A 576,716-nucleotide genomic window follows, 5' to 3' on the forward strand; every position below is an offset into this window, starting at 1 on the left:
AAGTCAACATAATGTTACAAGCTCCAGAATTTTTTTTAGCAAAAACCTGTCTTACAAAACTATTATGTATCAGTTCTCCTAACAAATCCATTTTTTACATTGAGAAATGTTGATATGGGCCAGTTGGGAACCTATGGTATTGATCCAGCTCTTTTTGCCTGCAACCAGCATCTTTTTGCCAGCATCTACATCAAACAGTATAAGCAACTAACCCAGCGAGATCAGGTGTGCACTGTGATGTGGATGACAATGGACTTTTACATTGGTTGGGTGCAGAAACCTGATTTTACACATGTGACTCCTTTGCTGGATCAGATAAACATACTAATGATTTTTCCTATGGATAGTCTTGGGGAGAGTCATTCTCTGGAAAGACATCTCATGCATTATGACAGAATTAAGGGTTTCATATGTTGGTATCGGCGGAAGAAGCACATTGTAAATGGGAGCACTGGACCCTATTTAGCAGATCCTTATTTCAATCTTGCTGGGGAAAATGAGATGCTTTGCCAATTATCAGAGCAACTGGGATGTTAAGTACTGCCCTAAAACCATGTCCGTGATGGATAAATTACAGTGTCTTTCTCATAAGAAAAATGAATACAAGAGATTCATCATTTTGATGATGAATATGGAGGTAGTGTTTGTGCTAGAGTCAGTGGCTTCTTTTCATTCTAGTGTGTAGGTTCCAGAGAGTGAAAACAGTTACCATGGAGACATAAAAACACATGTAAATACTGCTGCCCTGCAAATTAATCCTATGTGCAGATGTAGCTTCACACTAACATTCAGGGAGTGGGAAGAGGAGACTATCATACTTTAAAATGTGTACATTTATCCAGTAAACAAGTCATATCCTGTCAACTTAGATATTAAAAAAGATTTAACTTTGATGTTATACTAGATGAGTAAATGAGTGAAGAACAGCAGTGGAGAACAAGAGGTTTGCCCTATTCGTAAGTGTTTTAAGTATCTATTTTAAATATTTTAATATATTCATTTTTCATTTTATTGGATTTGCTATCCCACTCTCCACAGCCAAGTAAAAGGATTCTCTAAACTTGTCTGGTTTGGCCCACAGATTATTACATTGGAGAGGCTGGAGTAGGAAAGTTCAAGGAAGAAATAAGTGTGGAATGCACAGTTATCAAACATGGAACCTTTTAATGTTCTTCATACTGATGCTACTTGATAAAGAGTTTAATGATAAATGAGTTTAATGTGTTTGCACAGCTAATGTGAAGAACAACCAGCAGTGTTGTTCTCTTATGCTTGAATTTGCACATGTATCTTTGCTTAAAGATTAAAATTACATGTTAGTCTTCAGGGACTGGACTGCATATTTACAATTTAACATCACATCACAACTGTTTTTTCAGTCAAGCAGTTAAAGAAAATTGTGTGGGTAGATGGATATCATTTTGTATAATTAATGGAATGATTATGATTTCACAGTCAGGAGCAAACCTTCAGCCCACATAGGATGCAATGAGATCTTAATGACCTTCCTAAACAAAAGTAGAATAAAAATAAACAGTTTAGTACATTAGCTTCCATTCTGTTGAATGAACTTTGCTTATTAAATGTCTTTATATTTTTGGGAATTATTTTATTTTTCCACTTTGCACTGTTTATTCTCTATATTTGTTCATGTTATGTACACATTACATGGTCCTTATGCACAATTAATATGGTATTTCTGCAAACAATGCATGGCATGTATAATAATTTTCTTATAATTCTCTATATAATAATAAACTGTCTGGTCTCAATCTGGATGATGAAAGCAATGAGACAGGCTATCTATAGACAAGTTATAGGTCTCTACATACTTTGAGAATTTCCCAGATATGTAGAATATGACTTTGTAATAATTGGAAAAAGGGTGGCATGATCGACACAAACATTCTGATGAGGACGATGGTCTGTTGAGGGTATCTGAGTGACAGTTAATGGTGGAAGGTGAGGAAAAATCCTGCTCAAACTCTGAAAATGTGACAGTCCTGTGAAAGAACTTATGAGCCTTTTTTTGCCATCAAGTCACAGGATTTTCAAGGCAAGAGACATTCAGAAGTGGTTTGCCATTGCCTACCTTCATTTCATGATCTTGGTATTCCTTGGAGGCCTCACATTCACAAACTAGTCAGGGTCAGGGCCGAGAGCATGTGTAGGTACTTGTCCTACATCTTAACTATCATGCTGGATCTGATGGGATTCAGGGGAAGGGGAGAGAAGGTCCCAGGTTCAATTCATGACATCTCCAGTTAAAGGAATTAGGTAGCAGAAGATGATGCGAAAGACCTATACCTGACACCTGCTGCAAGTCAGAGTAGACAATGACCTTTGTAGATCAAAGATCCAACTCAAGATACAGCGTCATGTGTTCATGTGATTCCCAAATTCCTTCCCCTACCTGCAGTTCCTTATGCAGAAGACTATATGTAATACTGATCTAGTCAGATACAAATAACATTGAAATACACATCCATTTTAAGAGGAAAAAAAAATCAGTGCCAGGAAACAGAAAATGGAGTCAAACTCATCCCAGGTTTGATTTACCCAAAGAAGAAGAAAAATCAAAATAGATTTGGGGAGTAAAACAGCCAAGTTAAGAAATTTGAAATCATTCCAAAGTGAAACCCAATACTGTTTCCTAAGAAACAAGTCCAACTGAGATGAATGGGATTCATTCCTGAATTACTGTCCATAGGATTGCAGCTTTAACCAGGTCTTCTAAAAACCCTTCCAGAGCCTCCAAAGAGATAGCAAAACTCAATATGTAGGGGGATCCATAATTGTGGACTGCTACTAAGATTAAAATGGAGGATAGTGGGACATACATTTTGTTCTTTTAATCCTGCTGCTATGCAAGACAGTACAAATATGACAAAAACAATACACCAGAGCAGTTGAAAATAATGTACATAATGTACATTTAAAGCAGAACTAGCAGTGAAAGAAGTTATAAAACCAGGATCAAGTCTTGCCAAGCTGAGGTCTTTAACCATTGGGAGAACAGAAAAGACATAATAAAATGAATTATTTCAATGTTTTAAGGAAATAAAATGAATGAACACTGAAGCAGGTGGACAAATTTTAGTGAAAGAGAATTCTTCAACTATCATCATAGAAGCATCTTTCTGGTGACCATTGCTCTAGTCTCTGAAACCAGCAGTATATGGAAAAAGGCATCGAGAGGTGAAGTCAAATGGAGGCAAGTTTACCTTGAAATATCTTGGTACTGAGCCATAATCGTTGACAATGACTCAGCAAAAGTCCAGATGAACATACTGATTTTATTCAGTTGGCTTATTTCTATCTAAAATAAACACTCCAAGTGGGAGCTGTCTTATACCAATATTAGTTTCAGTACTGTCCACACTGATGGGCAGTAGCCCTCCAACATCCTCTCCCCCTGAGCCGTGGTTTTTCATCAAAGAAAAAATGGTCTGTTTCTGGCATTGCTGCAACTGCAGCTGCTGGACTCCTATTTGCAAGGGATGCTCTACAACAGTCAAGACTCCTATGAGTATAACCTGGCAAATGAAAAACCATTCAGGCAAAAACAACTTTCACTGCTGCTTTCCTTTTGGCTAGCAGTATATGAAGGAAATGAAAGGAAGGATATCGAGTAAATTATGCAGATTAATTTTGTACAGATAATTTGCATGATTAAGACACTTGGTGTGTATATTATGCAAATTTTTCCAACTGATTTTGAGGGGCTGTGGTTTGGTGAACCCTGTTTGAAGACGGAGCAATTATTTGAACAACCCCCTCCAGGAAGTTTGCAAGGATGCCAGGTTGACGTCAGTGACACCTCCAACAGAATATCGCAGCTACTAAATTAACTATACTATCACATGTCAGTGTGGGGTGATTATCTTTTCCCAGTGCTCGCTCTGGTTGCCAATTTTTATCAGTGGCTCGCTATTTCCGCCGCAGATGCAAATCCATAGACATATCTGTGTTTGATTTGTAAAACTTTTCTCAGTTGGTGCCTGCTCCCCTCTTTTCTGCTCCAGATTAAATTCTCTTCCCCTCTCCTAGCCAACTTTTGTTCTTTTTCGGTATTTTAAAACATATGGTTAGCTAAAATGGGTTTTATATTCTTTGCTACAACTTGTTATAATAGACACCAAATATATATATTGTTGTATAGTGAATGTCACAGGTAATTTTCCAAAGAGGTACGAAAAGAAGAAACCTGTAGCTAGATGGCTAGAAGTGCAAAATTCTGCAAGTTAGTGACTGGGATGTGCAATTGGAATTAACTGAAAGCAACATACTTTACTGTGCAATCTCTCTCTCTCTCTCTCTCTCTCTCTCTCTCTGTGTGTGTGTGTGTGTGTGTGCGCGCGCGCGCGTGTGTGTGTGTGTGTGTGGAGGGCACTGAAGCTGCATTGGAAGTGACATAAGGATTGAACCGGCACCAGTGCTACCAGCACCGCAAAAAGGTGCAACGTACCCTGCAACATACCCACTGCAATGTACCACCAATGCCCTGAGGAGATTTTCCCCTCCAAAATTATAACTTGTCTGTCTCTGCAGGCTCTGAGTCTTAGCTTCTATAGAATAACAGCATGTGAGCATTCTATTTTTGTAATTTTACTGTTTCCCCACTCTGGACTGGAAATGAATATATTTGGGCTTTTCCAGGCACTTCTCAGTAAGCCAGAGAGTGTAACTTGTTTTTAAAAACACCACCTTTCCAAGTGAGAAACAGTTAGGCCCCAAAGGCTTTTTAAAAGTTAAAAACAGATGAACTAGATTGAAATTTATTTTAAAAACAACAAAGATGCTTGGTAAAGAAATAATATAAAATAAACAGGAAAGTGATAAGGCACTATATACAAGCAAGCTGATGTTGGTAGTTTATTTCACTGTTCCAGTTTGTTCAATGGTAGAGAAGATGTTTGCTATCTTAGCACTTTAAACTATATCAGTCAGATTTAAATACTTCCCAGCTGTTATTACAGTTCACTGATCTCTTTCTCTCTGCTGAGAGTTTTCTATGTACCCTCAGGTAAAATATATTTTTAGCAGGATTTCTCCACACTGCCTAGGACAAACTGAACATCAGATATGTCTTGTCACACTAAGGTTTTCAAGTAGGTTTTCTTTTCCCTGTGTCCCCACAGAATAAATCCACTCCTGTTTCTATGAAATACCACTGTCCCCAATAAGCCTCCTTTGTGTAAGGAATTCCATAGAGCAGAAATAAAAGGCTTTGTTGGTTGAAAGACCGTTTATTCAGACATCTTAGAAAGCTCACGTACACGGCGTGGCAGGAATGAAGTTTTCCCGCCAGACCCACAGGTTATAACTTTCTCCGTCCCATCCCCCTCCCGGTTTCCCCAGTCCCATTCTCATGGGAACGGCATTCTCATCTCTCTCTGTGAGATAAGGCCTCTACCAGAGTAATCGGTGCCGATTCTGGCCCATCGCCCGAGCCCTGGAATCTACTCAAGGCCAAGCGGCTGTGCTGAGAATCAACACTATTGAAACCTTTACACTCTGCTTCCCCTAAGAAACACTTCTCCCCCCCTGGTTTGTGTGGGAAGGTACGATGGAAAGCAGAAATAAGGGAGGGGGCGTCAATATTTTCTGACTACACCCATTGATTATAACCAGAGGAATACCCCACCCAGGAAACCAAGTATTGCAAGCGTTTGCGATTAAAACAAGAGTCCAGGATGGCGTCAATTTCATAATGCTTGTGGCCATCAATTATAGTCGGCGGGGGTATCTCCGGAGGGTCGTGCCAGGCATCGGAAGCGGGAGCCTCCTTGAGCAAACTGGAATGAAAGACAGGATGGATATTACTTAAAGAATTAGGCAGATCTAACCAGGCAGTAACATCATTAATCACTTTCGTAATTCTAAAAGGTCCCACGAACTTTTTGCCCAGTTTTGAAAATTTATGCACGTCTCTGAGATTTTTAGTAGACAAGTAGACCCAAGCCCCAACACGCAAAGGAAAGTCAGACCGATGTTTATCCGCCTGGAACTTTTGGGAATCTTTAGCTTGCTGCAAGGCAGTCTGAACCGTTTTCCACCCCTCAGCCAGAGATGAAATCCACTGCTGGAATTCTGGAGGATGCAGCGCCTCCGCGGGTAGTTGGGGCAATGGCGGAAGGAGCTGACCAGACACAATTTCGAAGGGTCTTTTCGTACTGCTATGGAACGGCATTGTTATAGGCATATTCCACAAACGGAATTAAATCGCACCAGTTGTCTTGGTGATAGTTGGTGTAACAACGTAAATACTGTTCAAGAGTTCTGTTCGTTCTCTCCGACTCACCGTCACTTTGAACGTGGTAGGGGGCGGCAACTGCCGGGGTAGCCCCCAACAAGCCCAGGAAAGCTTTCCAAAATTTTGAAATGAATTGGGGCCCGCGGTCGGACACCACCTTGAGGGGGGAGGAGTGTAGACGATAAATATGTTGAATGAACAGCCGCGCCAATTTAGGAGCGGAAGGAATGGAGGTGCAGGGGATGAAATGGGCTTGTTTGGAGAACAGGTCCACCACCACCCACAAGACTGTGTTTCCCTGGCTCTCTGGTAAATCCGTAATAAAATCCATTGAGATAACTTCCCAGGGGCGGGAGGCAACCGGGAGAGGTTTTAACAGTCCATGGGGCTTTCCCGGGATGGATTTGGCCTCCGCACAAACAGAGCACCCCTTGATATAAACCTCAATGTCTTTGCGCATGGCGCGCCACCAGAATTAACGGCGGGCTAAGTGCAGTGTCTTGAGAAAGCCAAAATGTCCAGCTGAGCGGGCATCATGACAGGCTTCGAGAACCTGCTTGCGAAGGGGGGGAGGCACGTACCAACAATTTCCCCGCTTCCAAACACCATTCACTAAGCGTAGCTGGGAGTCGCCTTCCTCCGCCGGCAGCTCGCGAAGACCCGCCTCCTCGAGTTCCCGCAGGAAGGGGGAGACAAGGCTGGGAACGGGCGTTGGAGGAAGAGCGGATGTCTGGGATCGAGTGACAGCCAACCCCAGTTGGGAGGGGGAGAGGACAGTGCGCGGGATGTCTCGTAAAGCAGCTCCACCCCCCTCCCCGGGAAGGCGCGACAGCGCATCAGCCAGTTTGTTGGTTTTTCCGGGGAAAAAATGGACAGTGAAGGAAAAACGGGAAAAGAAATCGGCCCAACGTAGTTGTTTTGCAGACATTTTGAGGGGGGTGGAGAGAGCAGCTAAGTTCTTGTGATCCGACCAAACCTGGAAGGGGTGTTTAGCCCCCTCAAGCCAGTGACGCCAAGTGGAAAGCGCTGCCTTGATGGCAGCAGTCTCTTTATCCCCTACGGTCCAGTTGAGTTCTGCGCCGGAGAATTTTTTGGATAAATAAGCACACGGAACAAGCCTACCATCTTTATTTCTCTGCAATAGGGCTGCGCCAAGCACCTTGTCCGAAGCATCCACGTGAACCACGAAAGGAAGGTCTGGGTCGGGATGTTTTAAGACAGGCTCGGTAGTGAAAGTCGATTTCAAAAGCTGGAAGGCTGTTTGACATTCCTGAGACCAAGGGAGGGGAGCCCCGGGCTTGGCAGCTTGTGAGTCTTTACCCTTAGTGCATAATAGGTCTGTGAGTGGAAGGGTCAATTCAGCAAAACGGGGTATAAAGTCACGATAAAAATTAGCAAACCCTAGGAAAGATTGTAGCTCTTTCCGGTTGGTGGGGGCCGGCCATTGCTGGACTGCTTCAACCTTTGCAGTATCCATTTTTAAACCTTCGGATGAGATCCTGTAGCCCAAATAGTCTATGGAGGATTGATGAAAGCAGCACTTAGACAGTTTTGCGAAGAGGGAGTTGTCGAGCAAGCGTTGTAATACTTCCCGAACCAAAGCCTCATGCTCCTCCACGGTTTGTGAATAAATTAAAACATCATCTAAGTACACAACTACTCCTTTATATAATAAATCATGCAAAACTTCATTGATGAGGGCCATGAATGCGCCGGGTGCCCCAGCTAATCCGAATGGCATAATTAAGTATTCATACTGTCCGAATTTAGTGTTAAATGCTGTCAAATGCTCGTAGCCTTCTGCAATTCTGACTCTGTAGTATGCTTCTCTCAAATCCAACTTAGTAAAAATCCGTCCCTTGCCCAATGCATCTAAAAAGGTCCTTGATTAAGGGCAAGGGGTATTTATTGGACATGGAAACAGCATTTAATCCTCGGTAATCAGTACAAAGTCTTAAAGACCCGTCCTTCTTCTTTACAAATAGGACAGGAGCGGCATTATAGTTTAGTAGCCCGTCAGATGAATCCGCGAGCAAGGTTTTTATCTAAGAAGGCACGGAGTTCTTTCTCCTCGTTGGGGCTCATGCGATAAATTCTACCCTTGGGTAGTTGAGCCCCGGGCTTGATCACATTCCTGTTCTTGAAACACTCTGGCTAAGTCCTGGTAAGCTGGAGGGATGCCTGTGGAATTGAGAGCCATTGGGATGTGCACCGCTGAAGAAACCAAGGGATTTATGTCATTGGATGGTGGGTTCTCCCTCCAATTCATATGCTCTCCACAGGGGTCAGTGAATTCTAGAATCCGTTCCTTCCAAAATAATATTTGGTTCATGTAGCAATAACCATGGCATGCCCAGGGACAATAGAATGTTTGGGCACTGGAGCAAGTATGACACTAATCTGATCCCAATGGGCAGCGCAACGAAGCGAGGACAGGTTGCGTTTTGAATCGAGCCGGGCCCTCGGCTCCGAGTGGGCTGCCGTCCATTTGTGTGAACGGTATGGGCTTTGCTAGAGGAACTCGGTCTAAACCGAGCTCTTCAGCCACTTGGGGCCACATTAAGCAATGGGAGCAGCCAGAATCTACGAGGGCTGAGGCTAAAATACGTGTATGCTTAGCAGGGTTGGCCAGAATCGCTTGAACAGTAATGGGGGCGCTGCCTTCACTCACCGCATCTGGAGTAGGATCCACATCCATGGGCGCCGATGAGAGGCAAACTGCCACTTCCCCCTCCTCGGGGTCACCCTCGTTAACAGCTTTAGACGAGCCCGTTGGAGGAGGACCGGATCTCTGTGGTGGCTTGGCAGAGGGGGTGCGTGGGGTCGGTGCGGTGGGCTTCTGTTTTTTCGGGCAGTTGGCAGCCAGATGGCCTGGTCCCCCGCAATAAAGGCATAATCCTAAACGTCGACGGCGTTCAGAGGTGGTTTCGGTAGAGACGGCTGGGCTTGGCTTGCGAGTCGCAGAGGTGGTCGTAGTAGCGGGTTTCGGGCGTGGACGCCCCCCCAAGCGAGCGTAGTCCAAACGAGCCGCTACTTGCGATCCCAAATCGATCCACTCAGCGATAGTGCGCGGGATACGGATGAGAAACACCATTTCTCGAAGTTTTACATCGATGGCATCAGAGAAGTATTCACATTTCATGCGTTCAGGCCACTCAGGAGGAAGTCGAGCAGCCGCTGCCCGGAACTCACGAGCAAATTCGGCAAAAGAACGGTTGCCCTGCTGAATAGATTTTATGGTACGGATGGCTTCATTTTCAGCGTCTGGATCTTGGAAGCGGGCTCTTAGGGCTTGAAGAAATGCAGCCACTGTGCGAGTATCATCCGCCTGCAGCTCAAAAAGGGTCACAAACCAGTCAGCAGCCACCCCATCCAGGACAGACCCGATGTCCCGTATTTTTTCACGTTCAGATCGATATAAGTCATCATACTCCTCCATATGTGCATCGAGTTGCAAGATGAAGTAGGGGAGTTTAGAAGCGGTCCCATCGAAACGGGCAGGGATCGGGGGCCTGTAGTATCCTCTCTCCACGGCCCTTGGAACCCGCTGGGGCTGCGGTTGCACAGGTTGGGGCGGTGGGGCAGGAGGAGCAGGAATCGGTGGAGGCACGGGGCCTGGCGCCGCTGGTCCCCGTTGAATAGCCGCAGTCAATTCACCTTGCGTCCGGATGGCCTTAATGCCTTCGCGTTGACGTTCTAGGTCCATTCTAGAGTGTTCCAGGACCTTATTATGGATCGATAAATCCTGCATATATTGCCGTTGCGCTGTTGTTCACGGTCTCTTTGCAGGTTTTCACGCTCTTTTTGCAGCTGTTCTCGTTCCTCCTCCCATAGCTGGCGTTCACGGGCCCACGCTTCTTGGGCATCTCGCAGTCGGGCCACTTCCTCATTCCAGTTTTCTTTGGACGGGAGGGGAAACAAATCCGGATGGGGAGGCAGACTTTCCTCGGATTCCTCCTCATCGGAGAGCAGCACCTCAAGTCCACCGACGGCCCCACGGGGCGCCTCTTGTGCATCAGCTACCCTACGTCCGGGATCTGAAGGGCCAGATTGGGTGTCGGCACGGAGCCCCCTCCCAATCATCGATCCCGATCTCGACAAAGTCCCAGTGTTAACTGCAGTTTTAGGACGGGCTCCGGTGCTATGCCACAGTGGATTCTTGGGAGCATCATCGAAATACGAGTCCAGGAATCGTTCTATTGATTCCTGGGTTGCCGCATGAAAAGTGGCCAGACCCATCTCCTACGAGACAGGGTGCATCTGAGGTTTGTAATCCACACGAAAACGGGGAGAGATCCGATCCACAGGCGCACGATCCATAGACAGCGCCCCAAACGACTCATGCCACTCCGCATGATCGCTTCCGCGTCCCTCATCCCAACGAAGTAAGGGAAGACTCGTGTCGAGGCGAGGACGGGAGAGAGTTACCAGCGAGACCCGTTCCCCCGCTGGTTTCTCCAAGTCAGGAAGGGAAGGCTCGGAACCCTCTATGGGGGCTACCGTGCCTTCCTCAGTTTCAGGAATATTCAACCTCTGCATGCCGGAACACCAGAGGTCCACTGATATGTAGAAGTAAATGAGGATTAAGATTCCTGCCACAATGTAAGGAATTCCATAGAGCAGAAATAAAAGGCTTTGTTGGTTGAAAGACCGTTTATTCAGACATCTTAGAAAGCTCACATACACGGCGTGGCAGGAATGAAGTCTTCCCGCCAGACCCACAGGTTATAACTTTCTCCGTCCCATCCCCCTCCCGGTTTCCCCAGTCCCATTCTCATGGGAACGGCATTCTCATCTCTCTCTGTGAGATAAGGCCTCTACCAGAGTAATCGGTGCCGATTCTGGCCCATCGCCCGAGCCCTGGAATCTACTCAAGGCCAAGCGGCTGTGCTGAGAATCAACACTATTGAAACCTTTACACTTTGCTTATTCTCCTTTAGTAGATTTTCCTTCAGAGATGACTCAGTAATTAATGTGAGTTTAGCGAATCACTGGGAGAACAGATCTCTCCTGTCTGCCTTTTCCCGCTCACAAAGAGTAGGGCTCATTCTGCACACGCAAAATAATGCACTTTCAAGCTGCTTTCAGGGCTCTTTGAAGCTGTGCGGAATGGCAAAAACAGTTGTGAAAGCAGCTTGAAAGTGCATTATTTTGCGTGTGCGGAATGAGCCTAAGTTTCACACTAAGAGAATTGAGCTGTTTTACTCTACAACCATTCCTTAGTTCACTTTGCCTCAGAAATCCCTCTCCAACCTCACAGTGCTGACAGAAAACTGGCCCTTTAACTGTTTGCTGTTCAGCAAAGTCCTGAAATTTGTCACAGATGCCAATGCAGAGGGACTTATGTTGGCAGTGGGGCACCATGGTGCCAGAACCCAGAATTTTTGCCCCACAGCATTGTTTTGCATCTGCATGGATAGGGCATGTTCTGGGGGCATTCCCAGGGCAGAGTTTCAGATGGGAAATACAGACCACCAAATCCAACCAAAAGTGTGGCATAAGTCATATCCCTCTATGAGAAAAAGGAGTTTATCTTCCTTCCCTGGCTCCTGCACTGCTGATTGCTTCTTTGGAGGTACTGCTGTGATGCTATCCCTGGCACCTGCTGTACCTTTAGATTTGGCTGTTAATAGCGTTATTATAATTATAATTAACTGGGATTATAAGATGAACAACAGTAATACTTGGACACATGTAGCTATGGCTGTTATTCTAGCATGTAGCATTCTGTCATTCAGGAAAGGCAGGAGAAATGGAAAGAAATAGAAGGTGAATCAGCAGATATGAATCCGACAGAGGTGCTTACCAATCAAATGTTACACACTGATCTTGCCGTCCAAGATGTCTCCTTTCCAGAGAGTTTATAACAGTCAATTGCACTGCTGACTCAATGGCTGTAGGAGCGGGGATACTAGGATTTGAGTCTTTATAAACACAACAGCCACTATTTGCTTGCTATCCTGCTTTTCCTTGGGTGGGGGGAACATAAGCTTTTTGCTTGGAGTCACAGACAAAAAGGTAGTTGGATCTGGGAAGAGAGCAAAAAGTGCCACACTTCTTTGTCCTGGTGATAGGCAATATTTACTTTGATATTTTATTGTGTGTGCACAGCAATCAGTAACACAAAGGGAAGGGGCAGACAAGCAGACCAAGGCTAAACCAGGCAAAAAGCAAGAGATCAGTGATGTGGATGGATCTGAGATCTCTTGACATCTTCAGTATTTAGGAGTGGAATCCAGCACCAGTTTCATTAATCTGAGCAGAGCTTTCTACAGGTGCATATAGGCAAAATCAACAACTACTCCTAACACATTCCTTGCCTTCTCAGTTGAGCCATCTTATAGAAGACCTCTCTATTGAGGTCAGGAATGCTCCCACTGTCCTGCCTTTCCACGAACTATGTGAAACAGAATCAATCAAGAGGGCTTTTCTACACATAAGGCTACACAGTAACAAAATGGTTCTGAAAGACACTTGTGTAAAGAGATAGGCACTGTAGACTGCACTGCTGTATATAGGTCATACTGCTATAATTTGGATCCTACTATCTAATTTTTGCATCACTGAACATTTCATTTCTGTTTTTAGATGTCTGCTTAGTTACAGATTTTTCCAGTCCAAATCCAAATGCATTGTTTATTGGATGTCCCATCTTCTGGCTTGTATTGACTCACTCTTTGTGATCTGCCTTGAGTGCCAGTGAGAAAGACAAACAATAAATAACAAAAAAAATGGTTTGTGGGGAAGGGAGTTAACCTTCTTCTCTTTAACTTTTCTCTAATAACAATCCCTCCAGCTGCTATGAGCACCACTAGGCAAAAACATACAAAAAGCAGGTAAAGTACATGTGATTTTGAGTCAATTCTGAAAAAAAAATGAAGCATATAGGTCGGGGAAGCAAAACCCCAGCACTGTAGCCTTCCCTCACTGGGCTTTGTTTCTTTCAGCAGTTTTGCCAGAGCTTGAAAAAGTGGATTTATTTATTAATACCCCACTCTTCTCTCCAACATTGACCCAAAGTGGCTTTTACAACATTGTTCCCTCCTCATAGATGGGATTCCATTGTATTATTTGTGCCTACAACCTCATTCCTGGTTTATTAAATGTCTCCTAGCTGCTTGCTCTGCAATTATGAACATACTTAAAATGGGGTTGCTCTCTCTTAAATCCCTGGCATTTGTTAGAAGGGATCCCTCAGAGGAGGAGTATAATCCTTGAGAATTTCATCCCATTTGGACTGAGGATGAAAAATCACTGATGAAAACGTGTATTCCTGTATAAAAAAAAAGAAATGAAAGTGGAATGTAATAAAGAAATTTTTTTTACATAATCACAAAAATAAAGAAAATTTTAAGATTAATTTTAAGATTAATTTTAATTTTAAGATTAAAATGAACCCGAATGAAAAGTTAGTTGTGCACTTCCCTGGAAAATAAAATCATGGTCTTAAAAAACCATCTAAGGTAAAGATGCCTTATAGGCTCTGAACAAGTGCAGCAGAAACTAATGGTGAAGGCTGTTCCTGCAAGGAGGGGATATTGCACACTTTGAAGGCTTCCCTGTGGAAAGAAAGCTTACCCCACGCAGAAAAAATATCTTGCTATGGTACAGCTTCCCATTACATTTCTATGTACACAAAATGTTGTTCCTCTTTAAGGTGCAACTGGACTTTTGTTTTGTTACCACTAAAAACATAGCTACTCATTGGGAATAGATATGGCATAAGGAAACCATTCAAAGTCATTAAATGCTTTTAATGAATCAAAAAATGTTAGAGCCAATTACAGCAAAAATTAACAGTAGCAACAGTTAAACAGCAACAACACTATAAGAACATTGATCCAGTCTAGCCCTGTAATCCTCATTGGATTTACTCAGAAGTAAGTTCTGTTGCTTCCATGAGAGCATACAGAGAATAGCAGGGAAAAGCACTCCAAGGCCGTTTCTGCATAGCCAATTACACTGTTGTGCTGTTGGTGTTATTGACAGCGTTGCAGCCATGGAATGTTCGCATGAGCGGGCGCTGCGTAGACAGGTAGCTCATTGGCTGAACCGCACCACTTTGCATGGCTGTGCTTCACAAACAGTGTTCTTTCTTCCCAGAATAGATGTCATGGGCGTTCAGTGCCAGGATTGGCCGTCATTGTGGGGACGGGCTCTGCAGCACCGATTCCTGGCAGGCGTTTCACATGACACCGGCTGTGGAACACTGTTGTTGAAAAGACATGCTTGTTGAGCAATTTTCTAATAAACTGTTGTGGGGCATCGATACAGTGTCGTTTCTGCAGCAGCGGCCATGCGAACTCTCTATCCGTAATGCTGTTTTTACCATCCTTTTACCGGCTTTTTAGGTCCATGCGGAAATGGCCTAAAGCCAATGCTGAACAGAACATTAAAAAGGAAAACTTAAAAAGGAAAACTTGACATATCTGGGAGCTAAAAAACTCAGTATTTGCTGCAAATGTGGATTATAACAGCTTTCTTACATTTCCAGAGACAATCAGCTTGTCAGTTAAAGTCTACTTGTTTCCTTGAAGTTGAAGTACAGCTTGCCTAGCTAATAGATCACAATGTTGGAATAACTGTGAAATTACATATTAGCTTGTAATAATGTGCATGCCAAGCAGACAAGGTTAGTTATTATATTACCTCATTCTGTAAAAGACAGGGGCTGGTTCATCGAGAGCCATTTAAACTCAGCCCAGTCCCTAAAGGATTGCACACGGTTGATAAAAGGTATAGTTGTTAATGATTTCAGAGGCCCTCCTCCAACATGGCATTTCAGTTTCAGCATAATACTTTTCTTGCCCCAGTTATGCACTGGAGAAGCTTCTAACCAGGAAAACATGCAGTCAATTGTACACTTGTCCATGAAGTTTACTGAAGTGGTGTATATTTGCCCTTTATGGCATATGAAATAGAATATAAAAATATACTACCTGAATTCTCTCATTAGCTTCATATAACTGAGCTGAAAACAAGGAAATGAATGAGTAAGGGTGTAACCACTGCTCCTTGCTGGTATTGTAAAACTTTTATTTGGATTAGCCCCCAACCTGACAAGACAGTAGGCCCATCAGGAAACTCCTGTTATTGAGGTTCAAAAGGTGGGAAGGCAAGCTTGAAAGCAGTGTGTCTGATGCTCCTTGTCTTCATACATGAAGAACATTGGGGAAAAGCTAGCATCACTTAACAAGGCGCTGACTGTTGCAGCACAAAACCTGCAACGAGAGCCCAAATCATGAACTGCCCTCTAGGAGTATGTGCTACCTATTTGCATATGTTCTGAGACACACTTATAGGAAAATCAAAACCCAATAATGTTGGCATACTTTCATTCTCCAAACAACTCCTTTTACAGATGGGACAATAACATGTATATTCTTTTAGTTTCAAGCTCAATATTCCCTTTACAAGTCCACACTAATTTTTATATTAGATTCTACTCCTCGTGGGGTTAAACAAGGTTGCATACTGGCTCCTACTTTATTCAATTTATTCCTCAATGATTTACCTCATGCTTTGGTGTCTGTGAATGGGCATAGTCCTAAATTACATCTTACCCATGTTCCTTTAATGTTGTATGCAGATGATGCAGTGTTATTGTCCTTGTCCAGTATTGGCCTTAAACGCCTAATGTACAGTTTTGCTAATTATTGCGAAGAGAACAGACTGGAAATTAACTATGCCAAAACTAAAGTTCTCATTTTTGCTAAGAGTTGGAAGCCCATGTCCTGGCGAATTAAGGGCCACAAAATTGAGCAGGTCAAATATTTCCGATACCTTGGCATTTACTATAGGTATAATTTGTCATGGTCCTCACAGCGACTAGCAGCAACTACCTCGGCACATACCAACATGACAGCAATATATCGCTTTTTTTATAGTAAAGGCAATCAATACATTCCTGCAGCTTTGAAGGTTTTTGAGGCTAGGATTGGCTCCTTGCTACTGTACGGTTCCTCCATTTGGATTTCGGCAATAAATAAATCATTTATTACATTCCAAATTCCTTCGGAAACTAATGGGGCTCCCTAGATGTGTGCCTTATGCTGCGTTGTGCATTGAGATGGGCCAAACAACTCTAAAAACCTTGGCATGGATAAGGGCCATAAAATATTGGCTGCACATACATTTTCTAGTGGGATCCAATAGCTATATTCCCTCTCTGTTATCAGATCACTTTATTTCAGAATGGTATACTTTGATCTTTAGAAAGGTTGAAGCTATTGGTTTCCCCTTGGAATCACTCCTTATGCTCACAAAGGTGGAAGCCTTCAGACTAGTTAAGAATAGGCTCTTGGATCTTGATTTTCATAATTTGACTCGTGCTGCCAAGACAACCTGTTCTCCGATTACATTATTAATCCCATGCGAGCGTGGAATTATGGCAGCATATCTTCGTCTGCTGATAAATCCCACCCAGAGGAGAGCCTTGGCTACTGCAAGATGTAATGTAATTTACTACTGCAAGATGTAATGTAATTTACATTTATAATGTAATGTAATGTAATTTAAAAGGAAAACTTAAAAATAAAACTACAAAAATAACTATAAAAATAACTATAACTATAAAAATAAAACTACTAAAACTTAAAAATAAAACTACATATACATTGCTGCTATCAGCTCTGCTGGAGGGAAGATTTAAGAATATGGAACGTTCTAAAAGAGTTTGTTCATGTGATACGACTACGGTTGAAACACTTGACCATTCTTTGTTTCTATGCCCTAAATACAATAAGATACGCATGAAATACATGAATTCCATTTTCTTGAAATGTTCTCAGTGGCATGAGTGTTATAAGATACCCAATCTCCTGAACAGCTCTGATGTGCTCTTTTGTGAAACTGTTGCAAATTTTATACTGGAAATTAGTAATTTTAGCAATTTTAACTGTATTTCTTAACCTTGTTTTGTTTTAAAACTTTGTCCTGTTTTATATGCCAATAAAGGCTTGTGTTGTGTATATTAGATTCAGGAGGTTAAACTGATCATTAGCTTCCAAACAACATATAAAGATCAACATCCTGATTTGCTCGGAAAAGCTGCTTTAGCGAGAAAATTCTTTACCAGTCACGTTTGCCCAGCTTTGAGAATACAGTTCTCTTTTTTCACGTCTTGTCCCACCACTAACACTTTAAATTTGAGCTGCCCTCACAAAGTGGCTGCTCATTACACTCAATGAAATGGGAGAATGAAGCAGCAAACCTCAAAACACCTGGTTCAAACTTTTACACTGAAACCATTGGATACTTTATGGGCAGAGGTATCCAGTATAGAAGCTCTCAGCAGTAGGCTTCTATTTCACTATCCATAAAAAGACTGCAGAGGTGGAACCCCTCTCCCCCCCAGCCAAGATTAAACTGATGTATTCAGCTTTTTAATTCTTCCAAACCTCATGGAATCAGTATATGCAACACACCTGTAAAATAAAACTACATATACATTCAATGTTTCACAGTAAGAAACCCCTTTTCATTCCTGCTCAGGAAATGATTGTCTGTATATGAAGATCTGGTACCATTTGCAGAAGAATTTTGGATATGTTAACTGGTAGAGAAAATAGCTATGAATTGCGATTATGAGAAAAGGTCAAGGACCCAATCCAGATGGGGGTGGTGGTTGTGGAACGTTTTGTGGGAGTGGCTGGCAGGGGTCTGCGCTGGTGTATTTGTGTTGGGTATAAAAATATAAGATAGCTTAAATGACTTTACTAAGAAAATAGAGAAGGGTAACGTGGTAGAAAACAATAAAGAACAGTCCACTCTAATCTGAGCTACATGTTGCTACTATATTGTAGACTTCAGCTGAACTCAGAACAAAGGAGTTTATGACTTTTTCCAAAGGTGTCTAGTGTTCAGGAACACTTTGCCTATGAATCACTTCATTAATGCAGTTATTTAGTTACTTGACTCCCTACTGGTTATGCTAACCTAGCTAATGTTTACTAACAAATAGCATAATTAACTCATTTGTGACTGAAAAATTGACTCTTGGTATATACCAACAGTTTGCCCATCCCACCAGTGTAAGGGGCACCTATGCCAGCATTTGAGAGCACATGATTGCAGGGTGGGTGGGACAGGGGTGTTCCCAGGGATGGAGCTGACAACAGTTATCTTCCACCAGTCTTTTGGGCCAGGACACCCCCAGCACAGGCTTTTTCAATGGTGTTGTCCAGGCAATAGCAGCCCACCCACCCTCGCTGCACTGTCTTGAGCTCCTTTGGAGGTGGTGTGGCATTGCCTCCCCCGTGCTGTCCTCAGTCGCTGCAGAGTTCTCTCCCTCCCCATCTGGATTGGGCTGTAAGTATTCTTATTTATTGCAGTTTAAACATTTATGCCAAAAGTAAGGGGAGGAGGAAGCACACTATACTCACTATTCTGTTAAATATGAATATCCATATAAACATAATATAATAGAAATGGAAAAACTTCACACTACTGGCACAGGTAAACCCAGAATACCTCCTTGCATGTGCCACAATGACAAAACAAGCTCTCTGAACAATGTAAAATTCAGTTTATAACATCTTTCATAGTTCTGGATCTAATATTTTCATAGTACAATCCTATGCAGAGTTACTCTAGTCTAAGGCCATTGAAATGCATGAGTTTAAACTGGAGTGACTACACTGCAAGTTGCCAGAGAATGTTTTCCCCCATGGCTTGCTTTCCTACCACTGATTAATTCTTTGCAGCCCTGCCATTTCTAGTAAAAAAAGAAGCACACCAGCACACAAAATAAAACTTCTTTGGTTAATGTGCTGCTTTCACATACAGAATCAATTACAAATTTGATTCACAGGGCATCAGTACAGGAAACATTTACAAAGTCACATTATATGCACAGGTTGCCCCCTCTTCTGGTGAAAACGGGTATAAGCAACAGTCGGGTAGAGAATTGCTTTACTAAGAAGGAACTCTGTTGACCGTCAATGAAAACTGCAACTATCCCATGCTCAGCTCACTCTTCCACTAGACAATATAATAGAGAATGTAAGTAAAAGAGTACTGCTAAAATACCGCCAGTCATTTATTTGTTTAACTTGCTCCATATGGTTGTTTTGAAAATAAAATGGAAAATATAAAATGGACACTGTCACTATGGCCGTTTCCGCACGGGCGGAATATGGCGGCCTGGGACGGCAAAAATGCCGTCCCCACGCCGCCATTCGCACAGGGGCGCAGCTGCGCCAGCTTTGCAGCTGCGCCACCCTCGCGCCGCCCGCCTGGCGCCGAGCTGGCGTTTCCAGAGTGCGCTGGGAAGTGCACTTTTCTGGAAACGCCGGCTGGAAGCGGCTGCCGTGCGAACGGCAGCGGCTTCCCGGCGCTTCCCCCCCTCCACTCCCTCCCTGCACTTACCTTGTCCCCGGGCCTCCGGCGCGTCGCTGAGGTCTGGGGACACGCCCCCCTGCCCTGCGACGCTGGAGCAGGTGCGCAGGGGGGGCCCGTGTCCTCAGGCCTCGGCGACGTGCCGGAGGCCCGGGGACATGCTGGGTCAGTCGGGCGACGGCGCTCTGTGGCGCTGTCATCCCGGCTCTTTCTGGGACCGTTCATGCGAACGGTCCCAGCGTCGTTGGGTCAGTGTCGAGTACGCCGACCTGGCCGCTTCCGCCTTCGTGCGGAAACGGCCTTCGTGCGGAAACGGCCTATGTTTCTGGGGGGAAGAGTGGTTAAAAATACAATCAAACAACCAATAATTGTTGCAGACAAATAAGACAAGATAATCTTCGTTCTGGTCAGATTATTTAAACATGAAGAATTTGTTTTCTGACAAATGATTGTCAGAGCAGATCGTGACATAATAAAATAGCAATTCCAATTTCAACAAAATTTCAACAGGTAACATCTCTTAACCACCTTAAAGCTATGAGAAGACCCTCTGATTTCAATAAGGGAAAGTTCAACATGTTATTGTGATAGTCTTATAAAATACCATCTCCTGGAGTGCTAGAGCTAGCAATTTTCAAATTGTGTTTGAGATGATAATTCTATGCATACAGTAATGGGAGTAAACCCCATTGAATGGGTCTTGCTTATGAATAAGCACACTACTTGGACTGGTATAGCACACTGGCTTGGACTGGTATAGAACATAATGTAGTTACCCTGTTTCTCCGAAAATAAGCCCTACCCCAAAAATAAGCCCCAGCATGATTTTTCGTAATTTTTGGAGGATGCTTGAAATATAAGTCCTACTCCCAAAAGTAGGACCCTGTCTTATTTTTGGGGAAACACGGGTAGTTTAGTTTAATATATTCAGTTTCTATGCTGCACTTCCCCTTATGGGCTCTGACTGGCTTCCACCTCTTGTTTGTTGTGTTCAGATCTGTGGCTAAGGACATCATATGTGATCTGATGGTGAGTGTGGGATGATTCAGTAGAAAAATCAGGCATATCCCTGAGAATGCATGCTTTGCGACCACGTTTTTGCCGCACTGTGCCTCAAGTTCATGATTTTTAAGTTCAGATCTGGGCGAGGGACCTAGGGTGATCTAATTGTGATTTTGGAATGAGTTATTGCACAAATCACCAGGATCCATGCTTGGCAATCAGGTTTTTGCGCCACTATGATGCCACAAAGTATTGAATGCATGATTTTGTGGTTCTTCCAGTATAGAGTATAACATGGTCTACACAGCATCATAGTGATTTTATTTTGTTTTAATATAAAAAATAAGAAGAATTCACGAGAATCCGAACATTGCGCACAAACCCCGGCACTCCCAAAGAAGCCCATTGCCGCCCTTCATCTGCTTTCTCTATCCCCGCAAAAGCTACTTTCAACTTCTTGCTGAACGTCCCTTTCCTAGCCGGTTGTCCGACTTTCCTATGGTGACGCCCTCCTCGACCTCAATGGTTCCGCCCTCCTCCAATCAACCAATCGACGCTCATGTCTGGCACGTTCTGTATTCGCGCATGCGTTCCGTGGTCGCGGCCGGGATCTGCCGGCTCGCTCGTTTGTTCGGCGCGCGTTTTCGTCGCCTGTCTCGTTAGCATTTCTCGCGACGTTCAGTCCAGGCTTTTTCCAAGATGGCCGCCCCCGTGCCGGTTACGACGGAGAGCTGGTTCCGTACCCGGGATGTACTTATGCCGGAGGGTCCGGAAGACTTCGGGTCACTTCTTCTATCGGCTCCGGTGTTGGAAGGGCTGCGAGCCGCCGGGTTTCTAAAGCCTTCCCCAGTGCAACTCAAAGCAATCCCGTTGGGTCGCTGTGGTCTTGGTGAGGGGCAGGGGTTTGGATCAGGAATAGGGAGCATCCCGGGGTGGGGTGGGGATAAGGGTTGGTCAAGGTGCGAGTCTCGGTCGGGGGTGAAAGTGCTCCTTTTGGCCATGGGTTGGAGTAATAACCCGCTGGATTTAATTGGCACATCTTTGCAGGATTTATCGACAAAAACCTATGCCGGTTTTAGGCACCGTGCTTGGGATAGATATTTGTATATATACAATATATCTGTTAAAGTAAACTTTAGGTTGATGTACTAGGAGATAAGATGCACAAGGGAAGGGGAGTGGAGAGAAGGAGGGATAGCATTGTGGCATTACCAAAATGAAGGGAACCACGATTAGACTGACTCATCTGCCAAGCAACCTCTCCATGTTGGAGGAAGCATTAGGATCAATGTTCGTGTGGGGCTCTTGCACAGTCTCCCTGTCATGCTGTAATAACTTTGTATGGCAGCACATTGCAGAAGAAAGTCAGTAGTGTCTTCTGAATGAAGCCTTTTTTCAGTTACTGATTATCTTGTTGCTCCCCTGCAAACAAATTCCTAATGGCACTCTATTGCCCTGGCTGCCTTGAAATGGTCTCTTGGCTCGCTGCTCCCTGAACTGGATCCTTCTGTCTCTTTTAGATCTTATTGTGCAAGCAAAATCAGGCACTGGTAAGACCTGTGTTTTTTCCACAATCGCACTTGACTCCCTTATCCTGGAAAGTCCAGTTACACAGGTAGGAATGCAAACTTGTATAGAAAATATTCAATCCATTTGTTAGCTTATTAAAATATTTATTCACCTGCTTGCCTGTGTAGATTTATGTTGCTTATTTGTGAAATATTGGTGGCTTTAAAACAATCCCTCTCATCTTTTCCAGTTTGTAACTGGTTCTACGCCTTGAGACACTTATTTAGAACTCAAGTGTTACCCTTTGTTTGTTTAATTGATTTCAACATTTATGCAACAACTCTTCCAAAAACTGCTTGAAGTGGCTCACAACATAACAAAATAATAACACTTAAAATAATTAAAATTAATCATTAAAACCCATTGAGTAACGCCTAATAAAACAAACGCATAAACCTCAGAATAAAATATTTGGCAGTTATTCTAAAGTGATGAACTTTTGAAATTGAAGTCAAAACAGAACTTTGAGGTTTTAAATTATAGGACAGATCCATTTAATATCAGTGGCGAAGTAGGTTATGCTTTTTTAAGCACAACTAGTGCCCATTTTCTGCCCCCACCCCAACAGGCCAGTGGCTTGCAATAATTTTGAAGTGATAGCCACTTCTAAACTTACTGTACTTTTGTAAACTTGCTGTGAAGTAAGTACTGTTGTTTATTATTTTAAGTCATTTCTATTCTGTTTTTTCACCCAGTTCAGAGTCTCAGGGATGGTTAACATGAAAACACTTCAGACATTACATACTCACAATATATTTTAAACAAATATATGTGTGCGTGCACACATACATATATACACTTCTCCTTTACTACATAGCATGGTGCTCATTAATGCTGCATTTCATGGCCTTTTCACACATTATGTAGAGGCAAGTCTATATACGCCACTGAATCTCTTGGAACCTCCCATCTTGTCTTATTCCACCTCCTGGCATCACTGCCCAGCTTTGAGAAAGTGAGGCACCACTTTAAAATCCTGATCTACACTTTGAGAGTCATAGCCTTCAGGCTGCTCTTTAAAGAAACTTTTGTAAAAGTGAAATGTGTTGATTTGCAGTTTTCAGAATATTGCTTGATCAAAATTAACTAAGAATTTACTATCTGATGGCATTAATGTTGTTAAAGAGATCAGTTACTGAGATTTGGAACGAAAAGTCATGTACTTGTTTTTATTGTACCTATAATCTATTAACAGCCTAATTTTGTTTCAGATTCTGGTTTTGGCTCCTACCCGAGAAATTGCTGTACAGATTCATGCAGTTATTACAGCTATTGGGATTAAAATGGAAGGTTTGGAATGTCATGTCTTTATTGGAGGGACCCCTTTAAACCAAGACAAAATCAGGCTGAAAAAGTGTCACATAGCAGTTGGCTCCCCTGGTAAGAGCACACATCATCTAAGACCTCTTACCTTTGTTTTAGGAATGCAGTATCCTGTTCTAGAAAAGTTGGCATGTGTTTGGTAACCTGAAGCTACAGGAAGTAAATTATGCCACATTTTTAGCTGGGTTCTATTTTTAAATATGTTTTCTCAAAATTGATTAATGGGTGGCTAGGATGTTCAGTTTTAAATGTACATAGATGTAGTTGTTTCCATCAATGCTTGAGATACTACAGTAAGTGTTTTCATTGGCAGGTCGCATAAAGCAGCTTATAGAGTTGGAGTATCTGAATACATCCAGCATTCGCCTTTTCATTCTTGATGAAGCAGACAAGCTTCTGGAAGAAGGCAGTTTCCAGGAGCAAATAAAGTAAGTGTGTTCTATACTTTTTTCCACCAAAAGATGACAGTTGAATTGTATATTAATCTGCCATTTCCTGGACCTTCCTAGAATGCTTCACTTGGGTCATAGTTCCTTGGGAACAGAAGTGGGCAGACACTAGGACCCAAGCAGAGCATTGTACAACAAAGAAGGTCCAGGAAATGGCAGATTAATATACAATTTTACTGTAGTAGTCATATGTTTATTTCCAATATGATTTGAAATTCTTACTTTGAATGATTCTCCTTTCTCTTTTTTCCCCTCTCTCCCATCTAGTTGGATTTATTCTTCTCTGCCAGCCAACAAGCAAATGTTGGCTGTTTCAGCCACTTATCCTGAATCCTTAGCTAATAGTTTAACTAGATATATGAGAGATCCCACATTTGTGAGGTTGAATCCCACTGACCCAAGTCTCATTGGTATGTATGTTTGTGTTCTGTGAGCACTGATTTATCGTTATCAACTAAAGGATCAATTCCAGTTTCTTGTTTAAAAGCTTGTACATATGCATAACCCCAGTGATGCAATATTTCTGATTAATGTGTTTAAAAATACATCTGTGTATTTTTTTTAAAAAAAAGTAGTTGGGACTACAAATCTTAGATAATGTTCTTATTGAAATGTAACTGCATTCTGACTTATCACCATTTGTTTAAAATAAATATCTAAAACAATACTAGTGGTTCCCAACTCAGGAGGAGTATTGATTAAGAATGAGTGCCTGTTTTCTCAATTTTGTTTAGGTGATTTTCTACTATGCACATGATGTGCTGTGTCTTTGCATATGTTTCTAACTGAACTGGGGCCAAAGTTGGCTTTCAGCCTGATCTGAAATATACTGACTTTGCCCCATTGGTTTCAGCCTTGTAGATGAGTGATAAGCATATTCCTTCAGAAGCAAATAATTTGTTATCAGGAATTATTTCCAAGAAACTATGCATAGGATTGAAGCCTTTGAGCTCCATCCGGGGGGTGGGTGGGTGGGAATTGGTTGTGGGTACACCGCTGCTCTGGTGGATTCTCCCTGCTCAGGAAACTTATCCCAATGGAGGGGCGATTCTGCTGGTATGTGGCTGCCACAACCTCCCCTGCCTGGCACTAGAAAACTCTGCTGGATGCTGCTCTAGCGTCCCACGACCCCTACTGCCACCAGTGATATATTGAGGGTAGATCAGGGGCATGGTCAACAGAGGAAGCGAGTTTGGTTCCCTCTCAGCCTTTGCTAGCATTACACCAGTGGCCTGGGTTCGGACCTAATCCTCCCTTTTGGACAGCGTATGTTCATTGAGGCCCATAGAGGGTTTTTTCTGGCAGGGAGGCTTTTTGACTTTTTGAACCTCCCCACACTGCTGGGAAGACTCTTTGGTGGCAGCGGCTGGGCACTAATACATGTCTTTAGTGAGGTTTAAAAGACCACAATAGGTGATGTATTTTCACAGCCAAGAATTTCCTCAGAAAGAGGACAGAATACCGATAAAAAACATGAAATCTTTTTATAACATGGTTTCTTAAGTTTTGCCAGTACTTGATTTTAATAATTAAGTGCTCCACAAAACCTGCAGTTCTGAATTTTAGGGGGTTGGATCCTGTGATTCCATCCCATCAGTAGTAGTAGTACCTGGTTTGCTTGTGAAGTCATTGGATCTGGCAGAAATGGCTAAACTTCATTCTTTGATTAGAGAAGAGAACTTATATAAATTCACTGATAATTGGAAACCCTTGATAGACTTTTTGCAGAAGACAGAAAAAATGAATTGATAATTTGTGGATTTGAGGAATAGAAGAACAAGAAAATAGAGAAAAGTGTGAACCATGTTAGAATGAATAATTAAGAATTAAGTTGTAATTATACCCTGCCTCACAGAAAGAAAGAATCTTAATACTGAATTAAGCTGCCGGTACTTCCTGGACCTTCTTTGCAGTGGAAGGCTCCGCTATGGTCCTAGTTCCTGTCCAGTTCTGCCCCTCCCACCCATCCCAATTCTCCAGTTGCATTTTAGGAGCTATTTCAAGGGTCACTTATGTCAAAACCTTTATTTCGTGCACTATTCAGTATGACACTTGGCTAAAATAGCTAGCTGACACAAAATAGCAGGTGCAAAAGGCAAGTTCTGCTAATAGACTTTAGGTGCACTAAAATGCTATTTTAACAAAGTGCCTTGCTAAATAGTGCACGGAATAAATGTTTTGACATAAGCGGCGCTTAGTATAGCTTCTAAAATGCAACTAGAGAATTGGGGTTTTTTTAAATGGCGGAAAGACGTGACTCATTTCTGCCGCACTGTACACATGCATTTTAGTCTTTTGCTGAGACAGAGTATAGAGAATTGTGATTATATTTGGTGCAAACAAAATGCAGAGCATTCCCTCTCTCCTTGTATTGTGATTTTTATGTACTTTTTGTGCATTTTTTGTTTGGTTGTTTTTTTTATTTTTCTTCTTTAAATTTTCAAAATTTTCATTTAAAAGTATTCTTAACAAAATAGCAGCACTTTCATGATATAGAAGTAATTTCAAGAGGTGTTTTTTGCTGTAGGAAGAATCTTGATGCTGGGGAGGTCTTTGATTGTAACATAATAGAATAGTAGGATCCAGCTCTGTTTTTTTGAAAAGCTGTGTTGTAAAATCTTGGTTTACCAAATCAGCAAATAGATGCTCAGAATGGAGCGTGCTGTGTCTGTACATAGTTCTTATGATACAGGCAGTTGTTGGTGAGAACATTTCTTAATTGGTAAGTTTCGAGTCTGCTTTTCCACTTGCATGCAAGATACTTAATCCCATGTCATTTTTTTTGGGTAGGATTGAAGCAATACTTTAAAGTTGTGAATTCACATCCATTACCACATAAGACTTTTGAAGAGAAGGCGGAGCATTTACAGGAGCTCTTCAGCAAGATTCCCTTCAATCAGGCTTTGGTCTTCTCAAATCTACACAGTCGGTAATCTCTCTCCCCCTCCCCCCTAATTATTAATATGTTGAAAAGTTCCATCAAGTTGCACCTGACTTATGGCAACTCCATAGAGTGTTCAAGGCAAAATATGTTCAGAGGTGGTTTGCCATTGCTTGCGTCTGCGTAGTGATTACTTGTTTCCTTGGTGGTCTCCTATTTAGATACTAACCAAGGTCAACCTTGCTTGGCTTCCAAGATCTTAAAAGATCAGGCTGCCAGGGCAGGGCATTTTTAATATAGACCAACTAAAAGATTGAATTCTAAATATTTATTCAGTGGTGCTTCTATTCCATAATTGAATGTTTTTGATACTGAGGAGAAAAAAATTGTAGGTAAGAAACTTGCAGTACTGTCACAAGATTGACTAAGATATGTCATGTTTGGGACATCGTACAAAGCTGAACTTGAAAGATAAAATGTTAGAACAAGTTTTGCTTTGAAAAAAGGTCCCTCTTTATTGTTATGTACTAAAGAACTCAAGAGTTAAATCATACATACAATGAATGAAGTAGGATGAAAAAAAAGATACCTTATTAAGGTATTATTAGTTACAACTTAGTGTGCAGATAATGTTAATCTTACTAAGCTAAAACAGCCAGGCGACTTGGGGAGATTGGACTGAGGAAAAACTTTTGTGTTCTCTTTTGTCTCTCTTCAGAGCTCAGCGCTTGGCAGATTTACTGACATCCAAAGGTTTTCCTGCGGAATGCATTTCAGGCAAGTATGAAGGCCAGAGATTCCCCAGTCTTGCAGAGCGTACAGGCACTTTTGGAATTTTGAGAACAATTAATGGGCGCAACCACAAATGGCTGCAGTGGCGAGATATAGCCAACAGCAAAATGGCAGCTATGGGAGTTTGAATGGATCATAAAATGTTGGGAAGTTCCATGCCATGCATCTTCCTGTGATGAAGGCATTTGTTTATGAATGAGCATTTCCTGCAGACACAAAGAACATATGGCCTGGGCTCTTCTGAAGCACATTCTTTTGTAGTGAGATGGACAACTAGAATTGACTCTTCACTTTAGAGAGAGAAGAAAGTATGCACTAGGAAACACGCTGGTGCACACCATAGTGGGAGTGCTGCTACAGACCTTGTTTTTCTTTGAAATTTGATGCAGGTATATTGTTAGTATGTACAGTTGGTGGTACTCAGAACACAAGTATGCAGGTGTGAAAGTGAGCAGGTTGCTTGGCATTCTGATAGCGCTTATTTTCCCTCAGAAATATTCTCAGTGAAGTTAGTGAGATTTACATTAAAATAAGTATGCATCAGCCTTCAGCCTTAGGCTAGGATATTATGAATAGCAAAATAATTTCTTGTGTTTAAAGAATTAATATATTTATTACTGAGGTATGGCATTAAAAGTGTTCCAAATTATGTTCTGCCCTCAGCATGTACACTTGATAAATTAGAAATGTCCCTGAGGGAGTGGACAAATGTTGACTAGGTTTTGGCTCTGATCAAGCACTAATTCTGTTCCAGTGGATGAAAACAAAACAACACAGAGTAAATTACTCTAATGACTTGACTAGTGAATTTTTTTCCCTTCAGTGCTTGATCATTTTGACATTGTTTCTTTAGGCAGTATGAATCAGAACCAGAGACTTGATGCCATGGCTAAGCTCAAGCAATTCCATTGCAGAGTGCTGATTTCAACTGATTTGGTGAGGTTTTCTTTTGAGCAAGTGAAATATGTGGGCATGCATTCGGTGGAACATGGATATAAGGATGCATGTGGACATGGTTCTTCCCTGCATTCTGCAGTAGGTCTGACCTTCAAAACATTGGAGGTTATACAGCTTGCATGGCAAAAAGCTATGCAACTTGTAGGGGAGGGGGAAGCAGTATGGAGGGGAGCAAGGGCAACCTTGATCTTGAGTTAATGAAATATCATGTGGCTGTAGAAACACAACTGATGGAAGAAGCAGGGGAAAGCAGTTTTTATCTGGTTCTTCTCACGGCAGTTTCATGGCTTTTGGTCACTGTGATCCCTGCAACCTCCACCATCTATATTTTAGAGGTCTTGGGGGCTGGCTGGTGGAAGGCAGGAAATAACTGTGTCATAAGCATCCTCTTGAACATGCTCAATGGAATCTATGGCTTGTATTTAACTTGGGTCTAAATCTAAAGGCATGACAATGACTGGAATTTTTGTGGACTCTAGGAAATGCTGTATATTTTTCTCTGAAAGTTGATCTCACATAGCTAAGCATGTGCTTTTCTTGTCAGCAAATATTGTTTAATCAAAAAGAAAAGATACTGAGTATTCTTATTTGAAGGGTTATTTGGATTGAACATACCATTCATTTTCTGCTTTTTTGATTCTGATGTTTTATACATATGGAGCATTTATACTTTTCTACAGATAGCAGGTCCCAAGGTAGCTTACAGAACTAATGTTCTACTATCTTTTATCCGCCATGTAATTAAATCATTTTCCCACTGGGACTTATAAAATTTTCTAACAAGCAAAAACTCAGGATAGAGCATTCTATGCCCTGCCATCCATACTGCTTGTTTTTTATTAAGTCTTGTTGAAGGATATCTTAAAGTGTGTCATTTTGGTTGCATTACAATTATTACAATTTAAACCACAAATTATGGTCCTGGACCCCACTATTGATTTTTTGAAGCCACTGAGTTTAATGCAACAACACTGAAGTAAGCAGCTTGAGGAATGCCACCTCTTCCTTTTTAGAAATGCTTCCTGAGCTATAGAACAAATGATTTCTCTGTATTCTGTTTCTCTATTTTTTTCCAGAACCAGGGAATCTGCAGTTTGTTTTGCTTGTATTTGGAATAATTGATCTAAGCTGATGCATTTTTAGTGTGCTTTACTTGACTGTTGTTCACTTTTCACAATTCCTTTGACTTTTTGGCTCCATCTCTCCTTACTTTCTCTTGACTATTAGACATCACGTGGAATTGATGCTGAGAAGGTGAATCTAGTCATTAACTTGGATGTACCTTTGGACTGGGAAACATACATGCATCGGATTGGCAGAGCTGGACGCTTTGGTAAATGCTGGTTTGAGTGCTATGCAGTGGCAGGTGGTGGGTCTGCCTGTAACTTACTATTCTCTGCTTTGCTGCAGGAACTTTAGGGCTAGCAGTGACTTATTGCTGCCGTGGGGAAGAAGAGAATGTGATGATGAACATTGCGCAGAAATGTAACCTTCGGCTTCTTCCTTTACCAGGTATAAGTGTCTCTTTTGTTTTAAAGCTTGTTGCTTGAATTGAACTGTGCCATTTATGAACAGCAGCAGTATAAGTGCCTTAATGTTAATCAGGCCATGAATTAATCACTCAGGCTTATTCTTGTTATTCTAATGATAGTGGGCTGGAAATGTTCTCCTGAGTGGAAGTGTGGGACTGATTTCTGGGAAATTGTACGTTGATGGTTAAAAAGGCCTGCAACAGTTAGCAACATGATGAAAAATATAATAAGACACTAAATAAACTGATTTAGAGTTATGTGCAATTCCATTAAAACTCCCCCAAGCTGTTTTTAAGGGACAGAATGGCATGGGAGGTGTCTAATTAGTTCCCTTCCTGATCTTTTTCTGCACAAGGTGTTTTTGCAACGGCATAAAAACTGTCTCTCTCCTCTTTCCTCTCCCAGTCCTTCCTTTAAATTGCAGCCCCTGAAAATGGGGGTGGGAGTTGGGAAGAAGGAACTCATGTTAAATACTCATGGCCCTGTGCACAACATGCAATTTTGCCATTATTGCCTTCAGGCTGGAAAGAATTGTTTATTGCAAGAATCCTGTGAGTATTAAAATGAAGGCTAGGTATAATAGGAGAGAGTTCAGAAGCCCTTTTTCAGAGATTAAAGAGAAAAATCAACAATTCACCCCATTTTCCCAAAACAGGTTGAGAAACTTTGGTATTTAAATAATAGGACAGCAATGTTAGGAACCTCTTTGTACCCAACAGTAAGAGCAGTACTGGAATGGAATATTCCATCTAAATAGACAGTAAATTTTCTTTTGGAGGCTTTCAAAAGAAGGCATATGTCAAAGATATCTGTCTGTTAGGTACTGGACTTTTATCTTGCCTTTTGTCCAAACAGCTGAAAGCAGTGACCTACCGCATACTATTTTTCTTTGTAAAATGTGCGGGATTGAACGGGCTAGAATGAAAAAGTATAACTGATTCAAGATGGGCTTCATAGCTGCATGGAGATTTGAACCTACGTATTTTGGCTGTATGGTATATTGTTTTGAAATAAAGGCTTTGGGCTATATCATTTTTGGTTACCTTTAGTCTCTGGTTATTCTAACTTTGCTGACATTTTAGTCACATTTTTACTTGGATACTAAGTAATGCAAGGGAAGGCTTGCTAGAGGAAAGCAGTCTCACTGCAGTCTTGTTTTTCCTGCCCCACCCATCTGTAAAAAGGGAGGAGGACAGATTGGGAGGCTACAGCTGTGAAGGGGAGGGAGCAAATCTGCCATTCCATCAGAGTTGCTGCTGTGTTTATCAAGGAGCATCATAGGATTCAAACCTTTCTGTTAATCTTCTTTCTTGCCCCCCCCCCCCAAAAAAAAACACCTGTAAGAGAAACTTGGATTGGGTGATGTAAGCAGATGTATTAGAGTTGAACAACTGAATTTGATCCATGTGGTGATGCACCCTTAAAATGAAACACACCCTTGTGAGTGTCATCGAGTCTTCATTGGTGATGTTTTTCTTTCTTGAAGATCCCGTACCTCCTGAGTTGATGGAACATTTTGAAGGCGGAGATGTAGAAGTCACTGCTGTCTCATATCCCAATGCTTCATTGCATCCTCCTCTGCCTGCTAAGCAACCAGAGGGGACAGTGCAGCCCTCAGCAGTAGTTAGCTGTGCACGGGAGTCCTCTGTTGCTGCTTGTGAAAATCTTTCTGCAGCTAAGCCAAAACAGGCCCCCAAACAAAAAAGGCTGCTCAAAAGTAGAACAGGACATGGCAGCACAAAGAGAACCATCCAGGACCAGCTGTCTTCCCATTGCACCATAGAGCCAAAGCACCAACCAAAACTGGTTGTCCAAACTGGTACACAGCAGAACAAGCAAGAGGAGGACAAGGAAGCATTAAGCAACTTGCTTCCCAAGATACCTTGCCTGTCCTCTTACAAGACCCATCAGACTGCCAATACATGGAGCATGGCTGAGTTTGTTGAGGATTATGAATACTTCATTAAGGAAGGACTGGAGAAAGATGTGGAAATTGTAAGAAGCTATACAGGGCCTGGAGAGCATCATTCAGGAAATGATGCCTTGGATTGGAAAGGAATGGAATCCAGCATGTGTACAGCAGCAACAGCTGATGCATGGACTGAGGAATCTGATAGTGACAGTAGCACTTACAGCTCTGACTCATTAACCTGTAGCTCTGAGGACCAGTCACATAGCAAAGCTTCTTCAGATATACAGAAAGGAGAGGAGGTTGGGTTTTCAGCAGATCGGACTTCTCAGAAGCACCCTCAGCAGTCCTGTAATGTCCCTGAATTACAAGAGATTCCAGAGCCGCCTCCACTCCAGAAGAGTAAACAGAATGTGAAACAGAGCAGGCAGAGTTGCCGCCCTCCTGCTACCAAACCTTCTAAGAGGGGAATTGTCAAAGGTGCCTCTCAGCGCAAACCTGATCCCGCTTTCCTCTGTGAGAATCAGAGTTATGAGGAATACTGGAAAGCATATTACCGGGCATACCGTGACTATTATCCTACAGCTTCTTATTCATATGATCGCGCATATAACTGGCTGACAGCTTATCGTGCCAATGCAGTCTACATGGAAGAGTTGCTGAGAGGTCATCCGTGATGGGCAAACCTGTACCTGTAGTGCAAGATTACCTTTTTCATTCCATTCATCTAGTGTTTTGTATGTATTCCAGAAGATAAAAGGCCACAGATGTTTTGCCAATTAAAAATTGTGACAAGTGATGAAATTTCATTTCCATTTTGCAGATAATTGTAGATATTCTGAATATAATACCCTAAAAATATTTTTATATATTTTAAGTTGATCCCTTTTTCATCAGAACATGGCCAGTTTTTTGGCCCATTGTACTTGTCTTTGGAAAATACTTTCTTTGTACACGTGGTGCTTTTCAAAACCTAAGCTCAGCTTGGGTCTTCAGAAGTAGGATAGTTTTTTGAATTATAGTGGGTCAAATCCTGTGGCTCTGACCCTCTAGTAGTGGGACTTCTCTTTTAGTACAAGGATCTTCCTGCTGCTCCAGGAGGCTCTTCTAAGAGATATCTACCCATGTTGGAGGAAAGTTCTGCCATTAGTACAAGTGATCTTTTAATATCCAACACACAATTATTTCTTTTCATCTTCTCTGAACCCAGATGAGGTCAGTGTGAGATTATTCCCTCAGGATATCTATATTCGTGTCCTTTAAAAATCAGTCTGTTGGACTCTAATTCTCAAAAATGCTGGTTTCTTCTCTCTTTGTAGTTGAGAGCATGAGTGGAAAATTAACCTCTATAGCACAATTTTTGTGTATGTATTGGAAGAAAATCCCAATATGAACAGTAGGGATTATTTCGAGGTATATGTGTTTTGGGGTTGTATATCAATTAAGAAATTGATCAGATTTCAGGAAAAAACTTCAGAAAGTTGGTTCTTTATAATAAGGCACCAGCTCTTAAAAAGAAATTCCTAAGTAGTAGTTTCATTAAGATCTGTCTTTTTTCTTTATGAATGGATAATTTCTCCCATCCCTCTTTATTAAAATATAGCCCTGCTGGAGCTTCTTATGTTATGCATTCATGTACAGATCTGTAGCAAAAAGTTGGCTCTTTGAAATGGAAGGTTTCCTTAATAAGCAGATTTCTATCTGTCATGATGAATAATATTTTTGTAACTGCATGGCAGGCATCTGTTAAAACTTAGAAGTCAAAAGGATTTTATAGAAGGGCTTTTGCACTGCTAGAAATTCAGCTCTTTTATGGTTCCCAAATTCCTATTTCCTGGCATTACGCCCTCTCCCCATTAATTACCTTTTAGGCACCGAAACACTTTTTGTAAGAAAACTCTTCTGTATTAAGATGTATTTTTATTGGCCGGTACAAATTATGCAGCTCCTGCTGATCAGCAGCCTTAGTGCTTCCTTCTGTTTAGCAGGGGTCTAAATAAAAGGCGTAACTCAATTAATGCATGTTGCTGATTTAAATAAAATTTAATTAAAACTGTATAAATAACACTTCCAGAACTAGATTGGGTTGGCCGTATGATAGGAAAGATTTTAATTATATATGTTTTTAAAAAAACGAACCTATCATAATTGGACCATCCTCCTGAGAGTTACAGTATCAGGCCTGCCATGCATAAGGGAAAACTTTAATTAGAAATGAAATTACCTATTAGCTCTGAAACTAATTGGCCTGTTTTGTTTCAGCTGCTGTATAGCCCATCTAAAATCAAGACCAAGCAGGGGGAGGGGGGGGGGGTTACTGAATGGGTAAATGGATGAGTAATGGCCTACAGAAAGGCTTATCTTACGGTCTTGTTCAAATCCTGCATAGGTTGATAGCAGGTTCTATTGCAGTTTGGCTTCTGTTCTTAACCCATGGCTTCCCTGTCCTTGCAGTTAACTTAATTCTTGGCCATGAGGAGGGTAGTTGCACTCCAGTCTATAGCTCCAGTATGGGGTACATACAGACAGCTCAGTGTTAAGCAAGGGCTGCTTGGTTCATTTTGCCCAGTCACTTTACATTCACAACAGTCCCATCTATTCTGTTTATGCATAAGGTTTTCATACCCTTCTTTTCTCTACCCTAAGGAGACTCAAAGCAGCTTTCAATCACCTTCCCTTCCTCTTCCCACAACAGGCACCTTGTGGGTGGGCCTAAGAGAGTTCTGAAAGAACTGTGACTAGCCGAAGGTCACTCAGCAGGCTTCACGTGGAAGAATGGGAAAACAAATCTGGTTCACCAAATTAGAATCCACCACTCATGTGGAGAAATGGGGAAATAAACCTAGTTCTCCCAATCAGAGTCCACTGCTCACAACTACTACACCCTGCTAGCTACAGCTGTAGCTAATAGTCTGTAATTGGGAGGCACAGCAGGCTATAACAGCCATTAGCCTCCTTTTGGATGTCTTAAGATGCTCTTTAGCCCAACCCTGTACTCTATTCCTCTGTAGGGTAGCAGTAGAAATGTCCTTCTATCCTTGAATGGGAAACAGACTTGGCATGAAAGTATTTTAGTTTGCTCTGGTCCCTTCTGAAAATATGGATCACAGGATTAGTGTCCCATCATTGGACAGATTATTTGAGCACTCCAGATGCATCAATGGTCCTATCTATTGCAGAACTGTAGAAGAGTAATGGACCTTGATCACAGTTCATCACTTGCAGAGTCTAATTTTTAACCAGTATACCATGCTTGCATAGAATAGTGGTAAGGGCACAGAGTGCTCTTAATATTTGTGTGGGAGAGAATCTGAATTTGGGGTATGCGTATTTAGTACACCAACCCTGTGCAAAATCACGTCCCGGGCTTCAGCCCGGCAGTGCCGTTGCGTCGGGGGAGGAAGGAGTGGAATGCCTCCTCCCCTAAGCCGGCTGGATCTGTCATGGCGGGGGAATCGCCATGTGACGGGACTAGGCAGCCTACATAAGGCTGCACTGGCCATGTTCGGCCTCTTTCGAGGCCAGGAGCAGCGAAGGCCCTCCCTTTATGAAATGGTTATTGGTTCCGCTATTGTTATTCTTTTGTCGCAGTTCACTGGGCGGTTTTGGGCATAACAGCACATCCTGTTGGGGAAGGCAGTAGCTTGCATGCCGGACCTTCCCACATCGGGGGCCTCCGTATGAGGTCTGAGGTGGTGATAGAGCTCGATAAGGCAAGCCTTGGGGCTGTGCTGAGAGCTCGCCGCCCGGCAGAAAGGGGTGTCACAAATTGGGTTTCTGCCCATGTGGCACCTAGTAACTTCCTGTTCCAGTTCCCTTGGGGGAATGTGCCGGACAGGGGTTCTGTCCGAAGGGCCTGAGGGGTCAGTTGGGGGCTGCCCTATAACTAGGTTAAGCTGTTGGCTGCCTGGGGGCCAGGATGTGCTCGATTATGCTCGCCCAGCTTCAAAATGGTTGTTAGTTAAATAAATTGGGCTGCGGCCGATTTCTTTCCAACAATTGTGTTGTTTTATTAATGGAACTAGTCTCCACACGTCTGCACGCAACTGAATGGCACATCCTAGTCACATCCTAGAGCCTTTCCTTAGTTACTCAGAAGGCAGTACATTGTATGTTTTGTATGGATTGCACACTCAGTTTCCAGAAGGTCATGCCTCTGGTGCTTGGAATCCCTACATGTATTACTGTGGTGAAGTATGAGAGGGAGTTTTGTCTGGTTGTGCTGCTCAGAATTGTATCTATCTTGAACACCCTTTTAAAACAGTAATGAAATTAAGTTGAGCTGAGGGTGATCAGGTGGGAAGCAGAAGACCTCACTGGGAATCATTGTGCCTTCATTGGGGAACAGGGAAGAATGAGAAAGCTGATGTCTGCTCTGAAATACCCACTTGTGAAATTTCAGGGACACAGGGACGCAGCCTGCTGGATTAGATGGACCCCTGATGTGATCTAGCAAGGCCACAAATAACTGCAGTGCTAGTCAGTGACTGAAGTAGCATTCCAGCACAATTTGTATCTTCGTTTCACTTGTAGAGAAAAATGTTGCCATCTAGTGCAATACATGACAAATAACAGGAATAGTGAAGAGATGTTTCTTTGAAATCATAACCTTGTGGATTTTATGACATTGTTCATTTAGCAACAATACTAGAAATGTCCAGTTCTCGGTTTTTATTGTATTGAGCTACCTTGCTGCTTCCCAAAGGAATCCTGCTTTTCCTGCAGTTTCTTTGAATGCAGAGTCAAGATTTCCCTATTTGTCCTTAGTTCATTGTTGGATCTAGCTGGTTAGTTGCTGGCGTTTGTAGAGCATGTATTAAACACAGGAGCTAAGAGAGCATAACATGCACAAAAAATGCACACACAGAGCAAACAATATATAGAGCTGAGAAGGCTCCAAAGAAACTCCACAATCCGGAGAACCAGGTAAGTGCAAGTGCAATACATTTCAAACAGGTGTAAAGGTTCTTCAGTATGAGGAAAATTCTTCAAGTGTAATAATCTTCCATTGAAATTGACAAAGATGGAACGGTCCTGGACTTCTTTCCATTTTGCAGTTCCAAGACTGCTTCATCAGCAACACAAATTTTAGAGCCTGTCCATTACAGGGTATATGTAGCCACTAAAGACAATAAATACCTTATATTAATTTACCATGTAATAAGAAAATACATTGAACAATATCAAAAGTTTATAAATATGATATACATCAAAATATATATTGTCAACAGGCTCTAAAGGAAAGCCAGAGAACCAGGCTTTTTTCTTCCTTCCCGCAGGATATTGAGAGACAATGCATTAAGGTGCTGTGTGGCTTCCGGGCTGTATGGCCGTGTTCTAGCAGCATTCTCTCCTGATGTTTCACCTACATCTGTAACTGGCATCTTCAGAGGATCTGAAGATGCCAGCCACAGATGTAGGCGAAACGTAAGGAGAGAATGCTGCTAGAACACGGCCATGCATCCTGGAAACCACACAGCACCCCAGTGATTCCGGCCGTGAAAGCCTTCGACAATACAATGCATTAAGTGTTGTAAATGTTGGAATGGGTTATATTCCAGTACCTAGTTATGATTCTTTTCAAACTTGTATTGATCTGATTCTAGCATTGTATTCTGTCCCTTTAAACCCAGATTGACCTTCATGCCTTCAGTTAATGGGCACAGTATTGTTACTTTTGAAAGATTAGTGCTCAGGGACATTTGAAAAAATTGAGAATAATTCTAGAAGCAACTCCTTGCCTAGAAACGTCTCTCATAAGGATAGGGTAATTATTCTGGATCTAGCAAAGGACTCCCAAATTTACCATCAAGGAAGCAGATAAGGGGGTGGGGTTGTCATATTTAATTAATACACAGGATTACTTACAGGAAGTGGAATGGCAATTTTAATAACAATTTTTCATTGCCTTTGGTTTTCATCGGTTTCGGTTTTCATTGATTTTTTCAGTGAAAAATTTGTCTTGGTTTTCATTGATTTGCCTTGGTCTTCATTGATTTGCAGTAAGGTGCAGGGGTTTGTGGAGAAAAATCACCCGGACAAAGCTGTTGCAGGCCGTGTATGCAACTTGTTTACTGACAATGTCTTGCCCCATTTCAGACAAATCTTAAAGAGGCGTCAGAAACAGACCTCTTTGGACAGCTTTCTGGTGCGACATTGGTCCACTGGTTCTGAAGCTGGTCGTAGTGTTATTCTTTGTTACTGTTTTCAGCGTTAAACACTAACATTAAAAATTAACACTAACATAAATTTGTTGATGTGTTAGTATCCTAGGACCTCTGTCTTCTATATTTTGCCGAAAGTGCATTATCTCTGGTTTGCTCTAGAACCATCATCTAAATATATTGATTTCTTTTTTCAACCATTTGTACCCATGATCCAGACTTTTATAAAAGACACCACAGACTTTATTCCTTTATTTACCTTTCCCCTGCAACAGGTTTTTGTTTATGATGGATGTAAACCTGCTTTACACAAACATCCCTTTGGAGGAGGTGAGAAATATATTGTCCAATATTCTGGATTCCAGGGATGTTGAACATCCTCCAACTTTTTTCCTTTTGGAATTAATTGACAAAGTTTTTGACCAGAATTATTTTTGCTTTGATTCCCAATACTATTTACTAAAAAGAAGTGTGGCTATGGGGAGCTCTTTAGCTCCAGCTGTTGCTAATTTGTTTAGGAACCATCTAGAAAGAAACTATGTGAAAACCTGATACTAATCCCTTTTGGCACTGTGTAGTTCTTTTTAAGAGGTGTATGGATGATTTTTTCATCATTTTGTCTGATGCCTCTGGTTCCATCTTTGTCGACTGGCTTAGTAGTGTACATCAAGATAAAGAGTTTTCTTATTTCGCCAACCAAATGTCAGTTAATTTTCTAGAAACGACTGTCTATGTCACCCAATGTAATACTTTGGCTATTAAACCATATAAAACCTGTAGACAAGAAGATGACTTTACATTATCAGTCTTTTCATCCAAGCCATATTAAAAATAGCCTCCTCTATAGCCAACTTAAATTTAAAGGGAATGCTACCTCAAACAGGGATATTGATAGAGTCATCTGCTTATGCAATGTCTTGTTGATAGAAAATTTCCTTCTTACATTCTTAAAGATAAGAACATAAGAACAAGCCAGCTGGATCAGACCAGAGTCCATCTAGTCCAGCTCTCTGCTACTCGCAGTGGCCCACCAGGTGCCTTTGGGAGTTCACATGTAGGATGTGAAAGCAATGGCCTTCTGCGGCTGTTGCTCCCGAGCACCTGGACTGTTAAGGCATTTGCAATCTCAGATCAAAAAGGATCAAGATTGGTAGCCATAAATTGACTTCTCCATAAATCTGTCCAAGCCCCTTTTAAAGCTATCCAGGTTAGTGGCCATCACCACCTCCTGTGGCAGCATATTCCAAACACCAATCACACGTTGCGTGAAGAAGTGTTTCCTTTTATTAGTTCTAATTCTTTCCCCCAGCATTTTCAATGAATGCCCCCTGGTTCTAGTATTGTGAGAAAGAGAGAAAAATTTCTCTCTGTCAACATTTTCTACCCCATGCATAATTTTATAGACTTCAATCATATCCCCCCTCAGACGTCTCCTCTCCAAACTAAAGAGTCCCAAACGCTGCAGCCTCTCCTCTTAGGGAAGGTGCTCCAGTCCCTCAATCATCCTCGTTGCCCTTTTCTGCACTTTTTCTATCTCTTCAATATCCTTTTTGAGATGTGGTGACCAGAACTGAACACAGTACTCCAAGTGTGGTCGCACCACGGCTTTATATAAGGGCATGACAATCTTTGCAGTTTTATGATCAATTCCTTTCCTGATTATCCCCAGCATAGAGTTTGCCTTTTTCACAGCTGCCATACATTGAGTTGACATTCCCATGGAACTATCAATTAAGACGCCCAAATCCCTTTCCTGGTCTGTGACTGATAGCACTGACCCCTGTAGCGTGTATGTGAAGTTTGGATTTTTTGCCCCTATGTGCATCACTTTGCATTTTGCTACATTGAACTGCATTTTGCCATTTCTGGAGCCCACTCACCTAATTCTATCAAGGTCCTGCTTTGGAGCTCCTCATAGTCCTTTGTGGTTCTCACCACCCTACATAATTTGGTATCATCTGCAAACTTGGCCACCACGCTACCCACCCCTACTTCCAGGTCATTTATGAATAGGTTAAAGAGCACTGGTCCCAATACGGATCCTTGGGGGACACCACTCCCCACATCTCTCCATTGTGAGAATTTCCCATTTACACCCACTCTTTGCTTCCTGTTTCTCAACCAGTTTTTAATCCATATGGAGGACTTCCCCTCTTATTCCTTCATTGCTGAGTTTTCTCAATAGTCTCTGGTGAGGAACTTTGTCAAAAGCCTTTTGGAAATCCAAGTAGACAATGTCCACTGGTTCCCCCTTATCCACATGCCTATTTACATCCTCAAAGAACTCTAGTAAGTTTGTAAGACAGGATTTGCCTCTGCCAAAGCCATGCTGACTCTTTCTCAGCAGGTCTTGCTTTTCTACATGTTTTATAATTTTATCTTTAATGACAGATTCTACTAATTTACCAGGAACAGATGTCAAACTGACTGGCCTGTAATTTCCCGGGTCCCCCCTAGATCCTTTCTTAAAGATTGGTGTGACATTGGCCATCTTCCAGTCGTCAGGGATGGAGCCTGATTTCAAGGATAAGTTGCATATTAAAGTGAGAACATCAGCAATTTCTTGCTTGAGCTCTTTAAGAACTCTTGGGTGAATGCAATCTGGGCCAGGGGATTTGGTAGCATTTAGTTTATCAATGGCTGCCAGAACTTCTTCCTTGTCTACCACTATCTTTGTTAGTTCCTCGGATTCGCCTCCTAAGAAGCTTGGTTCAGGTGCAGGAATGTTCCTCACCTCCTCTTGGGTGAAGACAGATGCAAAGAATTCATTCAGCTTTTCTGCAATCTCCCTGTCATCTTTTAGCACACCCTTTGTTCCTTTGTCATCTAACGGGCCTACCGCTTCCCTTGCTGGCTTCCTGCTTTTGATGTACTTGAAGAACTGTTTGTTGCTGGTTTTGATGTTCACAGCCATGCGTTCCTCATAATCCTTTTTTGCCTCCCTTACAGCTAACTTGCTTCTCTTTTGCCACCATTTGTGTTCTCTCTGGTATTCTTTATCAATTAAGTTGGACTTCCATTTTCTAAAAGACATCTTTTTTTCCCTAATAATTTCCTCAACCTCCCTTGTTAACCATGGTGGCTTTCTTTTGGACTGGGCGCTGCCTTTCCTAACCTGTGGAACACATTCCAGTTGAGCTTTTAAGACTGTGTTTTTAAATAACCTCCAAGCATCTTGGACATTTTTGACTCTCTTGATTTTCCCTTTCAGCTTCCTGCGCACTCCCCCCCTCATCTTTGAGAAATTTCCCTTTCTGAAGGCGAATGTAACTACATTAGTAGTTGTCACTTGTTCGCATGCAGAGATACTGAATCTGACAGCATTGTGGTCGCTGTTCCCTATCGGCTCAACAACACTGACTTCCCGCACCAGGTCCTGGGTCCCACATAGAATTAGATCTAGGATCACATCTCCCCTGGTTGGTTCTACAACCATCTGCTCTAAGCCACAGTCATTTAGCATATCCAGGAATGTTCTCTCTCCTTACTATGACCTGAACATGCATTTTTCCAGTTTATATGGGGATAGTTAAAATCGCCCATTACCACGACATTTTTGCTTTTGTTGGTCTCTCTAATTTCTTTTTCCATCTCAGAATCCTCTCGTTCGCTTTGGTCATGGGGACGATAATATATTCCTAATGTTAAACTATGCTTCACCCCTGGTATTGATATCCACAGTGCTTCTGTAGAGGAATCAGCTCCCCTGCATTGTCTATTTTATGTGACACTATGCTCTCTTTGATGTAGAGGGCCACCCCACCCCAATACGCCTCTGTCCTATCCTTCCTGTAGAGCCTGTAACCTGGGATAACAGCATCCCACTGGTTCTCCCCATCGCACCATGTCCCTGTGATGCACCCTATATCGATGTCGTACTTCAAAAGTCTGTACTCCAGCTCGCCCATTTTAGGTCGACTGCTTCGAGTATTAGCGGAGAGACACTAGTATACTCTGTCTCTGTCCTAACTACCTGGGATTTATGTGTTTTGCCCTCTAGCCTTTTGTAGACACTATCACTTATCACATTGCTATGTTCCTCACTTGTATGTGGCTGATTTAAAAAAACCTCCTTCTCTGTCTGCATCCCCATGGACTCTGTATTCCGAACCGAAGTCACCTCAGCTCCTGTCGGCTTTCCCCCAGGGATCAGTTTAAAAGCTGTTCTGCCACCTTTTTTAATGTTGAGCGCCAGCAGCCTGGTTCCTCTTTGGTTAAGATGAAGCCCGTCCCTTTTGTACAGGCCTGCCTTATCCCAAAAGGTTCCCCAGTTCCTGACAAATCTGAAACCCTCTGCCTTGCACCACCTTCTCATCCACGCATTGAGACCCTGTATCTCCGGCTTGCCTAGCTCGCCTCTGCTTGGCGTGGAACAGGTAGCATTTCAGAGAATGCCACCTTGGGGGTCCTGGATTTTAACCTTTTTCCTAGCAGCCTAAATTTAGCTTCCAGAACCTCCCGGCTACATTTCCCAATGTCATTGGTACCAATGTGGACCACAACTGCTGACTCCACCCCAGCACTGTCTAACAGCCTATCTAGACATAGCGTGACATCCGCAACCTTCGCACCAGGCAGGCAAGTCACCATGCGGTCATCACGCCTGTCACAAACCCAACTCTCTATATTCCTGATGATCGAATCACCCACTACAAGGAGCCCCCCCCACCTCCCCGAGGGGTATCCTCAGTGCGAGAGGATAGCTGATCACCAGTTAAGGAAGGGATCCCATCTAAGGGAGCATCTTCCCCCACCTCAGACTGGCACCCTCTGTCACCCAGACTCTCATTCTCCATGACATCTGAAGAGATGTCACCTTGGGAGTGGGACCCGGCTGCTAGGTCCCTGAAAGCCTTGTTTGTTGCCCTCTCTGCCTCTCTCAGCTTCTCCAGGTCTGCCACCTTGGCTTCAAGAGAACGGACACGTTCCTTGAGTGCCAGGAGCTCATTGCAGCGAGGGCACACCCACGACTTCTGGCCTAGTGGCAGATAGTCATACATGTGACACTCAGTGCAAAACACTGGCAAGCCCCCATCCCCCTGCTGGCTTCCTGCCTTCATATCTGATTTGTTTAGATATTTAGATATTAAACTTTTAGTCAGTGCCCCTTGGAGCTATCTGTACCTACTATCCCTCAAGAAATGTCCTTATTAATTAATTAATTAATTTATTTTAAAAAAGAAAAAAGAAAGAAATTGCTAGTTCCAGAGACTGAACTAAAGACTGAATGACTCACCTCAGGAGCCCCACCTTTAGCAGCCCAGGACAAAGAGTAACCTCTGTTAACCCCTGTTAAGCCCCACCTCCAGCAGTCTCAGCTCCTAGTAGCCTTAAGGAGAAAAAGAGATAACCCCTGCAAACCCCTGTTAAAAATACACTGTTTTAAAAGATGTGGCTTTGAGAAAAGCCCTCCAAAATGAACACCAGAGTCACTCTGTTCTTCCTGGCCCAGATGCCTTGTCCACTGCTGCTCCTTTCTGCTGGTTCCAGAGACTGAACTAAAGACTGAATGACTCACCTCAGGAGCCCCACCTTTAGCAGCCCAGGACAAAGAGTAACCTCTGTTAACCCCTGTTAAGCCCCACCTCCAGCAGTCTCAGCTCCTAGTAGCCTTAAGGAGAAAAAGAGATAAAGATGCATAGCAGAAAGTCAATTTCTAAGACCCCTTCTGACAGACTAACTTTTGCTATGGATTGCGCCCCATTAGCAAGAAAAATAAAGCAGTTATTCAGCACCATTGACATGTGATTTCTGGTATTCCTGGATGTAGGGAATACCCCAGGATTTGATACTGACATACAGCCAATCTCAGAGACTATTTAGTGAGATCTGACTTCTTACTCAATTTTTGGAGTTTCTGGACATAAAAAATGCTGCCATTTCTCTCTGTGTGTACAATCCATGGAGGAATATGCACATCTCGAGGAATCCTCGCTGCAATGAGCTCCTCGCTGCCCTCGCTGCAATGAGCTCCTGGCACTCAAGGAACGTGTCTCGAGGAATATGCACATCTGACCTAACCTAAAAAATAAATGGATATTAAGGACCTTGACTACTTTGTGCTGCAAGTAGTCAAGGTCTTTAATATTTAATTGAATGTCCTTGTTCTTTAATTTATATTGGGATGTCTTGCAGAGTGGTAAAATTAACACTAACATAAATCAAAGATTCGGAAGACGCATTTTGACGCACCAGTTGGACAGCATTTTGTAGATAAAGGACATGCAGAGACTGATTTTGCTTTCTCTGTTTTGTATATGTAAAGGTATAAGATAAGAGCAGAATGTTAATTTTATATCCACGTTGAATGTGATGTTTCTTTAATTATTTTAATTGGGTATTTTGCTGCTTTTATTTAATGAGGCTCTTGCTCATTTTATTACTAGGAGCAAACTTCTAGATATATTGTGTGCCTAGCCTTGAAATATCTGGGATTTTTACTTAGCCGTTCTTGAAAGTGTGAGAATACTTTTACATAGTTTTGAGCCTGTTTACAATATGTATATTTATATTGATGTACATTTATGAATTTTTGATATTATTCAGTGTATTTTCTGTTATGTGGTAAATTGTTAATAGATGCTATTTATTGTCTTTAGTGACTAAATATACCCTGTAATGGGCAGGTTCAAAATTTGTGCTGCTGATGAAGCAGTCTTGGAACTGCAAAATGGGATGAAGCCCAGGACCGTCCTGTCCTTGTCATTTTCAATGGAAGAAAACTTGCAGCTATCCTAGCATTCATCTGCACTCATTACAACCATTAATCAGTAATTAATTAAAAGACCTGCACAGACATTCTGTTGCATCCTGATAACTTATCAAGCATCTCCCATCTTAATGTGGGAACCCTGGAAAAGCAATCGATCATTTGTCTCTGGCCTTCTTACCAACTTCCCTCATACTGTCACTGGACACATTTTTGACTATAAACATTACTCTTGTGGCTATTCATAGCGTGTATGTGTGTTGGATTCCTGTGCACACCTCCACAAGTGATTCAAGAATGACCTGGGGCAGTCACAGTGGCATAGCGCCAAGGGTTCAGGGGTATGCATGATGCACTGGGCGAGCACTGGTAGGGGGCATGGTGGGGGCTTTCCGGGGCAGGGGCATGGCAGGCGCATGGCGCAGGCATGCCCTGGGCGCAGTTCCACCTTGCTCTCGTCCTGGTAGAGAGACCTGGGGAAGTCATCTAGTGGGTAGAGAGAGATGATGTGGGATCTCATGAATGATCTGATGTAATTAAAGAAATCTACAGCAAGACTTCAGTGCTTTGTGGCACATATTCCATTTAATCCAGATTGGATACATCGGGTACAGCAGTGGCACAAGACGCAGTACTGTAAATGATATACAAGTTTCAACATATGCACTACAGATTCAAAAGAAGACAACAGGAAACTCAGGATTTTATAAAGTTTTTCTCAAATGAATCTACCTGCAGTTTTGTACAGTACGTTTTGTCTCGGTCAGTTGTGATGTTTCATAAGCAAAGCCCACTGAGAGTATGAAAATAGAAAATAATGCAATTGAGAGAGGGTTTTGGTAACAACATAAAACTTCTAATGCAAACACCATTGCATTGGAATGTCTCACTGATTTATCAAAAATATACCATCATCATACATGTTCTGTAATATATTTCATTGCTCCATGGAGCCAGTTGTAACTCTGGTCATGATCGCAACAGAGAACTGAGAAATGGATGCATATGAGATGGATCATAATATCTTCGCACGGCTATGTACTTTGCCATGCCTAGCAAAGGGATAAAAACTGATGCACATGTACACACGCACAAAATTTTTAAAAAAGCATTATTGAAACTAAGATTTGAAAGAATGTTTATTATTTGGCCCTGTTGCCTGATTAATCTATCACTGCTATGAGAGAAAACAAAATAGCGGTCAATGATAAAAGTTAGCCCTGGGATTCCCAGACAATTAATTATTGATCTTCAAACTGAAGTTGGAAATAACATCACCACAGACAGGGTATTCCTTCCTGTATCACACCAACTTCATGGTGTCTTGAGGACCCACTTGCAAGATTCATACCTCCATACACCATCAAGGAATCGCCAATTTACTCTGGTACTTCAGCAGTTGTCACACCTGTATGTTTCAGAGCTTAATATCACAGTGTAGCAATGGCATTTTGTGTTCTAAATATCAGCTACTGTTTAGGTTTAAGGTCACTGGCCATTCTGACTGACAGTGATTTCCACAGAATGTCTGTAGTTCCTTAAAAAACATTTCTACCAGTCATATCATTCTGTTTCATGGGATAACTTGCTTGGTATCCCAAATGAAAATGTATTTATAGCTTCCATTGACTAACTTAATGATCATGAACTTAGCATTGTTGAACCAGGAGATTAGTTTTAAAGCACTTTCATTTTACAGGTGAATAAACTGAGATGCTAGAAAGTGGCTTTTTCTGTGAGACACAGTGGTCCATTCCGCCCAGCAACAACAACAAAAAAGACACCTGTGGGACTGTCTCTTTGCACTCCGCACACCCAAAATAAGACATCTGGGAGATGTCTTAAAAAGAGGCGGCTTCTGGTGTGCTTTCCAGGCAGCAAAGCCACAGAGGGGAAAAGAAGCTGTTTCCTGCCCAACAATTTTGCTCTCTGGTCAGTTTCACCTTCAGCTTGCACCTGACATTTTGAGTGCAGCTGAGGGAATTCTCCCCACTGCCATTTCCTGCCGGTTGCCCCAGGACATTTGCTCTGTAGGCTCCAATGCTGGGTGCCTTTTCAGCCCAAAAAGAACATAGTTATACTCAACTGGTCCAGCTGATTCTGGCAATATATAGCAGGACCAACTGAGAACAACTATGTATTTTTTGAGCTGAAAAAGTGCCCAGGATCAGAGCAAACGTCCTGGGGCAACCTTCAGCAAATGGTGGTGGGGAGAATCCCTTCAGCTGCACAGAAAATGTTGGGTGCAAGTTGAGGGTGAAACTGACCAAAGAGCAAAATGGTAAGATGGGACAAATAAGATACTTCCTGAGCTATGCATTACACACAGCCAGGCAGGAAATGTATTGCAGGTGGATTAGGAGGAAAAGGTGCACTTTGAAGTATTCTAAAAAAAAGATGCCTTGTGCTAAAATAAGGCATCCTGAAGACATCTTGGGAAGAAAGCTGTGTGGAGATCCCAGGACACCTTTTTTAGCATCCCCAGGATTGTCTTATTTAGGCTATTTGGAACTGACCAGTGTGTCTTTAATAGAACTCCAAAAGTTTTGATGCAGAGATTAGCAGAACAATCTTAAGCAGTTTTATTTAGAAGTCTCACTGAATTCTATGGAAAGTGTTAAGATTGTCACCCAAGTAATTGAATCACTTTGCATTTGTCTTAAAGAATCTTGAAATAATTTCTCTTGGAGATGGCATTTGTCTATGGCCATTGCTGTTGAAAACCTGAGTTACAAATATACAGCTCAATTTATTGTGACTAATCAGTCTTTGGGAGGGATGAGAATAATATGCTAATTATCTCCTAGTTTAAAAATCATTAGTTATTTCATAACACATTCTAATTCCTGGAGTGGCAGTAGTGGAATGCAAAACAACCCCAGAGTGCAAAAAAACCCTACCTTTCTTAGAAAAGTTTGCACATCAAGCCATATTAAAACAAGTTCTTTTATTGCTTTCTCCTTTTTGGTCTTTTTGATTTGTTGCTTTTAATGGTTTTGAAAAAAAGCAGAAAAGGGAGAGAATTTGTCAATATTAAAACATAATTCACTCCTTTTAATAGTGACCAGGCATGGTTATAATAATAAAATAAACCAAAGGGTCTCCACATACTGAGGCCCATGTATGCAGAAAAATATCACTTTGTGAATTAACAAAATTCCCCCTGTGGCCCTATGTGAGCTGAATATACTTCAGGAAGCTTGGAATGTTAAATGCAGCTGTAAGTCAGTTGAAAAGAAGGGGGAGAGGGAATTAGCCAAGTCAGGTCTCTGAAAACTCAAAGATTCTAGAGAGGGAGATTTTGGGAATAGTGATTTCTAGATTGTTTTCCCTTTCCATGATTTCTCGTAGGGAAGGAAAAACAATATGGACTTGCATGTGTGTATAGGTGTGTGTATTTGATCCAATGAATGCATGCATGTATTTAATGTTGTTTCTCTGTTTCTAGCAAAACTGTTGTAAATGCTGTTGAAACCACTTTAAACTACGCTTAAGAAAATAGTTCTGAGATATTATGTGGTGGATAGTATTCCATTTAGAGATCTGTCAGCGATTATATTAGCAACAATCAAGCCATTTTAGAACTTTTATTTCAAGGGAAAGCAAGTTGAGTGCATGCTTTTATCTATCTTATTGAAATCAACAGGATCTAAACTGCTGAAATTAGGCTCATTTAGGATTGCCAGATCTGGGCTGCGAAATATATGGATGTTTTGGGAAGTGGAGCCTGAGGAGGGCATGGAGTTGGGTAGACAAAAAAATTTCACTTACCAAAGCAGCCATTTTCTCCAGGTGAATTGATTTCTGTTGTTTGAAAATCAGAAATAATTCCAGGAGATCTCCAGTCATCACCTGGAAGTTGGCAACCCTATTTTATAAATTTCAATATGTCCTTAGCCATGTAACCAGCAACATCTAGAAACAGGGAAATACTGTCTCAAAAGATCTGCCTGCTCCCTTGAACCTACCTGACCATTACAGCCTTGCTGAGGTCCTGCTTCTGAGATTAGGTGGGTGGCAATCTGGGAGAGGTCCTTCTCAGCCATGGTGCCAAAACTCTGAAATTCTGTCTTGACAGAGGTGGATTCTACATGGGCTGAATACAATGGTGTACAGCTGATAAAAACACCATTGTGGGGGAGGACTTCACACAGCTACCGCCACTGGAGCAAAACCACAACAATGTTATACCCCCACAAAGGTGTTTTCCCAACTCACTAAATGAGTGAGTCTTTTGAAAAACAGCGGCGTCCACCTGGTGCCAAGTGAATGGCACCGGGTGGAGGATGCTGTTTCTCAGCACACTGCTGTTTTTTTAAAAAAAACTTTACCCTCTCTTCCTGTGTAGCTCCATGGGGATGAGGGGACACGCTTCCTGCCCCCGACCCCTGGGGCATTGCCAGGCCCATAGGGGTGTGTCCCCTCATCCTGACGGAGCTACGCAGGGAAGGGGACATAAGTCTTTTAAAAAAAACAGTGGCACACCTCCATGTGGCTGCGCAGTCACAGCAGCTCTTGGGCTGCCTGCACACAAGTGTGTGAACGGCCTGAGTCCTGCACTAGTGTCATATTCACCAGTGCACCGCCACTCCCTGGGCTTGTTCGAAATCCACCAGAGAGGATTTCTGTTGCCTGTCTCCAGTCCCCTTCTGTTGCCCTCTTCTGCCAGGGGGTAAAGACTTTCTTGCTTCATTTGGTGGTCCCTCAATGATCCCACCTTTCAGTCCAATTTATAAATTGATGTTTTTATATTTTTGATTTATTTTCTCTCTGGTTTTAATTGTTTAATGGTGTGTCTTGATTATGTTAATGCTTTTTTTAGTACATGATTTTATTATGTATGTTTTAATTTGTTAGCCACCTTGGTGGCCCTTCTGGAGGCAGAAAGGCAGGATATACATTTTGTAAATTAGAATAAATAACATAAATCTACAACATGACATTCCCATGTGTATCTTCTCCTTGTGGAAGAGAATGGGAAGGCCCTAGATATGCAATATGTTGCTTTACGTCCCTAGACCTCAGAGAAGTCATTTTGGAATAAACAAACAATTAGCATTTGGCTCCAAGTGATATGGAAATAAGGTAGGATGCCACACATGCAAATAATGGTGCATAATATCTTGACCACTGTCATTCAATGAAGTTTTGTTCATGCTTATTTATTTATGAATGGTAATAAAGCTATATGGAATGTAACATCAATTGTTTAGTAAAGTCAGGAACTCTATGTTTCGGGACTGGCTTAGGATGAAGAATGCACAGGGCCATTGGTTATGTGAGACAGCTTGACAGCAAACAAGGAAGTACATTTGCCATAGCTACGGTAGATTGATCTGCCTTTTTTGTATACAAAGGGGGGAGGCATGGCTGGGAAACTGCATTTTCTTCCACAACCACTGGCTCTAATATCATAGGTGCTTTTTCTTATCTAATTGTGGGTCTCTAGAAGTGGGAGCAGATATTCAAAGTATGAAGACTGCAAATCCTGCACCTTAAATCTCATTGAAATCAATGCAGTATAAACAAGGTTAACTGTACACAGGCTTCCAACCTACAAGTCTGGGAGATGGGTAATGAGAACTGTCAATACTCCTGTATGGTGTAAGCAAAACAGGGAAGGGAAAAGCATGGGCGACTATATTTTGGATAGTTAGCAAATATTTTATCTGTAATAAGAGCCCCTTGGTCCAGAGTGGTAAGCTGCAGTATTACAGTGAAAGCGCAAAGATCATGACAGAAGTTGGTTTCAGGTAGTTGGCTCTAGGTTGACTTAGTGTTCTATCCTTCTGAGATTGAGAAAATGAGTACTGGGCATTAATACTGATAAAAAGTATTGGTAAATTTCAGGTGTTTGTTTTTTTGACTCGGAAAGCCACCGACTTTATTTGGCTAATACTGAAAAAAATTCAGGTTCAAAAACTCAAATCTGAAATTTTCCAGTTCTTTCCTTGGAGGGCTTGGAAAGCATTGGTGGGAGGCAGATATCCGTGCCATGCTGAGCTTGCAGCATGATCTATGTTCCTCTCAAGCAGTGGGGGGATGCAGCCGGTTCGCACCACTTCGGCAGAACTGGTTGTTAAAATGGTGCTTGTAAACAACCAGTTGTTAAACTATTTGAATCCCGCCACTGCTCTCAACCACTGCTGATGCTTTCTAAGGCATGGAGATCTCCCCCTCTACCCTCTGCTGGTTCCCAAGTCCATGTGGCTTGGGAAATGGTAAAGGGGGTGGGGGGAGATTTAAAAAGCTGGAAAAGCCAAATGTTATTCAGCTTTATCAGACTCAGATGAATTAGGGTTTTTGAATGTACCTTTTTTAAAAAAAATGGTTAAAGTTAAAACTCATAAGGCTTTTTTTGAGGGGGAGGTTCCTTTGATTAGGTTTTACCGAATCACCAAGCCTAATTAGTACCAATCTTGCTGGGGGTAAAGTGTAGATGATGGGGGAAGACAATGGCAAACCACCTCATAAACACAGTCTGTTTAGCAAACATCATAACATAACATTACCCCAAGGGTTAGTAATGACTTGGTGTTTGCACAGGGGACTATCTTGACCTTCAAAAATAAAAATGGGGAATGTGCATGGAAGGAGACTTTGTGCATTGCACAGCATCTTCCGGATGTGTAATACGGCCACAGTGTGTCACCCTATGACAGTGGTCTTCAATCTTGCCAGTTCTGGGATCCATCTTTAATTTCAGGAAGCAGTAGTGCCCTGCTGGGGAAAATAGAGGAATACTGCTTGGGGAAACACTAAACTTGAGTCTCATCTAATCACAGTGACTCCAGCCATTGACAATCATTTGCTTCTGGCAAATTGCCTCCTTGGGTCTTGTTTCTTGGTCACATTAGCATGTGACAGAGTCTTTAGAACAGGCTTTTATTCTATATATGGGTACTGTTGATTCCATTGTTCACAGTCTCAGTTTATCTTTTAGAGGCATTCTGTTAAACTTTAAACCAGCTTTTTAAAAAAAGAGTTAATTAAATATAATTGCATTTTGAATGGTTCTAAATCAAGGCTATGATCCAGCCAGTAATAAGCCCGAAAATCCCAATGATACAATTAATTCTACCTTTGGACTATTCTCAAGATTCCATTATCAGATGCTAGGATTTTCTGGGCATGTACAGAAGCCTGTATAATCAAGCTGCTAATCCCTGCCAAACTCTGTCAACCCCTCAGATACACAATATCCTGCCCTCCCAAGTACATATCCATGGGTTATGACACATGAACAAACTGAGGCCACTGATGCTAGTGAATATTCTAAACCAACATCAGTGTTTTAAGACTTAAAATGTGTGGTTTTGATTCACTGAAATTGCTTTGGAAGCTTGAAAAGAATACCAATTGTTGATACTCTTAAGGGACAGAAATAGATGGCCTATTCGTGTGGGGATGCAACAATCAAGCATATGAACTAAAGTAGACTCTTGCACCTTCTGGTGTTTTTTTAATTATTTATATCCCCCCTTTCTCTCCTGCAGGAGACTCAAAGGGGCTTACAATCTCCTTGCCCTTCCCCCCTCACAACAAACACCCTGTGAGGTAGGTGGGGCTGAGAGAGCTCTGAGAAGCTGTGACTAGCCCAAGGTCACCCAGCTGGCGTGTGTGGGAGTGTACCGGCTAATCTGAATTCCCCAGATAAGCCTCCACAGCTCAGAGCTGGGAATCAAACCCGGTTCCTCCAGATTAGATACACGAGCTCTTAACCTCCTACGCCACGCTGCTCCCTGGTGTTTTGACTCATTCTAGCCATACAAAAAAGAATGTAGTTCTCCATATGAAGGCACACTCAGAGTTAGGTTGGCAGACGCAGAGCAAAATCAGGGTCCCTTTTAAGAGTTGTGCAGAAGGAGTTTCCAGTGAGACAATTTTTCACATCTTCTGCATGACTAGGCTTACCTTCCAAAACTCTTTTTACAGAAGGCCGTTATGTCTGTTCACCCTTTTCACAATGCATCCTGTAGATTCTGTACTGGGCTCCTTGGGACAATGTTTCACTGGGGAATCATATCAGTGATGAACAGAATGGCCAGTTCTGTCAGGATACGTTGGGTTGCTTTTGCTGGTTTGGTGCTTAAAATTTCTTCATATGCCACAACATGTCTCCTTGCTTAATTTACCTAACTGTACTTGTTCCATTTTCAACCAGTGGTGCTGTGTAACAGTGCTTCTGCTGAAGAACAGAAACCAGACGGCCCTTTTCTATAGTAACCTATGGACCACTGACACATTAGAGCCATGTACCAGAATTCACTACAGGGGCCAGTAAGAGAATGGAGGAGTTATCCCCTGGAAGGTCAGCAGAGTTGGATGCAGTAGGATTGGACTGTGGCTCAGGAGGGTCAGGCTCTCCTACCACTGTTTATAAATACTGATACTGGACTGGTTGTGGTTACTCAGTAAAGGGTAGAAACTACCCTGCAAAGACTTAAAGGCACTTCCTTCTTTAGCAGTACTTCATTTGTTCCTTGGCAACATCCTGACAATAAAAAAATTAATGGAAATAATGCTGTGGATCACTTAAGGCCTGCCTCATGTCACTAGAATAGTGGCTTCTCCAGAAACACACTAAGGGGTTGTTCTCAAATTCACAGCATGTCCACCATTACCACAAATCTTTTCTTACAACACAGCCCCAAGTGGACGGTGAGTTTATTCAACAGCTATCTATGTCCAGATAGTGCGACTGGCACCCTACACGAATTCACCCTAGTATACAATGTGCAAAGAATTCATGGCAACAAACAAAAACAGAACTTTAAAAAATGTAACCACTTACATTCTGGACATGATTTGGGGTTTGCAAAAACTCCTGTTACTCAATTTCCAGTTCAGAAATTTCAGTGTTCAGTCTTGTAGCAATTTTCCAAAGTGAAAAGAAGGCTGCCAAAGATATTGTGGTGTAGACTACTTAAAATGTATTTGGAAGAAAGACACGAGATACATTCAAGGTTAAATAAATTTCAAAAGGTTGATCAGTTGGGTAAAAGTCATTTTAAAAAATCAGGGTAAGTCAACAAGCTTAGTATTAGTGTAAACCCTGTTGACGTTGATGGAGATCCCGGAGGGCTGCACTCACGGGACACACATTATGACAACATCACTATAAAATATCATAGATGGTTATAACCCACAGTCCTAACCTTTCTAAACAGTATAACAATATTTAACAACTGGTGAGCTATTCTGAAACATATATTCAGCCATCTATTAACTGTTTTCTAAATTGTTTCGAAATGGTACTCTAACATAAAGTAGACCCCAACAACCTAGGAGCGATCCTCCTCTTTGACAGGAGCTGATACTTTGACAAGGGGAAGTCAAATAGTGTTTTTTAAAAAATATATCCATCAAGCCGATGCAACCCAGAAGCTGTCACTAAGAGCCACAGGACTGTATTACAAAATGAGACACAGTGTCAGTCCATGCAAAACGGTTGGCTCCTGAAGTAATCCTACCAAGGACAGATCCACTGACTAGCTGGCTACTATATACAATGGGAGACACTGCCATTACTACCAAAAAAACACATACAAAAAACAGAGAGAGAAAAAAAAGAAAGCATGGGCATCGATTATAGAGTCCTTATGAAAATCTGGCGCAGTTGCATTGAATGACTCTGCCCTCCATGAAACTGGTGTGTACAAGATTTAAAAATAAAAATTTCCCTATGCTCACTTTTAAAAAATACAGGACTGGTAATCTAGTCACACTCTTTACAAGCCAGTGTTAACAGGAAAAGAAAAAGTACAAAAAGCAGAAATCTGTGGTGGACTACTAAAGCCTGTCTCACTCTCTTCCCAACGAATATGATTCCCCACCCCCCACAGACAATAGTTAGCAGACAAATACACTGTTTGCAACTGCAATTTGTGTTGAATTAAAAGGCAATTACAAAACTTGTCTTAAGAAAGGATGCCATCCACAATGAGAAGTTTTATCAGCGCTTGTGTGTGTGATCGCATGCAGGTGTCTGTTTGCTACTGTGCACTCGAGGCTAAAGCCTGCAAAGACACACTCATGCAGAACAGGATGCACAGTGAGTAGAATCGTCAGTTCTACTGTAGCTACTTCAAGCATGTTGTGGCCCATGCAAACAGTAAGTCTTTGCAGGATTGAGCCAGGAAAGAAGAACGTGTGCTCAGATCTCTGGTTATTACAGTGTGCCAGTTTAGTGATTCTCTTGCTCGCTTTCACACACGCACACATACACACACACACAAGGATGAAAATCAAAACTCCTGTAATTGATGGCTTCTTTGTCTAAACCTTCAGCTATAAAAGAAAGAAAATGTGTCATTTTGGTTGATTAAAGATTCTGCTGCATGAAGAAAAAAAAGTCACAAAATCCATTTTTATCACCTTTTTCAGTCATTTCCTTATGAATAAATATTATCCATTAAAAACCTTTACAAAGGTGCTGAGATACACAGTGTTATAATTCTGCTTCTTTATTGACTTCCTTGTAGCTATGACAGGACTTCTTTTTCCACTTTCTGGAAACTATTCTATGCTCCATATCCTGGAACAAGTTTTCTTCTTGTTTATCAACAAAGAGATCCACTCCCCTCCACGCACCCAGCTTCCTGCTTCTTCTGAGCTCACTATGCAGCATGAACGTGAGTTTGAAGGAAGCTGCCTCACCAGCCCCCTCCCCCCGCTATGAATTCTTAGATGTTGGTCAGGTTGGTCTAACTGTCCGTCCATCCATCCATCTAGGCACAATTTGCAGCAAAGAAGGAACATGGAGGTGGGAAAAGGGAGAGAAACGCTGGCCTTCTGACTGCCGCCATGAACTGACAGAGCCTTACAAAGCTGAAACCTTGACAATGTTGCTGCTCGCGGCGATAATGTTCGTGGCGTGGCTGGGACTGAATGAGGCAGGCCTGCTTTCACCTTCTGATGTGAGCACCGGAGGAGCTGGGATGCTGATGATTGCTGTTGTTATTTGGGAGGCTTTGCAGTTCGGTCTCAGCCCATCATCCGATTTCATATTTAGACTGGAACGGCTATAAGACAAAACATTTTTTTTTAAAAAAAAGCTTTAAAGGGAGTTGAAGACAAGAGCTGCACTTCATTCCATGTCATATCCATTCTTGTAATATTTGATATTAATCTTTGGTTGAGGATACAACATCTAGACTGAAGCTAGGCATCACAAGGACAAACAACTACTTTGGTGAACTAGTTTGGGTTAGTAGAAAAGCAGACTGGGGACAAATCTTTTTTGGCTCGGGTGACGTTCTAGCCCCTTTGAAAAGGTTCACAGCTTGGGAGTGCAGCTTGACACACCTTGACACAGCAGTCACCCTAGAAAACCAGGTGGCTGCAGTGACGCAGAGTTCTTTCACCCAGCCATAAGGTTGCAGCCATCAGTTAAAAGATATTTTAAAATGGTGCAAGGGCTCACAGTACGATGTTCTTGTTTTTCCCCTGCACCTTGTTGTACGCTGAAGATCAAAATAGACAAGATGTTGGAGAATCAGTGATCAGATTCTCCCAGGGATTTTTAAAAGTAAATTGCAGCTGCCAGCAATTCAGATTGGGGCTGCACAGGGAAAAGACAGGGGTGCCTAATCCTGCCAACTTTACATTATTATGCCTATTATTGAGCCTTGGAAGGGAGGAAAGATCATTTTCTACCTTTGTGTATTTTTTCCAGCCTCGCAAAATGCCGAATCATTAGCCTTTTACTATTTTTAATACAACGCTGTGCTTCTCTATATAATTTACCAGGTTACCCTGTCTCTGCAGAAGTCTTAGAGACTTGAGGCGAGAAACATTTCTATTAAATCTGCATCAACTGCATCCTATGATTAATTACAGAATGGAAATAAAATTCAAATGACAGGACTGCTCAATGGGCAATTGCCTAGCCACTGGAGTCCAGCAGTACAAGTCTGCCTTAAACCCAGGGGGTGGCCTTTATGAAGACAAAGAGTTCTCTGGCCTTTAAATTCCTTTTTTGAGTGCCTCACAAAGAGGATCCCCTCCAGAAACTTCAAACAACCCTAGGTATGTCAGTGGTAACCTCTGCTTCTCAAGTAAAGAATGACTGAGGACCACCAATTCTTCCCCTGCCCATCATACAATCCCACAGCTGTGCCAGACTAAAATATGTGACCTTTGCTAGCTAGCTAGCAAGAAGATAAGCGAAAAGCAGAAACAGCAGATTCACACAGGAACAGACCAGTATAGTTAGACCAAAGTTCCCATCCCCTATCATCCAACACTTCTTGACACCTGCTTGTCATGTTAGCATATTTTCAGTTTCACAGCTAAAGGAGAATGTGTTCCCAATATGAAACAGTAGCTTTGCTGAATACAATACCCGTTTCAGCCACAAGATACCTGCTAATGTCATGGCCTTCCCTGATGATCTTAACCCAAAAACTCCCTCCTGTAACTAACTTACTTTTGACCACCTTACAGTACTCCATTGTTTCTTCACAACACCCACCCAGATACCTCCCAGAGGCTGTCCAACCATCCCCTAAAAGGTGGTCCTGCCACTCCAAGATGTGGATCTTTACTATAAAGATCTCCCCACAAGCCTTTGTCCAGTGCCACTGATATCTTTCTGTCTTTGTTGCTGTACCCATGCATGAAACACCTCCCCCGGAACCTGACCCTGGCTCTGAATCCTGGATCTTCTCCATTTCACTATCAGGTTGTATCACCCATATATCCCACACTTTACTTCTATTCTAAAATCTATTTTTCCAACCTATCTATATCTTAGGAACTCTGTGTGCATGTTTGCTGAACTGAATCAGATGCTTGTGAACCTCCTTCCCCTACAATAAACATTGTCGAATTTGTATCATATTCCTCTTTGTGGATTTTCCCCCTGAGAGCTAATCTCCATATCAACTGGTACAAAAGATTCCTTACCCAAGCCTCTTGAAACATTTTAAAGCAGTCTTCTCCAAAGCTAATTCCCCACGTTATCGAGAGACTGTGTCTCCATGTTGGGTAGCACTAGGCAAGGGAGGGATGGAGGACCCAGAGGGTAGTAATGAAACTAAACTCATAACTGGAGAAAAAGAGGCCCCAGCTTTTCTGGAAAACAATGCCAGGAGGATTAGTGCAGCATGGGGTATGGATCCAGGATGGGTGACCCACCTGTCAACCAATGGCACCATCCATCCATCCATCCATCCATCCATCCATCCATCCATCCATCCATCCATCCATCCATCCATCCATCCATCCATCCATCCATCCATCCATCCATCCATCCATCCATCCATCCATCCATCCATCCATCCATCCATCCATCCATCCATCCATCCAGTCTGCCTGCTGGAAGAGCCTCCATGGGATCGTAAGTCCTGAGGTCCCACATGGATGAAAGTCACTGTGTTGGTTCCATTGCCTTCTGAGGGCAATAGCCAGGCAACAACCTGCCCCTAAACTTGGCATATTGCTGAATAGCTACACACCAAGGCCCTTCATGGGGAGTAGCCACATAGGCTCAGCCTTCCTCCACAATTGGATATAGTCTGATGCCCAAACAGCCTACAAAGAGCTATGGCAAGAATATACATGTAATTAAAACTTATACACCACATACAACCAAGTGCCAGGATGGAGGCAGGAAAGCTGGGTGTGGAAAGCTGGAGCCAACTAACAAGAGGCCCTGGCAGCTGCCCTGTAAGTGCAATGGATGCAGAACAGAGTGAAGAAGCTGCCTCAAAGTCCCCCCTCTCCCCCGAACCAACCCAGGCATCTTGATAGGCTGACCTATGTTGCTGCCAGGGCCAATCATCACAACTCCTTTCCACCACTGCAGAGCCAAGGGGGGGGGGGAGGGGAATTCTTCCCCTTTCACCTGCTCCCAGTCCTGTGGCCACAAAAGCAGCCTAGAGGCCACTGCATTTGTAGCTTAATTCCAGTTTCAATGGGATCAGGAGCACTGCTTCCTCATGCAATGTCCCTTCATTTCCTACAGAAACAGAACTCTGAAGTCTAAATTTAAAAATGTCAGGATCCAACATTTCAAGTTCAGAGATGGCAGCATCTCCAACTGTAAGCAACATTTTCATTGGGTTCTCACTGCTATAAAGCTGGACTCCCCTGCACCTTTTCCTGGAGCCCAGTGTCAGCACTGCTTAGGTTGGTAGTGTGTGCGCCCTTTTACTATACCTTGCTGTGAGTGAGGGCTGCTCACTGCACTGGATGTGTATGGTGCTGAGCTCCTGCATGCTTCGCAGCCGGGTAGCTGGCACGCTGGAATTAGGGAGGTGCGTAGACTTCTTGCTGCGGCGAGAACAGCAGGAGGTGGTCAGGCCATGGTGGCTCGAAAGTGAGGGGCTACGAGAGGATGGGTAGTTTTGCATTGAGCGCTCCATGCAGTTCTGCTCAAACATCTGCTCATCAATGAACTCGTGGTTCTGTCAGGGAAAACACCAATACGTTAGTAATTTCTCAGTATGGTCTGACATAACTAATCCAGCAGCTAAACTTTCAGACAAGCACTTTAGAGTTTTCTTTCTTTCTTTCTTTCTTTCTTTCTTTCTTTCTTTCTTTCTTTCTTTCTTTCTTTCTTTCTTTCTTTCTTTCTTTCTTTCTTTCTTTCTTTCTTTCTTTCTTTCTTTCTTTCTTTCTTACCAAGTTTTTAGAAACCATGGCAGAATTCTCTTTCAGGCTTGCATAGACCTTGTGAAACTCTAAGGTTGAAAAGGGCATAGGGGAACTGGCTCAGGCTATGGTTAGAACCATAGTCACTGTATTTTCTCTGCATGGCATTTTAACTGGAAGTGACCAAGAAGTGCTACAAGCTGTGCATTAGACTATTGGTGATTTGGAAAACATCTGAAGGAGGACAGACAGGCAAAAATGAACTAAACAAATAAATACTTCTCACATTCTCTCCTTGGTCTCCATAATGAGCATCTTGCCAAGTAAAGTTTGTATTTCAACACACATGCAACCTTCTCAAATAACACATAGCTTATGCATTTTGTGCTCAATAATTTATTACAACAAATGTATGACAACAGGCTGTTCTTATGGTTTTAATGCTTCCTTGATTTTTTTAAAAAAACATGTATGTTTTTATCAAATTTTGATTTTAATAGTGTGTCCAGTCCTGTGGCCTTCATAGCTTAGAAATTCAAATTCCATAAATGGGGGCATAAGCCAAAAGGGAAGTTCTCCCGTGGAAGACCTTTTGAAATAATTTCTTGTTCTAAATTTGATTGGGACAGTTCAATTTCTTTTGAACAGATCTTTCTAATGTATTATGTGCCAAACACTCAAAATTTACTGTATAAATATGATACACTTGCATAACATGTAGCTGCCAAGCTAGGAAGGCTAAAATGGGTGAAGCGTGTGCTATCAAACACTCTTTTCAAGCAGGAGTGTATCTACAGAAAATGGTGTCCAAGGCAAGCAGTGAAATTGAACACTGCCAACACCCAGAGATAAAATGGGAAGAAAGGGGGGTGGGAGGGAGAGAAAGGGAAGGGGAAGAGACAGAATAGGGGGAAGGGGGGGAGAAAGTGGGGAGTTAGAGATAAAGAAAAGGGGAAGAGACAGAACAGGGGAAGAGACAAAATGGGAAGGAGAAAGGGAAAAACAGGGGGAAGAGACAGAATGGGGGAATAGAGAGAAAGGGAAGGGGAAGAGACAGAATAGGGGGAAGAGACAACAGGGGAAGAGACAAAATGGAAAGGAGGAAGGGAGAGAACTGAGGAAGATACAGAATGGGGGAAAAACAGAGTTTTGGAGGGAGGCAGGGGGCAAAGTCACCCACAGGACACCATCAAAGCCTCCGGTGGCTTTAAAGTTAAACTTTACTTGTTTCTAGGGGAGGAGTGGCACTGTGGCAGGAAGGAGACTGGGAGCAGGGACAGGCCCAGAAGGGCACTCTTTCTTTGGCCTTGTCCACCCCACCAAGTCTCCTTCTGACTGCAGTGCTGCTTCTCTACTAGATACAAATAAAGTTTAATTTAAAAGCCATCAGAGGCTTTGGCAAAGGCAAGGGGAGAAAAGAGGACCCCGTCTTAGGCTCTCTTCCTTCCCTACCTCTTTCTCTCTTGTTGCATGAGGGTCATGCTCCAGCCACCTATGGCGGGGAAGGGGGGAGTTGAATGCACCACCATGTATCCCACGGGAGTGGCACCCCCTTCTGTCCCTCCAAGTTATGCATCTGTCTTCAAGTTTATTTCAGTCCTTTATTTTGCTTGCGCTAGGTAGACTTTGAGGTAAGGGTCTAGCTTTTCTGGAAACAACCTGAGCCTGCACCTAGTTGATCCACACACCAAATACAGCTTGACAACAGATATTGTTGCCTGCTAAGTACTTGAAGTTCCCACTTTTTACAGTGGTAGGAAAGCTTGCTGGTTAGTTTGGTGGGCCCAGTGAATCAAAGGGAGTGCCTAGCCACTATCCTCTCTAAATCTAGTTCCTAAACTCTTCTCATGTTATCCTGATGGAATTAATATAAAACTCCTCCCTTGCTACTGCGGAGGCTACATCCTTTCTCTTGAATATAGAGCAGATGATCCTTGTCCTACAACAGATGGCTGTCTGAATCAGAAGCTGTTTTTACCACGCCTTTCAGAATGGTTGTTTGCCTACCTATTTATTTCATAATCACATTTCTATCCCACGTTTGTGTCATCATGGAACCCAAGGTGGCGTCCTCACAGGATTCCAAGGCAATGACCAGACCCATAGTGGTTAGCTTCAGTACTTTTGCTATGTCATACACCTTCTGGTTATATTTGGGGACCTTCTTTCACCTCCCCGCCTCTTGTTCTGCCTCTTTATCTGGTGCTATTTGCTTCAGCCATGTCATAAATTTAACAACAGTGCAAAGTATGGAAGACTGGATCATGATATGCATAGAATTATTTACAAAACATAGAGTTATTTACAAAACTGAAAAGAAACTGAGATTCCTCCTGATATATCAATGCCTGTCAATGTGAAGGAGCTATCTTGGATCACTCACAAATTATTGTGTTTCTGTGAATTAATAGAGATAATATGTTGCTGATAATATGTTCACCTGATCATTTGTTTTTACCTGCTTAGGAGAAGTGTTGGTGGCATCTTTCCTTGCTTCACTGAATTCAGGGGTTGTTATCCCTGATTACTGATATATACATACATACACACACTGTCAAAGTTTTATTCAGTATCCTCAAATTAATTTTGCAACAGGAGAGATTGTGCTGGGATCAGGATGTAAAGCACAAGCATTATTGACTTCCTCAAGGCTATATCTGTGCCAGCTGATTTTCTCTTGATTTGTCTCTGCAAGGAGAATAACTGCAAGGAACTGGTGCAATCTGCACTTCAGTCTATCTCCAGTCCCAGACTGTCCCTCATTAACACTTCAGATGTCAAAAGTTAGTGCCTCATTAAAAAAAAACCCAGCCTTTCTGAGAGAAGTTTGAACAAATGTCAAACTTAGGTTCTGAATGATGAATCAAAACAGCTGATTTTGTGCACAGACATCAATTCACCATAGAAACATTGCTATTTTTTTCTTCTGCTAACTTCCTTTTCTGGGCCACAAAACAGAGGTGTTTTGAACTTTTCAATCCTGAGAGAAAAAGCACATAAAAGTGGGAAATGTGTATAGATTAGAAGTGGAACAACAATCATTCTTCCAGATCAACACTCTTGTCACATTTCATTTCATTTCGTTTCATTTCATTTCATTTCTGTTATTTGCTGGTCCAGGAAGTAATCATTGTATATTTCCCATACATAAGAACTTTCTCCTTCAGGATTTGTGGACTTGCATTTTAAATTTTTTTTTTCTCAATAACAGGGGAAAGGACTTTATTTATTTAGGAACATTTACCTGATTTTCTCCCCAATGAGGACCCAAAACAGCTTGCAATATCATTCTCCCTTCTTCTATTTTATCTTCACAAGAACAACCTTGTGGGGAACATTTCACTGAGCCACAGAAAGAGTGACTGGCCCAAGGCCACTTAGCCTGCTTCCCTGGAAGAGTGGGGTGGGTGGGTTCAAATTTGGATTCTCCAGATTTTAATCCAACACTTTAATCCAGCAGTGTTCAACTCTGGTGCTTCAAATGTTCATGGACTACAATTCCCATCAGCCCCTGCTGCCATCCCCTTGCCCCTTAAGAGGTTAGCCATTATGGAAAACTGAATGTTGGACCTTCTCCTTTTTTGGAAGGGCTTAAATCTTAATCTTGTGCAAGACAGACTATAGCACAGTTCAGTGACCCAGCTGAAAAATTCAGTTACTGAACTGTAAGTATCTTGATTATATAATGGGACCTGTCTCATCTATCATTTGCAGATGAGATGGAACCTCACCTCAGCAAGGCAAAACTGAGTTTAAAATGGTAAATGTTACTGAAAAGAGCATAGTCAGGTGACATAGATCCTTATTCTATCAGGGGTCTGCAACCTGTGGCTCTAGAGCCGCATATTTATTTATTTATTTATTTATTAAACTTTTATACCGCCCCATCCTCTAGGGGCTCTGCATATGGCTCTTTCAGCCTTATACTGCGGCTCCATGTTGCCTGGAGGTCAGAGGGTAGCGTGGGAGTGTCCCTCCAGCCCTCCAGAGCAGAGCTGGAAGGAAAGGTGAGTGGAGGGGCCAAACCGGAGGCAGCTCCGTGTGTGAGGGTGCCACTTTTTGCATCCTCTCCACTCACCTCTCCTTCAGGTGCTGCTCTGGAGAGCTGGAGGGACACGCCCACGCTGCCCTCTGACCCCTGGCGGTTGGAGGGTAGCATGGGCGTGTCTCTCCAGAGCAGCCGCCATCCCCCCTTTGCCATCCCTGCAGCTGCTATCCCCCCTCTGCCCCACAGAGCAGGCGGATGCCTGCTTTGTCGGGCAGAGGGGGTTTACCTTCCCTTCCCTGGTGCCGCTGCCTCCTGCAGCGCGAGAGGCGGCAGCACCGGGCAGGCCTTAGCCGCCACCCCCCTCTGCCCCATGGAGCAGGCGGCTGCCTGCTCCATCGGGCAGAGGGGATTTCCCTGCCCAGCGCCTCCGCCTTCCTGCGCTGGAAGGAAAGGTGAGTGCAGGGACCAAACCGGCTCAATAGATCTTCGGGGCCGTGGAAAACGGGTCCAAATGGCTCTTTGTGTGGTAAAGGTTGCTGACTAGCTAAATAGCCTAGATTTGTAAAGGAGGAAAAAAGTCATGTGCCTTCCGGTTGGGAAACAGCCTGTGTAAAGGTTTCAGTCTAGGAGGCCAATAATGAGAAACCTAGATGCCCTTCTTATGGCCATAACTCTAGAGTGAAGGTTGCTTATCTATAGCTTCATTTATGCTGCTACATTTAAAAGCCCAGCAGCACATAGGTAGAGTCAATCATATTGGTCCTTCCCACACAAGAATCTCTTGGCCATTATCAAAGACAATGATTCAATGAGAAGACCCCACATAACAGTCTGCCCACATTGTCAGGGAGATGCTGTGGCTGTGGAGAATCTGCTTTGCATGCAGAAAGCCCCAGGTTCAATTTCTAGCATCTCTAGCTAAAAGATCAGGTAGAGGTGACATGAAAGACCTCTATCTGAGACTCTAGAGAGTCACTGCCGGTCATAGTAAACAGTGCTGACCTTGATAAATAAATGATCTGACACAGTATAAGGCAGATTGACATGTTCATATGGGGTCATATTTTAAATGTTATAATAGGAACATGCGGTGAAGTCATGGATATGGCTATCAAAACGTTTTCCAACAGCTGCTTTCTGTTCTAAAAATTAAATCAAAAGTGCAGCTATGCTTAAATTTTATAAGATTTTTGGGAACAATGTGTGGTATGGCAAAGGTGTTGAAATAGAAAGAGGCCTAGGGCATGGTTAGAAGACAAGAAGAAAAAAAGTTGGTTTTTATATCCTGCTTTTCTCTATCTTTAAAGAACCTCAAAGCAGTTTACAATCACCTCCCCTCCCCCCACCTCCACAACAGGCAACTTGTGAAGTGGGGCTGAGAGAGTTCTGAGAGAACTGTGACTGGACCAAGGTTACTCAGCACGCTTCATGTGGAGGAGTGGGGAAACAAACCTGGTTCATCAGATTAGAGTTTGCCACTTTTAACCACTACATCATGCTGGCACAACTGAAACAGCTTGCTGAAGCTAAGGAAGTTTGTGTCTGGTCAGTGCTTGGGTTAGGGACTTCCTGAGAGCCCCATACATACTGCCTTGAGCTCCACGATAGAAGAAAGCAGGTTGTAAATGTAATATGTAAATGTAAATGAAAAGCATCTCGGAATAAAACCATATCTAGGGAAGCAATTTATGGGATGGGTAGGGTAGGGAACAACACAGAGCAGAGTGACAATTAATAGTATCTTGTACTAATTTACAAAGGGGATAAAACTCCAGAATATATACAGATGTCACAAACCACACCAACAATGCAAATACTCAGCACTCACGCTTTTTCTGAATAGAGCTATAGTATGAAAAAAAACGACCACTGACAATGCAGTTATGGTTTGGTTTGGTTTGAGGTCCAGCAGTCTTCACAGCACTCAAAGCCACCAGACAGCAAAATGATTTCTTGCATGCACAGTCTGCCCAAACCAGGATCACTAACAAGGAAGGAAGCATCACTGAAGGCATGGCACAGAGACTGCAATAAACGGATTAAATTAAGAAAGAAATACCTTGAAGGTGGAAGTTCGTACAGATAACAGGGGATCATCCACAAGATAGGACAATCCCTACAGGACAACATGTCAACAAAAGATAAAAACACCATTGATTGTCCATTCCAGCATTCCAAAGTTCAGTCCCAGAATTCCACTTGTCATCATGCAGGTTTGAATGGGCAAAAAGTCCTTTCCTTAAAGTGTCAGCTGAGCCTAAAGTTCAGCAGCTTTTAAAACCTCCTCAAATGAAATCCAGATTTTCTGATTCCAGTGTCCCAGAACAAAACTACAAGAGACTATTAGATGTTTAACTGAGTTTCCAGCAGCTGGGCTTTCACTCGACAACTACCCAAGGACACAACCCAAACAGCTGGGTTAAAATGTCCATATGTTGATCGGTATATAAAGAGGGTAGCTCAAGAAATATGGGATGCATACTGATGGGGGAATAAACCGTACTCTTGCTTGATAAAACCCTTCTATTTTTTGTAATTAGTAACAACACTTCCAAGCTTTGTTTCACTTAATTCATTGGATCTGCAGGTGACTGAAAGCCAATAAATTTAACACTGAGTTTTAACACCAACAGAAGATATCATGAAAATTATCTTCTAGTTCGAGGAAAGGTGAATTGCCCTTTGAAACCTGCTAGTAACTCTGATGCATGACTCATTGCTCATTCCATAGGCAACTTTATACCATTGCAAAATGACTCTGGTGTTCCAAGAATTCACAGTCTATGATGAGATCTCTTTCAATAGAGTGATGCTTTGTTAATCAGTTATGTATGATGGAAGGACATGCATTTCAGCATGAAAGCTGACTGAACTACTTAGATGGGTGCACTGAAAAGCATACATTAAACATGCTGCATGTCAGTCCTTGAATGGCAACCTCTATGTTGAAAACAATGGATGGTTTAGGTCAATAGCATACCTTTTCTAACAGCAAAAAAGCAATTTAACACCTGTTCAGGTTGCAATGAATTACGGCTGATTCCGTCAACCCCCATTTCCCAATGTACCATTATGCCTTTCTCGATTATGACCTCAGCTAAATGAAGGATAAACAGCACATAATTTCTTACATTTTCTACCACCAGAGCACACTGTCATTATGAATCCTGCCCCTTAACCATGCAGCTTGAATTGTATTAGAAACTTTAGAAACATCATCCTCACTCCTGTTTATCATCAAATTCAGTTCAGCCTCCATTACTTACCATTATAGTCATCCAACTCATTCAGTTGTCTAAACCAGTAGTTCCCAACTTGGGGTACATATACCCCCAGGGATACACATGAGAGCATTTGGGGGTATGCGAAAAGAAATGTAATGCATTCGATAAAATAGGGGTACAGTTTTAGGGTAATTGGTTGCCAAGGGGTACGCAAGTTTAAAAAGGTTGGGAACCACTGGTCTAAAACCACAGTCAGTCCTTTTGTAACTCCACAACACTTGGAACATATGCCAGTAGCACTTCTATTTCTTTATTTGTGTATTAATCTCTCATTTCCTCCATGATGCTTATAGACACACACCTTTTACTCCACTTATTCCATTTTACACCCACAACAACCTGTGGAGAGTGATTGGTGCAAGACTCCCCATACACTTCATGGCAAAGAGGGCATTTGTATTACAGTCTATCCAACACTGTTCAATATGACACAACATTTCTTATGCTTTTATCTGAAAGACTTATACAAATTTCACATCTCAGATGTCCCCCGTTGGATAAAAAAGGTTATTTATGAGTCCGTGATAAGCCAATAGGCACAGGCACAAACCTGTACACATCTTACAGTGTGCATATCTATTTCTTGTGTGCATGCGTGTATCTCTCTTTGCAAGAATCCAACAAGCACTCACTTTAAAGACACAACAGCGAATACATGTGGGGTTAAATGACATCTTCAGTCATACCTGTATTGAATGTACTATATCAATTACTGAATAAGCATGCAAATGAAAATCATGTGTATACTGTTCACAGGTTGCACAGAGTCTCACTGTAATGTGAGTACAGTGCTACAGTGCTTTGTATCCTAGCATCCCATTTGATTAAAGGTGATATCTTTAGTGCAAGAGATTTCTCTGCTGGCAATTTGTGCTGACGGAATGTGCTGCATTTAGCTGAGAAGGGAAGTAGGATACAACGGTATTTTAATTATCTGAAAGGGTGTCATGACTGGCACTACTTAGAAATGGAATGAGTGTTATATGTCACTGATTTGTTCTTTCCCCCATCTTTGATGCTCGTGCTAAAAATGTAGTATAAATAGCACCTAGCATTTACACAGTTCTTTAGAGTATCCAAAGTTCTCCATATATATTATCTAAGAAATCCTTAAAACTACCCTGCAAGTACAGCCAATATTATTATCTTTATACTGCAGATGTGAGAGTTGAGCCTGAACAATAATAGTATGCCTCACACTGTAAGCCCTTTTCAGAATTCAGTTTTGGTCCTCCTATGATTCATAAAGTGAGTGCATATCACATATGGTCCTCCACATGGGGTCAGCATTTTTATGTGAATCAGACCACATAAATATTTTTTCCAGCTTCAGAAAAAGTAGATTTTTGAGGTTACATGTTTGTGTGTCCTAAAGTTGAATGTGAAGGGAAAAGAATTCACCTGTTTCCTTAAATAACAGAAAAATTGCATCCACCTGCATTGGGAGGACTGCAGCTGGCATGCCTTTGAGCTATGCACAGTTAGAGTGCCAAAATCATGCTCCCAGGATGGACTATAGTAAGCTGTTAGCAAAGGAGAGATTATAACTGGGGACAATATGGTTCACAGCTGTGCCACTATCACGACAATCTTAAACATTTACACTACAAGCCACTGAAGTCAATGGACATCAAAAGTATAGGATTGAGCTGGGTCTTGAGTTGTCAGTTTGGAAGATTGTTACCAAGAGTCCAAAGAAGCTGTTGGCACAATTGCCCTTCATTGTTTTGAGGCTGTTTTGTTCAATATTCCTCGACAGCTTTGCTTTGAACATTACTGTTGCATGAGGGCAGAACAAAAGCAGGCCAACTTTTACCAAAGCAGAGGAGAATTGTCAGGGTACATGTTATATCTGCTGTGATTCCTGTTGTGTGCTGCTCTCATCCATTCAGAGGCAGAATGTGATGAAGATCCTTTTACCAAAAAAATCTTTTATAAACCAACAAAGCTGTTTGGGAGGAAAGATATTTGCATATGAGTCAAGGATTGCAGCCTAAGAAGACCTCAGACTTGAAATGTTCTTTCCTATATCAATTATTTGCTTCCTGAGCTTCAATTTGAGCAGAGCAGCACATAGCCAGAAATACCGTTTTCCATGGGAAAAATGGATATCCCTCCCCCTCCCCCCCCCCACACTGAGGACACATACATATGTTTTCAGGAATGACATCCAATCTTAAATTTAGGAATACAAATTTTGTTTTTTTTAAAAGTCCTTCGGAATTCTACTAACACAGTTGCAAGTAGATCCTTGTGCGTGAATAAATATCTTTTGAATTTTCTATTCTATCTCATCATGTAGATGGCATTGACAGCAGGTCTACGGTGGCTATTTTGTAAACCAAATATGCTCATAAGCACTTGGTATTTACAGAGCACATGGGCATGCATCTGGATGTGAGTGCATTCTGTCAGCTTTCCTGCTCAATGCCACTTAACTCTCCTCATTATAGCCTTTCTGCTTTTGTCCTTACAGGCCCTTACAGGCCCCACAATTCTCAGAACACCCTTGTTGGTGGTTAGAAGAGTTTATTTCATCTTTCTTGCCAGCTGGAAGGCTGGTTGGATCCAACTCATGGTTTTTTACCTCTTTCAACCGTTGGTAGGAATGACTGCCAGATCAGCATTAGCTGTCCTTAGGGCAGAAAAAAAAAGTTTTCCCATGGAAAACCTGTACTTCTGGTTCTCTGCTGCGCTGCTCAAATGGAAACGGTGGGATAGTTTTGTCTTCTGAAGCACAGTGGAAAAGGGAGAGAGACAGAAAGGACATGGATCCAAATGGAAACAAGAACTTATGGAATACAACTGATGGCAGTGGTTGAGAATCTATACCACTATGTTATAAACAAAACAACACATCCAATCAATTCATTGGAGCCAAGATGAGTATGTCACACAAAGGAGTATTGCATCCAGAAGTTTGTTTACATTGCAGAGTGACAGGCACCTGTCATTTCATGCTATTCATGAGATTTCTATTCTTTCTCGCTGGCCCCTTCTGCACAGCACAAATAAAATGTCTTGAGGAAGTTAAAAAAAGGATTTTGGGGAAGAAATCTGCTGTCGTGAGCCAGTCTCTAGACACCAAGGACCCTGCTTCAGAGTCTGAAGACACTGTGGAGCCAGAGGTGGCTCCTTGCGAGGAGATGCAGGTGTCAGAGCCAGCTCTAAACCCTTCCCAGCAAGCCAAGGCAGAGCCTGATGCTGTGCAGTTGGGAGATCCATCAGGAATCTCAGAAGACCAAAGTAATGAGCCAGCTGCACAAAGGAGACAGAGGCAGAGGCTACAATTACAGAGTAAAAGGAAAAGTGCTTACATTGCTGCTTGGTATGGCAGAAGGCTGTGTGAAATGGAGACATCTGCATGCATCTGAGGAGGACTGAGTCCTTGCAGGGTCCTAGCCTCATTAGCCAAGACCTCCTGTATAAACCCTGTCATGGACTTGGCTCTGCCTAGGTGTAATGAGTGTACTTCCTGGTAAGCACCACATGTCTGGTCTTATTCTGACCTCTGGCTATCCGCCTGCCTGATCTTCTGCCTGAGCCTTGAGCCTTGACTGCCTTGACCACACCTTTGCCTGCCCTGATTCTGGACTGTTTTGGGCTATAAGTTGCTTTTTGCCTGCCTGGACTCTGGTCTATCTGGCCATGCCCTGGCTAGCACCTGCCTGTAGCACATCTACACAGCTTTCCCCCCAAGACTTCTTCAGGACCTTTTATTTCCACTCAGCCCAGCTTTTTGTAAAAATGCTATATGAAATCTTTTTTCTTCAAGTTGGTTTGAAGACATTTCCTGCTTGCTGTGCAGAATGTAGGAAATGTCTTATTTTTTCCCACCCAACCTCTAACTGCTCTTACATTCATTTTTACTGCATCTTGTGCCTGCCATTTTCTCCCGCTTGTGATTATTTCTGCCGCCCACCATTTGGTTAAGATTTCCCTTGGAGATTTCCTCTGCTTGCAGCTCAACCACCCACTGTTTCAGTGTATAAAGGTCATGAATAAAGTTTGTTTGATCTCATGCATGTGTTTTTCCTTTTTTGTTTTGTTTTGAGGGAGGTGTCTTCAAAGCTATGATGACTCGACATATGCACTTATTCTCAGTTTTCATATTGTGTCATGTAGCCTCGAAGATACTTCCCTCAAAACAGAGCAAAATGAAAAGGAAAAATGACATGTGTACCGAATTGGCAGTCAAATCTAGCTTTATTCAAGTACTTTTTACACAGAAATGGTGAGCAGATTAGCTGTAAGCAGAGGAAACATCTGAGGGAAACCTTCACCAAATAGCCAGCAGCAGGGCTGAAGCAAGGAGAAACTGTGCCCAGGGCATGCATGCACCCCACCCTGGTGCGTGCCTGGTGCATCATGCACCCCCCTGTCCCCTTGGTGCTACACCACTGGGAGAATCTCAAGTGAAAGAAAATGGCAGGCACAAACTGTGGGAAAAAATGAAATAAGCTCTTATGAAAGGTGCGGAGGAAAAAGAACTGCTTCCTTGGCAATGATTATTTTGGGTGAATTCCCACTGAGAAAATAAACCTTGTTCCCCCCAGTTCCATAAGATTCAGCACCTTTTCATTGCGGTCTCTGCCTCCCCACCGCAGCATGCATCTGTTGAGGGGGTCAAAGTTAATCCCAGAATAACTATTTCCATGAGCCCATGATCTGCTCTGCAGCTCTTTCTGATTGGCTGTTGTGTTGGGGCGGGAACGTGACCCCATGGTCCCACCCCTCTGCTTGAGGAAGTTTTTTTTAATTTCTGGCTGTGCAGTTTTGTAGGAACATAGGAAGTCTTTTTTAAAAAACCTTTTGGGTGGAACTTGCTATGCAAAGGTGTGATTGAGTGCATTGTATTGCAGGAAGGGTTATCAGTCCATTTTTAAAGTACTGATAGCCAAGATTTGTTAATTTTCAGAGTCTCTTCTTTCTTGTTGAAGTTGTCTTGGTGTTTGTGAATTTCAGTGGCCTCCCTGTGCAGTCTGACATGGTTACCTTCAACCAGTTGAATCTGGCCATGAAAGCCTTCGACAATACAATGAACTGTATTGTTTTTCTGCTGCCTCCCCAACGATGCGGCCTCGGACCACATTTTTCAAAAAGGTGTACCACCTTGCCATTTTTTTAAAAAATGAAGGGTGAGGGGGAGAGCACGCGCCAAGGCCAGGATGGAGCCGAGTTGAGCACTGAAGCCATGGGGACTCCTGGCCCAAACCGGGACTTTTACCGTGAGTATCACACGCCTTTTTGACCATGGGGAATCGCCCTTTTACTGTGCTATGCAGACAAAAAAAGCCAAAGCAGTTTTTTTAAACGTCTGCAATATGTTTTATTTGTGCTCTGCATAAAGAGCTTCTCTCTCTCTCTCTCTCTCTCTCTCTCATTTTCTTTCTCCTATGGTAAGCTGAAGTGGAAAGATCTAACTTCTTAACGGTGGAGCTTTTAGCTTGAGCATGCCACTATGTTTTCATTTCCAAATATCATCTACCAATCTACTGCCAATGCAAATCAGATTTACATTTCAGACACCGACTCACAGCAAACTACTATTAAGAACAGCCCATGTCCTTTAAATCTTTATGGCACTATTAGATAACAAGCTTGGAAAGTGGTAATGTGGCCTTCTGAAGGGAAGAATCTGTCCAAAGCAAAAAGTCATGCTGAGAAGTCGATGCAGCTCTGCAGCTAAGGTTAATCTTATTTTGGGTTTCACTTATTGTTGGCTCAGTGAACTGCGTCATGAGAAAAACAACCTTTTGTGTTCTTTTAGATTTTAAATATGGAGATGGTCTAAAGAGGTGCTTGGAACACATTAAGTGGCTTAGTCTAAGTGCTACACCAAGCAGAATGACATACTTTGAAGCACATTGACTCCAGTGGACTTAGAAAGGTGTTAACGATGTTTTGTATTGGACTGTACACCATCTAAAACTGGCTGCATTACAGAATAATTTACAGAACTCTGCTACTCTCTCCTGCTGTGTATGCCAGATGCAGCTTTACTGCATAAACAACAAAAGGTAGTACCTATTGCTGGTGTATCATTTTGAGCTTGCAATAGGTAGAAGACATTTTCCTGTATTTTCTTGCATCAGACTTAAAAGAGGTGGCAGGATGCCACAGAGTCCTCTCTGTATCAAGCCTACCATGAGCTGTTCCCCAGAGACGAGGATAATGAGTAACAAAAGAGCTCAGGTTCAGTCCTTGCTGCTTTAAATTGTAAAACAGGAAGAAAGACCTTTGTGTTTAATGTTTTGGAGAATTGCTACCTGGACGTTTAGAAAATACTGACTTGGATGAACCTTTTGCTTGTCTCATTTAAATATAAAGTTCACTGTGATATGGATGCTTTTACTTTATGGATGGCTTTCATTTATTCATCAATATTTTGGAGGAGTCTCTCTTTAACTGGAGGTGTGTTTTTTTTTAGTAGTTGCAAAATGTGTCCCAGATGGTTAGTTCTATTTGGAAGACTCAGCCATTGCATTGAAATGGTTGGCAAGTTTTCTACCAACCTGTTTCTGGATGTACCTGGGGATTTCTGTTCATTAGTTGCCAAGGGTGGAACTTTCCTGGATAGTGGAGTGATACATTGGCACTACTAGAGATCAAGAACTGATGCATTTCCAAGATAAAGCTCATTACCGCCAAAAATCCACTTCCAAAGAGAATGAGTTGCTATTGTTAATTTCAAGTGACAGTTCCCTCACAGCTTGATTAGCCCAGTCTTCACCTCCTGCAGCTGATGCCAAGTGGTTATGTTCAACACACTTATATAAATAACAAGTGGTAACATAAGAAAAGACTGTGCTTTGTGATATAAGTATAAACTGTTGATTCCAACTTGTCCACAATGTTAATACTTCTAAGCCAGGAATAACAAAAGAAAGATCATGGGCTGCTTAATGGGCCCCTGGACAAAAGCCTGCTATTTTCTGAGATCCTCAGAAACATCAAATACTGGGCAAGGTAGACTCTAGCTTGATTCAGAATCTCTCAGTGTGGATGTATGAATATCTTCCTTCAGTCAACCCTTGCTTGAAAGCAATAAGTACTGCGGTAAAGTTGAAATCAAAAGTATGAAATTGTATTACAAAATATGACAAAATTAGACCACCTCTGTTTTAAGCAATGGCTACAATGAAAGAGTTTACCAATCATGGTATATCATTGCAAGTTACTGAGATTAAACATTCCACCAGGGGTAAGTACACATTTTTATCTCAACCAAGGGGCATATAATGTTATGTGTTTGCATGATGTATCCTGCAAAAGATATAGCATTCCCACATGTGAGTGTTTAGCAAGGTTATAAGCCTTAGCAGACCAGGTGCTCAAGAGCAGCAGCAGCAGAAGGCCATTGCTTTCACCTCCTGCATGTGAGCTCCCAAAGGTACCTGGTGGGCCACTGCGAGTAGCAGAGTGCTGGACTAGATGGACTCTGGTCTGATCCAGCAGGCCAGTTCTTATGTTCTTATGTTCTTATAAGGTTTCCTTTTGCTACTTACAGTTGTTTTTTCCAGGCAGTGCAGCAGGTGGTGATGCTGACTTTCTATTAGAGAAGTGGATTTGCTGATGTTGTGCTCATCGTCAATAGACCCCTGAAACAGACAGAATAAAAGCAGCTTGAGACTCTCGGCACAGAGGGAAAAGCAACAACATTAATGACTGAAAAGGGATGGGAGGAAAGGGAGATAATTTTATCATAAACATGAGTTTTCTTACTTACTTGTCTGCTTGGGGAATCAGGACAACGTGTGATGGCCAGCTCGGTTATTGAAACAGATTGCTTTATTTATTTTATTAAGATATTTATATCCAACTTTTCTCCCCAAAGGGGACCCATTTGAAGCGTTATTCCTTTTCCCCCCAGAGCTATCACAAGACAATCAAAGGGGCATTTCTAGATCTCCTACAATGTCACTAAACAGGCTGGGGAGCACTTTTCAGATCACACTCTTAAAAAAAACCCTTTTAACCTTTTAAAAACTATCTTGTGAATGCCTGACCCTCATACTGAGTCAGACCATTCATCTATCAAGGCCAGTATTGTCTACTCAGACTGCCAGCAGCTCTCCATGGTCTCAGGAAGAGATCATTCAGATCGTCTACTAACTGATCCTTTTGACTGGAGATGTCAGGAAATGAACCTAAATTTTCTGCAAGGAAAGCAGGCGCTGAGCCACAGGGCCATAACTCCTCCCTATCTGCTTGGCTTGCTTATGCTCCACCCTAAGTACTTGGCTTGCTTATGCAGATCAGCTCTGACTTCACTTCCTATGACAAACACATTCCAATATGTTTTTGTTTTTGATACTTGTTGATGTCTTTCAAGTCTTGGTAACATAAATAGCTGTCAGGATCACAGTGGAGGTGAGTAGGCGGAGCTTGGTCTTTAGGGCAATGGTTGGCAGCACCAGATCTTTTCAGCAAAAGGCAGGATTATTTGTTTGTGTACCTCTTGACCATAGTCTTTATTCTGAATTAAGTTATGCAATTCTTTTCAAAACCAGTCTTATCTCCAAAGTTATCCCCCCCTTAAGCTACTGCAGTACAGCATTGGGCCTATGCCATAATAGGGTGGCCAGACTGTTTTTTGTGAGGGAGTAATCTGGGGACACCAACAGCACATGCATTGTGACATTATTTCTCTTAAGAAATTGCCAGAAATGCTATGATAAAACTAAAGTTTCCAGTGATTCCTAGAGTGATGTGATATCATTTCTGAGTTTGCCCTGGAAATGATGCAGCAAAGTGATGCAGCAGCGTATGCAATACTGGCATTAAAAACAACAACCCTTTTATCGCACATCATTTGGAGCATTGGTAGGCACTGAATGTTGCTGGTGGGAGGTGTTCCACCATAGTGGGAGGTGTGGCAACACTGTATCATTACAACTGAAGTGGCATCCTGTGCCAGGCAAGTATATGTAGCCAACTTGTTCTGTTTCTCTCTCATACTGTTATAGAGCCCTACACATTCTTTCACTCTTTTTTTAAAATTTAGGTTTACTGCTATGATGGGGAATAGGTCAGTTTTACTGCTAGGCGAGGCTCTCCCCTCTTGTTTCCAGCCCACTCTGAGAAAGCCCCAATAATGACACAACCATGCTGTGCAAAAACTTCTTAATAGCATGGAGCACAGCACTGGATTCGTTTGTTCAACTTGTAACCAGAGATGTATGTAGGAAAAATGTAGCCCGGTTCAAAATCTGAGTTTTCCCCCCCCCCCCCCCCCCCCCCGTATTGGCTGCCCTCCCCCACCATGACCAAACAGTTTTTTTGCACCAGGTAATCTCTTGTCTTGAAGTCAGTGTATGGATCAGGGGGTAAGGAAGAGAGGGGTGTGGGGGGTGATTTTATGCCTCCCATGTGACTAAATGGTCACAACCCAGGGACATTTGACCCCATATGTCCCCCTGGGTGGTACGCCCCTGCCTGTAACCATGTTAAAAATAACAACCAATCATCTGAATAGAAATCACAGCTTGCATGAAATAGTCTATAGCTTTAACAAAAATAATAACATTGTTTATCTTTCCTGGTTCTTTAATAGTTCGATGTCTTTATACATTAATGAAACATGGGGAAAAATGGGCATTCTCTCCAAACTTGGTTTGGCCTAAGAAAGTAGCTCATGTACCTTGGGAGGCCCATTTTCTTGGACTTTAAAGCAATCATACTGTTCTAATAAGGATACCATCTGGTAGTGAAGCACCTGTTGTGTCATTCTCCACTTGAAATACTTCTGTGGGTGCTACAGATTTCATGAATGGGCTGTGCACACCATTGAACTTTTAATTCATCCAGGATTTGCCCAGAAACTGTAAGGAGCTAACAAAATGCAGGCTGCTTGGCCTTTTTGATACACTTGAAACAGGATTCTTTTCCTCTTTGTTTTGAGCAGTTGCAGCTTTGAAAACTACATGGCTAAGGCTTTTTTTTTTGGTATTAATTTAAATTCCCTGACCCTGAACTCCACCTCAATTTCACAGCATGTCTTCTTTGATCACTGCCATCAATTTTATTTGTGTTCAGTAGTGGGGATTTTCAAACACCATTAGATTCATTAAAATGGCAATTATGTGTTTGAGGAAGCTCCTCAAACCTGGTGTTCAGTAATATGATGGCTTAAATTTAGAGGGGCTACTTTCCTAATGCTGTCTACAGCTTCATCAAGTAAAATGATCTTGTGACTTTATCATTCCTGTTGCCACGGTATCATCACTATCATAGCATGCTTGTATTGCAAATAAACTTGGTAAGTAGTTTTTATAGTGTACTCACAGCATTCCAGCCTATGTGAAAGTTCCCTTTCAGAGCGTTTGCTCAGAAGGGGCATCTAGGAATCCCTCAAAACTCTGGTTTTACCATAGAGTTTCTTCAATTTCTAGAGACATGTGACATAACTTCTGGGTTTCCCTGGAAGTGGCCTCAAGTCATCTTCCTGGCCACCATTTTAAAAATTCCTCTCCCACTGCCACTCCAAGTGGGGAATATAAACAATAGACAGGAGATGTTAGCTGGTGAACTTGCAATCCTGCACAACTGGGCCATGCCTAGTGACCAGCACTGTGTAACTGGTATTCCTGGGTAGATGGTGCTGTGATGAGGAATGGGAGAAAGCTGAAGACAAAATGGGGCAGAACAGACTGGCCAGAGGGTGGGAAGGAGAGAAGGAAGCAGGAAAATGGGAGAAGTTTTTTTTTTCAGGGAAGAAACAGATGAAATAGCGAGAGAGGGAAAATTAGACGTCCCTGCAGTTTGTATGGGTCTCCTACTTGTTCTTATACTAATCACACAGCAGTTTCCTACTACTATTTCCTACTCTTTCACCCCCTAATTTCATGAATAACTACACCACAGAAAAAGGGTGGCACACAACATTGTTCTCTCCTCGACCATTTTATTTTCACAACAACCTTTTGAGATAGGTTCAGATGAGTGTATTTGTCTGGCACAAGGTCACCCAAAAAGCTTCCAAGGTACAGTGGGGACTCAAACTTCGGTCTTGCAGAACCTAGTCAAACACTGTCTGATTTTCCTTTCCCCTGACAGCGTTAAGCCTTTAAAAAGCTATGGGAGGTTCTAATCACAGAGGTCCTGGTTCATGATGAGTTTGGCCCAAGATTTTTCATTTCATTTTGTTACTGCTGAGGTTAATTCCTTCTCCAATTTTGTGGGGAGACTTCAAGTTCTTAGGAAAGAGTACATAAAGCCAGACACTAACACAAAATAGTAACAGAACTTGATTATTATCTTAAAGTTTTAAAAGGAAGAAATGGAAGAATATCTGGGACATTTCATTATGGGAGGTGGTCAATGAATACAAACATTTCTCTTGACTAAACAGATAGTTTGCTCTTTGGCGAATCATCTTCAGTACATCGGTTGACTTAGAGATGTGCACGGATTCTGTACAGTGATGCCATCAGAACTGAGCAGGGAACTTTACAGGGTGGAGAGTTCTCATTAAAACCCAGAAAATAATTCACTTTGTAACTTGCAATTAAGGAAATAACTAATTTGCTGTGAAGATTAATCATGTAATGTTTCCAGGCTCAATATTTCTGAACTTAACCCCCCCCCCCACACACACACAACTAATGTCAGCCAATTCCTTCTGTGATAAATGCAAGAAGACAGCTTAAGCACTAGTATCACACAAGTGCTCATAGAAGCGTGGCTGTGAATTTCAAGAGCACATTTGAACAGAGGACATGTCTCAGGTTGCTGTAGGCGTGCGAAGCTGGCCCTTTCAATAGCAGAAGACCTTTTCTTTGCAGAAAAAAAGCCCTCAGGAATATTTTGAGGTTGAGCCAGGATAACAAAAAAATTCAAGATCTTCCAAAATCTTTCTATTTGCTGGCCTGTTCATTCCAAAGGAATATTCTGAAGCACTCGTGAAGGACCAAAATTACTCCAAGGTACACTGTGTACTAGATTCAGTTCAACTCTCTTTGATTTATAATGGAGAGAAAGGCTTGAAGGAAAAAGTGTACTAATTATGCTACACCTTGTGGGTATGGGCAAGTGGTAGCCGGTGAATCATTTTCTGGTGGATTCCTTCTTCAGTTGCTGCAAGGCAGTTGAGAGGGAAAGGGGACTCTCATCCTTTTCAGCAACCATGGGGAGGCAGTAGGCAAACTCAGAGTTTCTAGCTAGCTTACTGCTCTTGCTGACATCAGACATGCCAGACAGCTAATAAGTCAGTGACCACACATTTGCACAATGGTGATGGAAGTGCCTTCTCTCTCCATCCCTTCTGCCCCACAGTTATGAGAAATTTCACCTCTTTCTTGATTGATCCATAGTGGTAGTTGGCAGTTCTCACTTGCAGACCAAGTTCACTAGCCTCAGCTGCTTTGGTTCACAAAAGCAAACAGAGAGTCTTGTGGTACCTGCAAAACTGCCATATTTATTGCGACATTAAGGACAGATGCAGGCACTTTCCAATTCTTCTGGAACCTGTCTTGAAGGAATGTGTGTTGCATCACAGCTGTTGATGACAGGACAAGGCAGAAAGCAAAGTCTCAGGCTCCCAGATCATGGATGCTTTACCATATTTTATGATTAAATCTTGAAACATTGCACTGAATTAAGTAACTTTTCCCCCCATGGTTTGAGTCATATGGGACTTTTGGTTCTCAAATTTTTTTCCATGGTGGGCTAGTGAAAATTCTAGTCTAGCTTGTACAGATTAGTTGTAAGGGGCAGTGAGTGCTACCTTGCATTCAGAGACTTCAATTTTGCAGCCTATGAGCATATCTGCTAAGATTAAAAGTGGAATCAATCTGCCTACGCACTTGTGGTGGGCTTGTGAATATTTTTGTTGCTCTCTATAAAAAGTAGATCTGTGAACACTGGCGGCTGACAGCTAGACCTCTTCAGTATTTGTGTGTTCACTGAACGCTCATAGGGGATTGTTTTTGCTGGTCCTGCCAAATGTCTGCAGCAGTCCCACATGCATGTTGGTTCCTCTATGTAATCAGAAACATGCAAAAAGTAGGATTCGGGTCACACATATGAGTGTATGTGCATGGGGCTCACTGTAGACATTGGACTGAATTGAAAATGTTGCCCTTCATTGGATGGCCGGGCAAGCAGATGCAAACCCACTCCCTTCAATGCACCTTTAATGAACACGCAAACCGACATGAGAAGAGTGCTTATAACCAGGCCATGAAAAGTGTCACCTGTTGATTCCTGTGGATCAAATCCTTGTTCAAGGCACAAGAAGCAGGCTAAGTCGGTTTTAGTCTGGTCAATTGGCAGCTCTAATTTTTTGTCCATTTTATACCAATCATAGACTTGAATTCACCAGAGCATTTTCTTAGATGGAGGGGTTTCTGCCTGCAGAGAATGACTTCCTGAACATCCCCCATCCCAGAGGTGGGCTGCAGCCGGTTCGCACCGGTTCGATAGAACCGGTTGTTACATTGTCTTCAGTTCCGCGAACCGTTTGTTAAAGATTAACTTCAACTCCTTTGATACATCTTCCTCAGTTCTGCAAACTGCCGGTTAATGATTAACTTCAACTTCAACTGACCCAGCAAGTCTGTTAATGATTAATCCCCCTCCCCTCCATGGCAGATGCTCCTTACCTCTGCTTTGTTAAACGCTCTACCCTTTGTGGGCATATGGGGATGGGGAGTGCAGAATTTGGTGAGTGGTTGATTTCTGTGGGCAGGTCGTGCTTCCTGCAAGTGGCAGGCTTGAAGATGGGCCCGCCGGCTCTTGCTTCGGTCTGGCCGGCGGGTCGCCGGGAGATGCGCCCGCCCCGAAGCAGCGGGGCAGGCAGGAGGTAAGTAGATCGCGGCAACGGCCTATAGCCGGCTGCGGGCGAGAGATGCGCCCGCCCTGCTGCCCTTCCGCATGAAGCTGGCAAAGAATGTGGCCTGGGCTCAGCCTGGCCGGCCGGATTGAGCCCCGCCCCGAAGAAGCGGGGCGGGCAAGAGGTAAAAAAGCTGCGACGGCACGGCCTCGGCCGGCAGCGAAGGCAAGAGATGCGCCAGCCTGCGCTTCCTGCAGGCATGCGGGTGAAGATGGGCTCAGCGACATTCGGCCTGGCCGGCCGGCCGGAGAGCACCGCGCCGCTAAGCAGCGGGGCGGGCAGGACGTAAAGACCGCTGGCGCAGCCTGGCCGGCCGCTGAAGCGAGGGATGTGCCTCACTCCTGCTGACCTTCGCGAGGGCGGGCAAAGATTGGACCCGGTAGTTTACCTGGCTGGCCGCCAGGGACAGCATCCCGCCCATAAGCAGCGGGGCGGGCAAGAGGTAGTTTAAGCTGCACGGCCTGGCCGGCGACGTAGCTGGCAAGAGATGCGCCACTTACATGCTTCCTGCAGGGCGGGTGAAGATGAAGGGATCGGCTGGCTTTCGGATTCTGGTCGGTCATTGAGCACCCGCCCATAGCAGCGGGCGGGCAGGAGGTAAAGCCCACGGCACGGCCTGGCCGGCCTTTGGCAGAGGATGCGCCCGCCCTGCTTCCTGCAGGGTGAAGGCGAAGATGGGCCCGCCGACTCGGCCTAGCTGGCCACCCGGAGAGCACCGCGCTGCGCTAGCAGCGGGGCGGGCAGGATCAGTAAAGACCGCTTGAAAGCGCCAGTGCCTGGCCGCCGCCGGCGAAGGATGCGCCCGCCCTGCTGACTCCGCAGGGCTGGCAAAGAATTGAACCGGCAGCTTGGCTCCTGGCAGGTCGCCAGATAGCACCCGCCCAAGCTAGCGGGGCTGAATGGCAGGAGGTAACCGCAGCCCACGCAATACGATTCGTGGCCGGCCGCATGGCGATACGCTCTGCTTCACCTGCAGGGCTGGTATCGATGGGGACGGCTGCTCGGCTTGGCCGGCCGCCCGGGGAGAGCGCACCGCACCGCAAGCACCACAGGGCTGGCAGGGAGGGGTAAAGCCGCACGGCACTGCCTGGCCGCCGCTGGCAAAGAGATGCGCCCGCCTCTGCTCCTGCAGGGCGGGCAAAAGATGGGTGCGCGGCCCGTGTGGATCGTAGATTCGGTCGGCCGCCGGGAGAGCCCCCGCCCCGCCAAGCTACAGCGGGGCGTGGCAGGAAGGGTAAAGCTTCCACGGCACGGCCTGGCTGGCCGCTGGCGAGCATGATGCATCCGCCTCTGCTTCCCTGCAGGCGCTGGCGAAGATGGAGGACGGGCGTGGCTCAGTCTTTGGCCGGCCGCCCGGGAGCTCGCCCTTAAAGCACCAGGGCGGGCAGGAGGTAAAGCCCACGAGCACGGCCTGGCCGGGCCGCTGGCAAGAGATGCGCCCACCTGCTCCCCTGCAGGGTGGGCAAAGATGGCGCGGGGCGGTGATTGATCGATGTCTGGCCACAGCGGCCGCCTGATTAGACAGCACCCACCCCGCAAGCAGCGGGGCGGGCAGGAGGTAAAGCGCCCACTTTACGGCCTGGCCGGCCGCTGGCGAGAGATGCGCCCGCCCTGCTTTCTGCAGAGGCGGGTGAAGATGGGGACGGGCGTTCCGGCCTGCAGAGGCGGTTTAACGGAAGCGGTGCGGCGGTGGATCGGTCTGAAAGTCGTCAGCCTGGACAGCACCCACCCCGCAAGCAGTGGGGCGGCAGGAGGTAAAGCCCACGGCACGCGGCCTAGCCTGCCCAGCGGGCAAGAGATGCGCTTCCCGCCCTGCTTCCTGCAGGGCTGGTGAAGATAGGGGACGGCGGTCCGACCTGGCCGACGCGCCGAAGAGCGCCCGCCCACTTAAGCAGCGAAGAGGCGGGCAGGGAGTAAAGCCCACGGCACGTACCTGGCCGGCTCGCGGGCAAGAGATGCGCCCACTTCTGCTTCCCTGCAGGGTGGGCAAAGATGGGTCGCGGCGGTGGATCGTACAATACCGACTGCCGTCGAAGGGCAGGAGGTAAAGCCCGCGGCACGCCCTGGCCGGCCGCGGGCAAGGGATGCGCCCGCCCTGCTTCCCTGCAGGGCGGGCGAAGATGGGCATCGCTGACTCGGCCTGGCTGGTCACCGGAAGAGCACCCAGCACCGGCAGGAGAATTAAAGCCCACGGCAACGGCCTGGCCGGCCTTGGGCAAGAGGTGCGCCCGCCCTGCTTCCTGCAGGACGAACCAAAGATGGGAGACGGCGGCTCAGCCTGGCCGGCCGCCGTTTGGAGAGCTCCCGCCCCGCAAGCAGCAGGGCGGGCAGGAGGTAAAGCCCACGACACGGTGACCTGGCTGGCCTGCGGGCAAGAGATGCGCCATGCACAAGCTTCCTGCAGGATGGAGCAAAAGATGGGTCGCGGCGGATTAGATCGATACTGGCCGGCCAGCCGGGACAGCGCTCCGCCATAAGCAACGAAGTGCCGTGGCAGGAGGTAAACCGTTTCAACGGCATCGGCCTGGCCGGCCGACGGACAAAGAGATGCGCCAGCCCTGCTTCCTGCAGGGCGGGCTTAAGATGGGGACGGGCGGCTGCGGCCTGGTCAGCCGCCGAAGAGCTTTCCGCGCCGGCAGGCAGGAGTGTAGTTTCCACGGTTATACGGCCTGGCTAGCGGCCATGTAGCGGGTGAGAGGTGCGCATCGCCCTGCTTCCAGCAGGGCGGTGAAGATGGGGACGGCGTGGCTCATTCGGCCTGGCTGAGCAGCCGGGAGAGCTCGCCCTGCAAGCAAGCGGGCGGGCAGGAGTGCGAGCCACGCGGCTTGCGGCCTGCGCCTGCCGCTGGCTTAGAGATACGCCCACCCTGCTTCCTGCAGGGGCGGGCAAAAGATAGATCCGGCTGGCTGCGGCCTGGCCGGCTTATCGGGGAAAAGCGCCGTAGGCCCCTGCAAGCAGCCAGAGGCCGGGCAGGAGGTAAAGGACCCACGGCACAGCCTGGCACGGCAGCTTGAGGCGAGAGATACGCCCTTCCCTGCTTCCTGCAGGGCGCGGGCGAAGCTGGGCCCGGCGGCTCAAAGCTCATGGAGCCGCAGAATAGCGGCAGGAAGAGCACCAAGCGGCTCATGCTGAAGCCACGGGTTCCCGACCCCTGCCTTAGTAGGAGAGCAGGAACACCACTAAATAATTCAGCCTGTTCCTCCTGGCTATTAAAGAGTAAAGTAACTCCTTTTTTTGTTAAAGCGTTCTACCCTTGTGGCATGGGGATGGGGAGGGCAGAATTTGGCCAGTGTTTGGTTTCTGGTGGCGCAAATCTTTCTATCCTGGTGGCAATGGGGATGGAGAGGCAAGGCAGAATTTGGCCTGTGGCTTTGCTTTCTGTGGGGCAAATCTTTCTACCCTGGTGGCATAGGGATGGGAGGATGGGGGCAGGAGTCGGCAGGCCAGTGTTTGGTTTCTGTGGGCAAATCTTTCTACCCCTGGTGGCATGGGAATGGAGAGTGCATGCAATTTGGTCAGTGTTTGGTTTCTGTGGGCAAATCTTTCTACCCTGGTGGCATGGGACTGGAAAGTGCACACTCTGGCCAGTGTTTGGTTTCTGTGGGCAAATCTTTCTACTTTGAGTGGCATGGGGATGGAGAGTGCATGAATTTGGCCTGTGTTTGGTTTCTGTGGGCAAATCTTTTCTACCTACAATGGTGGCATTGGAATGGGGGAGTGCAGAATTTGGCCAGTGTTTGGTTTTCTGTGGGCAAATCTTTCCTACTTTGGTGGCATATAGGGATGGAGAGTGCAGAATTTGGCCAGTGTTTACGGTTTCTCTTGTGGGCAAATCTTTCTACCCTGAGTGGCATGGGAGATGGAGAGTGCAGAATTTGGCCAGTGTTTGGTTTCTGTGGGCAAATCTTTCTACCCTGGTGGCATGGGAATGGAAAGTGCAGAATTTGGCCAGTGCTTGGTTTCTGTGGGCAAATCTTTCTACCCTGGTGGCATGGGAATGGAAAGAGATTACAGGAGGAATTTGGCCCAGTAAAGCTTGGTTTCTGTGGGCAAATCTTTCTACCCTGGTGGCATGGGGATGGGGAGAGGAGTTTTTGCTCCAGTGCCGCAGCTCCGTTTTGCAAAAACTGTCTACCGTCTAGTGGGTGGCATTGGGGTGGAGTAGGGAGATTTTGCCCAGTGCCCCTGCTGCAGTACCGCCCACCCTGCTCTGGAAATCCCTTCACCCAGAACTCCCAGACCATGCCCTCGCCATGTTGTGCCCCACCCTGCTCCGTTTGGCACTACGCGACTGTTTGAATCCCACCACCATCGGAACCTGTTGTTAAAATTTTTGAATCCCACCACTGCCCCATCCCAGTGCGGCCCAAAATGCCCCCTAACATTCTATGACATTTGGGCCTGTGGGGGTGGAAAGGTGGGAAAGTCCTAGTCCATGAGAATACATTCCTCTGTCTGCAGAAATGCTCCGGTGGATCCAAGCCAGAGTTTCTCCCAAATAATACTAGGTACTTCTTTAAAAATGCCAAGTATCTTTTGACTTAAAATCTAAAGGAAGACAAAATTAAATAATTTCAGTTGCCAGTGTTGTCTGAGAGGAAGATAGAAGGAATGACTGTTAAATTAGTTTAAATCTGCTCTGTGTAGAAATCCCTGACAATTTTGATGCTTTTGGATTAATTGTCAAACAACAGTTTCCACTGGAGGGGGCTGCAGGCTGCAGCTCAGGTCAGAAAACAAAATGAACATTTTCAAGAGAAGGACAAGAACAGAACTGAGGGCATAAATAATGCCTTGTTCATTTCAACAGGAATTACAAACAACCAACAGTGAGAAGCTAAATAATCTAGCTTTTGTTATAAAATCTGGCAAATCCTTTAAATACTTTAAAAATAGTATTTTTCAAAAATAGGGTGGAAAGCTGTAAGGACAGGGAATGACTATTAAAAAAACTAATTTCAGGGTCGTTTTTTTTCCCATCAGAGGTATTCTTTATGTTGTATTTTACACACTGCATTTATATAATAAAGTTAACGGAAATTGATGCATTATTCTTTTTTTGGTAAGTCACTTTCAGATTTTTCTTTCTTTTTTGAAGATAACATCTTTTAAGAGTGTTAAGCGAAGATGTTATCCAATTGACATATAATTTAGGAAGGGTAGCAAGATCAGGTACTCATCATGTTATGGCCCAACAATGATCATTATTCGAGCTTACCTACAGTTGGGACCAGTTGGTTGGCTCGCTGCAGTGAGTAATTATTATTATAGTCAGACCATGTTTATTGTCAGACCATTGTCAGCTTTGAAATAAGCCATCGTTTAATCACCCCAAAGGTGTTCCTGTTGGGCATATATGTGGAAATTTTGTGTGGAAGCTGGTGACATATGTAACCTAAATGGCCTATAAGGTTCCTTCAATTTCTAAGAGTTTAATCAAAGAACTGCCTGTCTTACAGGGGTCAACAACTTGAATGTATACCAAATATTTAGTATATCAGTTGTCAACATAATCTGTCCTTGTAGTTACCCTTACAATAGTCCTTATTCCAACTCAGTGAAAAGAAGTGAAAACCGAAAACTGTGAGAGTCTGCAGATGTCTGGTACTAGAATACAGGAATGCTGGTCTCCATTCTCAGAACCATTGTCCAACACTGGGTAAATCACAATCTCCTAAGCTTTCATTCAGCCTCTGAAAATGATAATGTACAATGGCAGTCATTGGAGACAGAAAGTGGATAATGACAAGACTACGGTTTGCCCTTAAAGTAAGCACCAATCATCATCAGCATTTGTAACATCTCAGTCAGTATTTCATCTCCCAGTTTATTTGGAGACAAAGGCCCCTTCCACACATGCAAAATAATGCATTTTCAAACCACTTTCACAACTGTATTCTGCACAGCTTCGAAGAGCACAGAAAGCAGTTTGAAAGTGCATTATTCTGCATGTGTGGAATGAGCCAAACAGTGAAGTAGCGCCCACCAGGTGGGGAGGGCACAACACCCCGGGTGGAGCAGCGGGAGAGGCATGGCCAGTCTGTCGAGGGGGCATGGTGGGGGAGTGGCTTTTTAGGGGCGTGCAGGGATGGGCGATGCTGCTGCAGGGGCGCAGGGTGCGCATGCACTCCAGGCGCGGTTTCCCCTTGTTCCGCCTCTGGAGACACATATAGAAAGCTGTCCACCATAGAATTCTGATCTGGTAAGTTATGTCAGAAGAGGAAATTGGGGAACAAACAATCAGAGTCCAAAGGAAAAGACTAGAAATAAAATCCAGTAAGTTAAACATATGATAGCATGTTGAACATATGAAACTGCCTTTATACTGATTCAGTCCATTGGTTCATCTAACTCAGCTTGGTTTACTCTAACAGGAGCTATTCCAGAGTTTCAGAGGGGTCTTCCCTAAAACCTGCCAACTGAGATCCTTTTCTCCAGAGTTGTCAGGGATTGAACCTGCTGCCTTCTGCATACACTGCATGTACTCTGACATGGAGCCACTGTCTCTTTCATCGAATAAGTAGTCCCAATGCTAAGATGTTCCTGGGTGACTGCATCCATGGTTTGAATCTGGGACCTTGGGCATGCTAAACTTGGGCTGGCCTACAGCCTTCAGTGTTCACACCTATAACCAAAATTTTACATATCTATTCCAAGGTACCATGAACATTTAAAAATACAATTAAAAAGCAGACTGCTAACCAGGCAGTCCTGAGTATGATTTAGAATTCTGCAGCATCTTCTTTGTGGCTTAATAGTTAAATCACAGAATCTTATTAACTTGTCTGAGCTGGCACTTGGAACCTGAGCCAAGTCACGACAAAACCATGTTCAAGGGGTTCATTGTGTTTTGCTAGCAAACTTTATTTCTAGGATGTGATTTTTAAAAAGCAAACACATACAGAGGCTGTTTAACACTCCATCCAGTGGGTGCCACTAGCACCTGCATCTAGCAGGGAATATGGCAATTGCCTGCAGTAGAACTAAAAACTGGCAAGCACACAGCAAGGGTCAGATATGGTCATTCACTGTGCTGAGCAGACCTCATTCTCTGCTCTCTATCAACACCCTCACTGATTGAGTTTCTGCATATAAGGGAAAGCTAATCTTAGATCTGCTTATCACAATGGCTGCTATTTTGGCTGCCAGAATCTGGGACGTATTTAGATAGTCTGAGCTGAAAGCCAAGACCTGTTGAATGATTTCACCCCCTTTGTCCCACAAAGTGCCTGGCATAGCTACACCTGGCAGCCATATCAAATGTGATGCCCTGGGATTAAAAAAAAATTAGAAGGGTTTACTCTGGAAAATAAAAAGAGTTGAGCCAGTTTACTGACATTCTTTGTTTGAGAGATATGGTATAATTAACACTTCACATTCCCTCCATTTTTCAAACTGAGATGCTTCTGTATCTTAAACAGTTCAAAATGTAAAAATACAGAGATGATAGGTGAGGGAAAAAACTCCTGTATTTTTGCTTCTCACCTTCCAACTCCCTGCACTCTTTTTCTGAAGCGAAGCTCGCCTCCGAAAGCTTGTGCAACAATATGCTTGCTACTTTACTTAGACGTGTGCAGATTTTAAATAACTCATTTCCTAAAATGAGTTTGAGCAAGCAAAAATAAACAGAAGTACAGCAGCCAAAAAAAGAAAAGAAAGAAAGGTAAGGCAGGCAGACTTCATGAAAAGACAGCCTCACTAAAAGTAAGAACATTGTGCCTCAATTGGACACTGCCATGACTAGTGCAGAGGGATGAAAGCACTGTCTTGTAGCAATGGAGGATTGTATTCCCAGAGCTGAAGATGCTTTAAGGTGCAGGAAGTGTGGAGAAGAATTCTGGCTGGCCTGGTACTGACTTCCTTAGGCTTTTCAAACATACAAAGATAGACAAATCTTGTCAAGGGCTAGTACAAGCCAAAGTAGCCAGAGGAGATGTTTGATATAATGTGGAGATTCAAGAAGATGCCTGCTACCAAAGGAGATGATTACTTAGACTAGCAGTGGTTCTCTAGGGTCACACGTAGAGGTCTTTCACAGAGGTCTGGTAATTTTTAAAAACTGGAGGTGCTGGTGATTGAACTGAAGGCCTTCTCCATGCAAAACAAATGTTCTAACACTGAGCTATAACCCCTCCCTTAGTGACATACAGCTGTGTATCATAACTAGGATCACTCACCACAAGAAGACCTTTATAAACAGTATATCTGAAGTACTTGCAATGTGTGTTCTGGTTCTCACTTCTCTTTGTTCCAATACAACTAAGCTTCCAGTGAAGTGTCCTCAGGTTCACCGCTTGAGGCTGTAATGCTTACCAACATATGTGGTGCTTCCCACTGCAAGCACTTCTGTTAATGAGGCCCCCGTGCCAGAGGGAGGACAGGCTGGATTTAGGAAGTAAAGACTTGTGATCTGTGCATTAGATGGCTCCTCCAGCTCCATTAGGCAGCCATTTGTTGACAGGGTCAGATTTGTTTGAAATGAAATCCCTGTTATGTGTTAATACCTAGTCTGGTCTTGATCAGACTTAATATCATAATCACCTCTCATGGATGCTAAATCTGACAAGAAACCTGAATGAACCTCAGACTTTCTTTTTTTTAATGAGTTGCTAAGATGTGCTATTGAAAGTGATACTGAACGTGAAAGGTATAGGATGTGCACATGTGCATTGGTGCAGCAGGGAAAAGGCTAGGACACTTCTCTTGCTTCATCCTGTCAAATTTCCAGTTTTCTAGAATTTCTTATGTTTCCACTGTGAATCAAACCCAAATAATCTGTTATTTTCATATATCTTTGACATCAGGTGAAGGCTGGCCTGATTGGGCTTACTGATCAGCCACTCTTCAGAGTGGAGTTGGCACAAAGGAGTAAGTGGAACCCTAGTTGTCCTGGTAATCAGCAGGAGCTACTTGGTTTGGCTATAGCTAGTGGTAAATGCAATGGGTATAGGCTTATTGATCTGTTGCTTGTGGCCAGGTTTGACCCAAGTGACCCTTGCAAGAACCTCTTGGTTCAGGCTGGCCAGCAGTGCAGGTGGAGGTATAAGGCACATCTGCTCTCTTCTTGTTGTTGCTGGGCGTGATCACTCATCTCAGTTTGCTCTTAGATGTTTTTAATGGCCCCATGCACACTGCTGGCTCTGATTGTTCACCATCTTGACTACTGCTGAGCACAAGGGCATCCTGATGGCTTCAAAAGCATATAGAATTTTAACAATTTTTAACACATTTTTGTCCCGTGTATTCATATGTGAATATTTTTTGGCCAGGAATCACTTCTTGGTATACTAAATGAAATCACAGACTTGGTAGGACACAATTGATCATCCCTCTAGGCTTATCAACAGTGGGCTGGATCCAACCAGTTTTTCTACTTGTGGTAAAGGAAGAAGACATCTTTTGATCCCCCAAAACCACAGTGCTGAGCATCATTGTGCCTGAATGTAATGGAAGTTGTAATAGAAGAACTGGGTGATACTGGGATTGCTGACTGGATCCAACCCAATATCTTTAGCATCCTTGACAGACACCTGCCTAGCCAGCTCCTTGGTCTAGACTGGTGACCCACTGAATCTTTTCAATTCTCTTATTACCAGGAGATTAACTCAATTTTGCAGCCATTTGTTCAAGTGTTGAATTGTTCTCATATGTAAGAAGCTCATCCAAATGTTTAACCTGAAGGTAACACATTCATGGAATCTGGTGAATTGATAAGGTCAAAATTTCTTAACGAATTAAGGCTTTAATGTCACTCTGCTGACATTTCGTACCACTGACAGTGACATCTCAAGGATGACAGTCAAGGGTTTGGCTTATTGATACTGGTTCTGTCGGTTCTGTCATTCTCAGAGGACTACAATTTTCTTTTTCTTTCAAGAAGGACCTGGAGATGTTTCTGTAGCAATTCATCCCTTTTGCATTTGAATTCCAGCTATACATATCCTCCATATACAATTGTGCTATTATAGCACATCACAAGTTGACTACAAAACTGACACTGTGGAGAGACAAGGATGGAACAGGGGGTGGAAACAGTTTTGAAAGGGTTTGCAATTCCCAAATCATACCGTCAGTTCCAGTGCTTCATTCAGAAGACCATTGCGCTTACTGTGCAGGTAGGCATTGGAACTGCCTGTCTTGGCCACACGGATTCTGGCTAGCCGGGCTTTCTGTGGAAGGAAGCAAAGGAGTGTGTTATTTAGACTTGAATTCATCATCATCATCTTTCATTTCTTTTTGGTGTGAAAACTAAGATAATGTTAATTTCGGAGGCATTAGAACAGATGTATTGTTCACAAATGTTGACAGTAGTATTACTTCCTAACATTAAGAAAAAATCATTTCAGTTTTGACAAATGCGTGGTTCTAAAAAAAGAAAAAGGGTGAGAATGTAAAAGAAATATTAACAAAAGTCTTCTAGCTTTAATCACAAGAGACGTATAGGCAGAACACAACCCCAGTATTTCCTAGGGAACAAGACTGTGCATTTTTTCTTATAAGGTCTGGAGTACACTCTGATCAATGAGGGGAGGAATAGAATCAGGATACCAATGGTTAGCCTGTCACTATATTTATTTATCTGATTTATATCTTGCCTTTCTCCCCAATGGGACCTAGAACAGCTTATGTCATTCTCCTCTCCTTCAAGTTAGCAGCTGGGGCGAGGTGGGGAGGGTAGCGGGGTAGGACGGAGAGTCCATAACATATCACCTTTTTTCCATGGAACTCAGGTCAGCGTGCACAGGTTTCCCCATTTCCATTTCATGCTCACAACTAATACAGGTTAGGCTAGTAACCCTAGAAATCTTTATTATAGAAAGGGGAGAGGAGAATTTAACATGGGTCTTCCTACACCACATTTAACACTCTGATTGGCCATGGTGGCAGGGGCTGATGGGAATTGCAGTCCATGAACATCTGGGGCATCAGAGTTGGACACCCTGCTCTAATTACTATACTACTGTGGTTCAGCATGCAAAGAATTATCTTTTTAAAAATGTAATCCCAAAAGCATTTTCCTGAAACTAACAGCCCAATCCATACCTCTCTGGTAGGTGGGGACGGGGCTGCTACATTGCTGCTCCACCACCTCCAAAGGGCTTCTCTGTGGTGTGGGAAGTCCCCCTAAAAGGAAAGCACCTGTTGGCTGAAATTCTCCATAGGGGATAATGGTGTATGTCTGGGGGTGGCCCTGTTGGCATGATGGAGCTGGGAGGACAGTGAAAGCTGACTATGGTTGGCTCCTCCCCCTAGAATACCCCCGGAATGTCCCTAATCATGCTGTGGCATCTTTCTGTACTGGCAGGATTGGGAAATAGTGGCAGCTTCTGGGCTTGAGTCAATGGAGCCACATGACACCTGCCCATGTGACTCGCCCCTCCGCCAACACATTTGCTAGTGGGGTGGAGATCCACATTGGTTCAGGGCTACAGCAATGCCTAAGGTAAGTCTGCCACCCTTCTGGATTAGGGTGTCTGCCCCATTGATTAAAACAAGACTTGCTTCTGAGTACACCTGCTCAGGATAACTCCCCGACAGTGAGTTTGGTCTCAAAATCATCTTCTCTGCACTGTAGTTCAAATAAAGCTGATCACTTCATTTGCAATTAGCATAATGAAGCTGTGGGTTGCATTCTGACTCCCGCAGCAGGCAGAGATGGCACCATTGGAGTACGGCTCCACTGCCTCCAAAGGGCTTCTCTGCAGTGCAGGAAGCCCAAAAACAAAATGAAACCCCTAGTCTGCTAAAATCCCTCATAGGGGATAATGGGCATACACCACGAAAAATGTGACATATGTCTGAGTCTATCTGCAGGGGTTGGGAGGGCAGCGGAAGTTGACTAAAATCAACTCTACCCCCTGGATTGTCCCTAGTCAGCCAGGGCATCTTTCTGTGATGGCAAGGCTGGAAAATGGTGGCACCTGTGTATCTGCCCTTTGCCAGAGCATTTGCCCCTTGTGCCAGTGGGATAAGCACCTGCATTGGCACAGGGCTGCACTGACTCCTATGGCCAGTCTATTCCCCCCTTCAGGATTGGGCTGCCAGGCTATCATATATTTTAGGTGGAATTCCATTGTGTCTTGTAGAAGATTTTTTTTCTCTTCTGCTCCCTCCCTGCTGGCTTGTTTTGTTTAACCATATCTGAAGAGAGCTCCTTGAAATGTGAAAGTTAGCTTACTCTTAGGCAATGTTCAGTTGGTCCTAAAAAGGATCATATTATTGCTGTAGTGGATTTTTTTCTGCCCAATTAATACAGCTCATTGCAGTCTTTTGTTAAAAATATTTTTCTGATTATGACAGTGTCAAAACACTCTGCACTCCCCATTCCCTTGTATGGGTAAAGTTCTGTCCCCCCCCCCCCCCAATCCTTCCAGTGATTTAGTGTGAGAAAAGTTAAACTGCATTCTGTACATTTGTAGGAACCAGCTCTGCTGGTTGCACTCCTCCTGAAATATAACATTTCAGATTTAGCAGCACCTTTTTGGCACGCAAACTGTACCAGTGTTGCCAAGGTTACAATACATCTATCTCTGCTGATTGTGGGCAAACTGCTCTCTCTGCGGCTTGAAGAGGTCTTTCCCCCCTCAAAAATCAAAATATGAATGCAAAAATTAATAAAAATTGGCATTGATAGCAATCAGATTGGTTTTTTATGAATAATTTTAGATGCAGATGCTTTATTTTTGTCGGCCTTTTGTAGAAAAAAATGAGCAGTGCTACTAATTCACATAGTAATTGACGTAATGAGAAACAGCAAGGGAATCTTCATTATTTAATTTGAAGGAAATGTCTTCTATTGTCTTGGACCAGTGATCAGTCTAGCACAATATTTTCCATACTGGCTAATAGCTCTCCAGAGGCAGAGGCTTTGCACATCTCTAGCTACCTAAGTCTTTTGACTGGGACATAAATCTGGCAATTTCTCCACACAGCACATGGGGAGAGGGCAGGAGAGCCATTTGATCAGGGCCTCAAATTCAAGGCCTCCACCCTCAAATGTGTATAATTGTCAATTTTTAAACATTGGATACGTTTCATAACTTATTTTTTTTCTGCATTATGTGCTATCTTTTTAAAAAAACTTTAGGAACCTCCAAGCTGGAAATGTCCCAGGCCTCTTCAGACCTCCTTTTCCAAGTAACTGAGTTGTCTGTCATTTATGGATTAAACAGCCACTAGCACATGTTCTTGAGATACTAGATTAAGGTGACCAGATTTTTCCTATTAAAGCGGGGCACGCACACACGCACCTGCAGGAGCACACTGCCTCTTGTGGCGGCGCTCCCTGGTCAGGAAACTGTTTCCTGACTGGGGAGCGCTGCACAAAAGGCTGCCTTTTGCGCGGCGCTCCCCAGTCAGGAGGGAAGCGCCCCAGAAGGCACTGCAGCAGCCGCAGTGCCTTCTGGGGCGCTTCCCTGTTACCTGACCGGGGAGCGCTGCACAAAAGGCTGCCTTTTGCATGGCGCTCCCCAGTCAGGAGGGAAGTGCCCCAGAAGGCACTGCAGCAGCCGCAGTGCCTTCTGGGGCGCTTCCCTGTTTCCTGACCGGGGAGCGCCACCGCAAAAGGCTGCCTTTTGCGCGGCGCTCCCCGGTCAGGAGGGAAGCGCCCCAGAAGGCACTGCGGCAGCCGCAGTGCCTTCTGGGGCGCTTCCCTGTTTCCTGACAGGGGAGCGCCGTGCAAAAGGCTGCCTTTTGCGCGGCGCTCCCCGGTCAGGAGGGAAGCACCCTAGAAGGCACTGCGGCAGCCACAGTGCCTTCTGGGGCGATTCCCTGTTTCCTGACTGGGGAGTGCCGCCGCAAAAGGCAGTGTGCTCCTGCGGCCGCGAGCATATTGCCTAATCTGGACAATGGCATAAGCCCGGCAGGACACAGGACACACTACACAAAAGCGTGAGTGTCCCGTGAAAATCGGGATGGCTGGTCACCTTATACTAGATCCACCCTTTAGAGATGCAGTGTTCAGCTAGGCTGACTTGCTTAAGTAATTAGAATTATTTGCCCTAAGGATTGGGCAGTGAGAAGACAAAAATGAAGGCTACATCCACACATCACTATCATTTGACTTATTCCAGAAATTATTCTGGACTGGATTTTCTTCTGTGGACAAGATAATACATGAAGCAAATGATTTCTGTAGGGTATCCAATGGTATGCAGATGTAACCTGAATCACATTGCCTTCTGATAATGCTGGTCAGGGACCATTTCCCTAGGGAAATTTTTCTGGCTTCCCGCATAGCTCTTCCTGATTCATCCCGCCCAGCTCTTTTTCTCTGTCTTTGCTCAGTTTGTTTTGTGTTTATGTATATTATGTAATGGTTCTGTGACTTGGCCCTTGGCAGAACTAAAAGCCCCTGGTCTCAAAATCATCTTCTCTGCACTGTGGCTCAAATAAAGCTGATCATTTCATTTGCAATTAGCATAATGAAGCTGTGGGTTGCATTCTGACTCATTTCCACAGACCACCTACTATAGTTCAGCGCAGTGTCACGATGGCTGTACAGGCATCCACCTACAACAGTTCAGTTTCTTTATATCAGTTTTTGCTTCTGATGTCTAAATGTTCTTTATGGTGGGAGACTCAAAGGTTAATTTGGAATATTTGTTTCTGTATATTTATTTCATACCCATCATCAGAGTCACTGGGTGAGGTACAATAATAAAATAACAATAAAAATATAATGATATAAAAACCATCCTAAAAACTCCATTAAAACACCATCTGTATCTCCCACCCTAGCACCCCTCCAAAGAAATATATAGAGTCCACCCCAACACATTATAGTGTTTGGACTGGGGCTCGGGCTAAAACCAGGAGAAAGCTGAACAGGTCCCCTAAACAAAAAAGAGAATATATGCATAATTGCACACAAGTGTGGGAAAGGGGCAGAGATGGGTCTATATGCTGCTCTGAGTGACCAGGAATGTTTATTGTCACACTTGATGGGTTTCCACAGGAAGCTGTTTTTCTACACATAGCAGTTGGTTGGTGCTCCTTACTAGTGATGCAACCACATGGGTGAAGCAAATCACATAGCTTGTTGTTAAAGTGCTGATGATGCTGACTGAATGAGAAAGCCCCACAGTTGGCTCTGCCTGTATGGTTTTGTGCATACACAGCATGAAACTGTATTATTGGAAGGTCTATCAAACCTACCTCAGAGTTGTTGTGAAGATAAAATGTTAAGAAATCAGGAACACACATTCCTTGGAAAAATCCCTACTAGAGTACTGCAATGCCCCCTGTATGGGGCTGCCCTGAAGATAGTTTCCAAACTGCAACTGGTGCAAAATACAATGGTGAGAGTGTTTGCTAGAATCTTTTAAAAATGAACATCCTGCCCTTTTCGCTGGCTGACAATGAGTTTCTAGCCCAATTAAATGCACTGGATCTAAAGTACCCAAGAACTGCCTTCACTAATATCACATTGTCTGAGCAGTTAATGGAAGGTCTTTTCCCTGTGGGAATCTGCAGAGATTCTCAGCAGGTCTTTTTGGCAACCCCTTCCAAGTTATTTTTTCAGAAAATATCTCAATGCTAGTTGCTATATCCCATCAGGGTAGCTCTAGAAATCATAGAGTTTCTGGATTTTCTTACAGAAACTTCCATATTTTTTTTACCAGAAGTGATGTGACACTGCAGCTGGCATCATGTCCCCTCTCCCAAATGCCTGCTCACAGCCCTGCTCCCAGTTGCCAGTCACTACTTGGCAACTGTAACTGATCAGTTTCCCTGGGGACAGTGACTGCTTTGGAGGGTGGCCTTCATGGCTTTATAATCTGCTGAGGTCTCTTCCCTCCCATCTCCACTCCCAAATCCCCAAGATTTTCCCATCCCAGGACTCGCAACCTAACTGGGCAGTTCTACAACTAAACAACACTGTCCAGAGCTACTTGGAAAGAGGTGGAACAACCTTTTCTTTTCTCTAGGCTTCTAGGATTATTTGTAGATACTATGGGAGACAAACAAGTAGGTATGTTGAAGAGTAAAAAAGCGGCTAAAAGTTGTCACTGCAAAGTGGAAGGGTTCATTATAGGTGATTAGTGACTCTTTCTCATTGTTAGTAAAAATTCACCATGATTAGTTTTCTGAAACAATAAGGTCTAGAAGCATGCTGCATTTAGAAAATTCCAAGGGTTGTGAGGAGAGAGCTACCAACCCCTGCTGTTTACACAGTAAGACCATGATGATTCCTAAACTCTCTGATTTAGATATTCACAGTAGGAGCTGGCCATGAATATGCTTTTCTTTAGAAATATAGACTTCTTAGAAACATCTCTGCTGCAGACTGCAGTGAATAAGTAATTCATGAGCATAAGCTGTGATGTCCACAATTTTATTTCGTAAAATGAGTAGGCCTTGTTGTGCTTGTGTTTTTTTTCTACTGGAATTCCTTTCCAGTTAGAGGACTGAACTAAATCACTGTGACTAATGCAAGCATCAGACTCAAAACAAGCTTCTACTGTTTTTAATCAAACATGATTTAAAGTCTTCCTAATTTGTCTCAATGCTGGATTACTTCTCCTTACCTATTAAGAATTTTGTACCCCAGTCCCTGCCATATGCTCTAGTCTAGCAGTACTTACAGGATGAATTGATTTCTTTTACAGCCTGATCCTATGCATGTTTGCTCAGAAGCACATCTCACTCAGGTGATAGGCACATCCTCCCAAGTATTTGTACAATGGTTTGCAGCTTTTATCACCCAAGAGTCTTTAAAGGTAATAATTATATAGTTAACTGCTAAAAATGACTACATTGACCTGTGCTTACAATGGCTTTGGATGCATGGTTGTCTTTCTTTAATTTGCTTTGCTTAATGGACACATGGTGTGGAAAGAAGTAAATATCCATTGACCATGGCTTTTCCAATATATAATGAGGCAAGCAGTTTTATTAAAATGTATGCGTCATTGAATCTGGTACTCTATTAGTAAGAATTGTTTAACCCTTTGACCTGTAACATGCACACACAATTTCCCAAGCAATGATGTAATGTGATCTGTTTTAAGAAGGAAGAAGCCAGCTACATGCAGACTCCTGAGCAGGACTACAAGGTAACACAATACAGCCCTGACATCTGTCTTAGAAACTGGACCTTCCTTCTGGAACCAAATCTTTAAGAGATGTTAGGACATCAGGACACAACTATCTATAATAAAACTTGAGGTATAAAAGAGGCAACTGAGACTCTTGAAAATGAAAGTAGCTCAACTTTTTCATCACAGCAGAGTTGAATTTCCAAATCCCATTCCAGGCCATGGGTTACATAGGCAAAGGACAGGTGGGAGAATCTTTCTTCAGGATTTGTCAGATGGTCACATCATCCAGTGTTGAAATCCACGCTTCTTACACAACTAAACATTGTGTTTTAAATATTCATCAATGGCAATCTGCCTCCAAGATCCATACAATTCATTGATTGGTCCCATCTGACTATTTGAAAATTAGTTTATAAGATGGAAGTGGTCACTGATTGCTGGAGGCATGTACCACCATACAAAGGACAGCCAACATGATATTCACTTAGGTTCTCTTCTGAACCATTTTTTAAAAGTATCCTTTGCAACTATGATTATACTGCAGGGCAGCTGCATGAAATGCACTTTACTTTCTATGTATATATGTGCCATCAAGTCTCAACCAACTTTTGATGACCCCAGCAGGGGTTTTCAGGACAGGTGAGAAGTAAGGGTGGTTTGCCTTTGCCTTCCTCTGAAGAGTCTGCAAAACAGCACCAGTACGCAATGGACAAGAAGACAGATTTTGTCCCCCTGAGCACTGGGTCCTTATTACAAGTTTACTCTACTCCATATTAATCAATTTAGTTGAGTCACAGTTATACTGCAGGGTTCAAGCAGGGAATCCCAACTTATTTAGGAAAAGAGAGGTGATAGTGGAAATAAATGAGATTATGTATTAGTTAAAGAATAACAAAGTACATTTTCTTGATACAGCTATGCTCAATATAGTTGGCCAAGAATGCTATCCTAAGGAGAGTCACACCTTTCATCTTGGAAAGGTATAATTGCTTAAGATGGTACTACAAGATGAAGAGTACAGAGAGACAATTGTCCTCTTCCCTTAAGGACAAATGCATGTGCTTAGAAAGATGACAAATAGCTGCATGAGTACCAACTGCATTCACATTAAAGAAGCTGATCTTGTTTGTAAGTTGCCAGTCCAAGAAAAATAAATTCCTCAGTCATTGGCTTCTTCTGAATCAGTCTTTTTTAAAAAAATGTACAGTATATTTTGCTAAAAGGATGGTGACATACTGCTGACCATTTTCAAATGGAAAATGTGCAAAGGAAAGAAAGAGAGAGAGCATGAGAGAGAGAGAGAGTCCATTTGAAGACATTTCTGATTCAGATCAATGTTTGGGTATGTCTTAGTTCCCATGATGCCAAACATCATGTCTGTGCATTAGAGAAGATTTTGTACTAGCTGCTCTAGTATGTGGAGTGACAGCTGTTACCTGATAGAGTATATATCTCCATAATGTAACCTTGTGACTGACTTTGTATGATCAAGGACACTACAAGGTATGCATTCATACTGTTTTCTACTCAGCTTCCTTTTCCACAGCTATGTGAGAAATAAGACCCCAGTCACACCCTTTATTAAAAGAAGGGGTACATAGTTTCCTCTCTCCAATGCTTATCTGAAGGATAGGGTTTTTATTCCCATCAGAACCACAAATATAGTACTGAAATTATTTATTGTAGATAATGGTGGCTGGTTTGCACTGAATTTATATCTGATTTTTTTACTTTACCTGCTAAATGAACTTTGGCAGATCCACATCCAGTAATGTCTAAGTAGCACTGAACCTGCTATATACTACAATTTGAAATCCCAAACATTTTAATAGCTGGGAACTGACATGAAATGAGGCAAAACTGTGACATCTACGTATAAAGGTACACTGTCTGGATTATAGGGAAACATGTCTTCTATTCATATTATACAATTTTTTTTTGCAGGCATGCCTCCAGAATCTACAGAAATAGCTTGTTCATGGTATCAAATCTATCCCATAATGTTTGATTATTTATTTATGATTGCTACTTGTTCTGCCACATGGGTGGCTTAACCAACTTAAAATCTCATGGCAATATAATAATGAGATTGCATAACAATGCAACACAATTTAAAAGTGCAGCAGCTCAGCAGCCTTAAAATGTGTCTGCTTCATTTCTCAGTGGCTGGATTGTTTCCCATTTTTGCTGCAAAGACACCGTTTTTAATGCAATACAAAGTTTGATCTGTTAGATGTTTTAAAGTTTTAAGTAATAATACCCACCCTGTACCATGCCTCCACAGCTACAACTGAGAGTTCAAGGTCAAAACATCCATGAAATAAAGCAAGGAAGGGAAGGCTCACTAGGGAAATGGTTTGTGCCTCAGTTTAGGCCATCTGAATATTCTCTATCCACGTCCAACTAAGCATAGCAAGGTGCACAGAGTCCTACAGAATGTGCCCACCTAGAGTATAGGGGAATTGTACTTGCTAGGCAACCCTTACTTTCTCAGCTTGGATGTACAATGCCTCTACCTACATGGCCTGGGGCAAGAGAGTACTTTGCATAAAGATAGTGCTTAAAAAGCAGGTTCCAAATGCAGATGAGTTCACTACTACTATGCACTGAGGAAGGCAATGGGGAGTCCCTCTGTGGATGGAACCCAAACCTTTCCATCTGTTCGTACTATTGGTCAAACATTTCTGAGTCATTTTTTCATGCAGATCACAATTGTGTAATTTGACAGCAGAGCAACCCCCCCCCCCCCAAAGCGGTTTACATATGCAGCAGAATGGGAAGCAAGAATGGACTGTACACTTCAGAATGCAGATGGGAGAGGCTTTTTAATTGTCCCATGTAGAAATCCTTGGATGTGAAAACCAGCGGAACAGGGGAGTATGAAAGTGTGAGAGTCCCCAGAACCTTGCTCCCTCATATTTGTTTTTTCCTTAAATCTTCTTACATATGAGGAAGCACAGAAAAAAAAATCTGACATACATTCCTGTGGGGTCTTAAATGGTGCAGTCCATTAATCTGCCCCATGATTCTACCACCTCATTCTGTTGCATGTGTAGATGAGGTGAGCCTTGAGTTTCTGAGTAACATTCTCCAATGGATGACATTAATCGCCTGACAAAGACAAAAAGACACTGCAAGGTAAGTGCAAAACTAAAGGGTGGCCTTGGGCATGGCAATAATGCTTGTTCTTAATTATTCATTCAGTGAGAGCTCCATTAGCCACCATCTGTTGCCATCACCACTCATTGTTTACTATCCTCTTTTCTCTTCACAAACAACTGAGCTACTAATTACAGATGTCCACCCATTGCCATACAAGCTGCAAGGAAGGCCTAGAGTGACAGTAAACGACTAGTGAAGATCAGTTGTTTCCAGGTAGGGCTGGCACAATTTTCCTTCCAGGGATCCTATATCTCTCAAAAAAAGTTATACCCTGCATTTAGATGCAGTAATGGGTAAAGCTGCAGCTGTATCAGCTCTGTCATGCAGATTTCCAAAGCACAAGAACCCGGCAGAAACACGACGTACTGCTCAAGATAGCCACTGAGCAAAATGCCTTAGTAGAACCAGATTATGCCCAATGGAGAACTTAAATAGTTGGTTCCAAATTTTCAGAGGTCAGGCATCAAAAGAGGTTTTGCATATCTGGGAATTTTGCTCTTTTAGACCTCTGTATGAATTACCTTCTGAGTTTGGTAATGTTCATGTCAAGAAGCTAGAATCTCCTAGCAACTCCCCCAACTATTTCCACACTAGCTATGTGATTTCATGCATACACCCAGTGAAGTGCTCCTTCTAGGGATGGGGAGAGGAAAACATTTGTGCCAACACAAAATCCAGAAATAGGCATCATAAACTCTATCACTACCCTCTTATGAGTCACTGTCATGAGATTATTTTTTTTGGGGGGGGGGGGCGGGGGGAAGGCATGTACATTTAGTCAAATAATACACCTTTCAGTTTCTACAGGTCTCTTCACCAAGACAACCGCTACTCATCATAGATTAAAATAAGCACTGATGAGAATTCTCCTTAAAATAAAGCACTGATATAATGTGGAACCCCCAAGGTTCTTATGCATTCTCCTTTTATGGTAAAATTTGAACCTAGAGTTCAGTTTTTTGGCAGACACCAGTAGCTGAGGACATAATAGAAGATACTGAAGAGCAGGAGCAGAGAGAAACTGCGAAGTAGTTAGAACTCATTTACACACAACTTTTTGATCTGCTCCTGCGGCTTCACATCCATATGCTTCTCTCTATTTCTGGCACTTGCAGTAGAGCCTCACCCATGACCCAACTCCATCTCCATGAAAGAGTTAAAGTAGAAAAAAGTGTAGCTCTTTGATGTTTCACTCATTTGAAAAGCCATACTTCCAGTGACTCTTGACCAATGGACCCACTAAGAAAAGTAGGTTGAGTGACCATTGTGTTAGGCTGTCCAAAGAACCAGTCCTGCAGTTGCTTCTAGCCTTTCATATTGCAGCATGGAAGATTTTTGAGAAATTATCAGTGAGGCCATAATAACATAGCTCACGCTGACAGAAATCAAATGATATGCCTCTATCACTTGGCCATTCTACCATGAGTCACAACATACACTCTCTTTTGCTCCACTCTCATTTTAGCCCACTTAATGGGTCAACTGACCCAGCCACCAGACTCTTCTTGGAAGCCATGTTTTCTTCAGTTTCAAGTCAGCAGTGATTCAGCTGATTGATTCATTTGCCCAGAAGCAGAAGCTTCAAGTTTTTCTCTGCCTGACCAACAATCAAGTTCTGTAGATATGCAAAACTGGCAACTTCTGCTTGGTATGAATAACACACATGACTCGTCCCCTGTCGGTGGGGAGCTGCCACAAACTGAAGACGAAGCAGACCTCCATGGAGCTGGTGGATCTGTGAATCAGTGTACAATTGCTAGCTATTGAATATAACTACATCAGCTAGACTGTCAATCACTCATTGTCATTCGTAGCCCAGTGCTAGGCATGTGAATTTAGATGCAGTTTCCCCTGAAATAAGTATGAATTGCTTTGAAATAATTGTGATTGAGACAGAAGACTGTCAAAAGAACAACATGTTCAGAATATATTCACAAATAGCTTATGAGAGATTGTGATAGGCCATAGAAAATGGGCAACCCACCAAGATTGGAGATCACCTTAGATCTATTGCCATGTCTCCACCCCTCTTTCCTTCCCAGATGACACTGTCCTAGATGACTGTCCTAGCTCTTGAAAGTCAAGAGAGAGATAGCTTGAATAGCTCTGGGCACACAGCTGTTTGCGTCTAGCAAAACTATACTAGATAGTTCCACGTTGGCTGTTCTGCAGACTCTCTGGAGGCTCTGCATGTGCTTTCTTTGCAAAATGTAAAAGTCTACTGACATTTTTAGCTTAGTACAGAGAAAGCACACACACATTCCATTATGCAGCTGCTTTTCTGTCTGGGAAGAACAACACAGGCATGGTTATCTGCCCTGGGGGGAAAGATTAGGGATAGCACAATAGATTAGGATGTCGGAGTGAAAGAGACATGACCTGGGCAGGTAGCAGCAGTGGGAAAGGAAGGGAAGCAGAAAGAAAGTGAAAAAGCATGTGAATTGAGTTGGTGCCTAGAGGTATAAGTACCTCCGGGCCCAATATTTCTGTCAATTAGACGTGTCTTCTTTGAGTGACTGTCTGTTTCCAAGAACAAAATTGTATATGCCAGATTTACAAACGCTTAGTGCTCACACAACTGCTAACTCCAGAAGAGAATCCAGTGATGGTGTTTCCCATTGGCACTGTGCCCATATGTTTCACACTGAAGTTGTGTCCATTTGCTTTTCATAGCCTTTAGAAACTGGGCAATCTGATCAATCATATGGGTTTGAGACACCAAACTGCTTCTATTAGCATCATCCAAAGTTTGTTATTTGATATGTTAGACCTCCCCTAAGACTGCTCTTGGCAAAACCTGCAACTAAACTGGATAATTAACAGACATTTCTCATTTTCTTTTCAATCAGTAATTAAAGGTCTGACTATTTGTAGTTGTCTCTTCTACTCGGCTCAGCATGGCATTTCTCAGTATGCCACTGCATACCAGTGGTCTGGAATTAATTCATGAAATGCAATCCATTGACAATTAAATGGTTGTGTAGGTTGTCAAAGCTATTAGACAAATAGAAGGGTTCTTGCATCCAGCATTCACCTCCTGCTGGATAGCTTTATCTATAAATCACAAGGCGGAAATGTACAGGACCTTTGGAGTTCCCAAAATGTTCTGCCTTTGCAATTTATGGCTTGGATCCAGCACAGCATTTCTGAAGATGGAATGATTTCAATCCATGGAGAGTTACTTTTCTTGTCTCCCCACTCTTGCTGAAGCACAAAATACCCACTGAAGAAAGCAAGAAAATCACAAACAAGGGATATATCAATGAACCCCATGTGGCTCCTGAATCACTAAGTATCACTTCTCTGGTGGAATCAAACTCTTACTGGTTTCTTTGGATCCTAGCATTTTGAGTGAGTATTCCTAAGGAAGTTTGAGCAATTATTGGCAGCTCAATGACCTCTTTTCTTAATCTCTGTACTATAAGTCCAAGGAACTAGATGCCTGATAGAGTCAGGAGGATGGTATGCTCTGTCCACTTAATTTATAGTACAGAATGAGAGATTCATTTCCTGTGAATGTAACCTCAGCTTGTGGGTTCTGTGGGGCAGTACTTGGAAGGAGTTGCAAAGAACCAAATTTAAACAAAACAGTTTACTTCTCTTTACAAATAACATTTAAACATCAACATTTAACATTACAATTCAAGGTCCTGTTCAGGTTGCATTTCAAGTCCTTCTAGTTACAGTCTACTGATACTGCCAAGTCCAATTCTTCTTTGCAAGTGGGTTGGCTCCTGAAGACTCCAAGGGCTTGATGAACAGGATGCAACATGATGAAGGTTTCTAGAACTCTCACCCATTACAACCACAAAAGAAACCCTTAACAAGGTGTCAAGGGCTTATACAACCAAGGTCCGAGTCTGGTAGCCTTGTCTTCTCCAAAGAGCTCTGCAGCCTTTCTGCTGCTCTGAGTCTCCACGCCCTTACTGGTTCAACCCATTCTGGGCATGGGGGTTACATGAACAGTCTATTTACCTTTTAAAAAGCATGTTATGGGCCTATATGACCCTGTTCTTCCCTTCTCTTTTCCCCATTATGACTCTGTAATTAGTGACAGGAAGATACATGGTCTGCTGAAGAAGGGTTCAGCAGTTTGTTGCTTCTCAACCACAGGAATTTGGAGGCCATATATGAAACCTTTCTTTTTTGCATTGACTCTGCAAGTATATGTGTACATTTGCATGTGATTGCCACTCTATTTCCAGATCCAGAGCTGGTTGTAAGGTGTGTTCTGTTTCTAAACAACCCAGGCCCAGCTATTCCCTTCTCCAAAACTGGTCAATCATATTCATGATCAGAACTGCCACTTCAGGTAACAGAAGAAGTAGCAGTTGACAAGATAGCTGGGTATCTTGATAGTGTTCATGACCAAAACCGTTCTTCATGTAGTGACCTGTCCAATTATTCCAGTCTGTTCCCATGATGGAATGAATGCATTTATTCCTGCCAAATGTGTTTTATTTTAACTTTAAATCCCAGCAGAACCCATTTATTTTGTGTGACATTAGATTGTGGTGCAAGTTTCTTTGCCAGGAATCATGGTTCAATAATCCTGGTTAAGAACATCAGAGACAAATGCACTTGGTCAAAACGCCCATATCCACAGGTCAGAACAGACCATAAAGACATTAGAGACTCATTCAACATGTCGTGCAAAAGGTGAGGGGAAGGATAAGAAATATTTTCCACAAGCTTGAAAATTAACACAACAAACATCCCCATGCCCATGGGCTTTGGTGGTGTTATTATTATAACACAACAAACATCTGAATACAACCTGATGCTTTTGTGAGGTCTTTTTGCCCATTTTTTGCCCACTGAAAGTCACAGCAGTAGATGAAATATTTTATACTTTAAAAGGTAATATCATTTCAAGAATGACTCAGCAAGAAGACTAGGAATGAAGGAGATTTTGCATATGCTTTGACTTGTTCCTTTGATATGATTTCCCAGTAGATCATTTGTCACATGAGGGATATCAACAGAACGCCTGGGCCCCCGGTTACTGCCATTGGTGGTATCAAGAGGATGTTAATAGCAGTCAGTATATTAAATCACTGATTTGGCATGGCACCCAGTGAGATTTAGAAATAGATCTAGTTGGCGCTCTTCAGAAAACAGTTTCCCTGTGGAAATATGTGATTTAGCTTCAACTGACAGGAAACAATCTGTTGGAATATATAATATTTCACCATGAAAAAGTTACTAGAAATGTTGGATTTCTACATCAGAATTTTCTAGAGAAAATGTTGCATTTACATTTGAACTGCTTTATACTGAGTCAGACCATTCGATACTGCAGTCTGAAGGGCAGAAGCTCTCTAAGACTGTAGATTCCTGATATCTGAGGGCCTTTAACAAGAAATTCCAGAGGCTGACACTGGGACATTTTGACTGTAAAGATCTATCATGAACCAGTTTGTTCCCCAAACTCTAATATGAGAAGATTCATGAATTTTGCTCTCATTGGTTTTCCGCCTATCCCCCCCCCCCCCCCCCAATCTTCCATGGCTTTTAATTTCTAGCAAATCACCTGTCATTTCCACCAAGGGCAGCAAGGTTGCCCAGTTAAACCTTGTGCTAAGTCCAAGACCATCTACCGGGGGGGGGGGGGGGTCATGTTTCATCCTGGGGAGTTTCAGGTCATGGTAAATGTTGACTTAATTCTTTCATGGGAGAAATAAATGCATTAGTACATGATAAATACAGAAGGCATAATCTTCAGAATAACAACTAAGCTAAGTGGAGCCTGAGCTAGCCACATAGTTGTAGAGCTCCTGAGATTTTCTGGTTTTAATAATGTTTTAGTTAAGAGTAATTGTCCACAGTTGTATTAGGAATAGCTAGAGCAGGAAAGAAACTGATTTGTAACCCTATATGTGACTGAAACAACAATAGCAATGACAGCAAGGAGTAATGAGAGAAATGCCACCTGACACATGGGAAAAGATGCGGAGAACCCCGAGCACTCTGGAACACTGACTAGTCACCTGGGATGTGCTCACTGACTATCAGAGGAAGCATCTACATGGAGCAGAGAAGACCAATGGCCCTAGTTACAGTGGCCCTAGCCTCAACTGGGACTGCAGAGTTGATGAAATCAAGGCTGATGAAGGTTGGGAGGCTGAGAAGATAGTTTTGTGTGTGTGTGTGTGTGTGTGTGTGTGTGGGAGATTTGGGATTTATGTGGTACCATTTATGTTAGGGTGAGAACTTATTAATACTGATTTTATTATTGTATGTTCTATTGTATTGTGTTGGTGGTGCACTGCTTCAAGCCTGGCTCTGGTTGGGGGAGCAGAATACAAATGGAATAAAATAAAAAAGGATTGCCTAATAGAAACATTGTTGACAGTTCTTCATGTTTAGACATTCAGTATTTATACAGTGTCCCCTACACAATAGCCAGATATTTTCATGCAGCCCCAAGACCAATAGATTTATGGATAAAGTTGCTACAGAAACATATGCTGATGACAAAGCCAAATATTTTAATCCATTTTTTAAAATGGTGCTTATAATTTTCCATTTAAGTGCCCTCATGTTTTATGTTTTAAGGTGGGGCTGGAGGAATCTGAAACCTGTCAGCTATTGAAAATTATTAAATATTAAGGATGCACATAGAAATTCAACTGGGTAGAACTCATTATATTCCTCTATAATTTGATAGAAGTCTGTCTCTTTGTGGCTATACCTTATTCTGGATCTATCTTCATTATTTTCAAAAGATGAAAGATTCCCTTCTTCTCTTATGTAGCACTCCTTTTTAATCTTATTTGCCCTTGGCCCTATTAAAGCACCTGATCGTCATTGCAAATGCAGTGTATCGTTTCATCTTCTCCAGCACAGGAGAACATAATTTCCAATCTATTTATAGAACAATGCACAGACTATGGAGCTCACGAAGCACAGGCAGATACCATGATTAGAGCGGCCGGTAGCTTGACTGGACTGTGTTCAGTCATATTGAAAACAGGCATAATCCCCTTTTAAATGTATGGTAATATTCTCTATAGGGCTAGATTTACATCTGAATCATTTGAGGATGGTTTCTTCCAACCATATTCATGAGGAGAAGGTATTCACATCACCACAGTTTAGCTTCTTTTGCTTCTGTGTGGGGCTTACCTTCACCCAGAATGATACAGATTTTAGGCTTGTCAGCTAGGTTGTTGCTGTTTGGTAACCAGATCTGAAAAGCCAATAAAAACAGATTATGCCAAGATCCATAATCCATCAAGCTGTGCCAGTCTCTACCAATCACATTCTGCTCTACTAGTTCAACCTCAAACCTACTAGATTAAAAGATGCCTGTGATGTTGATACTCAACTTTCTCACTCTATTTAGAGAGCTGCTGTGTTTGAAATCAAATTTGTTTGCCCCCCCCCAACATATTTTGTTTAGATAACAACATGATAGATGAGTCCCTGTCCCTGTCATAGAGGTTGGACAATTAGCCAGAAAGCAGAATCAGAGGTGAGGTGTTCAGTGCCTTGTACATCTCACTCCCAGGAACTTTCTCAGGATTTTAAGAGGTCCAGAAGATAAATGCTCATCTAACTACTCCCCTCCTTCTCATAGCACTCTGTAGCTATGTCACTTTTTCTGTTTGAAGAAAAAGGTATATAATTTTTTAAAAAAGGTATATCTTTTTTAAAACAATGCTTGACATCAGAATTTAATTCAGCAGCATGTTAAGATTTTAAGTCCCAAAAGCTCACAATCAACCCTGCTCCCTGAATTCATTGGCAAAATACAGCACTCCATCAATTTGGGATCAGACTAGGGCCAGATGTCGTTGAACAGCTGATCTGACAGCTTATAGTCAGTTCCTTTCCCTTTAAATTTAAAATGAAAAGGAAAGATTCAACTGGCTCAGCCCCAGACTCACCTGGTGTTGCTGTGTTAGTGGTGCCAGAGCTAAAGAGGTCTACGGGTAGGAAACAATAGCTCCATTATTCAGACCTGTAGCAAGGGGGAACTGCACCCTGGGCATGCATGCACCCTGCGTCCTGCCATGCCCCCACACCCCGGAACCCCCTGCCGCCCCTGCAATGGTGTGCGTTTGGTGCTTCACACACCCCGTCCCCTTGGCATTATGCCACTGCCATTTTTTTCCTATGAGTGTAAGGCAAGGGATATTCCTCTGGGGCAGCCAAGGACCATACAACTCCAAAAGCTCACCCATGAGGCTGCCATCCTTTTTCTTGCAATTAGGAAATACACTGCCACCTTATAAGCTTTGTGGGGCTCCAGGAACTGGCTGGTCCACCAGGCCGCCTATTGTTTTCTGGCTCCAATGGCAGGCAGTGAGGTGGATGGGAAGGACTGAAATGCACTTCTGGAGTCACTGAGCAATACCAGTGAGCCTGGGGACTGTTCAGTTCAATCCTTTCTTTTGTTTTAAAATTTAAAGGGGCATGGTAGGGAGCCAACTACCAACTATTACCTCAGCTGTTTGGTGATGCCTGGTCTCTTTATATTTTAAAGGACTATTATTTTCAATGACAATAGACTGGTCCGCAGGTTACTCTCATAGAAAAAAATCCTTTAAAATTTAAATGGACCAGGGACAGCCCAACAGCTGCATTTACCAGACCAGCTCCCTCTTTTCTATGTCCCTTCCCTGAAATCCAAAACACCCTGAAGATTCTGGGAAATTAATTACGATTAATTGTAATTAATTGTGAAATTGTGAAATCAGATATAATGGAGCTGAACTGAAACAGTGATTTTTGTGTATATTTTCAGTAAACTCAAATGCTTATCCCTAAGTGGGATTCTGAGGGAGTGAAGGGAACTTGGCCATGTTGCCTTTCAGGAGCTTGAGCTCACTAGTAAGTATTCCTTGCATCTATAGACTCCACAAACCTTCCATCCTAGCTATTGGTTGCCCTGGAGAGGTAAAAAAAGGAAAGCAATGAATACATTATATGCTGATTATGTTTGCTAATCAAAGAAGGGCAAAATGAATATCTCTCTCCACTGAGGTGCAAGTATTGAAATGCCTCATTTTCCTGGACCACTGACCACTGCTACTATCTTGGAAGGAAAAAGAGATGATCATTTCAAACACTGAAATATTGTTTGTCAATGCTGATATACTGTCCCTCCATGCTGAGGTTTAAGGTAATTTCCCCCACTTTTCTCTTTTATAAAAGGCCCATTTAGTAGTTCCCATGTTAGCATTTATGTTTCTGTTACTCAGCGGACAAAGTTGCCTGTACAGAGACTTGATAGCTTAGATAAATGGGGAGAAATTGAGAAAATGCATATGAAGTTAGTCTTTATCAGTGATGGTGAACATGGCAGCTGTGAGAAGGAGTCCATACGTTTTTAGTCTGGTGGGACGTGGGAAGGATTTTTTTTCAGTATGAGGTTGAATCAATCATGTAAATATGTTAATAGTTAAGGTTATGTTAAACTGATATATATCAGTGGGTGTTAATGAAATCACCTGAATAGAATGCTACATGGGATAACAGAAAATAGAAGGCTCTCTTTCAAAGTGGTATTATGACATATGTTAATTTGTTAGATTATTAAGTTCCATTCTGTTGTATTTAGTTTTATGGTTAGGTATTTTTCTGTTTACTGTTCTTGTGCTGTTTTTCCTATTTTTCTGTCTCCTGCACAATTATTTTAAGAAAATCAATAAAAATTATTTTTAAAAAGAATCCTATGTTCTAGAATTGAGGAGACAAGCAGCCTAAGTTGATACTATGGGACAGGTTCAGAATTTGATAGGAAACTTATAAAACACTGCATAGGAAATCCTAGGTTGACTTCTTTGCCTCTGCATTTATAAAATCTCGGTGAAAAGGCTTTCCCCTAGATTGAGAGAGCTGAGTAAACAGTACTGGGCTATATGGGCTGACTGGACCAATATAAGACAATGCCTTTTAAAGTCCCAAATTTGTGTTTTCCAGAAACAGGAAACTCCTCTATAAAGGAGTGATTGAAAAAAGGATTTGATTATGAAATACTGTCATATAAAATCAATACTTATGTTGATTTGGTTGAAGATAAGATGTTCTTTCTTCATCTTAAAGGAATGGCTTTTGGTACTAACCAGCTCTATGATTTACACAGCCTACAGATGAGCTCATTATTGGCATATTAAGTTAAATGACGTATTTCACTCCTGTATCCACTTCAGCTGTCTTAGTTACCTTTAAGAAGGTTACATAGTTCTTAAAAAGTGTTGATGAAGTGCTCAAAAAAGCACACTTACTAGTCATGCCCCGTGTGAATGTCATTAATACTGGAGAGGATGAATTAATTCCCCTCTGTGCCTTAGCAGTGAACTGGCTTATTTATAATTTCAGTTCTATGTCCAAGATCAAATTTTAGTTTGTTCACTCTCTACCTGCATGGGAACAGAGTCTACTCATACGCCATTTGCACATGCATGGGCACTGTGTCTACAGAGGGGTATATGCACACAGACAAAGATGAGTATCAATATGTCTGGTCATAGGATTTGTTCTGCTCCTTGTCTAGGCCCTAAGTGCCATGTACGATGCAGTCTTCTGGAACTTTGTCCCCCTCTTCCCCCTATTTTTAATGTATTTGCTTTAGCTATATCTTCTCTACAAATTTCATGATCTGAGTTTTATCTTTACATTTATATCATGTTCAGTTTTTCCATTTTGATCCGTATGCACACTTTTTTTCAAAATGAAATAAAGTACAATATAAAACATTATGAATCTCCCAGTAAAAAATTGAACACACTTTTTCTTTTTTTCTTTTTCTGTGCAGGGTCCCATATTCAAAGTCCCTTGATGGCAATCTCTTTTTAAAACTCAGCATCTTATTATACAGAATAATCACAATAAGCTGAAGCAGGTATATAACATAGTAAGAACAGTAAGACAGTAATGCCCTGTCCATCGTTTGAGGGGTAAATAACCACAAAACATTGTCACTTCCTGAGCAAAGATCCAAGAGCTCTTTCCTATTTAATGCCCCCCAAAATACTACTCTGGTTGTCATGACGACTTGTTTTTCTGGCCCATGTTTCCACATCATGATGTTGTTGCACATCTTAACTAGAACAGTCTTTAATTGTCCTGACTGGTGGCTAATGAAGCTTGAGCTTTTTTATGTATGCCAAAATGGACAGGCTGCCATATTACAGAGCTGGCAGACAAAGTCTGAAATCACCTCACAGTTTTACATTTTCGTTAAACATAATGCTGATCTAGAGTTGAACAAGCACACTTACATGAAGCACAGGAACTGGTTCCAAAGCTATCTGCATAAGTAAATGGGAGTGATCTACTTTAGAGGCTGAAACTGGCTGTGGGAGACATTCATGAACTCTCAATGTCAATTTAGTTCCTCTGCTGTGTGTGTTTGCCACTTGGTTGATACTTCCCTGTTCTGTGTTTTATTGGTGGATACTCAATTACTTCAATCACTTTTGTGAACACGAACCCATGAAATGGCTTCATACTGACAACATTATTCTGTTGAAGTCAGTTTTGTGTATCCAGGAAGATATCTTTCAAATTACCAACTTCTCCTCCTCACAGTGATAAAGGGAGGGGGAACTGCACCCAGGGCATGAGGTGCCTGTGCGCCCCCTCCCACCCCACCCCACCTCGCCCCACCCACCCCCATCACGTGACAGCAATGGCGACACCTGGGACAAGCTATCCCGGATGTCCCGGTTGCCGTTACGTGTCTGCCTCCTCCTCATTGTTCTTCTTTACCTCCACTTGCCCCCATCACATCTTCGCTGCCTGTGGATAAAATGGATGCAGAGATAAGAACAGTCAATGGTCTTGGGTAGCTTTTTGAAAAACAGTCAAAAGGAAATAATATTTATTTTATTTTATTTTTATTTTATTATTTGATTTCGTATACCGCCCTATCCCAAAAGGGCTCAGGGCGGTGAACAATATAAAAGCATATATAAACATAAATATATAAAGGTTTAAAATTTTCATTCTAAAACAGTATCCCACGAACCCATATGCAACCCTCCCAAGAAGAGTGATGGGTCCCGATGATGTTAGGGACCCTATACAGCAGGGGGAGGATGAAAGCAGGGCACCCTCAGCGGCTGGTCTCTCCGAAGGCCCGGTGGAACAATTCGGTCTTGCAGGCCCTACGGAACTCTCCAAGGTCCCGCAGGGCCCGGACAGCTGGTGGTAGAGTGTTCCACCAGGCAGGGGCCAGAGCCATGAAGGCCCTGGCCCGAGTGGAGGCCAGCCGCATCATTGAGGGGCCAGGGATCTCCAGTAAATTGGCCTCTGCTGAGCGCAGAGGTCGACTCGGGACATATGGGGTAATGCGGTCCCGAAGGTACGAGGGTCCCAGGCCGCGTAAGGCCTTAAAGGTCAACACCAACACCTTGAAGATGATCGGAACTCCACTGGGAGCCAATGCAGCTGGTGCAACACAGGCTGGATATGATCCCAGATGGCACTGCCTGTGAGCAGACGTGCAGCTGCATTTTGGACCAGTTTTAGCTTCCGAATCAGACGCAAGGGAAGGCCCGCGTAGAGCGAGTTACAATAGTCTAGCCTGGAGGTGACCGTTGCATGGATCACAGTGGCTAGGTCAGCGTTGGAGAGGAAGGGAGCCAGCCGTCGGGCCTGTCGAAGATGGAAAAACGCAACCCGGGTTGTATGGGCCACCTGGGTCTCCATTGAAAGAGACGAATCCAGGTGGACCCCCAGGCTGCGAATGGAGGAGGTCGGCGCCAATGTGACCCCCTCCCACACCGGCGGCTGGAATTCCCCAATCTCTCCCCCCCGGCCAAGCCAGAGGATCTCCGTCTTCGATGGATTAAGGATTAATAGGTGCTGAGTGACCTTGTACTGGAACACCAAAATAACAAACTAACGAAAATGTAAATTAAAACACAATATGTTACTAACACTAAATAACAGTGAAAGCACTGCAAAGATTCAATGGCTTAACAGCTCAAGCTCATCCAGCCCTTCAAAGGTTATAATAGCTCTTTAAAAGGGCATCAGCGTCTATAAAGAATGAGAAGATTCCTTTGCCTCTGTAGTAAAATGAGGTCTGGCTCCATCCTCTTCTACATATTGCTTCTTTCCATGTTGGTTCCCTAAACAGGTCTTTTTATGATGTGTTTGTGTGTGGTGGTTGCGATGGGGTCAGAGAGATGGTCATCTAGCAGGGGTCAGCAACAGACAGCCGGTAAACTGTGAAACTGTTTTATTTGGCTCATTCCACTCCTACCTGATTGGAATCATAGGATTGGATCCCACCAAAAATTATCATTTATGGAAGGATTCATGACAGTCTGGTATGTCGTTATCACCTCACACTCACAATGCAGCCTTAAATGCCGCACACACACCCCAATGAGAAAAGGCAGTCGCAGGCCTGCAGCAGAAAAGAGGACTCAGCAAAATCCCTCCTCCCAACATCAATGGTAATGTTAGGCAAGATCCAGCCAGTGTGTGGTAGAAATTTACCCCAAAGATTCACTCAATGGGAACAAAAACAATTTCCTGAAGTTGCATGTGTTTGAAATAAATGATACGTTTTAAAGGTAGAAAATAGAGCCAACATACAAGATAATCTTAACAGGCTGGAAAACTGGGCTATATGAATATAATTGGAATTAAACGTGTAGACCATACACTGAACACAAGCCAGCAATGTCATGCTAAAAAGGCAAATGCAATTTTAGGCTGTCTCAACAGAAGCATAGTGTCCAGGTCTTGCTAAGTGATGGTATTGCTTTACTCTGCTCTGGATACACATTACAAGGGCATCACAGCCTGAACCAAGAAGGTAAGGCCTTGACTTCAACCACTGTGTTCTGAATTGATTACACAGTGTGAGAGAGATAAGGGGGGAAAGTGAAGAAAAAAACATTTGAGCAGAGATAGAAAATTTTTTAAGTGTTTTGAAGGCACTGGAGAATAATATTTCTGTTTTTGTCCCTTGAATACAAGTAAAAACTGGAAGGGGTTTTTTTTAGGGAGGAGGGGGCAATGCTATAGCAAAAGGTCTATGGAATGAAGAAATAATATGTGGAAAAGACCTGCTCTCTCTGTGTTAGGCAGTTACAAAAGATACATACACACTGATGTAGAAATAGTGTGAAAATTCCTACATGTGTGAAACCGAGGGTTTTGGTGTGTATGTGTCTGTCAAAGGTCAATTCCACACAACATATTAATAATGGGTTACATATGTTATTTTTTGAATCCAGGTATATTTTATTCAATTTTTGCCTTCACATGGGTGCCCATTTTTTGTGAAGGAAACAATTTATTTTTTCTTGCTCCTTTGCATGAATCCGCTATTTTTTAATATTTTATTTTATAATGCAAACGCACAGGTGCAAACATCCCATTTTTCCTGCATTCTGATTGGTTGTTCCATCACCACAGTCCCCCTTCTGCCTGCTCCTGCCCTCTGCTAAGGGAATTCTTCTGATCAGTGGAGAATCTACAGCAACCCCAGGAGCCCAGGCAGGACCTCCCCCTCCCATTTCTACAGCATGGAGGAAAAAAGTTTAGGGCTTTAAAACCACAACATGTGTAAACATGAACCATGCAACCCATCCGTTAATGTTGTGATATACAAAATAATACACTGTCCAAAAAGGGAGCAAAACAATATGTTCCATTCGCATCCAAAGATGTGCATTAGCCTAGCTGCGTGCTCCGAGCATCCAAAAAATAAATCAAAAGGAAATGGAACCATTGCTCATGTTTCTGAAATGGCAGGCTATCACATAAGTGGGCAACTCAGCAGAAACAAAACTGACATGATGTAAACTGGGAGAACATGATGTAAAGTGCGAAAATAAAGTGGTTGGGCACCCGTGCTGTTCCCTCAGAAGCAGGTTCAACCTTGGATTTTCCAAAAAGAATGCGATTTTGGTGGGTTTTTCAAAAAAAAAAACTTGAGTTGAGGGAAATATAATGGGTCAATCTCACTTTGGAGAAGGGACCCATATGAAGTTCTTCCACAAGCTGAGATATTTCCCTTTGTCAGTCTGTTATATTTCTACCATGTGGAATCAACCAAATTTTTACACACATTCCCATTTCTCCTCATCAGATGGAAGATTTTTTCCTCCAGGGGCAGGGTAGCTAGAAGGAGAATCTTGATATCACTACAACAAAAAGTGGCATGGTAAAGGAAGGGTTAATTAGAGAAAAAGATGCGGTCCAGGAAAGACTTTGCATATGACAGAGACAGTGGTAGGGGAATGGATGAAACTAAATAAACATTGCCAGCTTTTTTTTTGCTTGCAATCTACGTAAATAATGCCAGTGGCCCACACTGTAACATTTCCCTGTTTTTATCTGTTTTGACATCTGAAGATCTTTGCAAAATGTACAAATAAGGAAGAGATATTCAGAGTGTTCAACATCTAATTTACTCAAAGTTTACTTCAACATCTAATTTACTCACACAAAAGTCAATCACTCATAAGCAGATGCACATGATCTGTGAACTAGAAAGCTCAATGGCTTGAAACCATATTCATTCCATGTATGATGATGACCCTTTATTGTAGCACCTGAAATGCCATGCTCATGAATGTGACATTTTCAGTTTATTTCCTATGAACTGCATTTCTATACCCAACCTAATCCCAAAGGGATAATCAGCTGGTTTAATATCTTTATTGGCATAACAAGTCTATCCATTAATCATATATCTGCATTAGCAGTGCTGGAACCTGAGGGCTTCTGGGAGTTCATTTACGCATTGTATGTGAATTTTGAGAGACAATATTTTTTTTGTTGCGAAAGAATTGCTTTTCAGTCAGTTCCTTTATTTCACTTACAAGTGTGAACCCATTCCAAGTACACTTTTCCCGAAGTACTTCTCAGAGTATTTGGGGGCACAAGGGGAAGATCCAGTACTAGACTGAAAACAGCAGATAAAAAGATGGGGCTGCTGGGGTACCTCTACAAAGACAGTATCTTGTCAGTTCCATGCACTACTTATTCTTAAAACCGAGACATAAAGGAGCTCATTAAGATAAAATACCGCCAGTGAGTTCTTACAAAATAGTTGAAGCTCCTCTGGTTCAAAGGGGAAAATTGTTCTCTTCAACCAATTTACCAAGAGATGAGGCTCTACAGCCAGGCTGAATGTTCCCCAGTGGTTTATTTTATTTTGTAATGAAAAGGGCCTCAGTTAAGGATGAAAAATTTGTGATGTAGTCCCAAAGTTCACCTATCCTCAACTTTTTGCTAGTGTTGCTAGCCCTAACTTTTTGCCAATTGGACACCACTTTTGTACTAAAAGTTGTCCTTCCTAGTAATGATGATGCTATCATAGCTGATCAGATATGGCAGTATGATCATACTACTGAGATCAAAGCTAATTCAAAGAGAAGGCAATTCTTATTCATTTTTTTCTGAATTAACTTTGATGTCAGTGGAGTTATCACACAATAAAATCCATAGTTTATTATGTGATAAAATCCATAGTTCACTATTTGATAACTGTTACTAAACTCTGTCCCACCAACAGATCTAAGTGCAGTCAGTTGTCTTCTGACAGAAGTAAAAGTAGTGTGCTTCCACAGGTGAAAATAGTCCCAAATGGCTGTGAGCATCAAATAGCCATGAAGACACCTCCAAGAATTGTAGCAACTTGGAGGGCTGGTCTGCCTCGTATTAAGAAGCATTGGGTAGACCTGACTTCTGCAGAGGGCAGGAAAGTAAATGGGTAGGCTGAACAGAGGCTCCTGAAGCTGACACAAAATGGCAGGCACAACAGAACAAGGGAGGCACTAGGACCCCTAAAGACCATTCTACTACAACAGGGGTGTCCAATTCTGGTGCCCCAGATGTTCATGGACTGCCAGCATGACCAATTGGTCATGCTGGCAGGGACTGATGGGAATCGTAGTCCATGAACATCTGGGGCACCAGAGTTGGACACCCCTGTACTACAAAGAAGGTCCAGGAAGAAGTGGTAGATAAGTTTACAATTCTACTTAGATCGTTGGGTAGGACAGAGCATAGGTAGAAGAAGGGCAATTTAAAGAAAAATTCTGTTGAGGTAGCAACAAACTGCAATCACAAAGATATTCACAATGGAGGTGTAACCTGAACATTACCTAATGCCAGCTCTGGAGTGGGAATATAGGCTTCCTTACTGAATGTTTCTGGGTTGCTTTTCTCCCTCCCTGCCCCTGATGTGTGTTAAGTGCAAACTTATGGTCACCCCCTTGAGGGGGGCAACTTTCTCCAGGGGAAAGAATAAACTTTTCACAAGAACACTAATTCCATTCCAGTCCAAGCTATCAGGGTGTAACTGGATAAGATGTGAAGAATCTATGAACAGATTTCCTCATTTTTTTAAAAGGCTCCTGACTGACCACATGTATTTGCTATATGTCAATGGCTCTTAGCGGCCAATTTCAAAACAAGGGATTTGTCCGCAGTAACAAAAGACTGTTCTGTGTCTTAAAGTAGTCAACCTCTTAAAGCGTATACAATGTTTGAAAACTATGCAGCAGTTACACAATAACCGTGTGTATTGAGCTCTTAAGCACACAGAATGTACAAAAAAGTGATAAAATAGCAAAATTATATTCTCCACTCTTATAATTTCATGATGACACAATGGTACCAAATATAATTTAGTGGTTGGCTCCACCTCCTGCGGCAGCTATTTTGTGCCAGTAATTTTGTTGCTGTGCTTACCACAGCGTGTCAGAATTCAATATGTGCTCAATCAAAGGCTAGTGTATGACTATTACTGGGAATTAAGATCGTAGGCAAAACTTGAAAGCTCCTAAGCTTCAATTCATGGACATCTTCCATTGAAAAGTAAAATTAGACAAAATTCCTCCATACAGGCTGTTAGCAAAAAGAGTGATTTTGGGGAGAGATGAAAGCAGGTGTCATTTAAGTGTTAGTGTAACCCCCATGCCCAGAATGGGTTGGCCCAGAATGGGTTGACCCAGTAAGGGGGGGAGACTCGGAGCAGCAGAGAGGCTGCAAGAGCTCTTTTGCAGAAGAAGCAAGGCTACCAGACTTGGACCTTGATTTCTATAAGCCCTTAACACCTTGTTAAGGGTTTTCTTGTGTGGTTGTAATGGGTGAGAGTTCTCCTGGAAACCTTCATCATGTTGCAACCTGTTCATCAAGCCCTTGGAGTCTTCAAAACCAACCACCAGCAAAGAAGAATTTGGACTTGGCAATATCAGTAGACTGTAAATAGAAGGACTTGAAATGCAACCTGAACAGGACCTTGAATTGTAACGTTAAATGTTGATGTTTTACAAGTGTTAATTGTAAAGAAAAGTAAACCATTTTGTTGTTTAAAAATTGGTTCTTTGCAACTCCTTCCAAGTACTGCCCCACAGAACCCACAAGCTGAGGTTACATTAGCAAGACACTCACAACTCTCTTTCAGTTCAATGACTGGTTTGATGCACCACTGGGAAATGAATGAGATAATGTATTGTCGAAGACTTTCACGGCTGGAATCACTCGGGTGTTGTGTGGTTTCCGGGCTGTATGGCCATGTTCTAGTAGCACTTTCTCCTGACGTTTCGCCTGCATCTGTGGCTGGCATCTTCAGAGAATCTAATGGGATAATCACTGTCTACACAGTAATGCATTTAATGTCATCTTCAACCACAGCTACCATCCTCAGCACCGATAAACCATAAGCCTTTTTGTAGCTAAATATAATGCAGTCACTCATTTGCTGTCAAGAGCACTGTAGTTTTTTAGCCACACTTTCCAACTCCACTAGCACCATTAGTTGTTGTCAAGGTTTACACTATTTTGGTGCAGCAAAGTAACCAAGTTTAGCTGAGTTTGCCTCCAGCAACACCCTGGGTAGCACACACCATAAAACAAATGAAGGCTTTATTGAAGGAATTTAAAAAATGATATTAAAACAAGGCATATAGTTCAGTGGCAGTAAAATGCACAAAAAATAACAAAGCTGACTAGCTAGCTTTCTTCCTGGAGTCCTGACAGCATAGTTGTTCTTAGGGAAAAGAGTGTAATAAAGATATTTTCTTGGCAACAAGGAGGGGTAAGAAGGAAAGGGTAAAGAGGAAAGGATTATTTTCTCTAGCTACACTTACAGAAAATTGCTCACAATAACTTCCTGACCTCCTCAACAATCATTGGGCAGGATACATGGGACTATTACAGTGAAAGTGTGTTCCCTCTCCCAGACCAGATTTACAGCCAAACTGTGTGAGTGTCTTGTCCATGAAAGTTATGGGTGGATCCAAGTCAATGGCTTTAAGCAGGAAAATATGTGGATCCTGTTCAGTGTGAGCAGAGTAGCACTTGCATAAAAGAATCCTTTCTCCACCTGCTGTGCTTCTTAAAATCATGGAATAGCATGGGGGTCTTGCAGAAGGAATTTTAAAAATTCAGTAGACAACACTTCCTCCCCTTTTCTGCTGGCAGAAATGGCTTCCACCAGTAGAAACTACTGCTGGAATTCAGGCCAAATGCTACAGACTCTGCCCTAAATAGCACCAATAGGATAAATCAATTTTTTTCCAATTTATTACAGTGATGGAAAGGGGGAGTAATAGAAGTGACTGAAACCTGGGTTGAAGAAAAAAACTGATTTCGTGACTTTCATTTAACTCAGGTTCAGTCAAATATAACAAGTTAGAATTGTTGAGGGGGATGAGTTCTGTAGGAACTTCTCCCCCCTAATGCTTTTTAAAAGGGCCTGAACTCACTATATTTTGCTTGTGTGGAATCACCCAATGATAGTGGACAGCTCAGACAACAAGCTTAAGCTGAAGTCTACACCAGAAGGTCACTGCTGACTAGCAGCATGAAACATCTCTTTTCAGTCAATTTATAGACAACAGGGAGCCTTACTCTGAACATCAATATGCCTTAGTTCATCCAGGAGAGTAGAGCAAATGAGCAGATTGCAAAATCCATCAGTTGCTACTGGGAAATTTTTGGTACAATTCTTCTATTGACCAGCTCCTGCTTTGTTAGTCCTGCTCCAGCCTGGGGAGCACCCTTGTTGCCTAGTACTCAAGCCTAGGCTATGGACCCTTGCCAACCTTAGCAGACAGCTCCCTCTGTTTTAGTCCTCAAGCCTTTAGAACCTTTGACAGCTGATCATGCTTTGTGACCCTCAACCTGACCTGAATAACTGAGAACAGGGCAGTGGATACTCCTCATACTAAATTTATAGTAGCCCCGAAAACCGTTTAATACAGATACAGCTGTTTAGGTGTTTAAATATCTTTCTCAGCTGTTTAGATGTTTAAATATGTTACTCAAGCTACAAGGGCTTTGACATTCACTCAAGAGCAGCAACCCATCAGTGTTCTATTCTTAGAACATCATTTAAAAATTGCTGTGAATGGCTTCTTTCCCGCAGCTCTACCAAAACAAACCTTCTACGAATGACCAATTTCCTGCCCCCCCCGATCAAGTTAACATTTGCTTTGCTGTAAACAAAAGCATAACATTTAACAATGTTGCACAATATTTTACAATTATCAGATCAACTAGCAATTAATGCCATTGCACAGAGGGGGAAGCATAGCAGAAATATGTATGAAATGTCTAAGCTGATGGTGAGAATTTAGACTTTTATGTTTTTGGAGGATGTGGGTGTATATTTGATGACATATATCTGCAGTTTTACCCATACAATTATTCTGGTTCCCTCCCCCTCAAGCTTCCCCCTGCAAGTGAAATCCATAGCCAAGCTAGAAGACAACAACTAATGAGCACAGTAGGCAGGTATCAGCATATTTCAACACTTCCCCAATGACAGGCTTCTAGAGAAAAAATAGTTTGAGAATGAGGTGGAGAATGAGGTTTTAAGCTCTGCTTTATCTTTCCCTCCTCGAATTTCATGTTCTATTAAAAATGGCAGGCTGATGAAACCTCTGCTTTTATTATTTCCCTTACTTCAACAAAGTTTTGCAAGTAATTGATCATGAAACTGAAACCTCATAGCCATTCAGTTGTGGCCTAGTGCTATGGCTGGGCACTCATAAAAATTGATACAGAATGTAGTGGTGATAAGAATATTACACAGGTGCTTAAAGGACTGTTTTATGGTACATTTTATTAAAACTATTAGGTCCTAAATATCAGAAAAACCACCTCTTCTTGTATACGGTATTCTGAAGATCAGATGGAGATTCTGTCCTGGATATACAGTTTAGAACATCCACCAAGTAGAATATTAAAGGCACAAGAGGAGGGAATGTCAGATATAGCTGCAAAGTTATGGGATTCTTTCCCTTTGGAAGCTTGTTTCAGCCTGATTTTCAATATACTTAAGATCAATGAAAGCTGTTTCATCAGTTAGTTGCTTATGGCTTTATTATATTATCGAACAACTGTATTTTATAGTAGTGATAGTCTTGATTTTTTTTGTTTATACCATCTTGAATCACTAGAATGAAATTATATTTTAAAAAGTTCAATCACTGAAAGGTACATGTAGCTAGAGTTGTAAGAAATCTTTCAGCCAATTTGGTAAAGCACCTTTTTATTTGCTCACACACATAATTGTGGAGCTCTATATTCCCAATCTGCAATTCATTTCACGAGTGAGTGTGCAACTAGAGGAGACATTGCAGATCTATGATTGGAGCCATGGAGCAGAGGTGGGATGCATCCTAGTCGCACCTATTCGGTAGAACCGGTTACTAAAATTTTCTCAGTTCGGAGAACTGGTTATTAATGATTAACTCCACTAGGGACAAGCCGGTAATCTCTGTCCCTGGGTACAACAAATCTCGTCAAGTGGGGGATGCAAAATCACCCCCCAGGGACCCCTGCGGCCCCCTGCCCCATGGCACCCCCACGTGTGTATGAACTGTATGAAATAATACAATATATAGTAATTCTTGTGTCCTTGCCACAGCCCCGCCCAGGAATGCCCTGCCCCTAGAATGCCTGGCCATGCCCCCGTCGTGCCCAGCCCAGCCCCACTGGCGCTACACCACTGTTTGAATCCCACCACCATTGGAACTTGTTACTAACATTTTTGAATCCCACCACTGCCATGGAGCCCATTGGATTCAGATTGGGTGTACAGTGTAGATGGAAAAGGGGCATAATCCCTATTCCCCAGTCTATTTTCCTGATAAAATAGGCTCCTCCAAGCTGCTACTTGCCCTGGCATGAGAAAAAATACAAATACTTTTCTAAAACTTGATTCATACAAACTGCAAATTCATTGCCTGCAGAGAGGGATCTTCCCCACCTTTACATTCTCCCTTGTTGTCCATGGGGGTATCTTGACCCCCCAGCATTGTCTTTTGATAAGTGGAACAGATGGCTTCTTGTATAAGTTCATTGGATCTCACCCTATCAGCAAAAATTTATTTGTTACTATAACTAAGTCTTAGTTATTATTATTCAAGTTATTGTTAGTAAAGTCCTAGTTATTATTATTATCCAGGCAGCAAAACAATGAACAAGTTTGTTCAACAACAAACACTGATTCAATTAGACTCCTTACTTCTAAACTTTAAATAATTAGGCAAATGTATTTTGTTTCATTATCACCAACTCTGATAAAAAGTATATTAATGAACATAGATGCAAACTAGTGAAACAAATCTAGTTGTGTAAAGCTACTAAATTAAGGGAATTAAATGAAGCCAACTATTGTGTGCTTGCTATTTGAACTGATAACCATTACCCCCTGGTTTAGTGAATGAATGTTATAGCTTTATTCATTTTTTTTCTGATTGTTACTTTTGCTGTAGCATTTTACTGTTGATTCACTGCTTGCCTTGCCACTGGAACAGCTGACTCTGTTGCTGTAGGGCATGTTTCTTGAGCTATTTATTGCAGCACAGCATTGCAGATGGTCCTAGAATTGAAATTAAAGCCTGAAGCACATATTGAAGTTACCAGAGGGATGCTGCTGAAAATGCCCTCCCTAGGCAAGCAGGAGTTCTCTGTCTCAGCTTGATAGTTAGCAGGTGATTCACTTTGCTCATATTTCTCTATGTCCTTCCAATGGCAGCCACAAAGGACATAAAAAGTTTCAAACCATGATGAATTCTCACCTCAGGGAGGCCATTTTGGGCAGCCTTCCCATGGTTACTATAAAATGCTTCAATTAGGCCTTAATTTCTTCTGCTCTCTTGGATAGAAATAGATGTGTAGAGTGGCCTTTCAAAGGAAGCATTCTTAATTTTCATTAATAAATGCATGGATACTATGTATGTATGTATGTATGTATGTATGTATGTATGTATGTATGTATTTATTTATTTATTCATTCATGTCTTTTTCACTATCTTTCCATCCTAAAACTCAAGGAAGCTGACAGAGGTTCCCAAACAGTGTCCCATACAGGGACTGACCAGATCCAGATCTGCTTAACATCAGCAACATGGTTGATATATTGCTGAACCTTGTCCCCAGTTCTATTTGTGGTAGTTAGATGGGCAAGACTGTTGTTCCAATGTTTTGCAGATTACACATGGTTATTCTTAGAAAGCACTTTATCTGTTGCTATTATGAGATTAAAAAAGTAATCCTGACATGGTTGTTGTGGGTTTTCCGGGCTGTGTGGCCATGGTCTGGTAAATCTTGTTGCTAACGTTTTGCCTGCAACTGTGGCTGGCATCTTCTGCATTTTTAAAAGGTATGTACAAAGCACAGCACAAGTATAAACAGCAATATCACTAATCAAACCGTCACACATCATGTGTGCAGGTCTAGACCATCATATTCAAGAAAATGATGCAGGACTTCCCAGGACTTTGGAAATCACAAAAGAACTGCATACCTTCTCATGAATGTGTTTGTGTCTGCATGTTCCTTTTAGCATCCCTACAGTGTTGGGCACATGAAAATTATCCATTTAAACAATACAACTTTACTAAGCAATTTTCCCAGTGCTGAGAGAATTAGAAATTCAAATGTGATGAGAAAATGCATCATATTTGTGTTTGTGTATATTAACAACACTAACCTGATAAGAGCAGCAATCAATCATGTCAACACCAAGATATCTACTTTGCAAAATAGATAAACTGTTAGAAAAGACAGAAAAAGAAAAAGAAAAGAAACAGAATAACCAAGGATCATTTGGGGCAGTGGAAGAAACTGGCTATGTGGGGAAAACTGTTTTGCTTATGCATAAACATTAGACTTTGGTAATAACTGGAAAGCTCTAGATGAGCTCTGATTATGGCTATTTAAAAAAATCACAAAATCCTTCTTTTCTCCTACTTATTGAACATCTTCACATGCCAGAAAAATATTTTAGAAGACCAGCATGAAGGACCTTTTTTGCTACTGTGTGACATAAAAGTAGTTGTAATACAGAGGGACATAGTCATGTTTGTTAAGATGATGTAGGATGCAGAGATAGCTGGCAGTAGGAATGTTTCTATCCCCCAAAATTGCTGGCATACTATCCAACTGCCCCTATTTACTAAGGCCAGTTCTTTTTTTTGGACATCTGTCCCTGACCATATCTCAGTTTTTTTGTCTGAATATTTGCCTTTGGAATTGTTCTCAGTATGAAATTCTTCAGAGATTCTGCTCCCTCTGCAGGGTCTCCAGAACTTACATCTCAGAGTGAGCTGAGTGCGCACACATTATCTCTAGTGCATCTGTAAAATAAACATTCAAATAGTAACACTAAGTTACTCGAGTGGAGCACAGTCTCTAATTTCACATGTTTGTGACAATGCTTACTTTAAATGTCACATTGTAATGTAGGACAATTATAGTGCTGGACCAAGCTGTTGGATACTAAAGGAATGCTTATGAAAAACTGAGCAGTTCATAAGAACATAAGTGTAGCCATGCTGAATCAGGCCAATGGTCTGTCTAGTCCAGCAGTTCAATTGGACACAGGCAGGAAGGACCCAAATTGCTTGCAAACAATAGAACTCACTTGCTAACTGTTCCTCAGCAATTAGAAGCATCCTGTATCTGAACATCAAGGCCCAATTTATCAACTGTTGTGATTAGTCAACAGCAGACTAATCTTCCATAAATATGTCCAAAACCCTTTCAGCAAAACAGGAAGGGATGAGGCAGCAAGTATTATCAGGGGTCTTAACAGTATGCTTTTATTCATATATTTGAAATACAGAGATGCTGTTTATCATTGAAGACAGTTGCTTCTCTAGAGACCCTTGACTGCCGCATGGTAGGGGTTGCCAACTATTGACTGGAAAATCTCTGGAGATTTGAGGTGGAGTCTGGAAAGGGTGAGGTTTGGGGAGGGGAGGGACCTCAGCAGGGTGTAAAACTATAAAATCCATCCTCTAAAGCACCCATTTTCTTTAGGGGAACTGATCTCATTACTCTGAAAATCAATGGCAATTCCAGATTTCCAGGCCCTATCTGGATGCTGGCAATCCCATGGACTACTTTATAAACTGGTGTTCCTAATCATAATATAAGACAGACTGACTGAACCACTGATCCTAGAAAATAACAACACAGAGTGTAAGTGATGCTTTGCAGTACTTAAGTAGGAAAATGCCACCTCTTTAAAAAGCATTCTGCGTGATCACAAGTGCTTTTTTAAGCAGGTGAAGTGGTATTGTTCTTAAACGAGTGGTGGGAAGGTGTGAATATTACTGCAGATTATTACAGAATTAGCTGAAGTTTGCTTAAAATAGTATTGGGAAAATTGGGAAGGTTGCGGGGCTAGAAATCTGCTTGAGCATTGCTTTGCTGTATTTTATTATAATGATGCCAAATGTTAAGATTTGAAAATGTTATGCTCAAATAAATCATGGCAGAATGAACAGAGATTTGTTCTCTAGCATTAAGCTTCCAATAACACATGACATTGTTGCTGCACAAGATTCAATTACGCTGCTGTAAAATGAGGCAGGTATGTTAATTACCTGTTGTGTTGCATTCCCCCCGCCACCCTTTAATGGGAAGTGCTGGTTCAGACTGAATTGTTCAATCAAGATGCATTTTATATGTAATTGTAAAATTGGATTGGAGTACTTGGGAAAAGTCTGGAATGAAAGTACTGAATGCTGAATCCTTTCTGTGCTAGTTAAGGTCCAAAAATTGGCTCCAGGCAAATGTGTTTAGGATTAATTTTAAAAAAACCCACCCTGCATGCCTTTGGCTAAGCCAGTGCCACAATAACTTGAACTTCAGAAGAATGCTCCGTATACATTTATATACATTTTCTGGACTGGTGATTTATGCATTAAACAATAATGCAAACATTCTAGTTACCACAGACTAAAATCATTGGAGGTAGGGTGGGGTGTCACAAGATTGTTGAGACAGATTCCTGAGGTAATGAAGGCATATAGCAAATCTTGTAAGCAGACTAATATGTCACATGAAAACAGAAGTCTGCCCATGATGCCTCTATTGCCTGGACTAAGCTGTACGGAGGCTTAGTTCTACCTCTTGCCTGGAGTGCTGATGGCATCCAAGCTTCTCAGGTCAACCATGCCAATGCAATCAGCTGGCAAAGTGTAATCTGAGATCACCCTGTTAAAGCTCACACAACTCTCAGCCTAGTCACACCATAGTTGAAGAATACCCAGAAGGCATCTCTGAGCCTTCTAAAAGGACAGCAGGATCAGTGCGAGAAATAAAAACCAACAAGGATAGTAGAAAGTAGAAGGCTCCACTTAGAGCCCAAACCTTCTCTTTCAAATTGCATCAGATTGTTGGTGAGATCCAAGGATGTGGGTTCATGTTTTATTCACGTGCTCTTCGCTTACAGCTCCGTCATTTCCATTTGCTGTTTCCTTTTCGTGTTTATAAACCACATATTTAATAATAGATTGTTCCTCATTCTTTGTTGCAGGAAAAAGAAAAAAAAAGGGTGGGGGGAGAAACCAGACTCATTATGGCTCGCGTCGCTCCGCCTGTCACTTGGACTTACTTGCAGACACAGTGATGTGCAAGAGTTTTGCTTCAGTCTTCTCTGCAAAAGACAAGGAAGTGCCCAGGTACTATTAGAGCTAATTAGAAGAAAGTCAATTACCAGAGATTTTCCCCTAGAGGATTAAAAATGCCAGACAGTCTCATCAGTTGGCTTTTGTTTTCTTTTCACTTTTACTGAGAACATTATTTAATGTTCACTTCTGCCAGGAAAGAAAAATTTGCTGGAACCTTTGAAGTATCAGTATTTACAGGGTGGTTTGTTTGTTTTTTAAAAAATAAAAGTGTTGATTAATGGCGTAACACTATCTTCTTGTTACACCCAGTGGGTTGCTAGTAGGACTGTTAGCAAGCCCCTTATGCCAACAGAACAAATACAATGTTGGTGTAGTGCTGTGGTGGCGAACCTTTGGCACTCCAGATGTTATGGACTACAATTCCCATCAGCCCCTTCCAGCATGGCCAATTGGCCATGCTGGAAGGGGCTGATGGGAATTGTAGTCCATAACATCTGGAGTGCCAAAGGTTCGCCACCACTGGTGTAGTGGATCTCATCTTTTGTCATATTGCTATTGAACTTGAATTATAAAATGTCCATGTTTTGCTGCTAGAGCAAGGAGATATAATCGCTCTACTTTGTATAAAGGAAGTCCCAAGTTCAAGCCTGTTGGTATCTTCAGCTAAAGGAGCATAGGTAGCAGGTGTTGGGAAAATAATCTGACTAGGATCAAGGGATACGTTAACTGGAACACAATGATTGATCATCGAGTGAAAGAAGCACTTCACGATCAGAAAAGGGAGGACAACTTTGCATAAACAGCTAACAGTCAAACAGAAGAACAAGGAGAAGGGACATATTGCTAACAGATATCTACTCAGAACCCTAATCAATACTACCCCTCAAGACTCAAGATACAAACTCCCACTGTGAAATGCAGCTTTTTCTCTGTAGCTGGTGCTGAAAGGATAAGATGTCCACATGACTAATCAAAAAAAAAGGAAGGAAAGAAAGAAAGAAAGAAAGAAAGAAAGAAAGAAAGAAAGAAAGAAAGAAAGAAAGAAAGAAAGACCATGTTACCATATGACACTTGCACCTCCTCAGTCTGCCATGTTCAAGCACCCCTAGAAAAGAGATTGTGTACTAAGGGCTCACTTATGCATGGGCACAAAATCTCTCTTCATCCCAGTGCTGACTAAATAGCTCTGCCTTCTTCAGCAAGTTGCAACACCATCCCCCACACAGGAGTCATGGGGCAAACATGTAGTTTGATGAAAGAAGAGTCCTGTGGCTGCAAAAACTTGAGGTGTGAATGAGTTGTCTGAATGTGGCCTCTGGAGAAATGTGCAAGTGTACAAGTGTACAACAACAAAATATCACCCCTAAGGCTGCTGCAATTTGGAAAAGGGCATGAGCAGAAGGCTGAAACTCCTTTTTCCACACACACCACAATTACAATTGAAACTGATCACCACATGTCAGAATTTTTGAGAACTCATAACTGATGTGTATCTGTTACACAGGACACATGGTGGGGATGCAACCTGTGTGCTTCATAATGTACACATTGATCTCTGTTGGTACACTATAGACCAGGGGTAGGGAACCAATTGGCCATGCTGACAGAGGCTGATGGGAATTGTAGTTCCTGAACATCTGGAGAGCCGCAGGTTCCCTACCCCTGCTATAGACAGTCCCATTTGGATATTTATTTTATTTTACTGGGTTTATATGCCACTTCCCCCCTATGGGCTAAGGGCGGCTTACATGCTCTCTTGGTATGAAGCTGGGAGAATACAGGCACATCATGGAAGGTTCCTGACTCCCATTAGCTTGCTGTTGTAGTTTGTTTTCTTCACCATGTATGTGACAATTTCCCTTGCAAAACAGATTGTTCCTGTGAGCAAGCACTGTTGTGAACAGTATCTTTAAAGGACTATAAGCATGGCATAAGGTCTTGAACTCTTCTCCTTGGAAGCCTATCACCCACTGGTTCTTTGAACAGGCTTCCTCCTGACTTTCTGATTATAGAGATGACTGATTCTTGTGGCTAAAATATCAGTCATTGCACACTACTATATACAGGCAACATCCAAGGCTTGGGCTGACACTGAATCTAGCCCATTCAGCCAGGAATAAGGGGACAGTACTATGCTGGTGTAACCCCCATGCCCAGAATGGGTTGAACCAGTAAGGGGGTGGAGACTCAGAGCAGCAGAAAGGCTGCAGAGCTCTTTGGAGGAGACAAGGCTACCAGACTCGGACCTTGATTGTATAAGCCCTTGACACCTTGTTAAGGTAAACTGCAATATTGTTGGGAACTACTGGGAAGGTAGTTTATTTTTGCTATGTTGTAAATGTTGGAGTTTATTGTTTCAGGGTTTCTTTTTGTGGTTGTAATGGGTGAGAGTTCTCCTGGAAACCTTCATCATGTTGCATCCTGTTCATCAAGCCCTTGGAGTCTTCAGGAGCCAACCCACTTGCAAAGAAGAATTGGACTTAGCAGTATCAGTAGACTGTAACTAGAAGGACTTGAAATGCAACCTGAACAGGACCTTGAATTGTAATGTTAAATGTTGATGTTTAATGTTATTTGTAAAGAGAAGTAAACTGTTTTGTTTAAATTTGGTTCTTTGCAACTCCTTCTAAGTACTGCCCCACAGAACCCACAAGCTGAGGTTACACTGGCAGGGCTAGCTCCATGTTTTGAGTAGGCATAAGCAGCATCCATGGCCCAAATCCTCTTTTTGCCAGCTGCTTGCCACCATTCCATGAAAGAAAAAGCAAGCGAGCTGGAATGTGAGGGAGTAGGAGGCAAACAAGACAGACCAGAGGAGAGAGTACTGCTCTTCCTATGTTGTGCCCTGTGCCATCCAGCAGCAGTCCTCAATGAGTGCAGGGCCAGAGTGTGTATCCTAACAGATGCCTGACTGCAGAGGTGGGATTCAGCCAGCTAGGGCCGTGTGCAGAGGTGGGATCCAACCAGTTCTCACCACTTCTCTAGAAGTGGTTACTAATTTTTTCTGAGTGCCGAGAAGGGGTTATTAAAGCAACCTCCCTGCCCAATAGGGACTGGAGGTGCATGTGTGTGGTGGCGCCACTGTTTGAATCCCACCACCATTGGAACCTGTTATTAAAATTTTTGGATCCCACCACTGGCCGTGTGCCTCTGGGCCGGTGGTGCGGCTTCGGGGGAGGCCTGCTAGAGCACCTGCAGGTCACCCTGGTAGGCCGCGCTGAGTGGCCCGATCTGCAGCAGGCCTTGGGTGGTGGGATTCTAGACAGCTAGCTACTGGTTCTGCTGAACCAGTGTGAACAGGCTGAATTCCATCTCTGTGGTCTGGCATCTGTTAGGATACACACTCCAGCCCTGGGCACATTGAGGACTGCTGCTGGATGGCACAGGACACAACTTAGGAAAAGCAATACTCCCTCCTCTAGTCTTATTTGCCTCCCACTCCCTCACATACCAGCTTGCTTCATTTTTCTTTCATGGAAGCTGGCTGGGAATAGTGAAAGGAAACTTATAAGAGTATGGCTCTTCGCTTCCTGCCTCCCAGCCTTATTAAATCTAGGTTTCCATAAACTCAAAGATATAATTAAATAACAGATCTGGGAGCTGACCCTTCAATCTGATAGGGCCTGTTTGCAGGGGTACCCTACTGTAATGCAGCATGCTATGCATTTTTGCAAGCAGACTACCTCATTGCCTGAGTGATTCCTAATTACCAGAGAACTTTTTACTTTGGCATGTTTTGATACCTTGCCCTCAGCTTTTCTGGAAGTCAGATATTATAACATTTCTTATTCCTAATGGGTTTGCCCTTGTCAAATGGAAAAGGTTGGGACAATTGATCATGTATTAGTACACTGTCCCCACTATAATGATATATGTTCTCAATAAGTTATGCCAATTTTAATGAATTTCCCAGGAAGATCAGAGCAATTCTGTACTTCCCTCCTCCTTTCAGACTCCTCAAAAGACATCACTCGTAATGTAACAAAATTTTGTATAATGGCATGCATAATGCAAAAGCAGATGGTCAAGTCTTCAAATAACTGACCTATATTCTGAAATGTATGTGAGAATTTAGAAATTCTGGATTATAATAGCGCATATAAGTATTTTTTGTTGGTCTTAGTATTGTGCTGAGTAGTTTTTATTACTATTTTTAACTGAATATGTATCAGGATAAACTGAACTGAACTGAGCATTGCCATCCTAAACAGTTATATCCTTTTAAGCCCATTGACTTCAGTGGAATTAGAAGAGTATAGTGCTTTTTAGGAAGGTACTATGTATGACATAATGAGGATTCAGGGCTATCTTTCTCCTTTCCACATATGTTACAAATTCCTTGAATGGCCACCCATACATCAGCTAATAAGATTGAATACCTAACAACGTCAACAGCATCCTCTGCCACTTTGCAGATCTGAAAGAAAGCACCCCAATAAAACACCATAACCCATAACTTGTTCTTTTTATTCAAAGCACAACTCTCAGTTTCCAGACATTCCATTGCCATGAAATGTAAATGTATCACACCTCTTCCCTGCTCCATATTGCAATTACATTAAGGAAACTAAACAGGGATGAGAGACAGTGTGATCAAATAGGCTTGAAGGACATAAGTTTGTAAAGTCAGAAGATTCAGACAGGCATTTCCTTGTCCCAATCAGTGCTGACTTTTGCAGTCATAAATGGCAGCACTTGATTGCCTGCAGGAATCCAGTGAACAAAAGCCATCAATTAGCTACATTTTTGCAGCTTGGCTTCACATGGCCCCTGTAGTGTGCAGTACACATCGGACCCATTCAAAAAACCTAGTGTGATGACTTGGTAAATTCAAATGTCAAATGGGAGGGGCGAATGGGTTGCCTGAATTTACCCTGAGTAACTTTGAGCAGGATGTTGTCACTCAATTTTCCATTTATAAAAAATGAACAAGTGATAAAAAATAACTACTGTGGCCCAACTCAGAGTTCTAGTGAGGCCAAACATCACAGAGCTTAGAGTACACTTTCAACGGATAGGAGTAATAATCATTGAAGGCACAGCAAAAGGAAAAGACAAATCTGCCACTTGTTAACTGTTACAACAGGGATGAGAGAATTCCCATAGTTCCTCCTGTTTTCATTTTATGTTTTCACTTTGCTGTCAAGTTCTGCTCTAGCTGGCTTTCAGAAAAAATAAGAATTTAAAATAGCTGATAATGGATTTTCTCCTTGTATATTTATGATTGCATTTTTAAAAAAACTATTGGGTTTTCTCAGAGGAAACATAAAAACAAACCAAAAATTAAATGAAAACATTAAATGTATTAAAATACAAATAATTATTTTTGCCACATAAAGGGCATATGTTTAACTGTGCTTAAAAGCAACATAACAATTGCCCCCCTGAAAACCAATCCCGTATGAGCTGAAATTCACCAATAGCACCTTTTCAATAATAATTGCTTTAGCAAGGTTTATTTTATTTTAATTTAATTGAGTCCATTCAAGAAACATGATTCCATAAGAACCCAGTATACCAACATTATGAAATAGGTTCCACTAAACATTCCCAACAACGTGGAGCTCTTCTATTTAAGGAGAAATTCGGCATACAGGGGTTGCAGAAACATTATTGTTTTGCATACATTAATGCTGCCAAATTGTTTCAAGTGGGAATGTGTCATGTCAGGATCATGTCAAGTCAGTCCTAGTGACCTATGCAATTACAAATGACTCCCTCTTACCTTCTTAATTATACATCACTGTATTACACTCTTCTTTTAGATACAACTGAACCCACAATGATATTCATCATGAAAGTACAGCTTTTATCTGTTCTCTTGTTATCCACCAATCCGTATAGGAAGTTTTATAGCCTTTTCTATCAAAATATAGTAGTGATTATTGTTAATTATGCATGAACAATACGCATTCCAAGAGGAATAAATTCAGGGTTTTATTTTCCAGGCAGAAATAAGTTTAACACTAGTAATGATAATCGCTAGCCAGCAGTAAACATCAGCAGTGGTATATTGATCTATATTGCTAAAACAGGTACATCCTTCATTGGAGGTGCCTGAGTAAACAATAATGGGATATAAAGACTGATCCTTTCATGAGTTAGCAATAGGTTACATGTCGGGAAGCAAAGATAGGAGTAAATGGAGATTTCTTATAATGTGGGGAAATAAGCAAATAGATCCCCCACAAATCAGTTCTTAGCAATCCCATGCTTTCATAATCAACACAAATAGCTAAAATGATTGCTAAAAAACCTGTGCTTCTTTGTTACACTGTTGAGAACCTCTGCAGGGGCATTAAAAACACCATCAAAAGGTCATGTAGATGAAACACTTATCCTTGTGACTATATAACCACTTGCTAACAGCAAGACATAATGATGGTCTCTATTCTGAAATTTCTGGATGAATCATGTCTGTGTTCAATGGTTGATTTCCTATCACTTGGCTACTCAAGACTAAGCAACTCACAGATGAATGTACAAACTGCATCCTTACGTGTGAGGTATAGTGAGATCAGGGGCATAGCTGCTTCCAGGCCGAATTCTCCCACAATTGCTCCCCTGCCACCCTATGGTGCCTTTAAAATGAATCTTACTTTCCTTCTATTTAAAGCACACCAAGGCCAGCAATTCACTGGGGGTGGGGACAAGGCCAGGAAGTGTGCACTCTCTCCCTGGCCTTGTCCCCACCCCCAGAGCCTTGCCAGACTTAGTACACTTCAGATGGAGAAGAGTTAGTATTTTAAAGGAACACATTTAAAATGCACCTTACTTTTCTCACGCCTCAGATAGAAGAAAAGTAAGGTGCATTTGAAAGGCCCTATAGGGTGTTTTTTTTGTGGCAGTGGTTAGGATGCCCCCAGGCACCTGGCACCTAGAGAAAGAGTTCCCTCGCTCCCCTCACTGAGTGAGATGTTTTGAAGTACTCTATGATGGCTGTTTCACACCTTACTTGATTTACAGTCACTGAGCAGCAAAAGCGTTTGTGCAAATCAGCCTGTAAAAGGAATCTCTTCAGAAAGCAAAAGGTAACTTTTCCAAGTCACTGTTTTGCTCAATTTCATCAGCATAGGTAAAGCAGCATTAGTGGCAAACTTAATCCAGTCAATACAGCTTTGTATGCATTCACATCTTACCTTTTGAGCTTTTCTCTTGTCGGCTCTTTGATTCTGATGGTAAATCCGGCTGAAGTTGGAGACGATAACTGGCACAGGCAGAGCAATGACCAGCACGCCGCTCAGTGAACAAATAGAGCCAAATATCTTGCCAGCAATTGTCTTCGGCACCATGTCTCCATAACTAATGCAAAAGAGATAAAACGACATTTTGAGGGGGGAAAACTCCACTAACCAGGGTCGAAACATTTTGCAAATCTGTTGGAAATGACATAGGAACAAGAACTGTCATATACTTGTGCAATGTCAGAAGTGACTTCAATGTTTCTTTGAACTTAAGAAGAGACTGGTTGGGCAATATAGTGGCTACTTTCAGAGAAGGGAAACTGAGAAGGCCTCCTGTGTGTACCATGCACTCCTCTTGGCATCGCTACTTAACTTGTTATTGAGAAAAGAGCTTTTATAGACAACAGCCTGCTTCATCAAATTCATCATTTAGTGCTTTTTAGAATATACCCCTCTGGCCAGTGCATAAAAGCAGTCTAGAGCTCTGTAAAAATGACAGATTATCCTCCAGCTCAAGTTGGCTTACTTTATATTCAAAACAGATCTGGTGTTGATGGATGAGTTGTTTAAGCTTTACCTATTTATTTCAAGCTGCCCTGGACCTAGTTTTTAGGGAAAATGAGCTGGCTTAAGGTTTTGCATCATTTGACTCAATCTTATGTATTCTAAAACTGGAAACCTAAGGATACTTAGCAAATTTGAGTTGGCTTTCTTTTAATAGTCAACTCATTTGACCTAAGGCCATGTGGAATTATTTTTATACTTTATAATAATAATAATTCTTATCATCATCACTATTATTATTAGTAGTAATAGTAGTAGGAAGAGAAGGAGGAGAAGAAAAGTTTGGATTTATACCCAGCCTTTATGTTGCTAGCATGTTGTAGTGGTTATGAGAGGTGGACTCTAATCTGGAGAACTGAGTGTGATTCTCCATTCCTCCACATGAGTGGTGGACTCTTATCTGGTAAGATGGATTTGTTTCCCTGCTCCTTCAAATGAAGTCTGCTGGGTGACCTTGGGCTAGTCACAGCTCTCTCAGAACTCTCTCAGCCCCATCTACCTCATAAGGTGTCTGTTGTGGGGTGAGGAAGGGAAAGGAAAAAGAGTTTGGATGTATACCCCCCTTTCTCTCCTGTAAGGAGACTCAAGGGGGCTTACAATCTTCTTTCCCTCCCCCCCCCCCACAAACACCTTGTGAGGTCGGTGGGGCTGAGAGAGATCTGAAGATCTGTGACTCTCCCAAGGTCACCCAGCTGGTGTGTGTTGGAGTGCACAGGCTAATCTAGTTCCCCAGATAAGCCTCCACAGCTCAAGTGGAAGAGCAGGGAATCAAACCCAGTTCTCCAGATTAGAGTGCACCTGCTCTTAACCACTATGCCACTGCTGCTCCTAGGAGTGTGTAAGCAGCTTTGAGACAGGGTGGAGAGGAGAGGGTGGAGGGGATTATTTATTGCCATCTGCTTTTAACATCTATTTAACAGTTTTGGCATCGAAGTATTATTGTTTTAATATTTGTATCAATATTTTTAATTTTTTAACGGTTTTAATGATTGTTAATATAATTTTGTGCTGTGACCCACCCGGAGCAGGAATAGAGCAGAACAGAAATCAAATAAATACATTTTTAAAAAGCAAACAGTAACCCTCCCTTTGTCTTGTATGCAGTGCTCACTGGGTCCTGCAGAAAACTGTGGAAGCATAAAAGTACATCTGCCACAGGACTGCAATTCTGCCTCCAGATAACTGTTCCCATCTATGGCAATGTTCATTCTGACTGCTGGCCCAGTAGTGAAATCTACAAATAATTTCCCACTTTTGTTAGTACAGTCACCACTCAGGGGCTCAGGGCTGGCCATTAAACAAGTAGAAACAAGGGAAAAAATTTTAAGGAAGAAACTAGAAGTAACTGGAAGGTCACGCATGACAAATCTGTGCAAGCATCTCTGGAAAATAACTGTCCCAATACTTCTTGACAGTTCCTTGTGATATTGAAGTCTACAGGTCATTTTCTCATCTTCACCAGCACATTATGCAATTGGGGCTGCCCATTAAAGAAGTAAAAATCAGGAAACTGGGAAAAAAGTTCTTTTTCTGCCAGCTCCAAGGACAGTCAAGGCAAATCTCTCGCCCCGTCGAATCTCCACGAACAGTCCTGGAACATAAAAATGATAATACTGCCAATGAGTATTATGTCTCTCTTTTCCTTCTTTCATCATTTGAAACAAAACAGATCAGTTTTATAAGATGGCATTTTCACATTGAACATATTTTTAATGTACACAGAAGCCAGGTTAACTGCCCTCAGTGTTTAAAAATGTCCATATTTACAACTCAATCCAGAGCTGTAATGCAGGCAGGGCTGGCACTGCTCTAACACCATTCTGCCTATTCCAAAGTTTTAAAAACGTTCCTTTAACTCCCCCATAGAGGGAAGCAGAGATACACCGCAAAAATCATAGCGTGTGGCTGACCCCTGCTCTGCTGTCACAAGGGGGCTAAACCAGCAGTGAAAGTTGACTAAGGTCGGCTCCACAGCCAGGAACACCCCTGCCATGCCCCTGCCACACCAATGCAGCTCGAGGGTGGCGTGGGGAAGCATTAGTGGAGATCTGGGCAGCACAGCTGGGCGTCCTAAGGCTCCATAGCAGTCAGGTGGCTCTCCGCTGGAGTAAGTGCCCCGCGGAGGGCACTTCTGCTGGTGTATGCCCATGCCACATCCAGAGAGGGATTTGTCTTCCACCTCCGGATTGGACTTCCAAAGTAGGATGTATAAAGAAGGAATTCTATTGTATAATAATGATTATGAATAATGAATTGGGAGCAGCAGTGTTTGTAGATTATACATGGATCAGATCAAACATGTCCCGTCTTATGCTTGGGGCTGTTAATGTCACTAAGCCACACAATCAAGAAGACTATTTGGAGGGGGGGGGGGGGACTTGAAGGGAACATTTGATTCTTTTACAATGAAAATAATCTCAGAAAGCTAATTAACTATATCAGATTAGATTTTTCGGCAAACCGGTACCACAAAAGCAGAAAATGACTCTTAATTAAATGAAATAGGCATTGTATAAATGGCAGCATAAGGTTTGTCAGAGCTTCATTTATGACAGCTCAAGTGAACATTGAATCCTCCAGCACGAGATTCTGAGATATATGAAGAAAATAGGGCTGTCAACCTCCAGGTGGTGCCTGGAGATCTCTTGGAATTGTAACTGATCTCCAGAGATCAGCTCCCCTGGAAAATATGGGCTGCTTTGGAGGGTGGACTTGAGGCCCCTCTCCTCCCTAAATCTTGCCTTCCCCAGACTTGACCCCAAAATCTTTAGGAATTTTCCAACCCAGAGCTGACAACTCTAAAGGTGGGGTGCTGTGTGGTTTCCGGGTTGTATGGCCATGTTCTGGCAGCATTCTCTCCTGACGTTTCGCCTGCATCTGGCTGGCATCTTCAGGGGTTCAGTTGCCAGCCACAGATGCAGGCGATGCCAGCCACAGATGCCAGCCACAGATGCAGGCGAAACATCAGGAGAGAATGCTGCTAGAACATGGCCATACAGTCCGGAAACCACACAGCACCCCAGGGATTCTGGCCGTGAAAGCTTTCAACAATACATTGAACAACTCTAAAGGTTCCTTTTGAACCACTGCTATATGTGCCAAATACATTATAGCCAGTCTCTCCCCCCTCTCTTTCTAGCTGTGTCTTTCTTTGATGCCCCATCAAGTGGCACCCACCATCTTTCTTGCTCTGTCAGAGTGGTCTCACTGCAGCCCTGTGGTTTATGCAAGGGGTGATCTCTTCTCCCGTTTCCCATTCTGATGCTGACACTTTGTTAGCTGAGCACAATAGAAGGAAAGAAAAGAGAGGGCAGGAATGCTGCTAAATGAGGCTGCTTCTACACAGCAGTAATTCTAGATCACTGTAGCTCAATAGCTTTGCAAGTATCTATTGCCACAGTTTACTAGTTCCTCTGAATTCCCAATTTAATGTTTAAAAAAATGTGTAGCCTTTTCACTGTAGTGAAAATCCTTTTCACTGCAGTGATATGGAAACTGCTGATTTAAAAAAATCTTGAAAGATCTCTGGGAGTAGAGGGGTGGCAGCTGGGTGGGGAGAGGAAGAAAAATGTGGGCGGGACCTTCAAACACCTGCGCTTTCTTATCCACAGGTTGTGCAAAGGTGCTTTCCCTGCAACCTTTCCCAAAAGATCACATTGAAGCAGGAGAAAGCTTGCAAAGTCGACGATTTGGGGATAACTAAAAACAATCTTCTCCAGTTTGAATAATAGGCTGCAGCAAAACCTTTGTGTGGAAGCAACCCAAAAGACAACCCCCATGCTTGCTGACACAAATATACACAAACTAGGCAAGGCCAAGCCCCCTTTCACTGCTACAAACTCACCACAGTCTCTAGTTACACCTTATCTGACAGGTATTCCAAAGCCTTAATGGGTGGTCCGGACATTTGCCCATTGGTCCCAGACACACCAGACTGGCAATCTTTGGGGGTTTTTTTGTTTGATAGTTCTCTCAGCCTTGTGAGGTAGAAAAAGAAAAACAGTATCTGTTTTTTCCTCCTTCCCTATTCCTTGCTGACTGATTCAGGCACCTATCTTACGTCTAGGTCCTAATGTTCCATGGGAAGCAAGGATGAGCATGTTGGTCTAAAACTGAAATATAAGATTCCTGAAAGAAGACTGCATTTAAAGGCTTCAGCTGACCAGAACAGGAGAATGGACTAGGAAACAAGAAAGATGCCATACACATGTGCTCACATTTCTGTAAATAAATAATTTAAATGAGGCTGTCATGAATTCAGACGTTTAATGTAGTAGATGGTCATCAAGGAACAATTTTTCTTTTCATGAGGTTTAAACGTAAACAGCAGAGATACCATAGCCTCTTTTCATAGTGAGCTCTTGCTTCTGGCATCTGTACTTTCTGAGAGAGGTCATATCTTTTATCAAGCCTAACTGCATTAGTACGAAGAGAATACTTAACCCCTAGCACACCTAAACACAGGACATATTCTGCCACCTGAAGCAGCTCACTTCATCCTGATTCATAATTTGGGGTCTCATTCCTCCCCCACCCCCATCCCACAAATCACCAGAAAGCCAGCCCGACAAACTACTAAGGAGCCAAAGAGCTGACTGACTCTTTACTTTCAGTAACAAACACAACAGGATAACCCCTCATTTTTATAACAGATGAAAATGTTGCCAGTTTGCGTCCCTGGATTAAAAGAACAGCTGTAGGCTGTTTTTCTCCTATCATAGACTACTTAAATGTATTTGACCTTCTCAAGCAGCAGTAGAACACATGTCGATTCGAACACTGGAACGGAATTCATTTTAACCTTCATTGACAAACAATGGCTGGTTGTTCTTTAAGTTTACACAGTGGCTTCCACTCAGCTATCCAGTGGCCAGATCAACTAGAGTGAAGGCCAATTTATGCAGCCCACAAGCATCCAGCCAATTGCTTATACTTTTAAAATACAAGCTTATCCTTTTTGCCAGCAAGAAGTGGCAAAGCTTTCATCTGCTCGTTCCATTAGGAGAATGAACCATCTGCAGCATGTCGCAGCTGGATCTTCTTCACTGCTCTTTGATGTTGGGCAGAATAGCCTTGCAAGCCAATATAATTGAAGCCAATATAGTGCACTACCCAATGCATGTTATGATCTGATATGGCAGACCATAGTTAAGGTCTTATGCTAACTGTATACAACTAATAAGGACAGAATCTTTCCCAACTGAAACCCTGTGTTAAGTATATACAAATGCTTTTTCTCACATTCATTACTTCTTATCTTTGCTGCACCTTCCCCTCCTTCTGTTATCTCAACCACTTTTGATTTTAGATTTTAAGCTCCTTGGAGGCATAGACCTGACATACTCCCTACCATTCTGTAACATGGAAAATCACGTTGTAGACTATAAATAAATGTATGGCTGCAATATAAATAATCACAACATTCACTTCAGTGCTGAAAAAGTTCAGTACGTAGTCAATGTGCACAAAATACCAGGCGTTACTGAAGGGAGGATGGGTTGGATGAATGTTATGGAGTGGTTAATTTCTAAAATATTGAAAATAAAACTTAACTTACTAAATGGTTTCTGGACGTGGAAGAAGGAGAGACCTGTGCTACTCCATTACCATTCATTTAACAGGCAGTATCCAAGTAGTGCCTGTGAAGTTTAGGCAATCATATTCCACACAGCAATAGCAATGAATACATGATCTGGAAAGTGGTGGGAGAGAAACACATTTTCTCAAATACAAAATGAAATGCCTCTAGTGCAGGAGAAAAATGATATTATCACAAAAGAAATGCAACCTTGAGGGAGGATTTCTGGACAAATGTATAACAATTGTAAATTAACTGCATTGAATAACCATTCTTGAACTGTTCCATCCAGGCTTGTTCAACAGGGAAAAACTGATAGAATTGAAGTTATTGTCTAACTAACCTTCAGGTATCTATGTTGCCTAACTGTTAGTTGCAAAAGGAAAGCAATGAGAGAGCTGCTCAAGTCGCCACATTGAACTACCAAACTACTCTCAGGTCATAAATACATATTATTCAATCTAGGATGATTACTTTCCCAGTGGCAACAGATGGTGCCCAGTTGGGATTTAAAATCTCGAGAAGTTGTGCTGTGATGCAGCAGGATCATGACTGATGGGCCAGTCAGCTGGAATTAAGAGGTCCAATCATCTGTGCTGCATTCTAGGGGAATGTGTCATGCTCAACTGTAAATCAGAATTCAGAATCCCAATTACCTTAGCTGTAATATGGTATGTGGTGAGGCAGGGCAGTCAATCATACTTGTTAGTTTCAAGCAGTTTTAGCCTGGTAGGTTTCATTAGGGAATAAGGGACAGAGCTCTCTTTCTTGTGCTTGCCAAGAGACATCGACTAAAGCATAGAACGCCTATTTGTAGCATGAGAGAACCGAGGATATCAATGGTGGTATGTAAAAAAGAAGATAATGTGTAAAACAACCAACAAGATCTTACATTTTATAGCTACCAGGTATCAAGTGGTTATTGAGGTGCCATGGTTGGCAGGAAAGACAGCACACAAATATTTTAATTAATAAATAGAGTCCCTCTGTCTCCAAGAAACCAATCTGAAGAGATTTGGAAGGGAAAGCTTGCATTACCTTCTAATTCACGATGTTAAATGTAGTTTACCAAATCTAGGGGGCTGTCAATCAGGCATCAGAAAATGTCCTGTTTTTCAATTTACCTTGGACTGCAAAAACAGCCAAAGCGTCAAGCACATGGTAGATTACATTCCAGTGGTTGTGATGGGCTGTAAACTGTGCAGGTTTTTATTAAGTTTTTTTAATGTTTGCCAACTACCCCAAAAGCAAACTCTATGCACTACAATGTATTGTGAGTCTAAAACACTGATCACCATACCTAAGTTATTTCAAATTTTTGTAAGGGACCGATAAACTTTCATTCCCCAGCCAAATTTTGTAATGGAGATAATTTAATGCGCTGGCATTTCACAAAACATCTGCAGCTACAAAACACAACACAGCACAAAACAATTTGCAAGAAAACAAGGATCTTTACCCATTTTCTCATGTGTCATAGTCAATTCCTCATCAACATTGCAGCTGTTTAATTATTTGGCATAGCCCCAGGGTCCATAAATGGAAGAAGATAAGCTGTTCTTTTTTGGGGGGAATGGGAACCAATGATTAAATATTTTTCAGCCATAGTCTGCGGAATATTAGCAAATGTTTATCATGTTAAGATGTGAAGATGACACCAGGCTTAATTATGGGCCACACGAGGTAGAATGAATGGAAATTCTGGGTTGTGATGTCCTTTTCTTCTGGATCATCAAAGGGGAGGCAGTCTGTTACAGAGTGGTGCCATTAGCACAGATCTTTTTAGAAATGTTCATTTCAGTCTCAGTAGAGCTGATTCTGACATGTAGGCCCATAACTTGATGATGTAATGTCAAGTGATGAATTTTATGTGTGATGGACCATTATAAATCAAACAACTCACATAGAATAGTGCCACCTCAAAGAGATGGCTTTCAGGTGTAGTTGGTTCATGCATCATCAACCCATAGCCTAATGCTAAGAGGTCAGCTAGTGCGTATGAATGTGTATATAAATGTCCATCAAAGTTACTCACACGTCAGTCTTTTAAGGGTCTTGCTTTAGTACAGTCTTGGCACATTTCCTATTTAATACAAGATCAATTATTTGTCCATCATTGCTGCTGCCTCCCTTCTAGAAACTTGCAATACTTTATAGGTGGGTTTGGCAGTCCCTGGATCAGGGATAAATCCAAGGTTTCAGGTACTTTCTAAAACAATTCTCACTCCCATTTTGTCCCCCCTCACCTTATGGACATCCTTCTGAGCTCCTTGTCCTCCTCCATCTTGCTTGCCTCCTAAAAGCCTTAACCAGCCTTTTAAAGGTTGAAAAACGCATGAGGCTGGCTACCCTGATGTCTCTTTTTGCCTTGAAGAGCCCAAAGGCTACATGACTTTATTGTCTTCTGCATCTGGGTGCATAGTATTCCTTTTATACCTTCTCCTCTAATCATTGATTCCTCACCTCTCTGTCACAGCAAATCCTGAGTGAAGGCAGCTTGTTTCTCTTCTTCTCTTCCTTCCTTTCCTGGACTCTTCCCTGTATTTCTGGGTCTGGCCCAGCCTACTAGCCTCCCTTCCTTGCTTGCTTTTCCTGCTACCTTGATCCCACTACCTGAGAGAAGCTCACTTCCTTCAGTAGAGCTCACAACTATTCTTGGCCTCCCAGTTGCTCACTGCTGTCTACCAGCTGGTGAAGATCTGCCACTGTAGGTGTTAGCTACTACTGTGGCTGACCCTCACACAAACATCTTGGCTTGGAACTTGGTACCTTGCCTCAATCTCTTCCCACCTCTGGGTCCAGCATTGCCTCTGAACTTGAGAAAGGCTGCTGAACCAAGCCCTGCAGCACTGGTTCCTCTGTTCTGGGTGTTGTCAGCTCCAAGTCCAGGGCAGCATGCCCTAGTAGCACTGAGGAGTGCGGTATTAGCAGCTGTCTACTCCTCCAGCTTTCCTATGATGGCAGGACAGGCTCCTTCAGTGCCTCCTGAAGGGGTAAGTTCAACACACTGCTGAGTCCATGGATGAGGGCATCCATGAATAGACACCCCTATTTTGAGTTACTGTAAAATAATAATATAATATTCTAGAGCATTGGTTGAAATCAGGAACATAGATAGAGAAAATGGCTTCTTGGACAAGCACTGAAATTGCCCCCCCCCCCCCCAGACTCTGCTGCAGTGGGGCAGGAGACTCTGAGGGAGGAGACCAAGCAACCCTAGTTGTGTTAACAGAAACAAACAAACAAACAAACTGTGGAAGGAAGGGAGGGAGGGAAAGACAGATAGACACACACTGTGGGAAGAATGGAAGGAAGGAAGACAGAAAGAAGGACAGACAGAAAGACAAAAAAGACAGAAAGGTAGACAAAAATGAGTGTACTGAAAATTCAGGAATTTTCAGTACACCCCTCGAAGCTCTGATAGATGACAGAGGCCAATGAAAATACATGGAACAGGGACTGTATGGCAATGGGAGTCATAAGACAGCAGGATTCCCTATCCCATCCTGTGCCCCCCCCATCATCTCAGCAACTGCCCAAGAGGTCCATGAGGGCAGCCAGGGTCAGCAAGTGGAAGTCCTTGCCTGTGCTAGTGGGCCAGTGTGTCCTGGGTATCCAGCACAGGCTCTGCACCACAGGCCACATGGCAATTGACCATGCCTTGAACCAACTGCCCAGCCTCTGCCCAGGTGGAAGAGAACAGGGGGAGGGGCAGAGAAAAAGGGCACCCTCAACACACTCCTTCTCGAGGACTGAGGTGCAGGAAAGAAGCTTCATGAGGGTTGGCCACCAGCATCACACATCCTTTCCACACTTGTCTCCTTCGCCTTCACTGCACAGCCTGGCTGTCTTGTACCCAGCCAGGTGCAGCGAGCTATGGTAGCCAGGAAGGCAGAGAGACTGGGGTGGAACTAGATAGTTGCCTTGTGCCCTCAAGTGGCACTACCTATGTCCTCCCCCACCCCAAATATGCATCTGCCTGACATTTTTGAAAGGCTGAAGCTGGTCAAAGGCCTTATTCATTTACTTACGTCATCCCACCCTCAGCAGCAAGCAGACACCATTGTTGCCCCAGCCAAGTTACATAAGACCCAGTTCCAAGTTTGGATCCAGTGCAAAGACCATACAAGGGCTTCACAAGGACCACTGATCTTTCATTTACAGAAGAACCAGGACAGAGTAATTTGCCTTCTTCCCTACTCACATGGTACCCTCCTGAAACACATATTTATTGCACACATATAGGTTTAACTTGGCTGGGGCAACAATGGTGTCTGCTTGCTGCTGAGGTTTATATTTATGGATTGTGAGACCCAGCTACTTCTATCTACTTCTGCCTGGCAAGAGGCTATGGCATTCAATTTTATCTTTCAAGTAGTCTTCTCATGTAGTTTTAAAATGGTGCTGAATTTCTTGGCCATATTGTTTTGGACAAAGGATGAAGCAGACCAAGGAGATTTATAGTGCTATCCAAAGCAGAGTTCCATTGTTCAGTGGACTTTTAAAAGGTTCCAGGGTCACTTGATCAGAAGAAAGTTGTGGTTTCCATACAAAATAGTTTTATGCAGAAAGTAATAAAATTAGCATGATTTACTTCCATTCTGTAGAATATGTATTTAATTTGTTAACAAAACCATTGCTTCCTGAATAATCAAAGGTGATCTCTAAAGGCAATTTTTCTAGCTCCACCCTCCACTTGATGTTGAGATCTATTTATCTGTCTGTCACTGTCTGTCTGTCTACATACATATATATGTAACCTGTAGGTAAATGAAAAGATTTAATAAAGCCCAGTTAATTTTCCCTCAGCAGTTAATGTTGGAAGCCTATCTCAGATCTTTTTGTGCATGTGTGAGTGGAAGTTGCTAAATTGCCCTTCTCATATGTAATAATGTAACATATTATAATCTACACAGAAGAATGTAATACAGAAGACAACTGGAATGGGAACGAAACATACCAGCCATGTACTTTGCATGAATTCTAAAATTGTTGTATGTGCTTGGTTTTTATAAAGAGAAGTTTGAAGATACAAACTTCATTTCTCATCACTTGATGAGATCCATCTTAATGTATGTACCGATTACACTGAGAAGCATTGCATTTGAGGTGATAATAGGTAATAGAAAAACATAATCAGTGATGGCTTATTCATATGGACGTAAGCACTTGATGCTGCACTAACCAAGAAATCAATTCACGTAAGAAGCAATCCTGAGCTGAAAGTATACTAAGTCAAAATCCAATTCTGTTGTGCATTGCTTACAACCTGTTGTTTTCCCTTATTTTATGGAGCCTCCTAGATTTGTATTTTAATGGCTCTTCCCCTCTCCTTTATCAAGTAGTATTTCTTATCACAGAATAGTCTTGCCCCTTCTGGTTCAATTAAAACTTCTGAAACCATGACCACATGAACATGTTCTCTATAATTAAAATGTGCTTAGTACAACTCTGTCACCCACTCCTACCTTTTGCCTCCAGCTCTTGAGCAGTCTGTGGGCACAGAGTAGGTTGGTTCATTCAAAATGACAATGCAAAGCCTTTGCAAGTTGACTCTGAGTAGCTTTAATTCCTAACAAAGCAGACATCAGCCCATGACGAGCTGTAACCCCAGCCTCCAGTGTAGATGGTCATTAAAAGATTCTTCTGAAATGATGGATTAAACACCAACATAAAACCAAAGTAACTGTCATTGTATGATCCACCTGGGGGAATTTTAAATTGCCAATGTGCTCTTATGAATGCCACTGTGCTAATTATCCTCAGAGAAGAAAAGCCCAGTAATTGGTCAGAGCCATTTTCTATTCTTTTATACATTCCTAGGAGCAAATGAAGATCACTTTTGCATATGCAAGTATCCAGTTGCTGCCAAACTGAGTTTCACGATAGTGCCAGGGAGATGGAAAATAAAAAAGAATAGCAAGTCTCCTTAAATGCAGTATATAAAAAGGAGGTCACAAAGCTTAAACTTGTTTAGCCTCATGGATCAATGGGTTCAAATTGTGTTATGGAGAACTTTAGAGAACTTTTTGGAGCTTCTTGGATCATTGTCAAATTTCCTGAAAGCAACATTAGACAATTGTGTGTAGACAATTGTAAAACATAACTGTACAACCTGTAATTCCATGAAACATTTGATATAGCTGGTACTTTAGTGGCAAGAGGTGTTGAAAACCTGGTGAATTTGATACTAACACCTCTTTACACCTCCTGACCCCTCCCTTGAGCATTCCCTTCACTTTGTTAATCAGCACAGCTATTCTGGTTCCGGTGGAAGAGCCTTGGGTATGTATATATGAAGACTGATTCACACATGTTCCCCACCCCTTTAAAATTTATTGTTGCACTATATGTAGTAGAAGAAGAAGAGTTGGTTTTTATACCTTGCTTTTCTCTACCATAAGGAGTCTCACAATAGCTTAAAATCACATTCTTTTCCCATCCCCACACAACAGGCACCTTCTGAGGTTGGTGGGGCTGAGGGAGTTCAGAGAACTGTGACTAGAGCAGGCATACTTGTATGATTATATGAAGATGTAGAAAAGCAAGACCTGCTGAGAAAGAGTCAGCATGGCTTTTGCAGAGGCAAATCCTGCCTTACAAACTTATTAGAGTTCTTTGAGGGTGTAAACAGGCATGTGGATAAGGGGGAACCAGTGGACATTGTCTACTTGGATTTCCAAAAGGCTTTTGACAAAGTTCCTCACTAGAGACTATTGAGAAAACTCAGCAATCAAGGAATAAGAGGAGAAGTCCTCCTATGGATTAAAAACTGGTTGAGAAACAGGAAGCAAAGAGTGGGTGTGAATGGGAAATTCTCACAATGGAGAGATGTAGGGAGTGGTGTCCCCCAAGGATCCATTTTGGGACCAGTGCTCTTTACCTATTCATAAATCACCTGGAAGTAGGGGTGGGTAGCGTGGTGGCCAAGTTTGCAGATGATACCAAATTATGTAGGGTGGTGAGAACCACAAAGGATTGCGAAGAGCTTCAAGTGGACCTTGATAAATTAGGTGAGTGGGCTAAGAAATGGCAAATGCAGTTCAATGTAGCAAAATGTAAAGTTATGCACATAGGGGCACAAAATCCAAACTTCACATACACGCTACAGGGGTCAGTGCTATCAGTCACAGACCAGGAAAGGGATTTGGGCGCCTTAGTTGATAGTTCCATGGGAATGTCAACTCAATGCATGGCAGCTGTGAAAAAGGCAAACTCTATGCTGGGGATACTTAGGAAAGGAATTGATAATAAAACTGCAAAGATTGTCTTGCCCTTATATAAAGCAGTGGTGCGACCGCACTTGGAGTACTGTGTTCAGTTCTGGTCGCCACATCTCCAAAAGGATATTGAAGAGATAGAAAAAGTGCAGAGAAGGGCAATGAGGATGATTGAGGGACTGGAGCACCTTCCATATGAGGAGAGGCTGCAGCGTTTGGAGAGGAGGCAGCTGAGGGGGGATATGATTGAAGTCTATACAATTATGCATGGGATAGAAAATGTTGACATAGAGAGATATTTCTCTCTTTTTCACAATACTAGAACCAGGGGGCATACATTGAAAATGCTGGGGGGAAGAATTAGGAGTAATAAAAAGAAACACTTCTTCACACAACGTGTGATTGGTGTTTGGAATATGCTGCCACAGGAGGTGGTGATGGCCACTAACCTGGATAGCTTTAAAAGGGGCTTGGACAGATTTATGGAGGAGAAGTCGATTTATGGCTTCCAATCTTGATCCTTCTTGATCTGATGTTGCAAATGCCTTAGCAGACCAGGTGCTCAGGAGCAGCAGAAGGCCATTGCTTTCACATCCTGCATGTGAGCTCCCAAAGGCACCTGGTGGGCCACTGCGAGTAGCAGAGTGCTGGACTAGATGGACTCTGGTCTGATCCAGCAGGCTCTTTCTTATGTTCTTATGTTCTTAAGATGTCTTATACTGAATCAGACTCTTGAGCCATCAAAGTCAGTATTGTCTACTCTACTCAGACCGCCAGCAGCTCTCCAGGATCTCAGGCAGAGGTCTTTCAAGTCACCTACTGCCAAGATCTTTTAACTGGAGATGCTGTGGATTGAATTTATAACCTTCTGCATGCCAAACAGATGTTCTGCCATTGAGCCACAGTCCCTCCCTCATTCCGCAAGTTTCATTTAAAGGGGTAGAGAATCAACCTTGGTTCTCCAGATTAGAGTCTGCTGCTGTAAATCACTGCACCACATGATATAAAGCATCTCTATTAAAACATTTTTTGTCAGATGCAGGGGTGGAGCAAGGGGGAACTGTGCCTTGGGCATGCGTGCATCCTGTGCCCCTGCCACACTTCCGTCCACCCCCGCCCTGCCCTGGAATGCCCCCACCAAACCCCCGCAGGGGTGCGCACCCAGTGCGTTTCATCTCCCTGTCCCCTTGGTGATACGCCACTGGTAAGATGAGATATGAATGTTCTGTCTGCATGGCCCATGTAGGTTTTATTTTGTGATGTTGTACTAAGCAAGTGATCTACTTTCATGTATGAACTGGCCCAGTTCAATAATGCAAGAAACTTCACTGCCACATTATGTCTGAGTTGGCAGGTACAGATTCATCACTTTTTATATTAGCAGCCCTGTTTAGAAGTCCTTGATGATATAGGTTAGAATATGGATGTGGGAAACCAGGATTACATCTCTGCTCAACCATAAATCAAGTTTGTGGCCTTGAACTAGTCACTCTTTTTCTGCCTAACACAGAATGGGATAATCCCAACTATGCTACCACAAGCTTCTTAGAGGAATTAATGGGATATGGACTGGATAAGCAATACAAATCTGAATGGTATTTTAATTGATAGTTTAATGGATAGATATCATATTGGTTCTCAGGACTTTAAGTACAGGGATAATGTTTTTTCCCCAGCTAATGAGTCCGAGTCTCTTCTGCTAGCCCACATGATTTAGCTCTTCACTAGGATTGGCTCCCTTGTAGATTGCATTAACAGACAGAGAAACTGAACAGAGAAAAGTAAAGTGCCCAGTTGAATAAAATGAAGTTATTGGATGGACTTGGTAAACACCCTTACAGTGTTTATTAATACTGGAACTATTTATTTGCCTAATCTCCAAGGTTTGTACAATTATCCTGATGAAACCATAGTGTCTTTGTATTCACTAGTGGTGGCAATGCTGTTGGCTGGAAAAATATTATGTTGCCACAGGAACTCATTGTTTCTGTCCCTGGTCAATAGTATGAATTGTGCCTCACAGTACATTTATAATGGAAAAATTGCCTAGCAATAAAAGAAACCCTGGATTTCAGTTAACATTAGTTGGGCATTCTGTACCCACATATGCTTTATTTCTTTCCATAGACAGGAGTCTGGGAGCCTCAAAAGTTCCTATTTGTTTCAAAATTCACCTTGAAAAATTATTTCTACAGAAACCCTAACTCATAGTTCTAGTGACAGTGTGTGTGTGTAAAGTGACATCAAGTTGCTGCTGACTTAATAGTGACTTTGTTGGGTTTTCAAGGCAAGCAAGCAAACAAACAAATGGTTTGTCATTGCCACATTCTGCATAGCGACCCTGTAATTTCCTGGTGGTTTTCCATTTGAATACTAGGGCCAATCCTGCTTAGCTTCTGAGATCTGTTGAGATTGGGCCATGCTGACAGGGACTGACGGGATTGGTAGTCCATGAACATCTGGAGAGCTGCAGGTTGCAGACCCCTGCTTTAAAGTAATTAATCAATAGTTTCACTAGGACAACTAGAAGACAAAAAAGCCTCTTATGCATGGGGAAGAGGGAAGCCTAACATGCACCATAAGCAATGTTGCAGAAAGTGAGGGCACAAAATGTTCAATCATTGCAGGCAAATGGAGAGAGATCTCATAGGTCAAAATATTTTTAACTTGAATTATTCTAGCCCCAAGGAAAGTTACTTCACTTCTTTCTGTCCCAATTATGTAAAACACTTCTTGGATTTTATTGTTTCCTTATGATGTTATCCAGAGGTTCAAAATATTTGCATGTTGTACCCGTATTCCATGGCCAAGTCCTGTTTGTGCTCTCACAGACTTTCAGAGCTATTGAAAGAAAATCAGCACAGTTGCAAGACATTCAAGAAAAATACTCCTAATACCCTGGACCTGGAACATTCCTATGGTATTGGCAACCAAAGGACTGAAGCAAACAGTGCGCAGTTCTGTCTCAAGGCTAAGAAGAGGAGCAGTAAACACGATGGCAGAAGTTCTCAGCTGGCTTGTAGGCTTCCTCTCACATATCCTATGTTTCTGCATTTCAAGACTACTATGGTGTACATTAAAGATTGCACACTTACAAACTAGGGATGGAGAACCAACAACCTTGTCACAAGGTAGTTGGTTCTCTATCCCTCGTCTGTAGTGCTCAATCTCTTAAATTGCAGGGAACCCAAAAAGCATTTCAACATCTCTGTTCACTTCTGACCATTTCCCCCCAAGCCATTTTCAGTTGATTCAGAAGATCCAAATGCATCTTCTCAAAGTATTAAAGCTGCTACTCAGTTATGAAGGCATCCCTTTTGTCTTACAAGGGGCTTGTTTTGCAAAGAAACTACATGTTCCAGCATTCAAATGAATATGCTGATAATAGTCAATTTCTCTCTCAACTAGAGTTTCCACTATGATTGAAAGCTTACTACTAGAGGCATTTACAGCATAGCACTGGTGACATCAGTAATGACTGACAACTAAACAATGTCCTCTACTTCCTTTTTTTGTACCTTTGGGAAATAATTTTTAAAGAGGTAAATCAGCATTTGAATGCTTCACTGCTAAATTGCTCAAGTAAAGATATAATAATGTAGTTCTACTGTCCCCTTTAAAAATGAACCAGTGACACCACCTCTGAACTGTTTTATTTTTTTCTCAGTTCTGCAATTTTCTTCTCCAATAGTGGAATGCACATCTGCCTTGAATTCTTTAGCACACCCAAACACACGGCTGCCTTTTATTGTTGTTGCTTCTTCTAAAGCAGTGCTCTGAAGCTATGTTCTGTTCTGTGAGAACAATACACAACACCATGGTGAGGAAATGAAAGTATGCCTTGGGTTCACTTTCCTGGATCATGTTCAAAAGCCTCTGTTAGTTCCCAGGTATAATTCAAGATGCTGCTGTAATGCTACTGCTGCGAAGGATACATGGATAAACATCAGCACAACCTGATAGGTGGGCTGAGGTAGGTGTTGAAAACTAACTGGTTGCTCCCTGCAAATGCACTGCTGTGGATGTTCAACTGACAACAGACAGGTGCTGCTGTGAAACAAGAACACAAATTATTCATCTTGCTTAATTGGCCCACCTACTCTGTTTGTTACATCAGCTACGTCTTTGCAAGGCAAATATGATATACTTTTTTCATCTGGGCAGTCCTATAAAGTACTCTGTTTCATTGACAAAACATGGGCAGTGCAATCCAGAGAAAGGTGCAGCTGTGCCTCAGCCAGGGATGGTGCAACAATGGCATGGCTGAGCCGCCTCCTAAGCAGTTTGCTGAGTGGTGGCAAGCTCCAGGATGACACAGCTAAAAGTCTGGTGCCCATATGAGGCCCCATCCCTCTCCAAACCTCTGTAGGTGTACCCATGCCAGGCAATGCCAAGCATTATAGAATTCACATGTGAAGGGGAAAGGGCAGCAGGGCTTTGGCTGGGGTAGGGTGGGGTAGACTACATAAAAGCAAGCAAGTTTCAAGCTCCTGCCTCCAAGAGAGTATTCTGGATCATCATTGTATCTGGATTGGTTGCTGGGTGAGAAGCCTACACACCAATTACAAAGATACCAGCTACCTAGGATGGTCCCGAGAATTGCTCATATGGCAGCACAAGCACCAGGGTCATCCCTCCACAGCACTTTTGCCCCACCCACTTTGAATTGTGCTGAAAATCTTTTGTGATTGAAGGGCTCTTCAGACAATGTTCTGGCGGTAATATTTTTCCTGCTCTTGCAGGGATCTGCAGGGGGCATGGAGCTTGTTTTGATGGATTAATATCATGCTGTGGCATCAAGCAAGGACCTCAATATCTCTAAAATGAATGCACAGTAAATCATCCTGGGCTAAAAATAACATGCAAAAATATCCATCTTATCAGGAAAGGAGTTTTCAGATCCACAACTTTGATCATAAGCTGGGTTTCTCTGAAGTCCTGGAGTTCAGCTCAGAATGACAGACACAAATGCCGGTATTTTTGCAGAAGGGGATGCTGGGTGAATTTCCCCATCCATTTCCTTCATTATGCAGAAGGTAGAGGCACCTCAAAAATACTTTCATGAGGGTTTATCATTTTTTTTCTTCTATTGTGTGCACAAAATGATGCCATCATAATATATAGGAAAGGGTCAGAATATTTTACCAGAAAAAATCTGTACGCATTGTCAATTTCTCTGTTGCGTACCACCTTGAAAGAACTGCAGAAAAAACAATTTAGAAATTATGAATAAAATGTATTCATATATGTCAGTTAAGCAACCTTGCATCACTCTCTGTCTGACCAAGACACAGAACCCAAGGCAGGGCCATGCCATTAGGGGTTCTCAGTAGCTCCTACTGCACCTCAGGGATGTCGGAGAGAAGGGAATGGTATGAGGAAAGAAGGATAAAGGGTAAGAGCAAGCTGCTATGGACTGGTACAGGGTACTGATAAGACAGTGGCTGAAGGGACACCTCCCATCTTTGAGTTCTCAAAAGAGAAACTACAGGTAAGAAATTTAAGTTACTTCCATTCTTGGGGGGAAATGAATGAATTTTCCACTCCCCTACTCTCTCCCCTATTAGATTTAATATGTTTTGAAACAGTTTATGACACTCACATTATGTAAGATCAAGTATCCCTCTCTAGGCCAAAACTTCCTTCTAACTGACAACTTATGCATTCTTCAGATACTAATGTGGTTCAGTTTCCTGGATGTCTTCAAAATCTCCCACAATTACACTTTGTATATCAAGTCCTTCCTTTGTTTAAATCCTGGTCTTCTGTGACATTATTTCCCACCCATTTCATTAAAAAAAATAACAGCTGTAATCTTTATTGCTCAGTAAAAGTAATCAGTTCAGTCTGTGCAAATCTGACCTCAGGAAAAAATACCTGTGACAGTTTGCTTAATTCTTTGGCTGCAGAAGGGACTGAATGACATGACATTACTGACCAGCAGAAGTATAGTTTGATGTTATTTATATTCCTATTTTTTTGACAAAAACAGAGAGGGAGGTCACTGCCTTCAGGCTTAGGGATAAGCAGAGAAGTTGTCTGGACAGTACTTGAACTCCTCCAGCTGGCAATAAATAAATGCCCAGCAGCTCACTGGGTCTAAAAATAGCTTTCCCAGCAGCCCTCAGTGATGATCGTATCTCTGTCTCTCCCTTTCTGTGTGCAATAACACACAGCCCCTAAAAATAGAGGATTATAATCAAAAGGCTGAAAGACCCTTAACTACGGTTTAGAGACATTAACAGCTGCAGAAATAATGAAGCCATTTGTATGTTGTAGGGTCTCTCTCTCTCTCTCTCTGTGTGTGTGTGTGTGTGTGTGTGTGTTTATTAGATTGCTCTTTTCTACTTCACTTGGCTGCTACAATTTTAGTTAACAGGCCAAATGTATGGTGGGGAAGCTCTAATCCTAGGTGTGTGGGCAGAATGAATGTACTTAATGGTAAGAAAACACCACTCTGCACATGTTCAAAGAAACTAATCCCCTATCACTTTTGGAATTTGAGCCCGGGAGTGAAAAAGAGTTTCAAGTTCTCACTGCAATACTGTTTGATTGTTTCTTAACCAGGGGCACATTTATTCTTATGACATATTTGTGAGAGAATCTAAAATGTTGTAATTTTACCATTAAGAAAAGTTAGTGAGATACAAAGGGATTAACAGGCAGATTTCCAAAGAGTTCCATTTCCATTTATGTATCAGTTTAAGACCCACAGTATGGAAAACACAGGTTCCATTCCTGTCAACTCTCATTAAGATGACAGAAACTGTATTTTCAGAATAAATTATTGATATGATAAACAAATGGGGAAGACTCCTTTTGAAAGCCAGGGCTATAGTAGACCTAACTGAGAAAGGTGACACAGTTTGCTAACTGAGAAAGGTGACACAGTTTGCACAAATACCAAATGAATGGAAATGAATATAATTTCCATTCTGCAAAGGATGAACTGAAGCTGCATTGAAAGCAACTTCCCCAAGGCTACCAATCAAGAGCCTATGGATGTGACCCTCTCACCCTGTTGTGGCTGTGATTTTCACATAAACCTTGCTGATTTCTAGCTGCACTGACCCATGTTCAGGCTGCTGTGCAGGATTCAATCTGGACAGGTTGGCAGGTGGGGAGATGGAGAGGCTGGTTTTTTGGCAGTTTTAAACATCATGGTTTAAACACCACTGCTTAAGGGGATTAGAAGGATCACCATACATCCATATATGTTTTGAACTTAGCATTGCTGATATAGTTCCCAGTGTACTCAATTGAAGGATCTCAAAGAATCTGAGAAAGACATTTGCAATTACAATCTGAGTATGGAGAATGGCAGTTTCTAAGTTTCTGGCTGGGGTTGCCAACTTAAAATTGGGAAATTTTAAGCTTGTCAAGGGCATGGGTCTTTGACATGAGCTGAACTGCAAGTTCCAGAGGGCTTTTGGCTCTTAGCCTATGTCTTGTATCTTGGCGTACATTTGACTATTATAGCAGAAACACCCCTTGATGGCAAGGACAGAAAGTAGTTTGATGGGTATTGAAGCCCAGCCATCCCTGTTCTCCCCTTCTTGAATAGCCAGTGTATCAGCATAAGAAGAATGGTGGCTACAGAACTGGGAGCTAGAATTGCCAGCACCCCAGTGAGGTTAGGGGATCCTTCACTCCAAAGTAGCATTTCCAGCCACCACTCTGAGTGGTGTCAAGAAAAAATGAAATGGCCAGTGGCCAACAGCATAGTGTTGCTTTCAGGAAAACCCAAAAGTGATGTCACACCTCTCTATGATATGGCCGAATTTCCATGGGAAAACCAGAAGTGATTTCAATGCTTTCTAGGAAACACTGAAAACTATACATTTTTACCATGGAGGTACATCCAATTCCTACAGAGGTGTGACATCACTTTTGGGTTTTTCCAGAAGGGATATCATGTGTTTCACTGATGGCTACTCCTCATATTCCTACCCCTTTGGACCTGGCAATCCAGTTGACCGCAGACTACAAACTGCTCAGAATGTGCTCATCTTGTAAGCAGTTGGATCCATCCCTCCTCCCACTAATGGGTGCTACAAAGGCACAGGGCCAAAGACCGGCAGGAGAACAAGACATGCTCATAAACTGCATGCCTTTCAGGGACCCATCTTGGGACTCATCTTGTGTGTCAATCCTGGGCAGGAAGGAAGGTGGCTACTGAACTTTTCCCCTTGTCTTAAGGTGTGGCTGGCTGGACAATGGGGCTAGCTAGTCTGTCACCCTAAGGCCATGGTGGCGAACCTTTGGCACTCCAGATGTTATGGACTACAATTCCCATCAGCCGCTGCCAGCATGGCCAATTGGCCATGCTGGCAGGGGCTGATGGGAATTGTAGTCCATAACATCTGGAGTGCCAAAGGTTCACCACCACTGCCCTATGGTGATTTAATCAGCGCTCAGAGCAGACCATACTTATCCTATCTACACCCATACCAGCAATCAATCATTATTCAAGAAAATAGTCCAGGCTCTGAGACCCCTGTTGATTCTCCTGGACTTCTCAGTAGTCTTTGATTCATAGTATCCTTCTGGAGAGTGTGGCTGTGCTTAGAGTAGGAGGCACTGTGTTTCAGTGGTTCCATTCCAGGTTGTTCTAGTGGGCAACTGCTCTGCTATTGGGTCCCGTTGGATTCTCCATACTATTTAACATACATGAAACTGCTGAGGTAGGTCTTCCAGGGATTCAAAATGAGGTGTTACCAATACACCTCACCCATATTGAAATGAGGATACCAACACACAAGACTGAGGGACTGTTGGTCAATGGAGAAGCTGCCTGGGAACTGTGGAGCCATCCTGTTCTGGAGGAAGTTGTACTCCCCCTGAAGGAGCAAGTGCTGGATTCTGCCCTACAGTTGGATCGGTCTCCTCTGGGGTGCATATTGCCTTCTAACAGCTCTGGCTGGATTGCCATTCCTTGATGCACATCATCTGGCCACAGTCCATGCTGCGATCACATCCAAAATTAGATTACTGTAATCAGCATTTTTTTTTTGGAGCTGCTTTGAAATGGTGTGCAAACTTCAATTTGCACACACTACTGTTAGGAGATGGTTTTAGTGAATGTTTCCCTCCTGCTGCACTGGCTACCCTTCTGTTTCCAGGTACAATTAAAAATGCTGATTTTTATCTTTAAGGTTGTAAATGGTTCTGAACCAGGGTACTTGAAAGTCTACCTCCTCTTATACCATTCAACCCACCAGTCAAGGGGATATAGGTGCTGACTAGACACAGGGTAATTTCTTTGGTTTGAAACACCCCTCTCCTATTTTCTTTTAAGTGCCAGTCTACAACACTTATTTTAACCCAGACTTTTATCCCAGGGGTTTATCTTCACAGTGTTCTGTTTTACAGATAGGTTTTATGCTTCTTACTTTTAATGACTTGGGTTTTTTGGTGGCTTTTAAAAATTGTATTTTTAAATTGTAAATCACCTTACAATTAAGTTGAAGAGGTGGGATAGAATTATTTTAAACAAATAGGTTCCTGGAGATTTGGGGGAGGAGGAGAGCAGAGTTTGGGAAGGGGAGGGAGCATAGCAAGGAAGTGATGCCGTAGATTCCATGGCACAGAGTCTACCTTCCAAAACTGCTTTTTCTTCCAGGAGAACCAGTCTCTGTAGTTTGGAGACCAGTAGTAATTCTGGGAGAACTTCAAGCCACACCTGAAAGTTGGCAGCCCCCTCTGGAGCCCTGGAGTAGCATACAATTAGCTTGAGCCCCTGGATATCCAAATGCAGATTTCTTGCTGTTACCCTTTTTCAGAATCCTACTGGGACAGCTATCCTTCCTCTCTGTTTAGCAAATATGATTTCCTCTTCCAGTGAAAGGAGACTTCATCTAAAAATGGCCTTTCTGTCAGTGAAAAAGCCACTTTCATTAGAGGAAGGCAGAGGAAGGAGTCAAGCGTTGCTGAGCTGAATGGTAAGACATACATGCTGTTGGCCTTTGAAGCTCTGAAGAATAAAGGTCTCTAAGCAGATCTCTTGATTGCTCAGTTTAGGCAACTGATGAAAGGGAAAAAAACCCTTTCTTTTTGTCTGTCTCCTAGCAGCAATGGCAATGAGATGAAAGTACCTTCTCCTCCCACTATGGCTATGACTGTACCTCTCTGCCTAAGACCCAGAAAAATGCTACTAGTCAAGGCTGACTGTCTTGGACTAGATGGGCCATTAGTCTGATAGTGACTTTTATCCGGAAGCTGACTTTAATTACCAGCCATAAATCTTTGGAGCAAAAATATCCAGGTGACACAACCTTGCACCATTTTAATATTCAAGTCTTGCAACCCCCTAGCAGTGCTGTAGTTGAGGATTCAATCTAATAGGTTAAGTCATTTTACAAGCCCTTTCTCACCTTCAGCAGCAGTGAGTTAAATGACAAATGCATTATATTAATCTAGGAATATAGCAGTCCTACTTTTTAAGAGAGGCAGACCTAAGCAAACTAACATAAAAAGCTAAATTGAATTCAGTGTTATCTGAAAAATTACCTTCTTTCTGTAAAGTGGTAAGCAGCGTTCCTCTGTCTCTTTTCAAGACCACAGCTCTGGATTTCAAAACTGATTTCTCAGCTGTTTAGTTGGAATAGAAGTGTATAATGTTATCTTTAATCTTTAATTTGCTAAAAGTTTTTCAGGTATCAGGCAGATAGTTGCTTAGGAAATATTATACTCCCATGAGACATCCATCAAGAACTAATTCACACTATAATAGTAATACGATGTGTTACATTAAATCTTACCCCTCCTGTTCAGCTTGTAAATTCAGAAAGATTTACAGGAATACGTAGCTGGAATGCACATATTATTTATTCCCAAGTGACCTCATAAAGAGGCTTAATATCAAGCTGAATGTAGAGTAGAAACATCTCTAAATATGTTGTTACTTAAGGAATTGGACTATAAACTAAATAATTGGCAATTTAATGATTCTTAAAGGTATCCCCAAATCAACACCTAATATAGGGCTAACCTTGGATCCTAGGAGTGTCATCAATAATGCAGGACACTACCCTTGCACAACTACGTTTAGAGAGTGTACCATCACTATTGACCCACACACTATATGATGTAACTTTTTTTGTGAGTGAAGAATGACCAGCCCTGTCCAGCAGGCAGGCCAGGTAGAGACTGATGGATTTCCCCAAATCAAACTGTAGACCTAGAAGTGTATGTTACTCTACTATTTCTGCCTCAATTTCTATTCTCACACTTGGCACTGTGAAGAATTAAATTTTTAAAAAATATATGTGTGTATAAGTAGAAGAGGAGACAGAGAAGAGCTATGAAGAGCTTTAGAAAACAGAGGCAGAGCTGAAATTTAGATGTTTGGTGTACTGCCATGAAGTGACATCAGCTGAACTTGTGTCACCCCCATGCGAACTCCCCCCCACTGAACTCCCACTGCTGCCCCCACACTGCAGCCCTGCCACCCCCCCAACACACCTTTTTCTCTGCTCTGTCCAAGCTGCGCCTCCCCATCTCCAGTGTAACACTCAGTCAGGGGCTGGGTGGGAGGGGAGAAGGGAGTGAGGCCAAAATGTGTCCTCACATGACCCAGGTGCATGATGCCTGGGTAAAATAACCCACCCTGCTCCCCCATAGATATGCAGTATACCTGAAGCAGTGAATTCCCTCAGGAGATGGAAGGTGCCTGGTAGCTGAGGAAGCTGTAGACCAAGGAGGACTGAATAACAGTGGAGAAAGCTAAGCCCTGGCAGCTTGACTACATCCAGTTTCAAGGCTAGGGTTGCCAGCTCCGGGTTTGGAAATACCTGGAGATTTGGAGGATGGAGCCTGAAGACGGTTTGGGGAGGAAAGGACTTCAGTGACATATAGTGCCACAGAGTCCATCTTCCAAAACTGCCATTTTCTCCAGGTGAACTGATCAGTTGTAACAGTGGGAGATCTCCAGCAACCACCTGGAGTGTGGCAAGTCTATAAAAGGCAATCCATGAAGGGAGCTGCTACACTGGAGCGCCAGGATGCGGAGATTCCCTTCCCAATGAAAATGCTGGCAGAAAAGGCCTCAAAAATTGTAAACTAGAATGAATGTAGAATAAGGACAAAAGCCCATTCTCTGATATCCAGTTCTTCATTTTTCTATTGTTCTTATTGTTGGTGTTATATATTTAAAAAATACTGCTGTTTGGATCCGAAAAGAAATAAGTTCTTGTTTTACTTGGGAAGCAAGCACCTAAGGCTTAACTATGTTAATCAACTGTGAGTATCCTGACAGGCACCTTTCAAAAACTGCCCTGAAATCCAAAATTATCTCTCATGGGTGCAAGCATTGTCAACTTAAACAGAATATTTTGGGCATGCATTGAATCTAATCCCATTTCAGCCTTCTTGAGCCTAATTGGTGATGCAGGGCAAATGATGAGGGCTCTCCCTTAAGCAATAGAGTAATAGTAATCTATCTACAAGTAATCATAATCTTTCTGACAGGGCACTCAGGCAGGACTACATATAATTAATGTCCATATAGTAAATGTATCAGTGGCTCTGTTCATATACAATACAGAACTGTAGTTTATTTTAACTATGGTTAGTTTGTAAACCTTTGACTGGACTCACAGAAAACATTCAAATTCTGGTTTCCCTTCATAAATGCTTTTTAAATTGCTGTTCCACTTTTTCTTGCCTCCCCTGCAGATACCTGAGTGGTATCCTGATCTGCATTATTGTGAACGTAATGCTGGGGAACAACTCCAAATTAAGTCAGGACACCTGTATTGTATGTTATATAAAGCCATGGTTAGGGTATAATATTATTAATAAATACTGAGATGATAGTTAGGTGTATCCTAACTAATGAGATTTAGGCTTGTGCTCAGGCACTTGCACTAACAATAGTGCAGTAATTAGTAGAAGGGAACTCTGGCTTCTGGTGACATCCGAACCCAGCCAGTGAGATTTCTTTGATATCTAGAGCAGTGAATGAATTGCACAGGAGGGTGCTTGGCAGATTCAGCTGTCATGACAGCCTAGATCAGCGGTGGCCAACCTATGGTGCTACAGATGTTCATGGATTACAATTCCCATCAACCCCTGCTAGCATGGCCAATTGGTCCATGAACATCTGGAGCAGGTTGGCCACCCCTAAACAAGCAAAGAAGAATTCTCCTGACCTGCAGTTCTTCCATTCTATACAGGTGATGTGGTTTGAGGTTATGTTGTCAAGGCCAAAATGGGGCTCTGATAAGACAACACATCACCTCTGAAAACAATGCAAAACCATTGTTATTGATGCATTTCATTTCATTCATTTCACCTTCTCCTTGTTCTGTGTTCTTCTTGCAAGGTCAGGCTGTGGAATCAAAGCAACAACCGAAGCAATTCTCTGAAGGCAGCTGAAAAGAGGGAGCCTGGAAAGGGTCAGACGGGGAAACACAGAAGGATTGAAGTTTTGATGGATATAGGCAAGGGAAGTCAGGATGGGAAATAAAGGGGATTAGTTGCAGTGGATAATGTGGAAGCAACTCAAAGAGCTCACAGCATTCATTTGGAGCAAGAGAGCCCTTGGTTGTTCAACGAAGTGCAGTGGCTCGAGAAGCAGGCTCTAGCTGTGCATTTCAGGTCACCTGTGGCTGATGATCCTGATAACTATCCATCATGTGGTTTATGAACATATGAAGCTGCCTGCTACTGAATCAAATCACTGGTTCATATCATTCAGAGTTTTCTGCTCTGATTGGCAGTGACTCTCCAGAGTCTCAAACAAGACCGTTTAACTAGACCTTTTAACTAGAGATGTCAGAGGTTGAAGGTGAGTCTGTTTGCATGCAAAGCAACCCCGACAGCCCATAGCCCAGGGATGGGAAACCTTTTCGAGACTGAGTGCCCAAATTGCAACCCCAAACCCACTTATTTATCACAAAGTGCCAACATGGCAATTCAACCTGAATACTGAGGTTTTAGTTTAGAAAAAACGGTTGGCTCCGAGGTGTGCGTTACTCAGGAATAAGCTTGGTGGTAGTCGGTGGCTTTGCTTTGCTTTGAAACAACCATGCAACTCTTCCAAGGGGTGAATCACGACCCTAGGAGGGTTTACTCAGAAGCAAGCCCCATTGCCAGCAACTGAGCTTACTCCCAGGTAAAGGGTTGTGCTTTAGTTCTTCGCATGAAAATCAGTGGGGTTTAACAGAGCTTAACAGGGTTACCTACACTGCTTCCCCAAAACTAGGTCTTAGGTTTAATGCTAATAATTGAGCCCAGCAGTCCAGGCCAGTCTAGATGTGTGGGAGGGGGAGCACTCTGTTTGCACGTGCCCACAGAGAGGGCTCTGAGTGCCACCGAGAGGGCTCTGAGTGCCACCTCTGGCACCCGTGCCATATGTTCGCCACCACTGCCATAGCCCTTGTCGCTGTGCAGCTGACACTTGGTGGGATCAGTCTGTTCCTCCCTCCAAACAGCTAATTAGCACTGCTGACAGCACCAGACATCTGATTTGTACTGTGCAGGAACTCTCCATCAGTTCCTAGATGTAAGCACCCTTGGTTCTATTTCAGCCCATGCTGCTCATAGGATGAGCTGATTCATGCACAGAAGTTTCCTTCCCTGAATGGATCACCCATGCTGAAGTGGAACAAACGTGAAGAATGTCAGATAAGAATTAATGCCACACAGGGGGAAAAAACAATAACTGACATCATTGCTGTTGCGCTAGAAGTTGTCTTTTGCCCACAGAACCCCAGTGGCTGCTGTTCTGTAATTAGCCCCTGAGGCAATCTAAAAGTCTCATCTTAACAGCTTGCAGAGTGGGGGCATTAGCAGCCTACTACTTAAGACTGGAAACTAATTAATTTGTCCTGGGATTTAAAACAAAACCTTTTTAAAAGCTAAATTTGAGCTTCATCCACAATTTTGTTTGTAAAATTAAATGACTCATTCATTTTCACCAGGTGTAGAAGAGATAAGCTGGAAATTTGATCCTGTTGTGGCCTCTGTGCAGTCCCACATGGGACTGTGTTCTCACAGGACAGCCACAGAGATTTTTGGGTAGCAATTTAAGAACTCTAAGTCACTTACTGGGTGCTCCCTTCCCCCAGTCACAGCCTGGACTAGTCAGTCCCTGCCCAGTACATCCCTGCAGGGATAGACATTCTACTACCACTGCCATTACCTTGATGGAGAACCTGGGTGCAGGAGGAAGGCCGGAAGGCACGACATAGAATTCAGAGGATCACTAGATGAACAACAGTTATGGTAAGCAATACTGTATTTCCCTTTGCAAGGAACACGTAAAAAGATTGAGAAGATTGCTTGCCCCTTAACCCAGCCTTTTAAACAGGGTTTAAGTAACATATGCTCCTTGGGCTATTTGAAGTCATTACCATGGCAAAATAATTGCAGATGCCATATGCTAGAAAGGAGGCTTTCCTGCTTGCCAGTATGAACAACAAAACAAAACCTTTCTCAGATTCAAGTGAGCAGCCCGTGCCATTAAACTTCGATTAATTAGGAGGTTGTTCTGTAACTCAGCTGCATGCAGCACTGTAGGCCATCAAAATCCCCCCCCCCCGCAACATTTTCAATCCTACTAATCTACAGACAACCCTTCAAAGAGTAACATGCATGGCCTAGCTGCCAGGCAAACCAGTGTTGCTGCTGTGACAGGGACTGAGCAGTCCCCACACTTTTTAGAAATGAGTTGTGTCCCTCATTAACAGAATCGCATAGTGGAGCAGCAACACACAACACCCAGTTTTCATAACTTAATAGTTTATTTTTTAACACTGGATCAAGGCAGATAACTTGACTTGGAAGAGATATGCAATAAAACCAAAATACTTTCAGTGTCTTATTAATCCAGGTCAGGATTGTCCTAGCCTGGTTTTTAAAATAGTTTTGAATCGGCAAGAGGGTGATTAGGGAGTGGGGGAAGGATGTTGGTGATGTGTCAAAATTATTTCCAGCTTGAACCTGTAAGTGATGTCAGCAGCTCTCTAGAAATCTTCCTGATGTCAATGGTTTTTACCCTAGAAATCACGTGAAATCCTAGAGCATTTGTGATGTCACTTCTGGCTTTCAGCAATTGACACATTGCTAATGTCCTTTCCCCTCCTCCATTGCCTCCACTTGTTCAAAATGGGAACATAGCAAGCTTACCCTAATCCATTCCCAGGTTAGAAACTGTTGTAGGTGCTTGAAATAGTTACAACAATATTTTCAGCCTGTAGCATAGTAGTGGAACTGTGTGGTTTCTTAAACACAAGTGGGTCTGGTGCTTGCCAGGTTTAAGGTCCCTGTAATTTAATGGAAAAGGGAATGACAGTATTTTATGTTTGCCAAATATGAATTTCTTTAATGATTCAGAATCAAATTGGTTAGCTGCGTATAACTGTCATGCACAATTTGTGACTAAGAAACCACTGGTGCAGAAGTTGATTTATGGAACTCATTTAGCTGATTCTTGATATCTCAGCTTCTTATGAAGGTTTGGGACAGTATTAACTCACTAGAAATGTTACAGAACAAGTCTTAGACAAAGGTGTGCGTGCATATATGGGGATGTTCCTGCTTTCATCTTGCAGTAATAGCTAAAATGTCAGCCTGTGGTTGTTGAACTTGTGACCCATTTAAGAAGGTAGCCAAGGATTAATCTGTCCCATGATTATAGCTGGCATTTCAGTTTGAATGTTGTCCTTTGTGGAAGAATTTTGCTATGAAATTTCAGTTTTAATAGAGATGTGATACTCTCAGACTTTCAATGCACCGTGTTTAGACCTCAGGCCACCTCAAATAACTGAGGAATGTTTAGGGTTGCCAGCTGTTTTCTGGTGATCCCTGTGTGCTTTCTCTGGGCGGAATCTGGAGAGGGGCTGTGTCAAGAATGCCATGATTTCACTTCCAGACTGAGTGTCTGCATCCTCTACTCTCTAGGAATTCTCCCAATATTTATGGTAAATTCCACTAAGATTGCAGATGCTGTGATGTCATTTCTGGCCATTAAACCAGAAATAAAATTATGGCAGTCAAGTTGATGTTTCTCTCCATTTTCTCCTCCTGCTACTCCATAGGGTGGGAGCCAGAACATGGGGGACAGATATTCCAGCTTTCATGTAATGGCCAACAAGCCTCTTGACATATAGTGCATGCTGGAGAGAGCTATTGCTACTCAGAAACTTCATTTGTCATGTATCCAAAATATAAATATGACACATATTAAACTGACGTATGGTAATTTAAACACAGAAGGAAGGAGGCACAGTATAAACAGTTTGATCAGCTCTTGTAAGCTAACCTGGGACAGTACTTGAAAGGGGGACTACCTTGAAAATCTCTGCAGAGGAAGGCAATGGCAACCCCCCCTTGCTTCTCACTTGCCTTGAAAAACCCCTTCCTGGGGTTAGGGGTGTGCATTTAACAAACTCAAACTGAACCCTCCCAATACCTTATCTGTATTTTTTTTGGGGTGGTGGTGGTTATCTCCCCAAATGATGATGGTTTAAGGGAGTTGAAAAATGGATCCCAAATGATGCCAATTTTTCATCATTATTCAGGCTGTTTCAGCCCTCCTGTCATTTTAAAAAAAATATGAGAAGGGGACTGCCTGCAATCATGGCCATGCTTCTTTCATTTGCCTTTGTCATCTCTCAGGGTTAGATGGGAGGCAGTGGAAATCATGTGTTTTGTGAAGTTTAATTCCAGGTATGTGCAATTTTGTTGTAGATTATGTTTAACTGCTTACCCCACCCTCCACACTTTTATTTAGTGGGATTTAAGGTAGATATCATCGTTTGTCTTTAAGGGCTAACAGTGTGTGTGGGTGATGGTGGTTGATAAACAAAATGTTCTAAGGCCGTAGTTCCCAACTTTCTTCACTCATAGAGCCCCTAGCAACTCATTTTCCTGAAATTGTACCCCCCCATTAGCAAAATGTTTGTAATTAATACAGCTGCTATTATTTCAAATTTATATGTTGTAACTGCTAATAAATGGCCCAGTAATGGGATTAAAAGCAATGGAATAATAAAATGAACCAACAGTGCATATTTATTTAAAATCAAAACTCAAAAGATTTAAATGAACTCAAATTCATACTTAGTTAACATAAGCACTACATTGCACATGCATTATTTTTTTTACATTTAATTTATTAATAATTGAAATCTCTGAAAGGATAGAAGAGAGGATGTGAAGGGGGTGCTGTGTGATAAATGACCGAGCTTGATGCTCAGATTGAAGGTGCCTCCGCTGCAGGCCCAGGGGCATATCTACAGAAAATGGTGCCTGTGGCAAGCTCTCAAACTGTGCCCCCCCCCCCCCCCCGGCCTCTTGCAATCAGGATGCTATGTTCCTATTTGTAGATCCCAAGAGCTCATTAGCCTTTTTTTGTCACTGCATCATACTGGATGCTCATATTTAACTTACTGTCCACCTGTACCCCAAGATCCTGTTCACACACTACCATTCAGTAGTGCATCCCCCATCCAGACAGAAAGGTGAGGAAGAGAAAGAAAGGGGTGGAAGTGAGAGGAAGGGAGAAGAAGGAGAGAAAGGAGAGGAAGTCGGGAAAGAGAGAGAAAGGGAGAGAGAAACAGGAGAAAGGGAGAAAAAATAGGGAAAGAGAAAAGGGGGAGAGAGAAATGAGGGAAAGGGAGAGAAACAGGGAAAAGGAAGCGAAAGGGGAAGAGAGAGAGAATGAGAGAGAGAACGAGAGAAGCGGGAGATGGAAACAGGGAAACGGAGAGAGAGAAAGAGTCAAAGGGAGAGAAAGAAATGGGGAAAAGGAGATAAATGGGGGAAGAGGGAGCTTTGGTGATGGGGCGCAGGGAACATTGCCTATGTGCCACTGCCCTCCCAGCAACCCCCCCCTCCGGCAGTTTAAAGTTAAACTTAACTTACTTTCAGGCAGGCCTTGTCCCCGCTCTCAGTCTCCTCCCTGCTGCCACCTAGAAATCTTTTTAATCAATCACAGGCTTCCCCCCCCCGCCACTGGTGGCAGCAGGGGTGAGTGGTGCCTGCACATGCCTTTTCCCCAATGAAGAATTTTTCCCATCTACCTTCCAATGCTCTGCCATGCATCCCTGGTGGTACACCTACCCTAGATTGGGAACCAATATTCTAAGCTATTCAAACCCTTTCCCCCTCTTTTTATGATACCAACTGAAGCTCCATACAACTGAAATTGTTGGGAAGAGCTAATCTCCCAGCATCTCACGGTGCAATCTATAATTAGGGAATTTAAATGCCACTTTTCAAACTGGTATTTCCCACATTTTCATACTGCCTTAAGGCAATTCAGCTTTCCATCCATGACAGTGTCTTCTAATAGAACTGGATTCTGTCAGAACACTCATAGAACATGGTTTATTGGAATGTCATTGTACATTCTAAATCCCCTGCAGATGGAAAGCCTATTCTGAGGCAGGAGGAGTTTTTGATATTGAGATGATGAAAGATTCCTCCATTGAAGGAAATAATGGATCCTCTCTTGCAAGTTGTGAAGGTTAACTCCAGGTACGTGAAGCTCTGTTGAAGTCCCAAGTGATCCTGCAATGCACTCTGAAGTAATATAGTCACATGCAAACATTGCACCATGGGAATATTTGCATATTTGAAGCCATTCTTCATGGAAGACTAGTAATTCTAATCTAAGAGCAATTAAAACGTTCCTCTTGAGAAATATGCACCAAAACATGCAGTGAAAAGATAGGGAAGAGACAAAATATACACAATTTAATCATGCTGAAAATAGCTTGATTATCACCAGTAAAAACATCATTAATGGTTAATTAGTCTCTACTAAGTGACCTAAGCTTCCTAAGTGACTATTTTTTTTTAAAAAAAATTCTTTGCTGCGGACTGGTTTCAGCAAAGCACGTACAAATTCTACTTTTGTTTTCATTTTGAGCCTCTCCCAAACCCTTTTTGGCTGTAATCTATTGATTCTTCTTAAATTACTCTTCAGTTTATGTGTGAATTCTAATTTGGTGACACTTGACTTTTGACCTGCATTTTGATTTTTCTGCTGTGTTTTGATGAATTTGAGTCTTTGGGTTTTAATTAGAAAGAAGCTCTACTGGTGTCTCTGGACATGTCTGACTTTTCCTCATTTGGAACGCCTCCTGTATTGTCTATTAATCACTCATCCTTAAAGGCAATTAAGCACTTGGCTTTTACAGGCCAAGTACCTTTACCAAATCCATTTCTATATTGCTAGAAAATGAACACTAGCTTAATGGTAAGGTTTCTGAGCATTGTCTTAACAGTTAAACAGATGAAGTTTGTACAGTTGCAAATGCAACTGCCCAGAAATTTGCCATGCAAATTAAACTGTGGCATATTTTCAGAACTGGCGATTTCACAATCCATAATACGGCAGATGCAGAAGCTGCAATAAGAAAACTGTCAGATGACAAACTTAAACAGCAAATCAGCCATGCCTAGGGAAATGCAGAAACTATTTCATGCAAGAAATCATTTACATTAAGAATACTTATTTTCTGTGTTCCAGGCTTCGTAATTACTCAACTGTGCTGAGTTTCCACTATGTTTGGTTTGCTTTTGTAGCTACATTTTTTTTAAAGGCAGAGTATGTTATCTATATTATTCGCATGGGGGAAGTAAATTTCACTGGCTTTGCTCTTGAAATTACATACATCAACCAAAGTGCTAGTAAAGGGATATGAAGTTGTAAATTCAAGCAGAGCACTAGATACTTTCTTGAAAATTGGTCAGTACTTTTTAAGCATCCTTCTTCTGTGCCTGTTGATTAACAACACATTTTCTTGAAAATCTTTTGTGTTTTTTTTTTCTTTGTTAAGCTTGTGCAGATGGTTTTTGAGCACAGAAATAAATGTGTGGAGGAGGCAGAAATTAGCATCACACGCATGACAAATTCACTCCCAGCTATCTCTCACAATTGTAGAGGGACCTATGTTCATACAACTGAATGTACAAAGCTTGTTCTTTTTTTCAATGTGTGGGTCATGCACAGAGAGCCAATGTATATAGATCCCAGTATGGACAGGATCTTTGGTGTGTGGACACTGGGGCAAGGACAGCATTTGCTTTGGGAATCTCCAATGTGTTCATGACCATCTGCACAGAAGTTTAATAAACTTTAAAAGAATTGGGTTTTTTAGAAGTGGAATGTGAAGGAGTGGAGAATCAAACCCAGTTCCATTAGAGTCCTCTACTCTTAACCATTACATCATGCTGGCTCACCTGGATTCAGCCAGGTTTTCACTTAATTTCACCTAACTCCCTTCTTAATTCCCATATTTTTGTCAACAGAAGTTGCAGGATTCCCAGTACAGTTTTATGGGTAGTCAAAGGGGAATCCTCTTTTTTCACCAGAAGAAAAGCTGGTTGAATGAAAATTATTCCATTTTCATGCTTAACTCTATTAAACTAAAGCACTTACATTTATAAAGAGAGCCAGGATTTAAAGGAGTCTATATATTTCATACATTTGGGTCTTGTTTTGGTATCATTTCTCTCTGATTTATGGCTTTGACAGTGCTGCAATTCAGCAGCAATTTTAATTTTGTCTATAGTTATAAGCAGCAATAGGTCTGATTCTATTTGGTGATACTTTTGTAGCAATGAAGAAAGTAATTGGTAACTTTTATGATCATTGGCTGATAATGAGCTGCAAAGGAAATAATCATGTGTATGTCAGGTAGCACAGACATTAACTATCAGGAAAATGCATCTATTCATACCACCCCCACCCCCTACCCCGCACATACATAGGCTTCTTAGCCTCATCTGTCTTCTAAATCTGAAGGCTCTCAAGACAGATGGCCTAACTTGGGTAAAGGGAGGCCTTCAGTTGCAGCTATAAATGGAATTTAATTGTTAAGGAAGTAGGTCAGAAAGTTAAATCTACTGGTCATTAAGGAAGAGCTCCTAATCAAGTACCTTGAAGGTCCCATTCATTAAGCACAAGAGACTGATATCCATATTCATAAAACAGGACTGAAAAATGAGTATATTATCCACTCAAGCTAATGCAAATTTATTAAAAGACAGACTAAATAATCTATTGTATAGAAATAGTCAGATAGCCTTGGTGCACATACATGGCTATGCTATCGTACTATACAATTGAGCGATGATTCCTGACGATGAGCCAGAAAAGACGATGGCTGCTGGGAAGTATAGTCCATTTGGGAGGGCCCAAATTCCAGCTCCTCCCAGACCAGCATGGACAACAGTTTGCAGCAGCCCTTGATGTAGGAAGCAATATTCCTCTCCTCCCCTCCCCCCTTCCATGGTGTACTTCTCTCTACTCCGATTAGGTCCCTGTGGTGAACTTTGAAGAACTTCCTGCCTAGGAACATGGGACAAACTCTGTCAAGCTGCAGCTGAGACAGAAAATCCTGTTTGCAAAGTTAGGGGAGTCTATGTGTGTGTAAAGGAGGGGGGGCGGATCTGAGAAAGAAGAGCTCTTTTACAATGGGAAGCCTGTCTGTGTGTGTGTGGGGGGGGACCTGAGAAATGAGATCCCATTTCTAAAGTTAGGGGAGTCTGTCTGTCTGTCTGTCTGTCTGTCTGTCTGTGTGGGGAATCTGAGAATGGAGAGTCAATTTGCAAAGTTAGAGGAGCCTGTCTGAATGTGTGTGTGGGGTGGGGTGGGGTGAGAAAATTTGTAAGCTAGCTTTTTTTTTCATTGAATAATTTGGCTAGGTTTTCATTATCTTCGGGCCAGGTTAGGATGAAAGGCAGAAGGGGTTGGCACCCTTCAGATGCCCATAATCTGCTAACAATTTTATAGATCCCACTTTATTTGTTTGTACAATGGGTTTTACTGCTACTGTACATATAATCATAAGCCACCTTCAAATTTACAGCAAAAGTGCTATCCCCATGATAGCCCTTTCATCTGTAGAATACAAAGCTGTAAAGTTTTGTAACTTCTATAATTGCATCTCATTCCTTATTACAAATTTTCAAAGTGGCTGTTCCCCTTACTGTTGACCTTGCTGATAAGATATCACCATCTGGAAAGTCAACTTCCATTACAACCAGAAAGGTTGGCTGAAATAAGCAACAGGGAAAAGAGTCCGTTTAGCATATGTCTAAATTACATGTTAGTTGTTATTCATTAACTTCACAGCAAGTCATATTTTTGCTTAAGTGCTTTACTGTGGGGAGCATTATCAGTCTGGTGCAGAAGCTTATCTTTGTGGCTTATGAAACTGTAAGATACCATGGACAGTGCTGCATCAATAATGCTCCACATGTTGAAAGAGGCCAGATAGGCACTGAATGTGCCTCCAGCCTCTGCATCACATAGGCTTGGAGGTGCTCCAACTACTAATTCCTAACAACAAATACAGTCTACATCACCCACAGAGTTCAGCAATAGCCAAACTGAGATCAGCAGGTGTAATGTAACAGATTTCAGCAGGGATGCAGTAGAGAAGGAGTTACAGGGTAGTAGGTAACATTCAGGAGTGTATCCATATTTATCACAAAGGAACACAGCTCTGAATGTAAGAGTCCCCCTCAAGAAAGTTATATGCAGAAGGTTCTTTATTACTACACGTAACTGTAATGTGTAGGCAAATTTATCACAGTCCTGTTTTTCTTAATGGCCCTTGTGGAAAAATAGGATATTTAAAGAAGATTATATTCATTTTATTTTTTTATACATTGTAACAGTTTCATAAATACAAAGCGAATCACCAGACAAACTAGGTGCCAACTCTAGTCTGAGACATTTTTGGAGATTTGAGGGTGAAGCCGGGAATGGGCAGAGTTTGCAGAGGGGGAGGGAATTCGACTGGAATAAGAGTCCATAATCTGTTCTCAAAACTGCTGTTTCTTCCAGTGGAACTGATCTCTGTCGTATGGACATCATTTGTAATTCCAAAAGAACTTCAGGCTCTACCTGGAACTATTGAGACGGACCCCTGGTCAACATGATCCAGCACTGATTATCAGCAGTTCTCCGGGTTTTTTAGAACCTTAAACTGGAAATGCTAAGAATGAACCTAATCTCTTTGCAAAGCATGTGCTTTTCCCTAAGACGCAAAGGGATTTCATCTTCTGAAACATATGTCTAGTCTCTAGTACATAGACATGTTGACTGTTTTATAGCAACAATATCCAACTCACAGAACCTACAGGCTGGGATCCTGAAGAACAATAATCATGTGCAATCTACAACACTATGAGATAAATAGATTTAGAGATATGGGATCTATGGATTCTTACCTCCAGACTTAGGAGGGGAGGAGCAGGCTCTCTTCAAGGAGATTTCTAGAAAAGCAATCTGTTCAGCAGTTCTAGTAAGAAGAATGTGCAGCTCTTTTCTCAACTCCAGAAGTGAAAAAGAAGAACCAACTAACCTCTGGATATTGACTTTATTAAAATAATATTTTTATTAATAAAAACCCTGCAGCTCGTTTGCCATTCATTATATTCTGCCTAGTACAGGGGTCTGCAACCCGCAGCTCTGGAGCTGCATGCGGCTCTTTCAGCCTTATACTGTGGCTCCACGTGGCCTGGAGGTCAGAGGGTAGCGTGGGCGTGTTCCTCCAGAGCAGCCACCATCCCCCCTCTGCCATCCCTGCAGCCGCCATCCCCCCTCTGCCCCATTGAGCAGGGGGCTGCCTGCTCCATAGGGCAGAGGGGGTTTCCCTGCCCAGCGCCGCTGCCTCCTGCAGTGTGAGAGGCAGTGGCACCGGGCAGGCTGCAGCCGCCATCCCCCCTCTGCCCCACGGAGCAGGCAGCTGCCTGCTCCATAGGGCAGAGGGGGTTTCCCTGCCCGGCACCACTGCAAATTTGGGCTGCAAATTCATTTTCTCTCGGACTGTAATTCCCTGGTCCACAGCCTGCTCTCTGACACCCATTCCAACCCCTGGTTTTCCATAATCTAAGAAAAAATAGCTTCTATTGGACTGTCAGTGGATTCACTCTGCCTCTTGTCCTATTCACAAGCTTATACAAAATTAAAAGGTCAGCTAAGAAAACTTGCTCCCACCTGTATTTTTCTATCCCATTTGAACAGGGCCACATGGCACACTACCTGTACTGCTCAATAAACCTCATTCAAAAGAGAGCCATAATGCTCACCAGGTTTAATGTTATGCCTTCCACCTTGTTACATGGCAGATTTAACAAGCAAGAAAAATTTAAAAGATTGTGCCCGTGTAATGCTGGCTTAGTTGAATCTCTGGCCCACCAATTATTACACTGTCCCAGATTTAAGGAAATCAGATCCAAGTATTACTCCTTTACACTTACCCAATCTCCCCGATTTATTTAGATTACACTACTAGCTGGACAATCCTGAGCCTTCTCTCTGTATGATAGTTGCAGACTTTCTCCTGGAAATTATTACATGCCAGTAGATTTCCTTTCACTTAACATTTATTTCCAGTATTGCATATTTATGTTTTTTCTTTAAATCAGTCCTTTACTATTGCTGTATTGTCTCTGCCAATAAAGACTTGCTGCTGAATATACACATTCTTAAAGTTTGTTTTATTTTTTGGTTGCTCACTATCTTGGAAATCCTAAGCTATGTGGAAAGGTGTTTTTAAATTTTTTAAAATTATATATATATATGTCCCCCAATGCTTTCTAATACACCCCTCCTCTCTCTGTTTTTTCTTAGCAACCATGGGGGCAGATGGCATTTTTCAAGGGCTGGACTTGGCCAAGGGCCAAGCAGCTGTTAAGTCCCAAAATATTCTGCATCTAGCAGTGCATATTTATTTTGTTATTTGTTTACAATGTTTTAAACCTTTCAGCTGTAGAACTGCATCACACATGATTAAAACTCTACACAGAATAGTATTCTGTGTAAGAATCCTTCCTTACTCATCCATACTTGTTTATTTAAAGATAGAAGGGGGGGAAGCTGAAGGAGGCCTGGATTGAGCTTCCGTTCCTCCACTTTTGCAGCTATTTAGACTGGGAATAGCCTAAGGTTGCCAGCTCAGGGTTGGGGAATACCTAGAGATTCGGGGATGAATTGTTGGTGCAGCAAGTGTCAGCTGTCGGTCATGAAAGTGTTAATAATGCTGTTTGTTAGTGAACATTACCTAGATTAGCATAACCAATAAAGTGTTAAATTGAAGTGATCCATAGGCAATGTGTTTTGACGTAAATAGGCACTTTGGGAGGAATTTGTAAACTTTATTTCAGTCAATGTGTGAGTTATACCTTCTCACAATGTAGATGTAGAATGTAGCTCAGCTTAGAGAGGACTGTTCTATTGTTTTTCTACCATGTTACTCTTTGCTTACATTTTCTTAGTAAACTTTATTTAAGCTAACCAGCAGCATCTGTGATTATTTACTCTGCAAACTATTTTATATTTTTGCACAAAGGTGGAGTCTAAGGAGGTGGAATGTTGGATGGGAGACATTTCAGTGGCGTATGGTGCCATAGAGTCCATCTGTGGGAAAGCTACAGCACTATTGATTTAAGTATTATTCTGAAAAAAGGGGATAAAGACTTTAACTGAACTCTCACATATAACCAAGTTCTGAGTTGAGCCTTCAGCAGGCTAATTCCAGTTATAACCTCACCAGAATCTTCTTATTCATGATGTTTATTCATGACTCTTCTTCCCTTTGAGACCTTTTTGCTCTGTTTGCTCTTTGCAGGAGTTGTTCTTACTGCAAATAAATCCAGTGACCAAAGAACAATGTTCTTTTCTGCCACTTACCTTACCAAGAAGCCTAGCTGCCACTTACATTTCTCAGTCATCTAGTTTGGTGTTAGGAGGAGCACAATTGGCTTTACCCAGTTTCCTTTTGCAGAAGCTTGGTAGGACATCCAGTGTTCATGGGAAATGAGAAATTATTGTACCTTTGGGAATCAATCTGAATTTGAAATTCAAGTGCAGAAAATAAACATTGCCTACCTGCAATGTAGAGTTGCCAGGCGGGAGATTGGGCAGAGCTGGGAGAACATGAGGTGAAGGCAATCAGTGATGACATTACATCACTTGCAGAAAACCCTGGAAGTGTTGTTACTCCTCTCAAAGAATTGCCAGAAAGACTATGGTAAAATCACAAAATTTCTGGCAATTCCTAGAGAGGTATAATTTCTCTTCCCAGTTTTCCCAGGAAGTGATGTCACCCCATAGGCCTGGCAGCCTGTTTATTTTATTTTTCTCTCAACACCATTCAGAGTGGCAGCAGGAAAGAGGAGCTAGTGGTGAAGGATCCTCCATCCCCACCAAGGGACTGACATCCCTAAATGTCAGACTGGCTTTCATTTGTCTAAGCTCACAAAATATAAAACAAATTGGGGGACAGGCATTGCTTGTAGAATGCAATGGTAATTTGATATGATGCCATTTCAAGCCACTGTAGCTCTTCTGTATGGTTTTATTTCCAGTAAATGATACATTTCATTGGGAAATGTCTTGTGTATTTTAGCAGAAGGTCTATTATTCCTTGATTTGGGGAGATTTAGGTTGCAGGATACAAACTGAGTTTTTCAGGCCAAAAGTGATTACTGCAGTCATGATGGAAAATCAGATCTTCAAGAGTCAAATAATTTGAAATTGTTAAGATGTGTGGAACATTGTAGAGTAAATACATATTATGCTGTCTTGACTTTTGAACAGATTTTTCAAAGTGAGATCCATTCACATATCACAGAAAACTTATTTGGTCAAACCCAGTTTCCTTTGAAGGTCTAACAGCAGATGGCTCAACATTCCTTAGTTCATTGTCGAAGGCTTTCACAGCTGGAATCAACTGGCTGTTGTGGATTTTCCAGGCTGTGTGGCCATGGCCTGGTAGTTTTTGCTCCTAATGTAGCATGGAGACGAATACATCTCAACATGACATGCCTTTAAAGATGCCAGCCATAGATGCAAGGGAAACATTAAGAGCATAACCTACCAGATCATGGCTACAGCTGAGGAAACTCATAACAACCAATTCTTTCATTTCTTTGCACTTCAAATTAGGGTTTGTAATTGCTTTATTAACCACAGTTTGCTCTAAGTTTGGTTTATTACAATGTCTGAGTTCACAAAGGCCCCTTCCGCATGGGCCAATAAACCTGGGTGTGGAAAAAGCTACCATTCTATCTACACTTGTGTGTGGTGACATAGCTGCGCAAAAAAAAGTTTTAAAAAATTCCCGCCCAAACACAGCGCAACAGCCAATCAGGATGAGGAAGAAAGAGCCACTGAGTAGATTGCGCATTTGATGGCGCGATCGTGGGGAGTGCTGCACTGTTTGAAACCGTGATAGACATCGATGTCCTCATCACACACATGCTGCAGTGGGGAGGGTGAAACAGCAATGAAAAGGTGTCGTTTCTTTTGAAACCTGGTTGTATCTGGCTTTAATCTCCCAGCGGGCTATCAAGTTGTAATACATTACCAAGGTGTAATACATTGTGGCTTTAAAGGATGAGTTCTAGCCCAGGACAAGAGCATGAAGATGAAGAGACCGACAAGCTCTTTAATTTAGTTCTCAAGAACTTCCTAAACCAGGGAGTTTTCAGATAATGGGGAGACAGTTCACCATTAGTTCCGTTTAGCTTCCAGAATCTGCTGCTTTTCCATTCTAAGCAAGTGCATCACTAAGCAACTTACCAACTCTGTAATAAATCTGTTAGTAATTCAGCTTCCTCCTTACTCTCTGTGTGTTCACCTGTTCTACCATGTTTGCCAGTCTATTCTATCTGATGACTCTTTAGCATGTCCTCTCCTACTTTGCTGTTGCCTCCAACTTATTATCCACCAATAGCAATTTTGGCATTGCCTTTCTGCCTGCTGTTAGACTTTACACCAGCTTTCCACATATATTGTGGTTGTTTATACTCTCTACCATTGCTTGACCCAAAACTGACCAAGAGGCAGGGACAGAATATCCAACATAGGTGAATGATAAAAACAGGACAGCTAAAACTTATTTTAAAACAATAAATAATGGTCCCCATGTAATTCTAAAAAGAAATGATTTGGTATGCAAAACTGAGGACAAGTCCACTGGACTTCAGTGATCTTATCTTCCTGAAAAATCATATTTGTAGCATGAAACAGAATCAGCATAATGTATTCAGGCACAAAACCCACCAGCAGACTATGTAGAGAGTGGATTTTTCTCAAGATGAAAATGTGCTGTTATGTGTTTCAAGGACTGCTGTTTCCTTGGTAATTGAAGCTTTTCACCCTGGAACTGGCAGCAAGCACTGCCTAGGTCAATATTTAATTTGATTTAAATTCCACAATAAGCTCGAGAAGTTAAATCCATTTATAAGCATTAGGCCTTGCATTGGTGCAAAGCAATAGCCATCTGCTGGCTCTTTTTTGGCTTCCAAACCATGCAGCTGTTGCATGCTTATTAGGTGGTAACAAGACACCTTTGCTTTGATCACTTACACAGTTTTTTGCATTTCAATTAACGATAGACATTCTGCAGTTTCCAGGCAGGCAGGTGAAAGGAAAGTCTGCAATGCCAATTAGAAAGCTCAAAGGTACTTTCTTTAACAGCTTGTGATTACAGCATTCCTTAATTTGTTTACAATATAGTTTGTTAATGTTCCTGAAAGAAGGCACTCTTAGCTTGGTCATAAGATCCCAGGGCTCTGCAGTGTTTGTTTACAACAAAACAAAGCTATGAACCAAAATGAAAATTAAAAATGGGATCCTCTTCCCCTACGTAAGTCTCTCAACAATTACATCTCCTAGAGATTCACGTGCCTTGAAAACTGCAGTCCTAATCCCATATAAAATGAATCCTGTTGAAATTCTGGATCTTGCTTCTGAGTAGAAATGCTTATAATCAGACAGCAAATGAGCTATCACCCAGGGATTAATTTAAGCTAAGGCTCATCAGCACCCTAGCACCCTTTCCAGTGTTGTAGGCTGAAAATTGCACTTGTGGTAGCTAGGGGCAAGACATTTTCCAGAATTACTACCAATCTCCATATGACAGCCCCCCCCCCCCCCCCGAGAAAATGGCTGCTCTAGAGGGTGAACTGTAGGGCATTATACCCCACAGAAATCCCTCCCCTCTCCACTGGAACTGGCAAATTTAACTTGTGTCTTAATGAGAATGTTCGGATCATCTGAAATTCCTTTCATTCTGTTCTAAGAGCCCCATATCTGGAACTGGGTGGCAGGGTTTTCAGGTCAGAGGTCCCAGTGGTTGTCTTTTGAGGAACTAAAATTGGGAGGATTATAGACCTAGAGATGATTGAGAACCCTCAAGAATGTCAAGAATCTGCTTGACAGATGTCTATTCACAGTACAAATAAGATGCCCTAAGGACAAAAAAGGCATATCAGGGAGGAACTCTGCACAGATTTTTCCACAAGACGTCCTCAGGATGCAGAGACAAACCTAAGGGGAACTCCACCTGGGGCGCACATGCGTGCCCTGCGCCCCTGCCTCCCCGCACTGGAATGCCCACGCCTCGCCCCCTCCATTGTCTGGCCACGCCTCCACCACGCCTCCACCCGGGGCACTGAACCCCACCTCGCCCCACTGGCACTACACCACTGTCAGGACATCTTATTTCTGCTTGAGCCATCCTGTTTTGAGGATGCAAAGCTACTGACTTTTGTTCCCCAAGTCATCTGCAAGTCATCTCCACTTGCTGTGTGGAGCTCAGGAGCTGAAGAAATGTCTTATTTTTCTTGCCTGACCATTGAAGCTGTCTGGTCAGTTTCCTCCACCAGTCAACCTGACATTTTGTGGTGCTGCAAGGATTCTCCATGCCTGTAGTTGTTTGTTGAAGGTTTCCCGGGGTGTTTGCACTGCAGGCTTTGCTGCTGGGCACCTTTTCAACCAAAAAACCCCCACATGGTTGTACTCAACTCATCCTGCCTATTCCAGCAATATATAGTTTCCCCTTTTTTATTTCCAATGAACTGCCTTTGAAGCTACTCAGACACAATATGAAAACTGGCCTAGATACTGAAATCGTGTCTGTGTCATTTCAAAGACAACTCATCAAAAAAATCTTTACATTTGGGTGGGAGTAAATGGATGGTGACGGTTGGGGAACCTCTTTCTCCTCTGATGCCTTTTTTACCTATGGTGTCTGAACAAAAAATGAGGCGGCTTTTTTAAAAAGATGTCCCCAGGATGTCTTAATCGTGCTTTGCATAATCAGCCAGAGGGGGTCAAAAATCTGTCAAAGGAGAACAAATTATGCTGCAGTCCTGTACATCCTACAGGAAGAAATCACACTTGGTGAACCTCTTCCTGCTACATAGTACAATAATTTTCTTAGTGATATGTAAGAGGGCCAGTTTATTGGCAAAGAGCGTTGACAGAAAGGGGCCTTCGCTGAGCAGAACACCTAATTTGCCTGCAGAGTTCAGCCGTGGGCTGCTCCAGTTCAGTAGCAGATGCTGGGGAAAATTTATCTTTGCCTGAGACTCTAAAGAAATTGTGCCAGTCAGAGTACAGAATATCAGTCTAGATGGATTAATAGAATAACTAGGTACTAGGCACTTTTTCTTTGGAATGTCCATCTCCTTGGCTATGCAGTGCCATTCGTGTCACTTCCAAATTACCCCTGCTTTGATGCTCCCACCCACTTTATCATTAGCCTTAGAGCAGAGCAACCCTCTATACAGGACCTGTTCTCCATGCTCAGAACCTGGAGAGTACAAGAGGAATCCTCTTCATTCTAGCCCTGCTGAGGTTTAACCCTGGATCAATGGCAACATCAGGGAAGTGAGGGTTACGCAACATATGGTAGGTCCTTAGGCTGAAGGGAAATGCATGTTCCTATGGCTAAAGTAGAGGCTGCCAAGAAGATTGCAATTGCTACATCAATTCACATGGCAGATGCATCAACATATGTTCAACAGGCTGTTATGTTACAGATTCATGCCTCCTGAAAATATTGCAGCAAAATACAACCCATGTAAAAGGCACCAGTCACCATATTATGTTCCTGGTTCTGCTCTGTTCTCCCAGCTGGTTCCTAGGAGGTATAACAACAGCTTGATAGATTCAGTAGGGATGCTCCCACGACCATATGGAGTAACCAAAAGGCAAATTTTGTAGCTGGAATGCGAGGTTTGTTATCAAATTCATTGGACATGTAAGCTAGACAACTGGTGCAAGGATGTGATTTTAAATTGAGTGGGTCACCTTCAAACATATTCTCAGAAATCAAATAAGTAGCTATGTTATTTTTTCAAGTCAATAAAAATTAGAATTTGTTGGAATTATTCCACCTTTTTGCTCTTTCCTTTGTGTAAGTCATGAATGAGTGGTCCACAGTCCTGGACTAAGGACTCAGAACAAAGGTAGAGCAGCAGCTGGCTGGCAATAAAGCACTTGCTCCTAGAAGCCTGGAAACATGAGGTTGGTTCCTGCACACAAGCTCTGTTGAACAAATGAATCCCTGTCAGTGCAGGAGCATTTATCCCATCCCATTGCAGCCTCCAATGGCCCCTGAAATGTCACTTCTGGGGAACAAGGGACACTCAGGAATAACATAATGAGTAAGTTGGAAGTCTATAGCAGAAGGGGGAAATCAGTGAAAATTACCTTCTCTTCCATTAGAGAAACTTGTCCCCCAGATCCAACCCCTAATTTTTCAAAAAATGATGACAGAAAAGCAAAGAAACCTGTGTTGTGCAGAAAGACTGAATGTGGGATAATGTTTTTTAGCGTGTTGAACTAGGATCTTGGAGACCCAAGTTTGAATCCCCATGGAAGCTTCCTGGGTGACTACTGGTCTTCTGTTTTGTTTTGGTACAGTAGACTAATACAGATACCCCACTGGGTGATTTGGGGCCAGTCACACACTTTCAGACTAACCTACCTCACAAGGTTGTTGTGAGGATAAAGTGTAGGAGAGGAGGATGATATAAGCTGCTTCATGTCCCCATTAGAGAATCAAGCAGGGTATAGGTAAATAAGTAAATGAAATAAATTTGGAACAAAATCACGTAGACTCTTTCATGCTGAAAATATTTAGCTAGAGAGATCCTTCACTCACAATAACCCCTCTTCCACTCAGACAAGAATGACAGTTGAAAGGGTGTGAGTCTGCAGTTCTGATGTGCCTACGTAAAGTGCTGGCTATTGGCAAGGAAGAGCATGTTAAAAATTTCTGCTCAGGGCATATTTGGACAATACAAAGAAGCTGGGGCCAGCAGCTACACGTGACTTTGCATTTTCCACTTCTGCAAAATGGCTGAAGTGGAATTCACAGATGTTCTATGGCCCTCTTGGATCAGTTACAGTGCAGAGATCTCACTATGACGGACAGTTACAAGTCCCACCCTACCCCAGCAATTTCAACTCAGATTAAATGGCCCTAAACAAATTGTAGTTTTCCTTTTCAATTTATACTGTGTATCCCAAGTGGGTGCTTTTAGGGAACAGCATTTCTGTCAGCCTAGTGTTCTGGGTAGGGTGTTTTGGATAAGCAATTCGTTGGATAAGCAATGCTTCACAAGTGGATTTATTTATTTATTTATTTATTTATTTTTTTCAATTTATATACCGCCCGATCCCCGGGGGGCTCCGGGCGGTGAACAACAGGAGCAATCATACAAATATAAATACATAGGCTCCATCCCATAAAATAGCTTAAAACTCATAAAAACAGCAAGTAACCATAATACATAATAAATAAATAGAAGGCGTCTGGCCCCAATTTAAAAACCTACCTCCCTGAGGGGGGCCCAGTGGGGCTCCCCATATGAGGGGGCTCCTCATATGAGGGGACCCTGATGTAACTGCCCCAGGCAGAGAGCAGTGAGGGAGCACCATATTAGCAGCTGGACACTCCAAAGGCCCGGTGGAACAACACGGTCTTACAGGCCCTGCGGAACTCACCCAGGTCCCGCAGGGCCCGGACAGCTGGAGGAAGGGTGTTTAAACAGCCTGGAGGTGATTATTTAAACAACAAACAAGTGAGGGGGAGAGAATTGTGTCTTTTTCAATAAGCAGGGGTTATTTATCTTCTGGCTGAGCATGCCGGAGAACTTGGTGTGTGTGCCTTTGTGGTTTTAAAAATGAGTCAATCTGCTGTTCACTCTGACAGAGTCATCATATTGGATGGAGTTGAAAAGTCTCTTAAAATAGCTACCAATGGATTCCATTTCTTTGAAAACCATGAAGTGATATGTAGAAGAATTCACAGCTGGAAATTGAAAGGGGGATGTTGATCAGTTAATCTTTTGAGCTAAAATAAAGGTTAAAGTTCCATAGCCTTTGTCTTAAATACTTAATTATGGCATCAACTCCAAACAAAAACTGTTCTATTTTACCTCTGCTTATTTCTTCCCCATTTTTTAAAAGCAGCTTCTGGTCCCCTTGCTGAGCCATGTCAGAGTTAAGTGACACACACGCTGTGTATTTTAATGAGCTGCTAACACTGATTATATGAAAAGCAAGCCCTAAGTCCAAAATGCCCTTCTGAGAAATAAATTAGCTTCTTAAAAGTCTTTAGCCCTTGTGAAAGCCCTGGTTAGAAACTGCAGACAGTTCGAAGGGCTAACTGGAAGTTCATCTTTACCTTTAATGGAAACAATATGAAAAGACGTTGTGCATGTTCTATACCTGTCCCCTCTTCTCAGTTTTTCTGATACCCTCTCCTCTACACACTGTATAGAGTGGAACTTTCGAGTGCAAGCCTTTATTGGCATAGACAATAGTACAACAATAATAAAAACGGATTAAAAAGCATATACAATACAGGAAATAAATGTTAGGTCGAAGGAAATCTACTGGCGTTCAGTAATTTCCAGGAGAAAGTCTGCCACTATCATACAGAGAGAAGGATCAGGATTGTCCAACAAGTAGTGTAATCTAATTAAATCGGGGAGATTGGGTAACGGAGTAAGATTCACATACTTGGATCTGATTTCCTTGAATCTGAGACAGTGTAGTAATTGGTGGGCCAGAGATTCAACTGAGCCATCATTACATGGGCACAATCTTTTAGCCTTTTCTTGCTTATTACATCTGCCATGTAACAAGGCAGAAGGCATAACATTAAACCTGGCGAGCATTATGGCTCTCCTTTGAGCAGGGTTTATTAAGCAATACAGGTAGTATGCCAAGTGGCCCTGTTCAAATGGGAGAGAAAAATACAGGGGGGAGCACATTTTCTTGGCTGCGGTGATTATGGTAGAGAACTCTCTATCCAATAGTTGACTTTTTAATTTTCTATAAGCTTCTGAATAGGACAAAGGGCAAAGTGAATCCACTGACAGTCCAATAGAGGCCATTTTTCTTCAATTATGGAAAACCAGGGGTTGGAATGGGTGTCAGAGAGCAGACAGTGGACCAGGGAATTACAATCCATGAGAAAATGAATTCGCAGCCAGAATCTAAAAGCCCTCAGCCAAGCGGCTGATTCCAAGGAATTTTGACCTAACTCCAGACAAAGGGCTGCATAGGGCACACAATTTGGGAGTCCAGTTATCTTATGAAAAAATTGGATTGAAGAGAATTCAAGGAGTGGTTAATAGTTTGAATCCAAATTGAGACTCCGTAAAGCAATCTCGAGGCAACTTTGGCATTGAAAAATTTGAGGGATAAAGGAGTGGCCACTGCTGTAAAAGAAATGTAGTAATGCTGTTAGATGTAGCTAGGAGAGCGGCCTTCCTCTGGGTTGCCCATGAAAGGTTAAAGGAGAATGAGAGGACAAGGTATTTATAGTACTTAACCTGTTCAATTTGGGTGCTTTTCATTGCACATGTGAGCTTCTTAAAGCGCCTAGAGAAGACCAATACCTTGGTTTTTTCATAATTAATTGTCAGTCTGTTGGAGTCACAGTAATCCACACAGCTCTTCATTAAGCGTCTGAGGCCAACTCTGGATCGAGAGAGAAGGACGGTGTCATCTGCATAGAGCAGATGTACCCAGTTTTGGGCATGGCTGTTCACTGCTGAGAGAGCAGAGGGGAGGTCACTTAAGAAAAGATTGAAAAGAGTGGGGGCCAGGACACAGCCCTGTTTGACCCCTTTGGAAATTGGAATACTGTCTGTCAAAAGGCCTTCGTGGGAACACTTGATCCGGCAACTGGTATTTGTGTGCAGTTGCCTAATTAAGAACAAGATTCTGGCATCAATGTTGAGGGCAGCCAGTTTTGCCCAGAGAAGTTCTCTTGGCACAGAGTCAAAGGCAGCCTTTAAATCAATAAAGGCAGCATAGAGTTTGTTATCTGCATTGATTGAGTATTTACTGGCTAGGTGTAATAGCACCAAGGCGTGGTCCAGAGGAGATTTCCCCTTACGAAAGCCTATTTGTTCAGCCCCCACTAGAGTGGAACTTCAATATTTCCCTCATGGCATTCAAGAGCCAGAGTTTTATAGTGGTTAAGGTAGCCCCGTCTACCTCACAGGGTGTTTGTTGTGAGGGGGGAAGGAGATTGTAAGCCCCTTTGAGTCTCCTTGCAGGAGAGAAAGGGGGGATATAAATCCACACTTCTCCCCTTCCTCCTCTTCTTCTTTTCTGGAGAATCAGGTTCAATTCCTCACTCCTCCACATGAAGCCTGCTCAGTGATCTTGGGCCAATCACAGTTCTCTCAGAATTCTCTCAGCTCAAGCAAGCAATGGCTCGGAACTCTCTTACCTTGAAAACCCCACGGGGTCAACGTAAGTCAGCTATGACTCGATCACACACACACACAAACCATGACATTTGCTGGGGGCGACTATGAGAAAGGACTGGGAAAGGAGAGATGGTGCTTCCAAATGCAGTTTCTACTATATCATATGCTATTTGGATGAAATAACAAAAGTGTGGAGTGGGATTCTGTGCTTCCTGCTGAATATGTGTAAGCACACCACTGCTTTTGTTCATTAGGCATATATATTAATAACAGGATTGTGTATTGATTCCTAGTACTAGAGCTTTGAAATGTCTTATCTTTCCCATGATCATTTGTCTCATTTATAAACCATGCGATGGTGCTTACAGGTTCCATTGTTGTTAACGTAAATCAACATTATTCATTTATTTATTTAGTATATTTGCATTTTTGCCTTTCTCAAAGGATTCAATTATTATTACAATAACCCTTTGAGGGAGGTTAGGCTAAGAAAGGCTGTTCCAAGGCAAGGCCACACATTGAGTTTCACTGCTGCGGGCTGATTTGAAAATAAAGTCTCACTGCTTTGGACCCTACACGGTATCTACTATATCATCTCAGCTTACTCTTCTCACACTAAAGATGATATGATCAATCTGTGCTCAGACTTCACCACTTCAGATTCCCTGGGGGCTCATGTGTTAAAAATGTACTCCCATTAAAAATATTCTTAGACATAGAAACTTATGTCAAGGAGGCTACAATGGAGTCCAGGGCCCTGAGGCCTGTGGGTTTTTTGTTTTGTTTTTTGCAGAATTCCTTGTTTTTTGTACAGAGAATCATTTCATCATATGAGTCCTGCCTGCAGTATGAGGTGGTACATCCCAGACATAGGCTTTTGTTTGCTTATATATTTTGAATTTTCCCCATATCCAGAAGCTCAACTCAGATTGTTCATTTAACAATGTATGTTCCACTTTTTAGTATAACCCCAGTTTACAATTAAGTCAAAAGATAATTAATGCCACACAATGAGAAATCTCATCCAAACAGTCACCACATGAAAGCAACAACTAGACCAAGAAAACAAAACAACCATAACCCACTGATTCGTGTGGTGTAGTGGATGCAGTGCCAGTCTAGAATTTGGGAGATGCAGATCTGAAACTCCATTCTGCCATGGAAGCTTGTTAGGTAACCATGAACAAGTAATACTCTCTCAGCCTAACATACCTCACAACATTGTTGTGAGAATAAAATGGAGGGAAGGAGAAAAATGTAAGCATCTCTGGGTCCTCAAGGAGAGAAAAGATGATTTATAATTGAAGTAAATTAAAATCCAAATGTCAACAGACTACTTCCTATAATAATATTACTACCAAGTGCTAAAAAAAAGAGAATAATCTTCATTGGCCCTTTGGGCATCCAAGGTGAAAGGCCAAAATATTCCATAAGGGATGGAATACTAAAATCTGTGTCAGGGCTGGAGCGAGGGGGAACTGTGCCTGGGGCACGCATGTACCCTGCGCCCCTGCCACGACTCCTCCCGCCCTGCCCCCAGAATGCCCCCAGAATGCCCCCATACTGGGGCGTGCCTGATGCATCGCACCCCATCTCCCCACCCTTTTGGCACCACGCCACTGGCCTGTGTACATAAGAATAAAATATAGACTACATATATATGAGTAAACTATAGAGTCTTGGTGTCTAAAACAGGGCTTCCCAAGTATTCTCAAAGATATTCAGGCATTGTATTAAAAAGAGGTGGCTTCTGGTTTGTGTTCCAGGCAACAAAGGTATCAGACAGGAAAAGAGGCCACTATAGGTTCTTGGCAGGTGTAGCATCATAGCACCTATACTTTGTGAGCTGGGATCTTTCTTTAATTTTGGCAACTGTTCAATGGTAGTAGCCACTAAGTTCAGGAACTACAATGACTTCCTCCCTTTGCCACACATTCTGATTGTAATTACAAAGGTCATTCTCAGTGCTGGTCTTTGAGCCTCCTTAAGAGAAGATGCCGCAGGTGAAAACTGGGACCTTCAGCATGCAAGGCAGGTGCTCAGCCATGGGGTGATGGCCTTTCCTATTCCTTCACAAGATGGCAGCCATTCAGTGGTAGTGATCACTCACTTGATTATAGCAACAATCTCAATTCCTGAAGGTATCTGTGCCGATGGCGTTTGAAGCGACAACAGACTCAAAAGCAATCAGGAAATTTAAAAGAGAAAATAATACAGGGCTTGAAAAATTACTTTGGCATGTACAGGATATTGCTGAGATGTAAAAGATGTTTGTAGCTGTTGAATTCCCCTCAGTTTAATCATAAATAATATTGAAAGAATCATAAAAATGAACACAATAAGGTACTTTTGCGGGAGGGGGAGCCTGAAATTTTGATATCTGAATAGAAGTTGCTGTGATAGGGAAGGTGGAGAGGTGAGAAATTCAATTTCATTGCTTGCTGTCTGTTCAGTGACCTTGTCCTGCTAACTGTGCAGGTTCAATATGAAGAGAAAAATCATTTGGCCTCTGTTATCTAATGAAGAATGCAAATTGCCTCTATCAAGTATGTATTACCCTGGGGATCTGACCTTAAATTTGATGGATTCAAGTGAAGCCACATGATATATGATGTCAAGTGCTGCTGTCCTCCATATTGGATCATTACCATAAAAGTGAAGGACAAGAAACTCTACAATTCCTATTTAAAACAACAACGATAAACAACTAAACATTATTTACTTTCTTGTCCTTTGGGGTACATAAAAAAAGAAAAAAAACAAGAAATAGGCTGGACAATATTTTTACTTCTTCAAATGCTGTCTAAGTATTAGTGTCTTTCTGATTAAAACTATTAGCAGATTCCAAAGGATAAGTTAGTTTCCCAGTGGAGATATTTGCCAATTTTACAAAATTAGTGAGAAGACTCTTGTGAATATCCTAATTGTGTAAGCCAAGAAACATCAACACTCATTCTGAAGTGAATGTATCACAAATAGCACTTAATCAGATACTAATTCTTAACCCAAAAGGAATTAAAACTTGAAGAGCTGACACTTGTTTTAGTTTAATCCTCTTGCTAAACAATATTCAGCTTCAGCCCCATAGGACCATGTGGAAGATCAAATAACAAATATGAATATTTCAACCCCCTCCATAAATTTTTGGCTACTAAATTGTTTATACAAGGGGTAATCAGAGTCCAAAATGAAGTGAAAATAAGAAATGCTGGCTAATTAAGAACTCTTAATTAATTAGGCAGAATTTATTATTTTTAGTTTGCTGACCATTAATTTATTCCACTATAAATAACTGCTACGTAAGTAATATGGCTGTAATAATTCAGAAAATGAACAGCATTCAGAAATCAAGTGCACAGTACTTTGCAAGTGATCCTGAGCAATGTCGTTATAAGTTGAAGTTCTCCTGGTATAGTGGTTAGGGGATTTCAATTCAAGATACCAACCTGTAATCACTAATAACCATAGACATGTTTTTTAAATATAGAAGGCACAAAACAAACCCTTCCCAAAATGTCCCTGAACCTAACTGCGATTTGCAAATGGACAGAAAAGACTGCAGAAGGATACATGTAACAGCACTATCTGGTGAGCTGGTATACCTATTTGATGGGTCTAAAGTAACAGAAGCACTGAAATATCTGAATCTTGAAAACACTAGTAATTCAGCAGTACTAACCTGCTTCAATTGTCCCTCAATTTATAAACCTTGCACTAGAAGGAAGGAAGGAAGAAAGGAAGGAAGGAAGGGCACTTACCCTGGTGGAGGGGCGATGCCACAATCATGCGGCCACTGTCACACCCCTGGTGCTAGGACATCGTGCTGGACACCACATCAGTGGCCCTGGGCCTCTGTGATTATAGGTTGAGGTTATCCTCGTACACTTATCCTGGTAAACAGGGGATTTGGCAGGGGAGGAGGAACTGATTTACAGCTCAGGCATGACTTGCCAGCAGCAAAAAGGGCCTTTTCCATGGGTGAGTTGTTTCCCCTTATTTCTGCCTTTCAGCCCTCAGGAAACTGACTGAAATCAGCTCTGACATCGGTGTGGGCTCCTGTGGCAGAAGCGCAGCAGGACAGAAGCAACATTCATGTCTGGCTCATGGAGTCATGCAATGCCCTGCCAGTAGTGTTAGTGCCCATCTTCATGGCACAGATATCTTTTATGCCATCTGGACTGGCACTGATGCTGGTAGGGGTCATGCTGGCTCCACAGCACTTTTGCCCCCCTTCCCCCATGGATTGCAACCTTAAACTTTAATGCCCTGCAGAACCTGGTTTGAATGTGCTGAAACATTTTTGTGACAGGGGTTTCTTCCCTTTCTATTGCTGTAGCCAGTGATTCCAAAATTATTCCTGAAAAACTGATTTCCCCCAGCTTTTTAGGGATGAGAATTGCAGGTTACCATTCAAAATGCCATTTTTTTACAGCCAAAAAAGACTGGTAAGGTATTTTTTGCTATTTTTTTAGCTTGGCATTTTCAAATGCACACATGGGTTAAACAAGGAAGTCAGGAGTTATCCAGTAATGCACGGGACATGTTTAGCAACTTGAGACCTAATATCACATTTTAAAAACTGTGTATGTGTGAGTGTTAGGAGGGCTTTTTTAAAAATAACTTTTAATAGCAACTCAGATAACAGGTGCACAGGTTCTATCCTGGGAAAACTGTATTATGATTGCAGAGCTATTATCCTGCTTTATCAATTATATTCTCACCTGCTCAGAGGAGGCAGACTACACACCTGTATCTGGTTAGCAAAGACTAACTTCAGTATTTTGAGTTCAACATTTTGTTGTCTGTTCTCTCATACTTTCTTCCTGTTCAGAAAATGTAATGTCAGGAACCTACAATTGATATTTTGGGATAATGTATACTTTGGGTTATATCATGCAAGGGGAACAGCTCCATGTTTATTCAAGAATCTGGAATTGTAAAATATTGGAAGAAGAAGGGAGAGAGTGACCCCATATGTACACCTAGTAGTTCCACTTTGGGAAAACTAGTAAAAATACAAACTTTCCCCAGAATCAGTGGATTCAGATGGATTTTCCTCACCCAATTTTAAAATTATGGTTATTAAGGACAGGATATGACCCCACATCAATGATCAAATGTATCTCATGATTGATTCTGGGAAGTTAGCCTACAAAATCTGATGCTAGGGCACCAGTTCACATGGGAATGATCATTTGGCATGAGCAGCTTTAATGTAAGATCTCCAATATTCTTGAATTTTAGGTATCAAAATCTATGCTGAATGCCAGCAAAAAATGGCATGAAAACATTTGAATATTTCAATCAAAAATTTAAAACTGAATGGAGATTTTTAAAAAGAGCAAAGAAGGTGTGTCATTCTCTCCAAAAGAAGAGTCAGATAATTAGCTGCAGAATTAGTTGCAATGTGGTTTATTTCTGATATTTGGAATGTAGTTCCCAGTGTGTAGGGCTCTTAGCTAAGCATTTGCTGCCTTGGTGGACCCACTAATCAATGTGTGATTTCAGATAGAACATTCACCCAGGAACTGCCTAAACCAATATATGATTTCATAGCCATGGCCAGCAGAACAACCAGTTCTCACTCTCTTGCTGAGTGGGGAGGAAGAAGCTTATTGAACAGGAAGGTAATGAACAGCCTGAGGCAAGCCTTCTTTACCATTCATTGTACTATTACCCCCAAATAAGGACTACAGCCAAGGCGTATCTTGGTAAATGGAGCCCATGGGCAAAATCTAAGGCTCATTCCGCACATGCAGAATAATGCACTTTCAAACTGCTTTCAGTGCTCTTTAAAGCTGTGCGGAATAGCAAAATCCACTTGCAAACAGTTGTGAAAGTGGTTTGAAAACGCATTATTTTGCTTGTGCGGAAGGGGCCTAAGTTTTGCGCCCCCCCTGCCCCATATGGGCGGCCGCCCTTCCCCATCACCACCAAACAATGATTTTTTGCACCAGGTCATTTCAAAGTCACCATCACATTATAGAACATGCCCCAACTTACAAATATGAACATAGTCCATGCCACACAGTGGAAATAATTGTTTTTGGCAAAGTTTTCAAAATACTTTCAAAATGTTTTATAACTGCTGTGAAAACGTCAAGCAGCAGGCCCACAGAATCCCGCCTGCTCAAACTCCATCAGCGGTGGTCGGCCACCTCCCTGCCTGCCTTGTCTTTGGTGTCTTTCTGTTGCTGGGCTGAGGGGCGCCTGGCAGGCCTGCGGAAGCCCGTGGAAGCCTTCAATTTTGCGCCCCCACGTGACTAGATCGGTGGTGCTTGGAGACATGGATGACCCCACTGGCACGCCATTGGACAACAGACAACAGTATGCCAGTTAACCAGTTAACCAGCCATTGATAAACTGGTTAACCAGAATACTGTTGACTGTTGTCCTTAATTGGGGGTACTATGAATGGTGAAGAAGGCACGCCATTGGACAACAGACAACAGTATGCCAGTTAACCAGTTAACCAGCCATTGATAAACTGGTTAACCAGAATACTGTTGACTGTTGTCCTTAATTGGGGGTACTATGAATGGTGAAGAAGGCTTGCCCCAGGGTGTTCATAAGCTATCTTCCTATTTAATGAGCTTCTTCCTCCCTGTTCAGCAAGAGAGTGACTGACTGATCTTACAGTTATGGCTATGAGATAATATCTTGGTTTAGAGAGTTCCTGCATGTATGTTCTAAAATCTGAATTTATCTGAAATCACATAGTGCCATCATTTTATTTGTGGTTTTTGTAACTGTGGACTCTGGCTTCCTGAGCTCAGAAAATCTGGTGGCTATTATATGTATCCTGTCTCCCACAGACATTATTGTAATAATTCAAACTCTGTTGCATGTTACTATTTTCCCTCAAAAGAACTCTTTCTTAACCCTACATTGTTAAGAGTATACTGCAAAACTAACTTGAATGCCCCAATCAGTGTAGCTACTGAACTCTTCAAGAATACAGGATTTTTTTTAAAAAAAAATTACAATTATGATAATAATGTTATTGGCAACACTGCATTTTTGAAACTCTCATTTTCACAAAGGCCCCTTTCTCTTGCTCTGACACAAGCCTCCAGATATAGACTCATTCCTGTGTTTGTTTTAGAAAACTGACACCAATGAAAATGCATAGCTTTGTTCTCTGGTAGCTAGCTTTTGATTTTCTGTCATTCAAACACCTTGTCAGAAAGCCTGCAAGTTTCAAGCACAGCTTTACAGTGTGAGAAGAGGTGAATTCCATTAAGTTCCAACAAAATATAATCTGAAAAAGAGTCTTTATTTTTCATTCTGCACTCTGTCTTCCAATAATATGCCAGCATAACCAGGCTCTAAAATATCCCAGGCTTTTAAGTATATTCTTTATGACAACATGTGGATTTTTGTGTGATAAAGAAAAACATTAAACCTAATAAACTCTGTACAAAACTTCAACTCCAAGCCTGGGAATGTTGTGGCTGAGATAGACATCTCATCCTATTCGCAAGCAAACACGTATGAGTTGCCTCCGTTAAAAACTATTGGCCATGAGTTCACACTGAAAGATATCATAGCTCAGCCACTAGTGTTGAAGTGGGGATGGCTCATTCATATAGTCAAGTTGTCATAGGATTTGAAGCATTCCCTAATTGATGAATGTTCACATAATGATATAGATTATTTTTATATACATGACAATTTAGGGGTCTATGAGGAACTGCAGGAGAGGAAACAATGTGTAATCCCTCACCCTCCCAGCTTTCCAGCTGCAGGATCTGATGAACTCTCAGGGACTGAACAGACTAATCCCTCCCCTCCCCCGCTTTTCCATTTAATGGACTCAGTTGCTCTAAACATTACTTGGCCTCTTGGAGCATATGAAGTCCTCATTAGGCCCTTTTCTTTGAATTTTATGTGAGGGGAGTACTTATTGGTTTTATTAACCTACAAAATCATATTTTCTGCATACCTTGGGACGGCCTAGTTTAGCAGCTTTCATCATCTGCTTAAGGGGCAGAAATACAGATGCAAAGGAAACTGACACAATATTGCCAATTTGACACACGACAGTGCAAGAATTTAGGCTGCTACATTAGTTCCCATCTACTTTAATTGAAAACTTAGTGATAACTAATGTTAAAAGAAAATAGTGAGTGTGGAGTCATGGTCATATGTGGAGGGTAGATAAGAGGGCAGGAGAAAGAAGAGTCTTCTTTCATCCCTTTGCCAACATGTCCCTACTATTCAGTAAACTACATCTAATGTGTAAAGTTTGTCTGCTAGCTGGAACCCAACAGCACTGTTTTGGGGCTTCTCTGGCCTAAGCAACTGGGAGACCTTTCATTCACTAACACTATAGAGTTGTTGATTAGAAAACAACAGCATTCTTTGCCCCAATGACAAAGGCTTATGCAGAAAACATTTAACCTTGCAGTGGGTAATCAGGAAACAGAAAAATCAGTTGTGCTCCCATACTGCCAAGGGACAGGCTGTCCTAGAAATTCTTGGGGGTATAACCACCCTTGGCAGAGATGGGATTTTCTTTCTGCAACACACATGAAAGTGAAAGGGTTTTTAAAAACTTTTTTTTTCATATCTAAAAGGATGCCTACTTTTAGCAGTAGGGATAATAGTCCTTAAAGCAGAGGTTGCTTCTCTGCTGGATAAATAAATAATGAATTGTTCTGTCCATAATCTCCATAGAGTTGATGGGTACAACCAAGCAGCCACTTGAATAGATCCCAGATCAGCATGGCAGTACATCCCTGGTACCAACAAAGGTTGCACAAAAATATGATCTTTCACCAAACCAAAATATTGATCCGCTTTATTTTTAAGACATGCCAGTGGCACCATAGGAACATTGCCCAGACAGCATTGCTAAATCATCAGGAGAGCATATAAGTTAATATCTATTCTGGGAAGGTTATTTGGTGGCAGTATCAGTTTCTTCCCCCCCCCCCCCCCTTGAAAATATATGATTAGTAACAGAGGCGTACCTCCCATTGGGCAAAGTGGGCAGCTGCCCTGGGCGCCACCTTGTGGTGGGCAACAAAATTGCAGGTTTGTGAGGGATTTTGTATTTTCAGTGTTTTTCCGTTTTTGGCCTGCAGGGGGTGCAGATTTTAGGCTAGCAGCACCAAAATTTCAGGGATTTTCTGAGAGTCTCTCCTGATGATGTCACCCAGGTTTGGTGAGGTTTGGTTTAGGGAGTCCAAAGTTATGGACCCAAAGGGAGTGCCCCCATCCCCCATTGTTTCCAATGGGAGCTAATAGGAGATGGGGGCTACACCTTTGAGGGTCCATAACTTTGGACCCCCTGAACCAAACTACACCAAATCTGGGTGGTATCATCAGTAGGGTCTCACGAAGACACTCTGAAATTTTGGTGCTGCTATCTTAATAATTGCACCCCTGACAACAGGCACCCCCTAAATTTCCCCAGATTCTCTTTTTAAATTCACTCCCTTCCCACCAATGCTTGTTTTCTTTCTTTCTTTTATTCTCCCAGTGCCTAATAAAGGTTGTTGTTGTTGTTGTTGTTGTTGTTGTTGTTGTTAAATCTACCCCCTTCGGCATGGATTTCAAGGGAGAATCTGAGGTCCCCAGTTTAAACACCATTTAAAATGATGCTGTTTGGGGGTGGATTCCAGCATCACTTGTTTAAACCAGGGAGCCCAGATTCTCCTTTTAAATCCACCTTAAAGGGAGAGTCTGGGGCCCCCCCAGTTTAAATAACATTGAAAGTGATGCTGTTTCCCCCAATTGGGGGGACTGGATACAACACCATAAAATGTTTTCATAGCAGTAATAAAACATTTTGAAAGCATTTTGAAAATGTTTTCCAAATATTATTTCGGCTGTGTGGCATGGCCCATTGCTATGTTCAGACTTGTGAGTTGGGGGATGTTCTATAATGTGATGGTGACTTTGAAACGACCTGGTGGAAAAAATTATTGTTTGGTCATGGTGGGGGCCACCCGTGGGGGGGGGCATCAAACTCAGGTTTTGCCCAGGGCTCAAGTTTGCCTAGGTACGCCCCTGATTAGTAACAACCTTGTACTTTTATAGAAAAGTCTCCCGTCAAGGGTACAAGGCTGTCCTGGATGTGGCAATCAGGAAAGAAATAGAGCCCCTCAGTTCTGTTAGTTTGCAGTTCTATTGTGCGCACCATTCAAAGCAGATATGAGTGGGAATCTATACAATGAGAAACAGCCCCAGGATTCCATAAGCAAACTGTACAAGAAGGTTGAAGTACTGGAATTCCAAGCTGGTGGTTCTGCCAATAAAAATGGCATCCAGAGAACACTAAAGTATGCACCCCATCCTGGGGGAATCTATTTTTCTTTGCAAAGTGACAGATCTACCAAGAATTCATAGTGATTACTTTCTCTGGTGCTGAAATGTAGCATAATGGAACGTGGCAGCTGTAAAAGTGATGTGTGATATGAATAAGGCTCTACATAACTAATCAGCTGAAAAATATAAATCTTTTTCTCCAGTGTCATTTCCATTCTTGTTAGTGTCTCCTCTTTTTATCATCTTAAATTATATGTCATGAGCAAAAAAGTCATATGCACTCTGTTGTGAAGGGATATATGCAAATGCCACTCAAAAAGCATTTAGGAGAGAACTTTTCTGGGTAAGGATGACTATTAACTTGTGAACTGGTATATCGAACTGCAGAAGTGACATGGTTTAGGTTCTGATGATTCCTTATAAGATACATTCTTCTCCTGGTTCTACCTGTCATGGAAGTGAACTTTGTTTTTGCTCTAAATGCTATTCATTAAAAAAATGCAAAAATGTAACACGGTAGCTAGTTTTCACACACCCTGTTCTATTTATGTCTTTATGGTGATGTGTTTGTAAATAAATATATGTAAGTTCAGTCTTTTGCTGACAAGATAAGACAACTCATTTTTACTCTGGTACTTCTCTCTGACCTCAGCTCTAGAAAGCAACTTGTCAAGTCAAATTGAGTCTGTGCAGCAACTGAAACACCAAATTCAGCTGTCACCTGTAAGTGAAAGTTAAAGCCTGTTTCCTCATAAATCAGCAGGGATTCCTAATTTAAGTGAGCGAGTTAAGACTGTACTTGCAAGATATGTAAAATATGCTAGTCAGAATTTGCTGGAAGGGAGTGATCAGAATTATTTCACAGCTCCTTAATGTTCTGTTCAGGAACTGAGAGGTACTTTTAAAAGTGAAACAAGGAAATCCAAACTCATTCCCAAGAAATAGGCTTTTACTTCTGTATGCTTCATTCCAAACTGATATCTGACTATGCGTTAAGACTTGTGGGGAGAAAACCTCTGGAGCCATACCAGACTTCCTATAAACAGGAGTCTCATCATTCTTTAAAGGTTAACTTCCATATAGAGTTCTTTGATTACTGAATCACAGAATGCTAACAATCCTGGTTCTACATCAACCATGAGGCAGGGAAAGGAGAGAAACAGAGAACCCTTCTTGCTATTCTACCAAGAAAGCAACTTCATCAATTGTAGAATTTTTAGATGACTGTTCCTGCATCATGGATAGCACGATTTTAGTCATAGCTAGAGATACTATTCATTTTTTTTCCAACTCACGGTTTGCCAACTTTTTTTTAAAAAAAATCTGGATTGCAATGACAATGACCACCTGGCAGAGCTGCATTATGACACCAAACATAGCATTTTATCTCATCAAAAAGCAGAAATGAGTTTTACAAACTGAAGACAGCAAGAGACAAGATTTGTCTACAGGTGTATAATTAATTAGATACCATCTTGCTGGTGCCTGTGATGAAATGCATTGATTAGGGAAGATGTTTGCTTGCAAAATGCTATCATCATACCCTTTGGTGGGTGGAGATACTGCCTTTGCGACTTTGATCAGATGTGAGACCCAGCTGAGGAAATATATTTTTCTGCTCAAATATTAGAAGTTACTTCCTCTGTGCAGTCTGGAAAGAGCAGAAAAATTTATTGAAATGGGAAACATTCCAGGCTTCTCTTTGCCTATGATAGTCCTATATGAAGGCTTCACTGACAGGATGTATGGCTCTTATGCCTTGAATGCATGTCCTCTGTTCTTTCTTCTGCTATCTATGAGCACAGATAATTGAACCTGCATCTAAACCTGCAGAACTTCCTGTGAAGTGCAGAAACCTCCTTCACAGAGGGGATAGGAACATTGACAGAAAACCAGCTGCTTTTATGGTGTTAAAACCAGAAAAAGGGATCAGCAATAGTACAACTGCTAAATGCAGCTATGCTTTTCATGAATTTGGAGAAAAGCTACACCTTGAGATCCCTTTGCTAAGGTATCTTAGTTTCCTTGATAAATTTTCAAATAAAGTGAAATGGGGTAATTCACAATAGAAAGTAACTAATATATTTCCTCAGGCAGGTAAATACTGTAGCAGTTGATAACTACACCCTACACCGTGAGCAAAAAACTTTCCAAAGTTGAGTTGTCTTGTTGTTAGGATGAAATGGGGGGGGGGGGGTGTCTGTGTGCTTTCTGGAGCTCTCCAACTTTCCAGGGATGGCCTGCCGAGGGTAGATCCACAGATTAATTTAGCTATCTAAGGGAAATCTAAGGATCAGATTACACAGCAGCTTCTGATTGAGAAAGATCTGGTCTCACTCAGAAAGGTGAGGTAGGGTATGGCAATTTGTCATTTGGTAGTGCCTATACACTGTACCCATTTTCTTTGTGTTAGTCTCACTTAGAGAGGACAGGATTGAGAATTTACCACTGAATGTATATGCTTTTGGAAAAAAATCTCTGCAATACTAACAGATTTTCCAAATGAAGCCTCTTGGGTGAAACACAGGGAATTTTATTTGAGTAATAAAATACATTTTTACCTAGTTTGCACCCTTGGCCTTATTTTTTAAATCTTCTTATGACTAGTGTGACCCTTTTATCTCTTGTTGTGGCGACAGAATAGGACAGACATTTCTGGAGTTTATCTGGACTCTTCATACTGCATGTTCCTTGAGGGCAGATGCAACAGACGCCTCTTTTACCTCACATAATTCTTCATGCTGGGAAACCATTCACTAACCAGGCTGTCAGATTTTTCCACCATTTCCCTTCAGAGTCTGAGGTGTCTATAATAATGGTAGCACTTTCCTTCAGCCATATTCTTGTCCAGAAGATGAAGGATGTCCATTGACTTTTATTTCTCTTGTCCACAGGCATTGCTCTCACAAAGGCATAAATAAAATAAATACTTGAGGTAGATAAAAACTTTAACAGAATAAAGATTTATTAAACAGACAGGAGATGGCAAAGGGAGAATAACAACTTAGAGATGGATGTGGTTGAGTTAAACTGGGCAGCAGGCAAGATAAATATATATATGCACTATTCACAAGAGAGCTTGGCACAGTGCTTATAGTTTTTGGTTTCTTCAGCACAGCACTTAAATTTATCTTAGTTCAGTTTAGCTTAGATATTAATTTCATAGGTGTTTCACAGTTTGTACAGTTCCTTTTCCTAGATGCTCTGGCTTATGGCTATTCATATATCAGCCCTAACAATGGCTTACCCTCACCTTCACACAGCCTTCACAGTTAGGCAGAACCCTCAAAAACAAAACATAGACTATCTACTGAAGTAAACTTAAAACAAATCCCCATACTCCAGAACCACTGGTATACTAGAACTCTCTACTATTTGGAAGCAGTTCTTATCTTGGTTTATATGGCCTTTGTCTCTCCAGTAAGCCTAAATCCACCAGTATACGATGTCTGTGTAGGATTGCTTTCACACAGAACTCAGGTTGATAACCAAAAGACTCAATCATTCTCCTTGACTGACCTACTCCCCTCAGAGTTTAGTCTATCACACAGTTAAGGCAGGCAGCACTCAACATCAACAATGTTTCAGACGGAAAGCCTCACAGAATGTACTGACAAGGAGTTTAACTTGCTCCCTCTCTGCATCATGCAGTTACTTGCCCAATCAGAGTGCAGGAGGTGGCTCCCCTGTTCCTAGGCCTCCTGTGCCTCACTCTGGAGGTAAACCATATTATACTTTGACAAAACTGCACTTTTCTCTGCAGTCTGTCACAGCAGGCTTCTGGAGGGCCCTATTCCTCTGTAACAATTAAGTGACTTTTGAAGGTAAGTTGGTCTTTTGGTTATCTCTTGCTGCACTACTTGAAGGTAACAGGGAAGGAAGAAGGATCAACTGGACAGACGAGTTTCCAAATAACATGAGTCAAGCCATGGGCTCATGAACTGCATAAGATAGGAAGGTTGCCTGCTACTGGTAGGAGATCTCCTGCTCCCTACTGAGAGTGAAATGGGGGCATATGATTAATGTCTCCATGACCCAGGGCATGATCCAGAAGGGATGTCATCACAGGTGGTGTGCTAACATTTGTACCATGAGTTTTGGGCAAGTAGTAGGGTGTGACCCTGGCTCTATGATGTCATTTCTGAGTCATGTCATAAGTGACATCACTATGCTGTGAACACCAGCCCCCCCCTCTCTTTGGTTCCTGCATCCCCTAATTCCTATGGGTTGCTAAGATGTACCTGGCAACCTAGGGTATAATGGAATAACACAGAAATTGTAGCCTAATTCCAGAGGGGACTTTTTTTTTAAAAGCTAATGGATCCCAAGAAAAATTAGGAATATAACAGGGAAAGTATGGGAGAATTTTGAGTTTTGGATTTTACTGCTGTTGCATGAACCCTACAACTGTGTGTAGAGATGGTGGAAATTGTGCCACAATGAGCTGGTATGGAACAGTCCTCAAACATGCTTTCCTGGTAGTAAGTAGATCCAACTAATCTGTTTAGAACTGATCCCTATATCTGCCACATCAAACTCACTGTCCAAGAAATTAATGGATGTATTTTCCCTGTTCCTGTGCCCTCTGGATATCTGCCCGAATGAAATAACAGCAGTGTTGCCAAGTCTAGGTGAAGAAATTTTTGGATATTTGGGGGTGGAGCCTAGAGAGTGTGGAGTGGACTTCATCAGGGTATAATTCTATGGAGTCACCCTCAAAAGCAGCCATTTTCTCAAGAGCAACTTATCTCTGTAGTCTGGAGATCAGTTGTAATTCAGGAGTATCTCCAGGCCTGACCTGGAGATTGGCAATTTTAAATAAAAACCCACCCCTTGGCCTATCATAATCCAGAGAGTCATGTCCCTGGGGGTCACCTTCAGGTCTCAGTGAAGAGGCTTTTTCTTTCCTTTCTCGGCTCACTTCTCCTTCAGTTCTATGAACTTGAAAAAGATTCTGATTAACAGGGCTACTAACAGAGCAAACAAGAGAAAGATAGCAAAAGTCTTTGAACAGTATAAAAGGATGATGATAATAATAGCTACTGTCAAGATGCTAAGCTTTCATACAGGTGTGCATGCCCTTTCTTAATGTTACTGTAATGTCACTACAATGCCACATTGCAGTGACATTGCAGTAGCACAATAGTTGAAATCATAGTTGGTGCGCCCTAGGCACTCTCAGAATCAGACTGCTAATACAAAGTCTTGAAATCCTTGGGGAGAAAAGCCCTCTTTCTCTTTGACTCAGTTGTTCACTGGAAAATTACAGAATTCAGAAAGATATTTGCCATATGGTGATTTACAGAGGACCCAATGCTCCCCCCAAACCCACCTTCCAACACAGTAATAAATAAAGCAGTTTGGGTAAGGGGAAGTTTCAAACACATATACTGGACTTAAAGGCTTTCAAGTCAGCTGTATTTGAAAAGTAGGTGTTGTGTACTAGTTAGAATGATGGACTAGAACTTGAAAGATTTAAGTCAAATCCATATACTTCCATGAAGTTAATGAGGTGATCTGGGGCCAGTTACTATTTCTCAACTTGTTCTCACTCAGAGAGTCATTACAAGGGTAAACATGGGTGTGAGGATCCGTGTACTCAGTCTTCAAACTGGTTAATAATATTAAAATCCAAAAAATATAAATTACAACTGTCCTTAGATAGCAAAGGGCATGGGGACTCCACAACTGAATGTAATTTCATTGGGGCGGGGAATATTTTCATATAGAAAAATAGCAGAAGAAGGCCAGGTAAGGCTAGATAATACTGACTTTGATTGACTGACTTTTCCTGACATTACAAGATTAGCTCTGACCAGATGTGCTGTAGCAGCTAGAGAATAAACTATGATCTAGGAGCTCCTTGGTTCATATGTCATAATTCACTAGCTAGTGATCCATGCGATGGTCACCTCTAGACTTGATTACTGCAACTTGTTCTATGGAGGCCTGCCCTTGGACCTGCTTCAGAAATTCCAGGGCTTCTTCCGCACATGCAGAATAATGCACTTTCAGTCCAGTTTCACAATTGTTTGAAAGTGGATTTTGCTATTTTACACAGTAAAATCCAGCAGCAAAGTGCATTGAAAGTGGATTGAAAGTGGATTATTCTGCATGTGTGGAAGGGGACCAGCTGGTACAAAATGTAGCAATGTAGGTCCCAACAGGAAACCCAGTGGCAGATGTATTGGCTCTAGATGGAGTACCAAATCAGGTTCAAGGTTTTGGTACTTATCTTCAAAACCCTAAATGGTCCAGGGCCATTGGTTTTCCCAATATGTTTCTCCAAAAATGCTGCAATCAGTGAGTGACAATCTGCTGGTGGTCCCTGGTCCAAAACATATCCAACTAGCCACAACCAGAACCAGGACATTCTCAGCCCTGGCCCCAACCTGGTGGTACACTCCATCCAATGAGATCAGGGCCCTGCGGGATCTGACACAATTCCTCAGGGCCTGTAAAACAGAGATGGTCCACCAGGCATATGGTTGAGGCAGCTACAGTTTTACCATCTAATGGCCTCCCTCCACCCTACCATTGTTCTGTTTTTATTGATTGAGATGGTAATATATGGTTTTTTAGAATTTTAAGATTACTTAGTTACTGTCTAGATTTTTAAATTTTTATTTGTTTGTTTATTAATAATAATTATAACAATAATGATGACGATGATGATGATGACAGTTTTAGGTCAGCTTTTCTTATTCCCCAGTTTGCAATATGGGGGTAATGATATGGGTCTACATTACCAGGCAGTTGGAAGGATTACTACACTTAATACCGCAATTCTATACAGACTTATGCCAGTCAATCCATTGGGACCAGTAGGCTTAAGCTGTAGTAGCTCTGAACAGGATTGTACTATAACAGTGCTGTATAAATGCTAATAGAAATAATAGTGATGATGATAAAGAAGAAGAGTTTGGATTTATAATAGTGGTGGGATTCAGCAGGTTTGCACCACTTCGGCAGAACTGGTTGTTAAGCAACCAGTTGTTAAATTATTTGAATCCCACCATTGGAACCGGTTGTTAAATTATTTGAATCCCACCACTGATTTATACCCCTCCTTGCTCTCCTGTAAGGAGACTCAAAGGAGGTTACAAATTTCTTCCCTCCCTCTTCCCACAACAGACACCTTATGAGGTAAGTGGGGCTGAGAGAGTTCAGAGAGAATTGTGACTAGCCCAAGGTCACCCAGCAGGCTTCATGTGTAGCAGTGGGGAAACAGATCCAGGTCACCAGATAAGAGCCTACTGCTCATGTGGAGGAGTGGGGAATCAAACCCAGTTCTTCAGATTAAACTCCACCGCTCTTATTAACCATTACATGTTATGTTGGCTCTCATAATAATTTATGAACACATGAGGACGCCTTATACTGAATCAGATCACTGGCGAATCAAAGTCAGTAATGTCTGCTCAGCTTGACAACTGATGTCCAGAGTCACAGGTCACCTAAGGGACACTGAACCTGGGATCTTATGCATGCCAAGGAACCTCTGAACCATAGCCTTCTCCTTGAACCAAGTCCCCTCCTGCCACTACCTCTGAACCACAGCCCACTGCCAAGTTATTTGCTTTAAATGTCATCTAAGAAATCACAAATGAGACTTTTCTCTATTTTACACTGAATTGCATTCAGGCCACTGAACTGAATCTACATTTCTCACTGGTAACCCATTTGCTCTTGGATTCAGGTAGTATTTAAGATGTTCTAGATCTTAAAGGAGGAAAACTCCACATTCTATTTACAGACCCCTCCTGTGAATAGTTTCATCCTTTTACAAAAATCCCACCTTACATAAGATGTTCCATTAACTTCACAGAGCAGTTGCTCAGTGAGTCTTTCATGTTTGAAGGTAAGTCAGTGATTCCCTCCTGGCAAGCATCTGTTCAGGTACAGATGGAGCACAATCTATCCACTCTTTTATAGCCAGCCGCTGGAAGGCAGGACCCTTGGGCTCCATCTTTTCGTAATGCTGTAGATGATTTGTACCTTCGTGGAAGCCATTTAGCACCTCTGCACTTCTGTTACCCATCATGGAACTATTCTGTGGGATGAAGCAATTCTGTCAAGGAAACTGACACTGTTAGCTGCAAGAGGCCATGTGAGTAAATAATGATGATTATGCATGTCTCCACTCTGCAATAGAGCAGCATATATTGCTCCACTTATACAATATGCACATTTACAAATTACACAGGGACAAGGATTCATTTTTAATGAGTAAAAACTTCCAATGTTTCTAATTTTGTTTTAATAGTGTAGCCCATTTTTCCTATGGTGCTGTAAAAGAAAGAAAAACATAATGGATCACCTATAAGTATTCAATGGGGGAAGAATGTAGCACGGTTTTATTACTGGAAATACATAGCACTGTTTTATTAGTGATCACTTCATAAATATTCACCAGATTAAAAAACGACATAGGTGAGAATGAATACGGTGCAATGAAACAGGCTTTCTTTCCCTTAAAAGGCTTATTAAGCTCCATGTGTCTAATTCCTATAATTCTCCTAAGCCATCTGTTTGGCTGAGGTGCAGAATAAGCACATATAGTCATCGCTTAAAAAAATTCCATCCATGTTCATCAGAAGACAATTAAGCCATAGGAGTTATAGCAGGTGACACAATATTTGAGGCATCCAAGAAATCTTTTGCAGGGGAGATTTAGCGGCAAGTGACAAATTCCCTTCTGTCTACTTGTTGGAAATGAAATAGCACAAGCCTTTAATACAGTGCTTTCATTTTGCTCTCATACAAGAAGGGAATACAAAACAAGCCTGTTATCACCATACTAGTACAGTGGCTGATCCCTGTGCCAATCAATAAATCAGACAAGCACAAGGCCTCCTCATTGCTGGAGGATTCCCCATGCATACAAAAACATTGCTTTGTAAATTGATCAAAAGACCAGAACCCCTTCACACAAATGATTTAATAAGAACTGAGCATTCCTCAGGAAACGTGAAATGTTGAGAGCTAGTTAAAAGGCTGGGTCCAAGGAATTGAGACTTCATAGAGTCCTGAAGAGACTGATTTGGAGAAGGGAGTGATTTCCACATTGTTGCCTTCCCATAGTTCCTAGTGGCCTTCTGATTTGTCCCTTCCATACTTTGCAACTGGTGATGAAAGCCAAACTGTATGGCCAGCTCAACTATAATCACATGAATGTTATTATCCAAATTGATACAAGTGCCAGACCTGTAACATGCAAAGCATTTCCTACATCTATCGAGTCAAACTATATCTCCAGGGTAATTTTTTCAGAGTCAGTCTGATGTATATCCACCTCCCAATTCAGCACAGAACTCCAATTAAAAAGGGAAGATGACACATAAAATCCCCAAAACAATATTTATTCTTCCACCAATATGCAAGGCTAGAAAGGGGAAATGCAAGGAAGAACAAAATTATGAAACAACTTTGCAACACCCTATCACGATTCTAGTAATGCTGTCCTGGATAGTCACCTGGTGGGGTGAACAGGGAATGTAAGGGGAAATAAAGGGAGAAAAGAAAAAAAATGCTGCTTTATTCAGAAGAGGAGAGTTTACTGGACTGTGAAATTATAGCCAAATTAAGCTGGTTCATATCAGCTTTATTTAGCTTTACCAAAAAAATTCCAGGTACAAATACCCAAATCCAAAACTTACTGATATTTTTAATCAGTGTTCAAGCATAGTAGGGACCATGTCACTTCAGTCTCCACCCATCGACACTAGCTCCCTCCCATTTTGTTTACAAGCTTGGGACCAACATACCCAAAGGACCCCCTACTCTCTTAAGAACCAGTGTGACCACTACCATCACCTTTGGAAGCTCTGCTTCAGGTTCCCACATTTTCTAAGATTATATGGGGGACAATGCAGGAGAGGGTATACTCAGTCATGACACCAAAACTCTGGAACTTTCTCTCCAGGGAGATTTGTCTGTTTCCTTCTGTTGCTGTCTTTTGACTGAATGTGAAAACTTTAATTTCTCTTTTGGCATTCCTTCAGAGATCCTTCCTTCCCAGATAATGTTTTAATTGCTGTTTTTATGTTCGGTTTGTATTTTAACTCTGTTTTTAATTGTTTTAATCATTTTGTGTTGGAGGTTGACTTCAGGGGCATAATAGGCAGCTTTGGGCAAACTGTAGCCCTGGGCAAAACCTGAGTTGGATGCCCCCCGCCATGGGCGGCCACTCCACCATGACCAAAACTTTTTTTGCACCAGCACATTGGTGCCTTCAGGAGGTGCATTTTTAGACATATCAGCACCACAATTTCAACATATCATCAGGAGACTGTCCTTATGCTACTCCCCAAGTTTGGTGAGATTTGGTCCAAAGTTATGGACTCCCAACGGGGGTGCCCCATCCCCCATTGTTTCCAATGGGAGCTAATAGGAGATGGGGGCTACAGTTTTGAGGGTCCATAACTTTGGCCCCCCCTGAACCAAACTGCACCAAGCTTGGGGGGTGCCATCATCTCCAGATGATACCCTGAAATTTTGGTGCCGATACATCCAAAAATGCACCCCCTGCAGGAACATCCTAGAAATTTGCCCAAGAATCTTTGTTCTGCATTGAGTTTTCTGCATTGCTGTCAGTGGGGGTTGCAGGCTGTGGGGGGGCACATTTCTGAAGGCACAGTCTCAAAACTTTCAGGGTCTCATCAGGAGACTGCCCTAATGATACTCCCCAAGTTTGGTGCAGTTTGGTTCAGGGGGGCCAAAGTTATGGACCCTCAAAACTGTAGCCCCCATCTCTTATTAGCTCCCATTGGAAACAATGGGGGATAGGGGCACCCCATTTGGGAGTCCATAACTTTGGACTCCCTGAACCAAACCTCACCAAACTTGGGGGGTAGCATAAGGACAGTCTCCTGATGAGACCCTGAAATTGTGGTGCCGCTAGCCTAAAAACTGCGCCCCCTGCAGGCCTCAAATGGAAAACCACTAAAATACCCAAAAACGAACCCAGCATTTTGATGCCCCCCACAAGGTGATGCCCTGGGCAGCTGCCCACCTTGCCCAATGGGCATTACGCCAGTGGTTGACTTTAATGGTTTTTAAATCTGCTTTTATTGTGTATGTTATAAATTGTTAGCCACCTTGGTCTTTGTAAGGGCAGAAGGTAGCATAAAAATTCTGTAGAAAAATAATCAAATAAATAATGGCATCTGAATTCAGAGGTTCTCCTTAGCTGATATTTGGAGGTATTCCAAACAGGTTCCTGGTATCGCTGAGTGAAGTCCATTCTCTGCTGCAAATCCAGGTGGGGGCCTTGACTCTTCTGTGATTATCATTTCTGGCATAATTCCAGGTGATCTTTATTTCTCTGCTACATGCAGGCTTAGTTTCATAGCCCTAATATGGCTTATAACAGTTACGAAAAGTTATTTTTTGAAGACTCAACTACTCATGGCATTTGGAGTTTTGTGGCTGGAGGCCCATTGCTCATGGAACATTTACCTTAGGCCTTTCAGCTGTGTGGTGGAGTTGAAGTGTAGTTTCCTCACATTTCTCTGTTTACACACAAGGAAGCAGCCCAGCCCTCTAGTCTCAACAAGCCTCTGTTTCCTGGTTCTCTTAACTCCACCTCTCTTAAATGTACAGATCTCATAACAACAGTTTCAATACCATAGAGCTGATATTCTCCCTCTCCTCACCCCCAATTTCCCCTCCACTCTCTTTCACTTTCTCTCACAGCCTCTCTGTCATTGCTGCTGCGGGAGAGAGACAGGCTACTGGGTGGTGGCAATGGGTTTGGAGGAGTGGAGCAAGCCCTATAAAGGAAGCAGGGAGGAACAGAGGAAGGGAGACTCCATATCACTGTGCGGAATCTCCTTCAGGGCCAAAGAGAACAAGGCACCTGCCTCCTTTGTGACCCATTCTGAGGCCAACCCTTCCCAGCCTGACCTGGAAACCCACAAGGACAAAGGCAGGCAGCAGCACTAGACACACACAATAACAATTCAGAATATCAGGACTTTGACTCACTGCCGAAAGCCATTGTGACTTTAGAGCATTAGAACACAGCTCCTTGTTCTTTTTCAGCAATAAATTTTACCTGAACACAAGCTTTATGAACCTTGAAGGCTTGCACATGTGTTAGCAGATGTTTCAACACATATCAAATTTTCTGGCCCATCACAGGAATGATAATCTGTACCAAAAATGTCTATACCACTTGTAAAACATTAACAGTAAACATTAACATTAACAGTAAAACATTAACTGCTTTTGTATTTGCAGATTACTTTTCACTCTTACACTTAGCTGTGTTTTAAAGAACATACCAGGCACATTACTGGGACAGTTCAGAGGCAGTTGACTGAACTATCAGTGGGCATGAAATGTTGGGCAGCAGCAGTATATGAGTTGCATCACATGGCATTATGGGTGCGATTCAAGGAGTATTGTTCTCTTGTAAGAGGCTCACAGGGCACTTGTTCTCTTTGTGATTGACTTATGTAAAGTTTCATAAAGGAAATGAGAAAACTACCATGTTAAGTTTTTTGGGGGAAAAGTCTCCAAGTAAAGCCGAAGATACTGTGAACACTAGCCCCAGTACCAGTTCTACACCATCGTGTCTTTCTCTATCCCTCTTGCTGGTCATAGTTGTGAAAGGGACAAAGCATAGTGACAGCCTCCAAATAGACTATTTAGCCTGACTCTGTTCCATGTACTCATTTCCAAGTGTCTTCTGAAACAGAAAAGTCTGTTGGGAATGTAGCAGAGCAATAGAACACTGGGATATGATTGCTATGGTGATCTTTCAAGGTATAAAGAGTTTTCCATAATTCCCTAAGGTTTTCTGGCTGAACTGCATGGATTTCTTTTTGAAAGAAGCCCATGAATTTGTGTTTAATGTGGTAACATTGGCAGGGTTAGTGCTTGTCAAAATCTGAAAAAAAATAGTTTCAGAGAAGGAGGAGTGACTGGGGAGATTGACAGAGTGCATTTGGGCAAACTAAGCTGTCTGTTACATGGCCAAAAGTGCAAAAAGTTTGAAGAATTTAGTGTGTTTTTAAAAAAAATCTAGAATGTGCTGTTAGTTTAAGCAGGAATGTTTCAATGTTGACATATGTAATAATTTGCATTTTAGACATTTGTTTTTAATTTGGTTTGTTTTACTAAAGTATTAAAAAAATGAAAGGTCTTTAAAAGATGACCAAAGGTAAGGTATAAGGGGATAGACAGGCTGATCAGGAAAGGCAGCCTGGGAACAATCACTGAGTACACCTTGTCCTACATACTCATCTGCCTCATTGTTAGTGGTTTGCGTACACAGAGCTGGTCCCTAGTAAAAAACATGAGTCAAAGGTAGGCTCATATGCGAGAAGGTGATCTTTATGATCCCTGAGTTTTCTTCCATTTAAGGTTAGTAGCTCTTTGAATCAACCTTTGAGCAAGTCAGTTAAATAGCTTAGGCTAAAATCCTTGTGATGCTTCCATAAGAATAAGTCACATGGAATAAGATGGAACTTGCTACTGAGAAGGTCTGCTTAGATCACTCCTTCAGTAAGGAAAGCATCTTCATCTTTATTTTTACATTGTTGTTTTCTCACACATTTTTACATTGTTACACGTACACAGGCATATATGCATACGGACGCACGTTTAAAGACTTATATTCTGTGCTTAGCTCAGCAGTCATCCTATTTCAGTAACCTGCCCCCCCCCCCCGCAACACACAAAAATATAGTCCAGAAATAGAAATCTAATAATACTAATAAAATTCCACCTTTAAAAGCCTGCCAGGACTAATCTTAGCCTGCTCTCAAACATCTAACCACCCCAAAATGATCCAGCAGTGATTTTTGGAGGTGCTTCACAAGCAAGGAGAGCTTCTATAATTGTGTAGCAGAATGCTCTCCCATATGCTCCTTCAGTATGGCTTTGGTGTGTAAGCTTTCTTTCTTTTTTTCATGACACTATTACAAATGTTATGAGGAGAAATGCCCAAATGGTACTATATGCAATGTGACAAAGTTTAACTAACATAAGGTGCAAAGAGAACCAGCACAAAGCCTTCATATCAAACATCAGTGCCTCTTTCACACAGACATATTGCAGGCTTTTAAGGTTATGCAATTTGCCTAGCTTAGATTTAGGAAATAAATATCTGTTTATATCCCATATCTCCTGTCTCATGCTGACTCATTAGACTGTTTCCTTCTTTCCCTTAAAATTAGTTTTTATTGAACCTGAGGCTGTTTCTGTGGAAACACACGGCTCGGGAATCATTCGCACGCTATCGTGTGAGCGGCCCTGACTTGCTCCCCTGCTTGAGAGGCGGCTCCGCCTCTGGGTCGGCCCCGTCCACAGACCTTCCTGTCCAGCGCCGCTCTAGAGGGCTGCAGGGACCCACCCACGCTGCCCTCCGACCTCCAGGGGTTGGAGGGCAGTGTGGGCGGGTCCCTGCAGCCCTCCAGAGCAACGCTGGACAGGAAGGTTAGTGGAGGCAATGGGAAAAAGCATCGTCATCGTGCTGGTGTGGTTTGCACCGTGCCAGCAGGAAGACGGTGCTTTGCAAAAACCTCAATCGTTGAGAGAGGTTTAAAGTGGCGCCCTCGCGCTGCTCCAGGGTGGCCAGGACAGGACGCCTCCTGTGCAAACAGCACCCTAGGGACTGCGTTTTTTCCGTCCCTTGGGTGCTGTTATGTGGCCGTGCAGAAACGGCTTTTGTGTTGAGTTATTTATTTAGATTTTTATATTCAGCGTTTGTCCTTAATGAGGATCCAAAGTGACTTATTCCCCCATCCACCCATTCCCCATTTAATCCTCCAACCACAATCTTTTGAAATAACTTTCCCATCTCACAAGGTCACCTAGAGATTTTACATGGCACAGTGGAGAGTTGAATGGAGGTATCTCAGAACTTTGTATACCACTATGTATTGTATTATACTGTCTCAAGGTCAATCTGGCTGGTTGAGTAATTTGAGATCTAAAAGGTTAAATGGCTAAACATTTTGATGGCTTCTTTTTTAGTCTCCTTTTGAAATTATGTAGTTATGTATTTGTATGCTATGGATTTCATAGGTTGCAATTAATACTAAATCTGTGATATGATGGCTGGGAAGAGGGAGGCTTGATGGCTTTTGTCCTCTCCAATTTTAGGGTTATTTTTTCACAAATCAGTAATTTTACACCTATTTTCCTTGTTGGAAAATTCCCATATCTCTCCTCTCAAGCTGAGAGAAACATGCATGCTTCAAGCAATTCCTTGGCTTCCTGAACAGTTCACTTGGAACAGTAGGGTCCCTGCCAGCTTGGGCCATGATTTTTGGCAGCTGCTTTCAGCTCTCTTTACTTTCTTAATGGGTAAATAATAGCAAGTTTGTCATGTTCTTTGGCAGATACTTCGGACTCCAGCATGTAGCTGCTTTTAGCATGTGGCTTCTGAATGCTGCGCAGAAAATGTACTTGGAGGATATAAGTATTATTAGGAGATTTGGCTGTTTTGATGGCAATGAATTGGTTGATCAGGATGGTCTTTGCATAAGTTGTCACCTGATGGAGGTGGGTGGGTGAAGGGTTTGACAAAAGAACCACAGTGTTCTTTGATGCCTCTTTGCTTCACAATGTGATGCCCATTGAAGGAGGAGGGCTGGAAAGAAACAGTCTGGAACCAGTTTGTTGATACAAATAGCAGAAAACTCTGTGAGTTGGTTGGACGGGCAGAATTCATAGGACATAACTGCCAACTCTGATGCAGGATTCATTCTCTTTCCATTCTGTATTTTTTAGTTTATGAATCCATAGGTGCTCAATACAGTTTTTGTCTAAATAAAATAAAGTAAGATCACAATATTTTAAAACAGAAGAGATAAAATAGCCAAGGAACACCATATTATAGCATTTGTGCTATCTGCTAATCAGAGTGTATTTTCCTCTATGATGGTCAGGTCTTCTTGTACATGGGGAAAAAACAAATTAACAAAAATACTATATCTGTCGAGCACATTTTTATCCTACCTTTTCTTCAAGGACATCAGGGCAATATACATGGTTCTCTTGTCCCTGTTTTATCCTCACTGTGAAATGGAACAGGCTAAGAGACAGAGTCACAGTTCTCTCAGAGCTTTCTCAGTCCATGCAGAGAAGAGTAATGGTAAACCAACTCTGAGCATCTTTTGACTTAAAAACCCTATAGGATTGCTATAAGTCAGTTGTGATGACAACACACACATATACACAAGCCTTGCAGACTCAATAGAGATTTACTTCTGAGTGAATGTACATAGGATTATCCTATAGTATTTCTCCTGGAACATTTAAATGCTCATAAATGAACAACATGTGATGGTATTACAGGGGGTTAAAAAAAGTGCGTCCATTACAGAATACAGTAAAGGAAGAATATGAACAGATGGAAATGCCAGCACACTGACATTAGCCTTCTGAAGCAATTGCTGCATTTCAGACTCAGTCACTGCCTTTTGCACAGTTGGATTGCTGTATTATCAAAGGCTTTCATGGCCAGAATCACTTGAGTGTTGTGTGGTTTCCAGGTTGTATGGCCATGTTCTAGTAGCATTTTTTCCTGATATTTCACCTGCATCTGTGGCTGGCATCTTCAGAGGAATAGTTGAATTGGTGTTCATTAATGGTGGCACAACAGTCTTCTAGATTTGCAAGGCCGCACAGTGTTCACACCAGAAAAGGATCTCCCCATTTGTATATTGTTGTGTTATGTTACCACATCCCAGAGATTGCAGCCATTTATATATTCTGAATGTCTTCTTACCAGAAAACCAGAATTTCAAGCTTCAGCAGCTCTTAATAGCAGCCTTTTTAGCATAATGAAAATAAACTGAATGGTTCTTCTGAAATGGAAGCTGCTGGGCTGTGGTGCTTCCACTGCCAATTGGTTATGAATAACCCAGTGGTTTTAGCTCTCACATTGCTTGCCCTGTTTGCACCTTCATGTCTACTTTCAGGATCAAGTTTACCTCAGGACAGCCAGTTTCACAACTGAATTAGATTCTTGGCATTGCATAAAGTGGTTCTATGAGAGGAAATATTTTTAAAAGCATCTCCCTTTATAGTACAGAAGTGACAGAGAAAGCTGCACCTGTCATAATTCCTGCCTCTTATGCAGCAATTAAAGGCACAAAATCCTTGTCCTATATGGAAGTTGAAAAACATAAGAGAGGCAGACCTCCAACCGGTACTAAATTTTGACAGTTTACTCATGGAAAATAAAAATGATAAGGCATCCAATGGTTCATGATTTAAACATTTTTTCAGAGGTGTATAGACTATGAAAAAAAGTCTAGGAAAAAGACTTACAGGTGACATTTCAAATGATGGGTGGTGGTTTTTCATTTTTTCTAAATTTTGAATTTTCCTATATTGAAACTGGTGATCCTAATCCTGGTTATCAACCTTTTAGAGCCCGTGTTAACCTTTAAAATTTGGACACAGCATGATGGGTACAGCTATGAAATGTCTGCCACAAAGTGGTGGCTGTGGGAACTGAAGCCAGGCAAAAATGGTTCAGCCGTTTTCGTTCAGTCACACAGTAAAGGTCCTTGTGTTGTGGAGATAGCTGTTGCAAAAAACATTTTTAAAAACCTACACAGCCAATCTGAAGCCTTGCTGGGTAAAAGTCCTATATCACCTTGCCCCCTTTCTAAAAAACACTCAGTGGGCACCAGAAAAGATATCAGCAGGCACCATGGCACCCACAGGTACCATATTGGAAACCCCTGTCCTTATCTATAATCCTGAGCAGATCTTGCCCAGCAATACAAATTCAGGGGTAGACTTAGTGATTGTGATGACTTGGGCAGAAGTCTACTATGGCATCCAAGAATCACTGCCACCCCCATGTGGACCCATCCTCCTGGGCCACCCCAGCCTCAAGCTAGGGCACAGACCTTCCTGTCCAGGCATTCACAGTGGCCAGCTGCTAGAAGAAATGGACTTCCTTGGAGTTTCCTTGAAACAAGGTAGGGGGTAGATTATTTGCACTTCCTGTTTAGCATGTTTATCTTTCCTGCATTTGGAAGGATGGAGGGGGGAAAGAAAGAGGAGAGGACTGTAGTGGGGATCACTTTTCATGATGTTTCACTGTTGCAAACAAAATGAAACAGAAAGCAAAATCCTGGCTTTTCTTCCCAACAAACTACGTAAGAAAAAAGTGTAAGATTCAAATGGGAAAAAAGGTTTAGAGTAAAATCTGAGAAGTTCCTAGAGGAGCAGGCAGCCACTGAGCTGTGCAGCCACTACCTGGGGCCATGGGGAAGGGCAGGCACATGTGCAGAGGCCAGCCATTACCACAGCCTTGAAGAGGCCAAGTGACCACTGAGAAGGCTGCTCATTGGGCTGCTGCCATGTAAAGCAGTCACCACAATGGCTGGCCGCTGCCTGACTCCTCTCCCGGCCATGCCTAGGCAATTGCAATCTTGGCTGTTAGAGGGGCATGTTCATAGCTTGCCAACAGATAGGGCAGTGGCAGTTGGATGATGTAAGGGGTGTCAGCCAGTGCCCCTCCCCCCAGCCTAGGGCTTGAGGCAGCTTCCCTCCCACCCAAACTACTAAAATGATCATTCAGTCAACAGTTTTTTAAAAAACCACATGGGACATGTATCCCAGAGTCCCTTGCAATGTCAACATGAATTCATGAATACAGCCATTGGATTGCCCTCAAAACTCGACTCACAAACATGCCTGATTGCAATCTATCTGAGTGTGATTTAAATGTATGAAGTACCTTGTATTAAGTCAAACCATTGGTCCATCTAGGTCAGTACTGTCTACTCTGGTTGACAGCCTATCCACAGGATCATAAGCAAAGAAAGTCTTTTCAATTTTCATCTACCCCAAATCTTTCAACTTGAGATTCTGTGAACTGAGCAGATCTTTTGCATGCAACTCACAGCTACTCCCCCAATGCGTTATGTTTAACCCTCCAGTTCCTAGGGCTCAAAAATCCTATTGAAGATAATCCTGCATTGCACCTGAAAACATTTATCACTCCCAGCAGTTACAGAAAGATGGAATAAATCAAGTCATAGTATTAGCAGTCCAGGAGGCTGATGTGGGTTGAATTAAAATAGCCAGCAATGTAGGTTTCACATTATCCTTTCTTCTTCTGAAGCCTCAACTCTGTTGTTCCAAGTTGTGTCACTTGAGTTGGCCTTGAACCACTCACTAATGGAACAGTGCTGGTGGTGCCAACTAACCTAGTTCTGAATAAATCAATGGTTTACTCTAGTGTCTGAATTTCAGCACATAAGTCATATCTGCAGAATCATAATCCTTAATCTCAGGTCTGTGTTCTCCAAGGGCCGCTGAATCATAAGAGGAGTTTGCAAACTGTGTAATCAGTATTTATAGTCCTAGGACAAGAAGTAGTAGTGACTCTAACCATTATCCATCCCATCATCTTCTCTAGTTGTCAGATAGTGGTCCATTCTGCACAACATAAATAAGACATCTTAAAGATAGAAATAAAATCTTTTGGGGGAGGAGTTCTGCACAGCTTTCCCCCAAAAAACATCTTGATTATACTGTGTTTCTTCCTGAAAATGTGTTATTTGGAAACAATAAACTAGCAATCTTTTTTGCCCAAATATTTTGACAATGTTTCCTGCTTGATATGTGGAGAGCAGGAAACGTTTTATTTCTCTCACCTGATTTTAAAGCTCTCACTTTCATTTCTCTGTCATTTGCCACTCACCATTTTCTGCTGCTTCATTTTGACTCCCTGTGCTGACCACCATTTGGTGACGTGTCCTACAGATGTTTTTTTCAGCTAACATCATGGCTGTCCACCTTTTCCATCACTGCTGTGCACTAATACATTCAGTATATCTTGCCAATTACGCAACCATGTTTTCCTTTTTTGTTTTCAGTGAGGTATTGTTGGTATTTTGCAAGAGTCTGTTCACACTTCAGACATAAAAGGGTTAACCGTGTGCATGCTAATTAGTTACTGAGGTCATTGCCTTATGGCCAGTCTATTGATTAAGCTATTGGTCAGTTAACCCCGGCATTGCTTATGTGAAACTAGTCACGTAGACAGAAAGTTATAAAGTCTGTTTCTCTGTTTGAGCACATTGCAAGATAGGCCCCATGTGAGACTACAAGGTGCAAGCATGTAACCAAGTTAGTACTAGAATAGAAAGTTGTTCTTATTTTCTTTCCATGTAACCCTTCCTAAATAGTTAATAAGCTTATCTTTATAAACAGCAACTGTGAGTTTGTCTCTTCTGTCCCACTCTGCTAATTAAGAATTGATAACAGGTATCTTCAAAGCTATGGAGACACAATATGAGAATCAGCAATATGTGCAGATTTTGAGTCTCCATAGCTTTGAAGATACCTCCCTCCCACAAAATTTGAAAAAATGAAAAGAACTGTTGTCATAAGAAATGCTTTATTTTTTCACTCTATGCGGACAAAAAGCCAAAACAATTCTTTTTAAAATGTTTGCAAAAGGTTTAAAATGTTCTATGTAGAAAAAGCCAGTGTTTAGTTTTGTGCATTTCTTCCAGGTTTTGGAAGGGATAGCTTCTCTTGTTATTCCTCCGCACCTTGCCTTGGAAACATTCTGAGAATAATCCTTTCTCCCCCACCATCAAAGGAAGAATCTTCCACTGGCCAAATGGGAGGAATATAGAATGGCAAGCAAAACTGTGGGATTGAGGCATCTGGTTTACTTAACACAGAATGCAGTTCTAAGAAGCGGTGCTCAGAATCATAGGCTCATTCCACACATGCAGAATAATGCACTTTTAAACTGCTTTCAGTGCTCTTTGAAGCTGTGCGGAACAGCAAAATCCACTTGCAAACAGTTGTGAAAGTGGTTTGAAAATGCATTATTTTGCGAGTGCAGAAGGGGCCATAGTCAGGTCAAGTCAATGAAGCTTAGTCCCAGGAAAGTAATCTCATTCTGGGCTCAGGCCTGTCAGACATTCCTGTGAGTGTGGGAGTTCAGGTTTGCTTGTAGCTGCTTGTATGCACTGACAATCTAGCTGAATGACTTCATTCCTAAATTACATACATGCGAACTCCATACGTTATTTCATTACACATTAATCCACATATTAATCATTTCTGGCATTAAAGAGAAAGCCATCTTCTCATCCACTACTGGGTCTATACATCTTACATATTTCTAGCCCTACAGAATACTATGCAGAAACACTGTTTAGGTGTGCAGGAATCCAGCCCACATGAGATCACATTCTCTTTTTGTTTAATCAATTACTTTAAAGCCAAGCCCATTGCACGGGCAGGTTGAAATCCCTATTTACCCAACCTACAAAGCTAATGTGCATCTGAATTCATGGTTTTGAATGGGTTGACATGTGCATAAAGATTAGATTTACTGCACATTCATTTGAGGGCTAGATTCTGCATCTCTGTGGTAAGGAAAATATACTTGTTGGATCCTGAGAAAAGGGCCAGTGTTTAGTTTTAAACAGCTGATTTACATGCATGAGCTCTTGCACAGTGATCATTTCACAAGCTTAGACTTTGTTTTATGTTATCAAATAAAAATGCACATGAATCCAGCAGTCAGATTTTCAGCATCAGTGGTTTCATAAGAACAGTAATGGTTCTATGCTACAGTTATTTTATACAGAGATCATCTCAGTGATTTTCAGATTTCAGAAACCTGATGCTTCCTAGGACATGATATAGCTGACCTATTGTCATTATGCTTTTTACAGTTTGCTTTTCTAAGCATCACAATAACCATTCTCAAATATTACATTTTGGGGCGTATTCAACAGCATGTATTGGGGGCATGTGTTAACCACAACCCTTCTACTGCCCACATTAGCCATTTCAGCCAAGATAAGCACATGCTGCACCAAAACCAGGGTGTACTGAAGCAGAAAATAGGTACTGTGCCCATTTCAGACAAAAGGATGATCACATGTATCAGGAGACTGCAGATCACCCATACATCTGGAATGTTCCATAGTGACAATAACTATAGGTCTGTTAGAATGGGTAGTCTAACAAACCCAATCCATACCCATATCTTTCATTCAGCCACTCAGTTAGCAGAGGCATCTCTCTCTCTCTCTCTCTCTCTCTCTCTCTCTCTCTCTCTCTCTCTCATGCCAACCACCTTTTTGCTCATTTTGTTCTCTCACACCTGTATGTCTTTCTCACCAACTGTCTTTTCCACCATTTCTTCCATCTCTGTCTCCCTTGACTGTCTCTTCCTTTCTCATAGCACATTCTGTGCTGTGTATGCATATGTTTCTTTCTCTTTTTCTCCACCTCCTGTCTGCCTCGAGCATAATTTGTGGTAAGATTTCATTGTTACAAGTAGAATACAATGTACAACGTTGCAGCAAATTTGTATGAACAACACAAAACTGAGATTTTTGTGATTACATTCCACACTGTTTAGGGATAATGAACTATCTACATTTGTGGTACTCCCTCCACAGCCCATGGAGAACTGCAGTAAACCTTTACTTCCATCCCTGGCATGATGCCTATACCTCAGGGAGACTTGTAACTTACCATTCTTCCAGAGGTAACTGTCAAGGAGGGACCAACAGCCAACCAAAAGCAACGCCTGGCTTGCCTATTTTTCTTAAGCACAGGGTGCGTGCCACACTGGGGAATGGTGTTCAGAAGCTGGCATGTGTTAGAGTGCACAAGCTAATCTGATTCCCTAGATAAGCCTCTACTGCTCAAGTGGCAGAATGAGGAATCAAACCCGGTTCTCCAGATTAGAGCACACTACGCTGCGTGTGCTTCCTTAACCGCTACACTATGCTGGTTCTTTAGCAGTCTGATTCTTGTGTGAGCTCTTCACAATTTAGAGCAATTGTATACATATTTTAGATACTATAATGGATAGTGTAGTTATGAAAAAATGTGTTAGAAAATATAGAATTCTAGTTATATTTTGGCTGAAATGTTTCTGGCACTCTAATAGTGTTGCCAGACCCCTGCTGGGGCTGAAGGATTTCCTACTGTGAGGCCCCTTCCCCGGTGCCAATCAGCTGGTTGGCAGGAGGCTTATCAGCAGAAAAACTAGGTCTCAGCCTGCATCACTGGCAACGATGCACTGGCGTAATGCCCATTGGGCAAGGTGGGCAGCTGGCCAGGGCATCACCTTGTGGGGGGCATCAAAATGCTGGGTTCGTTTTTGGGTATTTTTAGTGGTTTTCCATTTTTGGACTGCAGGGGGCGCAGTTTTTAGGCTAGCGCAGGGGTAGGGAACCTGCGGCTCTCCAGATGTTCAGGAACTACAATTCCCATCAGCCTCTGTCAACATGGCCAATTGGCCATGCTGGTAGGGGCTGATGGGAATTGTAGTTCCTGAACATCTGGAGAGCCGCAGGTCCCCTACCCCTGGGCTAGCGGCACCACAATTTCAGTGTATCATCAGGAGACTGTCCTTATGCTACCCCCCAAGTTTGGTGAGGTTTGGTTCAGGGAGTCCAAAGTTATGGACTCCCAAATGGGGTGCCCCTATCCCCCATTGTTTCCAATGGGAGCTAATAAGAGATGGGGGCTACAGTTTTGAGGGTCCATAACTTTGGCCCCCCTGAACCAAACTGCACCAAACTTGGGGGGAATCATTAGGGGAGTCTCCTGATGAGACCCTGAAAGTTTTGAGACTGTGCCTTCAGAAATGTGCCCCCCAGCCTGCAACCCCCATTGACAGCAATGCAGAAAACTCAATGCAGAACAAAGATTCTTGGGCAAATTTCGGGATGTTCTTGCAGGGAGGGCATTCTTGGATGTATCAGCACCAAAATTTCAGGGTATCATCTGGAGACTGTCATAATGGCGCCCCCAAGGTTTGGTGCAGTTTGGTTCAGTGGGGCCAAAGTTATGGAGCCTCAAAACTGTAGCCCCCATCTCCTATTAGATCCCATTGGAAACAATGGGGGATGGGGCACCCCCTTTGGGAGTCCATAACTTTGGACTCCTTGAACCCAACCTCACCAAACGTGGGGAGTAGCATAAGGACAGTCTCCTGATGATATGCTGAAATTTTGGTGCTGATATGTCTAAAAATTCACACCCTGCAAGCACCAATGTCCTGGTGCAAAAAAAAATTTGGTCGTGGTGGAGTGGCCGCCCATGGCGGGGGGGGGGGGCATCCAACTCAGGTTTTGCCCAGGGCTACCATTTGCCCAGGGCTGCCTCGTTACGCCCTTGCAACGATGGCACTTCTGCACACCAGAAGTGACATCATCTCATTGTTGGTGATGAGGAGATGTTCTTGCATTTGGGCAAGAACTTTGTGGTAGAAACATCTTCTACCATAGAGTTTTTGCTCAAATACCAGAGCATCCATATGCTTCTAGCAACACATGACATCATTTCCAGTGTACCAGAATGGCATCATTTCCAGTGTTCCACCACATTGCTGGCAACACAGACCTAGGTCTAGTTTTCTTGCTGGTAAGTCTTCCACCCCCACCAGTTGCCAGGGGGTACCTGGTAACCTTACACTCTGATAATATTAATAATGGCAATGTTGTGAATTTGTAGTGAATGGTTCTGTTCTAAGTGCTCAGTCTAAAGAGTTAGGCTTTCTGGCAGGAAAAGCCTATGACAAAAAGAATGGTAATATTTTTGAATGATTATAGCCAATCACAACCACTGTGAAATTTCCACAAGCTGCTAGTTCTACCTTGATCTCTGTAGAGATGATACACTGCAGCAACGATACTAAATGCATGCAAAGAAAGTTACATGTTTATTATAGTGTTACAACATTGGTCTGTGACCATACTATTCTTGTATGATAGCCCATCTATAATGAAGGTTGCATAGCTACCTTGGTCTTGGATATGTCATCACAGAAGCAGAAAGTCTGTTTCTCAGGTACAAAAGACTTCTATCAGATAGTAGCTTTTGCCACTGCATAAGATCATATTTGCAAGAGCATATAATATGTATCACTTCTAGCAAGAGTCACCAGCTGGTCTTGAACCGTTTCTCTGGCAGTAATGGGAACAGCAGGCAGCGGCTTGGAAGCCCAAATTATAATCAAACAATATTTGACATCCTAGAGAGTCTATTTTTGGTGAGAGTTGTTTCTTTATATGCTTGATGCATAGTGCATATGAAAAGCAGGAATGGATATGAGTGTATTGCATTAAACATTACTTGCTTACTTCAATCATTTTAACTTCCACATTTTATTTCCAAGCCGCTGATTTCATTTAAATCCAGGAATATATGTGATACATTTTACTTATTTTTAAAGCTCTTTAACGAAACTTGCATAGATAACAGAGATGGGGTGAGTGGTAGCAAGATTAATCATGTTATCCATTTAGTATCAAGGCAATTGTGACAGATGTGGTCCTTGCTTTTCTTTTCCAATCACTGGCTTGGTTTTTTTTTTTTTGCATGAACATCGGTTGAACAAAGTTTGCTTATTGCTTAGAGGCAGACAAGTGAATATTGATGCAAATTCAATTAGATTTAAATGCCCGTTTTCCAAAATCACAGCCGAATCAACAGAAAGCAAGCCAGTAAGTCCTCAGAGGAGTTTTACTGCATCAAGGTGCCAGTAAAGCATGTGTGCTGGTTAAAGAAGGTGGCACTTTTAAAGAAAAATAATTACTACAGCCAAAAACATGGTGAATGCATTGGGTAGGAGAAATGCTATTTTTATAAAATTACTGCATTAAAATACGTGTGACCACTAACATAACCTGACACCTGCCCTGTGAGCTGCAGCTGAAAAAAATGAGTACGTATCACAGTGGTTTTTTTAAAAAATATGCCTTTTATGATGATAATCTCGATGAAACTTGCATTCGCAAGTACAAGGGTATTAAGTTGCCGCATTACAGAGCGCAACGAACAAGGAAATCACAGAGATAAATGATTACATATCTGCTGCTCACAAAACTGCCATCCCAGTTTTGAGAGTGGGGTGCCCAAATGTCATATATTGTAACATTACTCATAATACCAAGTGGATCTGACATCAAATTACATGCAATGGGTCTGCTACGTGCACAACTGATCGTTTTTGTACTTACAAAGCAAATGATCTTGCCTGTCTCTGTTCTCCTAATGGGGAGATCGAGAGATCTATCTTAGAGGATCAGGATTAGTGGGTCCCTACCACACTCTACCCAAATGTCCATTCAGCCCCTGAAACAAGTATTAAAAAACAAAAACAAACCCTGTTCATATTCTCTTGTAAAGCTGGTGACATTGACCTGCGCAGTCAGTGATGATGAGTGCAATGTTTTTAGATTATATGAAGAAAAATGACCACCAGAGGCCATTTGACAAATGGAAAGTGTGCCATTGACTGTGATACGGTCAACAATATAAAAATGTTCATGACAGCTTGAACCAATTTGTTGTTATTTGTTTATGTAGGGCATGAATAAGATCATGGACTGCAGTTGTTCAACAGTTCAAAATCCAAGGGATTCAAAGCTGGTCAGTGGGTCATCTGTGGTTCCTTTTCCTCAGTTGGTTTTCTACGGAGAAGGGCTACTAAGAGGACTGGACATTTGGACGATGAGGATAATGTTGATGTGCAAATTTCTGATTTATGTGGACATCTGTGAGGTTCCTCTGCTGGGAAAACAGGATGAGAGGAAACCTGCCCCCTCTGTACTCTAAATCTGTCTGATGCTTTGGCAGAACAGGAACTTGTCTAATGTGTAGCACTACAATCTACAACTCCTGGCATGAAAGCTCAAGACAGTCTGTTTCCTGCTGATGAAAATCTAATTGACACTCACCAATGGCAAAACTATAGCAATGTACTAATGGACAGCTTGCTACCCTGCAATGGAATACTAAAATATGCCACCTGAGTTGGGCTTCCACATTCTGCTTAATAGTAGAGTTGGCCCCAGTCTTAAGAAACTAGTACTAGAGTGCTCTGTTCCTTGAGTTGCTAAATACATGCCTTTACATATTCAAAAACCATCACTTGGGGGTGGGGGGACAGAATGCTTTACTGGGGGGCAAGTGACTTTGCACTTCCTTATTTGGAAACTCATACCAGCAAAAACAAAGTCTGCAATCCAGTATAGCTTTAAACTGATACATTCAGCAGCCAAAGGAAAAAGGGAGCAGCTATGAATACAGCACAATGACTTACCTCGGTGACTGCCTCTCAGGAAATCAAAAAGTGACCAGAATTCTGGATGGAAAGAACATCAAGTACAATCTGGTGGATATTTCCCAGATTAATATATTGCGGGAAGAACTGTGTCTCTTTTAGGGAAAGCATGGGAAAGGAGTTTGTAAGATGCCTTGAGTCTCCTTACAGGAGAGAAAGGCAGGGTCTAAATCCAAACTCCTCCTCTTCTTCTTAAAAAAAGCAGCCTTAAGCCAATAGTGAGAATAGATCTCAGATTCCATTTAGGGCCATCACAGAATGTCCCTAATAGAATCCATATGACTTCTGAGGTCTGTCCTGCCAGTAGCTGTTGCATCCAAACTGATGCTTTCCTTTTGGGAGCAGGCATTTTGCACACATGGACCAAGAGCATTTTTAGTTGGGGGGGGGGGGTATGGTGTTTTTTTCCTGCTAAAAGCAAAGTTTGTAAAAGAGCACTCTCGAGATGTTATTGAATGTTGCTAAAAATGTCTTAACAATACAGCTTTAAATTGAAAACTGCGTAACGGGTTCCTCTGTCCTAAAACAATGCAGAAATGGTCCAAAGAGACAGGTGCAGAGATGATCTATGGAATGGCTTGTAGTAAAATCTGCTAAGATGGAGCCATGGAAACCTTATAGGCAAAAAAGAATGAAAACTGGTATAAATAAATCTATTAAAGGGAAAATGCATGCAAACCCCAATGGTTAACATGCAGGGTAAATAAGCAAAATACACGATTTCCATATTTCCCACCACCCTCAATATCAAACAGGTAAATGCTTTCATGATCTGCTAAAGGTGTGGACTGCAGATTTCAGTTCTTTCTGAGTCCCTCCTTAAAGTGTTGTTGCCATTTGTTTAGTGTCATTTGAAAAGTCTGTCTCTCTTGGCTTGGCTGCTCAAGATCTAGGCCACTAAACAGTTCACTAGAAGAATGTTTGTTCTTGAATACTCCAGAGTCCTGTGTGACCTACTTGCAGTTTTCAACTTATGTCAAGACGGCAGGAGAGAGATCACAAAAAACCAAAGAAAGAAAAAGAAAAGTGAGAGCATATGCATGCTCTACTCGTGCAGGGCATTTTGGAAAATATTGAATATCCCAAACATGATCAATTAATGTGTAGTGGATACATTTGTCCATGAACAGTACAATCCTGTCTTTGAAATCACTGACCTTAGAAGGATATAATTGTGTTTAGGACTGCACTGAAAATCTATTGAGTAAAAATAATATAAATTACTGAATTAAGATGCAAGCAGTCCCTTTATATGGAGTTGCATCAGTGGCTGAAGCCCATTATTTTAGAATTTCTAGTTTCTGAGAACACTCTGTATAGGACACCATGGAGAATTTCCATGTGTGTAACAATCCTTATGCAATCAGAAGTGCTAAAAACAATTGATTGTCATCTGCTTGTGCTAAGTGAAAGCAGTTGTATTCCTACTAAGCTTGAGCAATATCAAAAACATTTAGGAAAATTCAGATTCAGCTTGATTTAGCTATAAAATTATCAGTATGGCTAAATTACCCAAATTCCCAATTTGGTATACCTGAATTTATTTAAATTTATCCAAAGGGGTGCCTTTCCTTTCCCATTGTTTCCAATGGGAGTTTACAGGAAATTGGGGCTACCCCTCTGAGGGTCCATAACCTTGGACACTCTGGACCAAACTTCACGAAACCTGGGTGGTATCATCAGGAGAGTCTCCTGAAGATACCCTGAAACGTTGGTACTGCAAGGTTACAAATGTGCCCCTGACAGGCACCCAAAATTTTTCCCAGATTCTCTGCTCTGAACTGGCTCCATTGCAGCCAATGGGGAATTTCTGGGTGTGTTAGCAGGGTGCACATTTTTCCAGGAAGAGGCATTAAACTTTCAGGGTGACTCCAGGAGGCACTCCTGGCAAGAGCACCCAGGTTTGGTGAAGCTTGGTTCAATTTTATGGACCTCCAAAAGGGTGGGGCCCATCTCCCACCATCCACTGAAGCAAAGTTCACAAAACACGGGTAGTATCATCAAGAGAGTCTCCTGAAGATACCCTGAATGTTTGGTGCTTCTACCTTGAAACATGACCACCCTACAGACACCCCCAGAAATTCCCCATTGGCTGCTATGGGGTTGGTTCATTTCACAGAATCTCCCAGTCTCTTCTTCAGCAAGTATGGTGGGAAAAATTAATTGTTTTTTCCCCACCATAGACTTCAATGGGCTTGGTTCCTTTAAATCCTTGCCTTGCTCCTTTTAAATCCAGTGCCTCAATCCACGCCAAAAGTAGAACACTTCCTTCCCTTTAAACAATGTGGGAAGTGTTCTTTTTTTCAGTATGGATTGAGGTGCCGGATTTAAATCTGGCCCCTAATCCATGCCAAAAGAAGAACACTTCCCACGTTGTTTAAAGTGATCCCAGAGGGTCTCTTTAAATCCACCCCCTTTAAACAGCCCCAAATCTATTTGAATGCCCAAATCGTGGTTCAGATTCGGGCATTTAAATGGATTTGGTTCGGCTTGCATTCGGAGAGCTTGAATTCAAACCGAATACAAGCCGAATGTGCCGAATACAAGCCTATTTCCTACTGTCTGTTTCATATGTACCAGACACAGCATGATGTATTTCTTCCGATAAAAGTTAAATAAAATATAAAAAAGAATAATGTGAACCAGCTGTTATAGATTGTGTGATGTAGCATGAACCCAATACTCTCTTGTATTTGCACATTTGGAGAATGATTGGTAGATAAAAGTCATCCTTGAGGAAGGTATGTTCTCCATTATTCATTTTATTAAGAAATTCTAATAATAAATCTCAAGGTTCTCTTTAACACAGGGTTGAAAACCACTGGTAGGGCATTCACAAATCATGAACTATTTCTACTGTTTTTCTTGCAGGTATGAACCAGGAACTTGGATTAGAATTCCAGTCTATAGGCAAAAACCACATTACAATTTGTTAAGAGTCCAATTTCAACAACACAGCAAAGCAGGAAGTCTTCAGTTCTGAGTCTGGTCACAAGTGGAAGAAGGAAAGAGGAAGGAATATGTGAGACATAGGACTTTCTAGCTGAGAAGTTTCCAAACTTTTTAAGCTTGTGGGTACCTTTGGAATTCTGACACAGTGTGGTGGGCATAGACACAAAATGGCTGCCACAGGTTACTTTTCATCACACAGTAAAGATCCTTGTTCTGTGATGGCTCCTGTTGCCAAAGCAGCATTTTTATAAAAACTGCACAGGCAATCAGCTCTCCAATGGCTGAGCAGAGGCCTTGCTGGGCAAAAGCCACTCCTGGACCCATCCACTTTCTAAAAACATTTGGTGAGAACCAAGAAAAGTGTAAGGAGGCATGATGGGGCTCACAGGCATGTTGGGGATACCTTTGCTAGCTCATTCTCCTCATCAACAATCCAGAGTTTCTTTGTGATGTCTGAATGTAGCATTAGCTCATAAGAATATAATCAAGGCTCAACCCCAGCTGTCTAAGAGTCCAGGGAGAATTATTTGCCAGACTTGCCATCACTGAGCAGTACTGGGGGCTGGTGTGTGTGTACAAATCATACTCTGCTACCATTGAGCAGCATGTCTTCCCTTCTGTTCCTTTCAATATATAAACTTCCCCAGAGGCTTATAATCTCTGAGAACTATTATAATGATGACAAGGTTAGATCCAGCTCATTTCCTACCATGGAAGCAATTTACAAAAGCAAGAATGAAAGTTGGTCTGACCCCCTAATCTGCCTGGCAAACATGTGCCATGTTAGCTGTTCTGAAAAATCTGGAGGAAGAGTAGAATATAAAGGAAATAAAATGAATAAATGGATATGTTTTCCTGGTCTTAAGTCTTACATTAACAACAGCTGTTCAGTAACCCCAGCTGAGACTTTGCCTTCTTGAAAAGAAATTCCCCTTGAGGCTGTCAATGCTAATATTCCCACGAAGTTACTTAAAAAAAGTATTTATAAAGTGCATTGATTTTTATAGCAACCCCTCTGGATAGATTTCAAGATTAGGCCATTGACATGGTTGGTGTCTTAGAAGATGTCACCAACATGTCTGCAAGAAAGATTCTTGGACTGGCAATATAGAATGAGAGTGAAAGCATAAGAACTACTTAAAATAGCAGATACAATACTGAATTGGTTTTGCAAATGAAACAATGTGCCCTGGCCCTTCAATGACCTCCTCCATAGAAGCATTAATGAAGACCTGTGTACATCGTGGGATTTATTTATTATAGGTATAGTTCTCACCCAAAATGATGTAACTATTTGCATCAGCTAGGACTTTTCCAGACAAGTTTTTTACAACATTCCTGCCTTCAAATGCTACATTGTTTTAGTGGCATTCCACACACTTGTGCTGGTACAAGTAAACAAGTGAGCGCCATGCTAACCTTCCCATTGCTGTGGAAAAAACTGGCTAAGGGTTTCATTTGGAGCTGCTGGTCTTTCCCATGGTTGCTGCTCTTTCACACATGGTCTTTAAGCTGCCCCTGAGTTCTGTTTCTTACAGCTTTTATTTCCTGTGCTTGTGGGAATCTCAGGCTCATTCCGCACATGCAGAATAATGCACTTTCAAACTGCTTTCAGTGCTCTTTGAAGCTGTGCGGAATGGCAAAATCCACTTTCAAACAGTTGTGAAAGTGGTTTGAAAACGCATTATTTTGCATGTGCGGAAGGGGCCTCAGTCTCCTCACTCCAGCTGTTTTGAGGATTGCACCCCCTCCCTGTGTTAAAGTTCTGCAGCAGTGTTTTCAGAGTGTTTGTTGCAAATGCTTCATTTGGTCAATCTGCAGAGTTAGACTTGAGGGGAGGTTTAAGAGAGGGGAGCATTGCTCCAGTGTGAATTATTTAATTCTACCCCATTCCTCCCAAGCAAGGTGCAACACTTCTGGAGTTGGTCAAGCCTTCATTAATGAGCTCAATTAAGTTGTCCATGCTTCATTACAACCCTGCTCCACTCTGCTGGAGGAGATGCAGTTTGGTGTCAGCAAAGCAGATTCTGAGGAGACTGCAATCCCTGTTCCCCTGCACACTGAACTGGAAGGATGGTCTTCTTTTTGTTTCTAAAAACCTTGCCAGCCCCAACCATGGAGGTGATTGCATTGACACCTTCTACCCTGAAGAACTTGCAATCTCTGGTTTAGACAAGGAAGAGGAAATGGGAGCCAAGCCCAGCAAAGTGTGCTCAAGAAATAGGTGGCGCCTTAGGGAGAAATCCATTTGTGCCTTAGGGATTTAGGAATCTATCACTAGAGTGCATGTGCAAAGAAAAGGGTGGTGGTGGTAGTGAAGGGGCACATCCAGCTTGGTCATCTGTGACATCCCAAATGACGTGATTCCAACCTCTTCCAGTGCAGACAAGATGAAACTGATTAAAAGAAACAGGAAACTACTTTTTGAGGGGAGGCATGCAGACAAAAATTGTGAAAAATGATTGGATCAAGGACACCTATTATAAGGGGTAAGTGCAGCATGAAGAAAAGGTCTAGTCCCTAGTCCAAGAAACCTTCAGTCCCTAGCATCATCAATTAAAGGATTTCAGGAAACCACAGTTATTGGGAAAGACCCATCTCAGTCTGATACTTTGGCAACCCAATAGATGATTCTGAGCTAAATGACCAGTGATATTTTCAAAACTTTCTGGACACATGAAAATTGCCACAGCACCAGTAATGCTCATAGGGCAGTTCACTGGCAAACGACTAGTTTCCACTGTAAAGCACTATTAAAAAGGAGACCTCTCAAGTGGAGCACCATGAACTGTCATTGCAGAGTATGCACTTGAGGGAATATGTTTTACTAAAAACTCTAGGGTAAAGATTCTTGCATCATGTTAAGTGAACAATATGCTTCAGTTTTAGAAGTTTGGATATAGTTTTTAATTTCTCCTTAGTTAGCAGTTGAACTACACCGGAATATTTAATTAAATGTTAATCTCATAAAATAAGTCTGGAATTGACTATCTGCACCATCTAATCTATCTAGCTGACCTCAATGTTTGAACCCATTTGTATTTAACCTTTGGTGCCCTCCAACCTCAGCTGAGATGCAGCTTCTGTGACCTCCTGTAGCAAACATTCCATTGTTAATTAAAAAGTTGCAAAACTCACCCTTCACATTAATGTTTATTAATACCCTGCTTGAAGCTGGTTTTGGTACTATGGAGAGTCTGCAGTTACAGGGCTTAGATGCTATTTATCTTCCCTAGAAATGACAGTCGTTTCTGCTGACTACATCCAGGATTCCAAATTATATTAACCTGCCAAAGTGCATAGGAAAGGACAGTTCTGCTTCTCTGGATAGAAAATCTTTGTGGGAAGCAGTCTCTTGCTCCAAAGGTATTTTGAAATCCCAACATTCCATTAGACTGCAGCTTCGGCTTGAAGATTGGACCTGCTCCAAAAGAAGCAACAATGCCTTTCTTCAGAGTTGAAAGAAACTCATGCCAAACACCCTCTTAGTACAACATAAATATTATTTTTAAAGGAAAATAATATTTTCCTCTTTCCACCAGTTTCATTCAATTCACTCCTTTTGATGCTGATAAGCAGCTTTTGTGTGAAAAGAAACCTTCTGTTACAATTGAGGGTTGTTTGAGCATTTACAAATATGAAAACATTAACCAGTAGAACCAGCGAGTAAATAATGCCCTGAATCTTTTAAAAGGATTAAAGCTTATTCAGAAACTCTCACTTGACTCAAAGAGATTGATCTCCTTCCTTTCCCCTTCCTTTACAATGTGTGTCATAATTGCTATTTTGATGCACCATTGAAATAGTAATTAAAATCAAAAGAGTTTAACCAGTTGAACCAATTGCACAATGATATTAATTTTCTAGCTGCTTAATTGAGGAGCTTTTAGTTTTGTCTGACCTCAGCCAAGGAGAAGATGTTGTCTACAGTTCACTCTAAAGGATCACAGTTTGTTTTCTAATCTGGGGTGTGTATCTCTGAGGTGGAAAATGCTGACCCCATGATTCTAAAAAGGAGGTTGATGCTTGTCTAAGTGACAAGCCAATATTCACAGTGTGGACCTTAATGCACAAGCCAAGTGCTAAAGTTTTCCTGTTTGCATGTAATCACTGGCTTTTCACCATTCCTGCTGTCCTTCATTTTTCTAGAAGACCACATACACTTCTGTTGACTGTAATGCCAAGGCAGAAGGAAGGTTACTATGCAGGCATCTAACAAATAATTGCTGAACAGAGACAAAAGTGTGTCCGGTGTTCAGCCGCACAGACTTAAAAGGATTAATTTTAAGTTCCATTTACATGCAAAGTGTTTCATCACCTGGTTGGAAAGTGGCATGTGATCATTTACTTGCCAGGGAAGCAGAAAGAATTTTTAGATTGGTGTGCTAATGTGGTTTTAATGTACCAAACATCTCTGTGATTTTGCATAGTTTATCATACATTTTATTGTTTTTACTCACCTGTGGTCCTGAATTGCTCAGAATAAATGTGGGCATATACAAGTTTGAAGTGAACAAATAAAAATGAATGTAACTTTGACTGAAATTAGAGCTGGGGCCAAAGTACACAGTTACCTTCTTCCAAATTGCCTTGTTCATAAGAGTGAAATATATTAAAAATTAAATATCATTTGTGATAACACAACCCTTCCAAATAACAAGCTTGACAATGAAATTCACCTTGCTTGTCATGCCTGTTTTCTCTTGCACTGATCACAAATTTCCTTGTTTGTAAGTTATTTAAAATGAGCTTCATTTTGAAGGCTTATTTTGCATGTGTGTAGTAGGTGTAGATAACCAGGTATCGTCTACAACAGTTGTTACTGTTGGACATTGCTCAGGACTCAGGCAAAGTCTCACATAACATTATTTTAAGGACAAGGGAATATATAATTTTAAAAGAGATAAAATTTCAATTTATATGCTGCGTTTGTATCTGTGCAATTAATGGCTTTCACCATATCAGCAGCCAACCAGTAGCCAACCAGTAGCTGTTGTTGGTGTACATTCTAAATTGAGGAGGGGAGCATCCTGAGGCACCCTGAACACAGAACACTGCATGGTTGCCTAGGCAACATAATGTTTTCTCCACACACAAACTCCATTTTTCAGGCCACAGTTGAAAATGTGCATCAACAAAGCATTTGTCATCCAGTTTAGAACAATCAATAAATAAACACGGCATCCCCACCCCCCAGCATGTTCAGGGTTCAGCAAGGCAAAATAGGAAAACCAAGCAAAAATAAAGCCATGTAGCTTCCTTCTGTAGTGCGAGGATGAAATACCTCTTACAATGACACAAGCTTAGAGAGACTAAAATCCTAAAGTCCATCCAGAAGGGGAAGGAGACAAGTATATGGTGAATGATGGCTTGAGAATAAAATAGACCAGTGCTCATATTCTGCTTTTTGGCTCAACTGTCAACAGACCCAAGATGAATGAGTTTTAATGTCATATAGTGACACTCTAAAATCTGTAACCACAAACTTTTGAGGTGGTTGGCCAAGAGCAGAATTGAAAGGAATCCTTGATCTTCACATCAAATATTTGCCTGGGGTAACAAAGAAGAAGAAGAGTTTGGATTTGTATCCCCCTTTCTCTCCTGCAGGAGACTCAAAGGGCTTACAATCTCCTTGCCCTTCCCCCTCACAACAAACACCCTGTGAGGTAGGTGGGGCTGAGAGAGCTCCGAGAATCTGTGACTAGCTCAAGGTCACCCAATTGGCATGTGTGGGAGTGTACAGGCTAATCTGAATTCCCCAGATAAGCCTCCATAGCTCAGGCGGCAGAGCTGGGAATCAAACCCGGTTCCTCCAGATTAGATACAAGAGCTCTTAACCTCCTACGCCACTGCTGCTCAAAGACCCTTCCAGGATGTAGGAGATTCAACACAAACTGTCAGACTGGACTGGTGTTCTGCATCAAGTTGTTGATATTTATTCATTTATTTAAATTTTTTCTGTGCTTGTTTTCCACCTAATTCAGACCCTTTAGGCAGCAACCATTAAAATAATAAAATTTAAACATTTGAATGTTAAAACATTTCAAATATCAAAACAGCTTTTAGAATACAAATATGTATACATAATTAAAACAATTACATAAAACTTATGATCACAGAATATACAAATTGGGATGAGGGCTAATAAGAGTTAGTGAGGGAATGCCAAACAAAATAGAAGTCTTCACCTGCTGGTGGAAGAGAATGGTAGAGGGAGACTAACTAATTTCCCCCTAGGTAGAGAGCTCCAAGGTTTCACCACCATGACCAAGAAAGTCCTTTTTTGAGTTACCATTTGTCTAGTCTCAGATGGTGGAAGCACTTGAAGAAGGACTTCTGAAGATGTCCATTATGGTTGGATAGGTTTGTCTGGGAGTAAGTGGGTCCTTAAAGTGTGCTGACTTGAAACCATGTAGGTTTGTAAAGGGCAACCTCAGCTCCTTGAACTGGGCCCTGAAGCAAACTGGAAGCCAATATTGATGGAACAAGACTAAAGTTATATGATCCTTACAACCCCACTGTAGTCAATGCTATAGCTGCAACATTCTGTACCAACTGTAACTTCTGGAGTGCATTGCAATAATATGATCTATATGTTGCCAGGACATGTGCCACAGTGGCCCCTCAGGGATAGGGTGGGATATAAATACAATAAAAATAAATTAATACATAAAACATTTCCTGCTCAGCAAAGGTAGCTGATTCACCAGCTGAAGCTTTTGAAAGCCATCCTGGTCTCTACTGCCAGCTGTGGAGGGGGGATAATCAGATTGTCAGCCTCCAGGTGGTGCCTCAGGATCTCCTGGAATTACAACTGATATCCAGGTAACAAAGATCAGTTCCCCTGGAGAAAATGGTTGCTTTGGAAGGTGGATTCTATGGCATTATATCCTGCTGGTACCTCCACTCCCCAAACCTGCCACTCCCCAAATCTCCAGTGATTGTTCCAGTCACCAAATCAATCTAGTCATGGCAGCCATTGTTAATTTTCTTGGTGGTGGCAGGTTTTTAGTGTGGATTAAGATCCCAGACCTGAATGGTTGGGAAAAGGGGGTTTAAAAATGCTTTGAGTTTTCTTAAAAAGCAACAAGAACAACCATAAACAAGACCCTCTTGGTCTTTGAGTCAGCCCTGGTGCAGGAAGGTAAGGAAGCCAAGAGGGAAGTTTATGCCACTCCCCTCCCTGGACAGTCAGAGTCAGATGGGCCCTGGGGAAAAAAAACCCTCCTTCTGTATTTTTCCTTTATTTTTTGTGCATAATTTTTCTGTATTGTGTGAGTTGGGAAGGATATAAGGAATCCACGTGTTTTTTTTCTGTGCTGACATCTTTTCACAAACTACCATTCTCAAGTGCAAAACTTCAGAAAATATTTGCTATCCACTTTGCAACAACTGACAGAAAGTTAGCATTTTTTTGGAACACTTGAGAATGCTGCTTACAATTTGCACTCAAATTACCATTTGAGTAGAGGAGTGTTTGCCCACCACTTGCTTTGAAAGTTGTAAAATGGCTTACAATATAGAATAAAATTCTGCACAAAAAATGTTCTTTTTAAAATGAAGCTAAGCAAATCTTCACAAATGGATGATCATTGAATGTGATCCCTGAATTTGGTTGGTAAGGAAGCTGCCACCCACCCAACCACCCTGCCCATGTTTCTAGCTTTGGCAATTACTTTTTTATATGGTTACAAAGAGATAACATGTGCGCTTTAAATGTTGGGTGCAAGCTGAGGGTAAAACTGACCAGAGAACAAAATGGACAGATAGGAAAAATAAGATGCCTCCTGAGCTCTGCATTTTACACAGCCAGGCAGGAGATGTCTTGCAGGCAACTTAAGGGGAAAAGGTGCACTTTGAAGAGTTCTCCAAAAAGATACCTTGAGCTAAAATAGGGCATCCTGAGGACATCTTGGGACGAAAGCTGTGTGGACTGCCTCCCCAGGACACCTTTTTAAGTGTCCCAGGATGTCTTATTAATGCTGTGTGGAATGGACCATTGACTCCAGTATAAGATGAATTATAGTCCCCTTAAGCTGTCAGGTTGGTTGCTGCCAACATTATATAATGCACTCATGCTGCAAAGTCTGTATTCAAACAGGTACATCTTGGCCAAAGTGGTTGATACCAGAGAACCTGTGGCATGTGACATCATGAGCTGGGAATGCTCTAGGTCTGGAAACACATTCATATCATCTCACAGGACTATATTATTCAGTATTACTATCTTTCAGGGTAGCTGACATTAGTGGGGATATTCTTACTTTAGCTGTGCCTGTGTAGCTTTAAGCAACAGATTCCCTCAGTGGCTGTTGATACACTATTCCAGGGTTGGTTTCCAGGTCTTGAGGGAAGACTCAGGGGCCAGGCCTAGCTAGGATTGCCAGCTTCAGGTTGGGAAATTCCTGGAGATTCTGGTATGGAGTCTGGGGCAGCAGGGTTTGAGGGGAGGATAGGCCTCAGCCAGAAGCCTTCTCCAAGGCAGCCATCTTCTCCAGGGTGACAGATCTCTGATGTCTGGAGTTCTGTTGTAATTCCAGAAGATCTCCAGGCCTCATCTAGAGATTGGCACTGCTAGACCTGGCAGCAACCTCTGGATGATTTGATATCATCCAACTTGCATGACACAATTAGGTTTAGTTGCTTACTACTGTTAAACAACAGCCACCCTATAAAAAAAACAGAGCAGTGAGGCTGTTAAAACTTCAGAATAGCGTCTGGGAGACCCAAGCTTAAATCCCCATCTGGCTGTGGAAGCTCACCAAATTATTTTGGAACACTTACACAAATGTGTTTCCTTCCCTGCACCATTTGTATGGACAATTGAGTCAGCAATGGCATGTAGCCTTGCTGCAGTGCATGTGTGGGAAAAGTGAAAAAAATTACGGTGGCCAAAAAACAACATTTTGAGGAAGGAAGTGTGGACAAATATCAAGGCAAATGATGTGATTAAAAGCACTTTTGAAATGGGGCATGTGAAATATGTGGAAGGGGCCTAAGAAGGACTAAACAAAGTACACGAGGTCCTACTACCAATTTCATCGGGGTCTATGCTGAATACTGTCAACTACCAATTTCTTAATATTTATTTATTTATTTATTTATTTATTTATTTATTTATTTATATTTATTTATTTATTATTGCATTTTTATACCGCCCTCCCCCGGAGGGCTCAGGGGGGTGTACAACACTAACAAACAGACAATAAAACAAGATAAAAATAAATTAAGACTTAAAATGCAGCATTCAAATAGGCACCTATACTGAATACTACCCACTGTCATACTGTCTAATTAAATCCTGATAAGGATGAAGGTCAAACTGCTTGTTTTCCATTCTACATCATATAAAATAGAAACAACCTGCTATCAATACTGCTGCCACCAGGGCCACAACAAGCACACTATGCTAGGTTGGTATTTTTATATGAGGCTATAAAGAAATGAATGTTGAATCAGTTACTTCTTCAGAACCTACAGAAAAGCACGAAGCCCAAAAGGAATGTAGAACTGAATAAGAAGTTATTTGTTAGTTCAGGGACTTTTACTTTCTTATATCAACATTTTCTTTGGATAATCACTTTCTTGTTACCCTTTTAACCACCACATCATGTTTACAGTCAGAGCAACTGGGGAAGAGTTATTTTAGGATCACTTGAGAATAAAGGTGAATGTGATAATTAAAAATCCACCTCGAGCATCCACTGGATTCTTTTTAAACATCATCATCATCTAAATTCAGGTCACACACACACACACACACACACACACACACACACACACACACACAATTTGAAAACTTACTCTTTATACCCACTCTCCTACAAAACAGAGTAATTTGCCAAAAAATGTTAAAAATATAAAATCAATTAAGAACCTACAAACAAATTAGGGCAGAATTAAAATAGCAACAAAATTGGAGCATGATACTGCAATATTCAGTGTAAACAGATGTCTCTTTGGAAAGCGATCTCACACACATTTAGCAGGCAGTGTCCCCAGATGCATATTTCAGATGCATGGCTGATCCATTGCTAATGCCTCTGCATTCAACCATGTTCCAGGCACTTCCATTCATGAATTTTAAGCATGCAAATAGCAGGAAATTATATGAGAGGTGTTCTCTCTGTGGCACATCCAGAACCAGAGTACAAAATTTTTTAATTTTACATTATTTAAGTGCCTCTATTCTGTTTTCTCCAATAAACTGATTCACCTGGCTGTATAAAATACTTTCTGCTCAGCATTTAAGAGATTACTTCTTAACTCAGCAGTTATTCTATCTAAATGAGAGTGGAGGTCTTGTGAAAAAAATCTGGTTCTGAAATTGGTTGATTAACAATGGAAAACCTATAGACCTATAGATAAAGGTTATTACTGTTGGTGCCCAGTAGAAGCAACTCCATTGTACATCTATTTTATAAAATTGCCCACCTGACTTTCTATCTAATAGCACCCTTCTGTCTTATAGCACACTTCTGTGTTCAAAGGTCTAAGTATCCAACAAAGTAAAATGTGGTTGTAATTTACCAGTTTGTGGAATTAGAGCTGGGTCTATTTCTTTGCGCCTACTTTTTGTTATACATTTTTGATGGCTTATGTATTTACCTCTAATATCCAAACACCAGGCAACAAAATTCTATTTTTTCTGCATGAGTCTAATAAGTAACCTGCCTCCAAATGCTGTGTGGTTGTTGGTGGTATTCAGCATGTTTTTTCCCTCTTTGGTTCTGGAAACATTCTCACTTAACTTTTTCATGAACACTTTTATGGCAGTGTTCTTTCTAAACCCTTTCTGAGCTAGCTTCCATTGAGCATGCGATCATATTAATTTGCTGTTTATTTCACCACCTCACCAAACACATGGTTCTTATCCATGCCCCAATGTAGTTGTTGAACTTTGCGCTCAGCCATTTTCTCTTTTCCTTGATCAAACATTTGCCCTCATTCCAGCCATTTTCCCCCTTACATTAAAAAAAAAAAAATTTCAGCGTGAGATTATCAATAAAGGCTGGTGCGAATGAGTGAGTGAGTGCCATGCTAACCTTCCCATTGCTGCAGAAAAAGGCTAGGGATTCATGAAGAGCTACTGGTCTTTCTCATGTGGACTGGAATTCATCTCATTGCAGACTTTAACCTCACAGACAAAAAAAATATATGCCGAAGACATGATAGGAATGGGAATGGGAACCCAGCCAAATATGTTGCAAATTCATGTAAACTTCCACACACTGCACATTACCATGCTGTGCACTCTCAAGTACAAACATAAGACTATCTAGAGACTAGACAAGTTTGTGTATGCAACACAATAGTACACTTCTTGATATTGTATTTTCTGTGTCATAATAAAGACTGTCTGATTATGCACAGCACAAATAAGATGTCCTGGGGAGGTCTTTAAAAAAAGTGCCTCCTAATTTTTTGTTCAGACAGCACAGACAAAAAAAGCATCGGAGGAGAAAGTGGCTTTCTCCCCTCACCCAACAATAGCCTCTTGTCAGTTTCATCTGCTGCTAGTGCCTGGCTTTTTGTGGTACTGCAGGGATTCTCTGTCATGACTGCAGTTTTTTGCTTAAGGTTTTCTTGGGATGTTTGCTCTGCAGGCTCCAATCCTGGCTGTCTTTTCAGCCTGACAATTGCATGGTTGTACTCTGCTCATCCTGCTGATTTGGGCAATATCTAGTTTCTCCCTTTTTGAAATTTTTGACGAGCTGTCACGAAGACACACGTATGAGACGATGAGGCTGATTCTCATATGCTTGTATTCGTATTTTTGAAGACAGCTCATCAAAAACACAAAAACAGGGAATATAGTGTATTGACTCAAATCAGCTGCCGTAGCTGAGCTGTAATTGACAGTCAGCTTTCTGTATTTAATTAGTGCAGTTGGAGGCATTTGTTGTTCTGTTATTATGGAATAATGCAATGAATAAACTGCTGGTATTTTAATCCTCATTCATCTTGGACTTCTTGAACTTAACAATGGCGATGAGGATGAAGATTTATTCTGAAAAACAATAAAAACTGGAGAATGGACATTTTTGATGAAATTTGTGGTGAAATTTGTGATGAATTATGGCTTTCCAAGGACATATGAAAGAATTTAACTTAGTGTTTCCTTTGAAGTGGCAGAATTATGAAGCCAGGTTGGAATTTTATCTACTGGCAAATGGCATAATTGAACCAGAGAGGAAACATGCAGTTTTTTTTAGCATTTGTGGAGAGGGAGTTTTTGACCTAGCCACAGCGTTGATAGCTCCTAGGAAATTTTCAGCAAAATCATATGAAGAGATAACAGCTGAGGGGTCATTTTATTCCCCAGTCTTCAAAGCTAAGAGGAATGTTTTTTACAAATGAGATCAAGCAATGACAGAAAGTATTGGGGAGTATGTAGCAGATCTCAGACGCATCGCCCAACATTGTAATTTTTGTAATTTAGAAGAAATGTTATGAGACCATTTGGTTTATGGTCTGAGGGAGGTGCTGTTGCAAAAGCTGCTGTTTGCAAAAAAGGATTTGACCTTCCAAATGGCTCATGAGGAGGTCTTGACTTTTGAGATAGCTGCAGCCTCTACTCGGAGGAGGTGAGACAAGCCAGGAGCCCACAGAGAGTGCAAACAGCTGGCAGTGGAAGTGTATACCCAGGCAATATAGAAGTTCAGAGACTGCAGCATGGCACAATGAGAACTATGGGAGTGCTAAAGCAGAGAGGAATGTCAGCAGCAGTAAAATCTGAGAGTTGTGGTGGGCCACACGAGAGACAGGCTTGTAAATTTAAAGAGGCACAGTGTTTTTCCTGCAAACAGGGGCATATTGAAAGAATGTGAAGAGGGTGAAGAGAAATTAAGGAGCAGGGAGGGCCATAAGTCATTCTCCCAGCCACCTGACTACATACTCTGTACATGGACCTTGTCGTTGCTCCACAGCTAATCAAGTTTTGGAAAGGCCTTATCGGGCTATACCCTTTGTACAAATGTCAAGTGAGTGGGGTCAAGCCAGCCAACCCCTACCAGAACAGTGCAAGTATGCCCTGACAAGTCAAACGTGACAGACATCATGTGACTACTCAGCAGATGTGATCAACCATGTGCAACCAGTGATCCAGAGAAAGCTGACAGTGACTGTGAAGATACAGGATGTCCTTTGTGTGATGGAAGTGGATTCTGGTTCAGCGTTTTTCATTGTCTCATGGGACACCTATAAAACATTCTGCCCTCAGGAAGATTTGAACATTTGATCTGGTGATGTACCACTAACTGACTATCAAGGAAATAGAGTACCAGTGGTGGGCATGTGAAATGTCAGGGTGAAATATATGTTTGAAGGATGGTTACAATTGCTGGTCGTTGAAGGGAGGCTTACTAGTTTGCTGGGGCTGGACTGGTTTGGGAGGTTGGGAATTGTAATCACAGGAATACATGGGGTGAGAAAAGTAACATGGGATTCTCTATTTGAAGATTTAAAAATGTGTTCGCTGAGAAATTGGGGCAGTATAAGGGTCCACCGGTATCATTACATCTTGACCCCTCAGTACCTCCAGTGCGCTTGAAATCACAGCGCATCCCATTTGCCTTGTGACCTAAGATTCATGCTGAATTAGATCGATTGTTAGAACAAGGAATATTGGAGCCAGTTATGTATGCAAAATGGGAGACTCCAATTGTGACCCCCCTAAAAGCCAATGGAGAAGTGCATATTTGTGCCGATTATAAGTGTACAATTAATAAGGCACTGCAGAAGCACTCCTATCCAGTGCCAGTGGTGAGTCATTTGTTGGCAACATTGGCAGGAGGGAAGGTTTTTGCAAAATTAGATTTAGCACAGGCATACCAGCAGCTGGGAGTGGATGATGCCACTGTGGAAGCCCAGACAATAGTGACTCATGGGGGGGGGGGCATTTAAGGTAAAGCGTTTGCAATTTAGGGTGAGTTTAGCTCCTGGAATATTCCAGAGTTTGATGGAGGAAATATTAAGAAATCTGCTGGGAGTCATACCATATTTTTATGATGTCTTGATTATGAGTACATCTGAGGAGGAACTGATGGCATGGGTATGAAGAGTACTGCAGTGTTTCTCAGATGTGCGATTGCGTGTTAAGTGGGAAAAGTGTGTGTTTGGAATGTCACAAGTAGAGTTTTTGGGGTACATGATAGACGCAGAGGGGATTCACCCAACATCAGCAAAAGTAAGGGCGATCCAGGATGCCCCAGTTCCACAGTCAAGACAGGAATTGCAGGCATTTTTGGGACTGCTAATTTCTATCATTCATTCTTGGAACATAAGGCCACTGTAGCAGAGCCGCTGCATCGCTTGTTAGATAAGCAAACATTGTGGCAGTGGACAAGTCAGCATGAGGAAGCTTTTTCAAAATGTGAAGAATTGTTGTCATCAGGAAGTGTGTTGGTTCATTTTGATGAAGGGAAGCTACTAATTCTAACTTGTGATGCTTCCCCTTATGGTGTGGGAGCAGTGCTGAGTTGGAGGATTTGCATGAAGCTCCAATTGCAAATTATTCTAGAACTTTGTCTGCAGCTGAGCAAAATTATGCACAAACAGATAAGGAGGTATTGGCAATTGTGGCTGAGGTCAAGAAATTTCATGACTATGTGCATGTGCAGCCTTTTGTTATTGTAACAGATCATAAACCATTGCTAGATTATCATCAGAGCACCAGACCCCACAGATATCATCAGAGCACCAGACCCCTAGAATGCTTTGGTGGGCAATGTTTTTGAACGCGTATGACTATGTCTTGCAGCATCAGCCGAGCAAGAGGATTAGCCATGTAGATGTACTGAGTTGCTGACCAGTGCAAAGGAAGACCACTCCACATTGTTAGAAGTCTTATTGTTGGAATCATTACCTGAGCCTCCACTGCAAGTGGTAGAAATAGCAGAGAAGTGAGCGAAGGACCCTGTTATTGCTCGGGTATTGAACTGAGCATGGAGGGGATAGCCACTGGGAAAACTGGATGAGCAACTTAGACCATTTGCAATAAGATAGCATGAATTATCTGTTCATAAGAACTGCTTACTGTGGGGAAATAGGGTGGTGATCCCATCGGTCTCGAGGATCAGGGTGTTGGAGGCCTTACATGTGGGGCACCCTGGAATTGAGAGGTTGAAGACATTGGCCCATAGTTATGTATAATGGCCTAAGATAGACAGTGCAGTAGAAGAATGGGTGGCTAGATGCATGGAGTTCCAGATAATGCAGCCTGCACCACCATAGGCTCCCATTCATCAGTGGGAATCAATAAAAAAAACATGGTCACAGTTACACATTGACTTTGCAGGCCCCTTTCAGGGTCACAGTTTCCTTATTGTAGTGGACTCATATTCTAAATGGTTAGAGATAGTGCCAGTAATGTCAATGACATCTTGTACAGTGAACAAAGCACTGCGCAAGCTGTTTGCAACACATGGCCTCCCTGAGACTGTAGTATCAGACAATGGAATATCATTTGCGTCTGAGGAGTTTACACTATTTTTGGCAAATGGCCTTATCTGCCAGGTTACTTTGGCCCCTTTCCACCCAGCTACAAATGGGCAGGTGGAAAGGATGGTGCAGACAACAAAGGATGCTTTGAAGCGGATAGTGGAGGGGAATTGGCATTGCTGGATGGCAAACTTTTTGTTGACCCAGCATATAACACCTTGTACAGCTACAGGGAGAAGTCCTGCAGAACTCCTAATGAATTGTAGGCTTACTACTTTGTTAGATCGAATGCATCTCGATTTAGTGGATGAGCAACCAGAAAAAGAGGATCAAGTGTTGAAAGTATGCTGGACATTTGAAAAAGATGACAACATATATGCTAGAAACTATGGAGCTACCCCTTGTTGGATTCCAGCAGTACTGAGGCAGCCTGCAGGTCTACTGTCATATCGGGTGGAAATGGAAGATGGGTGAGTGATCCGCAGACATGTAAACCAAATGAGGAAAATGGTGTCAGGCCCAATAATAGTGGTAGACTAGGGAAGTGAGCAGAAAAGGGTTGAGGCCCAAGTTGTACGATAAGACGGAAACCAGGGTCCCTGTGTACTAGAGGAACCAAGGATGGTACCAATGCAGAATGCAACTCAGAATGATGAAGCATCACAAAACCCAATGTCGGTGCAGGTTCAAAAATTAATACAGGATCAGAAACCTGAGCAGGAGTTGTGACGGTCTCAGTGGAAGAGAGTCCTGCCAGACTATTACGGAAGTTAGGGGGAAGGGGTGTAGTGTATTGACTCAAAGCAGCTGCCGTAGCTGAGCGGTAATGGACAGTCAGTATTCTGTATTTAATTAGTGCCGCTGTGGGCATGTGCTGTTCTGTTGTTATGGAGTAATGCAATGAATAAACTGCTGGTGTTTTAATCCTCATTTGTCTTGGACTTCTTGGACTTCACAGGGAAATTATGTATTGCCTGAATCAGCAGGATAAACAGAGTACAACCATATATTTTCTGGACTGAAAAGGTGCCCAGGATCAGAGCCTGCAGAGCAAACATTCCAGGAAAACCTTAAACAAAAAGTTGCAGGCACAGAGAATCCTTGCAGCACCACAAAATAGTTGACCACTAGTGGTGGATAAAAATAACAAGAGAGCTTTAACAGTCAGGTGGGAAAAATAAGCCATCTCTTCAGATCCTGAACTCTGCACAGCAAGAGGAGACAACTGGGGTGGGGGGGGGGGGAGTTGTTGTTTTTGTATTTTCAAAATAGGACAGCTTGATCAGAAATAAGGCATTCTGAGAATGTTTTGGGGAAAAAGTGGTGTGGAATTCCTCCCCAAGACATCTTTTTTACCATCCCCAGGTGTCTTATTTGTGCTGTGCAGAATGGACCACTATAAAATAAAATACTGTGTCATATTTCTTATAGAACCTCAACACAACCACTATATAACTTTACTGGCATAAATATATTACAACCAATGTAGAAACTGTTGAGTAGACCACAACTAATCTACCAATGTCAGTTATATCAAATTAACATGTCCCTGTTTTGAGACAAAGTTACTGTTGAATCATTACAATTCAGCATAAAATCTATGTAGAGTCTGAAATCATATCACAATTCTATGTGAGGTCTGAAAACAAAACTCAAAGGAGGCAGGTTTTCAAAGACAGCACATGCAGAACCCCCTCCGCCCCATAAGGTGGAGGGGTGTGTGCATCCAGCTTGTCCATATTACAAATGATGTGATGCTCTCACCTCTCCCAGTGTAGGCAAGATGAAACTGATTAAGCAGGAAATGGTGTTTTGAAGGGAGGCATGCAGGCAAAAATTGTGTCAAATTATTGGACTGATAATGCCTAACATATGGGGTAATTGCTGCGTCTAGAAAAGCCTATGACTGCAGCTTGCATAAACATCAGAGCTTTTAAAGAACTGAATAAAAATCCATTTCTGAAATGACAGGTGCTATTTTAATAGAGAGAATTGGAGCCCTTTTGTAAATTTGCCCCAAAGGTATTTTTCTAAACAAGCTATAGGCATTGCCCAGGTGACATATTTGAAGAAATCTTGTTGAAGTGATTGATGATCTCAGTCTCATTACTAGTGTAAACACTTGGCGCTGAACTGGCACTCTGGCTGGTTATATTCCCCAGACCAGAGAAAGTGGCTTAATAGATGGGACATGCACAGCATAAGAGAGAAGCTTCCACTGCAGTTGTCCATGCCAGTGATCTTTGTTGCCTGGAAATGCAAATATGCTCATTAGGTATTTTTTCAATGAAAACTTATTGTCAAAGAATATTAAATGCTGGAACAAGCACAGACATGCATTGGCTCTTCATCAAGTTGGCGCCTAATGTCCACGATGCTTTCTCTATTTGAAGAGTGTGTTAAATAAGTAGACGGAAAGAGGCAGAATTGACTCTGTGAATGAACAATGCAAAGAGAGAGGGTGGATGAGTTACCAATTGGCATAGATTTGAATTTATAAAAGCATTACCACCCCTCCCAATATTTGACAGAAAACACACACACACACACACACACTTCATGAAAGGAGTTACAGTGCAAACCTATGCAGAGTTACTCCAGTCTAAGTCTTCAGGAGGCTTAGGCTAGAATAACTCTTCATAGAATTGCACTGCAAATGTACTAAAAAACCCCAATTTTTGTGTCTCACCTAACTTTAACTTACAAATGTAAAGTTTATTGTTCCTTAAAATACATGTTTACATTCCCATCATGGGATATCATAAATTAGGTCCTCCTAGGGTTGCCAAATAGGTAGCAAAAATCTTGGAGATTTGGGGGGGGGGGGTGGAGCCTGGGGAGGGTGAGGTTTAAGGAGTTGGGTGTTATACCATATAGCCCACCCTTCAAAACTGCCTTTTCCTCCAGAGGAACTCATTTCTGTAGTCTCAAGATCAGTTGTACTTGTACGAGATCCACAGGCTCCAACTGGAGACTGGTGAATCAGGTGGGTGGACTTTCATGAGTAAGCAGATGACAGCCAACTCTGGCCATTTACACACAAGGCATTTGCTGAATGATGAGGGCAAATGTCAGTCGCAGCAAGATTTTTTGTATGGACATGTTTCCTCATGTCCCACTTTCACTTTCTAGTCTCACTGCAGCAAGTGAGATCATTTGTAGCATGAATTTAATTTTGCTTCACCATCAGAGCAGGCAGAGTTTTCAGTAAGCAGAGCTTTGCCCTGGATCTCTTCCCTCTGCCCACAGTCAGCCTGCCTCACTCCACCCTTCCCATTCCTCACACTGTGTTCCCTGACTTTCCCCTTGCCCCCATTCCATGCTGCTTATCTAATGCTCATTTCAATATATATATGTATGTATGTATGTATGTGTGTGTGTGTATACACACACACACACACACATACATACATATATACACACACACACACACACACACATATATATATAACTGTGTGTGTGTGTATATATATATATATATGTGTGTGTGTGTGTGTGTATATGTATGTATGTATGTGTATATATATATATATGTGTGTGTGTGTACACACACACACACACACACACACACACACAGAGTTGACTTTTGCAAGGAACAGCACAAGCAAGGGCTATTTCTGGCTCCCGCCCACTTCTCCTGCTCTGCTTCTGCCCTCCCTGATGATCGGGAGGGCTTTTAAGAACTTTTTTTTCTTGACAAGCTTCTTTTTTAAAACAAGAAAAAGAAGAAGAGTTTGGATTTATACCCCACTTTTCTCTCCTGTAAGGAGACTCAAGGTTGCTTATAAGCTCCTTTCCCTTTCTCTCCCTACAACAGACACCTTGTGAGGTAAGTGGGGCTGAGAGAGTTCCAAAGAACTGTGACTAGGCCAAGGTCACCCAGCAGGAATGTAGGAGTGTGGAAACGCATATGTTTGACCCAATAAGCCTCCGCCACTCAGGTGGAGGAGTGGGGAATCAAACCCGGTTCTCCATATTAGAATCCACCTGGTCTTAACCACAGTACTCTCTCCTGCAGCAGCAGTAGCAGAGAGAGAGAGAGAGAGAGAGAGAGAGAGAGAGAGAGAGGAGAGGGGAAGGGAAGGGAAAGGGAAAGGGGGAGAATATCAGCTCTATAGTATTGGGAGAGGACTGCTGAGTGTTATGAGATTTGTGCCTTTAAGAGGGGTGGAGTTGAGAGAACCAGGAAACAGAGGCTGGTTGAGAACTGCAGGGGAACACTGGGCTGCCTCCTCGTGTGTAAACAGAGAAATGCAAGACCACACTTCAGCCCCATCATGCAGCTAAAAAACTTAAGGTGTTTCCATGAGTAATGGGCCTGCAACTCACACTTCCAGCAGACCAACAGGGTAGTTACAGAAACGTGCTGTAGTAACACTTAAATTTGATTTCTGTGATGTGCTGTTTGCCCTGACCTGGATGGCCAAGGCTGATCTCATAAACTAAGCAGGGTCAGCCCTTGTGAGTATTTGGATAGGCAACCTCCAAGGAACATCTGGGTCATGACGTGGAGGCAGACAATGGCAAAGCACCTCCTAACGCAGTGATGGCGAACCTATGGCACGGGTGCCAGAAGTGGCACTTGGAGCCCTCTCTGTGGGCACGTGCACACAGAGTTCATCATGTGGGGGGTGGAAAATCACCCTCCCCCACACACATCTAGGCTGGTCTGGGCCACTGAGCACAACATGCGTGCACCGGGGGGAGAAGGGAGGACTCGGCTGGCCGGCCTGGTGCTTGTGCTATGGGTGGCTGCTGCCCGAGGGGGCACAAGAGGATGAAGCAGAGATGCTAGAGAGGCACAGAGCGGTGCGTGCAGGACTTGCTGGAGGCTGGAGCAGGCTGGCCCCTGCCTGAGTGGGTAAGGCGGAGGAAGAGGGAGCCAACCAGTTTTTTCTATAAAACCTCAGCATTCAGGTTAAATTGCCGGGTTGGCACTTTGCGATAAATAAGTGGGGTTTGGGTTGCAATTTGGGCACTCACGTCTCAAAAAGGTTCGCCATCACTGTCCTAACGTCTCTTGCCTTGAAAACCCTAAAGTGTTGCTATAAGTCAGCTGTGATTTGACAGCACACAGACAAAAAGTGTTTGATGTGGCTATGCCATTGAAAAGTGCTTGGAGACCTCAATTAGTACAGAATGCTGCAGTCCAGATGTTGACCAGAGTGGGTAATGGGAATCATATCACTCTAGTCTTGCCCCATCTTCACTAGCTCCCAAATCAAGTTGCTGATGTTGACCTTTAAAGTCCCACGTGGCTTAGGACCAGTATACCCAAAGGACCACCTGTTCCACTGGGCAGAAGGGCAGCGTACAAATTTTGTAAATAAATAAAATAATATATTTTTATTACTTAGATTTCCAAATTATAAAATAAATTTTGTGAACATCTACTTATAATCCTACTTAGGGCTATTCAGTGTGGGTAACTCCTAGGAAATGTTTTTAAGAATGCAGTCATAATTTGTTTCAATACTCCCTGAGCTTTATATTTTAAGCATCTTGTTATAGTATTTACAATTTTCTCAATCATTATTTTCATATTGCACAAGTTATTTGGTTATGTCTTATTTAAGATTACATGTTAAACTCCTGGCACAGTCAAGAAGAGAGAGTGGCATCTGTGAGCAGAATAAGAAAAGTAGAAAGAAAGCAATCGGTGCAGTAGGAATTTTTTTTAAATTAGAGTATTGTTGCAGGCTTTGACGGCCGGATTCAAATGGTTGTGGTGAGTTTTCCGGGCTATGTGAGCATGGTCTGGTGGATCTTGTTCCTAACATTTCGCCTGCATCTGTGGCTGGCATCTTCAGAGGTGTATCATAGAGGGAAGTCTGTGATACACCTCTGAAGATGCCAACCACAGATGCAGGTGAAACGTTAGGAAGAAGATCCACCAGACCACGACCACACAGCCTGGAAAACCCACCACAACCAGTATTTTATTAGCCTTGACTACCCTTATGCATTTTTCCTGTGCTTTGTTAGGGGGATCCACATGCGCGCACACACATCTATATCTCTCAGTTTAAGAATATTATTCATTTGAAATATGTTCTTATAATGTATCTGTGAAGAAATAGATAATTGTTTATGCAATGTTTGCTGATTTCCAGGTTGTCTGTCTGTCTGTCTAGCTATGTCCTACTGATGAAGCACATATAGATGTAGATATAGATATATATCAGTGGTTCTCAACCTGTGGGTCACAACCCCTTTGGGGGTCGAATGACCCTTTCGCAGGGGTTGCCTAAGACCATCAGAAAACACATATTTCCAATGGTCTTAGGAACTGAGACACAAATAATTTTATGGCTGAGGGTCACCACAACATGATGAACTGTATTAAAGGGTCGTGGCATTAGGAAGGTTGAGAACCACTGATATAGATAGATTTCCCCCAATGAAGCATAAACTAATTATCAAGTTATCAAGTCTAATATTTTTCTTAACTGCATCATTCTTTTTGCCATTTTGAATTCTGGACATAATTGGAACCAGTGACTTTCTGATTCGTAGCTTATTCTTCCAACTGTATTCGAAATTGATTGACACATTAACATTAGTTGACATTTTGACACAAAAATATGATATGTAAATCAAAGCTCATGAGTTTGGGTGTGACTGCCATTTGCACGATTGTTTGCATTTCAAAACATGCCCATTTCTGCCTGGGCACAGCTCACTCTGAGGTGACAAACAGAAGACCTTTCATATAAGTTAGATAATGAACTGCATTTCTGTATATTAGAGGAGAAAATGGGCGGCTGGTGCAGGTGGGATGATAACGATCCTGGTGTTCAAAGTAGATGTCTTTAATTAGCTGGTGCCTGACATAATTATGTATTTTAAATCCTATCTGCTTAAATGTTATGGTGTCCATCAGCCAAGTTTTCAAGTTGTTCAGAGATGCCTCATCACGAAGCAATATTTTTAGGCCAGAGAAGCATTGACTTGCTTGAATGAGTACCATTGAACCGTCATGTTCTCGGAGCAATAATTTCATAAATATGAATTGTGGGACTCCTGCCTAGAAGTGTTCTAGCACTCTAATCTATAACACAGATGGATAGAAATGCAGCTGTGCCATGTTAATTAACCATATTCATAGCATATGGCAATACACCCTTAGACTAACTGACTTGAAATTCTCTGGGATACCATTAGCTCCTGGGCATAAAAATTAGTGAAATGGTCAAAAAAATGCACATCATGACCTCTGATTAATATTACCGCAAGTCCTTAAATGACAGCATTCAAAGTATGCCATATTTCTTATGAGCCTTAGGTCTTGTTAAACTTCATTTTCTCTTCTCTAATCTCATCTTTATCTTTGCTAACAAAGAAAATATAAAAGGGGTTCAGGATAGGAAAATGGCTCATGAGTCAAAGAAATGTGAGGATAATTTTTATTTCCTGTAGATTTTTCACTGCCATCTGCTCAGCACAAAGAACTTCCTTTGGAATGCTAGGCTGGCATTGAACATCATGGTCAATAAGTTCTTATCCATTGATTGATAACCAATATTATTGCTTGATAAGTCAGTTAAACATAATACCTTTGACCTAGACGCATTGTTTTTTATGGTCCCAAAGTTTGTTCAACAAATGCCCTAGTCCAAAAACACTGATTTCTGAATAGCAATAGGAAGTCAGAATTAGGATTTCTCCTGAGTATGCAAAACCTGTTCTTTGCCATGAAAATCCCCAGTAGATGATTCAAAACTTGGAATTTCTTTGCCATTTTTTTTGTAAAATAAGAGATTCTATGTGTGGAGCAATTCACTCACCTTTAGATAATTCTGCCAGCCACCAAGCATATTATGAATTTAGGTGACATTTTTATACCTAGCTGGTTTGTGTTCCTGTAGGCATTTAACAAAAATAGCTGCTCTGTTGGCTCATGTTCAGTGGTTGCTAAATTCACTTGAACTTGTTTTAAAAAAATCATTATATAATTCATGACACAGTACATTGGTCCCTATGAGTAATGTCTTGAGCAATCAGTGTGGCCAAGAATTTCTCATCTACCACAAGAGGAGCGATATGTATCAAGTAACAGTATTTTTTTAAATTCAAAAAGCAACAGATTATGACCCTGACCAGGGACAAGACTAAACCTTGCCTCATACCATAACTCCCCCAATCAACTAAGAATTCATCAGATAAATAATTTAAAGAATTTAAAATATAGCATGCTGACCAGTGCAACTATCGGTCCTTTGCCCTGCTCCTATGGTAAAGCAAAAATGTATGTATTCAAAATAAACAACAAATAAACAAAACATACAGTTTAGAAATTTTGTAAAAAGCAGATGCTTCTTGTAGTTGGGAAACCATCTGCAATCAGAACTGAAAGGAGTTCATCTATTGCTCCCCAGAATTAATAGAAATGGGATTCTTGTGGTACATTAAAGACTAACTTATTTTTGTTCCAGCAAAAACTTGCATGGACAAGACTAGAAACCAGGGGATATTCAGAAACTAGTGGGAGCATATTCCAGTCTCCCAAAACACACTGATGCTGATCAAACTGAATTAGAAGTCATCAAGAAGTCTGACTCCATCTTCTAAGAACTGAGACTGGAATCTGTCAATAGGTGCGAGTGATCATATTCTTGTGAAGAGGACTTTGGTCCTCTAAAGCTTTGATGAGGGAAAACTGGTTTGTTTTTACAGTACTACAGCAATTCTGTTCATTTGTGCTGTGACACTAATCCATCTCTCCTTCTGAAATTATTACTCTGAATTAAAAATTGGTTGGGAAACTATGGTACTACCACTTTCACAAATGCCAGTTGGGCTTTCATAGGTTCTGCCCACAAGAACATTTTTATACCACAAGAACACTTCCCAGCCATTCTTCCTGCAGTGTTGACATTGACCATCCCAGTTAGTCAGACCTATATTGGGTTCCAGTGAAGCACCCTCCAGCAAGACCAGACTTTTCTATGCTTGAACAAATAATAAGTTATGCAGCTACTATATGCCACCTGCCCCTGAATTAGACATCTGTTCACTTAGCACAGTGGTTCTCAACTTCCTTATGCCGCGATCCTTTAATATAGTTCCCCATGTCGTGGTGACCCCCAACCCTAACATTTATCCATTTTACAGATGGAATACACTGATGCAGAGTCTCAGGCGACCCCTGTGAAAGGGTCATTCGACCACCAAAGGGGTCCTGACCCGCAGGTTGAGAACCACTGACTTAGCACCTGCCCATCCAGCTAGAAACTCTTTGGCTCCTCCAACTACATTGTAAGTGTCCACAAAAATCTGATCTGTAATTATCACATAGTCTAGTACAGAGTCACTGAAGGGCTGTTTCTAGTTTTTACAAAAGAAAAATATATTAACTGGAAGTTGGGTTACCATAGCAGGTTACCTGGCACAGCTAAACCCTTCAAAACTCACAGTCTCAAAAGCAGTTTAGAGGTAAAAGTAGCCAGACTTTATAGCCTTGAGGGATTTGAATAGGAAAATGTTAGAATTTGAGGGTTTTAGCTTTGAGAAGATTCATCATTTTTCTTGTTGTATGGTTAATCCCTCCCCCGCCCCACTGCCCCCCCACCGAAATGAAGGAATTAAGGAAATCCCAGCTCCTCAAACTGGACATATTTTGCAAAAGAAAATTCTCCTTAAGGGGTCCAATAACTTTATAATGTTGAACAATCTTATTTTTAATTAATAGTGGTTTAATCTGGTTTTCTCTGAATTAGGAAACATGATGGCCCTGTTCCCAGTAAATCACTTTCTCTCAAATAAGAACAGTAACTCAGTAGTTTAATGCAAAGAAACTAATCTGGATTAAGAAAAATTGTCCACTTGGGATAGTAAATCCTACTTTACTATAATTTTTAAAATGCGACCAACGTAAATAAATCTAAATTAAAATTGCCTGCTTGTGAGGTTATCTAGTCTATTTTAATCTGGTTTAACTAATCCAGAGGGAATGCAGAGTTTCCAAAACTATTTCAATTAATGAATTGGAGAAAAATCTCAGAAAGCTACATGAAAAATAGAAATATATTTTCAGACTTCAGAAGTTACTTAAATACACATTCTTATACTTGGGCAGAACTTGAGTCTTTTCTTAAAATAAAAATAGGTTTAGCAACACATGTTCTAATAAATGCTAATATAAACATTACTCGACACACAAAACAAGGGGTGTCCTCATTCTTACTTATAGTGCATAATTAATTTTCACTCCTTTGCTATATTTTAACCTTGTACTCTCTTCACAGGTGATAATCAGCTAAGCAACCTTCAGCACCGGTAACAGCAGGAAGACTTCATGGTTCAGTAGAAGTAAAATGCCTGCTCCAAGTGCTCTTTCAAGCACATTTCTATTACTACTAGTATTAAACATTATTTAAAGCTTTCTGCACAGGAGGGCAGGTCAACCCAATGCTTCTCAATGGGAGGTAGATGGGTCTTCTGAGCAGCTAAGATGCTCATCTTTGTGTCTGTATAGCTATGGAAATAGCTCATCAAAATTTTTCTTTAAAAATAGGAAAACTATATATTGCCAGAATTGGCAGGACAACTATGTACATTAGGCTGAAAAGGCACCCAGGACCTGCAGAGCAAATGTCCTGGAATAACCTTCAGCAAATGGCAGCAGGGAGAATCCCTTCAACTGCACACAAAATGATGGGTGCAAGCTAAGGGTGAAACTGACCAGAGAGCAAAACAGTTGGGAGAGAAAAATAAGACACCTCCTGAGCTCTACATTCTGCACAGCCAGGGAGAAGACATCTTGCAGGTGTAAGGGTCCATTACTCCAGTCATCAACCAGACTCAGGAAGGTTTCAAGAGCTTTATTGGTACTGTGTCATCCCAGGCTCAGTTAATTGAAACTGGGGGTTTCGCTCTCTGATCCCTGGTATAAACCTTACAGTTTGGCTCAACCCCTGAGTTCCCCCCACACTCACATTCCCACAACATCAGCATGTGAAAGACAGTGGGAACAGTTGTATTGTTTGGGTATTCAAGTCACTCCTTCAGGAAGGCAGATAACAGAGTGAGAGGCTATGCACTCTTAACTAGTCACTTTGCAAGCAGTGGCCTTGGGCAATGATAACAACTGAGCCATCTGCAGCTGGATGGATTGTACTTGAGAACTGCCAGGCCTGTCATGGCGCAAGCCTGACAGCAGGAAGCTTAGGTGGGAAAGATGCACTTTGAAGTGTTCTCCACAAAAGACACCTTGAGCTGAAATAAGGCATCCTGATGACATCTTCAGAAGTGTGGAGTGCCTTCTCAGGACGCTGGACGTCATATATGGTCTGTACAGAACAGACCAATGATGTACCCAGCCTCTTGAAGGGCCCAGTCTCTTGAGACAAGGAAATTGCATGTGTTGAGACAATGTGAAATTGCATCTTATACACAATCCAGAAATTTTTGAAGGAAAAATGAGATGAAATAAATAAAGCACTTATCAGTAAAACTTGTATCTCTGCCAGTGTCTTCTGGCACCTCCACCAGGGCATGGGGGCCAGTTGGGCTCTGGAAGCTGACTGAAGCTAGCCACACACCTCAGAATGTCCCTGGACATGCTGGAGCAGTGTTTTGCTCTGGTGGGCTTGGGCAATGGATGAAGCTTCTGGGTTGGGCGCTGCAGAGCCTCCTGGTGCCCAGCTGCCCAGGTAAGTTGCCCCTCCACCAATGCATTTGGCTCTTGTGACAGTGAAAAGAGCATTTCCTCTGGTGCAGTGGTGTGCTGGCTCCGGGCGGGGGGAAGGATTCTCCCACATTCTTCAGATTGGGCTGCCCACTAACTATAGTAAGTGTGATTGCCTGGGTGCCAGCCACTTCATTAAATATGGTTAGCTAGGTCCATCCAAATAGGATCTGAGGCCGGGATCTAATGTCACTTTATTAATCACAGTTCTTCTTATCTATGATTTTGTGTGATCCCTGACTGCAGACATCCTGGGTTAATCTGATTAATCTTCTCTGGAAACACCCTTCCAAGTTACAGAGAGAAAGAAATGAGACCATGATGTAAGGAAATCCAGGTTTGGGCTGATCGTCTATGAGTTGAATTTTGATTTAACAAACTGACCATACTTGAAATAAACTGTATTTTCACATTACATCTGAATGGCTTTCTAAACACAAAGGGCTGGATTAACTGAGGTCCTAAACTGGGTCATTTTAAGAGGTCCCACAGTTTTAAAAAAATAGTAATTTATAGAGCAATCCAAAGTTGGTCTATTCAGAATCCTGCTGAAATGTGTTTGGCAGGATTTATTCCCAGGAAAGTATTCTTGTATTTGGGTACTGTGTGGTTTCTGGGCTGTATGGCCGTGTTCTAACAGCATTCTCTCCTGACATTTCGCCTGCATCTGTGGCTGGCATCTTCAGAGGATCAGATCCTCTGAAGATGCCAGCCACAGATGCAGGCGAAACGTCAGGAGAGAATGCTGCTAGAACACGGCCATACAGCCCGGAAACCACACAGCACCCAAGTGATTCCGGCCGTGAAAGCCTTCGACAATACATATTCTTGTATTGTTAATCATTTTCAGTTATTGTATTTGAAGGCTGTGACTTAGATAACCCAGGCTAGACTGATCTTGTCAGATCTTGGAAGTTAAAGCAGGGTGGGCCCTGATTCGTATTTTGATGGGAAACCACCAAGGATGTCTAGAGTTGCTATGTAAAGGCAAGCAGTGACAAACCACCTCTGTCTGTTGCTATTATCCCCAAAATACTTTCTGAAAGCCAGCATGGTGTAGTGGTTAAGAGTGGCCAACTCTACTCTGTAAAAGTGGTTCAATTCCCTACTGCTCCATCAGCCTACTGGCTGATCTTGGGCTAATCACATATCCCTAAGAATTCTTTGCCTCACATACCTCAAAAGATACCTGTTGTGGGAAGAGAAAGGAAATGTGGTTATAAGTCGCTTTGAGACTCCTTATGGTAGAGGAAAAGTGTGGAATAAAAACCAGCTCTTCTTGATATAAACAAATGGATTCTAAGACTGTCCCTTTTACTAAAAGGCAAACTGATCCTACAAAAAAAAGTCTTACCTTTGGATAATGGGGGAAATGAAGTAATTTAATTTCTACACATTTCTAAAACCATTCTGATAATATTAATCTCTCCCTATGACAATATGGCATGGTGGATAGTGCTTTGGACATTTACATAAATATATATATTATATTAAGGGTTTTATTGATGAGATTTTACAAAATCTAGGCAGCAAGCTAAAGTAGATAGCACAAAGGATTGGACTGCAGTAATTTAGTCTTCGAGCATCTAAACGCGAGAGTTAGTCATTTATCAATCATACTGTCATTTTCCAAAATGACTTGAATGGCAAGAGAGATTAAAATGCTTTCTAAGGCAATGAGAACCCAAATGGGATTCTCTCTAATCTGCCCTGCTATGGGGTGATTATACTGGGAAGGGCATTTCCGTTGAAAGCTCTGTTCTCGTTAGTGGCCTGTAATTGATTTTCCCATGTAATATCCAGTCCCAGCCTAGCTTGTGAATTAATGAAAAATGTCCTTTCTATTGTTCATTTTCTCTCTCTTTTATTCTTTCCCTCCCATCTCTCTTATGCACTAAACCATTTGCACTGCCTGAAGTTTCCTCTGCAGAAGGCTGATTATCTACTTTTTTATTTGCCATTGTTAATCTACACTTTTTACTTCAGGGCTGTATTTGTTTTCTAATCCCATTTGTTACTTGGAGAGAAGTTGAGAGATTCCAATCTAATTCCAAGACAGCTTTCATTTTTTTTTGTCTAATGTATTCCTCTAGAATTATGTGGCATCAGTTTCTGCTTTGGGTTCTTAGTGAAGTTGGATGCCTAAACGATGTCAGCCTGGGAAAAGATATGTCAACCACATCAGGCCTTTTCTTGGTGTGTTTTCGGTTTTTTGGGCTGTGAGACTGTGGTCTGGCAGTTTTTGCTCCTGACGTTTCATCTGCGTCTATAGCTGGCATCTTCAGAGTTATGAAATGGTGAAATGTGCCACAGAGAGAAACACATCTCACTGTGACATCGCTCTCAAGATGCCAGCCATAGATGCAGGCAAAATGTTAGGAGCAAGAACTACCAGACCACGGCCACACTGCCCAGGAAACCCCCCAAAAACCCCTGTTAATTTCCAGCTGTGAAAGCCTTAAACAATACTACTTTTCTTGGACTTCTTTTAATTTAGAGAAATTGTTAACCAGATTAAAAGGTACTTCTGGTATCTTTGCATTCTAACTCTACAATAATATAATGTATAAGTGTTCATTCAGGTAATGTTTCTTTTTTAGTGAAAGTACAATTGAGACATACTGGTTTGCATACGGTGCCCAAGTCATTTCTTTCCTGTGGTCTCTGCTTTTTTTACCCTATTTTTTACCCTGACTCTCTTTCACACCTGCCCATTCACTGTTCTGCTTCAAGGTGTTATTTCTTAGTATAGGAACTGAGAAAAGCAGAAGGGTTGCATTATACAGTCTCCTCTCTTCTTCGGTAGCCCTGAAAAGAGTCATAGATACATATTCTTCATTTGATTCACATGGGTGATCCAGTAGGTCTTTCCTGCACCATAAATGTCTGTTTTTGTACCCTGGTCAGTTCCCATCTTCAGCATCCAAGTAACTGCTAAGAAATTGCCCCCAGATCACTGACATAATACCTGAATGTTTTAGTCTACCATCTGTAGAGGTTTGTCAGTTAATTGGGCAATGATTGCAATGAGAAGTAGGGAATTCCTCCCTTAATCCTGGGTAGAGTCTCTATATGCCACAAACCAATTACTCCTTTCATGATGACACTCTTCCAATTTAGCTTCCTTCCTCCAGTTCTTGGCAACAGCTGCCAATGGGCCACTTATCACATCTATTAACACTGCTCTGCTTTTATTTTCATCCAAGTGCAGTTTTAGCTCTTCTATCTCTAATTTCAGCCTTTTCTTTTCTGAACAGTCAGCTATCTACCCACACTCCCCCTACTTTTATGTTCTGGAGTCACTGAGCTCCAGACCTCTGGCCCTGAGAGCCATCCAGTTAGATAGGCTGCCAGGTTCACTTACAAGCTCAGCATCTGCACATGTTCATTCACGAAGACTCAGGCTTACACGAATGACTGGCCAGCTAGATTCCTCTGTGTTGCTAGACATCTGGTATATAGCGCAACACCAGAACTTCTCAGCTTAATACCAAGCCAGTGAAGTGCTTTTGGAAACCAGCAAGAAAAGCAACAGAAAGGTTTGCAAGCTGTCAGCTGGTTGCTAACATATTTGGGTTCCCCCCCCCCGCCCCAAACTTTCAACCTTTTCTATCTTAACAGGGGTGCCAGCTGCAAACTGCCTGTATCGTTAACTCAAGAACAATTAACAAATCTCAGAGCATCTCATGTTTATTCATATGCTTTTGACTCATCCTGAGTTATGTGTTTCGGTGATGCCACTGACTCATTTATTAAAAACTTTGTTTTTTCTTTCCAGCTGTATTTGCTATTTCTCATACCAACAGGAGTGCAAGGCAGTGAAATGAACATGTGTTCTACAGTGGTACAGTTTAAACATTACATTTTTGCAGGTATGAGTATTTCTGCACAAACTGCAAAAGGTCCAATCCAGTGAAATCATGAGCAAGTCCCATGGAAAGCAATAGGATGTATATGACTGGGGACCAGGGTGGCTTCCCCAAGGCTTCTCCTAGGACCTTCCTAGCACTTCCATCAGATGTACATCATCAGGAACTAGAAGTGACATAAGATAATAGAATACATGTTGATGTCATATAACCAGGTTGCAAGGAATGTAAAAAGCCCCTGCCTAAGGCCATAGGGGAGAGTAACCAAGGTGATTCTCTTTGGCCCTGGAGCAAAGAGCCAGGAAAAGCCTGGAAAGGAGAGCCTTGTAACCCAAAACTTCAGAGGAATATAAAAATCAGGTGGAAAGTTGATACACTGTATCTCAAAAAAGGGTATCACAGAGCCAGGGAAAGTACAGAAGAAGGCAACCAAAATGATAAGGGGGCTGAAGCACCTTTCTTATTTGGGAAAGCTGAAGAATCTGGGACTTTCCAGTTTTAAAAAAGAAATAACTAAATTTGGGGTGGGCATGGTAGAAGCTTATAAAATTATGCCCAGAGGTGAGAAAGCTGACAAATAGAGTGTGTTCTTCCTCTCCCCAAATACCAGAACTTGAGGGCATCCGCAGTAGATTGGTCAGCAGATTCAGGACAGACAAAAGGAAATACTTCTTTGCCCAGTGAGTGATTAAAATATGGAATTCTATGCTAGAGGATGTAGTGATGGCCCCAGACATAGTGAGCTTTAAAAGAGGATTAGAAAGATCAATGAATGACTGTTAGATCCATCAGACCATGGCCACACAGCCCGGAAAACCCACCACAACTATTCTGATCAGTTCTTCTAGGGATCCATGCTACTTCTGAATCTGCCTTATGATATGATTCATTCCAGTTGGGTGAATTGTCATAGTGCTGTACTTAAGTGCAGGAGTCATCCTACTTGGTATTTTAATGCCAAATCTTCTGCCAATGGTGTTACCAGCCTCTTTAGACATAAAGGAGTTGTCCACTCATTTCCCTCTGTCTCTTGGTGCTTCTCATATGTGCTTTGACTATGTGACATGAAGGGGCCAGGGCCACAGCAGCATATGGCAGTTGGCTGTGTCCATGTGAACTATAGCAGCATACTACACAGTGACTGGTGGAAGTTGGCAAGGTTGTTGTGCTCTTCTATGTGATCATTATGTAGCCAAAGCCTGACTGGGGCTGTTTATGTCACTTATTTCCCCTCTGCAGAATGACCCCAGGATACTGACTAGTGACACTGCCACACTGCCAGTGTACAGATCTTAGGATGGGGCTGCCCCTTTACTGCTATGGAGCAGCACTACACAGATCATGACTTTTGTACTAATATTCTGAATTTATGTACCCTATGTTAACCAAGAATCTCAATGAACTTTATAAACTTTAATTAATTAACACCCCTGTGAGCTGTAGGTATTATCATCTCAGCACTGGCAGTGACTAAAGAATGAAAGGCAAAGTCTTTTGCCTGAGGGTGCCTAGCAAATCAGTAGAAATGGGGAAGCTGTCTTGGCAGCTCTGCTTGTTGGTTACACTCTGTTAAAAGTCCCCCATGGGGAATTTTATAACTGGGCCCTAAGTAATCAAAATCCAAGAAGTTCAAAAACTGAAAAATTCTTCCTAGATGTAAACTAATATAATGTTATGAAAAATTGCAGATGCTTTCCACATCTTGTCTGCCTCTTCCCAGCCAGGCTGCTTTATGATATCAAAATAGCCATGAGCAGCTAGGATGAGCATAATTACAAAAGTTTTTATCAGGGAACTTTTAACAGACTCCCACCATTTTCCCTTGTCAGCAAAAGTACGCCAGGAGGTGGCAGTGTACTCATTGACTTTTGAAAATGGGTGCCTTCTGGTCATCGGCAGCAACAATCCACCACCTGTCTCATTTGACCCTTAGTAACAGCAATATTCTCAGTGGTTGATGAGCATTCTGTTTCAGGTTTTTCTGAGTGATACACCTGTTCCTGACACATTTCTGCCTGGCTCCAGGTCTGGCTTTAGGATGGAGACAGCATTGTCCTCTCTGGTGTACAATCTCTACCTTCAGATGGATGGGGCAATGGCTCTGTGTTAGTCTTATTAGAGTAGATGGCCATATCTGATTCTGTGCACTTTTTCTTTTGGTTACATTGTCTGAAGAGTGGAGAAGTTGTAAAGGTGTATTTTTCCAACAAACACCAAGAGTAGTCATGGAAAAGGCCAAGTCAGTTTCTTGGGAGTTGATGTGTATGGGTCCTTGGGATTCTGTGCTTGCACCTATGTTTTTGCATACATACATGTTTATTTATTATCATCCTCATCATCCTCATCCGCATCATTCTCATCATTTAAATTTAGTATACCGCCCCATCTTCGAAGGGCTCTGGGTGGTTTACAACAAAAACAAAAATAATATAATAAAATCAATATATAGCTAAATAAATACATTAAAATCTAATCCAGATAAAGCCCCAGTTATAGATGGCGCCCAAGAGCCCCTATGCTTCCCACTGGTAGGGGCTGACATAGATATAACCGTCAGCTGAATGGTATAAGACAGTGATGGCGAACCTTTTTGAGACTGAGTGCCCAAACTGCAACCCAAAACTCACTTATTTATTGCAAAGTGCCAACATGGCAATTTAACCTAAATACTGAGGTTTAGAAAAAACAGCTGGCTCCAAGGTGCATGTTACTCAGGAGTAAGCTTGGTGGTAGTTGGTGGCTTTGCTTTGAAGCAACCATGCAATGCTTTGAATGGGTGAATCACGACCCTAGGAGGGTTTACTCAGAAGCAAGCCCCATTGCCAGCAACCGAGCTTACTCCCAGGTAAATGATCGTGCTTTAGTTCTTCCCATGAAAATCAGTGGGGTTTAACACCGCTTAACAGAGTTACCTATACTGCTTCCCCAAAACAAGGTCTGAAGTTTAATGCTAATAATTGCCTTGAAATAATTACACTATTATCACACTGGGGACCTGGCAGGGGAAGTGGGAGGGGTGCGGGAGGAGAGGGACGTAAAACTTTCGCTTTCTGAAACCCAATAAACCCACCACCACAAAATAGAAGTAAAAAGGCAATCAAGGAAGGCAATCCTAAGCAAGAATGCTGTGCAAAGGGTGGGATAACTTCAGGAAAGCTAAATTGGTGGAGCAGCCATCTGATCTGCAGTTTTTCCTTCACATTTCATCACAACACTTGACTTCCCACAATATGCAACAGGAACAGAAAAATAAAAGCATGGAGAATATTTTGAAATGGACCTCTCTGTCCCACATTTGCCTCAGTCTGAATGGCCCTAATTCTGACAAGGGGCTAGGGAAGGGATGCTCAGGGTGGTAAGGGATGCTCCTCTCCCTTTCCTGCCAGTCAATTCTTTATCGGTGTGAAAGGCCTTTTGTCTTTTGTACTTTTGCTTTGATCCTGTGGGAACAGGATTGGTGTTGTGAGCCTAGGGACCTTGCAAGATCTCTCCCCCCCTTCCTGGACTCCCAGGCACTAAAAACCCCATCACTCTCTCTCTCTGGGGAGGGGGGTCCTTAACAAACAGTTCACTCCAATTGGGGTGAGCGGCTGAATCCCACCACTATGCCTGCCTCTTGGCAGATGCACTCCTCTTAATGGAAGCCCCTCACCTGGACTGCTGCTTTTTAATCCTACCCTCAAAGTTTTAATTTGGTCCCAAAAGTTACACACCAAGAAAAGCGTGTTAGCCTCCAGTCTCCCAAGCTTTGTGGGGGAGGGGGCTCTTGTGGGGCAGTAGATGGTACTTACAGCAAATCAGGTCAACTCAAGAGGACCTCCCTGAAGCTCAGCCCCAGCCAGCAGAGATCCTTGTGCACAGCCAGCCTGTGCAGCGTGACTCCCAATGCATTTGCTGGCAGCTGCATCTGGCTGGAGAAGGGGGAGGGGGAGATGACGGCATGTGTGCCCAAAGAGACAGTTCTGAGTGCCGCCTTGGGCACCCATGCCATAGGTTTGCCATCACGGGTATAAGAGGATATTGCAGTGCGGAAAGCGAGGGAGCAGACAATCAGTGACCAGCTGCCCCAAAGGCCCGATGGAACAGCTCTGTCTTATAGGCCTTGCAGAACTCATAGGTCCCGCAGGGCCTGAACAGCTGGAGGAAGAGTGGTCCACCGGGCTGGAGCCAGGGTAGTAAAGGCCCTGGCCCACATGGAGGCCAGTTACATCACTGAGGGGCTGGGGACCACCAGTAAATTCACCTCTGCAGAACGCAGAGGCTGAGTAGGGGCATATTGGGTAAGACGGTTTCGCAGATATGAGGGTCCCAGGCCATGAAGGACCTTAAAGGTTAGTACCAGCACCTTGAAAGTGATCCAGAACTTTACTGGTAGCCAATGCTCAGCATGGGGAAGATGTGATCCCTGACAGAACCACCCACGAGCAGTCACGCCGCCACATGTTGGACCCGTTTCAACTTCCGGATTATCCGCAAGAGTAGGCCCACATAAAGCGAGTTACAATAGTCTAATCTGGAGGTGACCGTAGCGCAGATCACAATGGTGAGGTCAGCCTGGGAGAGGTAAGGGGCCAATCGCTGAGTCTGCCAGAAGTGGAAGAAAGCAACCCGGGTCACATGAGCCACCTGGGCCTCCATAGAAAGAGAGGAATCCATGTGAACCCACAGGTTGGGGGCCAAGAAGGTTAACTTTAAGGAGACTCCTTCTAGCACCGGCGACTGGAAACTTTCAATCCCCTCCCCACAACCCAGTCACAGGACCTCCATCTTCCATGGATTGAGTTTTAACCTGCTCTGCTTCAACCAACCAGTGACCACCTCCAAATAGTTCTGTAGAGCTGCAGTGGCAGAGGCCTCCCCACTCCATCAACCGAATTAGCTGAGTGTCAGCAGCATATTGATGACAGATCAGCCCAAAACTCCACACAAGCTGAGCAAGGGGCTGTATATAGATGTTAAATAACAAAGGGGATAGTAAAGCCCCCTGAAGTACACTGCAATAAAGCAGGCATCTCTTGGAGGCTTTTTCCCCTTGCTACAATTGCTGACTTTACCCCTGGAGGAATGAGGAGATCCACTGAAGGACAGCACCCTGCACCCTAGAGGCAGCCAGGCAGTGGACCAAAAATTCACGATCGACCACATCCAGTGCTGCAGTAAGGTCTAAAAATACCAGCAGCGCCAATCCGCCTCAGTCAAGCTACATGCGGAGTGTGTCTGTGATGGCAACAAGGACAGTCTCCGTCCCATGCCTAGCATGGAAACTGGACTGGAAGGGATCAAGCGCTGATGTGTCATCCAGGAAGCCCTGAAGCTGCTCCAACACCACTCTCTCAAGATTCTAGTTGGGGTGGTAATTGGCCAGATCACAAGGATCTAATGATGGTCTTTTCACAAGTGGACCATGAGTGGACCACTGCCTCCTTCAAGCCACCTGGGAACACTCCTTGCTCAAGGGAGTGATTGATGATGCTCAACAGGTGGGATCATAGCTCCTCCTGGCATGCTCTAATTAGCCAGGAGGGGCTTGGATCCAAAGGACAGGTAGTAGGTCTAACAGCAGCCAAGGTCCTGTCAACATCAGCCTCAGCGAGCAGGGAAAACCAGTCCCTCGTTAGTAGTTTTAATTTGGCTCACAGCTGTGAGGCCTTAATGAACTTTTTTGCGGATAAAGTCACGTTGCTCCACCATGACCTTCCTGCCACTTTTGCTACAATTAGCGAATTGGAGGTTCCATTGCCATCGTCTGGTCCTTTTGGGGACTGGTTCAAGGAAGCAATCAACCAAATAATGCAAAATAATTGTGCTGGGCGGGAGCTAGTGGATGCGAGAGAGGATGAGAAATAATCCTTCGCCCTCTTCGTCGCCATCTCATAGGCCTTCATAAATGTCCTATAAGATGTACGTGCAGCCTCATCAAGGGACTTCCTCTGTACTTGCTCTAGACATCTGAGTTCCCATTTTATTCGGTGAAGCTCTTCAGTACACCAAGGAGCCAGCTGAGAATGGGGGCGCAGAGGATGCTGGGGAGCAATCACCTCAATGGCATCAGAGAGCCTGGAGTTCCAGTCCTTCATCTGCTCATCGAGGATGCCAGTGGGTTCAGGATCCTGCAGAGCATTCAGGAATCCAAGATGATTCATAAGTCTCCGCGGGCAAGCATAAATCAGCCCGTCGCCTAGACAGGGTTGGCGTGGGAAGTCCACCTGGACTTTCAGGGCATAATGGTCAGACCATGGCACTCTGTCCACAGAAGATACGACCATATCCGCTCCTGACCCAAAGCCCAAATCCAAAGTGTTAGGCCACTTAATGAAGTCTAAAAGTGATTTTGTTCCAAATAGATCTGACATGGAAATTAATTCCTGGCAGCTGATCTGGTGATGCCGATTTATGCTACCTTGATCTCAGACTATTTCCCCCCCTTTTATAATATTTTATTTGGAGTTTTATAACCTAATTTTAAACCATGGGACCTTATTTTTGAGATCTCTGTGTTATTAATAATTATGTGCCAATAAGCTATGGAATGGAATGAATGGATCATGGATTATTGCATTGTACTTTAAGTGAGACTACCTTTAAAGAAAACTGAGAAATTAATTCAGAATATAGCAGCTAGTCTTTTGACCACAACACATAATTTTTGTCATCTTACATCTATCTTTGAATGATTACACTGGTTTCTAATGTGCTTCAGGGCTCAATTTTAACTACCTTTTTTTTTTGCTTTTAAAGACCTTTGTGCCTTGAAGAACCATCTTTATTTGTATTAGCCTTTGAACCAACTTTGTTATTTTTCCCAGGTTTTTTTTAACATTGTCTCTCACAAAGAAGTTTGGTTTTTAGCAGGGCTTTTTCATTGGTATTTAGGACCAAATTACATCTATATTTTTATTAGTTGGATCTGAGTTCTAGGGCAGAAAAATCCATGTACAGCACCAGACAGGGAAATTACTTCACTCCAGTGGTGGGATTCAAATAATTTAACAACTGGTTGTTTACAAGCACCATTTTAACAACTGGTTCTGACGAAGTGGTGCAAACCTGCTGAATCCCACCACTGTGTGCCATTTCAGCTGGGAAAATGGCATAGGAGAGAAGGCAGCAGCCCTTCTTTCTCCACACTGTCATCTCAAGCAGTTAGACTCCTGGGAATTGGTTGCTCATATTACCCACATATTAAGCAGTATTCACTGCATTGATTTGGGTGCCCATTTGGATCTTCCTATATTTAACACATTGGTTTTGATGCTGGTGGTGTGTATAGCTGTTCATGCTATTTAAAAATCAACCTGTCCCACATAAACTACCATGGCATGGTATTTCGACTGTTAGAATAAATCCCTGCTCTGCCATGGAAACCCCCTGGTTGATCTTAGACCTGTCACAGTCCGTCAGCCTAAAAACCAAGGTTGTTGTGACAATTAAGTGGAAGATGGTGGGAACCACATGAAAAGCTGTTTTGGGGGCCTGGCCAGGCAGCAAAGCAGCTATAAATAATAAAGCAATAAGCATATGCTGTATTGCTATAGAAACCATGGTTTATGCAGCTTCAATTTTAAAAAAAAGCCATGAAGAAGAAAACAAGGATGTGACAGACAGGGTATGTTCCACCTCTCTCTAAGAGCAACCAATGAGACCTGACAGAATGTTGAGAGAAAGAACTGGAAAACAGCAGTTAAGAGAGCAATTGGAAGTTGGCAGCTAGGGAGTGAGAAGGAAAACAGTATGTCTGATTGAGTGAAACTGAGGTGAAGATCAGCTTAAAGCTAGCTGACTAAAAACAGTCAATTTGTAACACAAGATCCAAGATGTTGAATAGGGGAACAGTTCAAAAGTTCAGTGGAAGTGAAACATTGTAAGCTCTTCCTTACTTTCTTCAGTGTTGTTTTCAAACCATAAATAAAAGTTAACTTCTTGTTTTGTCTTTGTGGGCTGTGTGTTTCAGAGAAGGAACACACATACACCATCTTGGTCTGTATATGTATATGTTTGGGATATGAATAAAATGGTGACAACATATGAATGGAATAGTGTTTGAGCCCCCAACCCCAATAATTGGTGTTCGAATGACGGCCTTGAGAGGCTTGGCTACTCTGTCTGCTGATGTCTTTGTGAGAGAGAAGCCATAAGAGGGGAGAAGGTCATGGCTCACCAAAGATTTAAAAAAAGAGCAGCAAATGCAATGGCCTGACGTACTTGTAGCCTGAACCTGAAAGAGAGAGGTTGAAGGAGGTGGTAGGCAAGCTGTGTGAGTGGAAAAGGACATCATAATGGCTACACATGTAGCTGTGGCAATATTACAGATTATGAGATGACATTAATGACAGGCGATGTCAACAATTTAGCTACACGCCTTTATCTTTTTCTGTATAACCATGGCAATTTGATTGTGATGCAAAGGACAAGGCACAGGTGGACTTCTGTGGACTACTGAGGAAGTGTCAGACAAATTGGTTGTTGCCCAGTAGCTAATCTAAAGAAGAAGTAAAAATCGTCTAGAAAATAATGAAGATGTTGAATTGGAGAGGGAAAAAAATGAAAGAGAGGGTGTTCTAAGTGACTCCTAACTTGACTAATGTACTATTGTAACATGCATTAGAGAAGAGGAAAGTGCTTTTCTCTGTTACCACTTCCTGGCAAATTATCGAAAGGAACCCACTTCACTGGGACTACAGTTTGTTAAGCACTTGCGGTTCATAATCTTGTTTGAGCATCTAAAGTACAATAATACCCAGCTAGGAAGGTGCATGAAATGTCTGAAATGTCTTTGTTGAGCAATGAAGCATATGCTATCTTTGCCTACTTTGAAACAGACCCAGGCTCAGAGCACATCTGTTTCAGCACCTGTCTACAGGTGCCCAATTCCCCAGCTCTGCATGCAAAGTGCTAAACAGAGCAAAGATTCCACTTTGGATGTGGAGGTCAGTCTGACAGCTGTCAAAATTCCTTTTAGGCACACCATTCTTTTGATGTTGCTGATTTCTTGGATTCATGAATGTGTAAATCCTTGTTCTTAAGTACAAGATATGCAAGTTAGCCTTCAGATCTCTGTCCAGTCACCCAGGCAGACCAGATGAGCTTTTCCTTTTTCATCATTATTTTGGGGTTTGGATCCTGCAGAGATGTTATGCTGGCATAGTAGAAACTCTTGCAATAAAATTACTCTTTTGTGTGTGGAGGAGGAGGAGGAGAGAAGGGTGTTTTTGTCTATTCACTACTGCTGCTTCAGAGTCCCAGCTTGCCACCACTCCATTTTTTCAGACTCACAGACCCTAAACAGCATGAGTTTGGGGGCACAGAAAATTGATGTGAGGAGGAAGAGAGAAGATAGAAGTTTTGCAGATCACATTTTTGCAGATCATTCTGATATTATGTATGAGCTGTGTCATAAGGAAATCTATTAGCTGTGCCTGGGTAATGGTAGCTCCCAGAGTAGATGTAGCCATAGGGCTGGATCCCATAGAAGCAGGTTGAGACATGCAGCAGTGCAGCATAAAATGAACAGCGATGTAGATCAAGCAAAAATGTAAAGAAGTAGAGTTTACCGTGTTTTTATAAAACCCTTTTTTACAAAACCCTTCATTTAATTCAATTAACAGTTATCATGGCTCTTCTGTATAAGGTCCAGTCTATGTGATTAACTAGAACAGTTTTTCAGCTGTTACCGTTTGGAATGCAATGCCCCAAGGTACAAAAGCCAGGGGGGGAAAAACTGTACACTGTGATTATCAGTGAACATGTTGACATATCCTATAAGTCTCATGGTGACACAGAAGGAGATACAGAAGCTGTGGTTTTTATGCCAAGACACATTTCAATTTAGCAGAACAAATGAAGAAGGGAGGGCTGTGGGTGAAATCAGAAAAGCAAGATTTACGTTACTTGTATAATCTTGGTGGCCCTTGGGGAACAATCTGTAGTTCCTGGAGGCAAAATTATACTATGTTCTGCTTGTCAATCAGAACAATCTAATCTGCATGGAAAGCTGAAAAGAGCCCAGATCTCAAATTGCTCATTAACATACTCTGCCTACCTCTAGGATTGCCAGAAGAGGCTGGTGGAGGCTCACATTCTCTTAAAAGGTAAACAAAAGGGAGACAGTCAGGTGACACAGCTGTTTTTGATAAGGAGCTGCAAATTGGAAACAACTAGACCTGATGAATCTCACATAGAAAGTGAAAAGGCATAGAAGCATCTTTGAGAAAGGTGCTGAAGCATCTCTCAGTATGAGAAAAATGAAGCAAATGTCTTGATTCTGGAACCAAGGTGATGGAGATCATCAAACGATCTCTTGGAAGATACTCTGACTTGTATACTACTACTTTATCAGCTAAATGCAAAGCATTCCCTTAGTAGAAGCAGCAATACTTCTGGAGGAAGGCTCCTTCTGCTGTCTTTATGCTGTAGAATGCTAGGCTACACACCATTACTCCTATTTAGTTTGACAGAGAGTTGGATTGTAAATGCCTTGAGTACAGTTGTTATCCCTGTGGTAGATTCAGGTGTGAGGCTCAAATATCCTTCGTGATAGCTTACAAAGAGAGACAAGTGTGACCCAAACTTGATCTATAAGTGTTGACAGTGGTGTTTCATTACATACTGAGTCCTGCGGGGAAGGCTGGGTTATAAATCGAAATATAAAATAAATAACTGATAACGGGCTCATCAGCCAATGGCTTACGAATGACCACCGTGACTTCAAGCATACAAAGTAACCTCAAAACTATTGGACAGTATATTGATAAAAAATGTTTCAGGGGAAAGTTGTTTAGGGTTGATCAAGCTTGCCTTGATATAGAAGGATGAACTAGAAATGTCTCACAGAATATCCAGTCTCTCCCATCCTTAACACTCTAAATATAGGCATCGTTTCAAAGTAGACCTTGAACAGGTGGTGTTTTCAGTTTGGAATACATTAATATGACATAAGATGCTGATACCCCATGACATTCTTATCAGGTAACAACTGTGAACTAACTTTGTTAATGAAATGTCTCTGTTAGCTCTGACCATATTTGTCTTTCTCTGCTATAATATACTTATGTCTGGAAGTACTTGAATAATTGTAGTTTGGTCTTCCCATCAGTGTCCTAGAAAAGTCATAAACCTCTCCTTACTGAACTAGAGAGTTTTGAAAGGCCCCTTCATGGTTGTTGTACAATAAATAATGAATGCAAAAAAGATAAACTACACCAAAAACAAGAGCTGAGGATGACACTTCCATGATTAGATGCTGTCTCATTTGTAAACGGAATGCAAGCATATAGGTATAGGGAATTGTGTGTCGTGCCAATATGCATCCTTTGAGGCAGAAATGATGAACAGTAATGACTCATCTCTGATGCTAGTAAATTCAAGCTTAACTGGGTTCTCTAATGGATGGCAGGTTGAAATCTGAAGCCAAAAAAATCCATAAATGCCCTAAGAAAAGAAAGAAAGCCATCTACTGAAGATCTGGATCAGAAAATGGCACAAGTAGAACTGGTTTTTTTAAAAAAACCTCCTTCCCTTGTCCTTTGATTCCTCTCTTGAAATTGCAGCCTTCAACAGCATGTGCAATTAAAACCCATATGATGTATAATTTTGTCAATAGGGAAATAGAAACTCGCATGCCCAAATGGGCAGAGACGTTGGATAGTAGCTCATCTGATCCCTCAGTATCCAGAACAGAGATTTCCCCATCTAAATGTGGAGCCCTGTGGCATTTTATTTATTATTTATATATTTTTGTGCCCACTTCATGTTGTCCTGCACAACACCTTCCTGTTCCTGCCCTGAAACAGGTTTAAATCTCTACTGTGCCATGAAAGCTTGCTGGGTGACCTTCAGCATGTCACTCAATCTCAGTCTAATCTACCTCATATGGATGCTATGAGAATAGTGGAGATGAAGAGAATAATGTAAGCTGCTTTGGCTTTCCATTTGAGGAGAAATTTGGGGTATAAAAGGACTAAAATAATAAATAAATTTTAATTGCTCATTAAGTGAGAATGCTTTCTCGCACCTATCTGAAATGTGATAGCGTCTCAAAGGTAAAAGACACAATGACTGCCCCAGTTGGATTGAGAGGGGAGAGTTACCTAAAACAAATAGCTTTAATAATAAATGAAGCTGAATCAAGTTTTTTTTAAAAAAATGTTTGTTACATATTCCTGGCTTATATGGCTGAATCTGAATCAAAAGACAAATGTGTTGGTTATAATTTTCACAGTCAACATTTGGATATGCTAAAAAATCGAAGATTGGGAGAAAGCAAGTAGTTTTCAAAGCAGCATGTCTGGAATACCCCAATGAAAAAGTGTTCTAAAGGTCAACATTTGTTGAATGCTTGAAGACTTCTTTTATCTTTAAACATGTCCGAGCTGTTCCTGGTTTTTTTTCCTCATGGTATGAAAATGTGCCCAATAGTTTATTTTACCATTGCTCTATGAAGAATACCCCCAAAGTGTTTAGAAGGGGGAAAGATAGACTAGGTTAGTCATTGACTCCCTCGGTCCATTTTTAGTTTTGAAATATTGTTAGGTCTTGGAACCTTAAGCCAATAAATGACTCTTAAGTATTGATCAGTAGCGTTTATTGAAGAGGTATTGAAGCACCATACTTGGCAGTTTCGATGGAACTGGCATTCACAGTCCCCTTTATTCCCTGCTGAAAGCCCCCCTCCCATTTTCCCAAGAGTTTGTGAAAAATAGTTTTGGAGCTGAGGCACCCCAAGGTAGGCAGCAGATGGCTTCCTGCACCATGAGATAACAGATGTAATTCTTTTCTCATGGGACAGAAGTACCAAGGGAAGCCTAGTTATCTGCAAAGCACGTGAAGACATAAAGTAAAGATCAAGAAAAGAATGCACAGATGGCAGTGGTTACATTTAGCAGCATTGATTTTGTTGTTTTAAGCAGTTACATTGAATTGGGGACACATCTCAGTCACATAGGCTGTTTCTGCACAGTCAAGGGCGAGAGCCTGCATTGGCATTAATCATGCCGATGCAGGCTCTGGGGCCATTCGCACAAATGGCCCCATGGGATGCGCAGCTGTTGGAGCTCCGCACAGCCGTGTATTCCCCTCCCCGGCCCCAAATGCCTCCTTACTTTCTGTGCAGCCATCGCTCTGTCGTCACTGAGGAGGGAAGGGGACATGCCCCCATGGCCAGAGCGACGGCTGAAGCACCGGAGGCCAGGGGGCGTGTCCCCTTCCCTCTTCAGAGTGACGGCAGAGCGATGGCTGCCAGCAGAAAGTAAAGAGGTGTTTGGGGCCAGGAAGGGGGAAACGCCGGCTTCCACCCACTGCCGTTCGCGTGGTAGTGGATAGAAGCCGGTGTTTGCAGAAAAACTCACTCCTTGAGTGAGTTTTGAAAACACCGTTTTGGTGGGAACAGAGTGCCACTGCATTGATTTGGCAGCAGCGCCTGTGCGAAGGATCCCCACCAAAATGGTGTTTTACTGGACTGAAGCCGCTGCTTTCAGCTCGTGCGGAAACCACCATAGATAACACCCCCCCCCCTTATCAATATGTACAAATCTAGAGAAAGAGTTTATGGAAAGCAATTTTCCTGGAAAACCCCTAAGGGCAATATTCAGCACATATTTGAAGTTGATCTCACAGAACCACAGGTGATATGCTCCCATCTCCCCAATTGCCTGCATCTTTCAGGCGATATTTGAGTGCTGACAGCAACTTGCCATGCTGAGAGCCTTGTCACTGACAAATATTGTTACAGAACTGTGTCACCTTGGGAGGAAGTTGCTCAGATCAAGAGAAAGTGAACTGAAGTTGCTTCCCTTGAAGCAGAGACTCCCAATATCAATCATAGGTTACCTCTAAGATCTGTATTTGCAAAGTGCTGTCTATAAGATTATTGGGTAGAATGCATAACAATGTCCATTCATAATAAGAGAGTCTTGTGGCATCTTAAAGACTAACTGATAAATTGTGGCATAATCTTTAATGAGCCAGAGTCCACTTTGTCAAATGCATGAAGAGTTACATTGCTGGCAGAGAGATTGATACCCAAAACTACAAAAAGCAGAAGGCTGGGGACGGAGGAGTACAGAGAGGCTAAAAGATCCCATTTCCCAGGGCAAAGATTGTGAAATTACAATACAGATTATGGGTAAAAAGCAAGGTCAAGTCAAAGGAGGAACACAGGCTGCGTGTGCACTTCTCCAGTTCCTGATGAATTGAAGAAGGGACAAGACTGAATCTTGGAGCAAGGCTTTTAGGGTGAGCTATAAGTGGCAGCTGGTGACATGCTGTTGTTTCTTCTGCTTGGCCTTTTCTGTAGGTGATACCTCAATATCTGTATGATACTCAGAAGTCAGTGAGGGAGGATTCAAGTCTCTCTGGGAATTGCAGTACTTGCCAGCTTGGTGTAGTGGTTAAAGAGAGGTGGAGTCTAATCTGGAGAACTGGGTTTGATTCTCCACTCCTCTGCGTGAGCAGTGGACTTTTATCTGGTAAATTGGATTTGTTTCCCTGCTCCTACATATGAAATCTGCTGGGTGACCTTGGGCCAGTCATAGATCTCTCTGAACTCTCTCAGCTCCACCTATCTCATAAGGTATCTTTTGTGGGGAGAGGAAGGGAGGGAGTTTGTAAACCTTAAAGGAGAGAAAGACGGGGTATATTAATTCAAATTCCACTTCCTTAGAAAAGTGTCAAGGGATTCAGTGAGAAGCAGCAGAACTGTTACATTCAAATTCCTGCAGGTAGGATTGCCATCTTTGAAACTGGTTCCCTTACCAATCCTTGTTATATCACTTTGATCTGCAGCAGTTGTCAGGGTATGTTATCTAACCTCCACGCAGTGAAAATATGATAGGACATTTTAGAGGTCATTAATTCATAGGGTCTCCATGAGTTGGAAGTGACTTGATGGCAATGGCACACACATAAAAAGCTTCAACTGTCAATTCCTGCAGATTAAACTTCTTGTGCTGCCGGCAAAGATTAGCTAAAGCATGGTCAGGCAGTCCAGAAACAAGACTGGCAGCAACCAAGGTATATTCAGACAGTTCAGAGTTGAGACAGGAGGAAGCAAGTTGTAGTTAGACAGTCCAGTGGCAAGGTAGATGACAAACAAAGGTATAGTGAGATGGTCTAGAGGCCAAGCACAGGGAGGTTGGTTAGGCAGGAAGACCAAGTTTGTGGGGCTTAACAAGAAGTACACTTATTGCAACCAGGCTTAAGTAGGAGAACCCTGTTAATGGGGCCAGGCTCCCGCAAAGACTTAGTTCTCTTCAGATGCAGATGTCTCTAGCTCACAGAGCCTTTTGCCACACCAAGCATCAATGCAGCCCCTGTCTTTGTCTCCTCCATGTAGCTGGCTCATTACTCTGCTCCTCGGAGGCTTCTGATGGCTCTCCCAGCTGCACAGCTTCAGTCTCTTCCTTGGCTGGCAGAGAAGGGCTTAGAGCTGGCTCTGCTGCCTGCATCTCCTCATGAGGAGCCAGTTCTGAATCCACAATGTCTTCAGGCTCTATATCAGAATCCTCATCGTCCAGGGACTGGCTCATGATACCTCTATTCCAGTCTGAGACAGGACACTTTCTCCATGCCTGTTAGCAACTTTATCTGCAGTTTTGATACCATCAGACTTGAATTAAGAAAGGACTGGGGATGATGATCTCAGCGCAGAAAGCAAAATTTCTTCTTCAGAAGTTTATGTGCACTGTTCAGATTCATCCGGCTTTTCCATTTCAACAACACTTGAGAAAATCCACTCACACTCTGAATGGATTCTTTTCCTCCTCTCCTCCTTCTGCTCCTCTGGATTTTGTTAATGCCACATCCTTTTCCTGGGAAACACAGCCTCTGGCCTCTTTTTGTAATAAATCCTCCAACCCTGCACCCGCACCCTTCTCTTGTTTGTAGCTTTCAAAATACATCTCTCTGCCAATCTGATGTAACACTTTACAAATCTGATGAAATGAGCTCTGGCGCATGAAAGTTCATGTCACAAAGGTGCAATAAGATTTTTTTGTTAAGTTGGTTGCAGCAAGGTAACATGGCTACCCCCATGAAATGTCCATTTAGTTCCCTGCTGTAATATTTAGAATTCAGAATGATTACAGTGAAACACACACACACACGCACGCACGCACGGACGCACGCACGCACGCACGCACGCACGCACGCACGCACGCATGCACTCACTCACTCACTCACTCACTCACTCACTCACTCACTCACTCACTCACTCACTCACTCATTTTTACAAAGTAACAGACTGATCCCATGCATGCTTACCTAGTCGATTGTACTCAGTAGGGCTTATCCCCATACAAATATAAACAAGTCATAATTTGCCTGGCTGTTTGCTGCCTTTCCTCTGAATTAAGACCTACTGGCAATGTTAATTCATTAAGAACACTGCTCTTGACACATGTAGTAAAGAGCAACTGTGAAATGATGGCGGATGGATGCTGGCTTGATGCAGTAAGAGACTGAAAATTCCATTATATTTCATGTGGATGCAACTTTCAGAACACCAGAAACTGACTGAATATGGCAGGTTACATTGTGAGGTGATGGAGACAGAGGCTTTGCCTCACTTTTATTACTGGCAAGCATCAATAGAAGTCTCATTTTTTCATTTAAGAATATTATTTTTACGAGTACCTTCATCAGGGGATTTCTTGAAACCTCAGTTGGCATAAAATGAAAGGCTCTGCAAAGTCACAGGAGGTTCATCAAAGAGACCTGGGCTGGCTTAGTATTTACATTTCATGTTCATGCTGAAGCCACCGTCTGACAAATTACTGAGTTAATCAAGGCATGTGGGCCAAATTATCCATGGCCATAAATAATCTAGTCTGTTCTATTGACTTCAGAGCTTCCTTAATTTATAGCTGCAGAAAATGCAGCCTCTCATATCTGCCGAGGGGCCCCTTGCATTCCATTTGTTGATTAAGGGGAAAGGTTAATCAATGATGTTGTCATCTTAATCCCACTGTCCTTGCTAATGTTACCCATCAAAGGACATCAATGGCCTTCTGGTTGAAAATGAATTTGAAATCCATTCAATGCAAATGAATTGTTTTTCAACAGATGCAATGGGTTCCTGGCTTTGTATGCATTTGCCTAAGTTACCTTTATTTTAGGGCAATGCTCAGCCTTCTTGCACATTTACACACTGCGTTATTAACTGAAATTGAACTACCACAGAATTGTTTACTTTATAAAGAAGTCCAATTCAAATCAAGGGGAGAGGGGCTGCAGTTGTGTGTTAGTTTATCAGAGTAAATCATGTAGTAAATCACTGTATGAACCCATGTGTCCACTACAATAATCTTCTAAGGCCCTGGATGCTCTCATCTTTTCATGTGAGCACCATGATAACACGATAGAGGGCCTGCTCAGTCATGTAGCTGAATCTCTAGAACTCTATTCCTAGGATCTAGGCTGGAGGTAGAAGACTGGTGCCTCCAGGCTGAGTTTTTATGTCTGAGCAGCTGGCATATAGTATGAAGACTGAGCTAGTTCTGCTCATCCTGGTTGTGTCTGCTTTGATTTTGACCTTCTGCCTTGCCTAAATCCTGGACTACCTTTTGGATTCTACTTCTGCCCCTACTTCTGCTATGACCTGCCTCTGAATCTCTAGCAATGATCTAATCCTTGTCTTGACACTGAACTCTTTCATCTTGCCTGACCTGAGAACTGCCATGCACCTCCATGCCTGACATGTTTGTTGTGTATGAGAGTGCATGAACTCATCTCATGTAACTCACAATTGCTGTTTTTGTCCCTAGAATCCATTTGTTTCAGATTAGAAGGGTTTCCTATGACTGAGGCATTGTAAGGTTTTGCCATTATAATGAAGCATTATATTGGACCCTTCTTTGTGTGATTTTTGTGTGTATGAGGTGGGCTATTGTGGCACTTTGACATGTGTAGATGATTTTAATGTGTAACAAATATGTATGTGGTTTTGACTTTTAGAAGTTGTGTTTAGTGTCTCTTTAAACATTTGCTTGACCTTTTAGGTACTTAATTCTATTTTTGTAGGGTTACGTTTCACCCCCTCTCTTGCAAGTACATTTTTCTATCTAATGAATGATGAAATAAAAGCCATATCTAAAACCACATTCAACATTTTCAGGAACAACACATGACTATAGTATTAGTTCAGCCAAAAACACAAATTGTCACATCAGATACTGAAATGAATATGAGTTCAAACTAGCACATAAATTTTTATTTTGGGTAAAATGCTGAAAAAATATTCTAGTGAGAGAAGTGAAAGGTCAGAGGAAGAATATACTGAGACACAGCAAATCAGAGAAATGATGATGAAATGGAATGGAGTTGGAGAAATTTTGCTCCTCCCTCGTCTTAATATGGCAAACTCTTTAAATGTTAAAAAAATTTTCTTTATGCATTTTTGTGTGGTTGCATTTTAGAGGCATGTAGCAAAAGTAGAATCTTGAAGGCCCTTCTGAGCCATTTCGATGGCAACGATGTACATACCAGAATAGAATGCAATTCTGTAGGGGCCTCTATACTGTCTGCAAGATTTTTTTACTAAGATACTTTTTCTGTTATTAAGCCTAGTATTTCCTCGGTTTAATATCACACTATTGCTGTCATTTTCCCTTAATGGAGCCTCCCTCCCTCTCAGCACTATACCCTCTGGATTTATTTTTCTGCTAATGCATTGGCTGTGTTATTTCATTGACCTAAAGCCTGGATCTTTAGCTTAATGCACGCGTAGGTTTTCATATATCTTATTGTTATCCCACATGGGGTGAACTTGTGCATTCACCGGGGGTTTCTAGCTTTCGACTTGTATTTTAACCTTGTTGAATTCTACTAGGAACACCAAGAATCTATTGGGGTTCGCCATCTTTTTAACGTTTCCCTTCTGAGTGTCTTTGCTTCAATTTTTTAAAAAGCTTCTTACTCAGTTTTAATTTCATGTAAAAGGAAGTGTGAGAATCTTTTTTTTTTTAAACTTACTCTCTATCAGCCAGTGAGTATTTTCATTTCTAGCAAATCAATTTCAAATTTCAGCTAGAAATGAGTTGGAATATCACAGCAGTTTAAAATGTGTTTTGTCCAGAGTGTAAAAAAAATCTCAACATTAACTGCATACCCCAGTATTTCCAGGTTGGCATTGACACATATTGTGACATGTTAGCAGGGGACTGAGGAATTTAAACAGTACCTTATGATGTTCATTTGTTTCTTTACTTCTTGTATACCAACATTTATTCCAAATAGTTTTCCTTTCCTCCATTTTATCCCCACAACAACCATCTTTGGTAGGTTAGAGTGTGGATATGTCTGGCCCAAGGTCACCCTGAAGGCTTCCATGGCAGTCTGGCAGGGGCGGAGCGAGGGGAAACTGCGCCTGGGGGGTGCACGCACTGTGTGCCCCTGCCATGGCATCACCTGCCCCCGCCCCGCTCAGAACCCCCTGCCATACCATGCCACTCCCTGCCACTCCCCCTCGATGGCCCGGCCACGCCTCTGCCACTGCTCTGTCCGGGGCGTAGCGTCCTCCCTTTCCCGTGGGTGCTATGCCACTGCAGTCTGGGGATTTAAACATGAGTCCTCAAGATCCTAATCCAACACTAACCATTACACAACACTTGCTCTCATTGTAATGTAGTGGGGAAAAGAGGGGAGGTCATGGTTTAATTTGTATCTCTAAATACTGACTTATGTAAATAATAATGTGTAATAAGTACTACTGATGCCACATTCATTAGAGTCTAGTGACAGCTTCTCAGCACTGTGGATCCTCAGACTGGGATGTCAATTATTATTTACATACATAACAGCATGTATGTATGTGGCCCTTTTAAAAAATTTCCAGGCAGGAAATAAAACATTTCATCTGGGAAGTTCTGCACTGTTTTTCCCTCCTTTGGTTTCAGAAATGTTTTATTTCCAGCCTGAAAACATTTCTCCTGAAAAACCTTTTATAATGATTCTTTTGTTTGAAATGTTTTCAGGCCACTTTTTGTTGTGTAATCATTTTAAAAACATTTTGTCTTTCCCTCTTCTGTTTTCCACACCTCTGTGCCCTAGCTCAACTTCTCCCTTGGCCCCTTTTTTCTCATCCCTGAGCCAATCTTTTCCCCTTGCCTCTTTATTTTTTGTCATTTTTGGCTGTTTTTGTCATTGCTCGTTCCCCCTCACATTTTCTCTTATGTCTGGGTAAATTTACTTGTGATAAAACCCATTATTAAAAAACATTCTTCCCCTGCGGTTTCTCTTATGCATAGGTAAATTTACTCATGAGTAAACTCATGATTACTACAAAGAACCTGACACTCTATGAAGTGTTGTTTCAAGGGATGTATTGTACCTCTCTATTCTGCATTGGTTAGACCTCACCTGGAATATTGTGCACAGCTCTGGGCACCACAGTTCAGGAGGGATATTGACCGGCTGGAGTGGGTCCAGAGGAGGGCAACCAAAATGGTACAGGGTCTGGAGTCCATGCCCTACGAAGAGAGGCTTAGGGATCTGGGGATCTGGAGAAGCGTAGGTTAAGGGGTGACATGATAGTCATGTTTAAATATTTGAAGGGATGTCATGTTGAAGAGGGAGCAAGCTTGTTTTCTGCTGCCTCAGAGACTAGGACACGGAGTAATGGATTAAAGGTGAAGGAAAAGAGATTCCACCTAAACATTGGGAAGAACTTCCTGACCATTAGGGCTGTTCGACAGTGGAATTCACTGCCTCAGAGAGATGTGGAGTCTCCTTCTTTGGAGGTTTTTAAGCAGAAGCTGGATGAGCATATGTTGGGAGTGCTTTGATTGTTCCTGCATTGCAGGGGCTTGGACTTGATGGCCCTTGGGGCCTCTTCCAACTCTATGATTCTACAAATAACCCCAAAAGAGGGGGGAAACCCCTCATGACAACCATGAAACATTTGGAGGGGATGAGTGCAGACAAACATCATGGAAAAGGTGGGGATTGAATATGCTTTAGGTTACTTGTGTGGAAAGGGCCAGCAGCTCCAAGACAAAATGAAACTTACTGCTGATATTTCTTTAATTTGAACTGACATACAAGGATCAGCAGAAGGATTTTGTTGCTGGATCAGTTGACATTGACAATTTTATTTGGTAGCCACAAGAGGGGGAAGGGCAGACAAATAGGCCTTCTCCATAGACATGTTGGGGCTGGTTGCTAATGAGCTTCTCCTTCCTGGAAAAAAATTCCATCAGTAGACATTGTACCCGGTCTCCCTCTTCTGACAATGGACACCATCAGTGGTTATTCCACCTAGGCATTTGAAAAGCGATAATTATCTGATGAGATCTCAGAGTGTGAATGTTCTCATCTTTCCTTGTTTGTTGCGTCTATATTTTGCATAATTTTCTGATGTTTTGTTCAAAGCTTAATGGCATTGTAAGTTCTTAATAAATAAAATATTGGTTTCTAAGTGAGGATGGTAAGTGAAATTTGCTCTATCTGGATCTTTGAATGTGAGAGAAAGTATGGTGGATGGACTGGCTATAAAAGTGCTTAGCTATATTAGGTAAGGAAAAGGGGGTAAAAGAAGCTGTTGGAAAATAAAATTGCATTAAATTGGAAAATGAGGAGGGGCAGAATTTCCTCATTGCTAAATATTCTGAAATTAAACAACCTCTACCGAGTTACCCATAAATAGGGACTTTGCATTAAATGATCGTATCTTGTACTAAAAGCACAATGCAACATTAAATATTGCCTTTAACAGTAAATGAATACTGAGCATGGAGAATAAACAATATTTGCCAGTTGTCTGACTCATGATTGTTATAACATCTAAATCTATTGCCAGGGATTTGCCGAGTGCCATTCTCATTTAAGCACAGAGACCATCATTTTACAATAAAGAAAATTAGTAGTCATAACAAAGATCTATGGTTCTAAATGAAAGTTGTTGTATCTTGGAACCATTTTGAGTCTCAGATTCCAAGTATTAGAAAATACATTTGCTGAGGTAGAACTAAGGGCCTTCTTAACATTCCTGCTTGGTCAGGTTAATTCTGATAGTCATAACAACACTTCCCCTGTGCTCTGTCTTTTACAGTAGAACCTCGAAAATCGGTGCCTTCGACAATAGTTGATTTCAGAAATCGACGATTGCCAGGTGCCGATTTCCGCCATCTAAAATTGTTGGCCACCTTGATTTTCAGCAGCCGCCAAGGTACGCAAATGGTGCTGCATGTATGCAAACGGCATTCGCGCATGCGCAAATGGCATTCACGCATGCGCAAACAGCGTACCTCAAAATACACAGTTTTCGAAAATCGCAGATAATCTCCGGACGGATTATTGGCGATTTTCGAGGTTCTACTGTACTAATACCAACCTGCACAGAACAAGCGGTATTGGCTGGGATGCTGAGCTGAGGGAATTCCATCTTCACACACTCTTGAAGCCAACTCCAGTTTAGAAAGTGCCCTATCAGACAGAGATACATCCATCCTTCCATATATAAAGTTGTCACACAATGCCTGACAACCAGAGAAGTGGTGTGTTTGGGGTTATAGGGGGCCTTAGTGCTGGCTGTGGCATCAGGCCACTTCTGATAAAAAACAGCTAGTGACATATATAACTCTAGTAACTGTCGGAAATATGTATGGTTTTACCATAGAGTTTCCAGAGATTCCTAGAGCTGCTTATGTAACTTCTATTTTTTTTAACCAGAAATGACAAAATGCAACACCTAGCACTGTAGGTCTTATTTTTTTCCCCACTGCTGTACTGAGCAGTAGTGGGCAATGAAGGGTGGGGGCTTCCTTCTCCTGATTCAGGACTTGACAGCCCTATTCCATAGTGCAAGTTGTTACTTATGTGAAATTCGTAAGCATCACTGATCATTAATTAGTAAGGTGTGCCCATAACAGAAATCCAAAATGTGAAATTTGGTATTCCAGGTGGTAGAAAAATCTGAAATTTAGTCTTTTGTGGGCCATGTTCTACTAGTTTATCCACAGGCTACTCCTAAGGCTATATAAGAAGTTGGGGGACCTATTGTGAATAAAAGATACACAAGCTCAGACAGTTCGTTTGCATTTTTTTAAAAATCTGAAATCATAGTCCTATCACATTGTCTCATGCTGTTTGACTGCATTTAAAAAATATTTTTTACTTGCCATGAGTCTCAAGCAGATTCCGCTTGGGCCAAAAACAACAGTATGAAAACGGTGTGAAAACGGTGTAAACCCTTTTACCCTGTTTTAAACCATTTTTACAGCATTTTCACCCTGCTGTTTTTGGCCCATGCAGAATCCACCTCAGAGTAAAAGGTGGGCTATAAATGAAGTAAATAATAAATAAGAATGGTGGCAACGGGGGCCTTAGAAGAGACTGAACCAAAAAGCTACTAGGGTCAAACTTCATGTCTAACCATCAAAATGTGCAAAATAAGTGTTATAATGATGAACCACATGCCTTCACAGAACAACTAATCTAGAAATGGGATACGAGGCAGGCTCAAACTAGCTGTTGCTTAGCATAGAGAGCTTAACCATACATTAGTGGAAGTTGCATTTGCAATGATACCCTCTCTGTTCTTACAAAATGCAACTTTGGGTGTGTTTCCAAACAGGCAACAATAAAGGAAAAAGTTAAACCCCTCCCCTGTTAGCAGAGACACAGGCTAGGACTGTATTTTCACATTTAGTTTTTTTATTCCAAGATCAGAAATTGAACATTTGCGAACAATACCTGCCCTGTTCCTAAATTGCCAAATATTGTTCAATTACTTTGAACGTGCAGATTACCCTTTTTTATTTCCAAGCTTCTAATTGAACTGCATTTGCAAGTTTTTGATATTCGTTGGCATTTGCACAATACATGGCTACAGATTACCCTCATTTCCTTTTTAGAATGCAAGTGCTTATGCAAAGAACATTAGGAATAGCTTGAGAATGCAGAAGTGTGATGATTCCATCTACATGTGTTAAGCAGTTATTACTTCAAGAAACCTTAATTAGCCCAATTCTACTGGGGGGGGGGAGTAAATTAAGTTGTTGAGCTGATGGCGGGCTGCACCAATATGTTTTCCCGCTCTGCCAGTGCAAGGGGCACTTCTGCAAATGGACGGACGGAGGAAAGGTGCTGGCTGCCCCTCAGCTCTGCAGCAGCAAAATCTGGAAACTGGGGCTGCCAAGGAGCTGCTCTGGCCTGTGATCAGGCACCAATATGGGTGGGGGCAGGGCATTCCTGGGGGAACAACAGCTCTGTGGACAGTTAAGAACATAAGAACAAGCCAGCTGGATCAGACCAGAGTCCATCTAGTCCATCTCTCTGCTACTCGCAGTGGCCCACCAGGTGGTTTTGGGAGCTCACATGCAGGAGGTGAAAGCAATGGCCTTCTGCGGCTGTTGCTCCTGAGCACCTGGTCTGTTAAGGCATTTGCAATCTCAGATCAAAGAGGATCAAGATTGGTAGCCATAAATCGACTTCTCCTCCATAAATCTGTCCAAGCCCCTTTTAAAGCTATCCAGGTTAGTGGCCATCACCACCTCCTGTGGCAGCATATTCCAAACACCAATCACACGTTGCGTGAAGAAGTGTTTCCTTTTATTAGTCCTAATTCTTCCCCCCAGCATCTTCAATGAATGCCCCCTGGTTCTAGTATTGTGAGAAAGAGAGAAAAATTTCTCTCTGTCAACATTTTCTACCCCATGCATAATTTTATAGACTTCAATCATATCCCCCCTCAGACGTCTCCTCTCCAAACTTAAGAGTCCCAAACGCTTCAGCCTCTCCTCATAGGGAAGGTGCTCCAGTCCCTCGATATCCTTGTCTGCATTTTTTCTATCTCCTCAATATCCTTTTTGAGATGCGGCGACCAGAACTGGACACAGTACTCCAAGTGCAGTCACACCACTGCTTTATATAAGGGCATGACAATCTTTGCAGTTTTATTCTCAATTCCTTTCCTAATTATCCCCAGCATAGAGTTTGCCTTTTTCACAGCTGCCATGCATTGAGTTGACATTCCCATGGAACTATCAACTAAGACGTCCAAATCCCTTTCCTGGTCTGTGACTGATAGCACTGACCCTTGTAGCTTGTATGTGAAGTTTGGATTTTTTGCCCCTATGTGCATCACTTTGCATTTTGCTACATTGAACTGCATTTGCCATTTCTTAGCCCACTCACCTAATTTATTAAGGTCCACTTGGAGCTCTTCGCAATCCTTTGTGGTTCTCACCACCCTACATAATTTGGTATCATCTGCAAACTTGGTCACCACGCTACCCACCCCTACTTCCAGGTCATTTATGAATAGGTTAAAGAGCACTGGTCCCAAAACGGATCCTTGGGGGGGCACCACTCCCGACATCTCTCCATTGTGAGAATTTCCCATTCACACCCACTCTTTGCTTCCTGTTTCTCAACCAGTTTTTAATCCATAGGAGGACTTCCCCTCTTATTCCTTGATTGCTGAGTTTTCTCAATAGTCTCTGCTGAGGAACTTTGTCAAAAGCCTTTTGGAAATCCAAGTAGACAATGTCCACTGGTTCCCCCTTATCCACATGCCTGTTTACACCCTCAAGAACTCTAGTAAGTTTGTAAGACAGGATTTGCCTCTGCAAAAGCCATGCTGACTCTTCCTCAGCAGGTCTTGCTTTTCTACATGTTTTATAATTTCATCTTTAATGATAGATTCTACTAATTTACCAGGAACAGATGTCAAACTGACTGGCCTGTAATTTCCCGAGTCCCCTAGATCCTTTCTTAAAATTGAAGGTGTGACATTGGCCATCTTCCAGTCTTCAGGGATAGAGCCTGATTTCAGGGATAAGTTGCATATTAAAGTGAGAAGATCAGCAATTTCATGCTTGAGCTCTTTAAGAACTCTTGGATGAATGCAATCTGGGCCAGGGGATTTGGTAGCATTTAGTTTATCAATGGCTGCCAGAACTTCTTCCTTGTCTACCACTATCTTCGCTAGTTCCTTGGATTCACCTCCCAAGAAGCATGGTTCAGGTGCAGGAATGTTCCTCACCTCCTCTTGGGTGAAGACAGATGCAAAGAATTCATTCAGCTTCTCTGCAATCTCCCTGCCATCTTTTAGCACACCCTTTGTTCCTTTGTCATCTAACAGTTACCACGCTTCCCTAGCTGGCTTCCTGCTTTTGATGTACTTGAAGAACTGTTTGTTGCTGGTCTTGATGTTCGCAGCCATGTGTTCCTCATAATCCTTTTTTGCCTCCCTTACAGCTAACTTGCTTCTCTTTTGCCACCATTTGTGTTCCCTCTCATATTCTTCATCAGTCAAACTGGACTTCCATTTTCTAAAAGACATTTTCTTTTTTCTGATAATTTCCTCAACCTCTCGTGTTAACCATGGTGGCTTTCTTTTGGACTGGGTGCTGCCTTTCCTAACCTGCGGAACACATTCCAGCTGAGCTTTTAAGACTGTGTTTTTAAATAACCTCCAAGCATCTTGGACAGTTTTGACTCTCTTGATTTTCCCTTTCAGCTTCCTGAACACTATCCCCCTCATCTTTGAGAAATTTCCCTTTCTGAAGGCGAATGTAACTACATTAGTAGTTGTCACAGTAGTTGACAGCAGTTATGCTGTCGCCTGGGGTAGCATGTCAATCTGGACCTATGAAGAGCTTTCCGATGGTGTTTTGTGTTTCCCTGCACCACTGGAAAGCCCTCTAGAGTAGGGTCGCATGGCAGCAGTACCATTCCTGGCCATCTCAGTCTGTGGATTGGGTGGCCCTCCTCCGGAATCCAAATACCTTGGTTACAGCTTCCGCTCTTATGTTGTTAACTGCAGCTCAAGTTTGTAAAAACAGTGATTGTGCTTTTCCAGAGTAGGAACACAGTTCACTAGTTAAGGTATCTATTATGACTTATTCTGTAACTTATTCCCATCAAGCAAATCTATACCTACATGCTTTTAATGCAGAGCCTGGTTTCCTTTACTTTAACCCAATGCAAATCAGTATTTGGCCTCCAGGCTAGTGTCTGAGATTCCCCCAGCATATTAGTCATTTTGATCCTATTGGCAGCCATAAGCAACTTGTGTTAAGAGCTGATGATATTGTCAGCAAGCTGAATTCTAGCCAGTATCATACACTATATTTTTTCTAGTGTTTGCTCAGAACCATGATACACAGACCACCCAACTGTGACAGATGATGGACAAGTCATTTGGAATGAGATTTTCAGAACAGCTTGTTATGTAATTATTGTTCAGAAAATAATTTGCCTTTCTTTGGATCCATTCAGCATGTATATGCAGGAGGAGTGAGCGTGGGAATAATCCATTCAGATCTGAAGGGTTTATGCAGAGTGATTGGAAGCCACTCAGGTGGGTTCAATTAAGAGCGTTGATTTGGCTTTTTGATTCAAACTAACATGTTCAGCCTCATGTGTGGTTCATCAGAGTATTAAATGACTCATATAAGATTGCCTGTAGGAATATATGGGGCCTGTGAGGAGCTCATGGCTTAGTGTGGATCATATAGACAATACCAGATATATGAGGAGATGGCTCTTTGTGAAGTTGGGTAAGATAATAGCTTTATCAATTACTTGCAAAAATGTACAACATCTTCCAGAACTTAAATTCAGACTACAGCATGTACAATGAGAAGTTTAATTTAAAAGAAGAAAAACGACATATACTTTTAGTCAAGCTGCACAGTTTTTAACACTAAAGGTGCATATACACACACATGTATATTGGAACAGAACTACTACCAATTCTCCCCCTAGTACAGTATGAAGCAAATTCCTGATTAGTTACTTTTACCTTCAGTTTTCAGCGCAATAGAAAAACCTTGCTATCATTCTTCTAATATGTATCCTTTTAGCTGTCTGATGAGGTAGCTTAGGTTAGGAGATAATTGCTTGCCCAAGGCTGCCAAACCAAACTCCAGTGTTGAACAGGGATAACAGCTTAGGTCTTCCCATAGCCATGTGGTTCCTGCATTAACAGGAAACTTTGTTGACTTGATATCGTTTGTTAGATCTGCCATTTTAATTCTGCGATGCAACTATGAACTTGATCATATGAAGCCACCATGGCAGGTCACTTTAAATGTCTGCCTATGTCTCTCTGTCATTCAAATACTCACAGTGTGGGTGGGAAGAATTTCTCCCCATCTCTGCAACTTCCCCCCTTCCAAAAGTGCAGGACATTTGTGACTGAGATCATGCTGAGGTGTGGAGGAAAGGAGTAGAAGATCAGCATGGGTTGTGTTTATATACATATGCAGATCTGTTGATTACATCTAATTAGTGCTGCTGTCTCCAGAGGCATCCATTTATTATTTCACTGTCATGGAAATGGCAGAATGGCTCCCAGATTTTTATACCGCCTACAGCATTTGGCTGATGCTTTCCTTCTTCTGTGACTTGCAGGAAGATGGAACTTACATTTGCTTTGATTTTAGCAACGTCATGACCTATTTAGGCCTCCATCTTCCCAGAGGTCTGGTCCATATGTTTCTATTTTCTTCTAGCAGAAATGTCTCTCCTTTCAGTGTTCCAAGGACTGCATGTTATGAAAACACAGTGTCGTATTCCTGATTAAGAATTAAATTTCTAAAAATCTCCTTGGTAACTTAATGTTGTGATGCTGAACACATTTATTTAAAAGATCCATTGAATTAAATGTAATTTCCAACTAAGTGTGATTGGGCTTACAGTCTTATTCACAGTATCAGGAACGCACTAGATAAATTGCTGGGGCTGATTTTAGTATTCATGTAACTAGTTTGATTTCCTGGGGGTATTAGCTGGCTTTTAATATTGGTTTTGTATGCCTTCTTAATGCTGTTTACTGCAGTGAACCTTTTGTGAGTAGGATTTGTAGAAATCAAATAAGTCATCTAGTCAAGGAGGGCCGAAGCAGACCGCAACATGCGCTTAGTGTGCATTTTCTGGATGCAAACTAAGCGCATGTTGCAGTCTGCTGGTTTCTCCTATACAGTCATCTTCAGCATCTTGGACAAGGCAGCCAGATGATGTCAGCCCAGGATCATTCTCTGTGAGTAATACTCATTGAATTCAGGTGCCACAGTCTGGAGACTGACACACGCACGAAACTGGATAGCTTTGAATCACTTGAACAAGTCTACACCTACTAAGCATTCAGCTGTGTATGTGCGGCATGCTGAACCATCAATGAGCTAAACAACTCATGCCATACGTACATTATACATTATAAAAGGCTTTTCGCTACCCTATGTAATGGAGGCTGTCTGCCAGAAGATGATGTTTGGTTTTAGTGTATAATATGTGAAACAGGAATATATGTTAGCTGTAACTGCACCTTTATAATATGTATACATGTATATTTCACATTATTAGTATAATGTATTGTTGAAGGCTTTCACGGCCGGAATCACTTGGGTGCTGTGTGGTTTCCGGGCTGTATGGCCGTGTTCTAGCAGCATTCTCTCCTGACGTTTCACCTGCATCTGTGGCTGGCATCTTCAGAATCCTCTGAAGATGCCAGCCATCACAATGGCAGAACACGGCCATGCAGCCCAGAAACCACACAGCACCCAAATTATTAGTATAGTTGAGTTAGGCAGTTATTCATATATTTGAACACCTAATAATGGTTAGGCACTGAATTATTTATTTAGAGTCTATTATATATACATAAGAACTTCATATTTATTAGTAAACCAAATGCATATGCAGCACTGATGTACAACTCTTGTATTGGTTTCCATTCTTTCCAGCCTTGTTTATAACTACACCTGATACTCAATTGGACCATCAGCCAAATCAGGTCACTATCATCTCCTCTGATAGATAGCAACACTCAGGATTTCAAGTAAATGTCTTTCCCTTTACTTATTACCTGACCTTTATACCAGAGATGCCAGGGACTGGACCTGGTATCTTTGGTATGCAAAGCAGATGCTCTGCTACTGAGCCACAGTCACTCTCCTATCTTGCATGCCTCAGAAACCTGTGCTAAAATGTCCCTCTATCCTTGAGTGGGAAACAGACTTGGAATGAAAGTATTTTAGTTTGCTCTGATCCCTTCTGAAAATATGGATCACAATGATGTCCCATCATTGGACATATTATTTGGGCACTCCAGATGCATCAGTGGTCCTATCTATTGCAGGACTGTAGGAGAGTAATGGACCTTGACCATAGCTTCTGATTCAGGTTCATCACTTGCAGAGTCTAATAGCCTAGCTTCAGGGTCAGATTCAGATGCTTTCCTTCACTGGACAGCTTTTCAGATTTCTAATCCAGTTTATTTTGAACTCTGGATGTAAGTGGAGAATCCTAGGGTAACTGGTAACTTATAACTGTCATCCACAATTGTGTAACACTGCAGTGTGAATGGCAGGCTTCACTACAGAAGTGTCTCAGAAGAGAGCTCCCCTTTTCTTCCTTGGCATGGCTCCCACTCTTCCAGCTGCATGTTAGACTGCAGAAATAGAAGCATAAGAAATTACCATACGGAAGAGACCCACAGTACTATCCTAAGCAGACTTACATCCTCTTTTTGACAATTATGGGCTTAGACACTTGAAGCCCAATTCTATGTATGTTTATTCAGAAGTGAGCCCCAAAGGGTTCAGTGAAGCTTACTTCTGGGGAAAGGTGAATAGGATTGCAGTCTCAAGCTTCGAAATGGTAGAGTTGTTTTATGCGTTTGCATAGCTATCAAAAACATTGCAACATAGTAGGCAAGGTAATGCTGGTGCTTACTAGCTAGGGCTCATTCCGCACATGCAGAATAATGCACTTTGAAACTGCTTTCAGTGCTCTTTGAAGCTGTGCGGAATGGCAAAATCCACTTGCAAACAGTTGTGAAAGTGGTTTGAAAACGCATTATTTTGCGTGTGCGGAAGGGGCCTAGCATTGTTGGGTGAAGCCAGACACACAGATTGGATGTGTGTTAGAAGTAGTTTGAACAGAAATTCATTGCCTTCAGAGGCATTTGTTTTCAGTTCAGAACCTGTGCATTCCAGTCATTTCCTGACTTCATTCTTCATGGCCCTGAATAGCCTTCTTGGACCTTCCTTGTCTCAGCTATAAACACAACTTTTTTCTCAGTTTCCATTGCCTCTTAATATTCCTCTTCCCTTCAGTTATTGGCCTGAAGATGAAGTGCTTTAATTTCTTTGCTGCACATACTTTTACACATCTGTTCCCAGTTGTCTGTTATGTATAAATGTCCACTATTTTATTATTTTGATGTCATAAAATTTGTCAGGGACATAATTTGGCTGAGAAATGTGATATAAAAAGTTGTGTGACAAAGCTACATTACAGAAGAACTATGATTATAATAGACCTGTTAAGGAGATTGCTCCTCTGGGGGAGAGATGGGAACTTTCAGTAGGGAATTGATTTGCAGTTCTAAGTCACAAAGCAACACTAAGGTTGCACAGTAATTCCATATGGGCATCTTTTTTCTTTGTAATAAAAAAACATTAACAAGAGCTGTGCTAGGTCATCCAACACAGAGCTACTCCAGCCTAACCCCTTAATTTTGGTAGGCTTAAATTGGAGTAACTCTGTATAGGATTGTACTGTAAACATCCTGTTTCATTTCATGCAGAGGTCAGCCAGAAGCTCATCTTCTGGGCATGAAGGCAATAGCCTTCCCCTCATGGTGCCTTCTGAAACAACAGGAATTTTAGCGAAGACAGTGATTGACAAGGAAGAAGTTCAGTTCTTCAAGTACATTCAGAGGCATAGCGGGGGGGGGGGGAAGCGCCCGGTGCACTGGTGCATCCTCTGCCCCCATCCCGTCCACGCCCCACCATGCCCCCAGAATGCCCTTGCCACACCCCCACAGGCACACATGCCTGGTGCATCACACACATCCAGCCCCCCTTGGAGCTACGCCTCTGAGTACATCAAAAGTAGAAAGCCAACTAGGGAAGCAGTGGGTCCATTAGATGATGAAGGAACAAAAGATGAGCTAAAGGATGGCAGAGAGATTGCAGAGAAGCTGAATGAATTCTTTGCATCTGTCTTCACTCAAGAGGAGGTGAGGAAAATTCCTGAACCAAGCTTCTTAGGAGGAGAATCCGAGGAACTAGTGAAGATAGTGGTAGACAAGGAAAAAGTTCTGGCAGCCATTGATAAACTAAATGCTACCAAATCCCCAGGCCCAGATTGCATTTACCCAAGAGTTCTTAAAGAGCTCAAGCATGACATTGCTGATCTTCTCACTTTAATATGCAACTTATCCCTGAAATCAGCCTTGAAGATGCTGGCCTTTTCCATGCAATTGGAAATGCTGGCCTTTTACATGCAAAGGCTATACCTTTTCACTGAGTTAACCCCTCCCAACTGAATAAATGTGGGCTGACCATATGGGCCGAATTTCCAAATGAAAATTTAATCTAGATACAGCCAAGTTTCAAAAGAATTGGCACGTTTTCATCCAGGTTCCAACATCCACACTGCAGCATGTTTCTAAAGACGTATAGGCCTGCCCCTTGTGGGGTGCAGGGGTGCAATTGTTAAGGGGTGCAATTGTTAAGCTAGCAGCACCCAAATTTCTGAGTATCTTTAGGAGACCCTTCTGATGATAACACCCAGATTTGGTGAAGTTTGGTTCATGGGGGTCAAAGTTATGGACTCTCAAATGTGTAGCCCCATCTCCTATTAGCTCCCTTTGGAAACAATGGGGGATGGGGGCACCCCTTTGGGAGTCCATCGGACCCCCTGGACCAAACTTCACCCAACCTGGGTGGTATCAGTAGGAGACTCTGATGATGATACCACCCAGGTTTGGTGAAGTTTGGCTCATGGGAGCTAAAGTTATGGACCCTCAAATGTGTAGCCCCCACTTCCTATTAGCTCCCATTGGAGTGTTTTTTCAAAAAGGTGCATATACAAGCAGGTCCAGAAAAATCCCATGATAAGGGGTGGGGGAGTGCCAGAAACAGGATTGATCTGTGTTCTGCAGTTCGGTAGTCGGGAGATTGCAAGGAAACCTGGATATTTCAGGTGACTATCCCAGAATTGCCAGTGGGAAATCGCCCATGGTGAATTATCCTAGTTTGTCATCATATACCAACCCCCAAATCTTCCCGTTAGGCCGGCATTTCACTATATCACCAATGGCTAGAAAGGTCCCCAAGATTCCGTAGGCCTCAGTAAACCAAAATATTCCTTTCCCCTACTTAGGAAAAAAAAAACCAGAACAGAAACCCTGAGTATCTCACCCTGTGCCTGCTCTGGATATTCATATGTTAGTCTGGTTTCAGGATCATGAAAATTTTTTTTGGGAGAAATAACTTTCTCTTTTTTATATTAAATGTCACAGATTTGATACACAATTATGGATGGCACAGTCACCCTTCTGAGGTCTTTCATTCTTCCTTCCCAAACCAAATCCCATTTTTACCTCTTAGGAATAAGAGCCTTTACAGATGCACTTAGCAACCATCATAACCTATTTTTAGCCTCTACCAGAGCGTAATGTACAAAATGTAATAATAACACATTGAAGGGTTTTTTACCCTCCAGAAGGAAGCAAAATTGTTTCTGATGAATGTTCATAAGAGCAACAGAAAATCAGGGGCTCAGCTTTTCATCCGTAAATTAGATATGCTTGCCTCTTTTGTACATATCTAGTCTAATTCCCTCTAGGCTTCTGGGCAAAGAGAAGAGGGTCTGTCTGTGTTTCTGTTGTCCAAACTGGGTACGTTATGCAGTGTAACCTTTTCAACAGGAATGGTTTTACTGATTCAGTTCCTTCCTGGGCACTTTCATTGTGCTTGGCAACAGACTATTCAAGGCTGTTCATAACCACTGAGTTTATACTCTTAGAAAACAAGTGTTCCAAATACCAGTATTTAAAAACATAGGCTCATTCCGCACACGCAGAATAATGCACTTTCAAGCTGCTTTCAGGGCTCTTTGAAGCTGTGCGGAATGGCAAAAACAGTTGTGAAAGCAGCTTGAAAGTGCATTATTCTGCGTGTGCGGAATGAGCCATAGACATTTGAATAGTTTGAAGGCACTCTGTTAAAGAAACACTAGTTACACATATAGATACTACTACATCCTTTGAATATGAAATCTTACTTACCTGATTATCCCAAAATGTTAAATTCACCACCTACACAAGCTAGGAATGTTTGTGGGAATGATATTGATGGTAAAGGGGTGCAATTGGAATTTACTTCCTGTAAGCATGCAAAAGCTTGTGTGTGAATTTATGACTGACATCTGCATCCCTAACCTATGCCTTATCCTGAGACAGCACTTCAGCACTTAGCAGATTCATATAGTAGCTAATGAAAAATACAATGTTGATATAACAAAATTAGGGTTTGATGAAGATCAGACCTCCAAAATATTTTAATGCAAGGAGAGCTGTATTACTATCCCGTATGCTCATGAGTCATCTTGGAAAGAAGAAAGGAAACATTTCTATTTAAGGTGTGAAATTAGTATGCAGAAAATTTAAATTAAAACACTCATTTTTACTTTGTGCTAGTGGGCAAGTAACTGCTTTTGATCATTTTGTTTTGGCCACATATCAGTGGAATGTAACATGCTGCCTATTGCAATATAGAGAGATTCATGAGAAATTTCAGGAATACATTTTCTTTCTAAATTCTGTTAACTTCCTACGAAGTCTCTGTAGACATTTCAACTTGGCAGTGCTCTCCAAACTGCCCTAGCTGAAAATAGTTTGCAGTTCCAGTTATCTGTTCATACTAAAAATGCAACAAACAACATACAATGCAAATTTTTTTAAAAAATAAAGTCAGAAATGCTATCTATTAGGAAACAAAATGGCTGGGATGATGCTTTGGCTAGAGTGGATATTGGGAAAATCTATCCTCAGTCATGGAGCTTTCACAGTAATCTTCAGCAAGTCACTCTGTTCTAGCCTAAACTACTTCACAAGGTTATTATGAAGATAAAATCTAAATAATCCCACTTCTATCAGGCAGGTGTTTTGGGAAGAGCGATAGGATACAAATACAGTAAAGTGACAATTATATATCAAATCACCACTGACCTATGGCAACTCTTTGGGGTGTTCAATGCAAGAGACATTCAAGGGTGATTTTACCACTGCCTGCCTCTACATTACAACCCTGGTATTCCAGGATGGTCTCCCATCTAAGTACTAATCAGCGTCAACCCTGCTTAGCTTCTGCAGTCTGATGAAAGCAGACTAACCTAGGCCACCAAGGCACGGCAACAGTAATATATTGTCTACCAAATTTACAAAATGGATTTTTCCTAAGAAAGAAATTGCAGTGTTTATGCTCTAGGACAGGTTTGAATTGCATGCACTGTCCAGTCAATGAATTCAATAATTTTTCATGTAGTTGTTATTTTCTTTGGAGCAAGCAATTAAAATTGAGCGTTTCTGGATATTAAATAAAAGGCTGTCCAATCAAAACATGGTCAGTGAGCAAGCCTTTGGGGAGAAAAATGTAAAACACACAGTACAATCTTAACTAGAATTATACCCTTTTAATCCTAGTTTCTTTAACCAGTTTTGCGAGTTGTGGGGGGCCAGTGTCAAGAGAGATTTTTTCCTAAAAAAAAATGCAGCCTCATATTCTTATCAGAAGTGACAAGCAGTAGCTTTGAGAATCACTGGAAATACTTTACCATAAAATTTCTAGCAATTTCTAGAGCTACCCTTTGTCAATTCCACGGAAATGATAGGAATCATTGGAAATTCTACCAAACGCTACAGCCATTCTTTGCCAGTTCTGAAAAAAAAATCCGGTAAGTCCATGAAGCTGCCTAAAAAACAAAAATCTTCTCCAATCAGTGGTAGGCAATATGACCTGGAGCAGATTCCCCACCACTACTAGGGGTTGGCATCCCTAACAGCAATATACATAGAAGGGTGTATCTTTACTTAGTGTTGTCTTGACAGTCATTTAGGAATATATGTTGCCCCTTCTGCACACGCGAAATAATGCGTTTTCAAACCACTTTCACAACTGTTTGCAAGTGGATTTTGCTATTCCGCACAGCTTCAAAGAGCACTGAAAGCAGTTTGAAAGTGCTTTATTCTGCATGTGCGGAATGAGCCTGTGAGTCTTCTCTAGCAAATAAAGTATAAATAAAGTTTAACTTTATTTGGCAGAAATAGTATGAAACAAAGAAAGGAGAGTCAGGCCTATCGGAATACTTTATACAAGGATGTTGCAAATTTCATGTTGAACATTAATAATCAAGCCTACCTTATTTGACTGACTATTGGACATAAATCAATCAGGGGGTCTGTTTGAGATGAATGCCTGCTGAAGAGGTTTGTATCTGATTTTGCCTTGCATATGCATGAAAATACTGGCAATCCAAATACATCAGCAGCCATTAATGCCTCTAAAGACTAATTAGATAAACACTGAGAACTAGGATTTTTTAAAGACAGCATTTTCTTATGACTTAGTGCAGGGTTTGTGACTGATTTAACTGTGTAAATAATTGACAGCCAAGTAGAACAGTAGCATAGCCATGAGGGGGTGTGGTGGTGGTGGGGTGTTGGGGTGGTGGACCTCAATGGAGGGGCTGATAAAATGCATGTGAAAAACCACATGCAGTAATGAACTGTTAGGAAGGAATATGGTAAAGCAACCTGTCAAACAACCATGAACCAATCAACAAGCAGAGCCAAAATTGGCAACTTGTTTACCACTGATGAACAGGCACAAGCTGAAGCAGAGTGTGTTTCAGCATCCTTACCCTGAAGTGTAGATTCCTTAAATCCTGCCTATAAAGAGCAATGTATAACACCTAGGCTGGAACTATACTTTTATTATAAACAATGTACTCTGGGTAACACTGCTATTAGTGTAAAGGGTTCCAGAAGACAAGCCATGTTAATCAGCTGCATTTTGAACCACAAAGATACTAATGCTATCTTAAAAGACAACATAACTTATTGTAGCACCAGCGGACTAAAGCTCACTTAATCAGATGCATGAAGCATGATTTCAGATGGCCAATAAAGACACATGCGTTGCTATACAGAAAAAAATAGCAATCACTGGGGTCAAAAAGCAATGAAATGCATATGCAAATGCAAAGCTAAAATATTTGTAAATTAAGGACATTCACAGTGACTATTTGCAACAGTAGAACTGCAATAGGAAAACCATGGGTGAATCCCCACTGGGAAAATAAACCTTGCCCCCCCCCGCCACCCAGTTCCATAAGATACAGCACCTTTTCATCCCAGTCTCTGCCTTCCCACCACAGCGTGTGTCTGTTGAGGGGGGGGGGGGGCAAAGTTAATCCCAGGATAAAAAACTGTAACTATTTCCACAAGCCCGTGATCTGCTCTGTGGCTTTTTCCAATTGGATATTGTGTTTGGAGCGGGAATGCAATCGCGCGGCTCCACCCCTCTGCTTGAGGAAGTTTTTTAAAAAATAAATTCTGGCTGCGCAGCTTTGTAGAAACATAGGAAGTTCTATTTTTTAACTTTTTGGCTGTGCAGCTTCATTGGTACACACACTCTGTGCTAGCTCCCCATTTCTTTGCAGGTTCATGCCTACGAAGTTACAACCAGCACAAAGCAAAACAGAAAAACCCTTTGCGGACTCTGTGCCCAGCCCACTGCGCTGATTGGTGCATGCCTCCTAGGGCGGGAAAAAAATCATTTTTTTTGCTGCCTCTCCACCAAGGCGGCCTCGGCCTGCATTTTTCAAAAAGCTGTACCTTTTTGCCAGTTTTTGAAAAATGCAGGATGGGGGGGGGGGGGGAGAGCGTGCGCCAGGGCCCGGATGGAGCTGAGTTGGGCACTGAAGCCATGGGGGCTCCCTTTCCAAACCGGACTTTTACCATGAGTATCACATGATTTTTTGGACTGTGGAGAATGGCCCATGTGAACTGGTCAACTGTTTGGGGGCACGTGCTCTCTCCCGTGGGGGAGATGGGGAAACCTCTATTTCAGAACTCCCCTCAAAAGTGAAAGAACAGGAAGTGTGAGTCCCTTTCACTTTCTCTTCAAAATCCTCATGGCTTTCTGAGAGCAAAAGAAGCATAAGAATAAATTAAATGTGCTTTCATAAATGGTCAGTTAACCATATATCCATAATAAAATACCATTCTCATTTTCAGGAGAGATTAACTTGACCATAGCAATTTGCTTCAGCAAAATTGAGGATTAAATGCAGTTGCTCTGAACGATTTCCATTTAATTTATAAATCTGAACTGAAGCCCCAGTCTCTACTGGTTAATTAGAGAAGAGAAAACAATCCACAGATATGTAATAAAAGCAGGGGAACATGGCACACTAAACCTCCTAAGCTAGAGAAGCTAAAATAGCTCTTTATGCATCAAAGACATGCCTGCCTTATGCTGTACCATTGCATCAATTCTTGTGACCACTTCTGAAGTGGAACACTTACTCATCATGCTCCAGTGCTTAATGCTCAAGAGATTTAGCTGTTGTGGTGAGGTGGTTAAAGTGTTGGACTATGGCCCTTTCCACATAGCAAATGTACAGCGGGTTGCAGTTGAGATAAAGTAACCCGCTTTCCTGTTTGCGCATTTGCATGCATCCATGCAGGTAGCAATTGGAGCCCATGGAAACAATGTGGGTTACTGTTGGGCCTTCACATGGAGGCACGTCTATTTTTTTTAAGCTCCCATTGATGCGTAGCTATGCAGGCGTGTACAAATGAACCCCACAGCCATGCTGTTGTCCCACAATATGACCATCTGCACCTGTGTGGCTATGCAGATATAAGCCATGAAATAAAAAAAAAGGAAAATGCAACTGTCTGAAGTGCCTCCTGCCTGGCCATTTGCTCTCAAGTTGCTGCAACCCAAGATTTTTCAAAAGACTCGAATAGTGCGATTCTCAAAAAAACTCAGTTTGGGGGAAATAACATGGGGCAGACTTGTTTTAGGGGTGGGATCTGTGTGAAGTGCCCCCCCATGTATTTTTTCCCATTCTAAACGCATGTTAAATGTAAGGTGACCAGATGGTCACCTTGTGAACCCGGGACGGGGGCAGGCGGCTGCACGCACACTGCCTTCTGGGGTGCTGCCATTTCCCACCCTGTCACAGGGCGGGAAACGGCAAGCAGCTAGCAAAGGTCATGCCTCCTGCAGTCAACCAGATGTCTGTGGGCAGACGCGCATGAGTCGCTTTGGGAGCACCACTGCCTTCTGGGCGCTTCACCCGTTGCCTCCGCCTCTGTCACATGGCTGGGAAACGGCAGCTAGGCCCCAGAAGGCCATTGGGCGCTCCTGTGGCCGCGTGCAATCGGGAGGCTGCCACGCTATACTGCCTTGCACCCCAGAAGCAAGGCAGTGTGGCACGCCTCCCAAAAATCAGGGACAATGGAAGGGAACTCGCAAGGGACGCAGGACCAAATTGTAGCGAGCAGGGGACTGTCCTACTAAAAGAGGGATGGCATGGTCAAACCCTTAGTTTAATGGCTTGTGCATAGTGGGCCTAGGTTCTGGGAAATCCAGTTTGAAATCCTCACTGATGCCATAGAAGCATGCTGGGTGATCATGGGCCAGCCTAATCTATCTCAAAGGGTTGTTGTAAGGATAAAAAATGGAGGAGAGGAGAAGTAGTAGTAGTAGTAGTAGTAGTAGTAGTAGTAGTAGTAGTAGTAGTAGTAGAAGAAGAAGAAGAAGAAGAAGAAGAAGAAGAAGAAGAAGAAGAAGAAGAAGAAGAAGAAGAAGAAGGTTTGGATTTATATCCCCCTTTCTATCCTGCAGGAGACTCAAAGGGGCTTACAATCTCCTTGCCCTTCCCCCCTCACAACAAACACCCTGTGAGGTAGATGGGGCTGAGAGAGCTCCGAGAAGCTGTGACTAGCCCAAGGTCATCCAACTGGCGTGTGTGGGAGTGCATAAACCACATTAAGTCCCCATTGCTGAGAAAGGTGGGATATAAATAAATGTGTAACATAAAATTAGGGTGGAACCAGGATGAAAACAAACAATTGCACTGGACAGTTTGTAAACCAGTCTTCCCATTATTTTGAATAGCATAGTTCAGATATGTGAAGCCCTGATTTGGATCAGAACCATGCAGTGAAGGGGAGTTTAAAGCTCTCCATATTATCTGTGGAAAAAAAGAAGACTGGATGGCTCTTTTTCCCTTTTACAAAGGCAGGAGGACAGTTTTGATAGAAAAAACTGCAGAGGTTGAAGATTAAACTACCTTTCCCTCACGACCTCAAATCAAATCAGGCCCTGAAATTTAACTTTACAGGATACTGGATAAGTATCCTCCCTTCTAGTTGTATGTGCTGCATGGTAAACATTTGGCAGCTCCCAGTTGACCTTTACTTGTCTCACCCCATCCAGAGTGCTCTAGCAAAAGAGTATTCTTGCTCCCCTAATGTGGGAAAAAAGGAGGTGCTCCAGCAAGCATAACTGCCTCCAACAACAACTGCAGAGACTTAGGAAACTGGCAGTAATTCAACATAAGTCTAGGGAGTACCACAGGAAGATTATTTAGCTGTGAAGGGCTTAGCTCTGCATCTCAGGACAGCTGTCCAACAAGGCCCACTGGATTTTATCTGCTTGACACAAAGGATAGTACCTGTAGGAGAAAGCAGAAAATGTCATCAAGCAGCTTCTCCTCCTTTCTTTTCTTTCTTTATTTATTCCCTGTCATTCCAAAAACATTCCTCACACCAGTTCTGTGACATAGGGTTGAAACAGTGTGTACAATAAGGCTACTCAGCGATAACCACAGTAGAGCGTGGATTTAAACCTTAGTCTCCTAGATTCTAGTTCAACACTACACCATGGGAGGGCAGGTTACAAATAACCCAAAACAAAAATGGAAATAACTGAGGTAGGGGAAATAAACTTCTTTTCTCTAGTCAGTCACAACCATGACCTTTCAAAGGAATGAGCATTTTCTGAGGGAAGTGGGAAATCCTAGAGCCGTGGTGGCAAACCTTTGGCACTCCAGATGTTATGGACTACAATTCCCATCAGCCTCTGCCAGCACAGCCAATTGGCCATGCTGGCAGGGGCTGGTGGGAATTGTAGTCCATAACATCTGGAGTGCCAAAGGTTTGCCACCACTGTCCTAGAGCCTAAGCCTCAGAGCCCATCAGAGGAATATGGTTGAAATGCTACCACTACCTATAGGAACAGTCATAGGGCATCTCTCTCTCTCTCTCTCTCTCTCTCTGGCCCCTTCTGCACATGCAAAATAATGCATTTTCAAACCACTTTCACAACTGTTTGCAAGTGGATTTTGCCATTCTGCACAGCTTCAAAGAGCACTGAAAGCAGTTTGAAAGTGCATTATTCTGCATGTGCGGAATGAGCTTCTCTCTCTCTCTCTCTCTCTCTCATTTAGCCCCACATTTGTGTCCTGCCAGAAAATGAATGTTTCCCCCCCATAAATAATAACCTGCATTCATACTAGTAAGTAAGTAAGTGAGTGATAATGCATCTCAAATTGTTTACTACTAGATTTAAAAATACAGAAGATTTTCAGCTAAATTTCATTTAAATTACTAAAAAAGGTATACTTTCACAAGAGCACTGCATGATGGTTTCTCTACTGTGAATTGGGTGAAAGCAAACCCAACTGCTAAAAGGGGAAGAAGCAGGGGATACCTTTCTAGCTCCCTAGCAGAAGCTAAGATTTAACTGAGTGTTTCTCCTCTGCTCCAAGCTCCTTAAAGCTCAGAATTAGCTAGAGATTCAAGGCCTGTGTGGCAGCCAAAGGACAAAAAACCCCCCAAAGACTCCTTAAGCATGGAGTCGGAACTGCTGGTGGAGGGGAAAATGGTGCATGTGTTGAGAGATCAAGGAAAGGAGGAATATCTGCTGGGCATTCAGAAGCTCTGCACTTCAGTTTGTTTTTCTTTTCTGATGTGTTTTTCTATTGTAAGCCTATTTGGGTCTCCTGAGGGGAGTGTGTGGAAGTGGATGTTTCCATGAAGTAATGAACTATTATGTTGTCATGTGACTGTCAAGTTTTGGTGTAGAATTTCCACATCAACAATCAATTCTAGAGTTTGTTCATGTCTCCGCTTCCCTTCAAAACAAACTCAGTAGCTAATCTATTTTAAGACATTTAGTCTGTACCATCAATAAACATTCAGAATTTTAAAATGCATTTTTGGCATTTATCTATCCTTAAATTGAAAACAAAGCATTTTCCCAAGCGTTCTTACAAATTCATTAAAATGAAGTTAAATGATTTTCCCTAAGGTCATGTACACAGAATTCCTGCAGCAAGCTGAGGAGCGGGGAAATAAATCCATTTTCTCACCAAAAAGGTCACCTGTCCTATTTATCTCTGAATAAAATTTCTCATTAGTTGTGCAGTTAGACTGAATACTCTTCTTGGTGTTTTTAAACTGTAAGCAGGGTTCTGCCAGGATGAATTTCATACTTCCCCACTATTTTCACTTTTGTCTTCCTTGGGAGCCATCATAGCCTCTCCCTCTTTCCTGCTTCCCACTCTTCCCATTTACCAGCCAACTTATGTTTATCTTCTCCATATCATCCCTTTTCTGCCCTACTTTACTTCCCCCTCCTAGCACCCTTTACCTGCAAAAACTATGATCCAGTTGCTCAATGCTGGTTGCCAGAATGGGTCCAGTGGCAATGGGTAACCAACAACGACTTTTCCCCTGGCTCAACTTCCCCACAGTATTTCTTTTCCGCCCCACTTGACAACCACTACATTTCAACCTTCTTTGATTCTTCCTTTCCAGCTATCTACCACCCTTTTATCTGCCCCTTCAACATCAGCTCACCTTTCTTTGCAATGCGGACTCAAAGCATGCACTAGCTAGGTGAATGGTGCAGGGGAAGGATCCCAAAGAGGGAGATCCCCTGGCCTTGGCAGGGGTCTGGCAGCCCTGTTTCAATGGCTGGTGTAAAATAAATTCCTGATGTGCAAAACAATACTTGAAGAAGGGTTAACAATCCATTTTTTAATTTTAAATATTTATATGCCATTCCCCTGAGCCAAAGCAAATTCCAAGAACAGATTGAAAACTTGGGATGCTTGAAGTTTTGCAGGTTCAGAATGCTTTGTGATTCCCACGTGCAAATATGTTACTGATTTGTTGATGACCAGATTGACAAATCATCCAGCCATTTCCCAGAATTCACTGGTGGGAGGAGTGGTGGCTGCAGAGTCACACTTACACACACTCAGGCCATTTCCGCACAGCCAGAGCAGTGGCTTCCCACCAGCTTGCACGGCCCCATGCAGACAGTCCTGATGTCACCGCTGCCCGCAGGGGCAGCTCCACACGGAGTCTCCCAGGGAATTTGTAAGGCACTTTCCTTTCCTTCCTTTGCAGCTCTGGACAGTTGGAAAGACACGCTCACGCTGGCCTCCGACCCCCAGGTCCACTGTTTCAGGGGCCTCTGCCATTTCAGGGGCCTGCACAAGTTGTGCAAACAGCACCCCAGGGACAGTGTTTTTCCAGTCCTAGGGTGCTGTTTTTGGGGCATGTGGGAACGGCCTCAGTTTTAGGCACCCATGTTCTCTCTTACATACTGATGTCACTGCTGCGCAGACATAATTATCTACTCTGCAGCCTTGTTCAAATCTGTCTTCCAACATGAATGAGTTTTAAGGTAGATTCTACCTTCAAAAAAAAAATCCTGTATTGATTTTGCTTCAGACCTTTAGTCAGAGCAGAGTAATAATAAAGAAAAGGATTCCACCTTTTGTTATTCTCATTAACGAATTCTGAGTGTACGTTTTACTGCTTTGCAAAGGAGCTCAGCATAGAGTTTACAGAATATCCTTAAAACCTGGAATGAATTTAGAAGAACAAAGGAATGGATATAACATCATCTCTGCAGTAGAATGAGCTGTGCCCTCCATTGGAAAAGATCTGCTTAAAGATAGACTGGGAGGCTAACCCAACCCTGAACAGAGGCCCCAGTCACAGTCCCATCTTCCATGACGGGAAGGAGACAGGACATCAGCCAACCAACTACTAGGTAAAACCACCCAGTTAGCCTTCTCTCTCTCTAGTTTGCTCTTTTCTGTTCTGTACATGATGCAAATAAAAATTGCTAATAAACTCTGCACGTTGCAAATCTTTGCGTGTTGATTTCCCAAAAATAACACAGCAATAAATCTAATCTGGTATTTTCATATAGAATGAGAATGCAATCCCTCTTCCTGGGAGTAAGCTCATTGAATCAAAGGGGACTTACATCTGGGAGTCCAAAAATAGCCTTGGGAAAACACCATTCTAATCCCAAAGACTGTCATTTTAGTCTGGGGACTGTCATCACTGACCTTAAGGACTGTGAGTGCAATTCTAAATTGGCTAGCTCAGAAATAAGTCCTATTTTATTGAGGGCTACTCCTAAAAAAGAGGATTGCATTGTGGGTTCAGGCTTCTTTTGACCTGTTTGCTTAGTTTTTGAGATCCACTCCTTGTTCTGTTTTCACCTTGGCAATATAGAGAGCAAGTCTGAGAGTACATGGTTAGTCCAGTCGGCTTCTGCAGCAGAGTGGGTATTCAAACTCAAGAGCAGGGGTCCCCAAACTACGGCCCGGGGGCCAAATGTGGCCCCCTGAAGGCATTTATCCGGCCCGCCAGGCATGGCAGCGATGGCTCCATTCATGTGCAGTGGGGGCTCGAGGGAGAGGAGGAACTGGCCCCAACAGCCGTTGATTGCAGTTACATGATGGCACCCCCAAATCTCCATGCATTTTCTGACCCAGAGTTAGAAACCTTACATGTGGCAATGCCTGCTCCACCCTTCCCACTCAGCTACTCCATGTGTTGCTCTCTAGGCTTCTCTGTTCCGCCTTCACTCTCATTGGCACTTCAGCCAGGCTGGCGTAATCTGCCTCTCTGAGGCTTGGCCTAGGGAGGAAAGAACCCAGGAAGATACCTGATCCTGGGTTAGATGGAATGCTTCATTGGGAAAGTTCTGCTTTTTTTTTTACAGGGGAAGGTATTCCACAGCCTCCCCAACAATATTTGGAGCCCACCCTGTACTTGACATACTTTGGTCACTGTTCTAAAAATAGACCATGACAGAAAGGCTGAAAGGTGAACTGATCTCCAAACATTTTACAATCATTTGTGCATAGGAATTTGTTCATAGTTTTTTTTAGTCCGGCCCTCCAACAGTCTGAGGGACAGTGAACTGGCCCCCTGTTTAAAAAGTTTGGGGACCCCTGCTCAAGAGTCTCCAAGGTGGATTCCGCATGGGCCAAAAACAGCCGTGTGAAAATGATGTGAAAATGGTGTAAAAGGCTTTACACCATTTTCATACCACTGTTTTTGGCCCATCACCCGGAATCCAAGCCCAAAGGAGTTCTAGGGTTGACACTCCCCCCAATCGGGCTGCACCCACCTCTGGCTTTCTTTGTCTGCCCTGCCACACTGTCCTGCTTCTCTTGGATGCGTTCTGTGCAACTTTAAAGCTGGATCCCACCATCTGTTTCTTGCCTTTCTGCAGTTCAAGATAGTGGACAATCAATTAAAATTAAAAAAACCTAAAATCCAATATATCAGAGTGCAGAATTCCCAACTAAAACTGGGAAATCATGATTACTTGAAAGAATACCAGAGAAACAAAAAAAAGTCTTATAAGCCCCAGGGAATGCTAAGAGACCTCATTAGGCAACACATTCAAGAGAGCAGGAATCCCACCCCCATCCTGGAGATAAGAAATTGTTGTCAGAATCATTTGTTTGTTTATATCCTGCCTTTTCCCCCAGCTGAAACTCAAAGGAACTTTTAGCCAAACATGCTAGTTATTTGCCACGCTGCTTAGGACAGGAAAGTATTTTCTCATGAGTTAGTATAGCACAGATTTTTGAAGGGGGACAAATGTACAAAAATGACACCCCCTTTTGCAGGTTGGCTCCTCTGCATCAGTCATCTGGGCAGTGGATATGTTCTGCAGGGTTCCTATTCTGAATTCACAGTGCACTAGATGGAGTAGGTTTTTCTGTGCAGTCCATGAATGTTGGGCATTAGACAATAAGGCCTTGGGTACCTTTCAGCCACAATCTGTGAAATGGAGTGAATCAGTTATTTTTATAATTGATCAAGAAAATCAGGGGAAAGTTTATGAACACCATGAAATACTTATATGTGAGCATAATTTTGAAAGCATATGTATCTGACTGGGCAATTAATAAAGCAGTGGTGGAGACACCTCAATCACAGCTTTGTGATTCCTTTCCCTGGCCTACCAACATCCATTTTGTATCAACATAATCTCTACATGGTATATCAGGGTGGCTTGAGGAAACAAAGGTGCCTTAAGTGCCTTAAGTAATGGAAAGCAAACAACAGATGCAACAACAAAAGGAAAATTGTCTTCTCGTTCATTTAAACATTATTGGAATTTCTAGAGATCAAACATTTCTAGAACCAGTGTGGTGCAGTACAGTGGACTCTAATGTGGAGATGCAGGTTTCATTCCTATCTCCTCCACCTGAGCAATGGACTCTGATCTGGTGAACCAGGTTTGTTTCCCCATTCCTACACATGAAACTTGCTGGGTGACCTTGGGCTAATCACAGTTATCTTAGAACTCTCTCAGCCCTACCTATCTTACAAGGTGTCTGTTTTGGGGAGGGGAAGGGGAAGGGAAAGAGATTGTAAGCCACTTTGAGACTCCTTACAGGTAGAGAAAAAGCGGGGCATAAAAATAAACTCCTTCTCCTCTTCTTCTATATATCATACTGTTTGGTACTTCTCTCATTTTACTTTGTTCCCCAGTGTTTTGTTTAAATTCAGTACAGATGCTGAACAATTAAAAAAAACTTTGCAGATTGCTTTCCAACTGCAAAGCAATTACAGCAAATTTTAAACTAAATGTAAAGAATGAACTGTTACTTTTTAATAAAGGAACATCTTTTCTTATAGAGTGCTTTAACAGAACCTCATTTGTCTTACTTTTGAGCTGAAATATAGAGCTGTCATGGATTCCTGTCCTGGTTCGTGGGCTTCTGTGTTTCCTTCAAAACCCTCCCATTACAGCCACCAACTAAATGTTCAGCCTTTGGAGTATATAGACTGTAACATTAAAATCCAAGGCAAGTATGCTCAGGCCATGCAACATATACCTGTCTGCACTAGTTAGTGCAAACCTTGTTCCTTACAAGACACACCTTGTTCCTTACAAGCAATAAGTATTAATTTCATGGTTTGGTCACATTTGTCAGTATTTTCTAACATATTAATTACTGACATCATAATCTGGCACAGGTTTCAAGAGATGCTGTACAAAGCATCCTTCTTTCCTTTATTATTGTCATGCGGTCCGTAATGATCCACAGATTAATTTAATGTGAGACAGCTGTCAGACCTTTTTCATGCTATCCGCACAACACAGCAAATAAACATTTTCAAAAAAAGGTTAGTGGCCAAATGTGCAGCCCCCTTGGAACATCAGCTGTCTTTCTATTCAATGACAGCTGCATGGGTGATAAACAGAGCTGAAAGGAAGGAAGGAAGGAAGGAAGGAAGGAAGGAAGGAAGGAAGGAAGGAAGGAAGGGGAAGGAAGGAAGGAAGGAAGGAAGGAAGGAAGGAAATAAGGAAGGAAATAAGGAAGGAAGGAAGGATTAAGCCCATGAAAGCTTTTTTGGTGGTCCACAATAGCATAAATTTAATACATCACCAGCCTGCAGGGACAACATGTTCCAAGTGTCATTCCTAGTGAGATCACAGACACTTATTCAGTCCTCCTTGCTTACCTGGAATGGGGAATTCACAATTCATGTTGCTTCTATAATGTAAGAACTTTCCCTTTGTAGTAAATGGACTGCTGTGTTTTATGCCTCTTCCCCATATAGACCTGCATATTTCATATTTGATTTGCTTCTAATAAGGAACAACAACAATATTTCCTGTGGAGTGAATCCTTTGTTGTTTTATGTTCTACAATGATGTAATGATAATTTTAGCAGAACAACATGCTACAATCTTAAGACATCAGGTTATATGCGAAAGCAAAGCACTTTTTCAAGAACAGAGTTGAATGGAGCAACACAGGTTACCTCTGTTTTAATTGGCAATGGACTAAAAATCTGATGCAACTGCTAGTGTCTTAAAACAAAACCTTTTCAGGCAGCAAGGGTGCTGGAGAGTGATATAAGACTGTTGATCAAGCATTGTGGTGTGTGGGTGACAGTCTCTCATCTTTACTAGCTTGAGAGCTTCACAAACAGAATATGGCACCCTACAGAAGTGGGCTGTTAAGGTACAAAAAGATTTAAACTGCTGTGAGAGTCAGGCTGTATGGGGAAGTTGCCAGGAGAGTCCATTACAAGTTCTCACAATGTAGAAACAGCATGATTTCTAATTATTCATCCCAACCATCACTACAAGGAGCATTGGGTAGATGTCTTAGGCCGTTTCCGCACGGCCCATTAACGACGGCCTGGGGGCGTTAAAAACGCCGCCCCCAGGCCGCCGTTCGCACAGCAGCGGCGACCTGACTCCGCTTCCCTCCCCCCAGGGCGGCATCAGGCTGCCCTAAACAACAACCCTTTAAAGGGTTGTTGTTGGGGAGGAAAGCGGAGAATCTTCCCGGCTTGGTAGAACAGTGCGAACCGCGCCGGGCTGCTGGAAGACGCTGTCTCTCGACTCTCCGCTTCACATTCACGGAACAGCCACTCATAGTCGTTAGCCTGCTGGGTGCCAGAGCCCTCGCCTTCACACTGTCCCTCCGAATTCCTCCAGGGGTCAGGAGGGCAGCGTATGGGCTGCTACGCCCAGCAGGCGGGGACGCAGGGACACCGTGAGTGGGGCGGGATCGGGGAAAGAGGCGGCTCGCGTGCGGAGCCGCCCTGCCCGTCTGCCCGCCTCATTGCTTCATGCCATTTTGCTCAAGACGCTTGCGGTCTCGAGAACTTGTTTCCCCCACGCTGCCAGAACTCTTGGCGGCGTGGGGGCGACTGGAGGCCGTGCGGAAAAGGCCAAAGGCTCATTCCGCACACGCAGAATAATGCACTTTCAAGCTGCTTTCAGGGCTCTTTGAAGCTGTGCGGAATGGCAAAAACAGTTGTGAAAGCAGCTTGAAAGTGCATTATTTTGCGTGTGCGGAATGAGCCCTAGATTTCATTTGGAACAGAACAGATCCAACATGTAGTGTCTGACTGATGATAATACCACTGATGTATGCTGCTGCAGGACACCAGCAGAACTCTCATAGGTAGGGTTGCCTCCATTCAGGTGAGACCTGGAGATCTCCTAGAATTATGAAGGCCTCCAGACGAAGGCCCTTTCAACACAGGCCTCGCAAGTGGGGGTGCACAGGGGACACGCCCCCGTGGCCATGGGGATGCCTCCAGGAACGGAGGCCAGAAAGCGTGTCCTGTGGCCTCTGTAGAGGACGGCAGCCGAGAGGAGGTAAGAGGCGGAAAAAAACCAGCGTGGGGAAAACACTGCCTTCCACCTGGTGCCATTTGCTTGGCACTGGGTTGAAGGCGGTGTTTTCCAAAAGACTAGCTCAACAAGCAAGTCAAGAAAATGCCGGTGTGTGTGTGTGTGTGTGTGGGGGTGGGTATTCACTGCTGCCGCTATGCTCCAGCAGCAGTGTGAACACCTCCCCTACACTGATGCTTTTACTGGTCCCTCACCACTCTAAATGGCTCGTGCAGAAGGGGCCTAAGAGAGACCAGTTCCCAATGGAGGAAATGGCTGGGGGTTTTTTTTGGGGGGGGGGTTAAAATCTCTGTTGAAATCCCTCCCCTGCTGAAATCCCTCCCCTCCCAAAACCCCATCCTCCCAGGTTCCATTCCCCAAATCTCCAGGTAATTTCCAACCTAGAACTGGAAAACCCTACTCCTGGGTTTTCCTGGCAAGTCTACAGCATGGCTGGGTTTTGCCACCTTTGTTTAGTACCTAAGCAACAATCAAGCCGCAGAAATTTATCCTAGGTGATTGCACATGCCACTAAGATAGGTCCTGTGAAATCTTGGCTAACATTGTGTGTCTCACCTTATTTTAAATTGTCACAGCATATTTCAAATCCACTGCAAGAAGGAAGTGGAACTAAGTATCTTTTATCCCATCCCTGAGTGCCTTTGCGTATCCTTTAACAGAATCTTTATCTTGGTCTGAACTGATTCAGCTAATAATTCAGGGTAATTTATTGTTTAATGTTTTTATCCAGGAGCATGAAAATGGCAATCTCAGAAAGTTGCTTCTTATGACTTGATTAAAATAGGACAGTAATAACGAACTTTGAGATTCATTCTTTCAAAGGCATATTTGAAACATAAACAGATTAGAAACACAGTCGAAAAAACAAAAATAAAGAAACCTTCAAAACAAAGGAAATCATTCTCAAATGGTAAATGAGTAATATTCAATATGAAGATTCTACTGAAAGAAGACTATGTATGTAATAAGTAAGAATATTGGAGATCATTTTACATATACACTTGACATCCTGAATATTAATTATATCACAAGCTCAGCATATGAATCAGAGATATAAGGGCAAATGCTTTGTTTTATTCAAAGGAGAATAAAAGCAAAGCTTTCCAACAAAGGAGGGACTAAAATCTTTTCCACAAACAAAACAAAACAAAATTTCACAAAACAAAGAGATGAAAGAATAAATAAAAAATTCACAAATTTTGACAGGTCCCCAGAATTTCAAATCCTGAGGCTCATGGGATAGGTATTTTTGATGCCGTGAGGTGGGACTTACATGATGGCTCATTCCGCACATGCAGAATAATGCACTTTCAAACTGCTTTCAATGCTCTTTGAAGCTGTGCGGAATGGCAAAACCCACTTGCAAACAGTTGTGAAAGTGATTTGAAAACGCATTATTTTGCATGTGCGGAAGGGGCCGATGTTACATTGCATGGCAATACTAATCACTAAATTCCATACATCAATAAGAATTATGGCACCTGTGAATCTGTGAATGTATATATTCACAGTTATTACTCACTATGCACAAAAATGAAAGCATCAACAATTTAAAATTAACATGGAGATTAAATGTAGCAAATATATGTTTGGTTGAGGTATTAGTGCCAGATTATTGCCTCCCTTCTTCAATATAGATGTGCAGTAGTTACCACAAACAGCCAAAAATCAGATTACTAAAAGTAATCTTCAAACATGTGCTGTTGACAATTGTGACATCGCAACCTGCTGTCCTGGAATCCCAAAGATTAACCTCCACATTTCAGATCTGGCAGTCCTAAACCAAACACCTGATTGTGGTTAGTACAGCTGAGGCTTCATCTACATATTACAAAGACCTCATGTTTTTTGGGGAACAACACAAAGACTGCAATGGGAGTTTTGTGGTGTTTTGAGAACCTTTTTTTTTAACCACTCCAAGATTTGTGGGCAGCAGAAGGGAAAGTTGTCATTGCAGCTCCAGAAAGAGATAGAGAAACTGTGCTACTGTTTGAAACTGTGCTGCATCCTTATTTTGATGCTTAGCATTAAGGATATTAACATCTCCCAGATGCATACCATCTCTTTTCTGTTTGCTATCACAGTATGCAGATGCCACTGTAGCCCACTCCCAATCTGCAGAGCTGCTATTGCTTCAAGTGTGAAATCACATCACTTAGATGGCTAAATGTAAGTTTCACAGTGAAGCCAATAGTAGCTCCATGGGGCATTTGGAGAAAATGAAAATTGGGGACAGGGAATGGGGGCTTACAGTCACTTCATCAGCACGCTGTGTTTGCAAACAGAAAAGAGATAGTGTATGTTTGGGAAGCACAAAACTCCCATCACACAAAGTCCTCCTGCTGTTCCCCAGTACACTGTGAATCGAGTTAAGGGATTCTGTATGTCAGTACTAACCACAGAATTTTTAGGATTGTGTGTAATGCTTCTCTGATGAAACAATATTACAACATGTATTACTTTGTCATCAAGAGAAGTCCACAGATATAACATAAAGGCATTTATGTGTTTGTATGTATGTTTTTATACCGATAATATTTATTTTAAAAAAATTAAACAGAAAAGTCCACAGATTTGGCATTGAAAAAGTAAGTGTTCACCTGTCTTTGAAGAGTATTGTGATCAAGGACACAGCTGTTGCCATCTACTCTTCCCCTCTCAGTTGTCATGTAGTGGTTAAGAGCAGCAGACTATACTCTGAAAAACTGAGTTTGATTCTCCACCCTCCACATGAGTGGTGGACTGTTTGGTGAACTGATTTTGTTTCCCCTCTCCTACACATGAAGCCTGCTGGGTGACATTGGGCTAGTCACAGTTCTCTCAGAACTCTCTCAGCCCCACCTACCTCACAAGGTGTCTGTTGTGGGGAGAAGAAGGAAAAGGAGTTTGTAAGCTGCCTGGCGACTTCTTGCAGGAGAGAAAGGCAGGGTATAAATTTAAATTATTATTGTTCTTCCCTTCTCCTTTAGCCCCTAGTGGCATGGGGTTGGGGGGAAGTCTCTGGGAAGGAAGTGCCAGCTTGAAGAATGATGGTTGTCATTCAAAGAAAGAGCTATTACCACCTGTTCTTTCCCAGTCATTATGCAACCTTGGTTCTAAATATTTTATTGATGGTTAAGAGTGGTTAAGAGTGGCAGACTCTAATCTGGAGAACTGAGTTCAATTCCCCATGCCTCCTCATGAAGCTTGCTGGGTGATCTTGGGCCAGTCACAGTTCTTTCAGAACTCTCTCAGCCCATGGAGAAACAGACAATGGGAAACCACCTCAGAATGTCTCTTGCCTTGATAACCCTACAAGGTCACCATAAGTTAGCTGTGACTTGGTAGCACTCATACAGACACATTGGCAAGGTCACAAATGACACTGGATAAGCTGCAGAGACTTAACTGGGCAGGGGTCTGGCCTTGTTACACCACAATGCAAAGGCATCTAGCAGTCTGACCTTTCTATAGAATGACAGTTAGGCTCACTTAAGTTTGTTGAAATCAGCAGGTTTAGACATCTATGTAACTCTTCTCAGAACTGGACTGTTAAATTGATCTTGACATTACTGAGTTTGCTTAACACAAAAGAGCCATGGTTTCATTCAATAAAAGCATTTCTAGTTTTCCCCCTGCCCTACCTCCTGTGAGGTATTAACTAAGTTAATCACCCCAATGTATATTTCTTTTCTCCAAGATTCTCATGGCAATATGCCTGATCAAACCTGTAATACTTCCTTTCTGGGTGTAATTGATAGCCTGCTCTTAAGCACCATCCTATTATGTTTCTGCCAGACAAACTCCTACTGAGAGCGGGGGAAAAAAAGGTTCACTGCTGTCTGCATTTCATCTTTATTTACTCTAAGAATAGTTTTCTGCCTTGCAGAGCCCCTATTTAACCTAGGAAACTAGGACTGACTTACCCATCCATTTGAACAGACTGCACATTAGTGTGATTGGCACTGATCATGAGAGGGGGGAAGCATCCTTCTCTCACATGTGCTTTTGTCTTTATTGTATAGAAGAAAGGAAACTGGCTGCACAGGAGGACATCCTAGGCTTCCTGATACTGTCAATAAAGTGAAGCAGGTATTGTTATTTTTTAAAATAATAGATTTTGCAACCCCTGAAACAATCTAATCCAAACCCCAGCATACTGGAAACAGTTTGACAAATACAGTAATGACATCAGTCTTGGTCTACTGTTTACAGTTGGTAACCTATGGTGAAATAACCCTTGCTAATTACTTCCATGTTCATTAATGCTATTAACCAAATCAAAAGGGGGGAGGAAATATAACGACTGTGAGTGACACTTGTTTTTTCCCCAAACCCTCAGAGGTTAAATTCAACAAAGAAAAAATAGAAGATGTTTTGAAAAGAGCTCTCTATTAGCTGTGTCTTTTGCATAGTATATTTATATAGCAGTATAGTGTCTAACCTAACTTAAGGGATGCATTTGCTGGGATTTTTAAATAAAGATTATCCTTAGAAAATTGGTTCTGTAGAAAAAAACACAGAGTTCAGATTAAAGTTTCAGATTTAAATTAAAGCCACTTGGGAAGAACACTATGGCCGTTTCCGCACGGACGAATAATGACATCATGGAAATGGAAATAGAAACGTCACAGCGAGAGCGTTCGCACACGCAGCGGCGGAGGTGCGCAGTCGCGCCGTTGTGAAAACGCTGAATCGGCGCGAAGACGGCGTATTCAAAAAACTCTCCGAACCGCTGTTTGTTCACATGCGACGCACCGACGCCGCACTCGCGTGTCCGCCGCTTAATGGAGCCGTTCTCCGCAACGGCGACTGCTATAAGCTTCCTCACCTTTAGCGGTGGCTATATTGGGAGGGGAGAACTGCTATACGCGGCTATGATGATGCGTGGTCAGCAGTGGTACTGGTGACATTGGTTCATTGAAGTCCGCCTTCGTGTGGTATGCAAGAGTCACGCACTCTCGCAGCTGTGAAGCTGCATTGTTTCACAGCTACATAACCTTGAGCCTGCAGGGCGGCGAGGTGTCATCGGTGCAGACAGTGCAGCTAAAATGATTGAGATCACCCACAACGGGACACAAGAGTGGAGCCCTTCTGAGGCGCTTCCATGTGAACCATCACATTTCTGCAAGGCTCTTTGCACAAGCAGCTCCGCCTGTCTGTGCGAACGGTTCTTCGCGGATGCGCTCCTATTTACGACGTCATCGTGTCGCTTCTTTTGTCTGTGCGGAAACGGCCTATGTAAAATGTAGTGTGAACAGATCACAAGCATGAAATGTTGGAAAGGTGATTTTTGGGTGGGAAGCTCTTCTGAGAAGATTTGTTATATGGTTTTATTAGGTCCATTCATGCTCACAAGTTCCTATGTATATATAAAAACATGCACAGATCTTGGCCTTGGAGGAACAAGATGGCAATCCAGTTTGTGTCCAAGGCCGTTTCTGCACTGACCCAACCCCCCCCCCCCCCCGGGACCGTTTGCACGAGCGGTCCCGGTAACGAAAGGGAAGATGGTGCCGCGAAGCATCGTCGTCCGATCGACCTACCTTCTCTGCGACCGTCCGGCGTGTTGCCGAGGCCAAGGGACATGCCCCCCTGCCCTGCACGACTGCTCCGGAGTTGCAAGGGTGGGGGGCGTGTCCCCAGGCCTCGGTGACACACCGAACGGTCGCAGAGAAGGTGTAGGCTTGATCGGGCGTTGGGGAGGGATGAGCTTTCCAGTCAGCCAAGTCGTTTAGTAACGGTAGCTGCTGGAAGTCATTGCCGTTTCTGAAAAAACCTCGGCCCGGGAGCTTAGGAAAATGGCGGCCTTTATGCCATTGAGGACAGCGAGGGCGGCGTGGCTGCGAAGCAGTTGCGCCCCCCATGTGAACAGCTCCCTGGGGATGGCTTTTTTGCCGTCTCCAGGGTGCTGTATTTGGCCCGTGTGGAAAGGGCCCAAGAAAACCAGGATGGCAGTCTGGTGCCCAACAGGCTGCTTTGAATGACTTTGCTCCAGAACCAGCCTAATAACTCAGATATGCCCACATAACAGCAATGCAGCTTCTGGCATTCATGCCTAGTTCACATTGGAAGCATAATATAGGGAACATTTTAACCCCCTGCCTCCATTATATTCTATCCTCCCCCCACCCCTCCAAGGAATTCAGAACTGCACACATTTTATCCCCCATTTTATCCGCCCAAAAACCCTGAAAGGTATGTGATATTGAGAGAGAATGACCAAGGTGATGATAGAGTGAAAAATTTGAACTGGAGCTCCTGGATTCTAATATGACATTCTAACTTATATATTTCTTACATAAGGTCTCAGGGTGGGTTTAAACATAAAACATAAAAATCACCTAAAAACAATTATAAACTGTGTGCAATAAAACCTGTTTAAAATTTATAAAAGCCTATTACAATCCCTAAAAGTCAATTTAAAATCATCGAAAACCTATCAACAGTCTGAAATATCATGCTCTATATCATGCTTTCCTTTTGTCAGTCACCCTCTTTGAATTGCAATTTGTTCTTCAGTGCAAACTATACCATAAGAGGAAATATGTTTTTTCCCTGATGTACATGCAACAGTTCTAGAAAGGCTGATTGGTATGAGGGTTTTACACCCCACCCACCTATGCTATGGTTCCAACATGAATTATGGTCCCCATTCACCATTAATGAACCTTCATGTGATCCATTTACAGTTTTACCAATGTCTTGTTTACTTGTACCTTATAGTACAATAAGTATATTTCCTGCATAAGTTGCTTCATGTGCTGTAGGATCACCAGCAGGTCTGGTCTTAGAAAATAAGTATCATTGGCCCCTTTCGCACATGCAGAACAATGCACTTTCAATCCACTTTCAATGCCCTTTGCAGCTGAATTTTACTGTGTGGAATAGGAAAACCCACTTGCAAACAGTTGCGAAAGTAGATTCAAAGTGCATTATTCTGCATGTGTGGAAGGGGCCTTTGGTAACGTGTACTGCAGACAGCTTGAGCAACTTTTCATCAGCCTAAGCTATAAGACTGCTAGTACTGCTTTGGCAAATGCTGGGAGATTTCGAAGGGGGTGCCTGGGGAGAGTGGAGTTTGAGATGGATGTGCCATCACTTCTATGTGATGCTCTAAAAGTTCCCTTAATCTCTATGGTAAAAGCCAAAGTGGCATGGGAAAAATTACTAAAGGGTCACTATGGAAGCCATTTTCCTCCAGTTCTTCAGTTTCCCAAGGGCAATGGGTTGGGTTTCGAAGTTGGGGCTTTAGCTGCTAAAGGGGGGCAAATGGCAATTCTACTTACCTACCACACATGGGCTCATTCCGCACATGCAGAATAATGCACTTTCAAACTGTTTTCAATGCTCTTTGAAGCTGTGCGGAACGGCAAAATCCACTTGAAAACAGTTGTGAAAGTGGTTTGAAAACGCATTATTTTGCGTGTGCGGAAGGGGCCATGGTTACTGTGAGGGTAATATGGAGGAATGGAAACTGTGGTATGCTGTTCTGATATTCTTGAAGTAAGTGCGAGATAACAAACAAACAAACAAACAAACAAACAAACAAACAAACAAACAAACAAACCCTGCAGGATGAAAGTCACTCAGATTCCTTAGGAAATAATTATATAATCTGTGAGGCAGCGCAAGGACATGCACATCTGAATTTATTCAGGTCCAGGACAACACACATTAATGAATATCGAGTGATTTTGCCATAAGGAACACAAAGAAATGACATCTTAATAAGTTGCAAACTATTTAAATTGTCTGACAAACTGAGACAGGAAGTGCCAGCAGCTGCAGAGCTGCAGCAAAGTAGTGTGTGATCACACTTGTGCAGTCATCTTTTTTTCCCCACAGCTCAGTAAAGTCAAACAGTTCATCAACAATTTGACTGGTCTGATCATACCTTGACAGTAAGCCATGAACCAAACTGGCAGGTGATCAATTGAGCATCCTTGCTTCAGGGTTGTTCGTTATCTCTTAATGATGTTTTCATGAAGAAGGTTTTTAACACACAGCAGCTGTGAAATGAGTGAATTTCCTTGGCCAAGAACTGATTTCACACATCCAAATATCACTTTTTTCTTCCAGTGCTCGATGACTCAAGATCAACAGTTATTTTACTCCCCATGCCCATGTTCTCTGTTTTAAACTTGCTTTGCACGACAAGAAAAAGAAAGCCCTGGTGGCTGCCCTTAAATGGGTCAGAGTCTGGAAGCATTTAAAGATGCAGATAAAATGGCCGAACAACAGCATAAGCCTTCCATCCCAGTTGAATGGAGTTAATTTTAGTTTGCAGTGGGGCAGCTCAAGCTGCAAAGAGATAAAGATGAAGCCTTGATCTTTATCCACTGTACAGTGAAGAGCCATATTACCTGGGCATGGCATGACATAATTTATTGAAAACCTTGTTTGGTATCTGGTCATTCTCCCCACCTAGCCCAGCTGAACGTTGCATCTGTGAGCGGCAATGTACTGCCCCTTTCCTTAAAAATAACTCTTTAGTGTGCCTGGCTTATTGCAACCTTCAGATCAGTGCTAACTGATGATTTGAAGATGCCTATTATTGTAATGGTTTTTCACATGACTAGGGAACAAATTCACTGTAGCAATAGTTTTCTGCAGAAGGTTCTGGAATAATGTCAAAAATGTTCAGAAGGAATTGGTTCAGGAGTTATGTTTAGACTTCTCTATTTTCTATAATCTGAGAGTTGTATTCATTTTGCAGTTTTGGATTTGTTTGGAATATTTGCTTACATTTTTTGAAGATCTTTTGCCAAATAAATCCATAACAAGATGTCTTCCTGCAGTAGCTATTTTTAAATGATTTGCTACACACTCTTGCGTCCTTTAAGTTCTTTTCTGGTCAGCTGTTAACTGGGTTCTGTTTGGTAACAGTGCATTCTAGCAGACCCTCCTTTTGCTCAGAATTCAGTCACTGGATGTATTAGAGTGAGTGTGGGAGGGGTGGTATAGGAGTGAGATTGGATTCAAAACCTTACACTTGCTGGGTAGCTTGAAAAAGGCCACTTACACTGAACCTCCATTTTTTCAAGGGGGAACACAAACAACTTCTTTTCTGGAATGGTTATAAGGAGAGATAAGGTAAGCACTTCTGTTCTCTGTTTTTATTGTACAGTTCCTATTTTCTGGTGTCTGGCCCATATAAATTATGGGTATGTCATGAGCTGCATCTTTCAGGAATGCCTTAACATTACATTAGTGTGAATTGTTAATGTCCCTTTTTAGAGTTCAGTTGTATTTCCAGTCATACAGTCTCTGAGAGGGTGCTTGCATGTATTTTTCTTTATTGAACATGCATGCAAGAATACACACATGATTATTAAGTTGCCAAGTAAAAAACAGCCTAACATTTTATTTGCTTGTGAGCCTCATTTTGAAGGGTTGATAATGGACTGCAGGAAACCAATGTTCTAGTATTATCATCAGTATAACAGTAACAAAAGGACCACTTTTGAGAACAAAATGAAGGACTTACAAAAATGTCAGAAAGATTTTGTATAACAAATGTCTATTGATAAGATCAGACAACATTCTCAACACCAAAAAAATGAAGCATACTTTTGTATAGTCTTTCTTGCACTCACATATTCTTCAACCTATTGAGCACTCACCTTGGGTTTTAACATAGCTGAGGACAAACAATTACAGAGTAAATGTGAATAAAATACAGCAGATGGAACAGAGCAGCAATGTGTAATGGGTATATGTGGGTGGTGACACTGAAAATTAATATTTGGCATGAGGATTATGGTGTTAAAAGTATGTGCCCATGTTCATCGGTGAAGTGTTGGAGAGCATATTGAGTTGCAGATCACCTCCAATCCTAAAATGTTTGCATGGTACTTCATTTTTAGGGAGGGGGTACTTGGGATGTTAAAAATAGTTGACTACTTTGTTGATACCTGGCCAGCAGAAGGAGATAGTAGGTAAGCACATGCCCACTGTCAGCAGCACTAGCTGGATCTAGGCTGAGTGGCCCTTAAGAGACAGTACTGCAAGATCTGCTTGGCTTGGTCCTGGCTGGTAGTACTGCAAAAGGAGGTGACAGATGCATTTACGACTGTCATTACTGATAAGCCATCTTGGCAGAACAACAACAAAAAGAGTTGGATTTATATCTCCCCTTTCTCTCCTGTAAGGAGAATGAAAGGGACTTACAAATTCCTTTCCCTTCCCCCCGCACAATAAACACCCTGTGAGGTAGGTGGGGCTGAGAGAGCTCAGAAGAACTGTGACTAGCCCAAGATCACCCAGCTGGCGTGTGTTGGAGTGCACAGGCTAATCTGAATTCCCCAGATAAGCCTCCACAGCTCAAGTGGCAGAGCAGGGAATCAAACCCGGTTCCTCCAGATTAGAGTGCACCTGCTCTTAACCACTACGCTACTGCTGCTCCCATGCACTACTGTTGGGACTCAATTCAGTTTTCTGCCAATCACCAACAATCCTCCACAACAGCAGCCCACCAGGTCTTTTCCTGGGTTGTTAAATTGCTAATGTGTCCCTGACAGAAAAAGACAACCAGTGGCCAGGAAGTTAGATCAATGCCCAGAAGCTTTCCCTTTGACTCCTGATCCAAGACTACTATGTTCACTAGCCAACTAAGGTGCTTACTAAAGAGGAGGGTCTGCCAGAGTTGCTGTTGATGTTGGTAGTGGCAGTGGCAGTGTGATTAAACCGCTTTTAACTTGTCTCTTTACACAGGAGTTAGTCTACTCAGCCCTTGCTGAACTGAAGATATGGTCCCTGATAAACAAAGTTTGTGATAGCTGAATTCAAGTAGTGCAGTGCCACACACTAGACAGGAAGCTGCCCTGGAAAAATGTCCTCAATTTACTCTTCCAGATTGAATGTGATGTGGTGTGCCACAAGTGATAGGGTTCAGTGTTCTCACTAATCCTTCAAATGTTTAACAAATGGGATCAGATGCCTTCTGGGTTTCAAATTGATTTTGTCACATTTGGTGCTCTGGATGCAGCATAGGAATCCCTCCCAACTTGTGCATAAAATATTCATGAAATAAAAATGAAGATTTGAGTCCTCAAATCTCAGTCTGGGCAATGATGCATTCTCAAACTTTATGCTCTGTCACATGGTAATGTGCTGATTTATATGCAGTTTGTGGGGCATGATGAGCTACAAGTCAGACAATCCTTTTAATCACAATGGAAGAGAAAGGAATGGTTAAGATCCATGGTAGTTGCACACAAAATTTAGATGAAGGCAGGTAACCACTATGATCTATCAACTCAGTGCCGTCAGTATTTTGGAATAGGAGAATGTTTGGCCATCTTAAAGATTTTGTGAGTGATCTTTCTCAAATGGGGACCATTTGTCTCAGTGTTTTGAGAAGTAGCAAATTGATGAGATCAAAATTGGTTATACTGTAGTACAAGGTAGTAGACAAATTGCTGGACATGGCCTGAGAGAACTGGGTTTTGATCTCCACTCAGCTGCAAAGTTCAGTGGGTGACTTTAAGACTCCCATTCTCTCTTAGGGCCCTTTCACATGCAAAATAATGCATTTTCAAACCACTTTCACAACTGTTTGCAAGTGGATTTTGCTATTCCGTACAGCTTCAAAGAGCACTGAAAGCAGTTTGAAAGTGCATTATTCTGCATGTGCAGAATGAGCCTTAGTTTAACCCATCTCAGAGGATTACTGAAAGGATAAAATGGAGGAAGCAAGATTGTTCTCAGTAAGTATTTACTTTAAATTCTCCCAGACAACTTTTGGAATTTGATTATCATTGCAATCCACTACACAGAAGTAAGAGGAGGGTATAAAAAGAGTAAATAAATTACCAACAACCCTTAAGTCCAATTAGCATGATGCATTTGAGATAGTACAGGTTTCACAATTTGTTTGTAAGACTTAATTTCATGAATTTGAAATAAAAAAGGTTATGAAAAAAGTTTAGAAAGGGAGAATGTCAGTTTTCAAAAGTTTTATTGATGTGTAAACAAAAGTCTTTCAACATGTAAGGGCTATTTCATATATCTACATGAAATATACCTCTCTACATAAAATGTGGTGTTAACTTCACCAAACACTGACAACAATATGTGTATTGATCAACACAAAATGAGCTGGGAAACTTCTGCTTTAGGAAACATATAGTTATGACATGAAAACTGTGTTAAGATCACCGTTGGCTCTGAATTGTTAGCCTTGAATTTTCTTTTTTGCACCCCTGGACTTCATGCCTTCTTTGAATAAATTCTGATGTGATATTGTTGCATCTTTGATCATAGGAAAATTACAACCATGAGTCTCCACCAAATAAGAAAAAAATATGCACCTTCAATTACTTATCTCCACAAGTCTGTGTTCAGTTGAAAGGGTATGGTATTGGGCAGAACAATATTGTTGGGAATTATTCAAGCCTAAAAAAAATACATTGGATACATTGGATAAAAAGGTGGAAAAGGTTGCTGTTTTTCAGTGAGCCTGCCACTGCTATCTACAAAGTCACTTATGTGCAAACATGTGTTGGCAGTCTGTGGAAATGGCTGCCACAGTGAGTTATTGGCAGTTTCAGGTTAACTGATTTGGTCAGATCTAGCATGGGTTGACTGTGTCTATAGAAGAAAATAAAAGTGATTGTTCAAGTGAGATGCTTACAGATTAGATCAGATCAGTACAGTGCAACAGTAAGAGAACAAGCTGTACATTTAGTCAACAGATTCCCAGTGAGACCTATTTCCTGACACAAGTTTCAAGTTCTCACCCTTAGGATGGCTAATAAGTTGTACACAGTTCACATGCAACCCCCTACATGTATAGCCTAGAGGCTGGGTAAGCATAACAGTGAGTTTCAGCCATACATTTGATGTGAACTAGACCAGTGATTCTGAACTTTTTATATCTTATGCCCCTTTTCCAAAGAACCTGGGTACCTAATAAAAAGCCCCCTTTCTCTGAAGACATTTAGTTTGGCCGTTTCCGCACGGACGAATAATGACGTCATGGAAACGGAAATAGAAACGTTACAGTGAGAGCGTTCGCACACGCAGTGGCGGAGGTGCGCAGTCGCGCCGTCGCGAAAACGCTGAATCAGAGCGAAGACGCCGTATTCAAAAAACGCTCCGAACCGCTGTTTGTTCACATGCAACGCACCAACACCGCACTCGTGCGAACCGCCGCCATGGAGCCGTTCTCAAAAACGGCGACTGCCATAAGCCCGCCCTCACTAGCGGTGGCCATATTGGGGAGGGAGAACTGCTATAGCGGCCATGATGGCGAGGTCAGCAGTGGTACTGTGACATGGCTCCGCTTGAAGTCCGCCTGTGTGGCGTTTAGAGTCACGCACTCTCGCAGCTGTGAAGCTGCATTGTTTCACAGCTACACAACCTTGATCCTGCAGGGCGGCGAAGCGGCGACCGTGCAGACAGTGCAGCTAAAATGATTGAGATCGCCCATAACGGGACACAAGGGTAGAGCCCTTCTGAGGCTCTTCCGTGTGAACCGTCACATTTCTGCGGGCCTCTTTGCGCACGCAGCTCCGCCTGTCTGTCTGTTCTCCGCGGATGCGCTCCTATTTACGACGTCATCGTGTCGCTCCTTTTGTCTGTGCGGAAATGGCCTCTGTTTATTTATAGAAAAATGTATCCCCCACATTTCCTTTTGTCTTTACAGGCATTCTGTTATTATATTCATCATTTATGGTAAGTTTTAAACCCATAAAATTGCAATAGTATTATATGGAGTAAATTTTATTGCTATGGGTTTAATGAATATCGTAATTTCCAGCAGGTAGGGTCATCACAACAAAGCTGGTGGATGAGGGGAATAAGTGATTAAGGGAAACACTGAGTGTCCAGAGTTACCTACTATTAGCAGGCCAAAAGGTCACAAATGACTAGCATGGCATGTAATGTTGGCAGCAGAGGACATGTCAAACTTCAGTGGACTTGAAGGCTAAGGGACAGTGAACTTAATTGTTATGAAAACTCTGTATCCCTCCTAGGTAACCTCTTTGGCTCACTAATGACATGTGGACTACCAGTTTAATACCACTGGTCTAGACCATGATGTAATAGCTAGACATGCATACCTATACATGCATATTGGGTTGTCCCCATTCATAAGTCATTTTTCTCATTAGAGCAGAAGCAAATGAAGCAAATCAGACTAGAGACTCTGAAGAAGAACTTGAAGCAGTTAAATTACTTCTTTTAGGTCTTTTCAACATAACTGGTTTAAAACATTTCCAGTTGCAAAATGCTATGTTTTTTCTTGGATTCCCCCACCCCCACACAAAAAATAAACATCTGATGTCAGAAAGGTTTCCAAGCAGCTTTTCCTTTGGATTTTTTTTACAAACACTTTTACCTTGATGTTTTTGCCAGAAACATTTCCAAGCTACTTCTCTTACCACTGTGATCATACTGATTTGATCTTTTTTACTTGCTGAAAAGCCTGGCCATTATCCACATCTCCTGTGGGCCAAACATCAAAGGGGAGGTTGGATGACTATCCAATCTCCCCTTTGATGCTTGGCCCACCATTTTTCCTGTACATCACCTCACTCCCTTCCTTAATTTTTATCATTTCATGCATTCTTTCCCCCCATTTTTGGGTGCTATTGAATCAGCAAAGCTATGGGTTTTCACTAGATCACATGTGTGGAAGAAGTGGAAAAAATATGGTGGCCAAGAAGCAATTGTTCAGAGGAAGCAAGTGCAGACAAACTTCATGGAAAATGATGGATCTGAAAACTCCTTTGATGTGGGGGAAAACTCCTTTGATGTGGGGGAAATGCAGTGTGTGGAAAAGGTTTTCAGAAATCAACAAACTGATTATGTTTCAAGGGAAAATTATTTGTCCTAATGTAAACTGAGGCGAATTCTGCATGGGCCAAAAACAGCAGTGTGAAAATGGTGTGAAAATGGTGTAAACCCTTTTACACTGTTTTAAACCATTGTCACACTGTTGTTTTTGGCACATGCGGAATATCCCTAACATGGTCCAATTTTAACCTTTATATTCACTTTCTCCTCTACTCTGAACACACATTTCATCTTGGCTAAAAAATGAGGTCTTTGATATGGTTGTGAGGAGTTCTGTATTAAGGTGGTAATTCCAACACTTCAGAATCACAATAGTCAAAATTCAAGCAAGTAGTCCATCTGGACAATTAACTGTCACCTGGACCTGTTGCCAAATGTCAGGAAGTCACTACTGTTTCTAATGGCTGTGCAGATCAGTGATTGGATGCAATTTGTATCATCTAAACAAGATACAACGTACACCCAGCTGCCTGCTCTTGCTTATCACCTTGATGGATTTCACTGTGCTGAACCCAGGAAGTAAATGTACCATTTACACCCTCTGCTGAACACTGTCATTTTACCCAGCTGTGTGAAGTACCTCTTGCCATTATACCAAATTCCCTGGGTTTTTTTTTAATTCTCCCTTGTATTAAAGTTTTTCTTTCCCTTTGAACAAAACAGCTTCTCTCTACCAAGCAACATTCATTTCCAGGTTTGTCAATCTGCTCCCTGCTGTGATGGAAATTGATGAAGCACTACCTCAGTATTAGAACTGCACATAATCTAATGGCTAAATATAGAACTGACAAAAGGCCCTCCCTTAGGTAGTAGCAGCATGAGGAAAAATCAGTGTCATTTCTGATATATCTGTTTGACAGATGTTCTCAAGAAGAGTTTTATCTACATTTCTCATTGATTCAAAGATATGCCTTGGCATCTGATTATAGAGCATATTGTTACCCTAATTTTGAGCCATAGTGAGGGAGGGGAGTTTGGTTGCTTGGAGATTCCTCCTGTCCCCATCTGTCTACATTCAGAGATATTTCTTGTATCATAGGCCCCTTCCACACACGCAAAATAATGCGTTTTCAAACCACTTTCACAACTGTTTGCAAGTGGATTTTGCCATTCCGCACAGCTTCAAAGAGCACTGAAAGCAGTTTGAAAGTGCATTATTCTGCATGTGTGGAATGAGCCATAGAGAAGGAAGATTTCCTCTTCCCACTGTGAATTAGACATATCTTTCGTACAACATTTGAGAGGCATTTATAATTCTGGTGAAAAAACATACACATGCTCTGGCTGTGTGTTTTCTGAGTACAGTCAGATACCCAAGTATAGAGAGGCCATAGTTCAGTAGGAGAACTCATGGATTTGATTCAATTTTCAGTTAATTCTTCTAGAATGGGTGGGAGGAGTATAAACTGGTATAAACTGTGAAGCAGCCCTTAGATTATAGAATGTGATATGTACCATCTTGGCCTGGTATGGTATTGAGTTTACACCAAGCTGGCCCTAATAAAACTTCTCAGGTTCCCACCTTTTTTGTGATTGGAAAGACTGTATCTTTACCTTTGGATAATGGAGAGGATAACGATTACTTGCCTTGGAAAGTATATCCCAGAACACTGAATGGATGAGCAAGTCATTCTAAATACTTCAAACACATAGAACCATTTTGTCAGACTTCAGAGGACTGTCTCAGATATCACCAGGAGACAAATTTTGCTTAATATTAACCCATGGTTACTCAGACATTTAACATATTTTTATTGAAGGTCCCTATATAGTACACCTATAAATGGAAATGTTGCATAGGGCACAAGCTTCAATAAGAAATGGGAATTAGCCTCTCACCCCGTACACATCTCACCTCTTACATGAGTGTTTGTGCCTCTTGTGACAAGGGGAAAGGTGATTTCTGCTGATTTTCCCTACTGTAGTCACCTACTGAGTTTCTACTCTGCTCCTAAAAGTTCCCTGAAAAACATTGTGGGGGGCAGGTCTGGACTGCAGAAGAAAAAAGATGGGGCAGGCACCTGTTCTGAAAACCCCTACATTTAGCTTACATAGGATTCAATCCACTGTCATTTCTTCATTCCCCTGGACACAAATCACTATAGCCTCAGGAGGACTGCTTATAAAACAGGGAGATTGTTTCTGCCTTCGGTATGTTCTGCCAAAAGGGACCACTTCAATCCAAAGAGGCCCAAGAATCCTTTTGGCATTTCTAAAGAGATGATGTAGGATGAATAATTCATTTGTGAAGGTGACATTATGATGGAGTTTCAGCAAAGTGTATTTAAACATTTAAAAATGGGATGAATCAGTAAGTGTTCATCTGAGCTTGTCATGCTCCAGATAAAATGACTGATAGAAAGTGATTCTCCAAAAAAGATTTTCTCAAATAATTTCTAAATCAAGGTATTTAAAAAACCTCTGCATAAACAGTAAAAAAGACAAATATTCAAGTTGCTCTCATACAAAGCAATTCAGGGGAAAGTACCAGGTGTTTAGTTTAATTGCTATGTAAGGACCACAAGTGGGTCATATCGTTAAAAAGATGGCCATACCTGAACCAGCACAATGGGTTTTTTTTAATGTGTGTATGTTTAGAATATTTTTAAAGCAAAACAAAAAGATGAAGTGGGTACTGAGAGAAGTAGTCAAAGTTTGAAATTCTCAACTGGGGAGAAAAGTGTGGGTATAAATTAAACAAATAGTGCAGCAGCACCTTCCACGGTCCCATTTAAATTCATATGTATTATATTGACATTTCTGCGGGTGCAGATTCTGAGGAGAAAACTTAAATTTGAGACAGAGAGCTGGGAATTTATAATGAGTAGAGTTAGCTCAAATTTATCTGCAGTCTTGGTGGGAGGTTGCAGCAATTGTTCCCTAAGAATTGGATATAGACTTGTTACATAATGGCTGTGCTGTGCTGGGGAAACAGTGATATGATGACTTGTAGTAATAGCACATATCAGATTTATAAAGAAAAGTCAGGGGACATTGGCTGATGTTGGTGAATGATGGAATGGGTTGGAGTTATGGTTAGCACAAAACCCCCTCCTGAGCTGATGGGAAAATATGAGAAGTGAATCACTTCAAAGATGCAATATTCAATACACAGAAGGATTTAGAGAAGGAATGACTGAGCAGCATAAAAAGTCATAGAAGAGAACCACCTCAGGTTATCCATTCTATGACAATCAAATAAGATAATGTGTAAGAGACACTATTTATGCTCTTGGTTGTGCAATCTATTTTTCCTGATACTTTTTGATATGGTTAAGTCACCAGGTGGCCAGTTCTCATAGGTCAATTTCCTTTCCCTTATCTCATGTTATAATGGGAGCTAGGATTTATTATGGGTTTTTTCAGACATCACCTTGCGCACAACTACACTTAAAACATTTTAGAGCACCCATAAAGTTTTATTTTTATGTATTTGATTTTCGCCTTTTTATCCCGGTCAATTCCCCACAGGGCTCAGGGTGTACAACCAAAAAATTAATGCAGCAAACAATAAAACATGATAAAGTTAATTAAATATACCAGCTAACTCCCAAATCACAGATCCCACAACTACAAAAACTAAAATACAATGAACTAACAGAGTCTGCTCTACCTACAGCATAACCCTCTCCAAACAGTCCCCAAATGGGTCCACAATGGGCAGCACCCTTGTGCCACCACCCTTTGGCCGCTGCCCAAAACCGCTGTCCAAGTTGGCTGCCTTGGGCTGCTGGTGGAACTCCTGTTGTAGCTGCCAGACCCCACCCCCTGCAGGTGTTTCCAGTGGGGTTGGGTGGGGAAGGATTCTCACTCCTTCTCATGGGCAACATGCAGCAGTTCACCAAGTCAACTTCTGCTTGGCTGGCTGGCTGGCAAACCAACAGGGAGGCTCTGTCTCAGGCAGGGCTGAACAAAAAGTTGGAATGTATGTTCACAGCATAAGGTATATATTTGATTACCTTTATTGTATGCCAGCTAGAAGTAATCATAGCTCCTGCTGCCTGCAATCTTGCTTATGAAATGCCACATCAAATCATTAAAAATCAGGTTTATCACATGACCATACATCCAAACATTAATATATAAAAGGAATGCCCAACTTGCTTCTTGATTGCTTTATCATGCATGTTTGTGGCCTGTAAATACTTTTGAGGTGGAATTATATACTGGATCCCCATGTTGCCAATGCTGAAAGCATTGATCAGAATTAATGTAGCCGCACTGGTTATCAAAGGGAACATTATCACAGGCCTCATTTATCTCAAGTTGTAAAATCAGACAAGACATCAAAGTGCGGATTATACTGATTTATTGGCCAGTAATGAACTCTGCATTCATTTTTAAGAAAGAGATGCAAGATGCTATTTTACTATATTATCTCCAGGTTCCCAAAGAGAATGGCTTTTATTTTATGAATCTGAAATTAGGTAGGTAATTAGTGCTCTAAATGAAATATAGAGCTACACTGTGTCATCATTCTTTCTACATTTAGAAATAAAACAACCCTATGTCTTTCCTCTTTATTCTTTCTTAGACTCTTAAAAATGCAAAATTTCATTTAGTAACATAAGATTTCAGGGAAAAGGCTAGAGGCTCTAAACCCCCAAATGGTTTCCCCTTAATGGATCAATTATTAAATATTTTATTTTTAGCTAAATTCCCATATACCCTTTTCTATCAACTGCCCCCACCCTCTAGCAAATTCTTTCAGCTATTCAACATTTCTTACCACAAATGAGGATGGCTTTGTGTTATGTTGCTATAGCAACTCTTGCTGTCACCCTACAACACTTGAGAAGGGAGAAGAGAAGCAGACCAAAGACTAAGAGCATCAAAGCTATAAAAAAGAATGATTTTCATCATATTGTACTGTTACACATATTGTTTATTGTATCTAGTTATTGTATATTTTAGAAAATAGATATGAAAGCAGGAAGTGGAAGGAACCAAATAACATGCAAAAGAGATGCACCATGAACTTTACTTTTTTCCCCAGTGTTTCCTTTTGTTGTGATAATCTGATATGTTTGATTTCTGACCTGGATTTGTATTTCCACCAATGAAAACAATTATACTAATTCTACATGTGCAAGTTCTTGCATAAGCTAGCTGAAGAGAGAAAGCAGAGACTTGATGAGTACATTTCTGTGCAAGCTAGTGTCAATGGATTAAAAATTGTGATGTGCACCCAAATTTACATCTCATTCAAAGGACCAGAGTAGGAAGACAACATCCTTATTGGGATGCACTTTCTAGTGTATAGATTATTGGATTATAAATGCAAGGTTATAATAAAGTTTTCACAGACAAGCAAGCCTGTGTGGTTGAAAAGCAGACAACCAAATGAAAACCCTACATTTTAGCTCTTTCAATTCTAAACAAGTCAAGGCACCTTCCTAGTCTTTAGTGACAAATGATTACTTCCCGTTATGTTGTCTTGGCAACATTTGCTACCAGCAAGACAAATTGAAAGAGACTTGTCAGAATATCGTTATGCGTTTGGAATGTCTTCTTGCTTACTGTGTATGGGCAACCAGTGACCAGCCAGGGGTTTTTAATCAAAAGAATAACAATATTTCCTGGCGGTCCGGCATATCATACAGCCTTCAGAAGGTTACACTCCAGTTAGAGGAATGGACAAAAAAAACAGCATAGAGACAATTTTGTGGTTTATGTTTAGAGGCAGGGGTTTGTGAGCATAATGTTTTAGCTCCAATTAGCTGAAACCAGGGTGTAAGTGGCAGCTCCATCATCAACCAAAAGGGTGGGTGCAACCAAGAAATAAGGAGATTGAGACTGAGAAGGGCAGCCATAAAGGAGATAGAAAAGATTCTTCAGTGTAAGGATGTGTCACTGGCAACCAAGATCAAGTTAATTCATGCCATAATATTCTCTGTTACTGTGTATGAAAGTTGAACAATGAAAAAAGGAAACAGCAGGAAGAAAGCTTACTTTGAAACAGATTTAACACATACCATAGATCTCCAGAAAGATAAATGTGGGTTCTAGATCAAATCAAACCTGAACTGCTGCTAAAATTACTACACTGAGGCTATTGTACACTGAGGCTAGGATGACCAAACATGAGATGGACTAACTCTATGTAGGAATCCATGGCCCTCAGCTGGCAAGACCTGAGTAAGGCTGTTAACAATATGACATTTGGGAGGACATTGATTCACAGTGTCACCATGAGTCAGAAGCTACTTGATGGCACTTCACACTCACACAAATAGCAACCTGATGAAGTACCAACAATCTTGCTGCCAATTTTTGAAAGCTTCTTTGTTTTATTTTCTGTAAGTAAATACATAAACACAGCATCAGTACTCTCTCATTCAAAGGAAATGAATTGGACTTCAATGCTCAGAGAAGGGCAAGAGGAACATATAACAGTATAACAAATAACAATATTTTGATTTTAAAATAGGGTTTCTTCCCCTGATCTGGAGGGAGATGAATTATCTTGTTTCCATTGTGCTGTCAAAGTTATTTCAATGCTTTGCTTTCATTAGTCTTTGAGGACTTTCTGTAATACTCACAGAAATCAATGAAAGCTTCCAACTGGCTTCAATTGTTATTGACATTGTTGTATTTCTAGCCCACTCTTCTTTCAAGCCTCAGAACAGCTCTGTGAAACAGGTGAGACTGAGAGAGGTTGTGCCTGTCTCAAGGTCACCAGCACAAACTAAAATTTGATTGCAAATTCTGAGGATCACCTTCCAGTTCTTGGAATAAAATGCTAACTTTTTTTTAAACTAAGCATTGCTGAGGGCAGGAAAGCTTTGTGACTTGATTCTAATAAGCCAGCCATATCCATTTTTCCTTTTTAATGTCCAAAGCTGAGAGTATTGCAAATACTTTGCATGTTCTAGCACTGCCACCTGGGAGCTGTCATTTGACTATGTAAGTTTTAAGCACAGTGAATAGCATAAACTAATAAACACTGTTAACGTCATTCATTCACATGTAAACAGCAGAACATGCATTAAAATGATTATCAATGATGTATGACCTTCCTGTGCGACCCTGAGGTATGTGTGATCCAAGTAATTTACTCAATTGTGAATACACACCACCACCAGCTACCCAGCCAGCTGCCATGCTAAATACTGCCAGATGCATGACACAAAACTACTCAAAATACTTCACGTTCTAAATTGCAAACAAATCGTTAATCATATTGGTTGCTCAGCTCGAGAGAAAACAGGCATTGTAAGCAAGATAAGTATTATTTCCAAACATGTTCTTTGTAAAACCCAATCATCAATAGCCAACTCAGGGAACTTAACAGAAGGATCTGCATCTGAGCTGTTTACATTCAACTCAAACACTCCAGCCTATCCTTGAAAAAAAGTCCGTAGAAGCAAGTGGGCCAAAAAATTCTCGATTAGCATTAAGGTCAGTTTTTTTTTTAAAAAAACTATCTTGGCAAGAGGAAAAAGACACATATCTCTGCATCTCTACAGTATAAAGTGGTAGCTAGAAAAGTGTCCAAAAGAAGAGATGGGCGACTTGTTCAGTACTGAAAACTTCACTGGATTCTGCTGTATTAATTACTCTGCAAGAGATTTAGGATACTAGGGCTTTTTAAAAAACAGTAAACATATGCGAAAAGCTTTTACAAGTGCTATTTTTACGTTGATGGTTTACATGGTATATTAAGGAAAAAGAAGTCACATCAGCTTCTGAAAATCCTAGAAAAGGTCATTTTGTTGGGATTTTGTAGCATTTCTGATCCTGTACGCTATCCCCATGGGTCCATCAAGTACCTGCTTCTTTGTGTCCCACATTCTGAAAGATCATCTCATTCCTTTCCCTTCTTTTCCACGACTGTTTGGCACCACAAACAGGTTTTGAATTATACAGAACTCGTTTTATGTTTTTAACTAGCTCTGAAGTGAATTAGGATGGCTGGCTAGTCACTGAAAGAAGGGCAGGTAGGCTAAAGGGAGGGAGGGCTTCCTGGTGCAGGGGTCCAATGGGGCTTAATGTAATGAGGACAAAGCAGCCTCCAAGACTTGATTTTAAATATTTCATCTTTTCCCTTCCTTTCTCACAGACACCCAAAAGGCCAGAACTGCTGATGGCTTAGACACACCCGTTGGTTACATAATGAATAGCATCAGCTTGTACTTCCTTTTCTTTACTCACTCCTTCATGCTCCTGAATTCTTGATGTTTCCTCTTCACTGGGCTTGTATCTCCTTGCTGGGAGCTTTAAATTGCATGTTCAGTGATAGGGCTTGACTGTTCTTTAATGCTTCTTGCAAATCTTATTAGCAATGCGGTAATAAAGGCAAGAGGGTTGCAATTAAGTGGGGGGCTCTCAATTTTCTCTTAATGTTTTTTTAAGTGTGCAAAGTACAGGCAAATAGTGTAATCTGAAAATATACCAGGTTGTGTACAACTATTTCTAGAGCAAGGAACGGTGCAGAAATATTTATGTTTTTAAAAAGTTTGATTTGGCTTCCCAAATTGCCATTAGGCTATTTTTATAGTTTAGTTTACAGAACAGATTAGAAAATGTATTGCATTTTTGTCAGACAACGTGATTCTGTTTTCACTGTTTTCAGACTTTATTTGCCCTCACTAAATGGCTTAAAATAATCTGGAAATGACAAAGAAACTGCTGCCACCCATCCTTGTTTAGTAGCTTGGCTTATATTTCATGGAGTTTGGGGATGCTCCAACCTGTCGAAGATTTCTTGCTGCTAATACAGGGGGGTTGAGTCAGAAAACTCCTCAGTTTAAGTTCACCATGGAAGCCTCAAACAAAGGAAAGGGAAGTTAGTTAAAAACAGAGGCTGAAGCTACACTGAAGCTTAAGGGAAATTTAGGGTCCTCATGGGACCTCCAGGTGGAAACTGGAGATCTCCCACAATCACAACTGATTTCTGGATGACAGAGATCAGCTCACCTGGAGAAAAGGAACACTTTGGAAGATGGACTCAATGGTTCATTTTGCACAGCACAAAAAGACATCTGTGGAGTGTCTTCAAAAGAGGCAACTGCCTCTTGTCACTCTGCATACCCAAAATAAGACATCCGAAGGACATCTTAAAAAGAGGCAGTTTCTGGTGTGCTTTCCAGATAGTAAAGGCTGTTTCTCACCTGACCATTTTACTCTCTGGTCAGTTTCACCCTTAGGTTTCACCCATCATTTTGTGTGCAGTTGAAGGGATTTTTCCTGCTACCATTTGCTGAAGGTTACTGCAGGATATTTGCTCTGCAGGCTTCAATCCTGGATACCTCTTCAGCCCCCAAAGTCCATAGTTGTGCTCAGCTGGTCCTGCCAATTCCAGCAATATACAGTTTTCTTAAAAAAAAAATTTCAACCAGCTATCTCCATAGCTACACAGACACAAATTCAAGAATCTTAGCTATTCAGAAGACCCTTCTACCTCCTATTGAGAAGCATTGGGTTGACCTGCCCCTTCATGGACCAACTTTTTATGGGCAGCCGAGCCATCTTCCAAGCAACTAAAATTATCTTATGTGTGTCGGTGTAGCTACAAAGATAGCTTCTAAAAAAAGAGGAAAACTATATATTGCTGGAATCGGCAAGATCAGCTATCACGATATACTTTTTGGGCTGAAAAGGTGGCCAGGATTGGAGCTTGCAGAGTAAACATTCTGGGGCAACCTTCAGCAAATGGCAGGGAGAATCCCTTCAGCTGCACACAAAATGAGGGTTAAACTGACCAGAGAGCAAAATGGTCAGGTGGGAAAAATAAGACACCTTCTGAGCTCTGCATTCTGCACAGCCAGACAGGAGACCACTTGCAGGCTGTTTATGGGGGGAAATGCACTTTGAAGCATTCTCCAAAAAAGCACAAACATTTTGAACTAAAATGAGGCATCCTGAGAATGTCTTGGGAAGAAAGCTGTGTGGTGCCTTTCCAGAATGCCTTTTTTTAGCATCCCCAGGACATCTTATTTAGATTGTGCAGAGTGGATCTATGGTACTACACCCCGTTGAAGTCCTGCCCCTTCCCAAACCCCACCCACTTCAGGGTCCATCCCCCAAATTTCCCAACCTGGAGGTGGCATTCCTGGGGACAACTCTCACTTCTCTGCATGGCTGTGTAGCAAACTGAGGCTGCACAAGCCCCCAATGTACATTTATAGACTGAACAGGATGTGTGAAATTTTCTGTCTCATCTGTTTCCTTATTTGTCAAATTTGTTTTATTCTATGATGAAGACATAGAAAACAATATTGAAGTGCATTTTTCATGTGTGCATTCTCAGGGGACCACTTCAGCAAACAATTGTAGACAGCTGGCTAAAAGAGTAGGAAAGCTCAGGATTCAAATCTCACTCTAGCCATTAATTCACTGGAAAGTTTTACACAATCAAATCTTCTGCAGCCTCTTCCTGGTCTGTAATACAGTTCAAAATGGTGGTCTGTCTTACAGAATGTGATGCTGTGTTCTCGAAGCTGCTTTATACCAAAGGTCACTGGCTGATTTAGCTTGGTTATTTCTACTTTTATTGACAAGGACCCTCCTGATTCTCAAGGGGAAAAAGTCCTATCCTTTAACTGGAGATATTAGGGATTGAACCTAGAAACCTTCTTCCAAGGCACATGCTCTATAGTGGAGTAATAATCACTCCCTTGGTCAAGGGAGACAGACATAATCTCACACAAATGGAGATGAGAACCCTTCTCACAGCATTGTTGGGAAGATGAAATGGAGGAAGAAGAAAATTATGTAAGCCACTTTGGTTCCCCTTTGCAAATTTACTGGGAATATGTTTCACTGCAGAATAAAAACCACTTGTTCTTTTGCCTTTTTTTCCCCCAAAGCAAAATCTGGAGTCATAGTCAACCTGAAATTACTGTGACTTGAATCAAGACAAGTGTTTCCACAGGCAGAAGGATTTCTCCTGGCAGAGCATATCTTTTCCCCATACCTCTGCCTGCTTAGTTCAAAATACTGCCCCCGCACCCCAAGCTGGTCCTGAGGGGCAGAAGACCTCCAGAACCAGCATTTCTTGGGGTCATTGTGGACTGCCATAAAGAGGGGGAAGGTGAGCAAACTACATTTACTAAGTGAAAATCCTTCTGCTTGCAGATGTAGTCATTATCTATATACCTTTGATAGCAATATGGTGAGTTCCATTGGTGTTAACAGAATTTACTTATGACTGTCGTACTGGATTGAAGCCTTTGCTCCTAATGAGAGCTGGAGTCAGCATATCATGAGGTCAGGCAGCTGCCAATGCCCAGAGATTCTGGTGGGGATTCTATTACTGACGTTTACCTGTGCACTTCCTCTACCACATGTCTGTCTGCCCTTCCCTGCCTGTGTTCTTGAAAACACTCCACCACTCATACTTCCATCTCCCCAGAATCGATTGGAAAATGCACGCAAGTGGTACACAGTGGTGGCAGGACTGGAAGCCACCATAGCAGCACTATGAGCTACATGTACTGGCCAGTGTTGTTTAGGAATGGGCATACATTTGGTGCAGGTGGTTGTGAGTATAGGCAATGAGAGGGTTCATGAGAAAGGGGGAGGAGGCATGGTCAGCTTGGGGGACATGAAGGTGAGAGGATAGAGAAGAAGCATGAAGGTGAGCTGGCAATAGGAAGAAGAGGTCCCCATGCACTGTCTGCCTTGGTCCCTCAAAACCTGGAACTGGCACTGTTCTGTATATATTTAGGAACAGGACCAGATTTAACATAAACATTCAGATTCCTGACATAAATTTCTCAGTTAAATATCAGCATGTTTCAGGAACAGGGATTGTACTGATTGAGACAACTAACTGGGACAGCCTAGCTTAATCTTTTCCATTATGTTTTATGCTTTGACAGTATGATTACCCATTTCCTCGTGGGGGATGTACTGACATGGCTCCCTTTGCTGGGTTACTCCAGGTCTTGAATAGTACATTCAGAATCCTTTACAAAAAACAATCTTCAGAAGTCTATAGTAGGCAACTTCACACAGGATTTTATTTCTACCCAGAGCCTTGATCCTTCCTGAATGAAGTCACTAGACCATTCTCTAACCCTGCTGACCTATATATCTGCCTCAAGTCTCAGTGAGAAAGGTAGACTACAAATAAAATAAGATATATCTTATTCAGAGTATTTTTGTGACAGACCACTATTTGAATTAGTCAAGGAAAGGCATGAGCATAGCCAGTGGGAAATCTCCTGCACAAGACATTGAAATGAATTGGTTTCAGCCAGAAGGTCCAATGTATTTATTTAGTAAATCATTTGTACTAAGTTACTTGTTTATTTTTCCTCAGAATATGCGCTGATAACAAATTTCTGATCCGCAGGTACACATTGCCTACCAATTCATATTGCTTGATAAGAATTGTGTGTTACATGAAGACTTGTGTTTGTCCTTTAAACACATAAGTTGATTCAGACCCTGATATTTTATCTCATCAATGCCTTTTGCTCATTTCTCCCTTGTGCTATCTTCACAAACTTTCTCCTTTTTTGTCTTCTACATCTTTTCAAATGACCTGGGTCAAGTTTCCAGCTGGACTAGGCTTGCCAGCTTCTATGTGGGGTTATATATTCCTGGATAACACATCATTTGCTCATTCCATTCCGGCTTCTGGCCTGGCCACAGGATGAAGACTGTGTTAGCCACTATTACAGACGACCTCTGGAGAAAGTTGGATCGAGGTGGTCTGCGCTGTTGCTCTTGCTTGGTCTATTAGCAGTGTATGGCATGGTCAATTACAATCTTCTGACCCACAGCCATGCTAACGTAAGTATTTGTGGGACAGCCCTCCAATGATTGATCTCATTCCTCCATGGGTATGGACAGAGGATGAGCTAGGAGAGAGGATTTTCACCCAGCATCCTCTAGTGTGTGTGGTGCTTCAGTAACAAATCCTCTCCCCAATGTTTTTTAATACCTATATGTGCCCCCTGGCCCAGCTGGTTTGGAATTTTAGGTTGGGGTGCCATCAGTACACTGATGACACTTAGCTACTTCTATTGATGGACAGCAGTACCTTGGATATAATGGCTGAGTTCCTGAGGGCTCAAACAGAGTTGACTGAAATGGAATCCATATAAAAGGGAGTCCTGTGGCTAGACTAGACTGGACTGGATCAAACAAATCCTTTGCCAACTCTTGACAGAGTTGAATTCACACCATCTGCCTCCATCAAGAATCTGGAGGTGATTCTGAATGGCTCCCTTTCTTTGGAACTTTGTACTTCTCATCTGACAACCTCTGAAAACTTCCAGGTAATTCCTGGCCAAAGATCATCCAACTGTCCTCAACCAGGGCTACAGTTTTGTTGGCTGTGGCCTGACTGGTGGATCTTTCTGTCTAAGCAGACCTGAGGCCTGTCTGATCTTTCTCAGTCCCAATAGGCTTGTAAGACAGAGATGTTCTGCCAGGCCTATGGTTGAGAACAGCAACAATTTACATCTATTTATTGGCCTGTATTCTTGCATCTTCCATTCTTACACTCATTCCCATTTACCCTTTCCCTCCAGCTCCCCCACCAGTCTCCCTTTTTCCATTTATCTAGCCTGAGGGTGGGGCTGGGGCTGCCAGCTCTCCCATACTGCCAGTCTTGAATTATTGTCTCAACAACAGGGTGTTCTACTGATTAGTAAGCACCATTTGTCTTGGGGGACTTCAATGTCCATGTCGACGCCGCCTCATGTGCGGTGGCTGCGGACCTGGTGTCATCCATGGCGGCACTGGGCCTCTCCTTGGTAAACTCTGGCCCCATGAGGCCGGGCACACACTGGACTTGGTCTTCGGGTCGGGGGTTAATATGGTCATATCCTCTATCAACAGAGTGCCATGGTCTGATCATTATGCCCTGAAGGTTCGGGTGGACATGCCGCAACACCCCTGTCCAGGTGACGGCCAATTTTTGCCCGCCCGCGGAGACTTATGGATCCTATTGGATTCCTGAATGCTCTGCAGGACTCTGAACCCACCGGCACCCTTGATGAGCTAGTGGAAGACTGGAATTCCCATCTTTCTGATGCCATCGAGGTAGTTGCTCCCCGGCGCACTCTACGCTCCCGCTCGCTGCTGGCCCCTTGGTATACTGAGGAGCTATGCCCGTATGGAAGCGGAACCCTCTAGGACGCACTCAGAGTAAGTGTGGGAGGAAAGCTTGTGACGAGGGCTACACCAACATCTTATAGGATGTTTATGAAGGCCTATGAGGTGGTGACGGAGGGGAAGAGGGTTTTCTTTTCCTCCTCCCTCGCGTCTGCTAGCTCCCGCCTGGCTCAATTGTTTCATATTATTCGGTCTTTGACCTCATTGTCTGAGAGGTCTACAAATTGTCAATTGGCTATCAGCTGTGAGGCATTTATGAGCTTTTTTGCAGATAAAGTCATGTTGCTCCGCCAAGACCTTTCTGCCAATTTAGAGACAATAAGTGAACTGGAGGCACCCTTGTTCGCCTCTTTCTGAAGCCTCTGGTTTGGCCCAGTTCTCCCCTCAAGCTTTCGGAAGCCAGCTGGCTCCACAGGGCCCTGGCTGCTGTTAGACCTACTACCCGTCCCTCTGGATCCGTGCCTCCTCCCTGTAGCTTTATTAAAAGCGCAAGCAAGCAGGTGGAGTGCCACGAATTCCCACCTGTTGAGTATCATCAATAGCTCCCTTGAGCAAGGAGTTTTCCCTGGTGGGTTGAAGGAGGCAGTGGTCCACCCACTCTTGAAAAGACCATCGTTGGATCCTGGTGATCTGGCGAATTACCGCCATGTCTCGATTTTTTTTGTTTCTGGGGAAGGTAATTGAGAGAGTGGTGTTGGAGCAGCTTCGGGGTTTCCTGGAGGACACATCGGCTTTTGATCCCTTTCAGTCCGGCTTCCGTGCTGGGCATGGGACGGAGACTGTTCTCGTCGCCGTCACGGATTTGCTCCGCTTACAACTAGACCGAGGCGGATCAGTGCTGCTGGTATTGTTAGATCTGACCGCAGCATTTGAGGTGGTCGATCACGACCTTTTGACCCACCGCCTGGCTGCTTCTGGGGTGCGGGGCACCATCCTTGAATGGATTGCCTCGTTCCTCCGGGACCGGACTCAGCAAGTGTGGTGTGGGGACCAAGCATCCTGGAGGTGCTTACTTCATTGTGGTGTGCCTCAGGGAGCGCTGTTGTCCCCGCTATTATTTAACATCTATATGCGACCCCTTGCTCAGTTGGTGCGGAGCTTTGGGCTGATGTGTCATCAATATGCCGATGACACCCAGCTCATCCTGTTGATGGAGGGGGGAGCGGTCGCCGCCCCTGCAGCCCTCCAGCATTGTCTAGAGGCCATGGCTGGTTGGTTGAAACAGAGCTGGCTGAAATTGAATCCATCAAAGACGGAGATCCTTTGGCTGAGGTGTGAGGGGGAGGTGGGGGATTTCCAGCTGCCGGTGTGGGAGGGGGTATATTGGCACCAGTCCCCTCTGTTCGCGACCTGGGGGTTCACCTGGATTTGTCTCTTTCAATGGAGACCCAGGTGGCCCATGTAACCCGGGTCATGTTTTACCATCTTCATCAGGCCCGGCGGCTGGCCCCCTTCCTCTCCCAAGCCGACCTGGCCACTGTGGTCCATGCAATGGTCACCTCCAGGCTAGACTGAAAATGGTCCAGAATTCAGCGGCCCGTATGCTCACAGGGGGTGCCATTAGAGAACACATCACACCTGTGCTTCGCCGCTTGCACTGGTTACCAATTGAATACCAAATCATTTTCAAGGTTTTGGTGTTAACCTTTAAGGCCTTGCACGGCCTGGGACCTCCGTACCTGCGGGACCATCTTACCCCATATGTTCCCGAATCGGTCTCTGCGCTCGGCAGAGGCCAACCTACTGGTGTTCCCTGGACTCTCAATGATACGGCTGGCCTCCACCTGGGCCAGAGCCTTTACAGCTCTGGCCCCGGCCTGGTGGAAGCTGGCTGCTTCCACCAGCTGGTCCTGGGCCCCATCTTGGGATTTTAATGAGTTCCTCGCGAGGGCTCCTGCAAGCAAGACTGGAGCTGTTCCGGCCTGGGCAGCTTTGGGGAGACTAGAATCGCTGATGCCCCTTTTCTCTTTATAACATCAAGTGGATCCTACCGCCCCTCCCCTTGGGGTTTTTGAGGGAATGGATAGTAGGTGCCATCTTTTGTGTTAATTTTAATAATGCTGCATTTTAATGGGGTAGGGTTTATATTTATTAGAGCCTGTATTAATTTATACTTAATGGATTTTAATCTGATATATGTGCTCTATTTATATGCTGCTCACCGCCATGAGCCCTCCGGGGGAGGGCGGTCTATAAACCTAAATAATAATAATAATAATAATAATAATAATAATAATAATAATAATAATAATAATAATAATAATAATAATAATAATAATAATAATAATTTTAGATGTTGTGCATTCTATTGTAATACATTAATTATTGTTTCTTATGTTTATGTTTTTGTGTTATTATATATTGTTTATATAAATAAACAAACTGTTGTGGTGGTGGCAGTGGTTCTCCTAGAATTATAACTAATGTCCATACTACAGATATTCTCTGGAGGAAATGACAGCTTTGGAGGGCAGATTCTGTTACTGCTGAGTTCCCTTTCCTATCTAAACCTTGGCTTCCCCAAGTACCACTTCCAAAGCCCCAGGATTTTCCCAAGCTAGAGTTGATTATAAGGTTGCCAATTCTGGGTTGCACAATTTCTGCAGATTAGGAGGTGGTGCTTGGGTAGGTAGGCTTTGAGGAGGGGAGTGACCCTAGCAGGATATAATATCATAATTTCCACCCTTTAAAGCAGCCATTTTCTCCAGGGAAGCTGATCTCTGTTGTCTTGAGATCAGTTGTAATTCTGAGTGATCTCCAGGCCCCAACATGAAGGCTGGCAACCTTACTTGGCAGCTCTACACTAGATACATTTATTATTATTATTTACAAAAGGTTTTTGGCAGTGGACCTGCCCTCTCTTCCAATTTCATCTGCATAAAACAGAATTGTTCAGGGTAACATATTTAAAAGGGATAGGGTTGTAGTTAATGACTGTTACGTTTTGCCAGTTTTCACTCCTTTGTCCCTTGTGTATATATTGCACTGTTTTTACTGCATTGTTCTCCAGCTTTTCAGTTCGGTTCTGTTACATTATTTATTAATCCTATGTTGGTATACTGTTTGTATTAAACTGTTCTTAGTGCATTATTCACCATTGCTCATATATTTTATATTGCTCTTATTATAATATTTTAAATTCTCTAATCCACCTTGAGTCTCAGAGAGAAAGTGGGACTATAAATGATGTAAATAAAAAAATTATTCCAACCTCAAGAGGAATTATAGCTTATCTCCAGACTACAGAGAAGAGGAGGAGGAGGAGCAGTTTGAATGTATACCTCACCTTTCTCTCCTCTAAGAAATCTCAAAGTGGCTTACAAACTCCTTCCATTCCTCTCCCCACAATAGGCAGCTTGTGAGGAAGGTGGGGCTGGGAGAGTTCTAAATCACTGTGGCTAGGCAAAGGCCACAGAGCCAGCTTCATGTGAAGGAGTGGGGAAACAAACCCAATTCACCAGATAAGAGCCTGCCATTCATGTGGAGGAGTAAAAAAATCAAACCCAGTTCACCAGATTAGAGTCCACTGCTCTTAACCTCTTCGGCACCAGGTAGGTTTTCCCAGAGAAAACGGATGCTTTGGAGAATAGACTCTGTGACATTGTGCACCACTGATATCCCTGTCTTCCTGGGCTCCATCCCAAAATCTCCAGGTGTTTCCCAACCTAAATCTGGCAACCTATTCCCCCCCAACCCCTGCCAGTGGCCAGAGGAAATCTGGCAAACCTAGCCATGAAGTAAACCTAGCCTTCTCAGCCTAACATGACCATCTGTCAATATCACCTGCCTGGTTCATTTTCTTGCCAATCTTATCCACTCTTGATAATTCATAGTTCAAGGTGTTTATACTTACCATCCCCTCAACATACGTCATTATCCCCTTCAAGGCAATTATTCCTGTACCCTTTTCCAAGTTAGCATAAGGAACTCTATTAGACTTTATATGCCGCAGGGCAGGTCTGCTAAGTAACCACTGCTGGAACAGGGAGGATTTGGCCTAGCAATTAACACTGTCAGGCACCTTTGCTATCAGGATCTAAATTTAAACTGTGATATGATTACCTTTGAAACAGGCCCAATCTTGAGTCATCTGACCTACTTTAATGTCTTTCATTTTTATGAATGAAATATGTTTGCCAAATTGACCATTTTACTGTCATTTTTCATTTCAGATATCAGGATAATAAGTGCAGTGTTAATTCCTAGAGAGAGACAAGGAGAATGGAGAGGCTAACTAAATGAATAGGTAGCTGGATAAACATTGTCACAGATGGATACAGCAGAAGACAGGGTTGTATTTTGTTTGAATAGGCACAGAATGCAAATTAAGTTCTCAGGGATGGAAGAAGTTCAGCAAGGTAAATTTAAATATTGTAAGCATTAGACAAATGATGCTTTGTCTGTGGAGAACAGAATAAAAAAAAGTGGAGACAAATCAGAGCAAATGAGTAATGGTGAAATCCCATTAAGTTGGTAACCCCTTGCTAGATAACATATAACCATTTGAATGTGAAAACATGTGCATGTAAATTGATCTCTGTCCGAAAGTGAAATGTTTGTAAGCACTTGTTCTCTAAGCTTCAAGGTTGGGGGTCACACATGCATGCCTTTCTATCACTGGATGACTGAAACGTTAGATGAATGGTCTCTCACAGATAAAATCACATCAAAGTAAGAATGTTCCTGTTGCTTCAAATGTAATGATACTCAGAGGAGACACGTTTCACATTCAGCTTCTTGACATACAGCATGCAATTATTGCTTCTTGTAACTAAATCAAGAAATCAAGTTGTGACAATTTCCAGCATGTCTAAGCCAGGTTAGAGGTTTCATAGGGAGGAACCAAAAAGTCATGCTATCCATCTCCGCCCCCACCTCCACCCCAATGTCTAACCTCTCCCTGGGAATGAATCTACGCAATAAAGTGCACTGCATTTGCTGGAAGTGTACTCTAAAACCAATGAAGTTTGGTCCATTTCAATGTATTGCTATTCTTGTTTATATTCTAGCTATGCTGCTACTGCAGCAAAACCGAAATATACTCTTGTGACATCTTTAAAAAAACCCCAACAGATTTGTTGTTCTTTAGCCTTTGTTGACTAAAACTAACTTAATCAGAAACATGAAATGTTTCCACAGTTGGCAAATTCCATAATGTATTTATTTAGAATATCCAAATACAGCCTTTCTGCTTTCACAGCCCTCCAACTTGATAGCTATACATTAGAAATCTCCAAATACAAAACAATAGTATTTAATAATCACTAAAACAACAGTCTAATTCATAAGAAAACCTGGGCAATACAGAGGAAGCAGCAGTGACTTCTAGACTAGGAATGCACTTGGCACCTCCTGATGGGAACAGTTCCACAATTTGGGGGGAAATGTCCAGAAAGCCTTCTGGGCAATAGGGTAAAACCACTCATCTTTCAGGTGACTCAAGGCTTGTTTGTGGTTTTGCTTTTTAAATATTTCTCACATTAGTGAAGCCCGCTCTTATACAAAATTTCTGTCATGCCAAATCATAAATTTAAATCTATTCCAGCATTGTTGACTTTGTAACATTGAAGTAGCACTCTAGCAAATTGGATACTGGCATCCTCACCATTAAAAAAAATATTTTGTTTCTATTTGCATCTTCCTCCTCTAAAATGAAATGCTCTTGTAGTGTGGATGTCTTCATAACAGGATGATTTCCCAAGGCTTAAGAAGCCACATGATATCTTTTAAAATGGTCCCCTTAGCCTTCTCTGCCCCTGCTGCTGGGCCATGCATCCATCTGGCCACCACTTGATGATGCCACTGATCACAGAGTTCATTGAAAAGCAGAGCGCAAGACAAGTTGTTCTCTGATAACCATTTCCCCTGTTATTTCTAAAGGTGACATCTATAAAGAGCAAAGCTTTCTACTGAGTGCCTGTTGAAAAGGAATGAGAGATAAAAGAGAAGGCAAGGGGTTGAAGCACATCACGCTATCCTTTAGCGCTATGTTATGAGGCAGCATTTTATAACATAAATGCAAAGGATTGAACCAAAACTGGATTGAACCAAGATTTAAAAAAATGACACCTTCAATATGAAAATGCAGTAGACAGTTCCCAAACCATGCATGATACATGAGTGTTTTTTTGAAAATTAGTGGAGTCTGGAAGTTACACCACACTGAGAAAAAGCCTTGCATAGCGACTAGAATGCCAGACAAGAACCTGGGAGATCCAGATCTGAATCTCACTCTTCCATGGACACTAGCTGGATGATCAAGGGCCAGTCATTCCCTATTAGCAGGACCTAACTCACTGAGTTTTTGTTGTGAGGGTGAAACAGAGGATGGGAGAATGATGGTGTAAGCTACTTAGGGTACTTATTTGTGAGTAAAGCAGGATATAACTATTTCTTTTTAAAAATAAATTTTAAATTAATTTTCACAATATATTTGACCGAAATAGAAAAAACACACAAACCAAAAAGAATTCAGAACAGATAGAAGCAGAGCAAAAAAGAAACACAATACATGTGCCCAAGACTGCATTAATATAATCATAATGGATCCCAATGTGACATTCTTATATTATCAGAGAAGCCATCACGGAATCTTTAAATCACTGCCTTCTGTCCACCAGCTCTAAATCACCTTTACTGCTCAGTCTCTTATAGCTTAATTGTTATCAAATTAAAATATTTCAATATATAAATAAACTGCTAGGATAAACTCTGGGAACATGGAATTCTGGATCAAGTGTACTGGTTAAAAGGAGTGGTCTATAATCTATCAAACTGGGTTTGTTTCCTCAGTTCTCCACTAGAAGCCTGTAATTGGGTCAATCACAGTTCTCTCAGAACTCGCTCAGCCTATCTGAAGCCAGGCAATGGCAAACCACCTCCACACGTCTCTTGCCTTGAAAACTACATGTGGTTGCCATACCCTACAGGGTCGCCATAAGTCAGCTGTTACTTGATCACACACACACACACACACACACACACACACACACACATCATCATCATCATCATCATCACACACTATCATCATCACATCAATAATAATATGGAAGGTGGTTGTCTGATGATGTGATTTGTCCTCAGCATAGCTGTGGGCTACTACAGTGGCCATTCCTTTTTATCAATTGTTTTATTCAAATGATTGTTTACCTTCAGGCAATATCACTACTGCAGATGCTAATTTTCATCATGCTGAAATACCAAAACAGTAATATCTTTCCACAATCTATTGACCATTTACTGCCCATTTGTTCTAAAATCTGCTATATGACCTTCGTAAAGAGAAAGTTAACCCAGATTAATGAAAACAAAAGTGACTTCTAAAAAACAACCTTTTAATGACAGAGCAAAATTGGCCTGTGGAATGCAAACACTGATCACCTCTGCTGCTGCTGGGGCACTGATCTTCATGCTTTCCCCCTTTTCTTGCTCTGCGATTTTAAAACAACTGAGGAGCCAGTTCCATGGGCCATAGAAAGTTGCATGTAGCATCTGCAGTGAGCATCTGCCAAACTTTGTAATTTCATAAACATTTTCGCTGGACAGAATAATAAAAATATGCTGTATTTGGCTCCCAGCAACTTCCACATGTAGCATCTGAATTTCTTCCACTGCTGGTTCCTGTCAGCTGTGAATCTTGCCTTAAGAGATGGTTCAGGGTCAAGTGCCTGAAAGGCACATATATTCATCTGACAGATCTCTGTCTGGTTTGTTGTTTCCAGTTGTGAGAAATGATGTGTATATGTGGAAGAAGTGAAAAAAATGAAGTGTGTGGTTAGAGATGATGTACAAAGGTTAAATACAGGGTTCTTAAATCTGCCATACTTTTCCAAATATAAGGGCAATCCTGTTCAAGGCTGTCTGAACTTACTTCAGAGCTCTATCATGATTGTGGATTGCCCTATTTGGCAAATGGGTTGTAGAAACTTCCCTCCAATTTGTTCACTACCTACAAGATAGATCTATGAGTGGGCAATTTTTTAAAAAAGAGAAAGATCACTTGTCAGTCTTCTACCATATGAGTTGTAGATGGGAGCCCATAGATCAGTGATGGCGAACCTATGGCACGGGTGCCAGAGGTGGCACTCGGAGCCCTCTCTGTGGGCATGCGCACACAGAGTTCGTCATGTGGGGGCGGAAAATCACACACCACACACACACACCTAGGCTGGTCTGGGCCACTGAGCACGACGCGGCGCAGAATCGAATCAAGAAAGTGAGCAGGGAGGATCTCATTGGCGTGGCCTTGTGCCTGTGCTCCAGGTGGCTGCTGTCCGACGGGGGGGGGGGGGCAGAAGAGGCAGAGATGCTAGAGAGGCACAGAGCGGTGCGCGCAGGACTTGCTGGAGGCTAGAGCAGGCTGCCCCCTGCTTGAGTGGGTGGGGCGGAAGAAGAGGGAGCCAACCAGTTTTTTCTAAACTAAAACCTCAGCATTCACGTTAAATTGTCGGGTTGACACTTTGCGATAAATAAGTGGGGTTTGGGTTGCAATTTGGGCACTCGATCTCGAAAAGGTTCGCCATCACTGCCATAGATGGTTTCTCAACTATGGCATGTTGCTTCGCCACCAGGGTTGGCAGATTTGCCAGTGAGCACAGTTTTGCCACAGACCTTCACCCATGGCCTAGCTCCACCATGTTCCCTCCACCCATACCTAGTTCCACCCTTCCCACTCCCTCACATTGCCGTCCATGCCTTTCCCCTCACACCCCTTCCATGTTGATGGCTCCTTCCTGCATCTCTCAATGCTCGTATTGAGATATCAATATCTCAATATAAAAATAACATAGAGGGGTTTTCCAAGGAACAGTACAAGCAGAGTCTCTTTTTGGCTCCACCTTACCTCCCCACTTTACTTCTGCCCTCTCTGATGACCAGGAGGGCTTATAAAAACTTTATTTCAAACACACCTTTATTTTAAAAGAAACCTCTGTCTTCTCCTGTGAAAGCCAAAGCAGCAGGGTGTGTGTGTCTCTGTGTGTGTGGAGGGGAGGGGAGGGGAGGGGAGGGGAAGAGATGACAATACCAGCTCTTTACATTGTCCCCTTCTGCAGTGCGTGATCTGTTTTGCCTCTCTCATGTAGGGGGGTGATTATTTTTGGAAAAGGCTACAATATTGACATAAAAGTAACCAAAAGGCTTTTACAAAGCCAGCAATTTTGAGACTAGTGGGTGTGATGAGATCTGTGCCTTTAAGAATGACATGATGGATGGCGTTAAGAGAATCAGGAACAGCAGGTCCTGGAGAGTTCTCTGTGGGAAAACTGTCCAGACACGAGTGAGTGCCTCCTTGTGTGTAAACAGAGAAACAAAAGGAGAACCCACTAGAATCCCATTGCTCAATGGAGAACCCCAAGGTAAACATTCCATATATAATGGGCCAATGATTTGTGATTTTAAGTTCTTTATTTCATTTTGAAATACCAACATTTTTGTTTTGCTTTATTGTTTTTATATTATATCCTTTATGCTATGTTTATTGCCACTTTTTGGTTAAATTGGTTTTAGTTTTACTTTATGTTCTTATTGGAAGTCACTTTGGGCAAAATTATATTTGGAAATGCAGAGAATAGAGACTTATTCAGTAAATAAATAAATAGAAATGAAATTACTGTGTGGGCGGGGGTTAATTCTGTTTCCAGTTAAGTCTCAAGAATAACGGAGAAGGTTATGCAAAGAAGATCAAGCCAAAGTCTGAAATGTCTGGGCCTCAGTAGGATAGCTGTTCTCCCCTTATCAGAATTCAGGGTCTAAGCCAGGGGTAGGGAACCTGCGGTGGGGGGGGGGGTGGTGGGGGGGGGGGGTGGGGGGGGGGGGTGGTGGGGGTGGGGGGGGGGGGGGGGGGTGGGGGGGGGGGGGGGGGGGGGTGGGGGGGGGGGGTGGGGGGGGTGGGGGGAGTTGGGGGAGGGGGGTGGGGGGGGGGGGGGGTGGGGGGGGGGGGGGGTGGGGGGCGGGGGGGGTGGGGGGGGGGGGGGGGGGGGTGGGGGGGTGGGGGTGGGGGGGGGGGGGGGGGGGGGGGGGGGGGGGGGGGGGGGGGGGGGGGGGGGGGGGGGGGGGTTGGGGGGGGGGGGGGGGGGGGGGGGGGGGGGGGGGGGGGGGGGGGGGGTGGGGGGGGGGGGGGGTGGTGGGGGGGGGGGGGGGGGGGGGGGTGGGGGTGGGTGTGGGGGGGGGGTGTGGGGCGACGGTCTCTCCTTCACGCACCCAGGTCTAGCCTCTAGCTGTCTAATTGGCTAAGAAGGGAGAAGAGAACTTCTGAGAAGGAGGAAATCAGACCTTAGAATGTCAGTCTAAGGACAGCCAAGAGATGCCATAAAAGAGTAGAAGGTCTCTAACCTAACATTCCTACCTAGGGGACCACTTGCCTGCTACTGTTGGGTCTTCTTTTCATTTCTTTGCACAATGGACATTGCTCATTCCAAAAAAATTTAACTGTCTCCTTACCTGAATTGTACAGTCCCACCCCATCCTCACTTCTTTATCCTGTTCTTCATCATAGTTACCATGCTCTACTGCTGTTTTTGATGCTGTTTCCCTTTTTATAATAAATTACTAGACTTTCTTCATCAAAACAGTCACATTAGCAATCTGAGTCAACAGAGGATCACATGGTAAAAGCGGTGGCATTACAATAACTAATCAGATTCAGCTATGGTGTATCATGAAGGCCCCATAAAATTAATTCAGAGTGAGCAAATGCTTCCTGATTTAGAAAATACATCTGAACTCTCCCACAGAAATAAAGAATCAAAGGGAGAAAATGTTTTGGAACTTTCATAAAAATTCACAAAATTGTGATTTGTTGCCCTTTAGAATCAGTCCTATTCATCATTTAACTGAATAGCTCAAGACATACAAAAATAGAATAGAAAAAGGAAAGTAAATAAGCAGAATCAGTACATATCTCTCTGATTTGTTAAAGTTTCAACAATACAGAGGCTACATTAATTGTCTGTATTTTCCATGTTGAGAAATCAGGAACATTCTGCCCCAGATATCAGATTCTATGAGTAAATTCTGTGCTTTGACTTTGCAATTTTTGATTATACAAGTCTGATGTATTGCACCTCTACTTTATTTTTGACCTACTTTATTTTTGATCTACCTAATTTGACCTAATTTCATTCCAGCTGAAGAATCATATCAGGCTAAACCAGGGGTAGGGAACCTGCGGCTCTCCAGATGTTCAGGAACTACAATTCCCATCAGCCTCTGTCAGCATGGCCAATTGGCCATGCTGGTAGGGGCTGATGGGAATTGTAGTTCCTGAACATCTGGAGAGCCGCAGGTTCCCTACCCCTGGACTCTAAGCAATAGTTAGTTGTAAGGTAAAAGAACTTCAGAGGCAATTCATTTGCATAAAATGGATTACATAAAACATGTATCTTTAGTCAGACTTTCAGGACAGCTCATTATCTACAAGTGTGATCAGGTGAGCTGACCCTCCTCATTTTCCCCAATATCCTTTTTCTGAAAATCTGATCAAGTAGCTAGGTGAGATTAACTGGGTTTTCAATTATTTTTAAAATCTTTGCTTCTTATACCAGTATCAGTGAAAGTTTACGCTCTTGGGGAAAGCGCCTGAAGTACTTCTCATGTTCAAGATTCAATATTGAAACAAATGGACTGTTCTGTATTCAGAAACCGAGGTTTTTGAAGTTTGGCGTAAAGTTTCTCTGCCAGCCACATACCAATGAAACTTTATACTCAGGGGGTACTTCACCTGGGGCCCACAGGTATTCTGTGAACTTGGTTGAGACAAATGTTACATCTTTACTTCCACTAACCTCTAACTGAAATTTTGCATAGTTGTATTTCAATACAATTAATTTCCCTTTGTAATCCTATGTATTTTATATATTTAAAAACATTATTCTGAGAAGGGACCCATCAGCTTCACCAGACTGCAAAAGTGGTCCATGGCACAAAAAATGGTTAAGAACCCCGACAATAGGCTGTGTCTGTCTGGTGAGGCCTATTGCCTCTGTGGAACACAGCACCAGTTAGCAGCTGAGGTGATGAAGTCTGACCAATCAGGCTCTTGTGGAGTGTGTCTTCTTCTGCTACTGTTACCTCTTGTCATGCTCTTCCCTTTCTCTCTCCCTTGGAGGTCTGTTGAAACAGCAGGGAATCATCCCCTAAATTTTCAAAACAATTGTTCTGATGAAGTGGCATTTTGTAGGCAGAGTGATGGTATGTAAAAAAAGGAAAGAAAAAGAAGACGAAGAAGCAGCAGCAGTTGGTTCCCTTTTTCTGTCACTGTACTCCTACGCATATGTATTTGGAAGTAACTTCCATTTTTATTCCCAGTGGGGTTTTTTCCCAGGTAAATCAGTACCTAGTGGGTGGTAATGTTTTAAAAACACAAGGAATAAGGGGAAGAAATACACTTTGCAAAGAAGGAATATAAGATACTTGTTTGCCACTAGGAGGCAAAATTCACAAAATGATTCACACACTGCCTGATAGAATTGAGCTCATCTGAATTTGTGGCTGGAAATGTTGCCAGGGCAGGCCATGATTAATGAAAATCAAACACAGAGATTGGCTTCAGGCTTCAAATCCCATGACCAGGCAAGTGACTGGAGAAGGACCTGATCCGTCCACCACTGACTTGAGCTGATATTAGTTTTAAAGTAAGGAATACACTTCAGAAGACACCCTCCTGTTCCTGCCCTTCCTGATGAAGATAACAGGAGGAAGCTGGTCCCAGCATTTGCATGGCAAGATTGTAAGCATTTCATGATCTTTGCCTACAAACCTCTTTCTCATATAATGTGTCTGAAGAGGGCCCAGGAGACTTGCAAGTAATCTAGAAGTGCTATAAATATGTAATGCACAAAAGCAACAGAATTGCAGCATGCTACCTTAGCTTCTTCTACATTTCAAGCAATGCCATTTCATTGACTTCTGCTATTTGTTCACATGTCATGCTGCACAGATGTATTTGGATTGGCTACAAAGTGGATTTGATTGTGCAGGCAGTGTGTATCTCTGACATGCAGGTCAGTTCCCTCTTCTCCCATCATTCGACTGCTTCGGCCTCAATATTTAGTAGACATAAGCCCCACAAAAGCTTCCATAAACCTGACAGGGATTTGTAGTGTAATTTTTTTTAAGCCACTGAATAAGGAGATGAATGTTGTCCCTGTGCCAAACACAATAAAAACTCCTCAAATTGAGAGTGGGTTTCAAAATGAAATGACTGGTGAAATACAAGTTAGTAATTGCTCATATTTAGGGGCTGTGTCCCCTCTTAGCGGTCAAATCTACTGTTCCTTGCCATTGTATCCAAAACTACCCTGCTGTATTTGAATTCTGTCCCTATTTGATGTGTAAGGACTGAATGACCCAGCTGACTTTTGGTTACAGTGCCAAATCAGGATTTGCATGTTTGAGTGAGCTGTCATAGGAATCATGCCTCAATTCCTTTTTGAGTGAAGAGATGAGTTGGTTTTTATACCCCGCTTTTCTCTACCTTGAGGAATCTCAAAGCAGTTTACAATTACCGTTTCCTTCCTCTCTCCACAACAGGTACCTTGTAAGGTAGGTGAGGCTGAGAGAGTACTGAGACAACTGTGGCTGGCTCAAGGTATCATGTGGTAGAGTGGGGCAACAAACCTGGTTCTCCAGATTAGAGTCCTCCACACTTAACCACAACACCAAGCTGCTTCACAGCTACTTTTGAGTGGATTCATGCAAATCCCTCAAGGACTACAGAAGAATAAGCTCTTGCAGCCAAAGGATCTCATCCTCTTCCAGGTAGGAGTTTCATACCAATTAATGTCAGCTCAAGTGGAAAGGGTCAGTTCATATGTTCAATTGGCAGTCACATATTATCTGATAATAAAATGCAATAACTTCAAGTGCTGTTTATGCCCAAGAGAAAGCCCCCTCAAGAATCCTGGGGAGGGGAAATCCCATTTTCATCTCACCCTCCAGATTCCTTCCCTCTGCCGGCTCCACTCCTTTCGCATCCCTACTCTCTCCCCCAACATCACCACAGCTCTTGCCTCCCCTTGACCACTCCTTTGTATTCACTGACACCACAGTTTTTGTGTACCATTTGGGTTTGCTTTAGCAACTCAAAGTGTCACTCAAAATCCAGCAGTTTGCTTCTTAAGGCCTTCATGCATGTGCAAAGATTGCTAGTAATATTGGTGAGTTTGTGTGTGTATTATTTGTGTGTGTGAGGGGAGTTACCTGGGTTCACAGAACCCTGAATCATAGCTGTGGCTGGCCTCATTGCGCAACTTTGGCTACCTTTTCAGCAAGATGGTGATGAGTTAAATTATGGAATGGTAAATAATCAAGTGTTTTATATGCATATTTGAACTATTCTTTCTGCTGCTGATTTCATTGCTAGCAAGGAGGAAGGAAAGGTCACTTATTCGTTCCAGCATTTGCCAATCCCATGCTTCCTTTGTCCCAGTCAACAACAATTTTCCTTAATTGCCCTGCCCTCAAGAAGCTGGATATTCCAGTCCATAGTGTCCCAGCCTGCTTGTATCACCATATGGTAAGATTCAGGAGGTCATCATGACAGCCAGTGTGGTGTAGTGGTTAAGAGCAGTAGACCAGGTTTGATTCTCCACTCCTCCACATAAAGCCTGTTGAGTGACCTTGGGCCAATCACTGTTCTCTGAGAACCCTCTCAGCCCCACCTACCTCACACGGTGCCTGTTGTGGGGAGGTAAAAGGAATGTGATTGTAAGTCACTTTGAGAATTCTTAAGGGAGAGAGAAGCAGGATATAAAAACCTACTTTTCTTCTTCTATCATATGGCAAAAGATCATCCACATTGCTTATCTTAAAATAGACCCTTTTTGAAATGTTAGGTTGCTTCAAGTGTTATTGTTCATTCACAGACTCGCGGTGGTCTGCTTGGAGTGGTTATTTCAGCAGAAAATCTTATTACATCTTATCAAGAGATAAAAAGCATTTGCCACCATTTAACAAACTGAGTGTTCAAGCAAAATGGTATCAAACAAATAAAAGGCACATTTTAAATGCCTCTGTACAGCACTCCCCATCCCCCACATACACAAAAGGAAGTCCAAAGTACACTGCAAGGTTATACTGTGATAAGAGGTGCAAGAACTGTTTGCAACTGCACACAGCCATTTCACAAAAGCGTTTGCTTTGCAGATAACACAGGGCCCTTTTATTTTCTGAGACAGAGAATGACTCTAATAGGACCTCTTTAATTTCCTTAGGGAGTACATGAAATCATTTCTTACTGTAATTCAGTCTTTGGCTTGAAAGTGACAGTACAATCTTGGCCAGCTAGCTGAGATTTCAGACCAAGGTCTTGATTCAGAACAGCAGTTTAAGGTCACAGTTTAAGGTGGGATTGGACAGAAGGAAAAACCCAGAATTTTGCATAAGGCATTTTGGGGGGTTGCTAAGTGCACGCTTGATCCTCAGTGCAGTGAGTAGGAAACTATTGGTTCTCATATATGGAACTGATATCATACGGGAATCACAAGTGGTTGTTTGGAAGAAAAGAAGAATAGGGGGTTCCGAAGGTTCTGTAGAACCTGTTGTTAAAATTTAAAATATCACTTTTTAATACTTAAAATATTTTATTAAGTATTAATATTTTAATACTTAAAATAAAAAAGTGATATTAAAATATTTTTAATACTTTTAACAGTCGTTATTTGAATCCCGCCACCATCAGAACCTGTTGTTAAAATGTTTGAATCCCACCACTGATAGTAACATGCACAAAATCACATCCATTGCTACCTTTGGGCTCCAATGTAGCTTCTTCCTAAGTTTTCTAAATTTCCCCTTTTTCTTATCTGTTCAGCTCATTAGTTTCTGAACTAGGACAACTGCCTGTATCACAACTAGACCTTAAGGCTCCATACATGGCTTTAAATAGTCAATTCAAATCGTGTTGATTTGGGCTTGCATTCTGAAGTATTGTAGACCAAGGTCTATACCTCATGGCTTTTGTCCGAATGAGTAGATCACCTTTGGGCATCAATAAACATACTGTTCCCTGTCTAAATGCTATACAGTATCTTAGAGAATCCATAATGAATCAAAGCAAGTTTTTTGCATGCTGACTGTCTACTGTTTATGCCATTGAGTAGAGCAGGGAGAAAAATAGCACTTTAATTAGTATCTAGGGAACCTCATTATTCCGGAGGTCAAATTTCCTTGTGGATTTTGTTCGCAGAGCAAGTCCAACCTGAGAATAGATGAATTTTTTATCCAAGAGTAGCTATTGGGCTGCTTTCTGGCAGGGCTGCTTTCCATGAGGATAACCTTTATCTTTCCCCCTGCAGGTAGAAGAGGGTTGGAGGAACAGTCATTTCATGGAAACTTTTCTATAAGGTTTGTTTTTCAAATGTTGAAAACAGATTCAGTGATATATTATGAGTGGCTAAGGATAGCACACTGAATGAACACAAAGGGGATTAAGGTCTGACAACCAAGGTATACAGGTCTGACAGCCTGTAAGCAAATCAGACTCTTCCTTGTGCTAAAGGGTGACATGAAGGTATGGGAGCCAAAAACTGAAATAAGAGCAAGACACGGCTTCCAACAAAATGAATGCCCCTCAAAGAATTTTGGGGTTTATCTTGTGAGTCAAGCCTGGGCAGGAAGGTGGTTGACCACTGAACTTTTCCCTTGGTACTGAGGTGTGCCTGGCTGGACAATGGGGCTAACTGATTTTCATTGTGTCACCCTAAGGTGATTTTATCAGTGTTCCATGCAGTCCATTACTTACACAATCTGCACCCATCCCATCAATCCATCAGTATTCAAAAGAATAGCCCCAAAATTATCTTAGGTCCTGACAACTCATCAAGCTCTCCTGTCTTCTGGTACAAACTCTGGAAAAGCAACCAATTTTTTTTCCATGGCTTTCCCGCCAGCTTACCTCATACTGCCTCAGGACTCATTCTGGAGTACAAATATTTGCCCTTTGGCCATTCATAGTGTGGGCATTCATGCCCACTTGTATGTAAGCTCTTCCTTTTGCTCCTGGAAATGCTGGTCATCTTCCTCTTTAGCACTGCTTTCCCTTGATGTTCCTTCAAAACTGGTAATTTACTTCATCTGATTTAAATTTTCACCATGATTGATTTTTCCTTCTCATGTTTGCAGTCAGAAAGTACTGGCATGTGCAAATAAGGATTATATCCCATACTCTTTGGTTGAAAATCAGTGAGATCTTCATCTAAAAAGTGAATTTCAACACTTTTTTATCAGTATGATTTCTACATGCGCAAAATAAACTTTCCGTCATTCAAGAAGGATCTGGAAGGAGGAGGAGGAGGAGGAGTTTGGATTTATACCCCACATTTCTCTCCTATAAGGAGACTCAAGGTGGCTTACAAGCTCCTTTCCATTCCTTCCCCACAGCAGACACTTTGTGAGGTAGGTGAGGCTGAGGGAGTTCCAAAGAACTGTGACTAGCCCAAGGTAACCCAGCAAGAATGTAGGAGTGTGGAAACACATCTGGTTCACCAGATAAGCCTCTGACACTCAAATGGAAGAGTGGGGAATCAAACCCGGTTCTTCAGATTAAAATCCACCTACTCTTAATCACTCCTCCACACTGGCTCTCCAGACTGGAGAGATGTATCCTCCTGAAGAAAATGGTTGTTTTTTAGAGTGGATTCCTTGGCATTTTACCCTGCTAAGGTCCCTGTCCTCCTCCAACTTCACCCTCCTCAGGCTCCACCCCCAGTTTCCAGGGATTTTTGAATCTGGAGTTGGCACCCTTAACACACATGAACACACCCCTCACATGTGGAGAATCCATGGAAACCACCCATGGGTACCTGTGACATTTGAAGGCAGGCAGGCAAACTGGGATTCTATGACTAGATTAAAACCTGGTTTAGCATCCTGGTTGTGGGAAGAAACTATTTCATCCACATACCTGTATTTGTACATCATGAATTACAGAAGTCAGTTGCTATTTCAGGGAGTGGACAGGAGTGAAGAATGCATATGTTTAGCATCACGTGAAGTTCAAGCACTTCCAGGCTTATCTTGTGCTATCAGAATTCAGCCTTAATGGGAATAGGACTGATTTTGCTGGAGAAATTGGATGGGTGGTCAGGGATATCAAGTTTCTCAACCAAAATGGTCTTTAATATTCCTGGAATGTCTTTCTGGTTTTAGGAGGATAGTGGCAGAGGGGTGGTCAGGCTAAAGAAAACAGACACAAAACCCACCCACAAAATATGTCCTGCACACAGGTACTGTCTCCTCTCCAAAAGGATCTGTCTTGATGCCAACCAGCCAAGCTGTTTCAAATCAAACATAACAAAACACAAGTCATTAGATACTGAGAGTGCTGCCGTATATTTACAGGGAGGGAGGGTGGGCAAGCTGATGGAACCATGAACAGAAGGCCCTCCTTTTATAGCTCTCAAGGATCATGAGTGTGTCCCCCATCACCCCAACGCAGGAAACTTTTGCAGACAGGCTGAGCCTCTAATGGCTGTACCTTGGGGGAACCATGCAGCTGGCCACGCTTCTCCTTCCTCTCTGCCCTCTGCAATCAGTGACTTCCAAGGTAAGTCACAGCCATGTTTCCAGCCTGGGGAATGAGACACCTATCAAAAATTTGGGATTAAGTTATAGGCAGTGGCAGTTTGAATTTCACCACACTTTGATTTTTTTTACAAACTGGAGGCTATAGGAGACTGTTGCTTTGGGGAACAAGATTCATTTTTGCCTGACAAAAGGGTCTACTTATTTCCACTATGTGTTGCTGTTATAGCTATAACAAAGACCCCATACATCTCTAGTGCTCTGTCATCCAAAGGAAACTAAATCCTGTGGAGCAGTTCTTGAACCTCTAGCTGCTTTTGCTTGTGGGAAAGCATTTAACAATATGAACGAATCATAAAGAAAAGAGTGCAGTTGAGCATCCTGTAATCCCCGATAAATGGGACAGACTTTGCTTCATCAGAACAGTTATCAATGCCATCCTACGCAGAGTGATATCTTTCCCCATCAATTAAACTTGATGGGCTTAAAAGGGTATGCCATTGTATGGCACTATAGGAAGGAAGGCTTATCTGTGCCCTAAAGTACTATTTGATGGTCACCAACCTCAAAGTGGGGACTGCAGTATTCCCAGAAAAACAACTGATTTGCATACTATGGAAATCAGATTCCCAGGAGGAAATGGCAGCTTCCAAGGGTAAATTCCTGATGGGTTCTTTTCCTAGCAGCAGTTTCCCAACCCAGAGCTGGCAATGCCTCTTTTCCATAATTTGAAATGCCTCAAGTTTGAAAAGTGAAACTAAAAGTGGTACCAGAACTAAACCAACTGGAGTTTAGCCAGATTGTGCTGCTTCAGATAAAACCATTTACCCTCTCACTGAACCAGGATGGTGAATACAGTACTGAACTTATGGGTTGGGTTCAAATTTTTCTCAGCTATTAGGTCCAGTTTTTCTTTTTCAGTGTATGCTGTTGTGAGGATAAAAATGAGGAAAAACATTTCTCCGAGCTCTTCAGATGAAGTGGAGGAGACTAATGTATCCAAAAAATTTATTAACAGTGTAATCCTATGCGCATTTCCTAAGTAAAACCCACTTTATTATCAGAAGCAAGACCCATTGCCAGCAACCGAGCTTACTCCCAGGTAAAGGATTGCGCTTTAGTTCTTCCCATGAAAATCAGTGGGGTTTAACAGCGCTTAACAGGGTTACCTACATGGCTTCCCCAAAACTGCTAATAATTTCCCTGAAATAATTACACTATTATAATACTGGGGGCCTGTCAGGAGAAGGGGGAGGAGTGTGGAAAGACAGGGAAGTAAAACTTTCACTTTACAAAACCCAATAAACCCCCACCACATAATAGAAGTAAAAAGGCAGTCGAGGAAGGCAATCCTAAGTAAGTATGTGGTTTGAGGGGTGGGATAACTTCAGGAAAGCTAAATTGGTGGAGCAACTATCTGATCTGTGGTTTTTCCTTCACATGTCATCACAGCAATTGACTTCCCACAAAAATGCAACAGAAACAGAAAAATAAAAGCAGTTCTAGCAAAGACCTTGATGTGCTTTTTAAAAAATCCTAAATGCATCTCGGTTCCTCCTCCCTAGGCTTGATCTGCCCAGGCGATTGGCAAAAAACTTGGGTCTGAGCATTTCCCTGGTGTTTGGAAAGGCACATGTTTTGTTTGTTCAACTCCTCGAGCAGCAGCAGCAGCCAGCCAGCTCCAGCCTCCAGCCTCCAGCAGGTTCTGTGAGCACCTGCCTCTCTGCCCTGTGCTGCTCCAGCACCTCCGCCCCACCCCACCCCTCTGCCTCCGCCCCACCCCCTTGAGCAGGGGCCAGCCTGCTGTAGCCTCCAGCAAGTCTTGTGCGCACCACTCTGTGCCTCTCTAGCATCTCCACCTCCTCTGCCTCTGCACCCCTCGGGCAGCAGCCACCCGGAACATAGGCACCAGGCCCACCAGCCAAGTTCTCCCTGTGCACGCACATTATGCCCATTGGCCCAGGACAGCCAAGATGTGTGTGTATGTGGGGGGGGGGGTGATTTTCCATCCCCCCACATGTTGAACTCTGTGTGCGCATGCCCACAGAGAGGGCTCTGAGTGCCACCTCTGGCACGCGTGCCCTAGATTCACCATCATTATCATAGGGCATGGATTCCAGACCTTTTACCATTTTGGTTGCCCTCCTCTGGACATATTCTAGCTTGTCAATATCCTTTTGAAATTGTGGTGTCCAGAATTGGACACAGTATTTTAGGCAATGGCTGACCAATACAGAATAAAGTGCTTCTATTATTTCCGTTGATCTAGACATTACACTCCTGTTGATGCAGCCCAGAATTGCATTGCCTTTCTTAGCTGCCACATCACATGGTTGACTCATGTTCATTGGTTTTACAGACTTGAACTTATTTTAGGATGTTATTGTATCACATTTGTGTGAAAAGAGGGTGGTCTTGAATGCAAGATAACCCTCCCAATATTACATTTTTTAAAATGGACACAACTGTAACTTGTATGTGAATGCAAGACAACCCCCTCTTTTTATGGCATTCCTGAGAAAGTGAAAACTAGCCTTGCATTGGGGTAAATGCTGCATCCTTACAAATTAGGGGAGGGGGAGGACAAACCTGAAAAAGAATGATCTGATTCTACTGAGTCACAATACAGACAGAGATTGCTATATCCAGTTTGTTAGCATGTCTGGCCAAAATACTGCGTGAAAACATTGAAATACAAATACAAAGTATATGCAGTGATATAAACTTGAAACAGTATTCCCACCATGGCACCATCTGGACTATTCTTGTTATAGTTATAGAAGTTATAAATTGTGCTTCAACCCTCTCACTGCGGAGGTCTTTGCTTTGATGTTCTGAACAGTAATCTAGGGACAACAGTACTTTCTGCTGTGACAAAAATGCTAAGACTTTAAAAACAGAGCTATTACTTCAGTGTTGAACTCATGCAAAAAAACCTTTCTGGATCTAGCGTGATTTTAATTGTCATTTTCTAGCCAGAAGTTACATTTAAAGTGTTGCCTCAAAATAGTCTTTTTCTGGCCTCCTGGGCTGGAATAACTTCTTTCATAAAGGATACAGGACTCTTACCCAGCTTTTGGCACCAGTTTAAGAGAGAAAGAAGGAGAGACAGAGAGAGAAAAAAGGAGAGAGAAATCGACCCCACTAATTTGATTGAAGACGATCAATCAGGCGGAATTGGTTGTTTTAATGTATTCCCAGCCCTCACACTTTCCAGAATGGAAGATTTTAGAGACAATAATTGAAGTAATTCAAATGCTCAGTACGAAACCACCTTAATGTTTCCAGTGGTGGACATCTTTGTAATTATGAAAATGGAATTGGTTGTCTTTTCTTGCAAATGAAGAGGGATGGTGCATATCTATGTGGGGGCAGATACTGTATTTTCACCTTAGTGATAAAATTTGCATTCCGTTTTTTTCTCCTGAGCAGGCAAGCATGATTATTGCAATCAGGAACGGATTGGTGGGTGAGGGAAAGGTCTTTGTATAAGATTGTTATTTTGGTATATAGGAACAATATAGGCTCAATTTTGCATGTAGAGACTAATATTGGGTAAAATATGATTGGCATTTCAAGCATTACAGGGAAATTTGAATAAGAATTTTGAATGTTTTAAACCCATCCCTTTAGTTCCAAGGTTTTTCATTTTTCTCCTGGTTTCAGTTGCTGTGGGAGTTCTGTGTAATGTCTCAGCTATCCTTCTTCCAGGAACCACAGGAATAAATTGAATGTGCATCCAAATCCACAGTACAATTATGCCCTCTACCCTCCCCATTTCAAACAAGTTGTACATTTGGATGTTTATTCTATAATTATTCCTAAACTTCTGGTATCTTGTGCAAGTGCTTCCATATGCAGCCACCATTTAGGTCAAGCTTGAACAATAGTTTTTGGCTGCCAATAATTTTATTTCTGATCTATATATGTAAAAAGCTAACCATGTGTTTGTTCCTCATGCTCTAACGCGAAAATGGCTGGACCGATTCCTCCCAAATTTTCCCACGACATACCTCCCCGTTGTGGGCAGGTAATCAGACCTTCAAATCACTGAAAGTCCATACCTGAACCTGGTAAACTACACTTTTCTGCAAAACCCATGGCGGACCAATCAGGGGCCGCTGTGCCGGGGGGGCATGGCTTGCCTGCCTTCGCTGCGGCATGCACGTGCACGCCGGCCTCAACTGTAGGCTGCAGGACTTGCCCGCACAGGAAAAGGAAGGAGGAGCGTTCCCAGGCACCCGGTAAGAAACAGCTGTAACGCCTTTCCCCTTCCTCCTCCCTTCCCCTTCAAGCTCACCACACAAAGCCACAGTGAAGCGTGGCCGGGCCTGCTAGTAGAAAATAAAGATCAGACCTTAAGGGTTCAGGCCAATTTTCCGTATGAATGGAGCTGCAATATTCATGTCACAAATCAGAACAGTTATATCATTCTGAAATTTCAGGTAAGAATTAAACAACATGATTCTCCCTCTTTTTCTGATCCTTGCTGAATGCATATCTCAGTGACTAGATGTCCAGGATGTAATATGATTTGGAATACAAAGGGAAATGAACCCACAACCCACTCAAAAGTGGGCATTTCTCTTCCTAGCTCATCAGATAGACTTTTACACTTCAATACAAGCAATCACCTTTACACTCCATCTTTAAAAATCTATGAAGCATAATGTAACTAGCTATGATCACATTTTACACATTTAATAAACAGATGGGACATTAGGTACAGATGGGACACTGACAAAAACACAATGATCATAATCCTTTTGATTCAGGATTGCAATGTCTCTAGTGAAACTGCTCCATGAAAATTGATTAGAAGTCTGTGACCAAAGGTAACCAAAGATACACAGGTAACCACTGGAAAAAATATTTTAGTTCACCTTTCCAGATCAAATTGACAAGCCCTGAAGCAAATCCTGTAGCTTGACTTGTCTCTTGATCTGCTCTGGCAATACTATTATAGCACCGTGTTAACAATATGGCAAACTATTTTGAGGTATTTAAATTTACCCTTTTCCTCATAAGTAAAATGGCCCCTTCTTGAATGAACAAAAGGACTGGCATGTTGGATCAGAACAAAGTCAAATTTCACACCTTACTGTAGTGATGTATAGTTCAGTTATTTATTTACTTCACTTATTTTCTGATTTTCTCCCAAATGGTGACCCTTGGCAGCATACACTGTTCTCCTCTTTTCCATTTATTCTCACAAAACTGTGTGATGTAGGTTAAATTAAGAATGTGTGACTGGCCCAAGTTAATCCAGCAAACTTCCATGGCAGGGTGGGGATTCAAACCTGGGTCTCTGAGATCTTATTCCAACATTCTAACCACTGCCATACGTGCTATGGTGTGCCAGCAATTTCCCTTGGGTGCTCATAACACATTTGTGGAACAGTCCCTATGTGAGAAGATGAAGAGATGCAAATCAGACGTCAACATAGGAGCATACAGAAACCAATGGGGGAAGCTTTTACATTTCTCAACACAGTGTCAATATGGGACAAGAGGCTACTGGATTGTAATCCTTTAATATACTGGGCTGCTTTTATTTAGATTTTTAATACCTTGTTTTGTTTATTCTTGATTAAACTGTCTTCCCTCCATTCTATGTATTATGTGCATGTCCAGTCTCAAAATATTTTTTGTCATTAGTTTGATGCAATATCAAATGTTTGTTATGTACTGAATTTATTTTTAGCAGGAGGGATTTTTGCCCTTTTTCAAGCTCTCACTCTTGTAAATTTATGCCGTTCATTAACAACAATAGTCTGGTGTCTTCTATTAGGAACCCATCAAACTGTAATGAAGTAATGGTCAAACTTTCAAATTTCTTGGACCATGGCTTATCATTGGATGCTCAGTTTAAAAAAATCAGAAATGAAAGAGAAGGGAAGAAAGATGTTTCTGTGGGGCCTTCTCATCGTACCTTGGAAAATCTGCCCTTACCTACATTTTTTTGTCTTAAGCATTCAATCTGACAAAAAGTTCTAGAGAGTTCAGAAGTTAGCCCTCCCATTAAATGGTAGTTTAATTGACTCCAATAAAAGTAATTATAGTAAGGCTGCTTTTGGATTTCTTTTCCTAAGGGATCAGCCCAACTATCTGAAATGTTTATCTTTCTCTTTCGTTTCTGTACTGTATGGTTACCAAATTCCAGGTGAGGCCCAGAGTTCTCCCAGAATTAATGTTGCTCTCCAGACTACAGAGATCAGTTTCCCAGGACGAAATGACTGCTTTGGAGGCTGGACTCTAACCCTTTCTGACCACCCTCCCAAGAACCTCAAGAAGAAAAAAATCTCCAAAACCAGAGTTAACAGAGTTAATGCACTCCAACCTTCATAGCAGTGTTCATGCATCTGATGATGTAGACTACTGGCAGGAGATGCAGGTAGCATCCTACACACAGCTACAAGCTTCCTTCCTAAGTAGGTCAGAGTCTTATGCTTAGAATTAGAGTTTATAATCCTGAAAAATGTAGGCCTTGTAGTGACACCTAATCCATTAAAGCAATCTCTTCCCAAAATGCAGATCATCTACTCCCTGTGGAAATTAACACAAAGTATTATCCAACTGCGGTTCCTGAATTGTCTAAAATCATCTTTTCAAAAGCTGTATTATGTTAGCTTCTATTCTGACACATCATGAAATGATGGAGGTGAGCATAAAGAAGCTTGCTGCTTCCCCCCCCCCCCCGCTCCTTTCTTATGAAGAGTTCATTGTTAGTGTAGTTCTGAAATATATTTGATCAATCGTAGCAGGCAGATTTGTCCATTATTCTCACTAATCTGCTTGATATACAGTTTGAGGGATCTGGAGAAGTGGGGGGGAGGATCCTGTTAAGAGTCTGTGGAAATTCAAATTTTTGCATTCATTTAAAATAACCCATTAGATATTGTCCTCTGCTAAATTTAGCAAACACTCAGGTGTGCCTGCCCTGGGAGCTTTTAATCATATTGTGTTCTGAAAAAAAAAAGAGCTAATTAGGTAGACAAATTTAGAAGGAGGGTACTGTGCTACTAGAAAAGAAATAGGCAATTTGGTGCTATACTTTGCAAAAAAATGCTTTATGAAGGAGCAAAAAAGAGGGATTAAATTTCAGTATGTGTCGTGCCTGTATGGTGCATATAATTATCTTAATTTAGAAAATAAATCAGCTATTCATTTCTGCAACACCATTTTGAGGTGTTTAAATTAACCTTTTCATCATAAGTTAAATGGCCCCTTCCAGCTTGAACAAAAGGTCTGACATGTTGGATCAGAAAAAAGTCAAATTTCACATTTTAGTGATGTGGATTGCCTCAACTAAGAAAAGGTGTGTGAGCTCTTGTTCAACTAGATTGTATATGGATTTGGTTATTTTCAACCATATCTCAAGGGATTAATCAAAGCCATGCTTGGAAGCCAGGGTTTTTATTTTTTCACAAAAAAATTACAGAAAAAGAAAAAAAAGAAATTGAAAAGATAAGATAAGTAAATATAAACAATAATAACATTAATAATTTAAACAATCTGGTTAATTTTAACTACATTAACAATTATTTCAGTTTTAAAAGAAATGATGGACAAATACATAATATATTTAAACACACACACTTAATATAGATAGAGCTAAAGATATAGAAAAATATTTCACTGTTTGAAAAACCCCTTCTCTAATCAAGTTATAAAAATTGTATAAATTGTATAAATTTGGAATTATCTATTAATATCTATATATTATCTGCATAGAAAAGGCAGTCATAAGTATAAACACATAGACTGTAACATCATGGTAACTGTACATATCTAAGTAGGACTTTTCATCATAAGGTTCCCATTTTTCTTTAAATTCATGTTCTGCTAAATTAATCAATTTAGCCAACCTAAAGTTTTCCTCATTTTATCTTCCCAGTTTTCTTGAACAGGAAATCTTTCCATTTTCCAGCTGGATAATCACACTCACTCTTGCGTAGGTGTATGTATAGGCTTGTGTAGGAGACATCTTTGAAATTGTCAAACCATCTTGATACCACCACTAACTGACTTGAAAACTGATGAATGCCTGAAGCAAGCTGTTCATATACAAAATAAGGTAAGTATTGTTAAATACAAGTCAAGTAGTGCTTTAAAAACTAACAATGGTTTCCTCTCTCTTTTCTTCCTACCATTTTGCCTCTGAATGTAGAGGTTCTTACACAAAGGCCATTTCTGCACGGCAGTAGATATGGTTCTCCACCAGCATAATTAAACCAAGGCTGCTGCGACCTGCAGAGGTGGCTCCACACGGAGCTGCCTGTGGGTCATTCCGTTCATCTACCTGTCCTACCTGTGCAGCTCTGGATGGCTGGAGAGACACACTCACCCTGCCCTCTAACCTCCAGGGGTTGGAGGGCAGCGTAGGCATGACCCTCCCACCATCCAGAGCTGCACAGGGAGGACAGGTAGGTGAATGGGAAACCGGAGGGGGCAAAAGCGGTGCCCTCATGCCGGTGCGCTTTGCACTGAGCCGGCACGAAAACACCGCTTTTGGAAAAACTCGCCCAAGGAGTGAGTTTTAAAAGCGGCATTTTCACACCAGTTTGGGGGGGGGGGCAAGCATGGTGCTGCTGCAATGCAGCAGTGCTAGCTGTGCAAACAGCACCCTAGGGATGGTATTTTTACCATCCCTAGGGCACTGTTTTTCAGTCGTGTGGAAACGGTCTAAGACTGCCAGCCAGTGACTGATGACTGTTAGGAGTACATGACGTCAGGGAATTGGGAGCACACATAACTTGGGGAAAACCTGAAAGTGACATCATCCCTCTCTAGGAATCTCTAGAAATTCTAAGGTAAAATCTACACAGGTAAAATGAGTTTCCAGTGATTCCTAGAGAGATGTGATATCACTTCTAGATTTTCCCAGGAAGTGATGTAATGCCATTGCCTAGTAGTGATTTCTTCTTCTTCTTCTTCATGGTCTCAAGAGTGCCAGCAGGCACACTGCAAGGATATTGCTGACTGACAATTCACTTAATCTGGCAGAGTGGACTCAGTTGAGCCCGTGGAAGCTTATTCCACAATAAATGTGGCTTTAGTCTTTAAAATGCCACACCACACTCCTTTTTGTTTTTTCCTAAAAAGAAACTATTGATAAATCTCTCCTGTTTATAAAGCTATCTGTGCAAGTAGCTTGCACAACATCCTGCAGCCATACATTCTAAAACTTAATTAAGAATTGTGTGAAGATATTTTCCTCCTTGGCATGAAAAAGAATTACCCTGAACCTTTGCAATTCTTTTGGGTGACCTGAATTTTAGAGTTTGTGGATTTTTTTTCTGCGAGAGAGAAAATAATTTGCCTCCATCCACTTGCTCCATACCATTCAACATGTTGTAAGCCTTTATCTTGCCCCCTCCGAGACTTTTGCCCAAGGTTCCAGAGGCATTTTGGCCCCAGTTTTTTAAGGCTGCTTTCTAAAAATAAAAATAAAAACATATTCTCCACTGGAATCAGTAGGTGCTACTGCTGGAAACTATATGTTTTTGCTGAAGACTGTATATTTATTGCTCCATAGCATCACATCTGTGCTGAACCCCCCCCCCCCCATCTTCTCCAGTAGGCTTTCCAATCTCCAGGTGGTAGCTGGAGATCTCACACTATTACAATTGATTTCCAGGTGACAGAGATCAGTTTACCTGGAGGAAATGGCCACTTCGGAAAGTGGACTCTACGGCATTACATGATTACAGCCCATTGAAGTCCCTCCCCTCCTCAAACCCTGCCCTCCTCAAGTCCACCTTCAGAATCTCCAGGTATTTCCCAACACAAAGCTCACAAACTTACTCCCCAGGTAACACCTTCCAATCGCCAGGAATTTACGAAGCCAGAGTTGGCAACCTTATCTGGCTCTCGGTACTACATGCTAAGAATTATGCTATAACCCTCTCTTCATCAGGAACATGTTCTATGCTGATTAACATAGGCAAGATCTCCCTAAATGTCTTTTACAATCACATTTTGTCACAGGAGTTGTAAAACATGACTAGACACAGCTGTAGTTCTTCATTTCTGTACTTCTTGTAGTCATTGCAGTTACACACTGAAGTAAATTATTTGCAAGTCTTAAATTAGATGGCATTTATTAAAATTCATAAAACAGATACACAATTCTGCAAGCAGTGAGTATGAACAAAGTGGCAATGAGACAGACAAGCTGTCTCCAGAATATTGTGTGTCATGACCAGCCTGTGACACTGTGGTTCCTTCTTGGCTGGACTGGAGGTACTTTGTCACGGTGACCTTTGTCCAAAGCTTGAACCATCTTTTTCCAGATTCAAGTACCGGTACTTGCTGCTAGGGAGGAAGTGCCATTCATGTCAATTTTGTGAAATATTTTCCAAATCACGTTTGAGGATGGGGTAACTTGTTGGGCTGAACTGTTTTGGCATTCCAAAGAGCAATTATGCCTTCTTGGGGTTCCCATGTGAAATTTGCTGTCCTTTCTCTGGTCTGTTTTTCTACAGAAAATGCTTAACTGAGGTACATAAAGCCCCCCTAGCCTGAGGTACATAAAGCCCTCCTGTAATGGGAACACCTGCTTGGTGCTTCTTGTGAGTCCATTTTGCCCTTCCTCATTCTGAAAAGCCTTCCAGTGTATCTCTGCCATTCTGGAGTCTGACACAGCTTCTGCTGTGGCATGCCTCTGTGCATTCTTTGTCTCCCCCAGGGGTTGTATACAAGTGATGCCTTATAAACAGTACCTAATGGCATTCAGCTTGCATACTGTGAGATGCTTAATGCACAGCCCAGTGAAAGTAATGGAGTGTCTTGCTACCGACTGATGGTAGCACAGTCTAAACACATCCATTCATTTGGAAGAACAATGTTTTTTCCCCCTTTTAAGATGTTAATTGAAAAGGAAAAAGAACCTGACAGGGGACTCAAGTTCCAATGAATGAAAATTAAAAAAGCCCACTCTGACAAAGTGAAAAATGCTGAATGAAAATGAAGATACTGGAGTGTAAAAGGAGAAAGAAATACAATACGTCACTTGTCGGCACAGCAATAAAAGCCAGCTTCATCAGGCTGGATCAGACTACAATTGTGTGTGTACGGTGACTTGATGAATCACCCCAGAATCCACAGTGCCTTGGCCTGGCTTTTTCTCTATCTAGCCAAAGATCAATCCCAATGAACCATGTTCTGACAAATCTTCATTGGTCATAGCCGTTCAAAATCTCATGCTCCACCAAGGGTTTGAAGGTTACTTAATGATTTACAGCATATGCATGACAACACAATTAAAATGTACCCCACCATTTCACCTTGATTTTAAGCATTACGAAATGGTGGATTCAGATATATAGCTTTAAAATGCAGTTGCTAACGTGGGCCCCAGGGTTGTCTGCAAATTTTCCAGAGAGGTAGCTGTCTTAGTCTGCTGCAGCAAAAATAACAAAGCAATTCTGTGGCACTTTATAGATTGTCAGATATATTGAAGCATAAACTTTTGTAAACAAAGGCTGCTGTCATCACTTCAGAATCATCTGACAAAGTGGTCGCCTAGTCTGAAAAAGATCATGCCCAAATGACTCTGTTAAGGTACAGCATGATTCTTGTATTATGTTACATTGTCACAGAAAGAAACAAACTGGCAGTGACATAGATCAGCATACAAAAGGGGAACTTCTTCATTCCTGATTATTAAGGCTTCCAAAAAGTAAAAAGAAAAATAAGGCCTCGTCTGCTTACAAGAAGTAAGTTAGGCCACTGGAAAAGCAGAATTTGTGCATTTAGGAAAAATCTCTTCCTTCTTGTATCTAGGGATGGTCCAAGAGCTTTAGACATCCTAAGTTTGCTACTCATCTGGTCCCCACTGCCCCATGCTTCCTTGGAGATTTCCCACAGTCAGTGGCAGGATGGGAAATTCCTTAAGAGTTGGGGATGCAGCCTGGGGAGGCTGGTTTAAGGAGAGACCTCAATGGAGTATAATACCATAGTGCCCACCTTTCAAAGCAGTCATTTTCTCCAGATGAATTGATCTGTGTAGTCAGGAAATTAGTATCATTGCAGAAGATATCCAAGTCCCACCTGGAGGCTGGCAACTCTACAGCTTATCTCATTGATCATGTTTTGAACTGCCATTGCCCAGATTGGGCAGGGTCCCATCTGCCAGAGGGATGGAGCTGACCCCACTTGCTTTGTCTTCAGTGGCCACCTGTTCCCCCTTCCTTCTCCCCTTGTGGGGGCAGAGTAGGGCAACAAAGGCTAGAGATTTCCATACCATCTGTGGGGGAAGGAGGAAGATGCAGGGGTGGGGGAAGGCTACTGAGCCTGTGCGCACTGTAAAGGAAGCAGGCAGAGAGAGTCTGCTCTCCCTCTCTTCTTTACTGGGGCAGAGGAAAGTGGATGTGGAAGTGGTGCTGGGGCTGGGGGTGCTGTTCAGGGCTTCTGCATGTCCTGGAAATCTCTGCCTGCAGAGACTGTTGGAATGTTGTCTGCCTGTACGAATGTGCTCTCAATATTAGGGTTTTACTTTTCAAGTTGAAAAAAGCTTTTAGGGGAACAACTTCAGACTACCCTTTCTCATGTCAGTGCCTTGTCACTAAATGATATGCTGCTCATTTTCCTAATTAGATACTGCTTTATTGTCATTTTTAAGGTTTCTGTTGTCTTAGGAATGTGATCTTCCACAGCATGGCTGCATTAAAGCCAAAATACCAATTGAGAGTGAAAGACAATGCTTCCTAGATCAATATTGTTCTCATTCTGAGGGGGTGCATCCTTTTCCACCTATATGCTGTACTCCCAATTCATTGTTGAAAGAGGAAGGAGATAGTTTTCATGGTTCTTTTTAAGAACTAAGTTCTAATTATTGGTGTTACTGCTGTAGGGGATTCTGTAAGTTTCTTGCATTCCATTTCTTTAAACTGCTGAATTTCAAAATGTTTAAAAGAACTGCGAGGATATATGTGCCTTTTTCCCCCTTTCCCAAGGGCACCTACTGACGTAATATGCAATGGGTAAACTCAGCAAATAAAAAGTGATTCATTTTAGCTTTTTGTATTTGTTCTTTCAAATTACAAAGGCCAACACAACCTGAGGTTTATAGAAGGCATACTCTATCTCCAGTTATCCAATAAAGTGGAAAGGTTAGTAAGAACAGATTAGAAATACCATGACATGCTAAATCAAGAAACCAACAATAATAAAAGAAGAAACTACGAACATCAAATTATAAGTGACTTCACTGTCATAGTTACCTAGCCCAATATTACATCAACCGCAGCTACACAGGTCTGCAGGCTGGGAGCTTTACCCCATATATATTCACTATTATCAGAAGAATAAATCAAGAACTTGTTTTACACCAAAGCACTCTTTACTTTTCTCTCCTTTAAAGCAAATTTCTGTTTCATCCTTCTGAAGGGGTTCATTTAATAGTGTGTGAAATGAAATGTCAACAGGAATTTGAACAAACGGCATTGTATTCACCAATGACGACAGACATCTGCTTGGGGAAAAACACTCTATAAGTCATCTGGATAAGAGAGGAGAAGAACCATACTAGATGATGTTTGTTTTTCAGGCCCCTTTGCTTCACTAGGTTGCTAGATAGGCCATCAAGTTCCACTGAGTTTAAAGGGGATGCCGACATCTCTCAGGAGACTGTGTTAGCCTCAATTGAAGCCACGGACCATAATCCAGCATCCTGTGCCAGATATGGGAGAGTTAGAATGCAATCATAACCTTTCTAAATTCATTGATCTAAAAGGGTGTAATGTTGCTTTTGACATTATTGTGAGAGTTTGTACCATTAGTTATGAAGTGTGTGTGTAAGGAGTGTGTGTGTGTGAAAAGGCTTGACAAACATAGAGAACTTTTATTTTTGATAGCCAACAGTGTGTCAGACTTGGCTACACATAGACTGCATAAGGTAAAATCTGCACTCTGTAAAAATGCTTCAATAGAATTATTATCTCTGTTGAATATTCCACTAGGGTTGCCATGTCTGAGTTGGGAAATACCTGGAAATTTTTTTTGAGAAGGGGATGAAGCCTGGGAAGGGCAGGACTTGTGAGAGGGAGAAATCTCATCAAGGCACAATGTCACAGAGTCCATGCTTCAAAGTAGCCATTTTTTCCCCTAGGGGAACCGATCTCTGTCATCTGGAGATCAATCATAATACCAGGAGATCGCCAGCCCCCCAGCTGTTGACAACCCTGCAAATTATAACAAAATAGACACTAGAGATTCACTAGATTCACTAGACCCTAGAGATTCACTTGATTCATATTTTTATATATTTAGAATAAATGGAAAATTCCTTCTACTGGATCACAAATAAAAAACAATAGGCCTGCTCTCTGCAGCTATTTAACTCAGAATTTTCTGAGTGAGGTCTATATTTGCATTGTTCAGCAGCAATTTAACATTTACTTGCACAATCCCATGTATTTAGTTATTTCATTTCTTTGCCACGACTCCCAAAAAGACAACCTGAGGGTCTCCTCATAAATTTCATAGCAAGATGAAAGCATCAAATAATTAATCAACAATCAAAATTAAGAAAATATCAGTTAATCATACAAAACCCAAGAACAGTGACAATAACATAAAAAAAAACGTTCAGCAGCTAAATAAATAAGTACTCACACAATAAGCAAAGTGAAACATGATCAAAATCGGTGTAGTAATATAAAACAAAGCCCATCAAATAAGCATTTGGGATTTGTTCCAGTATTTGGTTGGTGGATTATATTTGATTTGCCATGCTATCCTATGCAAGGTTACACTCTTCAAAGTCAACTGCAGTCAATAGACTATTAGAAAGGAGTCACCCTGCTCAGGCCTTCTTCCTGACAAGTCAGAAAGACTTCAAATAGACTGCTACCTATAAAAATTTGTCTTAACCCCACCCCACAAACCATCTGTTTTTCAGATCCTTCAAGATGATCAAGAAGGTGACAGATACAAAATAAACCTGAGAGGGGTGACAAACTTTTTTTGCAATGAAATAGTTATTGAAATAATAACTTATTCACACACTTCAAACCTACAATTGTGGTGCAAGAGATTGCATTAGCTCTGCAGAGCTATCCCCTCCTTTGAACAGCAGACCTCTCCATGCAAGATCACAGACTGCTTTTTAGTTTCAGTGTAGGCTGCCATTAAGGGTTGCCAGGTCTGGGTTGGGAAATTCCTGGAGATTTTGGGGGTGAAGCCTGAGCAGAGTAGGGTTTAGGAAGGGGAAAGATGGTATATAATACGACTGAGTCCCCCTCCCAAAGTGCCATTTTCTCCAAGTGAACTGATCTCTGTTGCCTGGAGATCAGCTGTAAAAGCAGGAGATCTCCAGCCTGCACCTGGAGCTGGCAACCCACCTACTATTCAGGAAATGCAAATCAAAAGCCACCTTTTAGCTCATGAAACTAATCTTTAGAATTTAGCACATGATGGAATTGAACTAGGATTAATTTCATGATTTCATTATATTGACTGTGTTAGTTTTTACCTTACATCCTGGGTTACTGTTTCCTATGAATATGACTTGATATTTTGTTTTGTTTGTTTTTTTCCTGGCCAGATCAGTGCAGTCGTTTGGGGAGAGTTGTGTGATTTTCACAGGTCACCAGTTTCTGAAGTCATTCCAACAAACAAAAAAAGCCCTCTGACTAATTAGAGACCATCCATTGTCCTTGACAATCCCATTAGCGCCTGCCGAGAATGCTAGTCCACCATTCTCAGATAGCTTTCCTCTGATTTCCGCTCATTTGCATTCTGTATAAAATATGCAGACCTATTATTGTGATGTTGTTTATTACAGGGAGCCCAATTAACAAAAGGTTGGGATGCAATTAAAAGCTATAAAGTGCTCTTTATCTCAGGGTGAGTCTTATATAGCTTTGTGAAGTCCCTGAACATTCTATGCGAAGATCATTTAAATGACCAAATCTGTTTTACCCCTGCTTTGTGTACAATGTTTGACTTCTGGGAAGGGATAAAACAGTGAGTTAGCCTCCATTGGCTAGCTATTGACACTCACTGGTTTCACAGATGTGTTTGGACTACCAGTTAACCCAGACCCAGAGGACTTGGTACAGCTGTGATTCATATACAGTTAATTTCAAGCACAGCTTTAACTCCATGGGAATTTGTTTGCCTTTGTGGAAGATGAAATGGCACATTGGTCTACAGAACAGAGCAATCTTGGACTGATGGTCATAGACTTATTTTTGATTAACTTCTATTTGCAGATTCTGAGATTTTCAAAGGGAAGGAGGGAAAATGGCCCACTATCCAAGCCTCATGCCTAGAAATTACAAGCAAATTTCATTTTTTAAAAAAATCAAATGAAATCAAACATCTCCTCAAACCTTACAAGCCATTTCACAGTTATTCCCTCTAAAGGTAAAGGTGCAATGACCTGTGCAAGCAGCTGGTCATTATATTAACCTTTAATATTTCCCACTTGCTGTGGTGTTTCCAGATACCTGAAAGGGTAGGAATTCATTGGGGCTGCTTTTCTTGGTGTGAATGGGAAACACATTTTTGGAACAAAACCCAACTGTGCAGCTGTTGTAGGCATACAGTTTATATCAGGAAAAATGATGGCAATCTTAGACCAGCTAGAAAACATTTCCAGTTTGTTTCCTCAGATTTTAGAGACATCATTTTCACTTGGAAGAAACCAGTTGTATGTCAGAACAACCACAAAGAAATAAAATGACATGTCTAAAATGTTGCATCATTTTTGGGGGGTTGTTGGTTTGTCATTCATTAATATGACATTTCTGTAAGCCTTCTGTTACCTGTAAATCAGCATTGTTAAACTCTTAAATCCCTTTATCTCCTTTTTTGTTGTCTGTAATGAGCCTTGGAAACTGAGGTGCGTATTTTGTGAAAGACCTCTTTGGAATGGTTCTCTTTTTCCCATTTGGGATTGAAATAGCTTTGCATATCCATAACAGTATAACAGTTTAAGTGCTGCCTTAGATCATGACTCCCAAATGTATGAAGAGGCTAGGGTTGCCAGCCTTCAGGTGAGGCCTGGAGGTCTCCTGGAATTACAACCAATCTCCAGAAGTCAGAGATCAGTTGCCCTGGATAAAATGACTGCTGTGGAGGATTAATTCTATGGCATTACATACTAAAGTGGTCCCTTCTCTTCTGTCCTGCGCCCGGGGCGGGGTCCCCTCCGGGACCCCGGTTGCCAACCCACCTTCCCCTGCCCGGCAGCTGGATTCGCCGGCCTCACTCCCGTTCTCCGAGGAGTGGACTAACTGAGACAGCCGTCTCAGCCACAGGATGCCCCGGCCACCCACAGGTAACTCAGGGTCTGCAGCCCTCTAGGCCAGGCGAGCAGGGAAGCCTCCCGGCCCTGCCCAGCTCTGTTCTCCCTCTCTCTCCTGGCTTTGGGCACCTCTCCCTGCCTGCCGTCACTCCTCTCCTCCCTGTCCTTGCTCTCTGATCTCTTTTCCTCCTCCCTCTCTGGATTGTTCTCCTCCAGGCCTTTCCCTTCCCTATTCCCAACTCTTTCCAGCTCTCCTCCCCAGCACACGCTCCCACTCCTTCCCTCCTTCCCGTCCACTCTCCCTTCTCCCTCCGACCTCCTCCTTCTTAATCCCTCGCCCCTTAACGCGGGGCTCGAAAACCCCGCCTCCCCGCCTCTTGTCTCCCTGCCGCCGCCCCTAATCAGCCCGAGAGGGCTCAGCTGGCCGCCGCGGCGGCAGGGCTCTTCGTCGGCCGGCTTCCCCGCCGACCGACCCACGTGCCGCTCTGCGTCGGCGGAGCCTCCCCCTGCCCCGCCCGTCGGAAGAGGAGGCGGGCGGTCCCTGGAGCCGTCGGCGCGGCGGCGCGGTGGCTCTTGTGCAGCAGCCTCCTGCGCCACCGGTGAGTCGTCTCCCGGTCGCGGTTGCGGGGCGGGGCCCAAGGCCGGGGAGGGGGTCGGGGTTACCCCCACACCCGGACATCTTCCTAACTGCTGCCCTTCCAGGCTTTACCCCCTCAGTCGCCAGATATTTCCCAGCCCAGGGTTGGCAACTCCAGCAAGAGGTCTTTTAGCATTTTAGAGCCAGCGATTGTTTACATGCCTGGAAATTAACTAGCATATTACAGATTCTGTTTTCAGGTCTTTGACTTCTTGCCATAAAGTAATATGCACTTGACGTATTGGCAGCTCTCTAGGTGGCCCCTGGGTATGCACCAACATTTTATTTGCATCCATAATCTGTTTATTGTATTCTTTCTCTATCCCCCAACATTTGTATTAGAATTTTCAATGGCACTGTAGAGCAAACAACAGGAACTCCATAAACACCCAGTTTCTCATGCAAAGTGCTCAACCCAGGGAAGGAAATGACAGTACTGTGTGCTTCTGTGGAACCTGCACACTCCTTTATCACACAACCCTAAGTAGAGCTGCATCCTTCTAAAAACATTAAAATTGTAGTACAGTAAGTGGCTCAAACCCCTTGCATGGAGACCAATCAGTGCAATTCCCTTTGGTGGTCTGATCAACATATACCCTGCTAGGTTCCGCAGGGCCTGTAAGACAGAGTTCCGCAAGGCCTGTAAGACGGAGCTGTTCCGCCGGGCCTTTGGAGGGACCAGCCGCTGAAGGTGCCCCCCTTTTTTGGCTCTTAACATCTGGGCCTTTCCATCTAAGAGGACTCGCCGTTCCCTCCCTCTTGGGGGAGGATTTAAAATTAGGGTTTCTCGGACGCCTCTTATTAATTTACTGCTGTTTTTAAAGGTTTTACTTATATTTATACTTGTATCGAGATTTTATGCTGTACACCGCCCGGAGCCCCTCGGGGATGGGGCGGTATAAAAGTCTAAATAATAAATAATAATAATAATAAATAGGTGATCAATGTACCCATCTTTCATCTTCTGCTGACTCACTCCCCCTTTTTCTTGTTCTTCCACTCCTGCTACCCTCATGGGACTAAAACTAAGTAAGAAGGACTCAAGAATACCAAAGATTAATAATCCCTTCTTTATAAACAAATGTTGATAATTTTCTGGTTTGGATTAGTTAAGAATGGGTTCAAGTAGGGTTTGCCCAAATACCTACAGCAGCATGTGCATGTGTGTACACTATCTATTACCAACCTTTTTCTAACAGAAAGGGAAACAATGAACTGAGAATCAAATGTGATGACAAACTAATTGTCATGGGCCATGACAAACTGGAAGCAAACTGGAAGACATGGCTTGGATCAAACCATGCACAAGTGGAAACACATACTTAGCCCTGGTCTGCTGGTGCAAAGTCTTATGCAACGTACAGCGCATCCATCTTATAGTATCTGGAAACTGTTTGCACAATTTCTTGCAGAAGCAGAAAACATTTTGGCATGTGCTATGTTTAAATTAGTGCAAGAGGCTAGCATGCCCCCCCCTCCCCACACCGTTCTGCTTATAGAAGGACCATAGCACATATGGAAATCTTCTGCTGGAGTCAATCCCATAATTCTCAGAAACCATGTTTTTCTCTTGCATACCAGTTGGTGTCTATGTGCAGCATTCATAGAATCGCAGGCTCACAGGTGCTATGAGTGCTTTGGTGCTATGATCATAATTTTTCTCCCAGCTGAAATCTTTTACAAGAGATGTATTCCCTACTTTAACAAAAGGATAATTAGTCAGGGCATAGGAGCCTAATTTAAGTGTTGGAAGTAATTTACTAAATTCAGTGAATTTAAGAGTCCCCCCCTCAATTGTAGCACTGCAAGGAGGAAGAGGGGAACGATAGTGTTCCCTTACATTGCCCTAGTTGAAAGTATGGCCTTCTCTGTAAGAAAGACAGAGATGATGTAGTCTAAAAATATCAATAGTCAATTTGAGACATGCATACCTAACTCATCTGCTATTTCTAATATTTGCCACCAGAGGAAGGTCAAACTGAATCTGAGAAGGTATCATCTAGCAGTAATAATATCCTAGGTAAATATACAAATTAGTCTCTGGGATGATTGATGGGCTGACAAAATTTGTATTCTCAAGTGTTTGCCTCACATGTCAGAGACTAAACTTCAGTGAAGATATAATGCCCTTCCTGTCAGATTTGACCAATGGCATTATATGCAACACCAGTGGCATTATATATAAGGAGAAGAATCTTGAAAGTACTGAGCTAAATCTTGTTGAGCAGGTCAGGAATCCCAAATGATCAAGCTCATCAAGCCATCAAAGACTTAACTGAGGATCAAGTCCAAAAATGACTTATTGTTGGCTCTCTAAATCTGATGATCTATGTGGATGAAATGTTTTGCCAGAACAATAATTGCCAGACTGTTTCACTGATCCTTCATACCTAACTGTTCCTGCCTGATTTCTTCACTAGTTCTGTAACAGAAAACAGCAGAAGAAGAAGAAGAAGAGTTTGGATTTATATCCCCCCTTTCTCTCCTGCAGGAGACTCAAAGGGGCTGACAATCTCCTTGCCCTTCCCCCCTCACAACAAACATCCTGTGAGGTGGGTGGGGCTGAGAGAGCTCCGAGAAGCTGTGACTAGCCCGAGGTCACCCAGCTGGCGTGTGTGGGAGTGTACAGGCTCATCTGAATTCCCCAGATAAGCCTCCGCAGCTCAGGCGGCAGAGCTGGGAATCAAACCCGGTTCCTCCAGATTAGATACACGAGCTCTTAACCTCCTACGCCACTGCTGCTCACTCCATGAGCACAGGCATCATGTATGCAAGACATGCCAAACTCTCACTTAACTGCAACCCCTTGCCAAATTACTTCTAACATAACTTATATATGTTTGAAAGAGAACTGTGAGCTATGCTTATTTTTAGATAGATCATTTATGACAAAGCCTATTATTCACAGTGAGCACAAATCCAATATCCCTGAGAGTCTGTAGAGAGTATTATCTGAGACATATGATACTTAAGTTATCCATGACCCAAAGTTGGGCATGTTAAGAAATTTAGAGAGAATATTTTGACAGGCAGAGCAGAACATTTTGACAGACCTATCTATCAAATTAATATTTGATAGTTTCAAACTCTATGGCCACTCTGTTGGTCAAATGATGGGCTGGAGCAACAGATTCCAAGGTATTATATTGCAAGCATATAAGGTTTCTAAAATTTTAGTTATGGAGCTTGTTTGTTTAATATTTAGAGGTTTGATGGGATGAAAGTGTGAGCCTGTATGTTTGCTTTTCTGTCCCTTATGGTCACCTCTACATTGAAAGTGAATCAACATCTGATGTTCAATAAATCAAGAGAGCAAAAGGCCTCAATATTTAAATGAGAGATTAGCTATTCCTAATAGGGCTAAAAATAGGTCTGTTGAGAGGCTTCTGTTTCCTGTCTTGACCAGCCTGAGTCCCTTCTCTGATCAAATTTCTTGCTGTTTAAGTGAAAAGAAAGCTTGCTTTTGACTCCTACAGGACCTGGTTTGAGCCTTTGGGCATTTGATAAACAGATCAGCACAAGAGATTTTGTCTTTTCAAGGAAAACTCACACCATCAAGGCAGTCTAACATTTTATAAACAATTTAAGTTGTACTTCATATTTCTGGTGTTTGCTAAAAGTAAAGCTGATGGTGCTATATTGACCTTATTCTAAAATTAGATGAATACAGAGCTGCAGTTATTACAATTATACCCCACCTTTCTTCTATCATAGAACTCCATGGGGCAGGCTTGGGGCTCCCAAGGCAGGTTCCATCCAGGCACTGACCTAACTCAGACATGTACAGCTTCAGAAAAATAGCTCTGTCACTGTCCTTCCCATCACAATAATCAAATATTATGAAAAGAGGAAATAGAAACCACAGAAAATGAGAAATAGTGAATTCATCTTCATTTTACCTGTTTCCTTGTTTGTTATATATCCTTAGCGATGTATAATTTTCAGCCATAAAGCTAGGAAAGAACTTAACAATAATGAAGGCTGGAACAAACCATTCTTGAAAAGAGCCTTTTTTTCTGTTGGTGTGCATTGATGCTTCTTGCTCACTGATATGCACTGATAGCGGCACTCCGCAATAGGGCTGGTTGTGACTGTGATGGGACCTGGAGTAACTCTGCATAGGACTGTACACTCTTCTAAATCTGTTGAAGTTAACAGACTCAGAGGGGGGTAATTATGTTTAGAATGACATTGTTAGAACAATTCCTTACTCATGGGGGTGTCAGGGAGTCCATGTAAGCAGGTTGAGTGTGATATCCTTTAGGCACACATTAAGGTCATACTTGAATTTACCTTGGAAAACAGGTGTCACTTCTTTGCTTAGGTTGTGGAAAATATAGTTGCAGGAGACCTCTTTCTGGGGAGGATTGGTGAACAGGAGGGATAGCTGACTCTCCAGTCATTCAATATTTCCTTGCAATACTCATTTCTAAAGCTGTTGTTTTCGTTCCATTTCCATTTTGGAGCCTGGCTAAGGAAAATGTAAAATTTCTGCAGAAAATCATCTGCAGAAGGAATCAGTGACAGGAAAGAAATGTTTATCTTTTTCTCTGGCTGAAATTTCTCCCCTGCCTTCATATGAGCATTTTGAGAGCAGAACTGGGCTCCATTTTAGTCTTGTCCTCACAATATACTGCTTGAAGAGTTGGGCATTGTTGCCTCATTGTTTACCTGGCTAGTAGAGAGTCAGCGAGGTGTAGTTGTTAAGAGCAGATGGACTCTGATCTGAAAAACCAGGTCTGATTCCCCACTCTTCCATATTAACAACAGAAAACCTGATTTGTTTCTTCACCTATATTCCTGCTGGGTGAGCATGGACTAGTCACAGTTCTAAAGTTCTAACTCTCTCAGCCCCACCTACCTGTCTGTTGTGGCGAGAGGAAGGGAAAGAAGATTGTAAGCCCCCTTGAGCCTCTTTACAGGAAAGAAAAGGGGGGGATATAAATCCAAACTCTTCTCTTCAAGAAAAATTAATTATTCAGACCTTAACCCTTGGAATGAGGGATAAACTGGGTGGAGAAAGATTATGGGAAGCAAATTCAACAAAGCTGTAACACTGACAATATAGTTTTATTATAGTCTTATTATCCCAATATTTAAAAAGCAGGGCTGGACTAAGGACTGAGTGGCTTGCATATGGGAGATCTGTAAGTACATGGCAAAGACATGAACCGTGGCCTGTCAGCCATGACACTACCTTAGCATTCAAAATTACTATAGAAATGATTTGTAACAATCACACAAAATTTTTAAAAAATTCAACTAGGTCAAAACCCAACATCTTCTCCAACTCCGAGTATTGGCTTCTTAGCTCAAGCTGTTATTATTAGGCTTTTCTCTAAATGGCTTATTTCCCAGGACGATGACAATCACATTTGCATCTTTCCTTTTGCTGCATCCTTGAACACGCAATGTGTTTGATGAAAGGATATTTTTTCCTCATTGAGTTTTCAAGAAAAATCTTAAATTTAAGTAGTACCTAGGATTAGCTTCTCAGCAAGTGTCAATTGTCACACTTACTGCAATATCAAAATGACATGCTTTTGTACCTACACAGAATACATTCAAATATGGCCTTAAGCTAGTTTATATAATGCAGCTATCATAACAGGAGTCAAAAATTAAAGCAGACACAAACAAGGTAGAAAATATGATGCATGTTTCTGGCTGAGAAGTCTCACTAGAAGGAGAGGTGATGGAAGTACAGTGATGGAAGTCAATGTGGTGTAGTAATTAAGAAAGGCAGACTTTAATCTGGAGAACTGGGTTTGATTCCCCATTCTTCCTTCACATGAGCGATGGACTCTTATTTGGTGAACTGGATTTGTTTCCTACATTAAAAACCTACTGCCTGATCTTGGGCTAGTCACATTTATCACAGAATTCTCTTAGCCCCACCTACTTCACAGGGTATCTGTTATGGGAAGAGGAAAGGAAGGAATTTGTAAGATGCTTTGAGACTCCTTACAGGAGAGGAAGGTGGGGCATAAATTCAAACTCTTCTTCTACATGCTATGAGAAACACAGGACTGCCACCCAAATTGGCAGACTGGTGTAGAATTCCCTTCTGTATTGTGTAGCAAATGTACCCATCTCCTATATCCCCACAGGATATTGTCCTCCACCACATCTCTATATTATAGGCTGTTCCATGTGGGGGCTGAGGAATGTATAGCATGATGACACCAAGCCACGGGTACATTTAGCTTCATCTTACAGAAGGAAGGGGAAACTCATGATACAGCACTGTTGTTTTTGTCTGCAGCCTTATGTTTACAGCTTGCTTCATGTCCTGATCCCACACTAGCTGCTTTAAACAGAAGCTTAGGCCCTTTCCACATGGGCGCTGTGTGGGGGTGCGTCGGCATAAACAATGCCGGTGCACCTCCCTGGGACTGTTCGCACGGACGGTCCTGGTAGGGCTGCAGGCAGCGGCGTAGCCTTCGCACAGGCTGCACCATCGCTGAATGCTGTACCTTGTCTCCTAGCTTCTGGCGCATCGCAGAGGCCAGGGGACACCCCCCCCCCGCAGGCTGGAGCGGCGGCTCTGGAGTCGCAGGCCAGGGGGGGCGTGTCCCCTGGCCTCTGTGATGCGCCGGAAGCCAGGAGACGAGGTACGGTGAATGGTGGGAGGGGGGAAAGGGCACCTCCCAGCCGCTGCCATTTACACGGCAGTGGATGGAAGATGCTGCTTCCGAAAAACCTCACTCAGGGAGCGAGGTTTGGAAGCAGCGTCTTCGCGCCGCTTGGAGGTGGCGAGGCCGGCGCTGCTGCGATGCAGCAGTGCCAACTATACAAACCCCTCCCCAGGGTTGCTTTTTAGCATCCCTGGGGCACTGTATTCTGCCCATGCAGTAACAGCCTTAGACAGTCAACAGTTAGTGTTGGAGGGCAATAAAGAATGCCTCACTATTGATGATTATCTTGGACGTCAACCTCTGTGGACTATGCTAAGATTAGCAAAACATCACTTGAGTGTACTCTTAAAGAAGGCTGAAAAATGTATTGACAGTGGCTATTGAAAGGCTACCTGCCCCAAAGTGTGGATTTGGTCAATGGCGGGTGATTCTTTCATTTGATACAGCTACCATTCCCCAGAAACTCTTGAATTCTAAAAAAAAATCCCCCAATACAAAGGGATCTTCCCTACAACGGTTTTTAAAAATTGGACAATTCTTCCCTTACAGTTGCGATCCAGAAAATGGATATATAATGACAAACGCAATAATATCATTCGGATACAAAGTGCTCTGAATGGGTCTCAGCAATTAGCTGTGCTCCTGGTTGAAAAGATGCTCTCATCTGGTAGTATATATTCTGATCACGATGATCCTTGGTAAGGAGGTGAAATTTTGGTAACTGAAACACCCTCAACTAAAACACAGGAAGATGTAAGACCATCCTCTCATGGACTTCAGTTTAATCGTATTATGCCTAATCTGCCTATAGTTCATAGAGAACCCCGTAAATCAGGAGATCATACTCTCACAAGAGTGGCTGCAGATGACTTTGAACTTGATTTGAGATCCACCAAAATACTAAATGCAGATATATTGGCCAACCGGGATGGCAAGAGCTTGAAGATCTTGCTAAATCTGAGTTATTTCAACTTTTTTTAACTACAGAAGCCCAGTTGCATACTCTGCCTCACCAGTCAGAGGTCCGTCTCCCTACACAGAGCATATGTTATGTGGAAGAGCCTCAAATGCCAGAGAAAAGGCAGAAGTGGGTTTTGTGACCAATTTTTCTGAGGGTTTTTGATGAACATCCAGTTAGGTATCATAAGTTGCTTCGTCTCAATCTATTGGACACAATTCAGAGAACGTCAGAGGCAATCCATAACAATTTAATATAATGAGATTTATGGAGTTAATTTTGATAATGGATGTTTTGTCTTGTCTCTCCATTCTCTGGAGCAACTCCTACAGCCACATTATCCTACAGAACAGTCAAAATCACACCAACTACTTACTAGGTAATGCACGTGCACAGCTGATTTGAAAAAAATCCAAATTCACCTTGCTTGGCTAATGAAGGAGAATGGCAGGGGCTCATCTATCACTGCATTAAATTATGGCCACTGCATTCCAATAATGGAACAAACTTTCTCTTCTGCCTTCTTTTCCTAAATTGAGGTAATCTGATGATGAGACCATTGATGTTATTGACTTAGTTCAATATCATCTGCTGAAAATGACACGAGGAGAGCCTGTCACTGTTTGTTGGTGTTATACAAATGCAGACATTCAGGTAGATGTCCAGAGTTGTTACTGCATATTCAAGAAGTTTCTCTGACCTCTTGTATCACAGTTAACTGAGAACCTGATGGTGCTTAACACATTTGTCCCCTACCAGTCTTGCAAGCAAAAAATAAACAACATTTTACCTATAGAAACCAGAGATTCAGACACATGCAGAATAATTCACTTTCAATCCACTTTCACAATTGTTTGCAAGTGGATTTTGCTATTTCGCTGCAAAAAAAATCCAGCTGCAAAGTGCATTGAAAGTAGAGTGAACGTGCATTATTCTGCTTGTGCAAAAGGGGCCTGAGAGCAATCCTAAATTGTGTTAAACCTTTCTAAGCTTTTCAATAGGATAACTCTGTTTAGGATTTTGAAACCAGAAATATTAAAGGAGAAGTGGTCAAGCAACCTAGTGCAATATGGTTCCACGCATTTCAGTGTGTTATATAGCATAGCCCAGACAAAATGGAACTGCTTATATTTTGTGCATGAGCTTTCACTTAAAACACATACAAATGATCTGCTTATAGATATTCATCATGCAATGGTCATAAAACCTATATACTTAAACCAACCATCAAACACATTCTGGTGATGCTTCTATTCTTACAGCTGTAGCTGAATGTTTCGACTGCTATAATATGGTTGATCCATACTATCTTCAAAAACTTTTCAATAGGAACTACACGCAAGGATCTTTCCAATCACTCAAGAGATTTTGTGCCATGAATATACAGCAGGTTTTCATTTACAGCAAGTAGTCCAGCTCCAAATGCCTTCCCTTGTGATTTTGCTTCAATTTTCAAAGCACTGCATTTTCACAGCCATCAAATGGATAGCATTGTTATGGTAACTTTCTGACTCTTGCCACACACTGGCAGTTTTATGATACTTGGGTAGTTCCCAACACATTTTATTTATGCATTCAAATTATTTTCATGATGGGTCTCAGCAATTAGCTGTCAAGGCAGCAAAAAAAAACAATAATCCAAAAACAACACAATCAGTACCACAGCCATTAAAATGCAAATCAGGAGCAAATAAAATTATTATTAGTTATGTGACGTTTATTAGAGATTATTTCCTTGAAACTACCAGCACAACATCTTTAGAGAGAGAGAACTGGGCAAGGGGGTAAGATTACAAAGAATCTCAGTTGGTAGAGGCAGCATCGAGGGAATAAAATTACTTAAAAGAAGCCCAATTAACTAGCTGCAAGTTAGAAAAAAAACTTAAAATACAGAACAGCAGATAAAACAAGAGTCAAGTGGTAGTGCAGCTTAAAACAGGCTTGTGATTAAAACAGGGCTGTAAGGACTAACAGGAAAGATTGAGGGAAACCTTACTCGCCAAATACCTGGGGCAAAATAAACATTTTTGCCTGGTGCCTAAATATTAATGGAGAATGTGTCAGGCCAATAGCAGCAGGAAGGGAACATCTTTTTTACTGATTTATATCCTGGTGCACACTGGGAAGGGTTCAGAAAGACCTCACAGCTGTTTTGGCAGTCATTTGCATCTGCCTTGGCTTGCCTATCTTGTATTTTTGAGTCTCTTATAAGAGTCAAACAGACTTCTGAAGGTGGTGCTTTGGCATTCGCTCTGGCTAAAAAGGCCACTATTATATGTTACATAGAGGCAGGAGACAGCACGTGCATTTTTAAAAAAACTCTTTTTGCCCTCAGAAGTTTCAGATCAGTGCATTTATAGAGCCAACCACAAATCTTCCGGTGGAGGAGACAGGTGATTCCCCACTCATGCAGCACCCTCCCCAATTAACCACTACATTAATTTCAATGTGTCATGTTTTTGGAAAGCAAGATATTTGCAACTTGCAAGAACAACCAAGCATATGTCTGAGAGCAGCAAGAGCATTTCAGCAAGAGCATTCAAGCTTTCCAGCATGATTGTCTGTTCTCTGTGGATCCCACCACCACATGGTGCTTGCAAAAGCCACTGTTCAGTGGAGCAAATGGTCATCTAGATTTGTCTAAGAGTTCATAAAACAAACCACTAAATTAGCCAAAAGGATTATTCTCTCTTACCAGTTCTACAGGCATAATTTGACAAATTTTTCTAAAAGGATTTTGCAATTAGCCACATACAAGAAGGTACACGTTCCAAATGACTCAGTGAATGTATACAATACATTGCCAGAGGGATCTATCTCACCACTATCCTGGTAAATATAACTAAAGACTAGTTACCAGCTATTATGGCATTAATTCCTGCATTTCTCTATTTTAAAATGTTGATGTCTTTATTTAGGCTGCTGACTAGGGTTTTCAGATGACAGCACAGAGCTGTCCCTGGAGAGAAACAGGGAGATGAAAGCTAACAACAAGAGTCCGCAACCAGGGAAAGCCAAGTCAAGAGTTCCAGGGTCAGCACTGAGATTATCAGTTCACCAAGCCAATAGTCAGCCACGTGAGTTCGAAGTCCAAGGAGGTCTGGTCCAGGGATCAGAGTTTACAGAGTTCAGCATGGTAAGAGGATGCGATACAGCAATCATGTCACTAAGTTGCATCCAGGCCAGTGTGTTCTGCAAAGCTCCCTGTCATAGGTCCTCCCAGGAGCCTAGCATTCATCCAATTCCTCCCAATCCAATTCCTCCCACTGAAGAAGATGCCTTCTCTGTGCAAGCAAATGTGCACTTTGCCTTTTAGCTTGCATCAGTTCTTTACCGTGCTGTCTCATTGGTGAGCATGCTCAGTTAAGCATCTCAACTGGGGCAGGCCTGGATGAATGGCCTGCTTCTGCAGGCATTTTCGGCTCTGAGACCTGGCAAGCCTGATGTATATCCTGCAGGAGCTCTGGCTGCTTGGCTTCATCCCCTATTGGTTTACTGACTGGTCTGAGCTCCCCTGGCCCTGTTCTTCCTTAGGGGGCAGCCTTTGGCAGTCTAAAGAATTAGAATAATAGAATAATAGAGTTGAAAGAGACCACAAGGGCCATGAAGTCCAACCTCCGGCCACAGTAGAAAATGGTTGACTTGCACTGTTATTTGTAAAGATATCTTTGAAGATGTAAGATCCCGTTAAGATAAATATTGCAGAAAGCCAACATGTTATAGTGTTAGGAGCAGTGGACTCTAATCTGCAGAACCCATTTTGATTGCCTACTCCATCACATGAACAGCAGATTCTTATCTGATGAACTGGATTTGTTTCCCTTCTCCTTCACATGAAGCCTGCTGGGTGACCTTGGGCTAGTCACAGTTCTCTTACAACCCTCTCAGCCCCACCTAGCTTACAGGGTGTCTGCTGTGGGGAGAAGAAGGGACGGAGTTTGTAAGCTGCTTTGAGACTCCTTAAAGTTGAGAAAAGCAGGGTATAAATCCAAACTCTTCTCCTGCTCCTTCTTTTATTTTATTAACTCTACTTTAAATATTGGTCACACCTGTACTAGTTCAGTTACTGACAGGGCTGACAATTTTGTTTTCTTTAAGATACACTTCTTAGAATCTAATTCCCTAGTTCATTATGGCCAAAAAGCTGATATCTGAAGAGTGTTTTCCAACAATTTGCCTATTTATTTATTTTGTTCAAAACATTTCAGTGCCACTTTTCCACCCAAATAAAGTCTCCAAAGCAGCAAACATCAAAACAGTTCAACAGTTCAACACAACAGTTTAATAAAATAAAACATATATTAAACAATTAAATAAAACCTATAAAGGTTCATACTAAAAGTAGAAGGGCAGGTCAACAACAGCATGTGCTCTGTCAGTTCTGATCACACTGGTTTTAAGTGTCAATGCTATATCATCCATAGTGATCCTTTTGTTTTCTCTAACAGATTTGGATGATAGTCCTGCTGTTGTTTACATGTTTAAATAAGTTTCAACACATTCATTTTTATTGTGTTTTTATTCTTATGGTGTAAACAGCCTTGGAAGCAAAGAAAGCTTGGCCATCCTTCTGATTGCATCTGATTTGCACATTTCACTTGAAAAAGTGTTAGATTTCTTTTGTATTTGAAAATGGATCAAGATTACTCTGCTCATATATGTCTTCACATTGCCTACTTCCTGTCTTTTTGTTTAAAAAATGAATAAAATAAAAATAAATGCTTAAATTGTTCTGAGGCCATTTTCTTGGACATGTCAGTTCTGCTACAGTAGAGAAAGTTGTATGATTTGTCTGTCAGGGTTTCCAGTCTTGCCCGCTCATCTCAAAGGCAAGCATGTTTGTGTTCATTTATATTAACTGGTTATATGCAGTCTCCAACTGGTTTCTGGAAACTGTAGTTCAGCCAAAGTGCTGTTGAGTGGTGAATGTCTCCATTTGCACCTATTTGTTGATCCTCTCCAATGCACTATTCTGAGGGCTTCCACTTTGCACTAAATTGTGACTACTGTCCACTACTGACATTACTTTTTGGAATATTTGATCCAAATAAATTGTTCCCTCCCCAAAACAGGGCATCCATTTCAAACCATTTTTGTGAACCTCCAGAAGTATCTGAATAGCTGCTGTTTGAAACAGAATGATGGATGGACTTTTGACCTGACCCAGCACAATTATGTTTTTACTAGGTGGACTTCTGGTCTGATCCAGCACAATGATGTTTACATTATTCCTGAAACTACTAATAGTTCAGCCACAATAAAGGCAATAAGGCAGAGATGACAAAATCTCTGGAACACATTTTTTCTTTTAGGTAATATGAGGGAAAAATCCAATTTGGTTCTGGAAATTAAACCAGCGGCAGCTGATCATACTGTCATGATGTGATGGAGTGAATTGCTGTGCAGGCTAACAATGAAGGTGAAAGGACATGACCCATACTTATCCAACCACATAGACTAGGCGTTCCCAAACTTTTTGAAATGGTAGGCAACTTTGTAATTCTGACACATGGTAGTGGGCGCAAACACAAAGTAGCTACCATGGTAGGCGGAGACAGCCACATAATTGGTCCTGGAGGAGGGATAGCCTCACACATATACAAAGAGAAATCCCAAATGCAGAGTACAACAGGACTAATTCTAACAAAAAAATCAAAGTGGAGCAAGAGAGAAAGTAAAAGCAACTCTGTAGGGGTAGCTGCTGCTGAATTTTAATCTGCACAGCCCATCAGATCTCCAGTGGTCAATCAGAAGCCTGCTGGGCAGGAGCCCCATCTGGCTTCACTCATTCTCTAAAAATATTTGGTAGGCCCCAAGAAAGATCTCAGTGGGAACCATGTTGAGAACCCCTGACACAGACCAATTTAGTCCTCCCCATTCTTCTTACCTATAACATACATGCAGCCCCATCCTTCCCATCTGAGCATGTAATATTTGGAGACTAACTTATGGTTATATTTTCTGTTGAAGCTCTTGACATTGTTCCTTTTAACATGCTAAATGTTTCAGCTTATATTCAACAAATGGTACAGTATGATGTGCTAGACTTCTCATTAGATCTCCTTCAAGGTTAATATATACCTTGGGCTGCTGCAAATGATTTTGGCCTACCTAACTCCATTCCTCTTTTGCAACATGAATCTGAGCTGGTTCCCCTAAAGGGAACAAGACTTAGTGATTACATTTTATATTTTAGAAGTTTTTATATTGTGTGCTCCTACTTCCCCATTGTGCACGTACCTTGTAATTGCTTCAGGATAATACCCATCATGTGCTATTTTATCACTCAGTGACAGATCCGTTCAAGGGAATATAAAAGATCCAGTGAATAACAATTAAGCACAGTGATTGCCTTAAAAATTCCAAAGCTGGACTCTGTCCATTGGCTAAGTAGATAATTTGTTGCATTCATTACATTTACTCCTGAATATCAAACAGCAGCAAATTGTCAGCTGGAATGATGACATGCAAATAAACAAGACCAATCATTTTGCAAAGGAGTCTCTCCTGTTCATTTCAAAAGTTCAGAGGAAGAAAAACACCTGTTTGCATTGTTAAACAGTTGGAGAGGGGAACACAGCTTTACAAACATTTGTTAAGTATAACTTGACTTTAAGAGAAGCAAAACATCTCACACCTCTGCAATGTCATTTGAATATCTATAGCATGATTTAATATATTATAAATGATTGTTTGCTTTTAGAAGAAGAAAAAGAGGAGGAGGAGGAGGAGGAGGAGTTTGGATTTATATCCCACCTTTCTCTCCTGTAGGGACACTCAAGGTGACTTACAAGCTCTTTTCCCTTCCTCTCCCCACAACAGAAGCCTTGTGAGGTAGATGGGGCTGAGTGAGTTCTGAAGAACTGTGACTGGCCCAAGGTCACCCAGCAAGAATGTAGAAACAGATCTGGTTCACCAGATAACCCTTGGTCACTCAGGTGGAGTGGTGGAGAATCAAACCCGGTTCTCCAGATTAGAACCCACCAACTCTTAACCACTACACCAAGATGGCTTTAAGTGTATCAGTGGTACAACATACTACATTTCATTTTGTAGCAGCTTTTAAAAAACTTTGGGTCAAGCTTCCCATTATGGTCATTGTTTTTGTTGAGTGACAGCACAAGGACTTTGAATCAGATATTCAATGGGAGTTTCCTGCCTTCCAGACTTACACGTGCTATTTCATCGTCATCCTTGGGATGAACACTGTTCACTTCCATACTGTTTTTCCTGCCTCAAACTTCCCTGTGGAAGTTTCCAGAGAAGATTCCAGAGAAGCTATCAGGCTCTACCACAGTTAGGCTCGAAGCAGCTCCTAGGCTCCACTGCAACTACCATGAAGCAACTCTCAGACAAAAGGTAGGGTGTATTGTCTCTGCTTCTGCAGAAAATGCTATTTTATTTTGGGGTGATTTAAACCCCTATATTTTGAATTGTTTGCGTATTTTAATGCAAGCTTGAGGGGTCCCTCAAGTTTGCAGAGCTATCAGTTTTTTGGTCAGTGTGACCCAAATACATGGATTTAACTGTCCGAAGAATATAGGACACTCCTCATTGTAGTCCTTTGATTTACTGAGATAATGGGACTCGCACATGGATGGATTAGCAATGCATAATTATTATGCTTATATTATGCATTATTATGTGTATTATCATTACCTTCCTGTATTTTGATTGGCTGTTTTAGTTCTCAACTACAAATAAGACAACAGGAAATGGTAAGAGTTTAATCCACATTGAATACTTAAGATGTTTCTTAAGTTTAGAAGCTCGAGCCAGGGGTGTGAACTTGTATTGAAGAAGTTGTGTGTGTAAATGAAAATCAACAGTTAGAGATGCAGTGAAGACTGTTGTTTCCCTGTTTGTGCAGAACCTTAAGAAACTACTTTTGCATCTTATCACATAAGCTTTAAAAACCATAGCAGCATTTACATGAGGCATCTATCAGTATATGGATATTCTGACCTTTACCTATCTTGTTGCTTTTTGCATTTTTAAGAGTTTTCTGCTTGCCTTTTGAAATGTCACATTAATTTCTGATTTCCTTTTATAATAAACAACTTTACTGTGTTTGTGGATTTACCATTTTCTCACTCATTAAGAGAGCCAGTGTAACGAAGCAGCAGCAAACAGAACCCAAGTTTATTGCTAAGATCAGCTAAAACCACTGCACAGACTCCTCAGTTCAAGATACAATGTTATCTATAGATGGAATAGTTGGTAACAAAACTGTTAAAGCTCCTGATTGCCGATATACAAATCTACGGTTCTCTGTGCTTATGTCAAAGTAACTCCCTGGGTTCCATCTGGAAAATTACTTTGGGATTCAGAAGTCCAAACTTTTGATCCTAAACCTATTTACTTACCAGAAAATCCAATTATCTAGAGCCTGATATCCAATCCTATTAAGGCGCTGTCACAGTGGCATGCAGGAGTATAGCAAAAGCATCATATTACACCTGGCTGGGGAGGCAAAGCCATCAACTCTGCACCCTGCCAGGAAAATCTTCTCCTAGTCTCCTTAGTTGAAATAGGTTATGCCACTTTCCACACTGTCAATAGCTCTAAAATGCCCACGAGATATCACCTCTGGATACACTATAGTCACACTTCTTTACTTTTCCTTATGGGTGATACTGTGCAATCTCCAGTACCAGGCACGTGCCAATCTTTCCAGCAGCAGCACTCCAATGAACTCTGGTATCTTAGAATCCGGTAGTTAGAACAATTAAACTGTCATATCTGCACTATTTAAAACTTATTTTGGCATTGAAAATAGAACTTCAGGGAGTTTAAAAAATTCAGGTTTGAACACCATTTTATGACTGATGTGACTGGACCTGATTTGCAAAATATTTTCCATCACCGCAAAACAGCTCCAATTTCCTGATTAACCTGAGTTCTAGTGAACAATTGTTTCTTGACATCCAAACTTTTAACAGGAGGCTGCAAAGAATTCACATGCCATTTCCTCTGATCAAAATTAAAATTAAGCTCAATTTTACTTTGGAAACAAAAAGAGAGAGCGAGAGCAATATTCTTTAAGTGATAAGACATTAAGGAATTCTTCCCATTGCTTATACCTGCACAAGGTGCCTTATGTTGAACCAGAGACTACTGGTCCATTTATTCATTATTGTCTATTCCAATAGCCCAGACCTGGATGGCCCAGGCTAGTCTAATTTTGTCAGATCTCAGAAGCTAAGCAGGGTCAGACCTGGTTCGCATTTCGATTGGAGAACATTGAGGAATACCAGAGTTGTTATGCATAGGAAGGCAATAACCTTTGGTACATGACAATCCAGATCGGGAGGGGGGTGTTTAAATCTTTCCAACTGCCTGAATTGCTCCATAGAAGAGTGGCTTATGCCACTCTTTTGTGCAGTGTAAGTCTGTAAGGCCTGGGGCTGGCATTTCCGGGCTGGAACACTAGAGGAAGCCAATTAAAGTCAGTTGCACCCTGAGAATGCCCAATCCCTGACTCTGGCATCCACTTGGCATCCACTTGGACATAGCTCCTTGGTAGCCCAGACTTCCAGGTTTGCCCACTATGGAGCTGGGAAGCAGTAGAGCATTGGAATTTTTGCTCCCTCCAATGGCATGGGGCCCTCCAGCACTCCCACAGCACAATCTCCCCCCCCCCCCATTTGGATTCTGGTACCCATCTCTTCCCTTGAAAACCCTATTGGGTTGCCATAAGTCAGCTGTGACTTGACGGCACTTTATACAAATCTGTTCCAACTGGCAGTGACTATTCGAGGTTTAAAGATCCCTGTCCCACTACCTGAAATAACAGAATATCAAAAATTGAGCGTTGGGCCTGATGTATGCAAAACATGTACTCAAGCACTCAGATATGCTCCCTCTTCTTTGGGTAACCCTAAAATCTTTGACTGTAATTTAAATGTACTAGTGAAGTTGCTTCTTTCAGATTTGTGGAATGCTACTAAGAATGACTTCTTGTGAATATTTTTTACTTATTACCCACTCTTCCCTGTCTTGGTGGGCTCAGAGTGGTTTACAACATATAATAAATATAAGAAAATTTGCATATACATAATACATCTAATATATATATATAATGAATATAAAAGTAAAAACTTAACGTGCTCAACTATCAAGATTGGAGCAATACCACACTTCCCCAGCCCCATGACAACATGCATTCATGGACACACTAGAAAGAGGAATCCAGCCTGAAGGAGACCAGAAAAGCCACAGTTGTGACCTGGGCCTGCATCAAAAGGGAGGCACCCAAGCTCTTAACAGATGTCAGTTGCACACCATTAAGATCCAGAAGCTGGTATCTCATTCCAGCTTTTCCCCAGACCAACAACAAACCCTCCATCTTTGTTGAATTTAATTTCAGCAGGCTCTGTTTCATCCATTTCATCACGATCCCCAGACAACTGGTCAGATTTTCTGGGAAGGCACTTGGCTGATCACTCATCAACGGATACAACTGGGAGTCATCAGTTTACTGTTGACAGCCCAGCATGAAACTCTGGACCAGCTGGGCCAGAGGGCGCATACAGATGTTAAAAAGAATTGGGGAAAGGACTGCTACTTGAAGGGCCCCTCACACCAGTGAATAGTGCTATGAGGTCCTCTCCCCCAATACTAACTTCTATAAGGCTGTTCCTCTTATATCAATGTTGGCGAGGCAGTGGTTCAATCAACCAGGGAAAACGTAGCTGTCAGGCCTAGAAGAACCAGAAGCACTGACCTTGATCCAGCTTTCTCCAGAGATCATTTGTGAGACAACTAAAGCTGTCTCCATCCCATGACCATCCCATGACATCACTGTGGTGCTCCATGGTAAAAAACTGTTTGCCTCTGGCAAACCAAGATACTGTTTGCCAGAGGCATAGCTAGGCCAGAGTGTGCCCGGTGCACAATCTGGCTTTCCCCCCCCCGTGGACCCCCCACGCCCCCCACGCCTCCCCCGTGGCATCCCCCTGCAGCACCCCACCCCACTTACTTTTAGGAAAGGAGCAGGTCGAAGAAGCCTGCCTGCGTTGCCTGGGCCTGGTGGTAGGCTTCTTCTCTGGGATGTTCGATTCCTAAATGTAAGTGGGGGTGCGCTGTGGGGGGGTGCGCCATGGGGGGAGGGTGCTGCAGAAGGGGTGGGAGGGGCGCGCGGGGGGCACGGGGAGATTTTCCCACCCCCCACGTGACCAGAATTGGTGCGCCCGGTGCGTTGTGCACTCCCCCTGGTGGCTTCACCACTGCTATTTGCCTCTGGCCCCTTCTGCACACGCAGAATAATGCACTTTCAATCTACTTTCATAATTGTTTACAAGTGGATTTTGCTATTTTGCACAGTAAAATCCAGCTGCAAAGTGCGTTGAAAGTGGAATGGCTCCAATGCTAATGCATCATCCAGGAATAGGTGTCATCACTCTTACAACTAAGATCATGGTTTTGTTGCTATATGAACAGTGAGAGGTATTATTGATCTGATGTGGCTTCCATCTGGAGAAAGACACAATTTTAGGTGAGAATGGAGAATGGAGCCTAGCAAAGAGCTGTAGTATTCAGCAAGACTCAAATTTCAAAATATTTTATGTTTCAAAGCTAGCACACAGGCTTGCAGTTGTGAGCATCTTACTATGGAACCTTAAATCTTTAAATGGCAGATTGAACAACAAATTAAACTGGACTGGGAAAGACAGCCTCTAAGACTCCACTCATGAGAAGAATTTTCTAGATGTTAAGCTTCTTGGTTCAGGCATGCAATAGTGAAATCACTATGGTGCTCCATGGTATGAAAACCAAGATACTGTTTGCCCATTCTGCACATGCAGAATAATGCACTTTCAATCCACTTTCACAATTGTTTGCAATTGGATTTTGCTATTTTATACAGTAAAATCTAGCTGCAAAGTGCGCTGAAAGTGGATTGAAAGTGCATTATTCAGCATGTGTGGAAGGGGCCACTCTAATGCTTTTTCCTTTATTTTACTTAGTGAAGGTGTGAGGATGAAAGGCAGAATTGCATTCGCAACTAGATAGCTCTATTCCAAGGAAACAGGACATATGGGACATACAGTGAAACCCAGCTGATCTGGATGAGTACTACGTCATAGAGGAGCTCAAGTAGTCAGATCCTTGAAGTAGCCTGCACCAGTTCATTTAAAAATAAATGTTCTAATTCATGAAGGGAAAGAAGACAAGAAGCTGTAGTTTCATAGTTTCTAGCCATGATCATTACTGGTCAGATTGGATGGTCAAGATATATTGCATCCAAAGGAGGTATGAAAAGAATTGTCAAAAACAGAGTCCACCACTCTAGCTCTGCCAGCCATAGGTTAGGGATTAAATCTGCTTTATTTCTAGTATGCTTTTGACTACTTTTTAAAAAGCCAGTGAATAGCCATAATACATGATACAGAAATGCCAAAGCATGACGTGCGACCTAGAACATGGAAGCACTCTTAAATAAAAGATCCTACAAATGTTTATAAGCAATAGATTGTTTTCTCATCAAATGGTTTAGCAATTTGGCTATGACATCAGTCTTTTTTATATATTCTCCTTTATGAACAATTTATAAAAGGAACCTTAATTTATGTGCACATATGAAATAGGCTTGACTGCCACAATCATTCATTAAACCCAACAGGAATAGTTCATTTACATCACGATTTCTATTGAATTATACATATATTGGTGAGGCTTGGAAATATATGGTCTTCCTGGCAGAATGATATTGAATGAACATTAACTTATAACATTTTACAAGGGAATTGTAAATTAATTTTGCAAAAGGACTAAATCATCCCAACTCTTTTCCTGTGGAATTCAAAGTGCACTCTCTCTCCCCCTCTGCTACCACCTCCACATTCTTATAATTGAAATTGTACTCCAGGCTGGCCTTAGGTATTTTGGCAAATTTAGAAATGTGGTTTCCACCTACCAAGCCCCCACTGCCTTCATTTCAATCAGTCCTGCGCAAATGTTTAGTTTAATGTATCAGTTGCTACTACATTATAGTGCTGTGACCTTTTCGTGTAATATTATGTAATCTGCAGGTAGGCTCAGGAGAATAATCAGCCCCTAGTTGTGAAAAATTGATTTGAGTAGTTTAGTTTTTTTTTAAAAAAAGAGAATTTGTTCAGATATAGCTGATAATCAAAACTACACTTCTATAGAAGATACACCAGCATAGAAGAGAAGAAGAAGAAGAAGAGTTTGGATTTATATCCCCCCTTTCTCTCCTGCAGGAGTCTCAAAGGGGCTTACAATCTCCTTGTTATATCAGTGTGGGCCCTTGTGCTGCTCCACCATTGTTGAGTGCCAGCAGAGCCCAACAGTGGCAGTTCGGCAGCCCAACTGATCCATTTTTGGATGTTGATTCTGTGATTTCCCTTCTCCGGGTATTTAGACAATACCCAGTACCTTAGTTCTTCTGGATTGTGACCTTTAAGTAGAAAATGGGCAATCAGAGGTGTCATGACCCCACAGAGGCTTTTGTTAGTTCCCCATTAAGATTCAGTTTCCCCATAGTTAGCATGGTTTTAGTTCATTGTTAAGTCTTCTAAGGGAGGGTATTTTAGTTAGCCCCTGTCCCTTTAAGACATTTCCCAAAAGGCAATTTCTTTTTTTTACCCAGGAATCCCGTTTTAGTTCTAGCCAGTCAATCAGAGTGAGGTGCTAAGGGTAGTTGGAGACTGGAATATTCGTGATGTACTTAGTGTGTGGGTCCATAGAGCACAAGTTAAGTTTAACAGCAGTTAGAACCAGACAAAGACTGAAAACTGAAAGGAAGCAAGACACAGTGGACTTTCTTGAAAGCAGCCAAGAGAAGACACAGTCTTCAGCATAGGTGTCAAACTTGCAACCCTCCAGAGGTTATGGACTACAGTTCCCATCATCCCCTATGGACTACAGTTCCCATAATCACCTATGCACGATGCTGGCAGGGGATGATGGGAACTGTAGTCCATAACCTCTGGAGGGCTGCAAGTTTGACACCTATGGTCTACAGCTTCAAACCTGCTCAAGACAAGCAAGTACTCTGATTTAGATAGACCCAAGGGAGGAGTTAGGGTCTTAATTCTCTCAAGTAATAAACCTATTGTTGAACTGTTGAACCTGGCTTGAGTCTCCCCCACTCTGTCCTAGCCAAGTACAGGGCACCAAAAATAGATTCACTTGGGGGGCAGAACAAGAGGTGCCTCTTTTATTTGATTCCTGATTCTTGACATATATATGCTCTGGAAACTAGAATTTTCAAGCATCCCTCCCTTCCCTATAATAAATCATTAGTATTCTTTACAGGTTGAAATACAAATCATCACATCAAGGTCAGAATCCATGAAGATATGTCAAAAATCAGAGATCAGATAAAAGAGGTGTGTGGTTCGCATTTTCTATTGAAAAATAACAAACCAGAAGAACTTAGTTGTTGGGTCTTGACTAAATACCCAGAAAAGAGAAATTACCGAATCAATATCAAAAATGGCTTCTTCAGAAGGAGGCCTTTTATCATCAGCACAGCTGAGGCATGAGCCCCTGCACCAGCATACTGGCGATGTGGCTGGAATTAGTCATCTCCCTAAACCCTTTCAGCTTGGGAATGCTCCCTGCCAGAGGCCAAAATTTATGCCCATGAAATAAGAGGCTTCCTGAGGTTTTTAAACATTGAGAGTAGGAATGTGCATGCAGGTATATCTGCAGGTGCATGCAGGTATGCGATGACATGGTTGCTGGAATGCTAATGCAGCCTCTGTGACCCTGCTTCTTGGACTTCTGTCTGCCTCTTAGGTTCTGCTGGAATCCTTTAGGGAGCTGAGTAGTATCATTACAGTTATACCAGTGGCTGCCTGATGCAGCACAAATATAACTTAGATTGCACTGAAAAGGCAAGTAGTCATAGTTGCCTTTTCACTTACATAGGCACTGCTGTTGGCTTGCAGGAATCAATTATTTGATTGCAAAATAGTATCTTCTTAACTGTTCCAGATACCTGCTCCTTATCTCCTCATGGATGGGGTAATTTAGTTGAGAGAGGGACAAATTGTCCAAGACATCCTCTTCCAAAACACAAAATCTCAAGTTAAATGGGCTGTCCCAATAATGACTGCATAAAACCACAGAAAGTCTCTGTTGGAAGTGTAAAAGGGCCATAGACTTCCCAATAGGAAACATCATAAGGTATGTTAAATAGTTCTTACAGTCATGATTAAATTTACTCTTGTAATTCCAGAGGGCTGATTTGAAAGTTTAGACACCCTTTTGGTGAGAAAAACTAAAAGTAATACTTTTTATTGGGAAGTTACATACATGTAAAGATGTTTTATTCCAAGTCAAACTTCTGGACTTTTTTTTGTCTACCCTGACAGCAAAATAACTGTGAAGGGGGGAAAAAAATCTATGAATGGCTATCTCATGGGTTCCTTCAGGCTCAAAAGCAGTCATGGGAAATGAAGATTGAGATTTGAGCTGTGCCATGGGAAAGTGAGATTACTTCTCCCCTCTTGCCATTTTCTAGTGCACATTGGTGTGTGTGTAAAATACCATCAAGTTACAGCTGACTTATGGTGACCCCATAGAACAGTGGTTCTCAACCTGGGGGTCAGGACCCCTTTGGGGGTTGAACAACCCTTTCACAGGGGTCGCCTAAGACTCTGCATCAGTGTTCTCCATCTGTAAAATGGATAAATGGATAAATGTTAGGGTTGGGGGTCACCACAACATGAGGAACTGTATTAAAGGGTCGCCGCATTAGGAAGGTTGAGAACCACTGCCATAGAATTTTTAAGACAAATGATTAAGCAGAGGTGGTTTGCCATTGCCTTCCTCTGTAAAGTTTTCCTTGGGAGTCTCCCAGCCAAGTACTGGCTCTGCTTAGAATCTGAGATGTGGCAGGATCAGGGTACATTTCATATCTCCCAGTGCACATTACTCCACAAATTGTTTCTTGCCTTACAGAAAAAACATATCAGTCATGTACATGCAATGTATCTGTAAAGGTTTCAATGGTGTTGATTCTCAGCACAGCCGCTTGGCCTTGAGTAGATTCCAGAGCTCGGGCGATGGGCCAGAATCGGCTGCGATTTCTCTGGCAGAGGCCTTATCTCACAGAGAGAGATGAGCATGCCGTTCCCATGAGAATGGGACGGGAGAAAGCGGGAGGGGGGAAGGGACGGAGAAAGTTATAACCTGTGGGTCTGGCGGGAAAACTTCATTCCTGCCACGCCGTGTACGTGAGCTTTCTAAGATGTCTGAATAAACGGTCTTTCAACCAACAAAGCCTTTTATTTCTGCTCTATGGAATTCCTTACATTGTGGCAGGAATCCTAATCCTCATTTACTTCTGAAAATCAGTGGACCTTTGGTGTTCCGGCATGCAGAGGTTGAACATTCCTGAAACTGAGGAAGGCTCGGTAGCCCCCATAGAGGGTTCCGGTGCCTTCCCCTTCCTGGACTTGGAGAAACCAGCTGGGGAGCTGGTCTCGGCTTGGTAACTCTCTCCCGCCCTCGCCTCGACACGAAGTCTTCCCGTACTTCGCTGGGATGAGGGACGCGGAAGCTTATCATGCGGAGTGGCATGAGACGTTTGGGGCGCTGTCTATGGATCGTGCGCCTGTGGAGCGGATCTCTACCCGCTTTCGTGTGGATTACAAACCTCAGATGCACCCCGTCTCGGAGGAGTATTCCTGACCACTTTTCATGCGGCAAAACCCAGGAATCACAGAACGTATTCCTGGACTCAGATTGGCTGATGCTCCCAAGAATCCTCAGTGGTATAAAGCACCGGAGCCCGCCCTAAACCGTGCCAACACCGGTCCCACGTCGTGATCGGGTTCGGGATGCATTGGGAGGGGGCTCCGTGTCGACAATTCACCCAATCTGGGCCTTATCAGATCCCGGACGTAGGGTAGCTCGATGCGCAAGAAGATACTACAGGGCCACAAGGACTGGAGGTGCTACTTTCCGATGAGGAGGAAACCGAGGAATGTCTGCCTCCCCATCCGGATGAGTTTCCCCTCCCGCCCAAAGAAAATTGGGACGCAGGAAGTGGGTTCGACTGCAAGTGGCACCAAGAAGCGTGGGCCCGTGAACGCCAGCTAAGTGGGAGGAGGAAACGAACAGCTGCAAAGCGAGCCGGAAAACCTGCAAAAAGATCGTGAACAACAAGCAAAGATCAGCCCAACTTGGAAATTGGACCGAAACCAAAGACGCCAAGGTGCAACGGCACATATCTGCAAGATTTATCGATCCACAATAAGGTCCTAGAGCACCCTAGGATGGACCTGGAACGCCAACGCCAAGGTATTAAGGCCATCCGGACGCAAGGTGAACTGACTGCAGCTATTCAACGGGACGAACTTGACAAACTGGAGCGGGAGAAGGCAGCTTTGCACGCGCATCAAGATGCCTTGACTCGCAAAGAGAGGGAGTTAGCTGCCTTAGAACAGGAGCTGAAGAAGCAGCGGGACAGGATGACTCGAGTTGGCGCCTACACCGTTACCCGAGCGCCCGACACCATTGCCCATCCTATCGGGGCGACGCTTCTGGGTCCTGCTACTCGCGCTCCTGCCGCCTTCCAAGGTCCTGCTACTCAACGGGAACCAGCGGCACCAGGCCCTGTGCCTCCCCCGATTCCTGCTCCTCCTGCTCCACCGCCCCAACCTGCGCAACCGCAGCCCCAGCGGGCTCCAAGGGCCGTGGAGAGAGGATACTACAGGCCCCCGATCCCTGCCCGTTTCGATGGGACCGCTTCTAAACTCCCCTACTTCATCACCAACGTTGATGCATCTTATACTGGCTTATGTTATTGACTTATATCGATCTGAATTGAAAAAATACTGGACATCGGGTCGGTCCCGGACGGGGTGTAAGGCTGACTGGTTTGCACTCTTTTAAACTGCAGGCGGATGATACTCGCATTGTGTGGCTGTATTTCTTCAAGCCCTAAGAGCTCCGCCTAAAGATCCAGACGCCAAAAAATGAAGCTAACTGGCACTATGTACCTATTCAACAGGGCAACCGCTCTTTGGTTTAATTTGCTCATGAGTTCCGGGCAGCGTTGCTCGACTTCCTCCGGAGTACCTGAACGCATGTGAAATGTGAATACTTCTCTGATCCCATCGACATAAAACTTCGAGAGATGGTGTTTCTCATCTCGTATCCCGGGCGCATCATCGCTGAGTGGGATCGAATTTGGGATCGCGAAGTAGCGGCTCGCCTGGACTATGCTCGCTTGGGGCGACATCGCCTTCAAACCCGCCACTACTTACTCACCTTCTACAACTCAAGTAGCTAGTTGGCTCCAGCCGCTCTCTACCACCGAAACCACCTTCCTGAACGCCAGCCGACGCTTAGGATTGTGCCTTTATTGCGGGGGACCAGGCCATCTGGCTGCCAACTGCCCGAAAAAACAGAAGTCCACCGCACCGACCCCACGCGCCACCTCTACCAAGCCACCACGGAGATCCGGCCCTCCTCCAACGGGTTCGTCTAAAGCGGTTACCGAGGGTGACACCGAGAAGGGGGAGGTGGCAGTTTGCCTCTCATCGGCACCCATGGATGTGGATCCTACTCCAGATGCGGTGAGTGAAGGCAGCGCCCCCATTACTGTTCAAGTGATTCTGGCCAACCCTGCTAAGCATACACGTATTTTAGCCTCGGCCCTCGTACATGCTCGTTGCTCCCCTTGCTTCATGCGGCCCCAAGTGGCTATTGAAGAGCATTCGGTTTAGGACCGAAGTTCCTCTAGCAAAGCCCATACCGCTCACAATAAATGGGATCGGGCAGCCCACTCTGAGCCGAGGGCCCGGCTCGATTCAAAAACGCAACTCTGTCCCTCCCCTTCGTTGCGCTGACCATTGGGGAGAAGATTAGTTTCATACTTTGCCCGTGGCCAAACATTCCATTGGTCCTGGGCAATGCCATGGTTATTAAGCTAGCATGAACCAAATATTATTTGGAAGGAACGGATTTTAGAATCTTCACTGATCCCCCACTGTGGAGAGCATATGAATTGGAGGGAGAACCCCCCATCCAATGAGATAAATCCCTTGGTTTCTTCAGCGGTGCACACCCCAAGCGCTCTCAATTCCACAGACATTCCTCCAGCTTACCAGGACTTAGCCAGAGTGTTTCAAGAACAGGAATGTGATCAATTACCCCCATAGAGCACACTTGACTGCAAAATTATACTACAGCCCGGGGCTCAGCTACCAAAGGGTAGAATTTATCGTGATGAGCCCTTAATAATGAGGGGAGAAAGAACTCCGCGCCTCTTAGATAAAAACCCTTGCTCATGGATTCATACGACGGGCTACCAAACATACTTACACCGGCCCTGTCCTGTTTGTAGAAGAAGAAGGATCGGGTCCTTAAGACTCTTGTAATTCCGATTACCGAGGATTAAATGCTGTTTCCATGTCCAATAAATACCCTTGCCCTTAATCAAGGACCTTTTAGATGCATTGGGCAAGGGACGGATTTTTACTAAGTTGGATTTGAGAGAAACATACTACAGAGTCAGAATTGCAGAAGGCTACGAGTTACATTTGACAGCCTTAACACTAAATTTGGACAATATGAATACTTAATTATGCCATTTGGGGTTAGCTGGGGCACCCCAAGGCTTTCATGGCTCTCATAAATGAAGTGTTGCATGATGTATTATATAGAGGAGAAGTTGTGTACTGGGATAGTGTTTTAGTTTACTCACAAACCGCGGAGGAGCATGAGGCTTTGGTTCGGGAGGTATTACAACGCTTGCTCGACAACTCTTCTTCGCGAAAACTGTTCTAAGTGCTAAGCTTTCATCAACCCTCCATAGACTATTTGGGGCTACAGGATCTCATCCGAAGGTTTAAAAATGGATCCTGCTATGGTTGAAGCAGTCCAGCAATGGCCAGCCCCCACCAACCGGAAAGAGCTACAATCTTTCCTAGGGTTTGCCAATTTCTATCGTGACTTTATTCCCCGTTTTGCTGAATTGACCCTTCCACTCACAGACCTATTACGCACTAAAGGTAAAGACTCACAAGCTGCCAAGCCCGGGGCTCCCCTCCCTTGGTCTCAAGAATGTCAAACAGCCTTCCAGCTTTTGAAATCGGCTTTCACTACCGAGCCGGTCTTTAAAGCACTCTAATTCAGACCTTCCCTTCGTGGTTCACGTGGATGCTTCGGACAAGGCGCTTGGCGCAGCCCTATTGCAGAGAAATAAAGATGGTAGGCTTGTTCCGTGTGCTTATTTATCCAAAAAATTCTCCGGCGCAGAGCTCAACTGGACAGTAGGGGATAAAGAGACTGCTGCCATCAAGGCAGCGCTTTCCACCTGGCGCCACTGGCTTGAGGGGGCTAAACACCCCTTCCAGGTTTGGTCGGATCACAAGAACTTAGCCGCTCTCTCTACCCCCCTCAAAATGTCTGCAAAACAACTACGTTGGGCCGATTTCTTTTCCCGTTTTTCCTTTACCGCCCATTTTTTTCCCCGGAAAACCAACAAACTGGCTGGATGCGCTTCGTCGCTACTTCCTGGGGGGGGGGTGGAGCTGCCTTACACGGTGACATCCCGCGACACCGTCCTCTCCTCCTCCCAACTGGGGTTGGCCGTCACTCGATCCCAGACATCCGCTTCCTCCTCCAACGTACCGCTCCCAGTCTTGTCTCCCCCTTCCTGGCGGGAAACTCGAGGAGGCGGGTCTTCGCGAGCTGTCGGGCGATGAAGGTGACTCCTTAACTGCTTTAGTGAATGGTGTTTGGAAGCGGGAAAATTGTTGGTACGCGTCTCTTCCTTCGCAAGCAGGTTCTCGAAGCTCGCCATGATGCCCGGCCAGCTGGACATTTTGGCTTTCTCAAGACGCTAAAATTAGCCTCATTGGCGTCAATTCTGGTGGCGCTTGGCGCAAAGACATTGAGGCTTATATCAAGGGGTGCTCTGTTTGTGCGCGGAGGCCAAATCCATCCCCGGAAAGTTCCCATGGACTGTTAAAACCTTCCCCTGTCAGCCCCTGGGAAGTCATCTCAACTGGATTTTTTATTACGGATTTTACCGGAGAGCCAGGGAAACACAGTCTTCAGGGTGGTGGTGGACCTTGTTTTCCAAACAACAAGCCTATTTCATCTTCTGCACCTCCATTCCTTCCGCCTCCCAAATTGGCGCTGTTGTTCATTCAACATATATATCGTCTACACTCCACCTCCCTCAAGGTGGTGTCCGAATCGCTGGCCCCAATTCATTTCTAAAAATTTTGGAAGGCTTTCCTGGGTCTGTTGGGGGCTACCCCCGCTGCTGTCAGCCCCTTACCACGCTCAAAGTGACGGTGAGTCAGAAAGGACTTAACAGAACTCTTGAACAGTATTTACGTTGTTACACCAACTATCACCAAGACAACTGGAAAGCGATGACCCGCTTATGGAATATGCCTCTATAATAATGCCGCTCATAGCAGTACTTAAAAAACTCCCTTTGAGATTGTGTCTGGTCAGCTCCTTTTCCCACCGCTGTTCCCAACTACTACGCTGATAAGCGCTGCATCCTCCAGAATTCCAGCAGTGGATTTCTCTTCTGGCTGAGGGGTGGAAAACGGTCCAGACTGCTTTACAGCAAGCTAAAGATTCCCAAAAGTTCCAGGCGGATAAACATCGGACTGGACTTCCCTTTGCGCAGTTGGGGCTTGCCATTACTTGTCTACTGCAAATCTCTGTGAGACGCAAGTATAAATTTTCAAAACTGGGCAAAAAATTCGTGGGACCTTTTAGAATTACGAAAGTGATTAATGATGTTACTGCCCGGCCAGATCTGCCTAATTCCTTAAGTGATCATACATCCTGTCTTTCTTCATTCCATTATACTCTACGAGGCTCCCGCCTCCCATGCCTGGTATTTAATTCCTCCGGAGATACTCCTCACGAATTATAAATTGATGGCTACAAGCATTATGAAATTGACGCTATCCTGGACTTCCTCGCTTTAACCGCAAACGCTTGCAATATTTGGCTTCCTGGGTGGGGTATTCCGCTGGTTATAACTCACGGGTGTATCTGCAGGCCATATTAACGCCTCCTCCCTTTATTTCTGCTTTCCATCGTATCTTCCCACACAAACCAGGGGGGGGGGGAAAGAAGTGTTTTTAGGAAGCAGAGGTAAAAGGTTTCAATGGTGTTGATTTCCTCAGCACAGCCGCCAATTTGGAGTAGATCTCCAGAGTTTCGGGCGAGTGGCCAGGAATCGGCTAAGCATTTCTCTGGCAGAGCCTTATCTCACGGAGATGAGCATGCCGCTCCCATGAGAATGGGATGGGAGCTGAGGGGAAGGACGGAGAAAGTTATAACCTGTGGGTCTGGCGGGAAAAACTTTCTCATTCCTGCCACTGCAATGAGCTTTCTAAGATGTCTGAATAAACGGTCTTTCAACCAACAAAGCCTTTTATTTCTGCTCTATGGAATTCCTTACAGTATCATTATGTCAGGAAACACATGTAGAATGGGAATGGGAGGAAGTAGTCTGGCCCCATCACCTGCTGGCAGCCAGATGTACTGAACCCTGCCTAACCTATGAATTTACCATGTGCGTTTATACCTATAGGCATCCTCCTGATCAAGCCATTTCATTCCCAATCATAGAGATCATCAATGAAGAGTTGTGGGTTGTGGCAGAGCATCTGCTCTGCATGCAGAAGATCCCAGTTTCAATCCCCAATATCTCTTGTTAAAAGGATTAGGTAGTAGGTGGTGTGAAAGACCTTTGCCTGAAACCCTGGGGAACCACTGCAAGTGGCCTTGATAAACCAATGGTCTAGTTTAGCTAAGGCAACTTCAGGTGTTCATGTGTCAATGAAGTTTACATATGTACCGCTTGTACTCATTGTATGCCCATGTGGAAGGGGGGGGGATCACTGCCAGGAGATGGAAAGGCCTACGATAGCAGATTTGCCCTCACATCCTTCCTGGTTCCATTCCTGAGCTCAAGTAGTGGTGGGGAAGGATTTGCATAGTATTGCATTGCCTTGCCTCATCTTGAAAAGGGTTTTTCATCTTTCTCTCCTTCTTTCTCTCTTTTCATCTTTCTCTCTTTCTGCCTATCTCTTCATCTTTTTCCCCTCTCTTTCCCCTCCTTTTCTAGAATTGCAGATCCCATCTCTCCCTGGACATCATAACATTATTACCACAATTATTAGATTTCAAGAGCGCAAGAGAAAGTTCCTCCCTCATACACAATCTTAGTCTTCACAGGCTTTTCTTTTCCAATAATGGAGAAGAATGATGAAAACTGATTTCTTTTTTTTTGTGGGGTGGAGAAGAAAAATTAAGACAGGAAGATGATCAATAATTGAACAAAAATTCTTTTATTTTATTTTATGCTATGTTATATTATATATGAATGGAGATGTGTGTGTGGAACTATTTCAGGGAATGGAAGGCATTATTTTGATACAATTATCTAAAAATGGGTGTTTGATGTTGGGGGGTGGGGTTTCAATTTGTCATTTTCTGTAGCTATGCCCATGCACTACATAGGTCATGTTCATGTGGCAATAAATCTTATTTGATTATGAGATCCTTGACTCTTCAAAGTCTATGCCCTAAAAAATGTATTGGTCACTGAGATGTGCTGGATTCGAATCTATCTTATCTACTGCTGACCAGCAGAGCTTCCTCTCTGAAGCAAATTAGGAAAGGTGCCCAGATTTTTAGGTTTATGGGGCCAAACCGTACTCTTTTGGCCCCCCCCCCTTCCAAGACACGCCAGGGCCAATGACTTTTCAAACCACTTTCAATGTACTGTTTGCAAGTGGATTTTCGCCACACAGCTTCAAAGTGAGCACCGAGCAGTTTGAAAGTGCATTATTCTGCATAAAAAGGAATGTTTCTCCTCTGAAAACTTCTTTTGCCTCATCCTCTGACCTCCTCGTCCTTGGTATCTCTCCCTCTCCACAGCATTTCTAAATAATTTTAATCTCCACAACTGATCATAATGCTGCGGGCTTGTTTCATTACATCCACACCTGCAACACAGCCATCTCCTTCTGAATACTGACAGCAAAATGTTATTACCATGCCTGTGTTTCCATGACCTGTATAAAACTCTATTTATTTTTACATCCATCCAAGAATCTGGATTTTTAACTGCTAGGCATCCACCTGTTTTATTTTCCTCCCATAAACCTAACCTCAGGGCTCAACCAATATCTCTTTCTTTTAAAGAGCAAGATGGTGGGGGAATCTCCATTTGGAAATTATTCTCTGTCTTTTAAAATAAAATCTCAAGTTCTCTGAGCCGCATCTGAAAACAGAACAGCATTTGGCAGGTTAGTGGCAATCCTTGGGCACCCAAGACGGCAAGACTTACTTCTGAGTAAATATGCAGCAGCCCAAGCTGTCCAGCAATTTTTTAAATGTAAGGGCTCATTAGTCAGACCCTGAAATGAACAATACAATCAACCCCTCCCCCCAATGCAACAGGATCTTGACCAGGCTTTATAATTTCCAGGTCTCATTGCTTTTCCCATTATATGCTTCTAGGCATCTTAATTTTGTAAATGGATTGCAAATACAATGAGAGACAGGAAAAATGCTGTTTTCTTCTTACCCCACTGGCATAGTGGGTGTTTTTGGACAGCAGGGTGCAATCTGCTCACCCCTCAATGTGCACGGGATTCAATTTGCAAAAGCAAATTACTGTTAGGAAAGGCACCACTATCCAAGGCTTTTTGCTTTAGGATCTTTCCATGTATTCTAATCAGCTGCAATCAGTCTGCTTTTCTTGAAGCTGTAGCTCCAGAAGGTTTCTTCTCTTCTTCTTCTATGGACTTCACAATTCACAGGAGGGGAAACATCAAAAGGAGGGAAGGTAGCAAACTGCTAAATGGCAGCTTTTCATATAAGAGCTGGTATACAAAGACCTCACACAAAATTTTCGGGGGTTGGGGTTAGGGTTGGGGAGGAGATATCCCTTCACTGCAGCCATGTGAAATTCCTGAGGCACATGACTCTATTCTTTAGGCACGTGACTTGTTTGATGTCTCACTTGGAGTGGAGGGATTAACCACCTGAAGGTTGGACTCAGCAGAAAGGTCTGGCCCATGTCATTCGCTTATGCCATTTAATCTGCCCATCTTGGAAAGTTGTTCTGTTCAAGTTTAGGAAAACCCACAGGTAATCGTTGCAAGGCTCTGGGGGCTGTTTTTTTAAAAAAGAGGTACCAAATTCTACAGCATATTAAGCCACGACTCTTACAAAAAAGGGAACCCCATTTATGATGACAGATGGAGAGGGGCTTCTGGAACCAAAAGAGGCTACCTCCGAGTTTTATGGGACTCAGTGGAATGGCTATTTTATGAAACTCTGGGCTATTTATTCCTGGTGACCTGGCCAAAAGAGCAGACAGTTGGGCTTGGGGAAGGGCCAGCAGCTGCTTTATGGTCTTGGGGATGGTGCCAGTGGTGCTGAGCCCATGCTCTTGCCCCCTTCACCTGCCAGCCTTTGTCCCCTGCCTCAGTCACAGCCATCTTTAGACAGCAAGGGTGGCTTGAGTGGGTCTAGCTCCTTTGCTGACATTCCAGCACTTTCTCTGGTCTGGCTGTCTGTTCTTCTGGCCAGCTGCAGAAAAGCACCAAGCAACCCTAAAAATACTGGACATTTAAATGTCTGATATTGTCTCTGTTTATTTTTTCTGTGCAGCCAATAAGAATACCTGACTAAACCAATATTGGACATCTGGCAAACATACGATGTCAAATATACCATAACTGGGCTGTACATTCAGCTGTGCTGAACTGAAAAAAGCCAAAAATATCTTTTTAGTATTTTTTTGTTGAAAAAAATTGACCGCCTATATAACAGTATAGGAAAACACGAATTCAGTTAGCCGCACTTCCAGCTTTTTTCCAGTTTCAGGAGATCCCACACATGTTTCAGTGGAGGCATTTTAAATTTAAATTTAATTTTAAATGCCTTCTTTGAAGCCTGCTACTTGTGCAATTTTTTTTTTGTGGGACTCTGGGGACAGGGTTTTTTTAAAGGAGAGTTATTTCAAATTCTCAGTACATTCAAGTAGTGACTCTCATTCCAAGAACCCCCAAGTTTGGCAAAGATTGGGCCATGGGTCCAATTTTATTGGTCCCCAAATGGAAGAAATATAGAGGATTTTCAGGATTTCCCATATGCTTCAATGGAGGCAATTCTCCTTACCCTTCAATGGAGGCAAAAATTACCAGTGGCCCTTTTGCACATGCAGAATAATGCACTTTCAACCCACTTTCAATGTACTTTGCAGCTGGATTTTACTGTGCAAAATAGCAAAATCCACTTGCAAATGATTGTGAAAGTGGATTGAAAGTGCATTATTCTGCGTGTGCGGAAGGGGCCAGTGTGTTGATCCACAGGTAATCGTTGCAAGGCTCTGGGGGCTGTTTTTTTAAAATAGGTGCGCCAAATTTGCAGCATGGCTGTCAATAACTCCCCTTACAAAAAGGGGACCCCATTTGGATGCATGGGAAATGCATAGTGGCACCATCTTTGGGAGTCCATAAGGTTAGACCTCCTGACCCAATCCTTACCAAACATGGGGGTTCTTCTATAATCTTTGTTCATGTGTTCACCTGCTTCCCCTTCCCACAATATACCCCAAACACCTAACAAAAATAGCAACAAAATAATTACATTCCCTGCTTTTCTTCATTTAGCTGTGGGGTTGGGGAGGAAAATATCTGATGTAACTCTGATATTTTAGTTTTACTATTTTATCTGCCCAACTGAGCATGCTTGTAAAAATCACAAAACATTGGCCCTTTCTCTCACTGCCATCTGAAACATATAGCTTGATCCTAAAAATTCTGAGAATGTGCAAACACAATAATTGGCACCAAACACACAGGCGCAAAAGCAGCATACATGCTTAATTTGAACTATATATGATATGCCTATGATGACCCAGGGTCACATATAATACATGGTGTTTGTGGGCATGCATCAACTAGTTGGCAAGCTGAATTCCACCACTGCACAGATGCAATTTATCAAGGTTGAATTGTAAATAAATTGTCAAGGTCATCAGAGCAGGCATTCAACTAGACACAAAATGGGCATTGTGGAAATGGTAAGCTCAATTTTGAACATTTTTCTTTTGCAAAGATTGCAGCATCATTTGATATGCCATTATGTTTTCAGTAGTACAAATAGAATTTTCATAACACCTCAAGCATAATACTTTCTCACTGAGACAGTACACACATATTGCTGTGAGTAATCAGGGGATGTGAAAGCAAACAATGATCATGCTTGCGTGAGCTGCAGCTACATAGAATCTTCTCTATGGGGATAAATTAGGGGATAACATCACAAGCCTATGCTGAGTTACTAGTCTAAATCTATTGAAATGAATGGGCTTAGTCTGGAGTAACTCTCCTTAGAATTGCACTGACCAAAGAATATGTAAATGCAATATTTTTACTGCCACACACTGAATTCCTCTGCTTTCCAAACATACTGCTGTGGCTTCTCCAGGCTAGCCAGCAGAAATCTTCTGTAATTTCCCTCCCTATTTATTCCTCAGGAGAATGAGTTTCTACATTACAGCAATTCCAAATTTCATGACAAAGAAATTGAAAGATAGTCCTGCTGCCACCATCTTCTCTGGTCACCAAATATTTGTATTTTCCTGTACACTTTATGAATGATTTCTGGGCCTAGTCCTTAAGAAGTCCCTGTACTATTTCCCACAATGCCCTATGGATATTTTAAAGCAAAACAGATTAGCAGAGGCTAAATTTATAAAATGGCATATATATTCTTTACACCTACCAGTGTGTTGATCTCTCAGAAGCAAATTATTTGCCTCTAGGTTGTGTCAAATTGAGTCTCTGCAGGAGATGGTGAATTAACTGTGAATGTTTCTACAAATGCACACCGAGTTCTTTCTGTGGGGATTTCAGGCACGGATGCTCTTCACCATGAGTCTTTCACATTATAGACAGAACATTCTGCACACACAGATCTGGATAAATGCTCTCATGTTCTCTGTGATCATTTAATGGTTGAGTTAACTTAATGCATAGCCAAGTGAGTATAAGGCTATACAGGCATGTTTGGATAGTGCTGGGAGAACAGATATTAATGACATTGTATAAATTCTGTTCTTTGTTTTGTAAAGTGCCTTACTAAAATAAAAACTATAAGAGTAGCTCTGATAAATGCAAGACCACAGCCACAAAGCCCGGAAAACCTACCAGAACCAATTGAATCCAGCCATGAAAGTCTTCGACATTACAAATGCAAGAGGTTTCACTTACAGGTTCCAGCAGGATACAGACTGCCAGAGGCCTAGCAAATGGCTGGCCTGGGGCAAGGGGGAATGAGTCTCTACTTGTTAACATATCTAATTCTCAACATATCCCACCCTCTAATTTACTACACAGTGTTATACCCCATGCTTTAAAATCTTTACATAAAGTCCTTAGGACAAATCATTTACAATTTGGGGGTTGGTTGCCATCAAAATGCTGACAATACTCAGCTCCATATATCCTTATCTGAATCTCCTCGTGACCGCAATAGAGGTGCTGAATTGCTGCCTGGCCCCTGAGGCTAACTGGGCTAAAGTAAACAAATTAAAACTAACTTCAAAAAAGCAGAGGTAATGCTGGTTGGGAGAGCAGAGGCCTTGAAGGACACAGAACCCTCTTCTGTTATCCACTGACCTCTGCTGACTTAGTTAAAGTTCGGCCGCTTTCCAAGACGCTCCATTAATGGTGCCCTGGGACGGAAATATCGCCATTCCTGTGGTTTGTCGCGACAGGTAGCTGCAGCAGCTCTTACCTGACTCTGTTCTTCCCCAGGGCTGCTGCCAGCCGCTTCTGAAAAAAATCCTCTTTAAAGCGGTTGTTTTTTCAACAGCAGAGCCCGGCGGCGCCGGTGCAAACAGCACCGCCGAACACGCTGCTTCGCCGATGCTCGTTTGCCCGCCGCTTGCTGGCTGCCCACGCTGTCCTCTGACCCCTGGAGGTTGGAGGGCAGCGTGGGCGGGGCTTCGACGGCCAGCAGGCGACGACGAGGACAAGGTGAGTCGGACGGGGAAGGGGGAAGAGGCCGTCCGCATGCTTGCATGCGAACGGCCTCCGCCTCCACGCCGGCGGAATTCTTGCCGGCGTGGAGGCGCCCTTACGGCCGTGCAGAAACGGCCTTGGTGTCTATAAAAGCTAGTTAATGCAGCCAACTCAGCCAACTCATAAAATGATACCTTGTTATGCCTGACCTGGCCACTCCATGAAGTCAGAATGTTTCAGATTAGGATCTGGAAGACTCATGTTTGAATCCCTACTCTGCCATGTAAGCTCATTGGCTGACCTTGGTCCAGTCACACACTCTCAATATAACTTGGTTCACAAGACTGTGAAAATAAAATGGAGGAGAGGAGATTGATCTAAGCAGTTTCCTCATAGGGGAAAAGGGCTAAGTATTTTTTAAATAAACAATATAAGACAAAGGGGCAGATAAAGGTAGAGGGATGAGAAGAAATGAAAGCTACAGGAAATGTTGAGTATATAAGACTGCCAGGTGGGAAGCAAGAAGAAATAGTACAGGGGAGAGGATATAGGGGAAAGTGAGTCCCCCACTCTCACAATTCCTTTCAAGTTTTCCACCAGACACCATGCAACTCATCCTAGTCTGATGGCTGGCACTGTACAATTGAACCAAACTTTTAATGAGGAGGGACTGCCAGGGGAAGGGGATGATGTAAAGCTGAAGATATTGAAGCAAATAAAATTAGATTTTCTAGTGGCTGGCAAAGAGAAAAGGAAGCAGAAAAGGGGGACAGGCTATGAGGACTTTTGGGGAAAGTATGGAGGAAATTGTATACTTTATGGCTTTATTTGGGTGTAAAATTATCGGTATACCTGAATAAGTCAAATACTGTATTCGATATACCCGAATAATTTGGGTCTGACTTTTTTGTATTTTAGGTGTTTTTGGGGATTTTGGCTTGTAGGAGAAATATTTTTAAAAGTTATTGGCACCAGAATTGCAAGGTATCTTCAAGAGGCTCTCCTGATGACAGCATCCAAGTTTGGTGAAGTTTGGTTCAGGGGGTATAATTTTATGAACCCCCAAAGAGGGTGTTCCATCCCCCATTGTTTCCAATGGGAGCTAATAGGAGATGGAGGCTACCCCTTTGAGGGTCCATACAATTGGACCCCCTGAACCAAATTTCACCAAACTTAGGTGGTATCATCAGGAGATTTTTCTGAAGATACATTGCAATGTAGGTGCTGCTAGCTTTAAAAATGCACCCCTGACAGGTGCCCCAAGGTAAGTATTGTGGGGATTGTCTGGGGGTTGGATTCTTTAGGTTTTTTTCTTTCTTTCTTTAAACTCCGTGTGTGTGTGTGTGTGTGTGTGTGTGTGTGTGGACTCTTTAGTTTGCTGTGCTCTGTCTTTAAACATTGTTTCAAAGGAATTCACAATGTTTAAAGACAGAGCACAACAAACTTAAAAGTCCACCACCACCCCTTCCCCTGGGAATCGACTACATGTGGGGATCATTTAAAAGGACTCCTGAATGCAGCCGATTCCTGGGGGGAAGGGGGGAAATGTTTGGTTTGTTGTGTTCTGTCTTTAAACATTGTTTAAAGACAGAAAACACAAACTAAAGAGTTCACACCCCCTTCCCCTGGGAATTGGCTGCATGCAGGGATCTTTTAAATTATCCTCAAATGCTGCTGAATCTCGAATGTCAATACAAGCCAATCCAAATACTTTGTATGCATTAATACTTTGCATTCAAATTGGCTCGTATTTGGGTCCATTATATTCAGGCTGAATGTGGCCCGACAGGCATAATCGGTGATCTGGGCTACCTGAATCGCCAACCCTAATCTAAACCTTAGGACAAGACTCAAGATAAGACCTCACAGGGCCTGCCTGCTGAGTACACCACAGATGGCCTTTCTTTCCACAATTCCTGTTCTGTGAATTCAAGCACGCTCCTTTATTTATCTGTCTGTCTGTCTGTCTGTCTGTCTGTCTGTCTATTACTTCATATTTATAGCCCACCCTCCCCCTGAAGGACTCAGGGCACTTACAACCAGCATATCATAACTAAAAATCACAACATCAAATAAAACAATTTAGTGATTCAGCAACAGATTTTAAAACAGTAATAAACAGTAATAAAAAGATGGCAACAACCCACTTTGTGCAAAAGGGGATCTAAAATATGAGTTATCTTGCTTAACTGATAGGTAAATTGCAAAAAATAATAAAAAGCAATTGTAGAACTTTTAATGGAATCACTCACAATCAGTTTCAGATCTTGCAGGTCTCTGCTAGTGAGCTTAAATGGATCCTGTCTTGGAATATGAGGTTGGGGCTTTTGAGAGGGAGTAACACACACGTGTATTGTTGTCTTACCCTTTTTTAGGATAAATGTTTTGTTTATTAAATCTAAAAAGGGTATTGCAATTTAAAGGAAAAGGCTTTGTGGGAGGGTCTTTTTAACTCTTTTCTCTCAGGCTGTGGTACAACTAAATTGTCTTCCAGCTAGCAGTTTTTATCCACATTGTATAAAATGTATGTATATCCATAGATTTTCCCCAATAGGGATTTGGTTGACAATTTTAGCAGGAGCAACATGGGCCAGAGGAAAGCACTATGGTGTTTGCTTCTTCCTGTGTACTTCTCTCCCTCCAAATCAGAATCTCAGTACTTGTTTGCAAAGCTATATTACCAAAAAAAAAAAAATCACTCAGCTACTTATCACATACATTTGCTCCCCAGTGGTAAGTTAAGAGAACACATATTTCCAGAAATAATTGGGACTGAGGTACCACACATACAAAGAATTACCAACTTCATGTTTGACCTTTTCTCTAGGCATTTAGAAGAGGACCTGAGGTTGGATTTGAACAGATTTTCTGCTGATGAAAAAGGGGGGAGAGGAGACCACTAAAGAAGACATACTGGGAATCATGGGATCTGCATAGACAAAACCTATATGGAACTTAAGATTTCAAGAGGGAGAGGAATTGGGTGGGATTCAGAAAAAAGCTGCCTGAATACAGTTCTTGGTTTTTCATCCAAGTGGTGGCAAGGTTCAGCATCCTTAGAGCACGAGGAAAAAAATTGTGGTCTTGTCCTTTGGAACCCACACTTATCCCTAACCCTGAAAACAATTTTGGTCAGCATATGGACTTAAAATAAATTGGATCATTGAGAGCAGAGATTTAAATGTCTGAGCCAATGGATTATATCTCTCTTCATAATATATCTACCACAAAATGTGTCACAGTGCAGATGCCTGTCAGTGTTTTACTCAGGCAGTTCTCAGAGATCTTTAAATAGGCATCCAGACTGCAATGTTTTCTAAGCTTTAAAAAAGGTCAGGGTTATTTACTGACAGAGTAATATGATGTGGATATAGCATTATAGCTGGCTTGGTTTGCTATTCCTGTAAACATAAAAAAGAGCAGAAATGATTCCAGCTTCGTTTCTAAAGTTTGGCTGAAGTATAGAATCATCTCCAGATTTATAAAAATGTATTGTTGACAATCTAACGCTATGCATTTTTATTCAGAAGGAAGCTGAGCTAAAGTCAGTAAAATGAGAAAAGGAATTTGGATTAATTTGTTTTTGTGTAGCTTAAAATTACCAATGAAGTTTGATTATAATGTTCAAGAGTTTTTATTAATTCAACTTGGGTAAGTTAATGACTAATGTCATATAAGTAATGTAGCCCAACCAACCAACCATATTTTTTTCTTCTAATTAAGCTGTTGAACAGTTGAATGGTCAACTTTTTTTGTCATTATACAATAGACTGGTGGGAGCAGGGAGCCTAGCTAAGAATCTGCCTGAAAGTTACAACTGATATTAGAGCTTTACTAAATAGTGTCCTACCTTCTGAGGTAAAATGGATGGCCACTGGAGTCACTACCTCAGTCATGAACAGCTTTTTCCATAGTAGTTTGTCAAGTGCCCACTGTGGTCAGCTTTTGGTGTCAGGTAAACACACTTTCATTTCCAGAGGCATTCCCTTAATGTATGTATGTGGTTTTTAAAAAGTTGTGTCCTTCCTGCTCTTATTTGGTTTTCAAATTGCTTTTACTGATGCTAGCATGAACATGCTGATTGGTATGCAACTAACTGGGACATAGTATGTTTTAATTAAAAATATACTAAACAAAAGGGTTCATATTAAACTTCTGGTGATGTGTTTCTAAATAAAAGAAATGTGAAGAAACAGAGTGGAGAAAGTGATGGGTAGTTCTTATAACACAGAGGAAAAAAAACAATGAAGTCCTCACTCCTCAGGGGATCTGTACTGAACTATTCATAAATGACCTCAAGTCTGAAGTGAGCCAGTTTTGTGGATGATATTAAGTAACTTATGCTGATTGCTAAGACAGTCCCCCTCCCGCACATCTAACGTGAGTGAATGGGCAAAAAAAAAGCAGATTAATTTAAATCAGTAGCGCCAATGTGATATAGTGGTTAGGGATTTTTGAGAGTCCCAGAGTCTGTAGGAATCTTATTTCTCTGACCTTATAGTGAATAATAGTTACTGTTTTTGACCCTGTTCCTATGTTATTGCATGTGAAATAACTGTATTTAGAGGGTCACTTGAGTTCAGTTTGTAAGTAAAAGGTTGGAATAGAGAGCACTATGGTTGAACTGCACAGCTTAATACCTTGGTTTTAATATTTTAGGAGGGATGAGTGTACTTCCTTGTCCTACCTTGATTACTGTCTTCAGGTTAGATATGTTTAAAAATTATTACTTTAAATAATTCTACTCCGTCTTATTAATAAAGTTGTGGCCCTTTATTCAAGATTTTATGTCTGTTTCATCACTATATCTGTGCGCAAAGAGATCTTGGGGTTATGATGAACAGCTCAATGCCAACATTAATCCAGTATGCAGTTGCAGTAAAAAAGGCAAATTCCATGCTAGGGATTATTAGGAAAGGGATTGAAAATAAAACCACCAGCATAATGCTTTTATATAAATCTATGATGCAGCTGCATTTGAAATACTGTGTATAGTTCTGCTTGTGCCGTGTATGTCACCCATGAGGAAAAAGTTGAAAAAAAGAAACTAAACTAATAAAAGTGCTGGCATATCTTCCCCATAGGCACATAGAGTGTACTAGGATGAAATCCTAAGAACAAAATAAAACAAAGTGGGACTTACTTACCTGCTTACTATTGCTCCCTTAGTTTATGACAAAGAGGAACATGACAGAGGCTTATAAAAGTATGCATAGTTTGGTAAAAGCAGATATCGTTTTTTCTCTCCCTCGTAATACAAGAACTGAAGGTCACCCAAATGGCAGTAGACTCAAAGCTGATAAAAGAAAGAATTTTAAACAATTTTAGAAAATAAATAACATAATTAATTTATGGGATTTGCTTCCACAAAACATGGCAACAATCACTCATGTAATGGATTGATATACCCTTAAAGGGCGTGGGCATGTCATCATGTGGCAAATCTCTGTACAAGGAGGTTGAGCCAGACAGTCACTCCTTCAGCCCCTGTTAATTGGCTTGGCTACACATGGTTAGTGGCTCCAGCCCTGGACCTGTAGGATGTCATGCTTCATAGCAGAACAGGGGAGCATGGCATCCTACAGGACCAGGGCAGAAGCCAATTCAGTGCATTGACTACACAAGAGGGCAGGGACAGCCTTACTGTAGACTTCCAGAGCAGTTCAAATTGGCTAAAGGAATGAATGACCAATACACAAAGCATTTTTCTTTCCAATGCCTTTCCATCAAGATAAATATAAAGTTTCTCATCATGAAAGAAGCGGATGTGATTTCTTAAACTTTGAAAAGGGCATTAAGCCATTAAATAGCTTCTTTAAATATTTCACTCATTCATTCAATAGGGATAGGTAGCAAAATCAAATGGGGAGATAAATTATTCAGTAATCTACGCATGAAGTAGTTAAAGAGCTAAATTCACTAGTATGATATTGATACCATTAGGAACATTCTATACTTTTTAGAATTTATAGGATTTTAAAGTTTTAATCTTCCACTCTGAAAGCAGGTCATGGACATGAAGATTTCCTATCCTCCCATATCTGCACAAAGCATTAAATAGCCACTTGATCTAAAGGTCTTTTTAAACAGAAACTATATGAAGAGCTGGTTCACTAAACAGTAGTCCCTGAGAAAACATACAGAAATCTGGAGTAAGTTTCTCTGGTGACAGCAAAGTGCATTTTTTCCTTTCATCTAACACTGGTCCCTGCGGTGTCACCAATGCAGAGGTGTAGCGCCAACGGGGAAGAGTGGGTTGCAACGCCCTGGGCAGAGCTGCAACGGAGATGTGGCCAGGCCATGGAGGGGGTGTGAGCAGGGGCATTCCGGGAGCAGGGCAGGGGTGGCAACTGCTGAGGCAGGAGTGCAGCGCACACCCCGGGCGGAGTTTTCTTTCGCTCTGCCTCTGCACCAATGTGCAGATTATACCCAGCTCCACCTTTGTTTCACACTTAATTCAAAGGATGCTGTTGATGTTCTGAACATGCTTGGAGTCAGTAATGGACTAGATGAAGGTGACGAAGCTGAGACAGGTTTAATGGAAAGGCAATCCAGGGACTTCAGATCTCTCCTGTCTTGGATGGGATTAAACTCCCCTTAGAAAATTGGTTCACAGTTTGAAAGTACAATTTGACACAGTGGTCATCTTAGAAGTCCAGGTGGCTGGGGTAGTTTAGAGTGCTTTTACAGTTTTACTCAGCTTCAGATGGTGCATAAGCTGCATTCATGCCTGGTGCAGTCAGATCTTGCCATAGGCCCATTATCCATTGCCACCTTACCCCAGGGCTGTTCACATAGGGGTGATGTACTTCTACAGCTGTATGGTTGCTCAATGATCAATGCCTCATTCCTGCTTCTGGTTTGAACATTTCAAACACTGAAGGGTTTGCTTCAAAAGGAATTCTACAGCAAGCTGAGACTTGCCTAGAAGGAAGGAGATGAGTGATATGTAATGGTGTCATTCCCCACTTTCTTGTGCCATTTCTCTCCTGTCCCCCATTCTCATGCTTCTGCAGAAATGCTCATAAACATGCCCCCAAGCCTCCTCTGCTTAAGTGCCCAGAGGAGTTCCAGATTGCTGCTGTTTGCACACCCACCCACCCACACAATAAACTTTTCTTAAAGAGCCTGCAGAGAGCATGGATGGGTCTGCTCATTTTATTGTTCCATCACTCCTTTGAAATATACTATTAAAATTAAAAAGCAGCCCAAAGACTGTTCCTGCATGGGTGGGAGAAGGCAGGGAGGAGCAGAAGACCTGAAGAAAGCTTGACAGATGCATCTTGTTATGCTCTCACTGTGCAGATGGGGAAATGTGGTGCTTTGTCCGGGTTATGTGAGATTGGTGGTGCAGTGAATTTGGAACTGGGGGAAAGGTATCTGCAGTCAAAACTTCACCCCAACAGAAATGTGTGCTCCATTTGGGGTAGATCACAGGTGTAAAATAGGCCTAGTGATCCATATCTCAGTTTCATCTAGACTGGACTATTGTAATGCACTGTACTTGAAGACTGTTGGAAACTTCAGCTAATGCAGAACACTGAAGCTAGATTGCCAGTCTGGGCCAGCTCTCAAGAGCACATGACCCTGATATTACAGAAATTACACTAGCAACTAATCTGCTCCTGAGCCCAATTAATGTCATTTATTTTGACCTTTACCATCCTACATGACTTGGAAATAGGGCATCTGAAGAACCATCTTCTCCCATCAGAGGCAGAGTGAGGGGAAACTGCGACTGGGGTGCACATGCTCCCGGGGCCCCTGCCAAGGCATTGCCTGCCCCTGCCCTGCCCCTAGAATGCCCCACCCTGCCCCCTCAATGACCCAGCCACACTTCTGCAGCTTCTCCACCTGGGGCATCACGCCCCCCTAGTCCCATGGGTGCTACGCCACTGTCTCCCATATATTTGTGCCTGGGAATTAAAATCACAGGGAGATACCCTCATGATTGTCCTTTCAATCAAAGGAGCTTGTTTGGTAGGTACATGAGGGAGGGCCTTTTCGGTGTTTTAGTAGCAATCCTGAATTATGATTTTAAATTTTAGTTATATTTTTAATGTATTTTATATTGTAAACCACCTTAACCTCTGTAAAGAAGAAATGTTTTAAATAAAATAACTTATTAGAAGATATACAAAGTGGATGTGGAAGTGTTTATGCAAACGATTTTTAAGCATTGGCCTTTGTGAAATTAATGAAGACTGGTCCTTGACAGTACCAAAGACAACCTGTAATTATAATCCATACAGATAGCAGACAACAAACAATCTACATTCTAAAGTAAGGTCAAATTATTCAGTTAATTAACTATGCTGAATCAGTTGTGGAGTATAAGTGAGCTATACAATTTCAGTAAAATGTATGAGGAAAAACTTGTCCAAACAACAAACAGCACAATGCACCTTAATGAATGTGCGTGTGCATGTGCGTGTGTGAGAGGGAGGGAGGGAGGGAGGGAGGGAGGGAGAGTGATTATTTTTGTAGATTTTAACACACCAGCTCAGATGATCCAGTGCTAAAATAGAAGTCCACCTGAAATGGTAGACATGGTGACCTGAATCTCAACAATTTAACAACTTCCCTTATCAGCAAATGTGGAGCAGAATCACATAACTATCACTGGAAACCAAAACCTCCTTACTTGGGGTGTGCTATGTGTGTGGAGGGGAACCAGATGTAAGTTCCATTGTATGGATTTAGAGGCTTAATACATAGCTCTTTTACAGGGAATTACTTGTGCCATTATCTTCTCATAGTTTGCCGCAAACTTTTTTTCTGCCTACATCAAAGCTTCACAAAGATCTCTTCTTGTACATTGATACTATTTCACATGAGATACATAAGATCAATTCATGGTCTTCATACCAATTTGGGAACATCAGTTATATCCTTTGACACAATCAACAGCTCTGACAATAGCTGTACTGTGTCTCAATCCTGTGAAAAAAATTCAATGGAAGAAATAAATGAAGATATCTAAACAGAATAAATCTTGTGGGAAAATCATAAGTAAATCAGATCACAACAAAGAGCTAGAAGAAGCAGAAGTAAGTAACAATTTTAGGAAGTTGAAATGTAACATGGAATGCCATCAAAATTAATTTTGCAAGCTGTCAAATAACTTTTAGTTTATTTATTTTACAAAATTTATATCTTGACATGCTGCCCTCATAAAAATCACCAAGCAGCTAACAAATTAAAAACATGCATAATAAAATCACCCGAATTCACTCCAGTACTATTCTTCATGGATCGTAATGCCTATTTATTCTTATAGTTCCCATTACTGTACTATGTAAGTTCCATGGTATGGACTTAGAGGCTGAGTACATAGCTCTTCTTAAGGGAATTACGTGTGCCATTATCCCCAACTGTAGCTGCTGAGGTATAGATTGAATGACTGACAAAATATTGTATGAGAATTGTTTTCCCAAACAAACTTTAACTGAGAATTTTAATTCTATTAGCTTTTTAATGCAGTTGCCAAGTCTGAGTTGAGACATTCCTGGAGATTTGAATGGACTCTGGGAATGGAAGACCACCTTCCAAAGCAGCCATTTGATTCATGGGAACTGATCTCTGTAGTCTAGAGATTAGTTGTTATTCCAGAAATCTCAATGGCGCACCTGGAAGTTGCCATACCTACTTTTAAATCATTGGAGGATGGTCAGTTCAGTATACCATAAATGGGCTTTAGCACGATGTATAGATTAGCACAGTGTAACAATGAGGATTTGGCCAGCAATCCTTGGCTTGTTGTAAGCAGAACCTTATTTCATTTGTAAAACAGCAGAGCTTAGTACCTCTTGGGTAGCCTTTCTATAACATGTTGTTGTAGGCACCATCAATTTTTATGGCATTTTACAAAAAGACAGATTTCACAGCTTAGATTTGACATAAAGGAGACACAAAGAAAGACAGAAGAGCAGGGATAAGCAAGGGAAGAACAGGAAAACATTCCGGTTATAAGCACCTAAGCTCATTGTTTTTATTGACTGGTATTAAGTATTTTTGAAACATCAGTTTTAGGATTATTATGATTTTATTACATTTGTATCCCACTATCCTTCAAGGATCTCAGGGTGGCATAAATTGTTCTTCTCTCCTTTATTTTATCTTCACAGCATGTTGAAAGGCATGTTCGGTTAAGAGAGTGTGCTCAAAGTCTACAATGGTTGAGCAATTTCAAATGTCTTTCCATTTTAAAGTTTGCTGTTTAAGCTACCTGATCCAGAAGTTACGAACATCAAATTTACTCTTGTCTCTAAGCATCAGCTAATTCCACATGGAGCCTTCAAACACAGAGTTTTGCATGCACAATTCTGTATATGATTTTTTTTTCATTTTGCATGATTTCCAGGGCAAATTTCATATTTTTTTCATACTTTCTTGTATTATCCCATACGGTTATAAGGCGGCTGCAGGTCCATCTGAGAAGCTGTGTAAGGGATACACCAACCACATTTTGCAAAGACCTAAAGGCAAAATGCTACAATGAGTTTGTATTTTGACGCAGATGACCAGCTATGATTAAAGCAGCAAGCTTCTTCAGGCCACAGAGTTCATATTGGTCTTGTGATCTAGCAACTAACAGCTTTCTCAGAAAATAAGACTGTATGGCTTCCCAAAAGTATTTTAGAAAGCTTTCTTTCCTTGGAGGAGGAAAGATATATTTCTCATCGTAAGATACATTTCTCATCATGACCACTGGCCTGGTGCTGCTGCTTTTGAATGCTAGGTCGGCCTTGACAAGACAGCCCTCATCCAGGATTTGATTCTGTCTGGCAAGTGACACCACTTCTCGTGGGACTTTAATTTGCTTCACTGCCAGAGTGGGGCAGATTTGCCAGTGAGCACAGTTTTGCCCAAGTTTACCCTAACCCAAACATCTTCCTTCCATGTACAGCCAGCCTGCCTAACTTCACCCTTCCCACTCCTTCCCACTGCTATCCATGCCTTCCCCCTTGCCCCCACTCCCATGTTGCCGGTTCCTTCCTGCTTCCTACTCATCCTGCTGGCATCTTTTGGTAGCCAGTATATGGAAATCAAAGAAAAAAACCCTCAACCATGTGGTCTTGTCAAAACACACCAACCTTTAAATTCTCATATTAATAACTTGAAATAATAATAAGGGAGAGTGTTTGGTCCCACCATACAGCCAATATTCCCTCACATTCAGCCTTTCCCTTTTTCCAGGGATGGTGTAAATTCCCTCCCCATGCACTACAGGGGTGGTAGGGAGCAGATGTAGGGAGTGTATGGTACTCATTTACATTTGGTAAACAAGTTGGCATTTCTATGGATAGTACAAGCAGGGAATCTTTTTGGCTCCACCAAACCTCCCCTGCTCAACTTTTGCACACCCTGATGATTAGGAGGGCTTTAAAAAATTTTATTTCAAATTCAAACATTTGTATCACATTAGATATATCGAAATAATGACAGATCTAATACATGAATATTGAAATAACAAGCTTCTGTTCCTATGGCAGCAGCAGCGACAATGAGAGAGTGTTTGTGTGTGGGGGGGGGGAGGGGGAGAATATCAGCTCTACTTGGTCTTCTTCTTCAGCAGTTTGTGACCCAGTGAATTGCTTTGCCCACTACAACCCCACTGCACAGTGAAGAGCCCCAGGGTAAGTGTTTCATGCATAATGGACCCTTGTCAAGCAAATGGCTACTCAAGTCCCAGGTGAAGAAAGGACACTTTTGTCCTGGCCACTTAGCAACCCCCATTGGTGTGTTACAAGTTGCATTCATGTGCTGAAGAGCACATACTTGTTAACATACTTTCAGGAAATAATAATTCCACATAGATAAGAATCCCCTTCTGTCTACAGCAAGAAGTCCTTCTTCATTAGAAAAAGCCTTTTTCTACAAGAAGAAAATTTCTCATTCATCATAATGGTGTCATGGGCAAAGCCTCACTCTCTTGACCAGACCAGCCTATGTTTCTTCCTAAGTAGGGAGACAGTTGTATTACATAGACCACTTTTTATTATTTATTTATTTATTTATTTATTTATTTATTTATTTATTCACTCACTCACTCATTTATTTATTTATTTGTCTTTATTGTATCATTAACCAAAGATCATTAACCCTCCCCTCCCTTGCATGGCACCCCTCCCCCTCCCTTCAATAGGGTTGGTGGGCCATGTCCAGATGGTGGGCCCCCTCCCCTTCCCTCCCCTCCCTTGCATGCCACCCCTCCCTCTCTCCCCTCCCTTGCATACTACCCCTCCCTCCTCTCCCCCTCCCTCCACTTGGGTGGGTGGGCAATGTCCAGGTGCCGGGCCCCCTCCCCTTCCCTCCTCTCCCTTGCATGCCACCCCTCACTCATTCCCCTCTCCTTCCCTCGCTATTGCCCTTTCAAGTGGTTATGTGGTGATGCCTGTGACTCTTTAAATGTCCTGTGTCCACAGGACATTATATATTCATTATATCTTCTACTTAACTGCTTCATCAATCCTGGAACCTATCCATCTGGATACTGGGGGAGAAAATTCATGAAACTAAAGGGATTAACTCTCAAATAATTGTGCTTAAAACTTCAGCCTTATGATATCAAAAATTCCTTTCACCTTTTCCATTTTAAAAAAATTCCAGCAAAGCTGTTTTTTGAGCATTATCAAGATCAAGTTCTCAAGGAAGGTGTTATTTTCACCAGCTGTGTATAGCATGACTTGTGGTCTTTGGCAAGCAAGTCACTTTTAATCTTGGCTTCAGCTGTGTGAAATAATAAAACAGTCAGCTAGAAGGCAAAATTAGTTCTGGTTAATTTGGTTAATTTGAACAAGAGCACTGAACATGAATTTTTTGACTTTTTTCATTCTGGTACTGTTTCAGTTGTCCTTTAAAGAAATTTCAACATGAAAAATAGTTCTGGGATGGGTCAGAAGTATTACTTGACTATTTTTTCCTGTTCCTTTCTTGAAGTTTTTATTGTAGCAAAAACTTTTGTGGACTAAAGCCAACTTTATCCAGTGCATGTAGTGGGGCTGCCAAAACTCCACTATAGAGTTTTGGGTGATTCCTAGAGCTACTCTATGTCAGTTCCATGTTTTTCCTAACATAGTGGCATAGCTGAAGTAATGCCCCTCATGTCCCCACCCCCATGTTTCTAACCAGTTGCCAGGCATAGCATGTACTGCAGTGATTCTTTTTCTCTCTTAGGCCCCTTCCGCACACGCAAAATAATGCGTTTTCAAACCACTTTCACAACTGTTTGCAAGTGGATTTTGCCATTCCGCACAGCTTCAAAGAGCACTGGAAGCAGTTTGAAAGTGCATTATTCTGCATGTGAGGAATGAGCTTTACAATTTAGAAATATTCACATACAAATGTAAAGCAATTATCATTTGCCACTAACTGACGTCAAACCCATGCAAACAAGTGAACATATATTTTGAATAAGACAACTGAATTTAAAATATTTATATAACCATCTTTCTTCTGAATGCCTTGGGCCCATGGCATGTACAATATAAAATATGTACATAAAATGGTACAAAGAAACAGTGAAACAGCAGTTAAACCCATACTAATGTTTTAAAAAACAAAACACCTTATGCCCCATTTAGATAATATTTCCTCCTTTGCCCAGACTCAGCTCAACCCTAAACCTCTTTGGAACAACTCTATTTTGTAACCTTGCCAGAGGCCGTTTCCACATGAAGGCGGAAGCAGCCGGGTCGGCGTTTACGACACCGACCCGACGACGCTGGGACCGTCCGCACGGACGGTCCTGGAAACAGCCGGGCAGCCGGCACCACAGAGCACCGGCGCCCGGCCAACCCAGCATGTCCCTGGGCCTCCAGCGCGTCGCTGAGGCCTGGGGACACGCCCCCCTGGCCCTGCGCGCCTGCTCCAGCGGCGCAGGGCAGGGGGGCATGTCCCCAGGCCTCGGCGACACGCCGGAGGCCCGGGGAAAAGGTAAGTGCCGGGTGGGGGAGGCGTCGTGAAGCTGCTGCCGTTTGCTAGGCAGCGGCTTCGAGGCGGTGTTTCCCCCAAAAGAGCGCTTCCAAGCGCTCTGGGGAAACGCCGGCTTTGCGACGGGTGGGCGGCGTGAGGGCGGCGCGGCTGCGATGCAGCTGCGCCCCCTGGGCGAATGGCGGCCTGGAGACGGCGTTTTTACCATCTCCAGGCCGCCATTAATTGCCCGTGCGGAAACGGCCAGAAAGTTTAGCAGCTGGAAGTCCTTGACATCTGAGAGAAGTCTTTTCCACAGACGTGGGAAAGCTGTTGAAAGAAACCAAGTATGGACTATTGTAGTGTGTGCTTTAATAAGGTTGTCTAATCCAAATGGGGAAATTTGGGGGTGGTGCCTTTGGAGGACTAAGTTTAGAGCAAGGAGCTCAATGGAGCTGTGATGTTTTAGAATTTACCCTCTGAAGTTGCCATTTTGTGCAAGAGAACTGATGTCTGTAGTCTGTAATAATCCTGGGTACATGACAGGTCGATAACCATAGACTGCATATGTTACAGGAGTTTCATAAACACTGATATGCTTTTTAAGAACCATGAGACTCTTTCTCCCCCTAAAACTAGTAGAAAGATTGATAGGATCCAACATGCTGTTCAGAAGTCTTTTCTTTGTTTTATTGGAAGTTTGATTAACTTACTAATACTTTTGTACCTCTCTCTCCTAAAGAATTTTGCATTGACTTGCTGCTGCACAAATTGCTGTTTGTGCAGATGGTAAGTGGAAGTACTAAAGACAGAGATGAATCCAAGCAGGCATGGCATCTGAGAAGCAAGAACAACAGATGGGTCTGCTTGGATAAGGCTGACCACAAGATCGGGGACTTTTGACAAATTATGACTGTGAAAGATGTGTCACAAGCAAATGCTACTGCTTTAGCAAAACTGTAACTGATAAATCAATCCATCAGTTACCTTGACCAGGGGAAAGCCTGCTTGGGAAGAGAACCTAGACAGGGAACACACTGCCCAACATTGGGAGACTACAACCAAATAGGTGAAGGTGAGAGAAATTGGCATCCCCAAAAAGGCTAAAGGAGCACAGTCCAGGGATGGGAACCCCTCCACATACACACCTGGGTAAAAGGAGACATAAAGAGAAATAAGTCATAAGATTCTGGGCATCAGTGCTGTTCCCAGGAGTAAATAATGCAGCATAAATTAAAGGATGGGAAATGAGATCACTCCATGAGGGCAATTCACAAGTCCCCAGGTCAGCCCCATGGAGCAGAGTCATCCAGACTGCTTCCCAGGAAAAGGTGTAGAAAGATCATGGGATCCAGAACCACAGCAGAAAACTCCTGTGCTAGATTTCTGTTGACCAGTCAGTTCTCTGAGGCAGACTCTGAGGCATGTGGGTATGTATCTTGGGCACTGATTTTCAATGTACTCCATTCAATAAAGCCTCAGTTTTGCTGTCTTGAACACTGAGTTCCTGGCTTCTCTCTCTTGGTGAACATGAAATTCAATAAAAAGAACTATGTGCAAAAATTATTGAGGCTTCAGGAGGAATGCCTGATCACCTTTCCTTTGATTCCTGATGCTTCTAGAATTCATTTCTAGTTGACGTGTATGAGAACTTTGAATCTGTCTGATTTCAACACGGCGCACTCCACATTAATTATTCACAAGTGTGACTTGTGTGACATTTGTCGGAAGAAAATGGTTCTCAATACAAAGTTCATCTGTATCATCTGCAAATCTATTAGTTTTAGAAAATGAATGGCCATTTCATACAGGAACAAGGCTAGAATTGTAAAAGCACAAGCTCAAGAAAATGGTTTCTTTCTATAGTTCCATTAATTTGTTGTTTGATTGGACTTTCACAAAATTAAATTCAAGCTGTTCTTTGGGTAGTGAATACTGGACTGCCTAGCTGGAAAGGAAAGAATGATGCTGATGAAAGGCAGCTTATATATCTCATCCGTCTTTCTATCAACTAGGTTAAAATGTGAAAGGCTGCACTTACACTGAAACCTTTTTTTTTCCTGATGTACTGTAATAATACTTGCTCAAACGATGATACATAAAACATGATTTCCTAAAACAAAACATCACTTTCCAGCCAGATCCTTAGAAAAAAATAGAAATGATTTATCACTTTCCTTATTTTTTTTCCCACTTGCATCTCGTGAAGAAAGCAAAAATGGAAATCATTGGGTGCAATCTAGGAGGAATGTTTTCTGCACAGCTTCTATTAAATAAATACTCCTGTATCACCCATTAATTTCTATGATGTTTCAAAGGGGATTTTTCCAGTAGATTGCAACCAATGTACTTTTACACAAGATAAATCAGATTTCTAAAAAAGAATACAGAGGTAACCTTTTCAATGTGATGCAAGTAGTTTAACCCATGTTCATTACTTTGCCCAGCGCTAATTTTTCAGCCCTTTGAATGTATGTTCCTTACAAATATCATATCTGTCTTCATCCTGCATTATGCACCTGTCCATATCCTAAATAAAAAGTGTGTTCAGAGCTGTGCTAGTTTGTCTCTCAAGAATGTGATTTGACATGGGGTTTGAACACACATTATTTCTCTGTATTTGATTACACTGGATTCAAACCTGAATTGATTCCATTGGACATTATCACATTTGAAGCAACATCAGGTGATGTCTGTATGTCTGTGATGGCCCATTTCCACATTTACCTAATTTTGCATCAATGGACAAACATTTGTGAACCAAACTGTCAACAATAATCTGTAATGGCACCTAAAATTTATATATTTTTTTTAATCCTGTGGGAAAGTACAGATAGCAGACATACAATACAAAGGTTCCAAAAACAGAGCTTATGTGTAAGTCCTGCCTTTGATATCAAAGCTGTGTTACCAGACTAAATTGTCTCAGCTCTGCCCTGCACTGATTTGTATAGCCTGGACAATAAACCCAGCAAAAAGAAACAACATAGAACTGACACTGAGAGGCATCTGTTTGTGCTGCAAGGTTATTGACTTGAGTCAATAATCCCCAAGCTGTGTCCTTCTCATTACCTTCATTTCTGAACACTGCTTCTGGCATGCTTAGAGTCTTGACTCAGACAGAAAAGCTCAGTTCTCTTTCACAGTTATCTGGCTAACTTGCCACTGTTCCTGCAATGGTTGTGGAATTTTTGCTGTGGGAATAATTCATCATTATGTGTTCCTCTTTTTATGCATGTGAGTATTATATGTCACCCACAACCAGCTCCGAGTCCTGACTAATCTCACTCTTGCAAGGACTGTATAGTGCCCTTTCTTGTCTTGGCCTTGCAAGGCCTTGTTTTTGCTGTCAAGTGGGTCCACAACTGAAGAATGACTCAAAGCATGTCTCTCTTACAAATCCAGTATGAAATCCCCTGGGTCACACTGACATGTGGCATATGTTCAGTTTAACATAGTTTATTAACTATGTTAGCCATGGGCCATAACAATGCTGCTGCCATATGAAAATGCTTGTCTGCATATCTGAAATATTTCCATTTGGAAAGTGTATTTCTGTTTATTACAGATATAAAACAAATGTTCTAACAGGTTGAAATATCTGAAAATCCTGGACAGAAGCATCTCCTAATTTGCTATTGCAAAGTATTTTGATTGAAGACATTGCTTCAAATCAGCAGAAGTGAACCATAGACTCAGATAGCGGATGTAATGTATATGCATACAAAATCTGCATTTTTATGTTAATTATTTTCATGTCTAGGAGAAGTTACCACAGTATTTTTTCAGTTGTTATACATGATCTCACTATACACAATTCTCTCAGTGGGCATGGCTGGTGTTCCTTCTGAAAAATAAACAGAAGACGTTGAGAATTATGTATAGCACATTTGTCTCGTTCATGCGGTCAAACATAATAAATGAAAAGGGCCAGTTTCTCAATTTTTTTGCATCTGGCTTTTTAAAAATTCATACAGAACACCATGCCATTCATTACTGAGCTGAAATAATAATGTGCTGGTTTCTACATGCAGATAGATAATAACCAAAAATACCAAGGAATGGAATTATGTAAAGTCATGAAATCACAACTGGAAGATTCCCATTTTCCTGGCGTCGTGTTTAAATGCTAATGCTTTGTTTCTGTTTTGTTCCAGTTCTGTTTGAGAGTTCTGCTTTTTTCAAATTGCTACAATCCAAGCTTAATTGCACTGTTTATTGGATATTTCATCCTGTAGATGGTATTTGATTTACCCTGTGTAAACCACCTTGGATTAAGTGACAAAGGCAAAATATAAATTATGTAAATAAGTACATTTTAATGTTTTTGATATATGTGTATGCATTCTACATTAAGATACTGTTTTAAAATTTGACTATATTGGAAACAATTCTAATATAAAAGCAACTACATATCTAATTTTGGTTAAGATATATTTGTACAGTGGTTCTATTTAGCATTTCTGGTTTCATGAAGATGGGAGATGTTATTTTTAATGTTGTCCCTTTTTTAACAGAATCGTCTCTATAAGTAAACATTAGTACATGTTAAAGAAAGGTCTGACCTACTCCCTACAAATACTTTTCTACTGATAAGGAGAGTTTTAAATACAATATCATTTTGAAATGTAGCTTAAAATAACATTGAACCCACACTGATTTGTTTGTTGAGATAGGCGGGGTAAAATATTGCAAATAGAAATAAACAACATGTTTCCTAATGGCTCATATTTGGATCTGCACAAAGCATTGGCTGGGGGGGAAGCAAGACCACTTAGAGATCACTCTGGACCTTTTGTTGATGAGTTGAAATGTGTATGTGTCAGACTATATTGAAAATCAGTAAATTCAGGATTCTGGGGAAGCCAATCACATCCATTGTCTCCCCTGTGGACACCCATCCATTTGCACATCCGTATATGGCAATGATTACATACATACATTTTCTCAAATCAAGGTGCAATTTTTATATTCTACACGTGAATCTCACCTCTTCTTCTGAGGTGCTGGGGTAATTCTAAATACCATTCTTCAGCAGTTTAATCCATAGAAAAAACAGAAAGAAAACAGTCCAGACAAAAATGTATTCTCCCTGAGACTGGAGTGGCCAGCTGCAAAGATGTAGGACATGATGCTTCTGTAACATATGAAAACATGATTTCACCAGGTGCAACTTTTTGTAGTTTGTATCTGCCAAAATTTCATGTTCCATGCAGCTGTTACAGATACAGGAGACCTGTCCTCCTGAGCCTGGGGGACCTGGGTTGCATCCATACCTCACTGGATATTGAAATCTTATAGCATTATAGCAATCATTCTTAACTGGATGATCCATGGGAATTCCAGCAGCAAATGATTGATAATAATGTGATGATAGTGCAGTATCCAAGGATACCTGGATGCAGATTGGATACAAATCTCAACTGCAGTTGACTTCCATAGTGGCCTTGAATATATCTGTTTTCAAAAACCTGTTTTAGACTGAATAAGCAGGAAGATTACAACACACACACACACACACACACACACACACACACACACACACACACACACACACACACACACACACACACACAGTACATTCAATTATGTTTCACGGAAAGATCGTGGTAGTTGCCAGCCTCCAGAAGAGACTGTCTCTGCCTTGAAGTGGGCAGCTGATTTTGAATTAATTCTGAAGAGTCATTTCAGTAATTCAGATTGATTAAAGATGCACCCAAGAATAACACTTTCATTACAAAACCTCCTGAGTAAAATTTAAATGATGCTAAATTAAAAAACAGCCTCTGTTAAATCAACAACTGATGAACACAACAGAGGCAGGAAAAGATATGGGATCACGGTAATTTGATTCCTTTGTTTTCTTCACCATACTGTGAGGGCTGCTGTCATTACCTGTCACTTTGTATTCATTTGTTCTCCAAAGATTTACTCAGGACATTGGATACTTTTCAGAACTCCAACAGAGATGCACTGCTGTTGATTCTATCTAGAACTGTGGAGGCTTCTGTCTCCCTGATGCATTTCTCAGCAAAAGCCCTTTTCCCATCTGCCCTATTGGGTTTGTTTGGTTTTTGAGGGGTGTGTGTGGATTGTTGTGTGCAAATATGTTTGTGCATAGCACTGGGAGAAATTCATCTTTATGCCTTTTGATCACATGAAGGTACCTTACGCTGAACCAGACAACTGGTCCAATGAGGCTGGCAGCAGTTCTCTAGTATCTCAGGAAGGAGCCTTCCATATCACCTCTACTTGCTCCTTCAGGGGATTGAACTTGGGACTTTCTGCATGAAAAACAGGCGCACTAACTAACTAATGGAATAGTTTTGTCTGTCTTGGGGGTTTGTCAGAAAATGAGCAGGTAAAATGAATAATTATTTTGCTGGTATTCATATAGTTTAACAGACCCTTTTTTCCGCCTCAAACAAAAAAAATCCTGAGAAGGGAGTTCCCATTTATGTTCAAATCAATCTGTTTTACTCCCAAGAATGAAAGCAGTGATTCAGTTACACAAAGTAAATTCTTTATTACATAAAGGAAACAGACATTCAATTATATACCTTCATTTGGCCCATCTGACCCTATTTCTAATTTCGTTATAAAATGTAAGTGAACAAAGACTACTGAAATGTTTACAAAAGAAGAATTCAGATGCCAACTGACATACCAGCAAGTGAGCAAATGCCACGCCTATCATGTTGGGTGCTAGACATTCAGGAAGATTCTGACAATATACAACAGATAGAAATTGAAAATATGCAGTAATTAGAAATGTGCCTGTCCAAATGCTCCCCAAAGCTTCCCAATATAAGTACATCTGAGCGGAAAAGGACCTCCGAATGGCTTAGAAATTAGCATTCAACCTATGCCCTAGAAGAAACTGAGATTCCAACTTGGGAAAAACAAAGAAGTTGTTGTTAATTGAGATCAAAGAAGTTGTTGTTAATTGAGATCAAATGGTAAACAATAACAAGATCAAGAAAGCAATTGCTCTAACTGATAACTGGATTCAAATGTGTCCAGTTATTGTTAGCAAGAATAAAACAGTCAGGCCTGACAAATTGTGAGAAGTGGGCTTTCCAGCTCCTACACCACTTACATTCTCAGTGGCATTCCACCTTTGGATTTCTTGCCTGGAGCAGGTGAATAACAGTACTAGACTTTTATTCTCCTCCAACAACATGAGCCTTTGATCCTCTGGCCCAGTGAAGCATACCAACCATTATACACATGTGACATCACATCATAAAGGGGGAAAATGTGTGTCAATATGACTTTGTTGATCACAACTGTGCTCCATCAAAGCAGAGACCATGCTCAAGCAACTCCTGTGGAAACAGACAATTTGGAAACATTTTTCCCTACATTCTTCAAATCCATAAATGAATAGTAAACACATGATTAGATTAATTCTTTGGGTTTCAAGGAGACCAAGGGCACAGATACAAGACTGAATTATATGCCCTTTAAAAACAGTCAGCCAAATAGTTTTTTAGAAAGAGAAAGATGGGGTAGATTCAGCGTAACATATTAATACTGCAAATATATGGAGATATCACCTGTTTAGTCTGTGGCAGTGGTGGAATTCAGCAGGTTCGCACCACTTTGGCAGAACCGGTTGTTAAAATGGTGCTTGTAAACAACCAGTTGTTAAATTATTTGAATCCTACCACCAGAACTGGTTGTTAAATTATTTGAATCCCATCACTGGTCTGTTGTATCTAAACAGTTGGGGAAGAATTGAATTTAGCCTCTTAAGCTCTGCTATCTCTCTCCCTGCCTTCAGTTGAATCCCGCCGTGAAAACCTTCAACAATACAGTTTTGAAAATGTTTCATTCTCAAGAATTGTTTTAAAAGGGAATTCATTTAAAATATTTTGAGACTGAAAATAAAATGTTTCCAGAACCAAAGGGGGTAAACACAATGCAAAACTCAATGCAGGATTTTTTTTTAATTTCCTGCCCCAAAATGTTTTAAATGAATTGTGTGTAAAAGGCCAGAACCTAGGACTTTGCTTTTAAACAACACACCATGACATTTGAGTTCACCCAGGTTTCTAATTAAGGGCTTGATTTTTAAGGATTATTTTTGCCTGGAAAATGTTGTTGGAATTTATCTGTGACAATTTTTTAACAATCTTTTTAATGCTGAATTGTTATGAATATATTTTAACATTTTGTTTTTATTATTTTTGTTTCGTAAGCCAACTTGGGCATGCACCTTGGAGATGCAATATAAAAAAGTTCTAATAAATGTAAATAACAGTGATTAAGCCATAAACTGTTCTGTCATCCTCAATTGACAGACCTACTATATAAAATATTTATTTATTTGAAATAATTATACTTTGTCTTTCCTTTGAAGGGGTCAAGGCAGCTCCAAGAAGATGCAAAACAGCATCAGAAACAATTCACTTATTAAAAAAAGAAGAAAAATCACTATCAGATTACAATAAAAATTGACCAGCCCAAGTAATCAGCTTCTGGTTCTTTATAAATTCCATTACATTAAGAAATACCCCCGCAAAGAAAATTATTCTCTTCCCCAACTATTACTTAGAATTACAATAAATTCCTTAGGTAGTCCATTCTGTGCCTAAAAGGTCCTGGGCTCTGGTTGAAGAAACTCCCATTACTCTAGGAAATGTGGCAGACAGTGGAAATTGGTAAGAGGAGTGCAGTTGACTCCTGGGCTCATATAGGGAAAGCAAGTCCTTTAAATGTCTGTATACTGACTAGATTTTTAATGTGCTTCATCTGTGCTGAAAAAATGCCGTGAAGTCACAACTATGAGAACTCAGTAGGATTTTCAAGGCAAGAGACAAACAAGGAGGTTTGCTATTACCTTCCCCTGAACAGTCACCCTTGTATTCTTTGGTGGTTTCCCATCCAAGTACTAACCAGAGCTGACCTTGCTTGACTTCTGAGATCTAATGAGATCAGGCTATCCTGGGCCATCCAGGTCAGAACTGTCTTCATAAATGATACTAAAAATGATAAAAGTAATCAAATAACAATATTGTTATAATCTAATTTATCCCATGTTTAAAATTTGATGCTCACTGTTTCCCCCTCAAACTGCAGCATTATAGCTTGCCTCAAGTGAAAACACTCTGCCATTCCAGTTTAACATTGTTGTGTTTAAAAATAAGTGAAAGAACTGTGTTCCAGACACAGATTATAGCTTAACAGAGATTTAGAAGATATGGCTAAGATTTTTAAACATGTGTGACAAATGGATTTATGTGTGTCTTGAGTACAGCTGCTACGTTTGATGGCTTTCATCTTTGACTATAAATAAACATAGTGTAACACACAGGGGTTTTGGCAAGGTCAAAACAATCTGAGGCAAAATTTATGAAGGAATAGTATTATCTTTTTTTTCTGTAGCAGTTTTAAAATATCCAAAGTGCTTTATAATTCTTAGTTCATTTATGGTAACAAATTTCTGAAGCAGCACCAGTAGCGGCAGCAAGACCTTAGCTAAACCCGTAAAGCTGTCAGCCTAAATCTGAACTCTTCTGTGTCCAGATCTAACTGGCTTGACAAAAGATCACACTGCAGTATCCTGTCAGGATTGGGAGTCAGGCTGGCAATGGGTCCTGAAGACTGAGAGATGGCATTCAGCCTGTGTATCAATACCCATTAGTGGTCAAAGGAAAAGAACAACAGGGAAACTAGCCAGACAAGTTTGAAACTATTCAGTAATTGGCCAAAATAGGCCATGTGGTATCACCTATAAAAGCATCTAGATCAGGTAGGATTGCCAACCTCCAGGTGGGTGAAACATCACAATTATGGGGACAGGTGCACCACTAGGTAACAGTCACATCGGTATTTTCAGACCCTTAAGACCATAACATATGTGTGTCATCTTTCCCAGATTGGGGTTTCTACTGCTTTCTCTTATCACTGCTCCGTCTACAAAGGAAAAGCTTTGACTTACATCCCAGGAAAAGAATAGGCTTGATAAAGCCTGGCGAAATAAAAACCAATCCGGAGGTGTTATTTGTGTGTGTATATATATATTTGTAAAGGCAGTTGGCCTGATACATATTTTTCCTGTATATATACAATTATTGTGAAGGGCATCTGTATATGCCTGATATTTTGTACTGTACACCAGTGAGCTTTGAATCTGCAGATTGTTTTCATCTTTTTAGCTTTTCAGTGCAGAATGGTGTGATGGTTACCTCCAGGTGGGGCCTGGCAAACTCCCAGAATTACAACTGATCTCCAGATGAGGGAGACCAATTCTTCTGAAGAAAATGATTCCTCTGTATGGCAGTATATGCTGTTGCAGTCCCTGCCTTCCCCAAACTCTGCCCTGCCCAGGCTCTGCCCCCCAAATCTCCTGCAATATCCCAGCCCAGAGTGAGCAACCCTGAAGTCAAGCTGCATCCTTTAAAAATCAAATCAACAGTGACAGAATTCCACATCAGTTTCAAATGTACAGAAATGCCATGGAAACTAACTTGACTGAAAGCAGGCCTTTGCAATGCTCAAACGTAAGATACGTCATATGACAGCATGGGACTTTTATAAAAAAAATCTGTAAAGCAACAAGTTGGTTGAACAACAGTGGTGACAGATGACATCTAAGCATGACAGATTAACAACTGGTACGCACATGAAGTGTAGGAGTCTACCCTCCGCCTGTCATTATCTGATGTTTTGACCTTATAAGGCGGTATCAAAAAAGTCTGAAAGATGTCAGAAATCTTGATTACACACATACTGATTGCTACAGCAACTTCTTTCATTGGAAATTATCCTTGTCAAATAATAATAACAGATGCACACCCATTAATCTCCTTGGGTGTATGGGGGTCTATGGAAAGCTTCAACAGATCTTTCTTAAAAGTTAAACATCCCATTTCACTGCCTGCCATCTTTTAGCCTCCACAACCAGTTTAAAGCACTCAATTCAGCTATAATTTCTATGATTATCTTAGGCTGAGAACACTTAGCATACTCAAAAACAGTCTATTTGGACTATCATTATTTGCAGAACAGAAAGGTACTCTATGCAAGCGACTGTTTCATTCAGCCAAACAGGGAATTAATGATACCATGGAATCCTTCCCGGTTTATGTCGACAAGGAGGTCTGTTTGATTTCAGAATATCTTGTCATTAACAAAGGGAATAAAGAGCTGCATAGTGCCTGTCTATTCAAATGTGAGCTGTTTGCCAATATTCTCAAGTCTCCCTTTATTAATGTGGAATACCAACTCTTCATCCTGGCATTATAGTATGGTTTCAAAGACACCTTCTAGGGTAGATAGAAAATATAAAGATTTGGATTCACAAATGGGAAAGAAAAAAAGAATATTTTTAGGGATCATATTTAAAAGTGATGAGTGCAGATCATGTGTACTCTATTTTCCATAATTTTCCTATATTCCTATGTTCAAGAACAATTTCAGTGATTTGGGGATTCACAGTATTAGTGAGTTTTGCTATTGTTTGACAGTATGATTAGAATTTGCTCTTCAAAACATCCCTTCCTATTGCAACTTCCCCTTATATTTATGCATAGGTAATGACTTTTTCCCATATTCTTATTGCCACAAATTTGACTAGAGTTGCCAGGTACTAGCTACTTCTTACTAGTTGCCTTCCCAGAGCCCTTTGACCCAAATAACCATGCTGCACTCCTGGCTGGAGTAATGACTTGGCCATAGCCAATCATTTATTGCGCAGTAAGAAGTGTGAGGCGCAGCATGGGATTTTGATCTGATTTGTAACACTGGGCAGCCCCTCCTCAGGGGTTCCTAGTGGGCAAGCTGTTCTTCCTGCCGCCTTGGTGATTGAGCGGTTGCCCTTGCCACTGCCGTGGAGTTCCAGCGGGCGGTCAGCCTCTTACTGGAGCCTCACTGTAATGTTCAGCTGAGTGGTCAGCCTTTTGCTCTAGCATTCCACACCATACCCTAGCTTCCCTCCCCTGGTTCCTGAGATCAATTCCCATGCAACAAATTGCCGAAAGGCTATGACAAAGCATTAACACATCATCAAAGCATAACGGGGAGAGATGGGCAGGCAAGTTGCTGGTTGGCCGGAGCGCATGGCCGGCACAAAGGCCTTCCTGGCCTTTTATAAGCTCTGACCGGCCTCCCTCGAGTGATGACATGCATGCCCTTAAGGGGCATGGCGGGGAGGCCCCCCTTCTGCCCTTACTAGGGTGGATGCCAGGGGCTTCTTCCTGCCCTTCCTGGGCAGCAACTGTGACCATGTTGATTCCTGGCCACTCTTTTGTCAGAAAAAATTAGTTAAGTACCCTTTATTCTTAAAGCACCCAGTTTGTTAAACTCTAATGGGAATAAACAAAATCTGATTCAAACCTTCTGAAACTGGTAAGGAGACAATTGTTCACTAAAATAGAGTCATAAGCAGATCTTCTAATGTTCATTATTGTATCATATTCATAGATTCCCCAAAGGACAGCAAATCCCAAAATCACAGCTGTTTGCTGTTTTTAAGTGGTGAAGTGTATCTTAGTCGTTCCAACCAATGACAGCTCGCCTGTTCATGCATAATACGAAACCATTTGTAAACAAGAGCAGTTCTGAGCAAAATCCAAAGATTCTTAAAGCATGAAAATGATTGATGATATGTTAAATGCAAATCCACATGAACTACCAAACCGAAACATGTTAGATAAGGAAATGTTCACATTTTTTGGTCTTATTCTAGACAAGTTTGTGTAGAACTAAACGTAAAGATTGAAAAGCTGGGTTCCTTCCTAAACAGAAGCAGATACCACTTGCTTGGATTCCTATAATTCTGCATGAAAGATAGAATGTGTCTCTACTAACAGAAAAACAGCAACCAGTTAATATGATATCTTCGCAGACAAAGCTGTCAATTCAACAGAATCTGTCTGAAGTTTAAAGACCTGTTGAAACACTCTTAGGGCTTTGAAGATGCCACTATTTGTACTCATTGTTTCCATCATGTTACAGTGGCCACAATGCAAGGCAAACAGGAGTATTTTCCATTAAATGATCTGTAATATTCACAAAAATCATTACTGACCCTCAATACCCATTTGGGTTTATCAACATATACCTGCTTACAGAAACATGAAAATCATTCCAACAATACCATAACAAAAATGCTTTCTACAAACCACACAAAATGAAGATTTTTGTTTTGCAATCCCCCTCTGTTTTTCATTTCAAAACTGAAACCAGGGGGTTTATGGGATACTAGAGTAAAACACTATAGCCTGGATTTCACAGCAATCACTAATACAAAGTATTTATGAAATCCTGTGTGTCAGGCTCTTTGTTGGAAACATATTTTACTTGTTGCAAGTTACTTCACAAGGTGGCAATGAAAGTTAAATTAGATCAATAAAAGCTACTAAGGCTTTGGGCTACATTCCAACATAACAGATGCAGTCTCAGAAAGTTACCATACTCCACCAATCAGCACACTTCACCTTTGATCAGGAAAGAACAGTGCAACACTTACCCAAGGGTTGTCATGGTGACAATAGTGTACCAAAAAGAAGCTGGGATGCTGGTGAACTTGCTGGCTGAAGATCCTTTCTCTGCATAAAACATCACAGTAGCAAAGATGATGATTGCCATAGTGAGGGAAAAGAGAAGAAAACCAAGTTCAGATGCACAGCTCTTCAGAGTGTACCCCAAGATTCGTAAGCCTTGGGAATGACGGGAGAACTTGAAAATCCGGAAAACCCTGAACACCCTCAGAGTCACAAAGGCTCCACTGACATCTTCGTTGTCTGTCATCACCAAGCCAATGTAGTAGGGCATAATGGCCACCACATCAATGATACTCATCACACTCCTGATGAACCTGTAGCGACTGGGGGCTGCAAAGAGTCGTAAAAGATACTCGACTGTAAAAATCATAACACAAGCTGTGTCCAAGCAGAAAAAAGCCATTTCGTACCTCTCCCCACAGGGCAGCTCCTTGTTGCCGGGAACTGTTCCACAAGGGACAGTCTCCACTACATTGGTGATAACAGAGACTGCAATAAAGAAGCCAGTGACATAGTAAAAGACTAAGGCTAAGGTGCTGGTATGGGGGTTCTCAAAGGCTCGCCACATGGTCTGTCGGAAGCTCAGGGCTGGCATGGACTCCTGTTTGTTCTCCGAGTCGCTGTCATCCATCAACCGTTCAGCATTCTCCCGTTTCCTATCTTTGTACTCTTCATAGCAACAGTCCCCAATGATATCAGGTAGGATCCCATAAAAGGCAAGCTCCTCATCATAGGCTGAGATGCATTCATATCTTGGGTAGTGCAGTTTTCCAGTTCTGTAAAAATTTAAGATACTCCTAAAGACTTCAGGGTCCCGGTCAAAAAAGTATTCCTTTGTGTCTTCATTGAAGAAGAATTCTTTCTCGGTGCTGCCAAGCAGAGTGTCAGGGTACCTCTCCAATGTAGTCCTCCATGTCTGGAAGCGCCTGCCACTTACATTAAGAATAATCAGCTCATCCTGCCGCTTATTTTTATCTGTTGGGGCCAGTGGCATAGGACAGTTGGCTACTGGCATCCATCCTATTGCAGCTGCTCTGGCAAAGGGCAGCCATGCTGCAACACCTGCTGCCATGATGGAGCTGAGCTCAGGATGCAATGAGTTCTTCTAAGGACTACTTGAATTCAGTTCAGTTCCATCTAAAAATACAATGAAACAAAATACAGAATGAGTGAACATTGTGCTGTAAGCAGCTGGACCCCTCTTCCTGCTAAGGGGTGCGATAAAGGCATGGAGATCAAAGATTATTATTAACTTTTCTACCTTAACAGAAACTCAAGGCAGTTTACACTGTAAATTAAAATAAAATACATTAAGGATGTTTAAAAAAACCATTTGTTAAAATCAATAATTTGATTACTGATTCAATAATTCAAATTCAATAATTTGAATACTGACAGTAATTCAATAATTTGAATACTGACAGTAGGCGGAAGACCTTGGGTTACCCCTGCAAGTCTAAGTAGACAATACTGACCTTGAGGGACAAATGGTCTGATAAGAGAGCTCCACTAGAAGGCAATCTCCTATAACTGTGGTAAGCTGGCTGCCAACTGTTTAAGCTCCAGGCTGAGCTTGGGTTTCCATCTTGTTGCAGGTCTAAGCATCTTGGCACAGGCCGAAGATGAGAGCCACAAGGCTTTTGACCTTTGACTTTTAGACTGTGGCTCACACTCTGTGGCCTTAATGGACCACTTGTTGGATCTCAGCCCAGAGTAGGAACTTTAGTGTATCCTTGGGTTGTTGTTTTTCCTGTTAATTTATACTGACTTTTATTCACTTAAATTGTATGAATTTTTTTCTGAAATGTTTTGGATTCCCACTGAGGAGAAAAGCAAGACAAGAAATGCCTCAGACAAACAAAGCTCTGTAAAGCATTGCATCAAGCATATTAGCAACAGTTAAAAAAACCTCCTGGCCATTGTGGTCCATTCACTTAAATGGAGCAAAAGGGTGTTTTCATGCACTAGGACTGGGACAGTCAGGTCTATATCACTTCCAAGGGCTAGCCTCTCTGTGCTATTTTTCTGCCATTTAAAATTCAAACTTTGATGGTAAGACCTGTGTCAGATTTCTGTTTAGAAGAAAAACGGTTATAAATGCATATGATAATCAGCCTGGGAACATTAGGCTATTATTACAGATAGAATTTTTGAATTGCAAATCAACCCTCATTAAAAGCATTTAAAGCATCAACACACTAATTTAGATTTGCTTCCCTACAAACATGCCTAATATTTGATTTCACAGGTATAAACATTGGGCCCAAATCTAGACACAGAAGCTCGAGAAAACACTGCATTCAACTAGTACCACACAGGTTTTTTTTTTTTTAAAAAAGACATAACACCCATGGTCACTTGCATGAAATACTGAATACTGTAATGTTTTTCATCTTTCCCCCCCAGTTTTCCTATGTATATGACCTATGTATATGACCCACCTACTTATAAAAACAATAAAAGCTCATAAAACATGAAACTAACGTCAAGGTTTCTGAAATTTCATATAAGACAACTTTACATATATATTATGCATAACTGCCAAATGGCATATTTCCATGGATTATGTTATCCATCCCTTCCTGGATAGCCCCAGGCTAGCCTCATCCCATCAAGACTCAGAAGCTAAGTAGGGTTGGCCCTGGTTAGTATTAGAATGAGCAACCTTCAAGGCAAGCAATGGCAAACCATCTCCTGATGTCTCTTGCCATGACAACCCCTGTGGGGTTGCCATAAATCAGCTGTGACCACCACTTACACCCACACATTTCTGGAGGCCAGAAACACATTGAGCTTCTCATGAATGGTCAGATTCCATAATAAAGTTGACAGTATCTAATAGGAAAGCATTCTCCCAATTGTGGGGGATACTGACAACACTGGGAAATTGATTTGTCTATTGTCCGATGGTGATCCATACATTTCCAACTGAGTAGCAGTTTTTGTTCATACCGCAAGGAGAATCCAGCTACTTATGGTGTAATGATGATGTGTTTTGTTATTTGACAGGGATATCTCTATCAGCACTAATTAAGTTCACTTTAGCTATATTGGTATATATGGGGTGTTTTGTGTCGGACGGTTTTAATTTTATTATGTCTGTGTATGAGGAGATTGTGAAGGCCTAGTAATAAACTTATTAGTACTACTACTAATCAGAAAGCCTTCAGTGTTACATATCTGGGGGATTATAAAATCTAAAAGAAATGCAGACTTTGAATATGAAATATCTCTGTTTCTTACAATTGTATGTTGTCCTCCCCACCCCAACATTTCCCCCTCGTTAGCATAATAAGTTTCTGTTCTAGATCCAACAATACAGATTACAGGAACAGAGCATCTGTATTACTTATGATCAGCACTATAGTTTCCATTAAGAGTTCATATACCCTCTAGTACCTAGAGATTCAGCACTTCACTCAGGATCACAGCACTCTAAAAATAAACCTTACTGTACTATGTGCCACCTCGCCTACTAATTTACTTACTGAAATAATATACACATAAATAATAGGATTCAGGCTATTGCCTCTGGCATTATGCAGTTGCAAGGGAAAACACAACCAATGCACAATCCAGAAAAAGTTACGCATAAAGCCTTTTGAAATTAATGAGACTCAAATGTACAGTTACATGCCTGTGCTTTCAGTAAGACTGAAGTTTATATTTATAGATGGCATATATTTTTCATGCTATAAGGTCATGTACGTAGCTAAAATAAGTAGAATGTGCAGGATTTTTTGCATTAAAATCTGGCCATTAATAAAAGATAGAATATAAAAAGTGATTCAAAATGGGAATAATTGGGAGTAATCTACCATTAAATCACTGGTTAAAGCTGTTATTGAACAAGGCTCCCTATACCAGTCACTACAGTAATACCCATACTCTTCCCATAAAATGTCTTGCAGAAAGACCAACAGAAATCCTTGACACAAGTTTGTGAAAAGGTGAAGCCAAGTGAGGTCTTCACCAACATGTTCAGAATTTTTTTTGTAAACTTGTTTGTAATCGCACTGGCCCTTTTTGCACAAATTAGCTAAAACTTTTAGAAAACATTTTAATCCCCCCAGTAAGTCTGCACTCACTCCCTTGAAATTATTCATGGCCACCATTACATCCCCCCCCCCCCTTTTTAGTTAGTCAATTAATCAATGCTTCCGTGTTGCACAGCTTTGTGCTGCGATTCTCCATACCTTGTCTAACCAGTGCCACAAAAATTACCACCACCATCACCACCACCACCACCCCACACACAGAGATACTGGAATGCAATCTCAGTATTCAATGATGTGTGCTTCCAACACTTTTCAGGGGACAATTCTGTTTTTCAAGTCCAAACACAGTTTTGATTCCCACAGTTTTGATTCACCTGTTTTTCAAAGGAAGGTAGAAAATGCAAAGGTCAATGCAATGAGATATCTCTATTGAAGACTAAGATACCAGAATGGAAGTTTGTGTGTGTGGGCAGGATAACAATTTACGGTTCAAGAAGAAACATAAGAGGATTGTTGCTAGATCAGACTAGTGGTCTATCTAGTCCAGATTCTGTGCCCCACAATAGTCAATTAGATACCCCCAAAGGGCCACAAATTGAGCACAAAAATCAAGCTTTCCTACTGCAGTTCTCAAGAATTTGGTACTGAGAGGTATACTGCCACTGAACAATAGCTATTGATGCAACAATATTGCATTATTTTGTTTAATCCACTTTTAAAGAATTCTATGCTAGTGGCCATCCTAATGCAGTGAGTTTTACATTTTAATTAAATATTGCTTCAAGAAGTATGTTCTTGCATATGCCCTGAGTCTACTGTCCGTCAAATGTATTGAATACTTCCACATTCTACTATTGTGGAAGACACTGGAAAAGTTGTCCCTGTTTTCCACACCACGGATAGTTGTAACTTCACCATAGTTTTCTTCTAAACAGAAAAGCCTCAAGCATTTTAGCTTTTCCACATAGGTAGAGTAGACTGATACTGAAGTAACTGGCCAAAAGATATCTAGTGAACTTCATGGAGAAGGGAAGCTTCTCAGGAGAGTGTTTCTGTTGTTCTGTGGTAGAGTATCTTCTTTGCATGAAGAAGATTTCATATTCAGAAAGGTAGTAAGTGATGTGAAATACTTTCTTCTGAGACCCTGAACAGCCTTTGCCAGATTAGACAGCATCTTGATAGACCTGTGGTCTGATGCAGTATTACTGCATAACGATAGAGCACATTTGAACCCAATACTCTTAACACAATACCTCGCTGGCTTACATACTTTTCCTAGACTATTTACCAGGTAAATCCTTGTTCATTTCCAAATCCTTGGTCATTTTCATAATCTTAAGTCTACTTTTTCAACCTCTACAATATTATTTATGAGAAGGTTCAAGCAGAACTGTATACAGAACACTACATAATCCATGAGTCTGAGTGACCTCTGGCCCACTGGCTTGGAGTACCATGGCAACCACTCAGCCTGACTTGCTCCTGGAACATTTAACTTCCTGGTCTGCTCCTGTGTACTGTACTTTTCAAGATCCACTGCAAAATAATTCCACAGTACTTTCCTGCTCCACAAGATAAAAGGCAGGAATCTCAGCTTTTATTTTTCATTTTAGGGTTGCTAAAAATACAGCACTAGTGAGCAGCAGACTTTCTTTTCATGGCTATTTAACACAGTTTGCAGAGGGAAAGTCAAATTTGCCACAGAGCCACCCAGACACTCCATATGACTTCATCAATTTTTCCTGCTCTCTGCCCTCACAGCTCACTTGCAAGAGAGTTTCTTTTCGTTCTTGGGTCCTTTGCTGTAGTTTGAGAATCAGTGGCTTGAAGGATAGAGCTAATAACTTCGTTTGTCTCAGACCATAATGCAACAACTATAAGCCAATAACTTTTGGATTGCTGCTGAATTTGTACATGATTATACTCCTCTCTCTCTCTCTCTCTCTCTGTCTGTCTGTCTGTCTCTCTCTCTCTGTGTGTGTGTGTGTGTGTGTGTGTGTGTGTGTGAATTATTTTGTTTTCTTTCTGTAGATCTATTGCAATGTCATCCACAATTTATTCCCCCACTTTTTCATCACAATAACCCTTCAGGTGGGTTAGGCTGAAACTGGCCCACTGTCCTCCAGTGAATTTCATAGCAGAGCAGATTTGAATCTGACACTCCAACTTCAAGTTTGGCATGTCTTTCATGACACTTTGCCTCACTGGATTACATCGTCTCCCTTGATTATCAAGTGAAGTTTCGAAAATATACTGTAAAATAGTTTATGGGAGGAAAGAATTAGAAACTGTGTGTGGTTTCTCACACAGAACATACAATATATTAGACCACTTCATTTTAGTCACAAGGTAATTCTATGCAATGGAGAATTTTGGCAACATCCTAGAGTCCTCTTGGCTCATATGACTAAACGTTTATAATGAGGAAAATACATAGGACAGCCAACTGGGACTTTCAGAACACACTAGGAGAGCATAGAGCAATGATGGAGGTAACTGCATAGGAGAAATTGAGTTCCTCTCAAAATTCATCAGAGACATCAAAAATCACAGTCATATAAAATAGCTCTTCATTATCAATCCCAGCAGAGTGCGCAAATCTATCCAAGGTCAAAGGTGTGCTAAATGTGTTCCACTAAAAAAGCAATAGGTTACCAAAAATGTATAGCACATTTTAAATTTGTTTTAGCATACCATTAAACATTTATTCTGCACTTATATGTTACAGGGAAACTATAAAGTATGACCAAGTAATTAAACATGTAAGTAATAGCAGAGAACTTTCTATTTGTTAAAAGTGTTTAACTTAATTATCAATTGCCAAATTGCAATGTTAAGGAAAGCAATTGGTTATTGGCTCATAGTCTATTACACACGTTATCTTGGATTTGTTGATCAGAAATAAATAGGACAGAGGAACCTTTTGCTTCTATTATATACATTTTGGGGGTGTTTAAGGATGTGTTTGAGACTGAGTGATTTATTTGACTCTGAAGATGTTGAAGGCAGCGCAATGTTCCTCCAGCTTCTTGCTCCTGGGGGAAGAGGGCTGGGTGGTTGAACGCACCCCCCCCCCACATGACCCACGGGAATGCACCGGAGAGTCCTACTCCCCTCTGCTCCCCACAACACATATGAGTGTCTGATAACTCAGTGACAGAAAAATATTGTGCCTAAACTGAGGCTCTGTGAAAGGAAGCACTTTCTTTGACTGTAGTGTTTGATGGCCAATTCACACATGCGATTCATCATCCTATGACATCGAAATCATAGCTTAACATAGTCTTACAAATTTACATTTAGTCCTATTGTTGTCAATCAATAGAACCTCTTGCATGTGTTTAGAAGTTCAAACTATTTACTTTATTTGCAGCTGAGAAATGGTAATTTCTTCACCAATGGATGTCAAAATTATGGGGAGGGGAGAATGCAAAGAGATTTTCAAATTATTACATTATGCTATGTAGATATGATAATCTTATTTACCACAGTTTTGCTGCCAAATGATGTAAATTTATTCTCCACACTACCAAGAAAATTTGAAACAAAACCCTGCACACAGTTTTCAATAACCCACAAAACACAAGCGCATGTATGAATACTGAAGACAAATATTTTGTAGCAACAGGTTAACATATAGAAAGGCAGAAAGAAATCTGTTGTTCCACATACATATTCATAAATTAATTGCATTTTTAGTGGGATATTATTGTGAAACATGTTGAAACAGTGGATTGCACAAAAGCTTTTTCCAAGGACTTAATGTGGAGGAAGAGTTACTGTGTAATGGACATATATAGGTATGAACTAATCTTTTAAACAAAAACCTGAGGATAGTTCATATGTGCATACCAAACCAGACATGCAGTGCCTTGACAAAATTCTTTAGCTAGAAGCCTATTGATCATATTTAGAATAGAAGAGCTTGTGTACACAATACAGATATGACACTAGTGACTTAAACCAAATGTCAACATGAAGGAAGCAAACAGACTATTTGTTCTCTAGGTAACTGCCATGACACTCATGGGGTGCAATGAAAACTGTAAGCAAAAGCTTTTGATTTTTGAGAATAACCTTTCCTCCCAAAATCTGGTATCTCCTGCCACATTATCTGTCCGTAGGCATATAGACATAAGCCTTGTTTGAGCCTTGGTTTGTTGTGCTGATAATAATTTAATTTCCACTTTGAAAATACAACTCCATGCACCTTACTGTGATCAACAGTGCACTGGAGAAGAACTTTACACTGCACATTTTTATTCCTGACCACTCAGGAAGAACAGGAAATAAACCATACGTCTCTTCTCATTAACTACAGCCAATCTTGCCAATAGTTCTGAGTGCTTCTGAACATCCCTAGCAACATTTTTTTTAAAAAAAAAATGTATTCTCTCAGATGATAAAGATAACTTCAGGGGGAAAGACTGACAAACAGAAGAATGAGATGAAGCAAACAGAGAAAGGAAGAAACCAGTGTTCTCAGAATCAGCTTTTCTTTTCCTTATCCTTTGCATATGGGTCAGACTTCGGCTTTAAACATCTTTTCATTTAAAATGCAAACTACGTTCAGATGAGATTTCTACACTCTATCTCAATTAGGTCCTTTCCTCTGCCTTCTCCTCCCTCTTGGCAGATAGTAAGACTGCTTGAAAAGGGTTTCCTTTCCTCTCCATTGCTGGTGTGCTCAAAGAAAGCCAAGCTTCCAGCAACAGGATAAAGAGGTACAAACTTTGTTCACCTGGAGCTCCTCACAGATACTCAAATTTTAGCAGCTAGACAAATGGCACCCACAAAGTCAGGGAGGACCACCAACAAGAGAAAAGAAATGAAAACTAATCCTTGGGGGATAAATGCAAATAGTTCCCCCTACCTTTGGCTTCTCCACATGCAGGGAAATGTTATCAGCACAAGGGAGGGCTGACTACAGGGAGTTTCTTGTTATTGTTGAGCCTGTCAAATTATTGAACTGATATCTCTCAGCCAGGAGGTTTGATCAGTCTGGAAATGCTACCAAAACCACCTCATCTTTTAGCTGTTGGGTGAAGAAGAATTAGGGCAGCACCAATAGGTGAAGTCATGACTGTCAATATACACACAACACTTGCTGTGACCAGGGTGGGGAAACGAAGTTACCTGTTGGAGCCCATCCACTAGGGCAGCCAGATAAATTTCTGCCTGTGCCTTGGGCATCCCAAAGTTACCGATGTCCAAATTCACCTCTTCACTTCCTCCCTATTTATCTAGCAGGGATCTAGTTATCACCTTTTCGGTTTATATTCACAGCGACGCTGAAAACTTGAGGTTCTTCCAGCCCCATGTGATGAACTCCCTCTTCCCTCTCTCTCTTTCCCGCTCTCTCTCTCACCTTGCATAAATCTCCAGTGAAACGATCACAAGAAATAGGACATTCTTGTCTTTTGAGTTAAGGAAGCCCCGGGGGAGTGATTGATGCGCTGCAGTGAAGCTTAGTGACTTCAATAAAAGTAAGACAAATACATATACGGCACACAGGCGATCAGCTGCTTTTCCTCGGCGTGCGTCATCCCATTCGGAGGTTCAGATTATACTTTAAGCAGCGTGTGTGTGTGTGTGTGTGTGTGTGTGTGTGTGTGTGTGTGTGTGTGTGTGTGTGTGTGTGTGTGTGTGTGTGTGTGTGTGTGTGTGTGTGTGAGTTCAGCGGAATGAGCTGCTCTGTGGTTGCCAAAGCTTTAAAAGCGAAACGGGAGACCAAGAAAGCAAATCAAGAGAATAGAAAGAGGAAAAGAAACCCCGGGCTAGAGACAAAATTTCTTTCTTAGCATCCCTCCTTTTGGCACAGTTTCTAAGCCAACCCCCCCGGCCGATTTACAGGTAAGGATCTGAGAGCGAAGAGATAGAAACTCTGAAGGAAAAGAAAAGCGTCTTCCTCTCTCCGTCTTCGCCTCTAGCACTCGCACGCACACACCCCTGCTACTCCTCAGGTGCGCCCGTCGCCTTACCTTCTTGGGGAATGAGCTTTCTTGCCATGCCATGCCATCCTCTTCACGGATGCCCGTTCAGCAGATGGGCTGCGGGATTGCCATCCAGATGCTGAAGGCGCTCACTCCAGCTGCCTGGGCAGGGAAGGGCGGGTGCAGGGAGGGGGAGGCGCTTGCCAGGGGCGCTCTTATCCCATCAGCTCAGCAGGCACATAGAGAGGGCGCAGGAGCTGGGCGTGCTGCTGCGAATACTCGTGGATGCTCCCTCCCACCCTCGTGTTTCTCCGCCGTTTTTGGTTACATCCCCGCCCGGTTCATGTTTAGCAGACAGATGGCGCCGTCCCACCAAACTTCACCAGACGCGCTTCGGCCCAGCCCTGTCGCCTACGCGCCGGAGTCCGCGGGGTTGGAGCGAGGCGCGTTCAGCACCACGAGATGGTGGACAGCTCCTCGGGCCCAGCGGACTCGCTCCAGCTGCCTGTTGCCGTTCCGGAAGCGGCGTGCGAGCACTCGGGACCAAAGCAGGGCGGAGGAGTGTAGGGAAGGATCAGGACCGAACCTGGTTATCCAGGTAGCAGGTCGAGATCTTAAAAGAAACGAGAGGAGGATGGCACCCATGTAGGAGTCAACATTCAGCGTATAAAAAGCGGCAGCGGTCTCTAGACGCACATGAGGGAGGAAGAGCTTAAATCTTCCGGATCAGAAACTAAAGGAGGAACTGTGTAGAAAAGAATAATTTCTCATCGGGTTCAACAGACATATATTTCTACCTTAAGACTGAACCATGCTGCATTTGAGTTTAATCCCCCCTCCCCCATGGTAAGCACCACAGTCAGGAATTCTAACCACACTTTGGGACAATAAAGTAACAGGTTTTGTATAGGGTGGACATGGGAAAGATATGGATTGTCTCTAGAAGACAACTCTCAGCGTCAGCGTCAAAGGCTTGCCAAGCATTCAGTTTCCACCAGTAGATGTCACTAAAGATGAGGATACTCTAGCATTTTATTGTAGGCAGGTTGATTTTTTCTGCCCCCTTAAAGAGAAATTTTGACAACTCTGTGCATGGCTGTATGGCAAATAGAGAAGCCAGACTTTCCTTTTGCCAACTTGAAGGCAAAGAAGAAGGTGACGGCCAAGCTAAACAGAACTAACTCTACCCCAGGTCATTCTCAATGCCATACTGGCATGTATGGACAGGATTACCCTAATTTAGTTTTTTTAGCTTGATGCCTCTCTAATGTTATCATGCAAGTTGAGATAGAAGCTAGGTCAAATAACCCCCAGTGGCATAGCACCCACGGGGAGGGGCACAATGCCCTGGGTGGAGCAGTGGCAGAGGCGTGGTCTGGCCATTGAAGGGGCATGGAGGGGGCATGGCATTCCAGGGGTGTTCCAGGATGGGGCAGGGGCAGGAAACGCTGTGCCGGGGGCACAGGGCACACATGTGCCCCAGGCGTGGTTTCCCCTTGCTCCACCCCTGATTACCTGCTCAGTTCAGCTTGGATCCATTTGATCTACCTTCTTAATATGCCATTTTGGTCATGGAAATTGGTCCTGGATCTGATATTAATGGTATTTTCATCAGTGTGTGGTATCTTGTTCATTTGCTTGAGCATGATAAGATTTGTATGGGCTGAATAGTATGAAGGGGCTAATCAATTCTTGACACTGCAGTCAGCTTACTTTCAAGAAATAAAGGGTTACCAAGTATGTGCAGTACTGTCACAGAGCTAGCCACACATTACATTCCTCAACAACAATCAATTTCTTGTGGCTCTCACTCTAGACTGCAAAACTGGTAATCTGAATCCACTCTCTCAGTCCATTAAACCAAACTATTTCACAGAAGAAGAGAAGTACAGCTTGTGAAGGGATATACAGTACCTCCTTTACAGAGCAGGAGTTGCCCTGGTTTGAATTTGGAATTAAAGTTATTAACCTCCCACTTATCAGAATTCTGATTAGCTGAAAATGTAAGACCAGACGTTCAATGGCACATTAGACCTTAGTGTAATTATACTTTGGAAGATGGCTAAGTGAAACTGATTGTTTGAGAAGTTGACTCTGATGTTAGTAGCATCTCCAAGGAACAGAGATTTTTCAGCACTAAATGTAAATAAGGAGGGAAATTTATAAATCAGCGCTGTTTTCATTGTTGGATTCTGAGCCAAAAATGTGTTTACGTGTCTTGACTATCAGTAGAAGGTGGCTGCCTAAGACATTCAAAATAATCAGGAAAGCTTTCTCACCATCCAAGCTGGGAATCTGAAATATAGCTCACCACTCTTAAGAATTGGGCTCAAGGATCAATACTTAAAGATTTGATAGTCATCTTAACAATGAATAGGTTGTTAAAGTTATGTTCATAAAATGTTAATAATATATGAGAACAATTAAAGGCTGAAATTGCCTGTGTTGCTGATCTTAGTCTGGCAACGTATTCCAGCCTAAACAGATTTTCAAAACAGATAGCATTATGAGAAGGGAGGATGCAATCGGCACTAATTTCCAGTGCATCGATATATGCAGCTTGCTATATAGACCCCACCATTTGATGGACATTGTGCTAATTTTGCAGGCAAGAAAGCCCAGAATCTGAGTGCTTTTGAATATCTGAGTCAAATAAAAATTTAGTTAAGGAATTAAAGGCTCAGATGAGTCGGAAAGTTCCCAGTTTTAAGCCTACATGCTGAGAAATATTTTGGGGAAAAAGATAAGATAAGCAGTTTGGTGTCAAACTAGCCAAGGTGCCTAAGGGGATCTCTGTACCCATGAATTGTGTGGGGGCTGGGATAAAGTCTATGCAGGATTATTAGATTAAATCATGTGATTTGAGGTAACATGGAAGATCGCCATGAAGAGGAAGAAATAGAAGTCATTAGGAATTACAAAACCTTGCACAAGACCTTTCTTTATCATTCATGTGGAAGAAAATGCTGTCTTGAGCATATGTTTTCTAGTCATAGACAGAAGAGCATATTTCCAGAAAGTGGTGCAACTGACCTTTGATATCCTCACTGGAACCCATTAACAGTATTTCTCTGCCTGCAGTGGAACCAGCCTGCCTGCCAGACCACTCTGTCTTGAGCCACCAGGAGACCTGAGAGCAACACCTGTTGAACTGGAGTCTGCAGTCAGAGGGTGTGGCAGTCCTTCCCACCTCAGTGGAAACACCTGTGAGGGGTGGGGGCAGTGTTGTGGCAGCTACTCCAGCCACAACAGCAGCCCAAGGCAGTGGCCAAAGGGTGGTGGCATAAGGGTACTGCCCGTTGTGGGCCCATTTGGGAACTGTTTGGGAGGGGTATCCTTTCTTGTTGTTGTTAGCAAAGAGATCTGGTAAAGACTGTGTGCTGCAGGTGGAGTAGGCTGAGGGGTGTGTGTGAGTGGTCTGCTCCAGGGACTTAAATGATGGTTTTAAACATTAGGTTTTAAACAATAGGTTTTAAATCATCCTATTGTGTGCAGGTGTGTGCAGGTGTAATTACATCAGCGTGCGCATGTGTAATATTGGTTTGAGCTATGTGTATTGTTCCCCATGTGGAGGCCAGGATGGGATCTAGGATCCCAGTGATTATGGATATAGGATGGATATAGCGGTAGCGGCAAGTCATATTATAGACAGAGAGTAGCATGTGGGTGGCAGGATGGGACTTAATAACCCTGCTCTGTGGCTGGTGTTGTTAAATGCCTGGTCCATCAATAGTAAAACCACAATTCTCCAGGATTTTCTTGAGAAACAGCAGATGGACTTGGCACATGTCACAGAGACCTGGGTGAGGGAAGAAGAAACTGTTGCCCTCAATGAACTCACCCCCAGGCTTTGTGGCAATCCACCAACCCGCAGACACAGGGCCGGAGGGGGGGGGGGGTGACATGAAGATACTTACCTGGGATTCTATCCCCTTTCAAGCTTTCCACCGGACCTTTCCATCAAGCCAGCTGGATGTTTCCTGATTATGATAATTCCCCTGAGCCTCCCATGGGAGAAACACTATGTCTTGGCATCTGGGGTTTTTAGCTGGATTGTTTTAAATGGTTTTATGATTTGTTTTTATTGATCGCTATTTGTAGGAATTTTATGTATGATTTTTGGATTTATGCCATTGTAAGCCGCCCTGAACCCTTTGGGGGGTAGGGTGGGGTATAACAATAAAAGTAAATAAAAAAATAAACACATTGAAATTATTCAACCCATAAAGCTTCAAAATGCTCAGCCTGGAGAAACTGAGAAAGTAACAATCCCCCAAAGGGGAATGTAAATAGATGACTCTGTGCTCTCCAGTGCAGGAGGGGCAAAACTAGGGGTGACAATGAGTGTGTGCTATCTTCTTGCTGTTCCAAGAAGATCCAACCTACATCTGCTCTCTGCCATGAAACTGGCTACATAGTATCTTTCAGTTGGTGCTATTGATGTTTGTGGGTTGAAGTAATATAATATCTTTGTATTTTATTTGGTTATTTGCCATTGCTTGAATATTGGTCTAGTGAGCGTAATAACCTAATTTATAAATGTCACCAGTAATGTGCATGGTTTGGCTTGATTCCAGTGGACTCCTGCAAAACAAACTTTTGTGCACTTTTGTGAACTAATCAGAGAAGGGGAACACAGTGTGAATGTTACTAAATATTATCTGCCAACTTCTGAAGAAATGCTCATTTTCTTCCATCTTCTTTGGTTCACAGATAAACAGTAGCAATGGCAAAGATCCTTAGTATTGGGAAGGATTTTGCTTCTGCTTATCATATCATCTTTTTTACATAATGTCCTGGCTCTCCTCCACTTTTGTATGCTTTATTTAACCTTTCTGTTTTGCAAACGGGCAGTGATTTTTCAACAGCTTTCCCCCCATGACATGTCCCTTTTCAAACATTCTTATTCCATAAAAAAGAGCAAAATTGATGAGTTCTTTGCTACTGTTCCAGTTTTGTTCATTTAAATAGAAAATAAAAAGTAAAAGCAGCAGGCTGGGCAGGAGATCAAGAGAAGGTTTTGCTCTCTTCTCTGCCTTGCACAATCTCTCTTATCCCCTTTCACCGTCAACTTCTTTTTGTGGCACTTCACTCAATAGCTCTCTTCTCAAGGATAGCCAGAAGCACCTAATTTAGCTGCATGTTAAGTGAAAATTCAGTTGGTCATGCAATTATAATCTCCAAGGCAATCTTCAGAATACTTTGCAGCCCCAGCCCCAAGGGGGGAGGGGCAGAAAGATGGAGAAGTGCTTCCCATTGCACCCAGAAATATCATGGCACAGACAACCTGCTAAAATGAAAATGACCGAACTTTATTGTTACTGTACTGCCAAGACAGAGTCTTGGCAGTGGCACAACATGGAGTAATGGATTCAAAGATTGGCTGACCTGCCTGCTGATTGTTGTAATCTACTCCACCCCACCCCACCCACCTACTTGGAGATCTGTTGGATGGTAGGTTGAAGGAAGGTAGATTGAAGGATACTGCAGAAAGGTAGGTAGGCATAAGCCAGTGTGTGGTCTCCCCAGTCACTTAGAGTGAGCCTGCCTTGATAGCCCGCAAGCTGGGCATGTCCTGCTAAACTCTCACACAGATTCCTTAAGGGGATCCCCAAAGATTAGAGAAATGGGCATGCAGGCCACTTCCTCCCCCCCAAATGAATCTGGTTCCATGCTGATACCACCCAATGGAGTTGTGATGTGAATAGTAAAATTTCAAGACATCAAATGCAAGAGAACCTGACACAGAAGAAGGACTGGGAGGGAAAAGCCATGAGTTCAACTGGGCTAATATTTATTTATCTCCCCGCCTCCCACTTTCACGGGCTCTGTGAGATTTATATTAAAATAATCATACCAAGTAAAATAATCATACAGAGCAACATGCCACATCCAATATATTTAAGATTTTAACATCAAAGAAAAGGGGAAGGGAAGCCAGCTGATGATGGAACAGAAACTGTTGCTGCCTTCAACCTCAGGTCTGGAAGACTGGCTCTGTCTTACAGGCCATGTGGAACTGTGAAAGATCCCACAAGACCCTGTCTCATTAGACAAAGTATTCTACCAGGCTGTAGCCACACCCCAAAAGTCTCTGGCTGTAGTTGAGGAAGTCAGATAGCTTTCAGGTCAGGGCCACCAGCATGTTGTTATTTTCCAAGGGAAGTACTCTTTAGGGTGTATATTGGGAGAGGTGGTCTCACAGGAACAATGGTCCTACACCATTTAGGGCTTTGAAGATTAACATCAAAACCGTGAAACTGATCTGGTATTCTACCTGGAGTCAATTGAGTTGATGATGCAGGGGATGGATGTGGACTCTCCTGGGCCTCCCAGTCAGGAAGTGCAGCTACATTTTGCACCGGAGAAAGTTCCCAAAGCAGTCTCAAGTGTAGCCAGGCAAGGGGCAAGGAGGGAAATCCCTTTCCAGTAACATCCACTGGTCAGGACCCCCACCCTGGGCCAGGCCAGCCTGAACCCAATTGGTCAGGGGAGAAGGAAGAAGGAGGTCAAAGAAGACTGGAGAAGTAGAAAAGCTCCTGTGCCTGCACAACAGCCTCCCAACTGCACCCATGCCACCAGGCAATAGCAAGCCCCTACAGCCTCACAAATGTGTCCCAAGTAAGCCTTGGGCCCCTTAGCATCACTGGAGCATATCTATAGAATTCTCTAGGTTGCCAGGGTAAAATAAGTAACTTTGGAATCAGTCATATCATAATAGGTAGGCATCTGATCTGATTGACATCATTGCATCCAAATCAATGCACTTGTGCTAGAATAAGGGAGCTGTAGTTTGTGACACAGATGACGACAGTAACTAGAGGACAACTTTGGATTTCAGAAAGGAAAGGAAAACTGAAGAGATGTCTGGTGGTTGTGGCACACAATGAGACTATTATTGTTATTATTATTGTAGATTTCACAGCTTCCAGATCTTTAGCTGGTTGTTGGCCTTTCATTACAATTCGAGTCTCACCCAGCGGCCTAGGAAGTTGTAATGTACTGACGAAGTATTCGTGCGGATCCCAGCAGGGCTGCCTTCTGAATTTGACAGATTTTAATTTTGTCAATTCGAAGATGTTTCAAGTGCTGCCCTAGTGTTTTTGGGATGGCGCACAGCCTGCCGATTACCACTGGGAAGACCTCAGCTGGTTTGTGCCATAATCGCTGAAGCTCGATTTTTAAATCGCGGTATCTAGTGACCTTCTCGTGTTCTTTTTCAATTACCCTGCTGTCACCGGGGATTGCTATGTTGATGATGGTCACTTTCTTGTCCTCGATCACAGTGATGTCTGGGGTGTTGTGTTTCAACACTTTGTCCGTTTGGATTCGAAGTCCCACAGGATCTTGACCTTCTCATTTTCCCCATTACTTTCTCTGGACAATGTTCCCACCAGTTCTTAGCTGGTATGTTGTAATTCTTGCATAAATTCCAGCAGATCATCTTGGCCACTGAGTTGTGTCTCTGTTTGTACTCAGTCTGGGCAATCTTTTTGCAGCAGTTGAGGACATGATCTACAGTTTCATCAGTTTCTTTGCACAATCTGCATTTTGCATCATCTGAGGATTTTTTTATTTTGGCCTTGACCGAATTTGTTCTGATGGCTTGCTCTTGGGCGGCTAAAATCAGGGATTCCGTTTCCTTTTTCACAGTTGTTAACCACAGCCAGGTCTTTTTGTTATCCACCTTGTCTTTGATTTTCTCCAGAAATTGGCCGTGCAGTGCTTTGTTGTGCCAGCTTTCAGTCCTCATTTTAATCACATTTTTTCTGTATTCTTGTTTGGTTTTCTGGTTTTGCAGCAAATGTCTGTTCTTCACTTCAATCAATGCCTGTTCTTGACTTTCCTTCACATAATCGGCCAGTGCATGCTTCTCCTCTTCCACTGTTTGCTGTACTTGTAGTAAGCCCCTGCCTCCAGATCTCTGGGGAAGGTATAATCTATCAGTATCACTGCGTAGGTGTAAGGCATGGTGCATTGTCATAAGCTTCTGAGTTTTTCTATCCAATGCTTCCAACTCAGCCTGTGTCCAGTTGGTGATTCCTGCAGTGTACCTGATGACGGGTATGACCCAGGTGTTGATGGCCTTGATGGTATTCCCGCCGTTTAATTTAGATTTCAACATTTTCCTGACCCTCTGGGTGTACTCTCTGCTGACAACAGTCTTCACTTGCCTGTGCTTGATGTTATCCAGCTGCAAAATGCCCAGGTATTTATAAGCGGCCTCTTGGTTGCACTTGATGAGTTGGCCATCATGCATCTCAATCCCATCACTCTCGGTAATCTTGCCCCTCTTTATTGCCACAGTAGCACACTTTTCCAGGCCAAACTCCATCAAAATGTCTGTGCTGAATATTCGGACTGCTTACTAGTGACTGGATTTCTGTGTCTGATTTCCCATACAGTTTCAAATCATCCATGTACAGCAAATGTGAGATTTCTTCTGAGTCTTTGGCCATTTGATAGCCCAACTTCGTTTTCTTTAAAATTACTGTTAGTGGGATCATGGCAATGATAAACACCACCACCACCACCACCACCACCACCACCACCACCACCATCATATACCAACCTCCCCCGGAGGGCTCAGGGCAGTGTACAACAAATAACAGATAGAGCGCAGTTAAAAAAATCAACAACCATAAATAAATAATATAGGCCCGATTCACATTAAATACTAACCCTATTAAAAACAGCCTATCAAAAATCAGTATATGGCAGATGGCATCCAACAGTTAAACTTAGTGTACAGTGTGGGGTTTTGTTTTCCAGATCAGCATAAATTTACACATGGTTTTGCACAACTCTTTCTAGGTTCACCAAGTGATTGACCTAATTTTATATCTTATTTGAACAGCCCCTCTCTCAGTACATATCTTATCAAAATCTGTGTATTTAATTTTCTAAAAAATTCAGTCTAGCATATGATACTAACTAAATAATGTATATTTAGGAATTTAAAACACACTCTAACACATAAGCTTGTATACCTTTTAGAAAAGTATGTTGAATATATGTCAAATTTGTTTTTCACTAGCCCTTTGCAGTATGAATGATCTCCAGATGTTGTTGCACAGCCAATTTCAGATTCTGCATCTGACAGCTGTAGAAAGTAACCTATGCTCAGCTATGTACACTGGCCACAAACTGGCTCATACAAGACTTATTTTAGACATTCATTTTGCAAAAGGCCTAACTGACTTGAGCAGAGGGTTGCTGACTGACACTGACGTGCTGCATAGGGCATAGGCAAGGATTAGGTATCATTGCAGTATTTCCTTAATTGGTAAGTGTCCCAGTAAAATCCAAGTATTATCACTGACTCTGAGGAGCTGTTGGGATTCGTGGGAGAAAAACAAAGCCGACATGTTATTAAAGCTCATCAAAACTTTCACTGCTTATCTTGTCTCATTAACAGTCTTTTCAAGCGACTCAAAGGGTCATCCTAAGCAGAATTATATCCTTTTAAGCCTATTGACTTGAATGGACTTAGAAGGATGTCACTCTGTTTAGGAAGCACTGCCAATGCATTTCTTTCCTGAATGTAAGACTTCTAGTGAAACTGACTAGGGTAAGACTTTCCTTTCCTGTTCTATGAAAAAGAAAGGGATTCTTTGAGAACTATATAAAATCTGCTTTAGTAATGAAATGCTGCCCCTTAATATATAAGCTGTATTTATACATCATCAGATATTATGTTATAATTGTGCTTTAGCAATCATTCCCAACGGGATTTTCCCATGTGAACAAGCAAATCCAACTACCAATGACAGTTGTAGAGTAATGGCAGCAAAATATATAGGTGTCTGAGTAGGCATTTTGCATCACCTGGAATTAATCTTTAGTTTTTTATTTATATTAACATTATATTAGTTCCCCTGGTCACCAAAAATGTTATGTATGTTAGGTGTTTGTGCAAAAATGTGGCACTGAAACTAGAAGGATAGAACAATATAACTCTGCATCTTGTGTAAATGAATACAAATGTGCAGGCCCAACATTTACAGCTGTATCTCTTAAGAGTCATGACGCTACTGTTTGAACATGACTGTCAAGAAATATACGTAAATTATGGTTACTGATGTGTTTTGCCTCAGATCTAAGCGAAAGAGTTAGTTTTTTCGGGTGACATCTTTAAAAAGCAACCTGTTACTGTAATCAGCCACTTAAAATTAATCTGATTATATATGCAACTGCTGTAGCAAATTTGTCAGAGATGACAAATTCATACATGCTAGCAATCTCTTAAGTATATCATCACATTTCAAACATGTTTAAGAGATGCAGGCCAAATACACCCCCAGGCTAGATTACTTGACGATTTCTCAAATCATAGGTTGGAGTCCCCAAAATGATATCTGTGGGTGCCATAGTGCTCACCACCACATTTCTGTCATTCGCCAAGAGTTTTTAGAAAGAATGTATGTGCCATTTTAGGTGGCCAAAGCTTATACTGTAATTGAGTAATCCAAAGAATACAACAGCAGTGGCATTTCTCTGGTATCCCTACCAATCATACTGTCAGGGAACATGATTATTTCTAATCTGTCTATAACTGGTTGGCTATTCTTCAAAAGTAAATATAAATGGAAAGTCCATGTAACTGCTATTTGTAGTCCTATAATCTGATAACACCTATCTATCATTTCCTTTCCAATAAGAAAGTGCTGCTAAGCCTTAGGCATGCCGGGACATGGAGCTCAAATAACGTGTTGACTTGTATATCTAATGCATATATTTTATCCCAGCAACAGCAGGAAGCCCTGGAACTGACAGAATTCAGCCCTTGATCAAGGAACTGGGAAATACATCTTGACTGTATATTTTCTCTTTGTGATGTGATAGCTTATTCCTTCTTTGATTCCCTGGTAGCTTTCCCAGCTCTTTCTCTGAGATGACTTTGACCACATTTTAAACTGTAGTCCTTTTCAATCAATGGCTTTTGTAGTAGCCTCTAAGCCTAAGGACATGAACCAGGTGTGAATTGTGCAAGGCAGTAATTGCTAGTAATCATCAAGTCAAAGTTCCTGCATGAGCATATGACTATCTACCATGGAATACATGGAAGTGATCCTGCTGCCATTTGCCTTTTCCAAAACTTTGTTTTGAGATTTGAATGGAAACATTCATGAATTAAAAAACTTCCATGAATTAAATATTTAGGCAGTGGTGTCTAGTGCAGAAATAAAGGCTCACACTCTGTGCTGGCATTCTGGTTGCCCTATGTTGATCTGAGAATAAGATTTGTATTTTTTAGGATTTTATAAGTGCCTGCTTCATTCAGTCAAGCAAGAGATAATTGCTGAAGTCACGTGCCTAGAATCACATGAGCTTCTGGAAAGATCTCTCCCTTCTTCCAGCAAAAGAGAAGAGGCAGATACACAAGCACAGATTGCACAGACACCCAGACTGAGCACTTGCATAGATAAGAGTTTGCTGTTCCTATATTCAGTGTCAATTAATTTATCTAAGAACATAAGAACATAAGAAAGAGCCTGCTGGATCAGACCAGATTCCATCTAGTCCAGCACTCTGCTACTCGCAGTGGCCCACCAGGTGCCTTTGGAAGCTCACATGCACGATGTGATAGCAATGGTCTTCTGCGGCTGCTGCTCCTGAGCACCTGGTCTGCTAAGGCATTTGCAATCTCAGATCAAAGAGGATCAAGATTGATAGCCATAGATCAACTTATCCCCATAAATCTGTCCAAACCCTTTTTAAAGCTATCGAGTAAAGTTCTACAAAACAACTCCTGCACATCTCTGCTCTATTATTTACTGTGCTAATTCATTGCAATCCAATACTATTTTGTCATAAGGACCTTCCTTGCTGAGGAGGAGATGTTTCATGTTAAAGCATTTGCTGTGCTTGCTGAAGGTCCTAGTTTTCAATATCCAGCATCTTCAGCTAAAAAGACCATGCAGTAAGTAAAATGAAATAGTTCAGCTGAAGTCCATGAAGAAAAGCTGCTACCACATAGAAATAGACTTTGATAAGCCAATGTCCTCACTAGAGAACACCTTGTGTTCACATATTTGTGTGGTTAATGGGCTAAGCTCCACAATAAAATGGATGGGTAAGCTATATAGCATCCTGCTCCACAGTATTCAGAAGAATTTTTATTAGAGGTGAGGATTTGGGTCAACTGCAATGGGAAAAAAACCTTTAAAAAAGCCATTTTGGCTTTTCTTGGGAGGGCAGTGGTGGCAGTTGAAAAAAAAAAGGCTATTTAGGAAGAGCTGACTAGCCCAAACCAAAAAAACAAAACAAAAAGCCAAATAGCCTTTTGGCTTTTTGCAGCTCTCAACAGAGGGGCACCCATCTCTCCCCCACAGTCTCTGAAGCTGGAGCTGGCTTCAGAGGGGATGGGGTTCAGCTGTTACAGTTTGCAGGGGTTGGGTGACCCAGTCCTTACAAATAGCTCTCCATCCTTACCTCTGAAGTCGGAACCAGCTTGGGCAATCCAATCATTGCCTAGAGCTCTCCCCTCACTTCTGAAGCTATATCCAGCTTCAGAGATGGCAGGCCAGTTGGAAGAAGTGTTTGGGTGACTGACCCCTGCAAACAGCATTCCCAGCTGGGAATTTTTCAGGTTCAGGTTTTAAAAAACCAACAAATGTCAAAGAAAATAGTCAATAAGGGGGTTTGACTTTTTTGAGCTTTCTTTTTTTTAAAAAAAATCCAGGTTATTTAAAGCCTAACTCCCAAATACTGGAAAAATTAGTGCGCACTGACATCAACCCTAGCAACACAGAGCCAGGCAGAGACCATTGCACAGACAGGCATGGCTCAAGCACTAGAATAGCATGGCCAAGACTCCCATACAGGGAGAGGTCAATGATAGTAATTGCCATGCAGGTTATATTTTGCCCCCACAAACTGCAAAAGGGGGAAGTGGTCATTTTGTTTGAGATGTCACCACAACCCTTCTGTGATGTACCATAGAAGTAGCCCTCTTACACCCACCCTGAGATACTGTTTTCACCATGCCAAGCTGTATGGCTTATGAGATGCCATCAATGGTGTTTGAGAGCAACCACAAAAACCAAAAACAGTGATCCTAGCACGAGCATTTCTGAGGCAGAGCTCACCTCTTGTACATGTGCAGGGGTACCACGAAGGAGATAGCCTCAGACACTCATAAATGGATAGGGATGCAATTGTAGAACATCCCAGATGTTATTGAACAGTAAATCATGAAGAGGGCTCACAATACTAGAACCAGGGGGCATACATTGAAAATGCTGGGGGAAGAATTAGGACTAATAAAAGGAAACACTTCTTCACGCAACGTGTGATTGGTGTTTGGAATATGCTGCCACAGGAGGTGGTGATGGCCACTAACTTGGATAGCTTTAAAAGGGGCTTTGATAGATTTATGGAGGAGAAGTCCATTTATAGCTACCAATCTTGATCCTCTTTGATCTGATGTTGCAAATGCCTTAGCAGACCAGGTGCTCGGGAGCAGCAGCCGCAGAAGACCATTGCTTTCACATCGTGCACGTGAGCTCCCAAAGGCACCTGGTGGGCCACTGCGAGTAGCAGAGAGCTGGACTAGATGGACTCTGGTCTGATCCAGCTGGGTTGTTCTTATGTTCTTATGTTCTTAGGGCTGAGAAATTGTGTTGCCAACTCCCTTTATCTGCTATAGCACCTGTGCTTCTGCCAGCTGTTCCATGAGCCATGGGGAGAAAAGCTGATCTGTCCCTGGCACAACATAGAAGTGAATAAAATCAACTTCAAACAAATGTAAATGGTATTTTATGGTTTGCATGTACTGTTTTATTGTTTTATATTTTGTTACAATTGTATGCTAATAAAGGCTTATTCAAATTCAACTTCCCAGCTGGAATGCCTCAGGAACAAGACTGGAACTGGTGACTGCTACAAGTGATGGGAAGTGCACTGGCCATGCTGCCTGGTCCCTTGCTGAATCTCCACCTGCACAGATACCAAACAGAAACACGCATAGTAATGGCAAACAGTACAGATGCAATTGCAAGCACAGCCATGCCTGTGGGGGGCTGGCAGCATTTGCTGTTATGCCTCCATAGGGGGGGAAGGGCTTCATTTGCTAGGGAAGCCCCCCTCAGGCACATGCTGTAGTCATCGAAATAGCACTTAATGATCCTATGGGGATGAACTTTGAAATCACAGTGGTTCAATCCTCTGCTTTTGGTGCATAAGGTTTTGATCCTGCGAGGTAATGGGTCTCAAGGCTGCTTGACCAGACAACTCACAGAGCAAAGTGGGGCAGCTGCCAGGTGCCCTAAATTGACTGGGAGGGGTGGCAAATTTGATAACTGTGTTAACAAACCAGTTCAGGGCTGCAAGTGTCCATGTTCCCCCTTCCATCATAGGCAGCTGTCTCAGGTACATTTCCCGGGGAGTTTTCTCCGTCATGTTACATAGTGCATGGTGCCAGATGGGTCTGGCTTGGATCACCCCAGCTAGTCTTAGGTGTGGGAACCAGTATTGTCAGGATGATGCCCAGTCTTACGTTAGACTTACGTGAGCTCCCAAAGGCACCTGGTGGGCCACTGCGAGTAGCAGAGAGCTGGACTAGATGGACTTTGGTCTGATCCAGCTGGCTTGTTCTTATGTTCTTATGTTCTTATGTTCTTAGACAAATGGGTAGGAATTTCCCCACCCCTGCTTACCTGTTAGTACATTGTTGACTCTTCAGATTGAACTTCTTGAGATACAGCATGGATTTTGCTCTCCTCCTTGGATATTAGTGCTAAATGTTTATTCTGTAGTGCCCACTCTGTGTCTTTCTCACCACTGAAGTACAGCATGCTACAAATGTGCATGGCTCACAACACTTCAAAAAGGTCCTGTGCCATGCACCCTATCTACTGAAAACTATGGGGCATCTGTGCCATGCACACTATCTACTGAAAACTATGGGGCTTATGGAACTGACTAAGTCTTGCCATGCCCCCAGGCTCACCCCTGCTCCACTGGTGGCACTCTAGTAGACACCTGTAGTGGGGATACTGATGTACTGCTTCACTACACTGGGGTATCTTTGGATTATGCCAGTGCATTTCAGAGATACACTGACATGGCAACCTGGTGACTTCCTGAGCAGTCCCCCTCAAGAATTGTGTAATGAATCTCAGACCTTGTATACTTTATTCCTATCTCATTTTTGTGTGCATCCTATGATAGTGGAGTCACATTAAGTTATCTTATTTGCTAGTTTCAGGATTCAAGAATCTGATTACCTTACCTAATATTTGCTTGGGGTGAAAACTAACTATTGACAGCAGACGGTCTTAATATTGTGATTAAGTAAAACATTATAGCTGAATATTTGCTTATTGCTGTGTTGGGATTCAGGAGATGAGTTTTTGCTCCTATAATCAACTCAAGAAGCAAACCAGTTTGCTCGTATTGAGGCATTAGAGATTGTCTTAAGAATCACAGAAGACCTGAAGATTTTTTAAAATTTTTGTTTATATGATCACTGACTATCATTATAGGGAGGGAATCTGAAATGATTTTAGCAAGTCATGATTGTTTTTAGGATGAACTTTTTTTGCAATATACTATCTATCTTTGTTTTGCATTTTAATTGATTTTGACAATTTATTTCTTCCAAGTCTGCTTAAGCAGTTTCTTCCCCTGGTCTTTTGGCACCTGTTCTGAATCTAAAATTAGTTTGGAGGGTCCATTAGATTCCCCATTTTATATATTCTGGGGTAGCTTGAGGGCCCCTTACCAAAATGTAGAGATGTTGTTGCAACAGAATAGCTGGATACAAAGAGTCAGCACTATTTTTAAGAACCGTCTACTCCATTAGAAACCTGCCCAACCACTGTCTTCTGAGATTAGGTGGGTGGCAACCTGGGATAGGGCCTTCTCAGTCATGGCACCAAAACTCTGGAGATTATATATTTGTTTTACCATTTCCCACTATCCTGATATTCTACATTTATTCCAAATATTCTTTTACCAGAGCAAAGTTAAAAGCCATGCCTGGTAAAACTGCCCAACTGCAGCTCACAGGGAAATGTATTTAATTCGCTCTCCTCCACACTATCAACATCCAAACATTTAAGAAATGGAAAAGAATGATGTTAACATTCCTAACTACATACAGATTATGTGCAGCCACTTTGAAACACATGATGAAGGTACTGAATATTTGTGTCCTTTGTTTAAGACCACTGAAATGGGGGAGATTATGAGGAACCAAGATAAAAAGACTTAAATCAAATGGATAGTTGTTCTTCTTTGCTCAGCCTTCCATAAACATACAGAGCAACACTGCAGAGTTCCACAAGTCAAACGGCACATCACTGTCCCAGAGCACTTACCATCAGAAATATTGGCAATGGCCTTGGTATCAACTTGAGAACAAGGATGGTGATAAACTGGGATTTCAGCCAAAGGAATTTAGATCTAAGTTCAATACACTCTGGGTCTGAATATAAATCTATAGAACCCAGTGTGTCTAAGATTATGGTATACAAAGGGATAGCCATATTAGTCTATCTTAGTAAAATTAAACAAAAGTCCAGTAGCACATAGGGGTGTGCATTCTGAAATTTTGAAGGCAATAGGAAAATAGCTGTTTTAGGACATTACTATGATTCTTTGGAATGGTAACACAAGTGGGAGTTCTTTGGCATTACAAAAACACAGGCCTCGCCTAAAAAATCCATTTTTTTATGTTTGAGTGTTTACTGAATACCACCATTGCCAGCAGGCACCATGTTTTGCTTTGATGCACTTGATTTCTCTTTCCAGGATCTTTAAAGGATAAAGTACCAAAAGGTAAAGAGTAGGCAAGGGCCACTAAATTTAAAAAACCCTCCTTGATAACAAAAAATACATATGCATGTATTACAAGTTAAAATCATCACATCACAGTAGAAGGCCCATGATAACCTACCTTATGTGCATAAAATCACAATGACAAAACACAAAGAATTCTGTGTCATATTTAATGATCTGAAATCAGATGCGTTTCAGCACACTAGCCTTCATAAATGGTCAACAGTGATAATGCAGTGTATTTGCTACCTGAATACTAGCACAAATAATATATATGACTGAGATCAATTATCTGAGAACAAAAACAAAGAAAAATAAGTTAGCCAGTTGCATGTGACATCATCAGTTTACTAAATACAATTTCAAAGGTACAAACTTACTCGAAAGTTGCAGGAAACTGATACCCAGTGTCCACTTAAAAGGTATAATGCAGTGGGCAATCTTGCCAAATTCTTCAGGGAAGAAAAAATAAAGTTTAAAATTTCACAGTTTAAGCAGAACTTATATTTATCCAGGTTATGGATGTATGTGTTTGAAATTCAAGTAGTTAGATTAAATACCTGTTATGGCAGCATTCCATAATATCTCAATCAAAAGGGTTAAGTCAGGAACAATAAGTTTGAGTGAAGTGTGTGCAGCTGCATGCCTACTATACTTTCCAAAAGGAAAAAAAAATATGGGGGTGGGGGAGAAAGAAAGTTTGCAAACTTGAACCGCTGAAGCAATCTGGCAAATATCCAGCTGTGAGGGAGAGGGAAGAAAAAACTGTGGAACACCTGGGTAATCATGCCTTAAAACAAACAGAAGGAAACAAGAGGAAAATGGAGATACTTAAAACAAAGTAGGTACCACAAAAGATTTGATATGAAGAATGCTATCAAGTACACAACCAGCTGACCTCTTCATTTAAACCAAATAGGGCTAAGGTGCCAAGAGTGTGGATCCCAAAAACTTCATTGGTCTTTAGCCTTTGAAGCAGGTTAGCAGTGACTGCTGGAATCTTCTGATCAATCCAGAAGTGCAGATCTGTGTCCTTGTGATTGAGGGCTGAGAGTGATTTACCAACGGAACTGGTTTTTTCTGCCCAGCCTGACACAACTTCTGTTCACAAATCCTGCCTTTTATGGTCCTTCTTGTGTAACCAATATATTGAAGATTACTGGGATGTTGAATACCATTTACTACACATTTAGAGTTACAATTGACAAATGATCTTATAGAATAACCTTTCTGTCCCTGTGCTCTCTGGAAATGGTCAATGTGAAGATAGACTAGACTAGAACTTATTCAGTTGCTGCTTGTTAGCTAGCAGGCTGTATTCCATTTCCAGCCTTGCACTGAAGTTGGTATGGGAGTGGGAAGCATGATATTCAATAACTTTGTATTAAAGTCCTTTAAATTTAATGGAATGTATGTGTACTTTAAAACAGTCCCGTTTTTTGTCAAGGGAAAGTGGCACATTTTGCTTTTGTTAAAACCAGCAATTAGTTTGGGAAAAATGATTCTTGCATTTCTTTTGCAAGCATAGTTCCCAAGAGTCAGCAACTTTTAACATTTATGGCATGGAACTGAGAAAAGTTCATACATCTTATACCTTTTTGATCCTGGATAAGAAGAAATCCCTCAGATCTTGCCTATAATTCAGGAATACAGCTGAAGAGAGGAATGAAAACAAGCTTTAAAGACATGTAATGAATCTTAAAACATATGAATTATCTTTTGGACTGGAGGAGTATAGACGCTTCCATTGCTATAAATTCCACTATAAATTGTCATTGGTGTATGATAATAAATAATTCAGAACAATGTATATGTTCACTGTGCAGGAAAAAGGTAATTCTTTCAACTCAAGCAAGTATATTTGACCATGTCAAAATTGCACTCAAGAGTTTTCTGACTAAAGTTGGTGCTATAGAGGAACTCATATACTTCTGAAGTTATCAGGGGTGTAGCTGCAATGGGGATATCCAGGGTGGCACGCCCCAGGTGCTGCCATTGCAGTCATGTGGCGGGGATGTATCAGGGGGTGTGTTGAGGCATGTTGGGGTGTATGTGTATATGTTGCGCTTAAGTAGGTCTACTCAGAATTCTACTGAGGTCTATTCTGAGGGGCTTACCACTAGGAAAGCATTTTTGGGATGATGCTGTTACAGTACCCATCCTATGTAGCATTATTTCTAGGTCAATTGACAAGTGGATTTATAAGAGTGTGCTTAGGATGGTACTATCAGACCTGTGCAAACCAAAGCAACCTACCACATAAATGGCTGTTATGAAGTATATTGTGTATAATATACAGAAAGGGGAATATAAAGTGAGATAAGAGTAAAGAATCACAATACAGAGAGAGAGAAATGACCACAAATACAGCTAACAAAGAGCAAATCAAAACATCCACATGTGCTAAACACAAGCTGCAAAACAGACACCGTGACTGGAAATTAGCAAGTTCAATAACAAAAGTAAATCCAAGTAAGTAACAATCTCTCCAGACTTGTGCAAGTTCTTCTATAGTCATAAGTCCAGGTAAATAGCTATTCAACTGTGCAATAACTTCTATAATCAGACAGGATGTTCTGGGTCTCCCGGTTTTGCAGACTCAAATCTACTTCATCAGTGGCAAGACATCTTATGCCTGCACACACACACACACACACACACACACACACACACACACACACACACACACACACACACACACACACACACACACACACACACACACACACACACACACACACACACACACACACACACATCTTGACCTGGTTAGAAATTCAGACTACACTGCTTTGTTATACTTAAGTAAGTCTACACAGAGTCCTACTGAGGTCTATTCTGAGGCACTTACCACCAGGAAAGGGTTAGTTACAGTACCATTATATGTAGCATTACTTCTATACTGTTACAGTACTATCATATATAGCATTACTTCTAAATCAATTGACTTCAGTGGGTTTATAAGAGTGTGCTTAGGATGGTGCTGTTAGACCTGTGAACACTGGGATTTAAGAATAAGTAACAGCACCTGGAGTAGCCTTATCATCACTGTATCGCAAAAAGTTGGCTCCTAGAAGCTTTTCTGCTGGTGAAGGACAAAACCCACACAGAATGGAACCTGCAGTGAGGAAGAGAACTGAACAAGATAAAGCTGAAAAGCTTGCAGGATCCAATCGAAAGACTGCTAGGGGGTTGCTGCCTCTGAGTTAGTTTACATGCTTTTATTATCCAGTAGTACTGTTCTTGTATTGAAATGGGACCCTGTATGAATGTCCTTTCTGTTTCATCAACGGGAAGGAAATATCCCATAATTTTGAACACAATTTGGAGCATCACCTCATGTGTTTATATTAGTATATGGCTCCTAAACAGAGGAAATTGTAATTTGTTTCTATTGTTCTACCACCAAACAAAAGCTGATCAGGCAAGTATGATGCATGATGCACTTGCAAGAAATTTAATCATCAAGTATGCTTATGCTACAGAAGTTTGTCTACACACTAGTATGTATGTCATCTTGCGGTTAATTTTATCCTTGGCCTACACTCAGCATCTTCTGACAGCTATTACATTGCTTTCCTATAACTATTTATGTCACTTTATTTTCCCAAACAAAAGTCATGTTCTGATCATAAAGCAGCCCTCAAGCAACCCTTCTACAGGGCTCTTACTTTTAAAACTGTCTTAATGCTGTTGAGGATAATGGGACCAAATGCCACTAAGTGATTTCTCAGATACCCTGGATTTCCACAGGTTCACTTTACACATTTTAAAATGAAGCTTGGGTGAGAATATGATGGTCATTATTGGGGAATCAGGATGCACTCACTGGCAAATGCTCTGTTCTTTTAATCTTGAAGAGCTCAAATTCTTATCTGCTAAATATCTTGTTTGTTTCATTAGTTTTGTGACATTTTTGCTAACTTCCCCTCATCATTTTAGTGCCATTATTGTTGTTGTTATTATAACTGTCTCCTTAGGTGTGACTTACATCAATTTTGCATGGTTAATGACTCACTTGAATCTTGCTTTGCTGTGCTGTTGCACAGGCGATGTTTGCAGAACTGCGGAACACAGGCAAACAGTTTCCTTTCATTTGTTTAATTTGGGGGCTAATATTTGTGTAATATTTACTTCACTACATTTGACAGGGCTTGGAGAAAAATAATGGGGAGGGCCTGTGTCTCACACAGACAGAGGATCTGCTTGGTCCATCACTGGCATGACAAGTTAAAGAGAATCAGATAGCAGTTGATGACAAAGACACTCTCCCAGTGACCCTGAAAACCCTCTGCTAGTCAAGATAGACAACACTGACCTTGAGAGACCAATAGTGTTTCTCAGTATGGCAGCTTTAGATATTTATGTAAAAATAGGTGTAAGGTTGGTTAATATGCTCCATTCAACTAAAAATGTTTTCATTCTCTGCTTCAGGAATTCATACATAATATTTTTAGCCCTTTGAATGTACTAGCAGCTCACATGACAAACTGCAGAACAAAAGCAGAGTAACATATCACTGGAGTTGCATGGGGTGTGTGTGTGTGCATGTGCATAGAGTAAAGAAACTTATGCAGAAAATTCCAAGTTCAAGAACTCTGAAAAACACTGGCCTATGAACATACTATACCACCCAAATTCCAGCATGATCTTACCTTTGTGAGGCATTTGATCCTTCCTATTCAATATTTCCCCCTCCTCCTAGAGTATGAAGGATAATTCTTTTGTGGCTGAATCATTAAAGCTAAACTTTGAATTTGAAATATGTGACTCGCTAGAGACCTTTGATATACAAAGAAGGGTTTAATTACATTACATTAACTAAAACGTACTTAGGGCAGAAGCAGTGACAGAGAACTTGAAAGGGAATTAAGTTAGTACTTTTGGATAAATTTGGCATTAACTACAGTATTCTAGCATTGGCAATATTCTCCCTTTAAGCCTCTTGCCTGACATAAAAGAGATAGTGATGCAAGTATCTTTATGATACCTTTAACCAGATTAGACATGAATTAATGCAATACCTGGGACTCTGGCCTGTAAGGCTTGGAAATTAATCTAAATGTCAACCCATTAGAGACATTAGGGTGCTTCATACTTCTGGCAAAATAATCTGTCCTTGATTTTGAATTTGGGAATACCATACATGGTTAGGTGTATTAAGAAAGCATCATTAATTTCTTAGTTTGGAATATTTATATGCTACCTCCAGGCAGATGCTCAGAACTGCAGATTTGTGACTGAAAGTCACAGGAAGTCACAGGAAGTCACAGGAAATAAAATGACAGGAAGAAGCAGAGCCAGAGTTATGACCTCACTGGACATTGGTCAAGGACAGGACCAAGAAATGTATTGTCGAAGGCTTTCACAGCTGGATTCAACTGGTTGTGGTGGGTTTTCCAGGCTGTGTGGCCATGGTCTTGTTCCTCACATTTCGGTTGCATCTGTGGCTGGCATCTTCAGAGGTGTATCACAGAGGGAAGTCTGTTACACTTCACTGACACAGACTTCACCCTCTGTGATACACCTCTGAAGATGCCAGCCACAGATGCAGGCGAAACATTAGGAGCAAGATCTACCAGATCACGACCACACAGCCTGGAAAACCCACAACAACCAGGACCAAGAAAGTTGGATGCAGAACAGACAAGCAGAGGACAAGGAGATGGACCATAGTGAGGAACAAACAAGGTATAAGAACTATGGAGGGATCTTCTCTGATGAATGAGTTGACTTTTTTCATCATCATTGTGTGTACAAAGAGAGGCTGGGGGCATGGCTTGTTCTCTATGTGTGCATGCTAGCGACAGGTCTTTCTAAAAAGACAGAAAGGAAATAGTTATTCTAAAAAAAGATGTGTGACACAGCAGGTAGAGCTCCATGACTGACTTGAGATTCCCAAGCTGAAGGTTGAATAAAGGCTACTGACACAGATGGGGCACACAGGTAACATGCACCATATTACCTGAAATTATTGAAATTGTGTATAGTGAATTGGACCTCAGTGGCTAACAGCGTATTTTGCTCAGATATGAATTTCACTTGGTGTACTGAGGCTTACGCTCGACTACATGGCAATAGGATAGAAATCTTACACCGCAGGGTCTTCAAACCCTCTGATCCCACAGACATTTTTGGAATTTTCTGAAAAAGGATGTTTCTTTTTGTTTGTTGCTTGTTTGCATACATAAAGTGTACCTTCAGTAACACAGCAAACAGTCTTGTGCTGATGCCAAAGCAATGTGTAGTATTTTTAATTTGTTTTATCTTGTGTGTATCTTGGACCATGAATATACTTGATTGATTGAATTTTATACGATTATTTTTTTCCCAGTCATCTGCTACTTCACAATCAATTCAGCCAAACAAAAGTTGCACAGCTGAATACATCAAATTGAATACTTAGCTCTCTTTTACAGAAATTGAAAAAGGGCTTTCAAGAATCAGGAAGGTAAGCTTGTTTAGCTTTACCATATTTTTCCTCTATCAAATCAAATGTCTGATTTGAAACATTCCGTCATGATAAAAAGGCCACACAATTCACTGATAAAAATAAGCAGATTATTATAGGAGTACTAAAGCATCTGAAAAATGAAGAGAAGCTATGGCAGAACATCTGCTTTGCATGCTACAGATCCAGGGTTTCAGATGGTTAAAGTATCTTCGATAGTAGCTGACACTGAATAAAGCCTTTCTCTGACTGAGACCCTGACAACACATAATAATGTGTTCCATGAACCAATGATCTAACCGGGTATCAGATAGTTTCATATGCTCATAAATGTGGAAAAAATGTGCCAGGAGCTTCAGTGCAATATTGAACAACAGCAAACTAATTTATTTTGTTGATTTTTAAAAAAGAAAGATGCAAGGGCAAAGAGTATACAAAAATGATTTCCCATAATCCTTACAGTGTAGAGTTCTCCAGAGAACTGCTGTGATGTTAAGGGCTGAATGGGCACTGCTCATTGTTCAGACACCATCAATTCCTTTGCCACAAGCTGCTTCTGTGCTTGCTTGTTAGCAGCTACGTTCATGTCACAAAACGTCACTTGTTCCTTTTCAGAATTTATGAGGATAAAAGGCACTTGTGCGAAGACCCACTGTGAAGCTTCAATGAATGTTAAAGCTGGCCTTTGGTCATGGAACTTTCCTCCGCCTTCCATGTTACAAACTTTCATTTGTGGCAGAGTACTGGTGCATCCATAAATGGATTATCGTTACAGTTTGAGATTTCTTTTTTTCCTTTTTTTTGTGTGGCAGAACTCAAATTAATTTTTCACCAAGTCACACTATTGGCTTGAAAAACTTCCCTCCCAGTGTCTTAACATCAATGTGTCGTCTAGTTAAATGTCAATAAGCAAGTATAACACTCTAACAAAGCACAAATTGGCTTATTGATGATGTTGTCAAGCTGTCTTCTCCTTCAAGACAGATTTCAACAAGGTGGTGATGAAATACATGGCTTTCAACAATCATTTGGAAGAAGAAACTTATGGACCCCCCCTCTCAATTACAGACTCATGGACTGAGCTTCACAGCATCCCAAGACGTTGAATTCAGACTGATGGTATGAATGACCCTCCTTGAGTCTTCCTCATCCCTATAAACAGGTTCAGTCCAAGTCACAGGTTGTAGTTTTCAAACATGTCGGAAGCCATTCATGCTGCCAGAAAAAAAAATGTAGAGCATAATTTGAAATTATTTATACATATACATGACTTCATCTTTTTTTTTAATGAGCACAGCAAGTTATGAATCTGGTTGATAACTGGGTCACAAAATTCCTGGATATATTTGGGAGTAATTAGGAATATCATGTTACCCAGCTTTCACAGGTTGTGAACTTATTTCTAAGGAATTTCCACCAGCTGCTAAGAGTGTAACAGCACACAACTATTTTAAAAGTAGCAATGGGGAAAATAACTCAGCTTGGCAATGCAGAGGCAGGCTGGGTAGGGATCTTTTTAGACTATGTATACCACAAACGGCTTGAAACTTATCTGCAGAGAATTCACAAAAGACCAAATTGCAGTTTAAATATTTTTACATAAATTTTGGTTGCAAACAATCACACAGTAAGAAATCAAGGCACATACACACGTAGCTTTGGAATATATTCAAGTTGTTCAAAAATAAAAAGACAAAAATTAAAAGGCCCTAGAAAGGTGTCAATGGAAATCTGGGAGAAATGGAAGGGAAAATGGATGCCAGGGTTACTGGATGCGGCACCACTCGCGAGCATGGTTGGACAGGAAGGAGCACAAGCAATAAGATCTCTACATAGACAAGGAATATATAAGGTAGCACAACTGTACAATGAAAGAGGAGAATTAATACCATTTCCAAATTTTATAGAGAAAGGAGGTAAAGAAAACTGGTTACTATTAAGAGGAATCTGGGAAAAGATAAAAGCCTCCAGGAGGGAGGAAGAGTGTATAATGAAAAGTTGTATAAAAATATATGAGGAAAGAAAAGGACAAATGTTAGGAGTTTTATACAAAAACATGATAGAAGATCAAGGATTTATGATAAGAATCATAATGGAAAAATGGCAACAAGATGGATTGAAAGACATAGATCTTATTAAAAGGACTATAGACAATATAAATAAAATAAAAAGAAATAGATAAATATGCAGAACTAGAGAAGAGGTTAATATTAAAATGGTATAGAATTACCCGAAACAGTTGGCATATATGATAAGTGGACTCAGCCGAAAATGTTGGCATTGTGGAGATAAAAATGCAATATATTCCCTTATGTGGCTAGAATGTATAGACCTAAAAAATATGTGGGAAAATGTTATAAAATACATAGAAAAAATATGTAAAGGTAAAAATAAAGATAAATATAGATTTACTATTTATAGGTATATTGGATTATACTATAATAGAACAAAGAAAAAGAAAACTTTTCAAATTCATGATCAGAGCAGCCCATGCAGTAATAGCATTGGGGTGGAAGGACAAAAAAATCTGGACAATGCAGAAATGGTTGGAATATACATGGGAGCAAATACAATTAGAAATTTTCGACACAATGTCAAGAAATCAAATATGGCAAGAAAAACAAAAGGATATGAAGGGGATTTGGATGGAATTCAAAGACTGGCTAAACGAAATTGGAATTACAGAAGAAAAATGGACAAGAAGATTGAAAAGAATGGACCTGCTGCTGCGCATCTAAAGAAGAGAAGAAGAAGGAGGGGGAGGGGAAAAAGGGGGAAAAAGATATGGAGGATGTATATAAAGTACACAATATAAATCTGTAATAATTCCGAAATATCAATAAAAATATTTTTTTAAAAAAAGGCACATACACACGGTTCCTAGGATATAAACAGGGAGGAGAAGATAGGTGGGATGATAGCGCAGGGAGTTGGGGAAGCAGGGACTATACGTTACCTAAATTCAGCTGAAGAAGATCTTGTAGAAAGCAAGGATTCAAATGACCAGCATCTGAATCCAAGCGAAGGACGATATCGTGTCTCAACCCAACCAGACCAAGAGAGGTACAGGCTAGTATTGAGCACTGGAGTTGGGGTGCTCAGTACTTTTATACCCTTTTGCCCAGGTAGGGGTGAGAACAAGTAAGTTTTAAGTTTCGTTTTCCTAAATTCTCTGGAACTTCCCATGCTGGACTTGCTGGCTTGAGCTAATCAAAAGCTCATCTATTGTTCTAAGTACCCAGGACAATGGGGGTCAATTGCTCTTAGATTAAATCAGGAAGCACAGAATGGCTTTATGCAGAGTAACTCTTTGGAGCCTCCACTCAGATTATTCAGATTTGGCTGAGACATTTGATTAGGACAGGGTGAGTGGTTTAGGAGAGTCATAACAACAGGTGGTAGAAATGCAAAGAAGCAACCATCTGTTGCTGACATGGTTTCTAGAAGAGATAGTGAAATGCAGCATATGATACCAAGGTGTTTTTCCATATTCTTTTGTCTTACAGTATTTCAGCAAGGTGTGGTAATCAAGATCATGCCCACAAACAAAATGAGACCTCCAGGTTATGCTGGAGTAACTCATCCCCTTGATTAGATTTTGTAAAGTAAACCTTTGACCTTTGGCTTGCTGCCAAGTGGACATGCTGCTACCTACATAGAGAAGTGTATGACAACTGGCTTCTGCCAATATGATTTTTGAAGAAAATATTATGGCAATAATATGGGGGGTGATCAGGTTCGTAACAGTCAGGAGCTAGGATTTTAAGCCTTCAGGACTGTTGCTTCTTCAAGTTTACTGTGTGTCTGTGGCCCCTTCCACACATGCAAAATAATGTACTTTCAGTCCACATTCACAATTGTTTGAAAGACTCATGTTCCATACAGTAAAATCCAGCTGCAAAGGGCATTGAAAGTGGATTGAAAGTGCATTATTCTGCAGGTGTGGAAAGGGCCTCAGTCTTGCCAGGCTTGTTATTGGCATTCCATGTTGATTTGGCTTTGATTCTGTCTGTGAAATTGGTTTTGTTGGTCTTGTAACATTGTGTTCTTTGCTTAAGTTGGTTTATGTTCCTTGAGGGCAAAAACAGGACATGCAATAAAGAACAGCTGCTTCTTTAGCAATCCAGAAAAGTGGGAGAACATTTGTCAGCCATGCAGAGCCCACCCGGAAGCCTACCAGGACACCAGCAAGGCAAGTTGAAGGGGTTTATTTAATTTTTTTTAAAGCCCAATTTCCAGCCTTGCAATTGGGCTTCATTTTTTAGGAATGAAACAAAAAACCTCTTTTATGAGCTGAGGGAATTGGACTGTGGGAATAGCTAAAAAGCTCCCTGAAAAACTGAAATACCTATTGGCTTTTTCCAGCTATTTGGCTTTGTCCAGATGGCTTTTTTAAAAATTTGACTGATATGAAACCCAAAAAAAGTTGAAAAGAGGTGTTTTTGCTTGGCTTGGTTTGGCTTTACCCAGATGCATAGTCCTCGTTTCAGCCAGCACACGCAAAGCCCGTGAAGGTACATATACATGCCAATTAGATTTATGCATAGACGTTTATTTCATTCAAACCATTTCTTTCATTTTTGTCACTAATATCATAAGGGTCTGTTTTCTTATTGGGTTGTTTTATATGTCTTTCAGTTCATTGTTGTTTCTTTCATTATTCTTATTTTGTTTCTATAACTCTGCTATTTCCTGTAGGTTTCAGTGGAAGACACCTCTCTTTGTACCTTCATGTTTTCAATCCAAATTGGACAAATATTAGTGCTCCCCAAATATAACCACACTTCCAAATTTCAGATAGATTGAATAAAAGTATCCTTCCTTTTGAAGCAACGAAATTTGGCCCTCATTTAACATTAAAACCTGGGATGGGAATCAATTGGAAAGATTACAGACAGTAGCAAAGCATTCAGTACTGCAGCCACTTAGCTTGAAGAACAGTACTGTAAAGAAACTGACAGAGGCATTTGGTAGCACAAAAGAGTAAGACACAGTGGTGGGATCCAAAAATTTTAGTAACAGGTTCCCATGGTGGTGGGATTCAAACTGTGGGGCAGCGCCAATGGGGCTGGGCGGGGCACAGTGGGGGCGTGGCCGGGCATTCCAGGGGCATGGCATTTCTGGGCGGGGCTGTGGCAAGGACGCAGCCGCTGTGCCAGTCCTTGGGCAGGAAACGAATGCACACAGGCGCAGGCTGCCACGCACGTTGGTGCACCTCCTGCTAGACTGCTTCAAGTTCTGCATGCTACTGCTGAGAGGAGGGGTGTAACTAAGGCAAAAATCATGTGGCAAAATCACCAATTAATAACCCCTTCTCGGCACACACAAATAATTAGTAACCTACTCTCGGGAACCTGTGAGAACCTGCTGGATCCCACCTCTGGTAAGGCACCTGGAAAGGCACAATCAGGAAGACCTTGAGGTAAATGTGCTTGGATTTGGATTGGGAGGTTTGGAGAGCAGCAAAGGACAACAGCAAGCAAAGGACAACAGACTGTAAAGAGGAACTTGGCAGAGCAGCACAGGCATTGGGAGGAGAGAGGAAGGCAAAGTTTCAACATACCCTTCAGGACTGGAATACCTCACACATAGGTATAATCCTAGTGGCTATAGTTTGCAGTCAATCATCAAGAAAGCCTGAGCCTCTCTTTCTCCATCATATTCCAGGCACATTGAAGGAGGGTTTTTTTCTAGATCATTCAGCCTTGGAACAGACTCTATGGAAAGTAAGCAATGTGGATTATTAGTTAAAAGGTGTTCCTTATAATTGATGTGTATAATTCTGGGATTTAAAGTTTCTTTCCAATATAAACACTTTTGGTTTGAATGAAACCTTTGTTTATGGAGTTTGTTTGTTCATATCACTAACTACCCACAACCCTTTCTCTATAGCAAAGTAGTTTTCTCCGAGCAGTTGTTGCTGCTTTCCATTCCAAAGTGCATAAAGTAAGAAACAACATCCCTTCCTTGCTTACGTTTTCTATAACATGAAAGAGCTGGTAGTGTTTTGCATACAGAAATCCAATTTTAACACTACTGACACCTCTTCCCCCATAAAATTATGCATATTCTCATTCTAACTTCTGGTCATCTTTACCTTTTACTTCTGGAGCGTCACAGAAGCATTTCCATTCAGATCTAACTCTTCCTGGTTTCTAAGGATGAGCAGATGTCTGCTGTTCTGTTTGGTTCTGTGGGTGGACTCTGCCTTGCCATCTGCTCCACCTGCCTTGCAATTTACTTGGAGATTTTCTAATTTTGATTTTGGAAATGGTTCACAGACAGTATTCTACATTTCTTCAGTTTACATCTTTCTTCTCCTTACCAGTTACCAGTGCATATTACTATGTGCATTGATTAAAATGCTCCTTAGACATGACTCCTACCGTTGAGCATTTGACAACTCTGGATGCATCACAAATGGAAAACACATCTTGATGTGCTTGTGCAATTTTATCAATGAACATTCTGCACAGACTAAATAAGGCAGCCTGGGGATGTTAAAAAAGCATCCTGAGAAGGCACTCCGCACAGCTTTCTTACCAAGACGTCCTTAGGATTCTTTATTTTAGCTCAAGGTGTCTTTTTTGGAAAACAGTTCAAAGGGGGGGGGGCGGGGGCAGAAAACTCAGGTTTTGCCCTGGGCTCCACTTTCCCTAGCTACGCCTCTGGACACAAATATGAAAATCTTAGCCACTGGGAAGACCAGGTTACCTTCCATTGAGAAATTTTGAGTTAACCTGCCCCCTGTGGACCAACTTAGTTTTTCTGTGCAGTTGAAAGGATATCCAAAGCAATGTTTTCTGAAGGGAATACCATACAACAGTTCAAAATCATCACTATCAATGTTTGCTCCATAGAAATATTTTTAGAAATATTTTAGGGCAAACAATACATATAAATCTGCCTGAATTTTAAACCCATGGGAATGTTAATAATACAAACATAAAAGTGGAATCCATTCAAGGGCAATCCTAAACAGAGTTACATCTCTCTAAACCAGTGGTTCTCAAGCTTTACTGGCTCCCAGCACACTGTAAAACATATGAAAAATACCTTACTAAATTATGAATAAAAGTACAGACTTCAGAAAACTATTAATAACCTTTTTTAATAAGTTAAGTTTGGTCATGTGATACATGAGCTTGGGGTTTTTTTGGCCATATGAAGCAAACATTGGCTCATTCCACACATGCAGAATAATGCACTTTCAAACTGCTTTCAATGCTCTTTGAAGCTGTGCGGAATGGCAAAATCCACTTGCAAACAGTTGTGAAAGTGGTTTGAAAACGCATTATTTTACGTGTGCGGAAGGGGCCATTCATTTATTTCATCTTCAGTGCTTTGAAGTCTTTCTCTCTTTTTTCATTTAATGTTAGTGAAGAAAACTCTAAATGATATAGGTATGATAGAGAAAACTGCATCAGAATGTACAAAGCTTTTTTAGCTATTGAAGAATATTCTTCTCTAATTAAAACCCAATTTTTGTTTCAATAGTCTTCATTTTTTCATTTTTATCTGGTGACCACTGGATGTAGAAACCAACTCTTCTTCAGATAACTTCAAACCAACTTCAGGAGGAATTTTCATAAATAGGTTTCGAACTCCTTTATAGTCTTCTATGCTTAATGATGTAAAATAAAAAATTAATTTCTCTTCCAGAGTTGTCAAATGCTCAACGGTAGGAGTCATGTCTTTAATATGAGTTTCACATAGCAAAGGAAACATTTCAAAATTACCATCTTTTGCTTTTTTTTCCAAATTGCTACCCTTTTCTGAGCCCCTTGGGGGAGGGCGGTATAAAAGTGGAACGAATAAATAAATAAATAAATAAATAAATGGAATTAGCTTATCTCTTGAAGTTAGAATATTTTCACTTTTACCTTACATATTTGTATTAAGGTTATTGAGGTGCATAAATATCTCTGTTAAATATTCTAGCCTGGAAACTCAAAATTCACAGTGGAGACACTTACAAAACTGTTCTTGGTTTTCTTCCTCAAAAAAAATGCAAGATTCTCTTTTTGGAGTTCATGTACACAACACAAAACTTTCCCTTTCAATAGCCATCTCACTTCTGTGTGCCAAATTAAAGTACTTTACAATGAAGCCATATAAATACAAATTTTCCTAAATAAATAAGTCGATATTGCTTTTGGAGAAGCCTCACTTTCAGATTAGCAGTCATCAGTGCTGAGCTTCCTCTTTACAAATTTATTCTTTTTATGAGGTGCTAGACATTGTAAAAATAATAAAAGAAAAGCTTAATTCAGTCATTCACAATGAAACATTCACAGAAATTTTTAAAAACAGGTGTGTCTCATTAGAGAGGAGTAAGAAGAAAACAGTGACTGGAAAAAATGAAAAGTCAGGAAACAGGCAAAGGGCACACCCAAGAGTGACTGACCCAGCAAAGTTTCCCATTCCACATAGACCATAAAGACTGGTGTGGGGCTGGTAAAAACGCTGTTGTGGGGGAGGACTTCACAGCGGTTCATTCCACCCACAATGGCATTTTTTGGACTCACTCAATGAGTAAATTGCACTGGGTGGACACTGGTGTTTTCCCTGCACTGGCGCAGATCCCCTGTTACCTTGTCTCTCAGTCGCCATCACTCTGGAGAGGCCATGGGACATGCCTCCTGGCTGCTGGCCCTGGAGGTGTTGCCATGGCCATGGGGGTGTGTCCCCTGTGGGCTGCTGGGGCACCAGGGCCATTTGCAGGGCACAATGTGAATGGCCCTTGGGGGTGCACCGGCGTCAAGTATGCTGGTGCACCCCACTTGCAAAGCCTGTGCGGAATGGGCCTGGTTAAAGCAAGCCCATCTCCCTGCTTCTGGAGATCTGCTGCTCCACACTCCTGTCCCAGTTCGCCTTTTGCCTTTCATGCACTCCCTCCCTTCGTGCCTGTACTACTGCTTCACCTTTCTCATGTGCATCCTCACTTCACTAGTCTTGCTTATCTGCCTCTCTCACACATGCTCCCCAGACTCACTTGTCTTGCCTTTCTTCCCCCCTCACATGTGCTCCCCAAGCCTTGCCTCTAAAATACAACAGTTTGCAGCACACCTAGCCAGCTACCTCTTGTGGTGCACTAGCATGCCACAATGCACCATTTGAGAACCACTACTCTAAAACATTAACTTCAGTGGACTTAGCAGGATGACACTCTTGTTTAGGATTGCAATCTTAGATCATGATGATCATAACTTTCAATGATGAACCATTTGCATACTTGGCAGAATGAATTTACTTAAAAAGAAAGTGATCTAGTTAACTGACATTTTATGTAACTGAAATCACATCCATTGTGGTTGTGTGGTATCAAATGGAAAATGCTGTAGCTACAATGTGCAATTGTGTAGCCAAGGCCATATTCATACGCGCGATCGCAGCCTCCAGTAAGCCCCCACGCCGCCAAGAGTTCTGGCATGGCGTGGGGCCTACTTCAAGCCCATGCCAAGCACGCAAGCCGTCGCGCAGCAGGCGGAGGCCGACGAGTATCGGCAGACGGCTCCCGCGACGGGAGTCGCCTCTTCCTCCCGCCCCTCATGGTGTCCACCGTCGTGCGCCTGCTGGGAGTTCGCCAGCCCACGCTGCCCTCCGACCCTGGAGGTCGGGAGGAGGGACGAGTGTAATGAAAGGCGGGGCCGCGACTGGCCTGCTTTATGCGGCTTAATGGTGACACCGCGAGTGGGGCGGAGACGGGAGATTAGCGCTCTTCCTCGGGCTGGGCGCGGTTCGCACTGCTGGCCTGCCGGGGAAGACAGCTTCCTCCCCAACAACAACCCTTTAAAGGGTTGTTAGTTTAGAAGCTGAACCTGACACACCGCCCTGGGGGGAGTGGAAGCGAGTCAGGGAGTCACCACTGCTGCGCGCTGCAGCAGCGAGAAGCGCCTATCGCGAACAGCTGACCTGGGGATGGCGTTTTTTACTGCCCCCAGGCCCGTGGATTAATGGGCCGTCACGAGGAAAGCGTTTCCTAAGAGATTGGTCCTTCAAATAAAAAAAATGAAAAATCAGTATCATTATATCATAATACATTCATGATAATTCTCATGAAGAATTGACTGAGCCATTAGCTGTCTTTCTATTATTAGTTCATTGGACCTCTAGGTTATTGCTTGTTTAAATTATTGCTTGTTTAAATTACAATATTGGTCATTGCTTGGTTAAATTACAATATATTGGATATGTGATCACCACTTGAACTTATGTAATATGTATTATTATAGTTAGTAGATGTTTATAAATGTTTTATATGTATGATATGAGCAGCATATCAAATTCAATACATAAATAAATGAAATATGTTTAAGATAGGACAACCTCTCTTTACAGGTGAATGGAATTAATTAATGCCCAAGAACTAAAGAACACTTAATTTCCCTCTGTTTTGTTCTTTTTAGTGACAAATCACTCAAACATATATTCCTATTACTGACCATATGCTTGCATCAGTGCAACATATTGAAAGTTTCCTCTAATAAAGCTGGAAAGCTATTCATTTCAAAGCACAGGGGATCAGAGAGATTTTAGGGATTATAGGCACTAGAGAAGGAAAGGAGCAGAGGTGATTCACCTCCTCCCCACTCTCCTATATTTCTCTACAGCCTGAATGCCTGGTGTGCTGGCAGTTGTTCATTGATTCTATTGGAACTCTCAGTTCAATGATGAATTTGCAGAATACATAGAGAATTCCAAAATAACCTGCTGGCCTTGTGCCAGTGCCATTGCATGCTGGCCCTTGTTTGCCTTCATGCTTTTGTGGAGGGGTATTTGTGTGAGTGTTTCTGATTCCACTTTCTGGAATGTGCTTTCATATCTATGGATATGTCCAGTGTAATATAGCTCTGATATTGTTTGTCACTCTACCCCTGTCTCCTGTTTTTGGAGAATGAAACATATTTTTGATTGCTTCCACAAAGACAAAATAATGTCTATAACTAAAGGAACAAACGCTGAAGCAGCTTGTTCAACAGAAAATACCCATTTCAAATTAGAGGTTGCAATCTCATTCTCATACAATTTTCGTTAAATGTTCAGAATATTTTCACTTGGCCAGGATTGCGTCTTAAACCAGAAAAGTGTTTTTCCTATCATGCAGTTGCTATGCTGGTGCAATGTTTCTGTTGTACAACAGAAAACATTTTGTCCCTGGGAATGACCAAGGAAAGTATATGGATTTTAATGAACATTCAAAAGATCTATTTAGGATATAAAAGATGAGCAGCCTATGCAAATCGCTTCTCATTAAAGCAATGCCTACAGCTATGTGCTATGTAGTGCCTAGAATGTCAGAGTAGGACTGGAAAAACATGGGTTCAAATCCCAACTCTGCTATGAAATTCTTGGAGTGACCTTGCACCAATTGCTCTCATCCAGCCTACCTTCTTATTAATGCAAAATATCGAGGATGGGGGAAAATGAACCATATGTGGAACCCCAAGCACTTTGAAGGAAATATGTTTTGAATGTTCTTATTTAGCTTATGTAGTAAAATGTTTTTGGAATGTACCATTGCCATTTCTCCCATCACACTAGATCTCTGTCCATCCCTGTTTGCTGACTAACCTCAGTCTGAACTGGATCACTGGATACACCTAGGAACATGAGGTTGTAAGTCCCGAGTGATCTGACAAAAGCAGCATTAATTTTCCCTTTTGTTTATTTAAAAAAATGAGAGAATGAACTGTGTTATATTTAGCCTGCTGTAGTCATAACCGTTCTTTGAAATGTGCATATCAGCTCTGCCCACAGAGGTCTGCAGCTGTGATAAGTGGCAGGGAAAAAAGTTTATGGATGCGTAATCAGCACCCCAAGTAGATAGACACAAGTGAATATATAGCACCTTTTAAATGCCAAGATATGTAGATTCCGAATAGTATCATGTGATTATGATAAAACCCACATAAAAGGTAGTGTTCGGCCTCGGACCCTTAAGCCAATAAATGAACTCTGAAGTAATGATCAGTAGCGTTTATTGAATAGGCATCGAAGCACCACATTGGTAAAGTCAGTTCTGATCCCCCGAGTGATCTTCCCAAGAATTTGTGAAAAACAGACTTTGGAGCTAAGGCTCCCCAAGGTCACCACTGGTAGGGTTGGTAAATGGGAAAAAAATTCGGCCCCGGTTCGGATTCGGGTCCAGTTCGGATGTATGGGGTCGGATCCCCCCATATCTGAGCCTGCCAGGCTCGGATACACCCGAATTTCCGAGATTCTCGGGTTCGTTTTTATTTTTTTGATGTTTTTCCCTGTTTTGGCCTGAAGGGGGCACATTTTTAAAGGTATTGGCACGAAAATTTCATGGTATCTTCAGAATACTGTTCTGATCATGCACCCCAAGTTTGGTGCAGTTTGGTTCAGGGGGGCCCAAGTTATGGACCCTCAAAGATAGCCCACATATTCCATTGTTGTCAATGGAAGCCAATGGAATATAGGGGCTATCTTTGAGGGTCCATAACATGGGCCCCCCCTGAACCGCTAATAAACTTGTAGTGCATGATCAGAACAGTATTCTGAAGATACCCTACAATTTTCATGCTGATACCTTTAAAAATGCGCCCCCTACAGGCACCCCAGGATTTTTGCCTAAGATTCTGTGGTTTGCATTGAATTTTTTCAATTGCTTTCAATGGGGGAATTCCTGGGGTGCCTGCAGAGGGCGCATTTTAAAGGTATCATCACCAAACTTTCAGGGTGTCTCCCAGACGCTATTCTGATCATACACCCCATGTTTGGTGCAGTTTGGTTCAGGGGGGCCCAAGTTATGGACCCACAAACAGGTGGTCCATTATCACCCAATGAGGAGGGGATGAAAAATGCAAACCATTTTTTAAAGCCTTCGACAATACATTTTTTTTTTAAAGCTAGAGACACCAAAATTTCAGGGTATCATCTGGAGACTTTCATGATCATACCCCTAGGTTTGGTGCAGTTTAGTTGAGGGGCCAAAGGATCCTTGAGGAACCTTGCTTTTTAAACAGATTTTTGTGCTACTGTGTGATGTTTGTGTGATTTTGGGGTGACCAAGAGAAAAAATCATTAGGATCGGTGAGGATCCATTCTTTTTTATCATGTTTTTGGGGCACTGTTGGGCCATGAAGCGTGGGATGTGTGACTGCTTTGTGCAGACATGTGTCTAAGGACTTGTGCCATGATGTGGTGGTGATTTTGGGTGACCAAGTGAAAAAAACCATGCGGATCCTTGAGGATCCATGCTTTTTAACCATGTTTTTGCGGCACTGTTGGGCCATGAAGCATGGGATGTGTGACTGCTTTGTTCAGACATGTGTCTAAGGACTTGTGCCATGTTGTGGTGGTGATTTTGGGTGACCAAGTGAAAAAAACCATGCGGATCCTTGAGGATCCATGCTTTTTAACCATGTTTTTGCGGCACTGTGGTAAGAAACTCCCAGGCAGGTGGAATTCACACATAAATTTATTAAAGTTTTTTAGTTAGTTGTTCAGTTAAAGTAGTTGATTTTTTTCAGTTAAAGTGTTGTTTTGCCACATTTCTAACATTGGGGATGTGGATTCTCTGCTTTGTTTCTTTTTCCCCCAGCACTTTTTTCTTCCAGCCTTACTGTGCTGTCCTGCCTTCCACTGGAGTGGAGAAGCCTGTGGACAGTGGGCTTTTCCCCACTCCCTTCCATCCCTATGCCGCGCTGCTCTCAGCGCGCGGCATCCCAGGTGCGCGTCCAGGCGTCCACACGACCCAGCGCTCTGTGCGGGGTCGTCAAAGCCGTTCACAAGCGCGCCTGGGATGCCGCGCGCTGAGGGAGCACGACAGCGGCAGCGGTGGGGCGACTGCGCTGTGGCCGCCCCTGCTGTGGGGAGGAGGAGGAACCGCGCTACTCTCCTCAAGTAGCGCGGGGCTTACGGTAAGTGGGGAAAGGCCCAGCGGCAGCGGCGGGGCGGCTGTTCTGTGGCGCCCTGCCGTGGGGATGGAGGAGGAACCCCGCTACTCTCCTCAAGTAGCGCGGAGCTTCACGGTAAGTGGGAAAAGGCCCAGCGGCAGCGGCGAGGCGGCTGCGCTGTGGCCGCCCCTGCCGTGGGGAGGGAGGAGGAACTGCGCTACTCTCCTCAAGTAACGCGGGGCTTACGGTAAGTGGGGAAAGGCCCAGTGGTAGCGGCAGGGCGGCTGTGCTGTGGCCGCCCTGCCGTGGGGAGGAGGAGGTACCCGGCTACTCTCCTCAAGTAGCGCGGGGCTTACGTTAAGTGGGGAAAGGCCCAGCGGCAGCGGCGGGGCCCGGCTGCGCTGTGGCCGCCCCTGCCGTGGGAGGAGGAGGAACCCAGCGCTACTCTCCTCAAGTAGCGCGGGGCTTACGGTAAGTGGGGAAAGGCCCAGCGGCAGCGCCGGGCGCGGACTGCATTGTGGCTGCCCCTGCCATGGGGAGGGAGGAGGAACCCCGGCGCTACTCTCCTCAAGTAGCGCCGGGGCTTACGGTAAGTAGGGAAAGGCCCAGCGGCAGCGGCGGGGCGGCTGCGCTGTGGCCGCCCCTGCCGTGGGGGAGGGAGGAGGAACCCCGCGCTTCTCTCCTCAGAAGTAGCGCGGGGCTTACGCGACAAAGTGGGGAAAGGCCCAGCGGCAGCGGCGAAGGTGACTGCATTGTGGCTGCCTGCCATGGGGAGGGAGGAGGAACCCCGCGCTTCTCTCCTCAAGTAGCGGGGGGCTTACGGTAAGTGGGGAAAGGCCAGCGGCAGCGGGGCGGCTGACTTTCGCTGTGGCCGCCCCTGCCATGGGGAGGGAGGAGGAACCCCGCGCTACTCTCCTCAAGTAAGCTGGCGGGGCTTACGGTAAGTGGGGAAAGGCCCAGCGGCAGCGGCGGCAGGTAACTGCATTGTGGCTGCCTGCCATGGGGAGGGAGGAGGAACCCAGCTACTTGAGGAGAGTAAGCGGGGCTTCACGGTAAGTGGGGAAAGGCCCAGCAGCAGCGGCGGCTGCGCGGTGGCCGCCCCTGCCGGGGGGGGGGGGGAGGCACCCCGCGCTACTCTCCTCAAGTAGCGCGGGGCGTACGGTAAGTGGGGAAAGGCCCAGCGGCAGCGGCGGCGGCGGTAACTGCGCTGTAGCCGCCCCTACCGTGGGGAGGAGAAGGAACCCAGCTACTCTCCTCAAGTAGCGCGGGGCTTACGGTAAGTGGGGAAAGGCCCAGTGACACTGTGGGTAAGTGGGGTCTCTTTGGGTGGGAAACTTTGTGGGGACCATTCTGTGGGTTTTTTATTTTTGTAGTTTGAAGCCCCACTCATCCCACCGCCACTTGCCAGGAGCGGCATGGGAGTTCGGGGTCTTGGGGTTTCGCGCGGGTTGGGTGGGAAATGAGGCTGGGTGGGGGTGGGTGCTTGTAGGACTTGCGGGGGTGGGGTGGGGGAGCGGCGCTTGCGGCGGAGTAGGGTTTGTTTTTGTTTTTTTACTTGGAAGCTGCTCGTCCCAAGCTTACTTGGAAGCTCCGCTCGTCCCAAGCTTGCCAGGAGGCGGAGCTGGGCCAGAAGGAGTTAAATTTTATTTTCCCCAGGCTGGCTCGGAGAAGCCGCTGGCTCGGGGGAAGGGCCAACTTTTAGTGAGGAGGGGGCAGGCTCGGCTCCTCGGCCCTCCGACCCCCTCCGAACTGGCTGATCTCGGCCTGATTTGCCGTTCGGGAGGGGCCGAACCGCCAACCCTAGTCACCAGCAGATAGCAAGAGAAAGCCTCCTGGCTTCCTGCCCCATGAGACAACAAAGGCAACATTGTTCCCATGGGACAAAAGGGCCAGGGGAAACCTAGCTGTCTGCGAGCATGTGAAGCCATAAAGCAAAGATCAAGGAAAGAATGCACAGATGCCAGTGGATACATATAGCAGGCTGGTTACATATATCTCAATAGTAGAAGCAATTTTTTATTTTAAGCAAGTACATGGTTCCAGGAATGCATCTCAATCAACTAGATAACATCTCCTGATATAGATAGCATCCCCCTGACAGGTAGCCTACGGAAACTCATTTTCCTAATGTGCCCTGTGATCTCCCATGTTGCTAATTTGGTGCTTCTTTGCAAAACCAGAAGGGCTGAAAGCAGTTCCTGAAGGTTTAAAGATGAACATAATTATCACATATCCAATTTGCTGAAGCAGACTCTTTTGGGGGGATGTTACTGAATTTTATCACCACTCTGTTTCAACTCAACGTTCAAATTACTTTTATGATTTCTCAACATTTGTGTGTGTGTGTGTGGGGGGGGGGGGGAGAACCTGCGCCAAATTTGTTAGAAATATTGCCAAAGTAAGGGACCCAGAGAGGAGCTGTGGCTCAGTGCTACACCATCAGCTTTACAGGTCAAAAATGCCATGTTCAATTTTCAGCATCTCCAGTTCAAAAGGATTGGGAGATGTAAAAACTTCTCCCCCAGGCCCTGAAGAGCCAAGCTGAGTATTCATTTATTTATATTTATATCTCACTTTTTCATCTGAGATTCAAGCTGGTTTACAGAATCAAAACAATGTATTTTTACAACACAAGACATCCAATGAACAGTGCTATTAGCATACAGAATGAAAAGACAATAAAAACAGTAGACAATAGTGACTGATAACTCATTGTAAGGCAGATTCAGTAGACAGCAGCTTCATATTAGATACTCATTTTGGCTCTCATGTAGCACGAACCTGTCCTAACCCCCCCATGAAAACTGGAAATTTGCCAAAGATACTGGATTGTTTCTTACTATTGTGTTACCAAACAGACCTGTAGTAGGACAGGGGGCCTGTTTTTAAGACAGTGTTTTCTCATTCCCACTGAAGGTGCCATGGGCCATACAGGCTAGAAGGATGCCATATCCTGGGTCTGGACTGTGGTGCCAATAGAAAGGATCGTACCTGGGCAAGTCCCTCAGTTCTCACATTAGTATTCATACCAACCAGCTACATCTTCCTGCAGCTTTGAGTACAGTTTCATACATCTCTACTCTTGTCTATGCAACCTTATGGCACAGTTGACCGACTGACAAGAAGAGCTGAGCTGCAGCCACATAAAGAGAGTTTCATTGACATGGTCTTCCACATAATGCCTCATGTGTAGAGAAGACCATGATTGATCTTTTGTTTGTTTGGCTTTTGAATTCAGGAAATTACATGACAGGAGTTAAAGTCAATAGAACAAATCAAAAGATCATGTTGTAGCCTAATGAAAATTGTTTATTAGAGGCAGCTGCAGTGATCAGTGTAGTACTGATTAGGTGAAAGATGAGCATTGTAAACCATCACAGTAACTTCTGGCCAGATAGAACATCTTTGAAGGATTTTTCTCAGCAACAACATCATTAAAAACAACAACCCAGAGTTGATGAATGCCAAGACCACTCCAGAACGATCAAACAATTGAGAAATAAGCTTTGTATTAATGCTTTAGGGACAGGAAGTGGAAGATAGACAACTGTACATCTTTCTGCAGCATTTATGACATCTTACATTGTGAGCTTTTTGGATATCATTATTTATCCTGTGTAATACTCTACCTCCTTACCAAGTGGTCAATAATTACACCACGCCATGTGGTAGTCATAATGCTGTGATCAGTGTGATCTCCTCAACAACTGATCATCATCATAATGTAATAAACACTTATAAAGCAAAAGAACATAATGGATAGTTCCTTGTCAAAATAGCTTCTAAATCAAATACTCAAAAGGAAGAAGATGTGTCATGGTAATGAGGCAATAAAGAAACTGCAAAACTCAGGTATGTTCTAGGGCAAATTCTGTGGGCATCAGGTTCACCTTCAACTGGGTGCCCACAGAATTTTCCTCTCCCACACAAACTTTAGCAAATTTGGCTGGTTTCTTTCAGGAGACTCACACCAGCAGCCCTTCAGGAAATGCCCCCACCCAAAGCAAGACTCCCACCAGAGTCCTGTTGAAACCTCTACCACAGAACCAGCTGGGCATAACAGAAAGCCCCATTGAAGTCTAATTTTTCCCACCACAGAACTTGCTGTAGAGCCTGTCAGATTCTGGGGAATTTCTGAATGTGTAAGCACTGGCTGCACATTTTTGAAGATAGAGGCGCCAGACTTTCAAGGTGGTTCCAAGAGGCCTCCTGGTAATAGCATCCAAGCTTGGTGAACTTTGTTTCTGGTGGCAGGGGGCGTGGGTTGAGAGAGTTCTGAGAGAACTCAGCCAGCAGGCTTCACGTGCAGGAGCAGGGAAACAAAATAAGCCTTTGGGGGCCCATAAAATTTAACTCCCAGAAGCAAAGCTGACCAAGCCTGGATGCAATTACAAGGAGGGCCTCCTGGAGCCACCTTGAAAGTCTGGTGCCTCTATCTTCAAAATGTGCAGCCTGCTTACACACTCAGAAATTCCCCATTGGCTACAATGATGGCAAGGCACTGCAGAACAGAGAATCAAGGGCAAATTTGGGGGGTGCCTGTCAGGGGTGCATTTTTAAAGCTAGTGATACCAAAATTTCACGGTATCACCTGTTAACTATTCTTATGATACCACCCAAGTTTGGTGAGGTTAGGGTCAGGGGGGCCAAAATTATGGACCCTCAAAGATGTATCCCCATCTCCTGGTAGCTCCCCTTGGAAACAATGGGGGATGGGAGCACCCCCTTTGGGGATCCATAACTTTGGCCCCCCTGAACCAAATTTCACCAAGCTTCAGGACAGTCTTCAGGTAATACTCTGAAATGTTGGTATTGCTAGCTGTAAAAATGTGGTCCCTTTCCCTCTGGTAGCAACATTCATTAATGTTTGTGGGACCTAATTATTAGTGGGACCCACCTTTAGTGGGACCTAACTGTTTAAGTACCCATCACTGCATGGAAACGGTGACTCCCCACAACTGGAGGGAGGGGGAAAGCATGTGTGTGTGTGAAGACGCAGCAGCTTTTTTGAATTTGGAAAGCAAGAGAAGGAGCCTTGGACAAATGGACGAGTTGGCTGAAATACTCTGGCTGGAGGGGCTCTATTTCTGGAAATCTAGTATGGGGTAGTATATCTGCGGCCCAGCAGAACTACCAGTTTGCCTCCTCTATGCTCTGCCTGAATACTTGTAAATAAACTTGTAAATAAATGATTACCAAGAAGCCACATGACTTCAATTCTCTCTTTTCCAAAAGAAAAACTAACTTGGCAAGTGCTTTTGCTGGAGCCTCTTGTTGGTCAAAAAGGCGGTGTGCCCAATGGATTTTTTTCTATTCCACCTTGTAAGGCATACCTGCTTCTCATCTTCCCTTGCCTTCTTGCCTTTCACACTCCTTCTAAAGGGAATGAGGTGACCCATTGTTTGACAGCACAAGCATAACTGTTGCCTTCAATTTTTTTCAAGAAAGAGGACAACAGCTTGCCCTTCCTCTTGAGACAAGTACAATAATATGGAAGAGAACCAAACACTGTCCCTTTGAAAAATACTATTAGTTAATATTCAGTATGGACTATACATTTTCCCCTATCTTATTCCAACTCTAGTAGCAGCAAATACTGGTTTCTCTTGGACTGTGCTATGTATCAGCAAGAGCAACTGGAAAGGTTTGTCACATTAAGTAACCATAGCAACTGACCCCCTATTAACTAGCTTTGTTGTATCAACATGGGGGATAAAAATAAATTGTACAAATGCTATTTCAGAAAGACAAAGGTTCTTAATTGGCCTTCAGCTTTGCAGCACTGTAAATAATAAATCACAGTGATATCAATGTGACCTTCACTTCTGTTATTAGCCTCATCTTCTCTGAGAAGGGGTACCTGAAGTAGCAGTATCCATGGTAGCACGGTCGGTGTCTCAGAATTATTGCATGAAGCACAGACTTCAGGATCAACAGAGATGATCCTGGCAAAGTCATGCACCTCTGGATTTCCTTTTGGCTGCATTCCTGCCCAGCACACCCATTGGTCACATTGTTTCATTTTGAAGGCACAGAGCAATTAAAATGCAGTAACAAAGATGAAACTATGCATTACCACGGCAAGTTGGCAAGCATCTCTGCAGGGGAAAATGGGATTATCTAAGGAGTGAAAGGACAAATTCCAGCACCAGGATCAGGGAGGAAAGATGATCTTGGTAAAAGTACCTAGTTTCTCTCTGAATAGCATGGGCATTTCTGGCACAGGAAGGATGATGGCATTCTATAAAGAAAATGATATTCTTTAAATAAAAAGTGAGGTAAAATTGACCCACGTAAGTGAGAACTATGAATAAAAATTCATTTCAGTCTTCTCTAGTTCACACACACACACACACACACACACACACACACACACACACACTCTCTCTCTCTCTCTCTCTCTCTCTCTCTCTCTCTCTCTCTCTCTCTCTCTCTCTCTCTCTCTCTCTTCATAGATACATTACGGCTGTATCAGGATCTGTTGACCTTCCCACAGTAACCAGACTTTGGGATTCAGAAATGGATTAATTGAATAGGAACAGTATGAACAGGATACAAGCAAACCTTGCTAAGCTGAGTTCTACTAAACAATCTCAGGTTAATATCCCTTTTCTTCAAACAGTCCTCCAGCCTCTCCCTCTGTATGCCAGCAGGGTAAAATCACTAAAACCATTCTCTGGCTGTGTGAGGCCTCCAAGGTGAAAACAGAGATAAAAGTCAGGTGCTGGCTGTCTTGAAGGGTGAAAAGAGGTATGCGTGCCCAGAAGCAAAAGCACACAAGCACAGGGATTACAGCATTAGTAAGCTAGGCTCTCATGGTACCACCTTCTCCTGACCCAACCCACAGTCTCATGGCAAGAGCCAGGAAAGAACTAAAAATATTGTCAAGTTGTTATCATGTTCAACAAAATGGTTCATGTTTTGGGGGTCTATTTCATTCCTACATCATAGGAACATAAGAAAATCCCCACTAGATCAGACCAGTGGACCATCTAGTCCAGCACCTTACACAACATGGAACATGGATCAAGATCTTTTCTTTGGCCCTTTCCGCACAGGCGATATACAGCGGCCCAGGGATGACAAAAATGCCATCCCTGGGCAGCTGTTCACACAGGAGGAGCTGCTGCATCGCAACAGCGCCGTCCTGACCGCCTGAAAACGGCGTGAAGCCACTACTTTTAACCTTGCAAAACAAGCGAGGCTTTTGCAAAGGAGCGTTTTCCCAGCCGCTCGGTGTGAAGCGCACCGCTGGGAAGACACTGCTTCCCCCGTCGCCTGCACTCACCGTCATGTCCAGCGTTGCCCTGGAGGGCTGCAGAGACCCGCCCACGCTGCTTTCTGACCCCTGGATGTCAGAGGGCAGTGTGGGCGGGTCCCTGCAGCCTGCCAGGGCAATGCTGGACATGATGGTGAGCAGAGGGGGGAGCCACCTCTCTGGCTGGGGGGGAGTGCACCCTAGCATGCAAATGGTCCCAGAGCCTCAATCAGCATAAATTATGCCAGTGGAGGCTCGTTTCCACCAGTGTGCGGAAGGGGCCTTTGTGTTGTTCTCCAGCAATGGTATTCAGAGGTTTACTGCCTCTGAATGTAGAGGTTTCCTTTGGATTCTGTGGCTACAAGCAATTGATGATTGATTGACTCATTAATCTATCTAATTCCTTTTTAAAGATATGGATGTTTGTAGCCATCACTACATCCACTGGCAGTGAACAGTTTTAAATAAGGATTGCCAGGTCTCCCACTGTCTAGATAGCATATCTCCTAGAAAATCTTTGCACCAGACAGGCAAATGTGGTCAAAATGTCCATCATCAACTCAACTCTTGAAAATTATTAATAAGTGAATTGTGCACCACCAAAAGTCCACATTCCATCCCCAGAGGGGCATCCTTAGTATAATAAGATAACATGGGGTCCAGTCTAAGCAATCATTTCATAAGAACATAAGAACATAAGAACAAGCCAGCTGGATCAGACCAGAGTCCATCTAGTCTAGCTCTCTGCTACTCGCAGTGGCCCACCAGGTGCCTTGGGGAGCTCACATGTAGGATGTGAACGCAATGGCTTGCTGCGGCTGTTGCTCCCGATCACCTGGTCTGTTGAGGCATTTGCAATCTCAGATCAAGGAGGATCAAGATTGGTAGCCATAAATCAACTTCTCCTCCATAAATCTGTCCAAGCCCCTTTTAAAGCTATCCAGGTTAGTGGCCATCACCACCTCCTGTGGCAGCATATTCCAAACACCAATCACACGTTGCGTGAAGAAGTGTTTCCTTGTATTAGTTCTAATTATTCCCCCCAGCATTTTCAATGTATGCCCCCTGGTTCTAGTATTGTGAGAAAGAGAGAAAAATTTCTCTCTGTCAACATTTTCTACCCCATGCATAATTTTGTAGACTTCAATCATATCCCCCCTCAGCCGCCTCATCTCCAAACTAAAGAGTCCCAAACACTGCAGCCTCTCCTCATAGGGAAGGTGCTCCAGTCCCTCAATCATCATTGTTGCCCTTCTCTGCACTTTTTCTATCTCCTCAATATCCCTTTTGAGATGCGGCGACCAGAACTGGACACCGCAGTACTCCAAAAGTCGCGGTTGCACCACTGCTTTATATAAAGGACATAACAATCTTTTGCAGTTTTATTATCAATTCCTTTTTCTAATGATCCCCAGCATAGAGTTTGCCTTTTTTACAGCTGCCATGCATTGAGTTGACATTCCCATGGAACTATCAACTAAGACGCCTAAATCCCTTTCCTGGTCTGTGACTGATAGCACTGACCCCTGTAGCGTGTATGAAGTTTGGATTTTTTGCCCCTATGTGCATCACTTTTACATTTTGCTACATTGAACTGCATTTGCCATTTCTGAGCCCACTCACGCTTATTTTATCCAAGGTCAGCTTGGAGCTCTTAGCAATTCTTTAGTGGTTCTCTCCACCACCCTACATAATTTGGTATCATCTGCAAACTTGGCCACCATGCTACCCACCCCTACTTCCAGGTCATTTATGAATAGGTTAAAGAGCACTGGTCCCAAAACGGATCCTTGGGGGACACCACTCTCTACATCTCTCCATTGTGAGAACTTCCCATTTACACCCACTCTTTGTTTCCTGTTTCTCAACCAGTTTTTAATCCATAGGAGGACTTCCCCTCTTATTCCTTCATTGCTGAGTTTTCTCAACAGTCTCTGGTGAGGAACTTTGTCAAAATTTCCCTCCTCAGTCTAATACCTTCTAACTGTGAGACTCTCAATCTTCACAACAGCAAAGTAACTTAGAGCATGGAAGTAAGACAATCCTAACAGGTCCCTTAAGGTCTTATTCACTGATGTCTTTTTCTGCTTCTGCAGTTTTACAGCCCAGTTCAGATGGGGGGGGGGGTCAGAATGAGCTGTTGGCATAAGGGGCACTTATGCAGCAGGAGGGCAAATAGAGCAGTGAGTGGCCTTCTGCCCTCAGGGCTGCGTTGATGTAAAGGAGAATGACTACATGGTGGGGGCAGGCTGGGAGTGTTCCTGGGGGTGGAGCTGACAGTAGTTGGCTTCCATCAAACCTTTGACCCAGGAATACCCAAGCACAGGGCTGTAACGTACACCTCAAAAACACATGGCATAAGGCACTTTTTTCAATGGAGTTTTCTGGGTGGCAATGGGTCCCCCTCCCCCACTTCTTGCTGCACTTCCTGGAGTTATATTGGAGGAGGTGTCACATCCCCATGTCATCCCCAGCTGCCACAGAGCTCTGAATTGGGCTTTCCATCTTTGTTCCCTGACAGCCAAGAACTCAGTTAATTGAAGACACATCCAAAATGTCTGCCCAGCAAACAAATTATCATAAATATAGCATTCTATACAAAACACTGAATATCCCTCACCTCTCTGATAGTTTTCTACCTTCAAGGTTTGTGTGGTTGTTTAAAGGAGTTGGCTTAAAATAGGGTTCTTACCTTAAATTATCCCAAGAAGGATACTGTGGTACTGTGCTGAATATCATATTTTTGACAGTTGCAATAACATAAGAACATAAGAACATAAGAACAAGCCAGCTGGATCAGACCAAAGTCCATCTAGTCCAGCTCTCTGCTACTCGCAGTGGCCCACCAGGTGCCTTTGGGAGCTCACATGTAGTATGTGAACGCAATGGCCTTCTGCGGCTGTTGCTCCCGATCACCTGGTCTGTTAAGGCATTTGCAATCTCAGATCAAAGAGGATCAAGATTGGTAGCCATAAATCGACTTCTCCTCCATAAATCTGTCCAAGCCCCTTTTAAAGCTATCCAGGAAGTGGCCATCACCACCTCCTGTGGCAGCATATTCCAAACACCAATCACACGTTGCGTGAAGAAGTGTTTCCTTTTATTAGTCCTAATTCTTCCCCCCAGCATTTTCAATGAATGCCCCCTGGTTCTAGTATTGTGAGAAAGAGAGAAAAATTTCTCTCTGTCAACATTTTCTACCCCATGCATAATTTTATAGACTTCAATCATATCCCCCCTTAGCCGCCTCCTCTCCAAACTAAAGAGTCCCAAACGCTGCAGCCTCTCCTCATAGGGAAGGTGCTCCAGTCCCTCAATGAGAGGTGAGGGACTTGTGAGGTGAACCCTGGATCTCCTCACCCTACAAACTTCAAACTCGAGCAACTGCCAAAAATATTTTTTGTTTGTAAGGCAGTGTTGGAGGAATGTCATTTCTGCTTTATCAATGCTTTTGTACCTATGTAAGAGGTGAATTTGATTGTCACCCAAAACCAAGGATGGCAATTAAATGATTTTGAGGAATGAGTGGAACTACTGCTCCCACAAATCTTTGTGAACACAGGCATGTACAAAATAATCTTGACAACATATATGTACAGGGGTAGGGAACCTTTAACACTCAAAGAGCCATTTGGACCCGTTTTCCATGGGAAAAGAAAACACTTGGAGCCGCAAATAATTTTTGACATTTAAAATAAAGATAACACTGTATATATTGGGTTTTTTTTACCTTTTACTCCGCTCATTCTGAGAAGCGGATGGATGCGTCCGCCCTGCTGCCTGCAGGGTGGGCAAGGATGGGGACAGCGGCTCGGCCTCGCCGGCCTCCAGAAAAGCACCCGCCCTGCTCCAACAGGGCAGGCTGAGGGGAAGCCTGCAGCACAGCCCAGCCAGCTGCGGGCAGTTGGTGCACCCACCCTGCTGCCTGCAGGGCGGGCAAGGATGGGGCCAGCGGCTCGGCTCGTGGAGCCGCAGTGCAAGGGCAGAAGAGCCGCATGCGGCTCTTGAGCCGCAGGTTCCCTACCCCTGATATATGTAGATAAAGACCAGGAGCTAAGTCTTTTTTTTAAAAGGAGCATATTTTTTGGAATAACTGAATGGTTTTATCACTGTTTATTAAAATAATTGGCAGTGGTACAGTGTGCAGTAATGACATACATGTGGAGAGGGGAACAGGACTTCAGTCAGACAGCATGAGAATGAATGTTCATGAAATGCTGCCAATTGCATTGTATTGTATGATTTAAATATGTGGTAAGTAAACATCTGAACAGGTTTAATTTATATTCATAAATTAACAAAATTTGCTCAACAAAATATTGCCTCCTTGCTTACAACTGGCAAGCAGAAAACGAACTGAACCAAGTGATCACTAGAAACTCTCTAAAAGCTGTAAGTAACTGTATCATGTTGACCTGAAAAGTTAGAGGGCACTTTCAAATCTTCTGTTTTTGGATAAGTTATTTAAGTGATAGATGAACAATTGCAGACAATTTTTTTGATGAAGCTGGTTATCTAAATTCATTGCAATACCTTTCAGCTTTGGGTCTGCAGTGTCCTTGGTCACTGAAGCTGATGACTTATATCAGGAAAGGGATGTGGGAGTGTAACCCTGTTCATTCTCCTAGATTCCTTAGCAGCTGTTCATACTATTCATCATGACTCAGGCTGATGAAGCAAAGCATCTTTGTTTTATAGGCAATTAAAATTCTCACTTATGTTGCTACAAGAAGTCATGACAAAACTAGTATGTTTTTCTCCCCTTTCCTGGAATCCTCAAGTGTAATGAGGGGGTGGGGTGTCTTATTTTCAAATAAAAATAGAACATGTGGGACTGAAGCCCTGCCTTATCTTTCTTACACTCAGTTAATCTGAACAATCTTCTCCCAGCATTGATTTTAAGGCTAGAAGAACAATACTGAAATTGCTGCAGATGGTGAGACCTTTCTCCGCTAAAATAACAACACAACAACGACAGGCTGGAAAATGGATTGGGCCACAGCCCAATTTATTAATATATATATATATAACATGATTAACATCAAACTATATACAAGGAAGCTGGGCGGCAAACGGGTCGCACATCAACATCCCACTCTCCATTGGGTAACTAGCGGGAAGGGGAGCCCCAGAGGTAACACTCCGGCTTCCACCCTTCCTGCACCTGCTGAGGAGGTGGGCACTGGCTAAGCCCATGGCCGCCTACCGGCCCGCCATCCTCTCCGTGCTTGCTGGGGTGTCGGGCACCGGCTAAGCCCATGGCCGCCTACCGGCCCGACCCTCCCCACTCCCTAGGGTGTCGGGCAGCGGCCCAGCCGACCAGCCTGCCCGCCCCGGCCCCCGGCCCTTCCGCAGGGCACAAGCCTGGGAGAACCTGCCGGATGGCTCGTTTTTCTCCCCAGATGTGCAACTCCCATTGCCAAACCCGCCAGGGCTGCGACAGTAGTAACCCAAACGCAAACCCCTTACACCTAGGGAGGGTGGGTGGGCCACACCTTTCTGAGTCTCGCCGCCGGGAAGGGCGAGATCTGGGTGAGGCGCTCCTTATATACTCAGGCTCCTCCCACCTTTACTGGCTCGAAGCCAATCAATGCACCCCTGTTGCAGCATGCCGTCTAGCCATGCCTGCAAGCATATTTTTGCTCCTTGGCTCACCCCGGCAGCAATGGCTGCACCCGGTTATTCGGTTGCTGCTTTTTGCTGCAGATGGTGAGATTTTTCTCCGCTAAAATAACGACACAACGACAGGCTGGAAAATGGATTGGGCCGCAGCCCAATTTATTAATATATATATATAACATGATTAACATCAAACTATATACAAGGAAGCTGGGCGGCAAATGGGTCGCACATCAAACATCCCAATCTCCATTGGGTAACTAGCAGGAAGGGGAGCCCCAGAGGTAACACTCCGGCTTCCACCCTTCCTGCACCTGCTGAGGAGGCGGGCACCGGCTAAGCCCATGGCCGCCTACTGGCCCGACCCTCCCCACTCCCTGGGGTGTCGGGCAGCGGCCCAGTCTACCGGCCTGCCAGCCTGCCCGCCCCACCCCCCGGCCCTTCCGCAGGGCACAAGCCTGGGACAACCTGCCGGATGGCTCGTTTTTCTCCCCAGATGTGCGACTCCCGTTGCCAAACCTGCCACGAGCTGCCCCTCTTACAGCTCCCACCCAAACTTCTCAAGCCTGAGCCTGTATATCTCCTCACCACCCGGAGGAGGGTATACCAGATGGATTGCAGCCAAAGGTCCAATCCCCAACTGGACAGGTGGACACCGTCCGGCTCGTACAAGTCCTGGATGTCGCGTGATATTTCCGAGTGGTCCGCCAACGCTCCCCCAAGGGAGAGCACCACCTTGGCGGCCGCCTTATTCACCTTTCAGCGAGCCCTGTCCACACCCAAGGGGTCCATCACCCCCTCCCACCGAACCCTTTGCAGGAGTTCTGACCAAACCAGGACCATGCCCGGCTGATGCTTTGCCAGGCTCTTCAATGTGGCGGCCACTGCCCACCTCAATTCGAGGCCCGACCTTGCCAGGAGGTCCTCTTCCCCAAGGTGGATGAACAGGATGTCCGGAGCAGTCAGGTGAAAAATGTAATTAATTAAAGTGTATTCCAGCTCATCCCACCTCATGTTGCCCTGGCCCATCCAGGTAATGCTCATGTCCACTTCCAGTCCAAGGTGTCGGCCCCACTCGGAAGAGCAGGCGTAGTCTCCAGCCTGGTTGACGATGCTGTGCCCCACGACCCACACCTGTCGAATAACACTCTGCGGTGTCCCTGGAGGCACTGCAAAGAGAATCAACAAAATAAGTGAGGGTGAATGTAAGCCCGGAAGGCGTCCGAGCGCCACCTGCCTAAGGTACGTATCTTGCTCTGGGCCCTGCCTTCCTGCGCCGCAGTCGTGGCGGCCCCTATCCGGAAGGAGTGCAGGCCGAACTCAGCGGCCGGTAACCCAGCCCGGGCCAGGCAAGCCCTCATCACTGCCAGCATCTGGAACCTGGTGAGGGGGGAACCATCCTCGTGCATTAGTAGCATCCCGCCCTGCCGTGGCCTGTGACGGAGCCAAGTGGTTAGCGAGGCAAGGGGGCAGGTCACATCACATCGTGACCCATGCACCGTGGCCTTCCTGATCGGTCTTGGAATGGGTAAGCCACGCATAGACCCTATCCCCGGACAGAACCAGGTGCTGTATCTGTAGCACCGTGCTCGATAACCTCTCCCTGGTGGGGGCTACCAGTCCCCCAGCCTGAAAGCCCCGTGATGTGCCAGGTGGAAGGCGGCTGCGAAGAGCAAACGGTCATAGCGTGAAGCGCACACCTGTCACAGCGCCCCCATGACCGCTCGGAGCACCTTCCTCGTCATAGGGCGTCTCAAATCCCTCTGACTGGGTCCCGACTGCCGCCAGCCTGCCATGAGCCGGCGAACTACAAACGACTTAGTGACATCCGGGAAGCCCAAGAGTCTGCAGTAGAAAGCTATCCCCGCTAGCTGGACCCCCATGGACCGTGAGTGCGTCCCCTGACCATGGAGGTGGACCAGGTATTCAAGTAGCAGTCCTGTGTCCACCCCGCTGCGAACCGTGTGCTCCTTTGCTGCCGCATAACTCTGGAAGTCGCACACAGCTCTGTCGTATTGTCTACACGTGGCCGGGGCCAACGAATTCAAAACACCTGTGATGATGATCCGCTGCCAAGGTTCCACAAGGCCACCGGCACTGTCGCCGGGAACAGCTCTGCCCCGGGGGCCAGGCGCCTGAAGTGATCCACCTGCTGGCAAGATAAAGCGTTAGCGATTTCGTTCTGTAAACCTGGAACAAAGGCAGCTTTAAAGGAGATGTTGTAAGTTAAACAGGTAAGAACAAGATTGCGCACCAGCTGCATTACCCGTGCAGATTTACAGGATTGCTGGTTAACCACACGCACCACCGCTTGGTTATCGCACCAGAAGGGCACCCTCTTGTTCAGCCAGCAATCATGCCAAACGTGCACCACCACCAAGATGGGGAACAGTTCAAGAAAAGTGAGGTCCCTGGTAATTCCCATTGTGTGCCATGCCGCGGGCCTGAGGCCCCAAGCCCAGTGCCCTTGAAAGTATACACCGAAACCATGAGCCCCTGAGGCATCAGAATGCACCTGCAGTTCAAGGCCGGGCTCCAGCGATGATTGCCACAAAGAGATGCCATTAAAACCAGAAAGAAAGGTTTGCCAAACCTTCAGGTCTTCCTTCAATCCTCCTGTGACTCTGACATGGTGCTGGGGGGACCTGCACCCAGACAATGACCTTGCCAGCCAAGAGCAAAAGGCCCTGCCTGGAGCCACCACCCTGCAGGTGAAATTAAGGTGACCCAGTAAGGACTGCACTAGCCGCACTCGGCACTTATTTAAAGGCATGATTGATTGGATTAGGTTGGCTAAGGAGAGCAGTTTGTCTCGCGGGAGTGAGGACGTGCCCTGGACCGTGTCCAGCTGTATGCCCAGGCAGCTGAGGGCGGTGGTGGGGCCTTCAGTCTTGTTGGGAGCTAGGGGAACACCCAACTCGGCCGCCAATGCTTGAAAGGCGCCTAGTGCGATCTCGCACTCCCCCATCCCCCGCTTGCCCACAAATAGAAAATCATCCAAGTAGTGCGTGACTAGCCCAGAGGGCACCCTTTGTCTGAAGGCCCATTCCAGAAATGTGCTGAAAGCCTCAAAGGCAGCACAGGCTATGGAGCATCCCATGGGCATTGCCTTATCCACATACCACCGCCCTTGGAAGTGGATGCCCAGCAGCATAAAATCTAGGGGGGAGATAGGCAGGAGCCGGAAGGCGGACTGGATGTCGCATTTTGCCAGCAATGCGCCTGGGCCGGCTTGCCTGATCAGGCTGACGGCCTCGTCCAGAGTGGCATACCACACAAAGCATACCTCCGGGTCTATAAAATCATTCACAGAATCGCCCCGAAGGTGGGAGAGGTGTTGTATCAGGCGAAATTCCCCTGGGGCCTTCTTAGGCACTACGCCAATGGGGGAGATTCTCAGGTTGGCTAAGGGGGGCTGGATGTAGGGACCTGCAATCCGGCCAGCCTCTACCTCCTTGTCCAGCTTGTCAGCCACCATGCCAGGGTGCTCCAAGACGGACTTCAGGTTGTCCGCATGGTAGACCTTCCTGTGTCCCTGGTAAGGGATTCTAAAACCCGAGGAAAATCCCTCCTCCAACAGGCGTGCTGCGGTTCTGTCAGGGTACAGCCGCAGCCAATCCCTCAACACCCAGAGTCGAATGGGGGTGGGAGCCAGCATCCTCAACGTGGCTGGCGTGTCAACGCTTCTGGGGGGGGGCGGATCCGCTGCCCTTGTGCCGGCATCCTTCTGAGGGGGCCCGGTGCCAGGGAACCGGGCCCATCGAAAGGGAGGGCGACCCGCTGGCTTTGGGCAGCCCACCCTGCTGTGATTTCCTCAGCAATTCGAGCAAACGTGCTCGTACTTACACTTGGGTCGCTGGCAAGAGCCCCTATTAAAATCCCAGCACGTCCCTTTTGCCATCCCCCCTCCCTGGAGGCCTCTAGAGGGCCTGTCAGTGGTAGGGAGGTCCTGGACCCCTCTCATGGCTGGCTGGACCACCACCATCACATTTGATCATGAATGAGGTTCCAGCGGAAGCGGCTTTTATGGGAAGCGTTCTTATGGATGCTTCATCGTAGGCTATCGCTGCGACCTCCCCGGCTAAGGATCGGGCCCGCAGCACATGCGTCATGTGAGCTATAAGGTGCCAAGCCCGTAGCGGGTAGGCAGCCGCTATTAAGGCTTAATACTCACTAAAGCCCAGCAACCAGTTATTAAAATTGCGTTCGGCTGCCAGAGGGTCCTTCTTCTTCTTGTCCACTTTGCCCCCGGACAAGCCCTGTTCGCCCTCCCGCCGCAGGCATTTGAATACATCCGTGTAGTACCCATCTAAAGCCCGCTCCCGTAGCTTTCTGGGCAGATGTGACCCGGGAGAGTTCCCATTGTCATTGGGGGCTAGGCCAGTAGATGGCGCCTCTATCCCCTGAAGGCGCCTGCACTTGACTAACCAAGTGGGGAGAGCAGGCACCTTCTCCCCTTGATACCAAAACTCCCCGCTGGCCTGCATTTCGTCGTCCTCGGTCGACTCACCAGATGAAGACGAGCTGGGAGACCGCCTGAAAGATCGGGAGTGCCGCGATGAGCGCTTCCTCCTCCTACCCTCCCGTTCCGAGGACCCCACAGATGCATCGACTGACGTAGAGGCGCTCCCGGGCAGGGAGAGCTGGAATTCCTGCACCGGCTGCTCCGGTGGGGCCGCTCCTTCCGCACCGGCGGCCACCGACGTGGACAATGCCGGGTCCCCTGATTCACCAGGGCTCCCGAGGCTCCCAGACGACCCTCCGAGGACTTGGGAGAGGTGGAGCAGCGTGTCCGCCAGGCTCCTTACCAGGCTGGAGTCGGGCGCCGGGTCCCCCGCAGGCGCGGAGACCACGGAGGTATGCCATGGCCCTGGGGTTGCTCCACTGCCACGGACGCTTCCCCGTTAAGGAGGGTTGCCCCGCGGCGCCCGCTGCTCTGCCCCTGCCTATCGGGGATAAACCCAGGGCCGCGGCTGCGCCAATGCGCCCGACTACAGGACCTTCCCCATCGGCACCGGGCCCTGTCTGGGCTTTCACCCTGTTAAGGAGGGCCCTCGCCCTACCCGAAGGTGCTTGTTCCTCCCAAGGGGGTTCCTTGCTCTTACCACGTTTTGGAGGCATCGCGCCCCAAACTCTTTTGTCCTGGTCAGCAGCCGGAGAAGGGGGAAGAGAGGAGGAATATTGGGGAATTTTTTGCTTGTTAGAGAAAGTGGGTGTAAGATCAAGTAAGAATTAGCTGGAAAGGAAAGTAAGACAAGACTAAGGAAGAGTTGGATCGAGCAGAAGGTACAGATGGCCGTGACCAGGCGCCTTCCAGGCCTTACGCTTGACTCAGTTCTGCACACCATGCCTTTCTGAGTCTCGCTGCCGGGAAGGGCGAGATCTGGGTGAGGCGCTCCTTATATGCTCAGGCTCCTCCCGCCTTTACCGGCTTGGAGTCAATCAATGCACCCCTGTTGCAGCATGCCGTCTAGCCATGCCTGCAAGCATATTTTTGCTCCTTGGCTCACCCCGGCAGCAATGGCTGCACCCGGTTATTTGGTTGCTGCTTTTTGTTGTTAACTAAGAACAGTGAGGTAAGTAATTTGAGGGGTTGAGGTTCAGCTCTTCACCCCAATAAGCATATTCAGTTCCTGTTTACTTTTGTCTGAATGAGTGGATTTATGCATAGATAAATCCTGATAAATCCTGAGATGGGGAAAAAAACCCTCTTTCTTCAGTTTTTAGTACCAATCCAAAGCAACCCTGCTTTTAAAGACATTTAGAGATCACAAAAATGTGATCCTGATCACTGATCTTACAGAGTTTAGATATTTTATTCTCCTCTGGTCTGGTTTGGTTTGGTTCTTTTGGTAGGATTTTACAAAACAGAATTATCAGGGGGACACTCTATCCCCACTCCCCCTAGTCTATATTTCATATTTATTATTTATATGAAGCCATGGAGCAAGGTCATCAAGACTGTGGACTGTGATGTCAATAAGCCTATGATGTCCAACTATATTTCTTTTTTATCTTTTCTAGTAGGTGAGGAAATTTCAGCCTCAAACTTGCATCAGGGCTCTGTAACAGACTGAGATGAGACTGAACAATCTGCAAATCAATCCAGCCAGAATAGAGTTACTGAGAATAGAGGAATGGGTGGACCAGCTAGGAGTCCCTCTTTGAACAAAACTATAGTCTTGGGTTTCTGCTGGACCAGTCTTACTCCTGGATTCAGAAGTATCAGCTGCAGAGTATATCATCTTGTGAGATCGTACCCAATTTACCTGGTTGAGATTTACCATACCATGACCTTTTTTTTGCATTCAGGTTTTTCAGTGTTTACCAGCTGGGTAGCACTTTGTGTGTGTGTGTGTGTGTGTATGTGTGTGTGTGTGTTTGTTTGTTTGTTGTCTTCATGTTTGTATATTGTACTTGTATGCTTTTTATTTTGGGTCACTTCTTATAATCACAGTTGCACTTATAATCACTCCTTGCACTCTGATTAAATTGAGCACTAGGTCCTTTACCTATTGGTCGGTCATTAAGTTAGTAGCCAGGGTGTAGTAGGTCTGTTTCCAGCTGTTTTCTGTATCATATGTAGACAGTCAACATCATATCATGGCTATTTTAAAACAACTGCACTGGCTGCCAATATGTTTCTAGTCCCCATGCAAGATGCTAATCATAAACAGTTCAAAGTCAAATGCAAAATGTAAGCTCCTCTCTAGGTACCAGTTAATTCCAAGGCAATATAGTCCTCTGCAAGGAGTATTCACTTTGGAACAATTAGTTTGGCCCATCTTTGCCAGCTTACTGTACATTTGTAAATCCATATGGCCTTTGAAAAACAAGACTGTGATAAATTATTTGCATTGTTCTGACTGAATTCTAAACTCCACCCATTCCCAGCATGTTACTCATACACACAGGATCTGTAATGAATTAACCCTTCATAGTCAGGTTTTTCTGCCTGTGTATGCTGCTAGATTTGAAGTAGATATGTAGATAATGCAATAATTATTTTTCTCATTTGAATAATTACAATATTGCAGCCATTAAGCAAGAAATGTGCACGCATTCATCACATCCAGTGTGACGCAGGGACAAAAGAGGCTAATGTGATCTTAGGGTATATCAATAGGGGCATGACATCCAAACTGCAAAAGATTGGGGAGGAACAGTTTTAGAGCTTGCCCCGGGCACTATTTTTTGTAGATACACCCTTGGTCCTGGTTAGTATTTGTATGAGAGGTCACCTCACCAGTGAATACCACTGCAGAGACAGGCAATAACAACCCACTTCTGAAGTTCCTTGCCTTGAAAAATTCAGTGAGGTTACCATAAGTCAGCAGTATCTTGATAGCATGTTACAAACACACACACTAAAATGTATCACATGGATTCTGTTCTCATTTATGGATTTTACATGGACAAATGAGAGCAGGAACTGTGCCTAACTTCATCCCCCTCCCTCAATGTGCCAAATAAAAAACTAAGGGTTTGGTTGATGCTGCTCAGCAACCAACATTTTTTTGTTTCTATCTCCCCCCTGCCCCATACAACAAGTTAAAGAAATGCTCCTTCATCATATGCTTAAAGTCACCATCCAAAACTGTCTGCTTCCAGGAGCTCTTTATGGGGTGGGGACAACAAAAATTGGAGTCAGGCAATTTTGTAGTGTTACTTTAGGTTTCTATCCAGAAATGATATCATGGTGTCAGGTGACCCTCTAGGAATTCCAAATCTTTTTTATCATACAGATTGGGGGGAATTTCTAAACCAATGTCCATTACTGCCCCCTCCATTTTGCTTAGTCCAGCAGCAACAGAACCTCACAGACCAAGGGCAGAAAGTTGTCATAGTGGACAACCTGACAAGCCTACATGTACCTCAGGCTGCTCACCAATTTATGTTCCCTAGAACAAATGACCTATTCCCTTTGTGCCTTCTAAAACTATAGACCTAACCAGTCCTCTGGCCAAGCCTATGGGACCCTACCCTCCTGAGACAACATGGACACCTGAAAACAGTTGACTAAACATCCCAGTCTCAAAGTGATTATCCTGGGAGTGATTAGTCCTTGGGAGTGATTAGCCAGTCCCAGAATGCCCCTTCAACATTTAGTAACTACTTTTATGGCTTCCCCCCACAATCCCCTACAGCAGTGGTTCTCAACCTTCCCAATGCCGCGACCCTTTAATACAGTTCCTCATGTTGTAGTGACCCCCAACCCTAACATTTATCCATTTTACAGAAGGACAACACTGATGCAGAGAGTCATAAGCGACCCCTGTGAAAGGGTTGTTCGACCCCCAAAGGGGTCCGACCCCCAGGTTGAAAACCACTGCCCTACAGGAAAGTCAGCCAACTGCCCTAATCTTGTGCCTTTTTTGTATTTTAGCGGGGCCAAGACAGCAACATCCCAAATCCACCCCAGTGGCTATGAATAAATTTGGACATAAAATGCTGGTAGCAGTAATGCCCAAAATCTGATTCCAGAATTTACTATCTATTCTTTAGTCCCAGGCAGCTGCCTGTGGCAGAACAGAAGCAGTACTGTAGAAAGAATACCAGGATTGGTATGCAGGTGGAGAAAGCCTGCAACAATTTATCTTGGATCTGTTGAATATAGGCTAATCTGCTGTTAGATTCTATTTTTCTAGCACCTACTTTATCATCAACACTGTTCATTTTTCCTATCAGCTAAATATGGCTCACTTGTCAAAACATCATTTTACCATTATTGCATGTTTCCAGAACATCTTTTATTATCCTGCTCCTGTAGTGCAGCCCACAGACCAGCATTCTGGTGACTAAATGACTTAATGTCGCTTACAAAAATTAAGTAAACTGAACACAAGCCATACACACAAACATTCACACACAAACACTTTGTTCTCAGGTACAAAGGGGACCAATATAACTGAAACTAGTTAAATAACTTCTGATTTACACAAACATCTTCTATGGAGTATCTAGTCCACTGAAAATAACCCTTGCTTAATGAAAAATATCAAACAATATTATAACTGGATACACAAATAGAAATACATTAATTTGTCTTATACAGATAAGTCCTTTGCAAAGTAATTAGGAAAAAGAGGAAAATTCAATTTACTGTCTAATCTTGCAACAGAACTGGTAGTTATAAAAATTACCCTCGTGTTGGAGGTCATTTAGAGTTTAAAAACTTCTGATCAAACAGAAATGAGATTGACTTTTCAGTGCTAGCTAGGGAAATGTTATTCTGGTCTGGAAAACAGAGAGCTATTTCTTTTTATTTAACAGGTACCTAGTCTCTGGCCCTTTCCGCACGGGCCAATAACAGCGCCCTAAGGACGGCAAAAACGCTGTCCCTAGGGAGATGTTCGCATGGGGGGCGCAGCTGCATTGCAGACGCGCCGCCCTCGCTCCCCCCTAGTGGTGCGAAGCCGCTGTTTCCCAACCTCGCTTCCCAAGCGAGGTTTTTGGGAAACAGCGGCTTCCAACCGCTGCCTTGCGAATGGCAGTCGCTGGAAGGCGCCTTTCCCAAATGCCTTACCGTGTCCTCCAGCCTCTGGCGCGTCGCACAGGCCAGGGGACACGCCCTTCTCCATTGCGACTTCAGAGCTGTTGCGCAGGGCAGGGGGGGCGTGTCCCCTGGCCTGTGTGATGCGCTGGAGGCCAGAGGACATGGTAAGGCATTTGGGGGACGGCATAGCCTGCACGGAGGCTGCACCATCTTCCCCACCGCAACCGGGACTGTTCGTGCGAACGGTCCTGGGGGGGTTGGGCAGGCGTCATGTACGCCAACCCAACCCCCAGCATGGCCATGCAGAAACGGCCTCTGATTCAGCAAAAGGACCACTCCTAGGAAGTGGGAAATCCACAGATTCCCAGTGCCTATGCTCAGGTGCATATGGACTTCCTCATTCTTGAATTACTTCAGTAGCTTGCCTTCTTCCCATGAACCAGCCTGAAGATCACTTGAGGCACTGTTGAGGTTACTACTATATTGGGTGATTCCACACAGGCCAAATGTAATGGGTTCAGGGGTATTAAAAAAGCATTATGGGGGTAAAGTTCCCACAGAACTTGTCCCCCGAATGCTTTGAACTTGTTATATTTGGCTGGACCTGGGTTAAATGAAAGTCTCTAAATTAGTGACTCTTTTCCTTTAACCTGGGTGTCAGATGCTTCCTGTGTTTGTGTTGCCTTGTGGAATGGGCCAATGTTTCAGAATTGATATTCATTGGCATGGTAAGAAGCAACATTATTGACTCCTGTCATGTAGTCTTGAGTTTTTTACATACAGACGTTTATGAACAGTCTTATACTGCCTATTTTTTTCAGCTAGTTTAGTACTGTCAATACTCAGTAGCTGAAACTTTCCAGGATCTTAGCCAGATAGCGATCTTTTTCAACATCTTCTACCTAAGATACTTTAACTGAAGATGTCAGGTACTGAATCAGGGTCTTGCTGCATGCAAAGTATGTACTCTAGGAAAACTGTTAGTTGCTAGAGGAAAGAGAAGAGTTTCTTTCTCAGAAGTCAGTAGCCTGATTATGGAATTGTAGATGCCTTTGAATTGATATAGTTTCCCTGCTACTACTAGGCATCAGAGCATTGTCAGCTAGTGTGGTTAAATGCCCCCATAACTTGAAATGAAAATTATTCAAATAATAACTTGTTTATTGCAAGGTGAAATGCATTCCCTCTTATCTCTCTCCCCTTATAATCTCTCTCCCGCAAAAGGCTGCCTAATGGGGTCACCAGAGTTCAGGTAATCCCCCTCTGGTTCCTTGTTTGATCCAGCAAACAACTTCAACAAATCTGTGCCATAAGCTCTGTGACCCAATCACTGGTCACAAAGGGAGGACCCTCCTCTAGACTAGTCACCCATGAGTAGTTGGTTTGGATACTCCTTCCCAGCCTCAGATGCATCAGGGCATTCACTGTTCTACTGTAAGCCGCAAACTTCCAATCCACAATAGGCCTACCATGTTCTAGTTTCCAAAGCCTGGACAATTCCATTTGCATAGCATATAAACTCTTTCTAATTTTGCAAATTAAGCATGATAACTGGTACATTATTTACCAGTTGCTATATGAATCCCCTCCTGTTGATGACTACAAAAATCAAAAGGGATCACAGAAAACCATGGTCATACCAATATATTTTCAGGATTTCTTCTCAAATATTGACATTTGGGGGAAAGAAAGGTGGAGTAAGACCCTGTGTACTATGATCTCTGATTTTATTGCTGCAGCAGTATGTGGTTGGGAATGGTTTCAACAGATAACCATACATGTTAATGTGCTGGGCAGGAAACTTCCACCATATAAAAATAATGCTACAGTCTTTGAAAAACTCATACCGTATATACTCGTGTATAAGCCAACCCGTGTATAAGCCGAGGCACCTAATTTTACTGCCCAAACCTGGAAAAACTTATTGACTCGGGTATAAGCCAAGGGTGGGAAGCCAGCAGGCAGAGGGAGCTCCTTATTTGGGCAGTGACATCAAGGGGAAGTCACTGCCCAAATAAGGAGCTCCCTCTGCCTGCCCTCTAGCTGGGCTTTGTCAAACCCAGCAGAGGGAACTCCTTATTTGGGCAGTGACTCCCCCTGATGTCACTGCCCAAGTAAGGAGCTCCCTCTGCCTCCAGGTTTGAGGAAGCCCAGCCAGCCAAGGTGCCTGGGGTTCCCCCTCACCCTGGAGGAGGGCAGCAACAATGGGCTTCCTGCCGGCAGGGAGGTTGTCCCGCCCCACTCCCAGCCTGCTTGCCATTGACAGAAAATGGTGACTCGCTTATAAGCTGAGGGGGCTTTTCTTAGCCTTTAAACAGGGCTGAAAAACTCAGCTTATATGCGAGTATATACAGTATTTTATGTATTCTCTTGTGTCCCAAACCACTGTTCATCCAGTTTCCCAGAATGTTTTTATTATTAATAAGAACAACAAAACATCAAGACAGACTAATGTAATAACATTTACTGATATTTCAAAATACACCAATAATTCAGCAGAACCACAGTGTTAATTAATGGCCAACTAATATTGTAAAAGTTAGAAACCATTATAAGTTGCCGAACTGCATTAATAAAGGAAATTATGATGATAACTAATAAATGAATATGGTTAATTCCAAAATTAACATAAGTTTGAAATTACTATAAAACACATTATGAAGTAGAAGTGCAGAGGGTAAATTTAATTAATAAGAAGTTTCAAATTTAAGTTAAAAAGATTAAATTATTATTTTTTTGCTCAGTTGGCTTATGACCTGTTCTTATGTTCTCTGTGTTCTTTAACTCAGGGAATCTTTTAGACAAGTGAATAATTGATCCTTCTGTTAGTGGAAAAATATATCCTTGGAAAATGTTAAGCTACCCAAACAAATCCTGGTCATCAGCAAGTTGCATGGAGAGTTAATGAAGCCATGTCTGGCTGCCTGGGTGTAATTGCAAGAATTACTCACCATTCATCTTTAAGCACATCATTGGATCTGTGACTCCATTTTTGAAACCTACAAAGTCAAGCAAAATTAAAACTGAAGAGATAAAAAATGACAGAGAACAAACTGTTAGTCAACAATGTATGCAGCACGTCAAATAAAATTCATCAGCAGTACTGAGGGCCAAAATATACATGAAGTTGTAGTAGGAATGCCAGTCTCCAGGTGGGGCCTGGGGATCCCCCTGAATTACAGCTTATTTCAAGACTATGAGGTCAGATCCTGTGGAGAAAATAGATGCTGTGGAGGGTAGACTCTATGGTATTGTACCCTCACTGAGGTCTCTGTCCTCCACAGGCTCCACCTGCAAATCTCCAATAATATCCCGACCTGAATCTGGCAACCCTACCCTTCTATGCTCTGCCATACAGATCCACTGTTTTCTCTATATACAGTTCTAGACAAGAACATTTCACAATCACATGGAGGCAAAACAAACAGCAAAACAGCAGCAAATCCACATGGATGTATAAGAATAGCTTCTAATGTAGAAATTTTTTTTTGTGTGATTCTGGTTTTATTAACTCAGGAAAATTTTGGACTTCAAAGACTCAATCAATTCAAAGTGTCTGTGGGCCATTGCTAAACCTTCTAGTAGGAGGAAATTTGGAAAACTTTCAGGAGAATTCTCTCCTTCTCTGTTGAAATCAAGTGCCTTGCCTTCCTGAAACAGTGGCTAATTTGCAAAGTTGGTCAGAAAGTTTAAACATCAATTTAATTTTTTGAAATATTAATGCATAACCATAGCTTGGTGCCAGAGAGGAAATTGCATTAGAGCTGCAATACCCTGCTTCCTAATGTCTGCACCTAATATGTATACTTGGTTTTTATGCTCTGCAATTCATTTGATGGAAGACTCTAAGGATTAAATTTACAGTAAAAATTATTTAAGATTATAGGTACATTTTTGAATTTATGGCATTTTGACACTCAGCGTGTGAGACTGAATTTCTACTTCCATAACCTGCTAATTATCCATGCACAGAGTCAGGTAATGAATTGAATGAAGGACGGAATAGCTCAGGATTTTGCTGCAATGAATCACCAAGCAGTGCATTGAGTGGGAAACATCTAAGGGGAAGAGTTGAGCAGAAAAGATTTTTTTTACTTAAATCAGGGTCAAAGAAAGGAGAAAAGATCAGTAAGTAGCCTGAAGACTAAGATAATTTGAATTGCTTGCTGCAGGTGTCTTTTATGACCTTGAATTGTTTCAGAAACCATTTCAGAGAATTTTTTAAAAAATTACCAGTAAATGGAGGCACTCTTACTTTAAAGAAAAATGGGCCTTGATCTTGGATGAGGGGGCAGTGAATACTTCTTTGAGAAAGGTGGTGGTTTCTCTGGCTCTCAAGGAGGTGGTGCACCACCTTCTTAAGTGAAGATCTAAACAACTATCCTCCAGTGACTAATATTCCTTATTTACAGTAGCCAAGATATGAGAGTGTTGTGGCCAGTTTCTTCATTTGTAGCTTCTTATTTCAGTAACAGTATGCTGAAGCACATCTTCTGGATCAAGATTTGGATATGGCCATCGTCTGCCCCACCTTAGCCCTGATATGGAGCAGTATTAATGAAGGAGAATATAAGAACAATCTTGTTGAATTACATATTGACTGATTAGCACAGCATTCTATTTCTAGAAGCAGCCAGCCAGATGTCTGTAGACAACTCACAACAGAACACAAAAAAGATAGGAACTGACATCCATGCTTCTTGTGCCCAGCATTTGATTCTTAAATATTCCTGCTGCCTCTGTCATACTTGGATCTGTCTGGCATGAACATGTGTAATCCTCCTCTAAAATAATCTATGCTACTAACCATCAGCATATCCAGTTCCAGTGAATGTCATGAATTAATCATGCATTTTCTAAAGCCCAGCCAAAACAGTGAGCGCATGTTCCCACAGGGTCATCCCAAATGGTGATCAGTATTTCCCTTTTCTACCATTAACTGCACCATCTAATTGGCTTGGGTAAGGTTTTCTGATTCTTTAACCAGGGGACCAATGTGGAACTTGTGGAGGAGCCACTAACATTGCTTCTCCAGTTTCAGGATTTTAATCCCCTATATTCCCCCACTTTTCACATTATTTCCTGAATATTTGGGGGTTCCCCTGTCTGTTCCTGCCCACACTGCATGATTTTTTTTAAATCTTCACTCTGAGGCCAGTTTTAGAATTAGTTATATAAATACAGGCAAGATATAAGTGTTTTCCGAGTGTATTTCAGTTCTTGGTGTGCTGCCACTGGAAAAATGTGACTGAAATAAGTTCCTCAAAAGAGGGCAAGATTCAATTGAACTGCCTAGACAGTCTTTTTTTTGGGGGGCAGGAGGAAATAATTCCTGTAATAATGTCATCCTTCTACAGTAATTTCTTTGCAAATACTACAGTGTCTTGTAATGCAGCCTTGTGAGATGTGATACGCTCATCCCATACTGTACATTTACCCATTAAAAATTAGCTTTAGATGTTCCTGAACCAAGTTGTTTAGTTAGGAAATTATGCTTTGGGTATTTCTGTTTTCTTTAGAAGACATTCAAACAGTTATCTTTTCTTCTTAGCTGTGGCCAAGGTTTTGTTTGTGCTTGCAGGAATACTGCAATCTTGGTAGAAGTTTGTGACAACAGAGGCCTAGAAGAGTTGCAGTGGTTGCCAGGACAACTGTTGATTTGGGAAGAGCACAGTCACAGACAAATGAGTGGTTTTCAAAACATAGGTCATAAAAGTAAACTGCCTTTATTTTGTAAAGGAGGGGCTATTTTCCACTCACCTTGTTTGTGCTGCACTCAGCTTCCTAACTTTTAGTAAAATGTTTCTTCCATTGCAAGTAGCGGAGGAATGGTCCAGAGATAATCTGGGATAGGATGTTCTGATTCTCTTCATCTTTGGCAGTCCAGCTCTAGTGATCATCCTGAAGCTGCTGTCCAGCTGTGAAACTCCTAGATTTATTTTTTATGAGTTCTATCTGCTACACTCAGAAACCCATTGCAAACCCATTGCAATGGTTCCGATTGCAAATGCCATGGGGAAGGCAGGCTGGTGGTTCTGGAGATAATCTGGGACAGGATGCTTCAACACTGCAACTCCAGTGATCTTTTTGAAGTTGGTGGCTGGTGTTGAATCTTTGAGTTTCATTTTCTGAATTATGCCTTCCACAGGAAGATGGCAAACTGATGGACAGACCTTTTATTATTATGGTAGATTTCACAGCTGCCAGATCTTTAGCTGGTTGTTGGCCTTTCATTACAATTCAAGTCTTACCCAGAGACCTAGGAAGTTGTAATGTATTGATGAAGTATTTTGTGCGGATCCCAGTAGGGCTGCCTTCTGAATCTGACAGATGTTAATTTTGTCAATTCGAAGATGTTTCAAGTGCTGCCCTAGTGTTTTGGGGATGGCGCCCAGTGTGCCGATTACCACTGGGAAGACCTCAGCTGGTTTGTGCCATAGACACTGAAGCTTGATTTTCAAATCATGGTAACTTGTGACCTTCTTGTGTTCTTTTTCAATGACCCTGCTGTCACCGGGTACTGCTATGTTGATGATGGTCACTTTCTTTTCCTCAATCACAGTGATGTCTGGTGTGTTGTGTTTCAACACTTTGTCCATTTGAATTCGAAAGTTCTACAGGATCTTAACCTTCTTATTTTCCATTACTTTCTCTGGACAATGTTCCCACCAGTTCTTAGCTGTTCTTATGTTGGAATTCTTGCATAAATTCCAATGGATCATCTTGGCCACTGAGTTGTGCCTCTGTTTGTACTCAGTCTGCACAATCTTTTTGCAGCAGCTGAGGACACGATTTACAGTTTCATCAGCTTCTTTGCACAATCTGCACTTTGCATCATCCGAGGATTTTTCAATTCTGGCCTTGATCGAATTTGTTCTAAGGCTTGCTCTTGAGCAGTTAAAATCAGGGATTCAGTTTCCTTTTTCAGACTTCCAGTTGTTAACCACAGCCAGATCTTTTCGTTGTCCACCTGGTCCTTGATCTTCTCCAGAAATTGGCCATGCAGTGCTTTGTTGTGCCAGCTTTCAGTCCTCATTTTAATCACATTTTTCTGCAAATCTGCTCGTGTGGTCATGAGCCCCATCCATTAGTAGACTCTCCCCCACCCTTGGATTAGGATGTCAACTACTACACCACACTGAAAATGGCATGAAACTACAGAATCCCAGTTAAAATTGTCCAAGGGAGAAGCAAAGGAAAAATGGGGATTTAGAAACATCAATTTTTAAGTCATTCAAAGCCATCCCTATCTCAACACAAAGATGTTCAATGAGTGTTCTATACTGAATCACAAATATTACTACAATTTTACACCCGCACTGGGTAGTTCTTTTTTGAACAGTAAGGCTTGTTCCACACAAGCCAATAAACACAGTTAAAAACCAATTTTGGGGGGGTCTTCACACAGATCCCACCCCTAAAGTGAGTCTGTCCCAAGTTATTTTCCTCAAACCGGTTTTTTTTAGAATTGGTGAGTCTTTTGAAATAACCCCAGGTTGCAGCTGCTTGCGAGCAACTGTCCGGGCAGGAGGCACTTTATTTGGCTGTGCTTTCCGTTTAAAAAAAAATTCCTAGCTTACATCTGGGCAGCCATGCAGGTGCAAATGGTCATATCACAGCATCATGAGATGTCAGCATGGCTGTGGGAGTTCATTTGTGCCTGCCTGCATAGCTATGCATCGGTGGGAGGTAATTAAAAAAATAGATGTGCCTCCGTGCAAAGGCGTTACAGCAACCTGCATTGGTTCTGTTGGCTACAATCACTGCCTGTACAGGCATGTGTGAATGCAAAAACATTCACACAGGCAGGCATGTGAATGCAAAAACAGAAAAGCGGGTCATTTATCCCGGCTGCAACCTGCTGTACATTCACTGTGTGGAAGGGGCCTAAGTTCTGACCATATGCCAACATGTTGAAAGCTGCTGAATGTACAAATCCAAAATCAGTAAATATTAAAAAAACCAAACTCACTTTAAACCCCTCCCCCAATAAGGAAGAATAGAGATACAACATGAAAATCATGATGTACCTCTTCCAGCAGCTTCGCTGGCACATGGGGGCTGACAAGGCTCTGGTGGCCAGTTAAGGTTGGCCTTGTCCCCAGTGCCTCCGGCCACAGGCCTGGGCTGGGCAACTGAGGTTGCTTCCAGGTTGGGCACTGTGGAGCTCCTCCTCTGGTGCATTTGCCCCTTGCACTGATGGAATGGGCACTCATACTGGCACAGGGGTGCACTAGCTCCAGAGGGTGATGCCCACCCCCTGGATTGGGCTGCTCATATACCCTCTTATATTAATATTCATCATTCTTAATATAAAAATGCTACCATTGCCCTACGCTTTCATCATTTTAAGAGATCTGAGTTCTAGCTGGCATCTGAGACACCAAAATATCCTGCACAAAATAAAAAGGACAGTAGTAAGCAGCAGGCTAAGGAGAGGAGGCAAGTCAAGGAATTGGGTGTTTTTAAGCTTGAAGAAACAATTCAAGCTACTGGATTCTAATGAGAAGTATTTACAAAAGAAAAAAATGCATACCATTTTATGACAATGCTAATAAGGCTCTGCTACATGCTGTTTGCTAACAAGTTGGATTAGGCATTTTCAGGGGTTTTTTTTGACAAATATATGGGCTGCTGGTAGATCTGGAGAAATTTATATGTACTTAGAAAGATGTGTGCTTTTGATCACTCAAATCTCTTTCCCCTTTGTTCTATTTATTGCTTCTCTAGCGCCACTCTGCTAGGTCCATTTGCTTTTCTAATGCAGCAGATGAAAAAAGATGAAATGCCCATTATGCAAAGGCTTGTTTGTGATACTCTGCCAATTACACTGTTGTACTGACGTGAGATCAGAGCCCAACACACTGAGTCCAGGAATTGTTCTATGGAGATATGTCTTCATTTTTGGATGCAGCCCATGCTGATGATTTATCACTTGCCTGGAAAGAAATGTGACTGCCACAAGCTGTTCTTGGGGGAGAAAATCACAGGTGATGAAAAAGGGAGGCTTGATGCTTCTTTGGAAAAGTTTGTATTGAAAAGATACCAACTTTCTGCCTTGACAAAATAACTCACCAGGTGAATTTAAAGGGATGATTTATGGCATCCGTCTGTGCTTCCATTCCGACACTGTAGAGTGCACCACCAGGAGAATAAGCATTGAAAGCATCCCTTGATAAAACAACAGCCTTTTCCCCTGGACTGATTTAGACATTTTTCTTCCATTTGCCTCTTAGCAAAGCAGTGTATTAGATGAAGGCTCCCAGCAGTATTTGAGGTCCACAGCAGCCACATGCAGCTGTGTCTCAAAACCCCCTTCCCAAATTCTCTTTTGTTTCAGGATGTTACTGCTGCTCATTTGTACTCAAATGAGTCCCATGTTTTTAGCTTCCAGGAAACTATACAGACACTCACACAGAGATATGCACACAGGGGGCTTACTTGAATTTATGTTGACTTTCATTGAAGGAATGATATAGCAGCACACCACCATCATTGCTGATGTGGAGCTTGAATGTGCTTTTTCAGGAAAACCCAAACCACAGAACTCTCCCTTGCAGTCCTTCAGCCACCCTAGCTGAACTCCTGAGCACAGCTCTTCTGTTAAAAACCCTGTTTGGAGCACTGGCCACAATCCCAGGAGTAAACTGTGCCCTCTACTGGAAAACACACTTCCACACAACTTGCATGACTCAGCCATAGAGTCAACCAGGTTCAGACACAGCCATCAAGTTACTCATCCAGGCAGTTTGATGCCACGCAACTTGGTCAAGCCTGGCTGTGGTCGATTCCCCACTTACCATCGACCACCCTTTGCTGAGCACTACTCTCAGCGCACGTCATTTCTGGTGCGCTCCCGGGCTTCCCCACAACCCGGTCTTTGCGGGGTCATCAAAAGGCGCCGTTTTGAGGAGTGCCAGGAATGACGCATGCTGAGGGGGCGCGAGAGCGGCAGCGTTGGGGCGGCTGCATTGTCGCCGCCCCTGTAGTGGGGAGTGCCGTGGGACCCCGTGCTACTTGGTGAGAGTAGCACGCAGCAGATGGTAAGTGGGGAAACGACCAGTGATCACTGAACAATTTGTTGCTATACAGTTTGCATAATGTAGCCATAAAGTTGCCCTCATCAGCTTGAAGAATTTCTGGAGATTTGGGGGTGGACCCTGGGGGGTGGAGCCTGGGATAGGAAGGGAACGCAACAAGAATGGAATGCCATACAATCCATCTTCCATTTCCTCCAAGAGAACTTACTTCTATAGTCTGGAGATCAGTTGTAATATGAGGTCTACAGACCCTGCTTGGCAGTTGGTAACCTAACTTGGCCTGGTCCAGTGGCAGCTGCTGTATGATTTGGCCTGGCCTGGTGGCAGCCACAACACCGCTCAGCTAGGCCCAGCAGCAACCATTATGTGACTCATCCAGGCAACTGAAATCTAAACAGTTGGACCTGCACTGGTAAGGATGACAAGAAAACTTGCTGCCATGCATTCTGTTTGACTAGACAGGCCTGGCAGCAGGCCATTTCCAACTTGGGAAATTCCCAATGATTGGGGGCAGTGCCTAGGGAGGAATGAATCTGGGGGACTCGGGGAGCTCAATGACAATGTGATGCCATAAAGTCTTCATTCTAAATCTGTTGCTTGTTTCCTCCAACAGAAACCATAGTTGGGAGATCATCTGTAATTCAAGAACTTCAGCCCCACCAAGAGGTTAGTAACCCTACCCCATGGTGGCAACCATGCAACTTGGCCAAGTCCAGTGGTGGCCACTGAATGAATCATCCAGATAACATACTACTTAATATCTTGGCCAGGACTGGCAGCAGCCATCAAGCAACTTTCTCAAGTGACCCACTACCATTCAACTTGTGGAGCTTGGCCAGGCCCAGCAATGGTCACCTGGCCACTCACTGCCATGCAACTCACTCAGATTGAGCAGTGGCTAGCAAATGACTTGCTTTAACAGGACTGTCACTTACCTAGTGATGGTGGGAGACCTCCCTGGAGCAGTGAGGAGGGAAATGGGGATAAAACAGCATCTGGAAGTCACTTCCCATTTTGGAACAGGAAGTGATACTATGACACTCTAAGAATTTTAAGAATCCCTATGGTAAACAGTTTTTGCTTCCCTTCCCCCACCCCACTCCTGAGAATTTCCAACTAAGGACTGGTATTCCTGCTTACCTAGCTCACTTGCTACAACACAACCTGTGCAACTCATTTGGGCCCATCTGTGGCCACCAAACAACTCACTGTCATGTGACTTGCTGTTGTGCAATTTTTGCAAGTTGGCTGGACTCAGCAGCAGCCATAATGTGACTTATTCAGTTTACTTGCTACTGAGAAGTTTGCACAATTTGTCCAAGCCTGTAGGCAGCCACCACACAACTCACGATTTGGCTCGATTATTTCTGCGAGATTCTGCCAAGGAGAGTCTGCAGGGAGAGGAAAGGAAAAGCTGAAAACTGGGATGGAAGAGAGATACAGGTAGATTAGTTGGTGGTTGGGAAGGAGAAAAGAAAACAAGAAAAGGAGAGAGACTGTGCAAGTAGCCAAGGGAAAGAGAAAAGAGTGTGGCAAGAAGGACACAGGGCAAAGGAGATTCCCCTCAAGTCTTTGCAGGTATGTTGCTTCTGTTAACTAATGTTTACTACTTGGCTTGGGGGGGGGCAGTTATTTTGAGAACTTTTTATAAGTTGAAAAATGAATAATACATGTACTAACTAAATAAGGTGTTGACAAAGCTTCAATTACGAGGAGTTCTTCAGAGCCAGAGTTCCCATGGTAAAACAAAACTCATATTTCTTTTAATTTCTTATTCTCATATTTCTCATCTCAGCTTGACTTCAACAGAAGAAGCTTATTTTTAATTTTCTAGCTAAAAATAGCTACATTAAAAATCCCTAATCCTGTATAATTAGCTCTTTTTGTTTACTTTTCAACAGATGTTCTCTCCTTGAAGCTTTTGAATAGCAGGGTTTGAGCAATGCTTTTGGGTAGATAAGCTGTCTAGGAGAGATGCAATGAAACACACAGAACTGGAGTTTTTCTGCTCTAGGTATTACTGCCTCAGCCCTAAGATTCCAGACTGAGTCAAGGTTCCTTTCCATGGCTACATGGAGCTTCCCAAAGGAGCTGGGATTTTAACATTCTGTGGGCAAATATCTTGCTGGAGAAATTCTTTTCTTTCAAAAGGTATCTGTGGAATTAAAGATGAATCACATTTGCAAATTAGTAGAACATTCTACAGAACCTGAACTTACTAAAGAATTACGGTATAATATTTCTCAGTGGTCGGTATATTAATCAAAAGAAGGATTATATACTTCCTGCCATAATCATAATTTGTCATCAATTAAGTAAATGTGCTTTTGTCTTTAAAAAATTAAACTTATATCATGCCTGTTCAGTCCTTACCCCACAAAGTTTTGAGATTCACAAATGTGCTTAATTAGAAGGCCAATCCTGTGATCTTAGGCAGTTACACTCTTTTAAGCTTAGTGACTTCATTGAATTTAGAAAGAGGTAGATCTGCTTAGGACTGCACTGGCAGATATCACAGATATATATTAGATTTAAGAAAATTCCTAACAAGAAACCAGCAAAATAGAAGGAAGGAAGGAAGGAAGGAAGGAAGGAAGGAAGGAAGGAAGGAAGGAAGGAAGGAAGGAAGGAAGGAAGGAAGGAAGGAAGGAAGGAAGGAAGGAAGGAAGGAAGGAAGGAAGGAAGGAAGGAAGGAAGGAAGGAAGGAAGGAAGGAAGGAAGGAAGGAAGGAAGGAAGGAAGGAAGGAAGGAAGGAAGGAAGGAAGGAAGGAAGGAAGGAAGGAAGGAAATGGATCCTTTGGGCCAGTGAGCAGAACAGTCAACATCATTATGAATGTTTCTGTTTTGTATCATTTTTTAAAAGAATGGTTTATGCTTTGTGTTATATTGTATGCATTTATTCCATACTTGACTGCAGTAGTGGAGGAGGACTTATACTGTATAAATATTATGTTTTAATGACTAAGAAATTTAGATATGTTCAGTTCTGTGCTCATATTTTCACCACCATTTAATAATTGCCCTTTATTGGAAAGTGTTGGGATGTTTATAATTTTTATTTCTATAAATAAACCTTTTGTATAGTATTAGCATAAAGCTTGCCTTATTTCATATGGTTGTCATGTTCTATTAGACAAGTACACCTCAAAAATAGGTTTTGAGGGGTTTTTTTGGATCCAGATATCAGGGAGCTGAAAAATATCAGTGTTCCTGGGTATCTGGGTTCCAAATATTGATTTGGTATTGGGATCTGTATTTTTGGGGGGAGGGGATTCTGATATTGTTCAACTCCATTATTCCCAATAGGGAATATTTCCAGGGGGATGGAGGGGCTGTTATTTTTTTAGCAAATCCCACAAAAATTGTAGAAGAACTGCTGGTGTAACTTCCTTTAAATAACTTCCAAAATTTCAGTTGGGCCCCTTGATCTAATTCTATGGGCTCCTAAGCAAAGTGCTCCCAGCCACCCTTTATTGTTTGCTACTGGTGGGGGTGGGGTGCCATACTTTCTCAGGGAAAAAAAATAGCCATGACAGAAGGGAAACAAAGCAACCCCTGGCCCAGGGGTCTGCAACCTGCGGTTCTCCAGATGTTCATGGATTACAGCCAATTGGCCATGCTGGCAGGGGCTGATGGGATTTATAGTCCATGAACATCTGGAGAGCTGCAGGTTGCAGACCCCTGCCCCGGCCAAAGGCCTTTCAAAGCAGAGAGAACCAAGAAGCCCAGAAAACAATGAAAACCAGGTAACCCCGTTAGAACCATGAGGCAATGCAGCAAGCCTAAAACAATAAATGCACAACCTGAGAATCCAAGCTGAAGTCAAACCAGAGAATCTCCTTGACAAATCAAGTGAGAAGAATCATCACCCAACAAATATAAAATAGAAAATCCAACCCAATGCACAACTTAAGAGTCCAAGACAATGTTAAAACCAAGAATCCTACTACAAACTTGGAACAAGCCAGCTGACGCTTGTTAGATTTTTCTGGAATTTTTCAGAACCCATTTCCTGGTATATTCAGATGAATCCAAATATGCACCCCTAAGTCCTAATATTGACCCTTTTCTTTGGTTTCTATTTTAATCACAACCACTAACTTCCTAAACATTGCTTTGTTATGAATTTGGTTAGGTGAAGGCAAGCTTCTAAAGAAAGTACAACCATTATTAGTCATTATTTTTGCTACATAAGAAAAACAAACTCTTTAACTCTTCCAGATCCCACTGAAATTAATTATAGTTATGCTGAGCTAAGAAAAAGTGAAAAAGATCCATTTGTGATACAATTTTCTCACTCACACTAAGTGCCTACCCACCCTCCACAATCTGTCTCCCACAAGTTCAGCGTTACACCTAGGCCAGGCAGTCAGGCATCACTATCCTTCTTGCCTCTTTTAAATACATAGAGTGACATTACCATTTCACTTTCCAAAATCTCTCACTCACTGAGTCATAGTCAGACAGGGTAGCCCAGTCCCCTTTAATAATTGCTGCCTCAGACACTGCCCAGGGCTTTTGGGATTGCAGATTCAAACACTAGTTCATTCACAAACTGCCCCCATTTATTCATTTACACACACACACACACACACACACACACACCAGGATCTCTGCTTGTGAGTTTCTTTTTCTGAAACAACCATCTCACAGAGTTAAACAAAGAATTAATTTTTATTTATGGTTTGAACACGACATTAGAGCAGGTCAGGTAAAGGGTAGACAGATTCTTTTCAATTACCTTTTGAACTGTTTACCTATTACAGCATTTGGGATTCTTCATTACAAATTGTTATTTTTCCTTGTCAGCATTAAGCTGCTCTTCTCCACAACCTCAGTCAGCCAGACTCATTCTCAACTCCCTAACTGCTCTCTTCAACTCTCTTAACTGCTGTTTTCACTACAATTCCATCAGCTCTCATTGGTCACTCCCAGGAAGAGGCAGAAATTAACCTGTCCATCACACCATTGTATGCCATCTTTTATAACCTTGGGTCTACAATGGTGTAATGCGTGTGTGCAATACTTATTTTATATATATATACACTAGATTTTTTTTAAAAAGGTTAGCAATTGTCCAAGTACTTGTTGCACCATCAGTCCATTATGAGGGGATGTAGCTTCCTTACCAAGAAATGAGGGCAAGATGCTTGACTAGATGCCCAGCTAGCTCTACCAGGCATGCATGCAAGGATTTTGTCCATTAGGATAGATAAAAGGCAACAACAGGGAGCCTCCATGTGACCATTTGACAGTCATTTTTAGCTGAAAATGCCATATTCCACTAGGCTGCTAATTGGCCATTATCATGTTGTAACATGCTAGTTATGTGGAATCAACTCTGCTGAACAATGCATGGTCTAATAGAGATTGTTAACTGTAAGCATTAGTATACATTACCTGCTACTTGAAGCCACATCTTTTCCAAGTCTGTTCCATGTTGCCAAACTGGTATCAAAGGTCACTGTGATACTGATTTGGTAACATAAATTAAATCTCATTGCTACGGAATGGCATTGAGTTTCAGATGTGTATCTCAGATATCAGAACAAGGTAGAAGGATTTCTTCTGTCATAGTGTCAATTTTGCTGCACAGCTGTGGCAAATGAATCTAAATGTGTGCCTGGGTGGGGGCTGATAGAAGGCCCCTTGTGGGATCAAACTGAAAAACACTAGGCTTCTTCACTCCAGCAGAACTGATGTTGTGCGATGTTGTGCAGCATCATGACATAATTTCCAGTTTCTGCCCAGAAATGATGTCAAAGCACTACAGGAATGCTCACACCTTTTTTTGTGGAAAAAAAATAGAGATGAGCAAATTTCTAGAATGTCATGAGGTCACTTCTGGATACTAACTGAAAATGATATCACAGCATCACGCCTGGTGCTCAAAAGCTCCCACTGGTTGCCAAGCTGCCAATGTCCACGGATAACTCAGTGTGCCAACATGACATGAAGTGCAGCGGGAAAAAGAAAAAGGGAAGATCAAAACTGACTTTTAGTTTTCTGCTTTGTTCAAGGGTCTTATAAAACAAGATCTAAGTAAGAACAGGCTATTTTCATATTGATAACAGGGGCACTGAACCACCACTGCCTAATAGAATGCCTAACATGTATACCCATAATTACTGAAATGTGCCACAGTTTTAACCCACAGATTAATTATCAAGATACTGTAGAGTAAACTTGCAAGAAAAGTATGGCTTACTTTGCAAACTTTGAAAACCTTTGGTGTGACAATTAACTTCTAGTTAATAGCTTTAATAGCTCCTCTTTACAGATTTATGGTTGCAAGGTCATAGCTGGAATCATCCAAGAAAATTTAAGGGGTGGGAATAGGGACATCCGTGTCATGATTAATCTATGTGTCCCACCGATGTTATGTTTAAACCACTGTCATGCCAGCTTGCTGATATAACTTCCAGTGAAAAGAAGAAGAGTTTGGATTTATATCCCACTTTTCTCTTTTGTAGTGAGACACAAAGTAGCTTACAAAGACCTTCCCTTCCTTTCCCCACAGCAGACATCTTGTTAGGTAGGTGGGGCTGAGAGAGTTCTGAGAGAACTGTGACTGGCCCATGGTCACCTAGCTTTATGTGGAGGAGTGAGGAAACAAACCTGATTCTCTAGATTAGTATCCACTGCCCTTAATCACTGTACCATGTTGGTTCTCAGAAACCCAGAAGTGTTGTCACATAACATTCTAGGACACTCTAGGATTTATTTATTTCATTTATTTGATAACATATTTATATCACTCCTTTCAATAATTTATATCCAAAGTGGCTTACAATTAAATAAACATATATAAAAAGCAAAATTTAAAATAGCATATTGACAGCAAAACAAAATGATAAGAATGAAACATTTTAAAGAATAGGTGATCTTCTGGGATTTTATTATACACGTGAACTACCCTGGGAGTGAAAAAAGAAGCAGAAGGAAAAGAAATGTATGAAGCTGCTTCATACTGAGGGAGGCCAGAAGTCCATCTTTCTCAGTATTTGCCTGCCTGCACTGACAGCTGCTGTCTTGAGGGTCACTAGCAGACAAAGGATTTCCCCAGTTCCCACTAAGTACAGATGCCAGGGATTGGAGCTGCCATACCTTCCTTCCCTCATCGGATATCAGGGTGACTTCTAAAGGATTAATCCTAGCTCCTAAGCATTGGTAACCATTTCTTAAACTTTATGTTCAATGTTTGTTCCGAGTTTGGATTACTTCCTAAATCTATGCCTTGAAGAAATGTTGGGCTTGTGTACAGCATTACAATCAGGTGTAATGTGATCATTTGTGCTTCCTCTATTAGTATCACTCATGCATTTATAGCCAAACAGAATAAGCATTAATAAAACACTTAGTCTGATTTGATTTTGAACATGGTTGACATTTTTCAAAGATAAATATTTGAAGATCGATATTCCCATACAGCGATATCACTGCAAAATGTAGAAGCCATTGAGAGAATAATGGAAGCCATCAACATCACCATTATTTAAGCTCATGCAGCCTTAATCACATTTTGTTTGACTTTAAAGATTAAGTGGAAAGGGAATCAGTATTCTGGTTGCTTTTGCAGAGCAACAGAGACATAAAAAGCATATTACTAACAGTTTTCTCATTACTAGTGGAGTGTTTGCGGTGGTGTGATTCATCATTGCCTCCTTTGAAAAGCCTTGCAAGGTCTCCCAACAGTTGAAACACAGTTTCAGTTTGCAACAAAACAGCATGCCCTTAAACATTAGCTTTGCTATGTGTAGTAATAATCATGTCCATGTATTTCATTTAATCCTTTAAGTGCTCAAATGTGAAATGGTTCAGTAAGTACCTAAAGGATAAATGAGGTTAAAGCATTTAGAGGCACTAGGATGTGCTTGTAGTGCAAGCTGGCATTTTGTGCATATATCCCTGTTGCTTAGAGTGGTTTGTTAAAATATTTATTTATTTATTTTCAAAATCAGACACAGTACTAAGCAATCAGCTTTTTTACATTTCAGGGGCTTGGCATAAAATGTCCATCTGTTCACAATAAATTTGAACTGTTTACAAGGGGCAAAATGAAGTGAGAAAGCATTTTGACATTTCCATTCTTACACATGACTCACATGCTTCCTCATCCAATCCAACATGGATCACTCTTGTCGTGCTGTTTGCAATGCATTTTTTAAGAGCTGTGTCAAGGTTGCATGTGGGAAGTTATCATTCATTGTTCAGTACCCAATCATCAATTCACATCCATTTCAGAAGTACATAGCGTTGGCATTTATTTGCACCATTTCACAGTGAAAAAATACACAGAAGGGGAAGAATTTTGTGGTTGCTCCTATTCCGCTTTGGTCAAATGTTGATTTTGCTGCTTCTCATTCTGCTGAAAGATTTTAAGATACTTTTGATGAAATCTTCAGGAAAACTTGCATGAAGTAGGTTTTTTCAATCCCTCAGTAGCACCACCATCACCAAAACATGCGTCTCTTTACCTTCTGGCATTAAAATTGCATCTTTCCTTCTGTCTTCTTCCTTCTGTTTTATTTGCCAAGTATAGCATTCTTGCAGCCTGCTATCAAGATTTTTAAATAACTAAACCCACCATTTTAGAATCACATCATGTACTATAAAAATACATTTATACATACTATTTTTTAAATCGCACCTTGCCAAATATAGGAATGGGTGGGTGAGCAGCTCTGAAATGCAAGTGCTATTCCAAGAGAAAAACAGATCTTTATAGCCTGTGTGCTCTTCTTCACTGGTTGCTCAGAAGTCTGAGTCCCCAGCATGCCTATCAAAACCCTCAATATCTTCCTTTTTTGGAAAAAGGGGGTGGACAAAGTTAATTCCCAAATACAAGGGGTAGGAACTGCATATATATTAGGGCCTATTAAGATGTTTTCTCCCTTAGAAGGAGTTGAGCTGGAATTGTGAAACTTGAAGTGTGTCTTATTCCTTTTCCATGTAGTCACCCTGTAGTGTCATACATTTCTCCAACCAAAATTTCAGCTTTCACATTCCATCTTTTTCAGAACATCTCAGCCTGACCTGCCAACCACTGTTCCACAGTTGAAGCAACCACCTCATCAGAATAAAAATACCAACCCACAGTGACTCCTTCATTTCCTGGAAGAGGAAGAAGTTGGAAGGTGCCAGGTTAGGTGAATAAGGGCTGCGTGGCAAGATATGGTAACTACACTGTTTGACATATGTGAGAGTCTCCTCAGCTTTGTGAGCGGAAGCATTGTCCACCTACAACTGAACAAGTTTGGTCAGTTTGCCACAGCATTCCTCCTTCAGAGTATTCTAATGTCTTTCTAGGAGTCCCTTATAATATGCCCCAATAATACTATGACTGTAATCAGTGAGGATAACACCATCAAAATCTCAGAAGACAGTCATCTACTTTGCAGAGAGTTGCACATGGACTGTTTTAGGGGGTGATGAGGAGGTATGTTTCCACTCTTTACTCATGGTCTTGGCCTCTGGGTCAAGGGAATACACCCAACATTCATCTATTGTCAACACACACACACACACACACACACACACACACAAGTCCTCTTCATTACACTGATCCATGGCCAACTCATTAGAAGCACAGTCTAGCCATTCTTGCTTCTGAAAAGGGATGAGCAATTATGGCACCCATAGTGTTGATACCTAAAACAAGTGAAGGTAATAATGCAATACCATGGACACTGACCCATAACTAATGCCCATACAAGCTATAATGAATTAGATAGCAATTTTATTTATTTATTTATTTATACTTTAAATTTCTAAATTTCTGTCCTTTATGACTAGTCTTTCTATTTTCTTCACCATGTCAGCATCAACTACAGAACAGCATCTCCTCTGAGTTCATCTTCCAGCCTTGTGTGTTCACATTTCAAATATCTTCTCCATGTTTTTATACTGCTTTGGTATGATTTCCTTGTAGATCTTTGTGGCTTTTAAATGGAGGTACTTGATTACTGCCCTTTATTCAAATTTTGGTAGTGTGCCACTGCCACCTTCAGTCCTTCTGGCAGGTCTAATCACAAATGCTTCAACCAGAAAAGACAAACATTGGAACATAAGTCGACAAGACATGGGATAACATACTGTGCTATTTTCACAATTTTAGCTCAACTTCTTTATGTGAGAGCAAAAGCTTACTGATAGGCCCTCATATAATATGGCCAGATGCAAAGAAGGGAAGGGATCACTTAGCTTGGAAAGTGTACAAGAAGAAATATCAAAAGCTGCACATGAATAATATGACTCGGTACAGAGCCAATGTTGAACATATGGGTTCCCTTAAGTTAGCCTACTGATGAAAAATATTGGCAGCAGTTCACTCAGATACATTCTCATTGGTGGTTCACACCTTGTAAAATGGCTTGCCTGAGGAGGTCCGGAAGGGATTGACACTTCTATCACTGCACTGAATGTACAAAACAGAAGTATTTAGGCACAGCTCTCCAGGGTCTCAGGTAGCAAGAGGATTTCTCCAAGTATCTTCTATTTGAGATTTGTAAAAGTAAAAACCAGGAACTGAACCAGGGACCTTCTTGCAGGTAAAATGGATGCCCTACCACTGAGCCATGTCACTGTATCACACGGAGAAAATATAGGAAATATATTCTTTATCATGTGCCACCTTCAAATTATGATAACATTCTTCACACAAAAGTTTTTACCGACCATATATAAAGCAATGGATGGGCATGATTTATGCTTTTATTTGGCAGTATGTATGCAAGAAAGATAGAATGCATTCGGGAAGGGGGAAGACTTGAAGAACATAAAGATGTTCGTGTTTTCCTATTTTTCTATCTTGCTGCAAAAGTTACTAAAGAAAAGTCTGTGGCCTTTGTTGTGCAACAGGAAAAGGGAAAAACTATTTATTTTTCCTCATAAATGTTTTGTGGATCATTTTATGCTGGGCATTGGCAAAATGTAATTTACTCATTTCAAAATGCATTATAAAAATCCTTTAATGGCCTTTGAACATGTGGAGTTGGCAATATTATTACTTTTGTTTTGGAAAAAAGTACATTGGCTTTCCGAACATTAGTATGCTCTTAGAATTACTACAAAATGAATTTGATTCTGCTGTTCTAACACTCCCAATAGTTTGAATGAAAAAGTATTGTTCTAGAAAAGCAGGAAAAATTCATTACAAAATAATGAGCTAACTGTAAAGTTCAGGCCCCCACACCAGTTGTGGGAGAATGGTTGGCTCATCTACTCCTGGGAGACTCTGGAATGTGATTTCATTTCCTGAAACCAGTTTTTTCCACCAATGAATGTAATATCACTGGGCTTGTATTGTTCTGCCAGCAGATGGTTAAAGGAATACAGGATACAGCAGAGCAGCAACTCTTTAGGTTCCCCTTGAGACCTGCTAGCACCTACCAGGAAGGAATCAAAATGTGTGTTCAAGGAACAGGTGAGATAGTGTGGAAGAGGATACAGTATCAGAGAGTGAGATCCTGGACTGACTCATGTTTGAGAGATCATGAGCTGCTAAATCTAATTATTAGAAAAATCCTTATATCTTAAAACACTCAAATGGTATAACTTAGTGCTTGTTCAACTATCTACCCACCAGCATGACCGAGGGGGATTCAGGGGAAGCTCCTTGCCATATGTAACCAAGTAATCACTCACCTCTTCATGTGGAAGCATCTTGCAAAACTGCCACTTTCCAGTTCAATTAAGAAAAATATGAATATGTTCATTATGCATAGGAAAAAAAACCCTAGATTCCAAATGTAATGCTATTTTTTTTAATCAGTCATTTTGTTCAGTTGTGTTCTCATCATCTTTCTTGTGTTTTCAAGCACAGTTACAGCTCACGAGGGTACAAAACTATCTTTAGAAAGTGGCCAAGGAAATAAGGCTTAAAACTATCTGGTTTCTGCTAACCTTGTTAATTCAGTATGTATACAAAATCACACTTAGTTCAGAAGGAAAGCAAAGCCACGTTCTTTTAAAGTATTTTTTGAGCATGAAGAATATCTTGCTGCAGCTGGCAGAGTACAAAGCATGCTGATGCTGTCAGCTAATGAATGTTCTTTACACAAAGTGATCTCTCCCCCCCCCCGCCCATAATTTGAATACTTATCTGCTTTTCTGCTGTCTATTCCTTGAGCTATTTTAAGACAGCATGCTGTTTCAGTGTAAAGTTAAGGATCTACATTATTTAAGACCTTATGTGAACTGTCGGAGTAAAAAAAAAAGGAGCAGCCCTAGAGATGGGAGCTATTTTTGAAAGCTTTTTAAAAGTTTAACTGGTTTAATATTTAGATCACGCTTTCAAAGCACAAATGGGTAAATAAAATAATGCCTCTTGTGTTTCTCCATCTGCCCTCTTTTTTCTGAATTGTACAATGTTGTGTGTTAGCATGCCTCACATCGTTTGGGACGAGAATTCCATTGTGGATCAACTTGCTGAAGACAGCCAGCACCCAAGTTCAACTGACAAATTAATGAAAGATAGATCGCAACTCATTGCTGTGAGGTCATGAGGAGTGGATTCCATGTTACTGCAGATCACATTAAACTGAAGTCTTATTTCAGAATATTTCAGAATATTTATTTATAATTTCAATTTAATAGACCACCCACCCTCGAAGGGCTCTGGGCATTGTACAACACATTTAAAACCAACAGATAAACAGTTACCTAACATAAAACCTTAACATCATCATTAAAATTCCAAATTGCTGGCTTTAACATATAATTAGATGGCGCTGATCTCACTTTACATGCCACGGGGGCTGGTCAAGACATTTCAAGGTGTCAATTAAACAACAGGGATGGCATCCTTTCTACGGCTGTTCCCCTACCACCACCACCACCACCATCAAAGGCCCGGTGGAACAATTATGCATGGGGTAGAAAATGTTGACAGAGAGAAATTTTTCTCTCTTTCTCACAATACTAGAACCAGGGGGCATTCATTGAAAATGCTGGGGGGAAGAATTAGGACTAATAAAAGGAAACACTTCTTCACGCAACGTGTGATTGGTGTTTGGAATATGCTGCCACAGGAGGTGGTGATGGCCACTAACCTGGATAGCTTTAAAAGGGGCTTGGACAGATTTATGGAGGAGAAGTCGATTTATGGCTACCAATCTTGATCCTCTTGATCTGAGATTGCAAATGCCTTAACAGTCCAGGTGCTTGGGAGCAACAGCCGCAGAAGGCCATTGCGTTCACATCCTGCATGTGAGCTCCCAAAGGCACCTGGTGGGCCACTGCGAGTAGCAGAAAGCTGGACTAGATGGACTCTGGTCTGATCCAGCTGGCTTGTTCTTATGTTCTTCTTAATGCCATTTTGCAGGCCACGTGAAACTCCCCAAGGTCTCGCAGGACCCTAATGGAAGATGGTAGTGAATTCCACCATGCAGGGGCCAGGGCATTAAAGGCCCTGGCCTGGGTGGAGGTCAGCCGTATTGTAGAGGCACTGGGGACCACCAGTAAATTGGCCTCTGCAGAGTGCAGAGGCCGAATAGGGACATAGGAGGAAAGACGATCCCTAAGGTATGAGGGTCCCAGGCTGCAGAATGCCTTGAAGGTTAACACCAACACCTTGAAGGTAATCTGGTACTCCATTGGGAGCCAGTGCAGCCGGTGCAGCACAGGAGAGATATGGTCACGTATCGAACTACCTGTGAGTAGCAGTGCCACTGCATGCTAGACCAACTTCAGCCTCCGGATCAACCACAAGAGTAGGCCCACATAGAGCAAGTTACAATAATCTAGCCTGGGAGTGACTGTAGGATGAATCACAGTGGCCAGATCTGTCTAGGAGAGATAAGGGGCCAGCCACAACACCTGGCATAGACGAAAAAATGCCACCTGGGTTGTACGGGCCACCTGGGTCTCCATAGATAGAGAGGAATCCAGGTTACCAACAGAGGAGGCCACTGGCAACGAGAGCCCCTCAAGGAGCAGTGGCTGAAACCCCTCCTCCTCACTGCCCTGACCGACCCACAGGACCTCCGTCTTAGCTGGATTCAAGATTAGCCTGCTTTGCTTCAACTGCCTAGCAACCACGTCCAAACAGCACTGTAGATCCACAGGGGCAGAGGCCGGCCCTCCTTCCATCAACAGAATGAGCTGAGTGTCATCAGTATATTGATGACAAATCAGCCCAAACCTCCGCACCAGCTGAGCAAGGGGTCGTACATAGATGTTAAATAGCAGTAGGGATAATAGGGCCCCTTGTGGCACACTGCAAAAGAGTGGGCACAGTTTGGAAACCCTATCCCCCAACCTCACTTGCTGACTTCGGTCCCGAAGGAACAAGACAACCCATTGCAACACCACATTTGAAAAAAGTTGTAAAAAGTCCTCCTGATCATCGAAGAGGGCGGAAGTAGAGCAGGCAAGGTAAGGTAGGGACAAAAAGACACTCTGCTTGTGTTGTTCCTTTGCAAAAACCAAAGAGAGAGGCTTGGTTTTAAAGAAGATTGTCTGAACAAAAGTTTTAAAAATGCCCTCCCAATCATCAGAGAAGCCAGCAGAGTGGGTGAGGTGGGGTGAACAGAGACCCTACTTCAGTTGTTCCTATCAGTGTATCGATACAAGTATTTAAAAGGCAGAGAGGGAAGCATGCAAACAGTGCAAGAAGAGTGTGTGTGTGGGGGGGTGGGGGGGTGAGACTAGGCAGGCTGGCTGTGGGCAGAGGGAAGAGGTCCAGGGCAAAGCTGTGCTCACTGGAAACCATGCCCACTCTGGCTGCAAAGCAAAATTAAATTTGTGTTAGAACTGGTTTAACTTGCTGTGGGGAAAATAGAAAGTGAAATATGTCTGTACAGAAAATCTTGCGGTGATCCATATTTGCCCCCATAGTACAGCAGATGCCTTGTGCGTAATCGGTCATTGTGTATTTTTCATTGACCCTTTGGTTTTGTACAAAAGTAGATCCCCTCAGCTTCTACTTCAAGATTTTAAGAAAGGAAAAACACAGACTGTACTTCACTTAGCCTGTCAAGCTATATAAAGTGGGACACTTTGACCTGTCTGTCAGAAATATATTTTATTTATTTATTTATTTAATTTCTAGACCACCTTCTCCCAAGGGGCTCAGAGCAGTGAACAACAGTAATAAAAATAGCTTAAAAACATAACATAAAACAACTAATTATCAATAATAAAACCAGGAACCATATAGCGTCAGATGGTGTTTCATCCCTCACCCCTCCTATACAGATGCATAGGTTAACATTTAAAATATAAAGTACAAGACAGTGCCCCAATTGGGCAGGAAGCAAACACAAAGCTACAGGTGGAAATGAAAGCAAATAAAAACAGGAAAATAAATCAAAAAAGAGGAAAATAAACTGAACATGGCCTGAAGGTAACATTTATACATGCCCCAGGGAAACAACAGCATTCAGATTGCAAGATCTACAAGAATGTCTAGTGAGACAAGGGCTCTGCAGGACCTATTACAGCCTTGCAGGGTCTGTAAGGTAGAACTATTACACCAGGTCTATGGTTGAGGACTGCAATGGTGTCTGTCTAGCTGGCCTCCCTTTTCCACCTTCCCCATCCCTCCTTCGCCCTTTTAATGTAGTTAGTACTGGATTTATTGATTTTCATTGTATTGATGCCTTTTGCAAGCCACCTTGAGCGCAGTCTATAAAATAATGAATAAATAAAATAAAATAAAAATTATATTGAAAAATAAAACAAAACATTTTCAAAAGATGGCAGCTTGAGGCCATGGCACTTTGCTTGTTCTGCATTTTAATATGTGTGTTTTTGGTGTGTGTGTCTAACTCCAGAACTCAAAGAATTCGTGCATAACTATCTATCACAATTTCTGTTTTCTTATAATTCACTGGATTAATAATTTAAATCTCCCCTACTTTAGCATGGTATTTAAACAGTCCAGCAGCAAGCTTAAATTAAAAATTATTAATTCAAGAGTTTCTGCCTCTTAAATTAATCACATCATTTACTAACATGTTGTACTAATGAAAGGTGTAGCCATTGTCTCTCCCCCATTCCCCGAGTTCTTAATGCTGTCTTCCAACTCTTACAGATTTACTGCAAATGCATGTGATATTTTTCAAGTATTCTGAAAGTGATTTTGCTGTAGGCCTGGTTTCCAAAATCTGTGGGAAATGTTTGATGCTAAACTGAAATCTTATGAGAAACATCAGAATTCATGTAGCACACTGAAAATGTGAGCAAAGTGGGGTACCTGCTGCTTCTGTTACTTTAGCTTTAATTATAACCAATTGGTATTATTAAATCTGCAAAAAGCTATATCACTGACTTGAATTGTATAACCTGATCTTCACCTGTAGTTGGTGCTGGAACCATATGGGAATGCTTAGATACCGAATGGTCATTCACATCAAGTCAGGCTAATGCCACAGGCAATTGAGCCATCATCAGACCTATGCTTGGATCCCATGACATCACTCCTCTCTTGCTTCTCTTTGGCAACTGGTGGGGGAGGGCTTTCTGCTACTGGAGTACATGTTTCTTTTGCTGGTAGCACTTTTTGAAGAAGCATCTATGGATAAAATAGTGCTAGCAGCAGAGAATTCAAGCCCCACAGTAGAAGAGAGAAGCTGGAGAGAAGCACAATGGAAATTATGTGGTAGAATACAAGAACCCATATACAGACTCTCTGATCCAACACTCCTGAGATTATTTTGCTGAGATTGTGGTTACAGCTTGGAGAAGATGGTGCTCTGTTGACAGGACATGGGAATGTCCGAATACTGATATCCAAATACTGATATCAGGCCTGAGATTTCAGATTCATTAATCAATCTTAAAAACAGATATGAAAATAAAATTCAAGAAATTCAGTTGTACATTACAATCATATACATATAATAAACAGCTTACAAGCAGTCTTTATAATTCCAGTGCACTTTGCATAAGTATATATCCTTATGATGTCTTTGTACAGGTATTCAAAAGGTTCACTGAAAATCCTTAGGTATTTTATATTATTGAAATCATCCATTGACCTGGCAAGTTGGTGATTCCCATTTGTTTCTCTTAAGCTGCTTCAGAAGTGGGGTGCTTTAAATATTTTATAATGTTCTAAAAAATAAAGTTGGTAACACTAATAGTTCCAATACACTCTATGAAACTACATTATACCTGTATTGAATATTCCAGTTCAAATCTGGGAACAGGATCTGTCCAAATCAGGAGGTTATATTGCCAAGTGATGTGACTTGTCTTGGGGTGTCTAAGTGGACATTCTTCTCCTTTATCTCCTTTCTTTTTTAGCCTGTTCTATTAAGCTGTCAAAAGGGGTACTTTAATATGACAATAACAGCACTTATCTTGGAAGTGCATCACTAAGACCCATGCTTACTACTAATAAAAGTGAGCAGCCTATGCTGAACAGCCCTACTTAACCAGGAAATAAGTGATAGGCAGTTGTCATGGTTACTTTCCAATTTTGTTTCTATTTGGTTATGCTGTCAGAACTGCAACCAAAAAGAGTCTTCAAGATTTGTCTGCTCTTCAGAAGCGTAATGTCTAACAAGCACACACATCCATTTCACTTCTCACCGACACTCCCAGTGGGAACCTGTGAATGCCTGGAATTTTCAAAGTGAAATTTTGTCTTGTTAATTATGTGTTAATTATAGTTGCACAGGGAAGCAGAATAGTTCAGGTTTGTTTTAAGATGTTAGTACCCTTTTACTTCTGTCTACAGCAGCCACTTACTCATAATACATGAAGAGCATTGTTAACACTCTCCATGCAGTTCTGCGCATTGATTTCGCAGCATTGTTGGTTTTCGTTCACCTTCTGTAAGATCAGAAATAAAAACAGTAGCTATGCCCATTCAGTAGCTTTGCCCATTCATTTAGAAAAGTTTTTTTCTCTCTTTTTTTGAAGCCAGCTTGAGTGAAACTTGATGTTTTAGCATCATTAGGAAATTTTAGATACGATGTGTGATTTTTAGTCTGTGGTTTAAAATGTATTCATTGTGTATGGAATATATATGACCTGTTAGAAACCAGCCTGAGGCCAAATGGGAAGGGACAGTCTAGAAACTTAATAAAATAAATAAATAAATATCAGTGTCTCACACTCCTTATCACAGAAAAAAATGTGTAAATGAATCACATTAACAAGTGTTACAGTAGCAACGTGGTTCTACCAGCAAAAACAGCACTCCATCATACCCATTTGGGCAATTATCTTCCAGTCCTCTGACATTCAACTTTATGCTCTTACCATCACCTTGCTTACAATACAAGACACTTAATTCCAAATGGGGTTTCTAATATCAACTTCTCCATTGTGACAGTGCAATCTTATTGAGTCTCATCTCCAAACGATCAGAAAATGTGGAGAAGGAAGAGCACCTGGCTATTAAGATTTTTACAATCTATGATGAGTTGTTTTCTCACACATTGAAATGAAGACAGAACTCACCTGAACCTGGATTAAATTCAGTTTATTATCTAACAACTGATCTGCAGGCATATTAAACCATCTACCCCTTAGTGTGGGCTGTCCTATCTGCTGGGCTGATATAAAAATATGCATTCATCAAGGGTGATCCAATGCTGGGTCAATCTCAGGTTACTATTTTTGACAAAACTTTTCCTGGCCAGCATACCTAATGGTATTTTGAGAAGTGATGGTCCTCCTCCATCACCACCCTGCATGCTGGACAGCAGTTGAGTTCAAAATGATAAAGGCTTAGTCCTGAAGGCATCCCTTCCCCAATCCCTGTACCTGGTAAGCCACAAGAGATTGGCTTGGGAAACCACCTTTCATCAAGAGATGCCTCAGTGTGCTCATCAGATATCTTGTGCTGGAGATCTCAGGGAACTAATGGCACATTAGGAAAAAGCAGTTATTAAATTATCTGAATCTCAGGCTATGTAGAGTTTAATGGTAAGCACCAAAGCTTTGACTCAAACTTGCGAAGTCACTAGTGAACTTGCATTCTGTCCCTTGAAAAGATTTGGACACTCTGGTAGATTCAGAAGATGACCACCAGTCAACTTACCAATGTCCAGAAGTATTAATGGGGGGGAGTGCAACCTTCTCAAATGAAGTTTCTAATCTATTCCTAAATTAATTCGAATCTCCATTATCACTTGATATTATCAGAAAAGAAGCAAATTAATTCTCCTTCATCCAGATCTTTGCTGACGCTAGACATCTGTCCAGGATATGTAGTGATATACTTAACACAGTTGAAAAGAAATTGTGCACGTGTCACCAGTACTCCCCAGATCTTTCAATAATCACTCACAATCTCATGTTGATGTTAAACAGCATAAAGGACAAGATGAAAATATATGATTATCTGCTTTTATACTTGATATCTTGCTATTATTTCTAATTGAGCGATAGAGCGATTGCTCGCTAATTAGAAGTAGAAATAATCATAAGCGATACCACAAACAATACAAATGAAAATGAATGATCCCATCTGCTCTTTTGTTTCAAAGATGTCTGAGAATACCATTTTTTGTGCTCCCATATCCATGTGCACATAATTTGATACCATTTCCAGAATCTCTGAGATCAGTTTGAATATTTTAAAAATTAGGTCAGTAATTTATAAACGATATCTTCAGGAGTCAAAGCAAGCTTTCAAAATATGTACCATACTAAGCAATAGTGTGTTGGTGTGTGTGTGTGGGAAGCAGAATAAAAGGATGATGGATTTATATTCCACTTTTTTCAACCATAACTCCTTCCCTTCCTCTCCTCACAACAGACCCCTTGTGAGGAAGGTGGGGACGAGAGAGTTCTGAGAGAACAGTTACTAGCCTAAGATCGCTCAGCAGCCATCATATGTAGGAGTAGGAAAACAAATCCAGTTCACTAGATAAAAGTCCACCACTTATGTGGAGAAGTGGGGAATCAAGCCTGGTTCTCCAGCTTAGAGTCAGTCCACTGCTCTTAACTGACTACACTATGCAGATATTATTATGAGATTCTTTGTAGATTAGGATACAAAACCTTTACTTCAACTTGCAACACTCAGCATTGCACTTACAGAATACAAAAGATTCTCATATTGAATCTTCGTCGCTTCAAAGACACCTCATTGAAAACAAACAAAAAAGAAAAAAACAACATGTGCACGGACTCACCAGGGAAAACTAAGTTTATTCATGTACTTTACACACTGAAATAGTGGGCAACCACAATGCCAGCTGAGGAAACATCCATGGGAAGCACTTAGCAAATGGTGGCACAGAGGATACCTACAGAAGTAAAAAATGGCAGATAAGAGGACCATTTTTGTCTGAAACACTTTATTTCTCCTCACTATGCAGACAAAAAAACAAGAAACAGTTCTTTTTAAAAAGTCTGCAAGATGTTTTATTTGTGCTGTGCAGAAAAAGCCAGAGAAAGAAAGCCTTTTCCAGATGTATAGCTTACCACAGATTTTCCCAATGGTCAAACCTTGTGTCTTGGAAATGTTTTCTGTGCAATCATTCTATACACTTCCATTCTTCTGTCTTTTCCTCTCTTTTCACATCAGCTGCATTTATTCCCCACGCTACTGCTGAAAGCATGTTCCTAATGGTGGTGGGATGTCACCTGTGACACAGAAGACTCCCCCCACTCTTTTTTGTGTGCAGGCACTCTAGCATTACTGTGCAGTTACATTGAACCAGTAATTCAAAAAAAATGTCTCAGGCTCCATTTCTACCACTGAGAACTACCTACACAAAACTACCTATTGGAGCAGTCACCATTACCTTAAAGAACAGAAACACATAGCCACCCCCAACCTCACTCCCCCACCACCACGCTCACATTTTCCATCTAAATTAGAACTGTAGTGATGCACAATTGTTACTGCAGAAGTCCCTTGTCAATTTCACTTGCTCTGACTATGGACATAGTGTATCTTCACCTTACATTGCTAATTAAAATTGAAATTGACAAAGCTAATACAATCAACCTGATTTGTGTCTGTGCCTTGACTAATGCAATATGACTTGGGCCCCTTCCACACACGCAAAATAATGCATTTTCAAACCACTTTCACAACTGTTTGCAAGTGGGTTTTGCCATTTCGCACAGCTTCAAAGAGCACTGAAAGCAGTTTGAAAGTGCATTATTCTGCATGTGTGGAATGAGCCATAGAGATTTTTTTAAAACAATACATTTCAAAATGGAGGATGAGATGTCTGAAGGAGAGGTTGGGTGTCTATTTGGGGGTGCAGATAAGGACCATGTATTTGGTGAGGCAGAGAAACAAAGACCATGTCAATATGGTTGCAAGCTCAAGAGAAGCTGGCTCAGAAATGGATTGGGGGGAAAACTTCACAGTAAAAGTGCTTGGGGAAACAACAGAAAAAAATTGAAGAGAAAATGTTTCTGGAATTAAACAGAGGGAGAAAACATGCAGAATTAAAAGAGAAAGACATAGCATTTGGCTGCAAGATATCTTGTAAACAAATCATGTAGAAAATGCCTAAGATGAAGAGAATTACCACCTTTTTAAAAAAAAAGACCAGTTCCCTCAAATGGGGAAAATATATGAAAATTAAATTGTATCAAACATGTTTCAATAACCCAACATATAACAGATTTAGACTTGCTTGCAGTTCCCTTATGAATGTGCCAGAATTTTTTGGGCTGTTGGCTGCACAGGCAAGGAGGCACCGCTGGTTTAGCAGTCAAGCAGGAGTAGGTTCCATTTCCAACCTCCATGTGGGGCCTGCAGATGTCCCAGAATTACAACTGACCTCCAGACTACAGAGATCAGTCCTCCCTGTAGAAAGCGACAGCTTCAGAGGGCAAACTCTATGTCTTAGTGGGACAAGCCTTTTTTTTCCTCTCTACTAAAGGGATACACAAGACATTTCTGGGATCTAGGTTCATTTTGAACTATAAACCTTTCCCTCGGATTTATTTTTATTTATTTTATTTATATTTTTATTTATACCCCACCCAAATTCCAGGTGTTCTATAGGTAATGAATATATAGCTCTGGGTTGGCTGCTGTGATGTACGTTTTGTGGTGCAGAAGATTATTGAGATCACTGAGGATGGATTAATACATAAAATTAATATGTAAAGAAATAAAAAGATTTATTTATTTATAGGTTGGTTTTAAAGGAACAAACCAGAAGCACATCTCTCCATGTAGAAACCTGGCTGAGACCCCAAAATTGAAAGTGATTTCAGTGAATAATTAGACTTCAGACAGTACTTAGACTTTTCTACAATGCTCCCAGGCATACACAGACTTTTATTGGCTAGCTACTAGGTTGGATCTTCTTTCATACACAGAATTCCACCCATACCAGCCTGCCCTTTCCCAAGAGTCAGACTAAATGGTACAAATCTGCTCATTCTCAGAGACAGGTCTAACAATCAAGCACTCTCTTCTATATCAGAGATAGAGCTAAACTACTCTGCCCACACAACCAGGAAGAGCTACCCTTCACTTTGCTCTTTGTCCTGAGCCAGATCTGAGCTGTTTCTGCTCTCTCTGAGGCAGAACTCAATTCCTTCTTTTCCTGCATTCCCCCCCAACATTTCATTCTCCATCTGAAAGGTGACTGGATGCTGGAGCAGCACTCCTATGAGCTCATTTGAGTGGTTAATTTTCGGGGGGGGGGGGCAGAACAGCATCCTGTCCATTACATTTATCATATATTCTGGGTGAAACCACTCCCCAAATTCCCCCTTTCCAAACCTCCTGGTATTTCTCAGATTAGAGTTGCAACCCTGAGTATAACTGAACAATTGCTGTGGAATTGGTGGATTAAATAGGTGCATAACATGTTGAGTGTTCCTGCTTTAGGGAGACAGGCTAAACTTGTTAAATATTCTCTCATCTCCTTGATCCAAGAATTATGATCCAAGCATTTATTCACAATCTTGTTTGATACCCATACATTTACCAGAAATCTTCAGCCTAGGTATGTGAACTTACTGGCCCATGATTTCTTCTCATCATTTTTATAAAAGGATGAACAAGGTTTAAAAAAACTTACTATGTTATGTCATTAAACTGATTATAGGGATGCAACTTCTCATAATCTTTTACATAATACCTGGAAGCATTTACCATGTGACAAGACATTATAATCTTTTAAGATATTCCAGTAGCCAATTATGTTGCAAAAAAGAAAGTCACAATGAGGTGATGTTGCATCCTTTGAAAGTTCATTCCTGTTAAGGGACTTGTGTACTAATCGCAACACTGATTGTGTGACTGCAGTGGAGGGAGGGAAGGGGAAAACCTGCTCTTTCCTTTCTCTGATGTGAGTGGAGCTGCACCTGTATCAGAGGCAAAAATGGACCATTTCATTGCCTTCCTCCTTCCCACTGCAGCCACTTGATCAGTGCAGCTATTAGTTCACACAAATCAATTGACCTCAGGAATAAACTTTTCTAGGACTGAAAATTGACCCCAGGGGAAGGAGAGAGTGTTACCTGAAAAGTCTGTTCCTTTTAGAGTGGTGAATAGCATTGCCCAATACCGAAAATATTTGGTAAATTTTGGATTCGGGTTTATTCGGGCATAGAATTATCTGTATGCCCGAATAAGATGAATATCATATTTGTTATAAATGAATATATTCAGGTATAACAAATAATTCAAGTCCATCTGGGTTTTTTAATTTTTTGGTGTTCTGGGGTTCTGGCCTGTAGGGGGAGCATTTTTAAAGCTAGAGGCACTGAAATTGCAGGGCATCTTCAGAAGGCTCTCTTCATGATACCACCCAGGTTTAGTGCAGTTTGGTTCAGGGAGTTCAATGTTATGAACCCCCAAAAAGTCTGCCCCATCCCCCATTGTTTCCAATGGGAGCTAATAGGAGATATGGGATAAATTTTGAGGCTCCTTAAAATTGTACTTCCTGATTCAAAATTAACCATACTTGGGTGGTATCATCAGGAGAGTCTCCTGAATATCCCCTGCAATTTCAGTGCCACTAGCTTAAAACACGCTCCCCTAACAGGCACCCAAGGTAAGTATTGGAGGAATCCTCTGTGGGGGTGGATTCTTTAGGGTTTTTAAATTTCTTTAAACATTGCTTCAAGCTGCTTGAACTCCCTTTAAACAATGTTTAAAGAAAAAAAACTTTTGGGGGTAGAATCACTCTCCCCTCTTGCCAGCATGAGCCTGCACCCTGTGGATCTTTAGGATCTGAGGCATGCAGGATCTTGCTGGCAAGAGTGGGATAGAATCACTCCCCTCTCTTGCCAGCATGAGCCTGCATGCCATGGATCTGAAACATTTGCAGTGTGCAAGCTCTTGCCAAGGAAGGGAGGAAGCAGCAGCATTTGAGGATCATTTAAACGATCCCCAAATGCCCCCAAATACATACAAGCCAATCCAAATACTTTCTATTCGGATCAGCTTGAATTCGAGCATAATGTATTGCCTGAATACGCCCAAATACATTGCAATTTGGCCAGAATAGGTGATTCGTTTCATATGAATCACCAACCCTAATGGGGAATTAGTGAGAGCATACTCTTGCATTTGCAAAAGGTTGGGCAAGCCTGGCGTCTTTGTTGCTTATGTATACATAAGTCAGTTTTTGCAAGAAAATCAGCAGGAGAGCAAATAAAGTTTAACAACTTTACTTAAGAGGTACTAGGTCAATGGTTCTCAACCTGCGGGTCGGGACCCCTTTGGAGATCGAACGCCCCTTTCACCGGGGTCGCCTAAGACTCTCTGCATCAGTGTTCTCCATCTGTAAAATGGATAAATGTTAGGGTCACCACAACATGAGGAACCATATTAAACCATATTAAACCGTGGCATTAGGAAGGTTGAGAACAACTGTACTAGGTGTACACAAGCACACAATAATCAAAGTAGCAGAACATACATCTAGCCCTAGCATATAAACAGTGTTGAGTTGTTAAGTTTGGAACAGATGAAGGGAATTGGGGAAGTAAGGATTATAGTCACTTGATCTTGGAGAGCAATGGTCCAATGAACAGAGCTGAGAGTCCACACTTAACTTTGGTAGAAGAAAGAACAATGTGTTGTGGGACAATATCAAGAGGTAGAGTGGTGTCCAGTGATATTCACAACACTGGCTACTGGGAGAGGGGGGGTTCTTATGGGGGAAAAGGGACTTTCAGAGTTACGTAAAGTGACCCTTAATCAGGAGATTAAGGAAAGAGACAGATAACCTTAATGATTTGAGTCACTAATGGTTGAGGAATTAACTTGATAAGCCAAACTTGGGAATGCCTGAAGATGGAAGAAAACTGTTGAAATTGCAGTTACTATAGCAGTGATAATGTAAATGAGGTGGTTGTTAGAGAGAGATTTGTCAGAGGAAGAAGTAGAAACACTGGTAGGAACACTTGGGACAAACACATGAACAAGTTCTTTGCCTTTGCAAAGGAAACAGTCCTGGGCTGGAGAGGGAAAGTGACAACTTCCAAGGCTGCCAGCACTGTGTTCCCTTAATGCCTTTAGGAAGGGTGCAGCAGCTACTTGCAAGGCAGATGTAGACAAGGGCAAGTCCAAACCAGATTTTACTGTGTCCTTGTGGCACACTAGCCAACACAAAGAATGGGTTCTTCATTTTGGCACTGCACCCAAGGGTTGGCAGGATGGGTAGAAACACCGTTCTTAAAACAGGTTTTCCCCAACCCATCATGGATCAATCTGGTAAAAAGGGAAGTAGATCCCAGACTATCAGTGCTTTCTGCTGGTACTTTGCAGGCTCCAAGCCATAAATGTGTACACTTCTCAGCAGATGTCCTGATGTAGTGGTATAGTCTTTCCTTGGAATATGCTTGTTTCCCCATGAAGCATAGGAATTCCACAAGGAGTCTTCGAGGAAAAGTAGTGTACTGTTAAGTTGGTATTCTGCTGCTAGTTTGAGTTGTTTATTGATTGCAAACTGGATTTTTTTAGGTATGCTTCATTTTTGTGATTCACTTTGGAAGCATATGATATAAAGTGAAACAGAAATATGGAAAATAAATAAATACATTAAACACGTTAACCAAATCTATTTGCTATGATGTCTATTGATTTTGGTAAAACCTTTTGTAGATTGAAGTATCCTGGACCACATGCCATTAAACTTCATCTAAGGAACATATTTATTTATTTCTATAAAATTATTTTCCACCTATCACAAAAGTCCCTGGATGGGGTACAGCTATGTTGTCAATTAGTAGAGAATCAATATACCTCATTCTTAGTGTGGCTACATCTGTAGATACTTAAACCTAGAGACTGGAGCTATAAACACACAGAACAAATCTTTCTACAAACTTGAGAAAAGCCCCAGATTTTCCAGGAAAACCTGAAATACATATAGAAAGTAATAGAATTAGCACCTGTACTTGCTAGGCAACCACAACAGAAGTCCCTGTCTTCAAACCTTTGTTTCTCTCATGCATTTTGTATGACTCACGCAGACTTTGGGTCCAACTTTTCCCAGAGATAGGTTGCCTGGAGGAGGGAAGGAGGGAAAGCTGAGTATCAGCATGATGTAGTATACAGAGTGTCAGACAAGGATCTGGGAAATCCAAGTTCAAACCTCCATTCTTTCATGGAAGTTTACTAGGTGTCCTTGGCCCAGTCTCAACCTACTATACCTCACAAGGTTGCTGTGAAGATGAAATAGAAGGGAAGGGAATGGTGTAAGCTGCTTTAGGATCATTATTGGACAGAAAGGTGGATTATGAATGAAGTAAATAAATAGTACAAATAAATAATACAATTAGCTGAAGATGGGGGCAAATAAAAGAAAAAGATGGGGGCAAATAAAAGAAAGTTTTATGAGAAGAATGCCTTCAATGGCCATCACTATGCAACTGCGTAGTATTGTTAGTTTTGATACATTCATTTCTGGGTCTATTTTAACCTTTGGAGGTGGATTCACTAGGGCCATACCAGGCAGCAACCTCTGGGCAACATGCTTCCATGCTACTTGCAGAACTGTCTGCTTGCTACAGTTGAACAGCAACCTCAACAAAAGCAAGTCTAGTGTCGTGGTTAGAGTTTTAATCTAGGAGTGATTCCACACAGCAGGTTTATAACAAGTTGCATTCATTATAAATTAACTCGTTTTCCAAGTTAGAATCACCACTCTGCTGTGGAAGCTCACTGGTTGACCTTGGGCCAGTTATAGAGGGTTGTTAGGATAAAATGGAGGAGTAAAGAATGATGTAAGCAACTTTGGGTACCCATAGGGAAGAAAGGAGGAGTATAAATGAAGTAAATAAATGATAAATATTGCTGAAGATGGCAGGCAGATAAAAGGTAGGTTGTTGGGAGAAAGAAGAGAAGAAGCAGGGAATGATGAAGGTATGGGGGGTAGCCAGAAAGAAGGGAAGAGGGTACCTGGGGGAGAGAGATAATACATTTTTGTGGGAATGCAACTGAGTCCTGCCCAGTGGCTAGTACTATACAACTTGGCCCCAGTTTTCTCAGGTAGAGGCTGTCAGGGGGAAGGAAGGAAAGTTGAAGACACTGGGGCTGGTGAAGATATGTTAACTGGGGCATAGGAAGGAAAGGGAAAAATGAAGCGGGAAAGGTAGAAAGGCAATGGAGTCTTTTAAAGAAGAGAAGTAAAGGAGGAAATCGAGGAAAAAAATGAAATACCCCTTGCATGTCATCATGGGACTCCTCTTGCTTTTCTCTAATTTGCTGTAATTTCCCCACTGCTCAGTCGTTTTATTTCCTTTATTTTAAACAAGCCTGACAGAAAGTTTATGGCATAAAGAGCTCATGAAATGTTTCACCCCAACAACACTGAAATGGAAGAACTAAGTTCCTTTTTCTCTGACAGTATTCAAAGGCTTACCGTGTAATTGGCCAGAAACTGAAACTATATCCACCTTTTCTCCACATATACCTCATACTTCTTTTCTCCATATATATAAATCATACTTCTGTGTGTTTTCAAGATTGCTATAACGAAATTATATAAAACTGCATTACTGAAACGAAACTTTAAAAATAGATGAAATATACAACCATAGTGCTGTTCTATTTTTTTTTTTGTTCCATGCAGGGTTATGCAAGAGTTGTGTTAAAACCAACTAGAAACATTTCAGTTTTGTGACTCCCAAGCAAGGGGTGTCTGAAGGCATGGGCACACAGGGTAGTTGCCATGTGCATGAGTCCCATGATCATAGGGATCCCACTGCTAATCTATGCAATCTAGATTATAGAAAAAAATGGGAATGAACGCGAAGTGTGTATCTGACTAGATATGACAGATCAGAAGAAGAAAGTGAAAAGTTCAAGATGGAAACATTCCTTCCTGTTCTGGATTCTCTAATCTCTGAACTGACAAAACATGCAGAAGCTTTTTCATTGACTGGAAATCTGTTTTCCTTCTTCAGTGAATTGAAAACAATTGGTTTTGATGAGCTAAACAAAAAGTGTGAACATCTGGCTAATGTATATCACAAAGATCTTGATTTTGGTGAGCTTCCCCTCACTGGCAGTCTTTAAGCAGTAGCTGGACGAACACGTGTCAGGAATTTTTTAGGCTGATCCTGCAATGAGTAGGGTGTGACCTTTTAAATGAATGTGAGTATCTCAAGCACTACATGGTTCTTGATGCAAATTGTGAGACTCTCCCTGCACTGTACAGGAAAAAAAAACAGACTTCTTGAAATCTATGTTTCTTAACCTTGAATTGCACTCAGAGTGTTCATGCGCATGATCCTGACCAACTGTGCCAGAGAATGTTGATTTTCAAGACTGAAACTTATAAAAATATAACCATAAAATGTGTTCCTGTTAAGCGGTTGTGAAGGTGCACTGCTAGTGCCTAGTGCACTGCTTTGCCCAGAAACCTAATAATGCTGCTTTGACGGCCCTGCTAAAATAGATAGGAGAACAGATAGGAGCCCTGCATAGGAAACTGATTCCATAGCAGAAAATAATAGGAAGTCCTCACCTACCTGACAAAGGATACCACCAGCAAAAGCTGATCTGAGGACCTAAGTTATCTAGTGCTATACTAAACAGATCTACTTAGCGTCCTACTCAATGTGCTTATTCCCAGGAAAGTATTTGGATTAATATAGGAGACACAGTCCTTATAACTCTTAAGGAATCTGCCATCCAAACACAGCCCACCAGATGCAAATATATTTATCTTCAGAAGATGATTGAATCATGTGCATTCTAACCTGCACCAGAGGAATAAGTTATAATGTTCCCTGCATAGAGAGTGGTAGGCAAAAAGAAAAGAAAAAGATTATTGAAGATACGTAAGAGCACTTTAATAGATCCAATCTATCCAGAGGCTCTTCCGAAAGACCCATTTCTCTGAAATAATTGTCAGTGTTCACACCAATAATTACTCACTTTAACTTATTTTATCACATAAAGTACAGCAAGATTTCTTTACAAACTCTCCCCTTAGTATTTACTGCATGGTAACTCATACTCATGTTTCTTCTATATCTGTGCAACCACTACCATCTGGACATATTCCAATATTCAGTTGTCTCACGAACACCTACTTGCTCATAAAGGTCACCATTTGCATAGCTGGTACAGAACTTCATGGAGCCATTTATAAAATAGAAGGAATTGTAGAAAGGAACTTTTTACGAGAATATCATTTTTCTTTTTAACTGCCCTTGTTTTACTTCCTAGCTATAACTCAATTTGCAGTATAGTATGTCAGGAACTCTTAAAACATACTGTTTTATGCTGTCCACTTCCCCAAGTGGCAGTATGTTCCAGGACAACTATCCCGGATCCATTTTCTTGTAATGAGAAAGTACCAGTCCAGGATGTTGTAAAATCTGCTTACCCTTTTAATAAGCAAGCCCACAGTCTTGATTCAGAATGCGCTCGCTTCATAGCATCTCATTTGCCACAGCAGTGGCACGTTAGATTTCCACTGCTGCATGCAAGGATCTATGACAATTTGAGGTGAACGCAAATGAATATCAGAACTATCAATCTGATTGCTATAGTTTAGTATGCAATCACTGTATTAATCTGGCTGGGTTTTAAACGAGGTTTGAATAGGAGTAGCATGATGTGACTTGTGGCCAGAGTGATTTCTACCCCAACATTCAAATGACAGATTGAATCCAAATGGTTTCTAAATGCAGTTATTTCAGATGAGGCCAAGCACTTGGACAGAACGGCTTGAAGCCATATACAAATATAATACACAGCATTTGCTGGGCTCATTCAATTATAACATATCAGTTGTCAATTTCTGTCACTGCTTGAGGTAACCCCTAGCTTTTCCACAAGCTATGTGAGCTCCTGAAAATTCCAGTATTTTTGCCAGCTTCCTCCTGAAACTCAGTTCTGAGACAGTTTCAATTTCCTTTCAAATGTTTGTTAAATTTAACCTGGTTTCCCAAAAAAGCCAGACTCTGATACCGATAAAGTCTCCTGAGGTTCCCCCAGGTGTTGAGATACAAACCCTGTCTGACCAAGAACAAATTCTCCACTCCCTCATCTCCATTTTATGAATCCTGGTTAGCTCTTAGCTCCTCTGGGTACAGACTGCCCAGGCACCTTGCCCATCTGTCACAGCAATTAACTGAGAAGTTGTCATGGTAAAGGTAAAGTTTCCCCTTCAGTCGTATCCAACCCTGGGGTACCACTACAAGCAGTGATTTTATAGGCAAGCCGTTTTTTGTGGGGTAGTTTGCCATTGCTTTCCCTGGATATTCTTTACCCCCTAGCTATGAGCTAGGTACTCATTTACCGACCAAGAAATGGATGGATGGCTGAGTTGACCATGAGCCAGCTGCCCCCCAGGGGGCTCGAACTCCTGACCATTTGAGTGGCAGTGCAAGCACTTGACCACTACACCACACGGCTCCTAGTTGTAATGGTAGTGGTCATTAATAAAGCTGGTTCAGGAGAAACCAGAGGATTGTGATCAAAAATCTCTGGAAATGGAAAGTGATCTTTTGTTCTATCAGGCAATGAATGGGCTGCTTCAAGTCCTGATATCCAAATGTTGTATGTTTCATAAAATGTAGAGCTTCTTTTAAATTAAAAGGAATTCTTCCAGGATAGCCAAAATACCTCTTCAAAAACTACTTACAAATGCACAACCACTTTTATAAAAGATTATAGAATCATCAAGACAGAGTTGGAAGGGATCTCCAGGGTCATCTAGTCCAATCCCCTGCACAATGCATTAAATTCACAGCTATCCCCCCACTACCCCCAGTGACCACTGTTCCATGGCCAGATGTTTGTTGTCATTGTTTCATTTAACTGCAGCTGTTTTAGCATCTTTCTTTCCTTGCAAGGTTGTACAGGGAATACTATTGGGTGTGCTGGAATATCAGGAGGTTTTTCTTTTTCTCTCACTGCTCCTGCTGCCTGCAAGGAGGGGGAAGTCCACAGACGGGGGTTGGCTGCCTTGGAGAATATTAAAAACAACGCCCCTTTAAATTTTAAAATAAACTTTGTATGCAGTGGGCAGTAGACCTGGCCATAGGAATGAGTAAGCACACAATTTAGACATATGAAATTATGAATCTGGAAGCAACAACTTGCAGGACTGATTGAAATTCTCTAGGAGTATTTACAGCAAAAACATATCACTTTTATATAACAATTCAATCAGGTCTGTGGCAATATAGCCGTCCAATAGTCATTAAACAAGGTTGTTAATGCTCAGAAATGCTCTCTTACTGATGAATGGTTGAGGTATCCCATTCATTATAAATTAAAGTGCAGCAAAAATCCATTTGTTAGTAGGCACTCAAGATGTTATTGCTGTTTAATGGTACCCAAGCACTGTACAGTGAAATAGTAACATATGATGGGAAAAGCTCAAGTGTTAATTTAAAATAAAATTTTCCAGTTGTGCTTAATTTTTCGATGGCTTTTAACTTGAGAGTTCAATGCATACGTACATGAATTCGTAGAGGAAATCAATTTTTGTAGCATCAGTTCTTCATAGCTCCAGCTTTCCCTGGAGGACAACAAAGCCTAATGTTCCTCCTGTAGTGCATATGAATGAAACATAAAATATACAGCCTGTACGGTCCCAGCCCCACAACCTCTGGAACTAATACATTTTGAAATAAAATATCAAATTTGCCAAATAATAAATTTGGAACAAAACATCCGATTTTGAATTCCAGAGTCTATATTTGGGATAGATATTTGATTATGAGGGTAAATGCCAGCACTTGGAGTTAAGTGGCAAAGGCAAACAAAGGTCTTGGACACTGAAATTATGGCTATTTTCATTTTATTGGTAGACATGGAAGAGCCAGGGTTAAATTGAAATAGTACTAATGGTGTTTCTCAGCTAGTGTGAAATTGACATAGGGTGCTTGTCAGTCTCTGCTCTCCTGGTCCATGTCTTCCACAATTCATCCACCTTTCTGGGGGAGGGAGAGTCTCTCACCTAGGTCAATCTCAGAAAGCAACAGACAACAGGAACTGGAGTTCTTTTATACCCTGAGTCCTTGGCTTCCACTTTGCCCTCACACTCACTCACTCAATCACACTCTCTCAGCTGGTGTCCTTCCTTTTCTTTAGCAGGTTGGCTCTGACTCCCTTTTAACCCTCTTTGGTTTCTACCCCTTTTATCACCCCATCCCCACTTCTTTCTGGCATTTCCAGTTCCCTTTCCTCTGGTCCTGGCCCTTCCATTCATGGCTTTGTAGGTCATGGAGAACGTTGTTTGCTCTTTTCTCTACTTCTTCCTCTCTTGGTCATTTGATGGCCTTGTTGGGGCTCCTTCTCATGCCCTAAACCCAGCTAGGCGGAGGAGCTGTTCTGATCTTTTCCTCTTCTGCCTTGCCCTGGGCATCCCCCTGCCAGGAACCAGCCGAAGTGCTGCCATCCATGGGATCAGGACTGCAGGAGCCATTATCAGTGATGTGGGGTGGGGAGTTGAGATGGACCCCCTCACCTTCTCAACTCACTGAGGCAGGGAAATCACTCACTAACATATTTTGTTAGATTTTTCCTTCAGGGTCTGAGGTGCATAAGAAAAGGTAATGTATGGTGAAATTGAAGCAATTTCCCTCAGCCCCGTGACTAACCCAGAAGGTGAAAAATGTGTGTTATTATAACCTTTCAAGGCAAAACTCTTAATATGGCACACAAAATAATAAGCAGATTTTAAACTTAAACAGAACCAACGTTTATTGAACAAAGAGGGGAAGGGAATGTAGATAAATAACTTTGAGAGAAGGAAACAATAAGGCAGAAGAAATATATTTACAAAAGAGCTTTGACAGAGAAATTCAATATTTGGTTTAGGTACTGGCTTAATAAGTTTGTTCAGTTTCACTGTTAGATTAGATGTTATATTGTTGTTTCATAGATGGTATAGTAACTTATGATGTTCTGGCTAATAGATTACACACTCAGACTCTAACTCAGGTTGTACTTCTCACAGTACCCTCGCAGGACTATTAGAGAACCCTAAAATAAAACATAAATCACTCTCTCTGGAGGAAAATAAAGCAAAACTCCAAATACTCCAGACGATTTGTCCCAGGAATTATTCTTCCCTCTGTCTGGAAGATATATTCCTCCCGGGTTATATATATGACCATTCAGCTTGGACCCCTCAATAACCCTCCACCAGTTTATTCAGTCTGAATATTACTTTGCACTCAGCACATCAGTGGTCACACAGTACAGTGGTCACAAAGTACAGCAAGCCACACACTGACTGCAACTACTCTCCTCAGAGATGATATATTTTAAAGTACAGTGAAGGCAAATAGCTTTTAACCCCAGGAACTCCAAAATCCAAAAGCCTTACAAATCATTACTCAGGGAGTTAACCACTTCCCCCTCTCTGTGTCATCATATTTTTAGCCAATCAGAGAGCAGGACACCACAACCAATCAGTTGGCTTTTCTTATTCCCAGGGCATTTTCTCTCACTCTAAATGTAAACAATTATGACTGACAGACCTGCACTTTTAAAAATCACACTTTCCTTTGCAGTTTATCACAGGGTGTTCTTCCCTCTCATGGGCAATCTGGTGTGGCCTCCCTGGCTGCTGTGCTCCATAGTAAGGTGCCTTGTCGTGGTTGGGGAGAGGAGGTGAAATGGTCAAGGGTGACCAGTATCCTGGAGACCGGTGAGCAGCCAGCCAGGTGGCATGGCACATCCTGGGGACTGGTGGGCTGCAGGCCAGGTGATGCGGCAAGTTCTAGGAGGTTGGGCTGCAGGCCAGGTGATGCGGCAAGTTCTAGGAGGTTCGTGGGCAGCAGGCCATGCAGCACAGCAGGCCAGAAAGGCTGGGGATCTGGAAGTACAGCTGCACCATCTCAATTCCATGAGATGTTGTAGTGGAGGACAGACTGTACCAGTCCTCCATGCTGAGGCACCAACTGAGAAGTCTGAAGCCCTGGCCACTCTGGACACAATTAAATGTCAGATCTCCAGAGTGAATTGGATACTTCAAGAAGTGCATCACAATTAGTCACATTAGTCATCTTTGGGCAGAAAGGTAGCATGCAAAACCTTTAAATAAATAATAAAAATGCCTTTCCTTCTAGGATAGGCTTGCTTATGCACAAAGATGCCAATCTATGATATTAGATACAACTATATGTAAATTCCACAGAAATAAATTATCAATGTTGGTTCCTTAAGATGATTAATTTGCTCAGAGGGCAGAAGATGGAAGCTCTGAACACTTAGGACATAATTACATAGTATGTGTTGGATCAAAGCAGAGTGACTGGACTTAGAAAAAGATATACATCATGGAGCTCACCTGAAAAACTGCTTGTGGTTCAATAATAGGAGGGAGCATTGATGGGGGTAAGAAGGAGATTCCAGTGTCTATCTTACCCTGTTTTTGCCAGCAGAAGTGGAGGCAATGGGTATCACGGGCTGGCTGCTAGGAAAGTCAAGGAGGCGGGCTGAAGTTAGCAAACATCCACAGTCTTTATTCAACAGACAAACGTAGTCCCAAAACATTAGGCAAAGCAATGGTCAGAGCACAGTCCTAGTCAAGCGAGAAAGCTCATCTGTCAACCGAGTAGCAAAAGTCCACAATGGAAGGCTAGAGAGCAAGTCCAGGAGTAGTCCAAGAGTCAGAGTCCAGGCATTGCGCTGAAATTCAGGCTTCCAGAAGTAGCACACAGGTCTGAGGCAGAGAAGCAGTAGGTTGAGGTGATGTGTTGCCACCCAAGGATGGAACCACTCCCACTCAGAACCCTGTTGACCCAATAACCACACCACACTCATGACTTGGGTAAATATTTTGGCCATAGCCAACTGTTTGTTGACCTTGCAGAAACAAGCGTGAGGTGCAGCATGGGACTTGATCTGATTTGAATGCTGGGCAGCCCCCCAGGGATGCCTCCTGGGCAAATGTTCCTCCAGCCTCCCTGTTGGCTGAATAGATGCCCTGTGCCACTGCAGTGGAGCTCCACCCGACGGTCAGCCTCTTACCGGAGCTCTACTCAATGCATCACGGCGATGCTGAGCTGGACAGTCAGCCTCTTGCTGTACCATTCCTCGCAAGGGGAAGTAGCTCCCTAGCTCCCCCCAACCCCATCAGATCAATTCCCATGCACAAAACTGCCTGAATGGCTATGACAAAGAAGCATGCATTAACATCATCACCAAATTCTTTAAGGGAAAGGTGGGTGGGCAACTCGGCAGCTGGCCAGCTGTACATGGTCAGGACAAAGGCCAGCCCAGCCCTTTTTTATGATATCACGGTGCCGTGACATCTTGCCCTTAATGGGCATGGCTGCCAGTCCTCTTCCACCCTCATAAGGGTGGAAGCCGGTGGCTCTTCCCTGCCCTTCCCAGGCAGCAACTGTGGCCGAGGTCATTTATGGCAGCTCTTTTGCCTTCTGCAGAGAGTTTGCTGTTGTGCTCTCCCTCTTATTTGCTGTGGGGGTAGGGAGTGCCCTAGCAAGTCTTGCCTCATGGATCCCATCCTGTGGGCTACTTGCATACAACAGATGATCTAGCTGACCTCCGGTGCTTAGCTAGCTCCAAGCGCAGTCTCTAGCAGTGTTCCTCAATTGGGGAAGGCTGGAAGGATTGCTTGCTTGAGGCGCTGAGAGCACACCGATCACTGGAGAGCCAAGCAGGTGGTCCTAGCACTGGGCTGTCAGCATGGGGCGGTGCTTCCAGGTTGGGTTGCAGCACTTGCACTGCTCTCTGCTGTTCTATTGGTGGATCTACGTCAGGGGTAGGGAACCTGGGGCTCTCCAGATGTTCAGGAACTACAATTCCCATCAGCCCCTGTCAGAATGGCCAATTGGCCATGCTGGCGCTGAGGCTGCTGAAACAGCAGTTCCTATCTGGTTCTAGGATTCCCAATGTCATGGAAGGCCCCTGATTTGCTGTCAGCCAGCTCTTCCTCCTCGTCCAAGCTGCAGTTGCTTTCACTCTCAAAGCCAAGGAATATCCCTTTATGACTGGTGGAGAGATTGAGATTGGAGTGGGGTGGGCTGGTTTCGCTCTCAACCCTGTAAAATGTCCCCTCGCTCACAGGCAAGGGAGGCAGAGGCGGGGATGGAGGACTGGCCATGACAATGGGGCCATTTGCCCCTTTTCTCTCACTCAATTTTTCTTTCCTAGGCAAATGACACGGAGTCACAGAAATGGGGCCAGCCCCCTCTGAGTCTCCTTTTTTTCAGGGTAATGTGGAAACTGGAAGCTTCTTTTCTCCTCTCAACTTATTCCCTCACAGTGAACAAATGGTCTTTTAGTGTACTCCCCCAGTGAATGTCTGCCTGTGACTCCAAACATTCACTCCATGACCTGGTAAATGTTGGGTTTATAGGTTAGTACACACACCTTCTTCCTCTTCCTCCACTCTTCTAAAATTTTCTCTGGAGCTGAAAAAATCATCAAGACTCCATTAGGAAAAAATGTATATTTTTAACGTATTATGTATTATGAAAAAAGCAGCATGTGTGTTCTTGCTGGGATGCCTTGAACATACACAATCAGAAAATCATTTGCCAATTAATTATGTGAAAAGAGGTTGCACCTTGTGATTTAATAACATCAAAATAATGTTGTAGATATACAGTCTTTTGTAGATATACAGTCTTAGATTTCTCATAGACTCATATTCCAAATAGTGTCCAACTAAACAGATAGTTTAGCTTTTTGATCTTGAGCTGCTAGGTCAGGAGGCACAAGTGTCTCATGTTTTTACTGATCATGAATCACACAAATGGCAGCACAATCCATTTTTTAAAAAAATTCAGAAATGCATTTTAAGAGTAAAACTAGGGAAAGGAGAAAACAAGGGGGGAAGACAGTAAGAAAGAGGAAAGAGGAAAACACAGAGAAAGAGAAAACAAAGATACATTGTAACAATTAAAAAGTAAGTCCCACATTTCAGTTTAGGATTTTAAATGGGTCCCCCATCTAAAAACAATGTAGACTGCTTCAGTTCATGAACAGTGTTGTAGTTGCCATGGGATTTCTGTGATAATGAGACACCAAAGGCAAGAATATTTATGGAAATGACCCTCCTCCACAACAAACTTAGAACTTGAGTCATACCAATGCCTCCTATGACTCTAATTTGAGTCATTATTCTTCAACCTTTCCCAGCATGTTGATATAAAAAACTGGAACTTAATGCAGGCAACTATAGCATCATGTACCTCTACCCCTCCCCCCCCCAGTTGTTTGTGTAATTATAACTAATTTTGAAAATGAGACCCTCATACAAGAAAAAAGCAGCTTGCCTGATTTGTACCACGAAATGGAAACAGACAAAAAGTGACCAAAGACAGATCTGCTCCTTTGAAAAGAGAAACTTTCCTCGTGTGCTTGTGTCCCAAAAGTATCTACATCTAGGGCAGGGGTAGGGAACCTTTAACACTCAAAGAGCCATTTGGACCCGTTTTCCATGGGAAAAGAAACACTTGGAGCCGCAAATAATTTTTGACATTTAAAATAAAGATAACACTGTATATATTGGTTTTTTTTACCTTTTACTCTGCTCATTCTGAGACACGCATGGATGCGTCCGTCCTGCTGCCTGCAGGGCGGGCAAGAATGGGGCCAGCAGCTCGGATTTGCTGGCCGCCGAGAAAGTGCCCGCCCCACTCAAACAGGGCGGGCGAGAGGGGAAGCTGGCGGTGCGGCCCAGCCGGCTGCAGGCAATTGGTGCTCCCGCCCTGCTGCCTGCAGGGCGGGCAAGGATGAAGCCGATGGCTCGGCCTCGCCGGCCACCAGGAAAGTGCCCGCCCTGCTTCAACGAGGCGGGTGAGAGAGGAAGCCCGCAGCGCAGCCCAGCAGGCCGTGGGCAGTTGGTGCGTCTGCCCTGCTGCCTGCAGGGTGGGCAAGGATGGGGCCAGCGGCTCGGCTCATGGAGCCGCAGTGCAAGGGCAGAAGAGCCGCATGTGGCTCTCGAGCCGCAGGTTCCCTACCCCTGATCTAGGGATACTGCTTAAGTAAGCTGAGCAACAAGCAGAAATTGAACAGTTGATTCTTTTACATACTTCATCCTAGGAAAATGTTTACATAGACTGGAGTTGAAGATTTTATCCACACATCACTCCATATTGCACAGGTGAGAGTCAGTGGAACTTGGCTGTGATGGAAGAGAGTCAACGGTGTTCTTTGTAATAACAAAATGCCTATACACCTGAAGTCAAAAATCTACAAGAGCATGATCTGCCCCACAGCACTCTATAGGTCAGAGTTCTGGGCTGTAATGAAAGTGGCTAAGTGATGACTCCACATCATGGAAACATGCATGATTCGCTGGACATTGGGTGTATCCCTCCTCAACCACATCACCAACAACATAGTATGACAACAATTTGGCATCGCACCCATTGGGGCAAAAATGAGAGAGAGGAATCTGTGATGGTTTGGCCACGTCCAACGAGCAGCCCCAGACACTGTTCACCAGCATCGCCTATCACATTGACAGCCATTCGGATGGCTAAAAATGATGACAAGATACCATCAATGTGGATCTGAAAGTTACATGCCTGCAAACAGATAATGCGCTTGATAGAGAGAAGCAGCATTTAAAAATCTGAGCACCGGACCCTGCATTAATGGGACAATGCTAGGAAGAAGAAGATCACTGGATATTGCACCAAAGCAATTGTTGCACTAAAGTAATCATTTGCAGCTGAACTTGTTGTCCACACAGCACAATCCACTGTGAATTATTGCTATTGTGCAATGGTAGCACAATCAACATTCAGCAATATATGGATGCAACCAAAAAAATATAAAAGACCAAACTTTTTCATATCATTTACTACAATGTGTCTTATCATTGAGGTTATTCTGCATACAGACCACCATCAACTTTGATAATTTCCATTAAATCTACAGTAGGGTTGCCAACATACCTGGAAAGTAGGATTAAATCTACAGTAGGGTTGCCAACATACCGCCCTGAGCTCTTCGGGGAAGGGCGGTATAGAAGTTTAATAAAACAAACAAACAAACAAACAAACAAACAAACAAACAAACAAATAATGTTCTGTCTCTTTAATAGCATGTTACGATGTGGAAATGGGCAGATAAAGCTCTCCATAGCATGGAGGTAAATAGTGTCACAATTCAAATATTTTTTCCCCACAAAGAACATTTTTCCCCCACAAAGAACATGCGTGCGGATTGGGGCTTAGAAGCCGGAGGGGCGACTTTGGGAAAGGGAGGGGTGTCAAGCGTGGCCAGGGAGGGGAGATGGGTGTTTGGACTGGAGTCCAAGCAGGCATCTTCCCTCCCTGGCCACGTTGACACCCCTCCAGCTTCCAAGCCCCGGTCTGCACGCACACAAAAGTTGTGTGTGCGTGCGGATTGGGGCTTAGAGCGGCTGGGGAGGGTGCCGCCGCCTGCAGCTCCCTGCCTCTTTAAAGTTTTTTCCCGGCTGGCTCGGAAGAACCACCACTCGGGAGAAGGGCCCGATCCGAACCACTGGCGTTCGGATTTTGCAAAGTTTAGAGGGGGCGAGTTCGGACTCTTGGCTGTCTGAATCCCTCCGAACTAGCGGATCTCGGGCCAAACTGCAGTTCGGCCGATCCGATCCGCCATTTCTACTCTCCACACAGCAAGCAGGGAATATTTTCAAGCAGGAAACATTTGTACTACTTTAGTGTTTTCAAAATAAAACATTTTGGGAAAAATAAAATGTTTCCAAATGCTTTCAGCAAAAAGCTGTGTGAACATTCTGCAGGAAACATTCTATTTTTCAACCTCAAAATTTGTGCTGTGCAGAATCAGCCAACAACTCATTAATCCTATATTAAAGCAATGATATTATTTTAGTTCTCCAGACAACTCTTATCTAGAGTAGGTAATGACCCTGGTGCTATGGGAATATGGAGGAAATCTATAGTTTATTCAGATCATAATCTTTTTTTCCTTGGCACATCCTCTACAACTTTAACAGCAGCCTTTTATGAAGCAATTAAGCATTTCTCTATAATTTTATCACCTATTAAGAAAAAAGTCCATCTGCTACATTTCTTTATGTCAGGTTGATGTTAAAGAAATGGGAGCAAAGTCAGAAAAGATAGCAATTTATGTATTTTCTGTAAAACTACAATAAAATGTCACAAAAATCTGTTGAAAGTTTAAGAAAGAACTTGTCAGGACTAGAACACCAACAAAAAGGTAATTTCAACATAATTTGTATTGATCACTTGGAACTTAAGTCTTCTTAAAATGATACAAAACATTGATAAATGTTGATAAATTGGTGCGCTGAAGTCACCTGCATGACTAAAGCAGTGGAAAAGAAATGAATATGGCCATCTATCAAACTCTGACATCTGTGTGGGGGAAAAAACCTTCTTTCCCTGTCTATTCTCCCATCCTGCTTAGGGTTAACAATAATCTCCAGGGGAAAAAAGGTTCCGCTACCATAACAATGGTTTAATGGGCGGTTATTTAGCAGTTGATGCCATCTACCTCTGTGCAGCGAAATTGTTCCCCTGAATATTTCCATATATTATGCCTCTATTAAAGGTGCAAGACTATTTTTCTCTGGGTTATTTTCCAATAACCCTCCCCTGCATTTATGTACTTATTAGATTCATTACTGGACTGTTTTGTTACATAGGATTTATTGCCAAGGACAAACCAGTTTTTAGAAACACTGATTAGATTTAAGAATGTTTGATCCAAATGCTTTGGGAATTCATAGATTCTAATAGCATTTCTGTTCACCTACTGGTCTTTGCATAAGAACCCCTGGACAACATAACCAACAGTTCAATTCTAAACAGTTTGATTTTAGTTTTCGTTTTAATTGTTTGAATGACTGACTTGGTTTGAATAGTATTTTCAGATGTGTGTTTATTATTATTAGCTCCCTTATGAGGACAGAAAGGCAGGATTTATGTTTGCCTTATGTTCTATGCTTTCCAAGACTCAAGTGAAAGATGGATGTAGAACCTTGTATAGGGAATATTAAATGTCAGAGTGTCTTTATTTTTGGTTTATTTGCCTGCTGATGTGCGAGATGGGCTTGAGGGGACAGTATGGAATGAGAGAGTTGTGTGTGTATGGGATAGGAGGAGGTGGGAGAAAAGAAGGCCAGGTAAGGAGAAGGGATAACACTGCTTTAACTGACACAGCTGGTCTTGAGAACAGTGTTGAGCCCCTCCTCCCACTGGTTTTCTTGGGGATTTCAAAATTTTTTTCAGGTGCAGCTCAGGATTTCATGGCCTTCAGGGATAGCCAAAGATAAGGACTGGCCAGACCCTAGCCCAAGGGAGTATCAAGGAGACCAGGAGGAAATAGCCCAGCATAGGTTCCTAGAGAGACAGGGCCTGGAAGACAAGGAAAAGGGCCAGTTGGCTTGGAGAAGGCAATTTAAAGGGGTTGTACTCCAGCTCCTTTTTCAGGTGGTAAACCAGATTGTGAGGGCATAGCCAGGGGAGTGGTGCTGAGACTAATTGAGGGATTAGGAGGTTGCATTTTGGGAAATCTCCAGCACCAGGCCAGGGAAGAGAGGAGGTGCTTTCCTTAGCTAAAGCAATATACTCCAGAGGGCTGCAAAGGAGCACAGAAATGTGATATGATGGTGGGTGAAAAGGGGGCAGTGGTGGTGAGGCAGTACTTTCACACCTGGACATTTGACACTCCCAGGTACCCTCTCACACATTTTGAAGCACAAGGAGCACCTTGGTTTACTGAGGGGCTGTGGATGATGAAAAAACAAGGGTGATGTCTAGAGCAGAGGTGTAGCAAGGGGGGAAAGCGCCCAGTGCACCGGTGCGTCCTCCGCCCCCGTCCCACCATGGAACACCCCCACCATGCCCCTGCCATGCCCCAGAACACCCTCGCCACATCCCCACTGGGGAGCACACCCCGTGTGTCATACCCCCCGTCCTTTTGGAGCTATGCCTCTGGTCTAGAGCAACAGTGGAGGAAGACTCAAGATGAATCTGATAAGACCACCCATTCAAAGGATACACTATGGCAGTGATGATAACAAAAAACAACAACCACATCATTTTGTCTTCAATGTTGGCCAACAGATCTGTTCCAAGTTGTCAGATACCTACTGGGGAAAGTGGACTGATCAGTGGCCTTCTGTGACCATTTTGCTGAGCACCTGGCAAATAAAATCTCCCATATCCATTCTGACTTGGAACCTATGGTAGCAGAAACAGAGTTGGGTGGTACCAGGATGCCACCTGTTTGGGATTTTCAATTTATTAAGGGTATGGACAAGATCTTTGGAAATTTGAGGCCTACCATTTGGACCTTTAGTCTTCCAGGTTAATTAAGTTGAGGCTGGCTGACTGGGTTTCAGAGATAGTTAGTGCTTCCTTAAGAGAGGAACTGATCACCACAGCTTTGAAACAGACTATGCTATGTCCACTTATAAAGAAGCTTACCTTTGACCTGGGTGATCTTTATAATAGCTGGCCAGTCTCAAATGTTGTTCTTGAGCAACATGATTAAACAGGTAGCAACTGGACAACTCCACATTTTCCTGGCTGAGGAAAATTCTTTAGACCTATTCCAGTCTAGGTTTAGGCATGGCTATGGGACAAAAACATCCTCAGTTGCCCTGAGGGAGTATGACTCCCGATTCTCCTGGACAACTTAGCGACTTTCAGAATTATTAACTATGGTATTCTTCTGGACCGTCTATCTGGACTGGGATTACAAAGCAATGTTCTGCAGTGGTTCTGGTTCTTCCGGGAGGGTAGATTTCAGAATATGGTATTGGAGGACTGCTGCTCAGCCTTTATTTTATGGGATCCCTCATGGTTCTATCTCTTCTATGCTCTTTAACATCTACATGAAACCACTGAGTGCATTTTTGTTCAGTTATTTGGGCTGGATAGTCACCAATATGCGGATGATAGTTAGCTCTATCATGCACTTTCAGCTGATTCCCAAAGAGGCTCTAGTGCACGGAGGCAGTTTTAGAATGTGGGCAGGCTAACAAAATGAAATTTAAACTCAACAAGATGGAAGTGGTGGGCAGAAGGTTTGGCCCAGGATTTAATGTGTTGGGATTGCACTCCCTGTGAAGGAGCAGGATCATAGCCTGAGGATGCTCTTGTACCTAAGCCTACCACCAGATAAGCAGGGGACAACTGTGGTCTTTTACCAAGTTCAACTGATTTGCCAGCTGCAGTTTTTTCCTAGGCAAAAAGAACTGGGCACTGTGGTGCATGCCCTGGTCACATCCAGATTATATTAGTATAATGTACTCTACATGGAGGTGCCCTTGGAAAATATTTGCAAAGTTCAGTTGTTACAGATTGTTGCAGATGCTGAGTTAAATGGATTGTAGGGACCATATTGCTCTAGTTTTGGCCCATCTCAACTGGCTCACAATTTGTTTTTTGGCATAATTCAAGGTGCTGCTGGTCTTGACCTTCCAAGCCCTGTATGGTTTAAGACTAACATAGTTGGACTGCCTACTTGCTTATGAAACAGTCCACCCACTACAGGCCCTGCTTTTGTGATAAAATGGGGGTGGGGGAAGAGGGAGAGACTGGTGACAACCAGTCATGGCATCAAAGTTCAGCAACTCTCTCCCAAGGGAGATTTGCTTGCCCCCTTCTTCCACAAATGGGTGAAGGCTTTTTTTGTTTGGCATTTCCTCAATGGCCCCTGCTTTCTAGCCCATAGCTTTGTTCTTCTTTTTGTATGTATTTTAACTCTGTTTTTAAACTTTTTAAAAATTATTTTAATCATGTGTTTTTTGGAGAGGGGGGTTGAATTGTGATTTTAACATGTATGGGCTGCCTTCATGGCCCTTGTAATGGCAGAAAGACAGGATGCAAGTTTTGTAAATAAATAAATATAATGTTTTGTAAATAATAATAAGCAGAGTTACATACTTAGCCAAAGGACTTAGAAAAGTGTGTCTCTGGTTAGCAGGGCTGCCAGATCTGGGTTTGGAAATTCCTGGAGATTTTGGGTTGAATCCTGGAAAGGGGAGGGACTCCAGTATGATATAGTGTCATATAGTCTATGCTCTAAAGCAGCTATTTTCTCCCAGGGAACTGATTGCTGTTGTCTGCAGATCAGCTGTAATTCCTGTAGTATGGCAACCCTACAATTAGTATTGCACTGTAAGGCACTTAGGAGGGGCCATATAAGATAACAATTTTGCACCATCTTGCCTGTGGATGGTTTGAGGGATGGATATGGGACTGAAACTGTCTTGCTTGTCTTGGGAGTGGAATGCAACCCTGCTGATCCTCATGGATCTTTCAGTACCTTTTGATACTATCAGTAATTGTTTCCTTTTGAGTTGCTTTTTGAATTAGGACTGGGAGGCACTGTTTCATGGTGATTTCAGTTCTACTTAGAAGGTAGCTCTCAGAAGGTGGTGCTGGGTGAAAGCTCCCTAGCTCCCTAGCCTTTGATCAGTGGAGTTCTGCAGAGTTTCATCCTATCTGCTATGCTCTCTAGTATCAATATGAACCCACTGAGTGAGGTTATCCAGAGATTTGGGCTAGGCTGTAACCAATGTGAATGACACTCAGCTTGTGCTTTCAGCTGATCCCAAGGAAGCTGCAGAGACCATGAGGCAGTGCCTACAAGCTGCTTCTGGATGGATGAAGACTAATAAACTGAAGGTAATCCTGATAAGATGGAAGTGCTACTGGTAGGCAAAGGGACTGATCTGGGATTTGAGGTTGATAGAATTGCATTGTTCATGAAAGAGAAGCTTCATAGCTTTGGAGGTGTAGTAGTTAAGAGTATTGGACTAATATGGGTTGGACAAGTATCCAACTTGAACCATGAGGAAGAAAAGCTGGTTTTATACCCCACTTTTCTAAACCATAAGGAGTGTCTAAGTGACCTACAAATGCCTTCCCTTCTTCTCCCCACAACAGACAACTTGTGAGGTAGCTGGGGCTGCAAGAATTCAGAAAGAACTGTGACTAGCCCAAGGTCATTCAGCAGGCTTCATGTGAAGGTGTGAGGAAAACAAACCCAGAAGCTTGGTGAGTAACCTCAAGATAGTCACACTCTCTCAGCCTAATCTACTTCACAGGCTACGAATCACCTGGATATTTGGGGGTTGGACCCTGAGGGTGTCAGGGTTTGGGGAGGGGAGAGACTTTAATGGAGTCTCATGTCATAGAGTTCACCTTCCAAAGCAGCCATTTTCTCCAGGTGAATTGATCTCTGCTGCCTGGAGATTGGTTGCAAAAGTGGGAGGTCTCCAGCTACCCCCTGGAGGTTGGCAACCCTACTCACACGGATGTTCTGAGAATAAAATGAGAGAGCAGAAAATGACATAAGCAGCTTTGAGTCCGTATTAGGGAGAAATAAATAAATAAATGAAATAAATAAGTAAAAATAATTGGGATGGTGCTGGACCTGGACCTCCTCTGAATAACCATGTGGCCATAATATTTAGTGGTAACTTTTACCCACTTCAACAGTTTAGTGGTACCTTTTACCCACTTCAACAGCTGACGCCTTTCTTGGGCAGAAAAAAATCTGATTGCTTTGGTGCATGCCCTAGTAACATCTGAATTAAATCAATGTACTTCTTTCCAAGGGCATTTTGTCTTACAGACAAGAATATGTTGTATGACAAAGAAAAATACAAAACAATTAGTTCAGAACTCTCAGATTAAAAGATCTATTTTTGGCACCAAGATCAGCCCGACAGTGCTTCAATCCAAAAGAGGAATATTAGCTACACTACAGAGAGCATATTCTCATCTTTTTAATGACTGGTTGGTATTCTTTTTGATAAATGCTGTGAAATCCCACTATCTGCAGAGAAGCAGTTTCTGCTAGCCTCCTTGTGTCCAGTTGGTTTACACAGTTCTTTATTGCACATTTCTAAAGCCTCCTTTCCAGGCACGAAACAGATGAAGGTCAATGCAGTATTTAAAAACAGATTGAAAGGAGTCTTGGAGCAGTCCAACCTGTCTGTGCTCTCATAGCCCTGTGGTGTCACTGGATTAAATTTAAGCATGACTATGAAACTATTTAAGAAGTCTTGCTAAATTTCCCATTAGGAAGACTATGACCTTCTTATGGCTACACTGGAAGCTTTTTGAATGTAGAGGATGTTCATTTAATCTGAGACTCCATTTGTGGGGAAAATAGAAAATATTATTAATCTGCTTCAGTTTTGAAACATCTCCTTTGGGTTTTCTCATTGGCAGATCACCCCCATGTATGTCCTACCCCCAAAATCGAATTTTCATTAGTTCATGCTGAAATAAATAAGGAAAAATTACTTTATTTATTTGTTTTGTGCAGTACAATAAATATTGCTTCAGTGATAAATAGCTGTTTACTACCTACTCCACCTTTCCCCATTTCCAAGGAAGCTCCCTGTAGTGTTGTTAATCTTCAACTGGGCCTTGGAGATCCTCCAGAATTAAAATTAATCAACAGACAACAGAAACCAGTTCACCAGGAGAAAATGTCTATTTTGGAGGGTGAACCCTGTGGTATTATGCTTCGCTGAGGAACTTCCCTTTCCCAAACCCCACCCTCCACAGACCTTACCCAGCAATTTCCCAACCTGAAGCTAGTCAGAGCGATGTGTACAATTTGCAATCAGGATTAAATTTAAGCATGACTATGAAACTATTTAAGAAGTGTTGCTAAATTGCAAAAAATGCAATCAGACAGCATAAAAACCTCCAATAAATGTGCAATTAGAAAACAATCCAATCAAAAACAGTCTATGGTATACCATAAATAATGCAGAAATGGATTGCAAAAGAAGGCAATGCAGAAGAGGCAAGATGGTGCACAGAGTCAATAATGCAATGGGATATAATTCTGTTCATATTATAGTGGCTACCTGAATTATCCCATTATACTACAGCCCTATTCAATTTATCAACATCTTCCTGAACATTTCGGTCTTGCACATGCTGCAGAATGATGCAACTGTAAGAGCCTTCATGACCTTCCCAAGCAGGCTGTTCCCCAATGCAGGAGCCATGAAAGGTAATGCAGATGCATGAGCAGTTGCCAATCTTACCCCTGTGCAGTGTAATACCATCAGAAGGGTTTGCTAGATGAGGAAAAATGTCACAGTGAAGTATAGCAGGAGAGATGGTCAATCATACAGATAAGCAAGTTCAAGGACTAATTTCAGAGAACACCATCGCAGGGCATTCGTGGCTTCTAGTAATGTAACATTTAGGAGAACTTTCACATTTTACTAAGAATGTATTGGCCATATGATCAGGGGTTCCCCAAATACAGAATCTCTTGTCTGCTGTACCACTCCCCAGAAAGATAATATAGCTATCTAAAGCAATTCTGTACCCTAGTCTTAAATAAATGAACTTGTATAACATGGAATATTCAGCCATGCTAGGAGTTTAATTTATAATGGACATTTTCATACATAATTTAAAACAATACTCTTTTAAGCTGAGTGAAAAGGCAAATTTAGTCAATGAGTGTCACAACATGTTTATATATATAAGGAACTAACATTATTACTTAGGACTATTTTGTTTTTGTTTTTTTAAAAGCTGTGTCTTCCACTGTGTGTATACTGAAAGGGAACATAAAATAGGAGAGACTTATCAACATGAAAACTAAGACTTTTGGAATCTATCTTTATTATGGGAAGAAACACCCCGTTATACACGTCTATTAATACACAGTTCATTAAGCTATTAACACACAGTTCATTAAGCTAGAGACAACTGTATCATTTGCAAACAACAATTCATTAGTCTTAATAGGCCTTAATAAAATTCCTAAGCAAGGATTCATCAGAAAATTAATTACAATATACTAATCAGGGGGAGAAAAATTCAGTTCATCAGTCAAATATATTTATCTGATTCACAAGCTGGGAAGCATAAATAATTTCTAAAAGAGGAAGTAGCTCTTCACTGGACTGTGTTGTTGTCACATGCTGTGGAATCTGGATACCTTACAAGAGAATCACTATTGATTTCTAAAAGTAAATTTACTCAAACACTTTTGTTCCTCATTTCACAGTCACAGGCTTGTGACTAGAGAAATAATTAAGTGGGGTTACAGGATGAATTATTCCTTCTACAGCTTCTTCTGCTATCAGCAGAAATAAATAGCATTTTATTTACCTTTTAATATCATACAGTGGAACTAATGTGAGGGTAACATTAAACAAGCAGAAATGGGAAAAATCATAATAATTATGAGTTCATCATCACAAACATCATATTCACAAACATTTAAGAGTTCATATTCACAAACATTTAAAAATTCACATACATTTAAGAACCCTTATTCACTGCACTGATTTTCTTTAACACAGAGCTGTCTAATCCGTGGGGGTGGGCAGGGGCATGGCAGGGGTTCAAAGCGCACGTATGCCCCAGTGCAGTTCCCCCTCAAATTAGGGCAGACAGCTACACTTAAGCAGAAAAAAATGAAATGCACAGATATAGGATGGGGAACACCAGACTTGACAATAGTACATGTGAAAGGGATCAGGGAGTCTTAGTAGACCACAAAATGAACATAAGTCAGCAGTGTGTTGCAGCTGCCAAGAAAGCCAATGCAATTCTGGGCTGCATCAATAGGAGTATAGTCTCAATGGAGGGACATAACAGTAAGAACATAAGAAAGAGGCTGCTAGATCAGACCAGAGTCCATCGAGTCCAGCACTCTGCTACTCGCAGTGGCCCACCAGGTGTCTTTGGAAGCTCACATGCAGGATGTGAAAGCAATGGCCTTCTGCTGCTGCTGCTCCTGAGCACCTGGTATGCTAAGGCATTTGCAATCTCAGATCAAGGAGGATCAAGATTGATAGCCAAAGATCAACTTCTCCTCCATAAATCTGTCCAAGCCCTTTTTAAAGCTATCCAGGTTAGTGGCCATCACCTCCTGTGGCAGCATATTCCAAACACCAATCACGCATTGCATGAATAAATGTTTCCTTTTATTAGTTCTAATTCTTCCCCTCAGCATTTTCAATGTATGTCCCCTGGTTCTAGTATTGTGAGAAAGAGAGAAAAAATTCTCTCTGTCAACATTTTCTACCCCATGCATAATTTTATAGACTTCAACCATATCCCCCCTCAGACATATCCTCTCCAAATTAAGGAGTCCCAAACGCTGCAACCTCACCTCATAGGGAAGGTGTTCCAATCCCTCAATCATCCTCGTTGCCCTTCTCTGCACTTTTTCTATCTTTTCAATATCCTTTTTGAGATGTGGTGACCAGAACTGAACATAGTACTCCAAGTGCGATCGTACCACTGCTTTATATGAGGACATGACAATCTTTGCAGTTTTATTATCAATTCCTTTCCTAATTATCCCCAGCATAGAGTTTGCCTTTTTCACAGCTGCCATGCATTGAGCTGACATTCCCATAGAACTATCAACTAAGATGCCCAAATCCCTTTCCTGGTCTGTGACTGATAGAACTGACCCCTGTAGCGTGTATGTGAAATTTGGATGTTTTGCCCCTATGTGCATCACTTTACATTTTGCTACATTGAACTGCATTTGCCATTTCTTCATTCACTCACTAATGTATAAAGGTCCACTTGGAACTCTTCGCAATCCTTTACGGTTTGAATCCTACATAATTTGGTATAATCTGCAAACTTGGCCAACTCACTATCCACCCCTACTTCCAGGTCATTTATGAATAGGTTAAAGAGCATGGGTCCCAAAATGGATCTTTGGGGGACACCACTCCCTACCACTCTATTCTGGATTAGCCAGACCTCACCTGGAATATTGTGTCCAATTCTGAGTACCACAATTCAAGAAGGATATTGACAAACTGTAAAATGTCCAGATAAGAACAACCAAAGTGGTAAAAGGTCTGCATTCCATGCCCTATGAAAAGTGGTTTAGGTAGCTAGGTATTAGGGCAATATAATGGGGGAGGGGTGAATCCCCTTCTGGATGCACGCAGGCTTCCACCAGCATAAATGCCTTCTCCAAGCAACTTACACTGGTGGGCCCAATTGATGGTTGGGTTTACGAAAGACCAAGTAATCTAAAAAAAGGCAGTTTTCCTTCTTTTTCAATTTCTATGGTAAACTAAATGTTTGGGTGGATGCCGTTAAGGTGGTCCAGAAAGTTCAGCAGTTCTTCCTCGCCATGGCTCCAGATTGTAAAAGTGTCATCCACAAATTGGAAACAAGTTATGGGTTTTCTGGGTTCTGTTTCGAGGGCTTGTTTCTCAAAATGTTCCATGTAAAATTGGCTATCACTGGGCTGCGGGGCAGTGGTGGGATCTAAAAATTTTAATAACAGATTCCGATGGTGATGGGATTCAAACAGTGGCGCTGCCGCACACACGCACTTCCAGTCCCTATTGGGCAGGGAGGTTGCTTTAGTAACCTCTTCTCGGCACTCAGAAAAAATTAGTAACCACTTCTAGAGAAGTGGTGAGAACTGGTTGGATCCCACCTCTGCTGAGGGGGCTTCCCATGGCTACCCCAACTGTCTGCTCAGTGCTCATAGTAATCTGAAGATGCCAGCCACAGATATAGGCGAAATGTTAAGAACAAGAATAGATCTACCAGACCATGGCCACACAGCCCAGAAAACCCACAACAACCAGTAGATTATAATGTTTGAACAATGATCTTCTCTTTTATTTTTATCCTGGGTGTACAGATAGAACATATAATTCATGCAGTGATCAAGTACTGTAAACATAGCAGAACATTAATGCCATTCTTCTTATAGCACAATACATATGGTTTCTCACGTGCAAATTGACTGAATATAGGCAAAATATAATGGGAAAGGTGTTCTAATCAAGAAACCTATCTCACTGCTGAAATATTTTCTTTAATCAATAAAAAGGAGGCTGTGATACACCAAAAGAACTGTTTCTTCTATGCCTTCAGGAAATCTGTTATCCTTTATCCTTCATTTTACTCACTAAATTACTTACATAGACATAAATGTCCAATCTTAACATCAATCTTGCTTTCACTTCTAATTATGCATTTTCTGCCTCCCACTTTCCATTGAGAATTTTAATTCGATTTTTTATTAACTACACTGCAACTTTGTATGCAAGTGATTGAATTATCAAGTAATGCCTATCTTATGCTATGAGACAAATGATCAAAATAAAGGCTTGAAGCTATATTGCTTTAATGCAAATGACTTAAAAGTGTGGGGTTTGATATAATGGAAGATTCAATTATACAGGAGTGATGTAGAAGAGATTGTGAAACAAGAAAAAATGTCATTGATTGGTATTCCTTTAAAACAATCTGGTTTTATGAAAAATGAAAATGAGCACTGTGAAGGTTAACTATATCTTAAAGAAAACATGCGTGCATTTAAAGAAAAAAATAGAAGGGGGAGATATTACACAGCTTGTGTGTACTTCTAGAGTGACAATACTAAAAAAACTTAGCTTGACAAACAGGAGAGCAGTCTTTTACATTATGAACTGCAAAGAAAAATTGGTGTAGTTGTGAATTTGGATAACATTTTTCCCTCCTCCATGTTAACTTTGGCAGTCATTTCACAATGGGATCCACGTAGAACTGAGTTGTTTGAAGACATTCAGATCACATTGGTTGCTCAGTGAAGCCAGTTCTAGTAAGTTCCACTTTTGCAGTTTGTTCTAATGGATTGCCACTATAATGTGGAAAGTGGGTGATCAGTTTGACTCAGCATTAACAGAATAGTTCTCCAAAGTGAACCCCATCTTGTACAATTTCCTTCATAAATTTTAGATATGACGGATGGGGCTTGCAATATATCCCATTCCAAATATTTATTAAAATGTTTATATCCCATATTTCCTCTTGGTCTCAGCCAATCTAAGCAAAATAAGAGAAGTGTCACTATAGTATAGGATTGTCAAGTAATAAAGGGAAGAACCCAACTTGAACTTTAATATTAATAGTGCAGTATGAGATCATATAGTTGCTTCATCTCCTTCCTTTCCTGTTGGCCTTGCTCAACCTTCCCACCCAATATTGTGAGCAATCTTAAAATTCTACTTACAGGCAAGGATGAGTGCAAGGACCCCAGAAAGGAGAAGTAGGCAGCACAACTCTAACATTAACAACAAAGGTAAAATTAAGTTATCTGTGTTGGAACCTTGCAGGCCATCTATAACAGCTCCTCAATGTCCACAACATTATTTAAATTATAAAGTGAGCTTTGGAAGATCCCTCCATGTTCCACAAAGAACTGATCTCATCCACTTGTCCAGGAACTCAGCATAGCAAGCTTTACACAAAGACAACTTGAGCCTAGAGGTGCTAACTACAACTTGAGCAGCCATATTAATAATCACAACATAGCTTTTTCTTCCTAGATACCCCCATGACCTTTCCCCTATACTACAACTTATTTAAAATATTTATAAATAATTTTTGTGTTAGTTGTTCTGCCTTGACCTGGATGACCCAGGCTAGCCTGATCATGTCACATCTTGTAAGCTAAGTAGTCTTGACCCTGATTAGTACTTGGATGGCTAGACCATCAAGCAAGTCCATGGTTGCTATGTAGAGACAGAAAATGGAAAACCACCCCGGATGTCTCTTGCTTTGAAAACTCTACAAGATCACCCTAAACTGGCTGTGACTTGATGGCACTTTCCACCCTCACTCTTTTGTGTCATATACTTAAAGTAATTTCTGGATATACAGATAATTTCATGAACAAAATTATTTACCCTCACTCTCCCCCTCCACCTGTAGGTAATCCGAGGTGGCACTTTCTTGACTTCTTTTGGCCTCCTACTCCCAAAAAGTAGGTCTCCCATTAAAAAGTACATATGAGCAGTGGCGTATTTGCCTAGGGAAAGGGGTCCCCCAAGCGACACTCTTCTGGTGGGGGGTGGAGCCAGGTGCCCTCGACTTCCTGCTGCCCTTATCTCCTCAATCCCGCCCATGTTGTCGTCAACATGGACATGAGCAGGGTTGAGGGTGCCTGGCTCCACCCCCAGCTCTGCCCCACCCTGCCCCCCATGCTGGCTGGGCTCCCAACCAGCAGCCAGCAGTCCTTTCTGCCCCCCCCTCAGGGCAGGTCAGAAGAGACTACAGTCCCCAGCCTCAGAGAGCTGCATTTATAAGCACTAAGGTCAGGGGTGGGGCTTGGGGAGGTATGGCCACACCCCCAGGAGTTGGGTGGAGGAGTGGCCATGCCCCCTGAGCCCTGCCCCCTGGCCTCAGTGCTTATAAAAGCAGCTCTCCAAGGCTTGGGACCACAGTCTCTTCTGGCCTCCCCAGAGGGGTGGGCATAAAGGACTGCCAGCTGCAGGCTGGGAGGGAGGTGGACCCCAGTCCCCAGGGAGGGTGCACAGAGACAATTTGTTTCTGGGCACCATTTACCCCCAGTACGCCTCTGCATGTGAGTTCAAACTGTCCTGACCTCCCTTGGTGCTGGACTGTGTGTAATATGTCCCTGCTATGACAAGCACAACATTCTTGAAGGGTCATATAGGAGAAGCTGTCCCCCTTAATCTCACACAGGATCCATCAGAAGTATATTTTTTTAAAAAAATGGAGTATGTACAAGACAAAGCTACCATGTCATCATAACTACTGCATCAAAAACACATGAATTACTTCTTTAGGCACTAAGTGAATGCCTTCACAATGAAATAGTCTTTTTACGTGAGGACCATAACAAAACAAAGATTGTCCCCATTATAGCTAGATAATGCTCCAAAGAGCAGACTATAGTTTGATTAGCATGTTTTATTCATTCATTGGTTCAAGACTGAACAGTTGGAGGTCACTTACAATGTCGTACTTTGCAAGCACAGTACTGACCAATAAATGGTCCCTGACTATAAAGCACTTCTAGAGAAAATTTCTGCAGAATAAAAACTATTTTGAAGCAGAACAATATATTATGTTAATATATTAGTACTCACAGGGTGAAACTGCCACAGGCTTGTCTGAAAATGTGTGTCTACTTTTTTAAAAAAGAAATTCTTCATAGAAGAGGGGGTTTTTTTTGTAAATGCTGGCTTTTTCTCTTACTTACCTTCTACATTCTGAGACTGTGTCCTGAAATTGTCACCATATTGTCAGGCTTATTATCTGTTGCATGAGGACTGGAAACATTCTTTTTTACAAAATGTCAAACTACCATTTTAAAGATTCTGATATGCTACACAAAAATAGGCCTAATTTGTGGTTTTAACCTGTGAACTGTAGATTCCCTATACTGGAAAAAGATGACCACTGAAAATACTTGTAATCCAATTGTAATGTTTTCTTCTTGGTTGTCCCACCTTGGCTCTGCTCTATTTGCTTTGGATAGGGATAAGGCACAATAGCACAAAATCCGTTCAGATGTTTCAGAATAGCATGCCCTGTCCATTAAGACAATGATAGTTGGTTTTTATATTCCCCTTTCCACTACCTTTGTAAAGAACCTCAGAGCAGCTTACAATCACTGGCTCAGGCTGCAGTTGCCCATGGGAAGGCTGCCCAGGATGGGCAGGAGGAGCCACCAGGGGCAGCAGCCAGGTATGAATAGCAGGGTGTCCTTTGTCTCCTTTGTGTAGGCCCAGCCACAGCAACTGTCATCTTGTCTGTGCACCACTGGAGCCAACTGCCCTCCTTGGCCTCCCTAGATCTGGCCCTGACAGAATACAGTCCCAATTATTCAAATATTCAGTTGAATTCTTGAGTGGAGGGCATTTCTCCATAAATCCATAATTAGTATATCATGTTTTCGGAGATTTTGAAATCAGATCTGGAGTGGTGGACCCCTCTCCTGGCGGCAGTGTTTACCATCATTAATAACACAGGTGTTATCCCAAACAGCTGGCGATTAGCCGTATTAGTACCAATCTACAAAAAGGGAGACCCTACTGATCCTTCCAATTACCGGCCAATTAGTCTACTATAGGTAATTGGAAAGCTCTATTCAAAATTATTATTGATTAAATTGCAAATTGGCTGGATCAAACTAAAATCATTGGACCTGAGCAAAGCGGGATTTTTTGTAGAAATAAAGTCCCAACCTGTGGATCACTGTTTGAGTACTCTCTCCCACCTGTGGTAAATAAGTATGCTACTACAAAGGCTTCTAAATTATTTGCTGCTTTTATTGACCTAAAAGGAGCCTTTGATACTGTGACAAGAAATCTCCTGTGGGACAAGATGAAGTCATTGAATGTTGACCCCAGACTTCTATTCCTGATCAAACAGTTGTAGCCTACCAACACTGTTTGTCCAGAGTTAGATGCTCTGGGGAAGGTCAGTTAACCAGCAGAATTGAGTACTCCTCATGAGGGTTAAACAAGGTTGCATACTGGCTCCCTACTTTTATTCCAATTTTATTCCTCAGTGATTTACCTCATGCTTTGGTGGTGTCTGTGAATGGGCATAGTCCTAAATTACATCTTACCCATATTCCTTTAGTATGTGTTGTATGCAGATGATGCAGTGTTATTGTCCTTGTCCAGTATTGGCCTTAAAAGCAGCCCTAATGTACGAGTTTTGCTAATTGTGCAGAAGAGAACAGACTGGAAATTAACTATGCTAAAACTAAAAGGTTCTCATTTTGCTAAGAGTTGGAAATAGCCCATGTCCTGGCGAATTAAAGGGCCACAAAATTGAGCAGGGTCAAATATTTCGATACCTTGGCATTTTACTATAGGTATAATTTGTCATGGTCCCTCTGGCAGCGACTAGCAGTAACTACCTCGGCACATACCAACATGACAGCAATATATGGCTTTTTTTATAGTAAAGGAGCAATCAATACATTCCCTGCTTTTGGCTTTGAAGGTTTTGAGGCTAAGAGGATTGGCTCCCTTGCTACATTATGCGGTTCCCCATTTGGATTTCGGCCCAATAAATGAAAATCATTTTAATTTATTACATTCCAAATTCCTTCGAAAACTTAATGGGGCTCCCTAGATGTGCTTGCCTTATGCTGCGTTGTATTGCATTGTAGATGGGCCAAACAACTCTAGAAACCTTGGAATGGATAAGGGCCATAAAATATTGGCTGCATGTATACATTTTTCTGAGTGGGATCCATAATAGCTATATTCCCTCTCTGTTATCAAAGATCACTTTATTTCCAGAATGGGTATACTTTTGATCTTTAGAAAGGTTGAAGCTATTGGTTTCCCCTTGGAATCGCTCCTTAACCGCTCACAAAGGTGGAAGCCTTCAGACTAGTTAAGAGAATAGGCTCTTGGATCTTGATTTTTTTTTCATGGTTTGACTTCGTGCTGCCAAGACAGCACCTGTTCTCCGACTACATTGTTATTAATCCCCATGCGGCTGATGGCGTGGAATTATGGCAGCATATCTTAGATCTGCTGATAAATCCCACCCAGAGGAGAGCCTTGGCTACTGCAAGATGTAATGTGCTGCCATCAGCTCTGCTGGAGGGAAGATTTAAGAATATGGAACGTTCTAAAAGAGTTTGTTCATGCGATAGGACTACGGTTGAAACACTTGACCATTCTTTGTTTCTATGCTCTAAATACAATAAGATAAGCATGAAATACATGAATTCCATTTTCTTGAAATGTTCTCAGTGGCATGAGTGTTATAAGATACCCAATCTCCTGAACAGCTCTGATGTGCTCTTTTGTGAAACTGTTGCAAATTTTATACTGGAAATTAGTAATTTTAGCAATTTTAACTGTATTTCTTAACCTTGTTTTGTTTTAAAACTTTGTCCCGTTTTATATGCCAATAAAGGCTTGTGTGTGTGATATCATGTTTTCATTTTGGAATAGAGGGACAGGGCCATCCAATCACTTCATCAAGTGAAGGCACAAAGTACAGAGTATCAAAAGATTATCTTAGTCAATATCATGAAAAGTGACATATGACCTTTTTAAAAGCAACTACTTTTAAATTGTTCTCAGCCACATAGGACTTTACAGGCAATAATTAGCCCTTTGAATTAAGCCCAGAAGCAAACTGTCAGCCAGTGAAGGCAATTTTACACTCAGGTCCTGCACGAGGTAACTAAACAGCCCTCAGGGTCAATCACACATAAAACATAGTGCAATAGTCCAACCTGAATTGTATCCAATAAACCTTACTGAACTCATGTTGATTAAGCCTTCACAAATCTAACAGCATCTTAAAACTTCAAATGTGATCTTTTATGAGGAATTCATTCTCACTCTAAACAGGCTGATGTTTCACACTGATTAGGTATATGATCAACCATAACACCCGAGTCTTATCTGGATTGAATTTAAGATTGTTGTTCCTAATCCAGTTCATTAAAAGAGTAGATATACCATATGTATTTTTGAGCAGGACTAAGGTGTTTATGCACTTCCCAGAATACTAGTAAACTTTCAATGCACATAGAATAGTGGCTACCATTTTGTTAATGAGGTCCTTAGTGGCCAGTTTGCTTTCAGAGCATTCCAAAGCTTTGCATAATGCATTGTACCACTATATCAGTACATCCTAATAAGCAGAACTGCAATCTACTCAGCTGGTTCATGCCAGAGATGCTTTGGCTCATGTTCATGATATCCTGAAAGTATTCCATGTGCAATAGTGATAGTCTTCTCTTTGTTGGGTGATAGTTCAATTTCCTCCTCTAGTAGCTGGATGGTTCACCAATTAATATGAATGAAATTAGAATTAAGCTCAACCTCCATGATCTAAAATCACATTTTGATTATCCTAATTCTTCTAATATAGTCCTATCTGAATTATAAAGAGAAAAATCCAAGTTTCTGATTATAGTTCAATAACCCTCCTGTGCTCTACAAGAAATGCATAGTTTTCTTACCTTATTAGAGGCCAGAAAATCACTCTGTGGGCAGAAATGCTTCAATTCATGAAAACACTCCAGTAGATCCAAACCTAAAATTTATTTTTGCTCCTCTTTAAAAAAATTTTTTATTGCTTTTATAACTAGTATATCAAAACACAATTGTGATCCAGTCACTCTATACTACAAAGACAGCATAAGTGAAAAACTAAAAATAACTATTTGGACTTCCTGCCCATCAGCCATTGTTGAAATTATCCATAATATAATAAACTTGATGTCAAAAACAGAAAGCTTTAAGATCTTAGTAAGTACTTTAAACCAAATTCCATTTCTGAAAAATAGCAAAATAAATGTAAATATAACTGTACTATAACCTTATCTCCTGAACTTTGTTGAAAAAAATTGAAGACACATATGAAAATCCTCCAACCCTCCTTAAACATCTCTCCTACAAATTTATATAATTAAAGCTGACAACTAATGTTTCTCAATTGACATTCGTATCTAACACTTCAATCTGTTTCATCAGCTTTCATCAATTATTTTAATGATTCAACAGCTAGATATTTTTAAGTAATATCCTTAATGTTTTTGAAAAATTCTTTAGCACTCATTGTAAAGGTGATTCTCCATTGCTGTTTTACTACTTAAAAAGAAGCCCCTCCCATTTAAGCCAAGTAAATGTATTTTCTTTTATGTACACTGAGAGCATATGCACCGGAGACAAATTCCTTGTGTGTCCAATCACACTTGGCCAATAAAGATTCTATTCTATTCTATTCTAAATCTTATCTGTTCCTTCCTCAGAGTACAAGCTAAAAAAGCATAGGCCCTTTCCGCACAGGGCCAAAAACAGCAGCCCAGGGACAGAAAAACACCGGTCCCTGGGCAGCCGTTCACACAGGCAGCGCTGCTGCAATGCAGCAGTGCGGTCCTGTGCAGCCTCGTGCGGCGTGAAGGTGCCGCTTTCCACCTCCCTTCCCAAGGGAGGTTTTTGGAAAGTTTCACCTTCCCATCAGCGCCAAAGGCGCCACTTTCCCATCCCCCCCACTCACCTTGTCCTCCAGCGTTGGTCTGGAGGGCTGCTGAGACCCACCCACGCTGCCCTCCGACCCCTGGAGGTCAAAGGGCAGCATGGGCGGGTCCCTGCAGCCCTCCAGACCAATGCTGGAGGATGAGGTGAGTGGGGGGGATGCAGAAGAGGCGGCTCCATGTGGAGCCGCCTCTTCTGTGCTGGCCTCTGCGGGGGCCGCTCGCAAGCTCCCATGCGAACAGCCCCCCTCCCCTCCACCAGCATATTTTCTGCTGGTGGAGCAGCGCCCTTTCCGCTGTGTGGAAAGGGCCATAGTCTCCTCTTTTGTCAGACTCTCAAGGGTATTTTTTAAAATTACAATTACATCTTTCTACTCCACCTTGAGTGGTCATTTCTGACGAGTCACTAAAATTTGATCAGCAGTTTCTGTTGCAAAGAAGAAGATGAAAATACCTCTGCAAAATCCCCATAATTCTGAGATTTTTGGAGTTAATTCTGTAGACTATTTCAGCCTTTGCTCTTCCTCTTCCATCTTTGCTCTTCCTCTTCCATCTTTGCTCTTCCATCGTTGCTCTTCCATCTTTGCTCTTCCTCTTCCATCGTTGCTCTTCCATCTTTGCTCTTCCTCTTCCATCTTTGCTCTTCCATCGTTGCTCTTCCATCTTTGCTCTTCCTCTTCCATCTTAAAAAAATTGGCCAGTACTGAGGCAATTTTCTTTCTAAGGTTTTCTTTGGAAGAATCCTGTTCTCCTGGCATCTATCTCAGCCTTTACACACACACACACACACACACACACACACACACACACACACACACACACACACACACACACAGAGAGAGAGAGAGAGAGAGAGAGAGAGAGTGAATATATGGATGGAAGTCATAAAAACAAACAGAAAGATTTCAAGGTTGCACCCCTAAAATAAAAGTTTTTTTTAAAAAAATCTAGCTATTTAATCTTGGATTAACTTGACAAGAGACCATTGCCTTGCTGCAATCAGATTTGTTGGCTTTGCAGTTAGTATAGAGCAATTCATTATTTGTCTCTCATTCCCATCTCACAAGGCTGAGATTTTAGTCACATTTTGTTAGAGATAAATTGTATTGAACTTGTTTGGGTTTTATTCTTGTGCAGCATCACAGTGCAATTCTTTTCTTTGCTTTAGGTTGGATTATTTATTCTTGCTACAAATAATGAGTACTGCATGAATGAAGACTACGAACTGCAGATATGTCTCCAATTCAGCCACCTTGTTAATCAATGTTTATCTCTCTGAAAGGCTTAAACAACTAGAGAGTAGATTCTGGCCCTTTCTGCATGGGCCAGTAAAAACACGGGGAAGGTGGGTTACATGAGTCCATACTTGCCCCGGCCCCTTCACAAAGTAGCGCATTGGCCAGGGCACGCTCCTTCACACAACAGCACTTTCCCCCCTTCCCTGCCTAGCTTTTTTGTTTCCCTACCTGTGCTTTGCAGGCAGGCAGGACCAGCCCCCTGGGTCATGAGATGACCAGTTTCCCCACATGACTCTGCAGATGGGAGCCAGGGAGGGTTTTTTGGGAATTGTGTTATGTGCAATTCTCTTGTTTTAATGCCGTTCACAGTCATAGCCATTTGCTCTGCCATGGCTGCAAGCCGTGTTAAAACAGAAGAATTGCACATAACACAATTGTCGAAAAACCCAGATGTGGGGGGGGGAACACAGAGAGGATCCACACAAAGTTCTCCCCCAACCTGGGTTTTTATTGTGTTTATCCCAGTTTAATTGGTCCGTGTGGAAAGGGCCTCTGCTTTCTCAGTTTCACTAGTGTTCCAGTGCCAAGGAAAGGGGCTGAAACAAGGAAGGCTGTGAAGGTGGAGGAACAGAACAGCTTTGTTTTGTGACTGCACTATAAGAAGGCATGTGGAAATTCCTTTCAGAGGCTTAATGTGATGAGGTTAGTTAGAAGCACCTAACACTCCTCCCCTATTTATCCTCTTCAAAGGAGTAATATCCCAGAGGGGATATAATTTTCCTTGGGGATATTCCCCTCTGGGAAGGGAACTTCCTCTCCCTTTGGAGATGGATAAGTTATGCCAAAGGTAACTTGCAATTAAAGTGGAATGATGAAATCACTTTAAGATAAAGAAATGCATTTGAATTGGAAAACATACATGATACTACTTAGCTCAACAGAGTGCAAAAGGCCATTTTAAAAATTACACAGTTAAAAAAGAAGACTCTAATATATCATTGACAAATGCTCTAAGTTTGTGAGACTCTTAATTTTTATATCCCAATCCTCTAATCTATACTCCAAATCTTATATCTCTATTTTATACTTCCAAAACTAATATAAAGGGAGGGGATAATGGGCATTCTTGCTTAGGTCCCTTCTTTATCCTTTCTGTATTCTGTTTAGATAAGTCTCCGTTAATGTTTGTGCTGACTGCAATATGTAAATCAACTTCACCCATTTTATATCCAAAATTCATATTTTCCAAAATCTTAAACATAAAAGACCAATTTAAATAGTCAAAGGCCTTCTCTGCATCAAATAAGATCAAAGTAGCTTGTTTTTTCATTGTGTCTGTCCAACCAGGACCATTCTAACACTGTCCTTTCACTGTCTTTTAGGTAAAAACCCATATTGATCTTCATGAATAACCTCTTGTAGTACTATTTTTAATCTGTCAGCTAGAATTGGAGTAAAGAACTTATTCAATGATTATACTGGTCTGTAATTGTTTACTAAAGTTAAATAAGAACATAAGAACATAAGACTCTTTTTCTTGGGTGCTGTCAATGGTTTCGGATATGGCGTGTTCTATGGCAGCATTCCGCAATATGGCGTGTTCACAACATTCTCTCCTGACCGTTTAGCCTGCATCTGTGGCTGGCATCTTCAAGAGGATGCCAGCCACAGATGCAGGCGAAAACATCAGCTGTGAGAATCTGTTTAAGCCCTTCAACCCTTAAACTCCATAGCACCAATTCCAACAAGTGAAAGCCTTCGACAATACACTCTTTTTCTTCTTTGGGTATCAATCCTATATCTGGTTCTTTCCATGAATCTGATTTGTAAAATGAATTCATTGTGTTTTGTAACAGTTGTAAAATTTCACCTTCAAAACACTTGTAATACAAACCTGATGCATTATCTGGACCTGGAACTTTTCCTGTTTAATTTTTTTATAACCTCTATCAATTCTCTAATTGTTTTATTACCATTCAAAATCTTTGTTCTTCTGTAATCGTGGGTAAGGTTTCTTTGTTTAACCAAGATAGTCTACTTTTCTCTATGGAGCATCTTGTCTTTCATATATATTCTTATAATAGTTGTAAAATATTTTTTGAATTGACACATTGATCATCTCAGAAAGCCTATTAAAGGGGGCAGGATTTAAATGACAAAGCTGAAATAATTTAGTGCACTTGTTAGTTTTAAAATTAATAAACAAAACCAAAGATATTTATCACTGGAGATAAGTATATAAATATGTTTCAAATATGTGCTGGAAATAGCAACATCATGAAGGTTTATTTTATGATCTTTAGTGGACTTGTAAGAAAGCTTTTAAAAATTGGACACAAAT

At 42.2% G+C, this 576,716-nt stretch overlaps 2 protein-coding genes across 4 annotated transcripts; one reads left to right on the plus strand and one right to left on the minus strand.

Moving 5' to 3' along the window:
* Nucleotides 1-21,212: 21,212 nt before the first annotated feature.
* DDX20 (DEAD-box helicase 20) lies at nt 21,213-43,298 on the plus strand. 2 transcript variants are annotated; one of them, XM_048497625.1, is made up of 12 exons: nt 21,213-21,485; nt 22,117-22,211; nt 23,377-23,545; nt 23,802-23,916; nt 24,205-24,347; nt 26,728-26,866; nt 27,537-27,595; nt 28,464-28,546; nt 29,795-29,900; nt 29,978-30,079; nt 31,586-32,702; nt 43,287-43,298. In XM_048497625.1, the coding sequence occupies exons 1-11, from the start codon at nt 21,296-21,298 to the stop codon at nt 32,683-32,685; spliced, it is 2,301 nt and encodes a 766-aa protein (XP_048353582.1). In that variant the 5' UTR covers nt 21,213-21,295; the 3' UTR covers nt 32,686-32,702; nt 43,287-43,298. The 2 variants fall into 2 exon arrangements, with proteins under 2 accessions (XP_048353582.1, XP_048353581.1); XM_048497624.1 differs by lacking the exon at nt 43,287-43,298 and having other exon boundaries at nt 31,586-32,812.
* Nucleotides 43,299-52,627: 9,329 nt separating this feature from the next.
* KCND3 (potassium voltage-gated channel subfamily D member 3) lies at nt 52,628-444,721 on the minus strand. 2 transcript variants are annotated; one of them, XM_048496707.1, is made up of 8 exons: nt 444,610-444,721; nt 434,597-435,767; nt 134,790-134,952; nt 90,653-90,754; nt 74,260-74,352; nt 65,527-65,583; nt 59,045-59,292; nt 52,628-55,905 (listed from the first exon to the last, which is right to left on the minus strand). In XM_048496707.1, the coding sequence occupies exons 2-8, from the start codon at nt 435,700-435,702 to the stop codon at nt 55,704-55,706; spliced, it is 1,971 nt and encodes a 656-aa protein (XP_048352664.1). In that variant the 5' UTR covers nt 435,703-435,767; nt 444,610-444,721; the 3' UTR covers nt 52,628-55,703. The 2 variants fall into 2 exon arrangements, with proteins under 2 accessions (XP_048352664.1, XP_048352665.1); XM_048496708.1 differs by lacking the exon at nt 65,527-65,583.
* Between the last annotated feature and the right edge of the window lie 131,995 nt (nt 444,722-576,716).

The sequence above is a fragment of the Sphaerodactylus townsendi genome, linkage group LG05 (assembly GCF_021028975.2).
Source record: "Sphaerodactylus townsendi isolate TG3544 linkage group LG05, MPM_Stown_v2.3, whole genome shotgun sequence".
Lineage (NCBI taxonomy): Eukaryota > Metazoa > Chordata > Lepidosauria > Squamata > Sphaerodactylidae > Sphaerodactylus > Sphaerodactylus townsendi.

Bases quoted from the DNA above. Each gene is read 5' to 3' on its own strand.
- DDX20 (XM_048497625.1), top strand. From the start codon at position 21,296: ATGGCCGCCCCCGTGCCGGTTACGACGGAGAGCTGGTTCCGTACCCGG. The intron at 22,212-23,376 runs GTAGGAATGCAA...ATTTTGTTTCAG, and splicing joins TGGAAAGTCCAGTTACACAG to ATTCTGGTTTTGGCTCCTAC. The intron at 23,546-23,801 runs GTAAGAGCACAC...TTTCATTGGCAG, and splicing joins CATAGCAGTTGGCTCCCCTG to GTCGCATAAAGCAGCTTATA.
- KCND3 (XM_048496707.1), bottom strand. From the start codon at position 435,702: ATGGCAGCAGGTGTTGCAGCATGGCTGCCCTTTGCCAGAGCAGCTGCA. The intron at 134,953-434,596 runs GTAAGTGTTGCA...CTTTTGCATTAG, and splicing joins GTCACCATGACAACCCTTGG to TTATGGAGACATGGTGCCGA. The intron at 90,755-134,789 runs GTAAGATGTGAA...TTCCTTCCACAG, and splicing joins ACAAGAGAAAAGCTCAAAAG to AAAGCCCGGCTAGCCAGAAT.